At 38.8% G+C, this 576716-nt stretch overlaps 10 protein-coding genes, 2 long non-coding RNA genes and 1 pseudogene across 17 annotated transcripts; 7 read left to right on the plus strand and 6 right to left on the minus strand.

The window, feature by feature from the left end:
- Nucleotides 1-3670: 3670 nt before the first annotated feature.
- Nucleotides 3671-6439, minus strand: c16h14orf119 (chromosome 16 C14orf119 homolog). The gene is made up of 2 exons (XM_087810254.1): nt 5527-6439; nt 3671-3980 (listed from the first exon to the last, which is right to left on the minus strand). Exons 1-2 carry the CDS (start codon nt 5947-5949, stop codon nt 3807-3809), a joined length of 597 nt encoding a protein of 198 aa, XP_087666380.1. The 5' UTR covers nt 5950-6439; the 3' UTR covers nt 3671-3806.
- An 87-nt stretch (nt 6440-6526) lies between these two features.
- Nucleotides 6527-19756, plus strand: acin1a (apoptotic chromatin condensation inducer 1a). The gene is made up of 18 exons (XM_087810253.1): nt 6527-6700; nt 8091-8156; nt 8230-8341; nt 8417-8472; nt 8564-11509; nt 12044-12106; nt 12203-12279; nt 12694-12751; nt 14211-14250; nt 14772-14917; nt 15321-15464; nt 15544-15733; nt 15843-15991; nt 16553-16660; nt 16767-16874; nt 18086-18371; nt 18438-18535; nt 18601-19756. Exons 1-18 carry the CDS (start codon nt 6563-6565, stop codon nt 18907-18909), a joined length of 5094 nt encoding a protein of 1697 aa, XP_087666379.1. The 5' UTR covers nt 6527-6562; the 3' UTR covers nt 18910-19756.
- Nucleotides 19757-33588: 13832 nt separating this feature from the next.
- mmp14b (matrix metallopeptidase 14b (membrane-inserted)) lies at nt 33589-51100 on the plus strand. Its single transcript, XM_087810280.1, has 10 exons — nt 33589-34007; nt 45603-45751; nt 45897-46019; nt 46287-46594; nt 46912-47073; nt 47148-47308; nt 47732-47870; nt 48572-48722; nt 49576-49691; nt 49773-51100. Exons 1-10 carry the CDS (start codon nt 33921-33923, stop codon nt 50204-50206), a joined length of 1830 nt encoding a protein of 609 aa, XP_087666406.1. The 5' UTR covers nt 33589-33920; the 3' UTR covers nt 50207-51100.
- A 1170-nt stretch (nt 51101-52270) lies between these two features.
- On the minus strand, nt 52271-53593 carry LOC148063162 (uncharacterized). Its single transcript, XR_015713539.1, has 2 exons — nt 53266-53593; nt 52271-52521 (listed from the first exon to the last, which is right to left on the minus strand). It is a non-coding gene; the product is annotated as an uncharacterized LOC148063162 (long non-coding RNA).
- A 178-nt stretch (nt 53594-53771) lies between these two features.
- On the plus strand, nt 53772-55867 carry LOC148063163 (uncharacterized). 2 transcript variants are annotated; one of them, XR_015713537.1, is made up of 3 exons: nt 53772-53857; nt 55086-55174; nt 55245-55867. It is a non-coding gene; the product is annotated as an uncharacterized LOC148063163 (long non-coding RNA). The 2 variants fall into 2 exon arrangements; XR_015713538.1 differs by lacking the exon at nt 53772-53857 and adding an exon at nt 53904-53980.
- A 4597-nt stretch (nt 55868-60464) lies between these two features.
- Nucleotides 60465-68073, plus strand: sall2 (spalt-like transcription factor 2). Of its 2 annotated transcripts, XM_087810278.1 has the most exons (4): nt 60465-60634; nt 61905-61959; nt 62970-66583; nt 67139-68073. In XM_087810278.1, exons 3-4 carry the CDS (start codon nt 63212-63214, stop codon nt 67427-67429), a joined length of 3663 nt encoding a protein of 1220 aa, XP_087666404.1. In that variant the 5' UTR covers nt 60465-60634; nt 61905-61959; nt 62970-63211; the 3' UTR covers nt 67430-68073. The 2 variants fall into 2 exon arrangements, with proteins under 2 accessions (XP_087666404.1, XP_087666405.1); XM_087810279.1 differs by lacking the exon at nt 61905-61959.
- A 5352-nt stretch (nt 68074-73425) lies between these two features.
- On the plus strand, nt 73426-76067 carry trim110 (tripartite motif containing 110). The gene is made up of 7 exons (XM_087811235.1): nt 73426-73911; nt 73979-74074; nt 74149-74382; nt 75104-75126; nt 75217-75362; nt 75461-75732; nt 75798-76067. The coding sequence occupies exons 1-7, from the start codon at nt 73426-73428 to the stop codon at nt 76065-76067; spliced, it is 1527 nt and encodes a 508-aa protein (XP_087667361.1).
- Nucleotides 76068-90046: 13979 nt separating this feature from the next.
- On the plus strand, nt 90047-300489 carry cbln12 (cerebellin 12). Of its 2 annotated transcripts, none has more exons than XM_087810545.1 (4): nt 90047-90325; nt 90797-90916; nt 91163-91362; nt 300476-300489. In XM_087810545.1, exons 1-3 carry the CDS (start codon nt 90047-90049, stop codon nt 91358-91360), a joined length of 597 nt encoding a protein of 198 aa, XP_087666671.1. In that variant the 3' UTR covers nt 91361-91362; nt 300476-300489. The 2 variants fall into 2 exon arrangements, with proteins under 2 accessions (XP_087666671.1, XP_087666672.1); XM_087810546.1 differs by lacking the exon at nt 300476-300489 and adding an exon at nt 118882-118896.
- On the plus strand, nt 97696-125544 carry chd8 (chromodomain helicase DNA binding protein 8). 3 transcript variants are annotated; one of them, XM_087810539.1, is made up of 39 exons: nt 97696-97777; nt 98926-99906; nt 100294-100584; nt 100942-101055; nt 101134-101630; nt 101925-102036; nt 102941-103147; nt 105265-105333; nt 105429-105484; nt 105714-105831; nt 105906-105989; nt 110724-110861; nt 110967-111088; nt 111264-111507; nt 111595-111771; nt 111871-112014; nt 112113-112211; nt 114325-114484; nt 115640-115850; nt 115923-116118; nt 116475-116645; nt 116733-117023; nt 117480-117700; nt 117779-117981; nt 118138-118294; nt 118383-118472; nt 119473-119576; nt 119674-119797; nt 120683-120758; nt 120879-121144; nt 121250-121479; nt 121691-122317; nt 122382-122479; nt 122549-122770; nt 123474-123569; nt 123645-123758; nt 124240-124341; nt 124411-124515; nt 124587-125544. In XM_087810539.1, exons 2-39 carry the CDS (start codon nt 99019-99021, stop codon nt 124953-124955), a joined length of 7593 nt encoding a protein of 2530 aa, XP_087666665.1. In that variant the 5' UTR covers nt 97696-97777; nt 98926-99018; the 3' UTR covers nt 124956-125544. The 3 variants fall into 3 exon arrangements, with proteins under 3 accessions (XP_087666665.1, XP_087666667.1, XP_087666666.1); XM_087810541.1 differs by having other exon boundaries at nt 102944-103147; XM_087810540.1 differs by lacking the exon at nt 97696-97777 and adding an exon at nt 97823-97842.
- On the minus strand, nt 131797-135544 carry LOC148063168 (selenoprotein Pb-like). Its single transcript, XM_087810828.1, is given in 6 exon segments — nt 131797-132504; nt 132506-132561; nt 132723-132831; nt 134087-134299; nt 135023-135281; nt 135491-135544. Coding segments are annotated over 5 exon segments (732 nt in total). The 5' UTR covers nt 135250-135281; nt 135491-135544; the 3' UTR covers nt 131797-132377.
- Nucleotides 140193-142984, minus strand: LOC148063169 (uncharacterized; annotated as a pseudogene).
- Nucleotides 188918-289103, minus strand: LOC148063170 (cadherin-18-like). Its single transcript, XM_087810542.1, has 12 exons — nt 288980-289103; nt 269639-270710; nt 248058-248352; nt 245488-245607; nt 219659-219826; nt 218706-218893; nt 216970-217223; nt 216057-216193; nt 211456-211580; nt 209225-209339; nt 192667-192933; nt 188918-191319 (listed from the first exon to the last, which is right to left on the minus strand). Exons 2-12 carry the CDS (start codon nt 270443-270445, stop codon nt 190703-190705), a joined length of 3093 nt encoding a protein of 1030 aa, XP_087666668.1. The 5' UTR covers nt 270446-270710; nt 288980-289103; the 3' UTR covers nt 188918-190702.
- Nucleotides 300490-318260: 17771 nt separating the features above from the next.
- Nucleotides 318261-365461, minus strand: LOC148063171 (cadherin-12-like). The gene is made up of 12 exons (XM_087810543.1): nt 364950-365461; nt 355055-355179; nt 353314-353483; nt 351652-351771; nt 348978-349145; nt 348719-348906; nt 343719-343972; nt 343262-343398; nt 339566-339687; nt 338837-338951; nt 337756-338001; nt 318261-318862 (listed from the first exon to the last, which is right to left on the minus strand). The coding sequence occupies exons 1-12, from the start codon at nt 365343-365345 to the stop codon at nt 318261-318263; spliced, it is 2643 nt and encodes an 880-aa protein (XP_087666669.1). The 5' UTR covers nt 365346-365461.
- Between the last annotated feature and the right edge of the window lie 211255 nt (nt 365462-576716).

Below are 576716 nucleotides of genomic sequence, written 5' to 3' on the forward strand. Positions count from 1 at the left end.
GGAAGATACATCAAAGAAAATAAGCATTAATTACTTGTAACATTAAGCCAAAATGATTCGACCGGTGTGCAAGTCCACAATGAGTGGAAGTAGGAGTCTTTTGTGTCAAGGGAGCAGCTGGTGCATCTGTCTGATTCAGTGAAGCCCATCCTGTGTAGTCTTGAAGCAGTATAGTGACTCCTATGAATAACTTTATACTGGATAAGCTGTAAATGTTTGTTTACATTCTTAAAGAAAATATTGTTGCATATTTGACTCCAAAAATCAGTCTCTGGACCGATCTTAATGTACCACGAATCGGTCGATGGCCCGTTGACAAAGTTATGAATTATGAATCATATCAGCAATATAGCTGGAAGCCCCCACTAGCTTATTCTCTTTCTCTCTCTCTAGCCTGAGACAGCATAACTTCGCTGATAAAAGAACAACATCAGTTCTATTACGTATACCTCTGCCCTCTAAAGGGCTTCGCTATTGGTTTATCCCTTGAGGCTTCAGCCTCTGCACCTGAATACATTTTATCTACTCTCCGCCCAACTGGGGGGTAGGGTCCCCTCGCCTGGGCCCTCCAGGGCTTACCTCCATACAACGAGAGGAACGGGACGGGATGGCCCGTCACACAAGCCTCACGGTTTGGATGTTGAGAGGGTGAGAATAGATTCCCTGGGACTCTCCAGGTCTGTAGTTTAATTTATTCATGTTCCTCGGGTACCTTCTACTTCGAAAGCTTATGTATCACGCTGGCATGTATTTGAAGCCAGATGCAGGATAAAGCATCGACACAATCTTCATGTCCATTCTCCGAGATCCTGCAGGCATTACTGGACAAGCGTCGTGCCGCATCTACATTGGCTGTTTTTGCGTAAGCCATGATGGTGGGACATGACGGTTTTGGTCGTTTTACAACCAGAAGTCATCCCTGAGTAAAGCGGTGCACAGTAAGTTTACGTAAATCAAATCAGCTGTTTGTCTGTTATGGGAAAGAATGCTTTCCTGGGAGCCCACTCTACCATTTTATTTACGTGAAAAGCCTTCTGGTTCTCTGTCTCACACAGTTTCGGAAACAGTAACTGGCAGAGTCTCATCTACAACAGCTTTAGGTTAGGTGGGATGGTTTTTCATTTCTTGGGAACGGAGTGAAGATCTCTGTCCCAGCTAGGAGTGAACTTTTCCCTAAGGCCTTCGCCTAGGTCATAAACCAATAGTGAACCCTGTTAGAGGGCAGTGCATGTACGTAATAGAAATATTAGTTACCTGGATGCGACTCCAGTTCTATTGGTACATGCAAAGCCCCCTAACTGTTTGCCCATCTGGGTCTTCTCTCCTCATTGAGTTTCAAAAGGAAGACGAATGGCGGGAGCAGAGGGCCTAGAGGGGCGGACCCTTCCCCCCAGTTGGGCGGAGAGTAGATTAAATCTATTCAGGTGCAGAGGCGGAAGCCTCAAGGAATAAACCAATAGCCTGTTAGAGGGCTTCGCATGTATTAATATAAATGGAGTTACATCTAGGTAACTAGTATTTCTTCATGAACATCAGTGTGGAACTCTGACTAATCGCTCCCGCCTCCCCCATCTGTCTCAATATTAAAGCAACATTACGTGCAAAACAAGGTTATAGACAATAACAAAAATGTTATTTCAAATTAGTGCAGACCTAAAAATCAAGACCTGCTGAACTATCATTTCTTTCAGCCTAGATAGAAAATATTTTAAATTTTAGACAAGTCAGTCAGTTACAGACCTTTACATTAATGGACCTACTCCCACCTGGATAAAGGAAGCGGTTCAGTGTAGGATCCTGTTCCTGGACTTTTCTAGTGCCTTCAACACCATCCAGCCCACTCTGCTCCAGGACAAATTGACACAGATGCATGTGGACCCTGGCCTGGTCTCCTGGATCTGTGACTATCTAACTGACCGACCACAGTATGTCAGGCTGAAGGACATCAAGGAGATCACTGGACAAGCTACTGTCCATCATGGATGATGACAGTCATCCTCTTAACACTGTCATCAGTGAGCAGAGAAGCAGATGGAGCACGAATGCTACTTCCCAGCTGCAAAACTAATAAGTAGCAGCTCATTGTTCCCAGATCTGAGTCTAATCAGATCTCTCTCCAAAGGGTTTATTTCTTTCACATCCTTGTTGATATTTACTTGATTATTTTGCTCCAATTTATGTCAGTAGTGAAAATTGAATACTAGTTTGTTTTAATTGTCGGAGAGGCTTTTCAAAGTTCTTAATGTGTAACGTGTTAGAGTAATAAACACAGTGACATGGGTCTTTATTCACATGTCAAAAACAACAAAAATACTGGTTTGCTACTCTTTTATTAAACGTATCACTATAAAGGTAAACAATATCAAATTTGCAGGATTGATTTAGATTAATTAATAATGTAAAATGTCTGCTTTAATCAAGTAACTGTATCGTATTACTCTCTTGGCAATTGAATCAGGTCAACTGGACTTGGTTTTTGTCTGTGTCTGTCAGACTTGTCTGCTAGTCTCTCGAACTGAATTAGCCACTTAGGAGCGAAATGTCCTCACAGACAAAAAACAAGTCCAGTTGACCTGATTCAATTACCTAGACTTACCTTTGACCTGGACAAATGAGAAATTGCACAGACTCATCGGATTATATCATATTGCACTGAATCGTACCGAATCGAATCAAATCCTTACCGAATCGAATCGTTTCTAAAATATTGTTCCTGAATCGTTTCGTACCACATGTATCTTGATACGTATTGAATTGTCTAATATTAGAAAGATGCACACCCCTACTAACTATGTTTTCAAATTAAATCAATATTTTGCATGCAATATATCATTAACATCTTGTGTCCAACCTGCTCCTTAATGATAATAATATACATTACGAAAATCTTGTTTTTATTTTCACCTTGTAGATAGGGCATAATCAACAGGGCATACATACGTCCTCCATTGATCCTTGATAAGCTGCTAAAAATAATTGTTAGTTCAAAAAGGTCAATTTTAGTTAAAAGACATCTGTTCGGCAATTGTACAGTCCATTGTGCACCGAGGTTATTAGGTTTTCATATAGCCTTCCATCCATCATCTACCACATATCCAAGTTCAAGTTGCAGGTGTGAAGAGGACCACACTTTCCACTACCCAGTACTATTACAGCTCTTCAGGGATAAGGCCTAAATGCTCCCACGTCATACAGTCAGTGTAGCAGGTATCTCAAGTGTCCAGAAAAGGGCAGAGATGGTGGAGGTTTTTGTTACAACCAGTCAAGTACACGAGTTAATGAATTAGGTGTCAACTTAAAGAAGCAGAAACGGACGGACATTTGACTGATTACTGATTACTGACTGATTGACTGATTACTGATTACCGAATTTCCCCTTGCGGGACAAATAAAGGTTTCTGATTCTGATACAGTCTTCAGACACTATATTGATTCAACTATAGTCTATTTGCTGGACGGGTTTGATCCAAAACCTGCACAATCCCAGCCCTTTGAGGACAGGTTTGAGAACCCTGCAGAAGACTCTCTACAAAATGTCCCGGGTCTGCCCTAAGGACCCAGCTGAACACCTTCAGAGAGATGAATTTTTTTTAAAAAAGGAGGGAAGACTGGTTCCACTTTGAGTACATATATTTCGGCACATATATTTAAAAGACAGTACACATAAACATAATATTTTATACATTTTAATCACTGGTTGAAATACATTGTTTACAGAAAATGTGGGTTCCAAATAATTCTTCAAGCTCTTTATATGCACAATCTCAGTGATAAACATTGATTATCCTGCTCATGCACAAGACCTCTCAGTCTCTTCCAGCGGTGGCTGCTACATCTTTGTAAAAATGAGCAACAAATCCTGGATCTCTTTCTTCCAGGATGTGCAAGAAATTATTACGCTCATCTTCTCCCCATGACTCGAACCACTGGTTCCACAAGCGCAGCTGACATTCAAATATGTCTGGTAGTCGGTCCTTAACCTAGAAAAAATATACAATTAAAGATCAAATAGTCTACAGTAGTTACAACACAAAGTAACATGCATCAGCTACGAGGGAGCATAAAGGTTTGTTTGGTTGTTATATAAAGTTAGCTTCATGTTTTCCTCAGGAATCAGATAAACAAAAAAGGAATTTTGGTGAAGTGAAAAAGCAATCACAATCATAAGGCAGCCATTTGGGGCGCCAAACTTGTCCTGCAATAAATCACATGAGGAAAGGTGGGGATTGGTGGAGAAAAAAGGCATCCCTGCTCTGCTCCTGAAGGGGGCGCAGTTTCGGGATACAAAAACCCTTCTGAAAATAAAAGTACATACTTAGACTGATACAACGTATGAGAATATGAGAAAGTATCTTGACATTCTGTTCTATGTTAATCTATGTATCCTTTGTCTTTGTTATTTGTCTTTGATCTGTTCTTTATCTTTAGACTTAGATTGTATCATCTTGTTCTTTCTCTTTATTTCTCTTTGTACTTGCCCTTATTTTTATGAATAATTGCTGTATCGCTGTGTCTAATTGGAAAAAAAACAATTTCCTGAAGGATACCTCATGAGGGATCAATAAAGTTCTACCTAACCTAACCTAGAATATGTATCCTGCACAGCTAAATTAACCTTAATATCACGCAGGACTGAGGACCGAGGACTGAGGACAAGAGGATACATTCAACTCAGGCAGCTTTTTAGAGCTGATGTTTTAACATATTTTGGTTTCAATACAAATTAAAAGGGGTTATGATTTTGTCATGCGGCCTTTAAATTCTGCAGCAACAAAAGGAAAGTACTAAGGCAATACTACGAATATATCGTTGTTTCTACAGCATTGCAATATATTTCACCATTGCCCCTATATCGTGACACATACCGTTCAGGGTTCTCGCCATCGCCATTCAGCATAAGGGCCCCCTACGCTGTGATTGTGATCCCCTACAGTGTGAATTGGGCCCCCCGACACTGTGTCTCAAGTAAGTAAGTAAGTAATTTTTATTTGTATAGCGCTTTTCCAGACCAGGGTCACAAAGCGCTCAAAACAATATTCAATAAAGTATATATTTTAAAGATCAAGATCAAATTTATAACACATCAGGAGTTCTAGAAATCAAGTAAAAGCCTGAACAAATTAAAGGAGTCAGTAGACTCCATCAAGCGCAAAGAGAGAGGAAGATCCTTCTAAAGCTTAGGAGCAACAGCCTGGAAGGATTTCTCTCCGCTGGTCCTGAACCGTGTGCGAGGAACCATAAGTAGAATCTGATCCACAGACCTCAAGAGCCCGAGCTGGGGTGTAAGGCTGGATCAGACGTAGGGGGAAGGATTTTCTGCCTTTATTTAAAAAATGTGTCCCTCAAAATGCAGGAAATTTTTTTCAGAGTATTACAAATTCCAAATTTCCAGGGTGAATGCCTCCGGACCCCCCTTACAGTACTTCCTTTAAAAACATCCTGGTGAGAACCCTGCCGTATCCCCATATTCTTTCCAATACACAGCCCTATTATAAACCACAGAAAATGTTAACAAGTGAAACTTACCTGAAGACTTCTAAGACTATCCAGGATGGTGCACACTTTCCCGGGAACCGCTTTCCCCATCAGATCTTGCAGGAATCGTTCTCTCTGAAGGGGGCTCCAGGCCTGGAACCAGCTCAGGACGCACCTCTGCTCCTGTAGAGTTATGTAGGAGATGGGCTCTGGTTCTCTTAAGGCACTTGGAGAGGAGCAGCTCAAGTTCTCTAAACTCGGAGGACAGGAAACCCTCTGCGGTACCGATGGAAAGTGTTCGGTTGACGTTGAGAAACCATTGAAGTTTGGACATATCACATTCTGTCCTCCCATTACATTTGCTCCGATCGTCCTGGTGGGGGTTCTGGATGAACCGGCGTCTCTTCCAGGATGTGTAGGATTGTCACTGTACTGTGGCGGGCTGTAGCCACTGTCCACTTGGTTAAACCACATGCTTGAAATTGCTTAGTATGTTTGTTAAAAAAAAACAAAAATCAAGAAAACTAACGTCGTTTAAAAGAGACGTATAGTATTGCCATTGTTTCTGCTTAAATATTTACGGTGAATATATATATATATCCCCTTGTTATTTGCCGTACGTGATGATCAAACACATCTGAACAAAAGTAGGTTAATCCGTCTGTCGGTTGTATACAGGAAGTAGTCCAGTGTTGTTGTGTAGGGATCACGGCTGCGCAAGACATGCGCAAATATTTAAAAAAAATTAAAGGCAACACAAAATCGTGGAAAGATATAGCAGAGCGTTTTAGTTTGCAATTTGTGAGGAAACGACCATTTCACGATTGTCAATCAAATCTAGATTAATTCTGGTAAAAAAAATATAGAGCATGAAAATTATACAACGAGACAAATCGAACGAGTAACCTACTTCTGCGATTCTCATTGTAAAAATATAAATACATACACGATGGCAGTTACAAACATGTCTGCGATGCAGGTCCATTATTGTCATAAAAAAGTTTTGCCTTTTCGTATGTAAACCATAGTGACGAAGGCAACGGGAAGGCGTGGCTCGACGCTCTCGCTGGGACTAGAGGAACGGAAAATGGCGGACCTTGAAGATGTTACTCTGGACGGGAGACCGCTACAGTCCCTCCGTGTAGCAGATCTAAAGGCTGCTCTCGAGGAGCGAGGGCTGCCCAAGAGCGGGCAAAAAAGTGCTCTGGTCAAAAGACTCAAGGGGGTGAGTTTTTGCTCGAAATGGATCGCTTTCTTTGCTGCGAACAAACATGTTGGTCGAGTGTTGCTGTAGCTCCCGAGGGCCGACAACTCTAGCGGGGGTAGTTTGGCTTTCCATGTTGACTAATGTCGTTCGTCTTAACGCGATACATGATTATTCTCACTGTTGTTTCTATATTCAACCAACATTTTGATTTTGGGACACGGGTTGCCTTGAATCGTGCGGTGTTGTGCCGTTAGCTTGTTAGCTAGCTCGGAAGTGGCCTGAGCGACCTGGATGCTATAGCATTTATAACAGCAGCGCTCATCGCTTACGCCGTAAATTGTTTAGCAGTACTTTTGTTTTTACGATCCTTTAAGCCATTTATAGTCAATATTCTGTGCAGCGAAAAGATTCACAACATGGCTACAGAATGATTGAAAGTGTATTTGAGCAAATGAAGGTAACAGATTTGTTTACATCGCGGTCTGAAGATCGTGCTTTTGGCTGAATATTCAGTCGAGCTAAGATGCTACAAACTCTACATTAGAATTTAATCGCTAGTTTTTAGAATACTGACGTGGTGCACTGTTGACATGGAACTGACGCACTTTGTTGGCCCCATGTGGTCATATATAATATATAACGAGGGGCAATACAATTGTCCAAAAAACGTAACGAGAAACGTGTTCAAAATGTTGCTGAAAATCGTGATAGATAGCAGAGCGTCAAATTAAGTTCATGAAACCTCAATATTTGACTGCTTTAAAAGTACAATTTAGTTTCTGAACTATAATAAGGCATACATACTAAAATAATGCGAGGAAGGTTAGACAATCTATTTCAAACAAAAGCGTTTCACCATTAACGCCTTATCTTTCTGTTGTTTTTCTTTGGTAAATGTGATCAGATGTGTGTCATCAGAGTTAAATTCAACGAAACATGTCCGGCTATAAAGAAATCCTCATGTGTTATCATACTATCATGAAACCACGATCACCACATTTTTTTTAATAGACTGCTCTATTATGGTCTGTTTGTATTTTAACTGAGAGTAAATTAATATATAATGTGTGACCTATGTAACAGACTGATGGTCGGCATATGAATAACATCAGACAATGAAAAAAAATATATAAATATGTTTGCGTTTGACTTCAATTGTTTTCCATAAATAACTAAACTCGATATCCTGAACCCTTTTTAATACAACTTTAATTTGTATTATTGTGGTTGTGATCTGATCCATAAAAGTGAAATGACTTCCTTGGTATAATGCAATTTGTATTGAAATTTGATTTTAGAGTTGAACATTGAAACAAACGTGTAAATAGGTGGTCTTCAGAGTTCAGTGATTTGCATTACAAACAAATTGCTTCAGCTTTTGACAAACTTTTTTTTAACTTTATGACAGGCACTCATGCTGGAGAATCTTCAGAAAACATCCACGCCTCATGATGGACGGCAGCCTAACTCCAAGGTAATCACATTCTTTGAACTGTTGTTTAATAAGTGTGTATCTGTTGTCCATATAATAAAATCTCTGCTTTAAGATTGGTGAGGAAATGAGCCAGAACAGCTTTATTAAGCAGTATTTGGCTAAGCAGCAGGAGCTTCTGAGGCAACGTTTGGAAAAAGAAGCACGTGAGGCATATGAAACAACTGGTTAGTATTTCAAGTTTTTGCACATGTATAAATCAAGTAACCTTTTCTCATTATTTGTATAACTATCTTAAACAGAGCAAGACGATCACCCGGCAGTTAATAACAACACATCACATCCTACACAAGCTGAGGTCTGTAAAATGTATTTTTGTTCTTGAATCTCATAACGTGCATATAAATCTATATAAATAATGTGTGGTAATTCATTTTTTTCTGGACTAGGATCCGTTGCAAGCTGTTAGCAGTCAGCATAAGCAACCTGGTCCCTCTGGTGAAGATGCGGGCGAGAATAACCGTAACCAGGAAAATGATGTTGCTGAGCCAACTGCCTCTGCCAAACTTGCAAAAAGTAGTCAAGAAAAGGGTGCTGCAATTGACAGTGACGATGACAGTGAAGATGGCGAGGAAGATGGCGATGATGGGGACTGGGCGCGCAACGTGAATCGAAGGAATCTTCGAGAACCAGCAAGACGGCCTGCAACCAGAGAACGGTCTGGAGCATCTTGTCAGCCCCAGCAACAACACATCCCTCCTCCACTCTTGTCACCTCAACTTCGTCAGCCAACTCCTCCTCCCTCACCACCACCGGAGTTATCATTCCCTTTACCTGATACCCCCAAACAGAGCCCCCCCAGTCCAGAAGTAGCTCCTGCAAGGAGCTCACCGAGTACCTCTAGCTCCGGTTCTTCTAGCAGTGGGAGTCGAAGTAGTAGCCCTGAACCACAGAGGGGAGGAAAAGTAGAGCGCAAACCAGGCCCTCTAACACTGTTGGCTCGTAAAATGGAGTCGGAAGGGGCTTTCTCTGGAGCAGGTTGGCATGGCCAGGATGGGGAATGCAACAACAGTTCTGCAGCTACAGTAAATGCAGCCCACATACCTTCTGAGAATAAGATGGATTCTGTCACACTTTTAGCTGATGGCAGTCATGGTGCAGCCATTACCACCAAGAGTGTGCTAAAGACTGTAACAACCCTGTCAAGAAGAAAGAACTCTGAAAATGAAAGAGAGAAGGCGGATAGACATGAGCCACATGCTATGGATGAAGATGGAGACCATGCTCCTTCGCTCAAGAGACCGGAACAACAAGGCGGACGAAAGAAAGAACTTGATAGGCTAAAGGCTTTGGAGGAAGAGCTTCAAAAGCAAAAGGATGAGATAGAAATGCAAGGCATGGAAGAAAAGGAAAGGTTGTTAGGATGGGAACGAAAAGAGGGAGAGTTGGCTCTGGAGAAAGAAATGCAAGAGTCCGAGAGAAAGGAGAAGGAACAGATCAAAAGAGTACAAGGAGAAAAAATTGCAAATGAACATGCTAGAATGGTTCTTGAACAACAGCGGTTGGAACTTGAGAGGGAGGAGAAGGAAATAAAAGAGCAAGAAAGGAAAAAGAGGGAGGAGGCGGAGGAGTTGGAGAAGCAAGAAATGCTTAGGTTGAGGCAGGAGAGTGTAGAGAAGGAAAGGTTGAAGATGGAAAAATTAGAACAGGAGAGGGTGGAAAAGCAGAGAGCCGAGATGGAGAAGTTGGAAAAGGAGAGATTGCAAAAAGAAAAAAAGAGGTTGGAAATGGAACTAGCTGAAAAGGAGAGACTGTTGCAGGAAAGGAAGGAAAAGGAGCGACTTGAGGAGGAGAGGGCCAAAAAGGAGCGACTTGAGGAGGAGAGGGCCAAAAAGGAGCGACTTGAGGAGGAGAGGGCCGAAAAGGAGCGCCTGGAAATGGAGAGGGCAGAAAAGGCGCGCCTGGAGAAGGAGAGGGCCGAAAAGGAGCGCCTGGAAAAGGAGAGGGCCGAAAAGGAGCGCCTGGAAAAGGAGAGGGCCGAAAAGGAGCGCCTGGAAAAGGAGAGGGCTGAAAAGGAGCGCCTGGAGAAGGAGAGGGCTGAAAAGGAGCGCCTGGAGAAGGAGAGGGCTGAAAAGGAGCGCCTGGAGAAGGAGAGGGCTGAAAAGGAGCGCCTGGAAAAGGAGAGGGCTGAAAAGGAGCGCCTGGAAAAGGAGAGGGCTGAAAAGGAGCGCCTGGAAAAGGAGCGCCTGGAAAAGGAAAGGGCCGAAAAGGAGCGCCTGGAAAAGGAAAGGGCCGAAAAGGAGCGCCTGGAAAAGGAAAGGGCCGAAAAGGAGCGCCTGGAGAGGGAGCGAAATGAGAAGGTGCGCCTGGAGAAGGAGAGGGAGCGAAATGAGAAGGTGCACCTGGAGAAGGAGAGGGCGCGAAAAGAGAAGGAGCGCCTGGAGAAGGAAAGGGCGGAAAAGGAGCGCCTGGAGAAGGAAAGGGCGGAAAAGGAGCATCAAGAGAAGGAAAGGGTGGAAAAGGAGCGCTTGGAGAAGGAAAGGGTGGAAAAGGAGCGCTTGGAGAAGGAAAGGGTGGAAAAGGAGCGCTTGGAGAAGGAAAGAGTGGAAAAGGAGCGCCTGGAGAGGGAGAAGGCGGAAAAGGAGTGCCTGGAAAGGGAGAGGGTGGAAAAGGAGCGACTGGAGAAGGAGAGGTCTGAAAAGGAGTGGCTTGAGAGGGGGAGGCTGGGAAATGTGCAACTGGAGTCTGAGAAGGCCTCTGTAGTTGAAAAAGTGAATTATAATGATGCGCAAAATGAAATGAAGCCAAGTGAAAACAGGACAAAGCTACTAGCCCCAGAATATCTACCCCCTTTATCAGAACATAAGCGGGGTGACCTCGTCATTCTGTCAACTCCTTCCTCAGGAGAAGGTGCATGTGCTCTACAGAGCCAAGACCTAACTGCCCAATCCTTGTCAACACCTGCACCATCTCATAAGAAGTTCCGATTTTCAAGGGAGCCCCAAAGACCCCCCTGCTCTTTTACCCCATCGACTCTTCTCAAGCCCACACCTGTAGTTTCTCCTAATGAAGTGAAACAGGTAGTAGAAAATTACAAAATGAAGAGTTCTGTTGAAGGTGACCTAAAGGAAGAGGTTAATCCGGCCACCGCACATGGCCAGTATTCCAAAGAAGAGACCACAAGCCTTGACAACAGAGAGAGAGCCAAGGCATCAAAGATGGTCAAAGATGACGACGAAGGCATGGATCTTTCACATTCAGGTCAGAGCAGAGGAAGAGAAGCAACAAAGAACAAGGAACAAAGAACAAGATCATCTTCTAATGAGTCGTCGTCATCTGGGTCATCATCTTCATCATCTGGCTCTTCTCGCTCTTCATCTTCAATGGAGAGACGGGTATGTAATTCAAAGAATGTAGGCTGAAAGTTGAAAAACACGCACATGGATACTATGTGACACTGGTGTGCTGCTGATGAAAAAGTTATTAACTAATAGAAGTTTTAATATCATTTACACATCTATTATTTATGAGCTGTTAGTCACAAGTTATAAAAATGCCAATTAATTTAGAACAAAATTGCAACTTATAGGGGGCCGCCCACTATTATCTATCAAAAAGTTAAAATAAACATAATACAAAAATAATTATCATGAAAGGCTTAGACATTTAAATGAGAATTAGTTTTATTCCATAAAACATTATCCTTGGCATAAATTATATTTGAATTATGCTAAATTATTTTGTCCAGCAGCAATAAAACATCCATTCATACAAAAGTCCATGAAAATAGAAAAAGTAGTTGATGCTTTCTTTTCTTTATGCTATTAATGAGTTCTACACTAAACCAAGTTTAAAAAAAAATTCCTCTTGGTAGTTGGCACATGTCTAATTTCCCTTGGGTCTGACCAATGTTTCGCACTGTTTATTAGGATCGGAAGCCTAAGAGAGATTCTTTGACTCAAGATGAATCTAAAGCAGGAGCCAACGAGAAGGTATGTTTGTGTTTGTAGTTAAATCCATGTGAGAAACATGGCTGAATAAGTATTAACTTTTGATTTCCCTTCATGTTTATCCCTGTTTCTCTACAGAAACCTGCATTTGTACCAGCCATAGATGAGATGGAAAAAGTGAGAAGACATGATGAAGGAGAGGAAGATAAGCCCAGGTCTGCTTTCTTATGGCCATTTGTGTACCATGCTTGCTTGACTCTTACTTTTCTGCACGTAAAGGTTGACATAGTTTGATGGTTTCAATACCTCCATTAGTCCATTTGTGGATTTTCTCAATGTGTATTAAAATACTCTCATCAGACATGATGTTCTTCACAATTGGGGGCAAAAATGAAAATGTATAGAACACAGCATTAAAAAATGTAGATGGAAAAAGGATCTTGAACTGACCTATTTTAGAAATAAGGATTTTTTAAGGATGTTTCATAGGATTTTTTCGACTCATATTGGGTTTATAATCATTGGGGTATGGTTTTATGGTGCAACAGAAATGCCAACTATTGACTAGAATTTGACTCTTGGATTGATTCATCTTGATCCTTTTTTCTCATTTTCCCCCTACTTTACAGGCAAGTAGAAGAGTCTGCGATGGCAGAGCCCACGAAAGCTTTGGATAGTAGGGTTGAGGTAAGTCGTTTTTTGTTTGTGTGTGTGTGTATATGTGTATATATATATATATATATATATATGTGTGTGTGTGTGTGTGTGTATGTATATATATATATATATATATATATATTATTATTTATTATAATCAACTTTATATAAGAAAACATTTTATAATAGGATTGACACTCTCCAGTTGATTTCCATTGTCAAATCCAGTGCAACCTGAATCTTGCTCAACATGCCAAGCCTAAAACATGTGCCACAGAAACAACCGGATTAGCCACAAACTGTACTTTGAGTTCCAATGCTAACCTATATTGATACTTGATTCACATTGAGAGTTGCACCCAAAAAACAGTTTTGGCCATGCGATCGATTGTCATCGTCAAGCATAATTATTATTTTTTAAATATATTAACATATGGTGGGAACGGGGCACGGAGGGCAAACAAGCGCAAAACAAATGAGGAAGAATAAAAACTAAGTAAAAGTACAATACAACTTTACAATTTACCATTTCAAGCACAACAAATTCAATTAAAGTTATTAATTACTTAAATTAATTTTATTTTATCGAAAGTGTCAAATCACAAGACTAACTGTGCCTGCGAATCAGAATTTCATTACCATATTTTCAGCACTATAAGGCGCACTTAAAAGGCTTTAATTTTCTCAAAAACGCTTTATAATCCGGAGCGCCTTATATATGAATATGGTGGGGGACTTGTTTACAAACACTTTCATGACTCTGAGCCGACACGCCGTGGATGGGACTGCGTCATCATGGGGTGGGATTAACGATGCACGTCACATTATTGCGGACGGCTTTGGAGTGAGATTACTGACACCGTTTGAGCAAGTGTGTCTTGGTTGTTGTACACTCAAAACTTTTTTGTTGTTGCGCAAAATCACTCTGCTGCGCGCTCAACCAGTCGTACATGTACGTTCAACATGTCATACACGTGCGTTCAACATGTGATACACGCGTGCTCTAGCTGTCATACATGCGCTCAACTTCACTGCTGCGCGCTCAACATTTGTCTGCTCACAACATCAGTCTCACGCGCTGCTGCTTGAAGCCTTTCAAACATCATTAGACCATCGTGACCATGGGAGTGAATGGTTTTGTCAGAACGCTTAATAAAGTTTGACTTTATCTGACTGTTTTGTTGACATTCCCTTTAGCACAGCTTTATCTAATGGATGCAAAACACAACCCCAGTCAACGTTTGACTGTATTTTTAATTCTATGCGCCTTATAATCCGGTTCGCTATATTTATGATAACTGTTCTAAAATAGTCCATTCATTGAAGGTGGGCATTAAAAATACTGAGGTGATTCGGACGCAACAAAAAAATTGACCCATCCGTATTAAGAATACTCACGATGATGGATTTGCTGCCCTAAACACAGTATTGAGTCAGTTTCATTTTCTCTGCTTCCTCTGCCATCATTTTTTTTGTTCTCTCGTTTCAGACACCTAAAGTCTTTTCTTCACGCAAGATCTCTCTAAACAGTAAGTACACTATCCTGAAATGAGATATAGTTGTTCCTACTAATTATGGTGCATTATGATGGAGAGTTGGATAGTTTATTAATATTGTAGTGAAAAAATTACATTACTTGGAAGTGTCTGTTGTAGAGACGAAGCAAAGGAGATTTTTTGGCAAATGACTAAATTCCAAAAATACTGTATTATGCAAGTTAACTATAGAAATGTAATATAATGGCTAGGTTAAAATAATGATAAAAATATTAAATATTACCAGTAAAAATAAGTTGCAATAAAGTGTGTTATTGTTAGGTCAGCACTGCAGATGACGTCACACACGACCTGCCTGCCAGTGAAGGAAGGTTGACAATGAGAACATATCTCTGTTGCAAGTGACGATTTTAAATGAAAAAACATTTTTCTTCCAATATCTCAATATTCTACTTATTTAGAGTTGGTCTTATCAGTGCATTCCATTTGTCTCAGTATAAGAACATTTTGCCAATATACTGTTTGTTTGTTTTTTTCCATTTTTTTTCTTTAAGGCAGTAAATCATCTCCGGGCTCTGGAAGCACAGAGGGTGGAGAGCAGGATTCTGGTTCCACAACAGGTCGCAAACGGCGGTGGGGCTCCAGCACAGCAGTGACGGTCAAAAAACATTCTATTAGCATCACCACAGATTCTCTGAAGGTATTTGATTCATATTCTCAACATAATTCTATTTAGCAGTTCCCATTTACGTATTAGAAACCTTATTGACAATGTTGGAACCAAGTACCAAGGCATTGCCATCTTAAATTCCATATATTCCTTCTCTTTTATAAGTTAAAGTGTAATCTTGATGATAAATATTTATGTTAATATATAATTAAGTCTAAAATGTAAAACTCTAAAATCCCTGATGGAAGAGACATTACAAACCTTCATGTGATCTATACTGCTTACAAAGAGGGGAACTTCCCCATAGTTTCTCATCTTATGGTGGACACATAGACGACATACCTGAATGTGTAATGAAATCTTCATTTTTTTGAAAATAAATTGAACACAAAATAACTAGGTGATAAGTTGTTGTCTTTGCTCTTGTCCTCAGTCTCTTATACCAGATATCCGACCTCGCATTGGCCAGGATGCTGTCGTAGACCTGCACCCAGAAGAAGCTGTCCTGTCTGGGGCTGAGGACGAAGACCGAGAACGCCAGGACCAGGACCTGCAGATCAGACGCACAGTCACTCAGGTGGGTCTGACTAGTACTTGGTGAAGAGGTTTGTGTCAATGGAAAAAGAGCAACATTTTATAAGATTTCTTTCATAAAGGTGGTGCAACCGGAGAGTCATGAAAATGGCCAAAAAGATGCTAAAATGTGCATAACCGAGGAAATGGATGAAGATGACATCCAATCAAGCAGAGAAAAGGATTTTGATAAAAAAATCGACACCTCTTTCCCAGAAGCCATAGAATCCCAGTCAACCTCACACATCAGCCAGGATGTAGAAATAACCACTGGTAAGCAAAGTAGTTTTATGATACCAGACTGGAAGGTACTAGGCAAGCACTTGTGGTAGTTAAATAAGAAACTACACGCCATTTACTATTTATTCTTTTGCCATTATAGTGATGACAACCAGTGACACTCTGGTTCAACGCTCCATCAAGGAGCAAAAGATGGGGGTGTCCATTACCATTGACGATCCTGTCCGTACTGCCCGGCAACCCTCCCCGCCAAGGGGCAAAGTCTCCAACATTGTCCACGTGTGCAACTTGGTAAGCAAAAATCGCAAGTTTTACATCAATTCACTATTCTTTTATCTTGTTAAGTGACCATTTTCCTAAATAACTAAAAAAAGCCCATGATCTACCTAGATGTCTGCATTTTTTGCTCTATTTACAATGAAAGTCGATACCCTGACAAGGAACATGTGGTCTGCCCAGTTTTTTACCAACAAGCGGATGAAAGAAAGATGTATTTTTAAGTCTAGTTTATCAATCAATTACAGTTATTTTATACATTTGCTGTTGCATGACATTTATATGCAGTTGGTACTATTGTTTGTTTCAGTATATTATTCTTAAAATAAGTTTGGATAGATATGTTTTTTTGTAGGATCAGATTTGTCTTACTTACTGCCCGAAAAAACGCTCTGCTTAAGGCGGCTTGCAAAATAAGGGCTACCGTTTTTTTTAGCAGACCAATGCAGGCAGATGGGGCATTCAGGTCTAACACTAGGAGCACTTCGCATCGGTCAGGATGTCAGATGTTTAAACGAGTAAACGCATGTGATTCCTATGTAAATCTGTTGAATTTTACTTACTGATCTCTCTCAGGTGAGGCCTTTCACTCTTGGGCAGCTGAAGGAATTGCTTGGGAGAACCGGAAACCTAATTAATGACGGCTTTTGGATTGACAAGATCAAATCCCACTGCTACGTCACTGTGAGTTGTTTTGAGCTAGTTTTCTTCACAAAATTGGTCCTGCTGCTCATTAAAAGGTGTGATAATGGGAGTGGTAGATTATGAGATCGCTTTTCTTTTCATTTAGTACTCCAACCCAGAAGAGGCTGCAGCGACACGTGCAGCACTTCATGGAGTCAAGTGGCCTCAAAGCAACCCCAAACTACTCAGTGTGGACTTCTGCCAGCAAGACGAGGTAACGGCTGTTTCTAACCGTTTTTTTCATTCATGGTTGCACCAGAGTCAATATAAACATTTTGCATTATTAATAGAAGAGAAACTACAGTAACTAAATGGTTAATAGTAATGCAAGTATCTATCGTTGTTGCTTCAGTGACACTCTTAACACTGGTTTGGTATGCATGAAAGATTTGTGGGGCACCCACACATTAAATGCTATATAGCGGTATAAGTACTCTCATTACCAATAAGACGAACAATGCAAAAGCAGTAATTTGCGCGATAATAATGTCTTGCGGGTGGTGGTCTCCTTATTTCCTTTGTAGAAAAGTACACCTCAATGACGGCAGATGATCCCCAAAGCTGCTCCTTTAATTTTAAATCAATCAAGTCTACAAAAACAGAAAATCTTGGTGCTGTAGTATAATTTTGTTTCTTTGTGGGGGTTGGTCTATGTCAGGAGGCGGCACCCTTTACCATTCATAGAGCCATTTGGACCCGTTTCCTACAGGAAAGGAAACCCTTTTTGACTTTTAAAATTAAATATCTTGTTTGCCTTTATGCTATATTTAAAAAAACTTTGGTAAGGGATGGTTGCGCCCAGAGAATCAAAATTTTCTCATGTTGCACTCACCTCGACTAAGGATTGGGATCATTTGCTTTTATAGAGTTATAGAGAAATTTATGGAATTGTTCCCAAAAAAACAAAGTCTATATTTTAGGCTTGTTTTGAGTCTGATGCCAGGCTGTCGGCCTAAGCTCTCATGTCGAGGCCTCAATACAAGAGGGGCGTTACAGGCGAGCGATATTGAGGTATTTTGAGGAAAAGTGGCTCCACTCCTGGATGGCCAAGATTCTTTCCCCATCTCTAAGGGAGAACCCAGTCCCACTGAAGCGGGTATTCATTTTAGCCGCTTACACTTGTTGCACTTCTTGTTTCTACCTATTGCCCGTGACCACAACTGAGGGTAGGAATGTGGATTGAGCTGAGCCGAAAGCAAACACTCCGTAACTGTAAATACAGGACCAAATAGCCCGTCGTTCTCCTGCTACGTCTTTCCCTCACTCATGAACAAGAACCCTAGGTAATGATATATAAGGTTGTGAGTTCTTGCAGCCAAATCCAAACATTGACATTATTTAATATTGTTTTCTCTGCACCAAATTGTACTTTTTAGATTTTGTTTTGTATAAAGTGGGCATGGAACATATTTTCTTGCTTTACAGCTTGAGTTCCACAAGAATCTCGGCAAACCTTCTGCCGAGCCTGGGGTGATGAGCCGTGGTGGTGATCCGGGCCTGATGCCCCTGCTGCCCGAGCGCGACCAATGGGCTGAGCGCGAGCGTGAAATGGAGCGCAGGGAGCGTGCACGAGCGGAGCGGGAGTGGGATCGTGATAAAGTGAAAGAGTTTAGTGCTAACGAAAAGGATGCCGGGCCTCCGAGGTCAAGTTCAAGAGAGAAACGCCGCAAGGAACGAGGAAAGAGCAAAGAGAAAAAGCTGGAAAAGAAGGGTAAGGCTTCCAGTTGTCAGATGGTGAAAGGCGTCTGTGGTTGTTTAATTTAGTTTTCATCTGCAGATAAACCAGAGGAGCCACCCGCGAAGCTGCTGGATGACCTGTTCCGGAAAACTAAAGCAGCCCCATGCATTTACTGGCTCCCGCTGAGCGAAGAGGAGGTGAGTAAGGCTGACTTTCGGCCAAATAATCGACTAAATTAACCGATGCTCTTTGGCTATTGTAGCATGTCCAGCGAGAAGTTGCCAGAGAGGAGCGGAGAAAGGAGCGAGAGAAATTGAGAGAAGAGGAGGAGAAAAAAAGAGAGGAGGCCCGCAAAGAGCTGACAAAAGATGTTGGAGGCACCACAGGCGAGCAGGTTGACGGTGAGAGGGATCGAGACAGAGAGCCGGGCAGAGACCGAGCGAGGGAGAGGGAGAGGTATAATAGGGACAACGACAAACGCAGGGATGGCTACCGTGGGCGAGCAGCTAGTGGCGACCGCGGGAGTAGACGGTCACGCAGCCGCAGTGACCCGAGAAAAAGACGGCACTAATGACCAATCGGTTTGCAGAACTGTCGTACAGACCACCCTCTTCCTTTTGCCTTTTACAACATGATCTTTGTTTTGACCCGAAAAGAGGACCAAGTATTGTCATCTCCATCACAAAGCACATCAAAACACTCACAAGCTTAAAGGGGACAACGATCGTTATTTTTTTCTCAGAGTGATGTTCGACTCACTCCTGTTAGAAGCAATCAAGTCCTGTTAATCTGTTTATTAATGCATTTTTAGGGTGTGGCAGCATCACAGGCTGAGTTCATCTAGATTCAGCTGATGATTGCTGTTGACCATGTAGGTGCCATTTTTTTTTTCTACTTCTCAGTCATTGGCTGTGGCCTCTTCATTTTAATTTTTTGTAAAGGCTCTACTGTATGTTTGATAAAGCCTTTTGGGCTGCATGTAGTACTGAGAGTTGTCTGTAAATCTGAGGAACAGTTTGTTTGCCATTTTGTACAGACACAAGATCTCTCATATATAAAGCAGTTATGAGGCAGCTGTGGCGTGTTTTTGGACAATTACTACTAATGCCGCATTCCTCTGTCACTGTTCAAAGATTCTCCAGTGGAGAGGCTGGTTATATCCGACACGTTTTATGTAGTGCTTTTATCATTGGTTCCTTATCTCGCTCTCCATCATACTTTGGTCCTCTGGCCCTAAACCTTCACAGGCTGGGACAAGATGCTGCACCACTGTTTTCTCACCTGTGATTTCCATATTGTTTTGATAATTTTACCATTTTTAGTATAAAAGTTTGTTTTGTTTTTGTTTTGAAATTGACCTTTTTTGAGTACGCCTTTCAGTGGTGAATGTACAAATAATAAAAATTCAAGTTTGAAATGGTTTTGTATTTCTTGGGTTGAATCGTTAGTTATATAATGTGTCAGAAAAAAACGCCTTTGCTAACTTTTGATACAGTAAATGTAAGTTCCAAACTTAGTAAAATAAACCAGCAAATGTTGTCGAACTAGTAAAATCAGCACAATTCTAGTCAGACCCCCAAACTAGCTTGTTACTAGTCAATCTAGTAGAACTATCATTCTGTTTTTTGCCTAACATATCCCATAAATTAACTAATATCCCTTCTTTATTGGGTTGCAGTTTACCAGTTGTTTTGTACAGGTTGAATGAAAAAATTTGAAGGGAAAAGAAAACCTGTTCAAAAGGTTAAAATGCATCTACCCATCTTGCTGGGTCAAAATAAATACAGCATTGGTCAGGATCCATAGACTTCCTCGTTCATAAAACCAACCAGCCAAGTATGGTTATTTTTTTACCCATGCATTTGTTGACTATTATGTAGATCACATGTGTCAAACCGGTCCAGTAAAGGGCCGGGGTGGTGTAGGTTTTTGTTCCAACCAGTCAAGCACATAAAGTTGAACCAATCAGGCGTCTGAAGACAGTAATCAATTAATTGTCAGTCAGGTGTTGCTTGTTTAAGCCGACACCTGATTGGTTTACTCATGTGTGCTTGACTGGTTGGAACAAAAACCTGCACCGTCTCGGCCCTTTTCTGGACCAGTTTGACACCCCTGATGTAGATGCATATCCAAATAAAATAACTCTTAAATCCGACTTTCCTTGAATGATGTGCCTTCTTTCTCGTCCTTAAACCTGATGCCTACACAGCTCGTGACCAGATTCTAATGGATCACTATCTTTGGCACCTCTGAAGTAACAAAACCAGTCCACACGGGGGCAATGTGACGTAATCACTGAGTGGAAAAGCGACATCTTCGAATGCACATATAGGTCAGTACGAGTGTAATAACCGAAAACTGATTCACTCTAACTGCAGAGCAGGACGTTTTATCTTCCAAATCTGTTGCTCTTTGGTATCTGTCTCAACTCTGCGTTGCCTCTGTTGAATCCAGTTGCATCCTATTTCATTCCATCTCTCTGGTTCTGACGTTGGTCTAGCAGAGCTCAGCAACACTCCTCTGTAATTACAGCTCCATAGTCGCTGAGCAGAACATTTTTGAGCCCTGATGCAGCCTTGTATGCCTGTTCTCTTGGTGGACCAGAAGATCCCTCGCTTAGGCATCACACTTCTAAATGGAACAGCCAGGTTACATCTGGTGTCATTTTAATGACAATTTTCCCTCATTACAGATGACAAGTAAAAATACCCTGGCCCGACGTCAAAATCAAATTAATTTCAATAGTTTCATTAACATAACTAATGCTGGCACGATGATGTAGCTAATCTGTTTTGTTTTATATAATCTTACTCATTAACTCATACTTTTAGCAACATACTCTTCAACTTATTTAAATGTTGAAAAGTTGAAGAACCTTCAAGTATCAGTCATTGTTAGAGCTAAGTAGGTAATACTAAACTTAACCTAAAGATAGTTATGTTTAATCAAAACAGTTATTGGAAGTTTTTCAACCTTTATAAAATATTTTCATAACTTTTCTGATGATGCATCAACTAACAACTAGTTAATAGACACATCTACCATGGCCAAATGTGGTCTGTGTCACTTTTACGGTCACTATAAAACTTTGAGGTGACTGCAAGTAACCTGCCACATGAAACGACTACAAATGTGCTTCTTAAAGGTCAACATTACTTCCCCCTCTTGCCTCTGTTCAACAGACCGAACTCAGGATTCATAGAAATTCATAGTAGTTACATACGTAATTTTCGTTCTATTTCATCCTTACTGACGGCCAGAGTCTTCAAGCACTCGATGACCCATAACAACAAAGTCCACGGGTACCCCGCTTAGGGCCGCCCATGATGTAGAAAACGCTCTAGTAGAGTGGCACCTCATCCTGGATGGCAGGGGGTGACCACTTCCTTTATATGCGTGGGTAATGACATCCACGATCCATGTGTGAATGGCTGTCAAAGTGCTTTGTGACCCTGGTCTAGAAAGGCGCTATATAACTAGACATTATTATTATTATTAAGACAGTCGCTGTTTGGAAAGAGCACAGCCTTTTCTAGGGCCAACATATGAGGAAGAGCTGGTCCGACCGTCTTATACTTGCGGTCGCAGCTACATAGATCTTCATAGCCCGCACAGGGCACAGCAGTCTCAACCTGTCCTCCTTTTCTGGGGGAATAAATTGTGCCACTTGAATGGGACGGTTCAGGTTCGATGATGTCAGAACCTTTGGGAGAAAGGTTGTATTTGGCCGTAGGGTAACCCCCGAATCATCGTTCCACGATAGACATGACTCAGTCATAGACATGGCATCTAGCACCCGACACGGTTTGCTGAAGCAATGGCAAGGAGAAAGGCAGTCTTAGCAGAGACCCACTTCAGCTCTGCCTGTGCCAGGGGTTCAAAGGGAGGCAGACACAGCAGCGAGCACCAGGTGTATATCCCATGTTGGGGCACGCTGTGCTCGTGGAGGTCATAACCGCCACGTACCCTTTAGAAAGAGGGACACCAGTCTGTGGCACCCCACTGTGTCATTATCCACCCAAGCATGTTGAGAGGAAATGACTGCCACGTATACCCGCAGAGTAATCCAATAGTGCTTGGAGGAATCTTTAGAACTGAACAGTGCACAGGGTCCTCACCCCTGTCCGAACACCATGTAGTAAACAGTTGCCACCTATTTGTATACTGCAGCCGGGTAGAAGGCACCCTGGCATTTAGTATGGTATTGCAGACAACGGTTTGGGCTCTGCAGCAGCCATACCCATAGCTACAGGTGAAGAGGGTCGGGATGCCATATCTGGCCCTGTAGCTGAGACAGGGGATCCTTCAGAGCCTGCGCAGCAGTGGAAACCATGTTCTCCCTGGCCAGAAAGAGTCCACCAAAAGCAGCCTGTGACCCTGCTGAAGGACCCTCTGTAGTGTTGGAAAGATCAGATGGATTGGGGGAAACGTATAGAGGAGACCCTCTGGCCAGTTGTGCGTGAGAGAATCCTGGCCCAGAGGGCTGCTCTCCTCTTTCAGGGAGAACCAGAATGGGCTAATCCTCTGTGGCAAACAGATCTACTTCTGTTCTTCCAAAGATGTCCCAGATATTGAGCACCACCTCTGGATGAATCCGCCACTCGACCTGCGGAGGCTTGCCACGAGAAGGCAAGTCCGCAACCTGATTCTGGTCCCGGGCAAAGTTTTGCCGGGTCGCGTATGATGGTGATCTTGACCCGGCCAAAGGCTGGGGGCTGACGTTGGAACTGAAGTTTGTACCCATGATCAAGGTGGAGAGCGCCCAAGGGTCCAGCCCAATAGCTGAGCTGCTGCTGGGAAAAATAGCGACGGCCGGCCCCAAGGCGTAAGTGCGGAGTCAGTCCGAAACTGGGGAAGAGGACACGTCGCATCCAGTCTCAGAGCCTCATCAGGTGAAACAATTAGCGCAGCTTTTGTCAGCTCAATCGCTGGTATGCGGCCCAAGCCAAACTTGGGTGCTTCCTGCATGTCTGCCAGGGTGTTGCACGAGAGAGGGCTGTAGAGTCCCTATGACATGCATGTAAGTCCCTCAAATATTCATCAGATGGAAGCACATTAAAGTTGGCAGGAGCTGATTCACGCATGAAAAAAGCACTGGCCGAAACTGTCTGAGCTTGCGGTTTATCCAACTGCAGGTGAGCCAGGGCCATACGAATGATGGCCCCATTGAGTTGTCTTCAGAACCAACAGTAGAGGGCTGCGGGCTTCCGTTCTTCAGCCCGCAGCAGAGGCTTGGGAGGCTACATCCTGTGGCACCACATCCTCTACATATTTACATCTTCCTCCTGCTACAAGATGGCTGCCGGAGGAGCAGGATCACCCAACTCTCTTGCACCAGTCCCAGACTGAACGGCCAGGAACAAGGATTTCATCTGAATAACCTCCTTCGTTAATGGGTCCACCTTGGAAGCAAGCCCGGACTCTTTAAGCTTCTTCCTAGAAGTGGGGCCTGTAGTCTCAGCAGCCCGACATTTAGATCGGCCGGATTGAGTTGAAGTCGGTCGCTGGGCTGACGTCAACTGCTCAGGCAATGAAAGGAGGCCCAACAGTTGTTCCACCTCAGCCAGTGGCAGCCCTCACTCCCCGGGGCATAAAAATGCAGTTCATGCGGGGATCTTCTGAAAGCCCCTCCCTCGAGACCAAGGCATGAGGGACACATATCATGGCCATCTTCAGGCTGCAGAGAAGCCATACAGACTGAGCAAGAGTGGCCGCCAAGCATGTTAGCAACAAGTGAAAGGTCACATAGAGAAAAAAAAAAAAAACGCTGGGAGAGGGAGCGAAAACACAGACTTAACCAACAAGTGTTGTGAGAAAAATAAAGAAGTTAGCCCCAGCGGAAACGCTGCTACCAACTACGAAGTCACACCTTTGCTGGGAGCGGGAGCGAGAGCACTGCCTTCACCAGCTCAGGGTAGGTGCTATGCTACACATAAAAACTGGGACAACTGAGTTGGCACCGATCAATGTAAGCAATAATATGCCGAGCGAAAACACAGGCGATACAGAAGAGGGAGCAAACAGACACCAACAAAAAATTGAAAAATACGAAGAAAAAAAAAGCGAGTACAACACGTTGTACCGAACAAGATGTAATGAGAAAACACAAAGTTGGGTACTAAACCAAACGAGCATGATGATCTGAGGCAGAAGTGTCCACGGCAAACTGCTACAACTTCTCACTTTCGTAGTTCGTTGCAGCCTCTGGAGGGCGAGCGGCTCGCAGCTCTGACAGAAGTCATAAGGCTACCAGCAACGATCAGATCAACATCAATCGAAAGCAGGAGCTATGACCTTCTAGTAACGAATCATCCGAGCTAAATCTAATCTCGTCTATCATCGGTGGCACTTGGGGGCTTTGTTTAGATTTCTTTGAATGCTGACTGAGTCAATAGGTAATAGAGACATCGACTACAAAAAAAAAGTGTTGAAAGAAACCTAAGTTACCTACTGTAAAATCAGTTCTACAAATATATTGAAACCTTCCAGCATTGCTTGGCTATTGGTTTTTCCCTTGGGGCTCTGCATCGTCACTGAGAAAGAAAAATGAAAAACCTTTAATAGGGGAGTTCTCCTGTGACGTGCCCCTCTGAAAAAAGACCTCAACAAGGGGTCAACTTGATGGCCTGCATATTGTATCTTCTCAAACTGAGGGAAAAGAAGCAGTAGCCCCCAATACTAACACAACTGTGCAACGTTACCATTTTGTAGTCAAGGCAGAAAGCATTAAAAAGGTGGAAATGGAGGATGAGGCGGCAGAGATCTACTCACAGGAACTCCATAGAAGTAGTCAACCCCTTGGTGAAGGTGGCTCGGATACCCGTTGTTGGATCATGATCAACCTCTGCATAAACCAAGCACATAGCTGCTCTGATCTAAAAGGAATATAGCTAGAGAAGACAGCGCCTATCCTTTACTGCTTAAATAGCAAGCAGCTTGTCTGTGCATCTGTAGCCCTCCACTCGCCAAAGGTAGGTAGAGAGTGCCCTCACAAGACACAACCGGTGGAGATGAGCCAGACAAGAATCTCTGTGAGGTTGTGAGGGAGGCTGTACAGCGGTACTCAAGCGCAGGGAGGAGATAAACACCTTTGGAACTATAGGTAGGGATTGGACAGAGGGAGACAGAGAAGCCCTCTACACCAAAAGACAGGAAATCCGGGATTGTGGAAAAGCTGGTAACCAGAGGATAGCTCCTAGCAAAGGTAGACTGCAATGGCTGCAGCAACACCCTGAGTGTAAACTCAGCCCACCCCTTGTCCAACTGAGACTGACAAAAGAAGATTTTGTACACATTGGTGTATCTGCCCACCAACTTTTGCTTGGCACAGAGCAACTGGGGACACAATCAACCACTGCTCTTCCACTGTCATCTGTACTAACTCCGGTAAACCGGATGATCACAGACATTCCAGAACAATAGAAATAGAATAGAATAGAATAGAAAATGTTTATTCATCCCCAGAGGGGAAACACACTTTTACAACAGCACAGTTGAAAAAAATAAAGTGCAAGGAAAAAAGAAATAATAAAACGATCTTCAAAATATACAAATTATTTACAATATTAGACATTTAACACTATTAACAAAATAAAATAGAATACAATTAAAATAAAATAAAATAAAATAAAATAAAATTAACCAAAACCCTTAAGTTCAGAAGCCTCACCCACTGATTGAGGGAAAGGCAAAAGCAGACCGGGCAGCCACACAGTGTGGGCAAGGGAGTCAACGCCAGATGGAGATTTGTCAGATTTCCAGAGGAAGAACCAGAGAACACAGCACAAATGTCTTCTTCAGGATCCCTGAACTTGCCATGTGTGCAGGAAACCCCCATCCGTCCTGGAATGATCCTCTGGACAGCCTTTAGAAATGTTGAAACACTGTAAATGAAGAACGCACTGCTTATCCTTCTAATTTCGCGTCTAGCTCCAGCTGCTGGACCACCTTTGATGCCTACTCATGTTTTACAATATGAGCTGCCATGGACAAGTGGACTACACTGTGCTTAAACTTCCAACCTGGTAAGAAAAAACAAATTAACAAAATAGCTATGAATGCCAGTCCTTGTCACAATCACCCCAAGAGGGCTCGGAGGCCCCTCTACACACTTGATCAAGGGCCTTGGCAAAAGTGTTCTCCAGAGTATTACTATAAATATGCGATGTCTTCTGAATCAGGACATGGAAATATGTTTTTATCAAGACTAATAAGGATAGCCAGTCTACCTACCAGATCAATATTTCAAAAGAACCAGTGGACTGTAACTCGCTAATAAAAAAAATGTGTCATATCACAACCATGTGCTTAATCCACTCGCCAAAGATAGGTAGAGTGTACCCTCACCGGACACAGCCGGCAGAGATGAGCCAGAGTTAAGTCTGTGTGAGGTAGCTAGGGACGCTTTGAGTACAAAGGTACTCGAGCTAAAGGCGGGCATGACCACCTTCGGAAGGGAGGCAGGGATGTGACACAGAGAGACAGACAACCCTTCTACACCAAGGTACAGGCAACCTGGGTGATCACCTCTCCTATGATCCATATCACCAAATATTTCACAGGTCTGACCCTTGTCTTAAAACACCTTTACTGAAATCTAAACTCCGGAAAAAGGTGTCACATGACTTGAAACTTCCATACATTTGTGCTTTTTGAGTTAAGACAATTGTAACAGCTTATTTTCATTTCTAAACAAGAAGGAGCTGTCTTACCTGCAGTTAGTCAAATCATTTTGACAAGCTCTAGAACTCACATTTTCCCAACCCTTAAAACTCTGCATTGGTTGCCAGTTTCTTACAAGATCAATTTTAAAATTCTGATTTTAACTTTTAGAGCTATACAAGGTCAGGCACCACCTGACATTAGTGATCCAGCAATACACCCCAGCTCGGGGTCTGAGGTCTGTGAATCAGAATCTGCTGATGGTTCCGTTTTTTAACCGTTTACAGTTTATTTTATTTATGAATGAACGCACTTCTGGAGTCATTGCCTCTCTGCTATTGTTTCCAAACCACAAAACCTTTACTTTGGTCTCACAAAGTCGTGGCTCTGCAGTCTGACTGTCTGACTGTGGAACTCAACTTCGAGAATGCCTTGTTATAGCATGTCTCATTATCTGTATCTATATGTCTGTCTGTCTACACATTACAACATTTATCTAGTCTAAAAACCCTAAAACATTCAGTTGTCAAATGTGGGTGTTTTAAGTAAGTAAGTAAGTAAGTAAGTAATATTTGTAGAGCTCTTTTCTAGTTCAGGGTCACAAAATGCTTAAACAATCAGAACAATACCCAATAAAATATATACTTAAAAGGTCAAGACAACACCGAGACAAACACAGGAGTCTCAGAGAATCAAGGAAAAGCCTGCACGAATAAAAGCCACTATGGCGACAGCTGCAGGACCACCTGATGTGAAGCATCGGTCCAGTCAGCTGAGCAAGGCAACATGTGGGCAGTAAAAACAATATGTTTTGGCTCTGGAAGAAACCCCCTCCTCCTTTAGGGCCTGCTCTCCCTGGCACTGAGGCCTCACACAAGCCCAGCTCTAACATTCACTTCAGATGTGGCCTCTGTGATCTTTGCTTGTCTCGAGTTCCTCCCTTTTTCTTGTCTGCAACTGATTTGATAACAGTTCTGTCTTACCGGAGTGGATGCTTACTTCTGCAATCCTACAATGATGAAAGACCTTTTACCCGGACCTGTACACACTCGTTTAAGTTCTCGTCCTTCAGATGACATCCAAGCTTTGACATTCTCTCATTGAAACCAGATGTTGTGAGACTTTAGGAAACTGAGATATTTTCACTATGACAGAAGTGAGAGGGCTCTTGTTTGGTTGACATGAATTAAATACAGCATATTTTACCCAGTATCGGGGTTATATCTATGTTTAGCTGATTTGTAAAAAAAAACAACTGACACCTGATAGATAGTTCAGTAGACTCAGCACAGACAGCTGCTCCAGTGCACAACAACCAGAACAAACCAGGGAGAACTGCATCAGTGCATCAGCGGACAAAGAAAATTGGACTCGGGTGGGGGTGGAGACTTTCCATGCATGCTTCCATGTATTACACATGCAAGCATGCTGAGTCAACGGAAAGATGAACAGTTGATTTAAGTTATGTTATGTGTAACTATTTGTTATACAAATTACTTAAACTTATGTAACGTATTATTATTTATAAATAATAGCCACATATGGTGACTGTTGCAAGGGGCCATTAAGGCTAAGAGAAAGAAAACAATAAATAATAAACAAAATAAATACTTGAAAAGTCAAGTGACAATATGGACAAAATAAGAAATAAATTGTTGTGCAGAAGGCTATTAAAAAGTGTAATTATGCCAATAGCATTTTAAAATGTTTGTAATGTATGTTATTTCATGTTAGATTTTATTAAATTTAAAACAAAGGATATGTTAACATGCAAATATGATTAAAAGTTCTTTATTTAAACGTTTTTTGTCACAATCTGTATGAGGCGGATCACAATTGTTGGTGAGAGTAACCAACAAGAGAAATACACAAAATTACATACAAACTTTTGTAATTTCAAATTTGCAGACCTGAAAAAAGATCAAGACCTTGTGAACTATAATTTCTCAGCCTAGAAAATAGTTTATATTTTCAGGAAGTTTTTCACTGTCCTATTATTTAGTTTTCTGCATTGTTGAAATGATAAAAAAATGTTTATGATTATGATGATAACAGGCAGTGTAGAGTCGAGGTTGGCATGATTAAAATCCCCAGAGATGATAATAAAGGGTGCTGATTCTGACATCATGATCATACAATTATTATGACGTAAATTAAATTATATACAACTTTTCAGAGTCACATAGGGCTTTACATAAGAGAAGAGTTAAAAACAGTTCAGTTCAACATGACAAACTGCAGTAAATATACAGTACAATCCATTGATAATTATCAATAATCAGTGATATTACACTAATTTTCTAATCCCCCCCATGTCGACTGAGGGTATGGATTATTTCAGAGTCATCTGTTCTTTTTAGAGTTATAGACAAAAGCTCAGTTGTCTTTGTCTGTATCTACGTGCTTGTCAGTAACGTCCATCTTTTATTGAAGCCTTGACATGACATGGGGGGGGGACAATTGTTTGGACGAAGATGAAGATGAAGACAACTGAGCCCGAGTTGCTACATATATTTTTGTCTACAACTCTAAAAAGGAACTGCTTACTCTGAAAATAATCCCAACCCTTTTTTGACATGAGGGGTAGAAGTAAATGAGTAAAATTTAAATTTTAGGTTAGCTATCAGAATACCCCATAAAAATGGTGATTAAGTTAGGAATTTGTTAAATCAAACACCAAATAATCCCAAAATAAAGAGATCTAAGGATGGGCCTGCAACACAGTCTTTAGACACCGATTACGGCATTAAAAAGTGAATGAAAAATAAACTTTCAGATTTGGGCAATTTATGTTCATCAGTGAACAGTCAAAAGTGTTCTTGTGGGTATATCACTGACCTGAGTTTTTCACCTAAATTATCTGATAATTTACTGTATTTATACCACTGTCTGTAGAACCTTGTTTTTTTCTAATGAAATAAACATATGTAGACCAATTTAAATGAAAAAGGAAATTATAGAAAGTTTGTTGACTGCATTGTAGACCTAGAAAAGGGCTAAATAATATGCCCCCTCATACATCCTGATCCAGTCTTACACCCCAGCTCGGGGTCTTAGGTCTGTGGATCAGAATCTTCTGATGGTTCCTCGGACACGGTTCCGGACATGACCCACAATGTAATAATTTCTAGTAAAAAACATGGACAATTTTATTTTATGGTGATCACGTGTAAAAGGTCAGCGAATCCGTCTACTGTTGCATCATCGCTGAGATCCATATGATAGAAAATTACTGCGCTAGAATGCATCATATTTTTAATACAAGGACCACAGCTTATTTCTAGAAGTTGAAAAATACATCACCCAAAGCATGGGATGCTGATGGTTACATCTCCAGCAAAATTCAGTTTGCGGTGCCTTGAGATTTCCTAAGATCAATTTAAGAGACAATCAAATCAATCAATTCAATTCATTAGTTGCCAGTTAGTGAGTAGCTTATACAAATAGATGAAAAAAGAACAACCATACATCCTTTGAACAGTAAACAATAAAATGTTAAGCCCTCCAGTGATGTCAATACTCTTAAATGATTCCTCTTTTTCCCCCTCTCCGGGGCAAGACCTTAAGAATCTGAACACAGTGCTGCACAGTGTTGTTGTTGCTTTGACTTTGAACCCAACCCTTAGAAGCTGCATATTTCACTGTGTTACAATTCTGCTTAGCTTTGAGCCCATGTTTCCTTATATTCATTAAACAGAGAGATTATCCTTGTGTCAGTGTCCTTCTTACCTCCACCAACGACTTTTATAGTGGAAAGAGTTGCTGAAAGTTGAGCTTGAGGGAGAGGGGGGAGACTGAAGGAGAGAGAAATTGAGAAGACGCTTTGCAAAAAAAAAAGATTGATTTTCAATTGAAGATAAACAGCACGATCCAGCAGAGGAAAAAAAAACAGATCACTGTCATTCTAATAAAAACGTTACCAAGATTATATTGTAAGTTGGCTTGATTTTACTTATCAAGTCTTTGACGCTTGGATCTTCTTAGTAAGAGCAGTTCGGTCATGTAGTGAAGCCAGGTAAGTTCAGTCTTGTTTACCTGGCTGCTGCAAGCTAGAGATTGATTGTTGTTGCCTCCTTTTATTCCTCTCCTCCTTCTGGTTGACATTCAACCTTTTATGTGACATTATTGAAAGATCTGAGGTTCACACATAATGCTTAATCATCATAACTTTCATAGCTATAATTCAAATAAAAATGACATGTTATGAAAACACCAGATTCAAATGCAGGTTTAACAGTATATTCACTCAACTACACATACAAACATTTGGGTTTCTCATTGTTCTCCATGCCATGTGTTGTGGGGTGGACCCAGGAAGTGTGGGGGGGAGGAGGGTTGCATTCCTGAGTTGTAACACAGTTCATTAAAGGAGGAGATTTGCTGTCTCAGTAGAAAGAGGAATTAAACATGAAGGACTTTCCTACCTATAATGCTGTATTGGCTTAAAATACATGATATGATGTATACATGTGAACTAAATATGTTTTGTGTTTTGCAGGTAATTTGCTGCCTGGTTGGTGAGCAACGAAGGCACAATGACACGTTTGTTATTGTTATTGTATTTTATTCATGTTCTATATGTCTAATGTTCTTGATGACCCAGTGGAGTTAAGAGTAAAAGTTATGACAGTTAGTGATGCTGAACTCAGTGTACATAAACTTCGGTTTACCCAAACCACACCCACTTTGCTCTGATTGGTCAAGAATCGTGGTTCCTCACCACACATCTTCAATCCAGGAAGTCTTCACCTCCATGAGACTCATTTTATGAACAAATCAGGACATCTATCTATCATTACAGCTGGCTGGAGGAGGAGTGAAGCCCATTATTACGTAATAACAGGCTCACTCTCGTAACCTCCTGTAACCTCTTGTTTGCTGAGACTTCAAACAGGTGAGAACTTGAAAAAGTAATAACTTCAAAATGGATCATGATAAGTGGTTTTGGTCTTCCTTTTCTTCTTTTCCCTTCTAGTGCCCACGTCATTGCTTTATTGCAGTTGCTGTCGTGGTCCTGCCGCAGTATTTTTCACTCATTTCTTCACTCAGTGACTTCATCTCAGCTCTTTCTAGCAGGTATTCAGTTGTGACGTGATATTGCCAATGTATACCCAGTATTCGGCGTAGGAATCTATTATGGAATCCATCAACTGCTTTGTTGTCTCCTTTGTTTATTTTCTATGCTTCACATCCGTTTAGCAAGACTGGCACCACTAGCATTTTTTAGAGTCTTAGCTTTGTTCTTCTTGTGATGCTGTTGGAGCTCCAGATTTTCTTGAGTCTGATGAAAGCACCTCTTGACTTTGATAGTCTATTCTTCTGGTCCTTCATTCCACATCCCTCTTTACAAACTGTTGCTCTCAGGTAAAGGAACTGCTCTACCTCTTCGATGTCTTGGCCCCTGATCTGAATTCTTCTGAATAGTCCTCATTGTTTTTGTTTTTTTGTGTGTTGATCTTAAGTCATGCTCGTCTGGCTTCTTCATCCATCCTTGTTGTTTTATTCTCAATTTGTTGTTTTGTAGAGGAGAGTAACACTATGTCATCTGCAAAGTCTAAGTCGTTCAGTTTTTGTGTTAGCTTCCATCGAATTCCATTTTCTCCCTGACTAACTGTTCTTCTCATGATCCAATCCATCACAATCAAGAATAAGAATCCCAAAATATTGCAACCTTGTTTGACACCGGTTTTAATATGAAACCACTCACATATTTGTCCCTGATCTTCTACTGTACACTGGAAGTCTTCATACAACTTTCTGACAATTCTGATTTTTTTTTCCATGATTATCCACAGGCTTTTGTGATGGACAGAATCAAAAGCTTAATGTATAGTGTTGCTTGCCACTCATTAACTTGTTCTACGATGTTTTGTAGTATGAAGACTTGCTCTGTTGTTCCCCTTCCTGTTCTGTAGCCTGATTGTTCTTTTCGCAGTCTGCAGTCAATTCCATTTCTTGTACGGTCTACAATAATCCTGCCAAGTATCTTTCCTACAACAGAGAGTAGGGTTATGCCTCTAGAGTTCTTCCATTCTTTGAGGTTTCCTTTCTTTGCTAGTTTGATGATAAGCCATTTCTTCCAGCTTGTTGGGATCTTTTCATGGTTCCATACTTTCCCTAACAATTTGTGTACCTTTTTTGCTGAGAACTCTAAATCAGCTTTTAATATTTCGGCCCTGATGGAGTCGATTCCTGGTGCCTTACTATTCTGCACTCTTTTTATTGCTTCTTTGACTGCACCTATTGTTGGTTCATTTACTATAATCTCCCTCGATTCTGTCATTGAAGTCCCATTCATCATCTTCTGTTACTGGGTTTTCTGGTTCTTCTCTATTTAAGTTCCGCTGATGAGGTTACCATTTTGTGCCAGTACTGCTGTACTCTGTCTGGGTCTCTCATTACATAAGTTGCTCTTTAAATAAATCAAGAATCATCTGTAGTGTTCATAACTAATCGGATATTCTTTTAAAATGTCTCTTTTCTTCCAGATATCTCCACTGCCTGATGCAGCCAAGAGGCGGTCTCAACTAGGAGGGAGGGGAAAGACTGGGAAAGGAGGAGGAGAAAAAGGAAGAAAAGATTTCCCCTGCACTTTTCCACCCACCAATGTCCTCAGGGGAGAATTCACTACCACGTCAACACTAGAGAGAGGGAGGGCTGGACAGCAGAAGTACAGACCCCATACGACTGCGCTAGGATAAGGTTGACAACAACACAGCAGTTTAGATCTAGAAGTACGCACAAATAGATATCCTGCTTAGTACTTGATCCGGGTTTATTCCCGTTTACACCCACGCTCAACCATCACTTTAAAGATTGGTCTGTGGAGATGATGTTGTGACAAACTTGGAGGTTAAGTTCACGCAAAGATCTGCCCAGGTATCTTTGCGCTTGTCGTGGTTTACCATAGAGAGGGAAGCGATGGCCCGGAGACTGAGCTGTGTGTTTCTGCTGCTGGTGCTGGTGCCAGAAGGATTGGAGGCCGGCGAGAAACACATCAACCCAGAGGTAAGACATGCCACAGGTTTGGATCTCCACACCTTTCTCTGACAATGTATACAAGCATTATAAAAAAGGTCACACTTATTTTATCGAGCTCGTAGAGAAATATGTATATAATAAACTGTAAATACAATTGATTATTATTCTAAATCTTCCAAGCAAAGCCCAGCTGTTTTTCATCCATATCACGTGCCGTTTTACTTTAAAAAAAAGAAAGTCTAGTAAAGTGTTACAGTTTTTTGATCCTTTCCTCTGCATAGCATTGAGCAATAGTTAAGACTTAAAGGTTTTGAAGTACATATGATTTACCTGTTACTCTGAAGTGTTGATTATAGTCATAAAGTCCACGCTTTCCGTTACTGACTAAGATGTGCCTCATGTGGATGGTTACAGTCTTTTTGTCTGCGGCAAAGCTCAGACAGTAGAGGGGTTGGCTTGTGATTGAGAGGTTGCTGATTCCATCTCAGTCCCAGATGTTTTTGTTGTGCTGAGCAAGACACTTAAATCTGATTCTTCCCAATAGTTGAGTTGGTGAGCTGTTGATCTAAACTGTTTAAAAAAGTTTTGTCGTATTGTTTGATATGTTTGAGTTTTAGTAAATTACTATATAGCTTTTAAGGACGTCATTTCTTACTGCTAAAAGAATAATAACATATTTTCTTGTTGTCCAATATTATCTTATCATTAGACAGTTAAATTACTTTCTTTATTTTGGAAAAAGATTAAAAGGAGGATTGGATAAATACTTCTTAGAACAATGTAACAAAATCCTTACCTAGTAATACAAATAAAATGGGAAATCATCTTAATGTGACTGTGTGATTTACACTAAAAGACTGGTTCGCTCATGGGCCACGGGACATAGGAAGTGATCTAACCGGTAAGAGGAAGCAGCCCATGATGGTGAAAACGCTTGAGAAAAGCTGGATAAATGCTGAGATTGCAGAAGCAGCGGTGCAGAGGGAAGAAATCTGTGGACCTTATGAGAGGGTGGGTGGATGGAATGAGGACGGCTCAAGTTACTTTAGAAAGATGTAATTGTTTATATCTGTCCCAAGTTCAACTGTGAATGTGTGGGGGAGGGGTAGAACTGTTGCTTCCTACCGTTCCTAGTGTTATCATGGAAAAGCATGTTACTCATTCAGACTTATTTTATTTATATTTACACTACATACTATTAACTGTATGTATATGTGTATTATTTGTCTTTGTGTCCAAGGTTATTGTGTAGACATCCATGTGTATTTATGTAATTCTATTTTAGTTTTTTTCATCCTGTTAGCTATTCTATGTAATTTGCTTATTTTCTTGATATTCCTTTGTGAACCTTTGAGACCAGTTGTTATATTAACTGAGTGTTGCAATGATAAATCCAGCTGCTGCTCCTGCAGGAGTTTGGATGACCTACATTCTTTTTTCCAACAGAACTTTTTGATCTTGATGCAAATATAAAACTCAGCAGAACCTGACATCTAAATCAAAACCAGAATCTATGTCTTGCGCAATTAGAGATAGAGCTAGGACTGAAATCACATGACATGGAACGTGAACGTTTAAAGATATTATTTTTTCTAGTTTCCCCTTAATAAATGATCTTTTGTGTTATTTCCTCCTCACCTTTAAACATTTACTGACTTCCTTTAAAATATTTTTTTTTCATTTTGCTGCTTGACTTTCATACACACTTGCACCATTTATCTTGATGTGTTTTATTTGCATTTTTGGAAACTTAAATGAGTTCAGCACTATTTAGATGATAGTAAAACTAAAGTGAGAAGTGTTTTCTTTGCTTCTAGACTAATCAGTAGAATTTAAACTTTTGACCAAACTGCTTTCCTTGCATAGTCCAAAGCAGTTTAAAAGTAATGTACTGTTAAAATTATTAAGTAAAAAATCCACAAAATGTTTAGTAGAATGGTTGACTTAAACAAAGCAATAGAAGTTACGCTATTATATTTTTTTGGTTAATTTCTGAAATATTTCTCTCTTCAGTTAATGACATTCTCTTTGTTGGTCAGACTATTTACACAATTTCCTCTGTGTTGTTTGTTTTAAAAAGGAGACAGAAAAAGAACAAAGGCGACCATGTTTTTAAAAGGTTGCCAAGTAAAGAAGGTCAAACCAGACCTGAACCTATTCAGATCGCAGATTTTTAGGAGAACTGAGATTAATATGTTTTTTATGACTCGTGTTTAAATTATATTCACAGTTTCTTGTGTCTTTATTTTAGGAAACTAAGAGTAGTGACAAAGTGCTCCCACAAATGGTAATCATACCACTGGGAAGGATGCTGTGCAAATGTGTCGCAGGATACACTATGCTAACTCACCAATGTTGTATGCTGTAGGAAGGGGCAGAGACAGGAAGTGGGAAACTTGTGGTTTTCTTTGTTACTTATTCACCATGATGTGTCAGAACCACAGTGACGTAGAATAGTAAAACACACAGAACACAAGAATTCTAAAGTCACAGACAAGAGGACAGACTGGTGTGGAATGAAAGGCAGTGAAGAGGCTGATGAGAACAAGAGCAGTTATTGTCAGATCTGAATGATAGAATCTGCAGAAAAAGGAATTCAGCTTGATGAGACTGAATTTCCGGGGCAGTTGGTCTGCAACCTCAATGAACTACTCAGTTTCAGATGATGATCTCATTTATGAATAGAACCAAAACAATTTTCTGTTACTATAACTTCCTGTAATCAACTTTGCTATAAAGTAGAAAGACTTAAACAAGAATATTGTATAATTGTACTATTATACTAATCATAGTTGTATCAATTGCTATTAAACTGTGTCTTAAAATAACACAGTTATTATTTGGCACCTTAAACTGAATTGAATTGAATCACACGTATAATGAAATTATATAATACATAGGCACATGTATACCAGGCCTTCTCAAAAAGTGGGCTGACTCACCAAGGCAGTGTGACCCTTTGGAAATGCTTTTTTTTGCCACACTATAAATAAAGTGTAATTGCACATCCAATACAGTTGGTGGAAAACATTTAACATGGATGAAAAGAGTGACAGAGATATTAAGACTTAGAAAAGTCCCCTTAGAGCTAACAAATACATTTTGGGTGAAATGGAGTACAGATTTACATTTTATTTTCTTCCGTCAGTAGTGGTGTTGAAGATTTATATATTTAAATTTTCATTTGTTAGTTGTGGATTTGCGAAATTGGAGTCAAAGCACAGGGATGTGACAGATGCCTCACTTAACCATATGACATACTTACTTACATCAGACCATAAATATTAATATTTAGGGATCCAAACGACAAACTTAAGAGGCTTTTAGAAGTTTGACCGGCTGTTAAAAAATAATTTTAAAAATAAAACAAGTTTCATCTGTGATATGTTCTCTGTTCTTAGAGAAAAGTGAGTTTGATATTGAATATAAACTCCGGAACCAGTCATGCCAAAGTTTGTCATGGCTGGTCGAACTTTCAAAAGCCTCTTAGACTACAGCGGTTTGTCTGTCAGGGATCCTATTGGGTTATCTATATATTTATGGTTGAATATGACAGCATCTGTCACATCCTTGTACTTTGGGCGTCATAGCTCAGATGGTAGAGTGGTTGCCTGCAGTCCAAAAGGTTGCAGGTTCAATCCCAGCTCCAGACAAGCTTGTGTCGTGTCCCTGAGCAAGACACTTTACCCTGATTGCTCCTGATGGCAGATTCAGATGCAGCCTACTCCCATCAGTATGTGAATGGCTGTCAAAGCGCTTTGTGACCCTGGTCTAGAAAGGCGCTATATAAATAGAGATTATTATTATTATTATTACTTTGACAGAATACAATAAAAAATTAATTGAATTCCTCTTAACCAAAGAAAACAAAATGCTTCTTTGAACTCCACTTCAGAAAACTTTTTTTTTTCTATCTTTGTTTGCAGTGTGTCTGGCAGGTTGACAGGATTCTCTTCACCTCCTAATATGGTCATTATTGTCTATTTGTGGGAAGAGATGTATGTTAATTACTCATTACCACGAGCTGCTCTTACTTTTAAGATTCATCAAAATACATTTCATTATTTCTGAATAAATGAATGATGATCCAGACTAAAATACTTAATTAATAAAGAAACTGAAATCTAAAGCTGGACTGCAGCAGGAAGAAAATACCTACAGGATCCTTTCTGTCATCAACACAGCTGCTCAGTTTCAATAGAGTCCAGTGCAGGAGTGAGACAAGGATCTTCAAAAACATCCTGTTGGCTCAAAGTAACAACTACTAAACAGAGGCAGGACCTCTTAAACACCCGGTTGCTGCAGAGCTTGTTGTTCAACATTAAAAGAATGACTCTTGTGTCTATCAGACAATTAACTCTTGTGCCTTGTAAACTAAATATGCCATAACGATTAGTTATGAATGTATTTTTGTGGTACAGATCCACATACGTTAATATAGTTGCACTGCAGGGGTTTTACAGGTTGCATAATGTGATGCGATTAATCACTTAACACTATCAATGAGTTCATTATTTGATGTAGTCCTAGACCTTTTGGTTTAGTCGACAATAAAACCAATTAAATGTGACTTATTTCCCCTGAATGTAGTTGCATACAGTTCATTGCTGATCTTCTGATCGAAAAGTGATAAATGTCTGCCCTATTTAAAAAAAACCTACTCCTGATTAATGGACTAGGCAGAAAACACAGTTCTCTTGGTAAAACTATCGAATAATGTCAATTACTCATGAAGTGACAGCAGCTCATGCTAATTGGTAATTAGCATAAATCCTGTTGCGTAATAGCTTGAAAGCTTGATATAAGTGCATTCTTGATTTTACATAAACACCACACTAGGTATTTTGATTCATTTTGATTAATGCCAAAATCAAGGTAATTTCCTGCAACTCATTTTTTACAAGCAAATTTGTTCCGCTCCACATTTCATGGATGAGACCCAGGGAGTATAAGTCCCCACATTTAGTCGAGAACTAAAAGTTTAGTTGAGGAGTATAAAATCTCATGAGTTTTTGGGGGAAATCCACATCAGACAGACACACAGAATGACGAGAGAAGGAAGGTAACATAGAGGAAGTGAACATTTTTAGCAAAATCACAAGATAATCATCACAAGTTAGTGGCCTCATATGGTGACACTCAGGGTTTTAATGGCAATAATGTAAAACACTAAGTCATTACCTCATTTCCTGTTCATTGGAGAAGTGAGCCATCAGCTGAACTAGGGGGATTTTTCTTACCCACAGACAAAGAAGTGCCATGCTTGCAAAGAATTGACATCATTTTCCAATTATGCTGGGTCTTTATGCTCTCCCTGACCTTACTGCCGCTGGCCCTTGTTGGCAGTTTACTAAAGCAGCAGTGACACACACACGCCCACGCACACACACACACACACATAGAGAGCACACCACTATATGCAAACTCTCACAAACACATTTGTATATTAAAAGAGAGTACTACATGGTAAAATAATAAATACCTTAAATTAGGCTGATGTAACCTGTGTTCAAATGTATGTTGAGTTGACACATTGAGTTGATTACATAAAGTTTATTTCCACTGGCTTTAAGCCAGGCCCGAGTTTTTTTTTCACTGGACTGGTTACTTTTGATTTGTTTTGAAACTTTCCAGGTACCTTTGATACTTATCAGCCGGATTAAAAAAAAAAAAAAAGGTGTTGATTTGGTCTAATATCTCTGTGTCTTGCAGAATAACCTTGTAGATACAGGGATATCCCGCTTTCAAAATGGCTGCAGCATTACCTTTTTTATAGTAATTGCAATTGAAATTTTGTACAAATATATGATATGTTCAGCAGTGTTAAGATGACTTTATGTTCTGCGTAGAACAGTCCATAGAGGGGGTGGTTGGGGTCGGAAAGAATTCTGTGGGCTCTGTTCAGGCAGCGTTATTTTGCAACGTCCTGGATGGGGGGGGGAGTGGTGTCCCTATTATCTCTGCCCGGTGTAGGTACAATTTCCGTCCACCCTACAATATCGGTCCCCCCACTTCCTACATGATGACATCACACTCTGCGTATGCAAACATCTCTTTAAAATATTTTTTTATGGGTTAAAGAAACGTCAACAGATCGTTTACATGATACTTTTTACCACACATAAAACATTTATATTGACAAAAAGACAATCTTCTTCAACATAATCACTTTCCGCTCTTTCATTTCCTGGTCTGACGATACATGTGACTTTGACACCAACAGAAGTGTCCGCGCTACATGTGACAAATCCGCTGATTGACTGAAGCTGTTTTACTAATAACGCACAACTGTATGTACATTCGAGTTCCGAAATAATTCCCGTATGTACATTTAATAATTGATTTAAATCGGGAAAATAAATTTAAATGAAAGCTAAATAATTACTGAGGTGTTTATGATCCGAACTACAGACTAGGTAAAATGAGCTATAGAAAGGGGAATATTCTAACAAATTTTGTTATTTGAAAAGCGAATTATTTCGGAACTCGAATGTTTGTATTGCATCGTACAGTTGTGCGTTATTGTTAGTAAAACAGCTTCAGTCAATCAGCGGATTCGTCACATGTAGTGCGGGCACTTCCGTTGGTCTCAAAGTCACATGTATTGTCAGACCAGGAAATGAAAGAACGGAAAGTGATTAGGTTAAAGAAGATCGTCTTTTTGTCAATATAAATGTATTATGTGTGGTAAAAAGTATTGCGTAAACGTTCTGTTGACGTTTCTTTAACCCATAAAATATATTTTTAAGAGACGTTCGCATATGCAGCGTGTGATGTCATCACGTAGGAAGTGGGGGGACCGATATTGTAGGGGGGACCGAAATTGTACCTACGCCGGTCCTCACCACTCTCTGCAGAGACTTCCAGCTTGCAGCTCCCTGACCAGATGGAGATGCTGCTGGCCAGTAGGCTCTTGATGGTCCCTCTGTAGAAGGTGTAGAGGATGGGAGAGGGGAGAGACACCTTCCTCATCCGTCTCAGGAAGTACAGGCGCTGCTGGGCTTTCTTCACCATTGAGGTGGTGTGAAGTGTCGAGGTGAGATCCTCTGTGATGTGCACCCCTAGGAACTTGGTATTGCTGACGACCTCCACCTTTGTGTCGTTGATGAGGAGTGGTGCGTGGCTGGGTCAGGATCTTCTGAAGTCGATGATGATTTCTTTAGGTTTATTGACGTTCAGAAGCAGGTTGTTCACCTCACACCAGTCCACCAGGTGTTGCACATCCTCTCTGTAGGCCAGTTTGTTGTTGTCCTGAATGAGGCCCACGACTGTTGTGTCATCAGTATATTTCACAATTTGTTTGGTATTGTACCTGGAACGACAGTCGTGGGTCATCAGGGTGAACATCAGCCCTGCCTGGGGCCCAGTCTTTATAGGAATTTACCTCTTGTGGCCAGTTTTCCGTTGAGTTTAAGACCGCTGATAGAGTTGAGAAATGTACTTTTAGTATTGTTTTTTTCCTTTGAATAAAGAATGTGAATGACTATGTAATGTGCATGAGTTAGTATTTGACATTTTACCAACAACTGGATTTCTTTGTACTTTGTACTTGTTGAAGTCTGGCGATCAAGAGGGCGATGGTTAGTATGTTATTCAAATTGCATCATATTTGAAATATAATATAAATATATAATTGTATCTTTGACTAACAAAAATCCCAGATTTTTACCTCTTTTCAGGCAAAATGAGAAGATTGTTTAATCTAACAGAACTGGATGGTGCTGCAAAGGCTAGTGCCAGACAGATGGTATTAATTAATGCTTCTCACATTTATGTGTAGATGTCATGAAGTTGTCATTAACATTCAGATCACTTATTAGCTTACATGGGATTAGACTTCAGCATTATAAGGAACTGGAGACTCATTTCCCATGTAGCACTTTGACTCAGTGCTCTATTAGAATGAGTACTGAGTCACTGAAGAGAACTTCCCAAAATTGTGTTTGCTTAAAATACGCCTGAATAACACTTTGTCATGCCACCTGGGATGTAGCGTAATAAGCAAGTTGCTGGCGGTCTAAAACAAGCAGTCAGTGTCAGTAAACAACAGTCTTTTGTTCTACTACTGTGAAGTTCTAATGTGAAAGAGAAGAGGTAGTTTCAGACCTACAGGGATTCAAGTTCAAGTCTCCTTGAGAGAAAGGAAAAGTGGACATTAAAGTGTTTCTTGGATAGACATTGAGGGCAGTGCAGATTTTTGGATAAAACCACATTCATGCCATCAGCAGATAGTCTTGAACCAATTTTTGGGTGTGGTTCCCTCTTTGGATTTTTCCATAAGTGATCATGGGAGAGGATTGGAGAAAAGGCGGAGTGAAGAGGCAAAGACAGAGACTTTGCGGTTTTGGATGCGATGTGAAAGATTTTCCGAGTTAAATTAATGACAGTGCACTCCACTTCTCCACTGGAGACTCAAGACCTGAGGTTAGAGCAGAACTCCTGGCTGGAACACAACCTTCCTCAACTGAAATTACTCATTTCTACCCAGTGTGCTTCATATGAATTTTATATTTTTAACTTAAAGGTCAAATTCCAGAGCTATATCTGTAAATGTACAAACAAACATTCACAAACAAGTCATTTGACATTAAACTAAGTATCCAACATTTGAAAACAGGAGTTTGTTTACTAAGTAAACAGTTTAATCATTATCAGGGGCTAAATCATGAAACAAATCAAACTGAATGTGTATTTAGATGGGATTTAAACTGAACCGTCTTTTCTCTTATGAAAATCCCACATTACAATTGAATGCAGAATATTTTTCTGTTTTGTAGCACATTGTCAAGAGCTGGGGACAGCATTAGTTATATCATCAAACATTGTCTTGAATTTAAAAAGGCTACTAGATAATATCTGTGTCTTGAGTTGAGTTGAGTTGAGTATTATTCCATCTAACCATGCATCGAGTGAAAGGAAGGGGGCTTTTCTGTGGTCATCCAGCCATCGTATGAATGAAGCAGGGGTACAACCATGGCGAAACTGTACCCCTGCTTCGCCAATGTAAAATAACTAATTTACGTTTTGTACGCTGTAGGTGAGAATGGCAACCTGGTTCGAACCTTTTAAGTCAACTACTGACTGTACACAGGATAACAAATTAAAATCATACAGCATATATAGCATTATAAATGTTATGGCTTTAAATATATGTATTTTTTATGGCACGTTCTTAGTTTATTTAAAGATAATTAGAATCAATCAATATATTTTATAACAATAGAAAATATAGAAATCACTAAGGGAAAATAAATGAACAGACATGTTGTAATTTTTGTAATCATCAAAATCCTGCAGTAAACACCACACACTTATATCTATAACAGAGTGAAGTTTGATTTCAAACTTTATTTTTGATGACTATTGTTAAAATAACTGCACTGTTTGAAGTAAAGCAGGAAAACTTCACAACAGCATAGTTTTTATTTGTCATCTTATAGTGAACAGAAACTCTAAATGTACAGAACAGCAATATGGTGTTTCACTCACAATAGCATCAGTGTTTTACTTAGCTTTAGCTTTAGAAGAAGAGTGGCCATGTCTCAGAGGTGTAGACCAAGCTTCTGGCATAACTCCAGATATCACGGCAGCTAAGCAGAGAAACGCCAAGGGAAAAAAAGGTCAAACTGGGAAATGGAGCAGCATAAGAAACATTTTACCACTATACAACAATTCCATCCAAGTAATTATGTGGATTCATTTCAAGTACAGTAAAACTATAGCAGCTCATTTGGATCTCTAACCAGGGACTTTCCTGGTCATTCAAGGTTGAAACCTGAACTGTCTTTTTTACAAATACATCCATGCAGCTATTGTTGCAAGGTCAGCTTGCTCTCTCATCTGGACCGTAGACTCTGACTCAGACAATGATGAGCTGGAGACTCTAGCTTTATACAAAGCTGAGCCTTGCATTATAATACATGAGTGTTTACTAGAGTAGTGGGAAACTCTCAAAAAAGTCTCTGGACAGATTTCCTGCGAACTTTGTGCCATGTAAGAGACTAACGGTAACATCATACAGAAGAAGATGGCTGACTTACAATTTGACTAAGCTGGTTCGCCTAAGCAACTGGCTCAAGGAGACATAGGTATCAGATTCTGTAACGTTAACTAGGGGTGTTTTTTTATTTCAGGAGTTGATTCTGTAGCCCCATATTCTGTAAGGGGCTTTCTGGTTTGAGTTTATGCCACAGATACTGTAGCTATTGATGCAAAGTAAATAGGTATGTAATTAGTATTTGTAAAGCAGGTTTCACAGACCAGGGTCACAAAGTGCTTTAAAGACAAAACATTACAGATTTAAAATACATACTTTAAGAGGCCAAGACAACATAGCAACCCAAAGAAAATTTAAAAAACAAAACCTGCACGTATAGATATATATTTATATATAGATATCTATATATCTATATCTATATCTATATCTATATCTATATCTATATCTATATATATTAGGGGTCTGCACCTCTCCAATATAAGACGATTTGATACGTTTCTAGATAAATGGGGTACGAAACGATTCAGTTGACCTGATTAAATGACCAAGCGAGTAATCTGATATAGTTCCTTGTTTAAAGCAGACATTTTACATCATGAATGATCCTAAATGAATCCTACACTTGTTTTATTGTTAACCTTTATAGTGATACGTTTAATAAAAGACTAGCAAAGAAGTATTTTTGTTGTTTTTGACACGTGAATAAAGAACCATGTCACTGTGTTTATTACTGTTAAACGTTACACTTTAAGAACTTTGGAAAGCTTTTCTGACAAAGAAAACAAACTTAATATTTAATTTTCACGACTGACTTTAATTAGAGCAAAATAATCAAGTATATTTTAAACAAGGATGTGAAATAAATAAACCCTTTGGAGAGAGGTCTGAGTAGGCTCAGATCTGGGAACAATGAGCTGCTATAACGTTGTTTTGCGTGTTTCTGTTCAGTGAGAAAGGTGAGGGAGGTGAGGGAGGGGGGAGCGAGGAGTCAGAGTTCTGAGCTGATGATCGTGAAGAACTGTTGTTATTATATCAGCGAAGTTACGCTGTCTCGGGATAGAGAGAGAGGAAGAGGATAAGCACGTGGGGCTTCCAGTTGTATTGCTGATATAATAAACCGATTCATAACATTGTAATTGGGCCATCGACCGATTTGTGGTACATTTAGATCAGTCCAGGAGCTGCACTTACATCTTTTAAAACAGATTTCTGATTCATATTGGATATTCATGGTATTGTAGCACCAAGGCAGTAGTTGCCGCACAAACGTTTTCTTCCTTTTTGACCTTTGAGGATGAATAAGGCCAAAACATTTATATATTACGATTTGTCCAGACACAGTCAAGTGCCCTTTCTAGATGATTTAAACAGAAAAAGTGACAACATAAATTTATGTTTAAAATGTAATAAAATATTAAGCATAGGTCAGTGGATGACTTAACTTTTGTTATCATTGCAGCAGCAAAGTCAAAGTTACGATAATTATTTATTCTTTGTGAATTAGCTTATAATATTATTATCTCAATTATAACAAAGTCTGTTCTCAATATTGTTCTCTACAGCGTGCTAAAGACATCAGTTGTTGTTTAAACAAAGGAATTAAGCATCATCCTCTTTTTTCTCAGTCATGGCTGCAGCAATATGGCTACCTTCCTCCTGGAGATCTTCGCACACACACCCTCCGTTCCCCTAAATCAGTGACCTCAGCCATTGCTGCCATGCAGAGGTTCTACGGCCTGACTATCACTGGAAACTTCGATCCCAACACCATCAAGTAAGATATTTACACAAATGTACCAAGAAAAATTGCATCCTAGAAACCGCATGACTGATATTATCTTGCTACCAAAGTGATAGACATAAAAAAACACAGATGGTTGTTGTCAGTGACTTCAATAATACTGAACAATGTGTTACAGAGCCATGGAGCGACCACGTTGTGGTGTCCCTGACAAGTTTGGAGCTGAGCTGAAGACCAACCTCAGGAAAAAACGCTATGCCATTCAAGGCTTGAAGTGGCCCAAGAATGATCTCACTTTTTCGTAAGTTGTCTTTGTCAATGTTTTTATGATGACGTTCATGCACATGGTTTCAGCAATGTTGAAAGCAATATAGTAAAAACAGATACCCCATCAAAGGTAAATGCAGCACATGGGATTGGTTTGATGACATTTATTCTGGTAGAACATGGTAAAAAATGTTACAGTAACCACCTACACATCTACTTACACAACACAGAAGAACAGAAGTTGGAACATCAATATATTCACACAAGATGTATGAAGTTACAATATTCAATCCCCCCACAGAATACAGAATTATTCACCAAAGGCTGGTGAGTATGAAACCCATGATGCCATCCGGAAAGCCTTCAAGGTCTGGGAAAGTGTCACGCCGCTGCGCTTCAGGGAGATTCCCTACAGCTACATTCGTGACAAGGTGGAGGAGTTTGCCGATATCATGCTCTTCTTTGGTGAGGGTTTCCATGGCGATGCCAGCCCATTCGATGGCGAGGGTGGCTTCTTGGCTCATGCATACTTCCCTGGTAATGGTATCGGAGGAGACACACACTTTGACGCAGCAGAGCCCTGGACTACCGGGAACAAGGATCTGATGGGTGAGGAACTGCCATAGTTTAGATTGTTATCAGATATGTGAAGTTCTGATGACACCATTGAATACAAAGTAGAATACAATTAATAATTTAAACAATTTGAATAATTGCTGTGATGCAGTTTTCATGTGACCTTTAATGCAGAACTTCCCTATAGCATTTTCCAGCATGTTTTTCTCATGTGTTCTATTCTAGAGACACACAACATTTTAGTGGTGGTGTAACCCCATTCATTTGTTGAAAAATTAAATTTATTTTGTCATAAAGGGAAAATAACCAGGACTAAATGAATTTTACTGTTGTGTGGTGTCAATGTCCAGGTAATGATGTGTTCTTGGTGGCGGTACATGAGTTGGGTCATGCGCTGGGTTTGGAGCACTCTAGTGACCCATCAGCCATCATGGCACCCTTCTACCAGTGGATGGACACAGAAAACTTTCAGCTGCCTGATGATGACAGGCGAGGCGTTCAGCAACTTTACGGTCTGTGATCAAATCATCCTCCACGCCTCACTACTTGTCTGATTGTAGGTAATTACCCTTTCTTGCCCCTGCAGGCAGTTCATCTGGTCCTCGTCCTCCACATGTGACCCCTCAACCACCACGTCCAACCAAACAATCTCCAGATTTTCCAGACAAGCCTCACTTCGGGCCTAACATCTGTGATGGACATTTCGACACTATTGGCATCTTCAGAGGAGAGATGTTTATTTTCAAGGTAATAAATTCCCTTCCTTCCCGCATTCAATTCAATTCCATTTGATTGAAAGTGTCAAAACATAACAAAGCTATCTCAGTACACTTTAGGTGATCCTGGATCTTAGAAGAACTGTAAAAAGAGGTGGACTACTCAGGCTCCTGGGAAGATGGGGAAAAATAGGGCGAGTTAGAAATGCACAAGTGATGGGACATGGTGCATGAAAAAAGACGCATAGAGAGAGCTTGGTGTTAAAAGATATCTCCAGAAATCCAAATCCAAACCTATTGTGGCATGACTATGGGCTGCTCCAGGTAGAGCCTGAGTCAGTCCTTACTATAGACCTTGTCGAAGAGGAGAGTTTGGGGACTTATCTTGAACATTGACAGGGAATCTACCCTGTGACTTTTCAATGCCACTCACCTGCTTCTGTTGGGGTCGTAGGACAAATGGTTCTGGAGGGTTCGGAACAACCACGTGCTGGATGGCTACCCCATGCCCATTGGTCACTTCTGGAGGGGGCTGCCGTCTCACATTAATGCTGCCTTTGAAAGGGATGATGGGAAATTTGCTTTCTTTAAAGGTGAGTGTTGGTAAACAAAGGTGTCATCTGTGAGTTCTTAGTTTTTAAAAATAGGTGAAGTGATAGTTTCATAGTTTCACACATAGAGCTGTTGTCATACATACAGTGTAGAGTTTGATGATGATTTTATTTGCTCTAGTTCTGCTTGAGCTCTGCTCAAATGAGCAGCTGTTATGTTTCTAAAAAGAAAGTACCAGACTCAGTGGATATGAAAATAAAGAAATTAGACTCCAATATTTGTTTATCAGAGTAGTTTAGCATACAGCTATAGTTGCACATAAACAGACAAAAAAGATTTCTGCCTCTAAAATCACCACCAAAGATGCCTATATATATATATATATCCTAACATAAATTTAGTACATTGATTAAAGAAGGTTTCACCGAACTTCAGGGTGATTATCAAAGAGCAGACTAAGCGCAGCTAAATGAAGCATATCCTGCATTAACACGAAGGGCAGCAAGATCTACAGCTGATGTACAGATATGATGAATTTTATGTGACTTTTTCGATTATTCAGAAGTGCTGAACTTTATTATTCATTCATCGAAAGTCAGCATTTTATTCATTATTAAAAACGATTAAAGATGATTACAATTTAAAATAAGTATATCTGGGAGGAATAAATTCCGTACCTTTTTGGATTAAAAGTTGAATTTACCACTTCACCTTAACTTAAAGTTGTGTCTTTGGTGCTCAGGTGACCGGTACTGGGTGTTTTCTGAGTCAATTCTGGAGACTGGTTTCCCTATGAGTCTGAAGGAAATGGGCACTGGGCTTCCAAAAGACCGAATTGATGCAGCGCTATTCTACACACCTACTGGACAGACCTTCTTTTTCAGAGGAGACAAGTGAGTCTTACTTTCGGTTTATCTCTAGTTTAAAGAGATTGTTTGCTCCGATTAAGCTTTTTTGGGTACAAATTGGCTTTGTGTTTTTATGTGTTACACTACACTTTTCTGTAAATCAAAGACTTTCTCTTTGATTGAATGTCTGTTAGTAAGTAAGTAAGTAATTTGTATTTATATAGCGCTTTTCCAGACCAGGGTCACAAAGCGCTTAACAATCAAAACAATATTCAATAAAGTATATACTTTAAAGGTCAAGATAACACTGAGAACAACAAAGGAGTTCCAGATATGATTTGCAACTTTGATCTGAATGCTATACACAACTGTCTTTTTGGGTTGTTGGTGTATAAATCACTTTTGGTATAGTTCTGTAACCCTCTTCTTTCGTTTGTGTATGATTCTCTTAGTGTGTTGGCTGCTTTAAACATGTCAATGATATTGAAATAAACCATAACCAGTGATTCTCTTCTCCGTGATCAGAAAATCAAATGAAAACATGGATTTAAACTGCATTAACAGACACGCATGAATCACACACTGTTGTAAAGCATTGCAGACGAGCTCCAGTGCAAATGTTTATATTTTACAAACTTATTACAATCTTATTGGCACGAAAGAAAATTTAAACTTTAAATCAGAAACTCAAAGCGCTGAGTTGTGATGATGATGAAAAAAGATTGTGTGATTGTCACTGTGCTTCATGTAAGGCTGCGCAACACACGCATGTATAATTTATATATTTATAGAATAAAATTGTGTCATTGTGTGATGGTGCATTAGTATCATTGTGTTTTTTGAAGAGATCGCTTCGATCACATGATCACACAAGTTTTGTTTTATCTTCTCATTTCAGATACTACCGTTTTAATGAGGATTCTAAATCTGTTGACCATGATTACCCAAAATCTATCAGTGTGTGGCAAGGAGTTCCTGATAATCTAAAAGCAGCTTTCATGAGCAAGAACCAAGGTAGGAGTCATGAGTAAAAGCTTTTATTAAAATTGTTTGCAATAGACACTGAGCTTTCACGTGATACTTTTTCCTCCTCAGAATACACTTACTTCTATAAAGCAAACAAATACTGGAAGTTCAACAACCAGATGATGCGTGTGGAGCCAGGATATCCAAAATCAGCCCTTACTGACTGGATGGGATGCCCCAATGAAGACCCCAAGACAGATGGAGGAAGAGGAGGGCACGACAAAGATAAGGAAAGAGAGAGAGAGGATAAAGACAGAACAAGAGCAAGGGAGGAAGACAGGGAGACAGAGACAGTGGCAGAAGAGGAGGAGACGGAAGTGCTTATTATCGAGGTAGAGGAGGAGAGCACGGGGGTAGGTAGTGGGGGAGCAGCTGCTGTCGTGGTGCCACTCCTCTTATTGTTTTGTGTGATCCTAACACTGGCAGCATTGGTTTTTCTGCGTCGGTACGGCACTCCACGCAAACTACTCTACTGTCAGCGATCTTTACTTGACAAGGTGTAGATGGAGAAGTGAACTAGGGAGGGAGAAGAAAGAACAGAACAACATTAGGGGGGCAAAGCAAAGGCATTCGACTCAGAAAAATATTTACCACTGTCTTTTCCTCTATTACCACTTCAACCTTTTATTCCCCCTCTCGCTCCTCTACGCCAGCTCATTGCTGTTTGTTTAGGTTGTTTTTTAAAAATCATTATAAGGGTTCTTGTCAGTGACTAGTGTTTTGAGTCCCTGTTTCGCATGAGTGGGCACTCATTTGTCAAGTTTTTAATTGTCTTTCTTGTTGTTTACTTGCACATAGGGTGATGTACAGCCTTTAAAATCATCAGTGGTACATCTCTTAATCGTCTGTGAGCCAAAAATAGCATTAACAGGAGAGTAAAAGGTTTGTCTGTGTTTTCATAAGAATCACTCATATCTTTGTTTGGCATCAATCTTGGTGATTTCTCATTTTTTAACACTAATAATGATTATTATTATGAATGACCTTGTCATTATTATTTTAACTATTACTATTGTTGTTGTTGTCTTTCGTGTAAAGAATGTGTTTTGTACATCGACAATAAAAGTCCTGCTGGACAGCGACATACATTTTTAAAAGTGGCCTTAATTTTATATGTGGGAACAGTGAAGGGGGCGGGGTTTATGTGATCTTGAAACTTGATTGTTTTTTTTCTATACATTTTTTGACACATTGTCTTTAATGAAAATAAATCTAAAAACCTGGAAACTCTTTTTTTGTCATTGTACTTGTTTACATTTTGGGCCATGGTGCTCGACTTCAGGCAGCCGTTACACAACAATGATAATAATAATAGTGAGAATGATAAGTGAGTCCTCGATGAGATTGTCTCTGTCTTAATCACATCTTTTCTTATAAATAAAAAAACATTTCAAACGTTGGTCTGTGTTTCTACATCATTCACAATAAATGTTTTAGTCAGTGAGATTTAGTCAAGACATTTTATTATCTTATTTATTTCATTCTCCATCGTTCAGCTCCCAGCTAGACTACCGTTCATCAATATTTTTTTATTTAAATAAAAGATGTATTGGCCTGTTACCAATTGTAATGATCAACCTTATGCAATATGAAAAGATCATAGAAATGCAAATTGTACCGTTTGTTGGTTCATAGGTGTATCTTATTAACACCACCACCATGTCACCCTATAAATGACTCCCTGTACACAAACTGCTGCATGTCCAGCCATCAGTCTGATAAACTGATCAAGTTTGCATATGACAACACCCTCAAGGACTCATCTAGGACAAGGATGAGTCCGCCTACAGGAGGGAGGTGGATCGGCTGGTGTCCCGGTGTAGCAGCAATAATCTGCAGCTGAACACCCAGAAAACAGTGAAGATGATCGTCGACTTCAGGAAAGTCACAGCACCACCATCGCCCCTCTCCATTGTAGAATCCTTATGCTTCCTGCGCACCACCATCATGCAGGACCTCAAGTGGGAGCAGACCACCAGCTCCCTCACCAAGAAGGCCCAGAAGAGGATGTTCTTCCTGCGGCAGCTCAAGAAACATTGTCTGCCCACTGAGATGCTGTTGCCAAAATTAAATCCATCCTGACCACATCCGTCTCCGTGTGGTACGCCAGCGCCACCACCAGGGACAAGCCCATTGTGCACGCAGCTGATTGGCTGTGAATTACCACCCCTTCATGAACTGTATGTCTCCAGGACCTGAAATAATAGCGGACCCTTCTCACCCTGGTCACGGAGTCTTCATACCTCTGCCATCAGGCAGGAGACTGCGTTCCATCAGGACCAGAACCTGCCACAACAATTCTTTCTTCCCCTATGCAATAAGACTCACAAATGCAAACTTGTTTTAAATGTCCACAGTTCTTTTTTGTAATTGCTCCATGGAAAAAGCTAATTGTAAATGTTCTTGTATTTTGTATTTTATTGTATTTTATAATGTTTTGATGTTGATGTTTGCTGTTTTATATTTGCACAGTATAACGAAACAAATTCCAAATTAGTGGACCCTCCCACCAATAATAGCACAAATAAAGAAATCTGATTCTGAAATGACTTCCTCCACTCTCTTAATTCAATCACATTTTATTAAAAGTTTCAAATCATAGTGAATTTATCTCAAGACACTTTACAGTTTAAATGACAATATGTAAGAAAAGGCAAAAGACTCCAGCAGATCACAAAGAGCAACAGTGGCGAGGAAATAACTTCCTTTTAAGGGCAGGGCCATATAGAGGAAACTGGATCCGTTGACGCTGTCATGGCACAATGTTCTTGGCGCATGCTCCAGAAGAACTGTGAAAATAGGTGGACCACTGAGGCTCCTGGGAAGATGGAGAGAAATAGGATGAGTTAGAACTGCACAAGTGATTGTTCATGATGCATTAAAAAAGACCCAGAGAGTGCATGGTGTATTAAATAATATCTCCAGCAATCCAAACCTATTGTGGCATGACTATGGGCTCATCTAGGTAGAGCCAGTCCTCACTACAGTCCTTGTGAAAGAGGAGAGTTTGGAGACTCATCTTAAAGTGTGAATCTACCCATGCCGATTGGTCACTTCTGGAGGGGGCTGCCCGCTCTCATTAATGCTGCCTTTGAAAGGGATGATGGGAAATTTGCTTTCTTCAAAGGTTAGTGTTGGTAAACATCCTTTGTGACATGTTAGCTTTAAAGTAAGTACAAAATAAAATATATGCTTAAAAGGTCAAGACACCACCGAGACAAACACAGGAGTCTCAGAGAATCAAGTGCAGGTGAAGTGATATTTTTACTCCAAGAGTTTTCAGCACCATCTTATTAACTTGCACAGTATTAGTGGTGGGCCTTCAGGGCCTGCAAAGCCTTCTCTGCTGGCCTAAGAAATATCTAAATTACAGACTTATTTTAATTCTAATATTTGTTAATGTATTATTTTTCCATGAATAGCTACTTAATAAATTATTCCAAATGGTCTATCCAACTCCTTTCATAGCTTTTCCCTGATTGCACTTCTTTCAAAAATGAATAATCATATAAGAGTATTCATCCAGTCAGAGTTAAGCCATTATTATTTGTTGCTACTTTACCTAGAGAGGCCTTCACGGTCAGTTCTGCGGGCCCTAAAGCATAACTTAGGTGTCGATTAGACGGATGCTTCAACTAATCAGATTGTGAGTCGACGACGCCAAGGCCTTCTCCGCAGGCGTACGGTGTCATCAGAGTATTCCTGTCCTTTGATTGGCTAATCAGAGAGCATGCTAGCTAGCTAAAGCAACAAAGTTGTTGTTAGCTGTGCAAACATACTGTAAATATAGCGTACTTTTGTTATGGTACATGGAAACCACACAGACTCATAGTCGGAGTGATATTTTAAGTAATACGCTGATGTTGTGCTCATTTAAAAGTGCTCTTAATGTCCTATTATTGATCTGATCGAGCCTTACACCCCAGCTCGGGCTCTGAGGTCTGTGGATCAGAATCTACTGATGGTTCCTCGCACACGGTTCAGGACCAGAGGAGAGAAATCTTTTCAGGCTGTTGCTCCTAAGCTTTGGAACAATCTTCCTCTCTCTTTAAGTGTGAATCTACCCATGCCGATTGGTCACTTCTGGAGGGGGCTGCCCGCTCTCATTAATGCTGCCTTTGAAAGGGATGATGTGAAATTTGCTTTCTTCAAAGGTTAGTGTTGGTAAACATCCTTTGTGACATGTTAGCTTTAAAGTAAGTACAAAATAAAATATATGCTTAAAAGGTCAAGACACCACCGAGACAAACACAGGAGTCTCAGAGAATCAAGTGCAGGTGAAGTGATATTTTTACTCCAAGCGTTTTCAGCACCATCTTATTAACTTGCACAGTATCAGTGGTGGGCCTTCAGGGCCTGCAAAGCCTTCTCTGCTGGCCTAAGAAATATCTAAATTACAGACTTATTTTAATTCTAATATTTGTTAATGTATTATTTTTCCATGAATAGCTACTTAATAAATTATTCCAAATGGTCTATCCAACTCCTTTCATAGCTTTTCCCTGATTGCACTTCTTTCAAAAATGAATAATCATATAAGAGTATTCATCCAGTCAGAGTTCAGCCATTATTATTTGTTGCTACTTTACCTAGAGAGGCCTTCACGGTCAGTTCTGCGGGCCCTAAAGCATAACTTAGCGCAGCTAAATGAAGCATATACTGCATTAACAAGAATGACAGCAAGATAAACAGCTGATGGGATATGATTAATTTGATATGGATGGAATGGTAGGAGCTACTTAGTTTCAGATTTTTTATTTTTAAAGATGATTGCCGTTAGAAGTGAAAAAGATACAACAATAAAACCAAGTATATCTGGGAGGCATAAATTCCCCAAATCTTTTGATTGAAAGTTATATTTACCACTTTACTCTAACTTAAAGTTGTTATTTTGTGATTGGGCTTTGGTGTCTTTGGTGCTTTGTTTTCTGAGTTCTGTTTATTTCTCAATATGTTCTTGATGATGCCGCTGTTTTGTGTAAGTCTGTTTTTTCATGCATTACACTACACTGGTCTGTATATCAAAGACTTTCTCTTTGATTTAATGTTTTTTAGTTGCTTTGATATAATTTGCAACTTTGATCTGAATCTTATATATAACTGTCTTTTTGGATTATTGGTGTACAACTCACTTGTGGTAAGGTTCTGTAACCCTCTTCGTGCATTTCTGTTGTGTTTTATCTTTGTTTGAAGGTTTATTGTCACCCGATGTTGGTCACAGCCTTTTTTACGCACCAGGAGACACATAATTCTACTGGCCCATATAAATGGGTGATCATTTTGGTGATGTTTAATAAAAACAGACACGGTCCATGGACTGATGATATAAGTAATGAGGAGTAAAAGCAAGACCCTTCTAATTATGTTATCTTCTCATTTCAGGCACTATCTAAATCTATCAGTGTGTGGCAAGGAGTTCCTGACAATTTAAAAGCAACTTTCAAGAGCAAGAACCAACCTAGGAGTCAAGAGTGAGAGCTTTTCTTTTTTAATTGTTTGCAACAGACACAGAGCTTTGATTTGATATTTTGTCCCCCTCAGGATACACTTACCTCTTTAAAGCTAACAAATACCGGAAACAACCAGATGATGAGTGCGAAGCCAGGATATCCAAAATCAGCCCTTAGTAACTGGATGGGATGCCCAAATGAACACCCCAAGACAGATGGAGGAAGAGAAGGAGGGCACGACAAAGATGAGGAAAAAGAGAGAAAGGATAAAGACATAAATATAGCAAGGGAGGAAGACAAAGAGACAGAGACAGAAGAGGAGAAGGGGGAGGTGTTTATCATCGAGCTAGATGAGGAGAGCAGGGAAGAAGGTAGTCGGATATCTGTTGCTGTGGTGTTGCCATTCTTCTTCTTGTTTTGTTTGATCCTTATACTGGCACTGTGGTTCATTCTGCGTATGTGCAGCACTGCATGCGAGCTTCCTATCTGTCCGGAATATTAAATTGATAACATGTATTGTAGATGGAGAAGTGAACGAGGAAACTCATTTTTGTCATTTTACTTTACATTACTTTACAATTTTAGGCCATGTTGCTTGATTTCAGGCAGCTGTTATACAACAATGATAGTAATAGTAGTGAGAATGACTAATGGGTCTTCTATGAGATTGTGCCTGTCACGTCTTTGCTAATGAATAAAACAAACATTTCACAAGTTGGTCTGTGTTTCTACATCATTTCAAATAAACGTTTTAGTCATTGTGATTTGGTGAAGACAATTTATTAGTCGTAAAATAAGCAGTCTCCAATCGTTCAGCTATCCGGACACACATTGTTCAATATTCAATTATGTTACATTTTTTTTTGTGCTGTTTAACCAGGATATTACTTGTCATTTGATGGATGGATGGATGAATGGATGGATGGATGGATGGATGGATGCTTTAGATCCCTCAGAGGAGAAATTATTTTGCCCAGAAGCAATAACGCATCCATCCAAATAAACATCCATAAATACATGTAATAAACAATCAAATAAATACATCAATACATATAAAACATAAAAAGACATGAATACCTAATTCAAAAGTTACATAGATTACAGAATATGAATTAACATTTTCATTTTAATTTCTGATATTTAGATGACCAGTTTACTTTACAACGGTTCAGTTGTTTCAATTAACTTCTAATTGGCCAATTTCATTTCAGTGAATAAAATGGTACAGAAAATATTCAATAAAAAGCAAGTTTAGATATGCTTACATTATAATTTTTCAATTGATGGTCTTCATTTGCCTTCTAACAATTGCAATGATCAGCCTTATGCAAGATGAGATGATAATCATAGGCAAATTTTACTTTTTGTGGTTTCATGGTTGTATCTATTTAACACAGTAATGTACAAACCTGAAAGACCATTGTACTTAACTAAAATAGCTGAAATCATAAAATTGTATTCATCCTTACAAGCAATTGCTTTCATCCAAAGAAACCTACAAAATGTGTTGATCATTATGGAGGTTCTAATCAAAGAACAATAATTAAACAAAGTTACTCTTAAGTGAGCCAAAAAGAAAAGAGTAATACAAGAGACATTTTTATTTCATTTAAGGTGAAGCCACATCATTCTTATCTGAATGATTTTTTAATAGCGTCATTATATCGTGTCTGATTGTTAAAAAACAAACAAACTATAATGTAAATGTATTTTTACCGATGACATAATTCCTACATCTGGTCAAAGTCCTCCTGGACCTCCAGGTTTTTTTGCTCCACAACTCCTACTTTGCTTGAGCTAAGAAACTGTCCGGCCCGAAAACTGGGGCGGAAAATGGGTAGTGAGTCCAAAATATTAAGTAGAAACAGAGATGAAAACAATCATGTGAGAGAAGGAGGGGTATTCTACCAAATGTTGAACCTGAGGTTTTTAAGACGGACATTCAACAGAACTCTGTCCCTCTCAGAAGTTCCTTTTGATTGAAAAGTAAACAAAAGGAGAATCAGTAGACTGTTTTGAGTAAAATATTTTTTTTCTGGACAACTTTAATTTTCCATCAGCAGAATTCCACCAAAAACATTCCATCTCTCATCTCTTCCCCCAGGTTAAGCTGATGTTGTTTCTCTCCTGTCCTCTCCAACAACTGTTGCATAAATCATTATTCAGATGTATGGATGAAAAGCATGGAGGTCGTTTTTTCTTAAATACTGGCATTTGTATGTGAGCAGAATTTAAAGCGCCATATAACATTTGTAATTTTTGGCACGTCTTGGGTTGGTGACAACAGAATCTATAAACTGATGCTACAGATGGAGAACAGCTGTTTGATTCGTAGCAAAATGTGTATTGGCCGGGATGAGACTCAACACCTTTAAATCTGAGACCATAATAAACCATGAAAAAAAATGTCCAGTAAGGACTGGAGAGGTTTTCCCTGGGTGATTCAGGAAACAGACTTGGAACTCTGAAATTGAAATAAAAGCCATCAAATAATATAGCCCTGGGAGTGCAGTACCACTTTCCCAAAGTGGTTATCTATTTTAGCTGTATTTGTCACAACCACCAGCCACTAATCAATCCGCCTGTGTCTCTACTCATTCAACCACTGCCTGGGCTACCGCTTGCCTTACGGGTTGGTAGGGATGGCATCACAGGTTAACTGCAGAAGCCGCTGGTTGCTGGAATTACTGAGCTGGTTGACGGATCTCCCAGGGTCTGTAACCTGGGACGACCACCTCAGCAAGGTGTTTTGATGCCCTCAGCCGTCACAACATCACCATATTTACAGCGTCCGCCATCGAGTTTGTGGGTTTGTGCCTGACCACAGCCTCAGTTCTCTCCAATCAAATGTGGAAGCTGAGCCTGAATCCTCCTGTCCTGCTCTGCTGTCATAGTTTCTCTGGATGACAGCCTTTTACCTCCACTTGTTGCCTTGGTACTCAGAGACCAGAGCCCCACTTCGTGCCCTCCTTAAACAGGATGCACCCTGGTCCTGCACCCTCACACATGCTAGTGCGTTCAGCTAGCTTGAATGTGGTATTTAGTCATCTAGACAGTCTGACGTCATTACCTGAAGTGTTGTTGGGGTGGGTAAAATAAACTAAGACATGACTGAAGGTTACTGGCTAACGCGGGGTTAATTAAATACATAACACAGTGTGCATGCGTGTTTGAATACTGCAACTCTGTTAATCAGACCTTTGTTTACTTTATTAGTACTTTGTTACGTATTGCTTTTATTATTAAAGATATCATAAATAAATATTTGGTAGGGCAGAGAATAATGGACTCCACATGGCGACTTAAGCTAAATGTATGACATTAGGAAGACAAGACTTTAGAACTTTATTATGTATTTAGCTATTATAATAGTTAAGTAAACAAGGGTCCGCTGTTTGTCATGTGTTGACTGCATTATGGCATGTTCATAGGTTTTAAATCACCAAAGGTGATTGCTTTGACTCTCCAACACGCTTTTCTGGTGTTTTGTCCCAATGACGGAACCACAGGGACATTATCAAGTGCATTTATCCTGTAGTGACCATAGTCAGTGTCAATACAGGATTTGACCATCTCCTGCTTGCGGCCTCAGGTCGTCTGATCAACTGATCCTGGAAGTTCAAGGTCCAAACGGAAGCTTAGCCTGGCTCTGGAACAACTTGTCCTTGGTTGTCAGAGAAGCTCCCTCACTGGCCATTTTTAAAACTTGTCCTAAAGAAACCTTTCATTCCCTGGCTTTGAACTCAGCATTAGACTGTGCAGCTGTTTTTAGTGTCTTATACTTTGTTAATTTGCTTTTATTGTATAATTCTAGTGTTTCAATTGTTTTTATTTTGTTTTAATGTTTCAATTAAAATAGAGTGTTGTCCAAACCAACACATATCAATGTGTACAATAGAGGTCCAAGATCAATTTAAGAGACACTTAAGGCACAGTGCCTCAATGCAAGAAGGTTGCCGGTTTTCTTCCGGGTCCTGAGGGAGGCAACTTATGACCTTTCTGTGTGGAGTTTGTATGTTTACACTCCAGTTTCCTCTCACAGTCCAAAAACATACGGAGGTTGATTTTTGGTGGCAACATTAATTTACATACATTTGAGTTTGCACAAAACTGGCTAAAGCCATTTGTAGCTTCTGCTTATCTGTATGTATGACACTTTTTATTTAATTATTGAAACAAACAGTTTTAAAGCCAGCGTATATGACCTGGGACAAAGCATATCTTAATGTCAATAAACTGTCTCTTTAATTTAAAACAATTAAGCCTAAAAACCCAATACAACTATACTATTATTGAATGTGTTAAAGGTAAAAGATGTTGACAGATGTAGAAGAGATGTTTCCTGTTCAGCCTTGCTTAGCAGACTTTATTTTCAGATTTCCAATTAAATAAGGTTTATCTCTCTGTCCATTTGTTTATTAAACAACAATTTACAATGGTACTAATTAAAAACAAAATAACAAATATTTCCCTAAATCACATATTAATCTTACTGTAGTCGGGTAATGAAAACCAAATGCACATTTATCCAGAAAGAAATATAATAAACAAATAAACATGTTCACTATAGTAAAACGGGAAAAAGAGTTTACAACTGACAAATAGAGGGCGCCATCTTACGACCGGCAAAGTTTCAAAACACACATTTATTCATTCCGATGACATTAACTTTAATTAAACTAATTTAATTAATTAATTTAATTCTATTAGTTGGATTTGAGAACATTCTTAGTAGCTTTGAACCATCACAAACCTGTTAAAACAGGAGGGATGAGAAGACAGGCGACAAGTGGTGTTTCCTGTTCAGCCGAGCCAATAGCGTACAGGAAACAGCGCCACTTCGCCCCCTGCTGGCCACATCAACCGGCTACAGCGTAATAAACTACATTTTAGTCCATGGATTTCCATCTAAATTTTCCCTCCTAACAAAAAACCCCAAGTTAAAGTAGATGCAGGTCTATTCAAAGTTCACCGCACCATACATGTATATGAAATAACATTATATGGGACTACATTTTATGTGTGTCTCAAATGTTAGTATTCTTCCTCAGTGTTTCCTATGTTATACACAGTGTCGATGTTCGCTTCAGCCTTATGGCCGTCAGCTGGGAAACATCTACTGCTCATGAGACACTCAGGCGGACGGTTGTGCAGAGAGCACCGCCAGGCCTAGACTCAAACAAAGAGCAGCGCCAGACACAATCCCGCTCCTCTTCGCCACGGAGCGCGTGTGTCGCGTCAGTGGACGATAAGTGAATTCACTCAGACACACAATCACGCTTTTGTCGCCGGAGACGGTATCGAGAGGGAGATAAATAACTGGGTGAAAAAAAAAATGTGTCCGACTGCGCATCCGTGCGAGTGAGCAGAGAAATACTGCGCCAGTGTCCCCGGGACACTTCCCCCTCCCCACTCCTGCGCGAGTCCTCCCCCTTCTATCAGCCCACAATACAGCTGCCAAAATTCATCGTTTCAAACATGGTAAGTTGAAATTTGTCTTCGTTTTTTACGGCTTGTGATGACGACGAGTGGTATGTCTGGGAAATGCACATCCGGGACTGTATTTTCTTCTCTTTTTTTTTTCAAGCGTCATAGAATTATTATGAATCATAACCTGTTATGATGTGCGGGGGCGCGCATCGCATGCAACAGGTCGTTGTACAGTAGCGGGGACGCGCATCCCCGAGCTGTTTTGCTCCAAAGGGACGGAGGCGTCGAGTTTAAAACCGTCGCGATGACAAGATGGCACGGTTAAAGACAATGTCACAAAGGGCTTCTAACATGATTTCGCTGGGAAACATTCCGCCCTTTTAATGTTAATCGTCATTTATTCATTGTAGTGAATATCTTTCTCGTCGCGAATCACTGCTTTTTTAAATGACTATACATTTTTCTCCAATGAGTCATTGATTTAAAGACAGTTAATTTGGGTGTTTTTATTAATAAATAAAAAAATCGAGTGTCAACGTGATAACTCAAAAAGTGTTATCATTTAGTTGGAATTTGAACCCACTCAATTATATCTTCATTTTAAACGTATTGTAAATTGATAATCAAGGAATATAAGGCTATTCTATGTTGATCTTCGGAAAAAAATCCCTTCTGTTAACTCAATAACCTTTTGTTAAAGCAAATGGTGAACGGCAAGGGTGAGAGGGGCAGAAATGGGACAGATTGTGCTTTAAGGTAGTGAAAGCATGAAAGACGATGCTCACTCAGCTGTGCCAATTCAACGCCATTGTTGCAAATTCCACCTTACTCTCAGCTGCCTTCTCCTTGAGCTGCGGGAGACGGGTTTGGCTTGTAGACAACAGGCCTTAAACCTTCACTAAATGTTTCAATGTTTAATATGGCTACCGCAAGTGTTGTGTTGAACTAGTGTGACAGTGAAAGAAACAAATTCTGCTCAAAGGAAGGAGTGTTCACTCGCCATTTGAATGCAAAGCAGAAGGTGAATAAGTGAGCCCTGTCTGTGTGTATGTATGTCTATGGTGCAGGAGATTCGATTTGATTAGATTTCCTTTATTATTCCCACAAAGGGAAATTTTAGTTTACAGCAGCATCATGGGGAAAATACAACACACAAGAGCATAAAAAAAAGAAAAAAAAAGAATAAAATACTTAAATAAGAATACAATACAAATAGAATTCTAAATGTATTTATTAATAATTAGTATTAGTGCTACAAATGATACAATGATGATGTTTTATATACTTTTATTGAGTGTAATATACTTTCTTCACTGTGCAGGAAGACAAATGCCGATGTTGCCAACGGGCCCCTGCATAAGTACCATCCTACAAAAGTATGTAACATTGTAAACTGATACGACATCTGCATTTTATGTGCTTGACCCTTATTTCATGTCGGATACTTGATAACGGTGAAGAAAAAAATGCAGAATTTTTAATCTAAACTTGAGCATTATGTTTGTGGTGGGCGGATGTTAGGCTCAGTTTAACCTTTTTTTTTAACAGTGATGCTTATTTTCAGATCTTAAACTTTTGGTTGAGTCAACATTTTAGGTGTTGGATTGTTACTTTTGTCACTACTAATCTCTGAAGCCATTGTCTGGTAACTAAGCTATGCCATGCACGCTTGGGTCTTAACTGCAAGGTTTTTTTCCTTAAACTTTGTTGCTGGCAACTAAAGCATGAACATAGTGGGGAAGAAGTGATCTGTGCAAGGAAAAGTGAATGAGGGATTTATACTATACTGGAAAACTTTTCATCAGTGAGAGCTGTGGGAAATAAGATGTTTGTTATTTTTAATGTTTTCTACAGCCTCTTGCCAGAAGGAAGAGAGCAAAGGTTGAGTGTACTCATTCATAACTGCCGTGGCCCTCACTTACTAGCACTCACACACACACACACTCTTTAATTTTCTTTTTAGTGCATCAGAATCAAAAAACTTACATTGCCAGTGATGTAAACTCAACGTATAATTGTTTTGTGGTGGCAGTAGAGAAAAAAAGATTATAGTATGATTGCAACATAGAAACAGACTCACCCCCAAATATATCCTAGTGCTTTTTCAGTGATTCTCTATGGTCTCTTGAAAAAGGAAGGGCCTTTTAGAGGTTGTGAAGTATCAATGCAGACCAATTAAAAAACATCTGTTTAGTCACATTTTTTACAAACTCATAAAAAACTTTTGTACTACTAGCAGCGTATGATTAAATCACTTTTACACAAATTATCAAACTATGGGTGAATTTTTAGTTTTACCATTGAATCAACTCATACTGCTGTAATTCAGTATTCATTTACGTTGTTAAAGTGACCAATGATTCTACTCATTTTTGAATTTCCCCAGATGTCAATTTGGCAGTGAAGCCACTCTCATATCAACGCAACCAGGAGGCTCCTTTAAGCTTATCAGCTTTTCCTAAGAACTCCAATCCATCATATCTCTTCGTCAACGGACCTTCCATACTGCGCAACTAGTGAGCGTGTATCACTGTCCTACTCTTCCAAACAGACAATACAATCATTTTCTCATTTTCTACATATATTTCTACCTCAAGTGTCCTCAGACACCCATCACAAACAGCACAAATGGCATCTCCCAAATTAGGGTTGTCAGCAACCACCTCTTCTCCATCGACATCCTCTGCCTCCTTATGTCCCCTACCACATCCTGGAAGCCCCAGTCGTGTACCAGAAGGTCCTCCAAGTCCTGTTACACCAACCCCAAGTCCAGAATTGTCTTCTGCTTCAGCTGCTCCTTCTCGATCTCAACTAAGTATTGCCTTGATCCTTGAAGAATTGCGAGTACTGCAACAAAGGCAAATTCAGCAGATGCAGATAACAGAAGAGATTTGTAGACAAGTGCTGCGTTTAGGTGGGCCCTCCTCTACTATGGAAAATCCTACCCAACATCTGTTCCCCATCTTGCCACAGCTTTGTTTAGAAGATACTAAAATGGAAATGAGCCCAACCAACGAGACAACAGACTTCCTTCCGCCTTCCACGGTGGCTCCCCTTTTGGCATGTTTTCCATCTGGTCAAATTTCCTCTCAAGAAACCGTTGAATCTTCAAAGTCAAATACCTCATTGTCACAAATACTACAACCACATAAACTTCAGCTAGAAACATCAGAAGGTACTGCCCAGCGCCACAGTTTTCTAACTTCTGGTTCTAAATCATCTGCATCTTACAATTCTGCTTCCTCTTTAAATTCACTTCCAATTACTTTGGTCACACCTAGCCAATGTCTCCTCGAAAAATCTACGAATACTACTTCTTTTGGTGGTTATAGTGGCCGGACCTTCAGAAATGTTCCCCAAGCACTCCCAGGAACTACATCCCAAAATTCTCTTCGAAATACGTCTGGAGGAGGAGACACCTTTGCTACGTCTGCTGTCGGTATGCCAAACCGTCTTCATGGTTGCCGCTTTTGTGGGAAAATGTTTAGCAGTGACTCTGCTTTGCAGATACATTTACGTTCACATACAGGAGAGCGGCCGTACCAATGTCCAGTGTGTTTGAGCCGTTTTACCACCCGTGGAAATCTGAAGGTTCATTTTCTGCGACACCGTGACCAAAATCCAGAGCTCTCCATGTCACTCTTGCCTCCATCCATGTTCGGAATGGGACTAGGAGCTATTGGAGGATCAGATTTAGGGCAAATCATATCTAACAGCAGCAGCTCAAATGGGCTTAATATGATTAAAAAAAAAAGAAAACTAAACTCTGAGGAAGAATTGTTTGGGGATAATTTAGATGTTGGTAGATCCAATGCTGGATATTCTGCAAGGTCTTCTAGAGTAACCACACCTTCTGCTTTGCCACTTCCTCCTAGTGTAGATCTGGCTTTGATATCTCATTCTCTTTTACAACTAAACAGAGCTGCGGCAGTGGCAGCAGCAGCTTCAATTGCCTCTGGTTCATCCAGCTCCTCCTCAACGGGTACATCATCCTTGACCAGCTCTCTTCCTTCAAACCCCTCATTGTCATCATCTTCCACAATGCCAGGGTTAATTAAAGGTGCCAAAGAGAATCATTTTGATGAAAACACCCCTCCAGCTTCCATTCTTTCTCCTGCAGCATACTCACACTTGGCCCAATTACCTAAGCTTCTTTTTCCATCTGCTTCTTCTTCATCAACCTCTGTTGCACATTCCTCTCTTTTCAACCATCCAGTTTTGGGAATGCTACATACCCCATCCTCGTCCTCCAGCATCCATCAATTGGCCCCATCGAGTGCTTTCCCTTTCTCTACTTTCATCAAGGCCCCAGGTACAACCATGGCATCATGCTCCCAATCATCATCCATACCCGTCTCCACACCAACTTCTGAATCATTCAAACTACAGAGGCTGGTAGAAAAGTTGGAGAAAGCCCCTTCCAACACTGTGCCCCAATGGACACTCTCTAATTCCTCCTCTATCCTAGATGTGTTATGTGGTAGTTCCTCAACCTCTTCACAAAGTTTAGCAAACACTTGCTTCACGAACACCAGTACATCCGCCACATATGTTATGGCCTCTTCACCATCTTCAAATCTGGTGACCTCATCTGTTTCAAACCTCACACAGGACATGATAGCAGCTCTTGGATTGGCTACTAATGTACCAGGTGTTATTTTAGGTGGAATACCACAATCTGTGCGTAATGTTAACACGGATGGTAACATTACAATCAACCAGTGCAGTGTCTGTCTAAGGGTTCTTAGCTGTCCAAGAGCCCTGCGCCTACACCAAGCTACACACCTTGGAGAACGACCTTTCCCTTGCAAAATCTGTGGACGATCATTCTCTACTAAAGGCAGCCTTCGTTCACATTTGGCTACCCATCATACACGACCAGCCAATGCCCGTGCTCAAAACTCTTGCCCACTATGTCAACGTAAATTCACCAATGCTCTGGTACTTCAGCACCACATACGTATGCATCTCGGAGGACAGCTTCCCTCAGATGGCCGTGAAAATCCTACTCAAAATAGTTCATGTGAATTAACTGACGATTCTTTGTCCCAATCACAAACAAATAATGCAGATCCTGTCTCAACTAAAACGCCCCCACTGGAGAAGTTATCACAAGAAACTACGTCACTGGTTCAACCTTCAGAAACCAATTCAGTCACTCTTTCAGAAAGTGTCAAATCAGACTGTACACAGAATTTTCAAAAGAGGAGGCCCCAAAGTCCGAACATTATTCCCATGGCTGATCTTAGCTCAGACACCTTCTTGAATCTCACCATGCAAACTCCTCCTCCCGCCAGCGACAACTCTTCTATCCTTTGTGCCAGTCCCTCACTGGTAAATGAAGCAACTTCAGTTGACAAAGATACTCAAAGCGGAAAACAAAATACATCTGAAGACATTCTTTCACCTGTCCCTGCTTTTTCATCTGATGGAAAAAGTACAGAGCTCCCACATGATGTTATCGAAGCAGACTTTAAAGACGGACCCACTTACTCTGAAAAATTCAATAGTCCAAAAAAAAGCACATCACCCAACAGTGCCTCTCAAATGTGCTCCAGTTCCTCCAACCAAACCCATAGCGACAATGAAGCTACAGGAACCCCGTCCTTAGAAGTCTACCTGCCAAACCTCTTGTCAGTTGAATTAAAGGACATTAACAACGATTCTACCTTTGGACAAAGGGAACTTAAAAAAGATAGAGAAGCTGAACCTTTCAAAACCCCCAGCTTTTCCCCAGCCTTAGAGGCAGAAGAAAGTACTTCAGCCACTAGTGCTGCAAATGAAAGGGAAACACGACAAACCTTTCATGGTGCCGCATATGGAAAAGATGACCGAACAGAAGGTTTAAAGATTAGTGGATTAGTTCCAAGTCAAGTGCCAGATGAGTCTCTGTCTATCAGTCTAGCCCCAACACTCCCATCTCCAATGTCTCGCCCAGAGAAAAAGACTTACTGTTGTTCTGAATGTGGAAAAGAGTATGCCAGCCGCAGTGGACTCAAGGTGAGTAATATAAGTAAACCTTCAAATTTGGTACAAACTTTATGGAATATACCTTTTCCAGTGGTCAATTATTATATTATATTAACAATGTTCAAGTTCTGAGAATTCTATAAAAAAAACAGTGGAGGTATTTTAAAAATGGAATAAAAAAAAACATTTATCCTATAGCAATGTTTTCCAGTTTATTATGAATTGTAATGCAATTTCAAATGTCATATTTTATGCATAGGTTGAAAGTATGCATTAATCACCAGGCAATAGCATGCAATATACAGATTACAAAAGAATGAAATCAGGGCATCCATTGTGTGGACCTACATTTTGAATCAGATTGAGATACTTCTATAGAAAGCCACCATCTATTTTTGCAGACACGTCCCTGGATACTAATAATAGACGGAACCAGCATTTGAACAAATCTAATAAAAAAATTAAAAAAAAGTTTAGACTTTACATGTTCATACAGTACTTTAATCACTGAAATAAAAACAGTATCAATGGCTATATGTTTTTGCAAATCAACATAATTAATACATTCTCCTTTCTTCATTACAGGGCCATATGAAGCATCACAGTGCATCTGTGAAAACCACTCGTCCAGGTGGCCGCAGCGTTCGCTCCACTTCTGAACCGCATCAGGCTTCAACTTTATTGAATTCCTCAAGAATCCCTGGCACGAGAAGTTCGACAGGATTTTGGAACCAATACCAATCTTTCCTCAACTCCAGCTCTGAGTCAACAGATGATGTTAACTCTGGCAGCCAAGCAGACAATGAGTCTTTGGCAAAATCTCTGAACAAAGAACTATTAGAGCAGAGTGGGGGTAAATCCAGTGAGCAGTCCTAACTCCACAATGCAGTTGGAGGTACTGTTAGTAATGTACACACCAGGATAATCCCATACAGTTTTGCTAGCCTATCACATGATAAGTAGTTTGTTAATCAGAGTTTATTGTTTGTCTGTGAAAGTGGTGGTTTACTCCACTTAGTATTGTAATGTTCAAATGTAAAATATGACTGGTAAAAACATATTGAAACAAATGGTTTCCCGTAACTACAGTGAAAGATTAGTTTCATGTCTTGTGAAAATTTTAATGCAAAAAATGTTTACATAATATTATTAAGTCATCTCACTAAAACGTTTTTAAAAAAAAGAATCTGCATTATTTTTAGGTGGACATCCTTGTTTGTCCTCAAGTATGTAGGTAACGATTAAAATATACACTTTTGGACCTGAAGATTCAGCATCTATAGAGTGACACATTTTCTGTGGTAATTTTTCTGAATGTTGTGTGGTCCAGAATTACTGAATGTAACATTAATTCCTTTTCTATGCTTACGTAAGACATACAATATATGTTGTATGCTTTTAGTGTTGGTGTATTTTCATTTTTGATTGGTTTAATCTTTTTTGTCTTGTTTCAGTCATCAGTTATTCACAGATTAAATTTGTACAAAGAGAAATCAAATAAATGAGGGCGTTGCAAAATGGCTGACATGCTTTTTCCTGTTTTATTTCTTTTTTAAATACTGGCAATAAAGTCTGATTCTGAGATAAATAATTGATGAAAAACTATATTGATTGATTATCAAATTGTACCCAATTTTGCCAATGGAGGACTTCTCCCTTCAAAGGTTAAAACAAAAGATAATGGGTGGACTGGTGCCTGTCAGTAAAGACTGTAATTTTGTGAATCATGTACGTGCAAAAATACACTTCTATCATCTCGTGGACTATAAGAACATCCATATTTATACACAATAACCATTATTTATTTTTATCATTATAGTTTCACAAAAACACACAATACTATTTAATAATAATAAAACCTTCTGTCATTCGCATTTAGCTAAAATGTGTTATTTAGTTGCATTACTTTTGAAGAATGGAAATTTAAATAAAGAATGTTGGTAAATATTAATATTTTGTACTTCATCAATATGCATCTTTACTAATTACTTAACACAAATGAAGATCATGAATGAATCTATTCATTTCAAACAAAATGCTTGTTAATATTGTACCGTTAGTCAAAGACAACATTTGGTGTCTATTCACTGTCCTACCAAACATTTATTTATGATTCCTTTAATAATAGAGATAAATTAAAAATAAATATGATTCAAGTGTCTACTACCATCGTGGACATTTAGTACAACTAAATTCAACATTGTAAACAATAAATAAAGTGATTGTAGACTCAATAATGGAGTTATACAATACAATTACAGATTTCTGATTATGATTCTGCTTCGACAGTCAACAGTTTCTTCTCACTTTCCAGGTTTTTGTCCCGATGACGGAACCATAGTGACGTTATCAAGTGTGTGACGGTCCCACGCATGCGCAGCTTGGATAATGTAGGTTAGGCTACAGGTTTAAGCATGTGTCAGTACAGTATCTGGGCTACATTATCCCGGCTGCTCATGTGCGGTGACGTCGAAAACTTGATTACGTCACTAAGGTTCTCTCACAGAGACAAAGCTCGTTCAGTTTACAGTATCGCGGCTGCGCATGCGCGGGATTTGCTAGAAAGCGTTTTGAAACTCTTTACCGTGGAGAGTCAAAGTAATCCAACAATGATTTAAAACGTATTTACGTGCTGTAATGAAGTAAACACGCGACGAAGATCCGACCTTTGTTTACTTCATCAGTATTTTATTCACATTTCTATTATTAAACGGATCATAGATAAATGTTTGAACGAAAATAATTGAATCTAAATCTAAACTTTGACTAACTGTGCGATACAAACAAACAAATATTAAGTTTTATCAAGCCTCGGAGTTAATTCATTTTCATTTAAGTTAATTTCTTATAAACATTACTACCAGCTAGTGGCCTAATAGTATAACTACATCGATTATTCTAAATAAATTAAATTGTTGTAGATTTAATAATACAGAATATTCCAACTATAGAATAGGAATTAAAAATAATAAGAGCGTTGATAGAACGAAACTATTGTATACATCACCAATTTGTTACCTTAGTAACTGCCGAATACAAATAAAGTTACATGATTTAATCATTCCATATAAAACAAATTCCTTGTTAATACCGAACCCTTAGTCAAAGTCAACACTCTATTCTCATGTATTCATTATGTATGACAATATAATAATAATAATAATTATTATTATTATTATAATAATTATTATATTATAAAACCAATAACACATCGTTATACACATAAAGTTAACAACGTTTTGATAGTCAAACATCAAATGTTTACTTCATTACAGCACGTAAATATGTTTTAAATCATTGTTGGAATAAAGAGTTTCAAAACGCTTTCTAGCAAATCCCGCGCATGCGCAGCCGCGAAACTGTAGGCTGAACGAGCTTTGTCTCTGTGAGAGAACCATAGTGACGTCTTCAAGTTTGTGACGTCACCGTACATGCGCAGCCGGTGTAGGTACAATTTCGGCCCCCCCACCCTCCCCTGTTTTACTAACAATAATGCACAACTGTACAATGCAATACAAACATTCGAGTTCCGAAATAATTCGCTTTTCAAATAACAAAAATGTTAGAATATTCCCCTTTCAATAACTCATTCCACCTAATCTGTAGTTCGGATCATAAACACCTCAGTAATTATTTAGCTTTCATTTAAATTTATTTTCCCGATTTAAATGAATTATCAAATATATATATGCCCACTTTATTGAACGAGTCATTTTATTTTTATTTAATGTGTTCCATTTGTATAATGTATGCAGTAAAAAAAAAAATCGGTCTTAACATTAAAGAAGCTAATCAGCTGCTTCGTCACAAGTCACATGTATCGTCAGACCGGGAAAGGAAAGAACGGAAAGTGATTAGGAAGTGAAGAAGATTGTCTCTTTGTCAATGTAAATGTTTTATTTGTGGTAAAAATTACTGGGACACAAGCGACCTGATCACCCTGGCTGGGTCGCCTGGACGAGGGTGCCTGATGTTGCGAGAGCCGAAACATCCAATGAATCCAGGATACATCACTGAGGATGTGTCCCAGTGCATCCAGGAGATGTATCTTTCAAGAAATAAAAATAATTTGATTCTGATAAATTAATGTTTGGCGGGACAAAGAATAATAGACTCCGAATGGTGACAAGCCATGTTTGTTCAATATATTGATTCATTCTTGAGCTCTGTTTGTATTTATCAATTACTAGAGTAGTACATGAATTAAGTACAACATATTAAGCTTCATCAACGATCATATTGTTTTAATTTTTTATATACATCACTGTTAGTGGACTTTAAGAATAACACCCATCATTCTACTCATGAAACAACATTGTTGTAATAATAATGTTCAGTATCTAGAAAAACAAAACTCTGCAATTTCAAAGCATTTATAAAAGCAAACATTACAGATGAATTAACGAAACAACTACTGTGAACAAAGAACTGTCTATGCACACTAATAATACTTAACAATCACCATGAAGCGGTTTGGAACTCTTCAACATGGAGTGTCAAATCAATCGCAAACAATAACTTAAAACATATTAACGTGCTGTAACGCAGTACGTGAGGAATATCAGACCTCTGTTTTACTTAATTAGTATTTTGTACATATCGCTGTTATTAAAGTTTTTTATTAAAATGTTTGGTGGGAAATAGAATCCAAATAGTGACTTTGGTTACCTGTATGACACCAACCAGTCTTTAGAACTTTATTTGTATTTAGAGATTTCTAAAGTAGCATTTGCTGATGCACAAAAAAAAATCAACAATCATTGTTATTACATTTATTTGTATACACACTCCTACCATAGAGGTTTGTTGACATAACTATGTATATTATTCTAAAAAAGAAAAAGTTGTTAAGACTCAATAATAAAGTTGGATTATTACAGCTGTATTAGTTATTGTCAGCAGACACAACTAGAATCAATATCTAGAAAAAACAACTCTGTCTCTATCTGGTTGCTGAGGGAGTTAGAGAGGCCAGTGTGCATGCGTGTGTGAATACTGCAACTGTGTTAATCCTGTACTGACATCTTGTACTGACAGTACTTACACCGGGCTACATTTCAATACTCGTTTGATTTGCCCTTACTTGCTCCAGCCCTTGCTATGACATCACACGGAGGGCATTTTGAGGGTGGAGCTGAAGTGAGCAAGGGGGCTGAAATAGACCATGAAAATGCACCTGCCCTCATTCACTTCTAATTTAATCTAATTTGTGAACTGACACTATTTGATATATGATTTTCATGGTTTTTGTTGATCATTTTGAGTGTTACCCCCATTATTTCTAATTTCGGATAAGGCTGGAACCTCTCATTCCTGTATGCTGTCTGGCCCCGGGTTTACCCTTTCAGTTTCTCCCTATATTTTAATACTTTTATAAATATATATTATAAATATATTTCCTTCATGCTCAAGGATTTGAAAATAATACAATAAATGTGACGATGGCAATACAAGCGTTCACAAATATTAGAATTTATTGCATAATGGCTTTTGTTTTCTCCAAATATATAATCTTTGGAAAAATAAATACATTATTTAATAATTAGATTAATGACAGAGCAAAGAAAACATTTTATTTAGAGTGGTGACTTAACTAAACCCTGGAAAGTTATTATATATACATAAAACATTTAGATGTATCAGTTTGAACAGTTGATCTAACAACAAAAAGACCACAATAATTCTAGTTATTGTAATTTATCTTAAATAGATTTTAGTAAATCTTTAGTAAAAAAAAATTACCTTCCAGTATGACAATTATAAACCGTCAAATAAGCCGGCATTCACTTAACAATTGTAGTTAAAGCTCTGACTTTTTTAGACTTACCTCCACATTCAAAAGCATGACATGACATTTAGAGAATACAACCCCCTTCCATCTGTGTAATCACATGATCTTGAGAACCTCACACGAGTGGTTAAAGAAGACCGCAGGGTTTTTAAGCAGTGGGGATTAGCCTTCACTGAAAACACGCTGACCATTAAGGACCCTGTACATTACTGATGTTCGCTGGGTGCAAACACAAATATTTGAAGGTAAGGCAATGTTTCTTACGTTTCTTGTGTTGTGCATTTACGTATTAAAGTGGAATGAAATAGTGCATATGTGTCAGTGTATAAAGCCTTGCTAATTTAGCATGATCTCCTGATCCTTCTATTTCAACAGCTTGCGTTTAATCTTTAGGTCTGTGGCATAACACACCTAGCCCTTTGAAAGTTACTTCATTGTTTTCATGTCCATGAAATCTTTCTTTAATATTCAAATAAGAATGTATCGTACAACCTTGTTCCTATAGTGAAACTTATCTGGTATTTTAATTGGCTAGTTTCATACTGTAGATATATAGCCCCATCCCCATTCTGTAAATTTAGTAATAGCTCTTAATTCTTAATGTAAGTTTATATTGCTGGGACCTGGTTGAAATAGCTTTTGAATAGGATTATTGGCTTAAATGTCCAGTTGGATTGCAGTAAAACCCCCAGGGAAGAGTGTCCTATATTGCCACTAGATCAGAGTGTCATGTTGGCAATGGAAATGTGTGGCCACTTATCCCCTTGTACCAAAACTTTATTTAATTTAAATATTTTTTTGTTTGTTTGTTTGTTTGTTTAAAGAGACTAAACATTTGTATTAATCATTTTTCCATAAATAAATATTTGAACACCCAAGAAGTTTACATGTATCTTTTCCTTAAAGAAGGTTATTGTTATTGTAATGTATCAATATTTTTATAATGATGTTCTTGTGAATTTAGTTTACAGGTCGATGCACTCTAGATAAAATATAACAAACCTATGGCTATAGGCGAGATGTTATTGATCCTTTCAAATCTTATATTGCTGAAACTGTAGGGGTATGTCAACTGATGGAGATGAACCTGGAGGTGGAGATGACCTGCTCTGTTTGCAGAGACACATTTAATCACTCCCACCCACTGCCTTGTGGTCACAGTGTCTGTCCAGTTTGCATATGTGAGTCCTTGGGCAGCAATGATGATGACAAAGGTCGCTTTGTCTGCCCACAATGCCAAGAAGATCAAGGAGAAGTTTTATGTGATTGCTGCCCCCAAGAGGAGGGAAAGGAGTCAACCCACTTGGCGGTAAAGACTTGCCTGAAGTGTGAGGTTTCATTGTGCGCTGAACATCTTCGACACCATCTAGAAAGGCCAGCATTTAGCAGCCATTTGTTAGTGGATCCTCTAGGGGACGTTTCTCTGCGACGATGTCCAATACACACAGAAGTTTTCCGCTATTACTGTGCGGACGAGAGAATGTATGTGTGTGGAGACTGCCTGCTGGAGGGAGCTCACTCTGAGCACAAAGTGAAGGGACTGAGGCACGTGGAGGTGGATCTGAAGGTCAGCATTGAATTTTTTCCTTATCGTATATGGCCTATCTCTTGCTAAATTATTGGTGTTTCCTCAGATCATTCTTCAGACACTGCATAACAAGGCAGAAGAAAAGATCAAGATTGGAGAGCAGATTCTAAAAGACAACGAGAATATTGACTATGTAATGGCTGTGAGTAAACGAACACATAAAACATCGGTTTCAGGGATCAACACTAACTAAATCACCATCTGTTTTGTTGTTAGGAGTGTCTTAAGGAGGAGAGTAGCCAGGTGCAGCGTCTTGGTTTTGACCTGCAGCTCCAGGTTAAGAAACTCATGGAGGTACTAATGGAGATCACCAAAAGGGAGAGGCAGCAAGTTATTGATCGGGTCCATCAAGATTGCTCCAAGGTGAAGGATGACATGTGTCAGACAATGAACATTCAGAAATACCTAGCCTCGTTGCTGAGAGAGACTGACCCATTCTTGCTGATCTGGGTAAGACTTCCCCTTCTTAAATAATAAAAAAAACTTTCTCCTAGCTGGTATGGATATTACTTTAGATTCATATACAATATTGATTTGATCATGCTTTTCAAATAATCAGTATTGTGCACAATTTTAAGAATGAACATGTTTTTTTTCATCAAATCAATACTTTATATTGAGTACATCTTTTTTTAGACACTAGACACAGACAATTAAATGGCTCCTACCAGAGAACGTTGTTAGCGCTACATGTGCCTGCTGAAACATAACTATCACCAAGCCATCAAAAGCTAAATGTTGGAAGGTAGCTACTTAGTTATTAATGGCCAAACTCACACTTGTAGAAGGGACTATTTATCTCGCCAAAGTTATAAATTGGCTCATTATAAAACCATCTTCACTAACGGTAAACTTAAATTATTTACCAAGGTCTCTGTGTGAGATTATTGACACATTTGTACATTTAGTGCAGTGACTACTGAGTGTCAGTCACTGTACTAAATATGTGGAGATTATTTGGGTGTGTACCGACCTTTCCAGTGTGATTCCTGCTGGCGCATCCTCACACATTACCAGTCTTTTGCTTACTTGTGCACACAGTCATTAAACGAAGGCATGCTATCTCATAGCACTATAATAATAATAGTAGTCGCAGATTGAGGTTGCAAGGTTAGAAGCCTTTCTCGACCTTTTATGTCATAATGTCTGTTCTATTTTGTGTCCTCTTTAGGCGTTTCAATCTGATGACACAAAGTAAGTTTTAAGAGTTTTTGTGTTGTGCTGTTTGTGTTGATATTTGCAAATAATTGTTTATTAATGGGAATCTATTTTGTGTCTTTATAGATTACTAGCTGACCTGCACTGTCCAGCATTCACTCCTGATCCAGTCAGTCTAGACAGGAAACATATTTTAGAGGACATTGAGAGCAGGTATCGAGAATTCATCACAGGCACTCTCCGCTGTCTGAGTGATCTCAAGAGGGAGCTTTGTAAGTTACTGGCCATTTTACTAAAGTGTTCATTCTTCACTTGAAAAAATGTTTTGTAATGTAATTGAACTCCATGTTGTCTTGTCACATTATCACAGTATTCAGTCCTTTGACACTGGACACAAACACAGCTCACCCTCTGTTGAGCATTTCTGACGACCTGCGTTTGGTAACACGACTTAAAAGCAGAGTTCCTTGTGCCGACCGTCCTGAGCGGTTTGACCACTGGCCTCAGGTTCTCACCATGCAAAGCTTTGCTGGTGGGTCGTACTACTGGGAACTGGAAGCTGAAGGATTCTGGGACATTGGAATATGCTACAAGAATATTGGACGTAAAGGGAAGGAGGGAAATGCTTTCGGGAACAACAAAGTATGTGTTTTTGAGATGTACTGTAAACAAAATGATAAACATGATGAACTTTTTCTGATTGTCAGTTATCATGGAGTCTGACACAGCAACATGACAGGAAGTTGGCAGCATGGCACAACCGCAGGAAGACCCGCCTCACCTATCAAATGACTGGCAACCGTGTTGCAGTGGCAGTGGACTACTGTGGAGGAACAATAAGCTTTTCTGAGGTGGGACCTTCCAGCAACCTAACCCACATTCATACTTTCTCCACTGCCTTCTCACAGCCGGTGGTCTTGGGCTTTGGACTTTACAAGGCTGAGCTCAATAGTCACATTGCTATCATTAAAGTATGATGAGAAAAAGGATTAAGACACCAAACTAAAAAAGTGCTGACAAATAATAAAAAATAACAGACCTAAATATTCTGTGGCAATAGCGCCACAGAATATTTTAGTCTGTTATTTTTTACTATTGACCTAACACCAAAAGGAATATAGTTATGTGTACGAAAAATCAGATGTTGTTGTATTTGAACCTGTATGTGATGTAGCCTGTCAGACTAGCAATACTTATTCTTTGTGTCCAGTTTAACTGTTTTACTGTTCAGATAGACTATATTTATTGATGTGTTAGATACATTCTGATTTTAAGAACACTACCAACGCTACCAAAAAGGTCTGTTTTTAAGAAATAAAAATTTGACGAGAAACTCGTTATTCAGTTGGTCAATTCATTTTTCAGAATCATGTTTACTGAGTGCCACATGAGGGAAGTTAGATAAAACCCATGCAAAATGCTTGTCTTCAATCTGTTCATCTCCATGCTGAATATAAGTAATAATTATAATAATAAGTAATTTTTATTTGTATAGCGCTTTTCCAGACCAGGGTCACAAAGCGCTTAAACAATCAAAACAATATTCAATAAAGTATATACTTTAAAGGGCAAGATAAAACTAATAACACAACAGGAGTTCCAGAAAATCAAGGAAAAGTCTGAACAAATAAAAACGTCTCAAGATGTTTCTTGAAGGAGTCAGTAGACTCCATCAAGCGCAAAGAGAGAGGAAGATCATTCCAAAGCTTACCAGCTGATGTCCTTAGGAAAGTTTGTCTGCAGAGTTTAGATCAAAATCCGAATCAGAATCATCTATATTACCAGTAGTGTAAAAGCATAACAGGAAATATTTTGGTAAGTGTAGAAATTGAGCATTTCTGTTAATTATAGTGAGTACAACTGGGAACCTAATAATCCATAATCCTGCTGTTATTTGCAATCAACAATTCAGATGCTGCTATACTTTTAGATGCCATTTTGAGAATAAAGGAAGAATTTTCTTTAGGAGGAACGTGCAATAAAAAATTTACCAAGACTAAAAACAGAAACGCTGATTTTACCTCAAAATTAATGACAGAAACGAAATCATTGTTTTATTTGATCTGCTGGGTCATTGGTGTCGACACATTCCTGGCATGTGAGATACTTTTACTGATATATGCCATTGTAATCCAAACGTTAGTTAAACAGGACTAGGAATCTGCCTGTATTTTGGTCTCCAAGGTGTCCATCGAGCATGGATCTGTCGCTTCCTGCAACTGTCCAGGTAAGTCCCACCACTCTAAAGATCATCGCTAGCCAACTCAGCCCTGCTCTCCATTCTTGAGGGACTGGTTCTCCTGAGATGAGGAAGATCACCCCTGGCCTCAAATTGAAAGTATTGCCATTCCCTGAGACCCAGTGACACCGATAAGCTATGCCACCCCCAATCAACACAAACCCAGCATGACAAGACTAGACGAGAAGGCCCCAGCAGCAGCCACAGCCCGCGGGAATCCCAGGCCAGGAAGGCAGAAAAATCCCTGGGCAGCCGGCCATGTGCCCAAAACCCAACCAAAAACCAGGCCTACTCTCAGGCCCAGTGCCAAGAAGATGGCCCAGGCGGCGAACAAGGGCAGTAGCCAACCAGACATGGGCAAGCCTGTGGCCTAGACGACCTCATAGCCGCCCTACTACAAAGGACCATAGAAGATGCCTGCAAGAAGCCAGGTTGAGGACCATTGCAAGAGTGGGACTGCGTGAGTACCAATCAGGTCTCACAGTGAGTGTTGCCCAGGTTACAGGGGGGCCGAGGTTGTGTGGGCTGAAATATCTATACCAGACCAGGCCATCACAAATGTTTAGCTGTGCTGTTTTGGTTTGCCCACTGCCCAGTCTGAGGGAGGTGGTGGTGCTGAGATGAGAAAATCCACAGCAAATAGTCTGAGGGTTACTCTGAAAGGACAGCAGCCCACTACTGGTGCGGGCACAAGGCGACAGCAGCATTTCATGAGCAGTCCACAGCCTCTTTGGTACTGAAGCGCCCACACCCATCGTGCGGACCCTGGGCAGCCCCCGAAGTACGTACCATGCCAAAGCCCTGGTGCCAGGGAGCACATGCAGAGAGATGTGCTCCATCACGGACAAGGAAGGAGGCGCAACAGACCAGAGGACCACCCAGAGCCACAAACCTAGCCCTGACCCCAAGCACACGACACCTCCAAAACCACCCACTGCCACAACCACAGCACCCACCGCCCACACCCGCGCCACGCCTACACAGGGGGCAATGTCTGAAGCAAGCATGAATCTGGATGCTACAAATAAACTTCGTAGCAGGCTGCACATACCCTCAATCCCAGAGAGAGCCCTGCACCCTCCACATTGAGGCAAAAGTAGTCACATCCAGTTACTTCATCAGTTACTTTGATTTTAGATTTGTAGGAGATTGAATACTTGGGTACTTCTTGGGTCTTCAGAGGACTGTCTTCCTTTGATAAAGCCTGTTTGATCTGGATGTATTATTGTTGGAATCACACGTTATTCTAGATCCTAACACCTTATTGAATATGTTAATATCAGTATTGATCAGTGAAAGGAGACGTTAGTAAGCTGGATTAGAGTGGGTTTCTTTGGGTTTTAATAGTAGCGTTACCATGGCAGCATCCATTGATGAAGTAATTGTTGTTGTGGATGTGAATTATTTTATCAATCAAATAAATATGTTTCGGGACTGGCTACCCCGATATCCCTGAAGGGGAGGGAACAGCAACCAGTCAAAGTTGGCGGGATTAGCAATTTTTTTCCCCTCCTTATCAGCTGACGAGATCCGCCAGACCAGTCCAGATGTCACAAAAAAACCTGCTCTCTGCTGCTGTTTGGACACTCATCATAAACCACAGAAGTATCATACTTTTTACGCCAAAACAAATTGCTAAAGCAATATGAAGGCTCCCCACGAAGTCTGGGAGTGGCTCCACTAATGCGGCTGCAGTCTTCGTTGTTGTCTATGATCCTCAGGCTGATGCAGATTGTCTGGCTGCCTCTGCTGCTGTTGCTGGAAGCCAAGGGTTGATTTGTTACAGGTGATTGCTGATCAGCTCCTGCCATGTGCCATTAGAAACAGAATCCGAATCATACACTTGTATTGCCAGTGTTGTAAACAAAAAACAGGATTTGTTTGTGGTGGCATTACAGAATAAAATAAATCAGTCAGGTCCATGAGGGGAGAAAGCGAGAACAAAAATAAATAAATAATAGAAGCACGACACAAACATGACCTGAAAAGCTTGTTAACATTCTAAAACATTAACTTTGGTGTCATTTTTGGATTTAAATATCCCTAACTGGTCTTCAAGAGTCTCCAAGATGCATTAAGACATTCATCATGAATATTCTGTTTATGAAACTATTACTTTATAAAGTTCTCCGAAGACTGAAATCCTGGCGAACAAGAGGTTCAAGAGTGGAATAATGGACCACTCTATAAATACCTTCAGGATCCAATACGCGGCGTGACCAACCTTAATGTTTGACCAATCAAAGCAGATTGGGTTTGTTTTCATCTCATTCCAGTTTAAGGGGCTTAAGCCCATCTTTTATGTAAATATTTAAACTAAAAAAGTTTGTATTGAGCCATGCCAGTCATGAACCACACATCGTAAAATTCTTAAAATGTAACTCATAATGCATAATATCACACAATCGTCATTCATCTTTCTCTGACAAACCAACACAAACCCAGACACGAATATTTGTTATTTTTAACTTGACAACTCAGAGCACAGACCAGGAGGCAGAACTACAGTCTTACACACTCTTCTGCACTTCTCCTAGAACAGTCACCTGCCTTTAACCACATAGAGAGGGTGAATCTGACCCGCTTAATAAAACCAAGAAAAAATGTCCGCAGGATAAGAGTTGTTAAAGAAAATCTAATTCAAATACATACTTCCACTGCTATTGTGCAGGACAGGAGAAGTAAGTGTGGATTGTTGAATATCCCTGTCCTCAAAAGCTTCACCAAATGTCTATAGATGAATACGTATCTTTAAATGAATCAACAATACACAGCCACACTAACTTTAATGCTCCTCGATGCTCTAGTCGAGGAGGTGGAGTCGCAGCTATTATCAACTCATGTCTGTCAACCTTTACTAGACCACACTAGCTAACAGGTTTAACTCTATCCTGCAGTAATTTGGTTTCTCTCAGTATGTTCATGAACCGACACACTGTTTTAAGCACATGTTAGATCTTGTCCTGGTATACAGACTTGAAATTAAAAATGTTATTGTCTCTCCTTAGAATTCATTTCTTTCTGACCATCAATTAATAACTTTTGATGTTATCTAAATGACCCAAGTCTACAGAGCAGGAGCACACTCAAAAGATGTCTGTCTGAAAGCGCCATAACCAAATTTAAGGAAACAATTCCCTCAGTGCTCAGTAAAAATGTCTAGTCTAAGTGTGTCAGGAAACTCTACCCATAGTCACCCTGACATTGATAACATTGTGGGCAGTTTCACAGACTCGCTACATAACACGCTTGACTTAATTGCACCACTAACTGAAAAGACTGTTAACAGAAGTAGTCGTGCTCCCTGGTATACTCAGGAAACAAAAACAGGATTCTAGAAGATTAGAGAAGAAATGGCGTTCATCAAAAAATTATGAATTCTACATGGACTGGCAGGATAAGTTAAAAATATACAAGGCACTTCTTCGGAAAGCCAGAGCCAGCTATTACTCATCACTTATAGAAGCAAATAAGAATTACAAAAAGTTATTACTGTAGCCAGGCTGACACAGAGCCATCAGTCCATTGAGCAGTCCATCCCTCCACATCTCAGGAGCAGTGATTTCATGAACTTTTTTAATTAAAAAAATCGTAACTATTAGAGGATAAAAGACCTCCTAGATTCTTCTAATGCAACCAGTGCAGCTTCACCGGACACAGACACTAAAACTGATACATATTTTGACTCCTTTCTACCAGTGAGTCCTCGACAACTGATTGTTTCCTCCTCAAAGTCCACAACATGTCTTCTGGATCCTATTCCCAGATGGCTACTTAAAGAAGTGTTCCCCTTACTTAGCACTTTCATACTTGACATTATTATCAATGACATCAGGCTACGTGCCTCAGATTTTTAAAGTTACAGTAATCCTCTGCTTAAAAAAATCACTCTTGATCCAGAGGTTCTCACCAACTATAGGCCTATCTCTAATCATTTCAAAGATTCTGGAGAAAGTGGTTACGAGTCAGCTCTGTGATTATCTCCATGACAATGATTCATTTGAGGTGTTTCAGTCTGGTTTTAGGGAATACCACAGCACAGAGACCGCCCTGGTAAAAGTTAGTAACGACATGCTGATGGCCTCTGATCAGGGCCGTGTTTCAGTTCTTGTTCTTCTAGATCTCAGTGCTGCATTTGACACTGTTGACCACCAAATTCTTCTACAGAGGTTAGAAAACCATATAGGCATACGTGGAACTGCTCTAAACTGGTTTAGATCCTACCTTTCAGATAGAAAGCACCATGTACATTTCAACCACCTCCCATCAACACACTCTAAGGTCATGACCAAAAACTTCCTTTTACTGAACTTGTACAAAACTGAGGTTCTACTAGTTGGTCCACAATATCTCAGACAATCATTAACTAATGATCTAGCTTTCCAAAATGGACCTGCTACTAGCACCACTGTAAAGAATCTGGTTGTCTGCTTTGACGAGAACTTATCATTTAACTTGCATATAAAACCAATCTCACGGACTGCCTACTTCCACTTTAGTAACATCTCAAAAATCAGGCACTTCCTTCTTTTGGATGCTGCTGAGAAACTCATCCATGCTTTTGTTACCTCAAGACTGGACTATTGTAACTCTCTTCTGTCAGGATGTTCTAAAAAGTCTCTCAGAACTCTTCAGCTCATTCAGAACTCTGCAGCTCGTGTCCTGACTAAGACTAAGAGGCGAAAACACATTTCCCCTTTGCTGTATTCCTTACATTGGCTTCCAGTAGAATAGTTTAGAATAAAAATTAAAATCCTTCTCTTAACCTATACATGGCCTAGCACCAACATACATTAAAGATCTAATCCAAACTTATCAACCCTCTAGGACCTTACGATCCCTAAACTCTGATTAGTTAGTCTATTAGTTATACCTCAAATCTCTAAATGTAGATTTGGCGCCAGGGCCTTCAGTTTTCAAGCCCCTCTGCTGTGGAACCAACTACCGACTGCAGTCCGGAGGGCAGATACCCTCTCTATGTTTAAAAACAATCTTAAAACCATACTTTTAAATAAAGTCTATAATTATGACTGACTTGGGCTCTGAACATGTGCAGTTTATTCCCATATTTCTCTCCCTGAGCCACAGGGCTCCACCTCCAGAGCTGCTAATCGGATCCAGAGTTCTCTCCAGCACCTCCATGGACTCTTCTATACTCTCCTCTTTTCTCTCACTGTATTCTCCTTCACTGCTCCAGGTTTCTGCCTTCTAAAAGGAAGTTTTTCCTTACCTAGCCACACTGTGCTTTACTCATTATTAAGTTTCTCCACTATAGGAGTTTCTACACTAGGAGACCTCCTGAGGGATCAATAAAGTTTCATCCATCCATCCATCCATCCATCCATCCATCCATCCATCCATCCATCCATCCATCCATCCATCCATCCATCCATCCATCCATCCATCCATCCATCCATCCATCCATCCATCCATCCATCCATCCATCCATCCATCCATCCATCCATCCATCCATCCATCCATCCATCCATCCATCCATCCATCCATCCATCCATCCATCCATCCATCCATCCATCCATCCATCCATCCATCCATCCATCCATCCATCCATCCATCCATCCATCCATCCATCCATCCATCCATCCATCCATCCATCCATCCATCCATCCATCCATCCATCCATCCATCCATCCATCCATCCATCCATCCATCCATCCATCCATCCATCCATCCATCCATCCATCCATCCATCCATCCATCCATCCATCCATCCATCCATCCATCCATCCATCCATCCATCCATCCATCCATCCATCCATCCATCCATCCATCCATCCATCCATCCATCCATCCATCCATCCATCCATCCATCCATCCATCCATCCATCCATCCATCCATCCATCCATCCATCCATCCATCCATCCATCCATCCATCCATCCATCCATCCATCCATCCATCCATCCATCCATCCATCCATCCATCCATCCATCCATCCATCCATCCATCCATCCATCCATCCATCCATCCATCCATCCATCCATCCATCCATCCATCCATCCATCCATCCATCCATCCATCCATCCATCCATCCATCCATCCATCCACCCACCCACCCACCCACCCACCCACCCACCCACCCATCCACCCACCCATCCATCCATCCATCCATCCATCCATCCATCCATCCATCCATCCATCCATCCATCCATCACGTACACCCTCTTTAAAGACATACAAAAGTGTAGCTGTGTTAGAAAAACAACACAAAAGTTGGTTTTGTTAATATCACTTCTTTACTAATTAACAAACCATAACTTCTTCTTGATCTAGTCCACACATACTATATATATAAGAACAACACTGACACTCAGTGGTAACAAAACATAATTGATTTTAACAGTAATGTCTCAATAAATAGTTTCTCATATCTTCCAATCGCTTATAAAGTTGTGTTTTGCAAATGAATGCACTTGCTTTAACTTGTTAGAACGTTGGCTTTAAAGGGCCGCCCACTGCTATAGAACAAGGATTTATTTTCAATAGGTTTTAGTTATATTTTCAAATACATCGCCAGCTATTATTTGTGAATACCGTACTGTATCCACAGTCTGAACAGCGTTCAACTGTCTCTGTTTAATTGCTGTCTGAGTTTGTGAGACCAATGCACATGCACGTGGAGGCCAGTGCGCTGACAACACCGGATCTTGGCAGCCTACAGTAGCCAGGCTTTTTATTTATTTGTTTTTTATTTTACATTGGTGCTGTATCTACTGAAATTCAAAATTTATAACTAAACAAAGGACCACATAATGACAGACAGTAACAAAACATACAATAGAAACATGAACATTGGCTTACAACCGAAATACACCGATTGAATAAATCCACCAAAAAAATAAAATAATTAATCACAAAAACTACACTTTTCTTTATAAATCCCTGATTAAATCATATTAATAATTAGCCTTTTTACCCTTTTTGCTAATAAACAATGAAAATGTTTATTAAGTGGTGAATATTTGACATTAACATACAGGGGACCCATATATCCAATGTTATTCGGAGGATCATAACTACCCTTCAGGAGTTGTAATATTTCAGCCGATTATTTAATAACCATTTGATATTCTTTATTGGAAATAATTAATTTATAAGAAATTCAGAGTAACTCATAATATTTGAATATTCATTTTGTAAGTCAGCCAAGACAACAATATTTCGGTCCATCCAATTTTGTAAAAATAAAGATTTATTTTTGTAAGTAATGTATTTGTTATTCCATATAATTGTTCGATGAGGAAGTTGTCTACAAAACACATTTTAGCGGCCAATAGTACTTGTTTATGGAAGTCTGATATCTTTGCAGGAAGTTTATTAACATGATAGATGCATGACAATATAAATTGTAGATCCCCATTGTATTGAAAATATTCTGAGGAGTCTGGTTCTTTCATAAATTCTTTTATCCATTTTATTTTAAAGATAAAATTTTTATCAGAAAGTTGATGAGATCAACACCTCCGTCAACTCTAGGAGACGCCAACATTTATTTTCTAAGGTGATGATGTTTGTTTTTCCAAACATAGTTAACCAAAATCTTGCTAATGCCTTTAATTGTAAACTGTTTAGCATTCAGGGAAAGGGCAGGATAAAAAAATCTTGATATGCCTTCTGCTCTGCGCAAAAGAACTCTACCTGAAATAGAAAGATCTCTTTGCAGCTAGATATTTAGAATTTAATTAGTTCAATTTTTGGTTGGAAATTCAATCTTTGCCGTTCTTTTATATTTTAAGTTATATTAATGCCAAGATATGATATACTATTTTGTACAGGGAGGTTGCATATTGTCGTTTCAGTATAATTATGAAGCATTTAAATTTCATTTTTTTTCATATTAAGGGTTAATCCGGGAGCAGATGAGAAGGTACCAACTGTACTATTGCTTTTTCTATTTCAGACGTATTTTTTAAGAATAATACAGTGTCGTCAGCCAATTGTGTTATCTTAATTTCTCTCTGGAAAATATACAAACCATTGAAACATTTATTGTTAAGAATATAGATAAATAAAAGTTCTACCACTATCACAAATAAAAAAGGAGAACTTGGGCAACCTTGACGAACAGATCTATGAATTGGAAAGCTTTTGGTAGTATTTGGGAAAAGCATAACCAAACTGCTCAAGTTATTATAAAGCATTCTAATGTATGAAATAAATTTGTCTCCAAAGCAAAAGTATGAAGGGCTTGCAATATGAAACTCCCATCACATTCCGTGATACATGTGAATCCATGTTGTACATATTCGTCCGACCACTTTCTTTTTCTCAACAAAGTTAGTATGTATTAAAGTATTAACAAAGACACGACAGTTACACATTGACTACTGAGCGCACTAAATTCACCGCAGCATGGATTGGCCAAACAGTGTAGCATGATCATCTACAGCCAGTGATGGCCAAGCGCTGTGTGTCATCACGAATTTATACGATAATTCGGGTGCGTCCGGACCTCGGCGGCGGAGGCTCTGCCAAATCCCTGAGACCGACTCACCGAACCCCTAGGGTTCGATCGAACCCAGGTTAAGAACCACTGTCCTAAGATAAGAACAACGTTCTAATCTAAGAGTGTGTAAATATTAAAACAAACATTAAAAAAATGAACGAATTGCAACCTCAAAGAATGTAATATTTTAAACCTATAACGTTCTTATGTTGTAAATTTCACACCGTCTATGAACACTGCAGCACCTCTCCAGCTTGTTTTCTTCCCCTCCTTCCGAGCCTTCTCCACTATGGTTTGTTTCTGCATTCTCATTCATTCCGAGACATGTCTTCAGCCATCCGAAGGTTCTTCTGTCTCAAGATGTGCGAGTCCCGTGATGCAGTCCAAATCCTGGATCTGAAAGATCTTATGTTGAACTGGATGATGATCTGTCTTGGTTTCCTCTCCTCTCGGAGTCTTCCAATACGGTGAACTGAATCAATGAGGAATCCCAGCCTGCTTTGGGCGTCAGTGATATTAAAGTCAACAGCTCCAATACATCCTTCTTAACGTCTTCATTTTCCTTTTTCGGCAGGTTGTTCAGTCACAGCTTCCATCTTCTAGTGTATGTTTCTCCGTCATCCACTTTTTCTTGTAGATTCTTAATAGGTTTTTTCACCTTGTTTATTTCATCGTTTTTTTCCTTAATTTGGAGCTCTAGACCCTTTATTTCTTCCTTTGCAATCTTGAGCTCTTCTGTGTCTTTGCTCATTTGCGCTTCAAACTCATTAAATCGTTCTTTAAGATCCCAGATAGCTGCAAGAATGCAAGACCTTTTTCTGGAATATTTTACTGAAAAAAGTCTGATGTCAGCAGTTGACAAAACGTTCCCTTTCTGAATCTGTGGAATGTCAAAGCAATCAGCAAGTGTGATTTAAAACAGTCCCGTAACGTATTAAACACGTGACAAAATAAAAAACCAACCAATAGTGAGAGAGACAAATTCTCAATAGCTGTATTCGGCAGTTGTGGATTTACTAAAATTCTGAAGAAATGGTCCCAAAGAGGACACCAGAGAGGAAATACATGTGGCGAAGGACAACATGATTTTCCCAAAGGATGGAAAAACTGTGGACAATATGGAAAAGGACCAGCATACCAACTAAGCTGCATTGAAAGCAGAATGCGGTAAACTGCTCCTGGTAGTGCCGAGGTCCAAGAGGAAAGTTAGAGGACAAAGCTTTCTCAGTTGCTGCACCCCGGCCCTGGAACAAGTTGTCTGTGAGTGTCAGAGAAGCCCCTTCACTGTCCGTTTTTAAAACTCGTCTCGAAACACACTTTTATTCCCTTGATTTTAACACAGCATGAGACTCTTCGTTCTTAGTTCCTTTTACTTCTTTTACCTGTTTTATTTGGTATTGTATTATCTTGGTGTTTTTAACTGTTCTTATTTTAGTGACATTTTTATGTTCTTGTACAGCACTTTGCGTTGACTGCTGTTGTTTTAAAGTGCTCTATAAATAAAGTTGAGCCGAGTTGAGTTGGGAAAAGGTGGACATTTTGCCTGTCATATACAGTACAGGTGCAGTACCCAAGAAGGAAGAGGAGAAGAATGTTTCTTGGTAGTCTTTTCTACAGGACAGAAACCTAAAACATGGAAAAACTCATTGAAAGTGAATGGACAAAGAATTATGTTCAAGTTGGAAACAAGAGCTGATGCAACAGTTCATTCAGCAACAGCCAATCAAAAGACGGCATGGACCGCTCACCAAACCAACAACACCACTATAGTGTTGGAGGATTGCATAAAAAGTAAATAACCCATGGTCTTCAAAGGACTGGGCTGCCCGAAAAAAGATATACACTATCAAGCTGAAGGAGGAGGTTTGGCCCTATGCACCGTCTCTCCAGCTCCAAAGGATGGAGAACATGGACAGTGGTGGCATGGTGGTGTTTTAAAAACCTGTAGGAAAAATCGAAATAGGTTCTGGTATTGCCTGGTTAAATCAGTAAATCTGCCGAGAGACAAATCGTACCAGCCGGCCAAGCTAGCAGGAGCCATGCATTAATAAGTAATTTTTGATAAAGACAAACTATTTAAAAAAAGAAGCGTTTGTTGAAAAGTCAAATCAGCAACTAAACGGGGGAGATGTAGCGGTAGCAGAGAGTAGGAACTATAGAGTGGGAACTTCAAGAAGGACAGACCGGAAGTTCGTATGAGAGTTGTTGTAAATCAGGGGTCACCAATGTGGTTCCTGCAGCCAACAGTTAGCCCGCAGACACCAAAAGAGTACCCCTCGGGCCTCTTCAAAAATATTGAAGATACATATTGATTTGGTGCTACCTTTTTTGTTACATCATTGGAATTTATTGAAGAAACAATATTGTGATTAATGTATGAGAGGAATATAATTTATCAGCTATAATAATATATATTAGGTTATTTCAGAACCCTCTTCGTACCACCTTAACGTGGTGGAGTGGTTTTTGTGTTCCAATGATTCCTGGAGCTCTGTTGTCCGGATTTTCATGCCCCTTGTAGGGTGTCCCAAGGCAAACCGGTGTGGGTGGAGGAACCAGACGAAGAGCAGCTCAAAACCCCTTATGATAAAAAAGATCAATGAAGTTCAGTTTCCCTTTCACGGGTCACCAAATCTTCCCCCTGGAGCTAGGCCCAGGGTGGGGCTCGAATGCGAGGGTCTACATCCATGGTGCCTTGACGAGAACACCGCAAAAAATAAAACGTGGAACCCCCTTCCCATGATTTCTCCACCTGTGAGAGGGGCCAAAGGGGTGTGGGTATTGTGAGTTGGGAGGAAACCTAAAGCATGGATCTTGGCGAACTGATCCCCGGCTGCAGAAGCAAGCTCTAGGGAAATGAATATTCACCTCTCTAATGGGGAGATTGTTCGTGAGGTCGAGCTATAGTTAGACTCACCTACTACTTTAGAGATGGGTTTGCCACTTTTCCACTCTGGAGTTGCTACTGGGGAGAGGCGCCGAGCAGGGGTAGCAATAGCAGCAAGGTGACCGTGGTCAGTCGAGGTGGTAATCTCAGAATGTGCTCTCTCTAAGCTGTCAAACCTCCTGGCCATAGAGTATACATGGTGTGCCAGGCATGCCACTTTTTCATGCTCAGTTAATAGATGCTCAGGCTTTACAATAATTAGAGGTCTCGGGTATAACTCACATTTCCCTGCCTGAGTGGATAAGGCACATGAAAAGTGATCTATTTGATCTTAAATTCTCTTAACTGTAAAGGTGAATGGGTGGCAGCGAGTGAGAAAAAAGGGAGAGGGAGGCAGATGAGAAGAGGGAGGGATCAGATCTTACTCACGCTGGCTATGATTGGGACTGAAATACACAGACGGCAATGCACATATTATTTTACTTGTGTTTGGATATACAATAATGGACCTAAAGAGCTTCCGTCTGGAATCAGGTAAAAAATATTTATTATGTATTTGCTTTTAAATGATCACCAAAGAAATTTACAAATGCAAATCCATTGACATGAAAAAAATTGTTTAAAAACTTGTTTGAGGTAATGTGAAAGTTGGCAGGAATTACAGACCAAATGAAAATTTTACATAAAAACGCGATATGTGAACAATGATAATGATGCCTTGTTTATTTCAAGTGGTTGTACAAGTGTGAAACAGAAGTAAATGTGTGAGCAATGTTTTGTTGTTTTGTTTATATATATATATATATATATATATATATATATATATATATATATATATATATATTTATATGTGAATGATCAGAGAAAATTGACAGGCTTTAGAGTTGCTGACAGATGGCCACTCAGCAGAGTTGTTCCCCTGCTCCCTCTTTCTCACTCCCCACTGGGTGCCACATCCTTCGCCTGTCAGCTTTCCAAAAGCTTATGTAATGATTTTTTCTGCTTCACTCAACCCTACTTCTGATCCTTTTTTCTTTCTTTACCTCGTCCCTAAATTTCCCTAATTCTTCCTCTCCCCAGATACTCCTCTTCAGCACCGTCATTCTAATTACTGAAAGAATAAGCTTGGAAAGATCAGGTTGTCTTCTGACAGCCACTGACCCTGCTGGCCCTGTGGAGACTCGACACTTCAGGAGTCATGGGAAAAAAGAGCAGTGAATGACTCTGACTGTATGTACTGCTGATGACCTAGGTTTTCTATCAGAAACAGGATCAAGAAAAAAACAAAACAGGACTGAATTTGAAATTACAGAATACTTAAACACATCTGGAAATTTGAAACCAAAATAAGTTGTTTTTTTTTCATCATGCATCAATGCCTTGTAACCGTTATCCTCCTCTTACCGTTGATGTTGCTGCTATGGGGGCCAAAGGGACTGAACGGGCAGAACGACACAGAGCCCATTATTTTAGAGGGAAAGTGTTTGGTTGTATGTGATTCGACACCTTCGTCTGAGCCAGCCCGGAACGCTCTGGGAATGACTGTGAGATCCGGCAGCGGCCGGGTGGCGTTTTCTGCCAGTCGACAGACCAACCATGAGCCCACTGACATGAGCAACCGTACCATGATCATATATTTCGATAATGTGAGTATGGCAGTTGTTACGAGGAGTGATTAATTTTGTATTTAATCTCATGCATTTTGATATCCTGCTTAATTAATTATTTAACTAACTTGTTTCACATCCCTAATATTCATTCCTATATTACCTCTTATTTGTTTCTTGAGTTCAGCACTTTTTTTCACTGGGAAAGAGTAACAAGAAAGAATATGCTGACAAAGTTTTTATATATATATTCCATCTTTTTTGAGATTATAACGCGTAATCAGGGTGTTTCATAGTTTATCCAACATGTCCTGCGTCTGACTCAGGTTCTCATCCCAATAGGAGAGGTGTCCAATTTTATTACCTATTATTGTTGAACATTTCACATGGCAGGTCAAACTCAGTTAATATTTCTTCATATTTCATGGATTCCCTGAATCAAAGAGAATGTGTTATATCTCTCATGTATAAACAAAATGTGAGGACGTCTCCTATCTGTCCTGACTGTAGATTTTGGTGAATATTGGAACTCATTTTGACCAGGAGAGCAGTGTCTTCCTGGCTCCAAGGAGGGGGGTTTACAGCTTTAACTTTCACGTTGTGAAAGCTTACAACAGACAAACCATACAGGTATGTTATCTTTTTCAATCATAAAGACACATTTCTATTATTTAACTACAAGTCGTTGATTATTCTGCCTTTTTGAATTTTGAGGACAACTGTGTGGAAGAAATAGGCAAAATGATGTGATAGTACATGAACGAATAAAAGCTCAATTACATTTTTTATACAAGAGCACCTGCTCAAACCTTGTTTTTATTGGCAATCGTGCAACTCAACTGAATATATATGTGAAGGGTCTTTTGTTCCTTCCAGGTCAGTCTGATGCTGAATGGCTGGCCAATGATCTCAGCGTTTGCTGGTGACCAAGATGTGACCAGAGAAGCAGCCACCAATGCAGGTCTGGTGATTATGGAGAAGGGGGACAAGGCTTATCTTAGACTGGAGAGAGGAAACCTGATGGGGGGCTGGAAGTATTCCACCTTTTCTGGCTTCTTGGTCTTCCCTTTGTGAGAGTAATAAATGAAAATATACTTACAGTGTAAATAATATGATTAAAAGAATGAACAAATCTTGAATTAAAAAAGGATAAAGTAATCTGTTTTTTGCGGGTGCAACCATGCAATTATGCAAACAAAGCAGCTCTCTTGAATCATAGGATCTAACATTGCATGTGTTCAAGGTGCATATTAACCTGCAGTGAACCAAATCAATTTGAAGTGAAATGAACTTCCAGAAGTGACTTCCATTTTGTATCATACAACTTCAGTTGGTGCCTGTTGGTGCTGCCAGCTGCCTGCAGACAGGAGCCTAGATGTTGAATTGACCAGCTGAGTGTCCCTTAATTAGTAGCTGATAGTTCAAATTTGAGTCTTGCTGACCCTGCAAAACACATTTTTTGGAAAATTTGTTTTAGTATGCATTGATAACTTTATAAAATCTAATATTCTTGTCATATAGCAAGAGAAATCACTTAAAAAATCTTTTAAATGCTTTATGCTGAAATTTTGTAGAATAAGTTGCCTGTAGTATTGAAATTTAGTGATGTATGAAACGTGTATTCTATGTTTTTGTTTGGTTGTGACCTTTTTATCTTAAGTTACTATGCAACTTCAGCTCTGACTGCATGTCTCATATAATGCCATATAATAACTATATACCACACATTTGATAGACAAAGTTACATTTTAATAATACTGCATTAAAGGTGTATTGCTCAACTACTGTAGAAGGGTATCACTTTGGGGACCCCAAATTATATATTGTATATAAAAAAAATGTGTCCCTCTGTCTGTATGTACGTTTCTGCATGCTCTTAATGTCTTATCGACTCCCAAACCACACACCAAAATTGCTTCAAAATTAGCATTTAGAACTCTCAGTGAAGGTCTTAAGGGGGAGGGCAACTCGATCAGATAAAGAGAAACAGAACACAATTAATTGTACAAAAGAACATAAGCGGCAAATCTTTATGGAATGAAATCCATATCTATTATGTCATAAGTAAGCTCAATTTCCAAAATTTCTGCTCCCCTTTTTCATTTTAAGAGTGCACAAGACACAAAATCCTTATACGATCAGTTTTCATGACTACTAACTTTGCTCATTAAAACTGGAGGCAAAACATAAATGAAATGTGGAAGCTTCAAATCCTTTTGTAGAATCCTTAAGAGAAGTAAATGATAGTTCTTGCATATCTTACTGTGCATTTCTAGTATAATTAAATGAAGCCTGTATATAAAGGTATCTAGACTTTAAACTAAAACCTTTAAATTGGACATAACAGTGATAAGCCATGGCATCAAGACTTCCTGCATTAGGTTGTGTCGGCCTTTTTGACATCTAATCGTTGTACTCTTTTGTGGCCTTTTTAGTCTGCGTTGATTAGTAAAATTGATAAAAAAGAAAAGCTGACTCAGTTAGTTGGTTTGTCAAGATGAACGTGGAAAAAAGAAAAATGGTATGTTTACCTTTATTTACAATCAGATTTGGCATCGATTTTGACAAGTCACAGCAACAGTCACATTATGACATAAATAGGGAAAGTATAAATGTCTATTATATCACTGATGAATGGATATTTGTTTAATCCTCTCATCACATTTGATATGTACTTATGACTGCAGACTGATAAAATCGGCAAGAAAACCACATTAAAAGAGATGCATCATTTCTATTTCTCATAATTTGGAATATGAGTTATGATGCTTAGATGTAGCTCGTAAATGGGCATCCTTGTTCAATGTGTGAAATTGTGCGTCTTGTAAAAGCTTTGTTTAAAGGAGCTATTTCTATTTTTTCTTACTCTGTTGTAATGACACTGTATGTTTGCTTTATGGAAAATATATTTAAAAAGAAATTCTTAATTTATGCTAAATAAAATTGTTAAATGATTGTGTGTGTGTTATTTTAAAAGGAAATAAAAAACACATTAAACTAAATCCCAAAAAATATCCTCTTGGTTCTATGTGCTCCACCTGGGGTCATGGCAGCTGTTTGTAAATATAGCTCCCACCAGCAGTGCGTGGTGTTGGCGGGTACTAGGCAGAGCAGCATGGGGCACAGAGTAAATGTAGAGAAGTACACTGTTCTTGCGGGCAGAAGGCAGATGGACCCATTGGCCAGCCTCCTGATCCCCGCAGAGGTGCCATGCACGACCAAGTTTGCGTTCTGTTCAGCCATCACGATTGCCACTTAAAAATAAATCTTGCGCATTGCTTTTATGAACAACCACACAAATCCAGAATAAAATTTGTGATTTCAAAACTTCTAGGCTCTAGAACAGTAGTGTCAAACTAATGTATGCAAGGGGCCAACTTCTTTGAACAGTTTGAGTCACAGGTTGAAAAATTTGATAATTACTGACTGGACTGTCTGTGACAGGCAGTGTAAGTCTGATTCCGATATTGTCAATCTTGGAGGTATAATTCATCTTTCCTTTCCTTTTATGTCAGTTTTACCGTTATTGTAAGTGTCTGTATAATTATGGAAATTAATAATTTCTTTACATAGTCTTATCTTAAATAATGGCATCTTTGTAGATTAAAGGGTTTTGGTAAAAGTACTTTAACACAATTTTACTTGTGTGAACCAGGGTTATCCCAAAAAGCTATAAAAATATATGTAACATCATGAATCTAGCAGTTTTAACTTAGTAAGACTAAGATTCCCATCGCCCAAGGGCTTACTTTTAAGTGTTAAGCCCAGGTATCTGAACTCAGACACTTTGCTTCACAGTTTTTAATACTTTACTTTGGAGAAATGATCAGGTTCAGATCAGGTCGTTCCACAATTTTGAACCAAAAATATTGTCGATCTGTGCTTCACTCACTGTCCCAGCAATTAGCTCTGTTGTTATTACAATACTTACAATTGTTGATAATATGACAATGCACTATGACGCATCTTTTTATTTTAAAAGAGGTGTAATAATGAGAGATATATATCTGCTGTCTAGCAGATTTACTCTATTCTTATAGCTATAACTGAATTTTGGTATTAAACAGCAAAAAATAAAAATAAAATCAAACAAGAATGGCAGCCTCCTCCCTTTCCGTGCTTCGTTAGAAAGCATGTCTTAAAAATCCTCGTAATTCATTGCTTAACTGTTTAGCGTGTAATTTATATATATGTTGTGTGGTGTTTCTAGAGCGAGAGCAACGAGTGTGTGAGTGATCCATCCTCAAAGATTGTTTTTATGTGCAGGTTACGTGTTATAAATATGTTTAAAAATGTATATCACTTTACAATCACCCTCTGTTGAATTGTGAGATATCCTCGTTGCCTGGAGGACTGCAATGAGAGCGAGTCCAAGTCTGAGTCCAACAAGTGTGTGAGCAGTCCATCCTCAAACAGTGTTTTTATGTGCAGAATCCTGTGAATAAAAGACAAGTGACCCACCACCTGCAGCTTCAGTGAGTGAATCAGAAGTGGGAGGAACCAGAGGTTGCATTCGCTCGTGATTAATTCAACATGTGATGGAGGAAAGATCTCCTCCATAAGAGAGACAGTGTAACGGCGTCTGGGTTAGATACGGGATAAAGAAATCTTTCAGATGGGAAAGTAATCAACTACAGTGGCAAAGGTTTGTTGTCATAGAAACAGCATTACGAGGAAAGCAAATATGCAGGGAAAAGATTAAGAAAACAAAACTAGAAACTCCCTGGTGAGTCTTTTTCAAGCTACTATTCTTACTAAGTAATAAAATGGCATATTGCTGTTGACCTTTAGATATTATCCCTGATGATTTTTATTTTCAATTACAATACTAAACATATTTAGGCAACTAACTAGTACTAAACCTAACATTTGTTATAATAATTACGTTGTTCTATTTTGCTACTGTCACAGTCCCTGTCCTTGAAAGTTTGATGTTATCTATATGGTGATCAACTTGTTGCTGAAGATCTCACCTCCCCAGTACCCAGACAGGGCTGGGGCAAAGAAAGGATAATAAAACGAGGCACCTTGTTGTCTAATTCACTCAGATAACACATTGCGACAAATTGTGTAAGTTAAACAAGGGTTCGACTGTCTGCAACGAACTGGGAATCAGCTTCATGAAGCAACTTTGCAGAGTTGACCAAGACATGCCAGTGTGGCCAAGGATCCAGCAAGCATGAGCAGCAGGAAGACAAGCGTACTACAGAGGAGGAGACGGCTACATCTAAAGACAAACAAAACAGACAAGCTGGTTGTTTGTTATCTACTCAATAATTGGTATGACTTATTTTATCTTTAACAAAGGGTGAGTTAAGTTTACAATATTTTAACTAAAGAGCCATAGTTTTAAATTATTTTTGTTACAAGAAACACATTTAAACTCAAAGGATTAAAGGTTCTGGATTAACCAGTGGGGTGATAATTTCCTTTTTTTAATCTTATGTCTAGATCTGCGGGTGTGGCTATTTTGTTTTATCTCTCACCTGGCAAAATTCTAAAATTCTAACCTCAATAGTAAATTGATAATCTGTTTTACAATTTGATGAGCAATATGTTATTCTTGGTAATTTATATGGAAACAACCACCCGGTGAAAACAAACCATTTCTGAGATGAATGGTGTCATTGAAACTTTATCAATTATCCAGCAGCTAATGTAGTAATGGGTAACGATTTTAATAGGGATTTTGACAATAGATAGATGGCCTCGTAAAACTCAGTCATTCTTACCACACGGTATTGGACCATTTCTCTTGCAACCATAACTTGCTGGCTTAATGGCGTTATAAATATCCTGAACAAGATAATACTCCTGGTTTACCAAATTATGTGATTAAATCTAGAATTTACTTTTGTCTTAGAGTTAGAGTTTATTAAAAAATGAAAGCATATTCTGATGGTATAAAATATTGTTAAAGAAGTTATGCATTTCATATGTATCCAAATGGGGGTTTCTTGAATTTAAAATTAGGGTTTTTTGGAAACCATATGCAGGAGTGTCAGGCAGGCTGAGATTCCTATAATTAAAAATAATCAACATTTGATGTATGAGGATGGCGCCCTCTAACGGGGATAAACAACTAATGTATAGAAGGATTGGAACAATGATCAGTACTATTTGGATCCATTATTATTGCTCTTGAGGCATTTGAGTTCTACAGTAAGTTGTTCTCCTCCCGATTTTCCGTTTATTCCGTTTTTATTCATAAATTCGCTATTTTTCTGCACTAATTGTACTTTTACTTTGTTTTTAGTTTTCTCTTCTCCTTTTATATTATATATATATATATGTATACACCGTGCATTCTATTTAGAATCTATTTACAACCTGTTATTACTGTACCCATGACAATAAACGCTTTGAATCTTTGAATCTATCAATTTTTTGAACAAGTTAAAATAATATTCCTACAATTGATGAAGATGAAGTTGTGTAATTCTGATGTCACTGCTCGGGAACTTGATAAAACTGTAGAAGACCAAGGCCTGCCTGGAAACAAAAACGTAGTCCAACTGCAGGCGGCCGAGTGATGACGATTTTACGACACTCCGCGCTAGTCCTCATGGGAAATGGGGTCTCCTGTCAGACAGACAAAACGCTACCGCTTTAGTCCACCGGCGCCGCCAAAATCCACCAACTTCAAAAATACCTTGTAGTTCTCCAAAATAGTTTAAAAAACATTTTAGTTTTCTGTCAATTGTTGTCACAATGAGCTGGAGCGTATCCCGAAAAATATACAGACAACTACTTACACACACACTGTACGGTCATAGAATAATCCATTATTTTCCTTTGACAATGGCCTGAGCATATTTTGAATGCACGATTGTACCAAAAATCTAAAAAAACAAGTTGCAAAGAGATTGATTCTTACTAGCGACATTCTAGTTGTGAAGCTGTACCACTTTTTTCCATCACTATTTGTTGGCCCTCAAAGTTAATTTATAGTAACGATTTATTACATTAATATATTTTATATACTCAATCATTTGCCAATTTATAAAAATTGATATTGGACAAATAAAAAATAAAAATACTATTATTATATTTGTGTTATTTCAATCAAGCATCATGCATGAGTTAACATTACATACATATACGTAGGGGACATTTTTGGCTTCTGCTTGTGCTACGTTTGGTGGAAAAAGAACTGTGATCGTGACATCAGTTTGGTTTTATTGATCAATCGTTGGTTCTGGTTGTAACGCGGCTACAGTGTCTAGTGGCGCTCTATCAGCTAGGCCGCATTATTGTTCTAATCCAGCCCATGATCAGTTTTATAATTTGAGAGGCAGCCACCACAGCCAATGCGAATGCAGCATTTAACCGGCTCGTGGGTAAACGGACCAATCATACGTTCATAAAAACCCACAAGGGCGGGGTTTGCGCGACTCCGTAGACAGAATGTTAGTTCCTGCTCTCCTCTGGCCGTTTCCTGTACCCGTACAGTGTTGTGAGACGGAGAAAGCCATGTGTGTCGATGGAAAGGTAAATTTAGCACCCAGATTGATCATCGGGACTCATGTGACATTCGCTAGGACGATTATTTCCAGGTATTTTCGCATAGAAACACAGGCGGACCAAGCGAAAGAGTATTGCGGCCTAACCAGTGTCTAAACGTTGTCGGGCGATGGTTATTGTGGCACGTTGTTGCTTTGGTTTGGTCCGGTTTGTTGATGGTGTTGTAGGAGTCCGGTTGGCGGGATGGAGGAAAGTTAAAGATGTGGGAACGGGATGTATACTTCGAACACCCGATTTATTGTTTTTAAATAGTGTATGAAATATTTGGCGAGCAATGCAGTTGAAACCGCTTCGTCTTGTTAGCGGTTGAAGCTAATGCTAGTCGACGACAGTGTGAGAGAGACTTGGAGAAGAGCGCATCCTCCTGCATCAGTACCCACTACATCTCAGCCCGACCACTTGTTTTTTGGTCAATATTTACAGGTACTAAGTTTAGTTCACAAGTTACATTTTCTTTTAACCATTAAAGGCACTACTGCGACGTCACAATGCCAGTATGAATGAACAAAGTCGCTGGGTCACAGCTTGAGCGTTTGTAGACAAAGTGTTTTGAGTAAACTTGAGTTTCTTTCACACTTTACTAGCATTTCATCCAGGAATTGACTAGCTGAGACGTATCTGGATAAGGTTTCTAAGTTCTAATACATTTATTTCATGATGATAACAATTGTATGTGGGATAATAATACAATTTCTTTTTTACACCGGTAAGACATTTTCTGGACATTATAAAGTATTTGGAGCTGGATGTTTTATGTTGAGGTTGTTCTTACTAAACAATGATGAAACCTGCCTTCACATCAAAAAAACATCTTAAGACATTTTTATTTGTTCAGGCTTTTCATTGATTTCCTGGAACTCCTATGTTGTTCTCAGTTTTATCTTGACCTTTTAAGTATATATTTTAGTGAGTATTGTTTTGATTGTTTAAGCGCTTTGTGACCCTGGTCTGGAAAAGCGCTAAATAAATACAAATTACTTACTTACATCCAATGGTTTAGGTGATGTGTATTCAGAGTTGGTTAAGAACTTGTACATTCTTTTGTTTTAGGATTAGACAAATGGTGCTTTAATGCATGATAAAATTCTAATATTTATTTCTTGTTTTCTTTTCAGTCCACTTAAACACTGAGGAGCGCACAGAGCTGGGACATAGCTTGAACAAGTGTCTCTAAAGGTGTGCCCAACTCCTTTTGTGGAGAGGGCAAGATGTCGGATCCTATAATGGATCTCTTTGAGGACACACCTCTATTTAACCTGGATGCCCTACCAGATGACTCCTACTCCCAGGTCTCTGACCCTGTTGAGGAGGCTTTGAAGTTGGCACTTGGCCAAGTGGATCCACCAGTGGAGCCAGAGCCTACTACTCAGTTAGCCATCGATGCAGGTCTCGGCATTCCTATGGCAACTCACACCATCCACGAACCTGTTCAGATTGCAGCTTCAACAATACCAACTCCAGTGGCTCAGACTATTTCTATTTCGACAACTCCGACTATAGCACCTGCTCTTACCACTGTTGAAACTGCACCCCAGATCCCAGCCCCGACCACTCTGACAATGCCCACCAGCACAAGCCTGCCCGCCGGCAGCACTGTCCTTCTGAGCTCACCTATGACTGTTGCGAGCTCTACTGGTTCTTCTACTACACAGCAGCTTTCTCAGATAACTCACCAACTTACTCCTCAGCAACTAGCTGCCATAACACAACAGCCCGGGGGGAAAATAGTTATTCTTAAAGGTCACCAAGTTCTGCAAACTGTATCAGGAGCTGCTGGCCAGGCTGGAGGAAAAGTCTTCCGTGTGATGTCTGGGTCACCCCTCAAGCCTGGAATGTCTATCCTGCAAGGGGGGACAGTTGTCAACCAGGCAACACCTAGCCAAACTCAGGTCAAGGTTGGCACTTCAGGGGTGCAGAGGCTAATGCAATCTCCAAATGGACCAGTGAAGCAGATGCAAGTGCAGATCCAATCTCAAGCACAGATATCACAAGGCCAGGCTCAAGTCCAAGTTCAACAACAGGGCCAACCTGCCCAGATTCAGATTCAAGCCCAGAGTCAAGTGCAGTTACAGCAGACCATGCAGACTTCAGCACAGGTATGGGTTCAGACAAAGGTAGCAAGAATGTTTAAATTATGCATACGCATGCTAATGAAGTTGCGAAATATTTTCTCAATGTATAGATAAAAATATGATCATAATCTATCTACCTTTATAAGATGCTGCATTGTCATTATTTTATTGTGGGAAAACTTGTGAAACGTGTGCTCTGTTGTACAGATTACTTTGACATCAAAGTAAGAGCCAAACTATTAATACTGTTACTGTTTAAACTGTTTTTTGTGCTTGTTTAAAATCTACTCAAATGTTTTAATAGAATATTAGTTAAGAATTTGTGTGTACACAATTCACCATCAATGTAAAAAAAAAAAAAAGTTCGGTAATTTTTAGCACCAGGTCTGTAACTCCATTCTGTAATTCCAGTGTGGCGAAGGAAATCGAATCACCCTACTCCTACAGCAACCTTCCCAGACTTCAGCAGTGGCCGGGCAAACGCAGGTGACACAAGTCCAGGCGGCTCAAGGTGGACAGCAGCTACAGACCCCAACAAAACTGGTGCTAGGGCAGCTTCCTGGAGGAAAGCTAGTTATTCAAGGGAGCCAGCTCGCAGCTTTGACACAAGGCCGGTCTGCAGGCCAGGTGGGAGGACAACCAAAACTTCTTACTATTCAATTTCAAGTGCAACAGCAACCCAACCAGCAAGGTGGAGTCAAGGTGAGAACAATTTTTTCTATTGTCAAACCATTCATTGTTTGTATCTTTAGTAGCTTGATGGAAAATCCACAATGATCAGTTTTGTTGCACAATCGCATCAATTTCTTAATCTAGTTATTTCATTATATACTTTTTTATTTTATTACCCAGTCTTTTTTAAGAGTGATGGGCAACAGAAATAAAAAAAACATATATTTATATCCTTAAGAACAAAATACATAGTTTGTTTTGTTAATGTTGACGTATACATTTTCTCTAGTATGATTTATACATGTATACTTTGGTCTAATTGGTGGTTTTTATCATTTTGTCAAAACTGTTTCTGGTTTTAACTTGTCTTTTCTTTTTCCATTGCAGTACCAGCTAGTCTCAGGTGCTGGCAGTACTGGCAGCCCACAGGTCCTTCAAATATCGCAAGGCCAGACAGGGCAGCGAGTAGCAGTGCCACTTAAAATGCTGCTGCAGCCTCAGGTAAACTTGCTGTCCGGGGAGATGTTGGAATGGTCATGTTTTTATTTGTTAAAAATTCAAACTTTTCATCTCTTTTAGACTTGCACTGCAACATCAACCGGTGGGTCGGTGTCAGTGGTTAAAGTCATTAACACCTCAGCAGCAGGCCAATCCAATACAACTACCACAACATCCCAGGCCATCCGAATAACCAAGGCCACTGGGGAGCCTGCTTCTGTTCGGCGGGTTGAAATCTTGTGTAAACAAGAGAAGGCCAATCGAATTGTAGCCGAAGCATTAGCCAGAGCCAAGGCCCGAGGTGAGAAGAACTTGCCCCGTGTCCTAAACCAAGACGAGCTCCCATCAACGCAGACCTCCCCAGAAGTTGGAGGAACCATCACTGTTTTGTCTACTGCCAAGAAGAAGTCCAGTGGAGGAAGTAGCAAAAAAAAGAGTCCAATAACTGGAGCAATTTTTAATAAATCACCTGGAGGGGGTGTCAAATGTAAAGTGAAAACTCCAGGGACACCAGGAGTAGCAGGAGGAATGGTTATAGTTGGTGCTGGCAACAAGAGCAAAAGCAAAATAAAGACTAAGTAAGTATAGACTTTTTAATGTAAATGTTTATGATGTGACGATGTACGTTATATGTACAACAACATAGAAAATTAAAAATAAAATGATTCAATTGCTGACTCTTTTCTAATATTTAAAATAAATAACAATTATTATGACATTAAGGCCTATATTTTACAGTATCCAAAAAAATGCTGATTTATTACCAAAAATCGATTCAGTATAATAATGTTAATCTACCTATACTTGAATTTAAGTGTTTACATGGCTTTTTAGTGATGAAACTAAAACCTTTATTTTTCTTTCTCATGCAGCACTATTACTTTGGTTGGAGCCAAGAAGAGGAAAAGGAGCCCTTCCTCTGACCCCTCTGATGGAGAGATGAGCCCAGCCTCTCCTGCTACTCTGGAGGATGACTTGACCATGGTAAGGACCGTTGCACTCTCAGTAAAGGGGATGCGTTTTGATTAAAACTATCTGTTTACCTTTAGGACCTGAAAAGTTGATAGTGTTTTGGGGTCTTTACATACGAGGGGGCGCCGATCAGGATGCTACAGTTGTTTCAGAATTCGTTTCTCATCACCCTGTCTGAAAACTACAAATGCAAGGCGCAGGCATGCCAAGTGTCTTAGTAAAAAATGCCAACTTAAGTTCGACAGTTTAATCAAACATTGATTGATAAATTGTTCCCATTCCCGATATACAATATGCCGATGAGGTGTCAATCATTGGACAAAACAATTCTGCAGATTCCAAATTAACAAACTGATACATTGGCCTCACCCCTCTTTTTTTTTTTTTTTTTAAAGTGACATGCTCCATTCAGAAGGATGTAAACAAGACTCTGATGTTCTTTATTTCTACTCTCCTTCGTCGAGTAAAATTTTCTACAATGCTTGGATGTTTTTTCCATTATAACATTGTTATTTAGGAATTCCTATTATTTGTATATTGATAATTGAAAAAAAGTATTTTTCACACAACTTGAAAGTTAAAAAATACCAGCACAAGTTTTCCTTTCTCTGGAAAGGATCAATTGGTTATTACTGTGTAGAAAGAAATGCACTCTAACAACTAAACGTTGTACTTGCAGCCCACTTTGCTTCACAAATAATTCTGATAACTGACTCAAATTGCATTTTATTTACGGATGTTCAATAATTAGGTTAATGTAAGTAAACAAAAAGTTTTGTAATCAGATTTAATGTGAATATTGGCTTCATAACCATTCTTCTCATTTTATTTATTGTTGACATTTTGTATATTCAATATATAACCTATTAATAGTCATGTGTAAATTTGCTTCATAATGTGTATCTGCTCCGACCAGAAGAGACGTTCCAATCGTGTGGTGAAAAGGAAAAAGTACACGGAAGACCTTGACATCAAGATAACTGATGACGAAGATGACCAAGAAGACATCGATGTGACTACAACAGCGGCAGCTGTGGCATCCATCAGTGGCGGGACAACAGCTCCCCTGAAACAGGAAATCCATTTGGATAGTGAAGGACTTCCCAGTATGCAATTCTTTGTGGTGAGTATGCTGCAATTAAGTTGTAATGCCCTATGCTAGTGTAATAATCCACCTTCAACCCACTCAATTGAGTAATGACAGAATTTCCTAAACAAGTGATGCACCGATTTGATACTGGTATCTTATATCGTTCTGATTAGGCCTCTAAAAGAAAAATCACTCCACAAGATTTAACACAAGTAACTTTATTAAGCATCTAGAGAAGCATCTAGACAAGGATATGAGGAGATTGAAGAAAAAAGAAAGATGCGAGTAGTTAACTCTGCTGTGTTGTAGAGACAAGAGAAACTTTTAGTCAATCGTGGGAACGTCAACGATAACAAACATTCTTGTTGGTGTTAATGTTGAGTTCATCATTGGAATCTGCCTCAATCCAATAAATGGAGAATTTGTATTTAATACTGGTCGAACAAAGACTAATGGAGTTAAATGTGCAAACCCCAGGGTGATCAATGATGACCCAAAAAACATTTAACAAGTTTGGTTTAGTCATTACACCATTGAACGCATTACTGACTTACCTTTAAATGGTATTGATCACAGATAAAATGATGATCCAAGTTTGAAGATCGAGACAGAAAACTCATCTTCAATAAATCCAGCACCACAAAGTTTCTGTCAATGCTAATGTGAATATTCAGGGTTTATTGTTTCAAAATTGTGTTTAAAACCGCAACCATTAACTAAAGTTCTCCAATCCTCTGTGCTCTCGGGTCCCTAATGCAGATGTGCATGCACACCTTTAGTGAAGCAGATTCCGACTTGTTTATTTGTTAACAAATTTGTGTTGTTTTAATATACAATTATATTTGGTATGCTTCTTTTATTTTCATTTATTCCCAGAACCTTGTTGATTTTGAAGCAGATAAGACATGCTTTTATTTGACTTTTTCATTACAAAAGTGTTATTATTTAGATCTGGAATTGTTGTGTTCACTTAATATTCTTGATACTAGCAGGGTTGCTCGCACTTTAGTACAATTTTTTCAGGTTATAGGGAAACAAAGTTTATAATTTTATTTTATTAAAAGCATTAGAAGATATCTCACAATAGGAAAGAAAGTTAATATTTTAACACTGTTATCGGATTGTTGTCAGCCGATACTTGAGGCCCAGATTTCGGTATCCGTGCATCCCTAACTTAAACATTTGTATTGTATTTCTTTCTATACTTCCTACAAAGTTCAACGCTTCTTTACATTTCAATCATGGGATGGATGCAAATATTTTATGAAAAATGTGTAACTCTTTTATTGATTTTGAAAGATTGGAATTAAAAATGTACATTGAAGACTTGAATGCAATTGGTGTGTACTAAGTACAATATATCAATGGGGTTAATGCTTTGTCTTTTATAACATAATCAATATACAAATACTGTATGAACAATGTGTATGTGAGAAGAAAAAGTACTTTCTTGAATTGGGAGTGTGAAAACCTTCCAAGGGTCAGATAATCCGTAATCATCCATAAATGGTGAAGATCAGGTCAATGCCATTTTAGATTTTTTTTTAATTGAACGGTTCATATATTCCCCATGATTAAGAAAGATTTGGAATAGAGGACAGGAATTTATTAATGAATGACCTCTTGGATTACTTTTTCAGTTGCAATATTTATTTTTTCATCTTATCAAAATTGCTGTTCCCCTTATATTTATATTGCATTAAGAATGAAAGATCGTCCAATCCACAGTGTACAAAATATTTGGTGATCCAAATCAAATATACAAATCTTTAGTAACAATATTATATCTACCTTTGAGTTTCATAACTTTTATTATGGATAATCTTTAGCACACCACAGACCCCGGTTATTTCCAGTGTGTCCTGTCTGTGTAGAATGTGTAACTTGGCACCGAAATACGAAGCATGTTTTGATACTATCTACTACGAAAGCATTTCGGTCAGTGCCTTTTCATAGTTTGGGACTGACCCATAATGTAAGATAAATGCAGAAATATGTCTGCGATGGAACTTTTCACTGCAGAGTACAGATAATGGTGCCAGATTCAATTGATTTCTCGAATTGCTTTTCTCAAGGGCTATTATGACAACAACCTCTAGACACAAACAAAATATTAATGCTAACTAAAAATTCTGATTTTTGTCTTACAGGAAAACCCAAATGAAGAAGATGCTGCAATTGTGGATAAAATTCTTTCGTTGAGATTGACCAAAAAAGAGGTACTTTTTTATCTTCCTTTGATTGTTTTCATTTGTCAATGTTCTAATATGAAATGTTTTGTTGTGATTAACACTAGGTATTCCTTATTTTACAGGTACAGCATTGCCAGTACATCAATGTTGAAGAGTTCTTTGTCAAATACAAGAACTAGTAAGTCCTATTTTTGTGGCTTTTGGTTAATGAATATATATACAGTACAGGCCAAGTTTGGACACACATTCTCATTCAATGCTTTTTCTTTGTTATTCTTACTTCATAAAAATCTGTCGGTCTGAAAAATTGCAAATAGTTTGAATGAGCCAAGATGGTGTGTCCAAAGTTCAGGCCTGTTCTATATTCTAATTTTATTTTCAATGGAAAACTAATTTGCTGCATTTAGTTCGTACCTGCATTGTGAGTGGGCCAGTTTGGATCAGCTGGAGAAGGATAAGAGGATTCATCAAAAGATCAAAAGGTTTAAAGCCAAACAGGCCCAAATGAGACGCATTTTTCAGGAGGTAAAGACATACTTTCATTTCATCAACTAACATTGGCTGACTGAAGAGGATTCATTTATGTTCTGTTGCTGCAGGAAGAAGAGCCATTTAACCCTGACTATCTTGAAGCGGACAGGGTCCTGGATGAATCTCACAGTATCGACAAAGACAATGGAGAGGTGAGAGACCAAAGTATTTTTCCATTATTATGAGGGGAAAAATTGAATAAGCAAGGCAGTATTATTTCCCAGGAAATGTACACCCAAACATTTTTTGTAACCAGAAACAAAATAAAAAAAATATTTCTAGTGTAAACAAGTGACAAAATCCAACATTCTCTGCCTTAAACTTGGACATGATGCACAGTTTTCTAAGGAAATACTGTAGTTTTCTTGGGACATGCTGATGGTTTTCCCAGCTATGGAAAAAGTATGAGGCTTGCATGAGAAGATGCCTGCTTGCTAAATTTGACGGCATAACTCCGGATTAATTTCACACTTGCGGGCACTGTTCCCCTTAATGAAGCTAGCAAGATAAGATAAACATGATGGTAAATATTAGGGAAGGTGTTTAAGTAGCTCACACCCTAAACACAAAATAAAGCCACACATGAATGTCATAACCATGCGATGCACGTATTATGATGCATTAGGGCGAGGGGGTTTACATTTTTTTTCATATTTAATTTTAATCATATCGGTTTCATGGTGTTTATTTTTTCATTCAAGTGTGTTCTGATACACATTTTCTTCTAATAAGAAAATAACTACTGCAGTTGTTTGACTTTAAATGGCCCATTTTACTGTGATAAGGACTGTATCATGTTTATTTTCCATGTCAAGACACAGCCAAAAGCATGACCCAAAGCATACCCCAAAGTAAGGTTGCCAATATGGTGGCAGTTATTAACCTGAAGATTAGAATGATAATGGTTGCAGTCAAAATAGAATTTTTTTTTTATTGAACATGTTTGAATAATCAGTGCAGTTTACCATCATTATCATCTATGGTATTTACAGGAACCATATAGACAGATAGATGGACAGACAGACTTTATTAATCTCTACCGAGATCTCTTTCGGTAAATTAGGTTCCAGTTCACAGCAAATTCCATAAAAACGGAACAAGAAACAAGAAAGTGCAAACAAAAGAACTAAGTTCAAGTATAACGAACATGCATTGAATTAAAGAACCTAAATCAAAAGGAAATGAAAGAAAAAGAATACAAAGATTAACACATAGTCAAGTAAAGGTCATTTGTAAAGCACCTTTCTAGACCAGGGTCACAAAGCGCTTTAACAAACAATATACAGCTAAAATACATGCTTTAAAAGGCCAAGACACATAAGACAGACACAGGAGTCCCAGAAAATCAGGGAAAAGCCTGCAAAATTAAGAATGTTGTTGTTTCTTTAAGGACGTAGACTTCAAATGCAGAGAGAGAGAGGAAGATCATTCCAAAGCTTAGGAGCAACACCCTGAGAGGATTTCTCTCCTCTGGTTCAGAAGCATGTGCGCGGAACCATTAGCAGATTCTGATCCACAGACCTCAGATCCCGAGCTGGGGTGTAAGGCTGGATCAGATCAGTGATGTAAGGAGGAGTCTGACCATAAATTGCTCTGAAATTAAGAACCAGAATTTTAAAATTGATCTTGAAAGAAACTGGCAGCCAATGAAGAGTTTTAAGGATCGGGGAAATGTGAGTTATTTATTACTATAGTTCTAATAACATCATACTTTTACTCCGCTCAGTAACATTTATCATTGATGAGGTAGAATGTGATTGCGTTCTTTATCTCGACCCACCTCTTTCTTCTTTTCCTCATAAGCAGTCCCTTTAGCAAACACGTCTTGAATGGATGTCTGTTATTTTCAGATTGATCTGTGGTTGTGAAGTGTACTTTAAAACTACTGGTACTCTAAAACGTGTTTTCGGCTAAGTTGGTGAAGCAAGTTGATGTTTTTGGTGTGCAGCAGTGAAATGGCTCCCCCAATGAAACACTTTCCCGCTGTGCATGTTCTGGACGTTATTTGGCCTATTCACCGGTATGGCGGTATATGAAAAATTCTTATCAAAACGAAAATAAGACATTTTCAGTTAGAACTGGTATACCGCCTAAGTTGCATTGATATTAAGTACATTTACCTGTTGATATAGCGCCATAGTATTTAATTTAAGTCTAAGTACTGCTCAAGCTCTGTTAAGTCCATAGGCAGACTTGAATGCTTTGCGGAAGATTGCTGCTGACAACTCTTCGTGCAGTCAAACGCGGACCAATACGACAACATTGAACACATGAATATTATCTGCTCGGCGGTTGAACGTCGCGGCCATCTTGTTGGCTTACTGTGCAGCCATCTATCTACACCTCTGGAAAAAATTAACAACTGCAAAATTATCTGTTTTTTTAAATTTGTTTTGTTGTATAAACTACTAAAAAAAGTTTCCCGAATTCCAAATAAAAATATTTTCATTTAGACCATTTATTTGCTGAAAACGGACAAATTGTAAAAATTACAAAAAGATGAAAGGTTGCAAGACCTCAAATACTGCTTATAAATAAAGATTATGTTAAATTCAAAACCCACACAATACTAATGTTTTAATTCGGTAAGAGTTTAACAATCTATCGCCATAGCTCACTGTACAGCTCACTGTACAGTGTTTCGCTTCTTGCTCTTTGTTGAATTGCTGGGATCTATTTTTCCTTAATCAACTATAGTCTTATTTCAACTGTATAGTGTCTTGAGATAACTTTGTTATGATAAGACACTTTAAATACAATTGAATTAAAAATTGAATTGAATATTTGGTAACCCTGATTTATTTATTTTAATTTTTTAATAACTGTTGGATGCATCAATATTTCAAGTATCGCAGCTTTATTTTATGGCTTATGACTATCCATCTTCCTCTTGATCTGGATGTTTTCAATGAGGTTGTCTGGAGATTGAGCTGGCCAGGGTCTTGGATTGGTGGTCATTCATCCACACATTGATTAACCTAGCTGTGTGCCATGGAGCATTGTCCTGCTAGAAAAAAAACAATCCTTTAAGTTGGGGAACATTGTCAGAGCAGAAGAAGGCATGTTTCCTTCCTAGATAATTTTGTACATGGCTTGATTAATGTGTCTTTGCAAACAAGGATCTGCCTAATTCCAGTCTTGCTTAAGCTCCAATCTTCAGCTTTACCCAACACCAGATTGTCTTATAATAATAATATTAAAAATTCTATTTAATTAGCACTTTTTAAACCGTAGTTACAAAGTGCTTTACATACAAACAAATACAACATACAAACAAATGCATTTAAAATGACACAATCCATTAAAACAGCACAGTAATAAAATAAACAAGATACAACAACATATGTTCCATTCAAGGAAAATATTATTAAATAAAGTGATAAAACACTGAAAAATAAAGGAGAGTAAAAGCCCATTGATGAACCCAAGGGTTAAGAGGGCGACATCACACAAAAGCCAGTCTGTAAAAGTGTATTTTTAAAAGAAGGCACAGACTCAGCCAGTCTTATCTTCTCAGGCAGGCCGTTCCAAACTCAAGTTGCCCCGATGGAGAAGGGCCCTGTTAGCTTTTCCATTGTCTTATGGTAGACAGAGACTTGCGGTGAAATTTGGCTGGATCGGTGATGATCTGGGGGTATTGTCCGCGTATTGTTTACATAAAAAAAGATCAATATAAATGTAATTGTTCCAATAGTGTCATTATTATAGCGCATTCTTAAATTTGCACAAACTCCACACTTTTGTCACTGCCTTGCTTCCCATACAACAGATGCATGCTCAAAGACTTCAACAGTTTGGAAACATCTCAGCTTTGAGATGTCTGATAAAAGGATTACTTGCAAGGCTTTCAAAGCAGTTGTTGAACGAGTCTGGGTTGAAGTCTCTGTAAGAGTGTAGTGGCCTGAAAAGACTCGCACATAATGTATTTGCTTGAATGCACATTTTACAAGCGGATATTTTGGCTTTAATGGGGCACTTTAATATTATGTCTGATCCAACCTAAAATAAAGTATTTTATATTATATGTATTATATGCAGTTATGGTCATTGGTCCCTTTTCTGCAAAAGAAGCAAATGTCCTGCTAATGTTCATTTGATTAAAACAAAAGCGGTTTACAATTAACTTTAATTAAAAACCCTTTTTAACCTAATGCCCAAATTTTTGTTCCACAATTACACATGTGTACTTCTTATTCAAAGCATCAACAGTGTTATCTCAAAGAAGGGGAAAGAGAATGTTATATATTTGAGGCCCAATTAGGCCGCTAAAGCTGTATCATGAAAGGCCACTCAATGGCACTCTTAGTGAAACTCTCAGAGCTGAAGATTATAAAGCGGCTTTTTTAAATTAAGACACTGTATCAGCTGATGCTGTATCATAAGGCCTCATCAACCCATCACGTGTGCCTTGTATTCCATAGGTATAATAAAGTCAGTTGCAGTTTTTAGACATTTCTGTCGGTTTATCACTTTTGTCAGGTTTTAGTAAAAGCAAAACTACTCTAAAGCTACTCTTTGGCACTACCATAGTTGTTTTGCTTTTTTTGGCAGTTTCTGAGAAAATGCTAATTTAAATATTTAAAAGCTTTTTGAACTTTAGATTTCCTTTGAACTTGACAAATTAGGCAATATTAAAAATTGATGAATGCATAAAATGACTACTTAGAATTGCTGTATTCAATATCTTGATCTGTTTCATTTCAGCTGTCATCTGTCAAGATAAATGTTTTTGCTTTAACTAACTGCTCTAGATAACGGCAAACACTTTTCCATTCCAATTTTGACACATATTGCAAATGTTTTTGTCATCAACAATTTTGTTGTATTTTTGCTCCATAAACACTTCCCTTGTAACTGCCTTATTGCTGTGAACTTTGTCTCCCCAGTCTGTTATCTACTACTTGGTGAAGTGGTCTTCTTTACCATATGAAGATGCCACTTGGGAACTGAAAGAAGATGTGGACGAGGGAAAAGTGGAAGAGTTTCGAAAAATCCAAAACCGACAACCTCGTCTCAAGAGAACAGTACGGATCTTGTGGCAGTCATCCTGTCCACAACACACCATGTCATCTAATTTTATTTATTTTATTAATGTTATGAAACCCATTTGTTCCCATCTTGATGCTTAGCCACGACCTCCAGCTGGCTCCTGGAATAAGCTGGAGGAGACTCGAGAGTACAAGCATAGCAATACGCTTCGAGAGTATCAACTAGAAGGGGTCAACTGGCTGCTCTTCAACTGGTACAACAGGTACTTGACTTATTAATAAATGATTTATGATTTTTTTTGTTCTATCTAAAACCTGTGAGCTTTATCACATCGTTTCATTCTAAAAGACTCTAAATGACTTCTTGATTTAAATGTAACTTTTTTAAACGGTTGCTTCTTTAGTTAAACTAACAACTGATTATCTCTTGAACTCCAGACAGAACTGTATCTTGGCAGATGAAATGGGCTTGGGAAAGACGATCCAGTCAATTGCGTTACTGTCAGAGATTTATAATGCTGGAATCCAGGGTCCCTTCCTGGTCATTGCACCACTCTCCACCATCACCAACTGGGAGAGGGAATTTTCCACATGGACCCAGATGAACGCCATTGTCTATCATGGAAGCTTGGCCAGCAGACAGATGATTCAGCAGTATGAGATGTACTGCAAAGATGACAAGGTAGAGAAGAGAAAAGCTGTCACACTTTATCTTGAGTTTGTATCAATTTCTTTCATTGTGAAAGGTCTAATTATTTTATACACGCAGGATCATCTTATACCTGGAGCATACAAGTTTGATGCCCTCATCACTACCTTTGAGATGGTGCTGTCTGACTGTCCTGAGCTGAGGGAGATCTCCTGGCGCTGTGTGATCATTGATGAGGCTCATCGCCTCAAGAATCGCAACTGCAAGTTGCTGGACAGCTTAAAGATGTTGGATATGGTTAGTTGACCTGATAGTCTTTTCTATTTTATAAAATATCATATTTTGAATCAAACAATTATCAATGTGCTCAACTTTTTTGTTTATCATCCATCATAGGAACATAAGGTGTTGTTGACCGGGACTCCTCTTCAGAACACTGTAGAAGAACTTTTTAGTTTGCTTCACTTCTTGGAACCTGCACAGTTTCCCTCTGAGAATGAGTTCCTCAGAGATTTTGGGGACCTCAAAACAGAAGAACAGGTAATATTAATGCTTATAGCTTATATTTTTCTCTATTTATACCAAACTATTCAAACTCTGCTGCAGGTCAAGTTTAAGCCTCCTTTTTCTACTAACAGGTCCAGAAACTGCAGGCGATATTGAAACCTATGATGCTGCGAAGACTTAAAGAGGATGTAGAGAAAAACTTGGCACCAAAACAAGAAACCATTATTGAGGTTGGTACATGTTCAACTATTTTACTTATTAGGGATGCACAGATTCCAGTTTTATGGTACTGATATTTAAGTAATTTAACATGAAGTGATTTTTGATTATTTTTTTTAAACATTGCTTTTTATTAATTTAGTTTTAAATAAAATGTTTAACTGTATCAACCCTTGCACAGCCTCTTATTCAAGGGGATCCAGAGAGACGTCTTAAATTCTGGATTGCGGTTATAACCACATTTCTAATGCATCATCTTTTCACCCCAGAATTAAACAGCCTAATGGCACAAGGAAGGAATGAATGAGTCCCTGAGTCTATTAGTGTTGAATCTGGGAAAGAGCATTCGTGCACTCAATGTGCTTCTCTTCTCACTGATGACAGTGTTCAGAGGATGACTGTCATCATCCATGATGGACAGTAGCTTTTCCAGTGATCTCCTCTTAGCAACTGTCACCAGTGAGTCCAGCTTCATTCCAACCACAGAGCCAGCCCTCCTGATCAACCTGTCTAACCTGTTGACACTCCTCTTGAACACATTTCCACCCCAACACACCACAGCATTTATTTAATGCTAATGAGTTTTATGTAGTGATCCTTGCGTTGTAATGACTTAAACTATACATTTGCATTGTATTTCTCATATTCTTTGCCCGGATCCTGCTTTAGATGTTTATTAAGTTGGTTGTCTTGAGGCGTGACTTCCCCCTCCAATCATCCGCACGCATCTACACTGCAGCGTAGCCGCTGCTTGACAGGCGGCAGCAGTTGACGTCAGCACAAATATAGTTTATAAACTGCTTGGATCAGATGCATGCATGAGAGCTTTTTCAGCAATACCCCACTTTGAGAGGCTGGATCGGACCGATATTCAATACCATTATCAGATTGGTGCATCACCAGCCTTATGTTAACAAGTTGTCTATTGAGATTGTCCAAGATGAATTGGTATCATTGTCTTTGTAAAATGCAATTGTATATTTGAATAGCAGAATGGCCATGTTCTTCATATTTTCAATTTGACTTGCATTTACTAGTGTTGTCATAATACCAGAATTTCTGTAGTCATTAAGAATAGTTTTGAAATTCCACAATTCTAAGTACCTTTTCAACAGTATGATGGTAACCACCTCATTTTGAGTAAATACATTTAATTTTACCAATTCAAAATCACTGTGGATAAACATGAATTTAAAATAAACTAAATAAACGTAACATTCAAAAAGACAGTAATGACATTGAGCCTATGATTAAATAAAAACACTGTTTCATAAATATGCTAATGATGATATAAATCAAATATTCTCAGTTTTGTCATGTAATCTGTAATGAAGCAGAATACTATAATTTGGACTATGACTACCTTCTAGTTATTATGAATAAAAGGTTAAGACTTTCGGTGAATCATGTAACATGAGGATGCCCTGATGATGAGTTGCAGTCCAAGGAAATTGCTGTCTGTTACATAAACCAAAAACCAAGCAAGTATTAAAAAATCACTTCTTAAAGCTTGATCACCATTTTAACATTATTTTAAAGGGTGGGTGAAGTTATTTATTTTAACTTGTGGGATTATTTACTGCTTGAAAATATTTAAAGATTTCCAAGTAAGTGAGTTTCAGTTCTAACGATCACCCAAAACTATATTAAACAAGTAAGTGCTTATGTCAACAGGACGACAGGTTTGAGGCGTTTCCTCCTGTTTGCAGATGGCTCTTCTGCAGCGTTGACTGCTCTGTGCCCCCAGGCTTACCCTAGAATTTCACTAAAAGTGCACACTTTGTAGAGGATGCGTGCTGCAACCAAAGGTTTACTGTAAGGAGAGTGATGAGCCTAGGATATGTCAAACTTCACTCAATCACAGTATTCTTGTAAATTATAGAATTTTTGTCCGTTGCGTTTTCCTGTGGGTTCTATGGGGGAGTTACATTCGTTGTATTTTACAGGCGCCAAAGTAACACTGCACAGTTTTTGGTGTAAATCTGAGATTTTATTGCCCTTTTCAATTCAATGTGCTGCATGAAAAATGGGCATTGAATGGGTTTTTGTGTTTCTCCATTTGGTACGGAAGTACTGGATTTTGTAACAATCTTAATATCTAACAAATCCCTCTTTTTTGTCCAGGTGGAGTTGACCGATGTCCAGAAGAAGTACTACAGAGCGATCCTGGAAAGAAACTTCAGTTTCCTTAGTTTGGGCGCCACCAGTAACAGTAATGTTCCAAACCTGCTCAACACTATGATGGAGCTGCGGAAGTGTTGCAATCACCCCTACCTCATTAACGGTGAAGATTTCACAGCAATTCTGCATGAACTTCTTTGTAGTTTATACATTAAACATAAACATTGCTTCAGAATTATGCTAAACCATCTACTTTTTTCATTTTTAAGTCTCATGCCCCATCATCAGACTCTCTTTCTATATGTGTAGCGCAAGTAATTTCTGCCTCCTAATGACAGCTGATAGTAGTAAAATGGATGCGGTGAGCTAATGAAAGATTATTAAAATTTCATATTCCACCTTTAATTTTAATTCTATGGCAACATTTGCATGTTCATTCTTTTATTTATTTGTATACAAGTGTTTCACGTTGTTTAACCAGTAAAGGTTAAATCAACCAATACCAAATTACAAAGCACTTTCCACTATTTCAATGCAGCTCAGAGGTGAATGATGTTTGCAAGTTCAAGGAATCTCAGCCTGACTTTGATTCACACATTTTATTTTAAGTTTCTGGCTACATTATTACAAATGACCCCATTGATGTTTTGTTAAAAAGCATTATTGACCACAAACATCTTAATTTTTCCGAGGGGATGATTATGTTACGTACTCTATTTATCAGGTGAGAATTGTTGTAGTGCATGGGTATTACAATGGGGTTCATTAACTTGGAATGAAGTATGCATGTTATTATAAATAACTAAGGATTTAACTCTGAACAGATGTTGTGAAAAGTGCAAACTCTATTGACAATAAACGGTGACGTCAATTAAGTTGAACTACTTTTTGTTTCATTTCTGAAACGGAACATCAGTTATAAGATGGAGCAGGTGTTTAAGTTTTTAACTGCATTATGCTATAATATGGTAATTAAATTGTATTAATTCAGTTATTTTTTTAAAATGCATGCCAGATTCAGTATGCATCATTACCACCACTTAAAATATTTGATAAACCTTCCTAGATAGATGAACCTTATTGATCCCTCTGGAGATCTCCTTTTGGAAATTGTTTATTCTTCTCAATGGATAGATAAGTAAACCCTCATTGAAACATCTGTTTTTTATTACCTTAGTTGTTGTCCAATAATTTTACATGGATAAACAAAAATTTGCCGTTGGGTAGTATAATCAAAAAGGGGAAATTCAATATAAACTTAACATTAATTGTAGAATAAATTTGTGCTTACAGTTTTACCTTTTTATGTTGTGTTTAGGTGCAGAAGAGAAAATTGTAGCAGAACTGCGGGAAGTCTACAACCCAATGGCACCAGATTTTCATTTGCAGGCTCTCATACGTTCTGCTGGCAAGCTGGTGCTACTGGACAAGCTACTTCCACGTCTAAAGGCTGGAGGGCACAAAGTGCTAATTTTCTCTCAGATGGTGCGCTGTTTGGATATTCTGGAAGACTACCTCATCAACAAAAGGTATGGTTTTTCAGCTGGAGAACATTCATTTGATGAATAAGACCATAGAGCTGATTGTTCTACTTCTTATAGATACCTTTATGAACGAATTGATGGCAGAGTTCGTGGAAACCTTCGACAAGCGGCTATTGATCGATTTAGCAAACCTGACTCTGACCGCTTTGTCTTCCTCCTGTGTACCCGGGCTGGTGGCCTCGGTATTAACCTTACTGCTGCTGATACCTGCGTCATATTTGACTCTGACTGGAATCCTCAGAATGACCTCCAGGTGAGGCATATTTTATACAAATGTAGGGCTGCATGATGTACATTTTTAAATGTGGATATTGACATTGCGTAATAGTACAATACTGTTGTTCTTTTTTGGAACGTGCTAACTTTTATTGTTTCAATGATTTTTTTTTTTGAGAAGTGTCTTCTTGGCACGCATGTCTGCTCACAATCAGCGCCCCCTTTCCACATGCATTCATTTGACATAAAGCAGATAGACGATAAGAGAGTGAGATTAGTACCACAATGAAGAAAATAAACTGCAGAAACATTCCAATAACTTTCAGCCCATGCAGATGTCACTAAAGTGTGTATTTAGAGTGTATGTAATAATATTTATTTTAATGCATCCAGGCCCAAGCTCGTTGCCATCGTATTGGCCAGTCAAAAGCTGTCAAGGTCTACCGTTTGATAACCAGAAACTCTTATGAGAGGGAAATGCTGGATAAAGCAAGTTTGAAACTGGGTCTTGACCGTGCTGTCCTCCAAAGCATGAGTGGCAATAAAGACAGCAGCGTCAATGGGGTAAGATCCTGGCATCACTGGTTTGCTTTACTTTTTGTGTGGATTTTCAGACATTGTTTCTTTAATGGCATGTATATTTGGCTAAAGGTGCAACAGTTTTCCAAGAAGGAGATAGAGGACCTGCTGAGGAAAGGCGCCTATGCTGCCATCATGGATGAGAATGATGAGGGCAGCCGCTTCTGTGAGGAAGACATTGATCAAATCCTACAGAGAAGAGCGACAACCATTACAATTGAGAGTGAGGGCAAGGGATCAACTTTCTCCAAAGCAAGCTTTGTGGCATCTGAAAACAGAAATGATATTGCCCTTGACGATCCCGAGTTCTGGCAGAAGTGGGCAAAGAAGGCTGATCTGGACATGGACTCACTTACTCGAAAGGTGAGTTATATGTGAATTTATTTTTCTTTAGACTGGTAGTAGATCAACTCTTACAATTTGGTTTGTTGGTATTTTATTTTTGCGATGCTAAGGATATAGTAGTGCTCAATTAAGAGAACAGTTTTTTAAACACCCACTTACCCCTGCAGTAAAACCCTGTCTTTGTTCTCCCAAAAATGTGGAGGCCAACCATTGCTTTTCTTTTTCATTAAGCAGTTTTTGCGTAGCACTGATCGATTCATCTGCTGCCAAAGTTAGGGGACTAATTTACTGTAGGCTAGCTGAGATTTCATATTAAAGACATAAAAAATATGTTAAAACGGATAAATGATTTTTATCTTGTCTGATCTGTTTCTCAAGAGCTTAGTGCAGTGTTATGTTAAAGCTTGATTTATCCACTTGAGCCTGAGCAATAGTACACTTTTTTTAAATTAACAAACTCTTCTCCCTTTCCAGAACACACTGGTGATTGACACTCCCAGAGTGCGCAAACAGACCCGCCAGTTTTCGAGTTTACGTGGAGAAGGAGGAGAACTCTCTGACTTGGACAGTGATGAAGAGTATCCACCCACCAATTCCAGAAACTCTCGTTCCTCAAGACGCTCTGAGCGCCACAGTGGAAATGGCTATGGTCGTACTGACTGTTTCCGGGTGGAAAAGCACCTCCTCGTTTATGGGTTGGTTTTGTTAAATCAAAACAATAACTCTGTCTGTATTTATGTTTAAACTTATCTTTCCTTTTCCATATTTGCCAGTTGGGGCCGCTGGAGGGACATCCTCTCCCATGCAAGGTGTAAGCGGCGTCTAAGTGAAAGGGATGTTGAGACAATCTGCCGTGTCATCTTAGTATTTTGCCTGATTCACTACCGTGGGGATGAGAACATCAAGAGTTTCATTTGGGAGCTGATTACACCTCCAGAGAATGGAAGGGAGCCCCAAACGCTGCTCAACCATTCTGGTAAAACATCCAATTATAAAAAGATTAAAATAATAAAAATAAATACTACAAGTTTTCTATTTTTAAAGGTTGATCCTTACAAGCCATATATAAATATATAATTATTATTATTATTAATATATAAAAATAATATTTAATAATTTACTTTTTGTCTAGGTCTGTCTATTCCAGTTCCCAGAGGCAGAAAGGGCAAGAGAGTAAAGGCTCAAAGCACATTTGACATCCAGAAGGTTGAATGGATCCGCAAATATAACCCTGACACACTGCTTCTGGACGAAAGCTACCGCAAACACCTCAAACATCAGTGTAATAAGTGAGTGTCTTCAAGTTGTCTATTTTATTTGAGAAATACCGGTCACAATTCTTATCCTATAAAAAACTTCTTTCTATCTTTCCCTTAGGGTGCTGCTGAGGGTTCGCATGCTCTACTACCTTAAGCAGGAGGTGATCGGTGAACACGCAGACTCAGTTTTGAAAAATGCTGACATCAGGTAAGAACAATATAATTCTACTTAATTAATTCACTTTGCAGTTTATTTGCACATGCGTATATTTATATTAATAATTTTACAAATAGTTTGTCTATACTCAAATAATAAAATTAAATGAATCTAATACAAGTGGTATTTAAAAAAAAAAAAAGGTTCATGCCAGTGTATTTAATTCAGACACCCCAAGGCAACCCACATATACATTCAATATTATTAAAATGAGCAAGGCGGAACTACAGTTTAGACTAAAAGTTATAGTTCACGCAAAATTCAAAATGTACTTATTTCCCACTCGCCTTCATGTTGACCAAGGGTTTAGAGCAGGGGTGGGCAAACTCGGTCCTCAAGGGCCGCAATGGGTGCAGGTTTTTGTTCCAACCAATCAAGAGGGCACATTTTGACCAATCAGGTGTCTTAGGAGTGTAATCAGTTGATTTTCAGTCTGGTGTTGCTTGTTTTAGCTGATGTTTGTGCAGACAGGAGGTACTACTCTCTGTTAGGGCTGAACGATTATTGAAAATCGTATAATTCCGATTATTTTCCTAAATTATATATATATGATTATTTTTTCAATGTTGAAAATGTGTCAAATACAATAAATAATTCACTTTACATTAAAATGTATTTCTTTATTATTGTTAAGATATAGTTATTAAGCCATTTTTAAGATAAAGGCAAATTGAGCATACATCGTAATAAAGGGAGATGGTTTATTTAGTTACTTTAATCACAGTTGTAAACACAATATATTTACTGCAAATACTTTAAAAACTACTGTAAAAACGTGTGGTGTAAAAGTATATTTGTCAATAATAAATCATACTTCAGTGCAGAGTAAAGAAAGCATTGTATTTGAACATTTTTTGAACTCTGAATATAATTCCATTCCCATATTCGACACGAGGGCGAGTAGAAAATGTTTTAGACCAATGTTAAGTAATCTTTCTTAAAAGGTTTGTTCACCCAAGATTCTAAATTCAATCAATGTTTCTTTCATCAGAGATGTGGATATATGGATGCCAGAGATGGAGCAGCAGGAGGTCCCTGTTGGATGGTGGGATGGTGAAGCAGACCGCTCATTACTGGCTGGTGTATTTAAACATGGTATTTTATTCATATTTATAAAAGGGATCGTTGGGATCAGTGAAACAAATGTGACCTTGACTCTATGGGCTAAATTTCACTCCTTCTCCCTTTGCAGGTTATGAGATGTACACTACCATGCGTGCAGACCCATGCCTTTGCTTCCTGGAAAGGGCAGGCAGGCCTGACGATAAGGCCATTGATGCTGAACAGCACACTGCTGACACCGAGCTCGGGGAAGAGTAAGTTATGCTACACAAATTGGCCACCAATGTGGAAAGTTATGGTTCTTATTTTGTTGAACAAATGAATTGACAGATTTGCATTTTTGAATGCGGTATAAATATTTGTGGTCATACAAAGAATGATTGGTGCTCTGATTGATCGGCTACCACTCATGATTGTCTTTTTAGTTTAATTTTACACCGGAACAATATGTGACAGAATATGACGAGTTATCAATGATCATGGTAAAGACTGAAAAGAGGACCGCTGATGCAGCAACACTTAGACTGCAATAAAGGAAGTTTGAAATTAAGTTATAGGTCAGAAGGCAAATTATATTTATTTATCTTTAAATTATTATAATGAAAACAGTTTTTACGTTGTATTTTCTTTGATGTGCACAACATAGTTTGTTTATGCACAAAACATTAAGCCATACTCTGTAATTTTAGATTTAGGAAAATATAGTGATTTGAATTAAACCTGCATTTGAATTTGACTGTATACTTTACTACCTGAAATTATTTAATTTTGGCAGTGCTGTGTATGCGATGTTCACCTTATTTTAATTCTTAATTTCAAGATATTAAGATTGACTAATCTTTAAGTGTAAGTCTGTTGTCCTTTTGACTGAATAGTTGTCACATTACCAAGTAAAATTTTATTTCAGGTGAGTTATTTTTTCCAGATAATTTAGCCAATGACACTTATCATAGCTGAATTGACAGTCTAGTTGATCAGATATGCAGTATCTGATCAAAGTTTCATGGAGTGAGAGGAGATGGTTAAGCTGCCATCAACAATTATCTTATTCAAATGGAATTTTTTTTCAAGCTGCCTTTCAGTTGTTGGCAAAAATGATGACTTATTAAAGCAGAATTAACCATGTTTGTGTCACACAGAGGTGAATATGATAAATATTCTGAAGACCCAGAGTTCAGGCCTGCTTCAAGAGTTCCAAAAGACCAATTTGAGGAGGTGAGAGTTTTTTCTTTAAACATCTAGAACCAGCATTCTATAATTACTTCACCTATAGTCCTGCTCTCATTCTAAATGGGCTGATTAAAATCATTTGTTTTTCCTCAATTTTTTTCTCAGGCCGAATCTCTAAATGCAGAAGATGAGATAACGGTGGATGACAAAATTGGTCCAGTCATCACAGATACCTCAACCAATTTGAGTGGCAGTTGGCCATCAAGCTCCGCACTAACTGCACGTTTGAGGCGACTGGTTACTGCATACCAACGTAGCTATAGACAAGAGCAATTGAAAATTGAAGCGGAGGCAAAGGGTGACCGTAGGAGGCGGCGGTGCGAACAGGCAACTAAACTGAAAGAAATCGCACGACAAGAGCGGCAACAGAGGTAAACTGTTACGTCTCTTTACTGTTCAGCCTACACACACACACACACACACACACACAGCCTATTATTGCAACATTTGTCAACATCTTACTCTGCTTTTTGCAGATGGACCCGTCGTGAGGAATGTGATTTCTACCGAGTTGTTTCAACATTTGGAGTAGAAAAGGTGAAGAAAGACTCTGCTTCTTCAGATGACGGCGACCATTCCTTTAACTGGACCCGTTTTAGGACTTTTGCCCGTCTGGATAAAAAAACAGACGAAAGTCTTAGCCGATACTTCCGTGCTTTTGTGGCCATGTGTCGAAGGGTGTGCTCCCTGCGGCCAGGTCGTGAAGGTAAGTTTTAAGCGTTTCCGTTTGACTTAAGGCATGCTCCCATGAAAGCAAAAAAAATGAATAACAATGAAAAACACATATGAATAGTTTATATATCTTCACACCACAAGTATGGAGATTTGCTCTTTGGTCCAGTGGTGTGCTGACAGATTGTTTTCTTTAAATTTTGAGTCTAGCAGACTGCTAATTGAAACTTTCTCTTTTGTACTAGAATCGGCAGCTGTTTCCCAAACTGTAGCCCCTATCACAGAGGAACGTGCCTCTCGTACACTTTACCGTATTAGCCTCTTGCGACGCCTCCGGGAGAGAGTGCTGACCAACCCACATCTGGAAGAGCGTATGTTGTGTGCCCCTCGGAGTTCTGATCTTCCAAACTGGTGGAGACTACCTGACCACGACCATCAGCTGATGCTGGGTGCCTCATTGCATGGGGTCAGTCGCACTGAGCTCTCAATCTTTCCCGACACAACGTTTTCCTTTACTTCAGATCGAGACACGTTTATTAAAAGTCAGCAGGCTCCTCCACCCCTACCTCTGCCGCTTATGCTCCTAAACCAACCAAAAACTGAGCAAGAAGTGCCTGGTATTAAGGAGGATCTGATTGAGGACAGTTCTCAGTTGCTCCCAGGAGAAATTGATGTTGGGCTCCAAAGCTCTCCACTGGCACACATTGATGTCAAGACCCAGGTGCCATGGAGCTTCAAGAGGAGCCAAGATGGTGGGGTGATAAAAGCAGGAGGGTCAGAGTCTGATTCTGATTCTGACTCTGGCTCATCATCATCTGATCGATCTGGCAGCAGTGATGAAAGTGGAGACAGTGACGAAGAGGGGGATGGAGGTTTGTGGTTTAATGTAATGGAGGAAGAATTAATGTCTTAAATTCTCTGTTGCTTTCCTTACAGCGAGAATGAAGATGTCTGACGATAACTGTTTGAACTCTATATCGGCTTCTCGAGATGGCAATCCACCACCAGATCCTCTGCGGCTTGAATGGCCAAAGGTACTTTATTTATGGCTCTGGAAAATGACAAGGATTTAGTTTTCTAATACTTGTGATTTTTCTATTCAGGACCGGGTTCTGATCAACCGATTAGACAATCTGTGTACGCTGGTTCTGACTGGGCAGTGGCCCTCAGGGCGACGTTCCTTGTCAGAGGCCCATTACAACCCTGCCACAGATTTGGTGAGAGATGAGCTTTCATACACCAGGTTGATCCGAAAACCAGGCGCACAGTCTGCTGTCTCACCTGTAGATAGAGAAGATGGGGAGTTTACAGTCAAACTTCTTAAGGTGAGAATAATTGATCAAGAGAAGCTAAACTTTGGAATTCTTGGTTAACAAAACTTTGATAATTGTACAAAATGCATCATAAATATGAAGTTATAGTACTGCGGCATGTAAAACGTTCTTGTCAAAGAGAACATTTGAGGCAACACCAAAATCTGTTATCTTGGATTAGATTAGATATACTTAAAATAAAGTTACTTATTACTTACGAAGGTTTCTTAACAAGAGGGACATAACAGTTTTTGGTTTTGTTTCGGGGAAAAGATGAAGACAACGACAAATAAGCGCCAGTCACTGCATCAAAATAGATCTGACTATCAAAACTAGTTTTGAAGACCTAGTCGGACATTTATGCTCCAGAATCTGTCAGCTTCACGTCAGGATTCTTGTCTATACAAGTTCCTAGTGGTTGAAATCTCTCCGATCATGTACATTTCCTTTTCATCTTTCTTAACTCGTACAAGGCTCAAATCCTCCATGTCCAGGCTTATTTATTTGTATTTACTGTGGAAGTGGATGACATGCGCTGGAAACTTTACTACATACACATAACCACACCCATTTCCTGTCAGAGCAGAGGGGGCGGACTGAAATAAAACATCTTAACCAAAACTACCCAAAGCTTAATAACTTTTGTGTGTGAGTGGGTTAAAAAAAAAACCAAAAAAAACACTTCACCGACACTCATGTACATTGTCATCTTCAGGAAGAGGGACTGAAGCTGACCTTTTCTAAACAAGCCTTGATGCCCAATGGATCAGGGGGAGAGAGCAGTACACAAAAGAAGTGGAAAGACCAGGAGGTACATGTTTAAGAGTTGTTAAACAGGTGCTCCATTTCAGACAAATGCCTTACCCCTGGTTTCTTTTTCCATCAGTTTTCAGACACGGAAGGGTATCTTGACCAGTTGCATCGTAATCCTCGACGCAGAGACCCTTCCACCTGGTTGAAGCCGAACCCTGAATATGAGGTTGAAGGTGATATGTTGGAGGTACATATGAAGATCTCACCTTTTTAGAATAAATGTTAACATTTTGATGATTAATTTCTTTGTAAAGATAAATTTGACCAGAGTACTTCATTATGACACTGCTATAACCAAGATTTCATACCTTCATACTCAAGAGGATTGTTTTTAAATAATGACTTTCTTGACTTTTTGTAGGTTAGGTCTGTTTTCAGCTAGTTCTGTAGTTTGTTAGTACACATAATGGCCATTTCAAGTTCAAGTTCTTTTATTTGTCAAATATACATGTATTAAGACATACAGCATAGAAATTGTGGTCCTCTCAGACCGACGATGCAAAACATAAAGAAGACAATGAAAGGACATTGAAAATAAATAATCATATAATTTCTGATATGATTCATTTTTTTTATAAATTGGTATATATTTATATCTGAAAACTCAATGCTGTTTCAAAACGGTAGTCGGTAGAAGTCTAAATGTCATTGCATTTTTCTCTTCTCAGCTTCTTGTGAACAGGACTAAGAGGAAGAGAAAGAGAAGGGTTGATAAAGTACTGACGGGCAGCGAGAAGGTCAAAATGATCAACATGAGGACTGGAAAAAAGGTTCTTGCACATACGATTCATGTTAAATCAACATTCTTTTCATCCCTAACACTGTTTTTACTGCCACAGGTTGGAACTACATTCTGCCCAATGCTTCAGGACCTGCGGGAATATTTGGAGGAAAATCCAGAGAATTTTGTAGCACCTGATTGGGCAGACGTAGTTCGAAATTCTGTACGTACTTAAGCAATCATAAGAGAGTTATTCTGATGCTGATTAATAGTCTTTCATATTGTTAATTTTAGGGTTTCTTGCCTGAGATGCTCTTCCATCGGCTGCTGTCGGAACACTCGGAGATACCCAAAAGAAATCGCAGGCGTCACCACCACCACCACCACCACCACCATCATCAAACTCCAGAGACGAGCATAATGGACTCCACTCTTGAAGGAATTGAAGAAGAGACCCTGGTGTCCGATGGGGCGTACATGATGGATGAGGAGGACCTGGATAATTCACATCACTTCCTCACCAGCGTAGACTTTGATGTAAAAATGGAGGGGGGAGACAGCCTCTCTCAGGTGGACTATGACAGCTCGGACCAGGAAGCTCTATTGGACGATGTCATCATGGCACAAAAAGACTCAGACTCCTCATCAAGTTCAGAGGATTGACTGATATCACTCCCCCAAACACATGTGACTTAGTCTCCTTTGTCTAAATGAATCAAGTTATTCCTCAATTATTTTTACACAACCATGTATATCAATTTTGGATGAATGTGTTATGTTGCTACTGTTGATTTGTTTCGTATAGTATTATTTTTCAATGAACTTATCTGTTTCTTCAACATAAGTCGTCTACCTTCTCTTACCTCTGATGGAATGCTTTTGCCCATCATGCCTCTTGAGTCTCTTTCTCATGATTCCCATCACATTCCTATTGGTCACCACAAGGGGATCACTGCTGTAGATAATTTTTTTATCTTATCTAAACCTCAGAACTGGTCCAGCATCAAATGGTCAAAATCCACAGTACTTGTGTTCACACAAGTCTTAACTAATAGGAACCTTTTTGTGGACAATTTCTTTTTTCACTGGCGGTGCAGGATTGCTACCAACTGAGGCAGTAAGAGGGTAAAATGGGTGTGTATAATGTAGAGCCGCTCAGTAAATGTACTGTCAAGATGGCATCAGTGACTTAATATTCTTGTTTTATGACCTGACTGTATCTGTGATATTGATTAAGAGCAATCTCCGGAGACATGTTTGTGTGTATTCTTGTTGCATCAACAGACACAAGCTACAACGGCCTTTTGTTTTGAGCTGACATGAAACGCTTTATTACAATGGATATTTACATAAGAATATATTTAATTTGTTTGTTTAAAAAACAATGTGTAAAGGTTGATTATCTGCCAATATACTGGGGTGAGACAGCAGGAGTCATTCGTGTCCTCAGCCAATCACCTCATCCAGGTGAACTTTATAATCGGGTAAGAAAGCCCTCATGTTCTCTTGCTTGTTGAAGTGATGTCATGGTAATTCCTGGCATTCATTGCTTCCACCTCGTATCGGCTGTGGTGTGTGTTTAAATGTAGTCTAAAACTGTTAAGAGACATGAGGCCTAGAATAAGTAGAAGTGCTGGGGCATTCAAATACAGATACTTATCATTTAAGTGTCAAGTGCAACCAGCTCAGAGGACATTAACAGGTGGGGTTGTTCACCTGTCAAACGGTTAGATAAAGATTCAAGAGCAGCTTTATTTGCTAACAATTAGAGGATTAACCATGTATACCAAAAAAAAGTGCAGAATGAAAATTAAAAATAGCAGTGCAAAAAAACAAGACAACTTAACGTCAACAGTGCAATAAATGAAGTGTAAATGGCATGGTGGGAATTTTCTGATTCTGATGATGGTTGAGTCGTCTGCAAACTTCTGGAGTTTGACATCGGGGTGCTCGGAGGTCCAGTCATTGGTGTAGAGGGAGAAGGCAGTCATTGGCGTAGAGGGAGAAGAACAGTGGTGACAGGACACATCCCTGGGGTGCACCGGTGCTGATTGACAATGCAGTGGAGGAGACTTCTCCCAGTCTCACCTGCTGACTCTAGCCTGTCAGGAAGCTTGTGATCCACTGACGGATGGAGTCACCTTCACTTTCATGAGCTCGCTACCTGTCGCATCCACATAAATTATATCCTGTTTGCAATGATTGTTGAATATGCTAATGGTCTTTTTTGACAACAGCATAATTCCTTTAGGGTGCATGATTGTCTGATGGATTTGGTTTATTTACAATATCATTCAGACTCATTAATTCATTGTCATTTGGTCTTTGACCTTTCCTGTTCTCCCAAAGAATTGTCTTTAGTACTTCTTTTGTGGGAGCCTGGTCTCTGCACCCTGACTCTACAACATCTTGTTGAAGTTTCTGCAAGGACTCCAAAAAAATTGTTCGAGGCAGCTGTGACTCCAACTTTTTTGCAAATAATTTTACGCCATCAGCTCGTACGTCTTTTGAGTTCGTCTCTTTGATGGCAAATGTCTCCTCCTCTAAAAACCACGTCATCTTTCAGATTCTTTTCAGTTTTCACTTTCACCTCCACCTTCACAAGGCAAGTTTAAAAAAGAACAATATACCGAGCACTGAAAGGCAGGACCAGATGAAAATGAGTTGTCCCTTTCTGAGGTTGTGGCGTTTAAATGAAATGTATTGCAGTATTTATTTATTTTTCCATTGCAGACTTCTGAAAAATCTGCCTGATATTTTTTTTTTATTAATTCCATTCACTCTTATCGATGAATGAGAAATTTAGTGGCTTCGGAGCAGTGAGTTATTCAAATTCTTTCTTCTTCAGTCCTGCAATACAAAAATATTAGGTTCATAAGTCGTGCATGTACATACAGCCATGTACAACGCAACAACTAGATCCTCAAATTGCAGAGATGGATCCAACCAGTCAAGCACTTACAGTAGTTGAACCAATCATATGCCTGAAGACAGTTATCAGTTGATTGTTTAAGCTCCTGACTAACATCTGCAACGAATTAATGTTGTTTTATATGTGCTCACCCGATCCTGGAGGTCGTGTTGGTGGTCATTGTCAACCGGTTGACGGGGACACACACCGTTATCGGCTATAATAGGAAAAAAATCTATTCAAAAAATAGAAAATAGATAAAATGTTGACTGTTAATCCTCCACCCTTCATCCAAGTCTGGTCCAACCAACAGCAAACAAATATAGGTGAATGTTTGAAAGAGAACACACGTTGTGTGGTCTATATATTTTCCTCAGTCATTTACGTTTACTAGAGCTGTTCATAATGCAAAGTGCATCACAAACCATACCCTAGAGGCCATGCACGACTGAGGGATTGGTGTCCAAGTCTGGTCTGTTTTTCATGGAAATATCAGTTTCTTTAACAAGACTTTGACTTTATGCTATAAGAAATGTGAGAAAATATGTATTATGAGAGTTGTTAAAATATTTCACCAAATGACTTACAAATTACAGCCTAAAATTGTGGAAACTGTATGAACAAATATTTAAACACATTACATTCATAAGAAAAATGTTTTTAAAAAAAGTGTAATCATTTATTTACGGAGCCCCGGAGGTGACATAGGTAGGTCATTTTTTATCTTATGATAAAAAATTATCTCAGGATACTAGTATCTACAACGGAATTGATGTTCATGTAAGTCTGGGGACTTTATTGTTGGAACACCGAGGGACTGAAGCGACAAGTTGCGGAAGATTTAGAACGAAAGAGAATGAATAAAAAGTAAAAAACGTATTCAATATATACGTTATATTGTTTTATATTTTATTGTTTTGTTAGCTTCTCCGTGTTTACGTCAGGTTTCCCTTGAACGGCTTATGTGTTCTTGGTGTGGCTATTATTAAGCTAACACTACTAAAAAAAACGTCGCAAATGTGATGTAGGGCATTAAACCTATTGTCACTCTACAGGTTGTAATGTGTTGTGGTTTGAAACTACAGTTTTCTGCAGGTCGTGTGACAAAAACGTCAAGTTCTACGTTATTTGGTGCTCCGCACTCTAACCGCTTCGCTATTGGTTTATCCTCAAGGCTCTGCCTTGTCTCTGAGAAAACTTAATGAACTCGCCTCCCAGCTGGGTGCAGTCCACTTCCTATAAAGGTGGGGAAAACCCGCCGCACTCCCTCCTTTTACAACTCAGCAGAAAGCTCCTGACAGTGGAATGTAGTGATGGCGAATGACAATATTGAAGTGGACAAATGTGTGTGCATGAAGTGCTAAGACTCTATGGGGACACAGACGTCTGCTTCGTTTGCCTAGGCCCAAATCACAGGATGACTGATTTTTGGCCTGCCAAGCGCTTCCCACGGCTCTTGACAGCGACAGGAAGCGTACAAGGCTTGTCAAACAACAAGGAGACAGGCTCGCTGCATGGAGATTGGCCATGAGGTATGCTAAAGAGATTCCAGGTAAGTGGGAGTTTTCCCATGATCGAGCCGGACCTCTTGGACCTCTTGGGTATTTCCCACCTTTATAGGAAGTGGACTGCACCCAGCAGGGTGGCAAGTTCATTAAGCTTTCTTAGAGACGAGGATAAACCAATAGCGAAGCGGTTAGCAGGCTTTGCACCAATTCGTAGAACCTGAGATTATGATGATAACTCAGGGTGTATGAATTTTTTATCTCGGTCTTCATATTATCTAAATATTGCCTCCAAATAATCGATAATCACACTGAATAAATACAATTCTACCGAACATCTTATTGCATTTCCGTTTTAAAAGCGATCAAATCTGCGTCCAGTTACATTGTAAACTACTTTGTTGTGTGTTAAGTTTAAGTTACTGTAGCAACATTGTTATTGTTATGTGTTGTTTTAATGTAGCAAGATTGTTGTTGTTGTGTGTTGTATTAATATAAGTCAATGTGGCAAGATTGTTTTCAATTAGTATAACCTTCTGTTTTAATATACAATTTAAAACCTTCACAGCATGGGATGATTGAAGCTGAGACACTTTACCCTGATTGCTCCTGAGGGCAGACTTGGCGCGGGTGTGCAGCCTACTCCCATCAGTATGTGTGAATGGCTGTCAAAGCGCTTTGACCCTGGTCTAGAAAGGCGCTATATAAATAGACATTATTATTATTATTATATTACAGTATATATCCTCCAAGCCACGTACATTTTTTCACACTCTTTTCCTTTTTTTCCCCTCATTTTTAATTTTTTTTTTAAACTCTTTCTGCTAAGCTTCTGCTAAAACCGTTAATGTTTTGTGCCATATACATAGTATAGCAGTTTATAAAAATCTCTATAGTAATGAATGTATATACTTTGAACCGGTATACTATGCAGACCTATTATATACTCAGTATTATCAGTAATAGTTTTGTGATGTTACTTGAAACCCAGCTATTATGTTGCTCCATGAAACTCAACTTTTACGTTTATGACAATACTCAATTATTATGTTATTATGAAAGAACGTGATAGTCATTGATCATTTTATTTGAGATAGTTTTTATTGACCTAGCATTCACGCTTAAAACCGCTTTGTCATTTGCAAAACATTTGTGTTAACTAATTTGACCCAGCATATTGGTTTGAACATAGTATTTTTGGAGAGAGAAGTGATCTAGACTAGCTTTACCATTACTAGACAATGAATAGGATAGGATAAAACCCAAATAGTGGTTAAAAACTAAACAGATACAAGATATTTCTGCTTGTCGACAAATGACTGGAGGAAGAAGTTCTTTTTGAAGATGAGTTTCAAAACGCTTTCTAGCAAATCCCGGGCATGCACAGCCGCGATACTGTAGGCTGAACGAGCTTTGTCTCCGTGAGAGAAGCGTAGAAATGTCACATGTGCAGTAGTACCTGGCGCCTTGTTTTGGAGCCGTTGGCGGAAGGAGTTTATGGCCAACATTGCCTCCGACAAAAATGGTTCACACCAAAAATAAATCTTCAACCAGGGGATGTGTTCATGTTGAAAGAGGAATGTCTGCCTAGAATGGAGTGGAGGCAAGGCCGGGTTATGGAAATCGTAGTCGACCGAGATGGGTTGGTCAGGAGATTTAAAATATCTCTTGGTGATAGAAAACTGGGAGAAAGAGGTAAATGTCTCAGCAAGCAATCGGTGCTAGGAGAGACCAGTTCAGAAGTTGGTATTATTACTACATGGTGACAGATAATTACTTAAACATTAAATTTTTTTTTTAAACGATAATGATGTTTATACTTACAAGGTGAAGGAATCATTATTATCGTCTTGTTTGAGAATTTTTGTTGTTCAAGGACACAAATTATTTGTTGGAAGTGTAAGTGAACCACATTTTTTTGTTGTAAATAATTTGAATTGTTATTTTATTTGGGCAAGTGTTGTTTGTTTGCACAGTTTTTGCCTGTTTCATATTTTATGAAACCGCGCCTTTATATTGAAGGACAAATTTGAAAAACAGAGTTTTGCACAGACAGAAGGAGTTATGTTTACAGTGTCCAATGTTGAAGGATTTTTAGTGCCTAGCTGGAAGGAGCAGAGGTACAATTTGTTGTTTATTATAGTCTGTTTTCATTTTATTGATATCGGTTAATGTAACACTAAGTTTAAATGAAGGTAGCAAGAACTGTGGGCTGTTAACCATCTACTTGAATGAATGTGTCTTCAGCTCTTACGTTGTGAGCTTGGTTCGTGCAACGATAAAGACTGAACCATAAACATCGGCCATCAGTCATTCAAGAAGTCTGAAATCTGGTGGGATGCTACACTCAGTTTAAAAACATTGCCAGTTCTCATTGAGTTTGTAGATCAGAGCAAAATATTATAATGCAGAGTGCCATCCAGTGGCCTGGATGGCCAGGTCTTGTTAGAGTTCTGGTCGTCCCAAACTTCTTCCATTTAAGGATTATGGAGACCACTGTGCTCTTAGAAACCTTGAGTGCTGCAGAAATTCTTCTGTAACCTTGACCAGATCTGTGCCACAATTCAGTCTCTGAGCTCTTCGGACAGTTCCTTCGACCTTATGATTATTATTTGCTCTGTAATGCATTGTGAGATGTAAGGTCTTATATAGACAGGTGTGTTTCCTATTCAAGTCCAATCAGTTGAATGAAACACAGCTGGACTCCACTGAAGGAGTAGAACCATCTCAAGGAGGATCAGAAGAAATGAACCACACATCAGTTAAATATGAGTCACAGCAAAGGGTCTGAATACTTATGACCATGTGATACATCAGTTTTCCTTTTTTAATAAATTTGGAAAAAATGTTTTTCTGTCAAGATGTGGTGCTGAGTGTACATTGATGAGGACAGAAATTAACTTAAATGATTTTAGCGAATGACTGCAATGAAACAAAAAGTGAAAAATCGAAAGGCGTCTGATTACTTTCTGTACCCACTCTATACATATATTGTTTACTGTGCATATGACAATAAACACTTTTAACTTGAACATAAAAACTTTATGTACTGACAGAGTGTAAATCATGTAGTTAAATAAAATGCTAATTCTTAATAGATGTATCTATATATTTATTGTTTTGCTTTTGACATACACATACAAATTACATTTCCTCTGTAAAAGTGTGAACCAGTCTGAGTAGCTGGCTTGTTACAGTAGAGTCTACTCTTTGTCTCCAGATTCATCCATCTACAGGCTCCTGTTGGCAGGTTTTAAACTGTAAACTTCATTAATTAGACACAAATGTGTAAACACAGCTTCAGTAAAAAGGCAGAGCAAAGACAAGTAAAACTTTTGGGAAACCACATTTTCACAGATCTTGATACAGCAACAAAACAATGATACAGGTGACAGTGAAGCAGAATATGCTAATTGTATTTATGGCTTTTTTTATGGCTGAGGAAAATGGTAAGTAAGTAAGTAAGTCATTTTTATATGCATAGCGCTTTTCCAGACCAGGGTCACAAAGCGCTTAAACAATCAAACAATCAATAAAGTATATACTTGAAAGGTCAAGATAACACTGATCACACAACAGGAGTTCCAGAAAATCAAGGAAAAGCCTGAACAAATAAAAACGTCTTAAGATGTTTCTTAAAGGAGTCAGTAGACTCTATCAAGCGTGAACCTAGATGTTAAATTTAAATCGTGGTGTGGGGGTCGGGTGATGGTGATGTTTCAGTCTGGGAGACATTCTTATCGCCTCTGAAAACTCCAACGTGGGAACTACTGTTTGTAGTGGAGTTGTCTGTGACAGGTTGAGTCTGTGTTGTAGGAGTGATACTGTCACCACTTGAAAATGTAGCATTAACCTGTAGAAGATAACACAATGTTAAGAAGATCTTTTGAGTTAATTTACAATGTTCATCTGCATAATATACAGTATTTTGAGGAACCATTTAAATTTTTTAATGAGGAGACATTTTATCTAGTTGAAAAAATGTTTTCTAGTAGTAGTAAAAGGATTTCTTACCGTGCAGTTGCAGATATTTTTCAAGTAGGTTGCTCTGATGGCAGCCTCTATGTAGGGAGAGTGCAGGAAACTATACGGCAGCACAACATGGAAGGTGAGAAGCCCACAACTGGAGAACATAACAGTCTGTTAGAGTAAGGTAACAAGGTCATGACAGCTGTTTCAATTTCCACACCTTTGAATGAGCTTACAGGGCAACTAATGTGTTGATTTAAGTGTCTCTTAAATGTTTCTTTGACCCCTATTGTACTCATTAGTATGTGTTTCTGCACAAAACTCTCTTAATTGAAATATTTAAAATTGGTCAAGAAATTAGGTTTGTCAGCGCACATCATCAATCCTGTCCCTTACCAAGTCTTGGAGAGTAAAGACTGAATCATGTGAGTTAGTCAGAAAAGTTGGGTTTTTACATTAGATGTCCTTTAAATGACCTCTCCACTCATAGCACATGAAAAAAAAAATTCAAAGTAATTTTCAATTCAACTCGTGCACTTTTTGCTTTTTTTTTTTACTGGAAAACATTGATTCACTTACAGCCCAGCAGGAAGGCCTCTCATTCCTGCATCTTCCTAAGAACTAGGCGAAATATATCTGGTTCATGTCACAATTAAAGTCTTTCCATTCTTTATTAAAGTCGATCCTCTTTGTATATCTCTGCTCTGCAGCGTGAGTCTTGCCCAAACATTGATTGCCCATGCCTGGAGAGTGACCGTGCTTGTAAAGCACTTTTCCAACGGAGCTCTGTAACTCTTCTTTTGAGAGAAGCCATGCCACAGCATTAAAACCATGGCATGACAGCAGTAAGAGTGCGATTGGCATTTTGAGCAGCCGGTATATGACATAAAATGACGTATGAAGTAATTGTGGTTTATCCGTCCTGTTTGGTGCTGTGGGTTCAATAGAATTTAAATAACCAAATTATAACTCAAAACACTCAACAGATAAAATAAAATAAAATATAACACTAAATGGAAAAAAACAACAGTAAATCGCAAAGCGCTTTTGCCGATTTCCTTTTAACAGACAGAAACCTTACGAACCTTCTGAACCAGGGCTTCTGCTGTGACCAGCTACACAAGATTTGTTCCTGTTTGTTGGATTAGCAGACTATCTGGGTAAAAAACCTATGATTAATTAATGATATGTGTGGTAGGAGCATTTTAAACACAAGCTGTGGATACATCCAGCTATCCTTGCTGTGTCCTCTGACTCTCGTGGTCTTTTTATGATCTCCACCTGGTTCTGGATATCCTTATCGTTGTCAAACTCAGGCGTCTTTAGACAAACTCTCATACAAGGAGGCCCTGTGGCTGGTCTTGATGTCAGACAAATGTAAAAAAGGAGGTTGAAAACTTCATAATTACCGGTCATAAACAAGGAAGTCATCTTTGTCCCCATCCAGCAGCTCCCACACATCCTCTTGGAAGGGTGCCTGCTGATACACAGGTACCTCAGGGGGCGCTCTCCTCTTCAGCTCCCAATACATAGCTCTTGAAAAAGCTTCACGTTCATTTACAATCATGAAGGAAACTTCTGTCAGATTGCTTCGATTCAGCTTGTCACGCAGGCCTCCAATTCTGCAAGTAAGTGAGAAAAATGGCATCACAGTTCATGAACACACATAAAACGTGTCCCTTTTTTGAACAAAATACTCCTGATGTATGCCCATCTTTCAATTTTGCTTGCAATCCATGAAAAATGTCATGAAGCCATTTTCACTTAGACATCATTTTCAATTACTATTCATATCTTTACCATGCAGTGATAAGAATTGACCTATTTTTGCCAATCAATGATTACAATAATAGGGGACTTTGTATTAAACTGAACAGAAAGATAATTTAACCTCTTATAGTGAATTGTGTCCATGAGCTTTGAAATAAGTGAAACGTGTTCATCATATTTTATTGCATTGCATTTATATATACAGTATAAACACATCAATGCATGAAAACTAATGAAATCAAAATGTAATGTTGGTTTAGTAAAAAAATATTGTCTTGTTTAGGGTGGTCCTGCTTGTTATAGGGTTTCACAAAGTAGAGTTGTGCAATACTACCTCCACCATGATAAGCACATTACAGCAATTACATCAGTGTGTATCCAAATGACCATCAACCAAATATTTTTTTGTTCATTATGTAAACTTCCAGGACAAACTTGAGTCATCATTAAAATAATGTATTTGTAATGTATTTTTATAAACACTGTTTTAAATAGTACACACACACACACACACAGACACACACACACACACATATAGACTTAATCATTTAAAATATTTTAAAGTCTTCCCTTACTTGGTGGACTGAGTAAGACAGAACTGTCAGCTGGCCTTCAGCAGTGCGACGACCACCACTCTTCCCTGCAGACCCCGCATAGGTGACTCCCCATTGATGGTCCAGTGGGGGGCTGGTTTACAAATCCTGGATCCAGCATTTTCAGGTTCAACCAAGAGAGACATATGAGCCCCAGAAAGCAGACTAGGCATGCCGCTGCAGACCCATAGCAACAAAAAAGGGAACATTGTCCCCCAAGGCTTTCACACCCTAGACCCACCTAGAGTTTGAACATAAGCAAATGGTTATGGTAACTGTGCGACATGTCCACCTGTGTGTTCAAATGTTAATTAACAGGGTGTTCTCTTAATATTAAAAATCAGTTCATTTGTATCTGAGGAAAAACTGAGATAGCTTAAACTCGGTAACCTCGGATTTAGGGTTTTTTAATCTTAACAAAACCAGTAAGTCACAACATTTGTGCCTTACCTTTCTCGTCTGGAAAATCCTTTTCTGTACTCTGACCTAAAATCACTAACCACCTTGTATGTTTTTAAAGCATTCAGGGTTGGCTAGCACTTCCCCCAAGACAAATAAAGAGCAGACAAACATGCCTGTTGTGTGTAAAACAAAAGATAACAATACTAATGAATATTCAAATAAAATAAAAAATACCTCTATTTATAAATCAAATTAACTGAATTGACCAAAGGGCTGCATTTTGTTTGGTTTAATTCAGATGACAGTCCTCTTAGTATTAACATTTCAAGAAGGGAATTTCAGTTTCACTAAGAGCCATTAAATCCCTGGTTGTCCTCAATGTAGGACAGACACAAATAAGCAAGGGTAACAAATGATCAAATTTCATGACGATCACCATAAGTATTTCGAAGTCATGTTATTAAGAGACAGCTTAAGCATTAGTGGCCAGCAGCATTGGTTAAAATCCTCCAAGGATCATAACATTCACCCACTTTTGTCAATTCCTCTTTTGCAAAGTTGATAAAAAAAATGTTTTTTAGAGAAAAAGATTTGTCAAACATCTTCAAAAGGAGAAAACGCCCTCACTGACGGACTCAACAAAGATTCACAATCAGTCAAAGTCTTATCTCGTGAGATTGATCTCATTTTTACACAATATTTACTTTACAATGAGTGGATCAACCAGATGAACTGTGTTCAAGGTGAAGGCCACCATGTGACAAACAGGCCCTACATTGCCTCATGAAAATTGCAATTTGCCAAAAGAAAGAAAGAAAACAACAAACTATTGACTAATGTACCATTCTACATAAATTCGTTCCTATATATATATATATGCTATATAAATTCCCTTTTTTAGATTTGTATACAGGATAATAAGACATGATCCTTGTTGGATTTTTTTTTGTAACCATTTAATCAAATCAATGTGGAGAGAGAGTAACTTTTAGAAACAAGTTTATTTTTAATTGATAATTAGAAATAAACATTTCCCCAACATGGTCTGGACACACTCTTAATACAATAAATATCATTATTAAAACAAGAGGGGCCCAATAAATCGTCATGGAAACAATGTTCATTTATTTTTCATGCATTTCATGCTGGGTTGGTTAGCTTTATGTACATGTTTATGTTGAAATAAAAGTTTATAACATTTGATGGATGGAACATGTATCGCTGATTACATTTTTTAAAATTCTTTAGTAATTCTTAATAGATGTTTTTAAAAAGGTGCAAAGGTTGCTATTAAGCATTTTGTTCTCATACCAAAGGCAAACACATATGAATTGTAAAGTCAACAGACACAATATTGACAACTTTGAAATAGTCTTTAGTCATCAGAAGTCAGATTTGACATTTACACTGACATGCTGGTGCAGAGATTTAGTATTGCTGCCTGAATGTCCAGACAGGTAACATAGAATAGAAACAGACATAATAAAGTCATTTCTCTTCAACAGACATAGAACAGAAAAAAACTAAACATTTTGAAGTTGAAATCCATTCATTACATTTATTATTTTTGTTATACTGTTAAAATATTAAATACTATAAAAAATGAAAATATATGTTTTTTGTAATGTTTGAGGTGATCAGTGTAGTTTTTAATTGTAATTTTCTCATTTTTTTTAAGTCATTATTCAGACGCCTTAACTTATTTACCATACATTTCTAAGAAATCTTGGCAGACATGGACAATGACCTTCATATGACGCATTAAACCCCCCGGGAATGTTTAAATGTTACCGTAAAAACAGAACACAATTCAGTCACTTCAAGTTATTAAAATCCTTTTTTGTGTCTTAGAATTGCACTGCAGCCAATAAGAGACAGGGCATAATGAAAAGAGCCATTGGGATCTAAAAATTATCAGATTCAACAGGAAACTGATCAGAAACTCCACACTCTCACAACTCACGTCCGCTTCCAGCAGCGCCTGGGATTGTCAGCAGATGGCAAATGCGATGGGCCGTTCCACTTACACACTTGGCACTTGAGATAACAGTGCCCCCAGACCATCCAAAGACGCATCCATGGACTTGATAAAATAAAATAAAAGGTCTTGCGAAGTCTGGGTGAGTCAACACAACACAGCAACTCTCTCTTGAGCTGTTCAAATTCAGCATCACAGTCCGAAGTCCAGTCATCAGCTATAAGTTTCCTAAACATTCCAGCATTTTTCAATGTATGCCTCGCACTTTACTCATTGCACCAGCCGTCAACGCAAATAAGGGTTTGGCAATAGCCAAACTCCCTGGGATGACACTTTGATAGAAGTATTTTCACAGATTGATTGCAACCATCCTGTTCCATCAGCACCTCTTTAGACATACTCGAGATCACTTCAACTTTCGCTGGATCCACTGCAACCCAACATTGGTCAATCCCATGGCCAAGGAACCGAAAAGACTTGAAAATGAAACTTTTTCGGACTGAGTTTAAGGTTGTTCTCTCTTAACCTCTCAAACACAACACGGAGCCTCAACAAAGCTCAAGTTTCTGTTTAAGCAAAAAATAAAAGGTCATTCAAATAGCAGAGCAGGCTTGAGAAGTTAAGATCACCGAAAATATTTAGCATCATGCGCATAAACAAAGCAGGACTATCTGCGGCAATCTGTTATACTCATACTTGTCATTTCTTGTCCTGTTTGTGCAAGGTGATGCTATAGAACCCAGAGGTCAAGTCCATGGTGCTAAAAAATGTGTTCCACTTCTGGTGACGCCATGACACAGGCAACTGCGTAGAAATTCAGCTCCGTCGTTAAAACTAAGAAAACATCCTAACTAGACTGAATTTACTCGGCAAAAAAGACAAGAAGAACATGGCAACCTCATCCAGAGGAAAGGGAACGAGTCGACAAGACAAATTGGACAAGCACTTGAAAACAACAGGTGATATCGATGACAAGTCGGAGTCGAGGCTAATGGCGGAGCTAATGAGCCTCCGTAAAGAAACACGGAAGGCCATAGTCACACCAGTCAGACTCTGGCTAAACTGGAGACTTAACTTCAAGAATTCAAGCAAGGTATCAAGCAACTGGAGGAGCGGACAACAGAAACAGAAAACAGAATAAGTTGTAGCGAAGAGACACAGAAGCTACACGGACGAACCCTTCGTTATCTTCTGCAACGCGAAGCCAGCCTGACAGCCCGGAATGAGGACTTGGAAAATAGGTCGCGACGCAACAATCTGCGGATATATCAAGTTCCAGAAGGGTCTGAGGGTGATGAAAAGTTTTCTGCAACAAATGTTGAAGTCGACCATCCATCAACTACCACCGGACATTAACTTTCAAATGGAGAGAGCGCATCGAGCGACATTTGCCAAGCCGAGCGACCCTGACGCTGCACCGAGATCGATAGTGGTGAGGTTTCTGGACTTCTCTACCAAATAAATTGTAATCAAACAGGCGAAAGACGAGTCCTGTACAACAACAAACCGATCTTTTTTGACCACGATTATTCGCCGTAGGTGCAGTGAAAGCGAGCTCAGGTGCGAGCGTGATCAAACAGCTGAAGCTCAAAAACATCACAGCCAGGTGCATCTCCTACAGCTTAAGATGTCAAAGGAGAACGGCGAGAAAGTTTTCCCTTTACTCACCGATGCCGTCCCAATGCCGCGCGAACTTGACACTCAGGTGCGAGAAGATGAGCGGGACCGGGTGGACCGGGAGCTGAGCGGTGGCGATACGTGGATCAGAGACAGGAGGAGACGAGGAGCGCCTTGTTCCAGGAGCCCGAGTGATAACACTTTCCTCAAAACGGTTCTACTTCGTATTGGTGCTACGCCCTCTAACCGCTTGGCTATTGGTTTACCCCGAGGAACCGCCTTGTCTCTGAGAAAGCTTAAAGAACTCGCAAAAGGGGGTAGTCCACTTCTAGTCTACTTCCTATAAAGGCGGGAAACACCCGCCGCACTTCCTCCTTTACAACTCAGCGAGAAAGCTCCTGAATCATCATGGCAGACTAAGCATGAACATCGACGTAGACAGAGCAATGTGCCTGACGTGTGACACCCCCCTGGGGAGGGGGGACACACATGTTTTCTGTTTTGTCTGCCTAGGTCCTGATCACGCGATTGCTAATTGTGGGGCCTGCCGTGCGCTTCCCGTGGAGGTCCGACGGAGACGGGAGGCGTACGAGGCCTATCGACGCACGCCGCGTCCTCCAGCCAAGTCTCGGCCGACTACGAGCACCCTGTTTGGATCCGAGCCCGGATATGTCGGTTCCGGGGGTTGTTTGTCCTAAACTGGACGAAATCTGTGACTACGTGCTGCGGGGGTCTGCCTCTCCCATGGCTGCGGGGCCTCCCGTAGAAGCCTACGGACCCTACTGCCGTGTGGGCGGGGTGGACTGGCGGTGCGGTGTCCCGGAGCCCTCTCATGCGGTACGTGCTGCCCTCGACCCGGGAGTTCGGCTCTGGCCAGGCCGCCCTGTAGCTCTGCCTAGATCTGAAGACAGGTTGACGGCTATGTTGTTCAACAGAACCTATATGGGGGGGCTGCAGGTGGTCTCCCTCGCGAACAACATGGCTCTCCTGTGCGGTGCGCTCGACAGGCTCACCGTGGACCGAGACGACCTTGGACCTTCTGAGATGGAGGAAGTCAAGGACTCGGTGGCTGCGCTCCTGAGGATGTTGCAGGCGTATGCGATCCTAGGAGGAAGACTCCGCGACGCTGGACAGCTGGGCCACCGGCATCTGTGGCTAGACTTGGCCACAGCGCTGCCGGAGAAAGATTGGAGGGTACTCCTGGATTGACCCATAACAGAGGATTTTCTGTTTGGTCCGGAGGCGCAGCAGGAGTCGGCGCAGCTCCGCCATCACCTGCATGGGCGTGATGACGAGGCGCGACAGGGATGCGGTGCTCGGAGACGGAGATCCCGTTCGTCGTCCTCATCATCTGGTGCTGGGGGGAAGCGTCACCAGAATGTACTGGACGCGGTGAGTGATGCGGTGCCGACGGGCGCGCAACCTGTTCTGAACTCACATCAGCTCCGGTTAAATTCTCCAGCACATTCCTCCACATCTCGGGTTTTGTCAGCTCCTGTGACACTAAGGAGTGCTCGGGGAGCTAGGGAGACTTCCGGGGGGGAAAGGGTACATGCAAGACGCATCTGAGGTTTCTCACACGCACTTGCGCGTTTCTCCCACAGAGCCGGATTTTATTTATGAGAGTGGGGGTTCTAGTGAATTCAGCTCGAGTACATGCTCTGTTGATTCAAGAGATAGAGAAGCGGCTTGTGTGATGCCCTTTCGTCTACGGCCCGCTCTGGGACGTTCGCGGGCCGGAGGACAACCCAAAGTTCGTCAGGGCTGTGGTTCTGACAGAAGATTATTCAACTTGGAGTCGCCTGGTTTTACTTCATTCCAGATCTCAGAGGGAAGTAATCAGGCGCGGCTATGCGGCAATTTGCCCGTCAACCCCCGGCTTTTTCAGGGATTCTCTGGACACGCGTGGTGGAGCAGGAAAAATTATTCTGTCTAAGAAATGAGATCTCTACTCTGCTGCAGTAGAGCTGGTTCCTGCAGCAGAGATGATGACAGGGTTTTACTCCCGGTACTTCCTTGTGCCAAAGAAGACTAGGGGTTGGAGGCCCATACTGGACCTCAGCTATTTGAACAAATTCATAGCTACCCACCCGTTTTGCATGTTGACGGTCAAGAAACTGCTCACAGGTGTTAGTCCAGGAGATTGGATGACATCTATCGACCTGACCAACGCGTACTTTCACATCGAAAGTACTTGCTTTTTGCCCTCGAGAATCGTGTGTTTCAATACGTTCGGCTACGCTCTGGCCCCCAGGACCTTCACCAAGTGTTTGGAGGCGGCACTGGAGCCATTAAGAGTGAGGATCTTGACCTATCTGGACGACTGGTTGATCCTTGCCCGGTCAGAGGCAGAAAGTTACACTCACACACAGAAGGTTTTGAGCCATATTGCCACCCTGGGCTTCACGGTGAACCTCAGCAAGAGCGCTCTGACTCCAATTCAACAGTTAGTTTACCTGGGGGTACTGTTGAACACAGAGGAGGGATACGCGCACCTCCCGGACGTGCATATCCAGCCCATTCTCCGACTGACAACACAGTTGCTGGAAGCTCGGCGTCATGTGACGACAGCAGGCACTGTTATGTCCCTCCTGGGGCTCATGGCAGCAGCTCACACGGTAGTTCGGCTGTGCTTGCTGCATATGAGGGAGCTTCAGAGATGGGTCGAAAAGTGCGCCTTCCCGCTCGGGTTTTGCAGGACATCCAGTTTTTGGGACTCTCTAGCCAACCTCAGACGGAGTGTTCCATTGGGTTGCGTCTTTCTTTACACTCAGGTGTTCACAGATGCTTCTCTGACAGGTTGGGGAGGCACCTCGGGTCAGGCCTACGCCAGCGGGGCAGACCAGTGTACAGTCACATAAACTGGCTAGAGCTAAAGGCAATTTACAATGTCCTGCTTCACCTCTCTCCCCAACTGTCACGATCCAACGTCCTAGTGCTATCCGACAGCTCCACCGCCGTGGCGTACATAAATCACCAAGGTGGTGTCAGATCCCCAGCCCTGCTGAGGCGGGTGGCTGTTGTGGGAGAAGGGCAGAAGAGTGTGGAAGACCGCAGTTCTGCCTTCTGATCTGTGCTCTGAGTTGTCACGTTACACTAAAACTCTCAACACTGCTAGACAAGAGAGATGCTCCTTCCAACGTGGGATGGATGCAGTCTCTCCTAAGCAGACCAGGTTTTCCCCAGAAGGTTTTCCAGTTGTTAACAAAGCCAACCCCGTTTGCGGGGCACCACTCCGACAACCAGCGATTAAATGATGAATAGCGAGTAAACATATCATCATTGGCCATATTGGGAAGGGGTCCAGAGAACACTAAGGAGTCCGACATTGTTCGTGCAAATGCACACACCGACTGAATGTTTACCTTGGTGACCTCCGAGCGACGTAATTGGATGTCGTTGCTGCCGACATGAATAATTATCTTACTGTATTTATGTTTAGCTTTAGCCAGCAGCTTTAAATTTGTTTCAATGTCGCCCGCTCTGGCCCCAGGAATGCAGACTACTCTTGCTGGCTTCGCTAGTTTAACGTTCCGAAGAATGGAATCGCCTATGAACAGAGCAGGTTCCTCGACCGGTGACTTGTCGAGTGGAGAAAATCTGTTCGAAACGCTAAGGGGTTGGTGGTGCTCCGTTGACTTTGGCCGGGAACTATTCCTCCCACGAACAGTCACCCACCGACCCTGGTTTCCCGGCTGCTCGGGAATTGCTGGAGGACTACCTGCTAGGCTATGTGGCTGCGCACTGTCCACCTGACACTGGCTAGCTAGCGGTTTAGCTTCGACAGCGCACAACCGGCTCTCTAGTTCAACGAGCTTCACCTCCAGTCTAGCTAACAGGCTACACTTTACACAACTAATGCTATCTCTAAAGGAGGTCGAAGCTTAACTAAACATCTGACACACCGAGCAGGAAAGAACAGAGGAGGGAGAGGGAGAGGGAGACATAGTGAGGGGAAAGTTTGACGAATGCGCTCACCGGGAAGTTTTTCAGACTTGTCCTCGGCCCGATTCGACTTCGGAGGATGTTGGTCCAAAAATAAATGTAAATGTTCACGGATGCTCCAGGAATAAGGCGAACAAAAAGAAAAAAGATTGTTCTGCTTGGAGCGAGAGAGACGCTGCACGGTGCTGCACTACGATACGACAGGTGATACGACAGGCTGATTTCTTGGCGTCGAGGAGTCTTCGGTGTCATTGCTGCGGGTGGCTGTGTTTAGGCGCTCTGATGCACTATTCATCTGCTGCAGTAGATGCAGACGGGGTGAGGCGATCTCCTCCCGAGGTTTTCTCATTGTCCGGACCTACCAAGCAGCGGGTGGATCTGCTCCTAGCGGACTGAGGGCACATTCCACCAGTGGTGTGGCAGCCTCAGTGGCTCTTTCACGGGGTGTGGCAGCAGAGGACATCTGCTCAGCTGCTTCTTGGGCTAAGGCCTATCTCCTCGACGTGACGGCGGGATCAGTAGCTCATACGGTTTTGAGTGCTGCTGTGCCCCCCTCGAGGCCCATGGCTCCAGTAGACTTGGATCCTGGGCCGGCGGGGCCCTAGCGATGCTGCTTCAGGAGCGGCGTCCAGCTGGGGGTACATTTATCCCGTCAGGCTTCGCCTTGGGTTTAAACCAATAGCGAAGCGGTTAGAGGGCGGAGCACCAACATGAAGTAGAACCCCTGAGTTATCTATCATAATCTCAGGTTCTACGAATTAGTGCGAAGCCCTCTAACCTCGTCGCCCAGCAGCCGCCCTTCTCGCTGAGTTTTCAGTTGGAGGAAGTGCGGCGGGTGTTTCCCGCCTTTATAGGAAGTGGACTGCCCCTGCTGGGTGGCGAGTTCATTAAGCTTTCTCAGAGACGAGGCGGTGCCTCGGGTAAACCAATAGCAAAGCAGTTAGAGGGCGTAGCACCAATTTGTAGAACCTGAGATTATGATAGATAACTCAGGGGATATGCCGAGTTTGAAAAACTTTTGGAGTTCACTGTGATATAGTTAGGATGACTTTGACGGTTTTTTTTTTCACTTTTGACAGAGCTTAATGATGGCTCTGAAAACGAGTTCTTTCGTTAGGCGCAGCGACTGTTTAGTTCACCTGACAACAGCTGCAGACTCACACTGGGTGTGTGAACCCTGGGAGGAACTGTCACCATCCTCTGCCCAGGGCAACTGGCTCTATCAGGTTAGAAAATGTAATAGCTGCATAAGACAACTAAGGGACCAGTCGGGTATGTGGAAGTTATTTTTGAATCTTGTTTATATAGTTTTGTGTGTGTTTTGTTCTACCTTGAGACCGTGTTGAAACTTCATTATTATCTTGGGTTTTTGTTCGAGTTCAGCAATGGAAGATTTCAGGAAATGTTTACAATGTGAAGGTTTTTGAGAGGAAGGGAATGACTAGTTTACTTACTCACTAACTTATGGACAAGTTAAAGTTTGTGACTTACAATGTAAAGGGTATAAATAATCCTACAAAGCGTAAAAAAAAACTAATTCAACTTAAACAAATGCACTGTTCTATAGCAATGATCCAGGAGACTCATATAGACACAAATGAACATAAAAAATTGAAAAGAGAATGGGTAGATCAGGTATTTAGTGCTTCCTTTAAACATGGTAAAAAGAGAGGAGTTGCCATTCTTATAGGAAAACTGGCATACTTCAAACATGAAACTACAAGAAGATGAACATGGGAGAAATGTGATGGTCATCGGATTCATAAGCGGCATAAAAATAACACTTAACATATATGGCCCAAATGAGGATGCTGCAGACTTCTATAAAAATATTTCATTATTACTAGCTAAACATGCAGAAGGAATTATTTTAATTGGAGGTGATTTCAATTGTGTTTTGAGACAGAACTTGGACCGACTTCCCGCAGGACCATTAACCAAAAAGACACGTGCTCTGAAGTGTATGATTGAAGAACTGGGTTTAGTATATACAGTATATGGCGCTTGCGCCATCCTAGAGTAAAGGACTTTACTTTTATGTCACAGGTTCATGGCAGCTGTTTGTGGTCCACCCCAAAAATGAGCACTACCAACGTTTATAATTTGGTCATGTTTTTCATTTTACATATTTAATAATTTACAATGTTTACATTGGCAACTGTGAGCAGCACTCGGGCGTTCCGCCTTTGACAGGTGCACCTGGGAAGGTGTTTGAGGGCGGACCCTTCCGCATCCGCCTCAGACCATGCCTGGATATACGAGAAGTGCCTCGTCCTTTTTCTCGTGCTGCTCATCACTATCTGTATTTTGCAGGTCAGTACCAATAACAGACATCCCAAATGTTAGTCAGGTCGCGTCGGGTATTAAGCGCGAGGGTAAGGAGGACGTTTAAGCCTTCACATGTGTGGTATAGTAGCTTATTGTATGTAGGTATGTCTAAGGGACTGGTTAATGCAATTCAATGTAGTACTTGGAGGGTCCAGTAGAGGGCGTGTGGAGATGGGTTCAGAGTGAGGTAGGATGTGTGTGAAGCGAAGAAGAGAAGTTATCCCGGAAATCAGGTAGTTAGAAGTGTATGGAGTGTTCCCTGTGTCATGCTGCAACGAAGTTAATAAAGAAGTAAACGGAGTCCCACAGTGTGGACCTCACTTCTTATGCGAAGATATAACATCTTTTTGGCGACGAGGACTATTAAGGGGGAAGGAAGACGTCGCACGGACTTCAAAAGAAAGTACGTGACGGGAGCCGGCAACAGGTTTGGCTAACCTTCGGTGGATGCAGTTAGCACCTGGCTAAAAAGGGGTTTAAAAATTTTTTTAAAAAAAATGGCTACAATAGGCACGCTAGCGGCGTTTGACCCGAAGAATCAGACGTGGGATGAGTATACTGAAATACTCGAGCAGTTTTTCGCGGCTAATGGAATCGACCAGGCGGAAAAACAAAGAGCTATATTGATTAGCGTTGTTGGAGCAGCGACCTACAGCCTCATGAGGAACCTTCTCAGCCCGGATAAACCCAAAGACAAAACATTCCAAGAGCTGGTACTTCTAATAAAAAAACACTTTGATCCAAAGCCCAGTGAAATTGTGCAGAGGTACAAATTTGACTCTCGCTCTCGCAAGTCTCATGAGTCGGTTATGGATTACGTAGCGGAGCTGCGTCGGCTGGCTCAAGACTGTAACTATGGCAACACGTTGCAACAGATGTTGAGAGACCGGATCGTCTGCGGGATTAATGATGACCGAATCCAGAGGCGTCTCTTGTCCGAAACAGATCTCACTTTTGACAAGGCTCTGTCAATCGCGGTATCATTGGAAACTGCCAATAAAAATGCGCAGGATCTGCAGACATCGGGAGCAACAGCAAAGTGTTTCAGCTTCACCAAAGGACAGCAGGATGCTCGTACCTTTAAAGGAGAAGGCAGAGAGTGTTACAGATGCAAAGGAACCAAGCACACAGCAGCAGACTGTAAGTACAAACAAGAAAAATGCCATGCTTGTGGGAAAGTGGGACACCTAGCTAGAGCTTGTCGAAGTAAAGACAAATTTCATCAGAAAAAGTATGGATCTGCAAGTACAAAGAATGACAGGAAACAGAGTGCACACTACCATTCTCACAAAGTATGTGAGACAGTGGATAACAGCAAAAGTGAAAGCTCTGAAGAGGACTCCTACACATTGAACTGTGTTAAGTGCAGAGAAGAGTACAAGACTAAACTGTACAGGGTGGGGCGTCGGAGTGCGGTGCACCTGAGAAAAGTAGATCCCTACACTGTGGATATGGAATTTAACGAAAACATGGTTAATTTCGAAATAGACACGGGGTGTTGTTTAACAGTCATGAATGAGGAGACATTTAAAGCAACATGGAGACACACCAAACTCCCTAGTCTGCGGCCCATCAAAATCAAGCTGGAAACATATACAGGGGATCCTGTTAAGGTGATTGGTGCAACCCTTGTCAGCGCTGGATACAAGCAGCAGAAAAGGGATCTGCCCCTTGTGGTGGTCGACGGAGATGGCCCCAGCTTGCTAGGACGAGGCTGGCTAGAGGAGATTAACCTTGACTGGAGAGAGATAAAAAACAGTCGTAAAGACAGAAAATTACACCAGGTCAAGACAGCGAAAATCACACTACAGCTAGTTCTCAGCCAAAGTGAGAATGTGTTCAAAGAGGAGTTGGGCACCCTGAAAGGCATGAAAGCAACGATCCATGTGAAGGGTGACGCCACCCCACGCTTCTTCTGTCCACGGTCTGTTCCCTTTGCCATGCGAGCTAAAGTCGACAAGGAAATAGACAGACTGTTGCAGGAGGGCATCATCTCGCCGGTGAAATACGCTGAATGGGCAGCACCAGTTGTACCACTCCTGAAGCCAACAGGGACTATAAGGCTATGTGGAGATTACAAACTTACGGTAAATACGGTGGCTTCTCTGGAACAGTATCCAATACCCAAAATGGAGGACCTGTTTGCAGAGCTTTCAGGGGGAAAGCAGTTCTCCAAACTGGATATGAGCCACGCGTATCAGCAAATTCTCCTGGATGATGAATCTAAAAAGTATGTGACGGTGAACACACCACGAGGGCTGTTCACATACAACAGACTGCCTTTTGGAGTGGCATCTGCACCAGCCATCTTCCAGAGGACCATGGAAGGCCTCTTGAAGGGAATACCTCGAGTTGTGGTGTATTTGGACGACATCTTGGTGAGCGGGGTGGATGAGGCAGACCACCTACAGACCCTGGAGAAAGTGTTGACCAGGTTGGAGGAGGCGGGGTTGCGGCTCAAAAGAAGTAAGTGTGCCTTTATGCAGGAAGAGGTGGAGTACTTGGGGCACATCGTGGATGCACAGGGGCTTCACCCAGTGAAAAAGAAAGTAAAAGCAATCAGAGATGCCCCTACTCCCACAAATGTGACTGAACTGAAAGCATACTTGGGGTTGCTAAACTATTATAATAAATTCCTGCCCAACCTGTCGACCCTGCTTGCACCCCTGCATGAACTACTGAGACATGAAGTGCACTGGACTTGGCAAAAGAAACAAGAGGAAGCGTTCAACAAATCGAAGGACCTGTTGAACTCAGCAGAGGTGTTAGTCCATTACTCTGCTGACCGAGAGTTAGTGCTTTCATGTGATGCGTCACCATACGGCGTGGGCGCAGTGTTGTCACACAAGATGGATGATGGCAGCGAAAGACCCCTGGGGTTCATGTCACGTACACTATCCCCTGCTGAGAAGAGGTATTCTCAGCTGGACAAGGAGGGCTTAGCTGTCATATTCGGCATCAAGAAATTTCACAAATACTTGTATGGCCGACTTTTCACTATCTATACAGATCACAAACCGCTGATTTCACTCTTAAATAACAAAAAGCCTATTCCACAGATGGGCTCACCGGGGTGCAAAGATGGGCTGTGACATTGAGCGCTTATGAGTACAACATCATGTACAAGCCAGGTAAACACCATGCAAACGCAGATGCGCTCAGCAGGTTGCCTGTGCCGGATACAGCGCCCGAAAAAGAGATGACGGAGCAAGTTTTGATGATGGATGTACTGGATGACACACTAGTGGACACCACACAGATCAAACGCTGGACAGCTAAAGATGTCATCTGGTCCCAAGTACATGAGTACACCTTGAAAGGTTGGCCTGCCCAGACGGAGGTTTGTTTCAAGCCATATCAACAAAGGAAAATGGAACTGAGTGTGAGGGATGGTTGTGTGCTCTGGGGCGCCAGAGTAATTATTCCCACCAAAGGCAGAGACAAGATACTGAAAATCTTGCATCAGACCCATACAGGCATGTCAAAGATGAAAGGCTTGGCAAGGTCGTATGTATGGTGGCCAGGAATGGATGAGAACATCGAACGAGAAGTGCAGTTATGTGATGAGTGTCAGAAATACCACAAGTCACCACCTACTGCACCATTACACCCGTGGGAATGGCCAGAGTCACCGTGGTCCAGGATTCATGTGGATTACGCAGGGCCTTTCCTTGGTGAGATGTTCCTGATAGTTGTGGATGCTCATTCCAAGTGGATGGACATTTACCCTGTGAAATCTTCTACATCACAGGTGACCATTGAGAAACTGCGACAGAGTTTCAGTGTGTTTGGCCTACCTAAAATGTTGGTATCAGACAACGGAACATGTTTCACAAGTGCTGAATTTGAGTTATTCATGAAGCAAAATGGCATCGATCATGTAAGGTCAGCACCTTTCCACCCATCTTCCAATGGTTTGGCAGAGAGAGCGGTCCAGACTTTCAAGGAGGGGATGAAGAAGGTAAAAGGTGACACACTACAAACCAGACTGTCAAGATTCCTGTTCAGTTATCGCATCACACCGCATTCGACAACAGGCGTGTCACCAGCAGAGTTAATGATGTCTCGGAGACTCAGATCAGCATTGGACTTGCTCATGCCGGATGTGAAAACAAAAGTGCAGAAAAAACAACTGAAACAGAAAGAGAATCATGACAACAGAAAAACACTGAGAAGTTTCGCACCAGGGGACAATGTGTTCATCCGGAATTACTCCTATGGACCAAAGTGGATCCCAGCAGTCATCACAAGTTCATCAGGTCCAGTGTCATACATCGTTACCATCGGGAATGGTCAAACTATGAAGCGACACGTGGATCAGGTGAGAGCAAGACTGGCGGACACTGTTCCCAGTGAACCGGACAGTGAGCAGGAGCTACTGCTGGAGACAGAAGCAGGCTCTGAAGGCTGCTTACCTGCAGTGATGGACGTAACACCACCATCTCCAGCATCTGAGCCACAGGAGCTTCAACCTGCTCCAGTGACCCAGGCTCAAACAGACTCCTCAGCAGCACCAGTGTTGCGGCGGTCCCAAAGAGAGAGACGTTCACCTGAGGGTCTGAAGGATTTTGTTAGATAGAGTGAGATTGTTCCAGGAATAGAGCAACAATGCGCTCTGATCTCACAGGAGGGACGTACCTTCCTAGTTAGAAAAGGAAATTGGTATTGTTGTATGTTGATGCTTGTTTTGCACTATTAAGAAGTATTACCTTTTCAGATAAGGGGAAGTTGTTATCTTAAGGGGGGAGGAGATGTGGTATAGTAGCTTATTGTATGTAGGTATGTCTAAGGGACTGGTTAATGCAATTCCATGTAGTACTTGGAGGGTCCAGTAGAGGGCGTGTGGAGATGGGTTCAGAGTGAGGTAGGATGTGTGTGAAGCGAAGAAGAGAAGTTATCCCGGAAATCAGGTAGTTAGAAGTGTATGGAGTTCACATATGTTTAGGGAATACAGTAGCAGGGTGTATGTTGTGTTTTGTATTGAGTGATTGTTATGTGTATGAGTATAAGCTGTGTGTGTATAAGAGTGCACTGTATATATATATAAATATAAGTGATGGTGATCCAGTGTAGACCCTATAATGTTATAGTGGCCATGATCCACCTTTGTATATGTGTGCGGGTGTGTATGTAATACACTGAGATGAATATTGATGATGGAAATAGGATGCACTTAAAACAGCAACTCGGATGATATTTTGTAATTCTTTGTAATAAATGAGACCATGCCTGGATATACGAGAAGTGCCTCGTCCTTTTTCTCGTGCTGCTCATCACTATCTGTATTTTGCAGAATCTATTCAAATTGTTGCCGTGGTGCCCAAACTTGGGACCCGTAACATATTCAAGACTGGACATATTTCTTATTACTATAGATCCCATAACCATATCTGGTCATACCCTAGTCACACTAAATTTACAAGTAGGGCAAAGTGATGGAACAAAATATTGGAGATTAAATGGGTCATTACTTAACGACGAAACTATCAGAAACGACATTGCCCAACAACTCTCTGAATACTTTTCTATTAATGACAATGATATGGTGTCACTATCTACACTATGGGATGGTGCTAAAGCAGTAATGAGGGGCAATATTATTGCCATCTCATCTAGAAAAAAGAAGGAGAAGCTAAATGAACAATTGCAATTAGAGAAAGGAATCAGAAAATTAGAGATTGAATATCCACGATCAAAAAATCTGATTACTTTTGATTTACTAAAGGAGAGCTGACAGAAATTAGATAATCTCTTGACATATAAAGCAGAAGGGGCACTTCGATTTGCAAGTAGAAAATACTATGAGATGGGTAACAGAGCAGGCCGCCTGCTGGCCTACCAGTTACGTAAAGCTCAGGCCAGTAGAGTAGTGCACAAAATTAAAGGTCCTAAAAATAATCAGATGCTACTACAACCTAAAGAAATTGCAGATGCATTTGCTTCTTACTATGACACATTATAGTAAGGGCCAGAAGGACCCGACAAAATACAAAATATTGAATCCTTTTTTGAATCAGTGAAACTAAACAGTTTGACAACAGAGGAGGCTGATATGATCATCTCACCCATAAAAGAAGATGAAAAACACCATTCTTAAACTTAAAAACAACAAATCACCACTGATGGCTTCCCTGCCGAATACTATAAAACATTTATCAGTGAGTTATGTCCAGTTCTCTGCCGAATCTATAACTATGCCTCGACTAAGGGAGATCCACCAGGTTCATTGTCAGAGGCATTAATAAGCGTAATTTACAAGGAAAATAAAGACCCAACTTTATGTGCCTCATATCGACCTATTAGCCTCCTCTGTGTTGATCTTAAAATTCTGACATCTATTATATCAAACAGGATACAGAACTATATTCATAAATTAATAAAGCCAGATCAGACAGGTTTTATTAAAAACAGACAAGGTACTGACAACATCAGAAAAGCTCTTAACTTGCAGTCAACCGTATACAAAAGAGAAACTACGTCAATGTTCCTTAGCTTAGACGCAGAAAAGGCCTTCGACAGGGTTGACTGGGTTTTTCTCCAACATACCTTAAACATTCAGAAAGTGGATTCAAGTTTTCTACAAAAATCCTAAATCAAGAGTTCGGGTTAATGGGCATTGCTCCAATTTTTTCCACTTGGGCCGTGGTACGCGTCAGGGAGATGCCCTTTCTCCAACATTATTCGCCATCAGCATCGAACCATTGGCTGAGCTAATCAGATGTAACCCCACTATAAAAGGAATATTGGATAACGGAAACAAAGAACATAAACTTGCACTTTTCACAGATGATATATTATTATCTCTAGAGGAACCGATTACAACAATCCCTGCATTATTACAAAATCTAGACCAATACAGCTCCGTCTCAGGATATAAGATTAATATGACAAAGTCTGAATTGATGATGATTAAGGGTGAATGGCCAACACAACTTGATAACATAGTTTCATTTAAACAGCCTGGAAATGGTTTCAAATTTCTTGGAGTTAATCTATCTCAGAGATTTTCACAACTATTGTCTTCTAACTATAACGCTTTAATAAAGGAAATAAAAAAGGACATCAACAGATGGAACATGCTACCGTTGTCATTGTTTGACAGAATCGAGACCATAAGAATGAACATTCTCCCTCGATTTCTGTTCTTATTTCAATCGCTCCCGATCATTGTCCCAAGCACCACGTTGAATTCTATCAACAAACTCATATCACAATTTATCTGGCAAAACAAAAGACCAAGAATCAGATTTAAAATATTTATGTCACCAAAAGATAAAGGAGGACTTGGCATACCCGATCTAAAACTTTACTACTGGGCAGCGCAGCTTAGAGCCTTGGTGGCCTGGGTGGTTAAAGACCCTGAAATAGACTGGGTGTTGATCGAGCAAAGCTCAATACCCCAGTTGTCTTTATCAACTCTCCCTTTTTTGAGCCAACAGACCCAAAAGAAACTTAAAATAGACAATGTGTGGGTCAAATATACAATAAAAATATGGAAAGCCGTTCAAATACAGGTGAGAGGAGTCGAGGGACTATCTAGAGCTATGCCAATAGTTGATAATATAGAATTTTCACCATCCATCAATGATGACACTTTTGGAAAATGGGCAGAACAAGGATTGAAAATAATTGACCAACTTTACAAAGGAAATTATTTAAAATCCTTCGAACAACTTAGGAACAAACATAGTTTACAAAATTGTGACTTCTCGGTTACTTGCAGATAAGAAATTATATTACAAAACATAAAGATCTGGGGAATATAATGAGGGAAATGACGAGTATTGAGAATTTCTTTTCTCTGGTATTCAAACAAGTTGTACCACCAAAGAAGCTTGTATCTCAGATCTATAAAAGACTATTGATTGATACAACAGATAACACTCTTCACATTAAACAGCAATGGGAACTTGAATTAAATACTATTTTGGAAGATGACATTTGGGAAAATAAGGTTGCAGGCTGCCATAAAGGAATCGGAAGCCAAATATGGAGAGAATTTGATTGGAAAATAAAAATGAGGTTCTTTCGAACTCCGTTAGTGGCCAGTAAGTTTAAAGATGGAACCAATGATATGTGTTGGAGGAAGTGTGGAATGGTTGGTGATCACTCTCACATATTTTGGGACTGTCCAAACATACAGACATTTTGGACAAATATTGGGGGCTAGATCAAGACTATCATGGCAAAAGACATTCCTCTGGAACCTCTACTGTATCTTCTGGATGTATCAAAAGAATATTTGTATACCAAAGACCAACTCTATTTACTACACATACTGTTGTTAACTGCAAGAAAAATGATCACAATTCACTGGATGAAAATAAACCCACCAACATTGGATCAATGGAAACAGAACCTAAAGCATGTTTACCAGATGGAAAAATGACTGCCCAACTGCAACTTAAAGTCCCTTTGTTTGAAAAAAGATGGTCCCCTGTCATTCATTATTACGGTCAAGAACTGGTTGGTTGGTGAGCAATTACTGTTGTTATAGTATTGTAATACAGTTGTGATTTTTTTTTTGTGGATTTGTTTTACCTCTCTTCCTCCTCATCTTTTCTTTTGTTTCAGTTCTGAAGAACTAAAAGTATAATTGAGATGCCCAATCTGAATACAGATACTGTCGAACTGAATGTTTAGCTCTATCTTAATTTGTCTCAAGGTAAAGGCTGTTGATGTTTTTTTTGTTTTTTGTTTTTGTTTTTTTTCCCATTTGATTTGCCTTTGTATTACTGTGTTTCTTATATCTACCTGATGGGTGACCTGAATAGGAGTACCTCGTTGTATGTATACTACATATTATGGATATGTCATCTATGTGATGAGGGTGTGGATGTGTGTCTTTCAAAGTTCTAGTGTTTAGCCACCTGAAATCAGTGCAAATTCTCATCGAAGGGATGATGTAACAGTACAGCCGACTACCCTAAGGGTACTCCCTGGCACCCCGAACCTTGAAAAAATGTGTAGAAGCAGCCGTGAGACTGCTAAGGGAGAGCGGAGTGAGAATTCTCACGTTTTTGGCTAATTCTGGCTTAGTCAGGAGAGTGAGGCTCCAGGCTCTGAGACTGATCTTAGTGAGCCTGGAAGCTCCGGTGGCGCACTGGTTCCCGTCTCAATTAGTAGCGGAAGGACCGTGGCCCATTCCTCAGTTCGGGATCTTTGCTGTCCTCTACACCGCACAGTTCTGTGGTGAACACCTTGGAGAGCGCACTAGCCCCGTCCACCAGGAGACAGTATGCATCAAAATGGAGCATGTTTTCACGCTGGTGCAAGGCTCGGCAGACCTGCCCAAGGTCTTGCTCCATAGCTGAGATTCTGATCTTCCTGCAGACCAGCATGGACGCAGGTAACGCTGCATCCACACTTCATGTGTGAAGCCTTGGTGTCAGCAAAACGTTCTGGCGAGATGTGTGCCTTCTCAATCAGCCATGATTGCATGTTGTTTGGTGTTGAAGATTCATCTGTGCCACTCCGTTTCAATCCGGCCTTCTGTCCGAAGGTTCTGACCTCATCTCCAAGATTGAGAGTGGTTTCTATCCGGGCTTTTTATCCACCACCCCACTCTAATGCAGAACAAGCGCGTCTTCACCTTCTGTGTCCAGTACGAGTGCCCTCTTGCTACTTGAGGAGGGTGAAGGATGTCAGAAGGACAGACAGGCTGCTGGTTTGCTTTGGTGCGGGTGATAACAGACAACGGACCTCAATTTTGAGGTCAAGAGTTTGTCAGCCTTTTCCCAAGCTTATTATTTTTTACAATTAAGACAACCCACCTGATCGAAACGACAGGAGGACATGAAACCAAGCCTGAAACTTTGACCGAACAAACTTAAGCCACAAAAGAAGGTTCTACTTGATATGATCTGTGTTCTTTATCTTTAGACTTCGATTGTATCATCTTGTTCTTTCACTTTATTTCTCTTTGTTCTTGTTCTTATTGCTGTACCGCTGTGTCTAAATGGAAAAAAAAAAAATCCCGAAGGAGACCTCCTGAGGGATCAAAGTTCTACCTAATCTAACCTAACATAACATAACCTAACCTATCTCTTCCAATCCAGAGTCTTAAAGTATTGAGAAGTGGAAAAGAAATGAAACCTAAGGAGAGATATAAAGCATATGTGTGAATAAAATGTATGGTTAGTCATAGTTGAATGTTAAAGGGGTGATCTCTGTTGAGATTTCATAATATACAGTAGTTTCCTCCTCCCTCTTTGAAGGAAGATTAACATAAAAGCATAAACCAATATATGATTCATCAGTATTGTTTTTTTTGTGTACATTTGTCAACCAAATTTAGGGATTTTTTATTCATCCATTCTCTTGGTTTAACGTGAAAATGTTGGTCAATTGGACATTAAATAGTTCACTCTTTTAGTATAAAGTTAGTAGTAAAATGTTTTAGAGAACTGTTCACATGAAAAAGACATCCATCAAAGTACATAGCTCTCATAATATTTGGCCACTGCTAATAGAATTGCAGTTAAAAGTTTGTTGCACATATTTAATCATTTACAGAACATTGTTTGAACGACATTATCAACAGCAATCATAATTTAATACATGGACTTAGAAATGTAAGAGTTATGCAAATAAAAAAAATAAAACAATAATCTAGGAAACATTTGGTCAAGACAACACGCAGTCACAGCAGGAACAAACACTGTGGTGATCTTTTGTCAGGGGTCACTCCACAACTTTCCTCAAACTGATCCAAGTGAGTTCTGTTCCTCTGCCCATCAGCAAACCTCTGGTGAATGTTGCAACACAGAATGTCGCCGTTGTGAGCGAGTAGACAGGTGTTGAATGGACAGATGACGAGAGACTCACACCATCAACCAAAAGTACCACAGCTTTTATTTACAGAAACTCACCTGATCTCTAATGCTTCTGCTCCGGCAGAATCTTCCCGTATTTTGTCATTTATGAATTCTTCCCTGAATTTGTGAGGAGTAGAAGTTATTTCCTCTTTTTATACCTGTAGGAATAACATGTACACATTTTGTCAATGGATCAAAAGTAATGAGAAACACAATCCTCACTAGAATTAAAGGCACTCTATAAACATCACACAACGTGATATAATGCGAGTTCTAATGTTAAATTAGATGAATATAAGAACATATTGTTATGGTTTAACGATGCTGAACCCAAGAGCAGACAGAGGCGATGTTCCAGAGAATACAAAAAGGGTATTATTGAATAGGAGGGGAGCAGGTAGTGGATGAGGAAGCCGGAGGGAGAGCGAGGTCGGCGAGCTGGAGTGAGTGATCCGGGTTACTGCAGGCAGAGGAACAAAAGTTAGATGAGGTCCAAAAAACAGAGACACGGGAGAGAGAGCTGACGGAGACTGGCTTAAGGCGAGAGACATGGAAGGTGGGGTGTACGCGCATGGCTGGAGGCAGCTTGAGTGTGACAGCTGAGGGGTTGACGATGGAAACAATGGGGAAGGGACCAACAAAACGAGGGGTTAGCTTCTTGGAGCCAGTCTTTAAGGGGAGATCCTTGGAGGACAGCCACACCTGTTGGCCCACCCGATAGGCAGGAGCGGGAGCCCGGTGGCGGTCGGCAATGCGCCGGTTCTGCTCGGTGGAGCGCAGCAGAGCGGAGCGTGCGACCCTCCACATCTTGCGGCAACGGCGGAGATGGTGTTGAACCGAGGGGACGGAGATGTCCTCCTAAGGGTGGCTGGTACCCCAGGGAACACTCGAATGGGGACATGCCGGTGGCCGCGCAGGACATGGAATTGTGGGCATACTCAATCCAAGAGAGATGGTCGCTCCATGCAGAGGGGTTGCTGAAGACAGGCTGACAGAGGCTCCAAGCGCTCGGCAGAAAGCCTTCCAAACTTGGGAGATGAATCGGGGGCCACGGTCAGAGACGAGGTCAGTGGGAATCCCGTGGAGGCGGACGACATGCTGCACAAGCAGCCGGGCAGTCTCTGTGGCAGTGGGGAGCTTGGGGAGGGCAATGAAGTGAACTGCCTTCGAAAATCTGTCCACCACCGTGAGTATCACAGTGTGGCCCCTAGAGGGAGGAAGACCGGTCACAAAGTCCAGGCCGATGTGAGACCAGGGCCGACCAGGAACGGGAAGGGGGCGTAGCAGACCAGCAGGAGCTTGATGGGAGGACTTGGCCCGAGCACAAACCGTGCAGGCGAGCACGAATGCTCGAGTGTCGGCGTCCATCGCTGGCCACCAAAAGTACCTCTTCAGGAGGGACAGGGTGCGGACCACGACAGGGTGACAGGCAAAGCGCGATGTGTGGACCCACACCAGAACTTGGGAGCGAACTGCATTGGGGACAAAGAGACGGTTAGGAGGACCGTTACCCGGATCCAGTTCGGTGACTTGGGCCTCCCGGATGAGGGACTCGATCCCCCAGGTGAAGGTAGCGATCCTGAGGCAGGAAGGGGAGAGGATAGTGTCAGGGGAAGCCGGTGCGTCTTCAGGGTTGAACTGACGAGAGAGGGCGTCAGGCTTGACGTTACGGGAACCCGGACGGTAAGTGAGGGTGAAATTAAAATGCCCAAAAAACGGGGACCATCGGGCTTGGCGGGAATTAAGGCGCTTCGCTGCCTGGATGTAGGACAAGTTCTTGTGGTCGGTCCAAACCACGAACGGTTGTTCAGCCCCCTCAAGCCAGTGGCGCCATTCCTCCAACGCCAATTTCACAGCCAACAGCTCTCTGTTACCCACATCATAGTTGCGCTCAGCAGGTGCCAGCCGCCGAGAGAAAAACGCGCAGGGGTGAATCTTCTCGTCAGAGGCAGAGCGCTGGGACAGGACCGCCCCCACCCCCGTGTCAGACGCATCGACCTCCACGATGAATTGCCTGGAGGGGTCAGGTTGGATGAGAATGGGGGCAGACGAGAAAAGTCTTTTTAGATCCGAGAAGGCAGTCTCCGCCTCGGGTGACCAGGAAAATGGGAGGGCAGGAGAGGTGAGACGAGTGAGAGGGGCTGCAATGAACCCAAGGAAGGATACAGAGGTGACACTGAACTCGCACTTCTCGGCCTTTACATACAGTTTGTTCTCCAACAGCCGCTGGAGAACTTGTCGGACGTGCTGGCAGTGCTCCTCCTGGTTCCGAGAAAAAATAAGTATGTCGTCCAGATAGACAAAAACTGAGCGGTTGAGAAAGTCCCGGAGGACGTCATTTACGAGGTTCTGGAACACAGCAGGGGCATTATAGAGACCGAAGGGCATGACCAGGTATTCAAAATGGCCGAGGGGGGTGTTAAAAGCAGTCTTCCACTCATCCCCTTCAAGGTTGCGCACCAGGTGGTAGGCATTGCGTAGGTCCAATTTCGAGAAGACTGTAGCGCCCTGCAGTGGCTCGAATGCGGAACTGATGAGGGGCAGGGCATACTTGTTCTTGATCGTAATGTTGTTGAGTCCCCTGAAGCCGTTACAAGGACGAAGAGACTTGTCCTTTTTGGAGACGAAAAAAGAAGCCAGCACCAACAGGGGAGGAGGAGGGTCTTATGAGGCCAGCCGAAAGAGAATCTTTGATATACTTCTCCATGGCCTCCCTCTCAGGCCGGGACAAGTTATACAGGCGACTACTGGGCAAGGGGGCACCGGGGAGGAGATCAATGGGACAGTCATAGGGGCGATGAGGGGGCAGGGTGAGCGCACGACACTTGCTAAACACCTCCCTTAGGTCATGATAGGCTGGGGGAACCAAGGAGAGGTTGGGGGGGTGCCTGGGGCGAGGGAACACCTCCCTCTGCTGGAGGCAGTGCAGATTGAAGGCAGGTGGAATGACAGAAGGTGCTCCAACCCACCACCTTGCCAGACGACCAGTCGAAATGGGGGTTGTGCCGCTTGAGCCAGGGGTAACCCAGGACCAGAGGGGTAAGAGGAGACTGGATGACGTGAAACAATTAATTCAAGGGGCTTGGTACGATGAGTAATAAGGGCCAGGTGGCGGCCATCTAAGGCGTTAGCGTTTAGGGGCGAGGGTATTTGTTCGAAAGTAACGCCAACCTGAGATGCGAACTTGGCGTCAATGAAGTTTTCGTCCGCTCCCGAGTCCACCAGGGCGGATACCGGCAAGGGATGTCCGAGGAACAGAAGAGTGGCATCCAGGAGAGAGCGTGAACTGAGAGAAACGGGGACGGAGGGGGGGTGGCTCAGCAGGGCCCCGAGTCTCACTGCTGGGCCTTGTCTTTTGGCAGTGACGAACAGGTGGAGATGAGATGTCCGGGTTGTGCACAGTACAAACACACCCCGGCCTTAAACGACGGGACCGCTCAGCTTCGGTGAGATGAGTGCGCCCCAGCTGCATGGGTTCCTCTTCGGGCACGGCACATCTCACGGGGGCAGAGGGGGTAGCTCTCGGGAAGTGTGGGGAATAGGAAGTAGAGAGTGCTGGGGGTACGGAACTCCCTGTCTTCTCCCTACGCCGCTCGCGTAGGCGGTTATCCAGCCGGATGGAAACGGAGATAATTTCGTCCAGAGTCTCAGCCTCCTCCCTAGTAGCCAGCTCATCCTTGATGGACTCACTGAGACCGGAAAGAAAAAGCCCATGTAGTGACTTATCGTTCCAGCCCGATTTTGCTGCATAGGTCCTGAACTCTACGGAGAACTCAGCTACAGGAGCCCTGGCGTAAGGAAATAAGGTGTTTGGCGGCGTCCCCTCCCTCCATGGGGTGATCAAAAATCTCCTCATTTCCGCAACAAAAAGATCAAAATTATCCCTGACTGGAGAATCACTGTCCCATACTGCTGAGGCCCACGCTAAGGCATTACCCTTAAGTGACCCCATAATGTAAGCTATCTTAGCCTTTTCAGTGGGGTAGGTGAGGGGTTGTTGACTGAAAACTAGGGAACACTGGATCAAAAAGGCCCTGCACGTACCCATGTCCCCAGCGTAGCGTTTGGGCGCAGGAATGAGAGGCTCTCGGGCTCGTGGCAGGTGTGTTAGGAGAGGTGGGGGTTCCGGTGTGGGGATCCAATGAGTCCAGTTGTGCGGCCATCTGAGTGACTCGGGTAGCGATGTTCTTGAAGGCTTCCATAGCGTCCCGGAGGGCTTTGCTGTGCTCGGCAGTCTGAGTGCCTTGAGCGGCGAGAGCACCGTGGACCTTGGCCATGTCCGCTGGGTCCATCTTGGCCAGATCGTTCTGTTATGGTTTAACGATGCTGAACCCAAGAGCAGACAGAGGCGATGTTCCAGAGAATACAAAAAGGAGTTTATTGAATAGGAGGGGAGCAGGTAGTGGATGAGGAAGCCGGAGGGAGAGCGAGGTCGGCGAGCTGTAGTGAGTGATCCGGGTTACTGCAGGCAGAGGAACAAAAGTTAGAGGTTGTGCGTAGTACGATCTGGCGCCGACCGCGGGGAATCCAAGAGTTTATGAAGGGGGTTGATTGGGGATCAAGACCAGGTGAGCATGATTGATGATGAGGACCAGATGTAAGGTGAGACGACAGGGGGAGTGGCAGACCAGGAGGAGGAAAACACAGCAGACTGCTGTGACCACAACACATATACAATAACAAAACTATGAATATGAAATCCAATGTACAATAGACGCTAACACGTCCTCACACTCAGCCTCTTGAAGTTAGAGAAGTAACCCTTCAATGTAGCACAGGCCATTATAAACAAAGAAATCATTTCATGAACCCTGTTAGTCGTTCAGTATTTGTTGTTGTTGGTGTGTGTAGTTTTCTGATAGTAGAGCAGCAGTCCTGAGTCACATATCAATAACATAAATATGTATATTTTAAATTTCAAACATGTACTGTGGATCTCACAAAGCCTTTAGACATGTTGTCTTTTATTTCATAGTTTGAGTCTAATTTCCAAAATGGCTCTTCAGTTGCTTTTTTAAACACTGATGATGGTTCGGTTTTATAAGAAAACCCAAAACAAAACATGTTCATCAACAATAGATTACTGATTATTAAATCAATTTTTACTGCTTACGCATATCACGGGGGAATGGCGCCTCAAATTATGAAAGTTATACGACTATTTTGTTGTTCTTGACTTATTTGTGAATGACTACTTTTGCAAGTTTTGTTATTTCAAGAAAGCACTGGTTTATCTCTACTTATATCTTTATTATCTCCACCGTGTTTTGCTGAATGTTTGTTTATGTTTGTATTTTGTTGATGTACTTTTGTGTTGATGGTTAATAATTGAGTAGTGGAGAAGGGGTAGGTTTAGACAAGCTTATGCTTCATCCTTCTTACTTTTTCGACATGTTGGGTAAATATTGTTTTGACTATCATTATAATTGTTTGACTAATGTAATTGGTTTTGTTTGTTTTTCTTAAGTTTAATTTCTTATGTAACATGTTCGAAATAAAGCATTCATTCATTCATGATTCATTAACATATGGTGTCTGCTTTCTTAAAATAGAAGATTTGTCACTCATTTGATAATAATTATACTGCTCTTTATAACATTGCTCTAGCCTTTTCATATGTTCACCTGAAAAAATATGAAGTGCTTGACTACATCTTCATAAATTGCTGGCTCAAGTGTTGCAGTGTAGATTCTTGGGATTCCACAATCTGCTATTCAGTCTCCCAGGTCTCGCTGCAGAGAGTGTAGCCCTGGCCTTGCACTCAAAGATATTTAAAAGATAAGAGAGGGACAAAACAATCATTGTCAGACTTAAAATATGAAGTCAAATGCATTTAAATGTTTTTTTACAACCTAATTATTACCCTTTGTAATTTAATCTGCACATCCTAGTCTGGGAGCACATGCCAGTCAAACTGGTCCAGTTGTGGCTCCTGTCCACACATCAACTGGAAGAGGCATGGATCAAGGGACTTCATACAAGGACTTCCGTGAAGTAGTGAACAAGCGATCAGGTTGCCACATCTGTAATATTTATGCTGGTTTTAATCTGACTGATTTTAGGCCAGGAACAGCTGGCCAGTCTTTGCCGCAAAAAAAACAGATGTGGTTTGCACATCTATCATTAAAAGTCTAGGGTAAAGGAAATGGAAATAAAAAAATGTTGTTTAAATGTGTATATCACCCTAAACAGTGCATTTCATTAGAAAGTTATGTTATAAGGGATAATCAGACATGAAGAACTCTCTCTGTGGTCTTTACTCATCAGCTTCTTCACCAAAAAACGTTATTTGCAGGGAGTGTTTCCAGCAGAAAGTTGGTCTGGAAAGAGCTGTTAATGCACTCTTCAGAAGTTTGTTTCTTCTTATACACATGATGTCAACCACATCACTACGATGATCTTGTTCACTACTTGTTCAGAAATTTCCCTGAGAGTGTCATCTCAAAGGGATCAATAAAGTGCAGTCTAAGTCTAAGTCTAAATGTCCTCAATATTGAAGCGAGATCCACTTCCTCCTGGTTTAATGTTTGAAGCACATCCCCAAGAGCCTCCCGAGAAGGGGGGAGGATGACAGGCTCATCAGGACAGATTCAATGGCTACGACTCGGACAGTGACACAGACGCAGAGTTGGTTCAGGCAAACCACCTTGACCGGGGAGGTACTAGAAGTAAAATGCAGTTGCGGAAGGATCTGAAAAAGTACAAGAGGGCTCAAAATACACCAGAGCAAGTCCAACTGCGGGGAGGGACGAATGCAAGCACACCGCTCAGATGTCTCATCTGGTGAGACGCAGGAGAATTCTAGGCAGGAAGCACAGCACAGTCCTAGTGATCTCTCAGTGCCGGCAATCCCCCAAGCTCACACAAGGAGAGCCTCTAACACCACTCCAAAAAGGCCACCCCAGCCAACGAGGGAAAGAATCAAGTTGCCAAAGTTGAGTGATAAAAACGACTGGTCCATGTGAAATGAAGATCTGGACAAGGTGCTTGGAGCAGTTTAAGCTAGATCAGCAGAAAGGAAGGTGGATTCACTGACAGCCATCACCTACAACATGGCAAAAGAACGGTTTGGAACCATGCCCAGAAAAGAGAACAAAGAAAGATCGGTAAGAAAAGAAAACAGAAGAGAAAGAAAGATCAAACAACTTAGGAAGTAGATCAAGATCCTGAGGAAGCAATTTAAACTGACAAGTGCAGGAGAAAAGGAAGGAATAAAGGAGCTGACTGCCAGTCTTCGTGAACAGCTCACCAGGATAAGAAGAGCTGAGAGGCTCAAACAGCGGCAAAAGGAGCAGGAAGCTGCGCGAGCCCAGTTTATAAACCGCTTCACCAAATCACATCTTGGGTCTGGGACTCTATCAAGTTCCAAAGAGGAGGTGGAGCAGTATGTGGAGGAGATATTTAGTGACCCTTCAAGAAAGAAAGCCCTGGAAGAAAACCACGGGCTCGCTAACACCAACCCACCTAACAGACCCCTTAGCACAGAGTGTCCATCATGGAGACAGGTTCAAGAGGATGTAAAGCAAGCAAGATCATCTTCTGCCCCAGGTCCCAGTGGTATACCGTACAAAGTATACAAGAAATGCCCCAAGCTCCTCTGAAGGCTGTGGAAGCTTACGCGGGTGATTTGGTCCAAGGGAACCATTCCAGCAAGTTGGAGAAGGGCGGAAGGGTGCTTTGTACCCAAAGCACAGGGATCCACACGGATCAGACAGTTCCAAACTATCTCCATACTTAGTGTGGAGGGGAAGATTTTCTTTTCTGTTCTTGCCAGGAGAATAAGCAGCTATATGACCCAGAATGGATATATTAACACTTCTATGCTTGGAGCATACAGGGATGCACAATCTGTCCCATTTTTTTCATCATGGGAATGAAACTTATCATCTCAGCAGCGAGTGTAAAGCAAGAGGGCCACAGACCGCTGCAGGGTGTCAACAGCTGGTGATAGGGGCATTCATGGATGACCTTACCGTGATAACACCAACTCACGTGCAGGAAAGATGGGTCCTGGCAGAACTGGATCATATGGCCATCTGGGCAAAGATGGTCTTCAAGCCCAAGAAATCAAGGAGCCTGGTGATCCAAAAGGGCAAAACAACTGGAAGGTTTGAGCTACTTGTTCAAGGGGAAGTGATCTCTAACATCCAGGGAAACCCAATCAAATGCCTTGGCAAGTGGTATGATGATTCCCTGTCAGACAAGAACACCATCTCCAGCACCGTAAAACAAGTTGAGAATTGGCTGTATAAGAATGATAAGTCTGGCCTGCCTGGAAAGTACAAGAGCTGGATATACCAACATGGCCTACTCCCGAGACTCATGTGGCTTCTCACTGATGGTTAGGAATACCCCCAAGCTTTACAGCTGTGGGGCTCTACATACGGTCAGGCCAGCTCTAGCTTCCCTTGTCATCTGTGGTGGAAGAGTTCAAAGTTGCCAAGTGCAGACTGTCCGTGACATGTAGGGACTCTCAAGATCAACTCACCAGGGAAGAAGGAGTCAGAACAAGAACTGGCCGCAAGTGGGCTACCAGCACAACGATTACCCAGGCGAAATGTTCTTTAAGGACCAAAGACATCATTGGGAACCCTTCCACGGGTAGATGGGGGCTAAGTTCATCACATTTTCAGCAGTGGTCAAAGTCCACTCCTAGGGAGAAGAGAGCCTTGATCCATGAGGAAGTCCGAAGCCTTGAGGAAGAATGGAGAAGAGCAAAATCTGAGCCTGGTTGAGGTGGAGCCTCCCTAAGAGATCCATCACATGGAGTGAACTGTGGCGGTTGGAGCCCGTCCGGATATCATTTCTACATCGAGCAGTGTACGACACCTTACCGACCCCAGTAAATTTGCACAGGTGGGGGACGAGGTAGGACTCACTGTGCAGATTGTGTGGCGGTAAAGGATCAATGGCACACATTCTATCTGGGTGCAAGACCGCTTTAACCCAGGGTAGATACAGGTGTTGGCAGTGCTTGCAGATATCCTGGAGCAAGAGAGGAGGAAGAAGCAACGAACCAAAGCAAGACCACTGCTGGGATCCATCACCTTTGTGAAAGAAAGTCAAAGACCTGTTGTACACAGCCAAGTCAGGCAGAACCTCCTGCAATCCGCACAGCGATGGGAAATGGAGGTCGGGAAGAAACTCCATTTCCCAGAAGCGGTTCTCAGCACCACTCTAGGACCAGACATCATCATGTGGTCTCCAGAGGGGAAGAAGATCATCCTGGTGGAGTTGACAGTGCCGTGGGAGGAGGGCTGTGAGGAAGCTGCAGAGAGAAAAAAATCCAAATACCAGCAATTTGTCCAAGACTGCTGTGATAGGGGGTGGAAAGCATGGCTGATGACGGTGGGTGTATACTAGAATCCCAGATGTATTATGCAACTGACCCATCAAAAAATTGCATCTTCTGAATATTTCATTTGTTAAAGTTTCATTGTAACTATGGTTAATTATAGATTGATGTGATTAAACAGGTAACAATTAATTAATATGGATTTATTATACTTTTTGTGCATCTTAGCGTTAAATATAACTATTAATTCCCTAAGTTAAATTATAATAAATGCATTCTTCAATGCTAACAATTTCATTTTTTCTGTAAGGAAAAAGGTTAAAACACATACAAACACTCGTCGATGAACAGCCATCATGTCCTCTTCTTCATCATCAGAAGAATTATCAATAAGAAAGTACAAGTCATGTATTTCATTAGGCATTTTTTTCATCTTTAAAAGTAGTACCACAAACCCAAACAATGATAAACATGATACATTTTCTTATTTAGGTATAAAATACTGTGATAGTTTTAACAAAATACCTGTTTTGTTGTTCCACCAACGCCTGCCTGTCCAAGACCTAAGCAGAGCACATTTGGAAAGTTCACCTTTAAAATGTATTAAGAGTGCGTATTATGAAGGATTATTGTAAATTTCATTATACACAGGCCACTGATGTTTCAGTATTCGGCCAATCTTTTCCTACTGTGAATTGACAATAGTTCACTTTTGCTGTAAATCCAACTGATACTGAGGGTTGAAGGAAGAGCTTTCTAACTTGGATTATTAGATTTAGGGAATAGTTGTTAGATAGCAAATTTATCAATGTTGTCTTGACCTTTAAGCATATATTTTATTGAATATTGTTTTGATTGTTTACTTACTTACATGCACGATGTAATCGAAGAACTGGGATGAGTGGTTTAAAAGTGTGTTAGTCATTTATACACACTTTACATGATTTACGTGACTACATTCTGGACCAAACTGATTCATATGTTTGTAAAACATTTTCTATTTAAGTTAATAGTCGTTTTTTAATTGTTTAAACATTATTTATTGAAAATCAACTCAACATGAACATACATACAAAACACTTTTGTAGCAATGAATAAGAGTAGGAGATTCAACAGATTTTCCAGTTGTTGATTTAAGATGAATACATTCACATGCATGTATATAAAACATGTATTGGATATGTTTCTAAATACCATTAAAAAAGGAAAGGGCACCTTAGGGATTAAATGTGACTCCACATATGAGCTGGCTGTTGGTGGAGGAGAGGGTAAGTAAGTAAGTAATTTGTATTTATATAGCGTTTTTCCAGACCAGGATCACAAAGCGCTTAAACAATCAAAACAATATTCAATAAAGTATATACTTTAAAGGGCAAGATAAAACTGATAACAACAGGAGTTCCAGGAAATTTAAGGAAAAGCCTGAACAAATAAAAAGTTCTTAAGATGTTTCTTGAAGGAGTCAGTAGACTCCATCAAGTGCAAAGGGAGAGGAAGATCGTTCCAAAGCTTAGGAGCAACAGCCTGGAAGGATTTCTCTCCTCTGGTCCTGAACCGTGTGCGTGGAACCATCAGTAGATTCTGATCCACAGACCTCAGAGCCCGAGCTGGGGTGTAAGGCTGGATCAGATCAGCGATGTAAGGAGGAGCCTGACCCTGAATAGCTCTGAAAGTAAGAACCAGCATTTTAAAGTTGATCCTGAAAGAAACTGGAAACCAGTGAAGATTTTTAAGGATCGGAGAAATGTGAGTTCTTCTAGTGGAGCGGGTCAGAATTATCACTGCAGAGTTCTGAATCAGCTGAAGGCGAGACAGCTCCTTCTTGTTAAGACATGAAAACAAACTGTTGCAATAGTCCAGACTAGAAGACACAAACGCATGGATTACAAGCTCCAGATCATGTTGTGACAACATTTTCCTAAATTTAGAGATTTTTCTCAGTTGAAGGAAACAGTTTCTGGTCAGTTTTCTGCAGTGTTGAACAAGAGATATGTCTTTATCAAATACAACACCCAGGTTTCTCAGGCTTAGTTTGACAGACTGACCTAATTCACCCAAGTACTGACTCAACCCTGGAATCTTATCATTAGGAGCAATCACCAGAGTTTCAGTTTTGTCCACATTTATCTACAGAGTGTTTTCACTGAGCAATTGTTTGATTTCTAGCAAACAATTGACTAAGCTGTTCAGCCTCTGGGGCTCAGTTGGATCAAAAGAGCAGTAGAGCTGGATGTCATCAGCAAAAATGTGATAAGAAACATCAGGAAATCTCTGAATTATTTTACCCGGGGGAATCAAGTACAGCAAAAACAATAAAGGACCCAGAAAAGAACCTTGAGGGACTCTACACAACAGATCTGCCGATTCAGACCTCATTTGATTGGCAGATACACTAAAACTGCACCCAGATAGGTATGATGAGAACCATTCTAAAACAGACCCAGACAGTCCCACTTCATCCCTCAGTCTTCTCAGCAGGATCTGGTGATCAACTGTGTCAAAGGCTGAGGACAGATCCAAGAGAACCAGAACAGTGAATTGACCCGAGTCAGCCCACATCATGATGTCACTGGACACTTTCAGTAAAGCTAGTAAAGTAAGGCGTGTGAACCAGACTCACATCCACCAGATGAAGACCTCTCATCTTGGGTCTGTGTACCTTCAGTGTTAGACAGCTGTGTAAACAGAAAGCACCACAAAACAAACTCTTTTTTTTTACCTGTGCTGGCAGTTCTATGTCATTTGCGCTATGACATACACCCTGCTTCGACCTACAGCCTTCTACAGGTTAGCCTGAATCTTAATTAGGGCTCTGGACATATCCGCTCTTGCTAAATTAAAACCTATTATGTTTAAACTTATCATGGCATAACAGATGTAATTATTAAACTCTGTCAGGGTTAAGTGGAATGTAACATCTTGGTGATGTTGTCCCAGGCAGGTCATGACTCGGGGTACCTGGAAAACAAAATCACAACTGACATTATTAGAGGCAAGTTGAAATGTTAGTTTGTTCTAAAGCAATTACTACAACTGATTGTTTTCCTTTTGGTTCAAGCTGTAACATGAATCTTGTATATTTTGTACACATTGTTTATACCTTCTTATTTTTGTTACAAATTCCGGAGTCATCCACAACCACAAAAAAATCCATGTATGTGTAACAATATGTACTGGCGAATAAAGCTGCTCTCGGATTTTTAATCTTGAAAATACATGTTTTGTTTCTGAAAGGATAAGGTAATCTTTTTCTATTCAGGTGTACCTTTATTAGTTTAGTTAGTGTTAGTTAGTGTGAAATGATGATGTGTGGGTAAGTTGACTAGTATATTTATAAATTGGTTGATATACTTCTTGTTGTAATAAGACAAGGAAAAGGGGGATGAAACACCAGTGGAGTTCTTGGGGAATGAAAACTTTGCTGCAGAGGAGGATGTGTAAACACTGAAATAATAGTGAGAGAATTATGAGTTACAGTAATTTTATGGGTTAGAAAGCTATAGAAATTCTAAATGTAAGCATGATTGGGTTGAAAAGGTTGTAGTAACAAGGCTTGTGTATTTGCAGAACTAATTATTGACATTCTGAAATATTGCAGTACACTGGAAAAAAGTATTCCAACCACTAGCCATTAGTGCTGCTTCTGTTTAGAATATTTTTTTGTCAACTGTATTGGATGACTACTGATGACTGATTAGGTGTCCCAATTCTAACAACCCTCAACTCCTTGTTTTGAGGGTTATGATTGAGAAGGTGAAGAGTGAGGATGATGGTTAAGGAGATAAGTGGGTTTGGGCCTTATTGTTCTTCCTCCAGTTATTTTGCAGAAAAACAGACTGGAGAACTTCTCTGGATTCTAATTATAAGTTGTTTTTTTCTCATTGTCTTGGTTTTTAATTACTGACTGCATTGTGTATTTTTTGTATCTGTAATAAATTAGCTTTTACAATTGATTGTAGTTGAGATGTAATAATTGAGCTTCCATTGCTCCTTCTGACAATACACATCTACAATAGGTTGCATTCCCTCAACCTATTACGCTGGGTTAAAATAGTTGACTCGGCCTTAATACGTGTCCCTTTCTAATTTCCATGGGTATATTTCTGGCCACTAGAGTATGCTGTAAGATAAGGTTTGAGTTTGCTGTCCCTGACTCCACTGCCAAAGGAAGAACACATCACAACCACCAGCTTTGTCAAAATGCAATTCAAACATGAGTTGATCATGAGCCGATAAAGTGGTATTTCTGCCGAACATGTTTTAGGCATGTCCAGATTTAGTTCATAATTATAATGATAATATCCTAAGTGTTGATTTCCATCCTTTACATCTGCTTTATGAATATTTAGAAGTACTTTTTTTTTTTTTGTAAAATATTGAACTACAATCAAACATCTTTAACAGTAATCAACCAATGATTTATTTTTATCATAAAATTTGAGCTTCCCATTAGAGGTAAGCAGACCAAATTTTTAAAAAAAAGCAGACTGCCTCATATTCATACTTTTTGTACTCCATTGAACGAAATATTGACCTCTTTCTTAATTTAATGTATTTGTTATTGACAGTATCTATTACATATCTAATTTATATATTGATCTCACAGTGAGCTCACCTTGTCTATCACCATCATCACCTCCTTTATCACTGTGCGGTACTCTGCTGCAACAGTTACAGATCAGAACAAACTGCAGCAGATTATCTCTTCCATCTCTGCAGGAACTGTATGTCACCAGGACATCGACGCGTGCAGGCAGGATCATAGCTACTTCCAACTGCTCCCGTCCGGCGGGAGTCTGAGATCAAACCGGACCAGAACATCACGGTTGCAAACATCTTTTTACCCTTCTGTTATCCAGATCATTTCATAGGGTTTAAATAACCCTATGTAGGAGAAAATAAAATAGGTCCTGGCGAATAACAATGAATTCAAAGATTTACAGAGAGCAGAGTTTACCCCATCCAAAAAAATAATAACATCCAAATATTTTCACCTTTAGGAAGGTTGCATTTTGGGAAATTTTGTGATATGGTCATGTGTTGTGGTCCTTGAGGACTTTGGTTCATGACTTGGTTTTAATACATGAAACGCTCAATATTAATATTAGTAATGACAGAAACAAGCTGGATTGTTTTTAATCCTAATGAGAGGTTTTTGAGTGGTCATTAAATTAAGCTCAGTAGAAATAAGAAAGAGCGTTGACAGGTAGGAAATGGTGCGGATGACTTTCTGGTGTGAGCGGTGCCAGATTTGTCATTCATTAGCATGTGTTTAGTTAACAGACTTATGACTTACATTCTGCAGCATTGATGTTCTGATCTTCATCATGAATTTCTGCTGCATTTATTTTAAAGTTATCATTAAAGAAACAAGTTGTTTTTTGTGTATTTTATTAAAAGTAATGTTATAGTACTGTTCATTTGTTTTTTGTTTTTTTACATATGTACTGTGTAAATATCGCTCAAAATGAAACCCATATATTCTCCCTAATGGTGTTATTGAGTGTGACATTGCTAAGTAAAAACAACTTAATTACACTGTCAAAGCGTGACTGAGCTCACTCACTGCATCGGTGTTTAGAACGTCAGGTAAGCAAGACAACAAAGAGTTGTGGGACACCCCCAAAAGATTCAATTTGTCATCTATTTCTGACAATGTGTTTATTCTGGGTGACTCAACTCCTCAACAAACTGGTGCCTAATGAGTGAGGTATGTGTAGCTATTGGACCCTGACCATTTGTCAGGCTGTTGGCGCATTAGTAGTGTACTGTTACTTTACTGCATGTTTTCATTCTATTCTTTTGAGAACCAAATATTTAATTAGTTTAGGGAATTGACCGCATTGAATTATACTTGTTTTCATGTCTTAACAAGAAGGAGCTGTCTCGTCTGCAGTTGATCAGAACTCTGCAGCAAGAATTCTGACCCGCTCTAGTAGAAGAACTCACATTTCTCCAATCCTTAAATCTCTTCACTGGCTGCCAGTTTCTTTCAGGATCAACTTTAAAATGATGGTTCTTACTTTCAGATCTATTCATGGTCAGGCTCCTCCTTACATCGCTGATCTGGTTATAACTGATTATATAACTCGGTTCAGGACCAGAGGAGAGAAATCCTTCCAGGCTGGAACAATCTTCCTCTCTCTCTGCGCTTGATGGTGTCTAGTGACTACTTCAAGAAACATCTCAAGAGATTTTTATTCGTGCAGGCTTTTCCCTAAGACTCCTGTCTCTCTTCTCTGTGTTATCTTGACCTTTTAGTATATATTTTGTTGGGTATTGTTTTGATTGTTTAAGCGCTTGTTTAATTGTTTAAGTGCCCTACAAATATGAATAACTTACTTACTAACTTAGAATTTTTTGAAATTGAATAACGTTTAAATACTTTTTTTTATGTTGAAGATATCATTATATAATGTAACAGGTGACATGGGAAACGTAGATAAATGCAGCGTTGGTTAAATTCTGATAGTGAATTACCTGAAGCTGTAGACGTCTAAAACTGGGCCGATCAATCAGTTGACGCCTTTTACAAATCCCAGATGGCAGCCACAATGACAAACGCTTTAAGGGACTATCTTAAATCGTAAAAGAATTTCCATTAGATGAATGGTTATATCTTACCTAGAAGTAATTTGCATAGCTTCAAGCCTCCGGTTTCAGAGTGACAACCTGCTGGAACTTTCCATAACACAACTGCTTTGAATTTGTGTGGTCACATATTCTAGATCTAGTACGACCACTATCTACTTTTCCCAAGTGGTCGTACTACCACTTAGTGGTCGTACTAGTAAAATGAAAATAAACATACATTTTAAATGTGAAAATGTGTTTTCCTGAAAATGTATTAATATATTCTAATATAATAACTTTCTATTATTTATAAAAACAAACTAAAGGCAAAACATTTAGCATTAACATTTTAAAAAAAAGTCTTAACATTCTGCAGTATGTTGCTTTTGTACCTTTGTCAAATTTTTGCTCTCAAGCTGTAATTGCATGGTAAAAATGGGACAATTACTCTGTTCATATTTTATCTGCCGGAATGCTTTATCCACTTATAGGGATATCAAAAGAACCAAACACTGATTGGATGGGAGTGAGCGTGCATAACCTGAGTGAACGATCAGAGTTGTATGATAAAGCCACCAAAAAAACAACAAATATAATCAACCATGACGGAGATTATTGATGTATGAAGACATGGCAGCATTTGTTAAACACACTTCACACTGCATCCAAAAAACTGGGTTAGGAAGGGGAAACTATTTTTGCGATATAAATATTTTACTACTTTGAGTTTTGACTTTAAACTGGGATATCAACCCTTATAATAGCATTATTATTAGATCCTCTCCTGGTATGTTGTGTTCTAATTGTGCAATATGTAGCTCACAGTGGTTGCGCCCATGTGGCTCTTTGTTTTAGCTGTCCACAAGACTTTATTCCACATATATCACGAGTCATCATATATTAACATTTTAATACAACTACAGCGCTGACATCAGAATGCTGTCAAGCTAACTAACGCTCTGGATTCTTCACTCACGAGCCAAATTTAAATCTGGAGAGTTCTCGCTAAACTTTAAAGTAAATTCCCCTCAATAGGAGAAAATAAACGATCGGCTTTCAAATTTAGAGCAGTTAATCAGTTGTGTCTTCCTTGTAATCCTTTATTATCATGGTCGTACTGTATAATGTTTAAAATCCTTTTTTTAAATTATTTATCAGTTAATTTGTTTATCTATTGATTGTTTTAAACAAATTTAGATTTTCAGCCAATTGAAAGGCCTCAGATCATTAAATATGGCAGGTTAAAGATTTTGAATATATTTATATTTAAAATATAATATTTCAGCTATGACTCATATGTCAATGACAGTCATGACAGGTATATGATGCTATAAATCAATATTTATCCAAAATTGACTAATACCAAAGATCTGGAGGATGTAGACTAATATCCCACAAAATATCACAAACATTCAATATAGACTTTTTCAGAAATTATCAATTATTATTAAACCATCTTAGTCATGTGATATTGTTAAAGATGACAGATGATACAGTACACTGACACAGATGTCTAGTCATGTGAAAAGTTACTGCAGTGACATCATCCAAGTCCTAATAATTCACACTTGTAAGACACTCAAACACATTAAACATCGTAAGATGCACAGTTGATGTGAAGAGTTTGACTGTATACTGATTTTAAGAGCTTAGATTATGAAACAGATATAGTATAGTTTCATATTTATAAAATATAAATGTGAGTTAAATATATATACCATATCTTAGCATGGACATGCAGAAGAAAAATGTGATGCAATGAAATTAAATATCCTTGTACTGAAATAATTTAAGGTTAGTGAAATCCATGAAGGACTACTACTACAAAACACAATATTCTGAAAAAAGGTATCAACAAGCTTTAGTGTTCCCATGTTATATTAGAGGTCATGAGGTCATTGTCTATTATGTTGGTTGTACACTTAGCATCATACCACAAGTATAAACACACTGACACCTTGTCCAGGGTCCCAAAATCTCCAAAAAGCAACATTCTTTCTAGACTTGCACTGGACAGGAACGTGCCAAAGACATGGTTCAAGCACCATGTGATTCTACTCAGTAAGACCTTTCCATTGATGTATGGTTGCTTTTTGCTGCTGTGAAATATCAACAAGTTGTTTTTTCTTTGTGCTTCAGAAGAGGTGATGTTTTCCACAGCATTGGTTTGTATGTTTTTCTGTTTTAAAAAGGTTGGTTGAAATTTTGAAGATTAAATGTAATGGGATAATGAAGCAATTATAAATAGTGGGGGTTATCCAGCTCACTGTCCTGATTCAGGAATTGTCTTCATAAAAAGTTAATGTGTATATGTATGTATTTAACTGTTTTGTCATGCAAACTTTTCTTTGTGCTGAAATAGCTTGGTTGGGATAGTGTTGACAGACAATCTACGATCTCTGCTTTTATCCTGGCTGTCGCAGTCACGTAGGACTACTTTTAATTAGTTTAATATTTGTGTGTGAGATGATTAATTAGCGACGCCAAGTTAGCGTTATTCTTTTTAAAGGATACTTTGTCATTGGAATATTGTGTCGAAAAGGATTGAAGGTTTTTGGCTGAGGTGTGCACTCTCTGCGATGTTCCACTTGGGTACGGGAGGGGCTGAGTCTCTGAGTTCAGATCAAACTCTGCTGAGACGCTGGTAGAGACAGAGTGTGGGATGAGCAGCCAGCGTTTCTCACGCTGAAAAACTTGCGCCATTTCTTGCGCCAAATTAAGTTACAGCCCTGCCCACCTCAATGCAATGGAACCAGTACATATGTGGATTATGAGCAGAAAGGGCAACAAGTTTCTTAGTAGTCAAATGTTAATACGTAAATTAGCTTACCTCAGTTACAACATTTATTGTGTATCAAATCTCATACTTTCTTTAGGTTACGAAACTTACTTTTATAAATATTCCTCTGAATTAAAAAATAACAACAAAATGTGATTACAACTCTGATGGTCACCAATTAATTGTCACATAAAAAGATAATCCATATCGTTACTACACTCGTTCATTTTTTTCAAAATCAATATTTTCATGCAATGTTTCATAAACATTTTCGAATAACTTTGTACTTACAACACAGATATCACCAAATTTATGTCATTTATGGGGGACCTTCATATCATGTTATCTCTTTTTTTTTTCTTTCAAATTTCTCTTTGAATTTTCTTTTATTAATATTTTCACGCAATATAGTATCTTGATATAAATTAGCACTATTATAATACCACAAAAAAAAAACAGTTAACAACAACTGCTACCAACATTTTACTTACCTGACAAGAATTATTTGTTTGGATTCCCTGTGACTTTTTGTCTTTTCATAATGACATTTGCAGGTGTGAAAGGATCATGAAAGGAACACTAAAAGTCGGAAACGGAGGCTGGTTAATTTATTTTGTCAAAATCTTAAGGTCCAATGGATCAACGACTACAAGGGTACGTTCTTCTTGACAACGTCTTTCATTGATTGGATTTTGAATTTATCTTCTGGATTTGTTATTAACAACTTTTCTTAACTTGTGTTAATTGAATGTCTTTTTAATCACAAACACATACTAAGAACAACTACAGATTTCAAATCACAAATACAAAAATTATATCGTAAACCCCAAAACACAGCAACATCATGCACTGTGTGGGTGACAGGCAGGTGCTCGCAAGACCAGATTGATGCCCTTCTTCCATAGCTGAGGTGGTGAATAGGGCTGGGTTTCATTGTTTTGACATTGATTGCAAGGTTTTGATTTCATGAAAAAAAGGTAAAAAATATATTAACAACATTTGATATTCAATGTTAGGCTATGTTAAATAATATATATATATTTTTTAATTAACATAGCCCAACATGTGGCTTCAGCCACAAATAATAATTTAGATAGATTGCTATTATTTATTTTTGTCAACAAGCCTAGTGCCTGCTATTGACTTGTTTTTAAATTAGGACGTGGACTATTTGCGGCTGCACCCATTGAAAAGGGATCCTATGTGGCAGAATATTGTGACTAATATCGCAATATGAACATGACAAAAGTAAGAAAAAGTACAAAGACAAACAAGGACCATTTTTGTATGATTTTAAATGGAACAATGGCATAGGGTTGTAATTAAAGGATTAAGGTGAAATATAACTGCTAACATTGTTGGTTAAATCCAGAGATTTAATGTCTTCTCTGTTAAATTTTAGCATAGATGCCTTCCATGAAGATGGTTCGCTGGCCTGTCTGGTTAATGATGATCACAAATACCCAAACTGCAAAATGAAGATGTTGAGTGTCAACGATCATCCACACCTTTGCTTGTTTGTCATTAAAAGCATCCAAGCAGGAACTGAAATCTCCTATGACTATGGAATATCACAATGGCCGTGGCGAGCTCAGGTGAGTAGGACCTCTGGAGTGTTGTTCTCAGTATTATCTTGATCTTTAAAGTATGTACTTTTTTGAGTATTGTTTTGATTGTTTAAGCGCTTTGTGACCCTGGTCTCGAAAAGCGCTATATAAATAAATATTACTTACTTACTTACTTACTTACTTACATGTTCCTCATCTGTCCAGCATTATGAGTTAAAAAGTTATAGAAATGTCAGGTGTTGAAAAATGAAGTAAAAATGAATGACTATAGAATATTTTCTCCTGCTGTGTGTAAATTATGTTCACTTTAACAAGTATAATCATCAGTGGGAAGAGTTTAGGGGGATCCTACTGAATGATTCTCACGTTGTGTTTTTATTTCAGACTACTTGTGCTGAGGTCTTTACTCTGTCTAATCCAGACACAGAGAGTGAGAGATCACCATCTTCCTTTGAAAAGGAACGTTTTTGTTTCTAGTAGATTAAGTAGATGTCTTCTTAGGAACTATTTAATGCTGATTCAAGACCTTGTATGTCAATGGATATGACATTTTAGCGCTTACTTTAGATCTATTCTTCTTGAATTAAAATAATCGCCAATGCCTCCTGATAATATTGTATGTTTACATTTCCAAGGAAGTAGATCCTTGAATTAGTGAAGGGTTCTATCACAGGTAAAACTCAAAAAATTTGAATATCATGAAAAAGTTCTATATTTTTTGTTACTCATTTCAGAATGTGAAACCATATATTTTATAGATTCATTACAAATACAGTGAAACATTTCAAAAATGTATTTATTGAAATTTTCATAATTGTGGCTTACAGATAATGAAAACCCAAAATGCAGTGTCTCAGAAAATTAGAATATTGTGAAAAAGTACATTCTTGGAAAGTCATGGTGTCACACCCTAATCAACCAATCAACTCAAAACCCCTGTTGAGGTATCCTGAGCCTTTACATGATATCTCGGTCTGGGTCAGATAGCTACACAATCATGGGGAAGACTGCTGACTTGATAGATGTACAGAAGACAATCATTGACACCCTCCACAAGGAGGGAAATTGCTAAAGAAGCTGGTTGTTCACAGGCTGATGTATCCAAGCATATTAATGGAAAGTTGAGTGGAAGGAAAAAGTGTGGAAGGAAAAGGTCCACCAGCAAAAGGGATAACCACAGCCATGAGAGGATTGTCAAGCAACAACCATTCTAGAATTTCGGAGAGTCAGCATATCAAAAGCCACGACCCACAGACAGGAATGCGACATTTGTAGCCCATGTCACAAATGTCGCATTCTTTGTGTCAAGCCACTCCTGAACCAGAGCCAACGTCAGAAGCGTCTTACCTGGGCTAAGGAGAAAAAGGACTGGACTGTTGCTCAGTGGTCCAAAGTCCTCTTTTCAGATCAAAGCAACATTTGCATTTCATTTGGAAATCAAGGTCCCAGTGTCTGGAGCAAGAGTGGAGAGGCACAGAATCCATGTTGCTTGAAGTCCACTGTCAAGTTTCCACAGTCAGTGATGATTTGAGGAGCCATGTTATCTGCCAACCATCTACCAGGAAATTTTAGAGCACTTCATGCTTCCTTCTGCTGACAAGCTTTATGGAGATGCCGATTTCATTTTATGACAGGACTTGGCACCTGCCCACACTGGCAAAGCTACCAAAAGCTGGTTCAAACTCACCTGATCTGAACCCTATAGCGAATCTGTGGGGTATTGTCAAGAGGAAGATGAGAGACAACAGACCCAACAATGCAGATGACCTGAAGGCTACTATCAAAGCAACCTGGGCTTCCATTACACCTGAGTAGTAGCACACGCTGATCGCTTCTATGCCAGCCCACATTGATGCAATAATTTATGCAAAAGGAGGCCCAACAAAGTATTGAGTGCATGGAAATAAACATACTTTTCAGAAGCCTGACATTTCTGTTTAAAATATCCTTTTTTTCGTTGGTCTTATGTAATATTCTAATTTTCTGAGACAGTGCATTTTGGGTTTTCATTATCTGTAAGCCACAATCATCAATATTTAAAGAAATAAATGTTTGAAATATTTCACTCTATGTGTAATGAATCTAAAAAATATATGGGTTTCACATTCTGAAATGAGTAACAAAAAATATTGAACTTTGAAGTGAAATTTTTTGAGATGTACCTGTATAATCACAGTAGAGGTTTGAACATATGTCAAAGTTATCTTCCTGATGTCAGTTGTCATGTCCTCATTTTGTTTTAGTCTTGAGTGTGTTTCATGTTTTTAGCTGCAAGGTTGTGGTCTTCATATTGTAAGATTATTAGACAAGAATGGAGTGTGTCGCCGTACAGTTGTTTTCCTCATATTGTATGTTTCAGGTCAAATGATCTATGTTCAATTTAACAAGTATAATCATCAGCGGGAAGTATTTAGGTGGATCCTACTGAATGATTCTCAAGTTGTGTTGTGTGCTTTAATTTAAGACTACTGAGGCCTTTACTCTGTCTAATCAAGCAAGAGACGCCATCTTCCCTTGAACAGGTAAGAACCCATTTGGCCTCATATAGTGCAATCAAAGGCTCAAGTTTACGATTCCAACTCTCCTGACTTACACATGTTCCATTATGCAGTATTTCTATCGTCATGATGATGTTTTGTTTGTAGTTATAATAAATCAAAAAGTGTTGTGTGTGTATGTGTATGAACAACTAAGTCACATAGGAGAAAATATCTCTAATTGACTTTTCAAGAGAGATTCCAGCATAATCACTGCTCTCCCTCAATCAGGGTTATAATTTTATTTTGTGAATTGGTCACATGTGCCCCTGCTTCTTTTTGAATTTGGTAAACTTCAAGACTTTTTTGTGATAGTTCAATGTATATTAGAATCATGGCACTCAAGTCATAATGCTCTCTTTTTCTTTTCCGTACATTTTTCTTCAGAACTCACCTGATGAGCTCAATGATAATACTGACTATAACAAACTTTTAACTTTATCTGAGGCCTTGAGCATGTCAGATTAAAATTGTTGTATACGTATATGCCATACTTAAATTGATGCTAAAAGATAATCAAAATATATAGTACAATTTACTTGTTTTGAGTGGGAACGTTGACTACTACACATTCACAATCAACATTCCACTTCAGACTGATTCACACTGTTTCAGGACAAGCTTTGATCAGAATTAGAGTAACGACACCGAAAGTTTCAAACATCTGTTTATCTGCGAATCACACCTTAAATTGTATATCAAAGAACAAAGCAAGATACCCCCGGGAGAGGGGGAGCGAAAGACAGAAGAGGAAGGTAACCCTGCCCGAAAACAATTAAATAATTAGATTACAAGAAGACAAATTAGGATGTCTCTCTGCGGGTGATCGTGATACATGGAACTTGAAAAAGATGACCTCCCGGACAGGAAATTTGACTTAAATAGAACGATGTTTTTTGGTAGCGCTCAACACCACTCTGCCCGAGGCTATCAAACTGTGAAGTCGCCAGGAGATTTGGGTCCGGTTGATCGTTATTGAAAGCTTGTATTTTCTTTGACTTGAAGCAGCAGATAAACGAGAAGTTACTGACTCTGGATTGTTCATCTTTCTCCACGAAGCAAGGCATAAGACCCGGGACGGAAGGGACGTTGTGTTTTGATCCTTTTAAGCAACATGTTTCTAAACCAACTCACCAAAAAGGCCACATTTTAGACTTGTTTTTTACTCTTGGCCTGGACATTTCTAATGTATCTGTACATGATGTGCATCTGAGTGATCATTCTCTTGTTTTGTTTAACCTGGACTTCATTCTTTGTCAAAAGACTGAGCGTCTCTGGAAGTCCACAAAACTTTAGGTGCACAGACTTCACCTCCGGGATCTGATGTCCTCATTCAATGAGATGATGGAAACTGCCAGATCGTATGACATTCAGAAACTGGTAACAGTAAATAAGAAAAACCGCAAAGTGTTGTTTGACACGATAACTTCTCTGCTGTGTCCTGCTGCTCAGATCACCCCTGTCTTCTGTTAAGCTGACAGCAATGTATTGTTGAGATTTTTCAATGACAAAATTAAATTGATCAAAGAGAAAATCCCTCCCCTTTTGTGTGGAACCCCTGCTGTCACTAAGCCTGTGTCCACCTTGTGGACGTTCTTTAAGCCTGTAACACTGCTCTTGCACGTCATCCCTTGTAGGCTCTTACCAAAATGGTAAACCTCTCCCCTTCCACAGGGTTTTTCCCCAATGCATTTAAACATGCCATTGTGGAGCCTTTGCTCAAAAAGCCAGGCTTAGGGATTAGTGGGACTGTCTGGGCCTGTTTTACAGTGGTTCTCGTCATACCTTTCTGGGCGCAGTTTCAGTGTACCTGCTAATCAAATAACGTTGGAATCAGCCAATCTGTTGTGTGGAGTCCCTCAAGGTTCTGTTTTGGTAAATGTGGACAAAACTGAAACTCTGGTTATTTCGCCTGATGATAAGGTTCCAGGGTTGAGTCAGTACTTGGGTGACTTAGGCCAGTCTGTCAAACTGAGCCTAAGAAACCCGAGTGTTGTATTCGACAAAGACATGTCTCTAGTACAACACTGCAGAAAACTGACCAGAAACTGTTTCCTTCAAAAATTATGTCACAACACAATCTGGAGCTTGTAATCCATGCGTTTGTGTCTTCCCATTAAGACTATTGTAACAGTATATTTTGTGTCCAAACAAGAAAGAGCTGTCTCACCTGCAGCTGATAAAATACTCTAAAATAACTCATATTTCCCGATCCTTAGAATTATTCACTGGCTGCCAGTTTTTTTCAGGATCAATTTTTTAATTTCTGGTTCTACTTTCAGAGCTATTCATGGTCAGGCTCCTCCTTACATCAGTGAAAAAATAAAATGGAAATGTTCTATTTATCTTGTAGGTTCATATTGAAGGCCACAGATTTATCACCAAGTGGGTGGGGGATAAGACACTGTATACAAAAAGTGCCCACAAAGTGTTTAAAGAGATCCTCAACATTCTTATGGAATTTGGACTGCTGTAAAAAAATATTATTGACCAAATCAGAGAATTTGACAATGAAGTAATAAATAAATAAACCATCACCAACGACTGAATGTGTGTTTCAATCAACAAGGGAGAAATGCATATGAAAGTGTATGTTGTGCCAACACTGAAGACAGGAAATAATGCATATCCTGTAAGTTCTCAACAGCATAGTTTTTTTTATAGGACTTCAATCAAATACACTCTTAGCTATTTCATTGGACGACACCTCCGTACTCCAGGTCTAATTAATACAATGCAAAGTGAGGTGAAAAGCACATCTGTGTTTTTATAAGTATCAGTAAAACATCTGGAGGCTAAGGCTTCTACCGTAATAGATCTACATGTCCAGGTTAGTGCTATGAACACCTGAAAACCTCAGGTAAGGGAGCTGATATCTAACAATTGGTTGCATGGAGGATGCTGTCGGACATAGCTAATTGTGTTTAAATGTATTGTATATCTTGATTAAAACTAAGAACACATGCTTACACTCCACTATTGATTATGCACTATTTTAAGTTCTCTAAACCTTACCAATTGTATCATGAGACCCTTTCATCATCATTGCTCAGCTTTCATAGAGAGGTTATGAAGGTGATAGAGTTCCAGAAGGATAATGAGCCAAAGTTCATGCAGTAAACAACATCTATACATTAAAGACGTACTTTGGAGGGAGGGAGTCTGAGGAGGAGTTGTTTTTGAGCAAATGCTACTGATGAGACTCATTACAAGCTTTATTTACTGTTACGACTGCGGAAAGGCTGGGGAAATGTCGTCTGGAACCCAGTCTGCCTCTTGAGGCTTTATAATTGTTGTGTTTCTTCAAGAGCTAATTACAACTCAGAAGAATAAATTACATTCTGGTTTTGGATATGCGTCTGTTTCATGTTGATGTAATCTTCAAACACACACACACACACCTATCTATGGGCATATTTTAGTATACACTGTGCTCAAAATTATTATGCAAATTATATTTTTCTCAGATTTTCCTAAATAGTCAATGCACAACAGTCAGCATAATTTTCAAGTCTGAAAATGTTTAATGAATTTGAATGTTGAATTGCAGCATTAGGAACCTTTGGAGCATCCTCAAGCAAAAATATCTACGAGGGTGGGAGGCAGTTAACATCCAAACATCAGCTCTGGAAGGCTATTCTGACAACCTGCAAAGAAATTCAACCGTCCAAAAACTCACTGGATGCAAGAATTATGAATCTGCTATCACATAAGGTGTCCTATGTTCAAATGTAACTTGACCTGTTAAGATGATTTTTATTGAAATAGCTTTTGATTTCAGTAACTATGACCTCCTAATGCTGCAAGGATGGGGGCCACGCCATGAGGTTCTCTCCTTTTATGCCCATAGCAACCAATGATGTACAGGTATTCGTTGCAGCATGAGATGGTGCATTGTCATGCATAAAGATAATTTTGTTACGGGAAGCACGGTTCTTCCATTTTGTACTATGGAAGAAAGTGGTCAGTCAGAAACTCCACATACTTTCAAATGTCATTTTCACACCTCCAGGGACCTTAAAGGGGCCGACCCCATGAATCCGCCCCAAAACCTGACTCCCCCACCTCATTGCTGACGACGCAGCCTCGTTTGGACATGGTTTAAACCAATTTCGTAATAATTTGGAACAAGGTGTACAGATGAAAAAATGGTTGAAATATTTCTTGCACCTTTAAATATATAATAATAATTAATTAATTAATAATAAATAAAATAATGTTTTTTCTTTGTATTGTATGTTCTGTCTGTCTGTCTGTCTGTCTGTCTGTCTGTCTGTCTGTCTGTCTGTCTGTCTGTCTGTCTGTCTGTCTGTCTGTCTGTCTGTCTGTCTGTCTGTCTAATATAAAGAGTTCAACATGATCAAGTTATATATTTCACTTACTGCTGCCTTTGGGTATTCCCTGTCACATGAAACCCTATTCATTTCCCTGAAAGCAAACTTGAACCCACTGAGGGGAACGGGGTTAGAAATTCTGTCTGGTTTTAGCCAGACAGGAAGCTGTGGATCATGAATTGAGGGTTTGAATCTTGTTTCAGAGCTTGGGTTTCAGGTGAACAAGATGAAGAGCTTGTGTACGCCTTGTTAGAGACTGGTGTATCTGACAGGTTTGATCAAATTGCAAGCCGGTGAGACTTTTCTACTGGAGGTGTGCATCCACCCCATCGTCATAGCAATGTCACATGCTATTTCAAAGGCAGGCAGAGACGGTGGCGGCTGTGATGAAGCTTCAATGTCCTTTGGAAGCAGCTTACCTGGTGGTCAAACTTGGACTGTTGGGCATGAGAAAGACAAGGACACTTTCCACCCCAATCTATCTCCCCCTGACCATGCAGCTGTTGGTTTTTAGAAGAACTTCTTATATTTAATACCTACTGTACTGTATATATAAAGAAATGAAGGTCAAGAAGAGTATAATGAAAACAGATCTGACTTTGATCATACAAGATTGAGCCCAATGTTGCTGAAGCTATTGCATATTCCTAAATATACAGGCAGGTCCGTAAATATTGGGACATAGACACCATTCTCAGCTTTTGGGAACTGTACACCACTATAATCACTTCCGCTTCTGGTAAGCCTTTGAGCGGCTGCTAGAACGTGAGCTCCTGCAATAATTGCCAAAAACGTTATAACGACTACTTGTCCGACTATTATGCTTATATCACAAAAGATATGTCTCAAGCATCACGGATCCATGATCGTGATGCTCTTTTCAACATCAGAGAGTTCATCCCCAACTGAAAAAAATCTCTAAATTTAGGAAAATGTTGTCACAACATGATCTGGAGCTTGTAATCCATGCGTTTGTGTCTTCTAGCCTGGACTATTGCAACAGTTTGTTTTCTTTTCTTAACAAGAAGGAGCTGTCTCGCCTGCAGCTGATTCAGAATCCTGACTCTCTCAGGTAGAAGAACTCACATTTCTCCGATCCTTAAAACTCTTCACTGGCTTCCAGTTTCTTTCAGGATCAACTCTAAAATTCTGGTTCTTACTTTCAGAGATATTCATGGTAAGGCTCCACCTTACATCAGTGATCTGATCCAGCCCTACACCCCAGCTCGGGCTCTGAGGTCTGTGGATCAGAATCTACTTATGGTTCCTCGCACACTGTTCAGGACCAGAGGAGAGAAATCTTTCCAGGCTGTTGCTCCTAAGCTTTGGAACGATCTTCATCTCTCTTTGCGCTTGATGGAGTCTACTGACTCCTTCAAGAAACATTGTAAGTGATTAGTTTATGGACCCTGGTGCAGATCATCATGCTCTAGAGAATTGATTAGTTTACCGCAGCATTGGCACCTTTGTCCAGGCTGGAAAGGCTGCTGCGTGGGTGCTATGGGAGGAAGAGCCACAATTCCCACATGCCCTGTGTGCTGTATCCCCAAACCTACCAGCCATTTTTACCTCCATGTCTTTGTGAACATACTGTAAGTGGGGCAGCAGACTCAGGTAGGTAGAGGTGTATCTCCATCTTCGTCGCCAATGTTATGTTTTTAATAACTCTTTTTCAGTCAATTATTTGTTAAAACACTTCCAGAAATGACGTCAGACTGTCAAATCAAGTAAACACCACACTTATCCCACTTTAAAAGTTCTCAACCAACTTTATATGAATAAGCTCTTTTAACTTACCCTTTTTCAAATTAGAAGAAACATTAATGTCATAATGACCTGCAACAACCTATAAATCACATTTATGACATGCTTTCAACTTGGCTAAACTTGGATTGAAAGTAAACTATTTCAAGTCCATTCTGTTTTTTTCATGAGATAACAAAAATTTAGATGAGAAAATGATAATTTGGATCTAAAGAAATACCAGACAACACCACATTGGGAATTGCGCTCAAGGAAATAGTTAATAATAATAATAATAATAATAATAATAATAAATGCATGTAGCTTCAATGACTAGTGAGCCAGAGGTTGTGGTTCCATTTTCAACAAAACACTTTTATTAATACAAATAAGCATTTCAATAATACATTTTTGGGGATTTGGGGATCAATTTTTGGAGGGACCTTTGCAGTGCTTACTGGTGGGTGAGAGGTTCACCAGGCTGGCAGAACAGTGAAAGGAATCCCAGGGAGTCGCCCAGCACACGTGACAATCAACCCACACGAAGTGAACACACAAACAGGGGGCGGTAACTGCCACCCTGGACCACTACTTCAGCACTCAGCAACTGCCGTAACGCAGACCCAGACAGTCCTATTTCATCCCTCAGTCTTCTCAGCAGGATCTGGTGATCAACTGTGTCAAAGGCTGAGGACAAATCCAAGAGTACCAGAACAGTGTATTGACCCGGTTGAACGGAGACAATCTTGAAATTACACAGACAAACAAACTTTCAGACAGAGACTAGACAAATAATAAATTATACAAAATAGACAATACAAGTAAAGAAACTAAATAATACAAAAATTGTTATTTGGTTTGTGAATCTTTACTGTGAATCTTTAAAATGTCCATAAAAAGTCCTTTAAATGTGGTACATCAACGTTACTTTAACCAAACCATACAGCTGGCGCCATCCGGAGTCTCTACAGCATGGCTGTGGGGATGGTGGCGACCTCTTCAGGGCCAGCAGGTTTGGTTAGCATGAGCTGAGCCTTGAAAACAGGTCAGGCAAGGCACAGCAACCAAAGCGGGTAAGAAGAACCATTCAAGCAAAGCCATATAGGCAACACAAAGGACTTGAGGCATTCAGGTAGAGCATTCAGCCAAGCAAAGCAATGCAGGGCAAAGCAAAACAGTGCAGGCAGAGCATCAGACTTCAGGCATACAGGCAAAGGAGCAGTCAAGTAGACTGATCCAGGCAGCGATGATTTATGATGACACACAGAAAGAACGTTAAGCTAGCACATCAGCTGCAGTAAATGCATGTCCTGGAGGCTTCCGCTACAGCGACGGTGTTGACAGGAACCGGCAAAAAGTGACAGGACCTGGAGGTAGTTGGGCCCCACAGCCAAAGAGCAGAGGACCACAAGAGAACCATACCCCCACTTTTATATTGCGCCCTCAGCTGGTGACTGGCTAACAGCGGAGTGAGGAAACAAATAACTGAATTTTACTGAAAATAACCAATTTCCTCATCCCATTACACAAGCAAATGTTGAAAAAAAATTGAAGAGCCCCCAAATTATGTTTTGTCCAAAAAGTCCAGAGTTGCCTGGGACAATAATGTGGCTGTTCTCTACCAAGCCTTAATGATTTACAGAGCTTTTAAACATTTTCTTGTCACCCATCTTGTCCTTGTGTCACTGTGTTTCTAAGCTTCGTTATCTTTGGGAAAAAAGAGTTTACCTTGGGTGTCTGAAGTTGTCGAATCTCTTGCCTAGTCACTCCAATCCTCTTCATGAACTCACTTAAAGAGCAACGAATGTGAAAACCCAACTCTCTTTACTTACTCACATGCTCAAATGTTGAAGTCTTCCTCTCCAAAGTACAGTAAGTCCCTCATCATAATCATGCTCTGTTCAAGTTATAACTTTATAAAGTTCTTCCCTGTCTCGCAGAACGAGAGGTTACGAGAACCAAGCCCATTAATATGTAATAATGGGATTTTTTGATGGGTTGGATTGATGACTTTGCGCTGATATACCTTGATGTTTGACCAATCACAGCACAGTGGACGTGGTAATGGTAAATGAGACTAAAGCTTGACAAAAGTGTTTTTAGTGGGCAGGGCTTAAGCACATTTTTTAATGTAAATATCGTTATAAAAAGAGTTTTGTAAAAACAAAAACATACTGACAGTTAGAATAGAGGTCCAAGATCAATTTATGACCCTTAACCTCAGTTAAGGCTTATTGCCTTAACATTAACAATAATAATTTAGGAATGCAAGCCCTGAATCAATACAGTTAGAAAAAAGCATCAACTCATTGCAGTGCTTTACAAATCACTTTTCAGTTTATTTACTGATAGAAATGCACACAAAACATCTTCTCCACCAGTCTCATCATTTCAACATGTCAACATTCATTTCCATTTTCAAAACGGTCTGGTGGAGTAAAAACATCTACAGGAGAGAGAGCAAGTAGACTGAGGATAAATGCTCTGACAGTTTTTTTTAAATGTTTTTTTTAGTGCTGGTAGTGTCAATAGCCATGAGAAATTGATACAAAAGTTGTGCTTCTAGTAAATGGTTCTCTTGCCAAACAATTCCAGGCAAGAAGAAGCAACATTTCCAACATGATTTTCCTCTTAGATTCGGATCCACCTCAGTGAAGTCTGAGCTCTTCAGCTATGAGAAAAGCTTTTATTCTGTTAGTCATGGATCAAACAAGACCAATTTACATTGACACAAGGGGGTCAAAAACATTGGCAGCAATATACTGTTGCATGACAACCTCACAAATATATATTTAAATATATATATATATATATATATATATATATATATATATATATATATATATATATATATATATATAAATATACTGTATATAGCTGAGACCAGAAGCTTACATACACTGCATAAAAGACACATACACATTTTTTTTGTCATTGTTGACATGAAATTAAAAAAAAAAACCTTTACTGTTTTAGGTCAATTAGGATAACCAAAATGATTTCTATTTAAATGCCAGAATATTGACAAAGATAATTTTTACATTTTTTACTATTTTCATGAAAGTCACAAGTTTACATACACTAAGGTTACTTTACTGTGTCGTTAAACAATTTGGGAAAGCCCAGAAGATGATGTCTTGTCGTTGGAAGCTTCTGATTGTTTAAGTTAGGTTTATAAAAAACATTTGAGTTGATTAGAGTCACACCTGTGGATGCATTTTAGGCACACCAGAACCTCACTGCTTCTTTGTGAAAATATCATGGGAAAGTCAAAAGAAATCATCCTAGACCTCAGGAAGAGGATTGCAGACTTGCATAAGTCTGGTTCATTCTTGGGTGCAATTTCTAGAAGCATAAGGGTGCCATGATCATCTGTGCAGACTATTATACACAAGTATAAACACCATGGGAATGTCCAGCCATCATATCGCTCAGGAAGGAGACAGTTCTGTGTCCCAGAGACGAACGTGCTATGGTCAGAAATGTGCAAATCAAGCCAAGATGGTAAGAGTGTGTCATTATCCACAGTGAAACGAGTGCTGTACTGGCGTTACTCTTCCAGGAGGAAACAATTACTCCTAAAGAAACATAATAGAGCAAGATTACAGTTTGCAAATGCACACATGGACAAAGATCTTAATTTTTGGAAACATGTCCTGTGGTCTGACGAAACAAAAATTGAACTGTTTGGCCACAATGACCATCGTTATGTTGAGGAAAAAGGGGGAAGCTTGCAAGTCTGAGAACACCATCCCAACTGTGAAATACGGGGGTGGCAGCATCATGTTGTGGGGTTGTTTTGCTGCAGAAGGGACTGATGCAATTCACAAAATAGATGACATCATGAGAAAATAACATTATGTGGAAATATTGAAGCAACATCTCAAGACATCAGCCAGGAAGTTGAAGCTTGGGCACAAATGGGTCTTCCAAATGGACAATGACCCAAAGCATACTGTCAAACTGGTTACGGATAACAAAGTCAGTGTTTTAGAGTGGCCATCACAAAGCCCTGACCTTAACCCTATTGAAAATGTATGGGCAGAGTTGAAAAAGGCATACAAACTTGGCTCAGTTATACCAGTTATGTCAGGAGGAATGGGCCCAAATTCCTGCTAAATACTGTGAGTAGCTTGCGGAAGGATATCCAGCGTGTTTGACCCAAATTTATACGGTTTAAAGGCAATGGTACCAAATACTAATCAGCTGTATATAAACTTGTGACTTTCAAGAAAATAATTTAAAAAAAATGGTCTAAAAATAATCTTTGTCATTATTCTGGCATTTAGCAAATAGAAATGATTGTGGTTATCCTCATTGACCTAAAACAGGAAACATTTATTTTGATTTCATGTCAAACACTGACAAAAACAAGGTGTCTTTTATACAGTGTATAAACTTCTGTTTTCAACTGTATGTATATATACTATATATATATACTCCTTTCCTTTGCATTTTGGATATTATATATATATATATATATAATATTCTGTGATCACATTTTGGAAAACTCATTTATTGCCGACCCCATTTCCCCAATATGTTTGTCTAATGTATACTCCAAAATAGAAATGTTTGAATTAGACACAATCATAGCTCAAACATAAAAAAGGAGTCCAACAAAGAAAACAATGTCCCTTATTATCATCAATAAAGAGAGATGTCTACATTAAATTAGGCTAAATATAAACTGTTCAATTCACACAATTTAATTTGTATTTGTAAAATCATTAAACACATTATTACATGTTCCTTACCCCACAATAAATATATCCAATTATAATGATTTGATGATCCAAAAATAAAACACATTTTTGGCAGTGTAGGCAGAAAGTGTTGCCATATGTGAAGGCATTCTATATTCAGCTAAGAGAAGAAATCAAATCAGACACTGCACAGTGTTTGCCAGTTGTTGTTGTCATTGTTGTTGTTGTTGATTTTAATATGGTGCAATGTGACTTCCATGTAATCATTCTGTTTTGCAACCAACCACTTAAATGCTAGGTTCAAGTACTACTGACACTGAAACAATTTTGCAGATAACTCAACTGAAATACATCCAAACAAACATCTGGTTCAGAGTCAACTTTAATTTAATTATAGTCCTGTAGAGTCCTTGTTTTTAAGCAACGCTGCTTACATAGACACAATATCAAGACTAAATATAAAGCACTTCCAAATTTAACTGCTTAGAAAAATATTTTTGATGAAATATTGTGAATGAATGTTATTGTTGCTTTTCCAGACCCTGACTCAAATCAATTTTTAAGGCAACAATTCCAGTGATAGGAACATATTACCTGTTGATGAAGGGTGAGCTTTGTTATTCTGATTGATAAAAGCACTCAGAGTGAGTTTCAATTCCTCAGCAGGCTGAAATGCTTTGATTGGAAAAAGGCATTCATTATGCCTCAGCCTGCATAAATCTTGGCTTATGTCCCCAACAAACAAATGTACAAAAACAAAATTTCCAACAAGAAATCAGTCCGTGATTCAGGGTACAAAAACAATCTCAAGTCATGAGATTGGTGCCACACACTTTCCCAAAATAGGGCCCGGCACTCATGCTAGAGGTTCAGATAAAAACTATTTTTTTTACATTAACCTGACAGCCGAAATCCAATTTAGATCAGTCATTGATCAACATAGGCCAAGCCAGGGAGTGACTCAATCAATAGTGATCATCCTTTGCCAATTAGGCAAAAAAAACCAACAAAACAGCAGAGGATTCCTTGTCCTTTAAAAGTCAGGGTTGCTCAGCACTGATTTGTTCCAGAATTTGCTCCTCTGACTCCCAGTCCTCAAGGTCAACGCAGGAAAGTTCTTGTGTTGTCGCTGTCAAGCCTAAAGAACTGACTGACCCTGCCAGAGAGCCCCGTCCCTCATACGCGTATGTTTGGAGTGAGTCATATGGTGGGCCTCTTGTGTCTAAGTCCGCCTTGGCCACCTTCTGGCTGATGATCCTCTGAATAATGTCGTGGTCATGGATGAGGGACGCTGCTGAGCGATTCATGTCCCGAGGAATGCAGTCAATGACAAACCAGGCATGCTCTGATTCTGGGCTGTAGTCCAGTCGTGGCCCTTTCCTCCTGTTAACGACAACTGTCTCTTCATCACTCACATCAAGCTCATTGACGTCTTCATAGAGGCCCGCACTGTTAGTCAGATAAGAGTTGAACTTCCTATGAGCCTCCACAGCTTTGGGGTTCCGAAGGGCAGAAATGTCAAATGCCTCTGTGTCTTCCTCACCGCCTCCTTCGTCATCATAAGTCACCACGTTTTCTCTGATGTCTTCTTCTGAGATAATCAGTGGCTCCTTACTGGCTTTCTTGTTACGTAACTGGGTAAACAGCGTCACTATGGCTGGGGGAGAGAGCAAAGAGATATTAGACAAAATAACAGAAAATATTTTCAAATGTTTTTGGATCTTACTGGACACAAAATAAAACAGCACCTAATCATAAGTTAATTATGTTTATTACTAAAATAGAGGTATATTCGTGTAGCTTTTTTGGTCCAACCTTTGATTCAACTTGTTTTATTGCAGTGTTCTAGCTGCAACAAGAAGGTGAAGCGAGGGGTTTATTGCTTTTTAGTGGGTTTTTAGTTGGTTACAAACAGAAATCCCCAAAAAATGGTTAGTTTGGCCATTTAAAGAAAATGATGTGTGTTGACCCAAAAGTTGAGGAATAACAATTAAGAGGCAACAAATAATTGACTGACTGGACGGATGCGAACTGGCATAAAAGTAATCATCATAAAAACAGAAGCAGGAACTTCTAGTCATACTGCATAAGCCTAACAAAAAGCAAAGCTTAAGCTTTTCTGAAATAGCTAGTGGAATGTTAGTAGGGAAAAAATGTTAGGTAATAGTGGTTGAAAATGAATTTGTGTTTGCTTTTTGGGTATTTTTTGCTGGGACACTGTTTATTGGGCTCACTCACACATTCTGTTGCTGTGTTGGAAGTTGTTTTTGCTGCGCAGCCAATCAAATATATGCAAGTAAATCAGGTCTTTCACACCGAGTCAGTGCCTTCTCTGTTGCAGAATTGTTTGCACTGCTGCACTGAAATATGATCGTTCTATTTCACGCAGCAGTAATTTTCAGGTTGGACTTCAAAGAAATGTTCAGTTAGGAAATAAGCTAATTCAAATTAGGTGCATCCAGTAAATTTACTGAATAAAAAGCATTTTCAGATGTTGGAGTGCATTTCACTGTCAAAAGCTTAATGGCGTAAGCTACATGTGTGCAACAGCCCATCCATCTGCAAATAAAGTATTGCCTCACTTTTAATTTGACACCATAGATGACGAGAACAAATTAGTTTTTTTTTTTTCAAGTCTTAATATCTAAATCATAACTAATAAATCAGATTACAAGCACTGACCCTACATACTACAGTCAAAAAGAAAATCTGGTCTGATAAATAACAATAAAGGATGTCAACGGTCGCACATTGCAACCAGGTTTGGTGTAAGTCCTTAGTGTAATGTATGTAGGAGATTGTGTAATGGAAAAGCGTATAATTTCGCGTATTAAAGCGCTTTGATTTTTGCACATTACTAGTTAGGTCTTTTGGGTCATTCATTTATCAGACGAATCCGCCCAAATATCGGGCCCTTTGTTACCTAATGAATCAGGGCAGTTAACAGCTTTACTAGTTAACCACATTTAAAAAGGTAGTAGTATGTAGTAGGTGTCATAATTACCTAATAATATTAGGATACACAGAAGAATGGCCACGAAAGCTCCAGTGCTGAGACCTGCAGAGGACAAGAAGGCCTGGGCCTGACAAACGTTGCCGCCACGCCCCCTGATATTTTTCTGGCACACACACACCCTGAGTGAGAGTGTGGCAGTGCTGCTGAGTTGAGGCTCTCCACCATCCGCCACCACCAGGACTAAGCTGAAGAACTTCTGATCTTTTTCCTCGCTGAAGCTGTCACGCCGAACAGATATGATGCTGGCTGTATTATCTGGAACGTAAGAACAAAAATAAAATTCATTAAACTATTCATTAAAATGGTGTTAGAAGTAAGTGAACTTCACAAATTGAAGTTTCATAGAGGATTCTTGTTTTGAGAATGCATTAGATAATTTGTTTATGTTATTCCAGGCCTCTAGGTGTACCATTTCTCAGTTATAGCAATAGAGCATTTCAACACAGTTAGGGAAGTAGTATTTTCCATATATCTTTTAGAGTTTATGTGTTTTTATCCCCAGCTATCTGTGTTTCCAACCCTTGAGTAGGCCATTGCATTTAGGTAATTGTCATTTACCTTATATTCACCTTGTTTTTTTCTTTTATAAATCATCTTAAAAAAAGAAAAAATGATTATAAATAAAACAAGGCCAGATGTCTGTGCCTTATGTTATTTAGAGGTGGACACTCATGTTTATAGCTAAATAAAGTCAAATCTTGAGCTTCATTCACCATTCAGTAAAGTTAAAAATAATCATATTCACCTTCAATTGTTTACTTAATTTGGTCACATTGGGTGCAACAGTAAAATAACATTATAATAAACTGATTGTAATGCTTTACTAGGTTCTTGTATAAATCCATACATCCCTAAAATCAGCATAACATGGCACCTTTAAATAAAAACCTGTACCATGTAATGTTGCGCTTTACGATATGCTTAGTCAGTGAAACACTGATTTGATCGAAGGAATTTTATGGCTCAGTGATGTTTTCATCAAAACAGAACAGCAAGCTTACCATTGCTGCTGCTGCTCCATTTCCTGAATTCATGCTTCACATTTTCCATCACACACTAATTAGATAGCAAAACATTTCCAGCAGATTCAAAGACTTGTTAGGTTTGGTGAACCTTATCCCTACTGCCTCCAAACAAATTCCGTCAGAGGTAAGCAAATGCATATGTGTGTGACCTTGTTTGGTAAATGTAAATTAATATGAGGTGAATACACTCGTCCTGCAAATCAAGAAGATGGTTATGACTGATAAAAAAAATCAAAAATGTGATCAAGTCTGGCTTAAGTTCAAACTGTGAAGTTGACCTTCCTATGCAGAGTTTCCAGGAAACCTGAAGGATATCTACCAGATAGCCTGGAGTATGTTATTTATCTGGTTCATCATAAGAAAATTCAAATTAAGTCAGAAGGCATATTCCTATGCTTCTGTTAAAGCAGCAACACAAATAGGCCAATTTACACCTTTCTCTTTTTCCAGACCACCAGGTACACCAAGCTACTTGTCTATCCTTGCTATAATCACTCCCATTGAAAAATAAGCTTCTTTTCCCAGATAATTCCTATCATGTTTGTTTCTGACAAATGTGTTGTTATGACACAAAAAATGGAGAAGCCCAGTCAAACCTTAAATAATTTTTCTCAACACTAAACAATTAAAATGGTGGGCATTTTAATATTTATTACTTTTGAGATACTAGGGCAGACAAAGACATACAAGCACTAAGACACACTCATACCTACGGACAATCTCCCCAAGTTCCCAATCAACCTCTGTATGTTTTTGGACTGTGGGAGGAAACCTTAGTACCCGGAGTAAATTGTGGAAAAATTTACATTTTACTTATGAGGTTATTAACACGTCTCCCTAACTTTCAGAGACATTTGGTTTCTTTTTAGAAAGATCGGAAAATAAAGTAAAAAAAACATGAACCATGGAGTGGAATGTTGGACGCACATCACACCTATTGATATTAGGAGACTTATTTGGTCAATTTAATTTTTGCATTACATATGATGTGATCATAAAACAGCATATTTAACATCTGTCCTTGTGCAGGAAGGTCAGTGTCATTGGTTCTTAAATTATTGATGTTCATTTTGCTCAGTGGACACAGTAACGGAGGATCCCTGGAAATGAACTTTTACCCATGATATTGTCCATGTTTTGCACAATTCCAAATTTATCATAGTCACAGGTGTGAAAAAAAAATAATTTTCACAATTAACAATTTAAACTCTATCGTAATACCCCTAAATACTGAAATGAAAACCCTAACCAGTGGAAATGTTGCCAAAGGTACATCTAAAGAAATCATGAAGAATACCTGATTTCAAAGATCATGAATTGGCAAACATACAACGAACATGGTATGTGTTGACAGATTGGTCACAAAGGAAAAAAAGTTAAAGAACCACATTATTAATAACATGAATACATGTAACATGCGTTTGTTTCTTCTCGTCTGGACTATTGCAACAGTCTGTTTTCATGTCTTAACAAGAAGGAGCTGTCTCGCCTGCAGTTGATACAGAACTCTGCAGTGAGAATTCTGACCCGCTCAAGTAGAAGAACTCACATGACTTTAAAATTCTGCTTCTTACGTTCCTCCTTACATCACTGATCTGATCCAGCCTTACACCCCAGCTCGGGATCTGAGGTCTGTGGATCAGAATCTACTGATGGTTCCTCACACACAGTTCAGGACCAGAGGAGAGAAATCCTTCCAGGCTGTTGCTCCTAAGCTTTGGAACGATCTTCCTCTCTCTCTGTGTTTGATGATCTACTGACTCCTTCAAGAAACATCTTAAGACATTTTTATTTGTTCAGGCTTTTCCTTGATTTTCTGGGAGACCTGTGATTTTCTCGCTGTTATCTTGATCTTTTTAGTATATCATATTTTTGATTGTTTAAGCGCTTTGTGACCCTGGTCTAGAAAAGCCCTCTATAAATAAAAATTACTTAATTACTTACTTAACATAGTAAAACACAATAATACATTGCACACCTGACTTTCAGATACATGATAAACATAATGTTCACCAAACTGAAATGATCCAAAAAACATAAAGTCTGCATTCTTTAACACCAATAATATATAATAAAGCATTAAGTATGTATTACTTTAAGTCTCTGTTCAATAGAACTTGGACCTATATTGTACTCATCAGTCTGTTTGTACAAAACTATATTTTTCTTGAAATATTTATTTTAGAATATGTGCATAAGCTCCGCCCACTTCTGGAGATGGATGTTTACCATTCCCACACCCACTCTTCTGTGTTTGGTGTTGTTCACCAATATTCCAGACATAATTTGGTCCTTACTAAAAACATTGTCATGATTAGGGACCGGCTGCATCTTGAAGAGGAAGAAAGTTGGATTTTTAAAGTTTTACTTTAATGGGCAACTTTAAAAACCCAACTTTCTGTCTTGATGTTAAAATGTCAAAGTGTTTCTAAGAAAGACAGTTGATTTCCGCTTTTATAACTGGTATTGAATCAAAACAGATCGTACACAGCGGTATAGAATTATATTTATAATGAATCTGTACTGCTTGAAACTATAATTTAAATTGCATTATATGTTGCTTAAGGAAATGGAGCGGATCAAATTATATCAGCAATTTAATTCAGTGTATAGCAGGCAGTGATTTAAGCGAACCAAATTGCCAACACATATGGTGATTAATCCAGAATGTTTACGTGTCATTGTGCACAAGTAGCTGCAGTAATTATAGCGAGTAGACTACTTTAATAAAAAATATGCTTAGTGTGCATTATTTTATGTTAACAGAATACATAGGAAGATGATATTGACATAGCGCAGTGGTGAAGCACGGAACCTTTTACCAGTGCTTGTAATTAAGAAAAGAGCAGGCAGGCGACAGGTGATGATTTCACTTCTTGCTTGTGGCTGTTTTGTGTTCAATTACTGTTCATCTTTAATCGTCCTTAATTGTTTTCATTAACAAGCTTTTTTTTTGACAAACTCTATCAGAGGTTCTACATTCTACATTTTTATTTATTAGACACCCTTAAGGTACAAATAAATAACACTTTGACATGATTATTATTTTAATATTTTTTGTAATGATGATTTAATTTCTCTCATTATTGATAAACAAAGCTCCTCACCATGACACTTGTCCTGGACTAGCGTGTGAGTGTCCACCATATTTGTTTTCATATGACTGAAGTGCTCAGATACTTTTGCTCAGTTAGGTTTCCCAGGAGGAAAAATGAAACTGAAACAACAGGGCTCTTGTATTGTAAACAAAAATACAAGCAGGAAATGGGTGAAGGAAAAGGTGAACCTGATCATTTACAAGATGGCAGTTACAATATTATGACACTGCTACTGCACAAGATACTTTATTCTAAAACCTAAAGTTTAGGCCTTTAAGCAGACTAATAAAAATAAAAATAAGAATTAGATCCACAGAACTAGACAGGATGTTACAAAGTGTACCGGCTCAGAAGTTTATATGAACTGATAAAGGATTCTGTAGTTTTTTACTGGCAGCTGTATACAATTATTAGTATTTAGTAAAAATATATTTATATGTATAAAATATACCAAATTAAACAGTTGTTATAAATAAATAGAGGGTTGTTCAAGAATGACGAGTCAGTCTCTTATGAAACACTGTGTGTCCTCAGGAACCATGACGAACCATGTCAGCCATGTTCGTGTGTGTCTTCAAATATTCCCGTTTGTGACTACAGAGTTTCAAAAATCTATTCTGACAATGCCTATGGGAATCTGCACTGGGAAATTTCTGCATTTACATTTTTGCACTGACACCCTTGTTGCCTCTGGAACTGCTGTGTTACACATGTAAATGCACACACACATAAACACACACACACAGACACACACATATATGTATTAGGTTATGATTTTCCCTCCTACATGCCCTTAATAATTATCTCAGTCTTCAGCAAGCATTAGCAGTAGTTGTTGTAAAATGTACAATATTCAAATGTAGAAAATACCTCAATGTTTAATATTTCCAACAAGTACTGTTCTAAAAAAAATTAATAATTTATTCAGATTCAACCGGTTCTTATGTAAATACACAAATAAGTGTCTTATATGCACAGGTTTAGTCAGGGAGATGTCAGGGCTGTTTTAATTGGCCAATGAATGAGGCAACCGAGGACAGCAGCAGCCAAGGTCAGAAATGATTCAGAAACTTAAACTCAAGTTTGGACACAGAAGAGGGAGGGTGGTTTGCTTGAGAGAGGAAAAGAGAAGAAACCTTGTGTCACATTTTATTCTTATATGAAAGAAATTCAATTTCAAAGAGCAAGTATTGTCTCTGTTTGTACAAAACTCTCTCTTAATTGAAATATTTACCTTAGAAAATGCGCTTGAAACGATGTGAGGAACTGGCCATTAACTCAGATTTGGTAGGATGCTTTTGTTAATCTTGATTTTACTTTTTGCACTCTTTTGTTTTGTTTGTCGCTGACAATTGTGTCTTAATGAATGGGGTAAGGTATATTTATTTGAACTGAAAGGACTACTCCAAACATGTAGAAACATAACTTTTAAATTGCATGATCAGTGGACGTTGAACGGCTTGTTGGTCCTCAAAACATTATAACCCTAGAAAATAAAAACGAGATGAAAGGGAATATGGGTTACAGCTCTATTTCACAAATAGACAACATGATATATACATATCAATACAATCATTTATACACACAAATGTTATATATATTTCAAACGTTAATTCTCACTTTACCACAGTTATTTTCTTTAAATAATATGTGGCCGAGCTGTTCAGTGTTGCAGAGAGTAAAGAATGTGAAAAACAGATTCTTTAACAAGACTAAAGTAGACATTATCTGTCAACAGACATATTGATTATTGTGAATTGGAAGACAGGAGAAGGGTGGGAAAAGGGCACAAGGAACATATGGAGCTGCAGGTTAGGGAATAAACACATCAGTGAGAAAATGGAGACAGAGACGTGTGTTTCATTTGTAGGCACTATAAGAAGCAAGTGATGAAAGGCTGGGGAAACAGCATTAATGATGTAGGAGATGCATAGTGACTAAAAAGTCATCCATGTGTAAATAAATGAGTAAAAAAATGTCAAATATACTGTATTAGCTTATTTCCCTGATATTTGTTTATTCAATTAAGTTCAAGCAACAGCCATTCCGCTTGCAATTAACAAAACAAATAGATGTAATACTGTTGCAAGTGAGAGAAATTGATCTACAGATGCATTTTAGAAATTATCTGCTGATTAAGCATGCATATGTGCAAGGGTGTGTGCCTAGGTGTGCATGCAGCATCATAATGTTTATTTCTCAGAATAAGAATTTAAAAGAGTAATGCTGTGTAATGTGTGTGTGAATGCCTCTCTGAGTGTCTCCCTTTTTCCACTTCCCATGGAAAATGTCTTGTTCTTTATATTACTGGTAACAAAACTGTTTCTGACTCCGACCGTAAACATAGATTATTTTTCTTCCATGATTTGATGAACATAAATCTGTAGTGATGGGTTGATGAGACCCTTATCATGCAGCATCAGTTGTTGTAGCTGAATCATAGTTCAGTGTCATCATTTTAAAAGGCCACTAGATGGCTACAAATTTAATGAAACCTGGAATAATTTTTCCTGAGTCTGCCATCTAGTGGCCTTTCAAACCGTATCATGATACATCATCGACTGGCTCATTAGGCCTCACCAACTCATCACTACATAAAAGCATTATTTGGTTTTCTTTAGAAAGAAGTGAAATGTCATGATCTAATATCTATGGAAAAAATAACCTTTTGCAAAAGGATCCAGAAAAATGATACTAGGTTACACCAATCCGGGATTATATGATTTTTGTATGAACCATGGCACTCATCAGTACTTTTAACATGCAAACGCTATTTATGTTGATGAGTGTGTGTTAGTGATAAGCTGACAGGGCTCAGTAGGGGGGATCAATAGTTTAGTAATGTGAGGTTACCTTAGAAAATATAGAAAATGTAGAAAATCCATCAATATCGAGCAATGTAGTATCAATGCACTCATGAGGTTCAATGAAACAGCTCATCATATTGTCATTTCACACTGGAAGGAGCTTTCTGCTTAATTCCTACATTCGTAGGAATAGTAGGAATACATTATATTGTTCAATTAAATTTCAACAGCTGTTTAATGAACATCCAAACAAAATCCATCCGCCTTGAAACCACAACGCATTGGGATTTAAGTGTGTTTCAATCAAAGACACACTGGCCTGCTCACCTAATCTCTGTCAAACTGTGCACACTCATTTTAAACACTTTATTGATCCCAGATGCAGACCGGGAGATTGAGAGGCAAAGGCTGATATCAAAAACAGGTACAATGTATGCAGTGTCTTTAAACATCATACACATTTGAATGCATGAACATGTCTTCCTGAAAGAGAAAATAGAAGAAAAAAGGCAATTTTTCCCCCATTGATTTACTTAAATCTATTCATCAAAAGCACTTTTGCATTCCATATGTTCTATTGCTGCCATTTAATTAAGTCATCTAACAAAAACTGTAGGAAATTTTGAAGCTTACTGCTCTGTAAACATTGCACATATTTCCCAGATTCAATCGTCAGTAAGGACTTAAGAAAGGTTCCGCTTAGGAGTGCTAAGATAATGGTGTTTCTCAGAACTCTCTTCTTGAGAACCTTACGTCCAAGCAAAATCAATACATATTAGTTCGGCAATGCGGTTATCTAGTAGAAGCAGGTGGTGTTGCTGTTATTTTATGTGTATGCTACTGTATGTGTTTATAGTGAAGATGATTTGAATCTGGGACAGTTGAATTGCTGGGATCTATTTTTCCTTAATCAACTATAGTCTTATTTCAACTGTATAGTGTCTTGAGATAACTTTGTTATGATAAGACACTTTAAATAAAATTGAATTGAATTGAATTGATTTGGTTTTGTTATTTAATTGATTATTTCTCAATCACTGACTGTTGTCTGAGTGTGTCTGCCAATCAGAACCCCAGATGATGGAGGTGGGACCTCACTCAAGTGAAGTCCTGTGGTTGGATGATCAGCTTCTACATGTTCATCTGTGACAGGCTTCGTTTTTTGTCTGAAATTATGACACAAGTATATACATGTTGTACTATAAACTCATATGCTGATATGTGTGGCAAACGTGTCATTTTTTATTCTTTATTGAGCATTATTTTATTAAAGACATACATTTCCCTGACGTGCCTTGATCACTAAGAATTTGGATGCTTAGAAGGCTGTTAAGAGTGGGTCAGCTAGCGCTTACTTTTACTTCATAGCGAAAGATATTCTTAAGCTAAGAGTGTCTCTTGGTTAACACTACTTTCACAGTGTTATTAAGAACCCTCCTATAAAGATCATAGCACCTAAGAGCTTCTTAACACATCTGGGAAACCCGCCCATTGTTAGAGCAATTGGTCTGATCAGAGTAATGGAGTTTATATGTCAATTAAACATAAGAGTGGTTGGACTTTTAAACTAAAATGCTGCTTTAAATAAATTATCATTCTACCTGTTGGATTTACTGTTATTCAGGTGATATCAGCTAAGGTTACATCTCCGTAATTAAAAAAAAAAATTCCACAAGTTTGGACGTGACATTAATCACATACTGAAATTGTATATACTGATAGTGATTGTGCCCAAGATATAATAAATACATTTGTCTCTTGACAAACTTTAATAAAGTTTTCAATCAATCTACCTAATCCATGTGATTATCTTTGTTGTTTTATAATTTAATTATTGTCAGTTCTGTTTCAAATATTTATGTTGTGTTAAATGTTTATGTTCTTTTTTACTTATTGTTATTTTTGCTTAAATATGATGGATTTTTTTTCATAATGTAATGTAACAAATATATATTTCAGGAAGTTGCCATTTTTTTGTGTCATTAATATTCTCCTTGATGTTCAGCTTTTAGTTCCATTGATCTGAAGTAGAAGTGAAGATCTGAGTATTATTGCAGCTTAAGAGTCTTATAAGTGTATTGGAAGAGCTTCATATTATTTAGTCCTTTCCTTTCAGTAGTTGCTGTGTTGCTCATGTTCAATCCTTAATAGTTTATACATGTATTATTAACATAATTATTGTTAATCTGCCATGGTGTACTTTAAACGCATTATTGATGTAAATTCCCTAAAGGTTTTTCAGTTGTTTTTTTTTGCTCTTTATCAAGGTGTTCAAGTAACCCTCTATTTCTGGCTCAATCCATTACTAGCAGTTATTGTCTTTTACTAAGTGAGTAAGTAAGTAACACTTATTTGTAAAGCGCTTGAACAATCAAAATCAAAACACAGTTAAAAATAACTACAGATTTAAAAACTCTTAATGGCCAAGACACATAAGACAAACACAGGAGTCCAGGAAAAGGCCTTCACAAATAAAAATGTCTAAAGATGTATCTTGAAGGAGTGAGTAGACTTATTAAACATAGAGGGAGCGAAAGATCTTTCCAAAGCTTCAGAGCAACAGCCTGGAAGGATTTCTCTCCTCTGGTCCGGAAGCGTGTTCAGAATCTACTGATGGTTCATCAGTAGATTCTGATCCACAGACCTCAGAGCCCGAGCTGGGGTGTAAGGCTGGATCAGATCAGTGATGTAAGGAGGAGCCTGACCATGAATAGCTCTGAAAGTAAGAACCAGAATTTTAAAGTTAATCCTGAAAGAAACTGGCAGCCAGTGAAGAGATTTAAGGATCGGAGAAATGTGAGTTCTTCTACTAGACCGGTAGAGAATTCTCGCTGCAGAGTTTTGTATTTACTGCAGGCAGGAGACGGCTCCTTATTGTTTAGGCGCGAAAATAAAATGTTACAATAGTCCAAACGATTAGACACCGACACATGGATTATGAGCTCTAAATCGTGTTGTGATAACCATTTTCCTAAGTTTACAGATTTTTCTCAGTTGAAGGAAACAATTTTTTGTCAATGATTGTCTTTCCACTAACTTGAGCCATTTTAATAATCATTCCTTTACAGTTAATCTGTGTGTGCACTGTAATGTTATATATTACTTTTAAGGCCCTTATCTGTTTTCATGAAGTAACTCTTGGAATGATGTCACTGTACACAAATGCCAGAACTAGTTTTCACTTAATCAAGTGTTGTCACTTTAAAAAAGGATTGACTTCCCTGGTTCACATGAATCCAAATTAAACTGTGCTCCCATCTCTTGTGCTATCCATACGTCAGTTTTCACCGATTTTAATTTGAATTGTTTTGTTTGATGTTTAACCACACGTGAGAATGTGTTGTTGTTCCTATTTTAAAATTTGACTCATCATTTAGAAGTGGATTGTTTAGGATACTTAGGTTATTGTCGTCCATTTTTTTTTACCATGAGTTGATGTTTCTTTCTAGAAGTTTATATTTGAGTGGAGGTGTAATTGTTACAATAAAGATTCTGCAATTTTGGTTATTTGATAACGTTACATTTTCTTTCATCAGGCCTTTGTAAGTCTCTTCATTTTAAAACCATCATCTTTTAACAGATATTATTGGCATGGTCTGCCACCTAGATTTGGTTGTGCTCCGATTCTTTGTGTTGTTACCCACATTCAACTTTTGAGTCCCACGTCTTTATATTCTTTATTTTAGCATACACATCATATCAAAGATGGTCAGCTCTGACTTCACATCCTTCCTTTTTACGTATTATCCCCAGTTTTTAATTTCCTAATTTTGCACAATCTCGTTCCTTATGTTATCCCCTCTAGTTTCCTATTTCTTCCATCAAGTCGTGTTTATTTAGTCTGAAGCCGCATGTTGATTATTTAGTATTGCCTACTAGCTTCAGGAGGAGTGAGAGTATGATCTGCTCTGTGCCTTTATTGTGTCTTGGTGTAAGTAAAAATAACTTGCCCACTTTAAAAAGAAAAATGACCGTTTTAACAGACAACATTCATTCAGCTAGTTCCGCCACACTATTCAGCCATCTGCAATGCTCCCTAGGCTTTGGTGAGAGGACGCACTGTGTGGTTTTATACGTAGCAGTTATTCATTTTTATATACCCACATCTGTAATAGGATTTGACATCTAGTAACTTCAGCGTCTAAATTTCATTCACTTCCATGAACTCATCCACTGAGTGAGCTCTGACTCACTTTCACCGGCAAAAAGTTGGAGGCGGAAAAAGGCCATAGGTGCCCGTCTGTTGGCAGAGGATAAGTAGATACACAAAGGCATCTTTGGGAGTGAACTAATTCACGAAGACAACTTTCTGTTCATGAAGTGGCAGAGTTACGATCTGAGAGCAGCAAGCAGAAAGAGATGACTTTTGAAATAAAGGTAACATTTATCTTCAACATAGAAGTCGTTGTGAAACAGTTTTGAGAAGTAACTTACAATACCTCATTTGACTTTGCTGAATGTTTGGACTCAGTACAATAAGTATGCAAAGTATTCTTTAGCCACTGAAAGTAAAGCATCTTTCTGTCTCCTTGGAAGGACTACAACTTACTTTTTTGTTTTTTTCTAGACCAATCATGACTCCAGAACCTCCCTTGGGAGCTGGGTTGGCTCTCTAATTCTACTCTTTAAACTCAGAGGGAATAACAAGATGCTCCTGGACCAATTGTGCTATATTTTTTTTCTCCCATGTTTCCTGGGTCAGAGCCGCTAGTTCAGAAGTAAGCAATAACTTTCCTAAGGGACCACATTATAAATTAAGACTTTTGTGGTGGTCAGCCGTGCAAGAAGAAAGAAGGGGAAATATGATGGAAAATTATTATTTTTTTATCGTTTATTTATGGAAATAAAAACAAAAAAGACAAGGGGGAATGAGAACGTAATGTCCTAGAATAAATTATAATACATGTAGCTAAATAGGGTGGTATATAACCTTATTTTACCGAGGTCTAATCCAGTTGGAAGTGCATCTAGTCATCTAAAGGAAAGCAATAAAATGTTGGGGTGAATTAGATGTGAATCAATTGTAGTGGTAGTGGCCTGGTCTTGGATTGCTTTGTGGGGTTATATTTTAAAACAGGATATAGGTGACCTTTTAGAAAAAAATGTTTTTGAAATGTCCATCATATACCAAGATTGTTTAAAGAATGTTAAATGAAATAAACAGCTGTTTTTGAAATTCAATATTTGTAAGCTGCATTAAATGTATTATGAGATTAAACACAAGACAATATAACATTTAAAAAATATTAACCTTTAAACCGAAGACGATAAATATCAGAAAGTATTATACAGTAATAAACAGGTTGTTGTTTTTTAGTCAAGACTCCTAGCTAGTTGTTGCACAGAATCTCAGGTAAACAACATAGACCTCAAAGTGCCTGAAGGCTTGCACTGCTGTCCCACCTCACGGTCAAACCCTATCACCGAGTCTCATTACTGATGCTGCTGTCAGCCTGACTCGGCTCTGCATCCGTCTCAGGTCAACTACAGGAAGCAGAGAGCGACAGTGGAGCGAGGGAGCAGAGGGGGTGACAGAGAACAAGTGATATACAAACATGAGGGGATGTGGGGCACAGGTGACCATATCAAAAAGATAGAAGAGTAATGTATCATGGAATAATCTGCAGGGTTACCAAGGCAACAACTTTGCTCCTGGCCAGATCTCTGTAGGATGTTTTCCCTTCAAACAACTCAGACAACAGATAGGAGTGTTGAATGTGGAACAACTATTTGCTGCAGAGTGAACATTTGTAGAAAGTAAAAATAAAGGAGAAATACGTTGCAATGTGGTTTGAATTTAAGCTCCTCCTATTAAAAGTGTTTATTCCCTTGGGAAGAAGTGGATGTTCTAAGTTAGGTCTTTGACCATTGTCCATTAGTGTTTGGAGGGTGATGCTTGAACAAATGTGGGTCAAAATCTAAGCTTGTAAGCAAGTTTATCAGGTTTCTACTTGAGGCTTGGTTCAGAAAGACCAAATGTCACAAACCCAGCCAGCGGGAAAGAAAAATACTTTTTAAGTACTACAAAACCTTTTCACAGCCTGGTTCAAAAGCTTTGGTCTTTAACACTAATTTGAGCACACACTGTATGGCGGGTGAACATTTTCTAAAATTGCCCTTTTGATTTTATTCCTTTAGTTGTGTGTGTGTGTGTGTTTGTGTTAGTATAAGCTGCCATAGCGGCAACAAAATAGTTTCATCATAATTCAGCATACTCAGATTCTTGACCAGAGTCTGGCTGAACCAAAAGACTGCATTTCCAAGAATGCTTAAACCATGGATCAGTATCAGACATGTGAAGTCACACCTAATTTTTCCATATCTTTTACTTGATATGCTTATAAGAGATCTTCAACTTGGTGTAATTTGATGCTATGATGATGATTTGAGCATTTTCTTTTTTACCATCAAAAATGTATTTTTGTGCAGAAAGAAATGTGTGGCTGTGTTTGTGTGTCCTCTTTGGACCAACAAGGCACATTTATGGACTTATATTGAACCAAAATTCCATTATGTCAACGTTTTTTTGTTTATGTGACATAACATCATCTGGCGTTTTGTTAGTCGGATGTATTTAACTTGACAGATAAAACGCTACAAAGTTTTTTTTCTGTTTTTTTTGCTAAATAACGTTGTGCTTAACTATGAGATTTTGGAGTCATAAAGGTGTATTTTGCTTTTGTTGCATGCTTAGTTGTAGTAGTAATTTATTGTTATTAATGTTTAACTAGTTTGTCACGTTTTTTTTAGTTGCCTAACAAAGGTAAGAAATATGAAGTTCTCTAGATAGATCTAAGTCTAAAGATAAAGAACATAGATTAAAGAAAAATAACAAAGACAAAAGGTTACAAAGATTAACATGGAACATCATCTTTTCACTCCACTCCTGCCCTCAAACTCAGAATTATACAATCTAATAACACGAGGAATGAATGAGTCCCTGAGTCTATTAGTGTTGCATCTGGGAAGGAGCATTCGTGCACTCCATCTTCTTCTCTGCTCACTGATGACAGTGTTCAGAGGATGACTGTCATCATCCATGATGGACAGTAGTTTGTCCAGTTATCTCCTCTCTGCAACTGTCACCAGTGAGTCCAGCTTCATGCCAACCACAGAGCCAGCCCTCCTGATCAACCTGTCCAACCTGTTGACACTCCTCTTGGACACATTCCCACCCCAACACACAAAAAACAGGACACTGGCCACCACAGACTGGTAGAACTGTCGAGCCACACACCGTGGTACTTATAGTTGTGAACTATCTCCACCTTGTCGCCTCTGATGGAGACGTGGCTTTTTCTGGACCACCCAAAGTCCAAGACCAGGTCCTCGGTCTTTGAGATGTTCAGCTGCAAGTGGTTCCTCTCACTCCAGTCCACAAAGTCACGTATCAGACTCCTGTACTTGTCCTCGCGGTTGTCCCTGATGCATCCAACAATGGCAGTGTCGTTAGCATACTTCTGGACAAGACTCAGCTCTGAGTTTTAGCAGAAGTCTGAAGTGTATATGGTGAAGAGGAGAGGGGCCAGTACTCTCCCCTGAGATGCTCCTGTACTGCACACCACAGTGTCAGACATGATGTCCTTCAGCCTGGCATACTGTGGTTAATCAGTGAGATAGTCCGAGATCCAGGGGACCAGACCAGGGTCCACATGCATCTTTGTCAGTTTGTCCTGGAGCGGAGTGGGCTGGGTGGTGTTAAAGGGAAAATAATTCAAAGTCCAGGAGCACGATCTGAGCCATTTCCTTTATCCAGGTGGGAATAGGTCTGATGCAGTAGGGGGAAGGATGGCATCTTCTACACCAACCGCAGGCCGGTAGGCAAACTGGGTCTTGTGCGTGCTGGACTTGTGGCCAGCTGCTCCAGTGTCTTCATCAGCTGTGAAGTCAGCGCCACCGGTCTGTAATCGTTCAGCTCGCTTAGCCGGATCTTTATTGGGACTGGAATGTTACAGCTTGGGAAATTACCAACACTATGGGACTTCCATAGTGTTGGTACTTTCCCAAGCTGTAGACTGAGGATGAAAACATGCTGGAGCTGCTCAGCTAGTTCAGCATCTTAAGTGTTTAGCAGTTGGGCAGACACCTTGTAAGGACCGGCAGCCTTCCCTGGACGAATCCTCCGAAGTACATCGCGTACCTGGAGTGAGGTGAAGCTGGGAAGTGGTTGTGTGGAGCTGAGGGGGGCACAGGAAGGTAGGGCAGGTTCTGAAGTGGGCTCCAGTGAGGGTGAGGTGACCTTCTCAAACCTGTTGAAACAGTTGTTGAGACCGTTTGCCTCCTCCACCGTGTCCATTGCAGTCAGAGAACACTTGGTCTTGTGTCCAGTGATTGTCTGTTAGCTTAGCCTTTATTCTCTTGCTGGCTCAACATCCACGATAGTGGCAATGAAGTTCAATCGGTATATTATGACGATCTCCAGCCCCTGCCATTAGCTTCAGTGTCAGCATATCCTCACTTGAGTAAAGAAGGCGATTCTCTCCATGTTCCAAAGTATCCATCAAAAAAAGATATAATACATTATAATACAAATTATTAAAAAACAGAGTTATTGATCGTTGCTGCAGCGCTACGGGAGAGGCTGCCATTCTCGTCGGGGCCTTGTGACGAAATGTTAGTTTATGTTAGTAAAGAAGATAATTATCTATTTGGCTGATTGTGTTTTGCAGGTGTGAGTCTTTGTTAAGAGTTTAGGAAGATTATCTGCAGTATGGGTAAGCAAGCGCTTGTTAGCTACTGAAAATAACCAACTGTGAAACTATTTGGACCTAAAATGTTAAAACATGTACTTAAACTTGCATAATTTTACAATTTATATTTTTGCATTTACCGTAATACGTTGTGGTAAAGATCAGGAGTGAAAGGTAAATACATTTTTATATACAAAAAGGTCAACAGCCTTTTTATTAAACAACCATTTTATTAAAAAGATATAAAAAAGTATTTTGTTAAAAAATTCTCAAACAGTTCAAATTTTGCACCGATAAAGAAAACCCCATTCAGTGGCGAGTAGTGTGAAAACTCCAATTGAAAAAAAAACAAACATCTCCGGCAGGGATTATATCTAATAAAGTCTTTTTTTCCTACCGATGTAGGCAAATCGGCTAGTGAGAGGTGGCTGCACGGCTGGAGAAAGAGACTGCTAAAAATCACTTTTGTCAACAGCAAAATGAAAACAAAGTCATCCATCCATCTTTTCAACATTGAGCTATTCATTCAATTGTGTCTATCGTGCAACATACTGTGATAATTTGCACAAACAAAACACATGCCAGAATTTGAATAGAGGGAAGGGACTGACAGTTTCCGCCTACACCTCTGAGAGCACAAAACATAGAAACATCTTCTTGAAAAAAACAATGCCATTCTTTTTTCAGACAAATAGAATATGAATGTGGAAGAATCAAATCTTTTATCTCTGCGCTGCTTTTTGTACTCTGAAATATCATATTCATCCACCAATATATTATGGTGTCATACAGCTTTACTCCCAAAATGAAATCATGTATGTCTGTGTAATGAAAGCTACTAAAACATACATTCTTACAAATAATTATATTGTGAGTTGATAAACCCGTCGCTAAAAAAGAGAAAATAGAGATGGGAAAAGTCATACCTCCATTGTCCTTTACTGTAAAATTTGGATTTTTCTGGTTGTCTACTGGTACAGTGAAGGAAAACCGCCCATTTGCAAAGTCGTCCTGATCCTCGGCTCGAATAGTCTGGATCACCTGGCACAGAAGGAAATAATATATTAAAATATAAATAAAGACAACAAAGAAGTGATGCACTGAAGGTTTATGAAGAGGTGTCATTTCATAGCTCGCTAGAGGACACAATATGCATTGTTACAATTGGCTATGAACAAATATTTATCTTTTAAACCAAAGTACCACTTAGTATGTAGTATGGTGATATCTTTGATGGTTGTTGACCAAGTCAATAAAGAAACTGATCCTTTGATTCCCCACTTGCCCATTTGGAAATGATGAAGATGTTGATCTTGTTTCAACATGTGTCCAATAACTTCTTTTTTTTTTTTTTTTTTTACCAATTTCTCTGCAAGAAAAACATTCACAGTATTCACACAATGTTATCACGCCTGTGCACAGGCTTCAGTGACATTTCTCTGCCTCACGCAAGCTTACAACAAGTAGAAATGTCAAGAATTGCAGTCTCCTCTGAGCCTCTCGGGCTTGTCTCTGCCTCTGTAATACAGCCAACAATGACTGAGCATTAAATGAACCGTATGTCTTTAAACCCAACAGACGCATCTCATCTTTTTAACATCAATTATGCAAATGTAAACATACCACAGAGAATGAACGGTAACCAAAAATGTCACATCATATTGATGCTGCATGCATGAAGCATTTTAGTGTCAATTCTTTTCAGCACCAGCCAGAGAGAAAACTCTAATTCCTCCCTTGATGCTGAATGTGCTAACTTGTGTTGTCTGTTGCCTGTAGCTGAGACAAACAATATATTCATACTGAATGCACACACACACACACACACACACACACACACACACACACACACACACACACACACACACACACACACACACACACACACACACACACACACACACACACACACACACACACACACACACACACACACACACACACACACACACACACACACACACACACACGAACAATCTCACGTCGCAAATATGTGGAAGAAACCAGAGTGGTGATGATAAGAGGCTGAGTGTTTGTGCAATAAGAGAACAGACGCTATTTCATCAGAGCTTTTGTTCTGTGGTTCTTATTAAACTGTCTTTGTGGTAGCAGGTCGGGAATAGTCCCAGCTGACAGGAGAGGCACTGGTGCTGGGAGGTGGGGAAGCATGGAAGGAGACTCGTGTTGGGATTTAATATGATAGTCTTGGCTGCTATCTCGCACAGCAGTTAGTGAGCTCTGCAGTCTGAATAATTTATGGGTTCAAGAAGCTGCAATGTCTGCAGCTTGGTTGATAAATCCAGTGCTGATAGTGTCAGACACCAACAAAAAAAAGTGCCAGGAATCAACATGAACATATGTGTTTCCCAGCATGACTCATGAATCCGTTACAAAAACATGCTTCACAGATTCGGAGCAGAAGTGGTGACTGATGGCACTATTATGTTCCATTAACCAACTTGCCATTTCTCTGCATTTTAATGTGATAAATAAATGGAAACACGTAAAGTGTCATGCATCCTTGATGCCGTGGAAGTATTAATAGACAAATATTGGTGTGTCTGGATGATCTGTGGGCCCGTCCTGCACAAATTGGAAGCGCCTCCATCTCTTTCAGTAGCAATAAGGCGAGTAGAAAAAATTATCAGCTGCCGAATAATAGTGGAAAAAACATGTAATAAAAAACTGTTTTAATAGGAAGCTTTGACAATAATGATACAAACACTGCCTATTTGCCTTTGGGAGAAGATGGACAGAACAAATGGATCAACCATGTAAACTGTGTTTTAGTTATCAAAATGTGAATTATTAATAAAGTACAAAAGTGAATAAGACACGTGATAAAAGCTGACATTATTAGATGATTGGTGTACACCATAGACTTTATATTATAATAATTATATGGTTCCTGTCAAGCTGAATTATCTTCATAACATATTCCATAAATATGGAGTGCTACTTTGAAAAATATGTTTCATACAGCTTCAGTTTATTGTTATATTATTTAAGTCTGAAACCTGTTTTTTATAGTATGCGTTGCACAGAAATAAATTGGACCCCAAGAGGCTGAACAGATGGGGGTTTGTCTATTCAAAATAGAAAACTCACACATTTGCAAGAGGCTCTCTTGCTAAAAGAAAAAAACTCATCAACTTACCTGTCCAATTTTGGTATTCTCACACACCACAACAGCACTGTTGCCTCCAGAGATTGATGGGATGTTGTCATTCATGTCCAGGACTTGGATAGTGACGGCAACATGGTTAACCATACGAGGGTTGTCTGCAATCAATAGCAAAGCACACAAGATTGAGTAGATCTACGATGACAAGATAATGTCTGTCCAGCTTAAATGTTCTTTAAAGTTTTAAATGCTTTTTTGTCTTAAGATTTGAATCTTCATACCAACCACCCATTCTCCATAGACAAGGTAAAACTTTATTGATCCCTCAGGAGGCTTCAGGTGTAAGTAAGAAAGTAAGTAAATGTTATTTTTAAAGCACTATCTAGACCAGGGTCACAAACGGTTTAACAATCAAAAACAATACACAGTTAAAACGTATACTTTAAAAGGCCAAGACACATAAAACAAACACAGGAGTTCCAGAAAATTAGGGAAAAGCCTGCACAAATAAGAACTTATTTAGATGTGTGAGTTGTGTGTGTTTGTAAGCTGTCTATTACTTTTATGATTAAAACAACAATTAAATTGATGTCAATGTTATTGTTTAATGAGTAACTTGTGACGACCTTTATTTGTTTGAGACAGGAATTTCTTCGTGAGACCAGCTACTCTACTACTCTACTATACAACTTATTTTGGGCTCTTTCTCCCTCTTAAAACCCACCTTCATATCACCTGAATGATGCTTACTTAGACAGCGGAAATATTTCAAGGTGTAAGCCTTTATTGAGGCTGCTTCTGCAGTCCACAAGCTGCCGCACTGTCAAACCCACCAAGTCGTTTTATTCAGCGGGAAATGAACGTTACCGTTGGCTTGATCCTTTTTAAATTCATCAACTAATCTTAAAACTAACCCCCAAAACAATTAAGAAAATTTGATAATGAATGACTTTCTTTGAGGCTTAAACTTTTGGTTTTGGTTTGAATGTCATGAGCAAATAATTGGATAGTTTGAAACATTTAACTAAATATTGGAAGCAGCAGTCAAAAGATTCAGTACATTTATTTGAAAACTTTGCGGAAGAGTCTAGTAGAGGGCATGTATTTCCCTGAGATTCATCAAATCTGAGCACTGAGCTGTGGAATTAATTGACAGCTCATCTAAATGAGGACATGGTACCTCTTAAAATCACTTATAAAAAGCTTAACTTAAATAGACAGGGAAACATGAAGTCTATGTATGCATAACTTCAAACACATTTTCAATGTTACAGTCCTACAAAACTAACACTTTTTTGTCTTGTACCTTAACCCAGCCTGTGATGAAAACATGAATGACAGCCTTTTGTCAAAACAGACAAATGATCACTGCAAAATGTGAAAAGCTGCAGATAAAACTAGAAAGCAATTTCCAAGACACAATTTATGAAAAGGAATGCATTGAAGACTTATGTCATCTGCTTATTTCACAAGAAGCAGGATATCCCCTATTATTGCAATGCTTTCATTTACAATAAGTTTAAAGCGGGGAAAACATGAAAAAAATGTGCATACATAAGTAGAAAGATGAAAATTGGATTTAACTGCTAAAATATACCTAATTACAACTTCTTTCATTTATTATTTAACATTTTTTGAGAAGTTTATTATTGATTTATTATTATTACCTTTATTTATGATTAGTCAGAAAACAGCATGTTCCATTTAGTGAAGGAATAATTTCTGGAAGGGTTTTTAACTTAGAAATGCCAATTATCTCCATTTGAAAGATAATGAGATAAAACGTTTTGATAGGTAAAAAGTTTGCTCTTTGGAAGTTGAACAAAGCTTCTTGAAGTTTTTTGATTCACTCTTTATATTCCATACATATTTGTGTGTGTATAATTATATATATGTCGAGATATACAAATTTCCAAATGCAACCATCCCAATACTGCCTCTTTGACAGTTATGATCATGTGCATTTCACCACTCTACCACCACTAGTTTGACAAATCAAGTGTGACAACAAAATTGGATTTTATCTAAAATAAATAGATGAATGAGTCGTCGCTTTGTCTGACCATTCCCACTGTGATATCCAGAATAATATCTGTAATCTGAATTAAAGTATCATGACAGCACCTCAGGACGTCCATGCTCCATTTGCTGAAGGATGCTCGGGTAAGTCTGGGACAATATTACTGTCACTAAATTCAGTTCAGCTTGTTTTGAACACATTTACTCTGCCTCACTTCGCCCGAAAACCCATATATCCTTAATGCAGTTGTAGAAGCAGACGTTTGTTGTCAGATTAGGACAGCTTCTATTGAAAAAATATTTCTTTTTCAGTTGCTTATACTCATTTCTATGCATTTTCTCTGTGTGTTTTGGGACCCAACAGAGGTTTTTCTTTATTGATATTCCTCTTTCCTGTTTTAAACAATATGTTTATTATATCATAATGAATTTATCTTCAACTAATTCATACTGATGCATTCATTTTGACTTGTTTAGAACTTTGATTGAAGATAATTTTTAGCTATAATAAAATTTAAAGTTCAAAGATTTCTCCAGGGAATAATGTGTCAGGATGTTTTTAACCCAAAATATCTGTGGTCCATTTGTGCCCAAGATATTGGTGCTCAACGATGCCAGTCTATGGCAGACGTCAGTGCCACTTATACCTCATGGCATTAACACAAATTGATATCAATGCAAACACCAAGTCCAGATGGAGCCTGATGTTTCAAGTTACGAAACTTCCTCAGGAAGTGCATGAGATAGAGCCAAAAGTTGGCCTGTAACAAGCACCTACTGGAGCTGTGAATCCTAGTGTGAAGTCAAACGAGGTGTTTTTATTTCAATTTACACATTTTCAAACCTTTCTAAAAAAAAGGAGCATGAACCCTATGTTCAGGATTATGGAAAAATGTGTGATTTTCATTATTATTAATTAAATAACAATAAGAATTATTTGAGATTAGGTGTTGATTTAAATAATTATACAATATAACATAGAAACTATTTTAAATTAAATGTATTAATTAATAAAAAAAGGAAAATTATTTAATGACATGCTCACTTTTATTAATTAATTTAGATTGGAATTGGAAGAGGTGCTGACTTAATTACTTTTCTGTTTTTATTTATTTTATACTAAAACCATTATTTGTCATTACCATGTAGTGACACACTGCTAACAGTAAATGCATAGTAACACACACAGTACAAGCGGCAGGAGTATATAAATAAGTAAAATATTGGATGGTCAGACGATGGAAAGGTCATATTCACTCTGAAGACGGGGACATTTTCTTATTCCCTACATGTTCAATCTGACCTTTGGTACCGTCTCAGTTGTGCCTTACTTGCAGTTCTCCCACGATAACCTCTTCTGTAATGGGAAAAGCTTTGACAAGCCAAGGAAAAAGAACATTGGGGATTTAAAGAAGATTGTGAGTGGGAAAGCGTTGAGATAGACAGGGTGGAGAGTTAAACAAGGGTTCACCTTTATAGTTTTGACCCATGAAGAAGTAGAGGTTGAGTATTCAAACATCTTACTTCTTCAGCCTACACAATACAACAAGGATGTAATAGTTGGCTCAATGATTATTAGTGCTCATAGATATATATTAATAACATGACTTTCACTGTGATTTAATTTGATTTAATTAACATTTTATCACATTTAGTTTAATAAATTGACGTTAACAAAAACTACTAACAGTTTTAAAAAGTCAACGGGTTCGATGACAATAAAACACATTTCTTATTTATCTTAAGATTAATTGCTATTTTAATCGTTCTCTCTTTTTTCCAACACTTACAGTTTCGGAACAGTTTCAACCACTGTTGTGTTGAAAATTATGCCATGAAACAGAGACAGATGGTAAATTGTGCCATTGATTAAAATAGTCCTGTAAACAAGTTCACATCAAGCTGTTGGATAAGTACAAGCACGGTATTCATCTGCTGAATTGCTATGTATGATTAAAAGATTTTCAGTTTCCCGTAGAGAATTCTGACTGCTGCAAATGTACTAGGGTACACGTGCTAATATGCACATCTTAGTTGCTTAGTTGCATCTATCTTGATGAACTGATTTTTTTTGGGATACAGACCAAAATGTTGGACTCACCCTTTCCTTCTATTTGTTTTCTTTATTTTCATGACTATTTAGATTGTATATTATCACTCAAGGCATCACAACTATGAATAAATACATGTGGAATTATATACTCAACAAAGACATTTGAAAAAATATTCAGCCAGCAAAGTAGCCAGCTTTTTTAAAATCACTGTTAGAAATTATATTATGACAAGAACAAATCAGCCAGATTAAGAGAACTGAGTGGCCATCATTACTTTAGGGAAAAAAGGTCAGCCTGTGTGTGTGCAAGAGGTTGGCCTGCACTGTATGTATACTTCAAATGAATGGCATCAATGTGTTTCAGAAGTTTCATATTGTCAGCATGTCTGACTGTTCTTTACAACTGCAGTTCTGATTCGATAAATAGACCTTAACATTATTTTCCAAATCTGATTAGGGAATTTTACTCCTCACCACATTAAAACTATTTTTTGACAGTTAATTTCCATTTTTTTGTTGATTCAAAGACATCACAATATGAGGACTGCTACTTTGAACTTACCAACCTCCGCTGCCATCACACTGATATTGTGCCATCCTGTCTCCTCCCGATCCAGAATCTGGGTGGTCCGGATGAGCCCACTGTTTACTCCAATAGTGAAAAATGATGGCTTTGACTCCTTCTTCTCAATAAAGTACCTGTGATAAAAGATACATTTTTATAATTAGCTTACAACAAATGCCTATTAAAAGTAGAGAGATTAACTTCACTGTTCAATGGTAAAGTGTATAAATAGCTACTGTATGACACACTAATTAACAATGTATTATTCCAGATCAAACTCTACCTAAGCATTGTCTATCCCCTTCTAAATAACGATTCAGTTAAAGACTACCTCACAGTTTATGTTGAAAACATGTTGAGGAAGATGAGAGTAACATACTAAGCCTTAATGGTTTAAGCATTTTTTAAATGGATTCTCACGTTGGTTCAATTCCAATATCTCACGACAAGTTTGCAATGATGTTTAGCGAGAAGAAAACATTCTGTTATTATGACAAGAAACAAGGCTGCACCTTCCAAAACATATCTGTATCCAATCACACAAAATGTTCAATTATAGTGATCTTTCTACATAAGTTGGATTCACTTATAATTTGACTAGCTCAGGCATTGGCTTTCAAAGTATATCTGCCGTTCCTCCACATTGAGATACACCAGTGGAGGTGGCTTTGGCACCTTTTTATAAAGTCTAAGGTTGCATCCCTTGAGAGGCATTCAAAGCGTCTGGGAGAAGACCTCGTCTCAGACTTAGGACACATTTGAAAGTATGTCTCCTGCTTGGCCTGGGAGCACCTTGGTATTCTCCCAGGAGGGCTGGAGGATGTTTCCAGGGAGAAAAACATATGGGCATTGCTTGTGTGATATACAAATGATTGTTTCTTTAGCACATACTTCCCTTAAAACACTTTACCTTATTTTGCTATTGGTGCTATCAGGATCCATAGCAGTCACAGTGCCTACTTGGGTCCCAGCTGGAGAGTTTTCATATATGTCCATGATATAATAGTTCATGGTGAAGATAGGGGGCTCGTCCACATCTCCTACAATGACTCGTAACATTGTAGTGTCCCGAAATTGTCCCAGATGAGAGAAACGTGGATCCAGGTGTGTGTTGGTCCCTTCGATATTCAGAGTATGAACTTTTTTCTTCTCATAATTCAATGGCTGTTGAAGACACATTAGACATGTTTATTATTTTTATAATATTACCACCAGGCAAAAAGCCTTCAACAAAAGATTGCAATCAATCGCAAACGTGTACAGTCAATTGTAGCTCAAATATGCTATTGCCAACCATTATGCATTTAAAAAATTCTAATGCTTAATCCCTTATCAAGGTCTCATGGGGCTGTAGACTATACCAGCAGAACAATAACACAAACTACACACTAAGGGTGCCTCAACATGGAACCTTCTTGCTGGGATGTAGCAGTGCTAAATACTAGTGACTGACACTGTTTCATTATAAAGTTTGAAAGGCCAATAGATGGCACTCATGGGATATTATATCAGGTTTAAAAATGAACACACTCTATCATGATAGAGCTGATGCTGTATTATTAGGCCTTATCAACCCATCACGACTAACAACCTTACAACCACAGACCAATGAGCCATGAGCCACACAGTCCTTAATTATAATTTAAATCTTCATTGATCTATAGAAACCTTGACAAAGCTATAGAGTTAATACAACTTCATTTGATTTATGAGTTTCCCTTCTTTAAAGTATGTTACATTCTTTTTCCACAATGTGGTTACAGCAAATGGTTGGTATATGTTCTTATCCGATAAGATTAAAAACCTTTACAGGTGTTATTTTCTGTTTTTCAACGAAGTAGAAATGTTTATTAAATAGTAGTCAGATTAGATAACAACTTTACATCCCAAGTCTATATTATTCACCTGTCTACATAATTATGAAAAACGCTCTGGGCACGAGAGTGTAAAGTCATGTTGAAGCAATCCATTAACAGCCCTCCTTATGCGAGTCCTATGGTTTGGGCTTGATAGATAAATCCAGGCAGCTGATTGGAGCCGGTAGTCCATGTGTTCTGCAGATTCTGCATTTTAGGAAAAAAAGCGGGCATTTTGTTGTAGTTGGGTTTTCTTCAAAGACCTCCCTGATCGCACCAACATGCCACAGACTTTTCCATGGGCTCCTCTATCTCTGGGGTTAGGGTGGGAATGCCTTCGGGTCCCCAGGGAAGAGCTAGACAATGTAACTGGGGTGAGGAAAGTCTGGCCCCCCTTGCTGAAGATGCTGCCCCTGTGACCTGAACCTAGCAGGTGGGCTAGTCAATGATCATTTTGACATTATCAGTCAGAAAGATGATTTAATTTGACAACATATTGCCTAAATCAGAATCTAAAGTGTGGTAAGGAATAATAATACAGTTGACAATTTTGAATTTAAAATAAATACCATGAATTAATTACCTTTATGTATTGCATAGTGTTCCAGATATCTCATATAGCATGTACATTTAAAGAAAACCATTAAAGATTATCGACTATGATGAAATAGTAGGTAATATGTTTTTTTTCAGGTGAAACTGAATATTATAATATTTAATGATGATCAAAACAATTTGCGTTCAATGACCCCCCAGTGCCTCTATGTTCAGGTCAAAATAGTTTTGTTACCTGCTTAATGGAAATGATTCCTTCTCTACCGTCATCAGCCGTGGTTATGGTGAACATGGCAGCAGCCTCTGCATTAGTGATTCTGTAGGTCATTTCTGAATTCTGTCCTTCATCTTCATCGTTGGCCTTGATCCGACCCACTGCCTTCCCAATTGGAGCAAGTTCTGGCACGTACAGCTGGTAGCTTTCTGCCAACGAGACAACAACAAAAAAAAAAAATCATAATTAGTTCTGTTTTCGCTCTCACTGTCTCTCACAGTATTACTTGAAGTGAGGAAACAGATTGTTGAGCTGAGGTGTCATATAACAGACACAGTGGATTTATGCAAATTCAACCTTCTCATGGAGTTATACATTTTCACGCCTCATTAGCAAAATAATAATTACAGAAATTGTTAACAAGTTAATATAGGTTTTAATTACTGTCATACAATTGAAAGAAAACATAAATTGTGAATAATAAAAACACATTGTGTGAACATGTTTTGCAAAGATGTTGTGAACAGTAAACATGGATTCAAATATGTATATTTTTTTATTGTTATTTTTTTCAAACAGTGAATTTTAAAATAAATGATAAGTATATATAGAGAGAATAAAACACATCATTCTTTTTCTTGATATGTTGTTACAAGCTCTTTTTTTCAAATGATTGCCAAAGCCTATATCTAACCTAAAGTCAGCAATTATTATGTCCATTTAAACATTAACTAAATTCAAAAATATAAACTACTTCAGTTCACATTTGTCCAAATTATTATTAAAATACAACACTGGTAATAACCATGTTTTTGACATCATTGAGTTAATGACAAGAAAACCTGGTCCAATACTAACTTAACCTAAGACATATTTCTAGTTTAAAAAATGATGTGCGACTCAAGATAATAATTGTTCTCTTTATTTTTCTGAGCTTTCTTCTTTAGGTATGTGAATCGTTTTGTGTGACTCACTCTGTGAAAACTTTGGAGCATTGTCATTGATATCACTCAAGGTGATGTTGACAGTTGTAGATCCAGAAAGTCCCCCGACAGATCCTGCCATGTCTTTGGCCTGGATCAGCAGGGAATACTGGCTGCATGTTTCCCGGTCCATGTTGGAGACAGCAGTACGAATGACACCTGAGAAGAAAAAAGAGGAACTTGATAAGAAAACAAAAGTGTGAACATGGCTACATTCTCTTTCTTAAACTAATGTGATATACATTAGATGGTCAGGAATGTTTAACTCTCTGGTCAGTGATTTGCATCAGGGTTTGCGTCAGCAATCCCCCTTCTACATTTTGATCTACATTTCACATATTGGCAACTTTAAACTGACTAAGCTCGTAACACCCTTGTTTAGTTGATCCAAGAACCTCATTGAAACGGTTTCCTTGGCTTGAAAATGATGTAAGACTTCATTGAAGTAGTCGTTCAAAGCCAAATGATATATAGCAGAGAATACCATCTGGGCACCGAAACTAGGACACCGTTTTTTGAAGCTTCATCCACCCATTATTTATTTTTCTCTGCCTCTAATATACCCATTCTTAATATTAAATTATTATATGTGCCACCAAAACCTCACTATCTAAATGTACTTAGTTAGTCTATATCGTTAATTTGTTGTGATCATGAACAAATAACTCAAAGCAGCAGGAGGTCAAGTGAATAACTTTCATCCATGATGGTTTATATTAGTGTGGATTGAAGCTACTGCTTCTATGCCATATTTTTTAGGAATAGATCAGATTACATTAATTAAACTCTTACAATTTGGAAGACTATCTCAATTGTTTATAGAGATATCTGGAAGAAGTGCTCAAAATGCTTGAGGACATGTTAAAGTCTGATAAATGAGTCCATAAAACACATTGTAGTAACCAGTGATTTAATGTAAATGCAAATATGACCATATTGTAAATTATTACCAGAGTTCTTCAGACAGTTTGGATACTTGACATTCATTTATATAACCTCTTACATATTTTTAGATTTTCATATCACATATGCCTATGAGTGCAAAAAAAACAACAACAATTAATTAAGGGTTTTAGCTCCCAAGTCCGACTCATTAAAAAAAAAACACTAACAAAAATATTGTGAAAATTGTGCGGAAAATACTATTTGATAATCGATTCTTGTATTGTATTCAAGCAACATATAAGTGTCTGAGAGACAGACGAGAAACATCCAAAGGAAAAGGACAAGTGGACATTCAATGCCACTCAAACATGGCTAATGTAGTGCAAAAAACACATTTATTAACCTTCAACAGCCAGTCAATCGATATGCTGTAGTCAGGGTTAGGTTAGGGTCGGAAACGTTCAAAGCAATCACTTCAGGGGTTTGTCAAAAAAGGTCAGCTTTCATGTTTCCATGCTTTCCATGTGTTCTATAAAGAATATGTTGGGTTTTTTTTCATGTCTTTTTCCATTTCAAGACGACATTGAGAACTTCTTCAAGGATAGGAAATATATTTTAGTATTAAATAATAAGTATTAGTACCTGGTAGCTTCTGAAGCTTTCTGATGTTTTAATTTGACTAATGAGGTCTAATTTTGTGTGATTTTCAAAAAGTTGTATTTTTACAATTATAGTATTATATTATTATAGATTCTCTGGTTGAATAATTTGCTTCGCAACGGAGACTGTGGGCTGCATTATAATTCTAAAGGAACGCATTTGGACATGGCCAATTTAAGAGTTTAGGCAACATCTCTTAAAGCGAATGTTTACTCTGAATTCAAATTAATTCCAGAGCTTCTACAGTTTACTGTCTACACTGGAAGCGCTCGCAACATTTCCCCGGAATACATTCTGTCTATATTGCTTGTTATTCATTAAACTTCCGCTACAAACGAGATTAAAGTATTGACTTATTGTACCTCCTCCTGAACAATCCCTCTTGTCTTCAATACAAGATGGAAGTTGCATACTATCACCATGGAGGTATTTGGAAGTTTTAAAGTGCATAATTTTAGAGGAAGATGAAGACAAACACCACTGAGCATTATGTGTTTCATTCAAATTGATATACATTTTAACTCTAAAAAGGCAGAGATTATTCAGAAAATAAAAATATTAGTTATGGGCTGATGAAGCGTCATGAAACAGTGTACATATTTTGAAACCCTACTGGATGGCATTATGCGCTTGATTATATTTAGATCTGATGAACTATTCTACTGTAATTTCACAGTGTTAAACTACTAAGTGTCCCCTACTAAGATATAAAAATAGATCGCTCCTCCAAGAAGCTCCTTCAGTCCATCACTTGATGTTGTTGTATCATCTATAAATAAGGGTGCCCCCTGCGTTTTGCCTTTTCTAGTGTAGGAATGAGGGTCAGCCCTCTCACAACTCCTACAACAATAATAAAAAAAGATAATTTCTTTTAAATACAGGTCATTTTAAGTTTTTAATTTGCAAAATCAATTGACTGGTTTGGATTGTTCAGTGTGTCTCTGTGTATTAAAAAGAAGGAAATAACACATGTAGATGGATTAAATCTATCTAAATATTTCCTAAGGTAAATACTTGAGTGTTGTTAAATTCATATATTCAGGTCTTGTATTTCTTTCTTTCTTAGCGGCTCAGACATCACCTTATCTTTGACCTTGAGCATCCTGGGAACAAAAGTGACTGAATCATCAGACTCAAATTCAGCCTGGCCACTGATAACAGAAACTGATTTGGCCTAGCGTTGCCTCTATGGAACTTTGTCTCCCACCTCTTCACAAGAGTTGGATCTGAAGGCGGACCATAAATAGACCATCATCTAGGTCAAAGTTGTGACAGTAATGATGATTGTTCTTTTAAAACCTAACCTGCGTCCCTTAATCTGAAAGTGAGTCAGATTAAATAGTAAAGCAATATGCTTTATCTAAGCTTCAAAAGAAGCTATATTGATGTAAAGAGATACAATAAGATTAGATTTGTATTATTTGTACAGTGAACTTACCTAATAAAAATAGATGGAAAACGTTTAAATATTTAAATAATGATTTTACATTGTTACCTTAACCTTACATTAGGAACTCATGATATCTGTTATCACATAGCTATTGCTTTGTGTAATCTTCCGCTCTGTTCACCTCAGCTGGAGTCCAGTATTCAGAATTCCTTTGGTATTGAATTTAGGATTACTCGAAATTCTGAATCGTTTTCTTGTGTAAATATTATGATTATTATCTTTTTTTGCTGCCTTGATCCTCGTCCAGATTTCTGACATATGCACACACACACATCACAAAACATTGAAAAACACAAGAGTACCAACTACCAGCAAATAATTGGAATGAATAAAACCCTTAAAAAGTTTCTGTTTAATGTTAAAAACAACTTTTATTTGTCTAATTAAAATGCTTGGAGAGTGTTAGCGAAACAAGGTTACTTGTTTTATTTTGATATCCCATCAGTACATTATTTCATTCCTTAAGCTCATATTAACTAGTATCATTATTTTAGCAAGCTTGGCTTTTGTAAGAAACAAGAGTAGAATTCCACAGAGATATTGAACAGCTCTTGTGTGAATCAGTCAACCATTTGACGCTCAGCCCATGAATGTTAACTTCAGGTCAGTGATTCCTCCAGTATTGTGTGGTTCACTTTAATAACCTCATATTGATGATAATGAAAATGATCTGTATTGTTTTATTTGGGGAAGATTAATTGTGGAAGTGATTCAAGGGAGTATGAAATCTCTCTAGCTCATGCATTGACATTGCTATCTATTATACCGTTCATAGGATTGATAAAATTCAATTTGCACTTTTAAGTGCTGTCTCTGTACAATATGGGTGATTGCACTCATGTATACCCAGTTACCATCTGCTGGGTTGATTAAGAAGAAGAAACATATTGAAACTGTCAGTGGTTGAGAAGTGAGATACACAGCATGACTTCAGTAAAGTAGAAACAGGGGAATCCACAAACTGAGGGAAATTAATGAAAAAAAACATCTTATTAAAACATTAAACGGGTCTCAAAATAATTATTTAGGACAGTGGATGATAATCAGATTTCAGTATCTATGACCACAAAACACTTTACAATACCTCAGTAAAAACTCCAATTTCAAGAAGAACTCAAATAAATTCTAAGAATGAATCTTCCAAACAATTTCAAAAGTCACCTTTAATAAGAGCATGCCCAATGAAATTGAAATACAAGATGGGATGTACAACTTGAAATGGGGCCAGTGCCTCAACAGTCAAAAACATTAGTTCAAAAGACTTATATTAAAGTCATATTTATAAAATAAAATCTAAAATTAAATATGCTCTGTCTGAGTTATTTCTGTCAGTGTTACTTTGTGTCTAAATGTTACTGAGAATAGGTTCCCATCAGCCAGTATTGGTCGTTAGAGTAAAGTTCTGCGCTGCTTAACAAGATCGAAAGTGATGAGTTGTCTTGATGGGTTGGCCATCATTGCAACAGGACCTCTTTAAAAGGAACCCAATTTACCTATTTCTTAGTGGTGCTGATTCGGACTGACAAGATTTATAGAATGAAACTATCGTCAATAGACCTTAATTCACTCCTACGTTGGCCAATTTAATTCGGGAAAATCAAATAAATAAATAAAAAACATGTTCTTTTTATCATGCTGCAAAATCATGAATCATACTAACTGACCACAACCATTTCACCAACTCCAACGTATTTGTGTTGGAATTACTGTTAGATATGGCAGGGGTGTACATTCCATAGAGGAACTAATGACTTACATTTGGCTCCCATTGTAGTAAAAACCTTTTTGGTAAAATGTAAAAGTAAAAAAGAATGTGGCAAACAATTTAAAAAAGGTTTTCTTTAAATTCATTAATTTGGATTAATAGCATTATATGCTAGTACATTTTTAATTTAGACTCAGAATGTGATGGGACTGAGTCAAAATAAAAAAGATAATTCAAGGCATTGAGGAATAATAATAACACTGACCCTCTTCTCTTTCTCTGACCCTCATATTCAAATACCACATTTTGAAGTTTTTTTCAGCAATAAGACTGACTTTTTCCGAGATGGACAAAACAACAGCAACAAACATTTCAGTCCTTAAAAAAACTTTCCAAAGAAAAAGGCAATAAAATAAAAAAAATCAGTCGATGTATATAGGTTTGTTTTAATAGATAGAGATAGTTATACTGTATATAACCTTATATATTCATATGTATATGTAGGGAGTTGCAGAGCAAAAGCTGTAGAACTGATGGTGGTCAGAAGGATGGGTAAAACAAGTGAGTTGGAGTGAGGAGGGAGTGGGTGCTAATGTTAGAGAGGTCAGAAAGGTATGGGGACAATGGATGGCTTTAAAAGTCAGGAGCAGAATCTTGGAAGCCCGTCGGGCTGCTGGAGAACCGAGGTTATGTGACTTCTAATTGGGGTGCTGGAAATGATGTAGGTGAGAGAGTTTTGTGGAGGGAGAGAGCAAGGAGAGTGGAGTTGCAGGATTCGACCCTGGAAGAGACCAGTAGGTCAATTAGAATGAAAACAGTGGTTGGATTGGGGAAAGGGTGAAGTCATCATTATTACACTGGTAAACGTGATACTTGCATTGATATTGGATTGGATAGTGAGTTGTGGAAGTTGACACCAAAACTGGGAAGTGAGAAACTGTGGAGAACTCAATTGGGAGGGAAAATATTTGAGGTTTGGTTCAATCCTACTTAGTGCTAATAAGAATACCATCTGTTGTATTGCTGTTGTGTTCGAGAAGGTTTGGGGTAAACTGAATTGGTGTTTCTTTTTGGTATTGCCTAAGTTAGCACTGGGAGTTTATGCTGAATTTATGGAAATTATGGCAGATAGAGAGTATGTAGAGCACCTTGGACACCACGTACAGCTTAAATTATTTAAGATGAGACCCACAAGAGAGATATAATTTTTACCAGTTCATTTTTGATTAAAGCTTCTCTTTTGAGGAGGATGTGATGAGATAGGGTGTGAAGAGTTCATTTAGATGGTTATAAGTCCAGAGTAAGCTGCCAGGAGGAGATCATTTGGTATTTCAACAGGTGGTGCTGTAATGTTGGCACAAACCAGACTGGAGTTATTCATATATAGTAGGTGATTTTCGTGAAGGTTATTGTGGAGCTAAGATGCAAATGATTTATTCAAGGATTCTCAACAAATAAATGGATTAGAAATTGGAGGTTCTCAATATTCTAGGGGTCTGAGTCTGGTTTTCTTCAGCATGGGTATTATTGCAGATGATTTGAAGGCTGATGGTAAAATGCCAGAGATGAGTGATGTTTGGATGACGCTGATTATCAGGGGGATCAGAGATGGTAGAAGGCTACAAGAAGAGTTAAGGGGGCGTGTAATTGACAGGTAGCTGGCTTGGCTTTCTGGCTGATACCCGAGATTACAGATGGAAGGAAAGGATACAAACAGGACATTAACTTAAGAAAGGTGCTCTTTTAAGAAGGGGGGAAACCTAAGGGGTGAGCTGAGAGTCATGTTCCGATGGATATTATCAATTTAGGAAGTCAGTGAAGTGGGACATAGAGAGATTGAATAATCTAAGGAATACATGTGAGAATGTCCTTGAATTTCAGGTGCTTAGACTGATAAGACTGAAGTAGTGGGTATGTTGAACAGTAGAAAGAGAGTCCTTGTACAGTCATAACTGAGGCTAAAATGTTCAGAGCTTTTAGTGAGCTGAAATTTGACGAGACTTAAGTATGTATGAACGTAAATAAAACTGATTAAAAATAAAACGACAACTTCACCTGAAAACTAGACTGAAAGCCAAATTAAAAACAATAAAAAAAAACAATGCAAGTTGCCACAACAAGTGTTCCCTCTATATTGTAGGTGTTAACTAGAGAATCTATCAATCGAATCAAGAGGATTTTTTTAGAAGAACATGAAAGATAATTATATACACACAACAATGGAGAGTTGTTTTGGAGTATTGGTTAAGTACTTACAGGTAAACATCTTATTATTAGTGGTAGATAGATGGATGGATGAATGTATGGATGGATGGATGGATGGATGGATGGATGGATGGATGGATGGATGGATGGATGGATGGATGGACGGACGGACGGACAGACGGAAAGGTAGATAGATAGATAGATAGATAGATAGATAGAAAGATAGATAGATAGATAGATAGATAGATAGATAGATAGATAGATAGATAGATAGATAGATAGATAGATAGATAGATAGATAGATAGATAGATAGATAGATAGATAGATAGATAGATAGATAGATAGATAGATAGATAGATAGATAGATAGATAGATAGATAGATAGATAGATAGATAGATAGATAGATAGATAGATAGATAGATAGATAGATAGATAGATAGATTGATTATGCCAAACTTGTGTTTTATAAATGAAACAACATGCTTTTCCAGATGGAACTTGGTTGCCAAAAAAACAAGAAACAAAACTAAAAATCGCCATTTTATTTGTAAACTTTACAATAATTAATCGCTTCATCAAAAAAGAGCAAAGGGAAGGAAGAACTGTTTAACATGACCTTACATTGTTCCTGAACTGCTTCTAACAAGGACATAATAAGCATTGGACACCCCACAAGCCACACACACTCATGCCCATACACATACTTCTCTCCCATAAGACTGCATTGAGCCCGGAGGCTCTGCTCGGCTGCATTACTCGCTTCACAGACTCACAAAGCACAGAGCCATCTGGCCTATCAGCCCCTTTAGACTGAGCAAGGAGACATGGCTCGGCCGGACATCACATACAGCAACATTATGCACCTGTACCAGGGAGAATGACGGGCAGAAAGCCTGGGTGAGCACAAAAGCGTCAGGAGAGAGTGGAAACAAGGCAGAAGACTGGCGTGAGGGAGGATGGAAAAAGCTGGAGGGAATGAAGGAATTCAGTCGACTCCACAGAGGAGACAGAAATTCACACAACCTTGGAAACATTCACTTGAGAACCAGTCCATGCAATGAGAAGATATTACCTAACATAACTGCAGCCAAAAATGAACGATTTTAATGGAATAATTATATATATATATATATATATATATATATATATATATATATATATATATATATATATATATATATATATATATATACTGTATATATGGTGCTATTTCTGTGTACATATACATTTATTTATTTATACATTTTGACATTTATTTATCTATATTTTTAAATCTATGAATCTATTTATTCACGATTTATTATATTATTAAAGACACAGAAATGACAACATTCTTCCATAAAAATGAAATTGGAAGTTTATTTCAACATTTTTTATAATTAGTCACCCATTAATTTACAGTTTATACAATTAGTTATGTATTCATACATTTATTTATTCATAATTAATGCCCTTTAACGTTGTTCTTTGTTGGCTGCAGTTATGTTCGGTAATGTCTTCTCTTTAAGTAGACTGGTTTTCAATTGAAGGATTCCAAGGGTGTGGGTGCTTTTTGTCTCTTTGTGCGTTATTTAGCAACAGAGCCCAGGCGTGCTGCAGCGTGCCTTCACTTAACATGAAGAGGTGGTGGAGGGTGTTCCTGTTAAAAGTGTGGAAGCCAAATTCTGCACAAGTTGCAAGTAAAAAGGTTGTGTTTAACCCATAGTATAGTGTGTCGCAATAGTCTGCATGCTTAATAGAATCTCTGTTTAACATTTACCATTGGTATTGAATGGGTGAGTAAAAAAGTACCATCTTTAAAAAGAAAATATAAACAAATGGAATAGACTGAGACCCAGCATTTTAAATTGACCTGCCCTCCATGATTTTTAGATGAATGAATAGTTTTAGTTTAGATTGCAACACTTAATTGAATCAAAGTTTCAGTTCACTTTGTATCCCTGGGTGAGTACCATTTCATACATTTTGATATCATAACATCATCTAATATATATAATATATATGTTATTCTAAATGCTCTTTTTTGTATTATGATTATTTGATATGTATGTTCCCGAAAAGTGTGCAAAGAAGGCAAAAAGGTCTTTGATTAAACCATGAAGAAACATCAATAGCCATTCATGCTGTCACTAAAAACCTTTCAAAGGGGTTGGTCATTTAAAGCACCATGTTGTGATATGAAAAGTGTAATCCTTTAAACATGTGGCCATAAACAACAAGGATCGACACAAAAACATATATTCTCATTTGTGAATACTTTAATGTTTACTCATGTTTAAAAACATTTTCTAAGTTGATATTTCCAACACAACATAACTTTGTGTGTCTCTGATGTGCAGTTCTCAGCATGTTATGTAGAAGATATGTACAAGACAACATAGAGACAAACACAGAAGCCCAAAGAAAATTTATAAAAACCCTGCACAAATAAAAATGTCATAAGATGTTTCTTGAAGGAGTCAGTAGATCCATCAAACACAGAGGGAGAGGAAGAGCGTTCCAAAGCTTAGGAGCAACAGCCTGGAAGGATTTCTCTCATCTGGTCCAGTAGCGTGTGTGCAGAACCATCAACATTCTGTGTCAAGAGCTGGTGCATGACGAGATTGAGGATTCCATGTCGTAAGTCACCAAAGCCCCCCCTAGAGAGGTGAAATATAGAGCATCACGAGTCCCATGGAACATTTTGATACAGTCACTGAAAGATTTAAGTTCTGGGCCATCAGTTTCAGAACACGTTTCTAGAAAACTTTGCAAGCCAAAAAATGTCCTGCAGAGCAGAACTTTTGAACTGATTGCTGCACAAAACGGATGGTATATAATGTTATTTGTACCTTTTTTCTCTCAACTATACATTCACAAGAGCAATTTGACACCCAGCTGCCATAAATTAAATTAGAAAATTATAGGCTTTGATTCAATCTTTTAGTTGTCTCAATTGACAATCTATGAATTAGCCTGCAGGAAATTATTCTCATAACGTCCTGAAAACTCAGGAAATGGTGTTGTGCAACATGAAACTAAATTTGAATTCACCTTTAATTATTTTTCACTTATTTTGCCATGAATTACCACAGAATTAACCTTGAGAGTAAATAAAATACTATCGTACAAACTATATCTATATATATTCTTAGCTCCGGAATCCAGCCACTGACCCTCAAAGTACACTACTTAAAAGTAAGTAAGATTGTATTTACAGCCTTCAATGAAAAACTAAATCTAGCAGTTGCAGCAATGTTTAATAAGAATCATAAAAAGACACCTCTTGCCCCCCAATACAGTGCTTTGTCACTCTAACGGTTTGGCATTTTATCAGTCATTTTCTCCACATCAGAGAGTCCAAGGTTGGCCGTCTTTTTTAACTGACAATTCACATGCTCACATGAGCGTGACAGCACAGAGCATGCTATGTTCTGTCAAGGCCGCCTGAGAGCCGCAGAGTCTATAATATCATCACCGATAAGAACAAGCAAGAAAGGCAAGATTACACATTTTATCACAATAACAGCAGCTTTTGGATTGGCTTATTTTTAACGTGCTGTAAAGTGGGAAAGGGTTTTGTGAACACTCTTATTTACAAGCTAAAAACACATAGAATATATCATAAACTAAATGTTTATTCTTAAACAGGTCCATCACCCACATGCAATAGAAGTATCATTATTCTAATGGAGATACTGTAAATCCACAAATAATATTTTTGGAATCACCCCTATTGTCCTTGTTTCTTATTGTCATTGTAATCAGCTTTTTCTGGTACACTCAATATTGTTTAACCAATATTAACATTTAACGTAACTGTTAAATATTAAAACTGTTTTTTTACTTTACATAAATCACATTTGTAAAGTATCAAACGTTTTTTAATTTTGATGACACCCATTTTTTTCTGGTCTAAAATGGGCGAACTGAAAATGTGCTTTGACAGAAACAAGTAAAACCAAATTCATGTTATTGAGAAATATAAAAAATAAATACATAATTAGATGGGGTGGATATTGAAAGAGTATGTGAAAATAAGTTTCTTGGGGTAATAATTGATTGAAAATTTACTGGAAGTCTCATATAAAACATGTACAAAGCAAACTTTCAAGAAGCATTCCTAAGCTTTGGAACGATCTTCCTCTCTCTCTGTGCTTGATGGAGTCCACTGACTCCTTTAAGAAACATCTTAAGACATTCTGATTTGTTCAGGCTTTTCCATGACTTTCTGGGACTCCTGTGTTATGTGTCTTGATCTTTAAAGTATATATTTTAACTGTGTATTGTTTGTGATTGTTAAAGCACTTTGGGACCATGGTCTGGAAAGACACTCTAGAAATAACTATTTCTTACTTACTTACATACAACAAATCACTCCACATTCTCTACTGTTGATTTGACCATATGTACAATATTGTGAGGTCTGGGACAATACTTACAAATGTAAAATACAATCACTATCCATAGTGCAGAAAAGAGCCATCAGAATAATTCATAATACCAGTTATAGAGATCACACAAATTCACTATTCTTAAAATCAGAAACCGTAAAATTCACTGACCTGGGTCCATTACAAACAGCACAAACCAGTACAAAGCAATAAACAATCTACTTCCTTGAAATATTCAAAAATGGTTCTTTAACAGAGATGGGGGTATAATCTGAGGGGAGAGTTTAATTTAAAACATCAGCGGGCACGTACAACATAAACATTTTTGTGTTTCTGTTTTTGGAGTGAGGTTGTGGAATAGATTGGAAGTGGAGCTCAAGCAATGTACAACCATGACCCGGTTTAAAAGCGGTACAAACACATGTTTTCACAAGGTACAGGGAGGAAGAAGGGCTTTAACAATTGGGTGTTATCATTTATATTTATCTATTAAGTAAGTACTCTATTTATTTTTTTATTTTGTAAATATGTATCATGTACATAAGTAAATGTGGGGTTGAGGCTTGTTAATAGGGTAGGTTATTAGTGGAGAAGTGTAGGTTTAAATAACCTTCAGCTTCATCCTAATCCTTTTCTGATATGTTGGGTTCATATTATTATTGTTTGACTAATCTCATTGATTTTTATTTGTTTGTTTTAAGTTTACTTTCTTATGTACACTCATACATACATACAAATCTTGATCTTGATCTACTTACAAAAGGTAAGGCAACTCTTTGCATCAGATTATTATGTAGATAAAGCATGGCGAGTCTTTGTATAGGCTACTTAATTTATTATGTGTAAGAAATGAGTATTGCAAGTTAAGTCAATATTCATTTATTAAAGGGCACCTAATGTGAAAACCCAACTCTCCTGACTTATTCACATGTTGTAAATGTTGAAGTCGTCCTCTTCAAAATGCAGAAGGTCTGTTATGTCTCATGTGTCTTTCCCGGTGTTTCCAGTTTTTATTTTGAAACCTGCTCCCTTCGGTGTCTGTGTGAGTTTCTTTTTCCGGTCCCTCCCCCTGCTCATTGTTATTGTCTCCACCTGGTCTTGTGTTCTCCTGCTCTGCAGCTGCCACCGATTGCTGGCAGCCTTCTTATTCTGCTCACTCTCCCTCAGTCTTTGTCGGTTCGTCACACTCGCTGTCCCGTGTTGTCTAGTGTTTGTTTCACGTTATAGACTCCAGTTCGAGATTGTTTTGCCTTCCCGGTTTAGACCCTGGTAAGTTTTCTCGCCTTTCTGCTTGCCTGTGCCCCTGACTTCGTATATCGTACCTGTTAGCTGTTTTTCCTGGACTGCTTTTGTCGATTTCTCTGCCTGCTCCTAAATAAAACTGTCAAGCGAACAGATGGATGTGCTCTCCGCCCAGTTCCTGCCCCCCGGACCTGCCCTCGCTGCCGGGACCTCAACAACTCCGGCTACCCCGTCGCCGCTGCTGTCGCCGCACCATCCACGGCGCACTCAATCGTCCTTCCCTTTCCTCCGGTGAATCCGGTAAAGTGAGCGGATTCCTCTTTAAGTGCAGCCTGCACTTTGAACTTAACTCTGCTGCATTCCCGAGCGAACGCACCAGAGTAGCATACATCCTTTCTCTGTTGTGTGGACGAGCGGGGGCTGAGTGGAAATGGCGGTCGGCCATCTATGACTCCGTGGTGGAGTTCACCACGGCCCTGGAGCGCATTTTTCAGCGCGGCCATCCGGGTCGAGAGTCGGCTCTATCTCTCCTCCGCCTGCGCCAAGGGACACAGCACGTGTCTGACTTTGCCATCCAGTTCCGCATCATGGCAGTGGAGAGCAACTGGCCCGACTCCACGCTCGCAGAGGTCTTCATCGAGGCTCCCCGGATCCGGGTCCACCTCATCCTGCTGTCGCTGCCGGGGACCCTGGACGAGATGATCGAGCTGGTCACCCGCATCGAGATTCGTCACACCGCTTCTGCCATCCAGCGGCTCCACTCTGCCCACGCACCGCTCCGCCGTCTGCCTCGTGCAGTCTGAGGACATCGAGGAGCCGATGCAGATGGGCCGATACTGTCTTCCCCTCCACGAGAGAGAGACCGGTAAAGGAGAAGAGGGTCAGGAAGGGTCCGGCACCGCCGTCTCCTCATCCCTCACGTCCCACCATTTCCATGACTCTGAGCCGGTATGGGCACACCTGGTCCGTGCCCGCGTACATCGATTCGGGAGCCGACAGCAACTTCGTCTCGCTCACCGCACCCCCTCAGCTTGGGTCTACCCTGAACTCCAGCAACACCAGCCACGGATCTACTGGTCCCCTCTCTCTGTGGTTGGCTGGGGGTTGGGTTGTGACCAGCAGTGTTTCACCTCTCTTTCTTGCTCATAGGCTTGTCTCTCCTCCCAGCACGCCTAACCTCGTCGCCGATCTCTCCTGTGTCCCGCGTGAGTACCATGACCTGAGTGAGGTGTTTTCTAAGACTCGAGCCGTAAGTCTCCCTCCTCATCGGTCCTATGATTGCGCGATTGAACTCTTACCCTGTGCTGAGCCACGAGTGTGTTTGAACTCCCTCTCTTTCCCTGAGACTGAGGCCATGAACACATATATTTCCAAGTCATTGGCGACAGGCATCATACGTCCCTCTTCTTCCCATCTTTGTAGGAAAGAAGGATGGGTCCCTCAGACCCTGCACTGATTACCGCTCACTCAATAACATCACAATTAAGAACCGCTATCCCCTCCCGCTAATGTCATCTGCATTCGAGACTCTTAAAGGGGCCACTGTGTTCACCAAATTAGACTTGCGCAACTCCTACCGTTCTCGTTCGCCAGGGCAACGAATGGAAGACCGCATTTAATACTCCATCCGGGCATTACAAAATGTAGTCATGCCGTTCGGCTTAACCAATGCCCCTGCGGTTTTTCAGGCCTTGGTAAACAACGTCCCAACGCCAGCATGTACGCTCCGTCCTTAGCCGTCTTCTCGCACAACAACTGTTTGTCAAAGCGGAGAAGTGCAAGTTTCATGTCCGTACCGTCTCATTCCTCGGTTATAGCATTAGCTCAGGTAGAATCGCTATGGATCCCGCCAAGGTACAGGCTGTCTCCGACTGGCCGGCCCCCGATAAATGCAAGGCTCTGCAATGGTTCCTCGGGTTTGCAAATTTTTACCGGAGTTTCATCCGTAATTTCAGTGCCGTCTGCTTTCCTTTACACTGTCTCACTTCTGAGTCACAGCCCTTCTGGTGGCAAGACTCACCGCTGTATTTTTTCCCGCAATCTCACTATCACACACTGAACGGAACTATGATGTGGGGGATCGAGAGCTCCTCGCCATCAAGGGGGCTCTGGAGGAGTGGCGCCACTGGCTGGAGGGGGCGGAGAATCCGTTCGTGGTTTGGACTGACCACCGCAACCTGGAATATCTAAGAACTGCACGCCGGCTTAACCCACGCCAGTCCCGGTGGTCGTTATTCTTCGCCAGGTTCAACTTTATGGTTACTTACAGACCTTGGTCCAAGAACTGTAAAGCAGACGCCCTTTCGCAAATGTTTGACCACACTGACTCCGACTATGTCCCTGTCCCGATCCTGAAGCCAGGGCTTGTCATGGGGTCGCTGGTTTGGGAGGTCCAGGAGCGAGTCCGGAGAGCCAACCACCGGACTCCTCCTCCTCCGACTTCCGGTCCATCTAACCCTCCTTTGTGCCAGAAAACCTCCGCAAGCAGGTCTTCCACTGGTGCCATGAGTCCAAGTGGTCCTGTCACCCAGGACAGCAACGGTCCCTGACTCTGGTGAGGCGGCGGTTCTGGTGGCCTGGGCTTGCGAGGGATGTCGCTGAGTACGTGTCAGCCTGTCCGGTTTGTGCGACCATCCGCCCCCTCGTCTGGGAAGCTGCTTCCCCTGCCGGTGCCTGATCGTCCATGGTCCCATATCTCTATGGACTTCGTCACCGGACTGCTGGCCTCGGAGGTCATGACTGGGGTGCTGACTGTCGTCGTCAGGTCCTCGAAAACGGCCCACTTTGTCCCACTGCCCAAACTACCGGACGCCCGAGACAAGGCCGAGGCGGTTCTGGCCCATGTGTTCCGTCTCCACGACCTGTCCCGGGACATAGTCTCGGACCGGGGGCCCCAGCTCACCTCCCGCTTTTGGGCGGAGTTTTGCCGATTCATCGGGGCCCGGCCCAGCCTCACCTCAGGGTATCACCCCCTGGCCAATGGCCAAACGGAGGGGGTCAACCAAGACCTAGAGACCTCTCTCCGCTGCCTGGTCTCCGGCGCCCCCACCACCTGGGTCAAAGCTCTTCCGTGGGTCGAGTACGCACACAACTCGCTCACGTGCTCCTCCATGGGAATGAGCCCGTTCGAGTGTGCCTACGGGTATCAACCATCTCTCTTTCCGGATCTCGAGGAGGAGGTCCATGTCCCATTGGCATCTGCTCTGGTGCAGACAAAGACTTTTGAGTTCGGCGGCCTCCGCCAAGTCTGCTACTGACCGGCGGCGTTCAGACGCTCCTGCCTACAAGGTGGGGGACTGAGTGTGGCTCAGCACTAAAAACATCCATCTCCACCTACCTTCTCGTAAGCTCGCCCCCGGATTCATGGGATCCTATGCCATCGCCAAGGTGGTGAACCCTGTCGCGGTCCGCCTACGCCTCCCCAAGGAGAAGCGCATTCACCCCACGTTCAGTGTTCACGGTACTCAAGATCCTCAACTCTCTGCGGGTTGGTCGGGGCTACCTGATTGAAGAGTTCAATGCTCGAACTAAGAAGAATGTAACATCTTCCAAAACTCAGAGCTAAGGCTAATTTGCGTTGTATTGTTGTTTTCGTTGTCTGTTTTGTTTTTGTTTGGGGTTTTGGTCTCTTCTGCTTTTTCGTCCCGTGTTCCCCGTGTCCTCCTCTCATAAGCTACATGGTGGGCTCATTTGGAAACAGTAAAATACTTTCTGCTCCTGGGTTTCCTTCCGCACCATGACAAGGTCATTAATCATGACGTTGCTCTGTTTTAAAGTAATTCCCCAAAAAAGATCTCTCCCGTCTGAAATCTCACCAAACGAGATTAAGGTTTAAATTAAACATTCTGATGTCACTCTGTTGGAGATGTCCTCCTCTAGAATCCCTAAATGAGTTAAGAACCTACATGTTAATCGTGAAACAAAATAAATATTCATGTAAACATGGTGAGAGTTACTTCTGCCTTTAGGGTTTTTGTAATGTGTACATTAAGCAGCAAACCTCATTTTTATTATTTGTTTTTAATGTAAAAAATGGGAGTTTTAGGGGTGAGTTTGAAATTTACCTGAGTCCTTGAATGCAATTCGTGTTTTTGTGAACAATCAGAGCAGAGTGGGCGTGGTTGTTCGGACGAGACTTCTTCTCAGCCAAAACATCGCATTTTAAGTGGGCGGGGCTTCACGAATTTACTAATGTAAATATCTTCAACAAATGAGAGACTTTACTTTACTTCCAGAACTCATTTCTTACAAGAAATTAAATGGCCTATATAAAGACTAGCCTTGCATTGTCTACATGATCATCTGATGCAAAAAGATGATGCAATATTTTGTATCAAGCTCTGTCTATTTAATGTCAAGATATGCTGACGTTGAGCCAAGTGTGGACCATACTTATAAGTAGCCAGGATCTGCAATGATTAGTTGATTAATCAATTAGTTGCCAACAACTAAATTAATTATCTAAAACGTTGATAGTTTTCTTTGAGTTCTTTTACAAAAGAAAAACCCCACATTCTCTGACGTTAATATTCTAAATTGTCAACTGTTGATCATGACAAAACAAGAAATATTAGGTGGTGTCTTGGGCTTTAGGAAACAGTGATGAATTTTTCATCATTTCTTACATTGTACGGACCAAACTACATATCGATTTATCACACTGTATACTGTGAAAAAGACCCACATGAGTCAAACATTATCAGGTATAATTATGCATCATCACCCAAAATGAGACTTGGAAGTCGTTTAGCTCAAATAAACAAATTTACTTGACAAATAATGAACTCTATTCCACACAGTCATGAACAAAAGAATGCATGCACAAGAATCCTTTTATTCAGTAAAATTAAATATTTCACAGCATCATAAAATAAAAAACTAAAAGGAATAGTGTAACCCGAGAGTGCATTGGGAGAACCTAAGAATGTGCAGTGTAAAACTAACTGTAAAACTTACATCTTCAATGCCATCTGTATGGCTTTTAAGCATGCAAACAGACCTTAAGATCATGGACTTTGGAGGACATTCTTTTGTTTGCATAATCCAGCTCGAGAAAGATCTCGCGAAAGACCTCAAATGTATATTTCAGTTTATTAGGGTACCTTAGTTCCAAGGCATAGATAAGGCCCATCAGATAAGTGCAAGCATGTGCTACATCTGGGATACCAAAAAGGACTTCTGCTCCCTCAATGGCTATTCCAGTTTGCGTGGGGAGACCATCCCTGACTTTGCTGTCCTTTGCCAAGGACAAATGTAGTAATAGCTTCTTGGACAGATGCAGTATCGTCCTCATTAGAAACCTGTGAAATATACCAGAGAGAGAATAATGAAATATTCAACTTATAAGTCAACACCAGAAGTTATTTGCTGCTATTGAGTAATTTGAAGTTCTTTCTCCACTGCGGATTACTTTTAACATTTTTGAGTTCATCTTGATGAGACTGAACACATTCTTTAAAGTATGTGATTTTGATATAGAAGTGTAAACAACCTTTGCATTACACATATCCCAACAACACACAGCATGATCATGGAGTGACTTTTGTGTACAAATTATACATAAGTGTATACAGTCCCCAGCCACTCCTTTAGAAATACCTGTGCAATTAAATGCAATCCAATACAACAGCTCTGCTATACGTTCAACTTTTAGGAAGCTTCTACATTTTCAGTTTGTGTTTGTCAGAAAGGTAAAAATAGAATTATCACTTTCTGACAATGTCAACAAAACCCCTAAAATGTATCAGCTTAGTAAAAATACACTTTATGGCAGAACTGTTGTATTGGATTGCATTAGATTGCACACATGTGGCTGGTGAGTGTAGATCAATATTACAGATTATATTGCTAAAGCATATTTTTCTGGGGCATATGCAAGTTGCTTAATGAGCAAGTTTATTTTAATTTTATTTCTGCAATAATATGAAAACCGGACACTGGTGCCGCAATTGGCAGGCCCTATCTATTTTCTGGCTGAGCCATAGCGTGGAAAAACTACATACAATATGATGAAAATTGAAAAGACAGTAATTTCTCATTCAACCAGCTACTTGAAAAACTTAATTCTTACCTTAAAGTTCAGTCCACTCCACCATAAACCTTGGAAATGTGACACACCGCTGTTTTCATGCAGGAAGTACCCAGAATGCATGTGTCAATTGGTGGGATTATGGAGAAATGTAAATGAAACACGTTTGTTGTTTGTTGAGTGTTTGAACGTCAGAAGATCGACTGGTATAACTGAATAATGCTTGTAAATTAAATAAACAAACAATGTATTGTATTTTGAACAAATGCATATTAATTCCAAACAATGTATTTTTATGTAAAGATACAAATTAAGAATTGTATTGTTCATTTCACACATTTTATTTATGTTAGATTTACAAATGCTCAGAATCCTTTTTTTTCTGGACCTGCACATGCTCGAATGAATGCATTGAAAATGACCTATTCATTGATTAAAATTAATTTTCTGTTGCTTATTTTTTTTCGCCTATCCCATTTTCTTAGGGAGAAAACTATCAACAGGACACCAGTCTGTCACAGGGCATACAGAAGGGCCACAACATTGCAGCGAACCTACAACCTAGTCCCTGTCAGGCGACCACGCTAACATCAAAAAGGTCCAGGACGACTTGGAAATGAAATTGAGAAAAGAGTAAAATGCGTTTATCACTCAATTAAACAAAAAATGAATAAAGCGGTTTCTTAAGGACATTAAGGCTGATAGATGATCATTGTGTCAGGTCTGATAATATTCCGAGGGAAAAAAGCGACAACGACTAATGTTATTAAAATAAGAAGAGGTTGTATTTGCACCATCCTCTCCTGCCCTCTGCCACAGCATTCTCATCTGCTAACTATCATCAATCAACACACCCACCAGTCGTCTCATTTTCACCTCCCCCGGCTCATGGTTGTCATTTTTTTGCATGTGTGTATGCTGGGGTGACTGCTTATATCATTACATTCTTATGAAGCTTGTTTACAAGGGGGGCTTTGACAGTAGAATATTAAGTAAACTGATAGTTTTACATCAGTTCATTATGAAAACAAGTGCATTTTCAGAGTTATGTGCTCCCAACAGAAGTTAAACTGAGCATCATCAGTACACACATGAGGCAACATTACATAAGCAGTTTCAGCTTCAATGCCCTGGCTAGGCAGAACAATTATTATTATAAATCAAAATTGAAAATGAATAAGCAGTTAATTTATCTTAAATATTACAGAGTATATGGCCTTGATTACATAGAAATTAGTTGCTTGAGGATATAGATTGAAAGATTTGATTCAATAATTGTCTTCCCTGACTTTTTCTACATAGAAATGCAAACACATATACCCACCTTGACCCTTGGACATTATAAAACTTAAATAGAAATAGTTTGACATTGGGAAACTACTTCTAAGTCTAATATAAGTCCTCGTTGTTTTCTATCTTCGTTTTTTTTTCTTTATTTAACTAATAAGATTTATTACATTTTTCATACTAGTAGGTGGTACTTATTGCTTAACGTAATTAAAAATTAAACCTTGATAAAAAAAAAAAAACAATAGGATTTTTCCTATTAAAATCAGATTTGAATGATCACATGTATTCAAAAATGACTTGAATGCAGACATTCAAATCTGATCTTAAACAAGAATTTCGATCTCCTAAAAATACAATTGTGTGAGTTACAGTATATGTGGTTCATTTTATCTTATCTTATCTTCACCTACATTTGTCAGCTATCTACATATTTCAGTTGTTGCTTTTCTTGTTGTCATTCAATGGTACTAGTTGTTGTGCATTGAGCTGTAGCAACCTTGCTTAAGTCTGTCATCTGAAAAGATCTGCTTTAGACACAGGCATTTAATGTTATCCCCGCTTCCCTGCTATTTGCTTTTGTGTCCCAATTTCTTTTCCCTTTCGTTTCAGCCTGATTTGCTTCCCCTCCACTAAAGCGAAGTGAGTTTGCACAAACAGGTTGTGTTGGGGTCCCACCTGCCTGCACTTCTAAGCTGATCTGTCAGACAACTGAGGTGCTGTGGAACATGTTAAACAGGCTGTTAGTATTCACTGACTCGCCCCCAAGATGTTCAGACTCACATTTAAAGTGACCAAGGTCTCCCAATCATTCACATTCTCTTTGTAGAGAAGCAGAGTAGCAACTACTGTGTCTCTATTGTCACATACCACAAGGGCAACATTTGAATGTTAGGTGAATTATGGAAGAGGTTAATATTAACAATTCATCAATTGTTTTTTAGTCTTCGCAACCAATTGTGGTCTAGGTTTTCATTAATTTTCATACCACATTCTAGTATATTACACTTGTCAAATCAAATGTTGAGTATTAAATAAAGCAGTTGAGAGTTTTTGATACAGATATTGACACTGTAACAGTGTTGACAGCAGATGCGTTATTGTGGCCGCCTTACTTGCACTGGCATTGCATCAACCTCTCTCATGAAAGATGGTGAGAAATGTCAGTGCTTAACAAGTGGCACTTGGAATTTTATAATTAACTAGAGCTAGAGTGCTATCTAGTGGTCTTTGAAAATGAGGAGATGTTACTCGAAGCATCATTAGCTGTTTCATCAAACCTCAACAAGCCATTACTGCTTTTTAGAACAATATTGATATTGCGACAGTAAACTTGTATTTAATACAGTTTAGTTGTACATACTATATATGTACATATACATATAAGAATATTTACATATATATATATATGTAATGAATTCGACCTCACAGGATTTTTATTAAAATAAAACCTTGTGACTGGGTATCATCTCCACTTTCCCTGTACCTTTCGTGGAGAAGAGTATATGCAATTTCAAATCCTACACCCAAAAAAAGATCAGGCCATGATCAACATGAATGTTTTTACAGATATAGTCCTTCACTAGATACTGAAAATGTACTTCCTGGTTGCCATAATTTTACACATTGATAAAGGAAAAAAAGGCACCAAAGCACTCAGGGACATTCATCAGGGTTCTTATGAAAAAAAAACTTTCATCAGTTTGACTTTTTTTTTTTCTCAGGTTATATGTTTCACTGACTACAGAAATCCATGTGCTTTTAATTATTATTGTTTCATATATTCCTTCGTTCCAACACACATGGAAACGCACGACATGTCTAGGGGAATCACACTAGGGTATGGCGCCTTCAGCTTAAGAGTGAGAATGAGAGTTAGTGAGTTAAGTGAAAATCTGTGTTATGTGCCTTACTGTGCGCGTGGTGGAGGATGTTATCTTGCTCTGCAAAATGAAATCCAGAAGATTGACCTTCACTGGTGAGGAGTCCAGACGACTGCTTGTATGCAGGAATTAACGGCGTCTCACTTTAAAATGAATCGATGCCACCAGAATTAATTGAAAATGAGAAAGTGAATTGGTGTAAATATTAGCAATATTAGCAGAGATAGGACAGTCAAGAGGAGACGGTTTTATTTCTAGAGCAGGTTTTAAAATGTGTTTCACTTTAATGTGATTTCAAATATCAAGTCCAACTAAAGGCTCTTCTTGATGACGATGAATTATTCGGGTCACTACACATATTATAGTGAATAATGAATTGTAGGTCACACGAATCTATGAACATGTAATGAGAAAAAAAAAGACGAGAAGTGACATATCAACGCGCAAAATGCCTTTCATGCAACAGTTACATGACTTTTTTCCAAACTGTTTTCCATTAGTAATGAAACCAAAGCTACATTATTTACTCGTCTGCTGCGGCTGAGTTAATCTAATGTGATTCAGGAGTAAAGTTCAGTGGCTGAAGAGCCGCGGGGCCAGCCTGGCCCTGCTTTGTGCATTTGATGAGACAATAGCTATGAACAACGGATTAGGCCGAAACTTTGTAACAGCAGCAATACAGGTGTGCGTGACAACAAAGGCTTACCATTTTACCAAGTGCTTGATGAATGTTGTCAGATGACTTTATAAACAAAATGATTTGTCATTACTTTTTTTTCTAATGTTACAGTAGCAACTAAGAGACAACCCATGAGTATGAAAGAATTTGTGCTGCATTTAGAGGTGGTTAAACAACATTTGGTTAGTGTTAGTATTATAAGTGTGTATTTAGTGTGTCACCTTGGCTTCTGTGCTGCGTTCACATTCTTATTTTTTCTCATCTGAGCTACTTAAATCATTTGGTACATTTGTTGTCATTAACATTTTTATTTGCATGTGTGCACTCCATGAACAATATTGTCTCCTGACATTGGCATATGCTCCCAATAGGATTTGAGTTCCCAAAGGAAGGAACCAAACAAAACAGCATCTGTCTTTTGCTGTTTTAATATAGCAGTGTTCTGAGTGCAAACTTATACAAACGATATGAGGAGGTAGCCACTACGTCACAACTGTTGGAAGTGTTCCCGAAAGCCTCATTAGGGACTGCAGATTGTCTTTAAATGGTCTGACATTTTCAGTGTGTTATTCATGGAGAACCAGTACAAAACAACCACGTTTGGATTGTACTAACCTTTCAACAATCATATATATTGTAAGGCTATTATAAATGCAGAGATTTGGAGAATCCAGATTATATGTAAGTGGTACAGAGAATTGTTAACAACCAGAATGTTTCTACTGGGAGCACAACAAACTAGTGATGGGTTGATGATGCCTCATGAGCCAACCGATGCTGTATTATGAGGTTTCATTGGATAAGTAGGTCAGAGACAAACATTCTAAAGCAGTGCCATCCAGCGGCCTTTCAAAATGAAGACATTTTATATTAAGATGAAGCTGTATCATGAGGCCTCATCATCCCATTGCTATTACAAACACTTCACAAAGGAACAAAGAAGATGGAATGACATGAAAACAAATTGTAGAAATGTGGAATTTACTACCATTAAAGTCCCAGTATCCAAAAATGTACCTGAACCAACACCTCCAACAAACACTGTAACAAAGTAAATTATGCCAAGATAAGCGAGAGCAGGATCAACATAGGATAAATATCGTCCCAAAATAAAAAATAAAAAGGGGTATAGAAGGTACCTTGTGATGTAATTAAATGAACTACTGAACACATAGAGATGTTATATAACTATATGTTATGTATGAGAAACATGAACAAGACTCATATTTGCAGTGCTTGTTTTTAAGGTCTTTGCCCTCTCTTGTTTTATTTAAACTGAAACATATAACAAGCGTCCAGGTTGCCTTGGTTTTTTTAATGAAGTAACCTGCAGCTCAATTGCCCTACTTAACTTCAACTACTGATATTTTCACTCATTTCTTTCAGTACCCGCTCTCCAGTTAAAAAAATGATTGCCTTGTTTATTGGCTCCGGGGCGATGATCACATCTGGCCATAGAGATGTTCCTGTGATTTATTGGACGAATTTCCACCGACTCCCTTGATAAACCTGCAAGTGACAGAGGCGGAGTGGAGGTGGCCACTAATGGTGCCTGGAAGTGGGTGGGCTTTGGCCTCATTTGTCAGAATGTTCTTGTTTAGGTTCCTTGTCAGCAGCTGTTAGTGGCAATTGCTTTTTTTTATTCGAATGGCGTTTCACCATCTTGCTTCTTGTGTGGCCCCATGACAGTTGCTAACTAGGGCTAGGTTGACAAATTGAAAAAAAAGTGGGAAGTTGAGTCCAGCTCTGTCGGTTCCAATGTATTTATCTTTAGCATTTTTATTGTCTTTTCTCTATATTGATATTGTTTTATTTCTTTTCTTTTTCTTTTCTCATTTAATAATCACAATAACTTCAAGGCGAGGGGAAATCTGACCTAATACAAAGAATACCATGATCTCAATTAGCTACAATAAAAAAAAAAAAACATGAATGTACTCTTTTGGAAAACCCATATTCGTTTGTGTATATGCTACTGTAAAATGAATAAATAGAAATAATAATCATCTGTGATAAAAAAAATTCTTTACCATGTTTAACATTTCATTTACTTCATTGAAGTAACGTGAACACCACTGTTTTTCAAATTTAGAAAATGTGTTACATTGTGCATGATAAGTGATAATTAGGTGAATAATTTCACTCTGAATTCAAACTCTCGCCGGATGGAGTTCACCTTGCTCTGGGCGTTTCCCGCCTGGGAATCCTGAGACACAAAGCAAGACTGTGCTGTCCTTCTGGAATCTGTGGCTCAGTTATAATGCTGTGTGCAAAAATGTACCGTATTCTCTACACTTTTGTAAAGTTAACTCTGGTGCTTTACTACATTTATAAATATATGTATACTGTATATATTCAAATCTTGCCCAGGATGATTAACTTCACTGTGTATTAAAACAGATCACAGTGTGAATTTTTATTCCAGAACACACATTTATGATGATTACAAAAGTAGTTTTAAAGCTTAACGTTTTAAAGTTTCTGCTTTAAAGTATATCAGATTATAGGGTTCATAGTCAGTAAGTAAGTTATTTTTATTTGTAAAGCTCCTTTCACAGACCAGGGTCATAAAGCATTAGCCAACAGAACAATACACAGTTAAAAATACATACACATTTAAAAACTTTAAAAAGGGTAACAGAGACAAACATAGTAGCCCATAGTGGTATCTTTTGTATCAAAAACGATATTAAATTATTTTGTTAAATGTTAAAAAATGGCCTAATAACCTAACTCCACCAGCAATTTACCTTTGATTGACATTATCCGAAAAAATAATGACTGTGTTTTCATCCTGTGTTGCCAAAAATATGTCTTTAAAACTTTGTTTCCATATAATGCCTTTAATATCCATAGTATAGTAATGTAATCAGCAGTACACACATTTTGTCAGCAATTTTGAATTTATATCGATGCCAACATTCTTTGTTTACATTGAAACTCCCGAGTCGGACTGGAAGGTCTTCTAAAGGAGCATCTTAGATGTTGCATTTTTCAACTTGGAACACAATGAGATAACATGAGATAACTTCTTATAGACCCTTTAAATGTGAAAGCTCAGAGAATGTTATTTTTTATTAAATAGTTTATATATTTAGTGACCTCTCTAGCTAATATAGTACTCCTTATAAGGAGCAGTAAATATAAATACTACACTACTACTAATAATAATAATGCAGATACTATATAAGTAATAACTTTCCCAATGTTTTTAGAAGACGGTGTTTATTTTCACTGAATAATGTGTTCATCATCGGAAGTGTACTATTCTGACAACCTGTACAAGGAACAGGAGCACATTTATTTCAGACAATTTACAATAATTTACAAAATGTTGACCAATGAACATAAGAAGATACCAATGTTACCCAAACAATGTACCAGTCCCACACCAGCTAAAAACAGCTGAAACAATCCTCACCTGTTTTAGGGTCAATTGAGAAGTAGGGTTTTCCCTCCAGGATGCTATAGACGATCTTAGCGCTGTTTCCATATGTGGGATCATCTGCATCTGAAGCCAAAACCTGAAGAACTGAAGTTCCTGCACGCAAAGGAGAATCAAATTAGTCACAAATTGTAACATTTTCCCCACTTCCGAAAAAAAGGAAGTAGACCAACTGGATTAGTTATATTTTAACTGAATGATGGCAACACAGATATGCTATAAAAATGTCAATCAACGCAGACCATTCATTTTAATGAATCTTTACCACTTTCACTGTGTCTGATTATGAGGAAGATCCTGGAAAAACAATAATGGTAAATTAACCGTTTTTCTTTAGACATTTTCCTTCAACCACATATTACTTAAAAAACAAAACATTTTTTGTCATAATTAATGATTGACCTAAGATCCCAAAATTCCAAAAATCTGTGGGTCGCTGCAGTTCATTGACATCGTTGATGTAAAACCTAACTGAGAACATTTAGAAAGTCCTGAAAGGGACACGTGTCTAGAGATCTGCAGAAGTAGGGGAGCATATAAAGTCATCTTGAAATTGTTTTCCTTTGTAACTTTAATGGAAACACATTTATCCTATCCTTTCTTGTTTCCTTGTGGAACTTCCTGTTCTTTCCACGTCGACTTTCAACCACATCTTCCCCAGCAAATGGTGCCAGAGTGTCAACAATGGTATACAGTAAATTTTGCTTGAAGCTCTCCTCCTTTCGTTTTCCTGGATTACCTTTGGATGTTTCTTAGTTCATCTAGTGCCTTGCCTACTTGTTGACGTATTAGTTAGGGTTTGTGTTTATCCTGACCACTGCTCTCTTGGTTTTTCCTTCATGGACAAAAAGCTAGTTAAGAACGCCAAAAACAAGAAAAAAGTTGTCATCTGTCTGAGAAAATAAACTACTGTAAAAGAATCAGGCACATGTGCCCCATATGACAAAAATCTCAATCCAGCTGATTAAAAGGAGCCAGTGCTGCTGGCACCTGAAGGAACCAAGTCACTGCATTAAAAAAAAATGCTTTGTCAATGATAATGATACAAAGAGATTCATGCAACTGGCATATATTCTTTGGATGTTTTTGGATTTGTTTTTAATTATTTATTATTATAATTTTTATTTACATGATTTACATATCATTTATATTCATCCCCAGGGAAATCACATCCATTTAACTTTGCCCATCAATTTGGTCCTGAAATTCATTTTCAGTCCTAAAAAAAAATCATTTTAGTAATTGAAGAACATTATGAATTTATATGCTTATATGTAATGTATTGTGTTTCAATCAACATTCAGTTACAATAAACTTAAAATGTCTTCAGGTAAATATGACCATAACAAAACAATTATGCAATCATCTTTATCATTTGGTTCGCTTCTAATTTAGCTCTAATTGAAACAGTAAAGCCAAAGCAGTTGTGTTATTTCTTTCAGAAAGATTAACGCTCAATTCTTTATTTTCCTTTAGTCAATCCCCAGAATCCGATCTCCATCCCTTATGAGATGTGATGTGATTCAGTTATAGAATTCTCTAAATAATTTAACAGATAACTGCATATGGTATCTTTTGGTATTTTTCCGACATAAATACAAGCTTTTCACAGTTTGGATTATTTGTTTGCTGACAAAGGAAATTAGACTGAACAATGACTGTGAGGTGAGACTTCACGCAGAAGGGATATGAAGGGAAAGAAGGATGCGACTGAGAGAACTTCACAGAGCATAAAGAGACAAGTGGGGGAGATGAAACGCATTGTGACAGAGATGAAGACACTGAATTACTCAGAAATGTACTAAGAATTGTTTCCTACTAAAAACATGCTCGGAGTCAAATCCAGAAAATGCAGCTTGCATAAAAATATTCAAATGTATAATGTATTAGTGCTTTTAGAAAATATTGCTTTTAGGAGATACAGTATGTCTGAACACATGAGGAATCTGCTATTTAATGTGAGCCTGTTCAGATAAAATTTAGTATAACTGGCTGACTTTTTTTTTTTTACTTTCCGGAACCACTCACATTTTTTTGCTTTTGTTGCAGCTGCCTGATCAAATTTTAATATTAGATGTGTCTGTTATCTTATGTAATTAGACAAGGCAGGATTTGGGACAGCAACCATCATTTTGTCACTTGTTATTCAGCCACTAAACACATTTCGTAATGGCAGATTTTGATCAGAACTCAAACACAGCTGTCTTTTTTTACACACAACTTGGAATTGGGAGAATCAGACTGACACTGTTCTAACCCTGTCATCAAATACTTTCACATACTTCCAACTCCTGCAGGGATTGGTCAATCTGAAGAGAGGAAAGGTGACGAAGATGTTATACAGGGTGATCCAGACGAGTGTAAGAGTAAAAGGTGTGATATCGAAGGTGAGAAGGAGGGAGAGGGATAATGTGATTGGGAGAAGAGAGAGAAAATGGGGAACATCATGGAGATGTGAGGGAAAAAAAAACATGCAGCTGGACTATTTTCTTTTGTGGTAGGGGGTGGATATGCTTTTTAAATGATTAACAATTGAGCTTTCTTACCAATGTCAGACATCTCTGGAACCGTGGCAGAGAAAGGTCCATCAGGAAAAGTTGGGGCATTGTCATTGACATCCTGGACTTTAATGATGAACTCTGATTCTGCCTCCAGGGATTGGTTGGTCCGTCGGTCGATGGCCCTTGCGTGTAGAACATACTGTGACTTCCTCTCACGGTCCAGACTCTTGGCTGCGTTGATGTCACCCGTGGTCTCGTCAATGATGAAGATAGACCCGGCCCCATCCCCAGATAAGATGTACCGCACCGTGCTGTCGCCCTTGTCCGAGTTTGAGTGGAGCTGGATGAAGGAGAAAATGAGTGTATTGTATCCTTGTCAGCCACTTTAGAACAGAGTAATAGCTAACTGCCAGGATGAGTGGTCAGCTAATGGTGAGAGCCGAACAATGGTAGACACAAACGTCCAATCAGGGCAGGCGGGTCCAGAGTAGTGAATGACTGTAGTCTGACAGCGTGTACAAGAGGTTCACATTCTGATAGAAGCTGCTGTCAGAGGAAATGAAAAATAACATGGCAGAACACATTCCTTGGCAAACAGTCATTTCAGAGCTGGACATGTGACTGGGCCAATATAAAAGAAATTAATAGGTGAAAGTTTCTAAAGTCTGAAGCCACAAATGTGTCTTGTTAACTTCAACAACTACTGGGCTAGTTTTCTTTCTTTCTTTTAGTTTTGTTAATGTTGTAAAAATGTGATGTTTGATCTATTTCTATCTTTAATTGATTATGAGACTAATTTCCCGAAAGAGATCTCCAGAGGGATCAATAAAGTCAATCTTATCTAATCTACCTATATAGATGTTGTTTTTCTTCTCTTTGATGTGAAAAAAGAAGTGAAAGAATTAACATTATATGACTTTATTTTGTAAGAAATATTTTTTCTTTTAAACTGTTGTCTATTTCATGGAGCAATTTAGTGAAAGCTTGAAATAATTAATGAAAAAGGCTTAAAGTATTTTTGACCCAACAGGTGATTTCATGGCATTTTACTTTGTTTCCATGCATGTCAGAAATTCAACCAAGCACCTTGCTCTTATGCTGAATGGTGCGTGATGCCAGAGAGAAGGTCAAGTTACACCTAAAATCATGCCCTTTATATGTTAATTTTATGACTTTTAGATTGTGGATTTCTTAATTATAAGACATTGTTTAATAAGTTCTATAGATATCCTTAGAAGCCTAGAAGTACAACATTATTATTAGTGCAAAACTGTCGTCATAAGGGTCTAAGTTTAAGTAACTCAGAAGATAACTAAGCTTATGCAACATCTGCATCGGTTCAATAAAATGAATGGAGCTTTTTAGCTGGCACATAGTATTCTGTAATTGTTTAAGAAGAAGTATCTTGTTAGATTACATATCAGACGTTAGACAAAGATTTAGTCCCTCATGAAAGTCTGATACTGTTTCTCCAGGAAAATGATAAATGTTTTTCTTCTCAGTGTATGAATAATCACGACAATTCTTAATTGTATCATGAAATGTATGTATGAGCTTTAATTATATAAAACATTTAGAATAAATGTCTACTTTAATCTTTTGATGATTTGTTTCTATATCTCTATCGAAACATCATAGTCGATAACATTAAGAATGAACTAAACCCTGATTTTGACACGTGCTGTGTTCAATCACAAGTACAAGTGCCACAAACCATAATTATGTGATAAGCTTAAGTGCTGAAATTTAAACCAATTAACTTGGAGCAAATGGGCCAATTAAATATTTATAGATAGGAGCAAGTGCAAAAGTAGATGGCTGAGAAAATGCAGAGTTCAAGTTCCTTCAAGTTCCTGAAAGTGAACATGTTTCTGCTCAAGGACTTGGAAGCACATTATTATTTATTAATCAAATCAGATGAATTAAGTTAAATACTCAAAACATTTGCTTCTTTTTTCCGCCACTTACACTAATAATGCCCACGTTGTACACTTTTTTACTGGTAGCTGGAAGACGGATTGCTGAGTGATTTATTAGGATCACAGACACTTGTTTGTATAACATATTGCGTTTTAATTAGTTTGCTGTAGTGATGGGCTCATACACTGTCTTCATTTTTAAAGGCCACTATGTGGCACTTGCATTATAATATTTTGTTCTGATCCACATACTCAATTAAACCTGGCATCATATTCAAACCGAGAGGTTCATCTAGTTGCCTTTCACACTGTATCATTATACAGCATCGTCTGACTCATGAGGCCTTATCAAACTTTCACTAATGTTGACAATTTGTAAGATGTATCTGGAACAGCTCAAATGATTCTCAGAAATAGTAACGTTACCTTTGTAGGCAGAATTTAGTAATGCATGCACAGAATCAACCATGGAATTAAAAGGAGTTGATCTGCAAGTTAATTTCCTCCCATTAGAACTTTCATACCAACTGGTCTTACGGTCAAACTAATTTGTTAAATATTAAAATTCCCATTCAAAATGAATTCACATTATTTTCAATTTGTTAAAGCAACTAATGTGTTGATTTAAGTGCATCGTAAAGTAATCATGGGCCTCTATTGTACTCATCACTATGTGTCTGTCTGCATAAAACTCTCTCTTTATTTTAAAATCAACTCAATCAATTAGAAGATGCGCTTAAGCCCCACCCAATGAAAACGCTTCATTTTTCTGGAGCTGAATTTTTTTTACCCCAACCGTGCCAATTCTGCAGGGATTGGTTAAGCATCAAGGTTTGTCACCACGCATCATCAATCAAGGACGTATCCACCTCCAAGGGATTTGTTGTGTAAACAAAGCGGGTCGTCAATCCAGCTGGCTGGAGGAGGAGTGAAGACCATAATTATCATAATGGAGATGCTCATGATGAGCGACTTACAACCTCTTGGAGAGGAAATACTTCAATGATTGAAACGTGAGTATATCAGGAAAGTTGTTTCTTTTTTATATTAGTTGCCTTAAAAGCCACATTAGGGATCACTTGTGACTTGTATACAAAAACTTTCATGACTCTGCGCCGACTGAGCCAAAACAACGTGGGCTGAATTACTTCATTGTGTCATCACATGGTGGGATTTACGACGAACGCTCTTGCGCTCTTGCTATCATACATGCGCTCAACTTCACTGCTGATCAATCAATATTTGTCTGCTCACAACACTGCTGCTTGAAGCCTTTTAAAAATAATTTGAATATCGTTACCATGGAAAGTTTGACTTTATTTGACTTTTTTGTTGACATTCCCTTTAGCACAGCTTTATCTAGTGGATGCATAACGCAACCACAGTCAAGTGTTTGACTGTATCTTTTATTCTATGCGCCTTATAATCCGGTTCGCTCTATTTATGAAAACAGTTCATAAATATGCCATTCATTGAAGGTCGCCTTATAATCCGGTGCGCCTAATAGTGCGGAAAATACGGTACCGTTTCCTTATAAGAAAATAATATTAATGTGAAGTGCCATCAAACTTTATCTGTTCTCACAGAGGGATGGATTTCTTCTGGTGACTGCTTTTACAATTGACATTCCCTGACCAGTCAGTCAATGACTGAGTAGAAATTGTGTTGGCTTGTAGAGTCATGAGGTTATGTAAAGGTAGGAAGTAGATAACAAGTCCTTAAGAAGATGATACTTTTTGACTTTGTCTAGACTCAGGTTCAAGTCTGGATCTGCCAAGACTGCCTACTGTTTAAATGTCTGCACACATGGCTGATTCTCCGTGCTTGGCCGGCCACATTTATTCCTTCTCTGCTGCGACACTGACATAGCGTGACATTGGCACTGCACTCTCCGCTAAGGTGAAGACTAAGACCTGAGGGACTGTCAGAGTGTCCCATCCTTCTCCTGTGTGGGTACATGTGCGTGTCAATGCAAGAGGATGTCTGAAGGTGGAACCAAATGTGCTTAAGGTGCAAAATCACTAGCGTTAAGAGTGAGCGAGGCTTGAACACGCTTGCTGGGAGTTTCCCAGGGGCACTCTGAGTCATTGTTTAGTTGGACGCTGTGACAGCCAGTTTTTTTCCTTAGCAGATGATGCCTCACTTTCTATTGATCGCTCTGAGCTCAACAACAATAACGTTGGAGTGCAAAGCAGAGGCTTAAAAAATGCATGGACACAAAGACACGGGCAGATGATGCATTAAAGAGACAAACAATCCAACAGTATTGGAAAAGAAAGAAAATACATCTCAAGATGCACACAATGTAGCAATTCCTTATCCTAAGTTATCCTAAAACAACAATAGATATTAAACAATGACTAATTTTAGCGAGAAATAGATCAAATGAATTACCAACAATAAACAAAAAAACAAATATGGTTGTCTTAACCTGTCAAGCTATTATAAACCTTCAAGGAGAAGCACTCAACCATTAGTGGCTATAGTGTCATATAATCTACATTTTAGTAACATCTATCAATCTTGTTAGTATACTTTATTATTATACTTTTTTTCCAAAGCCTACATTTTTAGGTTTGTGAGGTACGTAATAAATTATTATTTTACAAAGATTTAATGTATGATTCATGGTTTATTGTTTACATTGTTGAAATAGTTTAGACTCTAGTACCGTGCCAGAAGAATCTGTTAAGGCCACTGTCGGAAGGGAAAAACTGTCTCTTGGAAATTTTGAAAGGACCAGGCTCCAGGCAGTCACTCTCCTTCCTTACTGACCAGGCCGATTGCAAATGTGTATAATACACAAGAAAGCAGACTCAAGTAGGGGGAGATGATCGGATGAAGGTAAGGGGGGGAAAGAAGGTAAGGGTTGTGTTGTGTGTGTATGTGTCGTCAACTATTTCGGAGAGCACATGGACCTGGAAGGGCAAGAGGGAACCCCTCCGGTGGCAGGATACTGCCAAATCCCGAGACAAAGTGACACCGAGAAGCTAAGCCACCCTCAACTAAACAACGGGGTCCAAACCAATCCTGGCAGGACCCAGGCGCGAAGGCTCTCTGCACCAAAACTGGCCATGGGCCAGAACCCCTATAAATAAAAGCAGGCCAAAAGCCAACCATGCCAGGACGGCCAGCCAACCAGCTAACCAGAGGAGACCCCATAGATGCCCCGGACACAAGGCCCCCCCCAACGTCCACCAAAGAGGACAGCAGTGCAACCAAGTACCAGTCAGGTCTTAAGTGATGCCCAGATCATAGGATGCCTAATTTTGATTCCTGATCACTTTCGTTATTATAAGGTAGTGTCGCTGTGCCGATTATTTTATTTTGACATGATGCTTCTGATGCAAAGCGATCAATTCTTATACATTTAACAGGATTAGTCATCATAAATGTTGTTTAAATTATGTCGGTGCATTTTGATTTGTATAGAATGTGTAAGAATGTGGAAAATGTAAATGACAGTCTGGGAAAGATTTGTCGAGAATGCGAGGAGGGATATGAGGCCTTTACATGTATTTGAATAGTAAAAAATTAAACGGCCACTATTTTGTGGAGTAAGTTATTCGGTTTCAAAACGTAACACCTGTGATAAACGATAGACTGCAAAACTGTTATAAATATTTTCTCTCTAACATCAGACTGTGACTCATTAAGTTGCTTGTTTTGGTCACCTTTGTCCAAAAAATAAACTTGTTAACTAGATAAAATCATTAGAATACCATCTCATCTTGTTGAAGAGAAAACTAGCCCCACAAATACAGTGTCATGGTGAGATGTATTTTACATGCACTTAATGTTTGCTTGTTTGCTGGTATTGCAATTTTATTTTTGCATGGAAATTACTTTTTGGGACCCCTGAGCCATGTCATTACTCAATTATTGATAATGTATTTTAGAAACCAAAGAGGTGAGTAAAACACACAATAAAAATGTAAATGTAAATATGTCATATATCAAATGTATTTCATATGCATATCACTATAAAAAGCTCATCCCTGTCACTTTCATTTAATTTCGCTTTAGAAACTATCAAACCAGCCTCTATTGGCTCGGAAGGCAATGAGATGAGCAGCCAGGTGAAGAGCTGGAGCAAATAGAGCAACTGAAGTTGGATCAAAAGCAGAGGGGAAGTGAGGCCATGGCGAAAAGAGATGGAGAGAAGCAAACGGTTGAAGAAGAGGACAGTAAATGAAAATAAAACTGGCAGGAAAGTCACGTCTAGAGATTTCTCCAGGGCTAAATATGTGAAACACTCTCAATGTGAATACTGACACTGTGCTTCACACATTCCAAAATCACATGCTCATCACACCTTTCACTGTAAACTTGGGGGAATCAAGTCTGATTTTGAAGTTACACTTCCGTCAAACTGTATGTTCACTTTTTAAGATGGCACCAAAACCATTTCAATTATTTAAATCGTGTTATTTATTAAGGAGTTGAAAGCAGCAAGAAAATACAATTCAAAATGTATTATGACTTTTAACGAGAAGCAAACTCATTGCCCTTGTTTCCAAAAACATCAGGCAACTATCAATCTATTTGGATTGGAGTGATCACATCAGATACACAATCCTTTACCTTGATAATTGTGAGTAGTTTGAATTGTTAGATTGCAGAATATTAGTTAAAATCTATTTTTTTCCTATACCTTTTTGTTCAATAAATATTATCTGGGCATGATCCTGATTTTTCAGAGGCATTTTTTTTTGTGTCTGAGTGAGTGTGTGTGTCCACCCTGGTCCACACAATGTGTTATAGACTCCCAAACAACTTGGCAAATTGCTTCATAATTAGTATGTAACTGACCTTTCAGCAGAGGTTTTAAGGGGAGTGTAACTTCATCATCACAAAGGAAGAGGGCACAGGGGAACACTTTAAATACGATACATTTAAATCACATTTATACCACAATTAATACATAGTCACTAAGGATGATTTTCATAATTGCACTCCCTTTGGCAATTTCATTCTTTTTTGGGGTTATTCTCCTAACTTTCTAAATCTGTCTTTTGTCTGAGTCATAGTTCTTCCTGCTAAAAACAAGAGTGATGCTTTCTGACGTGCAAGCTGGTGAAAGGCTCATGTTCCACCCAAGCTTAGTGTTGGAAAATTAGGAAGTCATGCATTAAGAACGGAAGCTGCTGTAAGATGCTTTAAAATTCTTAACACTCAACCTCATGAGGACATCTTAAGAAGGATGAGATGCAGTGACGATCCTACTAGAAAGGAAAAGGAAGTGGGTGACTGTGGGTAGCTTACAGACAAAAGAGCCACTGGATTGACTGTTTCTTCAGCCTCACACTGAAACAAAGGGATGAGGAACAATAATCTTTGTTCCAGAAGAAGTCAATAAATACTTCTTTAAAAAAAATGAAAGGTGGTGACTTGATTTAATATTCTCTTTTTGAAAATCCTACACACTTAACCGGAAAGGCGAGTTTTTAGGTTTTGTTTTTGTGTATTTTGTTTTTCAAAATGGTTGAACGTTTCTATTTTGTGTCTTCATATGAAATGGCGATCAGGTTGGGTTTTCACGTAAGTTTCCATTTACAAACAGTTTTTAATTTTGAGATTGGGCATTGTCTGAAATCTGAGTTCATCAATTGTTTCCCCACCGATATAAAGTGTTGCTTTCTGCATCCTATATTAGGGTTGATGTGATGTGTATGTAATTCTATATGATTCTCCAGAGGTGGTGTCAAATTGATGCTATTATAAGGTGTATTCATTTAGTCAGACGTCACTGCTGGCCTAGGGCTGAAATACAAACCACTGCTCAAATGATTGAAGTTAATATCATTTTAACAACTCAGTGAAGAAGCTTACAGTACCATTAGTAAGGTGTAAAATAATGTTGCAAAGTCCATTCTAAATGGAGATAAACATTGTGTGATACAGCGGATTTCTTTCTTTCTGTTTTAATTGAAATGTATTTGTATCTGTCCGTGTTTAACCAGTCAACAGTACATCTTCCAATCCAATTATCCGTATTAAATTATTTACTCAGGCGATTAGCTCTGCGGTTCTTTCACTCACACAATGACAGTGATTTTTAACTTCAAGTCTGCAGCAACTACAGCTCCACAATTTGCCTTCACATTAAGCAATGTGCATGGAAATTCAACCAGGAAATGTTTGCATTTTTCTTGGCTTATTTTATCAAAATTACCTTAATTAATTTTTTCACACTATTTAAAGACCTCTGCTACTTAAAGGAAGTAGGCAGAATCAGGATAAAATAAATATCAATCCTCTTTTCAAATAAATTATTTATGAGCTTAACAATTACATTCATAGTCATCTTTAATTAATTCTTAACCATTGATCAATAAACCAATGAAAAGTCAATCTAAAATAGCTTAAAACCTGTATATTTAATCCCTGTTCAATTGTTTTTGTTAAACTCTGAATTCTATTGGAGCCATCTGTCAAAAGTGGTAAGGCTACAGCTCATCATCAATAGGACAAGCAACATGTAGTAAGATTGAGAGACATGTTTCTGTGTGCCAAAGCGGGCCATTCAATTTGGTGACTAGGTTTTGATGAGTGAGGGTTAAGCAACAGACTTCATCTTTGACTAATGTCAAATAAAAGGTAGATATACAGTATACTTAGACAGAAATAACTTAAATTCAGTGAAAATAGAGGGTTTTCACGCCGATTCATCAAAACTGGAAGCTGCCATCTTCGATTAAATCGCTGTATAAAAAAACAAAATGAACAAAAGAGATCCACATCAACTTGGAAAAACAGTAAATTATTGCTGTGTTTTTGTAAGAATTGGCGGGACTGGGAAAAAGATTTGGTGTTTTGATCAATTGCCAAAAGTTGTACCAGGAAATTAGCGATTGTATTTTGCATCTACGAGGCAAAAATCTTAAAATCATCCACATTTACTCAAAACATTTTTTTCACCAAGTGAAACATTGATAGCAGTGGTATTAACTAATAATTGACTTAATAATGTGAACACATTTATTATAATTGAATTCCAGTTAAAAGGTCTGAGGTAGTCGAGTCATCAGTAGGACGACCCCGATCATGTTACTGGTCATGAATGCTGAATGATGACAAGACTTACATCTTGCCTTGTTATTACTTATATAGCATATAAACATATATTTATGAATTAATATTAATTTACAGTCATTGCCTTTGTATAATGTAATGGAACATAACTCAAAAACAGATGCTCTAGAATCTTGTATTCTGAAATTCGACTTCAAAAAAAAAAAATCAATTTCTCATAATACCTCATTAACTTATCAGATTTCTGCATATTTGTATTTAATTTATTTACATTTTTATTCTTTTGTTGCATATTTTAATCACTGCATTTTATATTTCTGTGTATATCATCATTCACCCAGGTCCAGGTTATCCTTAAGGTTCAAAAGTGAGGCAACACCATGGAACATTTTTTAACAGTGACGGAATAATGGCAGAGAGAGACGGAGGTAATAATAAAAAATAAAAAAAACATGTCCCCGAAAAGCCAAGACGAGAAAATATTACGCAGCATATGCAGGGCTTGGCTCCTATGTGACAACAGTGGGAGACAAGACAGACTGGTGTGTTTACTGTGTCTAAAAACTAAGCAGCGGTCAGTACGAAGCCAATCAAATTAAAGCTTCAATTATAGACTTTACATCCCAGACACGCAGCAATTTGGGTTTGGAATTTGTCATCAATCATCCTACTTTGTGAAAGCTTTGTCAGCTAACCAGCAAGCACAGTAAGCATCATATTAGGCTGCATTGAGACTGAAGTTCACATCACAGACACAGAGTGAATTCTGTCTGGGTTTAAAGAGGCAGTATCCAATCTTAGGGCAGAGGACTATGTACATCCATCTCCCTTTTGCAACAAATATCTTTGGGAGATCAGCTTCTTTGTTGCACTGAAGCTCAAGTTCATGTCCCAGCTAAACATCGAGAAGGAGCTGAGACCTTGCTTCAAACCCCTGCTTTCAAAAGCTTTGCAGTGTAAAACATGCTCATTCTTATGGAGGTTCTCAAAAATATATCTTCCTATTTTCTAAATATGAGAAAAAATCGGAATACTATGTTACTGCATCAAAAGTTTAAACACGAATCACAACCGTGGCAAATAACTGTCAAAAAGACGTCACAGGTATTACCGAACAAACCAAGATACAATCAAACAGCGAATGAATTTAATCATGTGGGATCAGTGAAATGGCGGAAGAGCAGGGAAAAGGAACAAACTCGTCTGGATAGATGCTTACAAACTAAAGACATCTGGTGGAATTTATCTGTGACTTTGGCTTTAGAGAGATAGCTCGAATGTAATAAAAGAAATATGAAATGATATAGTCAATGTTCGCCCCACAATATTGTCTTTTCATGGAAAATCATTTTAGAACATTGAAGACAGAAGTTGATTTGGCTGTAACCCTTCAGCATCAAGGTGAACTGGTCTGAAAAAAATGGTAATCATTTTATTCCTTTTCTTGTCTCTTGACCCAGAGACAAGACAAGGGACAGTTGTTTCAGGCTTTAAGGTCACCTTAACCCTGAGACAAAACAAGTATAAAGGATGGGAATTCTACATTGAAAGTTATTCTTTGTGTATTATCTGCTCATGGTACAAATCACTCTTTACCGTTATAAAAACTACAAATCACGATATCAAGCATGTCTGAATAAAAAAATAAATCTCAAATATCAGTCAGTTACAATGAAGTAAGTAAGTAAGTAATAGTTACTTGTAGCCCTTAAACAATCAAAACCAATACACATTTTAAAAACTCTAAAAGGCCAAGGTATAAGACAAACACGGAAGTCCCAGAAGATTAGAAAAAAGCCTGCACAATTAAAAAAGTCTTAAGATGACAAGATATTTCCCTCCGTACATTAGTAGTCAGGCTGATGGAGAGGTTGAAAATATCAAGAACCAAGATAGCTGAGGTAATGTTTGAAAGGGACTGAAAGATAAGGACATGATGATGATTGACCACTGTTGTGGACAATCAATGGTTACCACAACTGTACATATATTTAAATATGTGTATGAGGTCTTTGTGGGGAATTTAAGTGCAATTATTGTTTATGCTGATCAAAACAACTGTTCTTTAATTTAGAATTAAACATATGTGGTGAGATGTTTGGACAAGAATTATTATGAGGTGCTTCACCTACTGGAGGAGGATCATCTTCTTGACTAGTCCCACAGTAACATATACATGTTTTGTGTATATTATATGTTGATGATGGTCTCATCACCCCTGATCATCTTACGGTCTTGTGACACATTCAAAAACCCTGCTGAAGAAACTGAAGATCATTTGCAGTTCTGTTTAATATATATAATATATTGTGTTTACACAATTAGTTACACAATCAATACACTTGTTCCCTCACAATGTTATGGGATGGACCCATATACAGTATATCTTTAGCTTAACACATGCTTCAGCAATCTCTGGTGTGAAATTTTCTTTTTTCAATAAAATAAAAATGCAATTTTTTCCCATTTTCTGGGAGTAGAGCAATACGTCAGCGTAATTGTTGCTTCACACATCCTAATAAATGATTATGTTTTTTATCCAAACGCACTTCCAATTGTTCACAACTTGACTTAACTTGATCTGAGGGATTGAACAATGAGCAGAGAGAAAAACAATGCTTATCATTTCTGCCCCTCTAATACCACTGATGTTAAAGTTGCAACTGATTTCTAAACACATCCCTGAAAGATTCTTTCACTGTATATTCTGAGCATTAATGCTGAACTCTTTGTTTTGAAATAGCTGTATATACTGTATATATATTGTGCTCTCGAACTGCTGATGAATTTATGTTATTTAATTGAATTTTCAAGAACTAAATAGTTTTAGTGGCTCTTTAAAAAAATATGTTTCAATGACTTAATGATTCACTAAATTTAAAGGGTTTTCTTATTAATGTTATTCATGGCAAAGCGATGCACTTTAAATATTTTGTGTAACAGACTAAAACGAATTCTTAATAAATGATTCTTTGTCTGAGGGATTGAACTCAGGATTGAACTTGAACTTTAACTTGAAATGTTGCTGTTCTTAAATAGTCCTGATCTGAGAACATGGCTCTTCTGTGTTGAGACATTGCACTGGATAACATTCACCACATTGCTTTGTCTGTGCCTGGGTGTTTTGTTGTTTTGGACGGTCCAGCTTCTGACGTAAGGTGTTTACAAGCTTGATCTTTACGGGAATCTGTGTTTGTAGAAGATCCTCTTTAGTTTTACCAATTCGCCTAATGTATAAGGTATCATGATGTACTCATGTAAATCATTCTGTTCAAGTTCCGTATCTTTCCTCTTTTGGTTTTTCAAAAAAAGGGGTATCTGCACATAGCTATGGCTTTTTTTTATGTGTTAGAGGTTAGCAATATTTCTGTACAACCATGGCAAAGTCAGAGTTAAGAACTACCTACTTTAGGTCCTTGCTGGTATAGTCTGCCCATAGATAATATATGCTGTATGTCAGTGCATGAATCAATGATGGTGTTATGGTATTTCAGTATTGCTAATAAATGAAAATACTGAGAAATATATAGCTCAGATAATGCTAAAAAAGGTACAAGAGCAAAACAATTGAAAAAAATAATGATATCAGAACACAACTATGGTAAGATATCCTCTCCCTCTCCACGGTGCAGTAAGATTTCAAGAGCAAAGTCCATTATGAAGTAATTATGGGCTTCACTCCTCCTCCAGCCAGATGTAATCCCGCCCTGCTTTATTTATATAACGAGTCCCTTGGAGGTGGAGAGTTACGAGACTGGTGAAATGCAGTAAAAATACTTGATGTCTGACCAATCACAGGAATGTGGGTGTGGTTATGGTGGAGTAGGTTTAATCTTCGGTTAATGTTTCCAGTGGGCGAGGCTTAACTAATGTACATTTTTTGTTCATTAGAAAAGAGTTTTGTGCAAACTGACACATACTGATAAGTACCATAGAGGTCTAAGATCAATCATGGAAGATTTAAGACTGGGAAGAACTTCATAAAGTGATTTCTTCATAGCGTGGCATCATCATGATGAGAGACTTACTGCATCTTGGAAGACTTCAACATTTGGAGTGACACAGGTGAGTTGGGTTTTCACATTAGTTGCCCTTTAACACACAACATGCTTAGATTTATTACAGACAAGTGTGTCATAACAACACCACTTGTAAATGTGTAGATGTGTATTTAGGGACTTGGGACACATTGATATTGTGAAATATCAATGTAAGAATGAGATGTGAAAGAAAAGAGCACAAATATTTCCAGGGTGATTAGTAAATGTAGAAATAAAGAAAAACAATGCAAGTGCTAAAATCCATGGAGCATCTGACATAAAAAAATGAATGGGATTATTTATGCGCAGCATGATTGATCAGTTGGTTTATTTACTTCATAACTTTACCTTTGTCTTTGTAAAAAAAATATTTTAATGGCATAAGTTAACTCGAAGAATAAGGTTTATATTTTTATATTCTATTGTATCTGATAAATATGATATATCTTACATGTTTGTATCCTTGTTGTATTTCATCCACAAATTTAACTCATAAAATGCGTATCATCACAGCACTATGTCTTGGAGGAAAAAGACAGAAAAAAGAAAATCATTAAAATTAAAAGATGTGTTTTCGCTATTCAAGAAATATTTTAAATATCATGAGTTATGCCACATCCAAATAATGTCTGAACACACACAGAAAAGCATATTCTGACTTGATAGAGGTGAGGAAAAGACCATGTGAATAAATTAATACAATTTTTATTCCCTCAATGGCTTGACATTTATTTGTTGAACAGCGGGTGAGCTGCCACCACACGTCACCTTGTTGTTTAACATATTGCATACTTAACATTATGAACTCTGTTTGGCTGGAAGGATTTCTCCGGAAAAAAAAAAGAAAAGGCGCATACTTTGATTCCTTAATTTTATAAACATCTTCGGGAGATTACAGAAAATGAGTGTTCTTTTGTTAATGCTGTTGTCAGGGCAGGAAGATGTCGAATGTGAACAACTGATCAAATATGGAAATATGGACCATGTGTTGGGGCTGATCACACACTGTAACACAGCATATTGTGTTGTCTGTTATATGTGGATATAGTATAGTGTTTAAAAGGACAGAAAAAAATGCTTTTCAACGTGTGAAACATATTTAAAAAAGCTCTGAGGCTTCTTTTGATTTTGAAGTATACTATGTTGTCCATAATTTACTTACGATGGCCATAAGGGTATATTAGATTAGTTTTCTTCAGCCGCAGTTTGATGACCAACTTAAGAGTTCTTTCATCTTATCATTAGCGATATATTTTAGACAATCGGATGAACAGAGGAGCTGGTCAGTACCTGGTGGTGAGTTGGATATGAATCGGTAACGTAAAGTAGATTGACCTGGAAGGCCAACATCACATCATACCAAGGTTGACAATTTCTTGGTAATTGAATATGATAAAAGTATCAGATTATAATATATATAAATAAACCTTGTGGTTTGAGCTATAGGAGGGAGGCAAGTATTCTAGCATACCTTACCTGCAGAAAGTAGGTAAGTAAGTAAGTAAGTAATAATTTGTAAAGTGCCTTTCTCAGACCAGGGTCACAAAGCTCTTTAACAATCCAAACAATGCATGCTTAAAAGGTCAAGATAACATATAAATAAACACAGGAGTCCCAAGAAAATTAGTAAAAAGCCTGCACTAATAAAAATGTCTTAAGGTGCTAGTTGAAGGAGTCAGTAGACTACATCGAACACAGAGAGAGCAGAAGATCGTTACAAAGCTTATGAGCAACAGCCTGGAAGGATTTCTCTCCTCTGATCCAGAAGTGTGTTCAGGAACCATCAGTAGATTCTGATCCACAGATAAGAGAGCCTGAGCTGGGGTGTAAGGCTGGATCAGATCACTGATGTAAGGAGGAGCCTGACCATGAATAGCTCTGAAAGTAAGAACCAGAATTTTAAAATGGATCCTGAAAGAAACTGGAAGCCAGTGTAGAGTTTTAAGGATCAGGGTAATGTGAGTTCTTCTTATAGAGCGGGTCAGAAATCTCGCTGCAGAGTTTTGTATTAACTGCAGGCGAGAGAGCTCCTTCTTGTTCACATCAAACAGATCAGCTGTTTTTTATTGGTGGTTGGACAGAATCTTGATGTGTGATTTAGGATTTGTTGAGTATCTGGGGTGACTGTGGTGAGTTTCCTACCAATTGCCTTCAATCAAGTAATTTGCCCTACCTCCGAGGAAGCAGTGGTCGAAATGAGGTCTCTTGCAGAGCTCATTATGATACATTTTCCCTCTGCGGTGGATCTTGAAGTCCCCTTTTTATTGTTATTCCTTTTAGCCACAGGTGCAGCTTTGTAATTTGTGGCCTGCCAGTGCCGTTCCCTGGTTGATAGCTGGGATGATTGATAGTGATACATCTACAGTGCTTATTACTGTGCAATCATAGTATACATAAACAAATACTAAATTAAATTACATTTTAGCACAAAAACAAAACACTGAACATCACTGTGATAAAACGCACACAACATGTATACCAGAAGCTCAGAACGATGAAGACAATCTTTGACATTTCACCTTGCATCAAGACCTCAATCCAGGCTGCGGTCATGTGGCTCTATGCAGTTAAACATAGACACATTATTCATATGTTTAAATATAATAATACATTAATTAATAATTGTAATAAATAATTAAAGGATATATGCTAAATTGAGAAAACCCTGGATTTTATGACCCATCCACAATTCAGTTTCATCACTTTTATCCTTTGATTAAATGACAATCACACATTTAGCTACTGATAAACAGCAGCCACACACCTCTTCAAAGGTTTAAAGACGCAAAACTCGAATAAAATGTGTTCCATTCAGACGTTGAAAAAAATAAAAAAATAAAAACATGCCACTTACACGTTCTGCTCTGGCAATCCCTGAACTGAGAGAAGCTAAAAGACAATAATGATGTTTGTTCTACTGCTGCGTCGACCTGAAGCATCATAACTGCCGTGTTTGTTATGAGATCAGTCAGCTAATTTGGTCAGGGAATACACTTGCTGCCAGGAATTAATAAGAGGTGTTGTGAAAGAGTCTTTGGGTGTTGGGTGTGTCAACAATCCTGTGAGTTTAACAATTTGCCTTCATAACAGCACACACTGAAAGATGCACAAGCACGAAAGATGCTGAGTGTTGTACAGCTCCATCCATCACAAGCACCCGTCAGCTGACAGCCTGCTATTGTCTGATAGGTGTTTGATATATGATTCATTCAGTTGCTGAAAAATATACATTCATATTCACATTTCCCTCTTCTATTCTTTGAAGAGTGATTGGACGGTAGACCCAGTTGATAAAACTAGAACCTGGTCTTCTTTCTATCACGCCTGCCAAACAATGAGAGCTCATAGATTTTTAATGAAGGGCTGGAAGGAGCTGGCAACATCCACACGAATATGGGCTTTCATATCCACATGGACTTGAATATATATGCTGAAGTGCACATACAGTATATACACACATACAAACCTCTTATATGCAGGTTGTGTTTTGACATACATTACCCTCTTTCTTACAAGCTGAGAATGATTTTAAAACGGGGTGGGGTTTAAGACTATGGCGACTTAACCAATTATTAAAATTATAAACAAAGATTTGTATCGCATGAGACGTCAATGATGCTAACAAAGCATTTATTTGCATTTCCAAAAAATCATTAGCAAAGGAAGTGTGTTTGGAAAATTGATGGTGCAGCCACACATGAAAGCTATACAACAGTGGAAATATTTGGCTGTAACTATTGTGATGATTAGATCCCTGGTTTAGGGTGCTTATACCGGTAAGCTTGGGCTCCAGTAAAAATTCAAACTAATGAATCCTAAAAGGTATTTACCATTTCAATACCTATCTCTATCTTTGAATAAACGTTCTGGAAACCTTTAGCAGTTTAGTGGCTTTAATAAAAGCAAGTACATTCTAAAAAATATGCCGGTTAAAAAACGTTTTAGCAAGGCTGTAGGCCCTAGCTTCCACTTATTATTCACCTGTTATTCATAGATTTCCATTGAATAGATCAGCACTCTAGTCTAGTAGAATACAAATAAGCTGTGAGAGAGGGCCTGGCCCTGCATTGACACATCCGCCACAGTTGCTGGAGGAAAATGACTTATACAATCATTACCATACGGATATTAAAAGATGCCCAACCTGACCCCAATGTTTTTGCTAAATACCTTTTTCACCAAAGCAGCACATTGTGCTTTTTACATCTGGTTAAGTTTTTCATCACCATCCATGTCCTATTCAGCTGATTTATGTAAACCATCAATCCAGCTCGTATATGTATTTATTCATACATACTCATAAACATGCCATGTATCCAAAACGCACTTACTCACAAGCAGATCCAATGATCAAATACTTAATTATTTTGTTTGAAATTTACTTTAAACAGCCTACAAGGTCACACAAATATTAATGTTAATAAACTACAAAAACCCTTAAAAAGTATATACCTCCGCCAATGTGTTCACGTCAAATTACATTATTTTTCAATAAAAAACATTAAACAATTTTGTAGACTCACAACATGACAAACATGACAAACAAGAGTACCCAAAGGATTTAAAAAACCTAGGCCCCAGGGGTCATATTGGAAGTAAATCACCAGTGATGTTAGCAGAGCTTAATTCCCAAGTCTAAGCTAACCAAGTCACAAAAAAGCTTGATGTACTAGAATCACATGGATGACGATATTATTCATTATTGTTAGGGGTTGATTATACGAGCCATGCAAGCAAATGACAAACCACCTGCAGCCAAATGTAAATCATTTGTTTGTATAATCAGTGCTTATAATCCAAAAACAGAAAAAGGAATCTGACTATGAGCCTTAATCTTTGCTGACTCTTTCAAAGGGGACCACTTTTGATTTCCTATCCCTCACAGAACATTGGGCACCCATTTCAGAGAATTTATTCAAACATAATTAGTTTAACCTACATTTGCAGGAAGCAAAAAGTGTAGACATAGATGTGTAAACAAATCAAGTAAAGACATCACTGCCTTCTTATATATTCCAAAGGGTTTTTACCATTTTGAATTAATAAAAATCACTTTCTGTGCGACAATTTGGATTAGATTATCCCTTGTGACTCTTTTTCTTGAAACTGTGCACACAGTTAGATCTCAGCCTCAAAATGTCACTTTTCGCTGGTTAGCCTCATAATGCTGCATGGGGACAGTGTTGTTTTCCACGCTGTTATATTTTTATCCCCTTCCTCTCTTCTCTTTGTCTCTGTCAGTCTCTTGTTTTAAATTTTTCATCATGCGCCAGAAAAATGGTTGTCTTTGTCTACACATGTCAGCATTTATAGCACCCCAATCTGGCACTAGCTTTCTATCCTTTCTTCACAGCTCAGTGTGTCCCGCTGTCTGTTTTTGTTTCATTCTGTGCCACAAACTCTGTCACCGTCCACATGCTCTGGCACTTTCTTTCCTCCAATAAGAAGCTGAATGCTATGTATATAAGGGTGGTCAGTATAATCATGTTTTTCATCACAGTGAAAAATACCCATCTTAACTTGCCAAAGGCCTGATGCAGTGCAAAGAAAATGCCAGGAGGGTCTATTAATACACTGCTTAGTTTACTTTATACTTCATTACTTTACCTTAACTGGTTCAAGTTTTTTATTTAATATGTTTGTGTTCAAACAGTGAAGTTAAATCACAGCCTTTAGTTCCGGTCAAAGCATTTTCAGAAGCACTGACCTACTGTATATTTTTAGTCCTACAGTTTATTATCTTTTTTCTCATTATTGCTTTTTGTTTCTTTGGATCAAGCCTTTGGGGTGTCTGTATTACCATAAGTCTTTACAAAGGCCTTTACTATCAGACAGTTGTTTTCTTCACTTTTGCCCAACATTTTCTTCTTGTTAGTAAAACACAAATAACACTAAAATTATGCAAACACAAATGTATTGTTTGATCTGAAACACTATTCATCACAAGTATGGAACAAAACACACTGTTTGTGCTGTTTTGGATACAACATGCATTGAATATAAAAGATAGAAAAAAAAGTAATGACAAGATATACCAATGTTATAAAACTCCCAACCGCAGGTCCTTCCCTCATTGCCATCTCTCTCTCTCTCTCTTGGACTTTCATACACAAATTTCTTAGACACATATGTAAAATCAAGCTCCCATTATAATTGTCACCATATTATTATGTCTGGTTTTCAGCATATCTCGAAGGCTACACGGCTGATCGTTCTGCAGCTTGTCTGCCTCAGGTAGAGACACACTGTCAAGCTTCGGTGTGATCCTAAAATGTAATTGCTGATGTAGGCACTGTCTCCCTGCAAACAGTTGTTACAATCTTCTCTTGTCATGTGACGAGCTGAAATGTTTGAATGTCCATTCTTTATTACATGTTTTGTTGTAGGTTGCGGCAAAGCATAGGCAAGCCTAGGCAATTGATGAAACGTTTTACATTTTAAAAACCTTTTCATAATACATGTAATATAAACCCTGTGGAAGACTTCCGGTATCATTCCAGTCCGGAAAAAGTTTACAGACTGGTGGCACTGACTTCACAGCTGATGAAGACAGTGTAGCGGCTGGCCCTTAAACATCTCAGGCCACAACTCCAGCACACACAAGACCCCCTTCAGTTTACAGGCTCCGATCATCTGCAGGAAACTCCTCTGCATGTTTTACCAGTCCGTGGTTGCCAGTGTGTTGTTCTATGCTGTGGTGTGTTGGGGTGGGAATGTGTCCAAGAGGAGTGTCAACAAGTTGGACAGGTTGATCAGGAGGGCTGGCTCTGTGGTTGGCATGGACATCTACTTTATTGAAATTGTTTATATTATAATTACATTTGTATATTTCTACATTTGTAAGTACATTGTCTGTAAATTATATTACATCATAATAATATAATATAATAACAATATGTGTATTATCACTACAACTCACTTCTTCATCTGTGTTTTTTCTAAATCTCATACCAAACCAATCGTATATGATAAAAATGCACTTAAAAAAATCAGAGATAAAGACTGGGACCCACACAAACCAGGGAATACATTCTCCACATTTATCAACCGAGTGCTTACATTGCATTGGCTAACCAACTATTGTGTATTATAATCCTGGTTAATTAAAAGTAACAAGTAAAAATATGTAAAAATATGTTTAAATGTCCTTTTACAACCTTGAGCCGAAAAAGACAAACAACCTTTCTGACAACGAAATAAAATAAGGTTACAACTCCCTTTTTTCCTCTTTGTGTTTATCATCCTCTTTATCAATGTCAATAATGTCCCATTGCAGAAGGATCACATATTTATCTATAGATTATTTGTATTCTAACAATGCAAGCTTGAGTATCGTCTTGGCTTCCCGATTAGGTAACTAGAACCGCTTTGACGTCATTCAGAGCTCTGAGTAATGATATCTGAGGAAACCAGATTGTGATATTAGAATAAGGCATATGATTTAGGCTTTATGATTTAGGCTATTCTTAGGTAGGTGTGTGTTTGTAAATAAAGATGATCACTATTGTTCGGTTTTTAATGCTGCTTCTCCTGTCACATTATGAGATTAATATTGATTGTGATGATATACATTACATATTTAATAGGTGGAAAATGTATCCACTAGTTATCTTGTGTAATTGGTTGTTTAAAAGTTTTATCATGCGTGAAATGCCTCGCCTTCTGTCACACCATGCCTTTTTATACTGGGTTTTTCAGTGGCACTCTGCGGTACATTCATACAAATGCCCAGAACAATGAATGTCTGCTCCAGACATTTAGAGTCTCAAACAAAATTACTACAAATATTTGAAATCTATTAGCTGTTTTTGCCTTCATTGGACCTTCTCAGGTCTGGAAAGGCGGCAAAACTGATACGCGGCCACATCACTTAAAAACTGGGTCACTCATTCCAATTTGTGTGTTGTTGTGTTAATAAAAACCTTGTAAGACGTACCAAGGTAATAAAACTCACAACCTTGTTAAATCTCAGTCTTGTGAAATAGAAGTATGTAGAGAGTTAAAGCACCGTGGACCGAAGACTAGAGCTGTGGACCAAAACATGATCCTTTGGAATCCCAAAGTAAGCCTGATAAATCTGGTGCTATAAAATCAAATGAAAAAAGAGCATTGAGTAAAGTCCACCAGTATTATTAACATAGACATTGGTGTTGCAGCCAATGTAACGTATATTGCAAGGTAGCTTTGCCTTCCCCTGTTTACTATAATGTATCTCATATATATCAAACATCTAATTATCTGTTTCACCTGATAGATAGAACTATTCATATTCCTGGTTTAATGTTACATTTAAGGCCCATGTTTGTATATTTCAGATATAGTTGCAAACATGTTTGAAACATTCTCCAAATATTTGTTAGAGCCCAACTTCTTCAGAAAACATTGCTAATTGCCAAATTCCTATTTACTCTTTGTCTTAGCCTAACAATAAAATCCTTATTTACAGGGCCAAATGCATTATTAAGATCAACCTTATTTACGCAGATGAAAAAAGACATGTTACAATTACAGATTAAATTGGATTACATTATGAAGTTAAAATTAATAAATATATCATTTAAGTCTGTTTTAAAATAAAGGTCTGACAGACATCATAACATAAACACAAAATATACATAAATAAAGACTATACCTTTCCGACATATTGAGGGACTGGTCCAACTTGTTCTTCCAGTACAAAAAATTGGTTCCATATCCATCCTCTTTTAGGACGTTGTTGAAAATCCTTGTTGAGCGTTGACTTGGTTTGGTTTCCTTTGTTACCGATAATCTTTGAATCAGATTTAAGATTTGAATTTACCTTTGATTTCAGACTGGAAAATGGGCCCATACTTCCTCCAGCTTTAATGAGCATGGAACCTCTTGAGTTTGCACGAAAAGATGGCATAGAATTGTACACAATAGCAGCCATTGGAGTTGTCACAGTTTCCGTACCCTGGCCTATCTTGGACTTGGACTTTAAAATTTGTCTTGATTTTGTTTTGGCATTTGCATCTTTTGGAGATTTCCTTAAGTTGCTTGACTTTGCAAACTGTGATTCTAAAAGTGGCTTTAAAAGGTTCTTGTTTGGAATTTGTAGACTACTGACATAAGACAGTATGGCTGGTGCATACGTGCTAGTTGGATTGTGGTCTGGCATGGTAGTAATCTGATGGTTATGTTTTAGAAGCAAGGCCAGAAGTGTTGGGTTGGAGATCCTAGGGCTTTGAGAGATGACCAGTTCAGGTTGTGAAACAAGTACTGGTTTTGGAGTCTGGCTGGGGATGGGATAGTAAAGAGGGCTTAAACTCAGATTTTTCCCATGGCTAGCCTTGAAGACAACACAAAGGAATAACATCATAGGACATTTACAGGAAACCACAGCCGCACAGGCTGAAAGTCTCATTGTAAAGACAGAAAGGTCTTTATCTAGTGCCCCCTCTCTCCTCAAATGTGTCATACCACAGAGGTCAGACAAGAAAACCAGTTGTATAGTTGTACAAATCTGGTCAATAAAAGTAGATACTGTAAAGAAATTTCCATACTCTTACTATTTTTTCCTAACTACAGAATATATGTGGAATTGGGGACGCAAGGAATTTTTGGAAATGATACAGTTTGAACAGAAAATATTCTTATGGAATCACACAAAATCCACTCTGCTCCAAGAAGTTGTTTCATCCATGTGAAAAAAGGCAAGGTTGGGAGTTTGTCCAACAGGGGTCCTGAAAAACAAGATAGATTGATGATTAATTTTTTTAAAACCGAAATTTAGCTAACCAGATATTCGTAGGATAAAGAGACAGCATGCCATCACATGCGACAGTGTTGCCCTTAGCAGAAAAATGGGAAAATGTCACAAAGTCTCCTCTAATATCTGTATATGAAAAAGAGCAACAGCCCCTTTCAAATAAACACAAATGAACAGACATGTGCAAAAGGAACACTTAAAACGATGATATTGTTAAAGTGTTTCTAGTTGTAGCATGTGAGATATTGCTTGGATGGGGTTTACAAACATTGTTCATTGTCGGATTATTACTAGAACAACCGTTTGAAGGAGACAGAACTTTTCCTTTTAACTTTTATGATTTTCTTAAAATATCTGGAAAAAAAAACATTTTCCAAACCATTGGCAGGTAATTAACATTTTAATCAGGATAGATAATATAAGCCTTTTGCAAGTTTCTGTTGATAGCAGTTGAAACAGGAAAATATCTTGTTAAAGGGAAAAGCTCACATTCAGTTCCCAATTCATACAAACATGTATTTGTTACCTGTGGATAACATGTAATGTACATTTATCAACACTGTCAAAACTGAACTAGAAGAAGAAACAAAGTTACTCTTAAGTCAATTGAATTGACATTGGAGAATATCAGCATTCGCCACATTAAATTCATCCTGGCTGATGTAAATTCATCTGACATTAACTGATACTTGTAGTGGCTTAACCTGTTGGAGAACAGCCAAGAAAATACGATGGCTGATGCCTAGAACTGCTACTTCTGTAAGTGATCATCTTTAGATTGCAACATCAGTAAGGGAGTTCATGTACAGTCTGTTCCTGCGGAAAAACATCTCATTCTCACAGTTTCTACTCATCTTCAGGAAAATAAGATTTTTACTTCTCATGCCCAAGTTCTCTAAAGTTATATGTTGGGCTAAAGTCCTTTTTTAAAGATGATTTTTGACTGAAAATTGACCTATTTAGCTAAAAAGATAACCAGCAAAACACAGCACCAACAGCATTGATCCATTTTTGTGGATTTTGTTTCTCAATACATTGTATCCACTCTTTTCAGTAAGGAGGCAATATCTTTTACTTGATATCACTTTGTCAAAACCATTTGTCTTTTAATTGATGCATAGGTTCTCAATAGGTATGTGATATATAAAAGTGAGTGTCGTAGTTGAAAGCTGCTCAGAAAAGCTCTGATCTGTAAATGAAAGTCCAATTACTAATATTAATATCTACACATTGATTGTAGCCACTGCATAATAATACCAGCCCATGACATATATCGACATATGTATGTGTCTTAACAGGGTAGTTGAGTGTTGTCTACATTTCTATTCCCTTTTAGGTACAAATCCGATAATCAATTAAATTCAGATTCAAAATGTGTTTTCAATCAGATGGATTATTGACATAATTCCGCAGTTAAATGTTCAACAGAAGTCTTACTGAAAGTATAGAATGTCTGTAATTTCAAAATGATCCAACATATTTATTTCTTTAGGTTTTGTTTAGTAAAAAAGTCAACTGTCTCTTATTGTTCAAATTTGATTCTGCTATTCATGGGTCAGTTTTGTGTTTTTTCATATTGACTTCCTGTATCCGTTTTTTATAAAAAAAATACCAATTACTGAGTGCAGAGAAAGTCACAGTTAATTACAAACACAGCTGTTCATTATGGGATGTTGCCTTTATATTTAGCATCAAATTAAAGGATTTTGACAAAATGCTTCATTAAAATGCTATATTTTCCAACATTAATATATGTAAAACACTGCTGTTTAGATGTCCTAAAAACAAAGAATACTAAGTGTGGTTCTGATGACATTGAGACTCAAGATTATGAAATATTCCCTTTTACAATCTAAACTAAATGATCTGTTGTAAACAGATCCAGATGTTTCCTCACCTCTTATATGAGTGCTAAGTATTCTATAATAATCGTCATTGCAAGTACAAAACTATTTTTGGATACATTCAGACATTTCTGCCCCAAAGTCAGTCAGAGTCTCATCAATATCCTCATGTATATAGGTTACAAAGTGGCACAGTTGAAATATCCTCAATCATTATCATCCTTTACTCATGAATTGAAAAATTGGTCAGATCTGCATCTAGTTTGCTGTATTTTTAGGTTTACGTCACCATAGACATCAATTTAATTGAGTATATAAGCTCATTACACAAATCATTATATAATTTGATTTCTTCTGGGTTCGGCTAAAAGTGCCTTCCATTGATTCAAAAAATTAAATGTTTAACAAAATAAACAAAAACAATAATGCCAGACATTTTTCTTGTTAAACTGATTCTGCTGTAATGTTTTCTGATTTACTTTGTCTCTTTTTTTTTTACAATGCAGATAAACTTTTGGTGCCCCCTTTGATGAAGAATGTATTAAGGTAAGGTAAGGTAAGGTAAGGTAAAACTTTATTGATCCCTCAGGAGGTCTCCTTTGGGAAATTGTTTTTTACCAATAGCCAGCAATTTTTCATAAACAATAAAAAATAATACATAAAAAATAAAATAAGAAGAACATAAAGAGGAAGAACAAGATGACACAATCTAAGTCTAAAGACAAAGACAAAGGACATAGGTCAAGGAAAGAAAAACAACAAAGACAAAGATACAGAGACTAACATGGAACAGAACATCCAGATACTTTCACTCCACTCCTGCCCCCGAACTCAGAATTGTACAATTTAATAGCCCGAGGGATGAATGAGTCCCTGAGTCTATTTGTTTTGCACCTGGGTAGGAGCATTCGTGCACTCATTCTGCTTCTCTGCTCACTGATGACAGTGTTCAGAGGATGACTGTCATCATCCATGATGGACAGTAGTTTGTTCAATGATATCCTCTCAGCAACTGTCACCAGTGAGTCCAGCTTCATTCCAACCACAGAACCAGCCCTCCTGATCAACCTGTCCAACCTGTTGACACTCCTCTTGGACACATTTCCACCCCAACACACCACAGCATAGAACAGGACACTGGCCACCACAGACTGGTAGAACATGCAGAGGAGCTTCTTGCAGATGTTAAATGATCGAAGCCTCCTCAGAAAGTACAGTCTACTCTGAACCTTCTTATACACATGGTCTGTGTTGCAGGACCAGTCCAGTTTACTGTCCATCCACACACCGAGGTACTTATAGTTGTCCACTATCTCCACCTCGTCGCCTCTGATGGACACTGGACGTGGCTTTGTCCTGGACCTCCCGAAATCCAAGACCAGCTCCTTGGTTTTTGAGGTGTTCAGCTGCAAGTGGTTCCTCTCACTCCAGTCCACAAAGTCACATATCAGACTCCTGTACTCGTCTTCGCTGTTGTCCCTGATGCATCCAACAATGGCAGTGTCGTCAGCATACTTCTGGACGAGACTCAGCTCTGAGTTGTAGCAGAAGTCTGAAGTGTAGATGGTGAAGAGGAGAGGGGCCAGTACTGTCCCCTGAGGTGCTCCTGTACTGCACACCATAGTGTCAGACTTGATGTCCTTCAGCCTGACATACTGTGGTCGATCAGTAAGATAGTCCGTAATCCAGGAGACCAGACCAGGGTCCACATGCATCTTAGTCAGTTTGTCCTGCAGCAGAGTGGGTTGGATAGTGTTGAAGGCACTAGAAAAGTCCAGGAACAGGATTCTCACTGAACCGCTTCCTTTATCCAAGTGGGAGTAGGTCCGATGCAGGAGGTGAAGGATGGCATCTTCCACACCAACTGCTGGCTGGTAGGCAAACTGCAGGGGGTCTTGCGCGTGCTGGACTTGTGGTGTGAGATGTTTGAGGACCAGCCGCTCCAGTGTCTTCATCAGCTGCGAAGTCAGTGCCACCGGTCTGTAATCGTTCAGCACACTCGGTCGGATCTTTTTAGGGACTGGAACGATACAGGAAGTCTTCCACAGAGTTGGTACTTTCCCCAGCCGTAGACTGAGGTTGAAGACATATTAGTTTTGAAGGTGTGTGTTTTGTGTGTATATTTGTCTGTAGTAGGAATGACAATCAGCTTGTAGTTATTATTTAATTAATTAGCTAATTAAATAATAACTGGTTAATTATTGAATGGTGTCTTGGCTCTTATTTAATCATTTCCGTGGGAATATTTTCATATGGGAAATTGATATCAACCTCCTAGCTATTGTAGATATGTGCTAACAATGATCTGGTAAATGGTATATTTGGTGAATAGGTCAGATCAGTGGTAGATCACATCTAGTTAACCTTTGAACATTTGTACATGAAAAGATCATCCTGTGACTTGATGGATGAAATGTGGCGTAAAAGAAAAAGTGTGTCCTTTCTTGCCTGTACACATATATGTTCCAAATGTACCAAAGGTTGATGGAATAACATGAAACCACAGAGAAAGGCAACCTAGAACATTTATGTAGTGAAGTAGATCTACCCTTAGGACCCGACCCTTTAACCTCAATGCTCCTGACTATCCCAAAGTTATTTTGGTGTGCTTATTTGATAAATAATTACCATTTTAATTAATGATTCATACAGATGTAATCCGAACTGAGCATGGCATTCATCACATGTTGTTTTTTGGTCTCCAGCCACGAAAAATACTTCTTTTTTTTTGCCCACACAAGGCAAAGCTGTATTCATTTTCATTTCTCAGATAATCTGCCGTGCAACTCCCCTAATATCCTGTCACGCATCCCACTTTGTCATTTCAGCCAAACCTGAATCTTATCAGTGAAACCTATCTCCCACGATTCTTCTTGTGTTGTTGTTTTAAGATGTGGCTCAGAGCCAAGACTTTGTGTATGTCCTGTGCACCAGCTACTCAATTTCTTAGACAGATGGCCAAGCAGAAAAGATGTTTTCCTTTTTTACAGCATTTTATCCAGCAGTTACCTAGAGATGTCTACTAAATTATGTGTCATCATGCTCAACTCCACCCTCCCTCCTGCATATCCCAGTAACCTTCACAACTTTAGCACTGAATAAACAAATAAGAAAGGCAGGATTTATAGCCACAGCAGGGATATACCCAAGCATATGTCACCATAAACATCCATGACAGTTCAATTTCAGGGTGGTGTCATGTCATCAATCTTCTCATGCAGTTGAAGGTCTGAGCCTTTAGGACATTATCCACATCTCAAAATTAATAGAGAGGTTCAAAAATGCTCATATTCAGTCATAATCGCAGATGCTCATTCCGATTTACTTCCTCGTATTCCTCACACAGTTGTTTGTGGTTATACTATAGATATATATCTATATATGTGTGTAATTGCTCATTAATCATTGCTATACATGCATTTTTGTACCAACATGGTTGAGCGCACTTGGAAGTCACTTGGAAAAATAGGGTCAGCTCCATGAGACATAATGTAAAATAGCATCTGTCAAGCTGTGCTGGATGTGAATAAAAAGCATTAATCATGGTTTAAAAATAACACCCAAGTCCTGCATATCATATATTTTAGAACAAGGGTCAGCAACTTTTCTGTGTCTGCGTGCTACTCAAAGGACACTGAGTGATCCATAGGGCTGCTACCAGTTTGAAACCTTCTTCCGAAGTCACTGAAGTAGACATGTTTTCCTTGAACAATATATATATAATTCTAAGTAATAAATGATCATCTGGTGTGCTGATTCTGTTACTGTTTCTATGTAGTATAGTATTTGAGGATTCCAGATAGAATACAGTATATGTAATTCTGTTTGTACTATTGGTTATTTGTGTCAATCTCATTTGTCAATTACATCAGTTTCAGTGAAATTGTAGACTTTGCCAGAATTGTACAGTTTTTGTGACTTTTGAACGATTTTGCACTTCAAACTATAGACATTCAGCAACAAATAATTTCAAATCCAGAATATGATTTTCATCATTCATCGTAAACGTACAATGTACTGTAGTTTTTAACCATAGTCAGAAATGTTACACTTAATCACCCAATTTACAACCTAATAATAAAAGTTTTTATTTGTGTTCAAACACAGCAATCAAACAATTAAATCAGCTAAAGGCAACTTGAAATGAATCAGACCAGATGTTCAAGAGATAGAAAATGAGCAGCGAAGAAAAGTTCTCATTATTTATGCCACTACCACTACCACCACCATTATTCAATTAAACTGTTTTTTTTTGTTTTTTACTCAAACTTTATTTTATGATCATTCGTCCTTTTTTTATGATGGTAAATTAAGCTGCTTTTAACTCTGCCTTGTGAAAATGTTTGTTATCATGTAATATGTTCATTTATTATTGTCATTTGAAGTGTAATGTGGTCAATTAAAAATGAGGCCATAATCCTTATTATGAATTTATCATGGCCTGCCATTTTAAGTTTCAGTTGAGTTATCTTTTCTTTCTGTTGAGGTTCCCTTACTAACCAGAAATGTTATTTCCGTATCAATAACAACCAAGTTATCCTCAATAAAGGCCATCTTCACAGTGGCAAAACATTTGATGGCAGGAAAAAAAAAAAGAAATCAGCAATTTCAGTGTGTAAAACAGCTCTTTTTAACCCTTCATCAGTGTCTGCTTTAAAATAAAACAATTGTAAGTAACCACGTAGCTTGTATATATTTTCTTTTTTTAATTTTCTATTTTAAAACAGGGATGCCAACTACTCGTATATGTCCTGCTGGCTACCGCGTTGATCTACCCTATTAAATATAAACCTCTAATATTCAACTTGGATGACACACAGTGGTGCAGTGGTTTGTTGTCCCTGTGTTAGTTGGTTTACTCCAGGCACTCTGCTTTCTTCACAAAATCCCAAAACAGAGAGAGGTATCTAGAGAATTTTAATGAGTCCGAGTGTGTGTGAATGGTTGTGTAGTGAAAATAGGCTTTAATTATGACGCAACATATTGTTTATTAATTAGTTAACAAGACTAATTTGTTAATCATTTAATAGTTACCCTTGGACTAGAAATCTAAGGTGATGCTCAGACTCCAGGTACATCTTACTTAAAGAAGATTAAACAAGATTGAATTTTGCTAATACTTAGAGGGCAACTTATGTGAAACTTTAAAGTTATTACTTTATAAAGTTCCTGCGTGAAGTCTCCCCAAACGAGGTAACGAGAACAAAGCCCATTATTAGGTAAATATTTCACTTCTTCTGCAGCCGCAAAGGATGCACTGCTTCTTTATTTATACAAACAGAAATATGATGATGAGAACAATAGACATCCAAGATGTATTTATTAGATACCATTTAATAGCGTACATTTTTGGGAGGAAGAGTTTAAGGGACACAAGCAAAATATCTGGTCTTCCCCATCAGGGCACCTCGTCTTTGCAACAGCCTGTCCGAGGAGATAAGACTGGCTGAGTCTGTGCCTTAAAAAAAAAAACATGTGCCTTTAACTCCTACTGGAGTCACTTATAGGATTTAACTGTATTTTATTGAAATAATTTTACAGTTTTAATTCTAAAATGCATATTAGACTGGTCTGTGGAAAATGGTCGGCCAGGGGAGGGTCCGCATTCCAAAGTATTAACCTCTTAACCAGAACTTTGGTTTTCTTTTAGTTGAAGCAAAAACAACATGAAAGATTTCACTAGACTGCTTTAACTGAAAGTCTGTGGCAATGTGAAATATTTAGTTCTGAAACGGTTGCTCTATTTAACTTTTAATGGCAGTCATTCTGTCGACTTACATTATTGGCGTTTCCATTGTGATTGCCACATGAGAGCAATTATACGGATGAATTTGACAGTTCACGAACAAGACCATCGTCTATACAAGAAGTTTAATGTGAGGCTTTAAAGGTCTAATGAAGTAAAATGAAGGGATCAGTCCCTTTGAATCAATCTCCAGACACAACGTCAGTTCAAGAAGAGGGAAGAATGAAAGTGAGAAGTATCTGCTGTGAAATTATTGTTCTTTAATTGTCGTGCAAGAGAATGGTTATGCTGCAGTACATTTCTGTTTATGAAATAAAGGCTACTTTCTTAAATAAAAACCTCCCATATAAGATGAATATTCCAGACATTATAAATAAATATGTTGGAGTGAGACTCGACCAACGGCACATTTTTAAAATCAAAATTTTGATTCAAACTTAAATTTGTAATTTTAATTTAAAAAGAAATAACAAAAGCATAGCTATAGTAAAAATGTATGTAACCATTCTATTTGAATCTTGATGGTTGTCTTGAAAAAAATATATATATATATGTTAATTCACATTTCAGGTAGGTTTCAATTAACATTGGATCCCATTTAAGGAACTGTGGTACTTTTTCATCAAACTACCTTTTTACATGTAATTCTTTTAAGTTGGATGAAGACAGAACAATCATCATGATTCCATTTGAAAAAAGTATGAAGACATCTGCTGTAGTTTTAAACATCTAATTCATTCCCTACCTAAACTGGGTCAGTAGTGCTTCAGAAACGTATACTTACTACTTTAACATTTTAGATGATATATGATTGATACCATAACACCTCCCACTCAACCCATCAGGCTTTTCAGCATTTATCTTCTTTTGAATCTGCCTCTTCTCCCTCTCTTGCTTGTATTTCAGCATCTCCGTAGAGTTTTAACCTTGGCATAAGGGCTGAGAATTGAATAAATGATCAATTGCATTGAATTGAATCAAACCACCGTCAATCGAATCTGAGTCAGGCTGATGGCATCTTCCCAAACATGCCACAGGCTAAATAATTTGCACAAGATAGAACTATATTTAAAACTGCATGATTTAAAAAAGAAATTTCAATTTTATATCATGCAAAAACTTAAATAATGGCTTATTTAACCTCTGAAATTAATGAATTAAAATATTGTTGGAAGTATTGTCACTCATCTTTTACTCACCATGATGTCAACTAAGGGTTGGGATTTTGAGAGTAATACGTTCCCTTATTTAAAGCCAAAATGTGATCTATTTTAAAGTAGCAACTGGTGCTTCTGTAATGTTCCTCTTGTTTTGAAGCCTTGACATTAGGAATTGTTACCCAAAAATTAAACAAGTCTATATTTTAACCTTGTTTAGCAGAGGCTGCTAGGCCATCAGCCTAAATTTTGTGCATGCACACTGGCAATGGCAATGTGTTCGAATGAGGATAAACTTTCTGGAGCTGAGAGACCAGGAACTTCCGCTATAAACAAACATAAAATACAAAAACTTGCAGTTTTTTTAGAACAATTCCACATGTTCAGGCTTCATTACATTATTACATTACAATACATTACAGACAGATGGCGGTATTAAGATGAAGATAACAATCCCAACCCTAAATCAACATGAGGATGAGTAGAACATTTTCGGTGAACTATCGCTTTAAAGTGGCTTGGATGGCTTTTTAGGCTGCTTTCTTGACAGCCAAGGCCTGTTCTGTACATGTACAATTGGAAGGAGAGTTTGAGGGAGATTTTGCCTGCACACATTGGAGGACTATGTCTTTGCTTGGCTTGGAAATTCTCTAGTAAGTAAGTAAGTAAGTAATATGTATTTATATAGCGCTTTTCGAGACCAGGGTCACAAAGCGCTTAAACAATCAAAACAATACTCAAAAAAGTACATACTTTAAAGATCAAGATAATACTGAGAACAACACAGGAGTTCGAGAAATTCAAGGAAAAGCCTGAACGAATAGAAACGTCTTAAGATGTTTCTTAAAGGAGTCAGTAGACTCCATCAAACGCAAAGAGGGAGGAAGATCGTTCCAAAGCTTAGGAGCAACAGCCTGAAAAGATTTCTCTCCTCTGGTCCTGAGCCGTGTGCGTGGAACCATAAGTAGATTCTGATCCACAGACCTCAGAGCCCGAGCTGGGGTGTAAGGCTGGATCAGATCAGTGATGTAAGGAGGAGCCTGACCATGAATAGCTCTGAAAGTAAGAACCAGAATTTTAAAGTTGATCCTGAAAGAAACTGGAAGCCAGTGAAGAGTTTTAAGGATCGGAGAAATGTGAGTTCTCCTACTTGAGCGGGTCAGAATTCTCGCTGCAGAGTTCTGAATCAACTGCAGGAGAGACAGCTCCTTCTTGTTAAGACATGAAAACAAACTGTTACAATAGTCCAGACGAGAAGAAACAAACGCATGGATTACAAGCTCCAGATCATGTTCCGACAACATTTTCCTAAGTTTAGAGATTTTTCTCAGTTGAAGGAAACAGTTTCTGGTCAGTTTTCTGCAATGTTGAACAAGAGACATGTCTTTATCAAATACAACACCCAGGTTTCTCAGGCTCAGTTTGACAGACTGACCTAAGTCACCCAAGTACTGACTCAACCCTGGAATCTTATCATCAGGAGCAATCACCAGAGTTTCAGTTTTGTCCACATTTAGCTGTAGAGTGTTTTCACTCAGCCATTGTTTGATTTCTAGTAAACAATTGACTAAGCTGTTCAGCCTTTGGGGCTCAGTTGGGTCAAAAGAGCAGTAGAGCTGGATGTCATCAGCAAAAATGTGATAAGAAACATCTGGAAATCTCTGAATGATTTTACCGAGGGGAATCAAGTACAGCAAAAACAATAAAGGACCCAGAACAGAACCTTGAGGGACTCCACACAACAGATCTGCCGATTCAGACCTCATTTGATTGGCAGATACACTAAAACTGCGCCCAGAAAGGTAAGATAAGAACCATTCTAACACAGACCCAGACAGTCCCACTTCATCCCTTAGTCTTCTCAGCAGGATCTGGTGATCAACTGTGTCAAAGGCTGAGGACAGATCCAAGAGAACCAGAACAGTGAATTTACCCGAGTCAGCCGACATCATGATGTCACTGGACACTTTCAATAAAGCTGTCTCCGTAGAGTGATGTTTACGGAAGCCAGACTGAAACTTCTCATGGATGTCGCTCTGATCCAGGAACAAAGACAGCTGCTCAGACACCACCTTCTCCAAGATCTTGGACAAGAAAGGGAGCTTAGAAATAGGCCTGAAATTACTGAGGTCAGTTGGGTCTAAGCCTGTTTTTTTGAGCAGAGGCTCCACAATGGCATGTTTAAATGCATTGGGAAAAACACCTGTGGAAAGGGAGAGGTTCACCATATTGGTAACCCAGGGGCCAAATTACATCAAATACTTTGATAAAAAGCCTACAAGGAAGGACGTCATCTGAGCAAGAGGAGGGTGTCATCTTGTTCACTAGTGCTGAAATATCACCCAAAGATACAGCAGTGAAGGAGGACCAAGAGGAGGAGATGGGCTCAGAGACAGTAGGGGTTCCAAACAAAGGGGGAGAGATTTTCTCTTTGATCAATTTAATTTTGTCAATGAAAAATCTCAACAATGCATTGCTGTCAGCTTCACAGAAGACAGGCGTGATTTGAGGAGCAGGAGACACGAGAGAATTAATCGTGTCAAACAAAACTTTGGGGTTTTTCCTATTTGCTGCTACCAGTTTTCTGATGTAATCAGATCTAGCAGTTTCTACCATCTCATTGTAAGAAGTCAACAGATCTCTGAGGTGAAGTCTGTGCACCTCAAGTTTAGTAGACTTCCAGAGACGCTCAGTCTTTCGACAAAGTCTCTTCAGACTCAGGAGATCTTCATTTGTCCAAGGGCACCGTTTTTTCTGAATTTTTAAGTTCGATTTAACAGGTGCCACTTGATCCAGTATTTCAACACAATGACCAGTGAAACAGTGAATCAAACTGTCCACGTCTGGGCAGTCATTGTAGGACCAACCAAGATCATCTGAGATTCAAAAGAAGTGAATTCCTGTGTCTGAATCACTTTGCAAGAACAACTCTCCCTAAAAACAGTAGCAAGACCTCCCCCACGACCAGAGAGGCGAGGCTTCCCCAGAACAGCGATCCTTACTGGACAGAGTTCGTTCAGATGAATAAACTCTTCCTCTCTCTGCCAAGTCTCAGAAAGACATAATAAATCCAAATTAACTCTTGTGAAAAGATCATTAAGAATAAAGGATTTATTAGTAATGGAGCGAACATTAAGAAGTCCCACATTCAGCACCGATGACGTCACTGACGACGCCTCGTCACTGACAGGCGCGCAGAGCGGGATCTTTTGAAGCGAACAGTGGTCACGTGGGTACCAGCTGTCACTGACGTTCAACTCCGTAGTAAAAGCCGAATTAAAGAGAGGAAATGAAAAAATCTTACCACCTTTCGTTGAGGTCTGGACAGACGGCAGCGCTGATGTTTCGCAATACTCTTCAGTGAGAGGAATGTCGATCAAACATCGATGACGTTCGATGACGTCAGAGTTGTTCCGAGCGATCGCGACTGCGCGTCTCATCCTGACCTGTACTCCAGCCCGACTCGATCGCTTGTGGAAATCGCCCGGTACCCGAGAGATCAAACGATATTCCACAGAGTCCGAGTCGATGAGAAGCGGAGCCGGAAACACGTTCACCGGACGTTGGTAACTGTCGCGAGTGAAGTCCTCCATCGACTCTCTGATGTTGAAAAGAGCATCATGATCATAGATCATAGATGCTTGATACATATCTTAAGTGATATGAGCATAATATCCGGACAAGTAGTCGTTAAAACGACTGTTTTTGGCAATTATTGCAGGAGCTTAAGTTCAAGCAGCCGATCAAAGGCTCACCGGAAGCGGAAGTGAGTAGTAGTAGTAATAGTAGTCTCCCATGAAAGTTGTAAGAGCTTTCTTGAAGCCCCAAGGACCTCTGATAGAGCTAGATAAACCAAGGTTCATTCCGTTATTTCCATATGGCTTTTTTTTTTTAAAATTAATCAAGCAATACTGTTGTCAATAACACTTCAAGGGCAACTCATGTGAAAAGCCAACTCTCCTGACTAATTCATGTTTCAAATGTTAAAGTCTACCTCTCAAAGAGGAGTAAGTCCCTCATTGTGACCATGTTTTAAAGTTATTACTTTATAAAGTTCTCTCCTGTCTGAAGTCTTGGCGAACAAGAGGTTAAGAGAGTGAAGCCCAATATGACATAATTATGGGCTTCACTCCACCTCCAACCAGCTGTAATCACGGCCCGCTTTGTTTATACGACGAGTCCCATTCTCTTTTTATACGAGTCTCCAGAAGCTCTTAGCATTTTGAGTGGGCAGGGCTTAAGTTAAATGCTGAAACTATGATAGAGGTCCAAAATTAATTAGTTTTAGTTGACCTTTAAAATTAAATGCTTAAGAAAATATTTTGTTGGCCTATCTCAAACCTATTAAAAGAGATTAAAGATTTAGCTTTTGGTGCCCAAATGATTTCCTCTTTGTGTCTCACTAAGCTTTTTTGGGTGCTTCGACGTGTTTTTATCTCAGTTTGATTCCTTCACACAAGCTGCCAAATAGGTGAGGCAACAGAAAGGTTGGTTCAATCAATAACAATCATTTATCTGGATTGAAATGTCACCGTGTGCTTGCAACACTGCTATTCCTGCAAGAACAATTCATTCTTTTTTTTTCCAGGGAGCTGATGAAATACAGATATGGTATGGCTTGTGTGTCTTTCCACAAGATGCATTCGTATTTTTTGTCTCAATGTGTATGGCAGTGTAGGTGACAGCAATAACTGTTGCTTACTTACTTACTTACTTACTTACTTTATAATTCAGAGACACAAACAGCTCACTCAACAAAAATGCAGCAACTAAAAAGATAATATCAAATACCATCTCTTGCTGTCTTGATGAATCACTTTTTACATTTTTAACACATGAACTCACAGAGGTGTGTCATGAGTCCTAGCATGAGTGAGCTTCGATAAATATTCATATTGTTTCAGAAAGTTTCTCCAGAGAGAAGTCACGTTGATCATTAGGTGGATACAACACAAGCGGGACATCGCACTGGATCTGATCATTTTTCATTGCTCTAATTCCAAGCGTTGCGCTTCACCATCATTGCAACACTGACATAGTGTTTCATGTCTGTATTTGTCCTCTGAGATCTGAATTCATTATCACGTCTAATGGGTTTAGAATTACTGTTTTACAAAGAGTGATTGTCAGGGATACATTTCATGGGAACCTTTTATTGCATCATTTTCTTTTTATTTATTTGTTTTAATGAAATCATTATTGTTTATGATATATGTATCCCCGGTACAAATAATTTATATATAAATGGGATATAAATAATAGAGTATCCCAGAATCTTTCTTGAAGTGCTTAAGTTTGCCTATTTACCGCAGGTGATGGGGTGTAGGGGAGAAGAGGGAGGACAGATTATTGTGGTCAGATTGTTAATTGAGAAAGTATATGCAGTCCTGCATACACTTTCCTGACCTGAATGCTAATTTTAAGATTAATAATACCAATCCTATACAAATATTTGAAAAGAAACAAAGATATGTATAACTGTCAATGATAGATTATATTCTATTTTTGGTTCAATGCTTCCTTTAAGGGTGAAAAAAATCATAATCTGATTATTCAAGAATGATGAAAGAAGGTAGGTATTGAGCAGGTGGAGAGAAAAATGTTTATTTATCTCCATAGTTTCCTGAACGCTTGGTTTTAATTAATCAATCGTGACACATGGTGGAAACTTCAAACGCATTTGTTATGACACAGGAGTTATACTCTCAGGACCTATGGTTGTAAAGCAGTTTGGTGATCTTGTGAGCCTGGTCGGGGGGTCACAGTCAAGGTTGCAAATGCTCATTTATAACACACCATTGTGGATCACGACTGTTAAAAATCAATCCTCACAGAAAATGTGAAAAAAGACTAGATAGATACTTCTCCGTGCAGCTATGAAGGTCTCTCTTGCGCTGAACTAGCTGTTTTCTAGCTAGCAAGTTATCTGTTTTTGTAACACCAAATGATAGGCACCAGTCCAGAGTCTTCCTGGCATCATGACAGTAGTTTCTGCTCTGCATCCTGATCTTTGTTCCTGCTTGAATCCAGGCCTCCATCTTTCTGCAGTCCTGCTTTTCTTTCTCTATGAATCCATCATCCATTCTGTGACTCCACCTTCTGATTTATTCTAAGCTATTAATGTTATGTATGTTTCAGATTGTATCTGTAATATCCTAAAACAACCACAACACATTCCATAGATGAAGCACTCAGTCCAAATAGAAGAGGGATGAACTAGGTGAAACTATTTTAAGACTAGGGAATGTAATTGTATTGTGAAAATATTTTTTAAACCATGTACTGTATTTTTGATGAACATAAATTGGTTAAATAGTATATCATTTTGAAAATGGATATTATTAATGGGTTGGGTTTTGTGACAGTTGCGTGTAGATTGTTGCTGTGTTGTCAAAAATAACAGTATACCTTTTGAAAGCACCAATTGGTACCATTTGGTCAAATTAAATGCCCCTACTGAGCTCTAAACATAGGACACTGCTTCTTGAAGTTTCATCACACTATCAATACCTTTAGCAGTTTTCATTGTTAAGGGTGAGCAGAAAACATGTAGTAGTTTGTGTTGTGGACAAATAAGCTAACAGTCTCAATTTTAAAAAATCTCTATTATATCATACAATTAAAATATTGATATTCATTGATTCACATCTTCTCCAAGTCTCAAGTGACCAAATGGCCGTTTTCTTGCTTAAAGGGCAACTAATGTGTTGATTCAAGTGTCTCTTAAATTGATCTTGGACCTCTATTGTACTCATCAGTATGTGTCTGTTTAAACATCTCTTTTAATTGAAATATTTACATTAGAAAATTAGCTTAAGCCACATCCACTGAGAATGCTTAATCTTTCTTGAGCAAAATCTTGTTTATCATAAACCACACACTCACTCTGCAGTGATTGGTTAAACATCAAGGTTCGTCAACCCCCGTTATCAATCCTGGAAGTATCCGCATCCTAAAGACTTGTTTTATAAGCAAAGTGTGGCGTGACTACAGCTGGCTGCAGGAGAGTGAAGACCATTATTATGTTAAAATGGGCTCCGCTCTTGTAACCTCTCGTTCGCTAAGATTTCTGACGGGGAAAACTCTATAAAGTAATAACTTTAAAACATCGGCATGATGAGGGACATATTGCATCTTGGAGAGGGAGACTTCAACATTTGAAACATGTCAGTGAGTCAGGAGAATTGGGTTTTGAGTTCCCTTTTCATCTTTAATTAACTATTTTGATAAATACTCTAATAACGTTTCCCTTTAGATTCATCAGCCCATCAACAGTGCTACTAATAATTGAATTTAAGTAAAAAAAATATTGTGTTGCTAGTGAAATGTGCTAATTTACAATTTAATTATGATTAAATTCAGCATATTTAATTATAAAATATTTCAGCTATATTATTGCTAGGTTTGTCTAATTTGACTCAAGCACTATATTAAGAGCTAAGAGCTTGTAGGTGTGTTTATTTACTCATCAGCTAAAGCAATATTTAACACAACTGCCACTTTGTTAAATGTTAACATTGTCGTTGATGTAAAATCCCATCTTGAACATTAAATTTAAGAAATATCTTTTAACGAAAAAAGGAAGAACACTCTGTATTTGTTGCAACTTTCTTAGTAGTCAACTTACCCCTTGTGTTATCTCCGGGTCATGGTGACCCGAAGAATACCACAAACACATTTATTTTGGGGCTTTTGGGTCACCTTGACCCTGAAATATCACAAGGGTTAAATATGAGAACAAGCATATTTAAACTTTCAACTAAATAAAATTAATACAATTGGAATTTCTTTACTTAAAATAAATGTTGCAATCATTGTGTAGCAAGACTTTTTTTGTGTTTGAAAAATGTAATGATTCTTAATTTCATTGACTGTATTTCCCCTTAAATGTGTTAGAGCTAAATTGTAAACATCAATCATTATTTTATTTAATCAGATTCCAAACTTGTAATGTTAAATATATAGTTATATTTTGTAAACTTAACTTAAACATATGTTGAGACAGTGTAATTACCCACCTTTAATGAAGTTACATAGGAACAACCATTTTTAGCTAAATATACATGTTTATATTTTTTAGATTGTAGGAGAGCGAACATTGTTGTACATTTCCAGGCAGAACAACTAGATGTTTACTTTTGGGTTGACAAGTTTGATCAAGAAAAACAAAGCGCTACATTCAATAATAACACAACAACATGAGCTGTTTTTATGTCCTTCAAAAAGCAACAGCAGAGTAACTCAACATTTAAATCTCAAAACAATTTACCAGATGCATATGTAGAGGTTGATCAGTTTTAAAAAGCCAATCCAAAATTGAACTGTCACATTTGAATCAAGAACTCTTGTGCTGCTAGTGACCTCAGACGCAACACTATTTTTCCTCGGAACAGAAATACCATCCCAGCCTTGGTAGAAAAGCTGAGTTGAGTTCACAACATATTGCAGGCAATTATATAAAAATGGTCTGCCTTTTGAATCTCCTGCTGTCTGGCCACTTGTTCATGAAACCTTCGTGAATTTCTTCTCTGTAAAGACGTTATTTCAACCTTAGATCACTCCCAGCCAGTGCGATTGATTTGAAACATGTGGTTTTTTATCGAAGGTGAGCCTTTTATGTTTATTTTTACCTTGCATGCTGATGTAGGAGGAATTCTTAAAAGATAATCCTCTCCAGTAGGTGGAGACTGTGATGTTACAAGATAAGCGCCCTTAAACAGTGGTCAAACTACACTGTCAGATAGATATTATCTTTCATGTGTTACAACCAGTGAGCATACTAAGGTGAAAACTGAGAGAAAACGCAACAAAAAAACCATACTTGTACATGTAAAAAAAATGTTTAATGTATTTTTAATTTTAATAAATGAAATACATTGTAATAACAATAATTTAGTATAAGTTGAGAACAGAAAAAAAACACTTTACATTAAAGCTCTTCCATCCTATCAGATACAGTTTTCTGTTATGCTTTGATGCAAAGATAGTTTTGACTTGAGATAACTCTGTCATGGCACTTTAATTGAATTGAAATACGTTACACCAGCTTACCTTCACTTTTTCACTTTAATCTAAGGTCTTACCAAACATTCTTGTGGAATAAAATCCCAGCTGAACTAAAATGAAATAGCTCAGAGAAGCAATTGTAACGATCTACAGCATCAAGAAATGGAGTCAGTTTGCCAGGCTGTGCAACATTGTCCACAGTGCGAATGATTTCCTTTAAGCTCGATCCTGCCTGGAGTGGAACTCCACCAACATACTAGCTGCTTTGTGTGCACTTGTGTGGAACAAGCATATGTGCAGAAGAAGACGGATTCATAGCAACCAAAACCAAAAGCGACCCATCCACACACACACATGAATTTCTCTTATACACTCTGAGCACTTTTAAACACCTACACATGAAAGTACCTGCAGAAAGGGTTTCAGCAGAGAAGCAGCTTTAAACACAGTGGAGGAGAAAAGCAGTATTGACCAAATGGAGAATGTATACCTCATGCAGGAGGGAGAATGTGTCCAGACCCCCGCTTCTCATGGTGTATGGCTCCCATACGAATGTCCCCGTCTCTGCTGATGCTCACTCTGCATCTGCCGGATAAATCTCTCTCTCTCTCTCTCTCTCTCTCTCTCTCTCTCTCTCTTACACTGAAGAGAATAAAGAGTGCCTCACTCCTCCTCCGTTTAGACTCCCTCTCTTGATGTTCTGCCTCTCTCTCTTCCTCTCTTCAAAGATTTGAACTAAAACCAGGAACATGCATACCAAATTAAAAAAAATAATGAAGCGAAAGGTTATTCAAAGTATGTGCTGATACTACTTTGATAAGGTACCTTTAAATCAGTTTTTTTTTTGTTTTTAATGAAAATATATTGAGTTGTAATATGTATTGATTAACTCTCTGATTTACTATTTATTTATTTGATGATGGAAAGGTATTTCGACAGATCCAGGGTGATATACATATAGGCTCATACAACCAGATTAGTGACAGTCGTTGGTTGATGAAAATAATGATATGTAGCTCAAACCATTTATACAAAAAGTTACATTTCTTCACATAAACTTTGAAATCAGTTCCTTAACATTATATTTCCAACATGGCAGAATAGTTTTGATTAAGGTTTGGTAAATCTTTAAAAAAAAATCTGAAAAACAAACAAACATTAAAATAGATACACACATTTAGTCTGTTTATTTTATGACTGTATAACTAAGTGACATCTGCAAAACAAAAACAGAAAAAAAAATTACATTACATATTTTTGTCAGTATACATTTGTGGAGATTATTTGTTTAAACAGTGATATTTATTGTTAAATTCTGCAAAATGATGTAACAGCTTGTGACATCACCTGGATTTGAGCACTTTTATCCCTTATGGACATTTAAGACACATTATAACCACCTCGTTCCAGTTTTGTAAAATTTGGCTATTTAAGTTTTGAATGTTTTATTTATTTTTTGTCATAGAGGAGAAACTCATAGAACAGATAACATAGACCAGAAATCGTTTGAAGTCACAGCAATTTGACCTGAACAAATAGAGAGCAATTAAAGAACATTAATTTTCTGATTTTTCTCTCAAACAAGAATTGTCTATTATTTTTATACTGCTTTTCTTCAGTACTCATGTTTTTGTTGATTTTTAAAGATGTATTCCCTGTACACTGTCGACATCAAATGATGGTCATACTCCATTATATTTCCAAAACCTTGAGTAAAGGTTGATGAAATATAAAGGCAGGCACCACAACTGAGATGAAAGCAGAATCCCATCACAGTATATTACAGTAGGAAATAGTGACGATTTCTCACAACATTTTTCAAGGCTTCAATGTTGTCTGTATTCTTCAATCAAGGTATAGCGAGGTAGCATGTGGCCTCTAGACCGCCACTCGTATCCTCTCAGAAGATTATTTCTACTTAACCAGCTTATCCTGCTGCCAGCTAAAACAGTATTTGATCTCTTCATTTTTTCATCAAACCACAATGCATTCACATATCTTTCTGCAGCTTCCCTTGCCAATTGAATTACTGCTCACATTGTCAACCTGCAGTTTAATATTGTTACCTTAGATAACAAAGAATGTAATCTCCAGAGTGGGTGAGTCAAGTGTTTGCAATATATCAATATCAGAATATCAGAGATAAATGTTTTTGACCATCTTGATTGTCCTATGTTTTCATTTGTCAACATGAAAACAGGAAATTAAAAATATCCACAATCTTGTTCTTTTGGTCAATAGCCAATTCAAAGCTATTGTCTTTGGTTCAGCTATTTCATAAAACAGGGTGATAAAGACTGAGAATGCTCTATCAAACTAAGAATCAGAGTTAATTTGCCTACTGCCTATCGCTTACTTCCACTTTTTGGACTGTCTACTTCCACCTCCGTAATATTTAAAAATCAGGCGGGTTCTTCCCTTGGATGAATTTACCTTCTTACAGGATCCTCGAAAAATTGACCTCCTCTTTATATTGTCTTTCAGTAGAATTTAGAAAACAGCCTTCTAGGATGTTATGATCCTTAAACTCAGATCTGTTAGTTGTACCCTGAATTAACAAATGTATATATGGAGCCAGGGCATTCAGTTATCAAGCCCCTCTGCTGTAGAAAGAACTTACGGACTTAGTCCTGAGGGCTGGGTCGGTTGGCCATTGTTGGGACTTAACCAGTGTTACGTTTCACTGTCTATGTTGATAGCCCAGGGATAAACTCATGAACCCCTTAAGGAACTTGCAGCAACAACTTGACCTAACTAAACTTGGTGATACTTCAAGTTAAAAAGCTTATTTGGCTAACATTAGCTAAGCCGCGAAAAGCATAGCATGTGTTAGTTAGCCACTCACTAACTGGATGTTACTTATTTGTCATTCTGCCCATAGATAATGTTATCCTCTGGGTCAGATCTGAGAAATGACACATACATTTGTTTATATAAAAATATTTATTTTCTTAAGCATTCGTGTGTTTGTGTGTGAGAGGCACTTATATTGTGACTCAAACTGATTTCAACACTTTTACTTATATGAAATATATGTGTGACTTGAGAAATTCACAAACTATTATTTATGTGTCTTTACATGGACCTTCCTACATATATTGAAGATGATCCATCTCTGTACAGAGTAGATGAACTCAGACAAAGCAGCATTATTGTTGTGACAAGGCTGATGAACGATATAATAATATGTATATTTACATTGCTTTTACATTTGAATAACCTACTCACTAATCTGTATATTAGGGCATTCCTCATAATTGTAGACTACTGAATTCAAATATGACCTATTCGTAGCAAATGGCTACAGCATACGGCCTTTCACCCGGAATTCCAGGAAGGTGAAGTGCCATATGCCATAGCCTCGAGCTATATATGGCTGATAACATAAAGGGGGTATTTGTTCATCTATGAATTAAAAGATTTAAAATGATCTCATGGCCACATTATTTTGTGGCTACAATTGTTCATTTTTTCTTATCTTATTTTCTTAACCATGTCATGTCCGGGGCACCGTAGTTTTCAAATGTAATTGTTCTGTTTTGGTTTACTTGGGGTATTTTAGCTCTAACAGCCTGGCAATTTGGTGGAACATTTTTTTTTGTATCAAAGACCTTTTTAAAATCCTGCATTAAAATCATTACATGCTTTAAAATCACTTCACTGCTTTAATTATGTCACTGTAGGCTACCTAAGGCTTCAGGTAAATGTCTACTATTAAGATTATGGTAAAGGTCCATGTGAAATGCTGTTTTTCCATCTAGGTACAGCAAACTGTCGCTGGCTGGATAGCTTCCTACACCGTGCATGAAGTGGGCAGTGAGCCAGTGACTCCAAAAATATATATTTATATATAACAAAACAACAAAGAAGCTGCATCATTTTGTAGCATTAGTGGGTTTTGCTGTACCATGAGGCCTCATCACTTAAAACTGTCTCAAAACTGGATCATCTCTTATTCATGCACATTTAGGATTTTTTAGGAGAATTCAGGCACGTACACAATGATTGTGATGTAGGAAAGAGAGGCAGAGAGAGAGAGGCTTCTCTTTCCTACATCATGTCCAATCACCTGTGCAGTTATAACTCGCCCTCTCCCTTGGAGCCCAAGTGATCCATTTTTTTTGTCAGCAGCTCTCGAGCATGCTGCTGCATCCAGTATCTTCTACATCTTGCTTTGATAGTGCTGACAGATCCAGCATTCTCTCCATGGACCTGTCTGGACTTTGTTGCTGTTCCCTCTTAATTTCCCTTTCTTTCATTTCTCCCCTCCCCTTTGTATCTCCTTCTCCCCCCTTGTTTAAACTTTAGATGTCTTAAGACTTAAAACTGTTATTATTTGGCACTTCAAATATAATTACATTTAAGTTTAAGGGATCAAACAGATCAATTTGGTTTGCAAAAAGCATTAAAAGATCCTGGAGGCCACCAAACAGACACACTGTGAACAAATGTATAACCTTCACAGTCGAGCCCTCACTGTAAATGTATCATTGAACAAAGAAAAAATACAGTTATTAAACAATCATGCATCATTACATGTTTCTAGACAAGGCAATGTTATTTTGTTAACTCAAGGCTAGAGACTTACATTCTAAATAAACCTGCATCTGAACTGAATTTATGAGTTGATAACAAATGTAGTTTTCTAGTCATTAGTTTTTTAGGGTGCTAATTTAGCATGACACATGTGATCTCCATGACTAGTGTGTCCTCATTACTTGTGATAATGGCTACTTTTAGAAACAACACTGTTGACTCTTGAATAATTACCAAGTTAGACACAGTAAGTATCTCTCCCTGTGAGAACACCTTACGTAATAAGTGAACACATCAGTGTTTAGCTTATATCAGTATTTGGGTCATTCGCAGGAATCAAATCTACATTTTCTCATCTTGCGATTAAAATTATAAAATTAGGCCACATAATTTATCTGGCTCAATGGTTGGATGAAAACACAGCTACTCATTTTTAGATCCATTCTTATCTTAAAACTGGATAATCCTTTTAGTCTTAAATCCCCCTATCTGAGTTATTTTTGTTTAAAAACAATACACAATGAATACATTTTATTTATATATAAAATTTATTTTTTCATCAGATAATTAACAAAATTACAGTTGTTATTTTAAGTTAAATTAAAGTGTCGATTTAAGTGTGTCTTAAATCTGACTAATTTTTTTAAACTTTAACTGAAATATTTACTTTAAAAAATGTGCTTAACCACCATCCACTGAAAATGTTTTCCTGAAGAGTTTACCCCAACCACCCTCACTCTGCCGTGATTTGTCAAGCATCAATGTTTGTCACTGCAATTCATCAATTCCAGAAGTCGTTCGTCGAGAACAGTGCTGTGTCTCAAATCGTGCAATTCTCGTAGTGCACTGCTTTACAGTAAGCTGTAGAGTTCTCTTACTTGCGCAGTGAGCACATTTCGACAGGGTAGTAATGTCTCAATTCAAACACGGTGAGTACGCACCCACAGGGAATGACTCGACAGCTTCTCCTTCTACAACTTTATAACACTTATTGCATCAGGCTGTTGGAACCCTATCAATGACACTTGACAGCGGTTTTCACCAATCAAAACAATTTATTAAGTTGTTTCATTTTGATATTATTGTTATTTTGTGGTAAGACACAGTGTGAGTATTGAGTTTTGACTTGTTAAAAATATGTTCATCGAGATTGTACTTCCTGTTCTAGCAGTAATGCAGCATGATTGGCTGAATATATCTAGCAATTGCCCGAAAAGGAAAACCAGGCTGTGCACCTCCTGTTGGTGGAGCCTCGTCAAATCCACAAAGGTAAGTAAGTAAGTAAGTAATATTTATTTATATAGCGCTTTTCGAGACCAGGGTCACAAAGGTCATCTTTTTGTGGAGACAAATGGTCCATGTGTGAAATATAATATATTTTTAAAAGGTCAATTTTGAAGTTTCATTAAATCATGAAAAATGAAAATAGTTTACCTTGATTTAATCTGCCGTGCGACTTACATCTGCAAGATGTACACAAATTGAGTTATGATTTCAGAAAATTGTGCTGGTCTTGTAAATGTGATTTTAAAGTATTATATGCTTACACATTATTATTTGTAGCATAACAAAGAAAAAGCATAGATCCTTAAGTACAACATGGAGCAGTAAAACTGAATCTTTTGTTTTTTTCAGTGGAATGTGTATGTTGGTTGGAGAGTCCAGACTCAGACTAGGGATGTGGAGACTCATGGCATGGATGTTTCCGTGACTGCCCACTCCCATTCAGAATATATCAGTCAATATTTCTCAATAAAAGTTGTAAAGTCACATTAAATAGATCATGCCGTGAGGACGGTGTTGGGGGAAATTAATATTGTTTTTACTGTTAGTTAAATTAGCAGTATTTTCAGTTATTTTGTAATGTTGAATCAGCAGGGGATTTGAGTTTATCGCATTATATCCTATTGTATCGCTGGCAGTGTATTGAAATAAGTTTGGACACAGATGGAGGTGGGACATGTCCAATGAGTGGTGTTATAAGTTTAAGTACTGAGTGAAAAAAAGAGGAAGATGTTGACGTTACAGCAATTTCTTCTCTTCTAGTCAATCTCTGGTTCTGGCCAATCTAATACCATATTCACATGCCTTGCCTTGCCAGCCATTACTATTAGACAGTATCACAATTTAATGATATCTTGTAAATTTTGGGTCATTATAAACCCTTATAACTTATTTGGACAAATGAACTATCAGTAGTGATGATCTGATGGGCCCTGGTCACCCAGCTGAGGCTGTATCATGATACAGTTAGAAAGGGCACTTCATGGCGCTCTCAGAGAAAATGATGTCAGGTTTTATTTAATTAGTAGGTCAGAGTGAAATTTTATAAAGCAGAGCATGCCATTAAGTGACTTTTCAAAATTAAGACATTGTATCATGATACAGATGATGCTGAATTATGAGGACACAATGTCCCATTACTAACTATTACGATATAGTATTTTTTTTGGTTTTGTTACTGTTTTTTGATTTTGTTTGCACATTTCTGTATTCATGTGCTTACGAAGCTGTTTGAAACTTTTCCAGAGGTTGTTGAAAAAACATTTTTCTAAATAAGCTGTTCAAGGAAAATGATAACTCTTCCTCATTGAACAAACCCCTCCCTACCTTAAGCTAGTTATCTACTGATGAAGCTTCACAAAGCAGTGACCTTATTTTCCAAAGGCACTAGATGACTTACTGCTCTATAATCCTTTTTCTTTGAGAAACTATTCTAACTTAGCTCACATTATTGTTAAAAAAGGAGAGCCACCTACTGATCACTAGTGCATCACTAGATGCTTCACGATGTACATATGATAAGTGCCATCCAATATCTATTTTCAATTATTGTCCATTTACAGAAACAGGAAAGGGTTTACTTATGAAGGGCGATCAATTACATAAGTATAAATAAATGTATAAATACATAAATAAATGTCTCAATAAATGTATAATAAATATATAAATTACTTATGATTGTATTTTTGTTGAAGAACCATGCTTTTCTGTATATATATACACATTTTGTCTTTATTTATTACGACATTTTGCTGGCTGTATGCAAATTAAATGGGAGGGCCTAACGTGTTTTTGAAGCAGTGATTGGTTAGACAAGGAAAACAAACGTAAGCAATCGATGTCGATCTCAAATTATCGCTCCTGCAGCAACTAGTCTATAGCATCAACGCTGCATGAGTGGAAGAGCCTTTTCTGAAATCTTAGCAAACCAGGTTTATAAGTTGCCAGTGTTCATGTGCATGAGACTGATTTAACAACCCAGAGCCTCATGAAAGAAGTCCGTTCTTCTCCTACTTAAAACGGTCGAACACCTTTAGTTTATGTTTGGCAGTTTATCCAGTTCTATCACCAGCTCATATGGCACCATCAGTAGAGCGCTCACCTCTGGACCCTGAGCTCCGGGTTCGAGCACATATCACTTATTATAATTTTTACACAATTTAAAAAATAAATCTTCTCTGTGCTATTTATATATTTTTATATAGCAAAAACTTAGAGACATTGTTTTGAGAAATAACAATAGTAGGCTACGCTCTTTTATTTTTGTCTAGACAACTTTTTGTATAGTTTCACATAATTGACACCAGAGAGTTTATTCTGAAGAATGACTGCGTATAGCTGCGTATTTATATGATTTGTAAGACTTAAAGAGAGATAAAACATTGTGATTTTCTCACCCAGTTGTCCAGGAAATTAATAACTCATGAACTCTGATCACAAGAACAACGTAGTTAACAGGACACAAACGTAAACGCAGCACAACACATTATACAAAATATTTTATTTACTGTGATCTAATCTAATTCTACATCTACATCAGTGCTCATCATAGATCATTAGCAATAGAATATACACGTTTGATCTTCCCAGGATGTTCCAAAGTAAGCGGTGAAACTATGATGAAGATATGATGCTCGTCAAGGCAGTGGTAGTTGATCCAATGACATCACTGTAACAAATCACTGCTTTAGACAGTTTAGAGTTTTAGGATGTTCAACCTGCCTATTTCATTTGCATAGTGACAACGAAACAAAAGACAAAAAGTATAAATGCATAAATAAATATATGTTGAAATAACTAAATACATAAATAATTAAATGTCAAAATAAATAAAAGTTAAAATGTATAAATTAATTAATTATATATATGTACAGAAAAGCACCATTCTTCGACAAGAACAAAAATCATAAGTAAATTATGTATTTATTTATTTTTACATTTTGATATTTATTCAAACATTTATTTGATCCTGTAATATCCGAACCCCATTGATGAATTGCTCAATAGCTAAGACTTTTACCATTTCCTTTTCATTGTCAGTGTTAAACCTTTTGCCACCATTGTGTTCACTGACTTGACACTCTGTCTTGCTGTTTATGTGCCCAACGGTCAGGCTGGCAGATCAGATAGCAGTCAACATCGTCAACTGTGACCTCTTTTGCTCATCTATGACCTTAGGCCAGATGGATGAAAACCTATGTGTCAAACAAATATTTCCCCAGGAGTGTAACTGTCATTTTTTGTGTCATTTATCTTCAATGCAAGTCTTTATCTTCTCTCTCCGTTTAAACTGATTTAGATCCTTAATGGCTGTAAACCTGTCTGCTTGACAGTGTCACTTAACTTTGTTTTAGGATGTGCTTTATATCACAATGATTTATCTCACCTTATGCTTTATCTGTTGATCTCTTATTTGGAGCTACCTATTGTATTTTCTATTTCACGCATTTCTTCTCTCCTGTGATGCTATTTTGATACTTAATGTTTCTGAAATCTGGTTGTTCATTGTTGTTTTTTACTGTGCATTTCACCATGTCTGCCCAATACAGTGGTGTAGATGTCCAAAACAGATTTACAAATTCTGAAACAAAACAACATCTTTATGCTACAAAATTAAATTTTTCTGAAAAAAATTAAATTAAAAACATAATTAGAATTTAACTCTACGTTTTATCAAACCCAACCTCGATTCTATAAGTGCATGCGAGGCCCATCCAACAGAGCTTTGCTGATGGAACCCAGCAGGTGGCAGGCTCCTTCACCTATAAAAGGGCAGCCCTCCAATGAATAATCCCTCCAAAAGAACTCAGCCACAGGGGGGTTTACTTGATTGCGTCGCAGGAGGGCTTCGCATGTATTTGTGTAACCGGTTACAATAGGTATGGTAGGGTAGGTAAGGAAGGGCTGGTCGGGTTTATACTTCATGGACGCTTTGCTGGACAAGGTAGAGGTGGTGAACAGCACCTCTCTACTACTACTACTACTAAGGAACCAAAGGTCTGTTCGTGTGTATGAACCCCTCTACTTGCCCAAGACAGGCAGAGACTGCTTTCACGGGATACAACCGATGGAGACTAGCCAGGTTACCTCCAGTGAACCTGAGTCACCTAAGTCCAGACCAGCAAAAATCAGTTGAGAAGGTACTGAGGGAAGAGAGTGAGGCGTTGTCCTGTAACAGTACTGATATTGGTTGTATACCCTCATTGCAGATGGAAATCAGGTTAAACAATGAAACAACAGTCAAGAGGTCTTTCCATCCGAAAGGCCCTTTATAAGGAGATAAAGGAGTACATCCAAGGTCTGATTGTGAAAAGGTGGATTGTCAAAATGGCAAACCTAGTCACCCTAAGCTGCTATCGAACATACATGCAGAATTTCTCGCGTATCACCAAACCCCTCTATGATTTGCTGCAGGTTCAGTCCGACTTCTTGGCCTTCAAGTGGGCAGTGTGCGACAAGTTCAGGGACTACCACTACTACTACTACTATGCCCCACACTTTACCGTTTTCACAGATAACAACCCCTTGATCTATGTCCTCAGCACGGCAAAGCTTAATGCAATCGGACACTGTTGGGTGGGACAGCTGGCAGACTTCCACTTCAACATAAAAATCTGCTGAGCGAGAGCAACTAGTTTTTGCTGCTGTTTACCGAAGGGTTGCTCTCACCCACCTGTATGACAACATCTGTCATGTCGGCATTGAGAAAACCCTGAGCCTGGCCCGAAAGTGATTCTACTGGCCTTTAAGAAAATAGAGATCGAGGAATACATTACAAGGAAGTGTCAGTGCATAAAGCAAAAGAAACCAGGAAGACACGAGAGAGCGCCAATGGGCAGTATCACATCTAAACACCGCTCTTGAGCTTGTGTGCATAGTCTTCCTTCACCTTGAGTCATGAAAACATGGGTTGGGTATATACTTGATAGTGGATAATTTCACCAGATTTGCCCAATCATACCCAACCAGGAATCATACCACCAAGACAGCCCAGCCTGTCATTTCAATGACCGTATTCCTAAATTTGAATACCCCTATAAGTTCACCATGACCAGAGCGAGAATTCAATAGATACTGTAAGGTGACAAGCAAAATCCACAAAGTTATGTAGAGAAATGGAAAGGGAGAATGGAAGAAGCTTTGGAAAATGATGTAATCTTAATTCTGTAAGACACGCTCAATTCACTTTAAGAGAAACAAGCTTCACTGAACCTCTACTCTTTGTTTAAAAGATCAGCTGCTTCTGAATAATGCACAGAGGAGGACAGCAGCCTCTCCAGTAGATCCGCTGCAATGATCAATAACTTTCTGTTTTTTTTTCAACAATTTTTATTACAACATGAACATGGAGAGAATTGTCTTGTTTACTCAAGAGAGGATCTGCTGTCACTGAAGTCAATGGCACAGGCTGGAGATCGTAACAATATCCCGATGGAGCTTCAGTGCCGCTATCATGGATGTAGAACCAGCAAGAAAATAAAGGCTAGGCTAATGGACTATCGAAGACATCTCAGACCATAGATCCCCACAATCATGTCAATTCATTGAAAAACAAGGTCGACGAGCTGACTGCCCTCAACAACCAGCGGATCTACAGAGAGGGCTTATCATGTATGTGAATAATGCCGGTGTAGCCCGGGACACGTTACTGTGAAGAAAGTCTTCAATTCAATTCAATTAAATTTTATTTAAAGTGTATTATCATAACAAAGTTATCTCAAGACACTTTACAGTTGAAGTAAGACTATAGTTGAGAAAGGTAAATCAGATCCCAGCAATTCATCTTGTGTTGTCAGGATATAGAACTATTGGCTGTAAGCCTGCGGCCATACTATCTACCGCGCAAATTCAGTCACGTGATCGCTCTGTGTGTTTACATTCCTCCGAATGCTGCAGCTCCATCTGCCTGTGAGAAGATTCACACAATGACAGCTAGACTTCAGAATGAGCATCCTGGCCCTTTTATTATCATCTCTGGGGATTTTTATCAAGCCAACCTGGACTCTAAACTGCCTACTTTCCACCAGGCAGTGGATTGTCCACGAGGTATAACAGGACAATTGACCTTCGATATACTAACTTGAAGGATGCGTACATAGCCAAATCTCTTTCTACACTTGGTCCGATCATAACCTGGGCCACCTACAGACACAAAGGACAACTACAGGAGATGGTTGGAGGAGAAGCTGAACAGGGACAAATAAGAGAGGTCTGGGATGGTGTTAATACCATCACTGGACACAAGACCATGTCCTCTATGCCAGTGAACATGGTGGAGGAGGCAAAAAGTCTCAACAACTTTTTCAACAGGTTTGAGCAGGCCACCTCACCCTCAATGCAGCTCGCTTAGGAACCTGCCCAACCTTCCTCTGCTCCACACAGCCACTTCCCAGCATTATCTTACTCCAGGTACGCAATGTACTTCGGAAGATTTGTCCAAGGAAGGCTACTGGTCCTGACAAGGTGTCTACTCGGCTGCTAAACACTTGCACTGCTGAACTAGCTGAGCCGCTCCAGCATGTCTTCAACCTCAGTCTAAAGCTGGGGAAAGTACCACAACTCTGGAAGACTTCCTGTATCGTTCAAGTCACGAAAAAGAGCCGGCCGAGTTAGCCGAACGGTGGCACTGACTTCACAGCTGATGAAGACACTGGAGCGGCTGGTCCTCAAACATCTCAGGCCAGAAGTCCAGCACCCACAAGAATCCCTACAGTTTGCCTACCAGCACGCATTTGATGTAGAAGCTGCCACCCTTCACCTCCTGCATCAGACCTACTCCCACCTAGATAAAGGAAGCGGCTCAGTGAGGATCCTGTTCCTACACATTTCTAGTGCCTTTCCCACCATCCAGCCCACTCCACTGCAGGACAAACTGACAAAGATGCATGTGGACCCTGGCCTGGTCTCCTGGATCTCGGACCATCTCACTGATCGACCACAGTATGTCAGGCTGAAGGACATCACGTCTGACACTGTGGTGTGCAGTACAGGAGCACCACAGGGGACAGTACTGGCCCCTCTCCTCTTCACCATATACACTTCAGACTTCTACTACAACTCCGAACTGAGTCTCGTCCAGAAGTATGCTGACGACATATTGTTGGATGCATCAGGGACAACAGCAAGGTCAAGTAGAGGAGTCTGATACTTGACTTTGTGGACTGGAGTGAGAAGAACCACTTGCAGCCGAACAACTCAAAAACCAACGGGCTGGTCTTGGACTTTGGGAGGTCCAGGACAAAGCCACGTCCAGTGTACATCAGAGGCGACGAGGCGGAGATACGTAGTTGACAACTATAAGTACTTCGGTGTGTGGCTGGACAGTAAACTGGACTGGTCCTGCAACACAGACCATGTGTATTAGGACGTTCAGAGTAGACTGTACTTTCTGAGGAGTCTCCGATCATTTAACATCTGCAGGAAACTCCTCTGCATGATCTACCTGTTTTTGGTGGCAAGTGTCCTTTTTTATGCTGTGGTGTGCTGGGGTACGGGTCCAGGAGGAGTGTCAACTGGTTGGACAGGTTGATTAGGAGGGCTGTCAGTGGTTGGCATGAAGTTGGACTCACTGGTGACAGTTGCAGAGACGAGATCACGCAACAAACTACTGTCCATCATGGATGATGACAGTTATCAGTGAGCAGAGATGCAGATGGAGTGCACGAATGCTCCTTCCCAGATGCAACACTAATGGTTTCAGGGACTTATTCATTCATTGTGCTATTAGGCTGTTTAATTCTGATGTTTGGGGAGGTAGTGGAGCGAAAAGATGATTCTATTCCATCTCAATCTTTGTATCCTTAGTCTCCCAGTCAGCTGTTTCAATCAATTCAACTCAGTTTTATTTAAAGTATCTTATCATGACAAAGTTATCTCAAGACACTTTACAGTTTATGTAAGACTATAGTGGAGAAAGGAAAAACAGATCCCAGCAACTCAATAATGAGTAAAACACATTGTGGCGTTTGGCGAGGAAAAACTTCCTTTTCGGAGGCAGAAACCTTGAGCAAAACAGCAGCTCAGGAGGTGGAGCCCTGGGTCTCCGGGAGATAAATAAAAAGTGTGGGTTTAAACTGCACAGGTGATGAATGTAATGCAGAAAAGGAAGCATATACAGAGCTCAGTGTCTAAAACTCCTCCAGCAATCTAAGCCTATAGAAGCTTAAGAAAAACAAAAAGGAGCTGATTCAAGCAGAGCCCGAGTCAGTCCTTATTATAGGCTTTATCGAAAAGTAAGGTTTTAAGATTGTGTTTGAAATTGTATTCTTAATTCTACTGGAAGCCAATATTAAGAGGACAGCATAGGGGAAAAGTGTTCGCGCGTCAGCCTCGATGTAAAAAAAAAAGCATGGATGACTTTCTCAGTAGCATCCAAAGGTCAGTGAGATTTGTTTAATTTGTGAGTTAAATGATAAGTCCTCGTCAAAGCAGACACCCAGATTCTTTACCGTGGTGCTAGCCGCAGGGACAAGTCCATTTTGGAAAGCTAGATCATTAGTTAACGATTGTCTGAGATGTTGTGGACCAACTATTAGAACCTCAGTTTTGTCGGCGTTCAGTTAAAGGAAGTTTTTGGACATCCAGGACTTGATATCTGTAATACAGGACTGTAGTTATGTTAACTGATTTCTTTCATCTGGCTTTGTTGACAAGTAGAGTTGAGTGTCATCGGCACAACAGTGAACGTTTATAGAGTGTCTTCTGATCAAGTCCCCTAGTGGGAGCATATAGATTGTGAATAGGATTGGACCAAGAACAGAACCTTGTGGGATACCATAGCTGACCTTAGTGTGTGTCGATGAGAGGTTGTTGACATGTACATAGTGCTTCCTATCTGACTGGTTCCACGTATGCCTATTTGGTTTTCTAATCTTTATAGATGAATTTGGTGGTCAACAGTGTCAAATGCAGCACTGAGATCAAGAAGAACAAGACTTTTCGAGTGGGGAAAATTTGTTCGAAACGCTAAGGGGTTGATGATGCTCCGTGGGTTTTGGTCTGGAACTATTCCTCCCACAAACAATCATCCACCGACCCTGGTTTCCCGGCTGCTCGGGAATTGCTGGAGGAGAACTGGCTGCTCAGCCATGTGGCTGCGCACTGTAAGTAAGTAATTTGTATTTATAGAGCGCTTTTCCAGACCAGGGTCACAAAACGCTTAAACAAACAAAACAAAATTCAATAAAATATATACTTTAAAGGTCAAGATCCAGCCTTACACTCCAGCTCGGGCTCTGAGGTCTGTGGATCAGAATCGACTGATGGTTCCACGCACACGGTTCAGGACCAGAGGAGAGAAATCCTTCCAGGCTGTTGCTCCTAAGCTTTGGAACGATCTTCCTCTCTCTCTGCACTTGATGGAGTCTACTGACTCCTTCAAGAAACATCTTAAGACATTTTTATTTGTTCAGGCTTTTCCTTGATTTTCTGGAACTCCTGTCTTAGTGAGACTGGCTAGCTAGCGGTTTAGCTTTGATAGTGCACAACCGGCCCTCTAGTCCAATAAGCTTCACCTCCAATCTAGCTAACAGACTACACTACACAACTGCTGTTATCACTAAAGGAGTTTGAATCGAACTAAACATCTGACACACCGAGCAGGACAGAACAGAGGAGGGAGAGGGACATGGTAAGAATTTTTCAACATATGTATAACAGGGATTCAAAGTGTTCTCTTATCTGGTGGGGCATTTCCCAACCTGTTTGTGCTTTGAAAACACTTCCACTACTGTTTATGTATTTATGGAAGCCAGGGAGGTCATTTACCTTGAGCCTGAGATAACGCAAGGGATACCACAAACACATTTGTTTTCTGGCCATTGGTCGCATTGACCCTGGGATAACACAAGGGTTAATCCCCTTGAAAGGATTGCAACATTATCACTCCCATCAAAACCTATTGATGCTTCTGCCTAAATTCGTGTTGACCTGGCTACAGAAAAACGTAAAATCACTGCGGAAGAAAACTGGACGTAAACCTTTGCAAGCATGGGGAGAACATAAAAACTGCACACAGAAAGGCCACATGATGCCTGAAGCTGGAAACAAACCACCATATTTATTGCTGTGAGGTGGTTGTCAAATTCAATTAAATTGTATTTAGGTTGCCAAAACACAACTAAGTTATCCCACTATACGGTTCTAAATAATTATATGTAAGAGAAGAGAAAAGTAGGTTCAACCATAGGTGGAGAGGAAATACCTTCTTTTAACAGACAGACCCCTGAGCAGAACTGTGACCAGCTGTGAGGGAGAGGTGTAGCAGGGTCCAGGTAGGACCATTTAGAGGAATGTGGAGCTATTTGCACTGCAAGGTCTAGCCGATTCTGGATCCAACAGTATGCTCCATAGGTACTGCGAAATGGGGTGGAGCACTGGGGCTCTGGCTGGGATGGAAATGAAGCGAGATAGTTAGATAAAGGAAAAAGAGACGTGGAGCTTGGTGTTTAAAGAACTTCCCCCACAGTCTGAGGACATACTAGTAGAAACTGAGTTAAAGCAAGTTTTGGGTCAGCCAGGATTTAGTAATGCATGAATGTAGTGCTAGCTGAGTACTTTCATCATCGCTTCTTGATGATTATGGTTTGTCGTTGTTGGCATAAGTAAAACTGTATGCGTTTCCTATATTTACTAGTGCAACCATAAAAAAATCGTAATATGATCTGGCAGAGAACAGAACCTTCTGGGACACCATAGTTGACTTCAGTATGTGTTAATGAGAGGGAATTAATATGTATATAGTGATGTCTTTTTGTCCCTCGAGGAAATCATGATGCAAGTTCAACATGGTTGTTTTTTCACTATTGTTTACCTACTAAAATTGATTATTTGGGCTCCTTTCCCACACAAATTGATCAATAATTATCTACATTCCCTTGAGCTTCCCTCAACAAACCCTTTCATATTACCTCTGTTGTCAGACGAAGATGGTTCTCCCTGCAGCGTGCAAGGGAATAAAAGTAGGAGGATGATTATCTGGGAGGAATGTGACAGATAATGTATGGAGATGTCGCGTGGCAGCAGCTGGAGACGGAGACAGGCGGTATTCAGGAACAGCAGTAGTGTTGCCCAGCGGGGTGGGGGAAGGAGGGGTGTCCTCATTTCACGAGGTGCATTTGTCCAAATTGAGAAGAAGAAAATATACTTTCTTTCACAAGCTTGTGGGAAGTGTCATGAGAGACACTGCACACAGAGGCATCCTACATCATCCATGTCCTGTCCCCGAGAGATCAAACACTGCTAAAAAGAAAACATTTAAACCATACATAAAACTGAACTTATCGACCCTTATCTTGCTCACAGAAAACACACATAACTGCACAGTGGCTTTAATTGATTTCTTCAGACTGATTCAGACCTATTTGACAGATTTCCAATATAAATAGATATCCTTTAGTTGTTGTCAATTTAGAAATATGTTATTTTCTGATATAACCGAGTCGTTATTATCACTGATATGGTATTCCAAATGTCAGTAACCATGGCGACATTATTCGTACAAAAAACTTGACTTAAGTCTGTGTTTGAACTGGATGATCTCATCAGCTCAAAATCTTTAGAAGAGAGTTATGACTCATTTATGATTGTCATGGTGACGTGGCAGACGGGGATTGGCAGGTTTTGCAGATCCTGAGTCGGTTTGTGGTAATACATATGTTAGTTGACTTGACTTGAATGTAAGGCATTGATTCTTACTATATGTTATCAAGTTGTTAATTACCCAATCTTCTTTTCAAAAACAAGCAACACATGACTCAGAATGTTGAGGACATCACTTAGATCTGTGGTCATGTTTATTACATCGCAAAACAGTGCTGACAATTAAGCCACTTATCACAACCAAACATTACTCTCATCCGCATCCTAATCGAATTTGTTACTAATAGTAAACAAAATTGCATTTACATTTGAAAGCAACACAGAATGAAAACATAAAGTCGTTATTTAATGATTTCTTGATAATGATGCTACTTTTCCCTCTAGTTGAGAAAGATGCACAAGCACCCTGAGATAAACTGAATTTGACTCCAATAAGTGAACCAGAGTTTTATACTTCCTTCAGTTTCATGTGGTTTTCTTTATTCACTCTGGCTTATCTAGTAATAGATAAATATTTTCTCTTCCTCCCTGTGTTCTGCCCCTGGCATTGAAAGTGTATGTTGTTCTTAACGTGTTTGGGATACGTGTCTGTACCTTTAAGAGGGAATGCTATAAGGGAGGGGCTGCTAGTTAGTTGACCGGAAGTCACCTGCACGTTATTCACGTAGAGAGCATGCAGGAACAAAAGTTTGATCAGCTCATCCATTAAGATTTAGTTCTTCATCTTCTTGTTTGTTAAAGCAACGTCTGTAAGTATTATCTTTATTTTCCATGTGTTGGATTATAGATTTACCGTTGAATGCTTACTGTTTAGCTTTATTAATACCTGTCTTATGTTTGTACTGTCTTTACAGTTTCACGAAATTACCATTCAACTACATGAGTAATCCTCAACACGCTGTGGAGTTTTTTGGGAAACGTTTAGCTGATTGGAGAGTTAGCTTGCTAGGCTAGCGAGCCCAATACAATGAAAAGATGGCAACACAGCTAACAAGATAGTCGAAGACAGCCATCTTACAGAGCTAAATTGCTAAGCGGCTAACGGAAAGAAATCCACCCAGCCTGCAAACCATCCTACGGAGCTAAATTGCTAAGCGGCTAACGGAAAGACATCCATACAGCCTGTACGCCTTCATACCTGTTGCTGGTATTAAAAACGCACCGTCATTATGTCAGCAGCTAACGGTAAAAACAAAGAAAACGGAGATAATAATTCCGTGAGCTCTCACTCTTCCAGTACATCGTCCAGCTCAAAGATGTCTATGGCTGTGGCCATGGCCAAAGCAAAAGCTGAAGCAGCGCAAGCTAGAGCGGCACATTCAAAAAAGGAAATTGAATTAAACGTAGAGCAAGCACGTATTAACGCCACTCTTGATGCATTAAACGAAGAGAAAGAAAAAGATGCTGCCATGGCAGAGGCTGATTCTCTGATGGCTTATTTGAGAGAACAGGGTTTCGAAACGGTCAGTGAGGCTTCCAGTAAAGTATCAAAAAAAAGCAAAGAAGAGCGTACTGCTGCTTACGTGACAGAGCAGGCCAGTATGACTGCAGTTCATTTGCCAGCTAATATAAATGGTAACAATCTCACATTGCCATCCCCTGTACATCAGCCTATCAATGGAACGCCCTGTGGAGTTGGATGCGACCACTCTCAAACCACCAATGCCCTCGCTAAATATCTGGCCCGCAGCCATCTTGTGACATCAGGACTTACCGTATACGATGTACAGACAATGAACTACTGGTCATGGAAGACGTCGTTCCATAGTGCTATTGACAACCTGGACCTGTCTGCTGGAGAACAGCTCAACCTCCTTACCAAGCATCTCGGAAAAGAGCCAGCAGAACAGGTTAAATGGATTAAATCTGTCAATATCAAACATCCGCCCACTGGATTGACTATGGCATGGGAGCGGCTCGACAAGCTATACGGCGCTCCGGAGGCCGTCGAACAGGCCCCCTTTGGTAAACTGGAAAGCTTCCCCAAAATCACAACAAAGGATCCACAGAGACTTCGCGATCTAGCAGATCTGTTGTCAGAGCTAAAAGCAGCTAAACAAGATAGCTACTTCACCGGCCTTGCATACTTGGACACTTCAAGAGGAGTCAATCCTATAATCGAGAAACTCCCACACAACATTCAGGAAAGGTGGATCTACTTTGGATCAGGATACAAACGTGACCATTTAGTCAGTTTCCCTCCTTTCTCTGTGTTTGTAGACTTCATTCGCAAAGAGGCTAAAGCTCGTACAGACCCAAGCTTCAACCTCTTCACACAGGTTCCAGCAGAGAAAAAGGACAAGTGGGAGAGGCCTATGAAGGCGCCTGTATATGTTCACAAGACCCAAGTCTCTTCAGTGGACAAGCCTGAGTCAAGATTAGGTAACAAACCAGCAGACCCAAGCAAACACTGCCCCCTACATGGAAAGCCCCACTCCCTGGGGAGATGCAGAGGCTTTCGCGAAAAGAGTTTAGAGGAACGCAAACAGCTACTCAAAGAACATTACATCTGCTTTCGCTGTTGCTCTTCCACAGAGCATCTCGCCAGGAACTGCTCTGCCGATGTCAAATGTATGAAATGTGAAAGCACCAACCACACGACAGCACTACACCCTGGACCAGCAACCTGGAAGTCCAAGTCGTCCCCTCCCGTGTCAGATTGCGGGGAGGAGGACAAAGCGGAGGACCAGGAGGTCACTTCAAAATGCACACAAGTGTGTGGCGAAGGATTAAGTGCGAGAGCCTGTGCTAAGATCTGTCTTGTCAGCGTGTACCCCACTGGACACAAACAGGAGTGCAAGAAAATGTATGCAATACTCGATGAGCAAAGTAACCGCTCCCTTGCACGGTCAGAGTTCTTTGATGTCTTTAAGATCTCTGGGTGCTCCTACGCATACACTCTCAAGACATGTGCAGGGCTTAAAGAGACAGCGGGGAGAAGAGCCATCGGTTACACTATTGAGTCACTGGATAAGAAACTTAGCTTTCCTCTACCTACGCTCCTCGAATGCAACGAGGTCCCTGATAATCGAGCTGAGATACCTACCCCGGACGCAGCACGCCACCATACTCACCTGAAACGCATTGCAGATGAAATACCACCTCTCGATCCTCATGCTTATGTACTCCTCCTTCTGGGTAGAGACATCCTGAGGTTACACAAGGTCAGGGATCACATTAATGGTCCAGGCAATGCACCCTTTGCCCAAAGACTGGACCTAGGGTGGGTCGTCATCGGCGACGTTTGCCTTGGAGGCGCACACAGACCACCACAGGTGAACAGCTATAAAACATCCATCCTGGAGAACGGTCGTGCTACCCATCTACAGCCATGCAACAACCAAATCAAAGTGAAAGAGGTCTTCAGTCAAGCACCTACATATCAAAACCATCCAGTACCTACCTTCACATACAGCTCAGGGAAGCTAGCAGAAGACAGCTTAGGCCAAGCCATCTTCACTCGTACTGCCGATGATCACAGACTTGCACCTTCCATGGAGGATCTAGAGTTCCTTCACATCATGGATGCCGAGTTCCAACAAGACAGCTCCAAAAGCTGGGTCGGACCTCTGCCTTTCCGATCGCCAAGGCAACGGCTGCCCAACAACAGGAGACAAGCGCATAACCGCCTCCTCTCGCTCCGCCGCACCCTAGAAAAATGGCCGCAGATGAAGGCCCACTTTCTAGAGTTCATGCAGAACATGCTTAGCAGAGGACATGCAGAGATCGCTCCACCCCTGACAGTTGCACCCGTCTCTGTTCACGGAAGGTTGATACTCAGAGATCTCACCACGCAGGCAGAGGATTGGGACTCACCACTCCCAAAACACATGGAGATTGAGTGGACAAGATGGAAAGAGTCGCTTCAGGACTTACAGGACCTCCAGATACCTCATCCGTACACGTCGCAGCTGTGGCCTACATTAAGGTGACCAGCCACGGAAACCAACCCGAGTTTGGCTTTGTCTTTGGGAAGGCAAAGCTGGCGCCTCAGCCTGACCTAACTATCCCAAGGCTAGAACTGTGCGCAGATGTACTTGCTGTGGAGATAGCTGAGTTGATAGTTGAAGAGATGAATGGCCCATGGGCATCCTCACCAAGACCTTTCCAGGAGAAGATGGACTGGTTCGGAAAGTCGAAGTGGAAGTCATCAAAGGTGGAACCAAGAAGATTTTCTTTCGCCCTGTTACAGAAGTTGTTCTGCTTCTGTCTACAAAGACTGATTCTGTTAATTAATGTGGAGTCTTGTAAGACCCCAAGCGGGGAGTGTTCTGCCCCTGGCATTGAAAGTGTATGTTGTTCTTAACGTGTGTGGGATACGTGTCTGTACCTTTAAGAGGGAATGCTATAAGGGAGGGGCTGCTAGTTAGGTGACCGGAAGTCACCTGCACGTTATTCACGTAGAGAGAGCATGCAGGAACAAAAGTTTGATCAGCTCTTCCATTAAGATTTAGTTCTTCATCTTCTTGTTTGTTAAAGCAACGTCTGTAAGTATTATCTTTATTTTCCATGTGTTGGATTATATATTTACCGTTGTATGCTTACTGTTTAGCTTTATTAATACCTGTCTTATGTTTGTACTGTCTTTACAGTTTCACGAAATTACCATTAAACTACATGAGTAATCCTCAACACGCTGTGGAGTTTTTTGGGAAACGTTTAGCTGATTGGAGAGTTAGCTTGCTAGGCAAGCGAGCCCAATACACATATGTTAGTTGACTTGACTTGAATGTTAGGCATTGATTCTTACTATATGTTATCAAATTGTTAATTACCCAATCTTCTTTTCAAAAACAAGCAACACATGACTCAGAATGTTGAGGACATCACTTAGATCTGTGGTCATGTTTATTACATCGCAAAACAGTGCTGACAATTAAGCCACTTATCACAACCAAACATTACTCTCATCCGCATCCTAATCGAATTTGTTACTAATAGTAAACAAAATTGCATTTACATTTGAAAGCAACACAGAATGAAAACATAAAGTCGTTATTTAATGATTTCTTGATAATAATGCTACTTTTCCCTCTAGTTGAGAAAGATGCACAAGCACCCTGAGATAAACTGAATTTGACTCCAATAAGTGAACCAGAGTTTTATACTTCCTTCAGTTTCATGTGGTTTTCTTTATTCACTCTGGCTTATCTAGTAATAGATAACTATTTTCTCTTCCTCCCTATCAGGAACTCATGCAAACACATCATTGTTCATTGCTTCCCTTTTTGGATCCAACCCGATGATGGAAGGTGAAAATGTGAATGAAAAGTACTTTACCTGGGAGCATCACACTAATTACACGGTGGATGAACGTGCGAACAGATATGCAGACTTACTATACTACTTAGTTTTCTTGTGAAGGTGGTAAACATTAACAGCAAGCAAAACACATACAAACAATGTTAGGGGGCTATTAAAAGACACCATGTCATTATTCGCAGTAATTGCTCCCATGGTAGAGGTGAATAAGACACCACTGTGGAAGAATAAAGTGAGTGAAAAAGAGGAAGACAGCCAACATCTAACATATGATACATCAGTCTAAAAATACCAACCACATTATCTGCTGGCTATCTGCAGATTTGTGTACATGTCTCCAGTACATTTTTCTTCATTTGGGTTGTCAGGATATTATTAGTTAGTAAAACATGGTTTGATTCCTGAAGACTTCCTAGCTTTGACAATGACTGTATTAATAATTTAATTTAAAATTGTTTATATTTTAGTCTCTGCAGCTACAAAATCTTCTCTTAACTTCCTATGGTATTTATTTCAAAAAGAAAAAAAAGAAAATTGCACATTCTATACATTGCACACTTCTATGTTCTGATCAAAACGATAATACGGATATCTAATTCAGCTACTTAATCAATAGCAGCTCGGGCTGGAATTAACCCGGCATGCCTGGTCCACTGTAATCCATTGTCAGAGCTGTGATCGGGGCTTGATGAAGCAAAGGTCATACGCATTGTCTACGTCTATTTATTTTAGCCTCGCAATCAACACAATCTATTTTCTATCACAGCAGCAGCCTGGGAGAAGATGGATTTGATGCACACGGACAGCTATTGATTCTGTAATTTCTCTGGAACAAACCAAATGCTCTCTCGACTCTATAAACTGTTTTGTTTGCGCCCATGGTGAAGGGGTTCATCACAGGGGAACCCAAGTTTCTGTTGAGTCTCCTGACTGACCTACGATATGATTTAGAGAAATATAAACCAGGAGGTGAAGGACAAGAGAGGCACACTTGCCAACGAGCCACATTTGCTGCTTGCATTTCTTTACGGTTTTTAGATGTCAAATTGTTTTAAACTTTACTTTTCAAAATTCAATTTTAATTTTAATCGGTCAGATATAATATAAAATACATCTTAACCCGACAACCCATAAAATAAGGCTTTGACTTAAGAAGAGTGTGACTAATACTTTCACAGGTGTCAAGGCTTTCATTATCACTTATCGCAAGCAGAGGCAAATGTCTTTTCCTCAGCTCACAAACCTCATCTATTCGTAGCTGTGCTTGTGAATGTGTTATGATGTACAGGAGCTGCGGGAGTGATCTGGACAAGATTCTTAGCTGCAGTGAAGAACATGTGAACATTTCGTGGTAGCATGAAACCACAATGACAGCTGTTGTGACGTGAAGCTTATATATTCAAATCATGTCTTTGACCTTTTTGGAACGACACGTTCACCCAGATAACATATTTGACACAATTGGAACATACTTGAAAGCTTTTCTTCTTGACACTTCATTGATTATCAAGTAAGTGCTCTGTATCTAATCAGTCTGGTTCCAGGACAATTGAATTTATTTTTCTCTGACAAGACATTCCTTCTGGCTCCTTTCCTTCCACATCTAAAACATACACATAGAGATAAGAGCATCAATCATAAAAAAAAGTATGTTTTTACTCATGGTGAATAAACAGTGACAAAAGGATTGATTTACTTCTGCCCCCATTTTGCAGTTTGTGCACCGACTAAACCTAGTTTTATTAAGATAACAAGTGCAGTTTAAAATATTTGTTTAGTGTTGGTGACGCTTTTAAGCATAAGGTTACCAAAACAACAAAGAGTTAAGAATGTTAGAATGTTCTCAAGCATGTTGGCATGTTGGTGGCTAGTACGAAAGGTGTTAAGATATTTTAATTTCCTCTCTTTAATAAGGCTTTTAAAACAGAGTTTAAGGTGAGTGACAGCTATCACCCATTTGACCGCTGATGTTCTCTTCTAAAGATTCCGCTCTGCGTGCTTGTCAGCTACGTGGTGTTTTCAGTGACGTCATCGGTGCTGTATGTAGGACTTCTGAATGTTCGCTCCATAACTAATAAATCCTTTACTCTTAATGATCTTTTTACAAGAGTTAATTTGGATTTATTATGTCTGTCTGAGACTTGGCAGAGAGAGGAAGAGTTTATTCATCTGAACGAACTCCAGTTCGAATTCCAGTAGGGAGCGCTGTCCTGGGGAAGCCTCGCCTCTCTGGTCGTGGGGGAGGTCTTGCTACAGTTTATAGGGAGAGTTGTTCTTGCAAAGTGATTCAGACACAGGAATTCACTTCTTTTGAGTCTCAGGTGAAGGCCTATTTCCAGTGACATCATGATGTCGGCTGACTCTGGTAAATTCACTGTTCTGGTTTTCTTGGATCTGTCCTCAGCCTTTGACACAGTTGATCAACCAGATCCTGCTGAGAAGACTGAGGGATGAAGTTTGACTGTCTGGGTCTGTGTTAGAATGGTTCTCATCATACCTTTCTAGGCGCAGTTTTAGTGTATCTGCCAATCAAATGAGGTCTGACTCGGCGGATCTGTTGTGTGGAGTCCCTTAAGGTTCTGTTCTGGGCCCATTGTTTTTGCTGTACTTGATTCCCCTGGGTAAAATCATTCAGAGATTTCCTGATGTTTCTTATCACATTTTTGCTGATAACATCCAGCTATACTGCTCTTTTGATCCAATTGAGCCACCGAGGCTGAACAGCTTAGTCAATTGTTTGCTAGAAATCAAACAATGGCAGAGTGAAAACACTTTGCAGCTAAATGTGGACAAAACTGAAACTCTGGTGATTGCTCCTGATGATAAGGTTCCAGGGTTGAGTCAGTCCTTGGGTCACTTAGGTCAATCTGTCAAACTGAGCCTGAGAAACCTGGGTGTTGTATTTGATAAAGACATGTCTCTTGTTCAACACTGCAGAAAACTGACCAGAAACTGTTTCCTTCAACTGAGAAAAATCTCTAAACTTAAGAAAACATGATCTGGAGCTTGTAATCCATGCGTTTGTATCTTCTCGCCTGGACTACTGCAACAGTTTGTTTTCATGTCTTAACAAGAAGGAGCTGTCTCGCCTGCAGTTGATTCAGAACTCTGCAGCGAGAATTCTGACCCGCTCAAGTAGAAGAACTCACATTTCTCCGATCCTTAAAACTCTTCACTGGCTGTTGTGTTATCAGTTTTATCTTGACCTTTAAAGTATATATTTTATTGAATATTGTTTTGACAGACCCTGGTCTGGAAAAGCGCTATATAAATAAAAATTACATACAGGTACTTACTTAGATTTTTCAAATGGAATCTGTTTTTATTCTCAAAGACTTTAATCTTGATGTTGATGACGTCATATCTTGCTCTGCTAAATAACTTTCAACTTCAACAGAAGCCTTTAATTTTGAGCAACATGTTTCTGTTCCCCCTCTCCTCAAAAAGACCACATTTTAGACTTAAGAGTTTTTACTCTTAGCGTGGACATTTCTAATCTATCTGTACATGATGTCCATCTGAGTGATACATTTCTTGTCTTGTTTAACCTGGACTTCATACCTGAACCTAAGCCTTTGAAAGTTAGGTTTCAGAAGCATGTTATCTCAGTTGATACTGCAGACAGTTTTTCTGCTATGTTTGACCCCCTTTCCTTTGGTGACTGCCTAAATGTGGACAGTTTGATTCACTGTTTCACTAATCATTGTGTTGAAATACTGGATCAAGAGGCACCTGCTAAACTTGAAAGTTCAGAAAAAACGGTGCCCTTAGACAAATGAAGATCTCCTGAGTCTGAAGACTGAGACTTTGTCGTAAAACTGAGTGTCTGTAAAAGTCCACTAAACTTGAGGTGCACAGACTTCACCTCAGGGATCTGATGTATTCATACAATGAGATGGTGGAAACTGCCAGATCTGATTACATCAGGAAACTGGTAGGAGCAAATAAGAAAAACCCCAAAGTGTTGATCAAATTAAATTGATCAAAGCCTTTAAAGTTTGTTTGTTTTTGTTGAGTATTATTTTGATTGTTTAAGCGCTTTGTGACCCTGGTCTGGAAAAGCGCAAAAGCGAAAAAACTAAATTGTATAATACACAGTACACTGAAGACTATTCCAGTATGTCAATCCCCGTGTGCAAAAAAGGCATTGTGAAACAAGAAATAATTGAGTGTACTCTCCTCTTGGATTGTTTTTTTTAATCGATGAGTTGTCTTCTACTTTGGAAAGATAACAATTGCAAATGTCACAGCAAAAAAGCAAGTGACCAATTGTTGTGACATGATTTCTATTCAGATAAACGGTTCACTGAACTTATTTTAAAATATAATTATTTTGTCTAAGCAGTGCTAAAAAGAATAAAAAAGAGTGATTACCTCTGAAAGCTTGTGTTGCTTGTTTTGGCTTCCATCTCCAACATCACAACATTGTTTCATTGATTCCAAGCTTATGTGCAAAAATTGTATTTCTCTTTGTTGCGCTTCCAGCTAGAAATTCTGTAGGACGTTAACCACTAAAAATCCATACATCGTTGTATAAGCCACAGGGTTCAAAGAGTAAGGAAAAAGTAAGGGAAATGCCAATACAACTGTACATTCCTTACTTACCTGGCATGTAATAAAGTGGATTAGGTTATAAATGAACAAATCATGCATTACTTCATCTCTAGCTACTTCTACGATATAGGATCTATCTTGCAAGGAACCTAATGAAGGGGCTCATAAGTTGTGAAAGATATGTTGTTTTTCTATAATAACAGCTATAGTTATCTTGTTTTCATCCATCAAGCTTTGTCCAGTGCGTTGCATTGACGGTATATGGAAGCAAAAGACCTGAAGTATATCTGAATATAATCTGTTTCTTCTGAGATTGCAGTGACTGGATATATAACCAACACAAAAGTGTTGGTTCCAAATTTATTTCTGTGTCCAGTATGTATTTAATGCACAGTTTTGCTTCAGATAATTATTTAATTAGAGAGCACTTCAGTTAAAAAGTGTCGCCATCCTTTTCTCATTTGCTGCAAACATCTGTTATGGCGCTGAATTTATTTTATATCAATAAATACTATAGATTGATTTCCCAGGCAGGCACATACAGTCATTTGTCACAGATATGTTCTACTTTGTGTTAATTATGACTTTTGGATTCTTATGAAATCACTTATTTCTAAATGTCTAATATAATCCGAAGTTATAAATTGGTTATCTCAGGGCTTATAAAGATCTCTAGTTCAAGTCCTTTTGCAGCCCACATTAAAAAAAGATCTTCTCCTGGGGAGAAATGGTCGTTTCACCAAATTGGACATAAAAAAGAAAGTGCATGTTCTTCTTTGAATTACTTTTTTTGCTAGAGGCCACACATTGGTATTGTTTTTAACCATTTCGTTATTTTGCTCTTTCTATCGATTAGCTCAGTAAAGGTAAAAGGGAAAGGGCAATTTCAATTAATACCCTTCCATTGTCTCCATAGTGGCACAGTGAGGTTTTTTTTCTCCATTAAACTTCAAGCTACACTTTCAATTGCAGCCTAAATTCTATCACACCTTGTGGAGAGCCAAATTTGTGTATTTTTAATCGCTGCCAGATTTGAGCGTTTTGTTTAATCTGCTAACGACTTTCCTGTATGAGATAGGCCTTCCCTTACGCCAGGTTTTAAATATAGGGTTATTCACAAACTTAACATAGTGTCTTTGATGATTTTATCAATTAATTATTGTAGTCCTCAATCATCATTTAATATATTTTGTTGACTTCACCAGAAGAATGTGTAGCACCCTCACTGAAAGGACCTTAGGCATTCCCTGGCAAAAAATAAATTAGTCGGAAGGAAAAATAAACATGAATGAAAAGACCATAACATCAGTTAAAAAGAAAGACGTACTATAAAATATTTTAACTTTTTTGTTAGTTGTTCCCATATTGATTTGTTTCATTTGTTTAATGACAAACTCCAGAACTCTCTAGCTATAATTATAAAAATGAACTTATGTATCGTTTGTCAATAAATGCACACGTGGTATGTTTCAATGGCTCAACAAGGGATTAATGGCATTGGATTTCTACTGATTTCACACTAGAAACACTATTTTCAATCTTACCTTTCGCTGCTTTAATGATCTATATGGCCAGTAGTGATAATGCCTCATGAGGCAGCTGATGTTGTAAAGTTTAGAATGCTACTATAAGTCACTCTAAGTAAAAGGTTTTGTTGAATTAGTAGATTTGAGCCAAAGATTATAAAGTAGAGAGTGCTATCTAGTGGCCTTTCAAAATTAAGACACTAATTAATCCATTACGAGTGGTCAGTGTAAAGGTTTCATAGTGAAACCCATTAGAATTGAGGTTGCCATCTACAGCTTGTGAATGCTTTTTTGAGTCCATGTTTGTTTGAGTAAAGAGTAAACAGCTAATCTGTCTATTTGTTTGAAATTATTTCTGCCCAGTAAAACACCTGTCTTCACAATGCAGATACAGAGTGTGTAAATTCAATTATAACTGTTTACATTTTCTCTGAATTATCAGCACCCTTAAGCAATGTTTTCACAGATTTAGAAAATATTTCTCTCATTCGAAAGAGCATTTTAACAGGAAAATCTGAATTCTGAATCTAACTTTAAATGTGGATAAATGTGGATTTGCAGCACAAGCTGTTCCCACTAAGCGCTTCATTGGCTATTTATTAGGGACTAGCCTGTTACTCCCCTCAGATCAGCCATAAACCCGTCACAAGTCATTGACTGTCCAGTGTTCAGAAAGATGACCTTGGTTGCAATAATAACTGCATCATATCTATCTCTTGAACTCAAGTTGTTGAAGTCATATGCAAAACCCATCATTATTATTGTTAATGAATTAAAATTGCAATATATTTTGATCAGGTGGCTGTTTTTAACAATATAACTGCTTGGTATTTAAATAAGGAAACACTGCAGTTGATGATATTTTATTAATGAAATGGAGAAATGCATGTAAATAAGCGCTGAGTCACTGCACCAATTCCTCTACAGCTCCACAGATACACAAGTCACATTGTTTTTAAACCCTGTAACGTCATACATGGTAAATAGAAAATAACTTCTCTGCAGCTTTTCTCAGCTGTCATTTGTCCCATCAGGGGACTTCTGTTCCAGAATGCTGGTCAAGGTATTAAAAGGGGGGCCCCAGTCTCCAAGGGAGCTAAAATCCCCAGACTCAATAACCCAGGGCTCATCTATAGAACTGAGGGATCCAGCGGCCGAGCCATCCCCCTCGTAGGCGTAAGTGGCTAACGAATCATACGGGGCCACGTAAGTAGGTTGGTTTTCCTCCAACCGCTGTTCAATGAATTCCCTGATGACTTTAGCGTCCCCATTTGTCATCTTACGACCAGGTGACAGCAGAGAATTGCTGTTTCCAGGTCCAACAACACTGGCTGTCTCACGATGAATGTCTGGTGATCTGACGTCCTTGCAGCGGCTGGTGAGGTGAAGCAGGACGCCGTCCCCGTATCCATTCAGGTCCTTCTTGCTGCTCAAAGTGCTGGTGCGATGTGTGTGAGTGTTGCAGAGTGTTCCTATGTCATATGCTTGAGTGTCCTCTTCGCCGCCTCCCTCGTCATCGTAGTGAATTACATTGTCACGGATGTCTTCTTTTGATGTCATTAGAGTCTCTTTTCCCTTGTGGCGTTTCTGACTGATGAACAAGACCGATAAAACTGCAAGACAGAAAGGTAGATGTGTTGGATTAATGCCGTGATAAACACTTTTGACCTTCCTCAGCAAACCCCTGAAGATCAGTGGTAAAGACATACATACAGAAACTCATTCAAACAGAGCACAATTTCAAATGCTCCTATTGACCTCAATTCTATATTTACCTCGTGTTTCATATGGAGGACAATAAAATAAACAGTTTCTTATCAAGCTACAAGTCAAACCAAGGACACTTCTTGCTGTGAAGCTTTACCACTAGCCGTTACCAGTTAGCCAGTAACCAGGAATACAATAATTACTGGAAATTTAAAGAGATATAGATCAATCATATAGATTGTGGGATAGTGACAATATGTACTGTATTTCTTCACTAATGTCATGTCAGTGTGGAGCACTCTCACATGGATCTCTCAACAGATATTGCTCATTGCTAAGTCAGTCAAATGTATCAGAAATCCATAAGTAGAAGTGATGTAATACCTATTTTCTTGATTAACCATTATTTCTTCAAGGTCAATTACACTGAGGTTTTTTATTATTATTCATATATTTCTTTCTTGGTCTAAGGTGGATTTTCTATCTTTAGTTCAACTGGCATGTCAAGTAAAACACATAACAAAAACAAGTGATCACATATTCTCTGTGATGCCTTTTCACTCACACAGTGATGACTGTGGGCTGTTACCAAATAAGAGCTCGATCTTAGCAGCACTGCACCGTACTATAGTACACAAGAGAGACTTGAGAACAACCAGCAAATTCGACCTCAAAGGGACATTGTCAGCGAGGTAAACATTGCTGCAAAGACTAGAAAAAAACAATACATAGAATTATATAAATATGATATATTGATTTATCATTAAACTTAATTAACTACAAAATGAACATTAATCAAAAATTGTAATGGTTTGTATTAGTAGTTATCAAAAGTACAATATGTAGTACTTCTGTAGTAGAACTCTCTAGTTGTTGTTTTAAAGGGCAGATAATCTGTTGATTTAACTGTCTCTTAAATTGATCTTGGACGTCTATTGTACCCATCAGTATCCTGGAAGTCTCCACCTCCAAGGGACTCTTTGTATAAAAAAAGCAGGGCACGATTACAGCTGGCTGGAGGAGGAGTGAAGCCCACCATTACGTCATAATCCTTTCTTATAACCTCGCCTTATACTCTTCCTTATGCTTCTTCCCAGGTGCAAAACAAATATACTCAGGGACTCATCCTTGATTTTCTGGAACTCCTGTTGTGTTATCAGTTTTATCTTGCCCTTTAAAGTATATACTTTATTGAGTATTGTTTTGATTGTTTAAGCGCTTTGTGACCCTGGTCTGGAAAAGCGCTATACATATAAAAATGACTTACTTACTTACTTACATTCCTCGGGCTATTAAATTGTACAATTCTGAGTTCGGGCAGAAGTGGAGTAAAAGTATCTTGACATTCTGTTCTATGTTAATCTTTGTATGCTTTGTCTTTGTTATTTTTCTTTGATCTATGTTCTTATCTTTATCTTTAGACTTAGATTGTATCATCTGGTTCTTTCTCTTTATTCTCTTTGTTCTTGTTCTTATTTTATTTTGAATGTTTTCTAAGAAAAATTGCTGTATTTGCTGTGGCTAATTTGGAAAAAAAACAATATCCCGAAGGAGACCTCCTGAGGGATCAATAAAGTTCTACCTACCTACCTACCTACCTACCTACCTACCTCATTCGCTGATATTTCAAAGAAGAGAGAAATTAAAAGACGGAGCATTGTCATGATAAGGGACTTGTGAAACATTTAAGGTAAGGTAAGGTAATAAGGTAAGGCATTTGAAACATATTAGTAATTCAGGAGAGCTGGGTTTTCACATTAGTTGCCCTTAAATGTTTATGGCTCCTGTAAGTGATACGAGTGTAACTGGAATTTCTGAAAAGTCTCTGTTCTGCGATTTTTTTAAATTAAATTCTCTCATATGAAAACACTCCCTCCCTCTGAATAACCACTGGAAAGCTGTCTCACATCACTTCATCAACAACAATATTATTGATTAACAGTGAGAGTTTTACTTTTTCAAATTCAAGCAAATTATTCTATAACATGAAAGTAAAATGTATAACAAATGCAGTTATAAAATCTATTTTATGTTACAATGCAATTAAGGAAGGCCTGATTTTAAGCTTGACATATAACCGTGTTTAATATCAATTCATAATTTAAAACAAATTAAAAATTCCAAGACCATCATTAAAAATACGAAATCTGCTAACCTGGTTCAAAGATTATATATCATTTATGAACAACACTCCCTCTTGTTCTAGCAGAATTCTGAGCATAACTGCAACTATAATTAATAATACATTTGCACATTACAATGCCACAAGACTGACAATATTACTACATTGTAATATATTCTTAATATATATTCTACATTTATTTTGATTTTAAGGTACAACAATTAAATGATTGAAGTGGCGAGGAATATACATGGCTATCACTGATGACACTGCTACTATCTGTTGCATAAATAATTGTCTTTCTTTGTCATTTATTTTGCTTCCTTATTTAACCCAGAAACTCCACTAATTGTCTTGGATCAATTGAGAGGAAATTGGGTCAAATCAGGCTTAAGATAAGCAAAGTTTCTGCACATGCGAAACGTCCTGCAATAATTTGCAAGAACTTTATGGTTTCCCTCGTCGGACAACTGAGAGAAGCTTGTGTTTGTCGTGATTTTGAAGCCGCTGCTGAAAAGAAGACAGACAAATGGATTAGTCAGAACATCAGGCTGTTTTCTGTGTCAGTGCTGAGCAAACACTGAGCTGGGGATTAGTCTCCAAACTTCAGTGACCAGCAGTGCTCATCTGTGCCGTGCAAGTTCCAGGATCAGTAGAAAATACATCAGTGAGTGATGAGCGAGGCTTTTTAAATATTTTAGCTGTCAAAATTGTCAAACCCAGGCTCTCAACATGAACCACTGCAGGGAGAAACTTTCTCATTCTCTTTGAATCCCCAAAAACGCTGTCATGTTCAAGGAAAGTCTCTAGATTGAATGCATTTTTGGCTCATTAGTACAAAATAATTGAGTTTTTCTGAACTATTTCGAGGTCTTGTTGTTCAAGTTTCGAGGTTCAATAGTCATGCTAAAGAAAACTGACACATCTTTGCATAATTAAAACCCAAGGATCACCACTCATACATTCACCATTCAAACCCTCCTGAGATCTGTACTCCCTGCCGCATTTAAGAAGAATAAAAAAGCTGAGCTTTCTTCCGCCTCCCCCAATGTGGATATCTTTGCGTGTGTGTGCGTGTCTGTGTGTATGTGGGTGTGTGTGTGCACATGTGTGTAAGAGAGAGGCTAAATCAATATATCATAATATAACAGGGAAACCAGTCTATCTTGTTGATTTCTCAATTGTTTTGTTTTATCCATTTATTTTGTATACACCAATATTAAAAGTGGGATGGGAAGTTGTTTGAAAACAAAGAAATGAAGTGATCAACAGCCATCATGAACGTGATTGAAATGCATTTTCCACCCCATCATTAATTTAGTTTGTGTTTTGAAGAATCAGCACACTGTGCAGAACAATATGTTGGAGCCCTGCAGCCGTGAGGGAGCTGAATCGCTTCACTCTAAACATCAAAACTCTCTATTTAGTCGATATATAACAGCTGAGGAGGGAGCCATAAATGTAATTTCTGAGCTGAATAATGTGGTGCAGTGTTGTAATGGTTCCTATTCTAAAGGATAGATTTGACAGAAGTCAGAGAGTCTTTTTTGCCTTCATAACATCTTATTCAGGGGAAAAGAAAGTGTTGTATTTCACATGTTAGCTCTGTTTATAAATAAGCAGCCACCCAGATTATTCCAGCGCTGTGAAGTGGCTGCTATATCACCGGAAGTCAAAATCAGCAACATCTCTACTCTGTGGGGATGTTTTGTCGTTTGTTTTTCCCCATAAGGGAAATACTGTCTTCGTCCTACTTTTGGGTTCAAATCTTTTTTTCTTTAAAATAATACTAGCTATACTAATGTATATTGAAAGTCCAAATAGACCCTGAAGCAGTAGTGGGCAATGAAGTATTTACAAGGGACCTAATTAAAGGCTATGGCTGTTTTCAGGAGCCAGAACTGATGCCTCGATATGAGTGTAAGCCACAAAATCCCCAAACTAGGAACTTTAAATACATTTTGACCCCATGAAGGAATAGTAGACAAACTGCTGTGTAAGATCTTTTTGGAAAGTAGCAATATTACCAAATTTTATATATCCATATCCATTCAGACTAAACTGTTTATGGAACCTCAATTTGAAGCTTGTATCAGCAATCTTGCTCTTTCTTCATGACCTGGACTACATTGGAAAATAAGAAGCTGTGCCTTGTCTGAAGACAACTTAGCACTAGCTCTCCTTTTCACTCCCAAACTTGATGACACAAACCTTTGATACGGTGCAAGGCATTTTTAAAGTTATTGTAAAGTAGGAAACTGTTATTATTAAAGAAATGATTGATGATGTCTGGTTAGTTACAGAGATGTTTTGTTTCTGGTTATAGAAATCACAATATGAAAACATGGGATGTAATTCTATAAGATAAGATCATCTGTTACTCCCCAAGCTTTATTTCCTCTCATAAGGGTCTTGTTAACAGTAACTAAAAAGGCTTCAAAAATTAAATCACAGCAAGAACTTAAACTTCTCTGTCTCAATAAGGTTTCTTGTTTTTAGTGGAGCCATCTCCTTGTAGACCAAGCTTAGATTCATGGAAAGTATAGGAACTAACTTACATATGCAGTTATTAGATGCTATTTATTTACCTTTGTGTATACTAGCCTAATAATGGAAATCACTTTGGAAAACAATTCATCAAATGTTCATGAAAGGTAAACAGCTTTCCAATCAGTGCTGCGTATGGTTTATACATCAAGAAATTGATCTCTAGTTTGTCTGGTTGTGTTCTTAATTCATTTTAATTTCTTTCATATGTCAATACTAAACAGGCATTTTACTGAATACACAAGTACATGATCAGTTTAGGTTGGACAAAAAGTTATTTAAAAAAAACCCTGAAACTTTTTTGTAATTTTATTATTTTCAAAGCTATTGACCACTGCTCTGACAAAAACATTGTTTGACATTCCCAGCACCAGCCTGCTGCCTAACATCTACCATAAAAGCAAATATACTTCAGGCCATACAGAGATCTGCTCTTACAATCGGAAAATGCAAGCATGGGATCCGCACAACGCATCAGCACATGCAGAAGGGACACACCATCCCCTCAGGAGTTTGTAGTTTAGAAATAAAACAAGGTCATGGTGTAGGCCAAGGAGGAGGGCTAATGGGGGGATATCGTACTGATGTATCAGCATGTTCTGCTCCTGGGAAGACTAAACAGAAAACCATCTTTTGTTTGCATCAGGTTATTATTATCCAGTGAAGGAAAGTGGGCTTTAGAGAAGGATCTGGCTTAATGGCAGACAGTCAATGGGGAGATGTTAGGAAAAGAGTATTCATCCCACAGTCTGGGTAAAACAGCCCCTGGGCCTGAATACAGAAGGATCCTGGGCTATCCCAGAAGAACCGTTCCAGTAGTGAAAAGTCGGGACTGTTCAGAATCAATGTCATTATGAAGACCTGTGCAGGCAAGAGCAAATTGCAAATCCAACATCACGCTAAAAAAAATGGAGTCAACAATATCATGATAGAAATGATTCTAGAAATAAATAGATGCAGAGGAGCTGCACTGCCAAAACATCCACTGATGAGTTTACATAAAGAAAGTAAATGAGAAAATATTGATTTTCACTTCATATTTAGAGCATACTATGTCTCCTTGACTATTAAGTGGCTTCAGCCCTAGCAAAAACTCACTAAGGCCAAAGTTTGGGTCGCGTGTCCCAATCTACAGACCTAAATTTGACCATGTTTACTTATAAATAAGTGGTTTTGACTGGGTTTTAAATATAAAAAATACTATCCACATATAATTTATACTGTACTGGCAACCACAGCTCTGTTATACATGTTTCCATATTTTTTATAAAACAATCCAACTATCCAAGTGAATTCAGCATCAATGAGAAAAAAGTGTTCATATCCATAATCCATGGCATCACTAGATCCACCCAGTCTAATCAAATAGGATTAAAAGTTACCTAAACTATAGAAGGAAGATCGATCACTGGCAAGTTGAGCAATGATTCAAGCAATATCTAAAAGCTATTCAAGTGAGCAGATGTTTTAGATTAATTTGAAAGGGAAATACAATCGTGGCTGTGGAATTAGAAGTCAGCAGGATCAGCGAGGCTGCAGACTGCAGGTGCAAGATGAATAATAAAGCTATGGAGTGCTATGTAAGGGAAATGTATTTTTTCTAGTGCGAAGGGAGAATGTGTCAGAGGTTGATTCAGAGAAATCTCTGTATTTTCAGCTGGGAGAGGAACATCCTCTCCACAGTGATGAATATAATCGAAAAAAGGAAGAGGAAAATGAGGTTAAACCCTGCTTTTGATGAGATCATTCTGCCGGTGATATTTGACACTGCATTAACATGCACCTGAACCTATAATCTTAAAGATTATACTCTCAAAAAAAACTCTAGCCCTTCATCTTAAAATAACTGTGAAAGTGACTTACCTTATTGAATAAACCTTAATAGAGTAGCACAGTATAGAAAAGGAAAATTGACTTTGAACTTGAATGTCAGTATTGATCGCCTAATCAAGTTTGACAATGGATGTGTCATATGCAAATATATTTTCTATCTTTTTAATTTATCTTAAAACATTATTTTGTGTCATCTCTTTTCGCATGTTTACTTTGGGAGGTTTTAGAGATGATGAATATAACATGTTAAACAGCTGGAAAACATTTTGTATTTTGTACTTGAGACAGTCTGCTTTGTACAGTGAAATGCGAGGAAAGTACACCAGACCTACTCGTGTGTTATTAACAAACACCGTGAGGCGATAAGTGAGAGACATTTCTTAGGCTCAATTTCACCAGAACAAAGTTTTACATATTTAACAACTTGGCAGTGATTTTGAAAGGCTCATTTTGACAGAAGTCAGATCCGTCAGGAGGCCTGTTTGTGTCATGTGTATCATTAAAGAAGAACGATAACAATCCATTATTCTTCAAGACTGTTGTTATCGCCTGAGACTGCTGGACCAGCTCACTAAGGACACAAGACCACACTGTGACAATTATTATGAAAAAGACGTCTCCGTAGCTTCCATAAACAAAAAACTCCTATCAACAAATTCACAAATCCAAATCCCCAGTTACAATATCATCAGGAAATAAGGAGTCGCAATTGTCATACATATTGAATACAACGAGTTTGCTCACAACCTCTTATCAGAAAAACTGAATGGGAATACATCCTCCCCAACCCCCCCCCAGTAAACAATCCTAAACCACTCTGTTGAAGACCGCCCCACCCCCAATCTCTCTCACATAATGGGAGACCTAAATGAAAAACACCTTAACCTTTACTGCAATAAAAATATTCCAGCGGCAGAGCATTTCAAGAACAGTGGTCCCCCAAGCCTTAGAAAGAAAGAAAAATCATATCATGTTCTATTTATTATTAGAAAAAGAAAACATATTTTATCTTAAATAACTCTTGACTAGTAAAAATGAGTAAAACATAACCTCAAGAGTCCTTATTCCATATAAAAAATGCCTAAACAAAAAGAGTCTCTTAAAGCTAAGAGACACACATATATAGAACACCATCATCAGCATAAAAGAACACACATAAAAAAATAAATAATAATTGAAGGACAAATTGATCGAAGGACACACACACCAAGCTGGAGAAACAACAATTCCCTTCCCTGTCATTCATCCTCCAGTTCATCATCCCCAACCCCCTTTAAGGGGGACATAGGCACCATCACACACACCAATGTAGCCCACACATGACACACACAGATCTGCACTAGACATACTTAATTCACAAATGTAGAAAGTAAAACAATAGCATAGAACATAACAGAGGCTCAGGTTTGACTAGTAATGATGGGTTGATGAGGCCTCATGATGCAGCATTAATTGTTGGAGCTGAAAGACAATTCAGTGTCATCATTTAAAAGGGCCACTCAATATTTTAATGCAGAGAGTGCCATCTAGTGGCCTTTCAAAACGATGACACTAAATCATGATTCAGCTCCAATAACTGATGCTGCATCATGAGACCTCATAAACCCATCACTATTGACTAGTATACTGATTGTAATATAAGTAAATCTCTCACGCTCAGCCTTTCTTTCTTTCTCTTTCTCTCTTTCTTTCTCCTGCCTTGGTCCATCCTTACCTTCTACCTCCAGAGTCCTTTGCTTTTCCTACCTACTGCCACTGATCCAGCGACAATAGGTAGAAAAGGACACAAGCCAAGAGCTACCCACCAGGCTAAAATAAGTTCTAGTTTATATAACTGATTTTGTTAAGCTTCGAATTAATGTTGTTGTTTTATTTTCAATTGTTTGATATAATGAACAGTGAACAAAAAACGATTTACAAAAATGCAAACTATTCATTTGCTTCATAAAAATCTGGTCCTGCTAGAGAAAACAATGGATATTGAACAATTTCAGCGCCAAAAAGTCAGATTTAACTAAGGAAGAGCTTCATATAGGAGAAAAAACAAGGTTAAATAATAAGTAAGTACTGTAAGTAAGTAAGTAAGTAATATTTATTTATATAGCGCTTTTCAAGACCAGGGTCACAAAGCGCTTAAACAATCAAAACAATACTCAAAAAAGTACATACTTTAAAGATCAAGATAATACTGAGAACAACACAGGAGTTCGAGAAATTCAAGGAAAAGCCTGAACAAATAGAAACGTCTTAAGATGTTTCTTAAAGGAGTCAGTAGACTCCATCAGGCGCAAAGAGAGAGGAAGATCGTTCCAAAGCTTAGGAGCAACAGCCTGAAAAGATTTCTCTCCTCTGGTCCTGAGCCGTGTGCGTGGAACCATAAGTAGATTCTGATCCACAGACCTCAGAGCCCGAGCTGGGGTGTAAGGCTGGATCAGATCAGTGATCTAAGGAGGAGCCTGACCATGAATAGCTCTGAAAGTAAGAACCAGAATTTTAAAGTTGATCCTGAAAGAAACTGGAAGCCAGTGAAGAGTTTTAAGGATCGGAGAAATGTGAGTTCTCCTACTTGAGCGGCTCAGAATTCTCGCTGCAGAGTTCTGAATCAACTGCAGACGAGACAGCTCCTTCTTGTTAAGACATGAAAACAAACTGTTACAATAGTCCAGACGAGAAGAAACAAACGCATGGATTATAAACTCCAGATCATGTTGTGACAACATTTTCCTAAGTTTAGAGATTTTTCTCAGTTGGAGGAAACAGTTTCTGGTCAGTTTTCTGCAGTGTTGAACAAGAGACATGTCTTTATCAAATACAACACCCAGGTTTCTAAGGCTCAGTTTGACAGACTGACCCAAGTCACCCAAGTACTGACTCAACCCTGGAATCTTATCATCAGGAGCAATCACCAGAGTTTCAGTTTTGTCCACATTTAGCTGTAAAGTGTTTTCACTCAGCCATTGTTTGATTTCTAGCAAACAATTGACTAAGCTGTTCAGCCTTTGGGGCTCAGTTGGGTCAAAAGAGCAGTAGAACTGGATGTTATCAGCAAAAATGTGATAAGAAACATCTGGAAATCTCTGAATGATTTTACCGAGGGGAATCAAGTACAGCAAAAACAATAAAGGACCCAGAACAGAACCTTGAGGGACTCCACACAACAGATCTGCCGATTCAGACCTCATTTGATTGGCAGATACACTAAAACTGCGCCCAGAAAGGTAAGATGAGAACCATTCTAACACAGACCCAGACAGTCCCACTTCATCCCTTAGTCTTCTCAGCAGGATCTGGTGATCAACTGTGTCAAAGGCTGAGGACAGATCCAAGAGAACCAGAACAGTGAATTTACCTGAGTCAGCCGACATCATGATGTCACTGGACACTTTCAATAAAGCTGTCTCCGTAGAGTGATGTTTACGGAAGCCAGACTGAAACTTCTCATGGATGTCGCTCTGATCCAGGAACAAAGACAGCTGCTCAGACACCACCTTCTCCAAGATCTTGGACAAGAAAGGGAGCTTAGAAATAGGCCTGAAATTACTGAGGTCAGTTGGGTCTAAGCCTGGTTTTTTGAGCAGAGGCTCCACAATGGCATGTTTAAATGCATTGGGAAAAACCCCTGTGGAAAGGGAGAGGTTCACCATATCGGTAACCCAGGGGCCAATTACATCAAATACTTTGATAAAAAGCCTACAAGGAAGGACGTCATCTGAGCAAGAGGAGGGTTTCATCTTGTTCACTAGTGCTGAAATATCACCCAAAGATACAGCAGTGAAGGAGGACCAAGAGGAGGAGAGGGGCTCAGAGACAGTAGGGGTTCCAAACAAAGGGGGAGAGATTTTCTCTTTGATCAATTTAATTTTGTCAATGAAAAATCTCAACAATGCATTGCTGTCAGCTTCACAGAAGACAGGCGTGATTTGAGGAGCAGGAGACACAAGAGAATTAATCGTGTCAAACAAAACTTTGGGGTTTTTCCTATTTGCTGCTACCAGTTTTCTGATGTAATCAGATCTAGCAGTTTCTACCATCTCATTGTAAGAAGTCAACAGATCCCTGAGGTGAAGTCTGTGCACCTCAAGTTTAGTAGACTTCCAGAGACGCTCAGTCTTTCGACAAAGTCTCTTCAGACTCAGGAGATCTTCATTTGACCAAGGGCACCGATTTTTCTGAATTTTCAAGTTCGATTTAGCAGGTGCCACTTGATCCAGTATTTCAACACAATGACCAGTGAAACAGTGAATCAAACTGTCCACATCTGTGCAGTCATCAAAGGAAAGAGCGTCAAACATAGCAGAAAAACTGTCTGCAGTATCAGCTGAGATGACACGCCTCTGAGACCTAACTTTCAAAGGCTTAGGTTCAGGGATGAAGTCCAGGTTAAACAAGACAAGAGAATGATCACTCAAATGGACATCATGTACAGATACATTAGAAATGTCCAGGCCAAGAATAAAAACTAAGTCTAAAATGTGGCCTTTTTGATGAGTGGGTTCAGAAACATGTTGCTCAAAATTAAAGGCTTCAGTTAAAGTTAAAAGTTCTTTAGCAGAACAAGAGGTGACGTCATCAACATGAAGATTAAAGTCTCCAAGAATAAGAATTCAGATTCCATTTGAATAATGGAAGATAAGAAGTCACTAAAGTCTTTCAAGAACACCGCCGCAGGACCAGGCGGGCGGTAGATTGACACACAATAGAAAGTAAGTAAGTAAGTAAGTAATATTTATTTATATAGCGCTTTTCGAGACCAGGGTCACAAAGCGCTTAGACAATCAAAACAATACTCAAAAAAAAGGACATACTTTAAAGATCAAGATAAGGTCTTGTAGAACCAACCAAGATCATCTGAGATTCAAAAGAAGTGAATTCCTGTGTCTGAATCACTTTGCAAGAACAACTCTCCCTTAAAACAGTAGCAAGACCTCCCCCACGACCAGAGTGGCGAGGCTTCCCCAGAACAGCGCTCCCTACTGGACAGAGTTTGTTCAGATGAATAAACTCTTCCTCTCTCTGCCAAGTCTCAGAAAGACATAATATATCCAAATTAACTCTTGTGAAAAGATCATTAAGAATAAAGGATTTATTAGTAATGGAGCGAACATTAAGAAGTCCCACATTCAGCACCGATGACGTCACTGACGACGCCGCGTCACTGACAGGCGCGCAGAGCGGGATCTTTTGAAGCGAACAGCGGTCACGTGGGTACCAGCTGTCACTGACGTTCAACTCGGTAGTAAAAGCCGAACTAAAGAGAGGAAATGAAAAAATCTTACCACCTTTCGTTGAGGTCTGGACAGACGGCAGCGCTGATGTGTCATCATTCTCTTCAGCGAGAGGAATGTCGATCAAACATCGATGACGTTCGATGACGTCAGAGTTGTTCCGAGCGATCGCGACTGCGCGTCTCATCCTGACCTGTACTCCAGCCCGACTCGATCTCTTGTGGAAATCGCCCGGTACCCGAGAGATCAAACGATATTCCACAGAGTCCGAGTCGATGAGAAGCGGAGCCGGAAACACGTTCACCGGACGTTGGTAACTGTCGCGAGTGAAGTCCTCCATCGACTCTCTGATGTTGAAAAGAGCATCACGATCATAGATCATAGATGCTTGAGACATATCTTTAGTGATATGAGCATAATATCCGGACAAGTAGTCGTTAAAACGACTGTTTTTGGCAATTATTGCAGGAGCTTACGTTCAAGCAGCCGATCAAAGGCTCACCGGAAGCGGAAGTGAAATACTGGATCAAGTGGCACCTGTTAAATCGAACTTGAAAATTCAGAAAAAATAGTAAAAATAAGTAAAAATAGTGAATACATCTGCCAAATTAGTTATGGATTAATTTAGCCTATTAACTTGGAAAGCTACATTAATTCCAGTCAATCGAACAAAATAATTAAATTATGTTGGAGTTCCAGCACTGTAACTCCTTTGACTCCACTGCCATCTTACCTACAACCCCCTTTACTTTTATGATACAATCATTAATTAAATGATAATCATCCAATCTAATTAGGTAGCTCAGATATACAGTATGTAAGAATATGTCAAAGTATGAGTGGAAATTAATTGATGGTCAGTGCTTTATGTAGTTTTTAATATTGGACTCAAATTAGACAGCAGTAACTTGGGTAATCTTATAAAGTTTAGATTCAGGCCCTTATTTGCAGTGACCAAACCTAGAAAGAGATCACAGGTTATTTAACTGTTTTTGTTGCCAATAAAAGCCCATCTCTGCTCTCTGTAAATATTTTAACACCAATGGGTGTATTCAAGTACACTGTAATCTCTGTGTATTGCTTTTGGGAAAACAACATATGTTAGAGATAATAAACTCAAATTTATTTCAGACAATTTGCGGGGCCTTCGAGTTTTGAATTCTCACCATCGCACTGGAATGTTTTATATGTTGTTTTTGATCAAACAAATTTTCCTATTTGGAAATGCATTCATAAAATACAGCGTTTGATTAAAAAACTTGTATGATGCAGCAATTCCCTTCGCAACGATTAAATGTAAATTCAACAAGTGTGCACAGATTACAAAAAATAGAATCAAACTGTTGTTTATGAACATATTCTGTAATTGCTTTTAAGTGGACTGACAGAAGAAGAAAAAACTATTTTGGCAAAGGTAGAGATGGTTATCACAGAGATATTTTAGTTGTTTCTATGGCAGCAGAAGAGGAGCTTAAACCCAGTAGGTTGAAATTATTTTCAAAGTAATCATTTCTTTTTTTAGAGTTACATGACAAAATGTATTTTCATTTTAATGTAGCGACTGGAGCTTTCCCAAAACAACGCACCTAAAAACATCCAAATACCTCAATGGAGCATGTATCTATTGTCCATCTTCTATTGAAGCGTCGACATTAGAAATTGTTCATAAAAAAATTAAACAAGTGTATAATTTTAAAAGGCTTTTGATATGAGATATTTGTATTTGTTGGTTATGGTACCAAAAAGATTGAGCAAATAAAGAACCTTCTCGAGGTAAATATACAGATCATTATCAGGGCTGCCAAGTTTAAGAAAATGATGAAAGAGGGAGATTTGAGTGTCACGATGCCCTCGGCTTATTTAATTTCGATTTATTTGTTTTAATAAGACTGATAAACCCACCTCGTGTCATAAATTATTATGATAATAAAGGATTACAAGGCAGACACAGCAGATTTCATGCTCTTAACCTGAATGCTGTTGCTTCTTATTGGTTGATATGGTATGGTGAACTCTGTGATTGGTCAAATTTACTCAAAAAAAGTTTTTTATCATAAAAACAAATACAGGGTATTAAATGGGTAAATATAAGCGTGTTGGGGGGATGGGTCAAATTGTATGACTGTCACACTTAAAGAGTGACACTTGGAAGATCTGATTGTTCAGCTAGTGTGTACAAGTATTCAATAATTAAAGATTCAAATCATATTTTGAGAATAGTTAAGAATAATTGAAAACAATGGAGTCTGTTGTGCATGTAAAGAAACAATCTACGTTTGTAGGTCACAATGCTGAAGGACCGATTAGGCTGGCTCTGTCTTCACAGAGTGGTATTCAATCTAAGATAATTGTTTGTCTCTGCGCTGTCACTGTCAGACTTAAGATGAAAGTAGCTACTCTCTCTCTCTCTTGGTTCCAAACACACACACTGTAGAGCTCTGGGCTATTTCCTCTGTGCTGGTGATGGTTATTAGAAGTATTTGTAAAGGCTGCAGATGACATTTGTTGGTTTAAAAAGCTATTAGTCCCTCCTCCTCCTCATCTTTGCTCTTTTATGTCCTCTTTTCTTCCATCTCCCTAGAAGAGAGTAATAGTGGATGCACAATGTCCTTATGAAGGAGCTACATAGACATGGCATTACACAGACACACATGTACACATGGACACACAGAAAGAGACTTGTTCTTACATTCAATATGTATTACTGCAAAGTTTGTACATTTACATATAATACATGAATTGTAAGTAAGTAAGTAATTTATATTTATAGAGTGCTTTTCCAAACCAGGGTCACAGAGCGCTTTAACAATGAAAACAATACTCAATAAAATATATACTTAAAATATCAAGATAACACTGAGAACAACACAGGAGTTCCAGAAAATCAAGGAAAAGCCTACACAAATAAATGTCTTGAGATGTTTTTGAAGGAGTCAGTAGACTCCATCAAGCACAAACATTTTCCCAAGTTTAGAGATTTTTCTCAGTTGAAGGAAACAGTTTCTGGTCAGTTTTCTGCAGTGTTGAACTAGAGACATGTCTTTGTAAAATACAACACACAGGTTTCTCAGGCTCAGTTGGACAGACTGACCTAAGTCACCCAAGTATTGACTCAACCCTGGAATATTATCATCAGGAGAAATCACCAGAGTTTAAATTGTTTCCACATTAAGCTGCAAAATGTTTTCACTCAGCCATTGTTTGATTTCTAGCAAACTATTGACTAAGCTGTTCAGCCTCTGGGGCTCAGTTGGATCAAAAGAGCAGCAGAGCTAAATGCAATCAGCAAAAATGTGGTAAGAACAACAGGAAATCTCTGAATAATTTTCCCAGGGTAATCAAGTACAGCAAAAACAATAAAGGACCAATAATAGAACCTTGAGGGACTCCACACAACAGATCAATTCAGACCTGATTTGATCGGCAGATACACTAAAACTGCGCCCAGAAAGGTATGACGAGAACCACTGTAACACAGACCCAGACAGTCGCACTTCATCCCTCAGTCTTCTCATCAGGATCTGGTGATCAACTGTGTCAAAGGCTGAGGACAGATCCAAGAGAACCAGAACAGTGTATTGACCCGAATCAGGCGACATCATGATGTCACTGGACACTTTCAGTTAGGCTGTCTCCGTAGAGTGATGTTTAGCTGTTCAGCTGCTCAGAAACCACCTTCTCCAAGATCTTGGACAAGAATGGAAGCTTAGAAATAGGCCTGAAATGACTTATGTCAGTTGGGTCTTAGGCTGGCTTTTTAAGCAAAGGCTCCACAATGGCATTTTTAAATGCATTGGGAAAAACACCTGTGGAAAGGCAGAGGTTCACCATATTGGTAACCCAGGGGCCAATTAAATCAAATACTTTGATAAAGAGCCTACAAGGTAGGACGTCGTCTGAGCAAGAGTAGGGTTTCATCTTGCTCACCAGTGCCAAAATATCATCCAGAGATACAGAACTGAAGGAAGACCAAGAGGAGGCGACAGGCTCAGTGACAGCAGGGGTTCCATACAAAGGGGGCGAGATTACCAATTTAATTTTGTCAATGAAAAATCTCTACAATGCATTGCTGTCAGCATCACAGAAGACAGGCGTGATTTGAGGAGCAGGAGACATGAGAGTTGATTGTGTCAAACAACACTTTGGGGTTTTCCTTATTTGCTACAATGGTTGCTGTAATCACATCCCGTTTATACAATGAGTCACTTGTAGTTGGAGATTTGCAGGATCGATGACGCACGGTAACAAACATCTGTTTGACCAATCACAGCAGAGTGTTTAGTTTAGTTTAGTTTTACAGAAAAAAAAGGGTTTTGAGTAGGTGGGGTTTAAGCACATTTCCTAATGTAAATATTTAAATTAAAAGATAGCTTTTTATAAATAGAAACATAATGATGAGTACGATAGAGGTCCAAGATCAAGTAGTAGATAAGAAGTAAATCCGGTAATTTTCGGACTAAAGCAGCTATTAAGCTAAAGGCAATTGAGTGGAGTGACTGCACATAAGCTTGGCATCAATGAATCGATGAAAAGTCAGTAATAGGAACCCTTTACTTTTACCTTTATATTTCAGATAATTGACCAACCAGTCTCCTCACCTGCTAAGAGTTCCAGACATGGGTGCGAGAGCAACTCTGCGCTTGTGGAGGTTAATTGGCTTCCCTGCAGTACCACCCATGTGTTTCCTCCGGTGATTTGTATTCTGGTGTCTGAGCTTCATTTAGCTGTTTCTGTGAGCTGAGTTCACATGCATTCTGTTTCTCAGTTCAGCTGTGTGTGTGAGTTGGACCAACTCATGCTCATGTTTGTTTGCTGTGGTTCTTTTCTGCTCTACTGTGTGGGTGTTCTGACCTCCAAGTTCCCCTATTTTGTCTGTTTATACTATTGCTTTCTCCATCTCTTCTGTGATGCCTGTCAATTTTTCCTCCTGTCAGTATTTTGTGATATTTTGTTTTAATATCTTATTTAACGATTCTCGTTGTCAAGTCTGTCTTAAAACAGAAGGTCATGCGCACTTTGGTTTCGCTTGGCATGGTTCCTGACAACCAAGGCTTTTTAAAACTTGTAAAGATCACGTCGGATGAATCCAGTTAGTGCCTGTTTAAAAGTAGGGCCTTCATTAAAATATCAGGGTTCTTTCTCTGCTGTCTCCACTTGTTAGTCAGACCTGTGTCAAATGAAAAATTGGGGGTGGGGATACTAATTGGCAAAAATCGGTTGGATTTCTATTTTTCCGATGGTTCATAATGTTACATTTTTCCTTGAATTGTTTGAATCCTTGAATCTTCTGGAATGTGTTCACCAGATTGTTTTCTTTTTAATCACATGTTGTGAGAAGTAGAGTGAAAAGCAGTTGATGGTACTTTAGGGCGTTTTTATAAACATTCACTATCAGCACACAGTCAGTGAGTCAGTTGTTTATTTTTACCCAGAACACTGCATTTACAAGGTGACCACTTTCCAACCATGGTTCAGTAACAGACGGGAGACGTCAGAGAAGGTAAGTCCATAACTCATACATTCTATGGTCGGCTAGATTTCTATCCAGAGTTTAAAAAGGTCAAAACTGGATTAGACTGGCAGATTCTTTCAGTCTTAGCGTGCACGACTGATTCTGTAAGCCCACCCCTAGTGTAGCTTCACTGAGTCACCGAATACAATTTTCAATTAATGAGTTTTGTAAACCATTGTGTCTGTCCTTGATTCATAAACATATTAACTGTAAATTTGAACAGTTAACTTTCCTCAAGTTGCATTTTCTCTTATAGAAAAAACGATAATATTAAGATACAGAATCGACAGATTTTAAAATTCAGGTTTCTGATTGGAAGTAATAATACACAGCAGTGGCGGGCTGTGCATTTCACACGTAGGCCTTCAGTGGAGCATGTTTGAATTAATCCACCTCTCTCTAAATACTTTAAGGTTCTTTATACACCACAGGTATCTGAGTGTGTACTGTTACAGGTCATTAAGCTGTTTAGATCATCATCAAATGAACATCAGCGAATTATATCAAAATGTCACTCCCACTACAGTCTGTGTTGTTTCCATGGCTACGACACACACGCTCTGCATCGCTCCCCACTACACACAAACACACTACGCGCTTCAGCGACAAACAAACACACACAAGCACAACTTTTGATCCCAAAAAGGGCAACATTATTTAGAAAAAAATGCATTTACTCACATAGTTCATGGAGGAAATAAATAAATCATTTGAAGCTCATGAAAGACTCGTCTCGGAGTAAGCATAACTTCCTTAACAACGACCAGCTTTTCTTGAAATATCCTTCTTTAAAATGGCTTTGCAAGTATATCCGCGACCAGATCAAGCTCTTCAGCCATTGTGTGTTGAATAATAAACAGTTAAATTAACTCAAATAAATTTTTCAGCTCCATGTGACTTGTCTCAGTGCTATCCAATCAGAGGAGATGTACATGTCACATGTTCAACGCGCTCAACGCATTCAGCGTCACGGAAGCTGTGAGAAGGGTAGCTTCCTAAGCGCTGACGTAGATATCGCCAACTCGAATCTGATTGGTTAAGACAATCCTTCGGCTGCTGTTGATTTAAATGGACAAGAGCCACCTCTGAAACGACTAAAGGCCTCGGGTAGATTTCTTCTGGCATCACGTGACAGCTCAAATATGATTGGATGAAAGCTCTCACATGAATGTACAATCCTAGAAGCAGTGCAAGCAAGAGGAAACAAATAAAAAACTTTTTTTTTTTATTAAAAAATTAAATTTATTTTCTAATTATGTTCATGCCAGCAGACAAGGCCTTGCTGGCCCTGACGGACCGCCACAGGATCAGTGCATCCCTATAACATTTTGATTTATTCTGTCCAGCATTGCGTTGTATATTTTTTTGTATACCTTGTAATTAATGCTTTAAGTTTTAAATGTATTTAATCTTAGTTGATCAAACAATCCTTAGATGTTTTAAGACAACTCTATCCCCTGAAAATTCTGTCAAGTGAGTGAATTTGTAAAAAAGCAATAACAAAGGGTCAAGATGCTATGTGATGCTTTGTGACTGGCACAATCCTCTCAAAACTCTTACCTATGAGCAGAGCAACACACAGAAGGACTGCCATCACAGCTCCAGTGCTGAGGCCAATGGGGAGGAAGATGGCCTCTGCTGAGCAGGTGAGTGATGAGCTGCTCGACCCACAAGAGCACACATGGATGGTGAGGGTGCCTGTGCTGCTCTGGGCTGGATAACCACTGTCTTCCACCACCACTGGAAGCAGGTAGACGCTCTGCTGCTGAAAACCAGCGCGCCGAGTCACTATGCCAGCAGAGTTGTCTAAGAAAAATGTAGTGAATAAGTATGTTAATAAAATGCAAAGGACAAAAGGGAAAAGAAAAAAAAACAGACATTGTTTACTGAACCCAAACAATATGAGAATATATTGAACGTGAAAAGGTAAATGTTATTATTTAATGGATTTAATATGCTTTCATGTTATCCTGTAAAAGAAAAAAAGCATTTTTTAAACAACTGGGTCGAATATTTGTGAACTGACAGATAATTTAAAATAACACATTTAGCAATATTTGATATTTTAATTACTTGCCAACAAAAAAAAATTGAATACTGCAAACACATTTGAAAAAGCTGTTTTTATAAATGTGGGTGGTGGGAAAAAATAATTGATTTGCATAATTTAATTAAACTTTTAGGAACTTGAAGTGAAAATAACAGACAAAGACAAAAAGAATGACTAGGCAGCATCACCACTGTGAAGCTTCATTTACTTCATTTACATTGCGTTTCGCTAGGGACCTCTAGTGGTAGAAATGATAACGCATCAACAGAATAGAAGTGGAGGAGATTTTCGATCAAATCGAAACGTGTTTCACTTCTTAGTTTATCCAGCCTAATGAAGGTGCTAGTTTGAACTATTATAAGAATAGTTATTAAGGTAGGCATTTTTATGATAACATATAATTTGAAAACATTTGCACGACCTTGACTTGACTAGCTTTTGAAATGCCAATTTATTTGATTTCCAAATTTCCAGTGTCTATCACATTTAGCTGGTAATAATGTACTTTATTATCTAAGAGAGTCAAGCCCTTGTTTACAGCCTCTCACCACGGAGCCCAGAAATATAATCTACTCTACACAACTCTCTTACTTCCAAAATCTCGAACCGTGAAGTTCCTGTTACGCAGCTCTCTCGGGGATTTGAAGAAGAACCTCTGTCCAACCGGAGGAAGATCCTTATCTACAGCAGTGACCGTCTGGATGACCTAGCAGAGACACAAATATTTAAATTATACTTTCTTCTGGTCTAACAAGACACTTGAAAAGGGTGACTATGGTTAGTATAATTAATTCAAACACCAAAGCACGATAACGTAAGGATGTGTGTGAAAAAAAATAAATCATAATGCAAAAATTCTGTTTGCTGTAGCGGAGTTTACATTAAAAAAACAAAACCTCTAAAGTTACGATTGAGCAGTTTAACTATACATAAGATTTGTATATGATTATGTATTTAAATTAACTTCCTTCGTAAAAGTATAAATAAACGTCCAGTGTCATAAATGAGCAGCAATAACATCTTGTTTTTGGACATTTCTGCCAATATGCCAATTATTAGGGCCAAAGGTTGTGGCCAGATACAGATACATTTTTTTTAAATAAATTATATCAAGCACTACTTATCATAAGTAAATTAAAAAAAATATTATCTGAATTTTCAAGAAAATAATTTTAGTACAACCTACATTACATTCATGCCAGGAGGGGGGGAAACCCAAGCAACAAGGGGAGAACATACAAACTAGCCTCCGTACAGTATATTTAAACAAACAATTAAAAGGTGACTTTCTTGAAATGTTGTGTTTGAAACCTGGGTTACCTGTCCAGCTCTGGAGTTTTCACAAACAAATGTGTCAGAACGAACAGCCAGTTCTGGAGGAAACTCATTCACGTCCAGGACGCTGATGAACACAGATACTTTGGCTAACAGCAGTGGGTTGTCTGTGAAAGGAAGAATAAAAGAACTGCGGTCAGAGACACCCTTCTTGGTCTTGGATTTTCAATTTAAGAGCAGATGTTTAAAAAAAGAAATGAGTGGTTATTCAATTTTCATTTTAAAAATAGAACAAAATACAAGGTGTTTTTTTTTTACTATTAGAATCCAAAGTGAATAATCAGAATAGAAAAATCGGTCTCTCTGTCTGTCTGTTTGTTAATCTCTTTGTCTGTCTGTCTGTCTGTCTGTCTGTGTCTTTGTCTGTCTGTGTCTCTGTCTGTCTTTTTATTACTCTCTTCGTCTGTTCGTGTCTCTGTCTGTCTGTCTGTCTGTTTGTTACTCTCTCGCTCGTCTTGCCTGTGTGTCTGTTTTTGTCTTTGTGTCTCTTTCTCTCCATTCCAAACACTTACAATTATCTGGCCAAGTTTCTTCATAATGATTTTTATGAACCGTCTCTCTAAACTAAACTAAACATACAGTATAGTGTTTTTTCAAGCTTAAAAGCTATTTAATGACAAAGTCACTAACACAACATTGATGTAACAACTGAAGCCTGAGAAAGTAATACCTGACACCTTGATTCATGGTAATGTTTGATGAGTAGTTCTTAGCGCTTGATGGATCTACTGACCCTTTCAAGAAACATCTTAAGATTTTTTTCGTGCAGGCTTTTCCTTGATTTTCTGGAACTTCTGTGTTGTTGTCAGTGTTATCTTGACCTTTAAAATATATACTTTATTGAATATTGTTTTGATTGTTTAAGCGCTTTGTGACCCTGCTCTGGAAAAGCGCTATATAAATACAAATTACTTACTTACTTACTTACTTAGCACATACACACACCATCTAAAATATATTCTGGCCGAAAATCCTCTTTGGGCTCCACTTTCAGGCATTATGTGTGCAGATATTTCTGCAGATGACAAGCCCTCTTTTGCCATCTCCAAAATTGTATTGGCGCAAGGTTCCAAAGTCATTCTCTCTCCCGTTAAATGCACAAATCCTGACATGTACTTCAGCAATTGGGAGTCTCTTATTCTGAAATTCCTAACATCACAACGACCTGTTTTTCTGTTTCAGTGCGACAGTAATTATTTTCTCCAACATATTTAATATCGACCGATTTTTTAATTCTGATTATCCGTTTTGGATTAAAATAATTAAAAATGCGCTGTATTTCGTTTATTGTTTTTAAAATTAAAATTGAATAACCACTCGTTTTCTCGCATCGAAAATCCAATGACCAAAAGTTTTCTTTTTACTATGTTTGTAGGAAAAACAATATTTTCTGTTTCTAAATATTATTTATTTTATTCATTTTGAAACAAACTTTACTTTATTAAAATTTATGAAATTGATAAAATGGTATTATTTAATCCTTTCTATTTAATTTATTTCTCTCTAAACCAACACCTTGTGCAAGCTTATTATGGAATTATGCGTTTGTTATAATCAAATAATACAATCAACAAAACAACGACACATAAACAAATAAAGAAAAATAAAGAAATCGAAGCTGAAGTCATATTTCCATTTTAATCTCCATGTAAGGTCTGTAGTACTATACTTTGCCTCTGGGTGGTGACAAATATAACTGTATATAGCAAGAATTTATTTCTAATATAAACCTTCTTAGACACTTTCCTCAAAACATTGCAATAGTTAGCTAAATTACATTACAACAGCATTAATACAATTGCAGGTTTCTCATGCCTGCACTCACTTGTGTCTGAGTGTTTTTGAAGCTGCTTACAACAACTTAGATAACATGACAGACGCCTTGACAGCTTATATCAACTTCTGGAGGATATGTGTGTAACCACAGGACATACAAAAACAACAATCTTTGGTTCACTACCAAGCTGCGCCAGCTCGGCAGGATTAAGTAGGAGGCATTCAGTTGGAGAACAAATTTGAATCCAACGACCCTGCCTCAGAGACCTGACCAACTTCATGAAGACCAACCCCCACACGGAAACAAAAAAAAACCTGGCCAACAACCTCAACACCTTCTACTGCTGGTTTGGTAAGGACAATAGCAAACCTCAAACTTCCCCCTGCCCCAGCCCCCCCACCCCACTGATAGTGAATGTAGAGGAGGTGACTAGACTGTTTCATAGAAAGAAAACCAGGAAAGCACCGGACCCAGACTGAGTGTCACCCTCCTGCCTCAAAACCTGTGCTTTTGAGCCGGCTCCAGTCTTCACCAGGATCTTCAACAGCTCCCTTGAGAATTGTGAAGCCCCAAGAAACCCACAAAGTACCTACAGGCCCTGGCGTATGTGGTCATGAAGTCCTTCGAAAAACTTGTGTAGATATCCGTCAATGGATCACCAGCTTTCTGACTGTTGTTTGCAGACGACACAACCGTCATCGGCCTGATCCAGGACGGCGGCGAGCATATCATCTTTAGGTCGAGAAGTTGGTTTGATGGTGCAGCACGAACAATCTGGAGCTGAACATGCTTAAGACTGTGGAGATGACAGTGGACTTCAGGAGGCACCCCTCAACCCTATGCCCTCTCACCATCAACAGCAGCCCTGAAGAGGGAGGCTAACATCACCTGCATCCTGAAGAAGGCCCAGCAGAGGATATCCTTCCTGCGTGAGCTGAAGATACACGGCCTGTCGAAACATCTGTGGATTAACTTCTACAGTGCAGTTATCCAGTCTGTGCTTTCCTCCTCCATCACTGTGTGGTTCACAGCGGCCACACAGCAGGACAGGAGGAGACTTCAGCGGATTGTCAAGACTGCAGAGTGGATCATTGTTCCCCCCTGCCCTCCATCCAGGAACTATACGAGTCCAGGAACAGGTAGAGAGCAGGTAACATCATCAAAGACCAGACTCACCCCGGATCCCCCCTCTTCTGCCCCCTACCCTCAGGCAGGCACTACAGAGCCCTGCGGACAAGAACCACCCGCCACACAAGCACACTTTCTTCCCCTCTGCCATCTTACTCAAGAACAATTAATCACCACCATGCCATTTACACTTCACATTTGCACTGTAGATGTTTGTTTGCACTGTGTTTATAAGTATTATTACTATTTATCTTGTATATTTTGTACATATTGTTTGTAACTTCTAATTTTTGTTTCAAATTCCAGAGTCGTCCACAACCACAAGAAATTCCACTTATGTATACCTATATGTACTGGCGAATAAATCCGTTCTTGGATCTTGAATCTCTTGAATCTTGACAGTGCAAACAGAACTTAGCAACTTACTAAGATGATTAAACCATGTTCTGGTCAAAAAGTAATGAAAACTTTACTTTTACGAGGCTCATAATCAGAGGTAAAACCCAGTTTGATATTTAATTTTGTGTTGTATCAACTCTGTTTTTCCTCTATTTAAATCCTGTGACATTGGTGTCCTCATTTATTCTACTGGAAATGTTACAGTATCTAACAAGGCTAAGTCAACAGTTTGGGACCCTCTGAGAGCCTGAGAGACAAAAATAAGTTCTTAAGCAAAACTTAACATATCTAAATGTAACATTATGTATATTTTGTTTGAGTATATAGTGTGAAAACAGATTATGTGTTGTTCACTGCCATCTATGTGGAATACTTACTGACTTTGGTTGCTACCACAGTGATATTATGTTGCAAAGCAGCCTCCCGGTCCAGGTAGTCATTGATGGAGATGGTTCCTTCAACAGTATCAACGTCGAACAAACTATCTGTGTCTGTGTTCCACTCTATCGAATATCTGCAGCAAAAAAACACATGTGTTTCAATGAGTGATGGCCATGAAGGAAGATTAATGAAGAGTTTCCAATATATGACAGCCTTCTTGAAGATATTGTTTAAATCCCAATAAAAGGAATTCAAATTATAATCTACTTCACTCATGTCAGAACAGTGTATTAACAGTGTAACAAGGTCTTAATTCTTAGTTGTGCTTTTGTCGACAAAATAAAAGATCCAGTTAAGTCTTATCCACATTGCACGGCCCAGACCCACACTTTGAGCAGGCGGTTGTAAAAGTGCTGAAGCTTTCCTTTGTTTCTGTGATCAGAAGAGAGGTACCTGACAGCGCTGCTAGTGGCGTCTAGGTCTTGAGATGTAACAGAGCCAATGATGGTCCCAGGCGGTGTGTCCTCATATAACTCCATTGTATATGAGTGCTTGGTGAAGACAGGGGGTTCGTCCATATCCAGGACATTCACCTTGACTGTCGCAGAGTCTTTGAAGGGTCCCATATGTAAGAATCGAGGGTCCAGCTCTGCATTCGAGGCTTCCACCTTGAACGTGTAAGACTTCTTGGTCTCATAGTCGAGAGTCTGCAGATTTTAACATTTGGGTTAGTTGACAGTAAAAGATGTAGCCTTCCATAAAGCAATGAATACTGATGGGCAAATGATTCTTCTTCCCTTTAATATGTGGCTTTTGGACAAATACTTTAATGGGCAACTAATGAGAAAACCCAACACTTGTGACTTGAAAAGTCTTACTCTCCAATATCCACATCATGATGATGTTAAGAAGTTATTCATTTATAAAGTTATACCCTGTTTGAAATATTAGCAAACGTGAGGTTACGTGAGCAGAACCCATTATGATATTATAATGGTTAGCATGAACCTTGATGACTGACCAATCACAGCATAGTGGGCGTGGTTATGGTAAGTGTTTAAATGGGGTCAGTGTTTAATCACATTTTCAATGTTTTCAATATTTCAATTAAAAAGGCCAGTTTTGTACAAACACACACATACAGTACTGATGAGCGTTTCGAGTTCAATTAGTTGCCCCTTAATGAAACCTGGCAGATGTTTAAAACTAACCACCACACCACCATAATGCTTATACTTCGAATTACTGGGCTGTGTGCAGAGCACAGCCCTGAAATGTTAGTGCAGCAGAGTGGACGGGGCCAACTGACAGAGTGAAAAGACTAAAACACTAAGACCAGAGACTGAAACATTATGACCAGAGACACTTTATACATGTGACTGTTGTCAGGGGCCACATTATGAATGTGACTTTTGTCAAGGGCCACATGATACCTGTGACTGTTCTCAGGGGCCACTTTATACATGTGACTTTCTGCCGAGAAGTACCAAGAACAAAGAGGGTCGGAAAAAAGGTGAAATACAACGAGTCACAAAGAACTTAACTTCATAGACTCATTCATAGACATGAAATTAATTCCAATTCAGTCACAGGTAGTACAATTTAAGAACTGTAAAGAAAGTCACAAGAAGTAATGAAAATAATTGGAACGTCACATGACATTTATAGTGTCAAGCTCAAGAGAAGGACGGTGGATGGCGGGCAATTAGCTGTCTCCAAACTCCATCGGTGGTGTGTAAAATGCGGTGATGGTGCCTGCCTGGCCATTGTGCAGAGCCCTGCCCGTGGTGCTATATTGTCTTGAATGTTGAAAATGGGATTTTCTGAAGTTTCAAAACAATGGTAAAATTTGACCTTTTCCATTAGACAAAAAGCTGAATATGGGACTTTTTTAAAGAAAGTAAGACTGGAAGTGTCCGGGATGGGTTGCAGAAGCTTTAGAATGATCTCCCTTTGCATTTGATGGATTCAACTGACTACTTAAAGAAACATCTGAATACGCATTTATTTGTGCAACTTTTCTTGATTATACTGGGGCTACTATGTTTGTCACTTCGTTGACATAAACTGTTACTTTCGCTTTCAAGACAGAAATACATTTTGAAAACTGTGGGGGAAAATATTTATTAGTGGGCTGTGCACAGCCACTATTGTTTTTCCCCGGGCCTCTTCTTATTATTCATACTCCTTCCGTTTTTGGCACTTTTCACTCCCCACACCGTCGAGCGCATACAAAACATGTGGCTCGATTGGACTCGCACTGCTATTATTGTTCCCACCAGAATATTAACAGCGATAAATTGAGTAGAAAATGTGTGGCGTTTGAAATTTGGTTGAACTATCACTTTATTTCTTTTGTTTTCATGATAGCGTTTATTCACCCCTATCGGCATTTTAGTTAACTTTTTTCCTACAATGTGTAGTTTTTTAACTGTGACTCTTGACTGAAATTGACTGATTTTAAATTGAAATGCAGGGTTTTCAATTATTCTGTACTGATAGAGTGAAAAGACATTATGAAGAAACACTATGACCAGAGACTACAAATTATGAACAGAGGGCGAGGGAATTGTCTAGTTGATTACGGTTTTTCCATCCCAATTATCATCATTATGCCTCTTATTTGCCTCTCAAATTATTCATAGAGTTAAAAAGTAAGACACTGTATCATAATACAACTGATGCTGTATTATGAGGCCTCATTAACTCATCACTACAGCTAACCCGTACCAGCCACCAAGCTAAAGAAGCTTGTTTCCTGGGTTAATTTTATTAGATAATTAGAATTAGACAACACATAACCTCCGGCAAATCAACTCGGTCCCAAATTGTTAAATAGGTAAATAATTTGAAGATTCTGTACTCTCTTTGGGGCAAGATGATTTTGTTCATGGCTACTCTGTGTTTTGGACAATTTAGTTTTTTAACAGTACTGTCACATAAGTTGCTATTAATGATCTTTCCAATGCTCTAAAACAGGACTTGAATTACACATATATTATATATATAGATATATTAATTATATATATTATTATATAAATATTAAATGCAGGGAAAGAAGGATTCTTCGATATCTCACAATTTCAAGAAATATATGTATACATCTTTTTTTGATTGCGGAACTCAAAATATCTTCACAGTTGCGTACAATACAGTAGTATTCTGAGTGCATGCATGTTAAACCCTTTATGTTAGACAGTGCCAAATAGGCTGGTCAGATGTAGGCATAATTGGGGAACCAAGATCCTCTTATAGACTGTATATTACTTAGAAGTATGTGGCCTGATTTTGGAGACAAGCATGTGTTTTTAAAATATGTATTTATACTGAGATTTACTTTACTTTATAAAATCCCACTAGTCTCAACGTTGGAATCCCCGCTAGGAGAAGAATTAGCTCTGGGGATTTAGAACAAAAAAAAGTCTGTCCAGACAGGGTGTACTTTTACTGCAAGGCTAAAGCACTCACTCTGCTTTTTTTCACACTATTACCTCTCTCCAGTTGTAAATCTAGAAGAATCAAATTATCATCCTCCGCTGCTACCAGATGGACACAAGTCAGTTTGAGAAGAAGGGGCCACCATCACCTCTGTGATTGTTGCATAGCAACTAGGGCAGGTTTCTTGATATATTCCGTCCTGGAGCAACTTCAAAGGGCAGTATATGTGGATATTGATGTACAATCTCCATGATGAATGCATCCTTCTGTGATTGATTGGGACACTGTGAAGGGTCGATTTCCATTATTCCCCCAGCTTGACGGGAAAAGTGTAAGATGCAGGAGGCAGCTACTTTGATATGGAAATCAGCTGCCAACTGTACCGAAACGCATCAGTGTACCAATCCATAACGATTTATTTCTTAATGCTCTCACCTGTTCCTTAGCGCTACAAAGTACAAATGTGCCCAGGAAACAAGTGGCGAAAGGAAACATGTAACAAGTGTCCTAGAACGTTTTATCTGCTAGCTAAAATTCATTTTCTCCAGTTTAGGACCCCTGGTTGTAGCATAGCAAAATCAGTCTATACGTTTGTCCAGTTGGTGGAAGCATTGATATACTAAGACTGTGTGTACAGTACAACTTGTTGCTGTTGGCTGCAGCATTAGGAATTAAGTGATACAATCTCTCCTAATAAAAAGCCCCATCTGGCATGACACAGTAAAGATGTTAGACAGAACGCATTTACTTGTGAAAATACTTTTATATGTTGTACTGAAATTCTTGTAACCCTAATTTCCTGACACTTAAAATATAAGGAGCCAAGCATTCATACTTTCAATCATGTATGTCACAGTGGTACAAACACAGAGATAATTGAAGTACTTTATCACATTTAAGAGCAACAACCATTTAATTTCTTCAATTTCACACTCACACTGTAATGATCCTTTCATTTCACGATGCCATGATGAAAAAGCTATGAAGCTAATAATTGGGGCTTTATGTCGAAGCTATTAAAGCAAAGATATAATGTCAATGGCGCCTTGCTATTTTCTTTCTGAGCACCAACAATTATTAAAATTATTAAAAGTAAAGAACCCTGTTAACACAAGAATCGCCATTTTCAGACACGTTGCATTACTTTTGTATAACAATGCAACTACACAGGCCAACATATGTGAAACTATGACTATCTCACTTGGAATGAGGAAATTAGAGGCATACAGTCACTTTAGTTTGCCTTTTACACCTATAATTATGCTAGTGTTACACATTTATAATGACCAATCACTGCAGACTTAAACCGGTGCAACACTTCTGAGGGTTGCATGCACAAATCCTAATATCCAGCTTCCGCAACGATGACACGTTTAGAATCGGGATTTAAGATGAAACGGGAATGAGAAATTTCCAATTTTTGGAAACTTGGGTGAGGCAGGGCCATGTTTCCACAAATGGCTTTGATCATTATGCACAATCCAATCTTTCCTGAGCTCATGTGGACACAGATCTTTGACATGTCTTTTTAACCACAGCACTGCTGAGTTCATGAAAACCAGTGGAAGATGAATAAATGCATAAATGCCTGCTTTTTTTCCCCTTTTTTTGACACCCCCACACCCATCCAAGTGCATCGATCTTGTGGCACCAGGGGGATTCAAAGGCTGACGCTGCAGATTTGACTGTTTAGTGTGCATGAAGGCATCTTTTAAAGCTTGGGAGTGAAGTATTATCTTGTCGAAAAGCTCGGTTCACTGAAGGGTTTGGAGGCAGAATGACTTGAAGTCAAGATTAGTCAGTTACTCAAAAAGTTTGCACCTTAATGAAAAGTATAGTCAAGGTTTTTAGAAGGTTTATGGACAACCTTGCCAAGACTATGATGCTCACCTCATCACCATAACCTCTGGTACCGAGCGCTTAATATAGTGTTATGCTGTTTGCCATCCATCAGTTGTGGCAAAGTTTGTCTCACGTCAGAACATTTAACTTGGTAATGAAATATGGTTTCTGACCTTTTTTAAGATGATTACTCCCTCTTGAGTTTGGTGGTCTGAGACAATGTCAAACATTTTTCCTTCATCCCCTGGAACTATGGAGTAATCAACATCTGCATTGTTGCTGGCATCCGGATCGCTGGCTAAAATACGGCCCACTGCTGAGCCCACTGCCACCGACTCTGGCACCCTCAGATGAAAAACACCTGCATGCCAAAAACATGTCAAAGCTCAAGAACCATCGGAGTAGAATAAAAATTGTGTTTGTTTGACTCACTCTTAGCGAACCGAGGAGGATTGTCATTGACGTCACTCAGTGTAATGTTGATGGTGGTGGTAGAGGCCAGTCCCCCCAGTTGCCCCCCCATGTCCTTGGCTTGTAGGACAACCTGGTAGTCCTGTCTTACTTCCCGATCCATGTTGGCCAATGCTGTTCTGATAACTCCTAGGAAATGAAGCAGAACGTTGAGGTTATCACAGACTCATAATATTGAATTCATTTACAAAATCTACAGTAAGAATGTGCCGGAAATTCTGATACATAAAATTAAATATACAAATATATATAATTACATACTGTATATATATATATATATATATATATATATATACATATATATATCTTATATCGAGTGTAAAAATCTCACAGACTGCCTACTTCCACCTTCGTAACATTTCAAAAATCAGGCACTTCATTCCTTTGGATGCTGCTGAGAAACTCATCCATGCTGTTGTTACCTCCAGACTGGACTATTTTAACTTTCTTCTGTCAAGATGTTCTAAAACGTCTCTCAGAACTCTTCAGCTCATTCAGAACTCTGCAGCTCATGTCCTGACTAAGACTAAGAGGTGCGAACACATTTCCCCCATTGGCTTCCAGTAGAATTTAGAAAACAATTTAAAATCCTTCTCTTAACCTATAAAGCTTTAATGGTCTGGCACCAAAATATATTAAAGATCTGATCCAAACTTATCAACCTTCAAGGACCTTACAATCTCTAAACTCTGATCTATTAGTTATACCACAAAGCTCAAAATATAGATTTGGAGCCAGGGCCTTTAGTTTTTAAGCCCCTCTGCAATCCGGAGAGCAACACCCTCTCTATATAAAAACAATCTTAAAACGATTCTAGGCGATTTGAAGTCAAACGACGCCAGTGGACTAAAGTGGTAGTGTTTAGCCTAAATGAAGGATGGGTATCGATGAGGTAATGAATCAGATTGTGGATAATGAAATATGATATGTGTTATGACGGTTTTGTAAACATAACTTAACATTATTTTAACTTTGTTTTTGTACCGTAATTCGCCCCTGCCAAACCCCTTACTTCAACTGTAAAGTGTCTTGAGATAACTCTGTTATGATAAGACACTTTAAATAAAATTGAATTGAGTTGTATAGATTAATAGATAGACAGACAGACAGACAGACAGACAGACAGGTTATTTTTGATGATATGATACGACTCAACACACACAAAATAAAATATAAAACACAAAGACATATTCATCCTTCAAAGATCACATATGTATTCTTGTGAGTTAAAATAAATAATACAGCTTGTCTGCTGGTGGCTATAACAAGTCAGTTGTTGTTGATCCGTATCAGGTCTCCTCTCTTGGAACTTTATGCTTTGGTTTGACTAACAAATACTCTAGCTATTGCATACACACAATAAATCTCAAACTAAGTATTCATGATAATGTGTGTGAGAAAGCGAAGCAAAATAATAATATTTTTTTTGTTCTAAAAAGCTGAAGAACACTGACATTCTTAGAGAAGCTTTTTACTAATTGTTAAAAAAGATGTAAAACAAAGATAACTAAATAAAGTCAATTAAAAAAAAACCTGGTGTTTAACAAAAAATGAATTAATAGAAAATAATATCTTGTGAAACATTTTTCACTTCTTAGAAATCACAATGGTTTTACTTAGATCAAAGTGAATTACATAAAATGTAATTTATATTAAGAACCATGAAAAAATATGTAAAAACATATTAGATGTAAACCCTTTGTATTCTTTCATTAAAAACTTAAATTGGACTTTAGGGGTCATTCAGACGGATTAATCCTATCTAATTTGTATCATAGTGTGGTTTGTGCAGTAGTAAGTGTAGCAAAAATGTTCCACACAACTACAATATTTTATCTGTGCTGCATACTGTGGAACACTAAAACATTAAAAAGAAACAGTAATTACCAATAATATCACCAAATCAAAATGCTAATATTTCGACATATAAAATATACCTCTTTTAATGTGCACTGCAGTGTTTTCAATATATTGGAGCGAAAACCTCTATGGTCGGAACACATTCTCTGACTTCTAAATGAGGATACCACCACCCCGGTCTGCCAATCCAAAGGCAATGCACCCAAATTCCATCCAGTGTTGCAGATAAGTATCCTCCATGAAAGCCGAACATCTGCCAAGGAGGAGCTTTTAACCACCTCTATAACCTCAGCAGCAGATATTTAAAAAAAAAAACACTCGTCAGAGTCCCCCTGGCCCATTTGGAAGCATGTTGGTGAGATTTAGGAGGTTTTCCAAGTATTCATCCACTGATCAACAATGAGAAGAGACCAGGTAAGGAATACACCATGGCCACCCTTCACAGTGAACTGATTCTCCCTCTTGAGACATCAGGATGGGTACCATCACTTCAAATCCATACATTATTCATTTTCCTTGGCCTCACCCAACTCCACCCATGACCAGGTTTTGCCTCAGTGAACACGAAAGCCACAGTCCATTTGGCCTTCAGCTGCAAACCGAGTCTCCAATAGTTCTATGAAGTTCATTTACAAACCATTTTTAGCCCTATGTTGTTTGCTTCACTAAACCAGACTGACCCCATTTCCCATTTGTTTAAACATTTATTTAGTGAAACATTTATTAAAGCTACTGAATGAAAATGTGCTCATTAAGAATCAAGCAAACATCGTACCAGACTTGGGCTCTACAGAGAAGTAAGGCTGTCCATGAAGAATACTGTAGACAATCCGTGCGCTGTTGCCATATGTTGGATCATCTGCATCATTGGCAGTCACTTGTGTTACATAAGTACCTGGAAGGGGTGAAACAAAATGCATATTTACAAACAAACACATGTATCGGAGGGCAGATATCATTATAATATAACTTTTTAGTAAATACAAAAAGAAGACGAAGAAGCACATACTTACACATAGTCTGAATGTGAAAAAACAACACTGTTATATATAGTTTCCTTAAATGTCTACCTCTAGCCAACTATTTCCATATCTAGCTGTCTGTGTGTGTTCAAAGACAGCTCCAACAACACAGTCAAGTATTAAAACGCAAACAAATAACTAAAATGAACAAAGTTCACAAACAAGCGACGAAATATTTATGTACACAGATCAGTTTACATGCCACTGATTTTGGTTAAAGCAATGAATCTACAAAAAAGTTCCAGATACAGTTTAGTGATGGGTTAATGTGGCTTTGTAAACCAGTGTTTTCTTTTTCTAAGCTCAATAATATTTGGCACTGAACAACTAATTTAATCAAGAACTCATTCATTAAGCTTCATCCGCCCATCGTTGTTCACAACATGTTTCTAATAAATTTGTAGCTTGTAACTTGTTGCTTTATGTATCTATTCAGATAGAAATAAGATCAACATTGCCAATCTGTTTGAGGTAAATAACTTCAATATTAACTTTAAAATGATCTTTATCCTTTTGTTACTGAACTCTAAGTTCAGTCCAACATTTGTAAAGAATAATTTGTTAAAATGATAAAATGTTTGTGATTTATAAATTGAGATAAATATAAAAAAGTTTTAATATATATATATAAAAGGAAGTGCTTTGCTAAAAAACGAATTAACAAGTTGCATTTCTCAGTACTGTAATTCTTATCTACTCCCTTTCTCAATATCTCTAAATGTATTGTTAATTAAGTTCTACTAATGTGGCTGTTATCTGCCTCCTAATCTGTTTCCCCCAAATGCACTGATTAGCATTTAATACCGCTGCACCAAACTAGAATGTTTGTATTGCACGTAGCAATCATTTTCCATTACATGTTTAATGTGATGGAAAATAATGACAAGGTCATATGCGGAGGGTAAGTTAGTGAAACTTCATAAATGATGAGCTGAAGTTAACTGACCTTGTTACAGTGTGTCATCAGAGCTAATAAGCCCGACACTGGTTGAGTCTATGTTACATGAGGTCACAGAAGGCACTTTAGATCTCAGCTGAAGCATTAACAGCTTAAGTTCTAAAAACCTTGGCTGTTAAATTACCTCTCAGTAATGGTATTCAGTAGACAGATGGGACTCTGGGTTTAGTGCAAAGCATATGTGCGACTATGCGCATGCGTGTGTGTGTGACTAAGATTTTTAGTTCAGGAAAATTAAGAATTAGACCCATAAAGCAATAATAGTTCCTTTGAGGAGGACTTGTCGCCTGGCTCTGAAAATAAATCCTCTGTTTCATAAAGCTTCATCAACCCATCACTTAATACTTATACAGAGATGGAGTGTGTATGTTTCAGATTGTAAATGACTGACACATCTATAAGATGCCCGACGAAGTAGTGGATCGATTGATCAAACCGACAAGAACATTTTTCTTACCTGCTGGCGACATCTCTGGAACGCTGGCACTATACGGTCCATCTGGAAAGCGAGGCTCATTGTCATTGATGTCTTGCACCTTGATGACAAACTGAGACTCTGGCTCCAGGGGAAGGCCTGATTGTATGTCCACAGCCTGGGCTTTTAATGTGTAGAAAGACTTTTCCTCCCTGCAACACATCAGAGCCCAGCATAATAAAGTGAACATCTAAGGGATAGGTTAGCATTCTAAAGCCTGTAAACTCCCACAGATAAATATTGGATCTTGGCAACTCTTTGTTGTTGTTGTCCATTTGCTTAATCCATCTCTTTGATTATAAATCTAAGTATTTACTCTTCGCACCGCTGTTACATATTAAGCTGGAGGAGCAAATAGTTGCTGGGTAACTGTCCTGTTTGCCTGCAGAGCGGGATCTACATAAAAGATTGTGGAGAAAGTGGGGGTGTAGATGCTGATCAAGGTGGAATCCTCTTCTGACAGGTATCATCAACCCTGAATGTTTGAAAGCATCTTTGCATTTACTGACAAACAACAAAATCATACATTTATCAGATGTCCTATATATAGCTCCTAAGCATATGAAAGTTCTGATGTAAATGTATCCAAATCGTTTGAAGTAGCATGACAATCTTGTCCTAGCATACACGAGTGAAGATGGTCAGCGTGCAGTTGAGAATGTGTTTGAAGTGTAAATGAAAAGAGCCAACATAAATTCACAATCCATGCAAGAGATCAGGATTTTTAGCACACGCGAACAAAACACACTTATTTATAGGGAGAAAAAAATGTGCTATAGCTAATTTCAGTGATATTTTTCATAAAAGTTTAAACATTTTTCAATTTCACTATTGCATTTTAAACTTTGCAAAACGTATATGTAGTTAAAGTCTTCACATGCTATCCTTAACTCTAGCTGAGGCTTAAAACAGTATCCAGAGAATACAAAAAAAACCAAAATGGTTTTATTTAATTTCAGCCTGTGTTAATCTGCAGTGAGGTTTAAACAAATCTCTTTATTTGCCATGTGTTGCTGATTTCAGGCTACTAATCCAAGCACACAACTAGGGACATAATGCACATTGAATTACACCTAAATGAAGAAGAAGATTAACAAAAGATTAGGACCTGGGTTAATGTTGAGCTATACTTTTTTTGTTAAACAGTGATGGTTCTATGAGATATCATGCGTTATAATAATATAGCATATTGAGCACTGGTACCAATCATTCCTTTTGTTCTCAGCTGTGACACCAAATAAAAATATGCTACAATAAAGAAAAGGTGCTGAATCAGCCCCAAGACATGCCAAAGATCATATATAACATTCATATAACTTGCTACCTGAACTACAACTTGTACTCTTGCTGAAAGAACCATTTTCAACCAGCCCAAGAACAAGAACATAACACTGTCAACTTGAAGAGCTCCAACAAGTCATGACGTCTAAAATGCATTATAATGTCTTGTGAATTTGTTTGTAGAACACTACAAATGAGACATTCATCAGATGCTCCTCTGCAACATTGCAAACATACTTAGCAGACGGTAACAAGGAGAGCATGGCATCAAAAATATGAAATCAGATTTCTGGTTGACTTGACATACTTATGCAACAACAGAAACAACAGTGATAGGGGAGGAGATTGTTTGAAGATTGCTTGGTTATCTATTAAAAGCTAAAGAGAAGGCGTTTCTTCAAATGATGGTTTGAAAGTTGTCATCTTGTTCACAAACACTGACCTGTCCAGCCCCATTAGTGCATGAATGTCTCCTGTTATTTGATCAATGGTGAAAATAGATCCGGCGCCCTCTCCTGACAGGGTGTACTTGACTGAGTTGTCGCCGAGGTCCACGTCCGTGTGAAGCTGCAAGATGAAGACAAGGTTAGGTTTTGTTTGCTTTCCTAGTCACTCACACGTCTAGGGTTAATTTAAGTCAATAACATTCACCTGAAGTATTTATCCTCCTGAATTCTAGTTTTAAAGACATCACTATCATAATCAACTCAGAAATGATGTATTGGCCTTACTTCATGTTGCTGTTCCATATTTGTTGTTGAAGCAACATAAATAATGTATTTAGGTTAACTCTCAGGTCTGTTTGTTTGAGACTGGTGTTGCTTTCTTTACAGATAATTATGAAAAGATATTGCGGGAAAACTTTTTTTGGGAGGGAAACAAGAGTAAACGCAAACCTAAATGTTGGTCATTTGATTGGATTTATTCATAAAAACTCCTTATCAAACACATGAACTGCATTAGTGCTTCTAAGACAAATCTTAGCATAAGAAAAGCAAAGAAATCTAAATTAAACGTCAAAGATTCCCAACACAAACTTTTTTTTTTTAAACATTAATGACAGAAAAGTTGGCCAAGGCATGAATGGGTTTCTGTAATGTACTTTCTAGACTATTTTAGAAAACCTGCAACTCATGGAGTTGTTGTATTGTGAAAATAGGTGTAAATGAGTTTGGTTTTACACAGCTTTTTCTTATACATTTTAAAATCTGATTGTGTTCATTCAATGTCTCTGCAACACGTATTGAAGAACACATTGAAAAACAGTTTCACAGGACTCAGACACATGAGTTTTTTTTTTGAGTTTTGAGCGTTGGATAATTTATTTTTAACATTTTCATTTAACCAATAGTATTCAGCATGCCCAAGCACTGTGAATTAAATTGCAAAACATTTCCAAATTTGGTTAGTCCTTGACCACATCCTTGCCCATAGCTTATTACATGTTTTCTTTTGTTTACTGTCAACAATTAAAGATATGATCATATCATTTACTCCCTGCTGAGCACTCCCTGTTTGAATTTAACTTTCAACACGCTCGTAATACTAACCTACACAAGTCTCACTATCCTATTAACTTGTTACTATATTAGTTACAGTGTTTCCTTACACTGTTTCCTTCTTTTTGGGTGTGTGTCTTCAAACACTGAGGGTATACGGAATGCACCAAATATATGTAAAACGGCCAAAAAAAATTGATGAGTCTGTTTATTTGTAGTGGTCTCTCAGCTCCTACTTAAAGTCTCTCCTCATTAACACATTGCAAGTGTCAGATTTAGGTGGCTGGCCTAACTTCAACCAAAAACAATCTTAAAATGTATTTCCTTATGTCGAGGCTTCAATACAGGATGTGCAATACCGATGATAACAAGTAGTTATTTGGATGTTTTTAAGTGTGTCACTTTGGACCGCCAGTCGCTGCATTAAAAAAGAACCAGAGCTGAGTTTTAAACTGTAGAAACAATTATTCGCATTCAATAGCATTGGAATAATTTTTTTTATGACTTTATAAAGTCTTCTGTGTAAAATCTTGGCAAACGAGAGGTTACGAGAGCGAAGCACATTATAATGTAATAATGGGCATCACTCTCTTTGTGGTGACTTTTGGCACTAATGAATTAACCTCGATTTTTCAACCTATCACAACCGAGTGCGTGTGGTTGGGGAAAGTTGCGTTCAAAGTGTTCAATTAAAAGAGAGTTTTGTAAAAACACACACATACTGATGAGTTCAATAGATGTCCTAGGTTAATTTAAGACATTCTACTCAACACATTAGTTGCCCTTTAATCGAGAATTACACAGTCAAATAAAATAATAAATAATCATAAGCGCTAAATAAATAAACAGATTCTAATTAGAACATTTCTCAGATTATGGAACCTTTTGCCCATCGGATAACCTTTGCTTACTTTGAAATTGATGAAACAGCATATTTCATCTGTGAGAATATATTCCCTTGCAGTTTCTTAGCATGTTTTAATTTGCTCTGCAGCCATGTCGCAGGGAGACAGATGGATGTGCCACGTTAAAGGTCAGTCTGTAATATGCAATGTGTTGAGGTGATTTATGGTTTTTCCAAAATGTCACAAAAGAGGTTCATGCCTGAAGGACAAGTGTGTGAAATCCATACATGCAGATAAGAGAGCTGCCATACCTAACCCCACACTTAGTATGAGCATGCTGTTTTCTTGAAAGATTGTGACACCCATATTTACTGTTTGGTGTTCTGAGCAGTAATCTAAAGATTCATTGAGCTGCTTGCGTCAACTGACAAGAACACAATGATTTGAATTAATGGATGAATGAATTTAACTTGAACTTTATTTGCTTTATTACTTACAAGCTCATTCTCCATGCTTCAAATATGTGTTAAATTCACCTTTACAATTATACATTTAGTGCTGTTTTAATACTGGAGCATGGGAACTATTGATCGGTGTTTGAATAAACTACCTTAAGGAAACTATCAACAGTTTGTGATGAAAAAAAAGCAAATTATTGTTAAAAGAAGGGTGCCATAATAAGTCACACAGAACATGTCACTCCACCTATATCCTCCAAAACCCACTCAAGGTTTCTGAGCTCAAAGCTCTCACTTTACCTATAAAACAAGCTCCACTGACGATATTCAAGCTGTGGGCCCCCATGCAAGATAAATCCAGCACCAAGCCCTTACTATTGTACATGAACATTCTGGGAGCTTGCACGCCTATGCTGTTTCACCAGTTGAGTACAAAATAACTGAACATTGAAGACACTTATGATCGCTGCAATTTCATTTTCAAATTTCTAACCTCTAATGTTTCTAACATTTTTGTCCAATTTTTCAAGTATTTCTCTTTCTAAATGGTAGGTTTTAAACACTTCACTATCATCAATGAACTAGTTTTTATTGATTTTGCAATGTTCTATAATTGTTGTTTCATTTGATGTTGTTTTTTAATTTATTTATTATTATTAATGGGTTTTTTATTGATACTTGTCAGATATATTTGGTGCGTTGTGCTAATAATATGTTTTAGATTACTTGAGTTTAGATAGACTTTATTAATCCCTCTTGAGATCTCTTTCGGGAAATTAGGTTGTAGTTCACAGTAAGTTCCATAAATACAGAACAAGAACAAATTGAAAACTAAGTGCAAGTATAAAGAAAAAAGCCACTCCTCTTGGATACATTCCCACCCCAACAGACCACTGCATAGAACAGGACACTGGCCACCACATGCTGGTAGAACATGCAGAGGAGCTTCCTGCAGATGTTAAATGATCGGAGCCTCCTCAGAAAGTACAGTTTACTCTGGAACTTTTTATACACATCTTCTGTGTTGCATGACCAGTCCAGTTTACTGTCCAGCCACACACCGAGGTACTTATAGTTGTAAACTACCTCTGCCTCGTCGCCTATGATAGACACTGGACATAGCTTTGTCCCGGATCTTCCAAAGTCCAAGACCAGCTCCTTGGTCTTTGAGGTGTTCAGCTGCAACTGGTTCCTCTCACTCCAGTCCACAAAGTCACGTATCAGACTCCTGTACTCGTCCTCGCTGTTGTCCCTGATGCATCCAACAATAGCAGTGTCATCAGCATACTTCTAGAGTTGTAGCAGAAGTCAGAAGTCTGAGGTGTAGATGGTGAAGAGGAGAGGGGCCAGTACTACCCCCTGAGGTGCTCCTGTACTGCATACCACAGTGTCAGACGTGATGTCCTTCAGCCGGCTGTTTGCGGTCGATCAGTGAGATAGTCCTGCAGCAGAGTGGGCTGGATGATGTTGAAGGAACTTGATAAATCCAGGAACAGCATTCTCAGTGAGCCGCTTCTTTTATCCTTCTTTTTTTACTTTATTTTTGAGTTTATCCTGAGTGAGCTCAAACATCTTTGGTCAACATTTATTTTCTTCTCCTGAGAATACAAATTAGAACCTAAGGCCAAAAAGCATCAGAGGAGTGCTGGAGATTTAAAAGAGTGGATTTACAATTCATTCCCTTTCACAAGTAAGTAAGTAAGTAATTTTTTTGAAAAATGCCTTTTGCAGACCAGGGTCACAACAAAAAAATGTAGTTATTGTGCTAATGTTAGACTGCATGGTAATTAGACTTCTGTATGTCCAAAATAAACATCTTGTAAGAGGGTGTCCACATGTGCACTAGGCACCAGGACACTCTAGGCCGCAGTTCAACGAGTGACATTGTAAATGTGTTACTGGACTGGTGGACTTATATGTCTTGGATTGGGTAATGGGAGTGGTGGAGCTCTCAACCAGACACCACCTGGTGGTGAGTTGTTGGGGGAAGACGCCAGCTAGACCCGGCGGACTAAAAGGGTTAGTCGGCTAGGAATGTCTGTCATAGTGTCCTGTCAGAATGAGCTTTAACTCCAGCAACAAGAAAAGCTTCAACCATGTCCTGGGAAGGTAGGTCACATAGAATCAGAATGAGCCATGCCTTAATTGTTGAAGCGGCTGATGGCCATAAAGTAGCTGTTGTCTTTTGTGGCGCTAATACCAGAACCCATTGGTGGATCAGAAAGGAGTATGAAGCGTGAAGTTGAAGAAAGAGGTCTATGGCCTGATGGAATTATGAGCTTCAGGTGTCAGGAGTTTGGTGGGGCCATAGAGAAAGACTTTTAGCGATTTTAGTATTGTCCTACGATGATATGCAAAAACTGTTCACTTGCATAGTTTATGATCATAAAGTGACAGGATTGAGGCTCTAAATCAACTGCATCAGACCACCTTGAACAACACACCTAGTTTTACCACCGTTGCCAAATATTTGAACCATGCTGATCGAAGGACTGTCCTACCTAAATTCCACCAGCGCGAAGTAAGAGATACACAGAACCTATGGCATCCAGGCCATCGCAGACTACACAGCCATGCCATGGAGCTGGGAGAAATACACTTTCTGCTCTTCAGTTAAAGGATTTCTTCACAGACATCATCACATCGCGCTTAATAGTCCCCACCATCATACATGTGCCGAAAAGTCATCCTTGTCCATCATCAATGACTAACCCAGTGGGTATCATGAAATGTTTTGAACAACTAGTCATGTCCTACATCAAATCCACCCTCCCCTCCACCCTGTACCCCTTTCAGTTTTCATGCTTAGCAAAGCATTCCACAGAGGATACAATCTGCTTGGCTCTCCACCCACCCTAACCTATATAAAGTACTCACATGTTACAATTTGGTTAATAGACTTCAGTTCACCATTTAACAACCCAATTTTACAGCACAGCATTTTATCTGTTTACTGTGCAGGCTGAGTCTTTGCACCTCTTGTGCAAAAGGCTGCCGACTTCCTCTGTGGGAGATCACATTTAGTAAAGGTCGGTAACAAAAACTCACTTGAGGAGCTTCTACGCCACACCCAACACCTGCCAGTGACCATCGATGGTGGTGCACTGGAAAGAGTAAGCAGCACAAAATGTATAACTGACAAAGAAGGCCTTGTCTATACCTCTTGCAGAAACTCAAGCGAGCAAGTGCTTCACCAGCCATCATGACCATATTCTACAGAAGAACCATTTGATCATTCTCTCCAGCTGCATAATGGTATGGGGGTGAAAGCCGCGCTGGCTAGAACAGGAAAACCCTGTGCCCATAGTGAAGACAACTAGTAAAACCACTGGTGCACCACTGCCCACCCTTGAAGACATATACACTACCCACCTCACCAGAAAAGCTACAATTGCGACTTAGACAAGCCACCCTACACCAGTGGTGGACTGTCAGGGCCAGCAAGGCCTTCTCTGTTGGCCTAAACACTATCAGATCACTATCATGATTTCCAATAGTCTTTCTCTTCATTTCATAGCTTTTCTCTTGGTTGCGCTGCTTCCACTAGTGTATGTTTATTTTAGAGCTTTTATCCAATCATATTTCAGCCATCATTTGTTGCCAGGGTCAAAAATCTGCCTCGACGCCTTCAGAATCGACAGTGCTGGCGTCTGTAGTTTAAATTCAGTGGCAATGACGCTGTTGCTTTAACCAATCAGAGTTCTAGTTGGCAACACCGAGGCCTTCTTGCAGGCGTCCTGTGACGTCAGCATTTTCACGTCCTTTGATTGGATGTTCAGAGAAATACTCGCGAACTCAAATATTTTGCGAGTGGATTTCATAACTTTTTTAACAATGTCTGACGGAGGAGAAGACATTGATTTGGTCGCACTTATGCTCACAAAACCATTTTCAAGACGGACTTTTCCAGAAAAACTGGACATTGTGAAGAACGGTCGGCAGACTCCGAAGCTAGCAAGTCTGTCCAGCAGGGAAGAGGTTTGTCGCCACTTTCAAGTCACAACTACGAGCGATGACCATCGAGGAAAGAAAGAAAGGATGGACTTAGCTTACAAATAATCAGTAGTTTTGGTGAGTAATGCATTTTATTTAAACGTTTTAATATTTTTGTCATGTAATGAGATTAATATTGATGTTTCTGCTAGAGATGATGTATGTATGGCAGCTGTGGCTACAGTGAAAAGAGACTTGTTCAATTGTCCTAATTGGGTTTCTTGCTTTAGTATTGTTTAGTAGTTTAATTTAGTAATGACATTCTTTCTTGCTACCTTTCTGTGATGCGACACCTGTTATACTGCATTTCTTTGTAATATTGATGGTTTCTATCCTCCTGCCCTTTGGAAGGTGTTACAGATCCTATACCAGCAGACTATCCAACAGTTTTAAGATTACCTTTTGTTTTTTTCACCGCAATTATTTCCTGCAAAAGATCCACATGTCTCGCCCGTTAATATTTGTCCTGTCTTGTCTAAGCACTTGTATATTTGAAACATAATTATGAATCCTTGGTATAGTACCTGAGTTAATAAGAATATTTATATTTGTAAAGCACCTTTTGCGGACCGTGGTCCAAAGGGCTTAAAAACAAAACACTACATATAAAATACATATAAATTAAAAAACTTTAAAAGGTCAGGACAACACTGTAACAAACCGGAAGTTGTGCATAGAACCATGTCCAGATCATGTTAAGGTTATTGACAATGAAGCTAACTTTCACTGTATGGACCATCGTTGCTAACCAGTTACCTAGTAGTATTATTCTTAAATACATTAATCAGTGCTAGCAGTAAGCCTATTTGCTCGCGCCGTTTGACTCTAACAACTAGTATTTTGGTTTCAGTATATTTTTTATTTTGCAGCACTTTTAATTTCTAATGAAAAACAATTTAAAGTTATTAAAAATATAATTTCCTTTTTGTTGATTTCAACTGACACACCTAGTTATGCCTAATGATGGACTATTGAAATTACTGATGAGTTAAATTAGGAGGAAAACTGGAAAAAAATAATTTTCTGTTTAAGTGGTGGGCCTCCCGATTCTACGAATGACTCCGAGAAAAAAACGATATGCTTTCTTCCCACTGCATTTCCAAAGTTTCTTTCAGCCAAATAGATAGTTTAGGCTCCTTTTTATAAAACTAATATTTTCTAATTATTTCCCAAAAAACGTTTTCTTACAAATGAAGATCCCTTAGAGTGTCTGGCCTTCAATAAATGTGTATCAACATGATACACAGTATATCTAAAAGCTCCAAAGCTCGCTGGAATTTTCTACAACTCCCTCTGTACAGTTCTTTTTTGAAATGTTAACTACCGCAAGGAGACCACCAACAGTATTTTGTATTTAACATCATGAAAAAGCTTTGATGGATACCTGCTTGTTTTGTATTATAATCTATTGTCCGTGAAGGTTATTTCCTGGTGACTCATCATGTATGGGCATAAAAAGATTTTGATATTTAATCATATCTTTCTCTTTGTATTGCTGCATGTCCAAAAAAAAAAAAGTAACTATTAAAGTATTACATGATCTGACTGGAAATGCAACTACAACTTGGTATTGACCTCATTCTCTTTATCAAGGAACAACATTAAATGATGGTCACATCATGTATCAATCTACTCTCAGTGAAATCAGGTTATGATATTGAAAATACACTTTTAATTTCAATCTCTGTCTTAATAGGACCTGAATGTGAGTTTGTGTCCTTTACGATTTTGATAACTTTCATGCAGGTAAAATTCCGGAGGCTTAACCTCTAGGGACAATATCTCATATTGGTATAATTACAATGATGGTTCTCTGTTGTTCAGTGCTGAATTAATCACACATTCTATTTTTGAGCTCAAGCAGTTTTTTTCAATTGCAATGCAATATCAGCTGCAATATTGGCCTCGGAAAAAATAATTTTATTTCCTCCTGGAAGTGTTTTTGCAATATTGAGAACTGAGCTTGTATCACAAAGTAAAAATCACCATCAATCAAAGGAAACCCGAGTGAATAATTTACTGAATAAGACCGGGGCTCGGGATTCCTTTCACGCTAATATTAGCTTATCTTGACTTCTGTGGCATATTGGGCCCAACTTGACATGAATCTGTTTTGACACACAAAGAATTTCCTGTAAAACAAAGAACGTGGTCTCAAATCTGATTAACTGAAGCACCTCTGTTCCTTTGGACCAGGTGTGGTACTGTGCTTCATGCTGTTACACTAAAATTGGAGGTTTAGGGTCAGATAAAGTGTTCAACTTTGATTATGTTCTGTACGTTTTTCTAAGAACATACTAATGTTGAATCAATAGTGCTGTCCTTTTCCTCCACCCCCCTTTTAACAGGTGCTCCACAAAATTTTAACTTCACATACCTTTTTTCTTTTACTTAAATTGCTTGTGTGTGTGTGTGGTGCAGTATAGTAGTTCTCTGTGTATGCACACCCAAGGTGTGTTGTGCCTAGTCATAAAGGCTAAACAGACATTATCCTGTTTAGTTAATATCCCACTGGTCATTCTCTGTATACCACAGCTTTTACAAATAAGGATAAGGATTTGAAATGGATAGTGAATATGAGACTGATGAAGCTTCATGAAGCATTGTCCTCATTCTTTGATCCTACTCCAAAGTCTTTGCTGTATAATATTTGGCTTTGCAAACCTTTATTAGAGCGCTTTCTACTGTACTTGAAAATGATAACACTGTTCCACGAAGCTTTGTTAGCAAATCCTAAGTAAAGATGTCTTGTTGAACAAAAGCTGACTTTAAAAGGTGGGAGAAAGAAAATATTTGCTATTTTGGTTGGGAAAAGGAATGTACATCTAAGAAACCGTGGCTTGGATAAGTGAATATAATTTGTTATAGTTCAATATATTTCTTTAGAATCTGATGAAGTTTCCGTTCACATTGCTCCACTCCTGGCAATACCTGGAAGAAAGGCCATCCTGCCACTTTTCAAATTTTACATGCATTGTCCATATTGCAAGCTGCCAAACTTAGACTTAGACTTAGACTTAGACTGCACTTTATTGATCCCTTTGAGATGACACTCTCAGGGAAATTTCTGTTTTCCAGTAACACAGAAGGAATAGAGAAAAACTAAAAACAGCACACAGAAGAGGACGATAGCAAACTTGCCCATGTTCGTTTGTCTGAAATGTCGCAAGCCAAGAACTATAAAGTAACAACTTCAAAAACATTGTCATGATGAGAGACTTACTGCTTCATGGAGAGGAAAACTTCAACATTTTAAACATGTGAGTAAGTCAGGAAAGTTGGTTTTTTACACAATTGCCCTTTAATATCTGAAAATTTGACTTTAAACCAGGTCTACCGCTGTCATTTTCTTTTGTCGTATTGAGCAACAACCCCACTAAGAAGCTTGTGTAATATTACATTAAAGAATTTTATTTTATAGTCTTTCATGGAAACTCTCTTTAATTGTTTCCAAATTGAAACGTAATCTAATTAGATTGTATACGATTGCTAAAATAAATGATGAAGTTTCCAAACCAATGTGTCTTTTGTGATTTACTTACCTTCCCAACATATTGTGGCTCAGAGCCCATATATTCCTCCAGGACAAAGAACTGGTTCCACACCCATCCTCTTTTCATGCGGTTGACCTTGGTACGCCAGTGTCTCCTTAATCTAAGCCTCTCCTCCATTGATACAACATCCTTTGCTCTTTTACCTCCTGTGCCTCCTCCGGATAACATTAGCCCATTTTTAGTTCTGTTCTTGACATGTAGAGGTGTTGGTGAAGCGTAGTCCAACAGCAAACATGTGCCCAGCAGAAGAAAAGTGACATATTCCCTTGTTGTCATCGGGGAGGATGGAAAAAGAAGAGCAGAAAAGGAGGAAAAACCTGAGGCAAATGTTTCTGTCCTGGTTGGATCTGGTGATGCATCCACAACTTGATATTCCTGTTGCATAAGGGAAAAAAATTGAAATTCTGGAAAGCTCCAATTCTTTGAGATTTGGTGGTCAAAACTTTGACTCAGGCATATTTTCTCTTGATAGGAAATCCTTGTTAGGGCATGTGTGAAGAGTTAAAAGATCTGGCTCCAGCATTCACCCCTGCTCTTTTAGTTGCTTCACCTGTAACAAAGCAAAGAGAAGAGACTTAAAAGACAAGTGAGGCACTTTGTATATGGTTCAATGACTCTCTGAATCTGTTAAAAAACTTACAAGAGAAGCAGACAAAATAAAGAACAGGTTGCAGGCTGACTGTGCTCAGAGCTCCAGGTAGCATCATTTAATTTACTTAATGATATTAAATGTGGGTTGGTTAAACTTTTTTCTATGACAGACAAAAGAAATGTTTTCTTTTCTAAAATCTTCAAAATTCTAATACCAACTATGAAAATATGTAGATTACATTTGAATAGGGTAATAATTAACCAGTTATTGATGCTCATTTTTTTGGTTGTTGTTGATATATATATATTTATAAATATCATCTATGGAACTTGAGGAAATGCACCAAATGGTTAATTTAAACAGCCGTTGAACAAGAAGACTATAGTTTGATTTTGTTATAAATAAATAATCTGTACATATTGGAAATACAGACGAAATTCAGATGATTCAGCTTTTAAGAGGTGTTGACCTGGCTGTCTAAGGTGGAAATAGAAATGTCGCACATACGCTTGACAACATAAATAACTGACTCAATGCAAAAAGACGCCAAAAGCTGAGGAAATAACTACGCCTTCGACCTACTCTCTCATTCTCACTAACTGACACACTAATGTATGCCTTCATCACCACCAGACTCGACTACTACAATATCATCCTGTATGGTCTCACCTCCACTGTTCTTCAAAAACTGCGATATGTTCAAAACTCTGCCCGACCGCCTCCAGAGAACACATTATTTTAAGACGCACCTCGCCACCTACATTGAACATGCTCCACTGACACCAACACCCTCACCCCCATCACCAGGACCAAATACGGCACCACAGGTGACAGAGCCTTTGCCATCGCTATCCTCTAGGGAACTCCATCCCCCTGGCCTTCTTGACCTTTCAAAATTCATCTTGAAACCCATCTTTTCAACATCCCTTACAACACCTGACACATTATTTTCCACCCTCTCTTTTTTTCTACTCCCTCCAGGTTGTTGTTTATACTTTTTTTGAGTGTTTTTCCAAGTCTGTTTGTGTATGGATGTACTGTATGCATTGTTCATATCTATCCTTTTTGTTTTGAGGTAAGGTAAAACTTTATTGATCCCTCAGGAGGTCTCCTTCGGGAAATAGTTTTGTGTTTTTATAAAGCCTCTTTGGGTACCTTTAAAAGTGCTATAAAAAAGTGATGTATTATTCATTTTATAATTATTATTATTAAAAGAAGATGGCCTGAACTTGACAATGAATGTAGTGGTAGGTTTGATATTATTAAATCCCGTCATGCCACTGCAGTGTTACATGCACTTTTTTAAAAACAACAACAAAACAAACATTCATTAAACTAGATGTTCACTCAAAATATTTGTTTGCGTCATCAGTGCTAATATCTCATTTAAAAAAGTGGACAGGTGCAGCCAATGTATGTACAAATAATTCTTTTTTTGTCTTATATTGAGTTGTGGTCTATAGTCTGGAAATTATGGCAAATATAATGGTTAATCCTGGACTTGTCAACTCCAAAAGTACAGATGAGAGAGGTGTGTCACTGTTTAATCAGCGTTCAAATGGTAAACGAAAAGTGTTTTTCTTTGTTAACTTTACCACATGATGTGAGTGAATTAAGCACAAAACCTTCACTACCCACAAGACGCTCACTAAGAATGTCTTCTTTGCTTCAAAGCTAAAATTGCCGCTTCAAGTTGGTGGGCAGCGGCTGAGCCTGAACTACAGTGACAACGTCTGGGTGTTTAAAGATCACTGCACAGTTAGTTTAGGCCCCTGAAACACTTACATGCACACACTTCTGGTGTATCTTCGGTAAAAGGTCATGTAAAAAGCCTGCCAAATAAACGGGTTCAGTTCTTTTTGAAGATATACCTCTAAGTAAAGAATACATTTAAATTCTAATTGTGTTGGAATTTAATTTAAAGTGATTTTGAAAAAAAGGACCAGGGACCAATGTACCCTCTAATTGTTTTTGCGTCCGAGCAAACACACCATCTCCCTGAGCGATCCCTTGTACCACTCTGAGCAACATCAGACGTATTGTAGTCAGGCAAATATCACATCCATTCCATATTAACTTGGGATAATAGTGGATTTATAGCATCATAAACCTGTCATCTTTAACACTTAATTATTCACAACATAGTTAAATAAACATACTTAAAATATTATTATTTAATTATCAGTTTTTCTGAAATTCTAAATTCAAATGTTATGATATTTTGAGTGTATGTAGTCCACATCCACTAGAAGACATATATGGCGGCCATTTGCTGAACCTGAAAACCTTATTATTATTTAGCTGATGCAAAGCTCTCAGTTTGATAGCTTGAAGTTTATTTCTTCCTACTAAATGATTTTTTGGGGGATTTACCCTAAAAACGAGAACACTCCAGATTATAGTATGGCTCATGACATGAGAAACTTGAACGATGTATAGATTTACCGCAGTACGATTTCAGCGCTGTATTACAATGTTGTTAACTTATGATGACTTAATCACCCATATGAAAGATATAGACGCCAAGACCCCTGATGTTGCTTCTGATTGGTTAATATTGAGTGGTTCCTTCTATGATTGGCTAGATTATAAAATGCACTGCTACTGTATGCTCACAAATGTCATCTGCTTCCAACAAACGCTGCTTCACGGCCATACACAGATGTTGGCGTGTCAGTGAAAAAATAAAATAAATGATTAAAATCAAGAAGAACCTAAATCCCAGGTTGTATCTTTCTTTTCGGTGGGCAGTCAGAAATTTCTGTGCGCAGAGACCCTATCAGCTGTGCACAATTGTGCATGAACGCAGCTTAAAGGGAACATTGCCAGGGACTAGATGTTGAGATGCATCAGCTCCTAATATAATAAATATTAGTATCCTAGTGATAGTTTCATATTTTGAGTCTATTTCTTGATGTGTTCTTGAGTTGTCTTACCTAGCATCACTAAAAGAATGTTGAATAAACAATAACAACACACTGTATCCCCATAGTCACATTTGATTAGAATTAAACTGTAATAACAGTGGCAGTTATAGTCAATGTGTGGTTGTCTTTCTATGTGACCTGTGTTAAACTGGTGAACTTCCCTAGCTTTTTCCCACTTAGCTCTGTACATCAGGGGATGGATAAACAATAATTGATGTTTTAAATAAGGAAAATGCTCCGCATAGTGAGTGTACATATTATTGGTGGAATATTTTCTTTCTTTTATACTATAAGAAGATGTTGTATTTCATTTACAGTGCATGAGGCCCATTTAACAGGCTATGTGTTAAATGTGATCAATGAACATCAGCACCTTTTGTAAGTGTTAAAAACATATAAATAGAGATATAAATAGACTACAGCTATTTTTTTGTGGGTCATTGTATAAATATTGTGCCATTTTCCCTTGACCTACAGTATTTAAAGAAAAATTATATACTGCCGAACGAGACATTTGCATTACATATGACCTGCAAAAACATGTTGCTTCCTCGAGCATATAGAACTATTAATAATGTCATTTAGATGGATAGCTCTTTCTGGAAATTGTTTTTCCAGCACACAGCACAGACGATTGATTCATAAAAATAAGAACAACTGCGATAAAAATAACAAGTACAAGATGAACAAATCTAAGTATAAAGAACATAGATCAAAGAGAAATAATAAGATTAACGTGGAATACATAGATAGATAGAGAGATAGATAAACTTTCTTGATCCCTCTGGAGGTCTACTTCAGGAAATTGTTTTTCCAGCAACACAGACTACGACAAACGATACCAAGATCAACAAAATATCATCATCTTTTCGCTCCACTCCTGACCGCAAACTCAGAATGAAACAGTCTAATGGAATGAAGAATGAATGAGTCCCTGAGTCTGTTAGTGTTGCATCTGGGAAGGAGCATTTGTGCACTCCATCTGAGAGAGTGACTTTCATCATCCATGATGGACAGTAATTGATGATCTCCTCTCAGCAACTGTCACCAGTGAGTCCAGCTTCATGCCAACCACAGAGCCAGCCCTCCTGATCAACCTGTCCAACCAGTTGACACTCCTCTTGGACACATTCCCACCCCAACACACCACAGCAACACAATTTGTATAATAGAGTACATTCATTATTCTTAACCACCACTAGATGCATTCAATTTATGACATACTGCATCAATTTTATTGAAAAACTTTAAGGTTTTGTCATGATAAATCCTAAAAAAAAAGTCCAACCAAATGATCTAGGAACTAGAATCAATGATACAGTGTCTATATCAGGAAAGGCAAGACAATTGGGATGAAACCATCTGTGTGAACAGATGTAAGCCATACAGATTGTCATGCTATTGGGGAGCTTAGGGGAGCTCATTTGATGAAGGCTTATTATGTGAATGTTTCTCTAAAACGGAAGAAGTTCAAAAAGTCTAAATAAAGTCATTATATATGAGAAATAGTAGCAGTATAGTGGCGACCTTATTTAAAGTGGGGCAGTAACCCGTAAAATTGCCTCTCCTGCAGAATGGAGACACTTCCATCAGCTCTGATCTCTATTACTCAAAAGTTAAAAGCCCCCCTCTGTCTTCTACAACATCGTTTTACAAAGGCAAATTATAGCTTCAAATCTGATGTATTCATGGATGCTGTGGTGCCCTTGCTGGAGGGTGACTATTATGCATGAGAAGGAGATGTTTGAGATTTCCAGGTCAAAGTTTTCTGCAGCTGACTGACCGCTCCTTTCTCAACTCTGGAATATTATTCTAACGCTCAGCTAGAGTTTAGTTTTCATGCCTGACTGGAACAAACCTCAGAGGGGAACACAGAGAATTCTCTGCTTTCCTTCGGGGCATGAGCAGCATTTTTATACCGTGTCTTGTTTCAGCGAGCACTGATCCATGAGCGTCCAGTCGTGTGACGGTTTGTGTGGCTGAGGATGGCAAGAGTGTCTCTCAGGACCTCATGAGGAATCTGGACAATAATAATTAGCACACTTAAGACTTTGTGCCTCCTTCGGTCTTCCTGTTTTTTAACTGACCTTTAATTACAAGTCGATTCTCCCAAACCATGCCATAACAAATGTGTGCCCCTGACTAATCCACGCTCTAATGAGATCATACTGATCGGATTTAAAAAGCCTTTCATTCCACCTGGTCAGTGTAAACAATGACCAGAGCAACGTTCAGCCAATCAATACAATTATCCAACGTGTCACTATCATTGTTGTGCCCTTTGTTCACAAATATTGCCTACACGTTCAAAGCTAACACCGGAATGACAGGAGACCAGATTGTGTTGAACCGTTGGGTAGTGTAGATTCTCATTCAACTCAGTGCAGATTAAAACACATACAACCTATCAGGCAGTAAAAATGGTGGCTCATGAGGAAAAAACAACAAATGCAAAAAACAACAATCATGATTGTGACGCATAATGGAGAGTTATTACATGTACTGTCGAGTCTGTCATGCGCTGGAAGTCAAACAGGTATGGGTCTGATACAAGAACTTAAACCTCACACACCTACTTTATCACGTTAGCTGCTCCCACCGCTTTTCGTCAGTATACAACCTACTGACCCGGTGACTTCAGTAACCTTATCTAACATGGTTGTGAATCCCTCAGGGATTTTTTTTTCCCACACTGACGTGTCCCTGATAAGTAGGTGTCGGATGTTATTAAAGGTGTTACTCTGATGGAGCTCTCTTGATTAATGGTTGTTTCAGTCACATGTCAAATGCTTTGCTATTGCGTCTCAGCATGACTGCTCCCAGTTAAACGGTTGTAAAGGTGAAGTTCCTTCACCTAAAAAAGCACAATATAGCTTAAAATGTTTCAGTTTTTTGTTTGGATGCTTTAGTTGTATTAACTTTCGCCTACACAATGCAAGAGGTGAGAGCATTTTTTTAATTTCCCCTGGAGTCATTGTAAAAAGAGTGAAGGACTGACAGATAATTGATCACAAAAAAAATCACAGCAACTCTGCGCTTGCGTTGCCAGTGGGGTGTTGCATTATAGAACACCACAATTCCAAAACATTTGAGATACATTTTAGAAAAGAGAACTAAGTTGCAGGAGCAATTCATAGAAAGTACTAGACAATTTTTACGGCGATCCTATTCTGACGTCATACTGGGGCAAATGTCGTCCCCTAGAAGCCGTAAACACGCCCTTGTATTATCGTTTGTGGTAGCTTTCATTCATACAGACCACAACAATATTATATATATATATATATATAATTTACTTAATCTTAAACTTTAATCGGTTAAAACCTTAATCGTGAAACAAACAAATATTTATGTAAACATGGTGGGAGATACTTCTGGCCTGAGGTGTTTTTGTAAAATGTACATTAAGCAGCAAACCTTATTTGTGTACATTACAGAGTTTCAGGGCTGAATCTAAAATACATACGTGAGTCCTTGAATGCAACGTGTTTTTTGTGACCAATCAGAGCAGAGTGGGCATGGTTCCCCGGACGAGATTTCGTCTCAGCCAACACAGCATTTGAAGTGGGGCTTAAACATATTTTCTAATGTAAATATCTTATTAAATGAGAGTTTTGTGCAAAAAGAAACATACTGGTGAGTATAATAGTGGTCCTAGAACAATTTAAAAGACACTTAAATCAACACATAAGGTGCCCTTTAAATATAAAGTTTAAGATCCAGTTTGATGAGTGGGCGAAACCAACTTTGTATGTACTATTCGTGTTTCCACATTGGGCAAAATATCCTCATAATATCTGGAATAGACCAGATACCTTAAATGTTCAGCACTGCCTGGTATATATGACGGAATGTTTATCTTTTCATACGAATGAATCAACCGAGAGTGCCTGTTGGAAAAGTGGTCAACGCTACGCTTCACAGCAATTTGGTTGCTGGTTAGCGTTCAGCTTGAGGGAACCTGCATCCTTTCTGTGTTTTTTATGTTCTCCCTGTGCTTGCATGGGTCTAATCCGGGATTACCTGGTTTGCAACCTCAGTCCAAAAACATACAGTTGATTGAGTACCTATCCAAGGTTCCCCACATCTGTGACCCTAAATAGCTGGATAAGGCTCCCATGCGACCCCATATAGTGAAAAATAGGTAGAAAATGAATGAATGAATAGAATTGTGGATGAAGGAAAATATTTTAGAAGTGTCCTTGCCTGAAGGAGAGGATATATCTTCATGTAAATGTGGATTCCTGCTAAGCTACTTGCTAAATACATTTATTAAGGCATTATCTAAGTCTAAGGCATTTTTACTTCTGGTCATTAAAGAACATTGAGGCCAGAAGTAGCCTGTTTTATAATAGATGACTCCATATATGATCAGCGGGATTACATTTGACTGATTAAAATACATATGCAAAGAGATTATATATATCAGTTTCTCAAACTGACATAAATGATTAGAGACAGCGCTCTGTGAAATGAGAATCAGAGGCAAAGGAAAGCAGGGGGTGGAAGCTGGAATGAAGAGCACTTGAATTAGGTGCAAATCCCTGAAAACCCACATGTCATCAATCTTCCATTGGGGTGGAACAGGTCGGGCCGTCCCAGTAGGAACAGGACACATACGCTTCAGGATGTCAGAATAGTTCACCTACATAGATTGCCCGTTCTTCCATCATCAGCAGAAGCAAATTACAAAATAGTTTTTATCATCTTTATGTTATGACTGAATTTCACCATGTTATATGAAGGAATTATTTTCTCAAATAAAATGTAATGTTTATCAAAAACGTGCCAGAAGTCACAGATGTTAGAATGGAGAACATATGGATTGTTAAAGATATGAAAAGCCTTTTAAATGGTATAAATCATTACAACATGAATAATGTAAATTCTTTTTCTTTCTGTGCAGCAAAATATGCCCAGTCCTGGTGGTTGAGGTCAATTGGGTTAAATTAAAAAACACCAAAGTAAAAAAATATGTTTTATCTTTATCTATTCTATCAAATAAAATACTAATGAATCCAACAACATTATTATTCCATGCTAGAGATCAAATATAGATATGTTGCATTTCCGTGTGACTCATGTAAGTGATGATGTTGGTGATGGTGAACAGACGTTGCTTAAAACATAAAGCCCCCAGGCTGAAGAAGTAGTGAGTGTAGTTCCACTACATAAATGTGTACTAAAACGCTACATGGATGTGTCTATGTCTATTTGAGACCCCTAAGTGAGAGTCTCAGTCTTAGCATTTTTATTTTTAGGTTCCAAGGGACATTGCTGAGGTTTGATGTTGAGTATGTTATTAATATTTTCCAACATTGCAGTGCGGGCAGTTTTCGAAGGGATTTAAAAACTTGCCATATGAAGGAAAATCAGAAAACGATGTTAACAAGACAGTAAAAATAAATCACACATGTTAAGGTGCAAACAGAATGTTGGTGTGCAGAAGCACTAGAAGCAGATTATAGTGTTGTTTTTTTTTTATTATATCTTTTTGTAGCTTTCTAGACTGTGTTAGAAAGTTGCACCACCTTGAAAACCTTTAAATGACTTATATAAAATGATTTATATATAATTTTATTTTTGTTACAATTGTATTAACCTTGAGACTTTGCTGTAATGAATGTGTTTGAGACCATTTTTCTACATTTTACAAACTTTCTCCAGGCACTATCGGATGGATAGATGGATAGACCCCTCCTCTCTTTCTTTCAAATAGTTTATTGAATATGTGTCATATTTAACAGAACATCTTTAAAAAACTGTCATCATTCCTCTTTTAAAATGGTTCATAAGTAATTGCATCACCTGATAGATGAAAGCAGCTCAAATGTATTTTTTGTAATATAAAAGACCAAATGATTCAGTGGACAAGTTGGACCAAAAATGAAGTTCCAGCCGCTGCTTTAGATCTGCCACATAATCAATTAAAATTGTGAAACCATTCATGAATGAGCTTCCCGTTAGTTCAAAATTTGATTTGAAGATTATATCCCAAAGGAAGTGTCCTCATTATTGAGGCAAGTTTTCCCCACCGGCCAATTCAACTTTGGAACCATCTGCCTGAGAACTGGCAGTGTGTTGCCTTCCTTCTTCAAAATCCGGAAATTACGGACTGTCTTTAATGTAATGTCATCTAATGTAGCTGCCTGTTTTCTAATCAACCTCTACAGGTTGTAAGAGGTTTGGAATGCAACATTTGAGCCATGCCTACGAATGAGCACTTCTGGCACTCTGTCAATCAAGGTCACATGAAAGCAGGTCTGAATGAAAATGTATTTTCCTGTCAAAGCTTTATGTATAGTTAAAGTATGATGTTAACTCATATCAAAATAATTCTTGATGTCGCACCATCAACTTTAACTCTATTAACATATTCATCCAGAACATCTCTAGATAATGAAACCACTGCTGCAGAGACTTAGATATTGAAATCCAAACTTTAAAAAGGGATATTTTTTTTTTTTAAACGCTTATGAACATGTGTGAGGCATGCTGTGCAACCTAAACCTCTAGACCTAAATCTGAGTTTCTTCTTAAACTTTGAGCCATAATCCATATTTTGGGACCCTAGCTATACTACCTGCGTATTGGGATCATATCATATACATATCACCCATTTCAGTGAAAACAAGATGACAGGAATATCAGTCAATGGCTTCTATAGCAACTACGAAACAACAAAATAAAACATGTTATCTTAGTTAGAAAATACGTACATGGTGGACTTATTTTTCCAATAGGACCTTCCTATCTCAGAATGTATGGAGAAATAAAATATACCACACAAAGGCTTAAAGCCTCATTATGTTGCTACTTTTAGTCTTAAACAATGAATACATTGATTTATGAAGTAAAATTCCATCTTTTCAATGCTGTGCAGGCAACAGTCTAAGCAAAAAGGATCAGAATCTCTGTTGACCAACTACAATCCCGATAGTATGAATAGTACATTTTAAATAACATTTTGGGAATCACACCTCTGCCTTATTTTATTAATAAAGTTGTATCTTATCTAATGTAAATATTATTATAATGTATCTTTTATCTACAGTTAATATTCAAGACTAAATTCTGAGATTAATTTAAATATAATTCTATTTAATTTGAAGTGCCAAATCTAACAGACATTTTACAGTTTAAACTAGCGTTTGGAAACAGAGTAAAGGATACACTTTTTTATCACGTAGTTAGTAAGTTAGGGGCTCGATTTTCTAACAATGTCATAGGTACTCGATTTGTTGTCACACCATTATATATATTCTTTTTATAATGAAATTACAAATCAGACTTAACTCTTAAGCTACAAGATGGCATCTGTTACAATTCCATCACTTGTATTCTTTGAGTCTAATAGGATCAACAATACTAGGTTTAAGTATCTGCAGTTAATCCTGAATAGTAAGCAACTTCAAAAAACTCCACTGTCTCGATGTACAACTTTTATATAATTAGAAGAATAGAAATAGCTGAATTACTGACCATTTTAAAATAAGAATATTTATTACCTCACAAATTGTTGTTTAGCCACCCAGCCATTTATCAACAAGAAACAGGGAAGTGTGTTCTCAATTTTCAGAATTCCTAAGTTTGAGGTTATCTACTATACGACCAGAATTACTCCAAAGACCTGCTCTTGCTACACACTTTTTTTTTCACTTGTCACCAGCTTTTATCAAAACCGTTGCAACTGATTGCACTACGCGGCATGTAAGCCTTCAGTGTCGGACTAAGCTTGATGTCAAAAGAGGAGCATTTACTGATTTAAAAAGAGGAGCATTTACCTCACACAAGCTTTTCATTGTCCCTTAGAGCTGCCGGCGTTTGCTGGATTAAGTCCAAAAATTAATGATAAGTGCGAATCCCCTCCGTGGTTAGTGCACCCTGTTGAGCTAAAAGCACACTCGAGCTGCCCTTTCCCCATCAATGATTCTATCTGGGTTTCTCTCCACTCTGCTTCTCTCCAAGTCCCTCCCTCTATGAGCTTCTTTTACATCCCTTGATCCTCTCTCGCTCCGTCGCTCACTCCATCCCTTTGTGTCCTGGTGTCGGATCGTCCTATTCAGAGCTCTTGATTACATTTAAGTGTTACGTTGTTTACAAGAAGAGTCAATAACAGTGGGTGTTTTTTTAGAGATGTTGTTCGTCAATATTTTTAAATGCTAGTGTGAGGTAAATTTACCTTTTCTTGCAGAAACACTAGATGAGGGTACTGTGCTTTACAGGTGCAAGAAAATAGTGCTTGGCATACCTACAATGAATATACAGTTTGTGTAGAGTATTCACGCTCAATTAAGCATAAGGCAGGAGGAGATTAACTACATATATATCATCTCGTTCATTGTATGCATGTTTGATTTTTATATATATAAAAATAAACAGTGCCTCTGCATAACTGCACACAATTTAGTGACTTTTGTGAGAAGGATTATACTATGAAATAGGATTCAGAGAACACTTTAGTTTTGTTCGATCAACAGAGATTTTCATTATTTTATTGACATGTAGAAAAAAATAAATGACACTTGAGAAATTTGTCCTGAAGACTATCGTTAACCATTAAAAAAAATCAGCACAATCACTGCAATTATGTCATCAATCAAGGTGGAGTGACTTTTTTTTACCATGAATAAAAGTCACTCATTAATGCATTTAGGTTTTTTAAATAAAATTAAAAAAGAAAGGCAAAACAATTTAACTGTATTGGCCCGTTGGAAAATTATTCAAATTAGTTGAAATGCAATGTATACTTCTGTCTCAGAGCTCATTCCACTTGACTTCATAAAGCCCCCGGCGCACAATCCAAAGAAGAAAAAATAAATTCCATGATTCTAGAACTGTGATTGCTTAAATTAAACTCCATGACCAGGAATCAGATTTGCACCACTTGAGCGAGAGTGTCGTGTCGCAACAATTATTTACAGTTAGAAAAAAATGTTCAAATTAACTTTCTCTTCAAACCAGAAAACATGTTGCAAATAATAAAAATATATTTTAACTCCAATCAAATGAACTATATTTATGGTGTATATTTTATTAATTGTATCAAAACATCAGATTAAGATTTATTATTAATCGATGAGCAAATAAATCAATGTTAATCTTAACTTTCCAGAGCTGCATTGGCTTGATGAAGGCTCACACATTTGAACAGCTTTTTTTCAACCCGTTTATTTAATAAGCTTTGGAGCCTTTGCTGTGATAAAGGGAATTCATGATAAAGCCTTACTGGATACATAGTTTTTAAGTGTGTGATCGTTAAAAATGACAGACACACAAGTAATCCACAATGGTTTTACATAACCAAGAATTTACACCTAAAGATTTTCCTTTCCATCAAAGCAGCAGCTTAACTCTGATGTCAATATGTATCAGATAAATGCAGCTGAATATTAAAAGCAACAGATGATTTCTTCTTTCATTTTTAATATGAATAAAGTCGATTCTTCTGAGCATCTGCCAGTTTCAGCCTTTCTGGTGAAGACATATTGGTGTTTTTATTTCATATATTCCTGACAACAACACAAGTATTTATACAATAACCAATGTAATGAATAGGATCAGAAATTATATTTGTTTTCAAATCTGGATTATATTTTGGTAGCAATAGTATTGCTTTTAAATATAAAAATGACTACAACAAACTTTGTGTGTGATAAGTTGCCTGTGTTTGTGTACATTGTGTGAATGAAATATAGAATTGTGTTGTAAAAATCCAACATTTCTGCAGCATTTTGTTGTTGAGCGAAGTTTAGAAGACAAACCCCTGCTTTAAGTCAGGTGTTTAGAAAGTGTGTCAAACACATGCTCAGACACCTTGATGCTGAACATTTCTACCCAAAAGGAAACTGTCAGGACTTCAAATTAAACATTTGATGCTGACCTTCATTTTTAGCAGATCTGATCTGTGCACCACTAATTTGTAGGTGCTGGAAACATATATACTGAAATGTTTTCTTCTGCACTTAAAATCCCACTGATCTTCAGCTTTGTCAGAAAAAAAAACTGCAGCTCTTGCATTTTTGATGACAGAGATGTGATGGAGGACTGTCTGTCACTGCTGGCTGACCTATATACAGCATTGCAGCCGTTCACATGGCTTCTGTTTTTCCTTTGACAGACAACAGTGATATTCTTTTCTCTTTGCCTTCAACTTTGTCATAGTCTTGTCTTGCTTCAGTTCTATGCTGCTACCTGATCTCGTGAAAAAAAGACCCCAGAGTCAGGAAGACAAATCTGGATTTCTTGATGTTGACTTCATGTTTGAATTTACTATTGCAATTTATTAATTAAGATTTACTTAAGCAAAAATGATAGATTTGTGATAGTATTATAATCGTACTCTACGATTACAGAAAACTAAGTTGGACCTTAAGCAATAACTAAACGTAAGTAAACTAGCTAAAGGGATAATAAGGGTTATCTGGATAATTGTTGCAAATGTTATTTTTGCTTTATTTTGACGTGTCAATTCACGACACTTAAGCTTAAAGGGCAACTAATGTGTGGATTTGTGTGTCTCTAAAATTGATCTGAAACTTGTATTGTACAAGTCAGTGTGTCTGTTTGTACAAAACACTCTTTTAACAAAGATTTTAACATTAGAAAATGTACTTAAGCCCCGCCCACTTAAAATGCTTACCATAACCACACCCACCACCACACGCATAACTTACACACCCAATAACTACCTCCTCGCGTAGATGGGGCGGGAGGTATTTAAAGAATGCAGATAATCACAAGTAACAAGTATAACAAGAAGAACATTTTCCTAAAATACCAGTTTTATGAGATACAAGTATTCAAAACAAATAGATTCATGTCACATCTGGGCCTCTGTATCTTCCAGAAAATGTGTTGATGTAGATTTTGTATCTATATAAATATATAGTAGGGAACATTCATAATGGTGAGAAGACACAGGAGCAATGATGCAAGATGGTAAGTGATCTGAACATTAACATTGATGTTGACTGTGGAATGTGCGACGATAGAGCATGAATACGATAACGCAACGTGCTCTGTGCGTTTGTGGCAAAGTCACATTTGTTCAAGGCCAGTCGAGTTGATCTGCGTTGCGGCATTCCAAGTCGTGGGCGGACTATGATGAGGAGGACGAGCACCTTGACGCTATCTCCTGGTCATTCTTTCTGGTCTTTTCCCTTTGGCTCAGGTAAAGACTTTTACTGCTTATGGAAAACTAGTATGTTCAGCCACTCAAAGTCTTGAGGCTTTCCTCTCAGAAGTCCATAAGAGGATCCTAGTACCTTTATCCGGATTATATCGAGGCCTCAATAGCTGGGTCTGTTCAAATGAATGAGAGACGGATCCTGATTGTTTCTCTTTTTATGCTAAATAGGTTCATGGTGCCAGCTTTATAAGAGTCAGCTTCTTCTTTCGCGTTTACATCTGTGCAGGTTCTTGTCAGTAAGGGTTGCTTATCCGTGAACAAGGCCTCTTCCTCCCTTTCGTGTATTTTTTGTTAGCTGTTGTCAGGTTTTGAATTCCATTTTACAGCAGCTGTGTGCAGGGAAACAAGCATAATGGCCTCTTTAGGCTGGAATTTTCTAACCATCCTGGGACATGGTAGGGTCGCGCCTCATTCACCTTTGCTGAGAAGACCTCTGGGAAGGCCAGCAGAGGTCCTACCACCAGGTTCAAGCCGGAAGACATGTCAATGGGCTCAGTGCACACCCTGTCTCTTGTTCCCTCATCCTTCATTAGCTCCAAGAGATCCTAGATCTGAGAGGGGCTCCAACGAAATAGGAACCTTGGTCTTGGTGTTTAACTGTTGAGTCTACCTCAACTGAGATGGCTATTGGAGATGATGCACTCCAATTTGCAATTCATGAATACAATTTAAATAAAATAATATATATGTATTATTTTATTCAAAGAAAAAACACACCTACATATAGTTGTGTAATTCATGACTAAATAAATGATTAAATAAATAATAATAATAATAACATACTATAAAATCTAATTTTCAACTTTAGATGACTTTAGATAAATTAATTTCAAGCAGCTCTAAATCAAGCTTAAGCTGCCGTCACACAGGGCTGGATAAAACACGATGGTTGGAGCAGGCAGTTGTTTTCCGTTTTTCACATGCAACTCTGTTATAAACGTTGTAGGATAATAATCAAATGATGGACTGTTCAGTAGTGCAGGCAGAGTCACTGTGTGCGACTGTGTGTGAGTGTTCACCACATACTGTATGTGTGATTGTGTGTTCCCGACCCAGCACAGATGGTAAAGCGTGGCCCTTAAGAGATGCGCAACCTAATCCCTCAAACACATGGTGGGCTTAAATCAGAGTCGTTCTGTGTCTGTGTGCGTGTGTGATTTGATGTGAGTAAGGGGTAGAACAGGAGAATGTGATCACAGTGAATTTTCTGTTTGGGATTAAAAAGTTGCAACAAATTCAACTTTTTGGAGCTAAAAGTAAATCAATTTGGAAGAAAAAAAAACGAGACATAACAAATTAAAAAGAAAAACAATCTCTCCTTTAACCAAATGTACACTGAAAAGCATATATAAACGCAATACTTCTGTTTTGCTCCCATTTTTTATGAGATGAATTAAAACATATGAAACATTTTCTTCATACAAAAATACAAAATAACTTTCTCTCAAATATTTTTCACAAATCTGCCTAAAAGCTGTGATAGTAAGCACTTCTCCTTTGGCTAGATAATCCATACCACCTCTCAGGTGTGGCATATCAAGATGCTCATAAGACAACATTATAATTGCAAAGGTTTGCCTTAGATAAACATAGATAATAAAAGGCCAATTTAGAATGTTTAAGCTTAAAACATCCCAGTTCTTGCATGGCCAGCATACTGACTGGACATGTCACCAATTGAGCATGTTTGGGATGCTCTGGATGGGCGTATACAACATTGTGTTACAGTACCTACCAATATCAGGCAACTTCAAAAACCCTAAGTTATTGCTTCTTATAACTGTGGTTTTAAGAATGCGTATGAAGCCCTCAGTAATTTCAGGCCTATTTCTAAGCTCCCTTTCTTTTCCAAGATCTTGGAGAAGGTTATTTCTGAGCAGCTGTCTTTATTCCTGGATCGGAGCGACATTCATGAGAAGTTTCAGTCTGGCTTCCGTAAACATCACTCTACGGAGACAGCCTTACTAAAAGTGTCCAGTGACATCATAATGTCGGCTGATTCGGGTCAATACACTGTTCTGGTTCTCTTGGATTTGTCCTCAGCCTTCGACACAGTTGATCACCAGATCCTGCTGAGAAGACTGAGGGATAAGTTGGGACTGTCTGGGTCTGTGTTACAGTGGTTCTCATAATACCTTTCTGGGCGCAGTTTTAGTGTATCTGCCAATCAAATGAGGTCTGAATCAGGATCTGTTGTTTGGAGTCCCTCAAAGTTCTGTTCTGGGTCCTTTATTGTATTTGCTGTACTTGATTCCCCTGGGTAAAATCATTCAGAGATTTCCTAATGTTTCTTACCACATTATTGCTGATGGCTTCCTGCTCTTTTGATCCAACTAAGCCCTGCAGACTGAACAGCTTAGTCAATTGTTTGCCAGAAATCAAACAATGGCTGAGTGAAAACACTTTGCAGCTAAATGTGGACAAAACTGAAACTCTGGTGATTGCTCCCGATGATAAGGTTCCAGGGTTGAGTCAGTACTTGGGTGACTTAGGTCAGTCTGTCAAACTGAGCCTGAGAAACCTGGGTGTTGTATTGGACAATGACATGTCTCTAGTTCAACACTGCAGAAAACTCACCAGAAACTGTTTCCTTCAACTGAGAAAAATCTGTAAACTTAGGAAAATGTCACAACATGATCTGGAGCTTGTAATCCAAGCGTTTCTCTCTTCTCATCTGGAATATTGCAACAGTTTGTTTTCATGTCTTAACAAGAAGGAGCTGTCTCGCCTGCAGTTGATCCAGAACTCTGCAGCGAGAATTCTGAGCCGCTCTAGCAGAAGAACTCACATTTCTCTGATCCTTAAAACTCTTCACTGGCTTCCAGTTTCTTTCAGGATCAACTTTAAAATTCTGGTTCTTACTTCAGAGCTATTCATGGTCAAGCTCCTCCTTACATCAGTGATCTGATCCAGCCTTACACCCCAGCTCAGGCTCTGAGGTCTGTGGATCAGAATCTGATTGTTCCACGCACACGGTTCAGGACCAGAGGAGAGAAATCCTTCCAGGCTGTTGCTCCTAAGCTTTGGAACGATCTTCCTCTCTCTTTGCGCTTTATGGATCTACTGACTCCTTCAAGAAACATCTTAAGACATTTTTATTAGTGCAGGCTTCCTTGATTTCCTGGAACTCCTGTGTTGTTCTCAGTATTATATTGACCTTTAAAGTATATATTTTATTGAGTATTGTTTTGATTGTTTAAGCGCTTTGTGACCCTGGTCTGGAAAAGTGCTCTATAAATATAAATTACTTACTTACTTACACACTGTCACTATGGGTTTTCTCTATATGTCGCGAGAACCTGCCTAATAGTTGAATAAAATTGATGCAATCGCCACCCAGCAGGGGCAGCAGGCCCCCTCTATAAAAGGCCTCACTTCTCTTTAACAAGCCAGTATTCTATCTGAGTGATTGACGACGGTTGTATGCACTGCTTGTCAGGACAAGCAACTCCTAAAAGTCTTCAGCATGGAGATCGACGTGCCAAAGATTAGATAGGGGCACGCCTAACAGTTAGAAAGCGTGGCACGAGTACAGCGATGAGGAGGATTGCTGCTGCTATAAGGCTTACCCGATGTCCCTTTTTGACGATCCTGGCCGGTGTGTCAGCGATGAAGAGGTGAGTCCACCTAGCCTGTATTCAATGGACATCCTTCCCCAACTATTCGCATGAGATTCGAGCTTCTTCCGGCCCCCTGGAGGTGCCTGACTTTTAGGAGCAGCATCCCCTGTTTCAAGGTTCGCTCCCTACTGTTTAGCGGACGACATTGACTAAGGGAAGGGGCCCCCTCTCCTTTTTCTAGCTGCCGAATCCGCAGGATCTGATGACGACGTCTCTGTTCGACCGGACCTATGTGGGTTGAACACAGATGGCCTACCTAGCGAACAACATAGCACCTCTTTTGTGGTTCCATGGACCGTCTGGCCTTCGGGAAGACCAAGGACGACATCTTGCACGAGGACTTCGAGGAGATTCAGTACATGACGGCCATCATGCAGCATATGACCCAGGCCTCTGCTCTGCTAGGAGGAGGACTTTGCTCTATAGCCCAGGTGGGTCAGAGACACATTTGGTTGGGCTTGTCGTCCATAGCAGATTCCCCTCTCCACAATCAGAAAATAACAAGATGAAAAGATGAATTAAAAGTGCATTAGAAGTTTCTGGTGGCACTTTTTCACGTTCTTTTCATTCTTGATAAATTGATACTTCATTCATTTTCGAGGAAAACTTTACTATAAGAACATGAGGCCTCAGGTTAGAAAACAGGTATCAGTGCTGGATAAGCGTGGAAGTAAACCAGCAGCTCACCAGGAAGGAGTTGACGGTTGATTAGCCGCAGCAGAATGCAATCTGGCTAATTGGTGAGAGCGAGCGGTGCATGGAGAAGTTGTCAGAGTGAACGTGATGCTGCAATACTTTAATAAGAGCTTGAAAATGTCAAATATATGCTAATGGCTTACAAGTGTCGAGTGAATTGTTGTGAACTACATCATACTCATTTTAATGTAATTGTTATTATTTTTGCAGGAATACATACATACACATTATATATATATATATAATGCAAAAAAGAAAAAAAGAAAATATATTTTTTCTATATCACAGAGAGCAGATGGTTCCATTCCAACCCTTTGCAGGAGTGAGAGTTTCCCGAACATTTTTATAAGCTTGTTCTTTTTCAGATTTAAATATAAAGCTGTTTATAACTTTCAAGATGAGCAGTACACACAACAGAATGGAAAACTAAAAGCTTCACTGGAACAGTGAGGGTTGTCATTAACTTTCAAGATCACAGAAGGTAGGGACAATGTGAACTTTTAATATTAAAGTGAGGACTTTTTTATGACTGAACACTTTAAATGTAAAAGAAAAATGCTTAATGTCGCAAATGGAGCTCATCTTGACTGTATACCCGTTAGGCCTCATGATACAACTATAATGATACAGTGTCTTCATTTTGAAAGGCCACTAGATGGCACTCACTACTTCATAATCTTTGTCTCTAACCTATTTATTCAATGAAACCTGACAACATTTTCTCCAAAAGTGCCATATATCTTGATACAGCCTTGGCTGGTTCATCATCCCATCACTACTCTGCTTATTTAAAATGTGCAATCATGCAAGTAGAAAGATGCGATAAAAAGCAAATTTACACATAACATATACATGTGTAACAATTATTAAAACAAACACACGCTAGATATACTGTTCAGTTAGAAGTAATATAGTTGAAAGAATCTCATTTCACAGAAATCTGAGTTGAAATCGTTGCTGCTCACAAAACTCGTCTCTTTTGGGTGTTGATGGTTTAATGCAGATAAATAAACTGTTATGAAACAACATGGGACGAAAATGTCACTTAAACTCCTACTGCGTAACCCTCTTTAACCCCGGAAGTGTTCTGCTCGGTGTCAAATCTTTCTCACTACAGCGTTTACACTTCTGAGTGTTTTTTCATTTAGGGGGTCTCCTGGAGGGAATACTTTCTTCTTCCCTCCGGCTGCATGCTGGCTATGCATTATTAATATTGAGAGAACTTCTAATAAAGACACATCATGCTTGTACCAGTTGTTGGTGTTTGTTGTGCTTATCTAATAAGTGACACGTCCCTTTTAGTAACATGAAAGCCTGTTTTTAGATCAGCTCATGTGTCATTCAACAGTTCCCTTTGACATCATTAGGAGACCACGGGGAGGACACGCTGCGAAAAACTATGTCTCTCAGCTGGCCTAGGAACGCCTCGGGCAAGAGCTATGTGATGTAGCTGGGGAGAAACGGATGAAAACAAAGACGAAGATATCGGTTATAGGTGGCAAACAGTTGGCTCTTCAGACTAGTCTCTAAAAGAGGAGGACTCCCAATTTTTCTTTACCAAAGGGTTTACCATTTTTGCGAGAGAAAAGTGAATCACATACTGTGAGCTTACTGCAGCCACGTTATATCTGTGTGAATCACACCAACAATTATTTTATGTCTGAATATTTAATTGGCTCACACAGCTATCAAAACAGCTGAATTTGTATTTCGAGGAATGGTCGATTAAACCAATGAAATGTTCTCACTGCATTGACCCAAATGTTCAACTGCCCACGAGGTATTGTTCCATCCTCTGCCACACAGAGGCTCCGGGCATGCAATAAAGACTCAATTTATGTCTGTAGTATCTTGAGGGTTCAATTCAAACTTCACTCATTTTCTACTCACCCTTGTGTCGACCAGGATTGTATTCAGAGTACTCCGTTCCTTTTTAGAGTTATAGGCAAAAATGTACATCCATTTACAGAATAGGTAGTGACTGGAGCCCAGTGGTCTTCGTCCAAAAAGATGCTTAAAAACATCCAAATACCTCCATGGTGCTCGTCTGTAATGTCCATCTTGTATTGAAGCCTTGACATTGTTTCGCAAAAAAATAGAACAAGTCTATACTTAACAAATGTTTGTGGCAGGCGTTTAAATAATAACAATCGATTATAAACCGGAAGTACCACGGGTCAATATTGCAACCGTTTCCAGAGCGTGTACAGTTGACTATTTACACTGGAAGTGGTCGCGATATTTACGGCATGAGAGTGAGTAGAAAATGTGTGACGTTTCAATTTTGTGTGATTGAATCACGTTAATTTCTCTTGTTTTCATGATTGCGTTTATTTAACCCTATGAGCTGATCTGGGCTAAAATTTATATCAGAAAAATGCTGCAGGCTAAAATCTGCCACCTCACACAACCTGCGGTCATCATTTGACACACGGTCCTCGAAAAGGCTAATTGTCTGTCTCTGAGAAAAGTTTCCTTGAGGTCAGAGGGAAGTTACTGATACAAAAGCACTTTAGGTCTTGAAATCAAAAGCTGACGTCAAGTGTTAGATCAGCTCCGTTGTCCCTTATTTATGAGGTAGTGCAATACAATGGAAATAGAAAACCAAGTCTCGTCAACACAGACTTCATGTGGATTGTTCTCCAAGGAACAAAGTTCTACGTAATCAAATATGATCAAAGGGACACACTGGGTTGAGGTCTTCTTTCATAGAGCTGGATATATAACAAAAACGTGAAATTAAACATTTAAAGATCATCAGATACACCTCAAAAATAACTGACACTGTTTTAATTCAGTGGCAACCCATTAGTTAGTTAAGGGGTAAAGATTACTATGTATTAATCTTTTCTTTTCTTTTCATGTATTTAAGAATGTGTACAGCAAAAACAATCAATGCTGTGAGTAAAGGCTCTATGAAGAACATACTATCAATGGGTCATTAGATCGAAGGGGGTGGGTATGCTTTTTATAATCTTAGTCTTCCTATTAATAATCATTTAAGGATGTGTCATCTTTCCCAGAACATTGTCTCAACATGTGAGTTAAAGTGTAACGGCCTAATAAATCTTATCGAATAGTCTATGGATCGACACTTGTCAACATGTCTCTCTGAAGGATTTGAATCATTTTCTTTTATTCTGATGTTTTTGTGATGCAGTAGCATGTAGTTGCTTTTTAAAAAAAACCTCTCTATGGCAGTTCCCACAGGCTGTGTCAATCCCCTCAGACACATTCATGGATTTCTTTCAGTCATTTTTGTTGCAACATTGAGTAAGATTTTGATGGAAATTCGATGTTATGAATCTTACCAGAGTGAATGGGGCTCAATCGTAGCATGACCACCCACAGCGACATACTGGGCCCAACCCGGCCAATGACTGCCAGAGCATGATTTTTTAAACAAAAGCAGCTTCTGCTTCTGAGGAGTTTTAGTTCTTCAAACGACTGCTACTTTCATCTTTTGGACCCATATCTGATGTTTAAAGAGAGAAGCTGTGCTGTCCATTCCTCAAAATCTCAGCCACAGTGGTTTTATGTACTTCTTTAATAAAAGAAATCAGAGATAACATTTAAGACCTCCATGTATCCCCTGTCTCAAATCCTGCAGGGGCACTTGGGGATAACCACAAGACATACTTGGACTCATTTATTGCTGTAAGACCTTCACAATTGGCTTCTTAACATAACAGAAAAGATTTATTGTAACAATGCAAACAATAACCTTTTTGGATTTAAATTTTACATCATTAGAAAACCTATTATTCCCCCTTTAAATGGTGTTACAAGGGCTGTGCCATTATGTTTTAGAAAACACATGATAAAAAAAGTGTAATCTATGTGTTTTTTAAATTGAGGTTGTTTCTAGGATTAGGGATTGGATGTTAGAAACAGTAAACACCCAGTTAATGAAAGACTTAAAAGGAGATCTGATTATACTCTGTTCTCTATATTCTGTTGTTATTCAACTCATAGTGAAACATCTTCTTGACTGAAAAAAAAACTGTTTTTAATGAGTGAAAATGTGGGACACAACAACAGAGACACATCCATAGAGCATTGTGTAGATTTGCATGAACAAACATTTCACTCAACAATCAAGGTGTTTTAAGTTAGATTCTAAATGTGTCAATGTATGCAACATGTCATTTTTAATGAATGTTTTTTTTATGGTTTGTTCTGAAGTATGCAGTGAACAGTGGTGTACAGTACTTATTTTCCTTTCGGCTGCTCCCTTCATGTCCTCTTTCACTACATCTATGAACCTTCTCTTTGGTCTTCCTGTAGAACCCCTGCCTGGTAATTCCAACCTCAGCATCCTTCTACCAATTTCTTACTATCTCTCCTCTGTACATGACCAAACAATCTCATCTTCAAAACACCTAACATGTGCTTTTTTGACCTTATGAGAACATGCATGAAACCTTCGAGTAAGAGTATTTGCCGGCCCACTCATTTTGCAGCACTGTCTTCTGATATCATGGTCATCTATCATATCCGTGAGAAAGTGGCAAAGGTATGTGGCCCCTTTACAGGGAGCAATATTGTTATTTGACAGAAACAAAATTGGAAAAGTAAATTTTGATCCTTTTTAGTGCAGTCGATCAGAACATTTCTCCAACTGGCATTTTATTTTATGTTGTGTTCAGAACTGCATACAGAGTAGACATTTATCAGTTGTAAGAGGCAAGTGCTGCTCTGAGAAAAACAACTAGATCATCAGGATACATCAGATGGTTTACTTTTTTTGTCACTAATCATACAACCAGTTCTGCAGGCTGCAAGTCGCTGTGAAAATTAACATGCTTCCCTGTTTGACACCATATTTACTAAAAAATATATATTAGTTTTTTGTTTTAAAAAACAGTTTTGTCCCTGACTTTTGCCTTTTCCAAAGAAGAAAGATATATTGATAGTCATAGCAAAGGTAGTGTCCTTGTGAACATAAAGTCACAACTCCCACTGCCTCAGAAAGATGGTGCAGCTGCAGAGGACAACTGGCCTCCAGAGGCTGATAGACAAGAGAAACACAACCCTCTCCTCTTTCATCCTAACCTTTATATTTCTCGTTTCTGCTTCACTTTTTTTTTCATCTATAGAGGTCCATCAGACAGCCAACTTGTTACCATGGGAAAAAACACAAGTAAAATGTTTACCTCAGTTCAACCTCACCCTGACTTTAACCACATTTAACAAAATCTAAAGTGGCTGATCTCAATCAAAAACAAGGACATGCTTTTATTAAAGAAAACACATGTGGATATGCTGACAAGTGCAGAAAAGGTACAATGTTCAAGTTGAGGAATCAAACCATGAAGATGTAAGATAGACTAAAGGCCAGAGAGAAGGAGCATTGCCAGGCTGTTAGTTTTGATGATTGTTGTGCTATATATGTGTGTGTGTGTGTGTCATTGCAAAGACATGAGAGCAAAACAGACGCACCTATACACATTCACGCACATAAACACAAGCTGGATGAGGCTTTGCAATCCCAGTGAGCGATTATTCAATCTTCATAGTGAATTGTATAATGGTGTATCCACTTACAGTTTCATTTAAATACTAGTATAACTTTGTTATTATGTTTTCCCATAATAAAAATACCATGACAACATTTTTGCTTTTACATTACTTTTATATTTCATACATAGGAGAACATGATCGGTTAAGAACACACACACACACACACATATATATGAACTTATATCGTGATTTTTTGGATAAGTAAAGTAAAGTAATATTTTTAATTTTAAAATATTTGTCCTGGACAGAACTGTTTTTTTGTACCGTACACATTATACATGTTGTCTCATAGTTGATAGTATCATAAAAACTGCAGAAATGTTAATAGATTTTCATTTTGTCAGATTTATAATGTATTTTTAAGGATTTCAGAACTACATATATTAAATAGCTCTATGCTGCTGGTTGTGCAAGTACTGTAGTTCATAAATAAAACCAATATTATTGTATCATTTTGTTTGACCACTGGAGGGCGACCACGACCTAAAAATCTAAAAAGAGAGAGCATCACACACTTGGATACAGATACTTACTCGATCCTTAAATGTGAAATAATTTAGTAGCAGCAGCATACATTAAAAATACAAAGGACATGGGAACATGCAACAGATGGAAATAAGTACCATTACATGAAACAAAAAGTACAGACAATGTTGTTAATTATGACATGACCCAGGAGAGCATGGATTGTCCCGTGTTGCCCCACTTACTGACCAGTCCCCTGACCGGTGCCACACTTTACCTGAGTGATTACAAAGGTCACGGAGGGGAGCAAAAAGACAGAATGAGGCTAAACCTGATCCAGCACCTGAAGAAAAAGTGATCCCACTCAAAACGAGCGTCATAAGCTGTGTGTGGGACGACCCTAGAACAGGCAAGGACACACACTTCCTCCCGAGGGAACGTTACAAAATATGTCTCCTTGTTTGGCACATTTGATCGTCACGCACCACTTCTGAGATCACTTTTATTCAGTCGATTATAGGCTTTTTTAAAAAGGCTTGTAAAGAACATTTGAACACAAGCGTGCTAAAAATATATTGCATTTTAAGACTTTTTTTATTAATATAAATAACGAATCCCGTGAATCACTTACCAGTGGTTTCTATATGTTATACTTTATAAGACCACCAGAGGGACATCGCGACCTGTACAGGAAAAGTGCACCTACAAACTATTGTATTCAATGTAAATAACATTGAAAAAAGACGATCAACAAAGAGTTAACAATACACTTGTTTTAGCAGTGGGTACAATTAGAAAACAACCCAAAGGATCCATTTTATGTTGAAATCTTGTTTTGTGAAAAATAAAAAAAAATGCCATAGAATAAACACAACAATAAATAATATAATAAGAAAAACACATGCCATGTGACAATTATCAACAAGTTCTTAAAGAAATAATACTTTAGACCTTACATGTTCGCTTTATTGTCATGCAAATCAAATAAATGCTTTCACTTGGACAAACTATTTCAGAGGTGCGTTGAGTGTGACATCATGCATTTTGACCCATTCTCACCACACACCTGACATTTCTCACGCAACAACACAACATTTTAACACAATGTCCTGACATTTGTGACGGTCCCAATTTTTTTTATTGTTATTATTGATGATTTTATTGATATTTTAATTGCTTTAAAAATATTTAGATTTCTACCCAGTTAAGTAAGTAAGTAAGTAATATTTATTTATATAGCGCTTTTCCAGACCAGGGTCACAAAGCGCTTTAACAATCAAAACAATACTCAAAAAAGTATATACTTTAAAGATCAAGATAATACTGAGAACAACACAGGAGTTCCAGAAAATCAAGGAAAAGCCTGAACAAATAGAAATGTCTTAAGATGTTTCTTAAAGGAGTCAGTAGACTCCATCAAGCACAAAGAGAGAGGAAGATTGTTCCAAAGCTTAGGAGCAACAGCCTGAAAAGATTTCTCTCCTCTGGTCCTGAGCCGTGTGCGTGGAACCATAAGTAGATTCTGATCCACAGACCTCAGAGCCCGAGCTGGGGTGTAAGGCTTGATCAGATCAGTGATGTAAGGAGGAGCCTGACCATGAATAGCTCTGAAAGTAAGAACAAGAATTTTTAAGTTGATCCTGAAAGAAACTGGAAGCCAGTGAAGAGTTTTAAGGATCGGAGAAATGTGAGTTCTTCTACTTGAGCGGGTCAGAATTCTCGCTGCAGAGTTCTGAATCAACTGCAGGCGAGACAGATCCTTCTTGTTAAGACATGAAAACAAACTGTTACAATAGTCCAGACGAGAAGAAACAAACGCATGGATTACAAGCTCCAGATCATGTTCCGACAACATTTTCTTAAGTTTAGAGATTTTTCTCAGTTGAAGGAAACAGTTTCTGGTCAGTTTTCTGCAGTGTTGAACAAGAGACATGTCTTTATCAAATACAACACCCAGGTTTCTCAGGCTCAGTTTGACAGACTGACCTAAGTCACCCAAGTACTGACTCAACCCTGGAACCTTATCATCAGGAGCAATCACCAGTGTTTCAGTTTTGTCCAGATTTAGCTGTAGAGTGTTTTCACTCAGCCATTGTTTGATTTCTAGCAAACAATTGACTAAGCTGTTCAGCCTCTGGGGCTCAGTTGGATCAAAAGAGCAGTAGAGCTGGATGTCATCAGCAAAAATGTGATAAGAAACATCTGGAAATCTCTGAATGATTTTACCGAGGGGAATCAAGTACAACAAAAACAATAAAGGACCCAGAACAGAACCTTGAGGGACTCCACACAACAGATCTGCCGATTCAGACCTCATTTGATTGGCAGATACACTAAAACTGCGCCCAGAAAGGTAAGATGAGAACCATTCTAACACAGACCCAGACAGTCCCACTTCATCCCTCAGTCTTCTCAGCAGAATCTGGTGATCAACTGTGTCAAAGGCTGAGGACAGATCCAAAAGAACCAGAAAAGTGAATTTACCAGAGTCAGCCGACATCATGATGTCACTGGACACTTTCAATAAGGCTGTCTCCGTAGAGTGATGTTTACGGAAGCCAGACTGAAACTTCTCATGGATGTCGCTCTGATCCAGGAACAAAGACAGCTGCTCAGACACCACCTTCTCCAAGATCTTGGACAAGAAAGGGAGCCTAGAAATAGGCCTGAAATTACTGAGGTCAGTTGGGTCTAAGCCTGGTTTTTTGAGCAGAGGCTCCACAATGGCATGTTTAAATGCATTGGGAAAAACCCCTGTGGAAAGGGAGAGGTTCACCATATTGGTAACCGAGGGGCCAATTATATCAAATACTTTGATAAAAAGCCTACAAGGAAGGACGTCATCTGAGCAAGAGGAGGGTTTCATCTTGTTCACTAGTGCTGAAATATCACCCAAAGATACAGCAGTGAAGGAGGACCAAGAGGAGGAGAGGGGCTCAGAGACAGTAGGGGTTCCAAACAAAGGGGGAGAGATTTTCTCTTTGATCAATTTGATTTTGTCAATGAAAAATCTCAACAATGCATTGCTGTCAGCTTCACAGAAGACAGGCGTGGTTTGAGGAGCAGGAGACATGAGAGAATTAATCGTGTCAAACAAAACTTTGGGGTTTTTCCTATTTGCTGCTACCAGTTTTCTGATGTAATCAAATCTAGCAATTTCTACCATCTCATTGTAAGAAGTCATCAGATCCCTGAGGTGAAGTCTATGCACCTCAAGTTTAGTGGACTTCCAGAGACGCTCAGTCTTTCGACAAAGTCTCTTCAGGCTCAGGAGATCTTCATTTGTCCAAGGGCACCTTTTTTCTGAATTTTGAAGTTCGATTTAACAGGTGCCACTTGATCCAGTATTTCAACAAAATGACCAGTGAAACAGTGAATCAAACTGTCCACGTCTGGGCAGTCATCAAAGGAAAGACGGTCAAACATAGCAGAAAAACTGTCTGCAGTATCGGCTGAGATGACACGTCTCTGAGACTTAACTTTCAAAGGCTTAGGTTCAGGGATGAAGTCCAGGTTAAACAAGACAAGAGAATGATCACTCAGATGGACATCATGTACAGATACATTAGAAATGTCCAAGCCAAGAGTAAAAACTAAGTCTAAAATGTGGCCTTTTTGATGAGAGGGTTCAGAAACATGTTCCTCAAATTAAAGGCTTCTGTTAAAGTTAAAAGTTCTTTAGCAGAACAAGATGTGACGTCATCAACATGAAGATTAAAGTCTCCAAGAATAAGAACAGATTCCATCTGAATAATGGAAGATAAGAAGTCACTAAAGTCTTTCAAGAACACCGCCGCAGGACCAGGCGGGCGGTAGATTGACACACAATAGAAAGGTCTTGTAGAACCAACCAAGATCATCAGAGACTCAAAAGAAGTGAATTCCTGTGTCTGAATCACTTTGCAAGAACAACTCTCCCTAAAAACAGTAGCAAGACCTCCTCCACGACCAGAGAGGCGAGGCTTCCCCAGGACAGCGCTCCCTACTGGACAGAGTTCGTTCAGATGAATAAACTCTTCCTCTCTCTGCCAAGTCTCAGAAAGACATAATAAATCCAAATTAACTCTTGTGAAAAAATCATTAAGAATAAAGGATTCATTAGTAATGGAGCGAACATTAAGAAGTCCCACATTCAGCACCGATGACGTCACTGACGACACCGCGTCACTGACAGGCGCGCAGAGCGGGATCTTTTGAAGCAAACAGCGATCACGTGGGTACCAGCTGTCACTGACGTTCAACCCCGTAGTAAAAGCCGAATTAAAGAGAGGAAATGAAAAAATCTTACCACCTTTCGTTGAGGTCTGGACAGACGGCAGCGCTGATGTGTCGTCAAGCTCTTCAGCGAGAGGAACGTTGATCAAACATCGATGACGTCCAATGACGTCAGAGTTCTTCCGAGCGATCGCGACTGCGCGTCTCATCCTGACCTGTACTCCAGACCGACTCGATCGCTTGTGGAAATCGCCCGGTACCCGAGAGATCAAACGATATTCCACAGAGTCCGAGTCGATGAGAAGCGGAGCCGGAAACAGCAACGGTCGCGGTTATAATCCTCCATGGACTCTCTGATGTTGAAAAGAGCATCACGATCATAAATCCGAGATGCTTGAGACATATCTTTAGTGATATGAGCATAATATCCGGACAAGTAGTCGTTAAAACGACTGTTTTGGGCAATTATTGCAGGAGCTTACGTTCAAGCAGCCGATCAAAGGCTCACCGGAAGCGGAATGATAATTTAATATAGTTAATATATAATAGTTAATATAGTTAATATAGTTAATATATAATAGTTAATATCTATTAATATATAATAGTCAATATCTTTCTGTTACTTTAAAATGGCAACCAAAGCAAGATGCAGTAAATCAATACTTTCCATGGGTAACAACCATTGACTGCGGTAGATCTCTTCTAGTGAATGTAACTACTAACCCATAAAATATCATAACATTAAAACGTAGAACTCGGGTTATGAGGCATCATGATACAGCACCTGCTGCTTGATACACTTCATTTTTAAGGCCACTAGATATCACTCTCAGTTTGTAAATGATGCCAGATTTCATCCAGTTTGTAGATCAGAGACAAATATTATAATGCAAAGAGTACCATCTAGTGACCTTATAAAATGAAGACACATGGCTATAATACTTTTCTGCGGAAAACAACATTATAATTGTTGGTGGGGAAGCAGCTGCAACACATTGTAGCATTCCAGACTTAAATGGTTAGATGACGAACTGTAGTTTTAATAACTGTATTTGGTAACTGATGCACAGGCTTCTGTAGACCACAGCCAATGCCAAAACACAAACTTTTCTTGTCTTGCTCTTTTCCCTTTGACACCAAAACAAACCTTCTCCAACTCCAGCCAATCAGAGCACATCTCGTGACACCTTCACTGAGCTATGTAAATCAGTGAACTTAAAACAAAAAAACTAACTAAAACTATTAAAAATAAATAACCTTTTTTCATTCAAAAAGTTGATTTATTTCAAGCCTAATGTCCACTAAAGTAGACTGTGTGAGAATGTGGTAAATGTGAATGGTAGTGTGCGGAGGATTTTTTAAAGGGGAGGCCTCAACATTGTTTGAATAGAGAAAAAGAAAGAGAATAGAGAAAATTTAAAACTATCAAATACATAAACCTTATATCGTTGTGACCCACCTAGAAAAGTTTTCAGCAGAGCTGCTGCACATTGCTAGCTTTGTAAGTGCTACAACTATGCATTTTACAGGGCAAGACATGACATTCTTGTTCTTTCATTTTTTTTTGGTCGGAAAATGAAGGTTAAGAAGGTCTGCCCATGAATTGTTTATTTTTCTAATTAAAAAAAAGCATTCTTGGCTTAATGTCATAGCACTCACATATGATACATTATATTTATAAGAATTTCTTTTTGCAGTAACAAGACAACAATATTTCATTACTAAAAGTCATCTCGTAATTAATCATACGACAGAGAGAAAATATCTTAAATGTTATTTTATGTACAAATGTGTTTCAAATGACATGCAAGGTAAGTTTTCTATCGACTCGCTTCTGTTTGCCTGCAGCAGGATGTCGTCAGGGGATCCACGTAACTTTTCCTTTGCAGGTTAAAGTACATGAGTGTCAGAGAGAGAAATGTGGAATGGAAAAGCAAAGAAATAGTGACGATAATAAATCATTATAATAGATATTGTGAAGAGAGTCCTATCTTGTGGGCTCTGAAAATGAGGACACAGCTTTAGAACTTCTGAGGGTAAAGTGGATAGTTTGTGACTGAGAGGTTGCCAGTTAAATCCCAGCCTCAGATGTTTTTGAGTATCCCTGAGCAAGACTTTTAACTCTGGTAGTAAGTTGACTTGCTTCTTCAGAGCCTACTCTCATCATGTGAATGTGTAAAAAGCATAGAAAGAGCTATACAAGTAAGCTTTTTTTCTAGATTTCGGTGAGTTTGCCATCTGTGCCCTGTCACCTGAGCCTCACCAACGCTTTGCGGTGCAGATTTACCTCAGCTACTGCATCATCATGTGGCATCGTAGCTGTTCTGCAGAAAAGAATAAGACCCCCTATAGGGTGGTAAAGGATGTACAGAGGGTCACTAGGAACAGCCTTCCCATCACCTTGGACATCTAGAATTGGTTTGCTAACAATCAAGGGGTTACTAAGTATTGAATATTGCAACAATGTCTAAATAATCTGAAACATATCAGATTGAAATTTCTTTTTTTTTCATAATATAATTATATTTTAAAAGGTAAAATATGCATTGGTTTAGCATCAAATAAACTGACATGTAAACGATCTTCGATCGTTAGAATGGTATTTCTCTAAATATGAGCCTGTATTAGGGTCCTGATTCAATATGTGTGTGTACCTCCTATACAGGGAGAGTAAAGACCTTTACGTTTTCTCATCATTCTTCTAGTTCTTCACTAAGAGAAACGAGTGACTCAGTATTACTGTAACAAGCAAATGTCAAAGCGAGAAATGGGTGAAGAAAAGAGAGCATATTTTGAGAGAGTAGAGGCAACAGATTGAAAAAATTGACAATCTAACGGAAGGATAGAGTAAAAAAAAGGGGTAAAGAATTAAGAAACAAGTTGGACAGGATCTTCCTTCTGCAGGAGTTGTCTCATCTCCATGCTGAACACCTGATGAAAGTATGCTCTATATTTGTTCTTTGGCTTTTATCTTCTGTTCATTTTAGAGACGATGGAAGGTTTCCTGTGGAGACACTCACTCATGTCTCACGGCTGTAAAATGAGCATTTGCCTTCTCCAAAACAGACTCTGAAAACTGTCCTTTTTTATTTATTCCCTGACATTCACAGTCTTCAGGGAGATTAAGTCATCCTCAATAAACTGCACTTTGTTAAAAGACCATAAATGTGTTCTTTCGAGACTTTATTTGCCCCACTAGGGTGATTTCTTTTTTTTATTATTATTGTTACTACTCCTTTATTTTGTACAGCTGATATATGTCACAGAAAACGGATTCAAGCTGATGAGGATAGTAACTAAAACGTTTGTATTTCAAGATAAGATAAGATTTTCCTTTATTATTCCCACAGGGGGAATTTTTTGGAATAAGTGAAATAAATATAAAAACATGTAGTTTAATTGACATTAAACAGATATCCTCAATTCAAATTATATCAGTTTCACAATATATTTGTGTGGAGCAGCTGCTGAGTAAACCTTAGTGTCCAAAGACCCTTTGAGTATAATGACAACAACAAAACTTGGGAACTTAAACCTGAGGAAATTCATTCAAAAGGACACATAGACTCACACATAGACTGGCACCAAAAGACATCAAGTTGATGATAATAAAATCATCTTTAATTTGGTCAACTCAACATTTCAAAACAAGGGCTTACCTGGCCAACAACTAATAAAAGCCAAAATGGATAAAATAAACATAATAATCTCTATTTGTATAGCGCCTTTCTAGACCAGGGTCACAAAGCGCTTTGACAGCCATTCACACATACTGATGGGAGTAGGCTGCACCACACGGCGCCGAATCTGCCCTCAGGAGCAATCAGGGTAAAGTGTCTTGCTCAGGGACACAACGACACAAGCTTGTCTGGAGCTGGGATTGAACCTGCAACCTTTTGGACTGCAGGCAACCACTCTACCATCTGAGCTATGACGCCCCTGCATGGCATATTCCCATAAAGATGGACATTCAATAACCGGTTAAACGCAAATAACAAACCAAATGAAAAACCATGCCACAGAAATGAACAGGCAATAAGTCCAATAAACAATATTGATAAAACAAATCATTGAAAGAAATGTGCAAGTTTCAAATAAAGCAAGTAACAAAACTTCAGAGCTGCCGATACAATAATACAATTTTATCTCAGAGATCAACCCAGAATAATTTGGTCACCGGGCAACAATCACCAGATTCAAGTTCTGTTCATATTTCCAATCCATCATTGGCTGAAAGGAGATTGTGTATGCACTTCATGTGCTCCTCAGCCTGCCAATTCTCCAATCAAGATGAAACATTGTCTGAACGACCCGGCCAGAGTGTATGTGAGTGTCACATGAGCACCAACAGCTATACGGCAGTGGATCAGAGACAGTGTTTTCATAATAACAACTGTGAGACTTTTCGGATTTACCAAGAACATTAAAACAGAAACTGACACAGGAACCCGTATCTTGTTTTGTAAACAACAGAAAATTGGCAAAAGCAAAACAGAACTTAAAAGGTTGCAGTTACACTATTAAAATGCTAGGGGGAGCTTGAGACATGGACACAGCAACAAAATGATAAAACCAAAAACTGATTATGTTAATCGATTGTATTTGTATTGCACTTTACATTCGGTCAACAAATCTCAAAGTGCTACAGTTTAAAAGCAGGATAGAGACATTAAAACCATATAAACACATAAAAAAAAGACACAAAACATTACAATATTAAAGTAACAATATGAGGTTAGGTGTATCCTTTATGTCCTATATTTAGGTATGTTAAAACGGTAGGTTTACTCACTTACATTTGTTTTAGTTTATTAGTATTACTATCAAGAGTATAGGATTTATTTTCACCTGCTTCCGCCAGAAACAAGCTTTTTTTTTTTTTTTATAACCAACCACATTATTTGATGTAACCACCCACAATGTGAATATATATTACCAATTTGTAAATCATACAGTAAGTCAGTGTATAAACACTATATCTTCATGAACCAGATGTATTTATTAACACAATTAATTGTCCCACATTTTTCCATGGGGTGTTTTTTCAAATTACGTGTAATTACAGTATTATCCGGCCACTATGACTGAAAGGTCTTCTTACCTATGGAAATGCATTGCACTTGTTTTAATTTGTCATATAGTCCACCTTGTCCTTTTTTAAATATATTATTAATGTGGGTAAAAGAAGCGGGCAAGTCTGAATTTGTGATGTTAACACACATAATGCTGGGTCATCAGATTCAATGCTGAGTGTTCCATCACCATCAGAGAAAGTGTGTGCATGCATGTTGTAAAAAACTTGCTTTCGATAAAGAGATTACTCTTCATTTAAACACCAGAAAACAGCGCTGTGAGAAAAAAAACAGACAAAGATGAATAATATATTAGTGGGGCAACTTCTGACCTCAAAATGTCAGCGTGTTGTGCAGCTGTCAGCAGCTGCTCAGAGCCGTGATGCTCTTTTTAAAGGGGTTGCCAAACAAGCAGCCAAACTGACGACGATGTGTGAGAGGACACTATCTCATAAAACATTCTTGTAAACTTTTACTCTCAACTCGTAAAATGTTTTATTTATGAACCCCGACGTGTTTTCTTTCTTTACATCCTGAGTGTTAAACATAACTTTAACAGCTGTGACTGTTGCTGGCAGCCATTGCTGCTGTGTCAGCACTCATCTGGAGGTTTGCTGCGAGGACGCATGGCTGCCATTATGTCTAACAGAAGTTCCATCTGTTCCAAGTATCATGATTTGTTGCACAGTGTGATAAAGGGATGCATCATCCACACGCTACTAAATTATAACTCTTATTATTAAATAATTTAAAGCCATAAATCATTAAAGGGACCTGTTTAACCGAATAATTATAATGTTTATAAACGCCAAGTGAAGTTAAGTTCAGTCCCCCTTATCCCTAAATGGCTATTGTTTGAAAAAAGCTTTGACAAATTTTAAATCATCATCATGCTATCATGATGCAGTGTCATTTATAAAAGACCACTAGATGGCATTTTTTGCATTATATTATTTGGCTCTGATCTTAAACTCAACCTGGCATCAAACTGGCAGTGCCTATGCCTATGCATATGCAGTGGTGGTGTCACGACTCCCAATCTGGGAGGCCAGCCCACCTCATCAACCCCACCTGCAAGGACTCGACATAGGAATCAAGAGGCCTCCGAGCAACCCATTAATCGTCCCACATTTTTCTCTGGACTGATTTTATTTTTTCAAATTACGTTTAATTACAGTATTATCTGGCCACTATGACTTATGGGTCTTCTTACCTGAGGAAATGCACTGCACTTGTTTTAATTAACAACCCAGTCGGCGCCTGATGATCAAACTTTTATTGTTTGTCTTCTAGCCAGTATCATTATACTAGTCAACGTATTTGCCTGCCTGTCTGCTTGCCCGCCTAGTAACTCTGACCTCACCTCACAGGAAAACCGACCTGCTCCGTCCAATCTTCAGCCTGCTCCTCGACCACCAGCACTCCAGCCCCAGTCCACCACCACCTGCACGTCGGCCCTGTCTCCTTCCACCAGCACTGCTGCAAAATCGGCTAACTTTCTGTTAGTGTTGGTAACTTGTGTGAGCAAATCACGGCACCTGTAGCTCCCACTGCTCCCACATTTCCCGCCCATCCACCTGCTGCAGCCTCCGTCATGCCACCTCGTTACGAAGCATGGGTTCCTGCTCTAGATCGTTACAATGGGACAGTGTCGAGGCGCTCTCGACACTGACCCAGGTTTCCGCCTGGGCGGCAGCTGTGTCCGTTGCACGGATGGGCTCGTTAGAATTGGGGAGGATCCTGACGCGCCACACATCCATCTCGCTGTCGCCCGACATTCCAAGCTGTCCTACAATATCAAGGTCATTCCATTCAGCTTCCAACTCTCATTGACGGTGCTGATTAACGTTTTATTGATATCAATAGCTTCATCTTCATCTCAATGTTTACATTGGCAACTGTGAGCAGCACTCGGGCGGAACCTTTGACAGGTGCACCTGGGAAGGTATTTGAGGGCGGACCCTTCCGCATCCACCTCAGACCATGCCGGGATATACGTGAAGTGCCTCGTCTTTTTTTCGTGCTGCTCATCACTATCTGTATTTTGCAGGTCAGTACCAATAACAGACATCCCAAATGTTAGTCAGGTCGCGTCGGGTATTAAGCGCGAGGGTAAGGAGGACGTTTAAGCCTTCACATGTTTAGTTATTTTCCCGCGAAACATCGCGGTTGGCAAGTTAGCGTTAGCCGTCGCTAGTGCTAACGCATGCTAACCTTCGTCACCACGGGGTGCGTGAGTTGTAGGAGTACTCCTGATATTCTGACTGTTCACATATGTTTAAGGAATACAGTAGCAGGGTGTATGTTGTGTTTTGTATTGAGTTATTGTTATGTGTATGAGTATAAGCTGTGTGTGTATAAGAGTGCAATGTATATATATATATATATATAAATATAAGTGATGGTGATCCAGTGTAGACCCTATATTGTTATAGTGGCCATGATCCACCTTTGTATAGGTGTGCGCGTGTGTATGTAATACACTGAGATGAATATTGATGATGGAAATAGGATGCACTTAAAACAGCAACTCGGATGCTATTTTAAGTATATATGTATATGGGCCCTGTGTTTTTGATTGCTGAACCTTCCATCTGAGTCAGGCCCAATAGTATCGGCTTAATTTTAACTTTGCCATACTTATATAGGTTACCAACCTCACACAACAATCTGAAGCGCTTGAAGCAAATGCTTTGGATGATCGGTTGCTGAACCTCTTTAACCCACCAGACTGCTCCGGTAACACTCCGCCAGAAAGTCACCAGTAGATTATAAATCTTTTTGTTGTTTCTTCGCCCTTTGTTCCAGTCATTAAGGTCACCCCTGGCTCATAAAACATGAACCCCATATTGACTGGAGAACTCCCAAGATAATTAGTTGGGGCAATTAGAGGACAAGACTCTCCACCCCTGGATTGACTTCAGAGGATTGAACAACATCACCGTAAAGAACAGGTACCCTCTTCCCTTGATGAACTCAGCTTTTGATGTCCTGCAGGGTCTGCTGTGTTCACGAAACTGGATCTCCGTAACACCTACCACCTATCAGGATCCTATCAGAAGGGGGCGAGTGGAAGACAAGTTTTAACACTCACCTTGGCCACTGTGATTGGTCCATTCCCTCAGATTTGGAGACAATTCCAGAGGTTTCTGTGGTTCGCTAATTTTTACCTGCAATTTATTCGAAATTACAGCAAAGTAGTCACCCTTAAACTTTCAACCTCATCAGTCAGACAATTCCACTGGTCTCCTGAGGCGAAAAAGGCCTTCAAAGAACTCAAGGAGAGATTCTTGCGCTTTTCTTTCTCACCATTTGTCTTTGAATGGAGAGATTGGTTGGAGGGAGCCGAAATACCCTTCCTACTATGGACCGATCATCAAAAACTGCCAAGAGGCTAAACTCGCGCCAAGCCAGGTGGACACAATATTTTGGACGTCTTAATTTTGTGCTTACTTACAGACTGGGCACCAAGAACCTCAAGCCTGATGCCCTCTCCCGCCTACTGGAAAAGAAAGATGAAGTTGAGGAGAGACCAGAGACTATCCTTCCTCTCAACTACTTAATCTCAACCGCCCTAGTTTGGACCATGGAAGAGGACGTAAGGGCTGCCGTGGAGCGAGACCCTGGGAATGGAAAAATTAGGAGGCAAATTTTTTCATTCCAGAAGCTATGAGGTCTGAAGGCCTTGACACACCGCGATTATTGGGCATCTGGCGCTGTCGCAGGTCCTGTATCGTCGGCGCCCCGAGTCCCTTTGGAGTGTATCCCCCAGTCGGGAGTCGGGTTCGTCTTTGCCTTTGGGCTTCCGTAGCTGCTGTGTGTCTATCGTTGTACCCAGTAGTGCTGTTTTGTGTACGCGCGATAAGCTGCAGTAAAATCACGTCCTGAGTAACGCCATCCTTTTTTTTGTGTCTCTACACAATGTATATAACATGGTGTCAGAAGTCTGTCAAGAACAGTACACACGGCCATGAATACGCAGTTTGAACACCTCAGGATCGACTGGGATGCCGCCCACCTATATAAGGAATTCAAAAGATTCTGCTCTCACATGAGTTTTGTCTTCGTGCCTCCCACCATGCAAAGACGCATGTTAGAGTTCATACACCAGTCCTACTTGGGAATAGTGAAGAGCAAGCAGCGGGCACGTGAAGTGTTATTCTGGCCAGGTATGAGCGCTGAAATTGAAAACATGATCAGAAACTGTGGCAATTGCGCTGAAATTTAAAAGAGGCTTCCTAGGCAACCACACATACCAACAGAGACACCAGAGCTGCCATTTGAAGAGGTAAGTGATGGGATCGGCAGTTCTTTTGTCTGTACTGAATCACTAGAATCAGTTCATTAAAAGGATTCATTCAAAAGATTTGTTCAGTTCGTTCGTTCACCAAATCACTAACTCAGTGCTTATGGAGCCCTGACTGCAATTTCTTCCACTTCCTGAATGCAGCCAAACAATCCTTTACTAGGTTTAATGATTCAGACCCGAGGTTCACATTCACTGAACTTGAGGGACAATGCAAAAAAAAAAAGGGTAAATTCGGCAAATAGAGAAGATCTTGAGGTGTGTTCACAGCCGTTCACTGAACGAATCCGTGTCTCGCGAATCCTCGGATGTGAATCCTCGTTCACTGAACAAACCTGTGTCTCGCGAATCCCCGGATGTGAATCATTGTTCACTGAACGAACCTATGTCTCGTGAATCCCCGGATGTGAATCCTCGTTCATTGAACGAATCTGTGTCTCGCGAATCAGTAGCAGCCTAACGTGACGGACTCCCCCTGTGTGTAGACGTTTACAAACAAATATTGCAGATGTGTGTTTCCAGCCTGTCCAAAAACAAATAAAGTGTGACTAAATGTCTTGGTTGTTAAATGTTTTATTGCACTAAAATAAAAAAAAAATTAAACAAAAATAATAATAAAAATAATAAAATGTTATATAAACTTAATTGCAATCAACAATAAATTAAAAAGGCCTAGTTTAAGTTTAGTGCAAAAACAAATATTAAATTAAGAAATCCTTAAAAACTAAATGTTCTGTAACAAAGTCTCTCCCTCGTCAGTCCTTCCCCCCTCCCCCCTCCCCCACGAGTAGCTGGCTGCATCGTTCTGACGCCGAGGGTTCAGTGAGTCATAGAATCCCTCCCACCGGCATGGTCGCGGCCGAGCTTAACTGAACTGAGAAAGGAACAAATCACTTCATGAAGTGATTCGGTTCAGTATGTTGACTGAAAAGATTTGTTTGTTCGAACGAATCGTACTCGAACGACACAACACTAGAAGAGGTAGCCTATGATCTGTTCGAGTTTAAGAGGAAACAGTACATTATACTCGTGGATTATTACTCGAAATACATTGAGGTGGATGAACTTAAAGACCAGCGCAGCTGCGCTGCAATAGAGACTCTTAAAGCTCAATTTAGCAGACATGGAATCCCTGCAACCATTAGGACAGATAATGGTCTGCAGTATTCATCAGAGGAGTTCAAGGAGTTCTGTAAGAGCTATGGTATCCTGCACAAGACATCTTCACCTCACTCACCACACTCTAATGGTGAAGCATAGCATGCGGTGAAAACAGTCAAGAGGCTTTGGAGTAAAGCACCCGACAAACACCTCGCCCTGCTAGACTACAGAACTAGTCTGCTTGAGTCAGTAGGCCTGTCACCAGCTCAACTGCTCATGGGCAGGAGACCTCGCAACAAACTGCTTACTGCTTGTGCACTACTTAAACCTATGGCACATGACCCTGTCAAGGTCAAGCATCTGCTAGACGAGACCAAGCACACTCAGAAACTTTACTACGACAGCAAAAGAGCAGCCAAACAACCTTACAACCTGGAGATGAAGTCAGAATGGCTCCTTATCCTGGAAGCCACAAATGGACACCTGGAGTTGTAGTTCAGCCACATTATGCGCCGCTATCCCACTTTGTGGACAGTGGAGGTAAGAGGATCAGGCGTAACAGCCAACACCTCCATGCCAGCATTGCAGCCGCCAATCAGTCACGCCACATGATGTATGATGAGCCTTGCCGTGAGACCCCTGGACTGCCTGTGAAGTAAAGGAGCCACAGCCCCACCAGCTCCCCCAGAACGCCACTCTTTATCGCATGAGGTAGCACCAAGCTTTCCACGAACCAGACCAGGCGAACTGTACAGCACCAGACGAAGCAGAGTTGTGATACCCCCTTATAGACTGAACTTGTAGTTTGATAGACTAACTGTGCCTTTGTTAGCATCTCAGGGACAGGTGTAAACACACCTGTAGGAAGTGATGTGCTACTAACCTCTCCTTCCTAGTTAAATGTTTGAGTTCTCTTGTTGTTTAATGTCCAATTGTTATTGTCTAAGGGTTGTTGTTTAGTGCTAATGTATCCAATATGGAAAATTTAGGGTTGATAGCAGTGTACTATCAGTCCAGTAAATAAAATAAGTATGGACAGAAGAACATTCATCCACCTCACACACAGTAGAGAAAATAACTATTTGTCTCCTATGCTAAACAATTATAAAAATATAAACAAAATATACTTCCACAAAATATTCAATAAACAAACAAAAATACAAAAAATAGCCTCCTTAACTGGAAAATGTACCGTCTTCAAAATAAAAAATAATATTGTCTATTTGTGGTGCTGGCCAGCAAAACAAAAGTGAATAGAGTGAGTATCAATCCTCAAATACTCAAGTTTGTCCTGGAAGTCGTTGTGGAACAGATTTGTTACTTGTCCTCCTTCGGTGACAATCTGGAACCAGCAGAGCTGAAGCATCTGAACACCACGCTATAACAAAATATAAAGTTCAACTCACTTTCAAAACAAAGTGAAACAGTATAATATAAAATACTGTTGAGAAAATTTACACTTACATGAAGTTACAAAACATTGCTTCAAGTTTCATACACATAAAATAAAATGGTTGCTTTGATACAACGTTCATTTATACACAGAAATATAACCAGAAATATGAACAATAATATAACTTATTGTTTAGGCTCAACTAGGAGTGACAAGCGAGTGTTTTAATTGAAATGCAGGAGCGATGGCATACGCGTGTCTCAGTCTCTGAGCCGCTGAAGCATCTGAACACCACACGTCTCATCAGTGGAACACAAGTAAAAACAATGGCCGCCTTAAAGCGACAGTGTCATTATACGATACAAGGATCGAAAAGTAATAAAACATAAAACCCAAAAATAACAACTGGGTTAAATAATATTATTCCAGTGAAAATAATTGAAACATAAAACACCAAATAAACAGCTGGGGTACATCAACACCAAGTTAGCGCTAATAAAGTACTCTCTATAGTGCCATCAATGACATGCAAACTACACATCCGGAAGGAGTTTTCATAGTTGCTGGGGATTTTAACCAGGCCAATATGAAGACTGTGCTTCCTAAATTCCATCAACATCGATTTTGCTACGAGAGGAAAAAAAACACTGGACCTGGTCTACACCAACTTTAAGAAGGCCCTCAGAGCAGCCCCTCGCCCTCACCTCGGCTCCTCAGACCATCTCTCTGTTATGCTAATTCCAGCATACCAGCCCATGCTCACCAGACAAAAACCTGCTGTGAAGAAGGTGAGAGAATGCACTGAATGGGATATTTTCAGAGAGGCTGCAACAGACAATCAATACACAGTTGTGGAGGAGTATGCTGCTTCTGTGACCGGTTACATCCATTGGTGCATGGAAGAGGTCACAATAACAAAGTCAGTAGTCACAAGGGCCAACCAGAAACCAAGGATGACTAAAGAGTTGTGCACGAGTCTGAGGGAACATAATGCTACCTTCAAATCAGGTGATGCTGAGGCTCTCAGAACAGTGAGGGCCAATCTGAACCGGGTCATCAGGCTAGCAGAACGGGCCTACAGTCTGAAGATCCAGGGTTACTTCTATGACCCTAGCAACACCAGACAACTGTGGCAGGTTAATCAAGACCATCACTGGTTACAATGCCACACCTGCACCCTGCCAAGATGACATCAGCTTCCTCAATTAGCTCAACAGTTTTTTTTGGAAGATTTGAAGCAATGAACCTCAACCCTGCGAGGAAAGCCTCCCCCCACCCAGACCAACAGACACTCAGGCTCGAAACCACCAGAGAGTCATGAGGAAAGTTAATGCACGGAAAGCTTCAGGCCCTGATAACATCCCAGTATGGCTGATCAAGGAATGTGCAGACCAACTAGCCTTCGTCCTCACTGACATCTACAACACGTCACTGACCCAGGCTATTGTTCCTGCGTGCTTTATGTCTGCCTCGATCACCCCAGTGCGGGTGGTATAGGACCACATCCTCTCTGTACTGCCCAAATCTTTCGACCCGTTCCAGTTTGTGTACCAGCCTAACCGTTCAACTGAGGATGCCATCTCCACTGCTCTCCACCGGAGTCTGGAGCACCTGGATGACAAGAACACCCACATGCAAATGCTGTTCCTTCATGGCATAATGGCATTATGGCATTCAACACCATTATTCCCCAGAACCTGGTATGTAAACTGGGCCCTTTGGGCCTCAACACCCCCTTGTGCAATTGGCTGCTGGACTTCCTTACCAACAGAACGCAGTCTGTCCGTGTTGTGGACAACAACACCTCAGAAGTTATCTCTGTGAGCACTGGCTACCCACAGGGCTGTGTCTTGAGGCCGCTGCTGTTCACCCTGATGACCCACGACTGTCGTCCCAGGTAAAATACCAACCAAATCCTGAAGTATGCAGATGACACAACAGCCGTGGGCCTCATTCAGGACGACAACGAAATGGCCTATAGAGGGGAGGTCCAACACCTGGTGGACTGGTGTAAGGTGAACAACCTGCTTCTGAACATCGACAAGACCAAAGAAACCATCATTGAGAAGATACCGACCCAGCCACGCACCACTCCTCATCAACGGCACTACGGTGGAGGTCGTCAGCAGCACCAAGTTCCTGGGGGTGCACATTACAGAGGACCTCAGCTGGACACTTCACACCACCTCCCTGGTGAAGAAAGCCCAGCAGCGTCTGCACTTCTTGAGACGTATGAGGAAGGTGTCTCTCCCCCCTCCCATCCTCTTCACCTTCTATAGAGGGACCATCGAGAGCCTACTGACCAGCAGCATCTCCATCTGGTCGGGGAACTGCAAGGCCTCCGACTGGAAGTCTCTGCAGAGAGTGGTGAGGACCACGGAAAAGGTCATGGGGACACCACTCCCCCCATCCAGGACGTGGCAAAAACACACTGTCTGAACAGAGCCCACAGAATTCTGTCTGACCCCACCCACCCCCTCTATGGACAGTGCTCTCCCCTGGCGTCTGGCAGAAGGTTCCGCAGCATCCGCTGCAGAACATAAAGATTTAGAAACAGCTTCTTTCCTCTGTCCATCAGACTGCTGAATGAAAATATGACTTGAGCTATGCACTATTTAATATAAAATTAAAATATTATGTATTTATTCTATTTATAACATATTAGCACTATTGTTAACTTATTTATATTTATACTTTATATACATTTATTATTATATGCAATATAATCAATGTTATCTATTTATTCTGTTTATACTATATTGCACTATTTTTAAGTTATTAATATTCATATTTATTCTTTTTATATATACATCTCTCTGCTGTGTTTTTTAACGGTTGACAAGCAACGAAATTTCATGGCCAGTTTCACTGCTGTGTTTTCTGTGCAATGACAATAAAAGAAAGTCTAAAGTCTAATTATGTTGAGGAGACAGAGATGTTAGACATTTCCGCAGAGCAGAGTTTGTTTATTATACTATATGAGTTAGGAAAGGAAATCAGTTTATTATCATTCTGTAGGCAGAAGAGAATCAAAAGCAATTCACTGTTAGATTTGTTAACACTATTAAAACAGTTGTTACTGTATATAGTAGCTTAAACATAAAGTCAGCAACAGTTTTCTTTTGCTGAGGAAAGGAGATGTAATGTATTGTATGGAGTTCGCGTTTGCCTTTGGGCTTCCATAGCTGCCTACTTGTGTGTCCCTCGCTGTACCCTTTACTGCTGTTTATTGTGTCTCTACACAATGTACACAAAGTGAGTACATAACAGGGTGCATGCGTTCAGTCTGGAGTCGGGAGTCTGGCTCAATGGTCAATCTGATTGGTGGAGTGCTAGGTTTAGCTAGCGAATCAGCGCAGGACAATGAAACGGAAGTGACTGTTGTACACACTAGATAAGAAGCGATGGATTAACCTACACTTTCATCAAAAACTTCACACCAATATTATCATGTGAATGAAGCAGATCAATGCGGCCCAGTATAGACATGGTAATCTCGTCCTTTCTGATGCATCCAGCGGACATTATCATAACATGGAATACATCTCATCACCTCCTGCTCCATGAACTCATTCATTTACGTTAATGTCTTGAATTGTTGTCCTTTTCACATGCAACCTTTCATGCGAGTCACCTTCATCTCAAAATTTGTACATTATCACCTGATTCATGGTCATTTTGTGGTAATAATGATACAGAAGGACAATATTGTTGACTTTAATGATCATTCTAGATAACCAAAATTATTTCACTATAACTTGCTCGACACATACGGAAAAGCCTCCCAGCTGCTGCTGTGAGATCCGGCTACTGGCCGTGTCCGCAGGGTATTGGGGGGGGCTCCGCCGCCGCTGCTGTGGTGGATCCCTATCTCCTTGGGGGTCTTCCGTGGCCCGGCCTGGCCCCGGGGCTCTATCCCCTGACTGGTTCTTCTGGCTGCCCCTCTGCCCCGGTGCCTGCGCCTGGTGCCTCCCCCTCTCTGCTTCCTCGGTCGTCCTCGCCTGTGCTTGCCCTCTCGCGCCCCCGGTGGTGGTCCGCCTTCTCGCTGGTGTTTGGGGTCGGCTCTGGTGGTTATGTTGCCTGCCGGGTCCTGGTCTCCCGCGGGTTCCTGCCGCGGCTTGGGCCCCTGTGTCTGGATCCTGCTGTGCTAGGTATGTGCCCTCTGGCCTGGCTATTTCAACCTCCCCCCCCCCCTCCCCTCTATATATCTTCACCCGTCACCGGAGTCTGTATATCTGTGTATTGTATACATTTGTCCCAAACCCACACCTTTTTATTTCTCTCCCGGAGCCCCAGGGATCCACCTCCAGAGCTGCTGCTGATCCAGGGATCCACCTCCAGAGCTGCTGCTGATCCAGGATCTTCACCACGTCATCAGATCCCGAGTTCTCTCCAGCACCCCCATGGACCCTCCTACACTCTCCTCTTTTCTCTCACTATATCCTCCCTCACTCCTCTCCTTATCCATCTGTCTACCCCCCCATCCTTCCTCCCAGCCGGTCAAAGCGGCAGGCCGTCAACAATGAGTCTGGTTCCGCTCGAGGTTTCTGCCTTCTAAAAGGAAGTTTTTCCTCACCATTGCTCACTGTACAGCTCACTGTACAGTGTTTTGTTTCTTGCTCTTTGTTGAATTGCTGGGATCTATTTTTCCTTAATCAACTGTAGTCTTATTTCAACTGTATAGTGTCTTGAGATAACTTTGTTATGATAAGACACTTTAAATAAAATTGAATTGAATTGAATTGAATTGAATTGAATTGAATTGTTTCCTCAGACACAGATTCTGGTGGCCCACTGTAGATAAGGATACGCATGATTACGTGTCTGCCTGCCCGGTTTGTGCCCAAAAAAGGCCGCCAATCACCTCAGCTCCGGCCTGCTTTGCCCTCTTCCTAAGCCACACCGAGCCTGTTCTCATATCTTGACTTCGTCGTCACGGTGGTCGACAGGTTGAGTAAATTCGTTAACTTTATTTCTTTACCTCAACTGCCCTCGGCCAAGAAAACCGCCATGGTACTTGTCGACAAAGTGTTTAGGCTGCATGGTTAACCCACAGACATTGTTGTCGGATAGCGGGCCCCAGTTTACCTCAGCTGTCTGGAGGGCATTCTGTCAGGCTATTGGAGCCACTGTTTTCTGGGTCCCATCCACAGACTAACTGACAAGCTGAGAAAGCCAACCAGGAACTTGAGAGGAACCTCCGCTGCTTGGCTTCCTCAAACCCCTCATCTTGGTGCTCTCAACTTCCCTGGGTAGAGTATGCCCACAACACTCTGCCTTCCTCAGCCCTTGGTTTGACCCGGTTTGAATATCTTTACGGTTATCAACCACCATTGTTCCCCTGTCAGGAGGGTGAGATTGCATGAGATTGCATCCTTCTGTTGAGGCTAACATCCACCGCTTTCGGAGGACCTGGAGACTGGCACGCCTTACCAACCTCCGACGCAGACCGGCACCCTAAAAAAAGCCATAGAAAATCCTGTGAGAAATGACAGATAACACAACTTTACACATTATAAAGTGCAGGACCTGCATGGATATATGTTAAAAAGAAAAGATCTCGACTTATTTTAATAAAGTTGCATCACATAGTTTATGGTGTGATCTAAGTCCATCCAAATGAATAAGTGACCACAACTCAACAATTATTTATACCAGAGTCCCACAATTTGACTCCTAACCAACCTACTAATTACCACTATGCAGTTTTAGACTGCGGTCAGGTTTCCTTAGATTTTCTAAAGTCAGGAATTAATTTAAAGATTCCTCCATTAGACATCATTGACTGTGAAAAAGCTTGCTGGTGAGGTGAGTCTGGCACATTCTGTTCCTTGTTTTAAATACAAATGACGCATTACAAACTCGCTTTTATGTGATTTTGTCCATTTCATGGTCTGTTAATGCTCATCCCACGGTGCCTCTGACACTTTGCAGAACTGATATCAGTGCTTTGTTTCATTGTTTGCCATGCTTAACTATTTTGTTAAATGTCAGACCACAACAGCAAACATTAAGGCTAGTTTGGAAACAAGTGATTGCATTTTTCTGTGCTTTCTTCTGTTAAATGAAATAATGAGTCCTAAATCTGATCTGGATAATTTGAAACAATGCACATTACAACATATGTCTCACTTCACTACACATATTCTACATCGTTGGACAAGGTCTAAACATGTAAACACTCTTTCAGAGAAACACAGGAAAATTAATGTCTTTACTGTAAGAATGCAACAAAATAAACACTTGTGCACATGCTTGTTTTACTGATTTGCTCAGCTTTTGTCAGAAGTAAGGACAGGTTCTCCAGATGTTGGTGTGCAGAGCGAGAAACTCTGGGAAATCATGACAATAAGCAGCACGCAAAGTTGACAAATGACTTGATTTTCAAGCACAGACGACTCAAGTCCTGGGTCACCAAATGATGTTGGGTAAAATGAGCAAAAGCAAAATTCAAATAACCAAATATCTGCAAAAATTGTATAATACGACAAGCTAACATCAAAATCGTCTTAAATCAAAATGTATTTAAAGATTGAAACGTTTTGTCAACATTGTTGATTATAGTGTTGACCTGAAGGTCAATTGGCAAGATCTCATCACAAATGAAGCTGTCCTTTTCCGAGCTAACCTCCCCAGGCATCGAGATTACGATGGCACGTCATTGCCTCCGCTGGGCAGGACACGTCAGGAGAATGCCAGCAACCCAACTCCCTCGCCAGATCCTGTTTTCACAACTTGAGCATGGCACAAGATCCCGAGGAGCTCCCAAGCGAGGATTTTACGACCAACTGAAGGCCACCCTCCTTCTCTGTGACATTAACAATGCCAACAACTGCTCACACAGGGGACAGACTACATTGAAAACCAGCGTCGTTACAAGGAGGAAGGCAAGAGACAGAGATGCAAAGAGGGGCTTCTCCAGCCTCACTCTCCGCTCGAACAGGAGCAACTGCCTGTGTGTGTGTGATTATGTTTCTGTTGATGTCTTGGTTTTAAATCAAGCCACGGACCCTTTAAATGTGTAATTGCATGCAGTGGGCAATATTTTATAATTCACTGCACAAAAGAGGTCCCTCACTTACTCACGATTATTGTTAAGATGATTGATCCTAATTGCTCAGCATAGTTGTCATTGGACTTGCTATTCTTTTTACTTATAACTAATTCATCAGGAATATCAGGATTTCTCCAGAAGATCAAATACCCTGTTTTCTCGTGTGTGATTAATGAAATTCAGTTCTCCAACTCATGCTCATGTAATGGAGGTAAAATAGGTATCTCTTTTTATTTATCACCAATTCATTAAAAAAGCGGAAGGCTTGAAGTAACAACAGATATGTATTAGTTATCTAAAGAAACAGAAATTCCTGAGATACCATTTAGATATCGATGAGCAATGAAACAGAGAAAATGTGACGCTGAACATAGTGAAACTCAAATACAAAAATGACAGTATTGGAATATCAGTTGAATTGCTCTCAGGGTTACACACACTTGCATCATCTTTACTGGTTAAGGATCTAGTGTCTGACATAATTCATCATTTAATGCATTCAGATCTGGTCACACTTCAATAAAAATGGATGAACTAATACAATGATCAAGAGATAAAAGATGGGGAAAAATATGTATTGAAGAAGTATGACTTAATGTGAAAAGGAGAGGAAAGAATGGCTGTTTTAGAAAAGATAACAACATAAAAAATAAGTTAACTGTGGTTAAGTATATTTAATTAGGCCACTTTATTAGTTTATTCTGCCCTTATTTATGCACATTTTATTTCCCGAAGCAAGTTGAGCTTTTCCTAACTTTTTTGGTTGGTGGCCCAGTGGTCTTTGAGACAAATCAATTCGCCCCAACACTCAATTTATGTCTTCAAGGGGAAGTAAGAAATGAACTTGAGTCCGATTTGCTTTGTCCTTAGACAGGTATTATTATGTTAAGATATTAGGACCGTCTTGTCCACAACTCATATGATAAGATTTATTGTATGTTGTCTTCTTTGACTTGTACCTTGGTTTGAAAACATTTGTCTTGTTTTTTTTTCTGTCACAATAGAACCACCAATTAGTCACATTGGAAAGCACATGCTCCTCCTACCTCCCCTGTAGGCTTCTAGAGCTGGCGGCTCTTCCATGACAGCCAGCCTCTGCTACCTAGTTGCTCTTGTTTGCATCACCCCCTGACTTCTTTTCATTGGAGAAATACTTAAATAACAACATGTTTTGTATGAAAAATGTTTCAAAAGGATGCCGATTCATTTTTCAAACGTCCGCTCACAGTGATGATGAGATGCACTGCTTTCTTGGGGTGATGTTTGAAATAGAACCAAGGAAATAACTGTGACAGTTGTAAGAAGATAATGATTATAACCTGAAAACCTTAAATAATACTTTAATAGTTGTTATTATTTTTCAATTAGTCTTATGATCGGTGCCTCAGTGTTCTGGATCTTATGGAACAAGATCCTTGTTGTTCTATTTAATTATAGCTATAGAGGTGCAACCATGTACAAGAATCATAATTGTCACATTAAACAAAAAACATTTTTAAAAACATAGCAAGTAGAAAAATAATGTTTATATTTTTTTATCCCTGTTACACATATAAACACAATAAAATGGAAGACATTCTTCAAGTTTTGGCTGGTTACTCCATAAATGTATTTTTCTGAAGTCTTATGGATTGAACTTTTGCTGATCTCTAAGTTACTTCTGAAAGTAGTCAAAGCATGAGTCAGGGTTCCTTTTCTCTTATCGCCTTGGGTTCAGAAGATAACAACGCAGGTTTAAAAAGTTATTTAGGTGAGTGTACTTGGTCATTTTTGCCTGACTATGGCCTTTTTTTCCCCTCCTCTCCTTCCTCTGTTCTGTCCTGCTAGGTGACTCAGATTTATACTTCCTGTAATGTCTTCTATAATGATAATGGTAGCAGTAAAAGGAATAGCTTGTTGGTTAGGACTCACTCAAGATCTGGCTGCTACAAGTTTAGATTGATGGGAGATGAAGAGTTCTTTACACACAGAGCTCTGTGTTTTTCTTTTGCATCATGCTCCACCACATGTACAAATCTCGACTCTTTTCGCAGTACCTCAGAAACTAAAATATTGCACTAAGCGCCCAGCAGGGGGCAGTCTCAACCCACCCTATATAGGGCCTCCAATTTAATTTTGGAGCATCTTCCTTTGACCCAACCAACTAATCGCTATCTATTGCCTCAACTCATGGAAGTCCATCCTCCATGAGTCGTAGGTTTGATCTCCAACTCTGGAACCATGTTTTTCCCTCCGAAACTGTAGGATCTGCAGATTCAGGTGGTTCACGTAAACCTCGATCTGGGTCCGGGTCCATGCCTGACTATGTCTTTTTCCTTCACATTGCAGTTTATGTTATTTATACATATGTCTAGGCTCAACTCCAGTCTTACGAAGCTATTCTTGTTGTATCCTCTGTGCCTTGTCTGCCTGCTTTATATAGACAACTTGACTGCAGTAAATTGTATAAACCAGCAGGCAGGGCAGTATCAGATACTCTCACACTCCACAGGGTGAATGAAAGAGTTTGGCTGATTCCACTTCCCTGGAAAACTTTTTCCTGATGAATTCAAGAGGTAGTCACCTCACATAGTTTTAACTTCACAGGTTTGTCTTGTCTAGGTTACCTTGTAGGATTCCTTAACTTTTTAACGGAGTTGGGGCAGTCAGTTGTGCTGTGCAGGAGTCAGGTTAAAACCCAGCTCACAGCCTTATTGGACAACTGTTAGACTTGATATTATGAAAAGAACAAATGAGCTAAAATAGAATAATGGAGTGACCATTACTTTAAAAAACGAAGGTCAGCCGGACCGTAAAAAACTTTGAATGCGCCTGTCCAAAACTTTGGCCTGTACTGCACATCTCTAAAACAAGCTGTTAATTATCAAGAAGGTAAATGCAAGGTTTAACCATGCATTGATTCTTAGATCAAGATAAGGATTAAGATATACTGTACATTACTAAGTTATTTTCCCCCTTGATATAGATATATGTTGGAGCAGAGCAACTAGAATTTAAACCACTTCTTTCAATTATCCATAACATTAGAAGTTACATGTTAATCTGTTCTGTCATTACTGTAACATAGATCAAAGCTCTAATCTTGGCTTTCAGAATTTCTGAAAAATTGACTCATGAATATGTATTTTTCATTATTTTACACGAGGGTTAAAAGCTTTTCTACCAGGTGTTCTGTATGTAGTCTGACAAGAGGTAAGCCGTGGTCTACCTTAGAATAAAGTTCTACCTCTTTGTTCATTAAAAAGTTTCTTGTGAAGCTAAAGGACATGGTCTTGTTCCCTATAGTCCTGCAAGATCTCCAGGATCTATTTGACACCCGAGCTCATTAAAAACACTGACTGTCCCTCTGCAGTTTTATTAGAAGCCATATTCTGTCTACATTTACTGCAGCCTGACAGGTTAAAAGAATGTGTGGAAATGAGTCTGTGAAAGTAGCCGAGGGTAGCGAAAAGGAAAGAGACCAGCTCAGGGAGAGAAATTCAGAAGTGGTCTTATAGAACCTTTGTGAACTATGTTAAATTCAAACTCGGCACCATTTGTTTCTGTACCGCAGCCAATCAGGATTTGTCTGGCCTTAGAAAGTGCAAGCAGAGGCAATTAGTCACTGCACGGAGGGATGTTAGAAATAGCTCAAAGGAGTCTCTCTACATTCTCAATGTGTAATTTTAGACTTTATCAGCCACACTACTATAGCCCTGAAATACAAAACAAGCTAACAAACAAATTAACTAAATTAAAAGGTTTTATACGATACCATTGCTTGACTGGTACTTTGGAAATAATACTTAATACTTAATACATAAAGGATGAATACAAATAGAATATAAAAATTAAGCAACTAATTTTATTTAGATTTCTGGTTGTAAAAACCTTAATAATGTCGTGAAACATGTTCATTAACCTTCCCTTGGTGACAATGGCTACCTGAGAAGTGACTTGTTTTGCTCACTTGCTACAGTGTTTTGCAACACTACGGCCACCTGCTGTTCCCAATCGCTCATTTCAATTTGACCCTAACACACGTTTGATTAAATAATGACATAGCTTCAAGTTCAGTAAAAAAAACAAAAAACTTTCTGAAATCAAATCCGATCAGGTGCCTTATCTTCTGCGAATGATCATCCCCTTTATTTTAAATGGGACTACATTGGCTGTTCACTTTCATACTTCAAGGCTAATATATAATATAATAAATGTATCATTGACTCTTCATTGATATTTGTTACCCGCTTGAATGCTTTCTTAACATAAGTTATACCCATTCAAAAGTGAAAAGAAAGGTGTCACAAATCTTTAAGGAGGCTTAAAAGACTGTTTTCTCTTGAGAGGAAAGCCACGTTTTATTTGCAAGGGTGCATATTGAAACAGCTTCCTCTTTAATTTGATGCTGCTTATCCAGGAATGTTTCGCTTCATACAAATCAGTCTCATTCGGGTTTGTGTAGTGGCTCCACCTGCAATTTGAACCACATCTGTTTGTATGCACAATTTCTTACAGCCTCAATGGATTGCCACAACGTAAAAGACTGTAGGACTAACACTAATCAAACATTTTATGTATTCATCAAAATAATGTTTCTTTATTCTGACGTACAATCAATCACTCAGTGGGCCAAGGTGTTTATGAGTCTTGCCCATTAGTGTCTTGGTAGTTAATGAAACTAAAATGATATCCTGTAGCAATCCCAAACCATTGCTGAATAGATAATAACTTTTATTTTTATTCACATTAAAGTGGATTATACTGATTTGAATGTATTCTGTGCCTTATGAAGGATTTTTTATTCAAGTTCTAAATGGAGCAGGTTACACAAACAGCACCTTTCAGAAATAAATAAGAAAAATACTTTAAAATAATCACCAGTTCCATGCACCATTATCAACATAAACATCACAGAGAGACATACACACAGAAAGATAAATAGGATAATCACGTGACCTTCCTTTGCTCTTTTTTCCCAGATTCATTTTAATAAGCATAAAAAGACAATTTTAGTGATGGTTCTTTTATTTTTTCATGTTGTTGTGTGAGCCATAATGTTCCAGCAGCTATCACCTTTAAGTGATGAACTCCCATGATTGGTATCAATACAGTGTGCTAATAGTATGTAAATCAATTATTTGTCATAATTAGATAAATTATGGATTTCTAATCTGAATTGTGTTCATGTAGCGTCAATGTTGCATGTCCTCCACGTGCACTGCGATAAACATAATCCAAACGGATTTTTTTCTTTATAAAAACAATGCTCTGTTTGACGTTTCCTTATCTTTTTTTTAGCCTGATAATATGTGTGTCCTCTGGCTGGTTCGAGAAACGTACTTATCAAGGAAAGCGAAAAGATCTGCTTAACCGGGATATCAAGTCAGATAGTTATACGCTGATTTAAGCTGCTTTGAATCTGGCACCAGAGTTCGAATTGTCATCAGACCTGATAAATTTATGCTGAGGAGAAAAGTTGTTCGTCTCCGAACATAGACTTGGCTAGAAGGCATTAGAGTGAGCAACAGCCACAGAGTAGTGATCACTTTTAAACCTGAAATATACACCAAGCACAAGGGTGATCCAAATAAGTAAGGGATTGAAAGCAGTGTGACTGTCCTTGAGCACTTAAGAGAACAGAGTTGGACATCTCATTAACTTCCATCATGCCTTGCTTCATTCTGCTTATGAGAAGAGAGTTGAACTGTAATATTTCTGGTACTTTTCTAGAGTGAGCTGCTATAAATTTCCTACGGTACCTTTGTATCTTTCAGAATGACAATAGCATAAACAGAGAGTGACACAAGGAGAGATGCATCACTTCCTCCCCCCAATATTCTGTCAAATTATTTACTAAGTTTGGTCACACCTATCACACTGAATGGGAGACTTCATACTGCTAGCATTGACATCTGTTTAATGTTATCATGAACATAAAATATTCACCAACGCAAAAGAATGTGTGATTTGTTAAAGAAGACAAGATTTATATTTTCTCTGTTTATTTGCTGTTATATTCCATATTTGCTAATGATGCGATTTAGGACTGCTGTATGAGAGGAACATCTGATTCTTCTTTATTATATTTTAAATGAATGTTAACTTAAGCCAAAACAACAATACTTATTTGTTATTTGAAAATAACTTAAATTGGTGTTTTTTTCATATTTTTCACAGCAGATGTCATGCATTTGTTATCTGTATAGATTTATATAATAGTCCATCCATTCATTATTTCATTCATTTTCTACCACTCTGAGGGACACCCTGAACAGAGACACACATTCATTTAAACACACAAGGACACCTTGTCAATCAACCTTTATGTTTTTGAAATGTCAGAGAAACCGGATCCCAAAGTACCACACAGGCACAAACTCCACACAGTAAACAGTAAACTTCACCCTGCAAAATCTAAACGTTTACACACCTCCCAAGTTTGTATTTCAGAGCCACCTTTTTTGACATTTACAAAACCTATTTCTAATATGCAGTCGGATATTTTTTCTTCAGAGTCAGTCCGATTCTCAGCTTGATTCTCATGTATATAGTTTTCATTGCTGTTCAGCGGTGATCATTATCACGTTTGGTTTTAATCATCCTTTACTAAAAAAAGTGTATCCACACTCCTCTATTTTGAATAGTATTTATTGATGGAAGAATGAGATGACACTGAAAATGTTCAAAATTGAGGTCACACACAACCATGCCTAGTTTTCTATCAGAAGAGACGGCGGTTGAAATAACCCATCCATTCATTTTCTACCACTTATTCCCTTATGGATGTTGCTTCTGTTTCTCCCGAGGATGGGGGACACCCTGGACAGGAGGCCAGTCTGTCACAGGGCGCACTAAGACATACAACCCATCACAAACACACTCATAACTATGGACAATTTCTCCAATTTCGCAATCAACCTCTGTCTGTTTTTTGTATTGAAACAAAATTAAAAGGACTTCACCTGCACTCAAATGTAGGGTCATTGCCTTTATCTGATCCCCAGTGACTAAATTAAATCACTGTATCTAGGAAGTGAAAATTGAACCACATCATGAATCTGAATGGCTTTGACCTGTGGAGATAAAAAATGGTTAACACCGTTGACCAAGTCTAACATCTTTCAATAGTCTGTGTAGAATCTCATTCATCCAGATCATGGTTTTATAAGGGTGTAACCTCACCTCTCCTCACCTCGCATTAAAGAGTTCTCTTCAGTTGCTCTGAGGAGCCAGTGAAATAACTCAGACACTTCACTCATAAGATAAGTAAATAAAAAGAAAACAAAAGGGGATGGACGGATATATAAAATGAGCCACCACTGTTTGTTTTGTACCTTTAAAAGATAATGCTCTCTGTTTGAAGAAATTGCTCGAATTAAGTTTTCATGGATATTTCATTTAATTGTCTTCTTCCTTCAGTTTCTTTGTTGGATTATTTATTTATTTATTTATTGTTGTTCCACGTTTCAAGTCCTTCATCAAAAGGTTATTTTAAGGCTGCCTACTGACTATTGATTATCAGATACAGCAAAATCCTTGCTTGATATCTCCACCCAAGAGGCGGGTGTGTTATTGATCTTTAATGCCAGACAGTATGGATTACTACCATTGTAAACCAGGAGCAGCTTGAAAGGCGCATTTTTTAAAGGCTCCTGTTTTGCTGCAAAGACCCATAGGAGGGCAGTGGTGAGCCAATGACAGCACGTCCTGCTGGATGGCACACACCCTTTTCCCACACTGTGGACACGCTGGTGCCAGCGTGTCCCATATTTGGTGATCAGAGAGAGAAACGTCTCAATGTGTGTGTGTTATCAGCAAGTCTCATCTTTAGCCTTTCACCTCCTCCCCTCTTCCACCCTGTCGCCACACGATTCATCTCCACTCCTGATAAACAGTTCTCCTCCACTCACAAAAACCTTTTCTGTGCTCCACCGAACAAGGTCTTTTTTGTTAATGCTTAATGATTTTTTTTTGTCTAAACATTCACATGAAAATAAAATGGAGGCGCTTAGTTGGCAAAAGTTACAGCCAAGAGACCTAAATAAACATCAGTATGAAGAATGCTGCAAGATTCGAAGCATTTGATTTCACTTTACACCAGCACGGAATACTACTGGATACTTCGCCGGCAGCCACCTGAGTAAGGAGGAACAGTGCAGACCAGCAGTATCGTTGCTCCTTCTCACTATTGTCGCTTTCCCTCAACAACAAGCTGGATGAGCTATGCCTTCTGAGAGGAAACTACAGAGAATGGAGAGTGTTTGCTTTCACGGAGACATGGCTAAGGACAACCCCAGACACGGCCAATCAGCTGGAGGGGATGACACTGTTCCGGTCTAACAGAGAGGCAGCGAGTTATGGTAAGAGTCAAGGTGGGGGGCTCTGCATCTATATAAACAAAGACTGGTGTGTTAATGCTACATTAGCGATAAAACACTGCTCTCCGTTAGGTCCTTATTGTGAAATTCCAGCCATTCTACGGGAATTCACTTACGTGATAATAATAATAGCTACTGACACCTGGACAGCTTTGTTGTGGTCACGGGAGACTTTCACCACACAATTCTAAAGAAAGTGCTCCCCAAGTTCAAGCAGATTGCGGAATTTAAAACCAGAAGAGAGAACATGCTGGACTTGGTGTATACCAATATCGGATGCATACAAGGCCACACCACGCTTCCACCCTGGCCGTTCTGATCACCTTTCTGTGATGCTGGTGCCTATGTACAAACCTCTACTGAAGCGCAGCAAGCTGGTGAAAAAGGTTTCGGCACTTAAGGACTGCTTTGCAAATACGGGGTCTTCAAGGCAGGAGCATCCCAGAGAGACCAGATCAACATCCAGGAATATGCCGAGACTGTAACTTGCTACTCCGCTGAGTGCACAGAGGACGTGACTGTACTGAAGACCTTCATGACACGTGGCAACCACAAACCTTGGATGACTTCAAAAGTGCGATCACTGCTGACAGCCCATGATGCAGCCTTCAGGACGGGGGACAAGACAGCTCTCCGTTCAGCCAGGTATGCGCTCTGCAAAGGGATTAAAGCAGCAAAACACACCTATGCTAGGCAAATTCAGGGTCACCTCTGTGACGCCAGGAAACACCAGGCGGATGTGGCAGGGGGTCCAAGCTCTGACGGATTATAAATCTAGGCAGGCGGCCAACATCGAGGATAATGCTCCTCTTCCAGACAGGCTCAACAACTTCTTTGCACGTTTTGAAGAACTGCAATCCACATCCAGAGGAATGTTTGGTCCTCCCCAAACAGCTGCGGGGCCAGCGCTCACCATTAGTGTATCCGACACTTGGAAAAACCTTATGAGGGTCAACCCATGGAAAGTAGCTGTCTCTCTGTCATCCCTCATCTGGACCACAAAGACACGTACGTCAGGATCCTGTAAAAAGAATTTAGCTCAGCTTTTAACACAATTGTCCCCAGGAGACTAATGGAGAAACGTCTTCTACTCGGCCTGAACACCGGAACATGCGTCTGGATCCTGTACAGACGAGACGGTACGTGTAAAAAAAACCATCTCCGGTTCCATTACACTGACCCCCCCAAGGCTGTGTGCTCAAGCCCACTGCTGTTCACACTGCTAACACATGACTGTGCATCTAGACATGAGGGGAACCAGATCATCAAGTTTGCGGACGACACCACTGTGGTGCGACTCATCCACGGAAGGAAGGAGGATATGTACAGGGACGAAGTTCAACACCTGGGGGGCTGGTGTATGGACAACATTCTGCTGCTGAGCGTAGATAAAATGAAGGAGATGATCATAGACTTCCGGAGATCACAACCCGAGCATGTCCCCCTCAGCATCTGCGGCCGAACAGTGGAGAGAGTGGAGAATATTCAATTCCTCGGAGTACAGCTCTCGAGGATCTGGGCTGGAATAAGAACCCGGCCAACATCACAAAACGAGCAGAGACTTCTTGAGGAAGCTTAAACAAGCCTCTCTTCCGACCAGCATTCTCAGGTACTTCTACCGAGCAGTAGTTGAGAGCATCCTGACATACTGCATCTCCACATTGTACTCCAGCTGCAGTATGTCTGGCAAAAAAGCCCTGTGAAGGATCGTTGGGGGAGCTCAGAGGGTCATTGGATTTTCCGTCCCCTCTATTGAAGAACTGTTCCAGAGCCGCTGAGAGAAGAGGGCATTGAACATTGCCAGGGACTTCTCACACCCTCTAAACAAACTTTCTGAACTGCTGTCGTCATGCAAACGCTTCCAGAGCATATAATGCCACCAGACTGATCAACAGCTTCATCCAACAGGTTGTCAAAATGTTAAACTGCTGATCACTGACATCGCTTTTGCGCTTGAAAAAAAAAAATTGCTTTTAGCCAAAAGGTATAGCTGCAGTTTCATACCCTTTAGTTTTATTGGCCCCAGTTTTTGTTTATAGATCATTCCACTTTGCACTTTTACACTTATGTGTATTTTGCTGCTAACGTCTCAGGGAATGTATCCGAATGTTTGAGCGTGTGCTGCCTAGTTGTGTATGATTGTTGAGTGAATCCCTGAGACACACTTTCTTTTTGTTGCGCTGCTGTATGCACAACTAACAGACCATAAAAGTGATTTGATTTGATGACATGAGTCTTACATTAGCACATCGTGGTAATATGGTAAGTAAGTCAGTAATGGTTATTTCTAAAGCGCCTTTCTAGACCTGTGGTCACAAAGCGTTTAAGAAATCAAAAACAATACACAGTTAAAACTATATACTATAAAAGGCCAAGACACAAAAGATAAACACAGGAGTCCCAAAAAATCAGGGAAAAGCTTGCACAAATAAGAATGTCTTAAGATGTTTCTTGAAGGAGTCAGTAGACAATCAAGCGGAGAGGGAGAGGAAGATCGTTCCAAAGCTTAGGAGCAACAGCCTGGAAGGATGTTTGCAGAAGCCAGACTGAAACTTCTCATGGAAGAAATTTCAGTCTGATCCAGGAACATTGACAGCTGCTCAGACACCACCTTCTCCAAGACCTTGAACAAGAATGGTAGTTTTGAAATAGGACTGAAATAACTGAGGTTTGTCGGGTCTACGCCTGGCTTTTTGAGTAAAGGCTCCACAATGGCATGCTTAAATGCACTGGGAAAAACCCCTGTGGAAAGGGAGAGGTTTACCATTTTGATAACCCAGGGTCCAATTACATCAAACACTTTAATAAAGAGCCTACATGGAAGGACGTCTGACGAGCAAGAGGAGGGTTTCATCTTGCTCACCAGTGCCGAACTATCGGCCAGAGTTACAAAGTTGAAGGAGGACCCCAAGGTGAAAACAGGGAAAGTGACAGCAGGGGTTCCACACAAAAGGGATTTTCTCTTTTATCAATTTAATTTTGTCAATGAAAAATCTCAACAAATTATTGCGGTCAGCTTCACAGAAGACAGGGGTGATTGGAGCAGCAGGACACACAAGGTAATTTATCATGTCAAACAACACTTTGGGGTTTTTCTTATTTACTCTCACCAGTTTCAGAATGTCAGATCGCAGATCCCTGAGGTGAAGTCTGTGCACCTCAAGTTTAGTGGACTTCCAGAAAAGCTCAATCTTTCGACAAAGTCTCTTCAGACTCAGGAGATCTTCATTTGTCCAAGGGCACCATTTTTTCTTTATTGTCAAGTTCGATTTAACAGGTGCCACTTGATCCAGTATTTGAACACAATGATTAGTGAAACTGTGGATCAAACTGTCCACGTTAAGGCAATCATTGAAGAAAAGAGGGTCAAACATAACACATAGCATTGGCTGAGATAACACGCCGTTGAGACCTAACTTTCAAGGGCTTAGGTTCAGGGATGAAGTCCAGGTTAAACAAAAAAAGAGAATGATCACTCAGATGGACATCATGTATGGATACATTAGAAATGTCCAGGCCAAGAGTAAAACCGAAGTTTAAATGTGCACATTTTGGTGAGTGACTTCAGAATAGTGGTCATATTCACTCATTAATAAACAAGAATTACTGGCAATACAAATGCAATGATTCATAAACTTTCAGATTTTTGTCCAGTCTGACTTTGGATGAAGCCTTTAATATTAAAATACACCTGAACAACTGAAATGATCCTTCATTGAATAAATGAATCAACAGAAATACTGATTTTAATTTGTATTATGCTTGACTTCATATGTAGCTTTTAAATGAACAGACATTATCCCTACAAAGAAAAAGAAACAACAAAACAAAGTAATAAAGGGTATTTTTTTTATCGTTGATGAAGTTGATCAATTTATTTTTTTCACCCTGAAGTTCAGGAAACCCCAATTAATTTTTAAAATACATGTACATTTCATAACATATATATTAAAATGGTAACAAGAAATAGTATGAAGGTCATTCATTTGAAACAACTCCATGAGTAAAAACAGTATGTTTTCTCCCATGTTTCCTATGGAGGTAGATTTATTTCTTTATTATTCAATAAAAAAAAAAGTTTTCCAAAAAAAAGGTTTCAAACTGTTTTCTTCGATTGAAGTTGTCTTTTTGTTGCAGGGCCACATTATAGGTAGGACGTTTGGCTCTTAACTATTTAATCACAAAAAAGGTTGCTTCAGTCAATTGAAGTCTTTTTTTTTTTTTTTATCAAAGTGATAAAAGTTTTGAAGTATTTTATTTTGATAGAAGTGAAAAAAAGTTGACTAATTTGTGTGATGATGTTAGTTATTTAATGCCGCCAGAACAGCTGTGCTAACAGCTAGCCGAAAACGTAATGCACATTGAATAAATACTTTATTTTTATTTTTATTTTTCCCAGTATAACTGGTATTATGTTATGACTGTATCTATATTAACATCACTTATCAAAACTTTATATCATTTGATGAAATAAATTGCACAGAAAGTAAAGTGTCATGCATACAAAGCACAGTATCAAGATGCACCAAAACTCACAGCCCTGACAAAAGGCTTTTGGCTGACGAGCATCATACCGACCCTCTCGTACTCTCTTGTACTCTCTCTGTCACTCCTGGTTCACCCTGCATTCCAAGTCTTACCTGCACCCCCCTCATCAATGACAACCATTCAGAGTTGTGGTTCCCAGTACCTTGTAGATTGAGAGGAATATGGAACTTTTCTATATTTTACCCAAATTAAAAAACACAAGGGATATTGTGAGAGGGGGTTATGCTAGTTTAATTTTCTTTTCTTTTTTTATCTAATAGTACTTCTTCCACTTTGTCACATTCCAGAACATCTTCATTTAAACAAACATCTGTTAGTGCTGGGTGGGAAATTACATTTTCCAAGGGGCCACATTATATAGCGTAACTATTGTGTGGGCAGTCAAAGCAAAAGACAGACATGAAGAATAAAAAAGAGCTTTAATATCATGGCAGAATGAAAAATGGAAATAAAAGAAGAAAAAGGGGGCGAGTGACAACAGTAATTATGCCATGAAATGAACTTGTTTATATTATCAATTATATTTTTCCATTCATTTTGAGGGATAAAAACACTCACAAAAAGAGACAGGGAAGTCGAGTAATTATTTACAATTGTCCTGTAAATTTTTATACTAGTTTGTAAATGAGGAACTATATGTCTGATATTGTAAGTAAGCAAGTAAAGGTTATTTGTAAAGCGCCTTTCTAGAGAAGTAGGCATCTTTCCATCTCGCAAGTTGATGGTAACACTCTGGTTATGGCAATCTGGAGTTACTATCCTTGCATGGCAGTCCCAGCCACAGTTGGGAGGTATAGAGTTGGATTTGTCTGAGGTTGCTTTTTCTCTATTTATTTTTTTCTCTTCATATCAAGGTGCTTGCAGCGTTCTTCTTGACCCTTCGCCAGCCCAACCTTGACAGTGTGGCCACATTCACTGCAGTCTGCTGCAAGTTGTTCCCCATTGTCTTGGTCTATGTGGTGTTATATGGCGATTTTCTACGGCTAATTCGCAATAAGATACGTGGATACATCTGGATACATGTCCCAGCCAGCGCAGACATCGCTGGAATAGGAGGAGATACTGTATATGCCCAGGGAGGTTGTTGGATGCCTTGTCACTCCATGAGAGACCAAGGATGCGTCTCAATGGTTTTGTGTTCAGGGTCAAGTAGTGGTTGTTCCAGCCACCCTGGCTATCCATCTGTCAATTTCATTATCAGGAGAGGTGACAGTTAAACCAAGGTTAGTAAAGTGGTCTGTCACTTCCAGCACTTCCTGGCCAGTAGTGATGGTGGGTGCCCTGGGAGATGTCTTGCCCCATGACAACCGTTTTTTTGACGCTGATGGTAGCAGAAAACTCCCTGTTGTACTCATGCTCAACAAGCAGTCAGTGCCACATCGTCAGAAAACAACAGGTCTCTGATCAGGACTGTGTGCACTTTTGTCTTGGCTGTCAGTTGGGCCAGTAGAACAGTTTCCCATCACATCAAGTGTGTAGGTGGACGTCATGAATGGAGGGACAAGACACAAAGTTCAGCAGCAGGTAGAAGAAAATTCAAGAACGGTGCCAAGACACATCCTTATTCTACACCCTTGTTTCACGTGAATTGCAAAGGGAAAAAAGGTCTCCCCATCATGGCTGACCACACCCTGCATCTCCTTAGACTTAGACTTAGACTGCACTTTATTGATCCCTTTGAGATGACACTCTCAGGGAAATTTCTGTTTTCCAGTAGCACAGAAGGAATAGAGAAAAACCAAAAAGCACACAGAAGAGGACGATAGCATTAAATAACAAAACAGTAACTGAATATAACGACAGTATAAACAAAAATAAAAATAAAAATAAAATAAAATAAGCTAAACAAAGTGACTTTACGTTATTCCAAATGAAAGTGTCAGAGTGTTGTTAATCCACTGTAGAGGTGGAAGTGTCAGACTCCTTCCCCTCCGACTCCAGCCCCAAGCAACCTCCTCCCCCCAAGTGAGGAGTTGTACAGCCTGATGGCGTGAAAGACAAAGGAGTTTCTCAGTCTATTGGTCCTACACTTGGGGAGCAGCAGTCTCTGAGTGAACCGGCTCCTCTGGTTGGTGATGACAGTGTGCAGAAGGTGGCTGGTGTCATCCATGATGTCCATCAGTTTGTCCAGTGTCCTCTTCTCTGCCAGAGTCCAGTTTATTGCCGACCACAGAGCCTGCCCTCCTGATGAGTTTGTCCAGTCTGGATGAGTCCCTCTTGGATATGCTGCCCCCCAGCATACCACGGTGTAAAAGAGGATGCTGGAGACTACAGATTGGTAAAACATCCGCAGTAGTTTGCTGCAGATGTTGAAGGACCGCAGTCTCCTTAGGAAATACATCCTGCTCTGGGTCTTTTTGTACTGGTTGTTGGTGTGTGTTGTCCAGTCCAATTTATTGTCCAACCACAGGCCAAGGTACTTGTAGGACTCCACTGCCTCCACCTCAGCTCCGTCTAAGACAACTGGTCGCGACCTTGGTCTGGACCTCCTAAAGTCAATGACCAGCTCCTTTGTCTTTGAGGTGTTAAGCTGTAGGTGGTTTGTGTGGCTCCATGCAGCGAAGTCATCCACCGGTCTCCTATACTCCTCCTCTCTGTCGTCCCTGATGCACCCCACGATGGCTGTGTCATCTGCATACTTCTGTATGTAGCATAGCTCCGAGTTGTAGCAGAAGTCTGAGGTGTACAGGGTGAAGAGAACAGGAGCCAACACTGTGCCTTGGGGGGCTCCCGTGCTGCTGACCACCGTGTCAGACGTGGTGTTCTTTAGCCTGACATACTGGGGCCTGCCAGTGAGGTAGTCAGAGATCCAGTCTACCAGAAAGGGGTCCACTCCCATCCCGCCCAGTTTGTCCCGTAGTAAGGTTGGCCGGATGGTATTGAAGGCACTAGAGAAGTCCAGGAAAAGAATCCTCACTGTGCCGCTTCCATTGTCCAGGTGGGAGTGGGCTCGGTGTAACATGTAGAGTATGGCATCCTCCACACTAACACCTGGCTGGTAGGCAAACTGAAGGTTGTCCTGGGCATGTTGTACCTGGGGTCTGAGGAGTTTGAGAAAGAGCCGCTCCATAGTCTTCATCAGATGTGAAGTGAGTGCCACTGGTCGGAATTCATTTAGTTCGTTGGGCCGGTTCTTTTTCGGAACTGGGACGATGCATGATGTCTTCCAAATGGTGGGCACTCTCCTTAGCTTCAGGCTAAGGTTGAAGACGCGTTGGATTGGTTCACCCAGCTCAGTAGCACATGTGTTCAGTACCCTTGGACACACCTTGTCTGGGCCTGCTGCCTTCCTGGGTCGGATTTTCCTCAGCTGTCCTCTGACCTGGTCTGTGGTGAGGTGAGGCGGGGATTGTTTGGGAATAGGGGAGACGAGGTGGGGTGATGAGGTGTCTGGGGGGAGGTGTGTTGAGGGAAGAAGGAGATGCGGCTGCCGTGGGGATGAGGGCGTGGGGGGCAGGGACTGATCAAAGCGGTTGAAGAAGGTGTTAAGTTCATTAGCCCTCTCAGTAGTCCCCCCTGTGGCTTTGGTCTTTGTGTTAAGACCATTGATGGTCCGTCCTCACACCTTCCCAGACGTCCCTCATGTTGTTCTCCCTCAACTTTTCTTCCACCTTCCTCCTGTAGGTGTCCTTAGCTTCCCTCACACAGAGTTTTACCTCCTGCTGTGCAGCCTTCATGGCCGCCTTGTCTCTGCTCCTTGTGGAAGTAGATGATGATGCTAAGGACTAGTGGTCGAAAACTTCGAACTTCGTCGAAATCTTTTTCAGTTGGTGAAACAGGCCTTTCCTGCTGACAAGGTCAAAGGCCTTCACCAAGTCGATGACAGATGTTCCTCCAATGCATGCAGAAATAAAAATACTTGTTGCATCCTCTTCTAAATTTAGTCTGCCTATCTACATACCCTTGTTCTGAAATATTGCAATAGAAATATGGATTCGTGTTTTTAATTTAAGCTACTACATCAAATGAGATGGTCCATTAAATCATGGTCATATGGAGCTGATGATACATAATTCTTATTTCTTAACTTGTGTTGAAAGCTCTGCTGCAGAGGACTCCCTTTATCCCTGAGCTTTATAGCACTGTGGGAGTTGAAGATCGGGTTATATTTGCAAACTGCATTGAAAAAAAAAAGGTCTTTAGCCACAGAGAAGCGAAGACTATTGTCACTGTTTAGTATAAAAGAGAACCTTCAGCTGATATAATGCTTTTTTTAGGATTCAGTTGAGGGTCACCACTTTGATACATCTGATGTCCCTAAAGCTCTGCAGCATAGAATAGAACATTGCATGAGAGGTCAGAGACAGAAGGCCAAACGTTGTTTTCAAACATATACAATGCTCTCATTTAGAATTGCACACATACCTATTCACATCACTGTGTATCCAAGGAGGGACAAATATGTTGACAGTAATGAAAAATGTGTACATATTGCTGTATAAGGAGACCATAATGAATAACAAGTGTTATGAAAAGCGCTATATAAATAAATATTACTTACTTACTTACTTACATTAGTTTATTTTTTGTAAATACAATATATTTTTAAATGCTTTATAAAGTTATGAATGTACTTTCATAAACGGTACTTTTGGTTGGCTAGATAGTCTGACAGAGACATTAGACATATATTATGACAATGAAAAAGCATAGAAAGTCATGCAATGTTTTACAATGTTTTAATTATCTTATTATTGCTATTTATCACTGGAAATGTTTTATTGAAATTCTTTCAATCATTTTTTACAGAACTCCCCAAAGTAGTAAAGAGATTGTTCATTCAGGTCTCAACAAAATGTGTGGCTTTAAATACTTGTTTTTACATTTATTTTAAAAAACATTCTGGAAAGATGACCTGGTAAAATAAATGTACATCAGAAACAACTCAGGTGTGCTTTTTGGAATGGAGTGCATCAAAATTCTAATCATGCTAAAGAAAAAAAATCAAACATGAAAAATTATCCCACAAATAAATTGTCACTTTTACAATCATACATTGTTAAGTAATTTTTCTCTTCAGATGTCTTTGCATTTAAACAGAATTGGGGACTCTTCTCTGACAATAGATTGAAAAGGCAAAACAACAATGGCCATGAATAAAAGCAGAATCTCCTGTTTTTGTGCTAGCATTCATCATATTTCCTGTTTCTATCATTTGTCTGTGAGAGGTCAGGAAACAGACAGCTCTGTGTTCCACTCGTCCTTGGACCGTCCATCATCACGGCCAAAGCAGGAAGGCGACAAACAGCAACGACACAAAAAACAACTACAAAGAATGTTCTCCAATGAAAAAAAACGTTACACATGATTGACACGTGTATCCTCTTGAAATAATGATTGGTTTTATTTTCTCTGGTTTTATAACTCCAAAATCGAAATAAAAATAAATAACACTATCTATTCTCTACAGTAAAAGTAACACATTTAAAATGATCAACTACTGTTAGCCTGGGTCGCCTGGGCAATGAAATAGGCCAGACCTCTGCAAAATGTGGCCCGGGAACATGTGGCCCTCTGATTCGATTTATACGCCCTGCATAAGGTCCTAATAATACTATAAAACTGAGCATGTAGAATATTTTCCAATGGCTATCTTACTTTTTATTTTACTAGTTAAACTTGCATATATATTGTTGATTAGAAAAAATAAGATACTGTCACTTTCCCCTTCCTGGGCCTTTTATTTTGTATTGTCTTTTTCTGGGTTTTCTGTCCTTTCGTTGCTCTCTTGACAGTCGAGGAGAGTGGTGATTGGCAAGATCCATGGCTGTCGACTATAAGGCCAATTGTGCAGTGCTGCATAAAGAGTCGACTCCTGGCCTGTCAGTGCTTTGTTTTTGTAGTGGCTCTTGTGCCTTGCAGCCAACCTTGCTGACAGTCAAGAGAGCCACCAAAGCACATGAAACCCATGAAGAGACTGTACAAAATAAAAGCACCAGGAAGGGAAAGTGAAATTAGGTCAGCACGTTATGTAACAGTTTAGCTAGCAAGGTGACCCAGAAGCGGATGATAATAAGTTATCAGGCAGAGGTACACAAAACATGATGTACCACACAAATTTTCAAAAGATGGCGTCAAACGTTCAAATCTCCAAATCTCAGTCTTTACATGAAAACCAAGGGCAAGGGTGGCTGCAAGGCGCAAGATCCAATACAAAAACACAAATATTTAATTCAGAACTCACCAAGGGAACACAAAGCACTGACAGGAAAAAAACGTCATAAGGTTTGTGTCCAAGAAGCAAAGTTGGTTCACTAGGCGAACAACTGAGAGTTTTACCAATAGTCTAGACTCTAGAGCAGGGGTCTCCAAACCGGTCCTCAAAGGGCCGGGGTGGTGCAGGTTTTTGTTCCAACCAATAAAGACAAAAAAAGTGAAAGTAAGAACCAGGTTTTTAAAATTGATCCTGAAAGAAACTGGCAGCCAGTGAAGAGTTTTAAGGATCGGATAAATGGGAGTTCTTCTACTGAAGTGGGTCAGAATTCTTGCTGCAGAATTTTGTATCAACTGCAAGCGAGAAGGCTCCTTTTTGTTTAGACACGAAAATAAACTGTTAGTCTAAACAAGGAGACACAAACGCATGGATTACAAGGTCCAGATCGTGTTGTGAAATATTTTTCCTAAATTTAAAGATTTTTCTCAGTTGAAGGAAACCGTTTCTGGTCAGTTTTATGCAGTGTTGAACTAGAGACTAGAGTCTTTGTCAAATACAACACCCAGATTTATCAGGCTCAGTTTGACGGACTGGCCTAAGTCACCCAAGAACTGACTCAACCCGGGAGCTTTATCAGCCTTAATAACCATAGTTTCAGTTTTGGGTCAACTCTGTTTGCAGAAAGTTGTTTTCTTCAAACGCCTGCTCATTGTGATTTGTCGGGATAGTTTTTTCTCTTCATTTATAAAGTTTAGTTTTTAGTAGGCGACATAGCAGAGATGGTAAATTGATTAGAGGCCTATTGAGACCTAACAAGTTGGTGTTAGAGTTTAATCCCAGCTACATACAAGTTTAAGCAAAGTATGAATGTCTTATCATGAATGTTTTTTTTTGCTTCATCCTGTCATCCTGGGTTTTCTTTCCTTGTTATTTGCATCTGGGGTATTAGGTTTTCAGACAGAGTTTCAGGGCACTCAAGGACGCAAAAAGAGGAAGTTCTTACTGGAAATAAAATGTGAGGTTCACCTTGAGCTGATCTGACGATGAACAAAGACATGGTTAACATACAGTACCTTGAACACTTATTGGTGTGTGTATGTGTGTTGAGTTTGTGTCTCCCAACTAAACAATGTTCCCATCTGGATGAAATCATCCAGAGAAATTTCCTTGACAGTGGTTTTCGCCATGCCTAATTTCGGTTAATCTGGGGAGACACACACAGTCTATTCTATCAAACACGCTTCCACACAAAAAGCACCAAAAAGGAGGAACGTCAAGGACCAGCATGCATCGCAGAGAGACAGGGCAGACCAAGTTAATTTGTTCAGTGCCAGGAAACACTAATTCCTTGTAGCATTTGTTAATTCCCATCACAGGGCACAGGCAGATACTCTGTGAGGAACGGTGCTGCGCTCTGACAGGCCATCAGCCGTGATTGTGCATGTCTCTGTTTCTATTTGTGTTCTTTCTGCGGCTGCCGCACAGATCAACAATGAAATCTCATGAATAATGGAAGAATAAAATAATAACTTTACTTCGGATGTAGTGTGTTTTTGGTTCAGAGAATTCTCAATTAGTTTGACCGATGAAGTTTGGAAAACCAATAACTAGATGGAAGAAATGCTGCACCTTCTTGAAGTTGTGCTCTGATGGTGTGCTCGGAAAAACAACATTTTGCTACACACTTCATTTAGTAGGGTTATTAATATGTGTATTAGCTTGTTTTTAGTGACAACTTGCCTCTTGAAAACTCCAAATCTGTATCTCAGAATTCAATGAAGGATTCACTGGTGTCTTTTGCAATATTTATGAGCAAAACAACACTCCTCCCTCACTACACTGAATTAAATAAATTTAAAGGGAAACTAATGTGTTGATTTAAGTTTCTCTTTAATTGGACCTCTGTTCTACTAATCAGTATGTTTCTGTTGTACTGTTTTGATAAAGATATTTACATTAGAAAATGTTCGTAAGCTTAATCTGAAAACCATTTTTTCTGTCGATTCTTGTTTGCCATAACCACACCCACTCTGCTTTGATTAGTCAAATATCAAGGTTTGTCACGCAGTGTCATCAATCCCGGAATTCGCCACCTCCATAGAAGTATTTAAAGAAAAACATCAGGGAGCAAAGCCTATTATTACGTAATAACGGGCTCCATTCTAGTAACCTCGCGTTCACCGAGACTTCAGATGGGGGAGAACCTTATAAAGTTCTGACTTTAAAACATTGTCATGATGAGAGAGTCACTGCATCATGGAGAAGAGTTCAACATTTGAAACATGTGAGTAAATCAGGAGAGTTGGGATTTTAAATTAACTACCCTTTCAAATTATCATTTTAAATCCACATTTTCTTCAAATTCATCGTTCATATTAATAAAAATAATGACTCTTTTGGTTCATCCCAGAGGATTTCTAGAACATCACAGGAAACATATAAAGTCTGTTTTTACTTCTTTAAAGAAGAATGCACACAGAATACACATTTCGTTGAAAGCAATAAAGGATCATTTGTTTTCTTGTGCACACAAGATTAGCCTGTGCTACTTACTGTTCAGGTAGAAATTGGCTCTTATATGCTTTGGCCGACATTTGGTTACTTCCTAGTTCGAATTAGCTAATGTCCGCTACACATCCTATTAGTGTGACAAAAAAAAAACAGGGAACATTCAGCTACTTCCTTATAATACATTCAGCTGTACTTTCTTATGAGTATTTGTATCAGCAGTAAAGACTGCTTTTGACAATGCATGTGTTCTCTTCATGAACAGTTTCGCCCAACCCTTGTTTTAATGCTGCTTAATATTTTACAACATTCAGCAACTTCTTCCTGTTTAGGGAACACTCAGCAGTGCTTTATGTGCGGGCAATAAATGCTAGCTACAGTTCATGTCCAGGCAACACAGAAATGAGAGAAAATCCTTTTTTTTCACAGCTGTCAATAAAAATATTCCCCAAGAGTAGTTTTGAGCAGCATAACAGTTGCATAAAGGAATGGGAGTGCTGCATGAAGCTACAGCAGCTGTATGAGAAACTATCGCCTGTAATTTATGTAGTAATGTAATACATTTCTGTAGAAACACACTTTTGTTATTATTTAAACACAGAACGACCTAAAGAAAACAGTGAAATACAAAATACTGTAAATGAAGACAACAGAGTTGAGCCCCAAACTTCAAAAGAGACCCTTGAAAGTTAGAAGAAGAAATGATAGAAGTTGATGCGTTTTCTTGGAAATTTTAAAGCCAGCTTGGGGATGCTAGTTTTAGTGATTCTCCTCTCCTAAATCTCCTTTGGCTCTCATTAAATGACGCATAAGCCAATCTCACAGCTGAAGGTGTGTTTTCAGTAAATTTGGCAAACTGCAATAGGCTGTGCCACCTCCTCCATCATCTAATTATCAACATTGTGGTGTAATAAAAGACATATCTGAGCCGCCTCTCTGCGCTTGGTGGAACACTATAAAGCTTGGATCGGAACTACTCCCAGCAATCCTGAATTTCAGCAACAAAAGTTAACAAATAAGTTTGGTATTTATCGCTGGAGTGTAAAGAAAATATGCTGATTTAGCACTTGGCTGTGGCTTGGCTACTGCTTAGTACAGTTAATGAAGTACACACAATTATGTTCCACATAGCAATCATAGAACAAAGCATTAACACAAAACCTTGAAGATTTTTACTCATGACAATTCAAAAGTACATTGAAGTTTGTGAGTGTAAACAATTTTCTTAATAAACTATTTTACTAGAAAATTTATTTAAATGGTACTGCTTTCAGCTAAAATGGGTAAACAATGAGACGCAAACAAACACAAATCTATAGCATATATATTATTCACTACAGCAAATTCATATCGGAATATGCTGTAATCAAAGACCAAACCCAAACCAAATCGCTAAGTGCTTTAACGTCCTTTCTACTCCTTCATGTTTCACTTCCCGCTCCGTCTAAGCTTTGGGACCCTGCCAAGTACATCATTGCACACAAATAAAATCAAGGGGTAGCATATGGTAGCAACATAGCATAGATGAAAGTCAATTTGATGAGACAGTATGGTCAATTACTGCCACTAAAATGGCAACACAACGTGCAATCAATGGATCCGTTTCATTGAATTGTTTTTGTTTTACACCCTCATACCTTTTAGTGGATCACTGAACACTGATCAAAAATAAAGAATCATGGTGGTGTATAGACCTTCTGCACTTTGTAAGGGTAGATATGGACAGGCATCAGCAGAATCATTTCCACCCACCATGATTTTTTCTCAGTTGAACCCCCCACTGCTCTCTCCCACATAAACACATCAGACAAATGTGTCCATCTAATTGATACCCAAGTTATAGTGCAGGAATGTACAGTAATGTAAATCACACCAGTTATTTACTGGACGTAAATAGAAAAAGTATACCATAATTACTTTGGCTTTGACTTTGACATTGCTCAGATTCCAAATCCTCAGCTCTGCAGTTAGATGTAGGCTTCCTTTGGTGACAATTTTAAATAGATAAACGGTGATGTTAGTCATAATGAAACCCAAAGCTTGGCTATGCAGACTCATTGGGTGATGCTTTGATTGACATAATAACATTGGATATTGTATACCACTGGGTCTTTCCAAACTTTAAACTTAGGTCCAGATTAAAGGTATATATGAATAATGGGTAATCCTACCTGAAATTGTTCTGACCATATTCAATAAATGCAGTCATGGTATGAACACATGTAAGATTTATATATAAATATGCTTAAGTCAAACCTCAATTACTCAGGCAAACTGTAAAATGGCTAAAAAATGTTTCTAAATTGCAATTGTGGCAACAATTAGTTAAATAAATCTATTCAGCAAGGAAAGTTTCAATTTAAGGTATTTTGGGCATTTTTGTAGTCATAGAAATGGTGAGACAAAAAAAATAACTGATGATGACAGAAAGATTCTATACCAAACCGTCACAGGAGAAGGAATTGTAAAATGGTAGTGTATAAATGGCAACATAAATGAAAGTTGAGTACACACATGCAAGATAAAACTGCAATTATAAATGTTGCAGTTTAGAAGCAGCAATTCTCTGTCCTCGTTTCGAAAACAGTGACTCAATGATAAGAACCGGCATTTTTACCAAGCAGTTCTCATCGTGAAGTTTACCACGCTGGTACAAACAAGCTCTGGACCTCTGGGACAGTCGTGTGGCTTTTAAACAATGATGAAGTTTTAAAAGCTTTTTATTCCCCTCTGTACATGTTTACACTTTTATTCAGCCTTGGGATCTGAAAGTCTCCAGAAATACTTAGAGCAAAGACCATAGCTGCGTTTATTTTCCATCAATTCCTTCCATGCATCACTTAAGTTGAAAAAGAAAAGGATGAACCGTGATCAAAAAAGGTTTTGTTATTTCAATGTCATTGTACTGTAGCTTGTGCAGTTTTGTAGTTGTTTTATCTTCATCATATTTAGTGTACAAAAATGTTCTGCACTTTATTGGTATCACTTAGGGTCACCATTTTGAGGGTAAGCCTTAGATTGCATAGGTGCAATCACATCACAATAATTACAAAAGTAACTCTGGCTTTTGTTGGATGTGGAAAGGAGCATGCAAAATTTGATGGTCATTATAAAGTCCTTTTTGTTCAGGATCTGTTGCATGCTAAATTAAAAATATTTTTACAAATAGAGATCATATTTATCATAATTGTACCTTATAACATGATGTCAAGTGATCTACAAATATAATAAAGATGTATCTTTAAATATATCATGAAGTAAGAGAAGTATATATATCGCACACGGTTCAGGACCAGAAGAGAGAAATCCTTCCAGACTGTTGCTCCTAAGCTTTGAGCTTGATGGAGTCTACTGACCGGCAAGAAACATTGAAAAAAAAATGTTTTTGTGCAGGCTTTTCCTTTATTTGCTGAGACTCTTGTGTTGGTCTCGGTGTTATCTTGACCTTGAAAAGCGCTCTATAAATACTAATTACTTACTTACTTACTTACTATATATATTTATATATATAAATATACAGTATATAAACCCTGTCCTCAACAAACATATATTCAGTTTACAGAGCAGGAAACGGTGAGTACAAGATATATCAATCATGACGGCCTGCGCAAAGCGCATCCTGCGCTTTTCCACAGACTGCATTGTAAGACGTTTTGGACTTTCATTCTGTATCAGCAGGTAAGAGCACATAACTGTGAGTCCGCAGCCTCTCAAAAGCTCACAAGTTTATTTACTTGGACAAGCTACATCAACACAAACATTTGTTGCCCAAGAATGAATTTAAACCGTCTCTACAATATACTCCTTTCACTGGCCTTCCTTCTGCTTGAATACTTCCTCTTCATCTAGGGCAGCATTTGAGCCAATTTTTCTAGAAGTTAATGTTACAACAAAAAAGCTGCTAAGAATAATGGCAATACAAAACAAATATTTGTGTATGCTTTTATGCATCAGACCAATCGGGGTTACGGTATTAGAAAAAAAAGAACAAGATGTTCAGAACAGTGAGCTGGTAGTGAAGAACTGACGCCTCCCTCTGTATACGAGAAGAAAAAAAACGTCATCCCTTTTCTCACGGCATCTAAGCTGTATCAAAGTTTAGCATTTTTAAAGTACAGATAAGTACAGGTGGTTGGACAGGTTGATCAGGAGGCCTGGCTCTGTGGTTGGCATGAAGCTGGACTCACTGGTGACAGTTGCAGAAAGGAGATCACTCGAGAAATTACTGGATGATGACAGTCATCCTCTGAACCCTATCATCAGTTAGCAAGGAGGCAGATGGAGTGCACGTGTGGCGGCACGAGCACGGATGAGTTAGTGTAAATATCTAACAATTAACAATTTTAGTTGCCAGACAACACCACTCTGGGAATTTCACCCAGAGAATAATAAATTGTAGCGGAAGCATCGGATGCGGAGGAGTGACGTGACCTCTGCCTCCAGCCAGTCAGAGAGACGCGAGATGGGAGCGCTAATTCCCCTTTTATACGGCAGGCTTGAGAGCGATTGGCTGGATCACATCACAGCTCGTCCTGCTACAATCTGCCCCAAACAATTAGATCGTCGGCCCGACGATGGAATAACCAAAGACCCAAAGAAATAGGCTTAATGCCAAGGTCTAAATAGCGCAGCAACTGCGTTAGACACAGGGCCAGAAGGATTAACCTGTCCTTGTTCACGGCCCCCTAATGACCATGGAAGATAGTGGACATTGGAGTGCTGACCTGCGGTTAACCTTGCTGTACGCCTCACAGTATCTCCAACAACAGGGGGAGGAGCAGAGGCACCGCCCACCATGGGACCAGGGTGCATCGAGGATGGAAATAGCACTCTGGTGGTGGGTTGGGTCACAGCTTCTGAGACATCTTGTGAGGAGTTGGAGAAGAGACAGCAGGAGGATCACAAGGGGGATTGAACCCTACTACGGCCTTCAGCAGAGAACAGTGGACCTGCCTGGCTCTGGTTGCGTCATCCCTTGGGGTAATGGTGTAGACCGAACCCCATCCTTTCGGTGTCCTCAAGACACGATACATGACTGAGGCCCCCTGATCCTGGATCTTGTGGCGCCCCCGCAAACCAAGTTCTTGCGACCAGACCAACTGGCTCTTTTTTAGAGGAACATCCATGACATGTTGGTCGTGGTTTCTCTTACGGTGTTCCGCAGCCACTTTCAATCAGTCGCGGGCCCCTTCAAACGCCATCTGTAAGCAGGTTTGGTGCTCCTCAACCCACTCATGGACATGGCCCCCAACAGGGTCCTGAACTCGACCCAGGAGGAACTCAACTAGTATCTTGGTTCCTGACCAAACATCAACAAGAATGGGGACTCACCGGTTGCCTGGTATGGAGTGGTGTTATAGGCATACAGGACCTGGGGCAGACAAGAACACCAATCATGTTTTCGGAATACTGGCAATGTACTCAAGAGATCATGAAGACTTCTATTAAATCGGCCACATTGACCATTCCCTGAAGGATGGTATAAGCTAGCACAGTTGCAGAGGTGAGGCAGGCTTTAAAGGACTAAAAGCTACTGCTACACTCATCTGTCCAACTACCTGCAATGGTTTGATCCATGCACTTGGACTGCTGCTCTCTCTAATGACCTACGTACCCAGCAATTGGTTAATATGATATGATATGTACCGGACCACCATCTAGTAGGGGGAGCTCATGGGCAATCAGGTCAGAGCAACCTAGGTCTCTGTCGTGGGCAGAAAAGATTGAGCAAAACTGAACCCTGTGCTTCGGCCGGAAGATGACCCAACCCAAATGTAGAAAAGAAGGATATACAGAGCTGGGTGTCTAAAAAGCATTCTCAGCCTATAGCAGCTAAGATAAACAGTAAGGTTAATTATAGGCTTTATGGAAAAGTAAGGTTTAGATTGTTTTTAAACATAGTGAGTGTGTCCGCCCTCGGGACTGAAGCCGGTAGTTGGTTCCACAGGAGAGGGGCTTGAAAACTGAAGGCCCTGGCTCCAAATCAACATTTAGAGATTTGTGGTATAACTAATAGACCCGAGTTTAAGGATTGTAAGGTCGTAGAGGGTTGATAAGTTTGGATTAGATATTTAATGTATGTTGGTGCTAGACCACGTAAGGCTTTATAGGTTAAGAGAAGGATTTTAAATTGTATTCAAAATTTTACAGGAAGCCAATGTAAAGAAGACAGCACAGGGGAAATGTGTTTGCGCCTCTTAGTCTTAGTTAGGACACGAGCTGCAGAGTTCTGAATGAGCTGAAGAGTTCTGATAGACTTTTTAGAACATCCTGACGGTAGCAGTCTGTGAGATTTGTTTTATGTGTGAGTTAAATGATAAGTCCTCGTCAAAGCAGACACCCAGATTCTTTACAGTGGTGCTACTAGCAGGGGCAAGTCCATTATGTAAAGCTGGATCATTAGTTAACGATTGTTTGAGATGTTGCGGACCAACTAGTAAAACCTGTTTTTTCCGAGTTCAGTATGAGGAAGTTTTTGGTCATCCAGGACTTATATCTGTAATACAGGACTGTAATTGTGTCAGCTGATTTCTTTCATCTGGCTTCATTGACAAGCGGGTGTCATCAGCATAACAGTGAAAGTCTTCTGAGCCAGTCCCTTAGTGGGAGCATATATATAGGATTGGACCAAGAACAGAACCTTGTGGGACACCATAGCTGACCTTAGTGTGTGTCGATGAGAGGAGGTTGACATGTACATAGTGCGTTCTATCCGACAGGTAAGATTTAAACCAGTTTAGAGCAGTTCAACGTATGCCTATATGGTTTTCTAGTGTCTGTAGAAGGATTTGGTGGTCAACAGTGTCTAATGCAGCACTGAGATCTAGAAGAACAAGAACTGAAACATGGCCCTGATCAGAGGCCATCAGCAGGTCGTTACTTACCTTTACCAGGGCGGTCTCCGTGCTGTGGTGTTCCCTAAAACCTGACTGAAACACCTCAAATTGATCATTGTCATGGAGATAATCACAGAGCTGACTTGTTACCACTTTCTCCAGAATTTTTGAAATGAAGATTAGAGATAGGCCTATAGTTAGTGAGAACCTATGGATCAAGAGTGGGTTTTTTAAGTGGTTTGATTTCTGCAACTTCTGAGGCATATAGCCTGATGTCATTGACAAGTTAATAATGTAAAGTATGAAAGCGCTAAGTAGGGAAACACTTCTTTAATAGCCATGTGGGAATAGGATCGAGAAGACATGTTTCAGACTTTGAAGAGGAAACAACCCGGGACAGCTGTCGAGGACTCACTGGTAAAAAGGAGTCAAAATATATATCAGTTTTAGTGTCTGTGTCCGGTAAAGCTGCACCAGTTGTATAAGAAGAATTTAGGAGGTCTTGAATCTTTCTTCTAATAGTTACAATTTGTTCATTAAAAAAGTTCATGAAATCACTCCTAGTGAGATGTGGAGGGATGGACTGCTCAATGGACTGATGGCTCTGTGTCAGCCTGGCTACGGTGCTGAATAAGAACTTGGGGTTATTCTTATTTGCTTCTATAAGTGATGAGTAATAGCTGGCTCTGGCTTTCCGAAGAGATGCCTTGTATATTTTTTAATTATCTTGCCAGTCCAGGTAGAATTCATTATTTTTTGATGAACGCCATTTCTTCTCTATTCGTCTAGAATCCTGTTTTAATTTACGTGTTTCCTGAGTATACCAGGGAGCACGACTACTTCTGTTAACAGTCTTTTCAAATAGTAGTGCAATTAAGTCAAGTGTGTTATGCAACGAGTCTGTGAAACTGCCCACAAAGATACCAATGTCAAGGTGACTGAATTCTGAGGAGAGACAATAACATTTTTAATTTCAAGTCCGTATGCTAGGACAAGATCTAATGTGTGCTTAAAACAGTGAGTCGGTTCATGTACATACTGTTAGAAACCAAATGACTCCAGGATATAGTGAAACCTGTTAGCTATGCTATCACTTAGGCTTCCCTGTTCTCAGATCCACCAACACACTGGCTCCATTGCACTTTTGGAGGGCCTGATGACGGCCATGGGGGCCTCAGACACCACTGGGAGATGCAACAATGCCAGGCCATGCTGACCAAAGCGTTCACCATAACACCTGTGAATGACATTCATCCTTAGCACACCTGGAGCCTGGAAAGAGATACAACCAGTGGGGTTTTTCACCACCAAAATGCCACAGGCTGGCAACAACTTGCCACACAGCTCCACATCTAACTCCAAGTAACTAAGATAAGGGATAGCCAGACCATTAGCTGCTGTGAGCTGCAGCCAATGACAAGATCTAAGTTGCTCTTGACCCCACGACCCCACTAGTCAAGAGACCACCATTCCCCTAATGTTTACACATAAATCAAGACAGGAAGACATGAGCTTGGACACTTCCACATCACCTGTCCTAAAACCTGAGCCAATAACTGCCCCTTCCGAATTGTGACTCTGCAATGCGGCGGGTGCTAGCTTTCCGGCATACGAGTAGAACAAAAATGACCTGCTCTGCTGTGCAGTGGGTGACGAAGGCAGAATGCGGCCAGGAACATGGGTTCGATCGCACTTCCTAGCAATGTGACCTGGTTGTTGGCATCTCCTACAAATTATAGGACCACGAAAAGCTGTTCAGCTAAGCTGCTGAGAGCCCTGCAGGCGGGAAATGCTCAGAGACAGTTGGTTTAACTGCTCCTGTTGTAACTTCAGCATCTCTGTCACTTCACACAGCTCAAGGGACGCCTAGCGGATGACTGCCCTGAACCACCAACAACCAAGGGAACAGAGTTGCTACAGCCCCTAGCACTACCAGGTGAACCCTCTCGTTCCCATCTGATGGCTTCACTCCTGGTCTCCAGTTGGGTAGCAGTAGGCTGCCTGTGTTAGGGGTTTTTGTGTTCCCATGAACCGACCCCTCCCCAGCCTCGTACGTGGTGATGGAATGAAGGACAGACACATGGATGAGTTTAAGAAAAATGCTCGTTTAGTGAATTATGCAAAAGTCAGAGACAAACTTACGTGAACACGGGCGCTAGCAAGCAGAGAGATCTATCGCAGACGTCTTCGAATGCCAGAACGCAAAGATCAGACAAAATGGTGGATCTTTATAGTAGAATATTCAGGTTAACGCCTCTAGTCAAATGTGAATGTAGGATTGGTCAGTAAGTGTAAACATTTGATTCTAAGATGGCCGGTCGCACGTGATCGTAGTGGAAATTTACCAAAAGTTGTTGTTTTCAAGAATCTGTTCCCAGCGACTTGTGTCCTTCAGAGTGAATTCTCAAACAGGTGTCCAGACGTCCTGGAATCTGGGATTGTTTAATCTTTCTGTGTGTGCAAGGCTTTGTGACCTCGGCCTTTGAGTTGTGAACCTGAGTTTAGTTTAAGTGAATGCAATGCAAGAATAGGATTATTTAATATGAATTAAATATGTAAGATTATCAGTTAATCAAGTGACTATTTGAAATGTGTGTTAAATCTAGGTGATTGATTACAGTAAAGTTGTCATTTCCTTACACTCCCCCTGATTGCATCATGAACTAATGATGCAATAAAACAAAGACAAGTCTGATTTCAAAATAATGATCGCGAATCTGATTATAAACTAAACATGCCAAACTATCATCCGTATAGTGCCACACAAAGATTACATATGGTGAGAAAGCAACAGAGGAAACACAGATTCATTGAATGGAAACAATTATACATTATGAGCATTTCTCTCAAATCACAAAAAAAAAGAAAAAATCCAAAAAAAAAATAATAATAATAATAATTCCAAATTATGCTATGAATTAAAACTGAAGTAATTGAATGCCAAATCATCAAAAAACATATTCACAATAACTAACTCAAATCTAATAAGTCTATTTTGAAGTAGAGATTTTGATAAAATATATATTGATATGGAGCCAGTATCCACTGCTTTGAAAAACCTCTTTAACGAGGTAAAAAGAAAGCAGCAGCCCCGTTGTCGGCGACTTGGATGTGGGCTCTTCGTGTGAGGTGTTGTTGACGTACTCCCCGTCAACAGTGCATCATTGAGCTCGTCCTGCAACATAGGAAAGACATGAACAGCATCGCATTCTTTGGACAAATGAGAAACAATACATCTTTAAATCATGCTTTTTATTTAGAATTGACTCATACTACTTCATGCAGACAAAATTAACCCCTTCCTATTTACTACCCAAGTCAGAGAGATAGTAAAACACAGTCGTACCTTATTCTCGAGCTGTTTTCTACACCAAAAATTTAAACTAATTGAATGCAATCTGGACAGAGCTCCCTTCAGCAGTGTTGATCGACAGAACCGTGCAACAAGAATCACCAAACACGTAACAAACCTATTATCCAGCTAAGTATCTATCTAAGTCCTCCCCCTGAGGGACAAATAGAACAACCTAATTTATTTGTATTTAAAAAATGTTTTCTTGAATAACTTTATATCCAAATCTATTGTCAAATCATTTAATTAATCATAATACTCTTTGTATTAACTCTCTTAAATTAGATTAATTAATTATTAATTTAATTAAATTAAAATATATGACATTATTAGCTAAAAAAAAATATTCTAAGCTTTGTTTAATCTTTATTATTCCTCTTAGATTTGGTTTGAAAGTCTATTGCTAAAGTAAATGGATAATATCAAAATAAAAAAGTGACCATTTCTGCATCCGTTTATTTATTCAATTTTGTTTTTTCTATATTAGCATTTCTATTGTTGGATTTCCGGACCTAAGTTTAACCAATTAATAAAAGACTAACTAAGACTTAATTTATGAATAATTAAAAAATTTAAAAATTAAAAATTAAAAAAAAATTAAAATCTACTCTATAAAATATTTTTTCCGATTATAATTATAATGATTCATTCTTTTCTTCTCCTTTGTTAGATATAGAACTCCACTAAAATTTGTAACCTTATTTTCCATTATTAACCAATTCAATTTAATTTAATTTTAAGTGTCTTATCGTTACAACCAATTTATTATCTTTATTTTAAAGTTCCCCAAAGAACTGTTAAACTCTAGTATTTCAAATTGGTATTTATTTTAGGTTTATTCAGGTTCATTTTGTCATGCGGATGAAGACTAGTAATTTTCAATGCTTATGTAATTCAATTCCTTCAATAAATTACACTTGCTAGTCCATATTTTAATTTAGAACTCAACTTGTTTATTTTCCATCAATCTCTTGCTCTAGTTCTTATTTTTTGATCAACTTAGATTAAAGGTAGATTTACCCTTAACAAAGTTAATTTAAAGATTGATATGATTCTGTAGTTTCTAAATAGATTATTTACTATTTTCTTTCCTGAAGGCATCATTTATTAATTTATTCTTACATTTTCCAGAGTCAATTTTTTTTCCCTGCTTTATATTTTTTGTTAATGTTTATAGTTGCCTTAGAATGTTAGAAGCAGCTTTAGAAACATATTTCCATTTCTTATTGAACTTTTTCAATTAATCAATTTCAGTTTTTAATTCCAAGTTTCACTTTTCATATTGTCTATTGTATTATTGGCTGCTATTGATGAAGATAAAATATTTTATTTTAATTTATTAAAAAATTATATATATAAATTCTGAAAATATGTTTTAATCATAACAATATGTTTTCTGTTATTTGAAATTTCCTCCAATGTTTGGACAATTTCCTTTCTGATTGTCCTTTTAAATATATAACACCAATATGTACCTTCTTTTAGCTTTAAGTAAAGTCTTATTAGTTTGTGGGAAGTTGTATTTTTCGCAAATCATGATTTCTTGTGTTTGGTAATTTAAACATCTTAACTATTTCAAAACATGTCCAAAGAGTAGTTTTCCTAAAACTAAAACATCAAGATGGAGTGGTTTAGTATAGTATAGTCTAGTCTCTATAGTATATTCTTTATTGTCTAGTCTCTATAGTCTAGTTTCTGGAGGTGACAAGTGAGCAGCTCTAGACAGAGTCACTTTTAATTAGTTTAAATAAAATTCTGCATCAGTCGACCTCACACGTTTTTGTTTTTGTTTTCTTATGGCTGCTTTCATCATAGCTCTGAGTGGAGCAATCAGAGTATGTTATTCTGGGATTAATTTTTTACTGTTACATCTTAAGATATCATGTCTCTAACAGGCTAGATTTGTATGCTTTTTTCGTCAAATCGCAAACAACTTTGCATTTCTTAATCATGTGTCTCAGGGCCATAGCTTCTCCACCAGCAACCACAGCAGAGCAACACGAGGGACAGAAGTGTCAGAGAGAGCATAGAGAACACCTTGTTCGTTTGTTAGTTCTGCAGCCTCACCATCAGGACCCACAAAAATGTCACCGCAGACAAGAGTCAAGTTCATGTTTGCGACCAGATCGTGCCATTTGTCTTCATAATCACGTTCATCATCATCCCAGACATAGTTCTTAGTGCAGTGTGGGGGGTCCAAAGGTGGATCATAGGAATGAAGTCTCAAAAGTCTTTTCAAGATCAGGGAAATCAGATGTTCAATCATGTTGAACCAGTACAGCTCCTCCCTCTCTGGAGCAGAAGTTCATTCTTGGTGGAGAGTTGTTGAGGTTGAGTTCTTGTTTGTTCAGCTCAGGAAAATTGCTTCAATTGTAGGTGTCACCAATAGGGAACTGGACCAAAGTTCCTGGAGTAAAAGCCAAAGATGCGCCATTGTTGACCAACATTCTTTGTTTGTTTCCATCCCCTCGTCCTCTTCTCCTGCCACACCCATGCACTCCTGCCAGTGGCCAATAGGGAGCTATGATAGGACCCTAGAACTATCATCAACTATCATCTTCTCTATTTTTTAGAGAAGCTCTTTCAAGTCTTTAATTTGAATCTTAATTAGCTGTATCAAGCTAGCTCAAGGGCTCAATAAGAGCACTTTGTTTAGCTATTTTATTTATTATGAATTCTCAGAAATCATTGATGTGAGTAACCTACTCATAAGATTTACCATTAAATTAAAAACAGAGTTTAAAGTTTCTTATTTTCTTCCCTGTCAGGAGCTTTAACTTGTCACCTGTAGTAAAAGTTACTTTTGTCTTAAAAAAGAGGAGGTCAATAAATGAATAGAACAAATTAATAATTATATTAATAATATTAATAATAATGCTAAAAATAATAATAAGTAAAGAAGCGATTAACAAAAAAAAAATTAAATGAAAATATAAAAGATGAAGAATTTAAAAATCTAAATTAAGAACCAAAACTTCAATTAACTAATTAAAATCCATTATAAAATCCGAGAGAATAATAAAAATAAAACAAATAGTAAACTAAGATATTAATAATAATAAAAAATAAAAAAAATAAAAATAAAATGGAATAATTTGAAAATAATAAATTCAATTAGATCTAATCAAATGTATACTAATCAATTACAATTATTCAAGTCAAAACAATTGTCAATTAACAACTTAGTATTAATTTATTATTATTTATTTAACTTCCTAATTAGTTGCATATATATAGCACAATTGACAAAGAGGAATAAGAGTGACTGTCTAAAGACCAAATACAACATATAACTTAATATTCCTCCAATAATTAAAAAGATAAAAATCCAATCCCTAATTTACTAAAAATAATAAAATAGTAAATTTATGACTAATTGTTAAAATAATAAAATATATTTAAAGTAATAATTGAAAAACTAAGAAAACAGAATAAACTGCAATTGATTCAATTAATCAATAATTAAATAATTACACCAATTGAGTCAGAACAAAAGTCAATTAGGAAGTAAACAAAGAGCAAACCAGCAGGGGGCAGCATAGCAAATACAACACCAAAGATCAGAAATTGAGAGAAGAAGAGAAAACAGGAACTAGATATCAACAAACGTACACACGTGCAAGCAGTCAGTGACACACTTGTTTAAGATAAGCAGTATTAGCAACACAAAACAACCAAGTTACACTCAATGTGACCAATTGTGAGTTGATCGATTGATAATGTGAAATATGAAGAGAGGATGGTCAAGATCATTAATACATACAACACTGTGCCAACAATCAATGTCAATTGTGTTATTGTTAATGAACACAGCAGAAGAAGGAGAAAATTGAAATGTGAGTTGGTTTGTTTTTCTTCTTAAACCAATTATACCAGTAATTAACTGTATATATTCATATATACCTCAATTAAGTAATCATACCCAATAGTGAATAGAATTCAAGATGACGTAAGAATGTGTGTTTAAAGAAGACATGAATACAACGGGAGGGTCGGTGAGGAAAAGAAGGAAGTCTTAAAAGTTCAACCTCCAAGCGAAACCACTCCCACCAACAAGGAAAAACTCTTTCGGAGCTCATTCGTACTTGCAGCAGCTAAAGAGACAAGTCTGCCAAGCAGCAGTTCTTATCAGCAAGAGATAGTGACCAAAGACACACGAACCTGGACTCTCAGCTGAGTCACAGAAAGTCAGAGATCTCACACAAATGAATGATCATTTTTACAAGTACCGCAGCGAGAAAAAATTATTCAAAAGATACAAACATACAGACACAGACAATTTAAACAAACAATATGTCATGACAATACGACGACAACAGTATTTTACCAAAACAGGCCAGAGAGACACACTATGCTACGTGGAACGAGACTCTTGACCAGCCTGTCGTGTCTAAAGTGTCGAAATCAGATTGGAGAGCCTCTCGATCCGTAATCAGTTTCAAAACACCCTGGATAGGAGACCGCTCAACTCATCCATTCTATTTCAACCCCCGTCGAACTAACTCTAAACTAATCATCAATGAGACTTTATCCATCACCGTGATTGTTCGGAAAAATTAACTAGCCCTAACTATACTGCCAAATACCTGTGGAGCCCCTCGACACAGAAACAATGAGATCTAACTGGCCTACACACCGGCTGGCAGAGTCTTCAGACCAGGATATTGGGAGAGACCCGCTCAAATCCCACACATCCCCAAATTAATGATAGCTACTTGGCTTACTGAAAAAGTACGTCTACTATAATCACCCATTGGCCAAGTATCCTAACTAGTATAGGAATCTGGAAAAACGTCAGATGCCCCGTAGAGGGAACTGGTTATATTCCACCCCTACTCAGAATTCTCAAGGGTTACCAGGTCGTGTAACCGTCTCCTCTGCCTATCAATTCAACTTAAATTCTAATCAACGTTTTTTTCCTTTTTTCAACGATGCTTCTTCTTCCCGGGACACGATAATGTCGTCTACACTTAATACAACAACAAACAGCAACAGACAATGCAATACCTCAAAAACGAGCATCAGCTTTAAAAGCACTATTGAGAAATATAATCTAAATTTGTGACAGAACCAGAGACTTACGTTTATTCTTCCAGGCAACCAAAACTAAAAAAATCTAATCTTTCCTAACTTACAATATAAAAAAATAAATAAAATAAAATAAAATAAAATCTATGTAAAAAATAAGATAAAATCTTTCTCACCTGATTCTTGAAGTAAGGTATAGTTGCCGGCCTGGTTGCCTGGAGAACAATCAGCTCAGAGTTCGTCTCGGAATCGAAAAGGCCTTCAAACCATCAGTCCACGCCAAGGGTCACGTGCACCAAGTTGTTGGGGGTTTTTGTGTTCCCATGAACCGACCCCTCCCCAGCCTCGTACGTGGTGATGGAATGAAGGACAGACACATGGATGAGTTTAAGAAAAATGCTCGTTTAGTGAATTATGCAAAAGTCAGAGACAAACTTACGTGAACACGGGCGCTAGCAAGCAGAGAGATCTATCGCAGACGTCTTCGAATGCCAGAACGCAAAGATCAGACAAAATGGTGGATCTTTATAGTAGAATATTCAGGTTAACGCCTCTAGTCAAATGTGAATGTAGGATTGGTCAGTAAGTGTAAACATTTGATTCTAAGATGGCCGGTCGCACGTGATCGTAGTGGAAATTTACCAAAAGTTGTTGTTTTCAAGAATCTGTTCCCAGCGACTTGTGTCCTTCAGAGTGAATTCTCAAACAGGTGTCCAGACGTCCTGGAATCTGGGATTGTTTAATCTTTCTGTGTGTGCAAGGCTTTGTGACCTCGGCCTTTGAGTTGTGAACCTGAGTTTAGTTTAAGTGAATGCAATGCAAGAATAGGATTATTTAATATGAATTAAATATGTAAGATTATCAGTTAATCAAGTGACTATTTGAAATGTGTGTTAAATCTAGGTGATTGATTACAGTAAAGTTGTCATTTCCTTACACCTGCGAACTAACTGCTTCAACTCACGACGAAGTGACCCATCCAGCACATGTTCTACAAACTGATCACATAATAGAACCTCTGCATTGGGGATGCCCGTGGGCGCGCTGTTTCACGAATGCCATGAGAGTCTTTCCCTCATGTTGACGTCAGGAGAAAAACGCCTTTTGTAATTCTAAATATGACGCTGCAAATCCATACAAGTCTTGCAAAACTTAAATGATTTTAGCTGGGTCCGAACGCTTCTCACTGGAGCGGTAATTAATTTCATCACGTGAATTCCCCTCCTAGATGATCAAATAAGAAAAATGCCTGGTCAGATACGTGAGTGGCGAGATCTCATGCAGGCTTGTACCTCCTACAGCGACTCACCTAACCCTATGCCTGACCTTCCTCTAAAAGTGGGACATTTTCGGTCTCGATGCACCATAATCAGCCTCTCTGCGAAAGGAGCACTGGCACTGAAGGATGCAGGGAGCGGAAGGGAAACTGGGGGCGTCATACTAGGGCCAGGGACAGCTGCCACCTGTTTCTGCCCAAGACTCTCATTGTCAACTCTCAACTGAGAAACTAAGTCCCTCAAGTCCTGCAATTCAGCCTCCATCATTTAAACTCGTACCAGCTAAGACCACCCCTAACTTGAGGATGAAACCAGGGAAGGTAGAAACTGGGCTTGTTGCCGGTACGCGAAACCAGCTGTTTTGCCTCAGAAAATGGGACAAAAAAAATACAGGTCAGACAACGACACGTTTGACAATCACTTGGCCAGCTGTTTTCGTAAAAAAAGAATCAATGAACACTTAATGCAAAACCTATCGCATATCTCGGCTCTCAATTTCAAATCCTACTGACAGCGCCAGTTTGTGGCGGCACGAGCACGGATGAGTTAGTGTAAATATCTAACAATTCACAATTGTAGTTGCCAGACAACGCCACTCTAGGAATTTCACACAGAGAATACTAAATTTAAAGTATACAGGTACGTCTTGCAGCAAGAGGCAGAGACAGTTCTTCGGTCTTACAAATATCTTGTTAATGTACACCAAGGATGCATACAGCTCCTCATCTCGCTGGGTCGCTCTAATCACAACCTTGACAGCCCGACAAACTGCATCATGGATTACATCAACCTCTGCGTACCTACTAGGAAGGTACAGTGTTTACACAACAACAAACCATGGGTGACCCCAGAAATGAAATCCCTGTTCAACGAGAAGAAGAGGGTAAAAAGGAGAGGCAAAGACTGCTACAAGAGGAAGCAGGAGGAGCGACTGAAGGGGAGCAACACCAAGTAGGCGTGGAGAGGCCTGAAAACCATCTCTGTCCACTCCAAGGACAGTGGGAGGGGCCCGGAAAGAGGTGACCTGGTCTGGGCGACCAAGCTGAACTGGTTTTTCAACAGATATGACCGTGACATGTCTTTCCTCCCCCTCATCCTCCTCCACCTCCTCCCATCCATCATGGTCTGCTCCAATACACCACCCACCCGTGTCTCCAACATCTTCACCACCCTCACGTCAAACCTCTACCCTCCTTTCCCTCACCCATCAGATGTCAACCCTTGGCCCCTCCCTCAACCTCATCATAACAACAGATCAGGTGAGGAGGGAGCTAAGGAAGACCAAGACGAGGTAGGCTACTGGCTGTGACGGCATTAACTCTAAGATGCTTAAGGACTGCGCAGATCAGCTCTGCGGTGGGCATCTACACATTTTCAACCTAAACCTCAGTCTTGTGAGAGTTCCGCTCCCGTGGAAAACATTGTGGGTGGTTCCAGTTCCAAAGACTGCACATCCAAGGCCAGTACCTCCAACCTCCCACCTGATGAAGACCATGTAGAGTAAGCTGGAAGGAGCGGTAGTCAACCGTCACCTGGCTGTATGGTCCATCAATTACCTCAACAACAGACCGCAACTTCTTCGCCCTGTGTGAGCTGAACCATCTGCGTACCAATGCCACCAAGACGAAGGAGGTGGTGATCGACTTCAGCAGGAAGGCTCCAAAAAGAGCAACAGTAATGGTGGTGGGTGAGAGGAGGATGCTATCCAAACTAACATCTATCATGGACAACACCTCTCACCCCCTTCATGTTACTGTAAGAACCTTGAGCAGCTCCTTCAGCCACAGACTGCTGCACCCTAGGCGTAAAAAAGAATGTTACCGCAGGTCGTTCATTCCAACTGCAGTCAGACTGTTCAACAATAATCTGTGTTAACTGCTATGCTTAACTACCTCTTCTTTAAGTGCAATTTATACCTGGGCAATAATCAAATTCTGTGCAATAATTAGTAGCATAAGTCACTTTTGTAAATGTAAGATTTATTTTTTCTGTATTTTGGGTACTCTACATATCCAAATGCATACCTTATGCTTACCAGCCCCTGTTATTAGCAGGTTCAATCCCATAAAAAACAAGATGGAGGAGATGATGCACCCCATTACTATTCTCTTGACAGGTCCTGCCATCTGGTTGTGAATTGGTCAGTCTGGTCCGTCTACCGTAACTTGAATCCTCCAAAATAGCTGGTGATCATTGCCCTGATCTTGTGGGGTATGTGGTAGTTTTCCATAGCTGCATCTATTAGGCTATGTGGGATGGACCCATACACATTGGCCAAGTCGAGCCAGATAACTGTTAGATTTACCTTGCTCTCCTTGGCTTTCCAGATCAACTGACTGAGGAGCCCAGTGTGCTCCAAGCATCTAGAGAAGCCTGGTATGACAACCTTCTGGATCATTGTACCTTGTCCTTCACCATAAAGGCAGTATTTTGCATTACACACTTAGGAGATAGATCATAGGAAACTGGATGATTTCTGAGTTCATTTCTTTGGGTACAAATCCCCTTCTGCTCTAGTGATGGTGATGTTATGCCTTTCAAAACTCTTTAAAAAAAATTAAGGTCCTGGTCTAGTTATTAAATGCCATACTATCATTTGCTGGGGGCAAACCTTCTCTCTCGTTGGTTGGTTTCCTGAATAAGTGTTAGCAGCGTTCCTGTCCCCTGCCTTTTGGTGTGGAGCAAATGCTGAGAGGTCTCTAGTACTGTGGGGTGCTTCCTGACTGGACTCCTCCGGCGTCTCACCAAGTTTCTCCACTATGTGCTGCTTCTGCTTCTCTCCTCTTCCGCAACTTCCGAAGTTCTTGGATTTAGGCATTTTAAGGCCCTTTGCATCCTTACAGATCCTAAAGTAACCTTAATGACTGTTCTGTGCTTTCAAAGACAACTTAATGGTATTACGATTTTCGCTGCTTTTTGGACCACTGTGCTTATTAATAAGTAAAACTAATCTAAAAAATGAAGATTCACGATTGAAATGTGCTAAAATGAACAAAATCTCACCAAGTAGGGGTATTAAACTTAAATGGTTCTAATGGAAGATGTAATGGGTAAAAGTATGAGTTCTTCAGCAGTTATCACTAGCATAGTCTAGCGTCATCTCACTTTTGTACAAGCTATTTTCTTTGTTCAACTAAAAAACTCAAAATATTATATTTGTTCATTAATATGTATTTTTGTAAAGGGGTGTTTTTTACCTCACAAAAAATTCAATGACAGGTTTGTCATGTTTTTCACTCAACTTTCCAGTTAATCAATTTGTTGACTATTGACCAGTTCTGTTCCCGCTGTAACTCTTGCTTTTTCCCTCCTGCTTTTGTTAGTGTGTCTTTGAGGATATTATTTTAATAGCTTCAGGGAAAATTCAGTAGATCAATGAGGAAGATTAGAGGAAATAAATGCTTATTGATCCAAACAAGAGTACACCTAAACGTTTTGACATTTGTATGGAATATGGTTAATATATTGAACTCTTGCTCTACATGGTGTACTGTATAAGATGCACATCATCAGGTTCTGCTGGTTATAAGTGTCCTTTCATTTGTTTACCATTCAGAAGTTTTACAATTTATTTCAGATTCATTTCTGTTGTGTATCTTTAGTAAAATTAGCACGACTGACAGATTCCAACTATGATCATTAAAGGGCAATGTGTTGACTTAATTGGACTTCCATGTTCCCATCAGTATGTGTCTGTTTGCACAAAATTCTCTTTTAATTGAAATATTAACATTAAAAAATGCACTTAAGCTCCGTCCACCGAGAACTCTTGGTTTTTCTGGACATGAAATCTGGTTAACCATAACCACACCGACTCTTCTCTGATTGGTCAAATGTCTGGGTTTTGCATGGTGCAACTTCAATCCCGGAATTCTCCACCTCCAAGGGACTAGTTATAAAAACAAAGTGGGGCATGAATACAGCTGGCTCACTATTACGTCATAATTAACTCCACTGTCGTAGCCTCTCGTTCGCCGAGATTTCAGATGGGGGAGAACTTTTTAAAGTAATCGTCATGATGAGGGACTTACTGTATCTTGGAGAGGAAGACTTGAACATTAGAAACTGTGAGTACGTCAGGAGAGTTGGGTATTCACGTTAGTATTAACATTAGTTGCCTTTTAATAACTTCCAAAACATGGAGGATTAAAGAAAAACACCTTTTGAGAAAGATATTGGATGAAGAAAATAATATGTGTTTTTGAAACAAATATATTACTATACAGCAACTAATTCCCGATATGGTTTTATAAGAAATTAACTAGATTGGAACGTTTTGACAGTGAAACCACAGTGTTAAACAGGAAAAAGGTTATATTAACAAAAACAAATAAATAAATAGTCAACAAGAATAGATTTTAGCACGATATCTGATTCATTTCTGTTTTTTAACTGCACCTCTTGTTATTTATGTAAATATGTTTGTGTATATATTATATAGCGCAGATTTATCTTTTATTCTATTTAGATTTTCTTTCTCGTTTTTATTTCTGGGTGTTTTTATTTCTCTTGCTGTTGTTAAACCGAATTTCCCCTCGCGGGACTAATAAAGGTCTTCTGATTCTGATTCTGATTTACTCTATAATATGCACAAACACAATATGCATCTTGCAGCCAACACCACAGGGAAGTGAGTAAATGCCCAGACCTGAGAAAATAAATAAATAACTTTGGTTTTTGATTAATTTCAAATATGTTCTTGCAGTGAAAGTAAAGACAGGCAACATTTGGTTGTTAAACCTTACAAAAAAACATCAGTTCATTATGAAAACACATGCAACACAACATGAAGTTGGACAACTATTTAGAACAGTCATGTGGTATTGAAGTGTCTTATTCATTCATTTAAGTCTTACATTATTCTCTAGTTTGCCATGTCTCCCCTTCACTTTTTCTGCAAATGAGCTACAGGTGATGATCAATGTTTATAAAATGTGTTGTTTGTGAGATTTCACTTCCCTATCACTCTGTCTCTGTTTCAGGATGAGGTGTAATATATCCAGCAGCTTGGTGATGTAGATGTCAGGGAACTGACTTAATGAGACCATTCTCCATATGTTGCTACTGTTTGACTGCAGTTTCGAGATACTTGTTGTCAAGAACTTATTGTCATCATTTCTGATTATTTAGGAGTTCATGTGTGGAGAGGGGCAAACTTTGCTTTTACCCTCTAGAATCAAATAGGATGTCTCTGGCCTAACATCTTATCATTTTTTTGTTGTCTGTCGGTTGGTAATGGCAAATTTGTAACATTGCCTTTCTACATTGGATGGCAGCTTAATGCAGTTTCCCCATTGTCTCTGAGATATATTTATACAAAGCCGAAGTGCTGGGTAGGTGAGAGAGGATCTTACCTGTACAAATTTAGTTTTGAACTTTGATCTTGCTAAAAAGAAAAAAAGCAAAGACATAAAATGACAATTTACTGGAATGCCAGTCAGTGTCAAAGGTTAGTTTACCCAAATTCAAACTTCACTCTTTTAATTCTCACCCTCATGTCGACTAAGGGTTGGGTGTCATTTTAGATTAATCTATTCCTTTTTAGAGTTATTGGCAAACATGTTTAATGTAGCAACTGGAGCTTTGTCTTCATCTTCGTCACAGGCATTTGCAATTGCCTGTTTTAATTCACCATTTTTTTTTTATGGAAAACTGATTCGGACAAAAAACTACTGTATAGTACTGTATAAAGGTGACAGTGGGAATTTGTCAGCAATCCATTTGTATGCATAATTGTTGCATTAAAAGACTTAACTTTATTTATATAGCCGAGAATGTATTGTCTCTTGAGTATGAAAACATCGATTTATGGATAATGTTGTCTGTGTACATTTACTCTTAACATCAGGATGTTTTTACTTCTACGATGTACTTAGGTTGAAACATGACACAATTTGTTTACACTATGATAAACTGGGAGCTTCCATAATAAACCACCGTTTCGCAAGACAAATACTTTTTCTGCGATCATCGACCCAAACAAACAACTGTGTCATGTTTTCCTCTAAACTTAAACTGACATGCTGGCCAACAAAAACTTTGCATCTTAATGGTTATTTTAAATGAAGTTGTGTATTTCATATGCACCACACATGCCAAAATGGATCGCTGATTTCCTACGTCGTGTTCTACACTACATTTTTGTCAGAATCTGGTTGCCGTAAAAACATGGAGGTTTGAAATATGTTGTTGAGCATACGCACGCATGTGTTCATGGATTGCGCAGATTTCCCAGATTGTACCCCTGCAGCATTCAACACATATTTCCTGATAGTAGCAGCTGATACTAGGCAATGTAACCGCGGCATGAGCTGTAGAAAAATTTATTATTCGCAAGATATTTAATTCATAATATATAAAAAAAGACGTCAATTTAGATTTAGGTTGCATGTTTGTTAAAGGTTCTTCATTGAGAGATGAAGAGCAACAGTCTAACGTTGAAAAGCCAATTAGGAGCAAGCACGTCCTCCAAAGCCAGCAAACCACAAGCGTAGGTTCCAGCACACCCATAAACAGATGAAGGCAACTGATCAATATGTTTTCAGCTCAGGGGCGTCCAGATGCCAACAGCTGTAAACACAATGTTCTATATGTAGAAAGAAACAAAAGATAGTCAAAAGTAGTTTTTCTGCTTTACAAAGATTTTTTTTTGGACAAAGACAGTTTTGTTCCAGGAGCACCACACAAATCTGAGATCATTGTATCTGTTAAATGCATGATGATTTCTGGCTCCTGTTAGTGTAGGAATAGCGCAACTGCAAAAACTTCAAATGATTTTTTTTGTTTTTATTCGTTCATAACAAAGCGTCTTTTTGAGTCAGTTTGGGGTTTTATCTTTCGGGTAAAAGTATCTTAAATACCTCATAATACATATTTTCTCTGACCCACTGCTGCTGTTTGGCTAGTCACATGACATGATGGTCGTCCAGACAAAGTTATATAGTGAAGACCATCGAACAGCTACAGTTCTACAGTTCTCAATCATCTTTACTTAACTAAATTGATATGGTTCTCTTGTTAAGACAGCAAATAAACTTCTCAAAACATCTTTACTTAAGTTACCAAAAAGTCAGTTATATGTTAACAACACACGAGACGTGACACTCCTCTTGAAGAGAGACAGCATCTTTCCCTCCTTTGTGATGTGACATCAAAACTCCCAGAATACTTTCTTTGACTTGTGGAAGCGTTCATCAATCTTACCCACCTCCACCTGCCATTGCATATTTCAAGAACTTGGCGTCAGTCTACTAAAAGGATGGCAGCTGCCAGTCTTCAACAGTGCCGTGGACCCATAAATGCGGCAAGTGCGAAGTTGTTGTTTTTTTAATGTGACTTTATCTAAATCTTTCACCTTGTGCTGACTATGCAGAATTGTCAGTTATTGTTCAGATTTTATAGATCTTCTGTAATGAACTTGATCTAAAACGCAGACTCAGCTTTTGTGTTGTATAAATGTGTAACACCTTCTTCTATGACAACCACTTCCCAGTCCTTCCCAGATATTCGTCTGGTAATTCATGGTCACGCATAATCTTTGCGGGAGGAATGATTGAGCAAATCAATTGATTTAATAATTTGTATGTCATCTTCTTATCAATATTGCAGTTAAAAGGTTCCATACAGATAATACATGTAATTGAGAGCATAAAAATGAGCTGTTCGAGGAATCCGAAAGGCTGAAACCAGGCCAGATTTTTAGTATTGTTCAGTTGCAAACTGACTTCCACCATGGAATGTATTAAAGCCATTTGATCTTCTATCAAAGAGGAAGATCACAAAATAATCAGAAAATGTTGTTAATCATATTCTTACAATTTAGAATAAAAACAACAAGAATGTAGTTGTTAACAACTAAAAGAGGAAGAAGATGCCTTTCACTAAAAGTACACCAAGTTGGGTGTTATTGAGAGGAGGATTGCCTGACAGCAAGAAGGTTGCAGGTTCACTTCCCAGTTTGGGGAGGGGTGACTTGCTGAGTTTGTATGTTTCAATTGAGTTAAAGGGACAGTTACTCACATGATTCAAATGTTGAAGTCCCTCATCATGACAATGTTTTAAAGTTATTACTTCATAAATTATTCCCTCGACTGAAATCTCGGCGAGTGAGAGGTTACGAGAGCGGAGCCCATAATGACATAATAATGGCTTCGCTCCTCCTACTGCCAGCTGTAATCATGCACTGCTTTACACAACGATTCTTCTGCAATTGATGATGGTTGGGGTAAACAAGAATTAATCTCGAAACACCAAAACAAAGCAATAAAAAAAGAGTGTTGTACAAACACATACTGATGAGCGCCCCAGAGGTCCAAGATCAATTTAGGATTCACTTAAGTCAGGATGTTAGTTGCCCTTTGATGGTCAGGGATCATCACAGCCAGAGACAAGAAGTGGCTAGACAGAGAAGTGAGATGGGACAGCTCTGTCCTAGGTTGTCTTCTGGACTCAGTAGAGTGGGTGGGAGAAATGAGGACTTTGAAAAAAGCCATCATCCATGATGGCAAACCCATCCCTTCCTTCAGAGGACACTCTGATGTCACTGAACAGCACATTTAGTGCCAGACTTATACATTTGTGCTGCAGGAAGGAGACATTCAAAGGAGAATAATCATTTTCTAACTTAAAATGGCCTCCCAGCCAGTTGGACTAGAGGAAATGATGCAGCAAATACATAACAACTGAAGTGTAAAACATATATTTATGTGTGAATAGACATAGTATCTAACAGTTGACTAGAAGATGTGGAAAGAATAAGTTAACAGACCAAGCTTTGGCCTGCCTTCAGACGTAAGCAGTTTAAAGGTGTGAAGGCCTGTTAAGAGAGCTAGTCTCTAATTGCGTACCTCAGGATCCTTGTATGTAAGTGTTGAACCGCTCCAACAGTGCCGTAGGCAGGTGAAATTTCCTCTATTGACGCAGGAAGTACAGCCTTTTCTGTCATTTCTAGCACATTGACGTCTTCAACTTCTAGTCTCTCGTTAATCAAGAACGTTGATGCGAAGAAGCTTGAGAGAACCTTGTTTAAAACATAAGAGCAAAGGGTGCCACCGAACATAATTACGTTTCTGCAAGTTGGCCTTTTAATTATTGTCAAAGTCAACTTTTTTAAGGAATAATTATCTTGTGAAAATAAAACTGTAGGCAAAGGCAATTGTATAACATGCTTGGATGATAATACAACACTAAAATTCAAAAAAATTCAAAAATGATTTACAAAATAAGCATTCAGATTATTTCCTGCCCAGCTATTTCATTAATTTGAGTTAAGGTATAGAAAACCTTGCCATAAAGGAAAGGAGCATTTCTTCAACTATTAGCTTTCACAATATCCAGTTCAATTCACTTCAGTCCTTTATTGTTATTGCAACAAGTACAACAATTAAAAACTGAATAAGCACCAAAGCGCAGCACTTGTTCGCCGCCATCAAGCGGTAGAAACCAAGTGTGGGTGGTGTTGCATGTAGACCAGCTGTAGCTGCTGCTGCCTGTCAGGGTATAAATCCAAGAAAAATGGCCCCTATATTTGTGGTCAGTCCTGCTAGCATCGTGGGAAATTAGTGGTACCAATTTACACTGAGGAATTTTCCAAGGCACTTAATGAGTGGTTCTTCTGATATTTTCTATGAGATAAGAAGCCCAGCAGTTAAGCTCAGGGTAGAACCACCACTCCAATACATGGAGAGAAGCTGTCTAGAGGTTGTTTTTACTTGTTCCCTCTAATAAGAAAGTAGATGCCTTTGGCAGCAGAGCTGGTGTGATGTGTGATATCCATCCATTTGCTAATGATGCAAGGCCTCATGGAGGAGGCTGGTTATACTTAAATTCAAGGATCAGGCGGACACCGAATGTGAGGAAAAGTCTCTGGATCCTAGATTCTAAACTGAGGTAATGAAATCTTATGGTATTTTAAGGGAACTCACTTCCACATCAGTGATTTTCTGTATACATTCCCCATCTGCTGCCCCGACAATGGCATGTGACAATATTAGCTCATAAACGTATTAAATAAATGTAGAAGTTACATCCTGAACACAAGAATGTGTCTATATCTGGGCAATCTCACATAAATAAGAACGGGTAGTGCCGGTTTACAGATTTTTTAGCACACACAGCCATCTTGAACACTCACCACAGTAGCCTCTTTGAAGCCACATACATAGTTTGTTACTTCAGACATTTTGCAGTTCAATGTACTCATTTGATAGAGTAACAGAGTTTCATACAAAATATATAACATTGGAGAATAATATTTTTCATTTTTTACAAGAGGCTATTTTCATTCAAGCATTATGATATATAGATAGAAGTTGATGTTAGTAATCATAAAAATATATATATCAATGAATACTGTATGAAATAAAGACTAGAAATAAACTCTTTAGTCTAGTCTGTTAACTTTCTCTGCACCTTGTTGACAAAGTCAACGATGCATGTTGAAAACACAGACTGTCTATCAGCCGATTAGAAAAGCAAATTTTTGTGAAATTTACATTGTGGGTTTGATTATGTCACTGGTGTCAGTTATTTATTTTCTTTAACATTTTTCGTTGTGTATTATTTGGTATTGTCCTTTAAAGGTTGTTTGTTATTTTGTTATTTTTTACAGTGTTGTTACATTTCATTTACTATGTTTGGGTTATCAATAGTAGAAAAAAAAGTGACTTTGTGTGTGTTAAAGTTCCTATGATAAATAAAATAAGAAAAAATCTGCCATCTGTAATGGCCTCAAAATGTAAGATCCCTGCAGAAAATGTATTTTGTTTTATGTTTGTGTTTATTTAATTCATTGTTCTTACCTTTTGATTAATCACAGCCTCCAAACTTACACTGGCCCGTACACTTGGCAAATTTGCCTTTATAGCTGCCGACAGGATATCTAGTCGCGAAAAATTACCACTCAAAATCAAAACTGGTGTCTTCGTCAGTGCACACTTTTGCATTAGTACTAGAAAGTGCCCATGGTGGCCGTATGTCACTACAAATCTATAAATGTTCGTTAAATAGAGAAGCAGCAAAGGCCAAAAATGACGTAACTTTTGTAATGTTATTTCTTTTAATCGTATAAAGCAAGGGTAAGTAAAAGTAAACACTTATTTTAGATCAAGGTCACGAAGCGCTTTAACAAACAAAAACAATATACTGCTAAAATACATGCTCTAAAAGGCCAAGACACATGAGACAAACAGAGGAGTCCCAGACAATCAGGGAAAAGCCTGCACAAATAAGAATGTCTTAATATGTTTCTTGAAGGATTCAGTAGATCCATCAAACGCAGAGGGAGAGGAAGATCGTTCCAAAGCTTAGGAGCAACAGAGCCCGAGTTGGGGTGTAACTCTGAATCAGATCACTGATGTAAGGAGGAGCCTGACCATGAATAGATCTGAAAGTGAGAACCAGAATTTAAAAATTGATCCTAAAAGAAACTGACAGCCAGTGAAGAGTTTTACGGATAGGGAAAATGTAAGTTCTTCTACTTATGCGGGTCAAAATTATCAACTGCAGGCAAGACAGCTCCTTCTTGTTTAGACACGAAAAAATACTGTTACAATTGTCTAAACGAGAAGACAAAAACGCATGGGATATAAGCTCCAGATCATGTTGTGAAAGTGTGTAAAAAGGGGGGCCAGATGAATCATTATATAAGTGAAAAACTAGCCAAACCAAATGTGAACAGTGATGTCATACCATGGGTAATCTCATTCAGAAGTTTAAAATAAAAGCATGAAATCATCCATCAGTTGAACAAAATTATTGAAAGCTTCTTGACAGACACACAGGAAAAGCAGTAAAGAATTAGCATTGGTCACTTCCCTTTTTTTGGTTTTCGTTTGTCTCTTGGGATGTCATCCAAATACGCATCTGCCACAGTTTTAGGTTAAAATGAAAAGTGTATTTCAAATTCTCTGTTTAATAATGCCATTTAAGAAAAAAAAAAAAAACTTGGGCCGCATAGAAACTCTAGGAACAGGAAAATATTATTTTAACCTTTTCTCAATGCAGATACATCCAGGCTGTTTCTAGCCTGCACGAGTAGATCTATACAGATGGCCATGACCGCAGTGTCATGTTTGGTGACCAATTGGTCACATTGTTTGATTTATCATTGACCTCTACTGCTTATCATTCAAATGCAAGTTTCTCTTTATGTTTGTCTGCAGACTCACGCATCTACGTGACAAAAATGTTTTTCTTCAAGGAACATTAGACCGCATTAACTTTAGAAAATAAAATCTCATATACAAATACCTGCCAGAATATATATCAATGTTAACATAGTATTAGACATGGCAAATTATTTGATGTAATAGAAGTATATTTGCCTTAAATATCCATTCTTATATAAAACTTACTATGATGTAATCACAGTTTGTTAATTATGTTTTGATAGTTGGGGTCATGGTGATGTTCATGAAGGGATGCAGCACTATTCGGAGAAAATATTAGAAGAGAACAAAGCAAGGTCAACATCTATTTGCAATTTGATGATTGATGTGTTGTACCAATAGAATAAATGTGTAATAGTCAGTGTTATTCACATTTCTGGCTCTCAAGGTTCACCAAAGATTGAAGAGAAAAAGCAATTAAGAATCTGATCATACAATAATAGGAAGGGAACAAGTATTTATTTTTTTCATGAGTGAACTTTATATGTGAGCTTTTTTGTCTTTTGATCACTTATTTATGGTCTTGGTCTCTGGTGCTCTCTGTCACATAAATACAAGTATTATATATATAATATAACATTTAAACATGAATGTTGCTGTCTACATTGTTGCGCATGAGGTTGTGTTTAATTTGTGAGGTGTAATTTAAATTAATTTAAAAATACTAATATTTTGAATTGCCTGAAACTAAACTAACATGAACTAACGTAAAAAGGCTAATAAAACCTTTGTTTTTACTAAGTCTGTCTTGGCAATCTGTTCTTTGTCTTGGTTTAGGTTATGTTCATGATTTGAATCCACACATAATGCAGGTCTATAGGCATGAGGTAAAAAATCATGAACCCAATTATGAAATGCTAAGAAAATAAAAGAAAATGTGCGATGCAGAACTTCATGTAATGGGTGGTTTATGAACCAAAATTACTAAGAGCTATGAAGCAAAACTGTGACACTTCAGATATGCAAACGCAGACAAAATGGCAAAAATATTATTTATTCATACCACTCACATTAATTGACCATGAAGTCACTGGCCTCTTATCAAGGGCGCTTTAAAATAAATCATTCATGGTATGACCACAACCCTGTCATCAACTGTTACTTCACTACATCCTTAAAATCTCAAAACACAACTTTCCTGACATGTTTCAAACGTTGAAATTTTTCTCTCCAAGATGCAGTAAGTCCATCATCATGACAAGTTATTATTTTCTCAAGTACTCTTACATCTGAGATCTTGCTGAATGAAAGTTTACCACCCATCTGCAATCATGCCTGCTACTGTTTTATGAGCCCTTTGAAAGCAGGTTAAACACTGGGTTTGGTAATAGTAAACAAGATTTAATCTCCAGAAAAACAAAGCGTTTCAGTGCATATTCTTTGTGCATTTTCTAATGTAAATATTTAAATGAAAAGAGAGTTTTGTACAAACAGAGTTCCAACATCTATTTAAGAGACACTCAAATCAACACTTTAGTTGCCTTTTTACTGTGCTCACATTTGGGTAAATGATTACTGATGACTAATTATTTTTATTAATTATCAAATGAATTATTCAGATTTACACAACATACCAAGTGTTATGGGTGCTGTGGGTGTCGCCCGATTGGCCTTCCTGCTGCCGCCTCTTTTCTCTGTGCAGGTTTCACAGCTGCGACCTGCCTGCCAGATCAACAGGATCCTGTTCAGTGTCCCTTCCTCTGTCTCTGCTCACCTGGCTGGCAGACCTGTTGGCTCCTGTCTCCACCTCTGTTTTGCTAATTGTTTTTGTGTTCAGTATTATATACTCGTCATTGTTTAAATTTTATATATATTCGGCTCTTTTCTCCTGTCTTGGTCCCCCCTTATTTGTTGTGGCCTAGAGCCAGTTGTAACACCCATTGAGCAAATCTGGTTCATGCTGATATCTTTACAGAATACATTGTTGATTTAGGCCAAAAAATAATGTGGAAAGTTTGTGCCTACACTAAAAAGAAAATGTGCACTGTTTAATAATCTCTCCTGTGGTCTAGCCCAAAGGTTCCTGAATTTCACAATGTCAAGGTCCCCCATACCCCCTTTGCAAAACACAGCAACTACTTCTAATAATGTAAGGAAATGTCAACTATAAGATTATTTTTCCTTACTTTTAATCACTTTCTGATTACTATTTGTTAAGCATTTCCAGCCATGATATCTTCAGAATCTTCTGCTGTGCCGCTTTGAAAACCACCAAGAACACTTTGAGTCCTCATGGGATATAAAATTCATATATAAACCTTTCAGATGTTATTTAGAAGTTTCCATAAGGATTATATTATAGCAAATCTATAACACAAAAGGAACTCCAATTTTGCCATGAGCAGATTATTACAAACGCTGCATGACCCTGTAAAACAGGACCATGGGGGCATGATGCTGCATCTACAGATCTGAATAAATCACGAAAAGTAAATATATGATATTATTTCAAAAGGCTTTTCAGCCCTTATTGCTTTATTGCATGCAAACCCATAAATGTGTCTGCATGCAATACACAGGGTGTGAAAGCACCACTGCCCTCATGGAAATCAAACTGAATTAGCCAAATATTCCCATTGCACTCAAAGACATTTTCTGTCACACACCTTTTTGTTCATGGTAATACAATGCAATCATAATGCCACATTCAGCAATGGCTGCCTCTTACCTTTACTTGAGTGCCACGCTATCCATTAAAAGGTAGTGCATGTAACAAGCCCAAATAGAGCCCATTATGAAACAGCACTCTTGTGTGTTCTGTCAATGGCAAGGGCTGTGTGGAGCCCATTCAAATCTCTAAAGCCATTCAGTGAAGAGCACTAGCGCTCTGTGTGGAGGGGTCCACTGGGGCTGAACTCATTCCTTCAGCTAATGAGCTCACTTGCATTACTTATGGAACATGTAATTGGCAGATGCACAACTCTCTTAATATATCTCCCTTGTTTGAGTAAATTTAGTCCCTGTTCACCACCTCCCTCATTTTCCACCTCAAACCACCTCAAGCTTGTTCACTCTGCACTTCTAATCATTTCATTTAACACTCCCTCAAAAGTGGTCGTCACAAAAGTGTCCCCTTATTGAGCACTTCAAAAAAGAGCCCACCACTCTTTCAGTTTGGCATGTCAATTATGGTGAAATTCGTATACAAATGAACAGCAAATTGTCACTGAGTGTTCTTTTTTTTCCCTCGCTTTATTTCATGTATTTCATGGATTCATGTGAATCCAACACAAGTATAAATTCCAGTAAATATCTTTGACTTCTAAAAAAAGGAGAAACCTGTATACTTTTTCATTGACCAATAGATTTCAAGCTTTTGCGTGGTGTCTTGATAGACTTGGTTGTTGAGACTCTTTTTTTAGAAGAAGCAATTTAGCAGATTCAATGGCCACCAAGAAATCGCCTGCTGCAACAGTTGATTGGCCGCCTGCTTTATTATGTCGGGTGATTGACATGGACCACGTACAAAGCAACCTGCCTTTCTTCTGATGTCAACTCCATTTGCTTCCATTGTGACCCTTCTTGACAAGAAGTAGCTGGAAGATTAAGCCATTCTCCCATTTTCTACCGCTTATTGCTGGTACTTAAGGGTCACTGCTGGGTTGGAAACACTCTGTCTAAAAGTCACACGGACATAAGCCCCACAGAGCATCTTTTCATAAGACGAAGCATTTTTATTATTTTATCATAATGGTACACCTTAAATGCAACTTTGACTCGCCTGGTCACCCAGGTGAGCACCCACTGGCGATTATATAAGGGGTGCATGACTGTTCTAGTTTTCATGATACTTTCTACTGAACTTTTAAGGAAGAACAATTGGTCTACCTTGAGTAACCTGAGTTACCCCTGTTCACCCACTACCACTAGAGAGAAAGTTTATCAAAAAGGTTGCTGCACTAATGAAAAGATTCCTTCGCTGCCATGATTTATTTATTGGTTTTGAGATTAGCTTTTCATTAATTATAGTTTATGTATATCTCTTACAAATGTGAAAATGGAATCTCCTAAAATACTGCTATGAATATCACTCATCAGTACGGATTTTCTTGTCTTTATATAAGTCCAAAATTGTATCTTCTTTGTTGAACCTGGATTGATCGGATGCATTTCCGATCTTTGCAGTTGTACCAATTTCACATCCACATGTCCAACACATACTGTCTTTAAAGCTTCTTGAAAAAAATTTAGAAACCAGAAAGAAAAGCAACACAGATTTGGGTGACTTATTTTGTTTAAATGTAATTTCTTATTAGAATTAGATTTTTATTTTTTTATATATGAAGTCATCAACAAGTCTTAGAACTAAATGTGTTGCCATTTTAACACTTTAGCATCTCATTTTTTAAATGTATTCATTAAGAACGAAGTTCTACTCACACCAGTGCTTCAAAGTTGCACTTCCGATGGTCTGAATTGAAATAACTGCTGTTGAAAGGTTTTGTTCATACTGTACATTGTGGGAACAACTATGTTAACGTAATAAAACATTTTAAATCCCATTAGGGCATCACCAGTTCTAATGGGTTACGATAACGAAAAAAAAAAGAAAAAATGTTAATAGAAAAACATACTTCCGGTGAAAGTAGACTGACACTCTGGAAGTGCTCGCAGTATTTACCCGCAGTACTTCCTGTTGATATTGCTTGTTATTCTTTAAACTTCTGTTACAAATGAGCTTAATTTATAGACTTATTCATTTTATTTTTCCAGAACAATTACTCTCATAGAGGCTTCAATAAAAGATGGACATTACAGATGAGAACCATGGAGGTATATAGATGTTTTTAAGCGTATTTTTGGGGGAAGATAAAGACAAAGACCATTGAGCGTAAATTCGCTTCATTCAAATGGACATCGTCACCTTTGTCTATAACTCTAAAAAGGAAGTGATTACTCTGAAAATAATCCCAACCCTTAGTCGACATGAGGGTGAGTAGAAACTGAGTTTGAATTTTGGGTGAACTATAACTTTAAGACTTTCTTCAAATCGCTTTAAACTTTCAGACGTTTTGCAAAGACACTGCTGTTGTATGCCCTCTTCCCAGACGAGTTAGAAGAACACTCACCGAGGTGACTGACATTGTTATTGTCAAGTCAAACATGGACTGTAGGATAGCATGAAAAACAGGATAGCACAGATGTTTTTGCTGTCCATCCTGGCCTGTGTTCATTAAGAGACGTGTTGCCTAGGAACCTATTGTGACTTGTCTGTGTCAAAATGGAAACGTTTTCGGTGTTAACTATATTGTGTTAATTTCATCTTGTCGTCCATTTCCCACTTCTTATCAGAGGAAAGAGGCCCAGACTTCCCTTTTACAAAAACAACAACTGCTAAAGCTCTTCTGTGATTACAAATGAGGGGGGACAAAAAGCAGAGCTGGGGGATACTGTCTCTCCAACATGCCCCCGAGTCTGTCCCAGAGCTTCCTAAAATGCCTGACCCACCTCGACTGGCTTCTTTTTTCTGAAGACAAGGTACCACCTGATGCCTGAGCATCTTGTCCTTTACATTCTTTAACCGAATAGTTTTAGATTATTGTATTCTTCGAATGGACAGTTTTGTTTTGTATCAATCATACGCGTACAATTTAACATTTTAAACATCACTAATTATCAACAGTTATCAAACATTTTTGGCCATATGAGACACTTTTTCAACATTCTAATTTCAGGATTTAAAAAAAGCATTAATAATAAAAAATCTTCTTAATTCTGCTCTCTTTCGATTCTTAATTAAGCATGACTTTAACGGCTTATTTTTTGTATAAATTACGAGAAATGTTTTCACATTCATAAGATAAGATAGAAACCTATGGGGTACCTAAACAAAATAGCTACCTATAAAGCCAACTTTAACCTTCGGTCTACGGCGCCAAGACATCAGCCAACAAATGAGAAAAACTAGATTCGTGATCACGTAGAAGGTTGGGTTTAATACCAAGGATCTGAAGGATGTCTACTCAGTGGGGTTTCTTCTGTTTGGCCGCCTGCAGGGCTGTCAGCTGTCACTCCGGCTTCACACTCTCTCACACACATACGGAGATGAGGACACACAACTAAACACACTAGTACCTCAAGGTCATGTCAAAGAACATCAGGAGGCTCCCGCAGACACATTTACTGACAAGCAATTGCCGCTCGGAGCTGGGACAGTTCAACTCACCAGGAGCCCGTCCTGTTTTTTTTTTCTTCTCAAGATTAACATATCATGTGTAGCCAAACACTGTATAATGAGATTATGAAAAGTCTACAGAGAGGAACACTTTTTTCCTTCACCTTAAAGTTGAACCCACCTCTCAAGTACATCTCAGATCTGTCATGTATACTCAACATCTCATCAACTTTGTGTAACTAATTATATTTAATGAATCCACTTATACAATCCTAGCCTCTTTTTGCAATGGTCGGTTGGCACATTGTGGACAAAATATTTGTTGTTAAACGTTTTATTCTATGATGTATTTCCTGATGTAAATCAAGTCTACAAACATTAATATAATCTAAAAAGAAATCTCAGAGTGTCCCAAGAATGCCCCTCTTATCCCCACTTCTCAATCCCTCGCTTTGGTATCCACTTTGTTAATATAAGACCACCCCCTTTGAAATGATTGGTTAGTTGTGTTTGAAACCAGCCTATCCCACTGCAGGGCGTGTGTTTGTTTTGTTGACAGTTTGTGACAAGTAGAAAGTTGTACAAATGTAAGCTATATGTTCAATCTGGAGCTTGGCAAAGAAAGCAGGGAGGCATCAAAAAAAAAGCTAAGCCTCTAAGCGTTATGCAAGATGTTTCTGAAAGCCTTTGAAAAATAAATGAAAGAAAAAAAAATGACTTTCTTAATTTATGCTTGGATTTTTTTTGGTTAATATAATTGTGGTGCACTTGAAATCAAATCAAATCACTTTTATTGTCATTTGGTTTTACATACAGCAGTAGTGCAACAAAAAGAGAGAGCGTTTCTCAGGGATCCAAGACTTGATCACTCAACAATAATTCAAAACTAGGCAGCACACACTCGAACATTCGGATACATTCCCTGAGTCGTTAAATGCAAGTAGTGCACATTCCATGTTAAGATGAGCATTATCAATCGTCTCTACATCTGTTTGCAATATCCCATTCAAGGTGATGTTTCAATAAAATATACTCCACCAATACATCTTAAAAATAAGTTAAATAAAACGTAAAAAGAGAATATCTAAGCTCATGCATATGCAGCACCATATCAACAAAGGTTAGCATCGTTGAACCGCGACCTATTACATTGTTTATGCAACTTTGACCCTGGAAACAAACTTTTCCTTAGGTCAACACATTATTTGGCAAATAAACAAACAGACGTATTGAATAGCTCGCCAAAACACTACCGTTAGACATTGAAAAACACAAAGCTATTTTCAAATGCTCAAAGAAAATCTGATTTCAAGTCTTTCTTTAGAGCTTAATAAAAGAGTTACATTTTGTCGAACTCACAACACTGTTGGCATAAAAAAGATATTATATATATATTTAGAAGTCTTCATTAAAAGAGTTGCATTTAGCCAAAGCTCAGAAAAGTTACAGTGCCACGTTCTGAGCTCAAAAAATTAGGACAATACCTCATTAAGTTTTATGACCTGACCAGATCCAGACCAACTTTTCTTGGACAGAAATGACTTTATATTTTGCTCAATTTCTTTGATGAAGCGATAGATATATTGTTTTAATTGAATTCAGATAATTATAAAACTGTAATAAACTGGTTTTATTATCATAATTTGGCCACTCGAGCGATTGATATTGAAATCCTTGTCTCCGCTACATAGGAATACAAAAATGAAAGCAATAATGTATTACGTTAACTGAATATATAAATAAATATAGAGTACATGTCTCACAGTATAGACAAAAGGTGGTTCGTGTCAGAGAATTAAAATTGATAGATAAATAAAGGATCCCTTTTATTAATGCAACATTGCTGGGTTATAACATGAGGTGCTCAATAAAGTAAAGACCTTGCGGCACTTGTTTCCACATCTCTGACTGTGATAGGGGCAGTTGTTTGGAAGCAGCCATCTGTCTGGGCCTTGAGGAATGGAACATATCTTTTTCTTTGGCCCATTCCGGATGCAGTATTGACCTCAGCGATGTCTCCAATTAAAGACTACTTTAAAAAAGAGAATTCTCTTCAGCTAATCGTACTGTTCTCTTTTAGCTACCCAAAACCACCCCCACTTCTGCATTTCTTGTATTCTAGAATTGTATTCACCCGGCATCAAGTACCAAAAAGAATCAGCATGTGACCTGAAAGACTTGCCTGGTTAACATGGTCATTAGCTCAAGTGGCCACACACAGTCTGAGTGTGTGCACCTCTAAAGGGAGGCTCTCTTTGATGAATGAATGGAAGGTAGAAACCTATTGACCACAAGATTATATACTGAATAAATATAAAATTATATATAGCTTATATATACCGTATCCGGGCTTGGGTCAGGGGCAGGGAGGCCCAGACATTCCGCATCCCAGCTACATTGTCCATCTCCTTTTGGGGGCCTCAAGGCGTTCCCTCAGCCTATCTTGTCCCCGCAATCTTTTTATTTTGGTCACTACCCACTAATCGTAATCGTAGGTTCGGGTAGAGACGTAGATAGAGTGGTATACAACATAACTGCTGATGCCACCCCAATCTGCCTCTTGATCTCACACTCTTGTAAACAAGACCCCAAGATATTCATCCACTTAGGGCAGGATCTCATCCCCTGGAGAAAGCTCCCCCTCTTGTTTCAATTGAGAACCATGGACTCAGATTTGGAGGTGGAAATATTCATCCATGGTGCCTCACAATAGGTTACAAACAGGTCACATGGTCAAAAGGACACGGTCAAATGCCTTCTCAAGATCCACAAAATACATTTGGACTGGTTTGGGCCCCCATGCACCCTCAAAGCTCTTGTCAAGGGTGTAGGCCTGATCCACAGTCCACAACCTGTGTAAAAATCCACATTGCTCCTCCTGAATCCGAGGTCTGATGACCCAACTCTTCAGGATTGAATAGTATGATCTCCCTTTAGTTAGAACACTCCCTCCAATCTCCCTTCTTAAAATTAGGAACCAGGACCTCAGTCTGCCAATCCAAAAGTACTGCACCAATGACCATGCAATGTTGCAGAGGCGTGTCAGCCACAAGAGCCCCACAACATCCAGGTTCTTGCCTAGCCACCGAGGAGCTTTTTGACCACTTCTGTAACCTCGCCACCACGCCAGATATCCCTGACCCTGCCTCCTTGTTGGTGAGATAATGGATGTCATCTTCAACGTCCCGAGAAGAGGTCAGCATGACGCCATTGCCACTGTACACAGTGTCACCCTGCCTTCATCATCTTCGTCTGATGTTTTTTCAGAACCTCTATGAAGCTGTACGGAAGTTGTTCTACCGGGCCTCACAAAATTCCTTCCACGTCTGAGTTTATTCCTCAGCTATTGTCAAAGCTGCAAGACACCCACTGGCCAAAAAGGTTGAGAGGCTTCTTTCTTCAACTTGACAGCATCCTTTACCTGTGGGGTCCACCAACCTGTTCTAGGATTACGGCCACGACAGGCACCGGCCACCGTACGGCCACACCTCTAATCATCCTCGATAATTAATGCATGGAACTTCCCCTATACTGACTTAATGTCTCCAACCTCACCCAAAACATGATTGAAGTTCTAACAGGTCTTTCAAGAGTACCTCTTGACCATTCCATGTCCCTTGAGATAGCTTCCGCAGCCAAGGATTGGCTCACATAGGGCCCCGCGTTAGACTACCGCCCGGCTAACAGTGTAGCAAACCCCTTTGGCCCTTCTCACAGGTGGGGAGCCCATGGAAACAGGATCCCAAGTTTCCTTTTCAGGCTGTATGTGAGCCACCAGGCGCTAGCACCAGCACTAGGCATCGGTACAGGAAAGGAACACTGAATTATATCCATCTTTTTCTTCATAAGGGGTTTTTGAGCTACTCATTGCTCATATTTGCCTTAGGTAGCCAGGGATAATTGGCACACACCAACCCCTTCACCAAGATAAGGTGGTAGCTCGAGGATTTAATGATAGATTATTTGTAAATGATTTCCTATTATATTCAATATAAATGTACTGTAATAGCATATGAGGTTTAAAAGTGCATGATGAGACAGACACACATGCCCTCCAGGTATCAACTACAAGATTTTGAGGGCAAATGTTTAAAACTTCAGACTTCCATACCCTGCACTGGTAGGAAAATATGTCAACATACATGAGTCAAAAGCCCTTGAGCAAAGAGCGCTAGCCCCACATTGGCAGCTTGAGCTGTGCTTGAAGCAAACATGTCTGATATAAAATATTTTAGTAAGTGAAATAGTATTTCCGCTGCAATAAACCCTCTGCATACATTTTAATCTTATTAATTATATTCACAGCCAATTCGATTTTAGATTAAGACTGTATTTTAACTAATCATTTTATTTCCTTCTTTATAGAAGGGAAAGTTAAAGTTTCAGAAGCAAATTAAGTAACCAAATAATTAAAATAATGCAATAAATAAAGAAAAGCACAATTTACACATTTACCTGCAGGAGAAGAAATGTGTATTAGAACATTTGATTCAACTGAATATAATGAATAATGTCCTGCACATGTTCCTTATATGGAATAGACATCCTCTCTGAGATCGTTCATGTTTTATAGTTCGATCGCTGCTCGGCACATTCACCCTGCTTTAGTCTCACATTAGCCTGTTTTTTTGGACTAATTGACCCCCTGTTAGCTGGAGGCCAAGAAAGCAGCTGCTGCGGCATGAAAATGTGGCAGCAGGCGATTCCACTCAAGTAGCTGTTTGATTGTGCCATCTGCTGAATCCAGGTCCATATGTCCACGAGAGGACGTCGCCTTCTTTTTATCACAGTAAGGTTTATTATATCGTCCTTTTATCAACTCTGACTCAAACATTCTCACCATTTAAAATGTGGGGTGGTCAGACTGTAGTCAGTTTGTCTACTGAGAACTATTAGTTTCTCTCAGAATCCTCAAACGAATGAGATTTGTTTGATCCTCATTCTAAAAAATCGTAGACAACTGAACGATTTCTTCCATTTATATTATTTGTCTATAATCCATCAAAAAAATAGTAGTAATAGTACCATTTATTGTAATACCATTTATTTAGCATGTTTGCAGTGGCTTTTGCTTTTATCCAGGATAATAACATCGCACATTTTATGTTTCATGTTTTCTTTATCAAGTTTGTAACTAACTACATTGCCATGGTGGGCTGATGAAGCTCCATGAAACATTTATAGGCCACAAGGTGTCTTTTTCTGCTCTTTATTTTATTAACAGTTTTATCAATGAAACATTTCAACATTATGGGCTGTAAAAAGATAAAAAAGTTCTTGGTGTGTTTGTCTGTCCATCTGTTTTCTTGTATTATTAAACCCAATAGAACCAACACCAGATGGCAAGGCACTATTACTCTGTTAAAAAGGCTAATCTGAATTTCATCCCCTGTGTTCCAACCAAAGTTATTTTCTTAAATAACTTCCTGGATTCAAGGATGTTAGAAATCCTGTCTCCGGTATCATTTTCTGACTTGACAGACAGACACACCTATGGGTTAAGCTAAGATGTAATGCAGTGATCTTAAGCAAAAAAACTGGTATACATGCTTGCTAATCCAAACAAGATTGAAAATACAGCTGCTCCTACACGGACCTGCAAGCAACAAACAATAATCTTCCTCTTCTAAGTAGTTATTTTTTACAAGATACTTCTTTGGATTACATTATCTATTGACTTCACACATCATGTAGACCAAAGGAAAAAAGAAGTAAGGACAAGGAGCAGGCCAATAACCAGAAGCTGGGTGGAGGAGTGCAGAAGGAGAAGCTGGCGTGTGCACTTCGAGGCATCGCCTGGCAGGGAAATTGGATGGTGGTCAGACCTACCAGCCAGAGAATGCCTACTCAGTGTCTGTGGACATTCTGGACGTGCATCTGTGAGAGAGCAGGCTGAAAGCTGACCGGAAATCACTCTGATTTGTGATTGATTGATAGAATGTGCTTGTTTTTTTGTTTTGTTTTTAGCTTTTAGCCTTGTATGAAACATTCACACAAACTATTTTTTGGATGTTATTTCACCTTGAATACAATTACAAGCCTCTACAGAGGTATGTGTTTTTAAAAGTGTAGTTGGAAAAAAACAAAAACTAACTGTCATGCTTTCTTCAAGAGATTAATGTAGATCACAAGATGAATGTAAATACCTATTCCCTGATTAAATTGTTATATTCAGAGACATGAGCAGTTCACACTGGCAAAATATGGCAAGGGATACTTTAAAATATTGATGCTATATTAAAGGGTAATAAAGTTTTTAGAATCAATTCTTCTCCTGCCATAGTCTTGCAAGCTTAGTAATTATTAAAATTACAACTTCCCAAAAACATCTTAAATAGACTAATAGAAAAAGAAATTGCCCAAATGTTATAAATGTAATTACATGGTATTATATATATATGTATATATATATATACATATATACATGTGTAATTTGTGTATGTGTCTCTAAAATCGTGGCTCTAAAGTAAAAAACTTCATTTGATGTAGTGTTTTTCTTCATTCACAGCTGCAGCTCAGAGATAAACCACCGACACACACACACAACCACATGCACACGCACTTGCACACGCACACACACATGGAGCTTGGCATGAAAGAACACATTTTAAACGTTGAAATGTTTTGTTGTACAGGTGTGGAGACCTGACGCTGGGAAGTCGACATGAAGATGGGAGCATTTCACATTCAACCGAGCAGATAATTAAGCTTTCAGCGTGTTCACTTCATTTAAGGTGGCTTTTGTAGGAAGAGGAAAAAAAATGCAGGATGCTTCTCATATACCTGAAAGCAGGATTATGAATGTGGAATGTGGCAACTTCAAACACTGATTAACTGGTGGGGATGGATTTAGAATCACCCACTTTGTGTCCCTTTATGCAGCTTGCGTGAGAGGGGCATGACTTCTTACCTGCTAGCTTGATTGTCATTTTTGAAAACTTGATTTGAATAATGCCTTCACATCAAAAGGAGCAGAGGTGTAACGTTAAATCATTGCTTGACAGTAATGCCACAGCAACCTTTGTATTGAATATTTTGTGTCTAATAAGTGTCATACAGCTGTTCGGTTATCTTCTAACAAAATCAATTAAACACGAAGAGAACTGTAAATTCAGAAAGGTAATTTTGATTTTACTTTAAATTAAGAAAAACAGAGTATAATCATTGTGAGTCCTTCATTTGCTTTTAGAAATGTTAAAAAAAAACGCCATTACAAAACAATACAGTAACATCAAGCTGAAAATATTTTAAAAACTGCTTATTTAAAAACAGAAATAACGTCAAATAATGTATTGTTTTAAATTGACGAAAGGCTGTCTTAAATACACTTTTTTTTATATAATCATATGAATAATAAATAAAGATTGAAATCATAGCATAACCTTTTGTTTAAGGCAGAAACCTTATGCAGAACCAGACTCTGTATGATCTGCCTTCTTGTCATGCAATGTGAAGGAGATCCTGGATGTAATAGCATGCTCTGGACTGTGAATTTTTTATTTCATTCCTGAATTCAACCTCCTTATTTTTTAGTAGTAGTTAGTTAGTTCCAGGTCTGCATGAGGCTATGGGTACATATGGGCGAGGTAAGTTTGTTTAGAGTTCTCTTCTTTCCTAAAGTCTACACTGCTAAAATCTTTCTTCATTAAATAATTATTTTGTGATCTAATTCCTCTAAGTGGTATCTAAATTCACGAAGTCTGCTGTATAAATGTAATTTTTTATTTTTTTTATTATCACCTAAAATCCTGTGATGTGGTTATGTAGACTTTGAGGCGACTGCGTTGCTGCCTCCAGTCCTGACTATTGCTCATACTGACACAAAAGGTCTGCGGAACTCTGCCTGCCTCTGTTTAACTGGGAGGGACTGGAAACACTGAGAAGATTGGAGTTGCACAACGTTAAGTCAGTGTAATAAATATGAGCCTAATAATTCAAGTCCACCTCTTTCACCGTGGGATCCACTCAATATGGATGTCTTGTGGTGGGGCAGAGACTTGGATCATATATCCTCAGAAATGATGGCAGAATAAATCACTGCTTTTACAGTAGAAGGCTGCCCAAGGCCAGTGAGGCCATTATTCTGCAACCCCCACCTTCTCTCAACCTCTTCCCTGCTCTTTGCTTTTTGCACTCAGACCTCCGGCCTCAGGGTGGTCAGTATTTATCAAATCCAGTTTAAAACTCCCACATCAACCTTTCACAATGAGGAAAAATACCCAATATTTGAATTGTTTCATATATACAAGCAGAATTGTCAAACTTAATTGTTCTAAATTACAAAACAGTGCACCATTAAACACTATGCTGATTACTACACTGTACTTGATTCCCCTGGGTAAAATCCTTCAGAGATTTCCTGATGGTTCTTTTTTTGCTGATGACATCCAGCTCTACTGCTCATTTGATCCAACTGAGCCCCAGAGGCTGAACAGCTTAGTCAATAGTTTTCTGGAAATCAAACAATGGCTGAGTGAAAACACTTTGCAGCTAAATGTGGACAAAACTGAAACTCTGGTTATTGCTCCTGATGATATGGTTCCAGGGTTGAGTCAGTACTTAGGGTCAGACTTAGGTCAGTCTGTCAAACTGAGCCTGAGAAACCTGGGTGTTGTATTTGACAAAGACATGTCTGTAGTACAACACTGCAGAAAACTGACCAGAAACTGTTTCCTTCAACTGTGAAAAATCTCTAAATTAAGGAATATGTTGTCACAACTGATCTGGAGCTTGTAATCCATGCGTATGTTTCTTCTCGTCTGGACTATTGCAACAGTTTGTTTTCATGTCTTAACAAGAAGGAGCTGTCTCGCCTGCAGTTGATACAGAACTCTGAAGCGAGAATTCTAACCCGCTCTAGTAGATGAACTCACATTTCTCCGATCATTAAATCTCTTCACTGGCTGCCAGTTTCTTTCAGGATCAACTTTAAAATTCTAGTTTTTACTTTTAGAGCTATTCATGGTCAAGCTCCTCCTTACATCACTGATCTGTATATATTTTATTGGGTATTGTTTTGATTGTTTAAGCACTTTGTGACCCTGTTCTGGAAAAGCGCTTTACAAATATTACTTACTAACTTATTATCAACATGTTCTTTTAACCCTTGTTTTATCTCTGGGTAAAAGTTGACTGGAGGCTGAAAAACAAATGTGTTTGTGGTATCCCTTGTGCTGTCACCTTGACCCAGAGATAACACAAGGGTTAAGGCCATAACAATATGACCAGCTCCCCAGTCAGTGTGGTACGAGTATTGTCATTTAATTTGCCTACCTTTTATCAATCCAATATTGGTGCCATTCCGAATTATTCCTTTAATTACAGTGATGCGCAACGAGTCTATTTTGATCTAAAGTAGACAAGTGAGTGACGGAACGATGTTGTCAATGTTCCATTGTTACCTCATTGCTATCAACAATATCTAAAATGCATTACGATTGTATTGATAAAATAAATGCAGAGATATAATATTGTGAAAAATAATAATGGATTCATCACAATAAAGATGTAGATGAGGTCATTGTTATAATTAAATGAAATAAAACAGACTTACTTGATCTTCATGCTTGTGCTTTATCCTTTGAGATAATTTATTTCTATTCTCACTAAATGCAATTGTAAAAACAGAGCATGTTATGGTCGGAACAAAGGCCTTTATTATGGCTTCTAAACTGACCCCTTAAAGTCATCTGCATACTGACAAACACCGTTGGGCTTGTATAGCATTAGCTAATGAATTTGAACATGAGTGTGGAAGTGGTGCTTGTGGTCAGGCGATATGGACAAGATCCTTCTTTTTCCTGTTGAGCAAGGACATTGTCGGTGGAATGTGTTTACATGTCTTGAGGTCCAAGCCGACCACTGACCAACATGGTTTGATGTTAATCATTTTGAAATGCCCGCAGGTTCTCCGAGTGGAGTGACCAAAGTTTACACTTTCAATTCCTTGCCTTCTTGTCCTCCTGTCTGTTCCATGAGGCCGATCCACGCCAGAATAATGTCAAAACTGTAAAATATACAGCTCAGATTGCAGTCTCTCCGGGTTTTATTTCAATAACATAGCGAGCACAGATTTATTATCAGAACAATCAATTAATGTTACTTTCCATTATAATTGCCTTTAATAGACACACTCACAAACACACAAAGATCTGTGTATTAAGCTTAAACATCATAGGAATTGGAACACTAAGCACTCTTAATAATCTTATATGTGATGCTGTTCTATTCTTTGAAGTCTCCTACTAATGGTTATTTTCCTTTATATGTGTTCACCTCATACCTCTATTTCAAATGTTCTTCATCCAACATGTCTTCCTTCTCTGGGTCTCCAGCCCATCTAAGTCTTGCCTTGTAATTCTTCTGTCACAGATCAAACCTGACAGTCATCCCCCCACATTCCACCCTGTTAGCACTCTCCTCCTCTCTCTATCACTTAGTTTTACTGATTCTAAGCAATAAAAAGGTTATGACAACCCCTTCTTTACTGTTTCTCTTGCTATCAGATATGACTTTACAAAAAGTGCTCTATGGTTTCATTCATATCTTTTCACGTGTTCTTTCACTTAATTCCTAATGGCCTTGGCGGGTCGAGACAATCCTATAAATTAATATAAATTAATTATAGACGTTTGTGGGAAGAAACATTTGCAGGCATGGAGAGAAGAGACATACTCGGAACAGAAATATCACAATTCTTAGACTATCCTAGTTAGAATAATTTAAAGTTGAACATGCCCCAAGCCACCTTGCTGGTCGAGTGCACGGCAAAAAAAAAAAAATTACATTCATAATATAAACATTTTCTTAAATAGACAAGAGAAAATCTCACAAACATTAAGTGCTATTTTGCGAAGATAAGTGGCCTCTGGTCTGGAAGTTAATTAGACATCTTTAGCCAACACAAAACTGAGTCTAAAAATAAGATAGTCTAACTGAACTTTCCTAGATGTTGTTTATGCTAGATACAGTTACACGTTTTAACTGAGTTAACAAGAGAGCCAAAAAACTTGATTTTAATTGATTGTATATTTAGGTTGAAATAACCAAACTAATCTTTGCTTTTCTGGAAAAGAAACAATTCCTCAAAATGATAAACCTGCACCGTTTAAAATATTGACGTAATCTGTGATTACAGTAGTTCATCTTAGAAACCGACAGTTTGATATCACAAGGTGGATTTGGGTGAGGCTGAATGATGACTTATTATCTGAACTCATTGATAATTTGATTAAAAAAAAAAAAAAAAATAAAACATTAGAAAAAATTCAAACTGCATACACTTTATGACAATAGGCCAATTAGACTGTATCCAGACTTTTTTTTTCTGTCTGTGCACCTGCGTTACTTTCTGCATCCAGCCTTAGGTAGAAACTTGATGAATTGTGGGTTATTGCACTTTGCAAATGCAGTGGCTTTACTTTTCGAAACAAGATTTTACCCCTTAGTAAAAAAGAGTGACTAAATGTCAAAGATATTCTGTTCTACTTAGACAAAATGTATTATTGTTCTTTATTTTTGCCTTTCCGTGTGGTTTTCATACAAGCAGAGATAGAGCGAAGCAAATTTGGTAACGTGACAGCCCAAACTATCCAGGAGTGAATTCATATTGTGTGGGTCAGAAACTACCCTGCAAGCGGCCCCAGACTGTTCCTGGATATTGCAGCAAACTAACAATACAAAAAAGAGTTGCAACAAGCTGATGACACCCATCAGCAACAATCAGTAGAGATTTCAGGAAAGTCACTGAGATCAAGTTGCCTGCATTTACAGAAGTGTGACATCACTTTATCCCAGAGGGATTGGAGCTATCTTCACAGTTAAATTGCCTTCCTTCTCTTCAACAAGGCAAAGTACAATTAAATCGCATGTGAACGCTGGTGTAATGATTATGAAGTAATTAAGCAACACACCATCATCGATCAGTGAGTCGTTCAAGCACAGCAGGAGTTTGAGGTTGTTTTTAGTGAAGTGGAGTAGATCAAATTATCTTTCGGAAACTTTTCACAATCTACTTCGGCACAGGCAACATGATCACAAGAGAGTGGCAGAGTGGTTGCTGCAGTCCTTCCTCCTCAGAGGGTTGGGTTCAGCGAGTGTTGTGGTTCTGTCTGTACCCAATTCCAAGCGAGAGGTAGCTGCAGGACAGTCGCTGTTATTTTTGTTGTTTCCATTACACAAGGAGCTCAAATACGCCAGTTAAATTGATGGTATTTTGGCTATAAAACTTCGAGGGCTCTCAATATTTTGTATTCTGAAGAGGTTATTAGATGCAAATAAACTAAATGGGCTTTGCTTTTTTTAAATCCAAAATTTTTCAGAAAAAGTTTTGTATATTACTATTACAACTACCCCTACATTTTTAAAACAATCAAAACAAAACAAATTCTACTCTAGACATAACCACAATGGTTATTCCCATAAATTTAATATTACGTTGAAGGATGAATGTGAAGGATAAAAGGGAACTATTTTTACTATTTTCACAAAAACTCAACTTTCTGCTTATCTGCCTGTTGCATTCTATTATCGATTAAAATAAACAACAAAGAAAAAAAATACAACTTAACAGTATATTCTTGTCAAAACCTTAGTTATAGGTAAAATAGGTGAAGTGACAAAAACTAGTAAATACCTTTAATTCAATGGAGATAAATTGATGTATCTATGTACTGTGTTGTCAATTTTCCCTACCATGTGCTGCCAAGGCAAAAAACAATGTTATCATATTGTTAAGTTCTGATTTTTTAGTCAAGTTATCATATTTTTCCCGCTGCAAAAATGTTGGTTGTGACCCTCTCACAAAATACATGTGAGGGAAATGTTGTCAAATAAAACCAAAATGGATGGATGGATGGATGGATGGATGGATGGATGGATGGATGGATGGATGGATGGATGGATGGATGGATGGATGGATGGATGGATGGATGGATGGATGGATAAATGGATAAATGGATGGATAAATGGATAAATGGATGGATGAGTAGAGAGAGTGTGAGTTGGAACCCCATGAGAAGGATACTAGGGTGTAATGAAGGAAGATGACATTAATAATAATTTAATAATAATAGAAGCTAAAATCCACAACTATTGGCATTTTTTTCACATGACAAGACAGTTATACTTGTTTTTTCACAATGAACCCAAATGACTTTCTCATGTATGCCACATAACATCCTTTAACATCAAATTGCACCTGCATTTAGATTTTAAAAAATAATAATATTATGAATCCAAAATTCATATTTTTATTTTTTTTGTTCTGAGCTCTATGAAAAATATATACGAGGTTCACAAATGCTGACTTCACAACTCAGCACTCAGCTCGCACTAATTAATCCAAACTATCTCTTATGTTTTATCTTCTCTCTGATTTGAAGCTTCCTCTTGCCAGGTGTTAAGTGCAGCCTGGTTCCAATCTACTCGACTCCCCCCTTACTCATTCCACTAGTAAATCTTTGTCTGCTCTCTGGCTGTCTCTCCCACTCAGTCCTAACTGATGAGATGGATGAGGATCCCTCTCGGGAGAAAAACAACTTCCTTATCAGCTGAAGAGTGTCAGATGGGTGCAATATCTGGAGAAGATGGATTGACCGGCTGGACAGTGTGGACGGGATAATGGTCTGTGTGAGATGTTGCAGTGAACGTGTGTATGTATGTGTGTGTGTGTGTGTGTGTGTGTGTGTGTGTGTGTGTGTGTGTTAGTGCCTGTGTTTCGAGGACATAAATTATACTATAATATTCACCACATGTGGTTCTGTTTTGGACATCAGTGCTATCCCAAAGAGTGACTAATAGAGTGTGAAATAACACTTTGAACACTTAAATGTCTATATTTTTGTTGTTTATACACAAAGTCGGGTCAGAACAGACGACGGACAAGTGTGTTTGCCATTTGTCATCCATAAATCAACCCCTGAGAGTCTGTTTTGTGTTTTGTATCTTGAGTTAAAAACAACAAAGGACTGATGGAGCCGTCGAATTGTTGGAACGTCCTATTTTCTCTGTGTACCTGTGACATAGCTCAGCGGTCAAAGTTAGCACTTTTAAACACATTATTATTTATAGGATTAAAATGTGATGAAACACATTCATCATGAATAACACTACGTACATGGTGATGTAACTAAAGACATTGTCTTAAATCTTCCATGAAATTAATCCGGTAAAAAAACATAGTTTTAATGCTTTATAATTCGTGGCAACTGTGAATAATAGACCAAACTCAGATAATAAACATTTGAGTCCATACTTTATAGCTTTATTTGGTTTATAACTTAAAAAACTGCTCAGTAATATAATTAAAGCTTACTTTCAGAAATCAGATGATGCCTTAGTGTAGGACAACTTGTAGTATAAGCATTTCAAATAACATTGTAGCTGGTTGATTTAAACATTTCAGAATGTAATATTCTTGTATTTGTTATTATATTGTTATTGCATGACTTTTCCCACTTTACTTCCCCTTAATGTCTACCATGTATGATACCTTATAAAGCTTGTTATAACTATTAACTGTAAAACGTATTCTGAGATGCCTAATAAATGTATAATATTGTCTTGTGAATGGGAGCATAATGCAATAATTCTGTGTTTCCCAACATCCTGAGCAGCGCCTTTATGAACCATTGTACATAATGACTCGGCTGAGTAAGTCATAAAATAGCAGTTTAGCTCACATATCATTTTTGCAATCACTACTATGAATGTATAAACTTAGTCTCTTTAAAAAAAATGTACCCATCTTTTTCCCCATGAAGCAAGTTCAAAACTGTCACTAGTACTCTGCAATGATCATTTCACTGTGTTCAGCTCAGCAGGGTAGGACGAGAGATGCTCTATAGCAAGAGAAACGCTGCAACAAAAAATAAAACTTATGGGAACGCTAGGTTTTTTGGCTTTGAATTTGCTACTCGTGTACAGTAACTGTGTCATTTTCACAGTTGGAGAGAACATATTTTGAGCAATGGCTTTAATCTTTTGTTATTTAGGTGACATGTTCATTCGGGCATCAGTCTACTGAATGGTGACTCAACGGTAAACAACTACATGACAGAGAGACTTGCTGAACTGATTAATACAGAGTAATATTTAATTCTATTATAGCTTTTGTGTCAGGAGCTGTTTGTTGAGCGAAATTCTGACCTTGAACATGTTCAATCATCATTCAAACTCTTGACATTTGACTGATTAAATCCAAAGCATCAAGAGAAGGATGTGTACTGGTGAGCATGACGGCTGCGATGTCTCCCCGTTGCACTCGTTCTGATAGAGTGCAGCCATGAATGACTCCAGCTTATATGATGTAACAGTGCTTTCTGATAAGACGGAATGTCTCAACCTCGAACCACTGATCCCCGTAGAAGATAGAGAAGGTCAGACAACACTAAAAAATAAGAGTCAATGTCAGACAGCAGAAAACCATTTAAACTAAGAAAACATTAAATATTTGAATGAACAGCAACAGTGAAAATGAGAGTCCTTTCACCTTCATTTCTTTAAAGAAACCCCAACAAGTTCTCGGGGTGAAAGACATAATGCTCAAGAACAAGACTTATGGACAGCTCTAACTTCTACCTTCAAAGCGTTTGGACCCCAGAGGCTTCATCAGCGTTCACCAACCAGACCCATTTCACCGAAGCCCCCATCCTGGTTCAGTCGGACCCCAAAGTGCAATTCATTGTGGAGGTGGACGCTTCTCACTCTGGGGTTGGTGCTGTTTGGTGCTCAGCCACTGATAAAAGGCTGCACCCCTGTGCGTATTTCTCTCGCAAACTAACCCCAGCCAAGCGCAACTACAATGTGGGAAACCGTGAGTTGTTAGCCATGAAGCCCTACACTCTCTTTGTGTGTGGCTTCCATATTGGGAAAAAAACAATCAAAGGCTTGATATGAATAAACTCCCAATGACATAAACAGAGAAATCGGCAAGCACAGTCTGCCACTTGACTATCATGTTCGACAAGTACTCACTGGCAAAATGTCCCCGGCTGTAATTTCTGGCTGTTGACAACTAAGTAAGGTAAGGTAAGGTAAGGTACAACTTTATTGATCCCTCAGGAGGTCTTCTTCGGGAAATTGTTTAACAATGTGTTGCAGGTTTGGATAATGTGAGAACCAGCAACAGGACCGCCTTGTCAGACAAAATCTTTTAAACCGGTCTTCAGGTGAAATTGAGTGTACGGACCCCCCGAGTACCTTTTCACTGGTGGGTTGAGGCAAACAGGCAGGCGACCAAACCTGATGACATGCACTATTACTTTAAAGAAAATAAACATTGACCCGATAATGCTTGACTCCAGTTGGGTCTGTGGATACTGAACAACTATCAAGGTATTCATCCTAGACGAAGGTTGTTTTCAGCACAGGAAAATAAATAGTTGTAATACTGAAAAGTTTACACTGGTAAAAAACATGTCCAAGACAGGGCACATACACATTTTGACCCTCCCCCAAAATTGGGGATGAATGTTTTCGAAGGCTGTCGGAAACCAGTGAAGTACATCTGTGGATCCTATCCTATGTGGACTAAAGATTCTGACGTGCTAGTTTAATAAAGCTACTATATAAGTTAAGAGAAGATTCTGCTGAGTACGCTCTTTGGATCACAGAACAGCACATTTGTGATGTGGATGAGAAGGCAGTCTAATTGATGTGTTTGACTGAGATGACATTACCAAAGCGGGTGGCTCCCAGGACTTGCTCAGTAAAGAAAAAAAAATCTTTTTTTTTGTCCTGAACGACACCCAGTTCTACTTGGTGTCTGAATGACCAACAATTGAGTCAGAGCAATACAACATTTTTAGAGTCCATGCATCCATGTTTAGAAACCATTTTGACTAATGGGTTCTCACTAAAGAATTCATTCAAGTTACAAGTGTACAAGCGTAAGAAAAACATGGTCTATGATGGTGGCTATCAAATAGTCTACAAACACACACACACACACACATTGGACAATTGTTATGTCTTAAAGTAAAAAGTTCCTTGTTGTTCAAGAAGATCTTCCACGATCTTGTATTTACGTATATAACTGTCCCAACGTTTCCTGATTCTTGTCCATATTTTGGAGACAGCATAAGTTTGGAATGACTATTGTAAAGTAAATGTGCTATTGATTCTCGCAGAACTATTGTGTTGCTGATGCACAGCTTTTCTGAGAATATTACACTCTCCAATCGATACATTTCATTACACAGACTGCTGCAGCAATTTGAGGTGATGACCTGACAATCTGACTGCAATGTTTACGCAATGGCCATTGCATATGAACAGATGGAAAGGTTAAGCTGGAGATTGTTTGCCTGTAGTCAAAATGTCATCGTTTTAGCTTCACTAAGATGAAATGAAATACCAACGTGATATGAAGCTCTATAATTAGATTTGACCCTTAGACTTTTGCACCAGCCGCTGGATCCTTCACTGGAATCAGCATGTTCACTGTGATATATGTTTTCTTTCGATATACAGTTAACTGCGAAATTTAAAAAAAAGTGACACTGTATATGGATACATTCATTCCATAGCAACTTATTTGAATAAAGAACACAGACCTCCTCCAAGCAGCTCATTTACCCACTATCATTGACCTACAGTTATTTTTCATTACAATATATAATCAAATCATTAGTGTCCCATGGAAAAAAAGGGGCTTGGTACATCCAAAATGCTCTATTGCTTTTTTATTTATGGAAAAGTTTGGGTGATAATCATTTTCTGTATGTCAGGGAACAATCCCGCTGTCTTTTCTCTCCCGTCTTAATCTATTTTTCTCTTCTCCAGCAAGTCGAAGCTCAAGGCCATCTAAGTTGAGTCTTGTTCTGCTCAAGGTATTTAACTGTTAGAAGGAAGGAAGCTAAATGCTTGCTTTCACATATTGTATTGGACTTAAACCTGCAACCAACTGGACCCTAGTGCATTGAGGCAAAGCGACTCAATACCGTGAACTTCAAGTTAACTGTTTATTATCACACTATTTAAAATACTGAATGTACTACGCAGAGGTCAAACAGGAAATAAACCAGAAAAATTAACAAAATTACCACAAACAGACAAATTTAAATTAAGTCAGGTGTTGGCAATGTGCTGGGGAAAGCCAGAACTATGTTTCCATGTCAACAGGGAGCTTCTAGTTCTTGTCCACTAAAGTAGAGGGATTTTTTTGATAACTCTAGTTATCTTTTTTTTTTGTGAACACAAGTCACTGTAGCAAAAATGTCATCATTTTATTGTTCCATATGTCACGCTCTAAAGTTCTACTGGAAGTTAGACCGTGATGTTGTTGTTGTCACTGCCTTTGGTAGCTGAATTTATATACGTGTCACAAGAGTTTGCATTTAATATCATCAAAACATTCATTTGCTCTGTGTACAAACGGAAAACCATGTATAAAGATACAAAAATAGTACTAAACCTAATAAAACATGTCTTATAGAAGCAGTATGGCACATATTTGCTGCTTTCTTGTAAAGCCACTACTGTGAATGCTGCCAGCTGTAAGTTGGATCAAGCTGATGAGGCCTAATGAAGCAGAATCCTCATTTCAGAGCCCACTAGATGACACTCTTGCTCTGTAATCATTGGCTTTTTCAATCAGACCTCACATCATCCATCAAACCTGGAGCAGCTACTGAGCTCAGAAAACGAGACCAGTGTATCATGAAGCTTCACCAGTCCATAATTCCTTTAAATGTAATATAATAAATAAATTGAAAAAGCATAACCTTTGCAAATAGGAGTTTCTAGGCAGGAAATGAGTGATAAAAGTAACAACACATTTTAACACTCATATCTAATCAGTGTTTAGCAAACTAGGCTACAATTAAACTCGAAGGAACATTTTCCCACTTGTTCAAGGCATTGGCTTGAATTGTTGCATTTCATTTTAGTATATTATTAACACATTGGTTAATTGTTGTTATAATCTCTCTTCATTTATTATTAGCCTGTAGATGATTACTGTTCATTTTACATTTTAAGAAAGCTGCATATAAAGAAAGATACATACCATTTTATTCAAATTGTATTGATAGTAAAAAAATCTGTTAATGTGATTTTTTATTTAAAATACAGTTTTGCATGTGTGCAATATTTTACTATATCAAACTTTACTTGTTCCATATAATTTGAACTTGTTTAAGTCCATTTTCCCCAAAAATATCAATGTTGGCCCGCAACCTTGTTTAAGTTTCACAATAGTTTGATTGCAAAAATGTATATATATATATATATATATATATATATATATATATATATATATATATATATATTTAGTGGCCTCAATGATCTTGCAAATAAATCAACCTTGCTTTTATGTTGAAATGGACAAACCTTTTACTCTGCCACCAAGTGATGACCACAAGATGTACCAGCTCTCTAAACATGGTCAGCATACACGTTTTGATGAATCATGTATAGGTGCTACGCACAACTTGGTTAGATGGTTTCTACAACGTGTCCGTGATAACATTTTTATACATTTTTAATACATTTTCCCCGCGAAAAAGCATTGGACGCCTTAGAAGATCCTAATAAGCCTTACAGATGCATATTTATTCTTCACTTGTCTGCGTTCCGATACGCATTTTTACCACAACGCATCAGATGCATCACTCAAAATGCTGGGATCATTCCTGACCCTGCAGACAAATTTGTTAAGTGTGCTGTCATGGGACTTAATTACTAAAGTCTTGTGCAAACTGAAAAATTAGCAATGTTTGCTCAAGCTAACGGTAAATACTTTGGTTAAACAAACATGCAAATTAGGTTATTTAAATGCAATGATGAATGTATGACTCCACTTGTTTTTCTTCGAACTTGCCCTGCTGCAGGCCATGACATGTGCTGTCTGTTTCTTTTCATATCATAATTGGACCAAAAACAAATGTATGACATCACAGTCAAGACACATACAAAAAACAGACACATGGAGAAGTGCACTCTCTCTGCATACACCAATATTAACAGTAACTTTTTTAGTCAATTATGGAGACACACTCTTGGGATGCAAAAAAAAAAACTTTGCCTCCTCTAGTTCTTTATTTACGAAGCTCTCTTAATTTAGCTCCTACACACACAAATTCAATGTGAACTGCAATGCACGTCTGTGGAGGCGTGGTTTTTGGCCTTCGGGCCATAGTCTGAACTGGGGGTTAAACGTTTTAATTCAAAATGGAGCTTGACGTGCCGGTAACAGCTTAACATGTTTGACTTGGCACTGATATAAAATGTATGCACATAAAAAATAATAATAATAATTGTTGCCAAGCGTATGTAACAAAACCCAATCACTATATTGATATTTAACAGTGTTTGGTAAACACTGTTTACTCAGCTTTATTTTGCATTGACACAAACAGTATAGAACAATAGCAGGTGAAATAATCTGTTAATATGTAGCCAGTGAAATAATCTGCCCATTATTAATGTTACGATAACCACACATGACTCATCATACTTTTTTCAACTAGTTGTTCTTGCTGTTTACCACAAGACACATACTATTATATTCCAGGTAAACTGTATTATTAACCAACACAGAGCATTATATCAAATTCAGAAAAGTTTGATTGCAAACATTTTAAAAATAAGTGAAGAATACCTGAGTATTTTTTTTAAATGATATTAAACCTGCAGATGCCTTGCATATGAACCACTATATACATATATTCATATATATTTAAATGAATGATAACAGAGAGTTCAAAACAAAAACAGACAGGCCCCTGTGTCCTCAGGGGAGCTCCCCTTTAATTATTACTGATTTACAGTAGCATATTATCCAAAAGTCCCAGCACGTGGGACATGTGTACATGTGTTGTGTTTGTACCTGAGGGCGTGTGGTGGTTGAGCCGTCACGAAGACACTCCTGAATATAATCAGTTGTGCAGGTGATAAAGAGAGGGAGAGAGTGAAAGGCAGTAACAGGATTTTCGCCTACAATCTGGGAATTTACAGTAAAAAAAACATTTCAAAAACGGTCAATTGAAATATTTGCTTTACTCATTTATTAGTGAATCACTGCAAAAAAAAATCTTGGTTCTAAACACTGTAATACACTTTTTTTAAAATATGATATAAAACATTATATTTCAAACAATAATATGCAATATTATGTATTATCATAAATAAATAGTAAAATAGTAAACTGTTAAACTTTCATACAGTTTTGGTGATAACATATACTGTATATGCCCACAATCTTTGCTTACCATTGTGGGTCATTATCTTCTATTTGGATTCTTAATTTTATTTTGAGGAGCCAGAAATCAATTAACAGAGCAACATTACATAAGCGTTCTATCTATTTCTATAATTTTAAATATTAAATTTACCACGTGACTTTGTCTGAATTATCCAGTCGGAAGGCCTGAGAGACTCGTGAGGGGTTATGAAGCCTCATGATACAGCATCAGCTGCATCAGCATTCAGTTTCTGAATTTTTAAAGCCCACTAGATGTCAGTTTCAGAGAATATTATAGTGCAGAGAGTCCCATCTAGTGGCCTTTTAAAATACAGAAACTGCATCATGAAACAGCATCAAGCAGCTGATGGACTTCATGACAATGCACTATTGCAAAAATAAGCCTTTTTTTTTACATTTTATGAATAGAAAATATAAATAGAACTATTAATTCAATATTTGCCATGTTTTTTAAACACATTTAAGCATCTAGGCATCATTTTAGCATCTGCACCTTTTCAAAGTACATAATTAACACATGTTACGTATAAAATGCAATTCATCCCAATATACTGTAATAGTAAAACATGCGCTAAAGTTACTTTGAGCAAAGTTCTGGCAACCTCAACTGCTGCTGTACAACACTTAAACTTGTATAATCATCGGTTTAGTGACAGGTAGGGTTTAAAATGTTTGGGTAATACAATTGAATCTAAACTATAAAGATAGTTGAAAAAGCACATTTAATTATCTTACAAACCCACATTATAAATCCTATTTATATTTCCTACTTCCTATGTAGTACCACTTTCAGTTCACCGTCATTTGCACAAACACACACTTGTCTTCATGCGTCAGCCTCCAAGATTTTTACATCTTAAAAGAGGAGATTGAAAAGGTGAGATTAGCGATGCATGAGAGGGGAGACATCTAAACGAGGAGTTGGTATGATGATGCAGCATCAATGTCATTCCTCCCACTGCTTTTCTCATCTTCCATCAGAGCCCGTGACACTTTGCCTCCTTGACTGAAATTAAAGTTCTGCTTGGATGAATAATCCAAATGAAATGATTCCTCTTTGAATTGCATCATCTAATGTATGTGAGCATACATTGATGGGTAGAGGGCCCAGATCAGGCTCTGTCAATACTACACGTTACACAATAAAACATCATGAGTGTGTTTTGTAGTTAAGGGGATGAAGAGTTTTAAAGATCATCAGTTTATGAGTGAGTTTCCTTCAGAACAGTTGTTCAAAGCAAACCAATATTGAGCCAAGAGCGTCATAAAGTAGTTTCTAAAAACAAGTGCTTCATGAAGCTTCACCGGCCCATCACTAGCATGTTGTTCTAGAGCACTGTACAGCGTAACTTGGTAGCATGAAATCTTCTTAAATTCTCTGTTAAGGATTTTAATCTGTGCTTTATATGAAGACCACTATCTCATGCTCATCAAACGTTGACTAAAGATTTGACCAATCTAGCAAAAGTGACAGTTTTTCTTATCAAATTGAAAGCTGCAGAATTAATCCTCGCTGACATTTTAAAACGTCTGCAGTTTTCTTCTCTTCGGTACTCTTCGAAAAATTGTTCAGCCAGCAGGAAGTTCAAATATATTCTTTTTTATGTTACAAAGTACAAAAGCAGCCACCATTGACGTAATATATCTTGCAACTTGAGGATTCCACGGATAAGAGGAAGGTCTCTACTCAATTATCACCTCATTTACGGACTGGAGCGGACCAGGCTCGGTAATGCGGCCCAGATGCAAGTGACTGTTTCCTTCTGATAGGTAGTCTCTTATCAGATTTGCAGTCATGAGTACAGTAAGCTGACTAAATATATCATGTGGTGGGGTCAAAGTGTCACAACTGGTCAGCCTTTCGTCCCTGTTGCAGAGATTCCAATCCTTGAACTGACAAGTGTGTTATAGTTACACAAGTTCGAATGCTTTGTTCCCAGTCCACAGACATGGTGCTAATGTATTTAAGAGGAAGATCTTTACTGATACTTCAGGAATGTAAACCACTGAAATCTTGATTGCAACACTCGTATAGTTTATGAGATTGAGTTTCCATGTTCCTTTCCATCCACATTTTCACTCACACTATTTTCCAGCCGCAGCTGAATCCGGAGACTGACACGAAGTAAAACAAATCACAGTCGGTTTAACCTCCTTGAACTCTCAAACCCCCTAGAGTTCTGAAGTATGATGCTTTTTTTCCCCTAACAGAGCTCACGCAAATCTGATATCTTACAATGCAAGTACAGAAATCCACATTGTATCCAACATTTAACTTTTGTTTTGTTTTACATATCATGTTGTTTACATATCATGTTTAAAAGGAAATTATGAAGGATATTATGATTCTTGATTTAGCTGGATTCTTAAATGTTTGTGTAAATAAATTAACAAATAAATGATACTACAATTAATAAAAAACAGGTGAAAGAGATATAAGAAAAATATTTCTTAATCTGCTTTATTGACCAATATTTAAATTAAAATGAGTTACTTTGTGACCATTACAATTGCATCGCAATGTGGTCTCTGAAGGTGCATCTTAAAGCCATATGGTGTCAGATGAACCAGATCAAACTAATATAATAAGGCTTGTTGAATGCCAAATGGATAGCCTGTTTATATTGCCTCTAATTAGAAATAAACATTGTCAGGCTCAGGAGGATAATGTCTGTACTATTACTAACACTGTGCTAACACTTAACTGCAGGATTGGGCAAAGTCTTCCATAAAGTGGTTTCAAAATTTTATTCGAACCGATCAAGAGGACCCCTTCTGTAACTGGTGTTGCTTGTTGTCATCACTCCCGGAAGTCTCCACAAGGGATTGTTGTATAAACAAAGGTCGGAAACCATCTCAGGGAAGCTTGTCTGCATGTTCATCGGGGTCTCGACCTGAGTCCAGTTCGTCGTTGTGACCAAATGCTCACATTAAGATGGTTTCATGGTGTTTTATGGATGAAGAACACAGGTGCATTTTATTCATGCCATTGTGAATGCACAGAGATACCGTGACGAGATTCTGAGATCCATCGTTGTGCCATACATCCAAGAACAATACATCATGTTGCAACAAGACAATGCCCCATGTTGCCAGGATCTATACACATAAAAATTGACTTCATCTCATAAAAATTGGGAACAAAAAAATAAAATAATTTATATTTTTGTTCACTGTATGTACATTTTGAGAAAGCGACTTGCGCCCAGTTGTCGTCGTCTACATCTTTGTACAAAGTTACAGACCGATTTTTTTTCCAAAAACCTCCAAGGATCTCAACTATAATGTCCCCCTGGTTTAGAAGCATGAGGGTTTTTTCCAAAAAACTAAAATCAGTCTCTCAGCTGCTCCCTGATATGTTTCTTCATTGAACCACATTGACATCTGATGGCCTAGCAGCATCCGCCATAACAAACTTGAAATATAGACTAGTTTAATTATTTTTAAGTCTGTGTATGTGCATGTGCGTCTCTCTCTCTCTCTGAGTGTGTGTATCTCGCTCTCTCTGGTTGTGTGTGTGTCTCTCTCTGAGTGTGTGTGTGTGTCTCTCTCTCTCTCTGAATGTGTGTGTGTGTGTCTCTCTCTCTGAGTGTGGGTGTCTCGCTCTCTCTGAGTTTGTGTGTGTCTCACTCTCTCTGAGAGTGTGTGTGTGTGTTTCTCGCTATCTCTGAATGTGTGTGTGTGTGTCTCTCTCGGTCTGAGTGTGTGTGTCTCTCTCTCTTTGAGTGTGTCTCTCTCTCTCTCTCTGAGTGTCTGTGTCTTTCTCTCTCTGAGTGTGTGTGTGTCTCTCTCTCTCTGAGTGTGTTTGTGTCTCTCTCTCTCCGAGTGTGTGTGTGTGTCTCTCTCTGAGTGTGTGTCTCTCTCTCTCTCTCTCTCTGAGTGTGTGTGTCTCGCTCTCTCTGGGTGTGTGTGTGTCTCTCTCTGAGTGTGTGTGTGTGTGTGTGTCTCTCTCTCTCTCTGAATGTGTGTGTGTGTGTCTCTCTCTGAGTGTGGGTGTCTCGCTCTCCTTGAGTTTGTGTGTGTCTCACTCTCTCTGAGAGTGTGTGTGTGTGTTTCTCGCTATCTCTGAATGTGTGTCTCTCTCGGTCTGAGTGTGTGTGTCTCTCTCTCTTTGAGTGTGTCTCTCTCTCTCTCTCTGAGTGTCTGTGTCTTGCTCTCTCTGAGTATGTGTGTGTGTCTCGCTCTCTGAGTGTGTTTGTGTCTCACTGTGTGTGTGTGTGTGTGTGTGTGTGTCTATCTCTCTCTCTCTCTGAGTGTGTGAGTGAGAACTAATATTATAATTATAATCATTCTGATGGTTTATTCTTTTGAAGGTGTACGTTCCTAGTCTGTACATTTTGTTAATACCATGTTTGTTATGGGAAAATGTATTGGAACAGAACAGAACGGAACTAGTGATGATGCTGCAAGTCTTCTGGAGGTCTCTGAAAAAATCGAGAAGGTGATCTTGGCGTCTCAAGGACTGAGTGAGGTCACAACAGTCGTGAAGAACCTGGCAACCCATGCCAAAATGTTGGTGTCATGGTTGTTCAATTTAATTCAATTAAATTTTATTTAAAGTGTCTTATCATAACAAAGTTATCTCAAGACACTATACAGTTGAAATAAGACTACAGTTGATTAAGGAAAAATAGATCCCAGCAAGAAACAAAGAGCAAGAAACAAAACACTGTACAGTGAGCTGCACAGTTAGCAATGGCGAGGAAAAACTTCCTTTTAGAAGGCAGAAACCTCGAGCGGAACCAGACTCATTGTTGACGGCCTGCCGCTTTGACCGGCTGGGAGGAAGGATGTTGTTCTGACCACTGCCATGATTACACAAATAAAAGAGGCCTTTGGGTGCATTGTGTGCAACGGTATGTAACATAATTTGTTGTTTGATCTATGCTGAAGGATACAGTTTACTCCCTAATTAGCTAATAAACTATTGCACATTGAAGGCAAATTGTCCCTTGTAAACATAGAAAAGAAAATGTCACAGGGTGAGCTTCAAAGGACCCAGAAGTCAGAAACAGTCAAACGAGAGTATAACAAAAAGTCAGTGTCTTTAAATAAATAAAATCCACAGAGGGTGAATCCAAAACAGGCACCAACTAGGGCAAAAAACAAAAATCCAGGAGACAGGGGCATGGCTGGAAGAGAACGAAACCCGGGAAGTAAAAAGAGATTAAAAAAAACATATAACAAAAAATGCCAGGAATTTCCAAAAGTTCAAGTTCAGGTAGCAGTCGGTGTAGTGCCAAACCTTGTCAGGAGACTGTTCCTGTTTGGAGCTCCTTAAGAGTGAAGATACCCCCAGAAATCAAATTGAGCCGTGCACCTTTCTCCTGCTTAAGGTATAAAATAGCAAGTCTAATCTTACATACTCTCATTTTTGTTCTCTTCATTTAACAGGGCTAATGGAAGAACATTTATTTGCTGTATGCTGCAAAAGCTTCGTTGGCGGCAAAACTTGTGTTGACCAGTGGATGCTGACACCCAGCCAGTGCCTGAAATATGGGGGAGACTAGTTTTCCATCAATGCAGCTTGACAATGTTCTTTCCTTCTTTCCCGCTAATATTTCGTCTTCCTCGATGGAGAATGGGTATGTTCCAAAGCACTAGACTCTAGTCAGCGAAGATCCCACATATTGCTCGTACATGTCTGCTGCAATGGAAGCATGTGGTAACAAGTTATCTGTTGTTGTTTTTTTACATCCTCCTGCTGCCAAGGTATTTGGTGTACCTTTGCCTATGAAAAAAAGTATAGGTCAGAAAACGTTACATTAATTGAATTTACTCTCAACTTGGAAGAAAAAATGAAATATAAAGACCTGGCTATATTCTTACATATATATCTTACATACACATTTTTCCTTGTTAGACACCTGGGATTCTGTGGGCATTCCATGCAAGTACAGCTCTTGTTATGCCAATCTTGCACGGGCAGCAGTAAGGTTGAATGTAAAATATCGTCTGACGTTGTCATCCATATTGAGGACTTCTTCATCCTGCAGTTGAATGAGGGCTTCCTTCAATGGGTTATTTTTCTCTGCTGTTGATCTCAAGCCACATTCGTTCGATCATATGATTCTGTAGACAAGAGTAATGTAAAAGGTAGATTAATGAAATATTCTCAAGTTAGTCTGAAAAAGAATGATGTGTATACAGGATTATATGTGAAGTCAAAAGTTAACGAGGAGCAGGTTATAGTAAGGGGAATGACTATTGATGTATGACGGTGAAAACAAGGAGGCATTGTGGTTAATGTGAAGTAATAGTGACATTTTGAACATTAATTCTTTATTCACCTTTGTTTTGACTGAGTTTGGAGGTATGGTTTTCTTTGCATGTTGTTTCTGTTGTTAGACAGTATCACTAAGTAAAACCCTTACCTGGTCCCACATTCCATGTACAAGAACTGCTCATCTTTACATAAAAAGAGTCAAATATTTTGAATAAATTGTAAGTTAATAAGAAGGTAAGTAAGTTTAATTGTAAAGCTCTTTAACAGACTACAGTATAATTAAAATTAAAAAAAACTAGAACACAGTGACAAACATAGCAACCCCACGTTAATTAAGAAAAAGCATAATTAAAAAGCTTTTAAAGGAGTCAGTTAATGGCATGCATTAAGCCTGAAATATAGGATAGACGGAGAATATTTGTCGACGATTACGGATGACACTGGGCACTTTTATGTTTTACTAATTTATTAAGATGCCTAAATAAACTGTGCCATAGAAATCTATAGATAACTTTATATTTGATTTATTTTTAAATTGTTGTGGAAATGTGAGGCTTAGTCCCATGTCCCCATTTTATTTGTCAGCTAAAAAATGAAAAAAAGTTGAGAAGGACTGTACTAGGCTGTAAACATACAATACACACAATACATAAATTGTGAGGTTATTTTTGATGGACATGGTTGCCTGGGCCACAACCTTACTGATGTACCCATCTATTGTGAGAACATGCGTCACTCCGAACATTTTCATTCTGGTCTATGTGAACTTTGTGTCACGTGTATTCAGCATTGAAGGAGGCAGGGTTAAGGTAACATGCGCCCCTTGAGAAAAAAAATGTATATATTTAAACATATAGTACAACATTAAATGCTTGCAAAATATACTTACATGTTTTTGCATTTCATGATAAGCGAGATGATTTGACCTCAAATGTCAATGTCATGTTGTTCCCCAGCAACCACACCCATTGCCGACAGGGACCCGGTCATCAACTTCCGACCATATGTTGACCCTGTCTAATTAGTCAAAATAATCTGATGAAATTTAAAGCATTGCAGGGTAGAGAAGTCAAATATTTTACTTAAGTGAGAATATTGACGATTCAGAATACTGTGTGTGTCTGTCTGTCTGTGGTATTCATGAACACGCATGATTGGCATGTTCATGAATACCACAGACATCAAAAATGTGTATGTAATTTAACATTAAAATATTTCTCCAAAATTATTTAAAGGAAAATATATTTGTTATCAATAAAGAGCGCTCTTAACAAGTGAAATAAATGCATTTGAATCTGATTAAGTGTAGTTAGAAGCAGTACATATTTCTTAACATATAAAGTACGACTTTACAGAGGTTAGTTCCCTAGGTGTTGAAGGGGAATGAAATTATAACGGACAACAAAGATCATTGGTAATTCACTCCCCACGTAGCTGTATCCGAGACTTACCTGATTTATTGCCCTGGTAATGGCAAACCCTAATTGTGTGTCATAATAATGTCCCCTGCGTGAAATTACACTCATTTTGGAACATCTTCTCACAACACCTGATTGCAATAAATGCATGGAGATTTCGGCATGCAAGATGTTTTGTTTTTCGTTTCAAAAATGAATATTGAATGAACGGAATGTACACGGACCCTAGTAGCTACATTAAAATGGATATACATTTTTGCCTGTAACTCTAAAAGGGAACTGAAATTAAACCTGACCCTCATCAATATGAGAGGAACCATAGGAGAGGAGAAGATGCAAGCGAAGATATGAACGTCGGAAATCAAATTGATAGAACCATCCACAGGTTTCCTCTCTAAAGTGTTGACCCACTTTGGCTTTTTCAAGACAGATGACATAAGAACACTGGACAAAGAATAGGTCAATATGTTAACTTAATTTTGTGAAGGTAAAATACTGTATAACAACATGAATATGCAAAGCCACTTTGTTCGCTATAAGGCATACTGTCAGAACAGTGCTGAGGATTTAATGTAATTTGTATTTTCTTATTTTGTTAAGTTATATGTGAATGTGCCCAAGTTTACATAAAGAGTTTAAACTCCCTTTTCAGAACCAAAAGCAATGTCATTCATCAAATATTAAAGTATTTTCAGGCACTTCGATATGTCCAGCTGTAGAGAGTTTAAAATGTGTACATTATACTAAGGTCCAATCCCAATTCTCCTTCAATGGGCTTCCTCATTCCTCGAGCTCAAACCTCAAAGCTCGAGCCTCATAGTCGATCCTAAACTAACCAACTTCCGCTTCCGGTGAGCCTTTGATCGGCTGCTTGAACGTAAGCTCCTGCAATAATTGCCCAAAACAGTCGTTTTAACGACTACTTGTCCGGATATTATGCTCATATCACTTAAGATATGTCTCAAGCATCTCGGATCTATGATCGCGATGCTCTTTTCAACATCAGAGAGTCGATGGAGGATAATAACCGCGACCGTTTCCAACGTCCGGTGAATATGTTTCCGGCTCCGCTTCTCATCGACTCGGACTCTGTGGAATATCGTTTGATCTCTCGGGTACAAGGCGATTTCCACAAGCGATCGAGTCGGTCTGGAGTACAGGTCAGGATGAGACGCGCAGTCGCGATCGCTCGGAACAACTCTGACGTCATCGGACGTCATCGATGTTTGATCGACATTCCTCTCGCTGAAGAGCATGACGACACATCAGCGCTGCCGTCTGTCCAGACCTCAACGAAAGGTGGTAAGATTTTTTCATTTCCTTTCTTTAATTCGGCTTTTACTACCGAGTTGAACGCGAGTGACAGCTGGTACCCACGTGACCGCTGTTCGCTTCAAAAGATCCCGCTCTGCGCACCTGTCAGTGACGCGGCGTCGTCAGTGACGTCATGCTTAATGTGGGACTTCTTAATGTTCGCTCCATTACTAATAAATCCTTTATTCTTAATGATCTTTTCACAAGAGTCAATTTGGATTTATTATGTCTTTCTGAGACTTGGCAGAGAGAGGAAGAGTTTATTCATCTGAACGAACTCTGTCCAGTAGGGAGCGCTGTCCTGGGGAAGCCTCGCCTCTCTGGTCGTGGGGGTGGTCTTGCTACTGTTTTTAGGAAGAGTTGTTCTTGCAAAGTGATTCAGACACAGGAATTCACTTCTTTTGAGTCTCAGATGATCTTGGTTGGTTCTACAAGACCTTTCTATTGTGTGTCAATCTACCGCCCGCCTGGTCCTGCGGAAGTGTTCTTGACTTTAGTGACTTCTTATCTTCCATTATTCAGATGGAATCTGTTCTTATTCTTGGAGACTTTAATCTTCATGTTGATGACGTCACATCTTGTTCTGCTAAAGAACTTTTAACTTTAACAGAAGCCTTTAATTTTGAGCAACATGTTTCTGAACCCACTCATCAAAAAGGCCACATTTTAGACTTAGTTTTTACTCTTGGCCTGGACATTTCTAATGTATCTGTACATGATGTCCATCTGAGTGATCATTTTCTTGTCTTGTTTAACCTGGACTTCATCCCTGAACCTAAGCCTCTTAAAGTTAGGTCTCAGAGGCGTGTCATCTCAGCCGATACGGCAGACAGTTTTTCTGCTATGTTTGACCGTCTTTCCTTTGATGACTGCCCAGACGTGGACAGTTTGATTCACTGTTTCACTGGTCATTGTGTTGAAATACTGGATCAAGTGGCACCTGTTAAATCGAACTTGAAAATTCAGAAAAAAAGGTGCCCTTGGACAAATGAAGATCTCCTGAGTCTGAAGAGACTTTGTCGAAAGACTGAGCGTCTCTGGAAGTCCACTAAACTTGAGGTACATAGACTTCACCTCAGGGATCTGATGACTTCTTACAATGAGATGGTAGAAACTGCTAGATCTGATTACATCAGAAAACTGGTGGCAGCAAATAGGAAAACCCCCAAAGTTTTGTTTGACACGATTAATTCTCTCGTGTCTCCTGCTCTTCAAATCACGCCTGTCTTCTGTGAAGCTGACAGCAATGCATTGTTGAGATTTTTCATTGACAAAATTAAATTTATCAAAGAGAAAATCTCTCCCCCTTTGTTTGGAACCCCTACTGTCTCTGAGCCCCTCTCTCTTGGTCCTCCTTCACTGCTGTATCTTTGGGTGATATTTTGGCACTAGTGAACAAGATGACACCCTCCTCTTGTTCAGATGACGTCCTTCCTTGTAGGCTTTTTATCAAAGTATTTGATGTAATTGGCCCCTGGGTTACCAATATGGTGAACCTCTCCCTTTCCACAGGGGTTTTTCCCAATGCATTTAAACATGCCATTGTGGAGCCTCTGCTCAAAAAACCAGGCTTAGACCCAACTGATCTCAGTAATTTCAGGCCTATTTCTAAGCTCCCTTTCTTGTCCAAGATCTTGGAGAAGGTGGTGTCTGAGCAGCTGTCTTTGTTCCTGGATCAGAGCGACATCCATGAGAAGTTTCAGTCTGGCTTCCGTAAACATCACTCTATGGAGACAGCTTTATTGAAAGTGTCCAGTGACATCATGATGTCGTCTGACTCTGGTAAAATCACTGTTCTGGAATCTTTTGGATCTGTCCTCAGCCTTTGACACAGTTGATCACCAGATCCTGCTGAGAAGACTGAGGGATGAAGTGGGACTGTCTGGGTCTGTGTTAGAATGGTTCTCATCTTACCTTTCTGGGCGCAGTTTTAGTGTATCTGCCAATCAAATGAGGTCTGAATCGGCAGATCTGTTGTGTGGAGTCCCTCAAGGTTCTGTTCTGGGTCCTTTATTGTTTTTGCTGTACTTGATTCCCCTCGGTAAAATTATTCAGAGATTTCCAGATGTTTCTTATCACATTTTTGCTGATGACATCCAGCTCTACTTCTCTTTTGATCCAACTGAGCCCCAAAGGCTGAACAGCTTAGTCAACACTGGTGATTGCTCCTGATGATAAGGTTCCAGGGTTGAGTCAGTACTTGGGTGACTTAGGTCAGTCCGTCAAACTGAGCCTGAGAAACCTGGGTGTTGTATTTGATAAAGACATGTCTCTTGTTCAACACTGCAGAAAACTGACCAGAAACTGTTTCCTTCAACTGAGAAAAATCTCTAAACTTAGGAAAATGTTGTCGGAACATGATCTGGAGCTTGTAATCCATGCGTTTGTTTCTTCTCGCCTGGACTATTGTAACAGTTTGTTTTCATGTCTTAACAAGAAGGGGCTGTCTCGCCTGCAGTTGATTCAGAACTCTGCAGCGAGAATTCTGACCCGCTCAAGTAGAAGAACTCACATTTCTCCGATCCTTAAAACTCTTCACTGGCTTCCAGTTTCTTTCAGGATCAACTTTAAAATTCTGGTTCTTACTTTCAGAGCTATTCATTGTCAGGCTCCTCCTTACATCACTGATCTGATCCAGCCTTACACCCCAGCTCGGGCTCTGAGGTCTGTGGATCAGAATCTACTTATGGTTCCACGCACACGGCTCAGGACCAGAGGAGAGAAATCTTCTCAGGCGGTTGCTCCTAAGCTTTGGAACAATCTTCCTCACTCTTTGCGCTTGATGGAGTCTACTGACTCCTTTAAGAAACATCTTAAGACGTTTCTATTTGTTCAGGCTTTTCCTGGATTTTCTGGAACTCCTGTGTTGTTCTCAGTATTATCTTGATCTTTAAAGTATATACTTTTTTGAGTATTGTTTTGATTGTTTAAGCGCTTTGTGACCTTGGTCTGGAAAAGCGCTATATAAATAAATATTACTTACTTACTTACTTACTTACTAAAAACAGAGGAACGAGGCTCATTTGCCCACTTAGAAATGGGACGCACCTTAAAGTTAGGCGTGAAAGCCCACAGTTTTAAAGTAAATATTTTACTCTCCTCATGGCGTCTCTGCTCCCTCTTGCTATCAACCTTCCAGAACTCTATCACCAGGTTTACCTTTAGCCTTTTCCGTGATGTTGGAGTTGGGGGGATCGAGGTTAGTGAGGCTGGCTTTAGATTGATGGCACGCCGAAGGGGAGGGGCCATCAACAATATCCTGTAAAAGAAAAAAGAAATAGGTGACTTTTCAGTATCTGTAAACGGTGACAAACGTCTTCCTAACGTACCATTTGGAGAGAAACAGGGTGTGCTTGTGCCACAAGCCGAGGAGGGTGGATAGATGGCCGACCACCCAGGACATAGTGCATGTCCTGGAACTATTGCCAGTTCAGTGCTGTTTCCTCCCCTGCATCTGTCCCTGACCCAGACTTTGGTGTTTTCACTTCCTGCAACATACATCAAGAGGATGAATGAATGGCATGGAGAAATAAGATATTTTTTTTCCCTTTTCAGCTGGCCTTGTGGGGCTCCACCATACCCTCCAGGCCAGCCTCTTTGATGAACTGCCTATATTGTAACAAGAAATAACTGTAAGGTTAGGGCAGAATGATGCAAAACATATGTGCTTTGATATATTGCTGATATGTTCAGGAATCATATCATAATGCTTCGTCACTAGAGAATCATTGCCACTAAAGTATCAGATATTTTTTTAATATTAACAGTAACAGGTAATTACTCACTCCCAAGGTATTAATTCAAAAAGCTTGCACAAATAACAATAGTATGGATATAGCAGACCACATGATCACCTTAACGCAAAAAACTTGATCTCTGCTATGCTATGGGAGACAACAAAGCAAGGTCTGTGCATATACTGTAGGTTGTAGCTTTATAAAGACCAAAAGCCATTTAAATCTTTTTACCGGACTCTGAAAAATATCGTAAATATATATTTACATCTAAATATAAAATATAAAATATATAAATAAAGAGGCATGGTATCCATAGAAAAGACATTCATGTGTTTATGATATTTATTTTCATTTATAATAAATAAGAAAATGCTTACATTTGTAGCTTGTTCTTTTCAAGGCCATGGCTTCAGAGAAACAATCATGGAAGGCATTCTGGTATACCATCATGGAGAAACAATCATGGAAGGCATTCTGGTATACCACTTCCAAGGTAGGTCCCAGAAAATCTAAAAAAAGTGAGAAAGGTACGGCCCTCACTCTTGTTCCTCATGGGACAGCCCTTTCTCGTGTGGGAGCGCAGATTTTGAGCTTTAAGAACGAGTTGGAGGAATGAGGAGGTTAATGGGACGCAGCCTTAGTACGAGAAGAAATACATAAAACATTTAGCTTTTTATGGAATTTTAATTTCATCTCAGTAACATGTGTCCTGATATATCATCGTTATAATTTATTGCAATATATCGAACTTGTTTGGGTCAGACGAAGTAAAAAAAAGAATCGCTATGCTTGTTTTATTAAAAAAGAGTTATTAAAAGTCATTTCAAAGTCTACATATAAGCAATAATATGGATAATAATAGATCTTCAAAATATCACTGATTAAGTGAATGGAAAGGGCATTGTGTAGATGTGATTAGACGCAGCTACTCCACTAATCACGGAAGTAAAAGATAATTGAACACACATATACTTTTGACATGTCTACAAACGTGTGTACGGTTAGATGTGAGCAGAAATAAATGCAGTTTTATTGGTGGGTAAGAAAGCAAGGCAGCATCACATAAACGCAAGTCTGTTTGAGGTTCCTGCTGTGTTTTGGTTTACTTCTGGCTATCCCAAAGTCAAGGTGCCCTGACAGAGAAGGCTGTGTACAATTATACTCGTGTCTAGTAGCACCCATTACGAACGACCTGAGAGTCTTTTGGTCCTGGCGGACTCATACGGTGTATGACTTTAGACTTAATAACTAATTGCAGTCCTTTGTCCTAAGTGACATTTAATTTAATTGTTTAAATACCTTTTGGTTTAGTAATAATTATCTTGAGTAGAGGAAATTTTCATTGAAAATAAATGCTTCATTCAAATAAAACAATGCAATATTTTTTTCCAATCATGGATATGAAAAAGTGGTTCCAGCGACCATGAGTTTCTGTCATATCTTTTATTCAGGGTCCATAATTGTCTGGTAATGTTTGAATAATTTCTAGTATTGATTAAGTATCTAAACCCTTCAGTAGCCATTGTCAATTCTGTTTATTATCATATTATTCCTCTCATCCTTATCATAGATTTCGAAGTGTTACTTTAATAACCAGAAACATTTCCAAATTCTAGTGTCAATAAACTGGGGATTGTAGTAGCTAGGTTTGTAAGAAAAAAAAATTGATGAAGATACACAATGTTCCAGACTGCCTTTTTTTGGACTTCATATCCCAAAGTGTTCTCTAACAGCTACAGTTAAGGGTTTAGTTGTTAAATAGCAGTGGGAAAAGATAACTTCCTTGACGAGTAGACCTTTGTAGATTAAAGTGTTTTAGGACTGAATTGTTAGATGGGACAACAGAAGTTGAAAAATTTATTTTTTATTTCAGTTAGTAAATCATTCTTCTTGTTTTGCAGGGCATCACAGGTTAACCTTTCTTCCAATAAAATCTACCGTTCTCAACTTTTCTAATCTACATGCCCCCTTTTCTCTGTATAGACCTAAGGGGTCAAACTTTAGGGCGTTTTGGGTTGCCAGGAGTTCATAAAAATACACCAGCTGTTGAACTCAAGGTTCAATCGACTCTGAAATATCGATTTCTACAGTCACCTTTGACCTCTGAATCCCAGACATAGCATGCGTGAAAAATAGTCTGTGCGATGTTGTCTATAGTGCTTAAGAAACACAGGAGATGGTTATCAGAACCAGAGCCCGCCACATGAACAACTCCTGCATCTGCACTCAACATAAGGTAAAGCGGAAAATTAAGTTTAGTGTAAACTGATTAACATCCTATTCTGGCTAATTATCATTCACTTGTTTGGTGACTTATGTGTCACATGTTAAAACTAAAAAGCTAAATTGTACTTTTATTCAACCAGCAAGGTTTTTTTTTTTATTAAACAAAAATGATACAGATAAAAGGTAAATAAAAAGAGCATGGAGAGATAAAATATATAGCAGTGTTCATACACATGAAACTGTGTGTCTGAGGGACTATTTAGAATCTGCTCTGCGTAGCTCACTGTCAAGTACCTTCTGTTGCATGAGGTTTTTAAACTTCATGGTGATGCAGCTTTGAGGATAGATGTTGCATTCCTCATCTGAAAAAAATGTACTGAGCCGAACATATTGACCATTATTTCAGCCATAAATTAAGCTCATTGAACCTGTTGGTTGGATCTGTTACAAATGCCAAGTCTAGCAGCCACTAGTCATCACATAGTTGCTTGTATTCTACTATGACTATTGCTTTTTCTTGGTCCAGCTGCTCCATTCATTATGTTTATAACCCTTCTTGTCGATATAAATTGAACAGACAGCCAGTATTGCAAAATGGCAGAATTAATCATTTGATATTAGTCTTTTCAATAAGGAATAGTGGCAAAGCAAGTGCAAAGCCCTTTTGTAATTGGACTGCTACATCAGACGTGTTGAAGGTCAGGATCAGGTGGTCCACTGTCCAGAGAATATTGAGGGACAACCATAGAGAGGCTGCTCATCAGTAATCAGTTTTGCTCAATGTTTTTGTGCTTGTCAGAAATGATTCTCTGCCAAAACTTCTTCTTGCAAGATTTTAACTTCACTTTTGGCTTCAACATTAACTACTTATCTTAAAATGGCCACATAGTCCTGGATATCCTTTTGGGACACTGTAAAGTCATTGAAGGTCTTTCAATTCCTAGTTCAATCAAACTCTAAATAAAAGCATTCATGTACATAAAAATCCTTAACAGTGCCTTTGAAAAGAATTTGACTTTAAAAGACATGACACATACAGTATGACCAGCAAAATTATGTCCTGCATCAGACAATAGTGGTGTTCATCATTACAATCTTTGACTCCATTTAATAAAATATGCTTTTATTTTAAAACATAATTTTCACGTGATAACATTTTCTCAAATTGATAAAGATACTAATATATAAAAGTATTGCTTAAAGGCTATGCTATTGGGTATATAGTCCAGTTTAAAACTTCCATCACAGTAAAAAAAAAAGAAAGAAGAAAAAAACATGAAATAATAACTATGTAATGATTATCTTTTGATTATGTGTTATGGTTTGTGTCAAATGAAAGCTGAAACCCATCCTCCCAATACAAATATATATTCGGTTTGTTAATATGTCTGATGCTGATTGTTACCGGATGGTTATTTTAAGTTTGATATTGATATGATTAAGTTTACATTCTCTTGAGTAAGCACGCTCTCTCATTACCGGTGGCCTCACCTGTTAACGTAGCGGAGTTTTAAAGGGATGCGTCATTCAGTCTGCCCCTCTCCTCTGTGTCATGACAGTCGGCTGATCTGGTGCCGGTGTTGGGCAGACAACGTGGCGTTCTGGGACGTATGCATGGGGTACGATCAGTGCGCGGTCCTGTTCCCCGGTATTCGGGCTGTAATTTACGCTGACTCATAAAATCAGGTGCCGCTACCTAAATTAGTTGTTTATTTTATCTTTATCTTTTCTTCACGATTTGGTTCTTTTTTTCAGGGATTGCATAAAAGATGCCCTGCCTTGCCTCTTTATTTACATTGCCTCTTTATGTTTAGTTTGGTTCGCTTCACAGCTTAATTTATATTTTCGTTATTTTCTTCACCACAAAGTTGTTTCGGTAGTTTTGTTTTGGTTATTCAACTTTTGTAGGTGTGAGCTACAGTTGTGAGACTTAGATCTTGTGTTTATAATTTGTTCATATTTCCTGTGTTTTTTTTGGTCATGTTTAACACTTGTTGTAGTTTTCCACAGCAGCGATTTTTTTTTTCTCGATTGAAGTAGTGCCTATAATCGTTATTTCTGTCGTGTCAACGTGTGGTTTTGTTATGATTACTAATGTTTTTTTGTTTTCCATTTTTTCTGTATTATAATTACTAACTGTGTGCTTTGACTTTAATTCATTTGTGTGCAAGCCTTAGTTTGTTATGTCGTTGTCAGTTATGATTATTAATAGCCTACTTCGGCTGCATTGTCTTGATACTCCAATAAATTATATTATTTTCTGGTACTTATTTTTTGGGCCTGTATTCATTTGCCGCAGGTTTCTACGCGCAGGCTCGTGGGAATAGATCTTTAGGTGCAAGTCCTAAGGTGGCGTTGTTGGACACCAATCCATCTCATTTAAATCCAGCCACTAGTGGGAGTGGAAGTACACCCGTTACTCCCCGGGCCAGTTTTAAGGAACGGTTACACTAACGCTAAGTGGGACTTTACAGGTATAGGGGAATTGGAAATGTTCTCACTGTGTTGCTTTTAATCAATCAATTTGAAGAAACAGAAAGTACTGTTCTCCTTCTATTATTGCTTCTTCTATATCCAATTGAGCAGACACTCACTAATTTGCTAGGTAACATTGACATATAAATAATAACGCTTTCACATCTCTGTTAAGAAACCAGACCTGAAAAAGTATTCAACTAAACCATTTGCTTTTTACCATAAGTAATGACACATGATTTACTCTTCAGTATCTCCTGCAGCACGATAAAAATACACTTCTGGTCTAAGGCTGTTACTCTGTTGTCGATCATTTCATAAAATCTTCATGCATTATTCCATATTCAAATATTTAATGTAAATGTCCAGCTCCTGAAATGAAAGTCTGCAGCTGTTGCTGCGGACTATATTATCAAAGCCCGGCCACCCACTCGCATCTGCTTTGACTTTAGATCAGCGACTGAAATCACAGGCTCTCATTCCTGCTGCACAATAATTGACAACTGATTGTCGCAAGTCGCCTTTTGAACCCGGACATATTCCATTAAAATCTTGTGTGCGGTAATGCACACCTTCCCTTTTTTCGGCCCACTGCCTGCGCTCGTGTTTGTACGAGCACGTATGTGAGCGAGAGATCAAATAGTACAACTGCGCCAATACACTATTTGATCTTTGTGCCTGGTGGGCTACACAAGCGAATGCAGGGATGCTTCGTGTGAACACTGCTTCATTATTTCATTATAACCCTACAGAGTCTTTGAACCCTGCAGCAGGATGATTAATTCATGACTCCTTTTTTTTTAACGGTAGCTAAAAGTAGATGGGAGATTGTAAAGCAGCGTGGTTCAGTTTGGTGTTAAATTTCAGAAACACTCACTGATTAGGTTTGATTAGTCAACACCAGAGGGAGAAAGTCAATAGAACCAAAATTGTTAGATGGCAGCAGCAACATAAGTAAATGAAGGAGAATAAGTATAGACGAAGGAATCCCACAGGAGTTTGCAATTTTAAATTTCAGGGTGTGTATGTGTACATTCATGCTTTCACAGGAAGTTGGAGAATCTTGTCTGTTGACTTTAAAAGAGAATATTGGAAAAGTCTCACTGCAATTGAATGGAAGTGGAAGTCTGGCTATAGAAACACATCTTCTAGTTTTATTGAAAGAACAGTGGCATTGCAGCAAGAAGCTCCCCTGGTTGATATCCCGCTCAGGGATGTGCAAGGTGCATTTTCATTTGCACATGAAGTCAGAACTCTGGATGTGGAGGCCTCCCTGTAAACTTTTCTGTTGGACTGGCAACTTTAGATTACCAGCTGTTAATGTTTTTTTATGACTTGAAAATAAGAAATAAAACATACACACATTACAACAATTGTTTTACTTTGCTATGGCATTATAGCAAACTCTCGGGGAGGGGGGGGGGTATAAGAGCCTTTCTCTTGGGGCTGGAAAACTACTGCAGTCTGAGTACCTTCCATTCATTCTATTTTAAATTTTGAAACGGAAGGATTGAAACAAAAAAAGCCCTTTTCCTTTTTCAAGCGATGTAGAAGGTTTAAAAAAAACAAGAGGGTTTTTTTCCATTGAAATACAGTTACATAATTGGATTTTGTGTTTTCATATTATGGATTGTTGTACTCCCTGCACACCTTGAAGAATCCATTGCATGTTTATCTGAAATGCAAAAATGCAGGGACCACTGTTTTCACATGTGTACCAGCCAACAGCAACTGTTGATTTTTCTTATGCTCATCCTAGAAGACCAAAATTACTCTTTACATCCTTGAAGAAAAATAACAAATGTATCATGAAGCTTGCAGTATTCACATACTCACTCAAGGTCGTACACCTGCTGCAACTTCTTTGTTAGTAACATTACAAGACCTTAAAACACCAGCCTCCCTGGTCGAGGGTTTTTGTGATCAAGGCACTGGAGAGCTGTGAATAATATCTAATCCAATACAAAGTGTGTCACATGATGTGTGCATGTTGCTGTCTGTAACACCAATAAGAAGTATACATTAATATTTGTTATAGAAAATGACTTTCTGCAGTCAATGTCTTAAATGTATGTTTAAAAAAATATTTCCAGCTGATCGCTCAATTAAATGACAAAAGTCGGCAGGTGTCGAAACAGCAGTACTCTTCCTTACCACAAGGGTCAACTGAGACAGGTTGTTCCTAGAATTATTTTTTGTTTTCTTCATTTGATTGTTACTCTTGACTATACAATAATAAAGTAGAGCACCTTAATAAAGTTTGTGTTGGTACATGGAGCATTACCGGTTGCATGCTTGTGGATAAGTAGTAATAAAAAAGATGCCTTTTAAAGTTCTTACACTTAACACACACACCACACGTAACTGTACCTATGTTTCCTGCATGAAGATTCAAACCCACAGACTGAAAATGCAAATTGGCCAACTGAAGAGTTTTTGCCATTTGAAGGTGCTGTTAAATTGGTTCGAAATTGCGATTTGCATCAGCAGGTTGCAAAAGCCTTTCAGTGAATGTTCGAGTGATGATCTTAAACAACAATGACAACAAAAGTACTTATTTAGTCCAGAGTCAGAACAATGACTGAATGATAGTGTGCTTGTTAAATGACTACATCCCACAGTCAGGAAAGTGTCAAATGACTTTGTGCGAACATTTCAAAAATAAGTTTTGATTAGAAGGGACAGGGACGCTATTTTGAATGTGGCTTCAAAAAGATTGTAAGTTTCCCAGGAAATGGCAGAAATGTTTATATCACTTGTCTATAATGTTCGCTCTTTAATGTAAGTTAAACATAATCAAAATTCTACATTTAACCTAAAACGAATTAAACCTTAATAAAACCAAATAATTTGTTTGTTTTGTTGTTGTATGGTACGTGAGGTCCAATATAAATAGAAAAAAGAACATGAAAGGAAAGATATCCTTTTATATAAGATAATCGGTAAAGGGTTTGATGTTGTAATTATTAATGTAAATTATAAAGACTTTTGAATGCCAAGTCATTAAAATACAATAGTAATTGTGCGACCATTGTTGAGGCTTTGTTTTCTCAGCTTTTTCTTAGAGAAAACCAGGTGGATGTTCGCTAATTGGGTCTACTATAATCCACTTTAACATGAAATGGTGGCAACATTAAGGAAAAGCTGTAGTGATGCAGGCTTAAAAACTGCATTGACACACAAATAAAGAAGTGCCTTGTATAAAGACAAATATAAATGTCTGTGGGCTGGCTCCCCTCATTGCCACTAGTCTGCCAAAAGGAGAAATAAAAAGGCTGGATATCCTTCTCCCATATTGGCACCTAAATTGGCACTGACATAATCCCTTCATTGCTCTCAGCTACAGCCCCCAAATGTGTTTCATTTGACTATTTGCACCCTCAAAATATCTGTTTTAAAAAAAGGACGTCTAAACTTTGTGTTAAAATATTAAGAGAACATATTGCAGTTATCATAGCTCAACATGACTACTCAGACTCTCTAGGTGTCAGAAGTACCTACAGATGATGAGGTAAAAAAAGAGAGGTAGACAAAATTTTTCTTTTTTTAATTTTTTAATTTTTTAATTTGAGATTGCATAGATAATTAAAGTGTGGTGTCATAGGTACCAGACAATGCTACAAAAAGGCGTCATGATGTTTTATTGCTATTGTGGTTCGTTTTAGGTGTTTTGGTGAAATTATCACAATCAGTATGATGTTGTGGTAAAAGTTGAATGGAATCCATTTCCAGACAGAGAGTTCATCATTTCATTTCATACATATTTTGGTCAACCCCTTGTGATTTACCAGTCTGGAGTATTATAAAATAAACCACAATAAAACTGTCTTGAGGGTGGTTTAAAGTGGGCTCAGGAGTTCCACTCCAAATAATTTACATTTACATTGGAATAATGCTCTTTGTCCCTCAACAGAAGAGTTGTGGTGTTTTATTTATGATTTATTACCTTTTTTATATAAAGTTAAAAATATGTCTCTTTTCTGTTTATACATATTCAGTTTTGATGTTTCAATCACAATAGCTGCGCATACATGTGCATTTTTGATCTGATTAAAAGTGTTAAATATTTACCTTTTTTATATGGAATTGAACACATTTTGAAGAGACCTTTTAATCTAGTGTTTCCATTAAACTGACTCGATTGATGAACAGATCTGTTCGACCTGGATCATTATTATTTTAGGGACATTTTTTCATGAAGCATTTTTTTTACGACAGCCATTATAGCTACAGTTTAAACAAAGTGGAAATAGTTCTGTTCATCCTTTCTTTGAGGAGTGACACATTTGATAATTGTCATTGTGTCCCTGAGCAAGACATTTAACCATGCTGCTGGGTTGTATCACAGCCTACTCCCAGTATGTAAGAGTGTTTGTAATGCACTTGAGTGTAGTTATGTATTTAAGAAAGAACTATTGATGGGTGGATGATGCCTGATAATACAGTAAAGATGACATTGTTTCCTTTATAATCTTTGGCTCTTAGTATCGTAATTAGGCGGAAGGAAAGTTTGACATTATCACTGGAAGTGTGTTTGTTGTGGATCGTGTTGGATAATAAAGAGTCGATGACTGAACGTTATTCCTGACCGTGAGTTATTTATAAACACTTTGGCGACAAAGATGGAGATATTGATCTCACCTCTACAGAAGTTCCTTGCCCAGCCTGGGGAGCGTCCGATACCATTGCCCCGCTGGTTTGACTCGTTTTAAATGTTAATAGCGGCCATTGGCTTAGCTTAGCGAATGTTCCGCACTCTCGGACCCACGGACACATATACAACCTGTGTTAACTTGCTGAAAGGACCTTTCGCTGCTCCACAGAGCATCATCGTATTGTCTTCCGTCTGCGCCGACAGTACAATTCACTCTGTGAGTTTCTGCAACAAGCCGTTTAAGTGGTGCACAGTGGAGCTGGATGGAGTTCGCCTGCCTTTGCTCCAAACTCACCACAGATAACATGCCTTAGTTCATCTCAGCGGACTTTGCCGCCTTCTTGGAAGGGAGGGGAATAAAACATATTAAGACTGCTCTATACAACCCTCAGGCAAACAGGGGTGTAGAAAGATTCAATCAGATACTGAAGATTGCACACACAGAGCACACCTGGTTGAAAACACGTCATTGACACCAGCATTGAGAAGCACGCTGCTCCACTACAGAGCAACTCTACACAAGGAGGCAGCTCACCTGCGCTTCTGATGTTGGGATGGGAACTGAAGCGTTCTCTGGATCATCTGCATCCTACAAGAAGAGCAGCAGAGCAAACCCAATATAAACTCAACTCACATTCCCTATTTATTAACAGTCCAGATATTAAAAAGCCAGGTAAACAAGTTGCATGGAGAAGAGGAAGTGTGGGCTCCAGGTATTAAGCAAAAGGGTCAACACTACCAGATACCAGACTACCATTCCAACTAGGTAGAAGAATTCAGATGAGGGTGAGGCAGAAAATGGGGTCCAAGTTCAGAGACATTATCCAAGATTCAGGCAGGCAGGCAGACAATAGTAGGCTGAATGACAACAACATTAAAAACGCGACGACTCTATAAAGATTTAAAAACAAATAAAAGAACTCTAAAATGCATGGGCAGCCAGCAGCTTACGTGTTCCAGTTAAAAGCCGAGCAGTGGCATTTCAGACTAACTGGAGGGATGACTGGCCATCTCCAAAGTAAAGTGTGTTGGAGTAATCCAGCCAGGTTGTGATGAAGGCATTGATTACTGTTTTAAAGTGCCGTTGTGCAAGAAAGTGCTTAACCTTCACCAGCCGCCTCAGGTTAAAAAAGTTTGACTTCACAACTGCTCCTTTTTGCCTGTCCAATTTAAAATCACTGTCCATCTTAAAACCCAGGTTACGGATTGAAAAGTAAGAGGCCATCCAGGCTATAATGCCTTCAACAGACAACTGGAGAGGTTGGAGCGCGAAAGCATTTTTTTTCTTTATTGGCACATATATGTGCGCCCTACCACAAAAACCCACTGTGTTCTGGAGACAATTAAAATATTTACAGGTATAATACAGTTTATTTTTTTAGCAGAGGGTTGAATTGCTTGAAGCTCTGCAGGATAATTCCAGAACACAAACTGCTGTTAATGATCGCCAACACTGACTGTGCTATGCTTGGAAAGACTTGTTTAAAAAGTGAGGTGATAAAGCATCAACCGGAAAACCTGAAGGCTTGCTATGTCTAACCAGGTCCTTGAAAAACTTCAGCACCAACCGAAACCAGGCTAGGAGAAGGAACAGAGGGGTCAGAGTCAGGTGGCGAGATAAGAGCTCTGGTGGAGATGACCTTGAATGAATAAAAAAGCGCAGGAAGCTATTAAACATTTCAGGTAAGGCTTCTTCGTCATCTGACAGAGGGTCTTTTAAAACTGTGTCTATTGTTTTAAATAAAATACGAGGGTTGTGGTGATTGGCCTCCACAATCTCCGCCAAATGTTCACCCAGAGAGAGCTTGGGCAGGCATTGACAGCAGGGACCCTCAAATGTAAGTAAGTAAGTAAGTAAGTAATATTTATTTATATAGCGCTTTTCCAGACCAGGGTCACAAAGCGCTTAAATAATCAAAACAATACTCAAAAAAGTATATACTTTAAAGATCAAGATAATACTGAGAACAACACAGGAGTTCCAGAAAATCAAGGAAAAGCCTGAACAAATAGAAACGTCTTAAGATGTTTCTTAAAGGAGTCAGTAGACTCCATCAAGCTCAAAGAAAGAGGAAGATCGTTCCAAAGCTTAGGAGCAACAGTCTGAAAAGATTTCTCTCCTCTGGTCATGAGCCGTGTGCGTGGAACCATAAGTAGATTCTGATCCACAGACCTCAGAGCCCGAGCTGGGGTGTAAGGCTGGATCAGATCAGTGATGTAAGGAGGAGCCTGACAATGAATAGCTCTGAAAGTAAGAACCAGAATTTTAAAGTTGATCCTGAAAGAAACTGGAAGCCAGTGAAGAGTTTTAAGGATCGGAGAAATGTGAGTTCTTCTACTTGAGCGGGTTAGAATTCTCGCTGCAGAGTTCTGAATCAACTGCAGGCGAGACAGCTCCTTCTTGTTAAGACATGAAAATGTCAACGACAAATGTGTCGGTGGCAGGAATCAGGCAACCACTGATTGGCTCCAGGAAGTGTTGGGACACGGCAAGGGGAAGGTATAAGATATGTACTTGTTGGGAAAAGGACGGAGAGTGTGCCAGCCATAGTTTCAGCCAGACTCGCTGGCGCTGCGTTTCGTAGCCTAGCTTTTGCCAGCGGGGTAGTGCCGTAGTTCTTAACAGGTGAGCTGATATTCCAGCTAGGAGCGGCGGCAAAGTTTTTTCTCCATTCAGGACAAACGGAGCTAGATTTCCGATATTCAACTGGAGATCGATGAGGAGCTGGCGATAATAAACGATCAGAGACTTGAGCTCTATAGTTCAAACGTCAAAATTAAGGCAAGGCAAGCAGCCAAACACACCGGAGCCAGAAGCGCAAGAAGAACAAGGCCTTTTTGTGGTGAAATGGAAAAAGCGAGACAATTACAGAGGCAGCAATTTCCATTTGACCTGTCGCTGAGACAACTTACTAGGACAATTCAATTCCAGTATACATTTCAAAGACAAAGGGTTTTCGTGTAAATCTTTGGGTCTAAGGTTTCATATCTATGTCTAGTTCATTAATATTATCTATAGCACAGATGTTGATTTCTGTCACATGGTATGTTTATCTCTCGGTAGGTGATTCATCTTTGTCATGATCTCACTTGACACCAGACAAGGGATACAAAATCAATAATGCTTCTGGTAAAGATGTGTCTTTTAGAGAAAGCAAAGCTGCTGGACATTTAGCTTTTACTATTCTGGCTTTATTGTGAAGCCCTTATTCCTGTGTGTTTCAGTCTTGTCATCTTCTTTCTTTGCTCCTGACCAGATGCCCCTGATTTGTGTCACGTGTCTTTGTCTGCTCCCTCTTCTCCTTTATTCTGGGGTGTTTAACAACGCTCATTTGTCGCTCGTGACGTCAATACATTTTCTGATAAGTATGTAACTCTATTATATATTTTTTTGGATTGTCTAGTCAGTTAAGTTGGCTGATATTTGTTTTCTTGTGCCTTTTCATCAGTGCATTGTGTCTGCTGTTTTTGTTAGCCTTTTGATAAAAAAAAAAGTAGTTCATTCTTTAATCCTTTTCCCTGCTTCTGCATTTGTGTTTCCTGCCTCGAGTTGTGACAGTAATGCACGGACTAAATTTGTTCCTGAATTCCAGGATTACTCTAAAAAAGATAGATGAATAATACTTAATAACTACCTTTGAAATCTTCTTTCAGTATCTGGGTCAAGATACTTTGTTGTTTGGATATTGTTCTTGAGTCGTCTAATATGTCTGAGCACACACAACGCACACAAACAGTTACTGAAGCTTTAAAGATCTTTGATGTAAGCTATTGTTTCAACCATCCTCCATCACATCTCAACAAAGTCTTAATCTTTGTTGTGTAAGAAGATTTTGTTTTGAAAATTGAAAAAAATGTGCTGCTTTGACATTCTGGATTGTGTTTGAGGAAATTAAAAAAGGATTTGAATATTCATACAATATTTCAGAGGTAGAATTATAAGTAAAAAAGAGGCTACCTCAAGAACACTTGAAGAATATTTCATGTTGAGAAGCTGCAGGTTAGTTAGAGCTTAGTCCAGGAACTTGTCAATCGACAGAACTTGAAACCTGCTACATTTACATGTTTCCATCATTGATCTCCCTAAGCCCTTGATTTTTTTTAAATTTCCACAGAGATGCACTTTTTAGTCAATGTTCCCATCTACTGTTGTTTTTTTATGCTTCAATTCCAATAAGTTTTTTATTGTTTTAGTTTGAATTTTAAAGGTCATCTGTGTCACTTTTTAAGATGAGTGAAAAGCTCAATTAAACTGGTAACTTTGTTCATCAATGAGACAGCATCACACAAAAACAGATACTACTGACATTCTCTTTCTCTTCTCGTTAGTGCTTGGAACTAATTTTGGCACATATTCTGCCAGATATTTTTGGCTTGTTTTTGCATCCGTTTCCAGCTGGAGGGTTGTCATTTAACTGGTTCCTCTTCCTTTTAAAGTTTATGTTTCACCCTCAAATCTTTTTCCCCTCTGCATTCCCTCAGAAGTCACACTTTCCTTTTATTTCTACTTCAATGTGCCACACTATCCCATATCTTCTAGTTTTCTATCACTTTTTTGTCTCTTTTTCTGTATCTGTATTCAGCTAAATGCCTATATAATAACTCCAACAGTAGTGCCAGAATGGACTCATTATTGTTTGGCCATTGAAGAAAAACACGACAGGCAAAAAAGTATGTGCAAAGTGATAATTGACATTGTTACAAAATGAAATGTTCAAATAAAAAAGTATAAACTTCTCATTTTCGTTTTCGATTTTCCTGTTACCATATTGTATTTTCTTTTGACAAATATTGGGGTGCACCATCTGTATGCAATCCCGCTATTAACTACGAGCGGTGCTTCTAAGAACTGGTCGTCCTTCAACGCAGCACAGGATAATCAAATCTTCTGACCTGGTAATTGTCATTATCTTTGCTCCTGTTTCGAATCTATTGTGGATTTCCTTGCTCTTTTATTATTTTTACTTTCAGATAACTTTCCTCCGTTCTTTGATTCAATTTTCTCTATGCCATTCGTAGAGGTCCTGTAAGAGTGCCTGTAGCTTGATTATTCTTTTAATCTGTTTGGGTTGGACTTTTCTTTAAAACATCTCATCGTTCTACTCCTTGTTTCACCGCTTACACATAAGACAAATGCTGTGTCTCAAATCGCATACTTCTCTTAGTATACTAGAAGTTAGTATGCATCAGGATAGTGTACGTACTTAATCAGTGGTTCTTAACCTGGGTAAGATCGAACCCTAGGGGTTCGGTGAGTCGGTCTCAGGGGTTCGGCAGAGCCTCCGCCGTGGAGGTCCGGACACACCCAAATTATCGTATAATTCGTGATGACACAACCCGCTTGGCCATCACTGGCTGCAGATGATCATGCTTCACTGTTTGGAGAATCCGTTCTGCGGTGAATTTAGTGCAACTGTTGTGGTAGTACGTCGTGTGATTCTTTGTTAATATTTTAATCCATACTAACTATTTCGGGAAAAAGAAAGTGGTCGGACGAATATGTACAACATGGATTCACATGTATCACGGAATGTGATGAGAGTGAGCATACTATCTTTTTTGCAACGCTAAGTTGAGCAACTCTAGTCTCGCACCGGCAAAACGAAAGGAACACTTTAGACAGGGAATACAGAAACATATCATATTCATATCTATGTCTTGAGGTTCGGTACCTCTAACAAGGTTAAGAACCACTGTACTAAATTCTCGACAGATAGTATGTCTCAAATCAAAAACTGCCGCTACGCACTAACAGGAAATGACTCGACAGCTTCTTCTTCTACTACTATTTAACGATGCTTGAAACCAGCTGTTGGAACACTATCGCCGACACCTGCTGGCAGCACGTTTTGCAAGTATGGAAGTGCTCTTCACTTCAATCCTTCGCTACTGCCATGAACCTTCTATCCCAGACCACCAGACAATCAGCAGCTGTTTTTTATTACAGTGCCAATTTCTTATTTACCAACCGCCCCATTTGAAGTCATAAATAAAGCTTACTTACTTACTTTGATCAATCACGGTTGGCTTATTCAGGTATTCTGTTAATTGGCAAAGCAGGTGATTGGTCTACAGCTATATGGCAATCTCACTTGTCGTTTCGTTTTCGTTTCACGATTTTACTGACAGGATTTGTAAAGATCTGTATTTCACTTGACTTTTAGTTGAGCCACCTCGTCCTCCAGAAAATTGTTAAACCTTCGCTAGGGTTCTAATTCAGTCAGCATTTATTTTGTTAATTTCTATGTCTTAACTAAACTGTATTTTACATATATATTCCAGCTATGTGGTGTTAGAGATCCAGAATGATCACCTGGCACCTGATGACACACCACCTAAACATCTATTTGTCCCAGAGTCTGCCCTCTCCCAGGTCTTCCAGCCTTGGGTATGTTAATTGTACATTATGGTTACCAACTTTCACCCTTTGTATCCCAGAAGAGGGAAGATGCAGTACCCTATTTAGAGACCGATCTACATTGCAGCCACTCAAAGAAAATACACTCTATCACACACTGTCGCCTGCAACTGTCTGGTCGTGGACAGGCACACTGTACCTGCCCCAACCTAGGTGCCAGGCCAGAAGGTGTAGTTGTCTATATGAGACCTTCCCATTCAAGTTAAATACAGAGAGTTTGCCCATAGTTTCATCGGTCTGTTTGAGGAGGAGATTTTAATGATAATGAGTGTAGGGTGCATTGGCTGCAAACAATCTTTAAACAGGATTTAAAGAGAATAAACTAGGATCTTTAGAAAGTATAAAGTAATGTGACGTCTTATAAGAAGACTTTTGAAACATGTGCGTAAATCAGGAGAACTGGGTGTTCACTTGTGTCAAACTTTTTCCAGTGGAAAGAAATCAAAGGAACTATACATTTGCTTCCAGGAAGCATCTGTTTGACCACTATCTCTGGCATCAATAGCCTGCTGATATATCAGCCACCCAAACAATTGTTAAAGACCAACTGTTGGTACCAGCCTTGGTGCTACTCTAAAGGTTTACAATTGTATAATTGAGTTTTCTACAGGTCGGTGATGAACAATTCTCTGTTATTTAGGCTCTTCACTTTCACTAGATCCTTTTCATTTTAACGTGTACAGTATATATTCATTAAGGTTAATTAAACATGCTATTTTGTGCATTGATTCTATATACGTTTCTGTTGGTACGGTTCCAGAGAGTCAGTTAACAATGTAAATATTTTATGCCTGCAGCTCAAACTTTTTTAATGACATGTAAAATGAACTGGGAAGGAATATAGTATTACCTTTGTAGCCTTGACAAGTCAGTGATTGGTAAAACTATCCACACACACTTATGTCAGTTTGAAACAAAGAAGCATAATTCCCACTGGCTGTTTGATGAAACTGTCTGTTTAAAAAGTCAAACCCTTAGGTCAAATCTAAGCCAACAGACGGACAGTTAAAGCGGAGATATGTTTAAACCAGGCCCCCCCACACACACACATCCCAGCAGAGTAACTAAGTGCTCTTTCTCTCTCTCTTGGGGCTCTCTAACCCTGCTGTTTCACCCCTCTGGCGTACACCAACCCACTTGCTTCCTCCCTCAATATACACACACTGAATCACACACACACAAACACACACACACACACACACCCCCACACACACACACACACACACACACACACACACACACACACACACCCACACACATACACCAAATGGCTATCAGATTTAGGATCAGCCATTTCTAAAGTCAACAGATGTGTACTAATTGAGGATGGATTGCAGGCACACTCATGTTCTTTCACATGTGTAATGCAATAAGTGCAGCAGGGATGTTCACCACGGCATTAAATGTTGTTTTTTTTTGTATTAATCTCTCGTGCACCTTATCGCATAAGCCGTTATTGTTGTGTTTCAGGAAGATTTATTGCACTTTAAGAAATCACTCTCTTTAGGATTACCACATGTGGCCCTTTAACCTGAACTTGATATTTGGGAGGCTTAAATGGACATAACAGGCTTTTGGGTTTTGCTAGTTTTAACTTAAGAACTACACAAGTCAGAACTGTGTTTGGATAAAATGTATTAAGGAAGAGAAAAATTGTCTAATGTACAAAAAAAGTGGGGAAAAAGTTCAATTTACCAATTAAACAAAAAAGCAGAATACAAAACATAACAAAATGATTAGGAAGAAGTAAAGTACTTTATTTCCTACCCCTTTTCAATTATTAATTTGTTTGTGGCACATTGCCACATATTTTTACACAGATATCCATACAAAAAATACACTCTAAAATAATGTAGTGTAATATATAAGCATTTGCTAAATAGGTATTAATACAAATGATATACATAATATACATTAAACATTACTACTATCATTGTTGGTTCTCGTGTCTTAACAAGAGGGAGCTGTCTCGCCTGCAGTTGACACTCAGAACTCTGCAGCAAGAATTCTGAGCAGCTCTAGTAGAAGAACTCACATTTCTCCTATACGTCACTTGCTGCCAGTTTGTTTCAGGATCAACTTTACAATTCTGGTTCTTCCTTTCAGAGCTATTCGTTGTCAGACTCCTCCTTACATCACTGATCTGATCCAGCCTTATACCCCAGCTCGGGCTCTGAGGTCTTTGGATCAGAATCTACTGATGGTTCCTCACACACGGTTCAGGACCAGAGAAGAGAAATCCTTCCAGGCTGTTGCTCCTAAGCTTTGGAACGATCTTCCTCTCTCTCTGCGCTTGAAGGAGTCTACTGACTTGAGATGGGTCTTGAAGGAGTCAGTAGACTCCTTCAAGACCCATCTCAAGACATTTTTATTTGTGCGGGCTTTTCTATTTCTGAGACTCCTGTGTTGTTCTCTGAGTTATATTGATCTTTTAACATCTTTTATTTTATTGTACTGTTTTGATTTTTTAATAGCTTTGTGACCCTGGTCTAGAAAAGCGTTCTATATACTGTATTTAAATTACTTACTTACATGTCCTCTTCCATATACTTGTTTATAATTTCTATCTGTACCTTTTTTTAAACAGATTTATATTTGTTTTAGTTCTGTCTCTAGATTGTTCCACAAAGTTCACAGCTCGGTATGAACCTGATTTTGATATTTAAACAGGCTTGTGGCTTCTCAAAGTTTTGTTCTCCCCTTAGATTTTACACTGAAGAAATACTGTGTATTTTATACAGTTATAAAGTTCTTACAAATCTTGGGAGCCTGGCCAATAGCTTATACTTTAAAACCATTTCACTTTTTGGTGTGTACTCTAATGGATTTCTTTTATCATTCAAGAGTTGTAACTTAAACAGGCAGAAACGAACAACATTGAACCCAATGCCAAATATGACACATTTTTAAAAAGAAGGGTCACACTGAATATCTCTAGGTAACACACTAGAATAACAGAAATAAATATATAATAACAGCACTATTTATTCTGCTCAACATCAAAGTTCAACTCTCCAGTGGATCCAAAGTCAAAACAAACACATTATCGACGTGAGCTGAAGGTCTTTATCTCCCCTGACGCTTTAGTTCCACAGCATTACCTTTTAACATTTTTCCATCCACGGTGTACTTGACTCCTATGTCAAGGTCTAATTAAGAAAACGTTTAAGATGAATCAGAGACGAGACATTGATCACATAAGCATTAGCATAAATGGGCTTAAAAGTGCCCACTAATGGATTTGATCCATATGGTGCAAAACCCCCTGAGGCGTCTCAGGGTAAAGGGAGCATGCAGATGGGTGGCGGGTGTGTAGGTGGGGGTTGGGGCAGCAAGGTTGGAGTACTTTAGTCAGTCCATTGAGTGTTTTGGGCAGCAAATGCAGCATTTAGCTAATGCCGTCATTGATCTGCAAGCACAAAGCGAGTTCAAAGGTGTGTGCATGTGATCGTACTAGAAATGATCAATGCCCAGTTATAATTGAACTGACTTCTTTATTGTAATCAAGAAGTTTGATATTCATAATTAAACATTAGGAACTTAGTTTAACAACTGATCAGTCAGTCACATCACAAAGGGGAACCTGGTCTGTGATGAGCCAACAGCTTGTGTGAACTTCTCCACAGATACCTTATACCAATCTAAAAGTGTCGTAGAATTTATTTTTAATTTCATTAGTGTCATTGTGAAATTAAAGGATCTCTCGACTCCCTTCAGGCATTTTTGTTTAGAATTTTTTTAATTATCTATAATTTAAATTTATTTATCATTTGTTTCTGTTTCTCACTTTAATCCCGAGTTGGAACTATTTTTTGTGCTCTCTTATTTCGTAGGTTGTTTTGGAAATTTGAGTTTATTAAACCATGTTTGTCCCTTTGTGTTTAATTCACTTCCACTCTTAGAGTCTCCTTGTTGAACTGGAACACCATGCTTGGACCAGCCAATCTTTGACTTTAATACATTTCTGATGTGGCAAAATAAAGTCATGAATACATTTCTATATCCAGAAAATCGTTTTTCATTACCTTTAGCAAACAGGCTGAGTCAAGATTCAATCTATGTGATACAAGTAATAATTGTCACCAACTCCAGTCCTAGTCTAAGATGCTTTAGTGTAGGTCAAAAGGAAATACAGGACCATCATAACAGAGGAGATATTTCATAAATTGATTCACTCGAGGACACATGACTATGAGGTCACGTATGACATGATTAAGCTCCAACAACTGATGCTGCATCATGAGGGCTTATCCAACCATTACTACTTGTCGCTATTCCAGGGTAATTGAGGACAAGATTCCATAAACAATACCCCTTCGACTCTATCCAAAAAAGTAAGTGATCTCCATATGCTTCAAGAAGTTAATGTATCTCGGCAAGCTAGGCTCCAATCAAACACCAACAATTTTAGACAGCATTGTAACACATAAAAAGCAATCAGGGCTAGTCCAGGATTTGAACCTCAGACTTAATATATAGTGCGAGACCAGTCCCTTACAAATGGGAATTTCAATTGGTTATGGAAGCATTTTGGGTGCCATGTTTACAGTCGCTCTTCCAGGTAAATTAGGACAAGTGCCAAATATTTAAAACCATGTTAAATGACCTAAGCTTTTTTATTATTTAATTATCTTTTGCCGTTAAGTCTCTTATTAAATTTTCTTGGCCACTGAGCTTGTTTATTAAATGTACTTGCACGTCCACATGGCTAATGCGTCCCTAAGATGAACTATAGCATCTGTCATTTTAAACATCAAGGATCTCATACAACCTGTGCTCATTTGACATCACGATCTATCAGTGATGGTTTTGTAGTAGTCACACAGAACAACCACAGATGAGCCATCAATCACCCTGTGAGTGTATGTGTGTCTGTCTAGTTTGTCTGTTCAAATATTATTCATTATTAATTACAGATTATTGTATATTAGACCACAATCATAAAATCTGTCAGAGAAACTGTAATAAAGTGCCTTTAAAAACATAGGGGTGCGTTCCAGGACATTCTTCAATGCATGAGATTTATTTGCTTGCTATTAGGTGGACGTACTGTATATATTGTCTTACAATGAATTGAGGATGTTTTTATTTAATAAAGTTATAAATAAATGTATAACATATGTCATAAATAGAGTACATTATTGTTACATTATGGGGTGGTAAACCTTGTGATCACTCTGGGTCGTAGGAGAAGGGGTTTGACATCGCGTCTTCATGACTTCAAGTATCCAACTTGACGGATTGTGAATTAAACTCACATTCTAATGAACAAAAACTATTTGCACAACAGATCTGTCACAAACATTGAAGCAAAATATTAGTAAACATAAGTACACTTCTTTGACGGCAACACAAAGCTGGCAAAGATGATTTTATTTTTTCATATAGTATGAATAATACATGCCATTTATGAGATCAGTTTTATTTAACAATATAAATGAATTGAATTCAAAATGTCTTCACTTGATTTTTGAGGAAATGTGTTTCCCTCTTAAGATTCTCTTCCAGTCAATTTGGCAACATTTTCCCCCTTTATGTGGCCCTTTCATGTTTATTTCTCCTAGAAGAAGCTGTGCCAGTTCAAATAAGTTCCGACGTTCCCATTATTACCACAGATGTGAGGCTTTGTGCCTCCTCTGTACCTGGTCTTTGAGTGGGGGGATTAGGGGGAACTCAGGAGCCCTGCATGGAAAGAAAACAAAGTATCAGCAGGGAAGAATTTGATATTCTATGTTGAGTTATTGTTCTGAGGAAATGGAGGGAAAAAAAAGCCACACCCACTTCCTTCTTAGCCCCACTTTCATTAAAAACAAGCCATTCATGCGTGAAGTGCTCCCTAAAATTGTAATGCTCACTGAAGTACCCACACTTCTTACCACTTTCTCAATTAAATAGGATGCGTAAGATTCAACCTGTTAACAATTTAAAGGGCACTTTTATAAATTTGAAAATTCAACCTTTGAGTTTTGTGTTTTTGATACGGACTGGACCACCCAGCAACAATCGTATGTTTGTGACTTTTATTTAGTTATAGCATGACTCGGTGTCACATTGTTTAATTTGCAAGTTCAAGAGTAACCCAGAATAATGTGTTGATCACCGGGGCAACAATCACCTGCTCAAAATACATTTATTTTAATAAATGTGAACAAATTGTGCATTTTTACTGCAAGTGAATAAAATACGCCTTTGTAGCAGAAATCAAAGCAGTGACTCACAGTTTAATAGGCAAATCAAGGTTTAACATCTGTAGCTCATAGATGTAAAATTTGCGATCAGGTCACACAGATTGTTCATTCATATGATGCTTCCAAGACCCTCCGACTCTAAATGTCTCATCAAATACATGCTTGAATAGACTTCTCTCTGTGGAGGGCAGAGGAAGTGGCACTTAGTCATTGCCACATTTTACCCTGAACCATGAAAGCAGAGTCAGATTGGGAGGGTCAGCAGGGTCACGACCGAGTGTCCCTTTCACCTCTGAGAGACGTTATTCTTCACGAGGAGCATGAGAACCTCACTGCTGACAATGCACACAGTGACAAGCTTCCTTCCTTCTTCTTCATTCTGACCAGATGACACACACTCACCGAAAGGAGCCCACAGCTCTGAAACTTTCTTTTATTTTTCTGCATACTTAATGTTGATCGACAGAGAAGACATTGCCAACAGTCCAGTTTCCATCTGTCACTTTCAGATGGAGGTGCAGTGAGCTTGAGCGTGTGTTTGTGTGAGCTGATGATTACCAGTGGTGTTGTTCTGAATATGATTTATGTCAGTTTTAGTTAAGGACAGGCTGCCATTTCATCTGCATGATGATTTGTATGACAGTCAATCGCAAGCAACATTTCTCTGGGGCATTATTTTCCTTCACATTAGCAATGTACAAAGATTTTCCGAAAATAAAACACTATTTATGCAGATCTTAAGACAACTAACAATTCAAATTCATGTAAACCTCAAGCATGCACTGTTCAGATTTAATGACTTGTGAAATATAATTACACCACTTGAGATGTCACCACTACAGTACTTGACATTTCTACATTAAAACCTACTAACATACTTTATCATACATTTATTTGTTGTTCAAAATGTTTTCTTCCCCAAAAAAATATGCCAAATTCAGCAAGGCAGAAATCACTTTGTGATTTGGTGCAAGAGCTTTGTGAATTATAGCAGACCTTGAGCTACATATTTCCTGATCAAATCTTTTTCTTTGCTAGTTTTTCCAGTTTTTCGTCCAGATTAGGCTACTGGGTGTGGTGTATTATAGTGTGGCCAAGCTGACACTTTAGGCATTAATTTTTTCACACGTTTTTATTCCAATTTCAGTCAAAAAGTCACAGAATTGTTGTCTTATTTAAGTTATTCAATACAATTTTTATCAAATATTAGTCATCTGAAGAAACTTACATTTTAGTTTAGTTTAACCCTTGTGTTATCTCTGGGTCAAGGTGACCCAAAGGCTCGAAAACAAATATGTTTGAGGTATCCCTTGTGTTGTCTCTGAGTCAAGGTAAACTACCTCCCTGGCTTCCAGAAATACATATGCAGTGTTGCCAAAACCACCAAGCTTTAAGCCACAAATCCACATGAAATATCTGAGAGATTCTGTAATTCTTCTAATCACATACATAAATGACAACATAACTTAAGTCACACACACAGTAATATTAATAGACTCAATTGTCTATTTTATAGTCATTCATACTGTATTTATTCATGTAATACACTAAATGTATTGCTCTGTCATTTATTACAATTTTAACCACATTTAGTCTCTTCTTCATTCATTAGTAATGTTGCATTTGTAGTTATTGCCACATGGAACATTAATATTAAGGTATTTTTTTTTACTATTTCTTATCATAATAATAAGGGAAAGTGAAACTAAACACTGGGAATGTCTTGGGTGTTGTAACAATAAGAAAATGGCACTGAGCATGCAAATAAAGAAGCTGATGCACTGTAAACAGAGCATTGGCACAACATCATAGTAAAATAAATAGAAACATTTTAGACTGAGAAAAGGGTTTTGAGCTTTGTTTGCTACATGTGTTTGTATCTAATGCAGTTTTATTCAAGTTCTTCTTTGATGGAAAATAAATGTTCGAATATTACACTTTTCTTCTTGTGTCTGCTTACATTGCAACATGTGTTTGCTGCTCATTTTAGTTAAAGATAACAATTTTGATGTTAAATATTAACAAAAATAAAACAGCTAATGCTGTACAAGTTCTACTCTGTAGTGTGTGAAGAAAATAGTTTCAGGGGAAAATACCTTTTTAGTAAGTTAGCAGTTCAGCTGTACAGAAGTAAAACCAATGTTCCTAATGCACTCTGAAGCGCAATGTCAAACAGGTGAAGGTCCAATCCAACAGAGAACTTGTTTGGATATGACAGATTCTGTCTTTGTTGTCTGTCTTCACTCTTCCTTTAGTCTGGTAACCTTGAGGAGAGCAACTCTCCACCATTTGTAGGCTTATATTTTTTATTCCTAGTCAGCATCCAAGGACATCCCTAGCTATAGTTACAAACCACTCGCTTGAATCAATACCTTGGTTTAGAGATTCATTAAGAGATGAATGCTTATTTTCAAAAAAAGTTGCAAGCTTTGTATTTATTTAACAGGCAACAACCTGATGTATATTGGAATGTGACTTTTAAGACTTTAAGCTCGGTGATTTCAGAAGCAAAGGATGTTAAAGTTAACAATTCTCCGAGCAGTCATTTGAGAATTTGCCCTAATTTCTAATTCCATTCCCAGCTACAAAATTGCAGTTAAATAGGAACTATTTACATTGATTGTGTTTAAGCCCTGTGATCCAAAAACTCCCACAGTGGGGTCTTTGGATTACAGTGAGGTAGATTGAACCTTTTTTACGATTCTAAAAAAGGCTATCTGTTTTACAGGTTTTATACTTTAAGTTATATATTCTGACCATGATCACCAATACAGGTAGTGATGGGTTGATGCAGCATCAGTTGTTGGAGCTGAATCCTGATTCAGTGTCATCATTTTTAAGGGCCATCGTTTTATTGGAGGTGCCAGAATTGCTATGTTGGGGAATTGAAACTTCTGCTCCTATGGTGAGAAAGATTGTTTAAAATGTACGTGGAATTTTATTTTTTAGTGTTGTGGAAGTGTGAGTTTTTAATACAAAAACCTAGAACATTTATACCAGTATCATCTGCCACAGGTCGGACTGGAATCAGAATGTAACTGGCTGAATCAGTCTTGTCATGAAGCATCAAGGTTTGTCAGTTTAGGTCATCAACCCAGGAAGCCTTCACCTTCAAGGGACTTGTTGTATAAGAAAAGATTACAGCTGACTGAAGGAAGAGTGAATCTATCAGGCAGCTTCTCACTCTTGGAACCTTGCCATAACTCATATGTCATTAATTCTAAGAAAAGCTTAAGTAACCGTACGAGGTAATGTCCAGCTACCAAACCTGCGTTACTGAGATCAATGTTAATGGGTGTCTCTGCCTCAACACAACTAGTCTGCTTTTACTACTATTCTTTGCTCCCACGTAATACGCTTCATCTTCATTTGACATCTAAACTCTAGAAACAGTTTATCTTTTGTATAAACCTTTCCCCTAAGTTTTACTTGTCTCAATAGCTATAGTATTTAGGATCCTTGACCATTTTATTGGATTAATTAAGATACAGAGTTACAACAGCTTTGAACTCAGAGCTGTACTTTTATTTCTATTCAAGCCTAAAAACATTTTTCTCCCCTCACCCTTCTTCCCTTTTACTAAGACTTTTGTTGTGGCCATAAAGCTCTTCTGCTGCTTCGTCCTCCTTGCCCTAATTAAAGCTTCCGCCTTGTTGATGATAAAGCAGTTTCTCTTGGACAAAATAGCACTTGAATTGCTGCCTTGTGTAGCTAAGGTCTGTACTCATTATGGGATGTTAGGAATAATGATGATGTTAAAACTGTTGCATCCATTGAAATTGAGCTCTATTAAGGAAAAAGCTCATGCAGAACAAAAGTAGGAACAAATATATTCTGTTAAGCTACTATTCCCATAATTTAGAATTATTTTTCTAATTATAATCTTTTAGGCTGAACTAGATGAATGGATGTTTTTGCAGTTGAAAATGTGAGTAAATATTGTAGCACAAGCAAAAGTAAGAAACAGACATTTTACATATACATATATTATCAGCCTATAATTCAGCTTAATAAAAAAAATGTAAGTTATTTTTAAAATAATGAAATGATGTGTTCAAATTGTATGGCCTCTGTTGCCTAAATCTCAATCCTTTTTAATTGGCCCTTTTGCCGGTGACTCTCTTATCCCTGAATTGTATTGACAGAATGTTTCTCTCCTCATAGTCTTGCCACAGGGGCCAAGTGCACAGTGACCTAAAACGAGACTTTAAAGTAAAGATCTAAAGTCAAAATCAATACTCAGAGCGGTGATGCGAAACAGAACTAGAACTGGGCAATCAGTTAGTGTAAGATGAAATCCCAGCAGCAGAGATAAAAGAGACTTGTGGCATCCCAGCACAGGATAGGATTTTTTTTAAATAATTGAATAAATCAATAAATCCGATATTTTCTAAATGAATTTTCTTTACAAAAAGAAGATGATATCCTAACTCCAATAATTCAAAATGTATTATCTAAACCTAAGCCCTTTAAATTAAATACAAAAATGTGGTATAATGATGCCAGCTGATAACACCAAAAGTGTAATTGAACTTTCAGACAACCATGCGAGACCTAGACAGTATGACAGAATGTAATTTCCCACCAAAGTATCAAATAATACTGGCAGTGTTAATAACTAAGATCGGGCCTTAGATTTATTGCCACATTATTTTACTAAAATCAATTTGTGAACTTTATTTTTAAATTCATTATCTAACTTGTTCTTCTTAGAATTTAGTATCGAAAACCTATTGATTTGGAAAATAATAATGTTCCTTAAATACTTTAATTGTAGTATTAATAAACTTAATTTCAGGGCATATACTGTATGTTTACCAGAATCAGCTTTTTTTTCCCTGACTTAAGCTTAATTCAATTTTACAAGTGAGGCAAAATTATATAATTAATTAATAATTTTCATTTTACTCATAAGCATTTTCGCTATATATCATTGTTTATAGCTTCAATTTGTATTTAATTGATTGTTTGCAATGAGAAAACCACTGATCATTTAAGATTGGTTGATTTCGATGATGTCTTTAATATGAATTTCAGTAACAATCATACTCTCCAGTTTACTAAACCAATCATGGCCGGCTTTCACAGTTTTATTCCATACTTCAGCTCCACAGGAAAAATGTTTGAAAAGTTCAACTAAACTCTCTAATCTTGAAGCAGCTGGCTCGTCATCACTTCAAGAGTCAGTCACTAAGGGAGAAATAAAATCCCAAAAGAAGCTCTTTCTCATTTGCTGGATAGTAAAACATTCAGCAAACGATGCCATAGAGTGGACATATGAAAAACCATAAATATTTACTGCATCTCAACTGATGGATATTTGGTGGCGTTCAAATATTTGGATTTATGGAGCATTTAATTGGTTCACTTAGACTGTATTTGTTGTTTTTCCTGGACAAGAAAAGATGATCATCTTCTGTCTCTTTTCCTGACAGACAACTCTAGGTCCTTTTCTAGTTTTTTTTATATTGTTTTTTCCACACACATTTATTTGTATAGTAAAAAAAAAACACGGTTTTTTTCCGGGGGAATAGCAAGAACAGAAGTGAGACATTCCTTAGGCCCGCACCACAAGTTTCCCTCATTTGGATCAGGTTACAAATAACATTCCCTCTTTTCTGTTTGTATGTACTGCCATTATAATAGGTACACAGTAGAAATGTTAACTCCTTCAAAAATGCTTTATGGAACTCTTACAAAGCATGCTCTGTGTTGATGTGTTGAACTCCAAACCTGCCAATAGAAAAAAAAGTTTTTTTCTCAGGTTGTTTTTTAAGCTTACTGACCATCAGGCCGAAGAGAAATGTGGAGGGTAAAAGCAATGCTCCACACAATGACACATGCTTTTAGAAGATCAACCTTGGCAGAACTATAATAGAGGTTGACTCATGAGGAATTTAAAAATCTTATCAATTCATAACCAAGGACAGAAAACAATTCAAGGATGAATAAAATCATTTTAAGTGATCTTCAAATAACTACAGTTTTACCTACTCTGTAATGGCTCCCTGACAATTTTAGAAAGAGCTTTTATGCTATGTTCCAACTTTTAAAACTTGTATGGTATTGTATGAATCACAACCCGGGAAAAATAACTGTCAAATGATCTTGCAGAATCATACAATGTTCACAGGTTTTGAATTTAGAGCCAAGATACAGACCTGAATAATTTGGTGGTTGCTAAATGGTAAACAAGCAAAAACAGACCAAATGAAGGTCCAATAAGTGCATGTTTATTCAAGTATTAAAATATATTTGTGTACGTCTGTACCACCCAGTTAGAAAATCTTAAAATAGTATTTCAGTTGTCCTTGTATAGGAATTACATGTCTGTTTTATAGGTTTCAATTATTTTGGAAATGAGTCTTGCCTGAAGAATAAGAGACAGTTTAACACAAACACATTTTGATTCTGTTGACATGTTTAAGATATTTTCTCCTGTCTGTCTGTTGTGAATGTTACTGGAAGAGGAAGCCTTATATTCGGAGAAAAAAAAATGTTCCCCTGTAAATCTTCAGCCTCTTTAGCCCAACTGATTGACAGCTTTTGAAGAAAATGAAAAGTTACCATATTCTGTTAATATATACATAATTGTTTTATTTTTATTAAGGTTTATATGAGGTCTTAAAGGTTACATTTCAGGGATAATGAATTATTCATACTGATGCATATGAAGGGATTCGTATAGACTGCATTACTCTTTAGCATATGTACAACTAACATTTGTCTACAATTTAGAATCGAACATTTGTGGCAAAATGTTGGGACCAGATTATGGAGCTCTATTATAATCTACTTCACAGTCTGTCGGAGGATCATATCATGACATGTCAGTGTGCATATTTATTTTTCACATTATATGTTCCTCCATAACTGTCAAATGCACTTCGTACTTTTACAGAAAGTAGGGAAAGTCATCCCTTGAAATCTGAGGGTACAATTATTTGTCTCTTATTGAAAAATTAAAATGGTATTTTTTGACAGACCCCTCAGCAGTTTGGAGTCATTGTATGGTATCGCTGACTAGTTAAATTGCTAGATTAGAGTACTTACTATTAATGGCAATAAATCAAGAATTCAATTGTCACTTATTTATATTAGATCAGCACGACAAGACGATAACTTGTGGCGAGACAAATCATTGTATCTTGGCTCAATACCTAATAACTGATAATAATTCCAAATAGACAAGGCCTTCTATGTCAGGGCAAGACTAGATCCAAAATTGAATTTATGTGAAGCTGTCTTGCTTTTATATCTACTTATAAAATGCTCCGTGTAAAAAGCATGAGAGAAGCTGAATCATTTAATTTCATCCTTTATCTCTAGGAAATACCCTGGATATGGTGACACAAAAACACATTTATACTTGGTAGAAAAAAAAATGGACAATCACTCTTAAACAGCTTTTAGCAACAAACTGAGGGCTATACTAAACGCGAGAAAAGACTAGGGATAAGAGAAAAGAGGGAATAAGACTGGGAAATGGGCAGGTAGATAAAATGTTGGAAGGCTGCAGCTGAACGCACACGAATGCTGTCGGCAGTTGTATCAAAGCATCAAAATGCTGCTATTTCCAACGTTGTTTGCAGGTGACTTGCAAAATGTGTATGGCTGTTATCTACAAAAGGTAACAAGAACATTTTGAATCAAAGATTTCTCTGCTGTTCCATTTCCTTTTTAAGTAAATTCAAATGGCTGCAGCCCAATTGTGAGCCAAAAATACTTCAAGCTCACTTGTCAGTGCCTTGAAGAATTCTTTAGTGGCAATTACTGCCCTCTTCTCAAGCGTGCGTGACACGATGAGATGAAAACAGGACTTTAGCACAAGAGTGAACAAACAGAAAAAGGAATTTAATAAAATATCAAAACTAAAAAAATAAAGAAAATGACACCAAAAATGTCACAAGCCAGCACAGAAGAGCATGACCTCATTTATTGTGCAAAGGTTGCTGTGCAGTTCCTTTCAAGTCCTCCTACCCCAGGATGCATTTGTGTGATTTACTGCCCCAATTACTGCCTGCGACTCATCCTTTGTTCTTAGATTGAAAATATTGATTTTATATGACTTTTTCAAGACAACCCTATATTTAAAAAATATATCGCTCTGAGGAGCTCTGATTTTAAAAATGATTAATTAATTAGTATTCAAATAAAAGATGGTGAAGAAAATACTCTTTTTGGTTCTGGATTAGAGGACACTGTTTCATAGAGTTCTACCGGCCCATCATATTATTCAGCAAATGACAATATTGTAAGTTGGGAATCCTTATACCTTTTGTTGCCTCTGGGTTGAGGTGAACGACATCCACCAAGACCAACAACACAAGGGATACCACAAACACATTTGTCTTCGGGTCACCGTGAAGGCCCTTATGGGAGTACCGGGGGGCTGGACCCTAACCCAGCTTCTTTGGGAGATCATATAATATAATATAATATAATATAATATAATATAATATAATATAATAACAGACAATAATAATGGAAATAGATGTTATTAAATGATTATGAAAATTGAAATACAAATGGGGATTCACTTTTCTAAGAATCAATATTGTGGTAAAGATTGTTTTATATCGTAGTAAAGATTGTTGGTGACAAGACGTCACTAAGACAGTCTACTGTGCCAAAAGGAGGTGTGCAGAAATTTCCAGAGGCAGAGAAGGAATATTCAAAAATGTTTTACTTTTTTTTAAATAAATTCTAGTTAACTTCAAGTCTTTGGGCAGAATTAGGCCAAACCTACTGGGGACCACCACAAAAATCTAGGTTTCTAGGTGAATGTGATATGGATATTTCTTGGAAAACAAACCTCCAGTCATGAGCCCATGAAAGAAGACATCAATTATTTATGGATTGGCATGTCTGAAATTGACAAATTAGGAATTTTCCCTTATTACTGAGGATCTCATTTGGTTAAGTCACTCACTGGGGTAAGACGATTCAACCAGCCCCTTCATCCTCTGGAGGAATTATCTTCTCAGTGAGTCTAGAAAATCCAGGGTCAACCTTTTAGAACAATCCATTTATACTTAAGTTCATGGTTATTGTACGTTCACTTAAAAATTGCCAGTTGAAAAGAGCAGATGGGGATCGTTTGCAAGGGTTGCTTCCGTATTTAATCCCACAAAGACTATTAAGCAAACAGTAACTGGAGTTATTGGATTGTTTGGGATTAAAATGTGAATTCCTTGGGGGGTACATCAGGATTAAAACCATATAATTAAAAGTGTGCTACTATCGGTTGTTTTAGCTTGAAATTAGGAACTATGGAATCAGAAAAATATTGCCATCACTGAGTAAAGGAAATGTCACGTTACAAAATAGAGCAGTTAAAAAATGTGGAGACACCGTTAACAGGTTTCCAGCATTATTGTGAAACCACTCACAGAAGAACATCCAATCACAAAGTGTGGTCAATTAACAAAGGTATGTTTTTGGACCCACAAAAGCATGGGGAGAACATGAAAAAGAAAAATCAACAAAGAGACACCACACTATTGTAGGAGTTGCCTAAAACTGAAAAATCAGCCTCCTTGCTGTACAACTTTAGCCCTAACACTATACACCTATGCTTTTTTATATCAGGTAAAATGTTATAATGATAATATGGTCAAAGATGTAATGGAGAGAAATAGAATGGATTCTAATGCTGTTATATATTCCTGTAAATGACCGCCCTCTGGTTATTGCCACACCTCTCCAGACTGAGTACAAAGAAAGACCAAAAACACAAGCAACCATTAATTCCTGTGGATCTGTGTATGACTATTTGTTTGAGGTCACAGGTTGACTCCCTACCAACGAAAATGGTGTCCAGCTCACAAGGTAACCTAGAGGAAAGGAAAACATGCAGATGCAGCTTAAAAGGACCATCAAACATGTAAGAAAAAGTGGAGAGAAATCACATTTATATAAGCAGGTAGAGGCAAACTTGCTAACATAGAATTAAAATGATCTAAAGAAATAATAATACTACTACTTTTACTTCTTCAACACTGCTACTGCTAGAAAGGAAGCTTTGATTGGGGAATTGAGAGCTAACACAATCCTGGCCGATGGAACATAAAAAAGTCCCAAAACCTCAAATGGGTTGCTGACAAGCTCAGGGATAAACAAATAAATCCCTCGAGGAACTAACAGCAAAAACTAGTGAGATTGGAATTCCAATCTCTACTAGTAGAGTAGAGAATTCTACTAGGACAATCTCCAATTCTAATAGGAGATATTCATATTGCATCAAAATGTTTGGAAAATAGACTTAATCATTTCATACTTAAATTTCAAATTACTTCCTGTTTTAGATATCTGATAACCCCTCTGTTAATACACATTGTAACATGTTTTTCTTGCACTTGTCAAACATATGCTATAAACAACTCACTGTTTTTACTCAACAATTGTAGCCCTAGTTACCCTATACTAGGGGTCCGAAGCCTCTGATGCGGCTTTCTGAGTTTTCTTGAAAAAAAATTAAATTTGGGAATTTTGTTTAAATTTTTCTTATCGTGTTTCCAATGATTCATGAACAAGGTGCAAACCTCTTCTTACGTTTACTTTTTATTTAATAACAACTGTTACAGTAAGACGTATCTTCGCTGATATAAGAACAACATCAGTTCTTCACGCTAATCAGATATCTGACTCCTCAGTCCCCCCTCCCTCATCTGTGTCAACAGTGACACGCAAAACAATCATATCATCGGTATCGTATTTTCCTTTTGTTCATTCAAAAATTAAATTTAAAATTTGTGCAGACCTGAAAAAAACTTGGTGAACTATCATTTATTTTTGCCTACAAAGAAAATATTTCATATTTTGCAGAAGTACTTTATCATACATTAGGTTAAGTAAGATATCAAATACTTTCATTTTGAATGTCATACTATTTTTGTATTTATATTGTTTAAATTTTAATAGTAAAAATGATAAAATAATGATGATAACCGTATCATGATGTATATTAATGTATATAAAACCCTCCAGAGTCACATAGTGCTTTACATAAGAAAAGACAACAACAACCATGACTACGTTAAACAACTGCACTCAATTAAGTACAAAACATTGTTATGATAATTATTAATGCTTAGCTAAGTGATAGTTCCTAAAATTCAATTTTAAGCCTCATGTCAACTAAGGTTTCGGATTATTTTCAGAGTAATAGACAAACATTTTTGTTCATTTTTATGTAGCGACTGGGGCTCAGTTGTCTTCGTCTTCATCTTTGTCCAAAAAAACACTTAATAACATCCAAATACCTTCAAACTGCTCGACTGTCCGACATAAGAGATTTAGACTGACTACCTAGTACCATCCACTCAAAACGAGCCTAAAATATAGACTTGTTTAAATATTTATCTGAAGAATTCCTCATGTTGAGGCTTCAATACAAGATGGACATTACAGGCCAGCACCATGGAGGAATGTGGAAGTGTCTCCTAGATTCCTTTCCCTACTGTGACATGTATAAGCAAGTAGAGGCGCACTTGCTTATATAGAGTTAAATTGAACTAAAGACATAATAATACTACCACTACTACTACTACAACAACTACTTACACTACTACTACTACTAATAATAATAATAATACTTATAAATATTATTATAATCATAGTTTTAATAAAATGCTGTGGAATAAACAGATATTTGACCAAAGAAAAAACATAACCTTTTTTTTTTATTTACTATAATATTTGTTTCACATTGATTTTTTAAACATTTGTGGAAAACATTTTTGGATAAATCTAGATATGTGGATGGCTTGATTTCTTTTCAATATTGTTCCATTTGCATTACTATTTATATTTATTTAACCTGTAAACCCACTTATTAATCTAAAAAGTAAGTCACAATTACCTCCTCAATGCAATGGATCAACTACAGTTCTGTTATACTCACTCTTCAGCCTCTCCACTGATGATGGCAATAAAGATTTCTGATTTTGTTTCTTCATTACATGACCTACAACAAAATCTATCTACAAATTGCTCAATTTGTCAATAATAAGTTCAGAACTTTCTTAACTTAATTGTGATAAATCTGTGCTTCCCCTCATTATTTCACCATGAACGGAAACAGTTTTTGACGCACTTACATCAACCAAACATTGTAAACTAATCTAAATCACAATGTTATTTATGGTAATATACAAAACACATTTTAAGAATTTTTCATGTGGACACAGGGATTTTTCTCTTTTTTCTCTCTTTCATTTCACAGACCCTTTACTGACTCTGGACAGCTGGACAGGATAAGAAGTATGGGAGACTGCAATGGACAGGACATTGTCAGGCTCATATATACTGACCATGGAAGGAAAATAAAGTACTTAGAGGAATCTGCATCAAGAACCTGGTAAACCCTAACACAGAATTGACAAAAAGAAGACAAAATAGGAAGAATGGATTCCATAATGGAATTTATATTATCCAAAGACTCACTGTCATCATTGTCACATTGACAGATGTTTATGACAGAAAAACTGTTATTCATATCTACTTCATAACTTTTAAAACATGTTTTATGTTGACTGAACAATACACATATCGCAACTATTTTGAAATAGTCTTTCCCAGTGAATAAAAAAAATAAAATAATTGTAGCCCTACTAGAAAGGCTGTTTAAATATTATAGTGGACATTTTTAAGTCATAGCAAGAATGCTTTTTCTGACCTTTCTGTGTAGACTTTGTACGTTCCATTTTTCATCAGCATAGCTCAACCATCTCAAATGTATGCCCTTTATCAGATTAACTTAATCCAAAAATAATTGTAAAGGATTATCACAATTATGAAGTAAATCCAGCTGTTTCAGCAGGAGAGTTGACCTACATCATATTTCAAGTCTAAAATAGCATCTTTAATCTGCTGTTTAAAAGAAACAGAACCAAAGGGGGAGCACCAAGTGCTGATTTAGCCTATAAAAACAGCCTTTTTGTCAAACAATAACTACCCATTTCAAATTGTGCTTCAAATTGTTTACCTGTCCTGCGTAGTAAGTGCATGTTATATCCTAGCAATTAAGACTCAGGCCTTTGTGTAAATTGTGTTTGCCAAACCACAACTGAATTCCAATGGTAATTGGTCTGGCGCGAGGCCAAAATAATGTCCATTAATTTCTCTTTAAACCATTACTTAAGGTCAGGTGGGGCTGATGGACCTTCTCAGTTATACATGTCCATCCTTGTGGTCAACTCAGAGGGCTGGGTTTGACGTCTATTCTTGTAATGGACTGTAACTGTGTTCACGTTTCACTATCTATGCTGATAGCAAATCAATTGTCATTCATGTATGTACGTCCCATCCATTTCTCAGCCTGTTGCAGCGTCACATGTCAATCACGCTGCCCCAACACTGCTACTGCTAGAAAGGAAGCTTTGATTGGAGAATTGAGAGCTAACACAATTCAGGCCGAAGGAACATGAAAAATCCCCAAAACCTCAAATGTTTTGTTGAACTGCTCAGAGATAAACAAGTAAATCCCTCTCAAACTCTCAAAACATATAATTATGGTAAGTTGTGTTTCAAACCTTGTGATGCCTTAGGTTAAAATGCTCTTTTGGCTAACATTGGCTAATACCGCTCAACACATAGAATTATCTATCTCATTGTATCTATTAGCTAGCCCCACCATTTACTGACTGGATGCTACTTTTAGTGTCAACCTGCCAATATATAATGTTATTGTTTGGTTATCCTCAGGTATCTGATCTGCGAAATTACACATGAATTTGTACAAATGAAATATTTTTTTTACTAAGAGTCGTTAGTGTGTTTGTGAGGCACTCAAATTGATTTTTAAAATAATTGATTTAAACACTTAAAATATATGCATGAACTTGAGTGGCTCATACATTTTAATACATTTTCAGTGTATGGGTCTATAGTGCCATTCCTACACGGGGTCATCATCAGACAGACAAATGATGATTCATTTTGTAGCCCTAATGTGTGTGTCTAGCTTAACAACCTTAAAATCCTCTCAGGCACATACTTTACTGACAGGAAACAGTTTCATTAAAATATTTACTGTTGATGTTGTGGTTGTATTGTTAACTAGCATCATTTACTACACAAATCTTTCGTCTAGATGGAACATGATCCAAGTGTGGACCGAGGAGCCGATCCAAATCAAACCAGCATTATTGTGGTGAGGCTGATGAGTTAGGTAATGCTAATATATATTTCATATTACTTTAAGTATTTCACTTACCTACTTTCCAATAATAATAGTAGTGAATGACTTAATGGCTTCTGAACTAGCAATTCAAATTTGACGTATTTGTTTTAACCAGGGCTTCAGGACGTTTTAACTTGTTTTTTTTCTCTCATGACATATATTGTAATTTTATTGCATATTATAACTTCAGTAATGTTTTTTGTCTCTCACCCATATATATGTATATTTATGGAGAAGACTGTGACCTCACAACTGTGTCCACATTAATTAAAGACCAAAAACCGCAAAGATGGGAATTATTCTTTGTCAGTTTTCAGTTTTGTTCTCGTCCTAAATATTTTAATTTGACCATACTCTATAATTAGTTTTGTTTTTAATCTATTTCCAAATAATATCCTTATTGAAATGTGGTTATTGTTGTAATTAGGTTCCCTTCTAGTTTTCCCAGCGTATAGTTTTTATTACATGCCTTAAAATCACTACACTGCTGTAATTATTTAACTGTGGGCTACTTAAGGCTTCAGGTAAATGTTTACTTTATGATTATGGTACAAAACAACATTAGATTATGTTTTTCATCAAGGTACAGAAAACTTGTGTGTGTTCATTGGAACAAAACCCTGAAAATCTCCTTTGGGAAATTAGGTTTCCAGTTCACGGCAGACAGTAGAAGTGCAAATATAAAGAGCATAGTTTGAAGGAGAATTAGACAAAGACCTAAAAGGATACAAACATAGAATAATATCATCCCTTCACTCTGCTCCTGCTCTCAAACTTATTAAAGTTATTAAGTCTAATAACACGGGGAATGAATAAGTCCCTGAGTCTATTAGTGTTCTATGAGTCTTATTGTCTTTGAGTAGAGGGTTCATATAGCCTGAACTGTATATTGAGATGATTTCATATCTATTTCTCAGCCTCATACAACATCTCAGGCTCCTTCCCAGCCAGCGGACTAACAATCCAAAAGCAAGTCCAGGAATCTGGGGACTTGACCAACAAGGCCTCCACCCTGGCTTGTGACTAACTCAAAGGCTTAAAGGGTAACTAACTATACAATGACTCTGACTTACTTCTCTACTTACTTAGTCTCTCTCTCTGAGATGCAGTAAGTCCCTCATCAATGTTTTGGAGTTTTTACTTTATAAAGTTCTCTCCTCTAAATCTCAAATCTTGTAGCTTATAAGGTTGGAGCCCATCATGACCTAATAATGACTTAACTCCTCCTTCAGCCAGCTGTAATCACGCCCTGCTTTACAACAAGTCACTAAGAGGCAGTGGCGGGCCGTGCATTTCACACACAGGCCTTCAGTGGCGCACGTTTGAGTGAATCCACCTCTCAATAACTGCTTTAAGGTTCTTTCTACGCCACAGGGATCTGAGCGTGTACTGTTATAGGTCACTAAGACGTTTATCATCAAGTGAACGTCAGTGCATTATATCAAAATATCACTCCAACTACAGTCTTTGTGGTTTCCATGACCAAGACACACTTCTCTGTATTGCTCGCACCCCCCCACACACACACTACCCGCTTCAGCGACAAACACACACATGCTTAAGCGACACACACACAAGCACCACTATTGATCTCATAAAACGTAACATTATTTAGAAAAAAAGCATTTACTCACGTGGTTCATGGAGGAAATAAATACATTATTTGAATCTCGTGAAAGACTCGTCTCGGAGTTAGCATAACTTTCTTAACAACGTCCAGCTTTTCTTGAAATATCCTTCTTGAAAATGGCTTTGCAAGTATATCCGCCACCAGATCAAGCTCTTCAACCATTGTTTTGAAAAACAAACAGTTAAATTAACTCAAATCATAGTTTCAGCTCCATGTGACTTGTCTCAGTGCTATCCAATCAGAGGACATGAACATGTCACGTGTTCAAAGCGTTCAGCGTCACGGAAGCTATGAGAAGAGTAGCTGCCGAAATGCTGACGTAGATATCGCCAGCTCAAATCTGATTGGTTAACACAGTCCTTGACTGCTGTTGATTTCAATGGACATTAGCCAATTCTGAAATGACTGAAGCCCTCGGATAGATTTTCTTCCTGCAATACGTGACAGCTCAAATATGATTGGATGAAAGCTTTAACATGAACGTACAATCCTGGAAGCAATGCGCAACTTGACAAGCAAGAGGGGAGAAATTAAAAGAAGAGAAAAGACTATGAGGAATAATTTAATACATATTTATGAAATATAAACAATTGAAACAAAAATATGTAGAGATCCTGCTCTACCTAGAAGAATGCAGGACCCCGAATTCGCCAATGAGCCCAAAGATATTAATTTTTATTTTTTTAAATGTATTAATAAATACATTTATTTTCTGATTATGTTAAGGTCAGCAGAGAAGGCCTTGCTGGCCCTGACAGACCGCCACTGCTTAGAGGTGAATAAATAAGTGTGACTGTTGTTTAACGCTGTCAAGTGTCAGTTTGTCAGAGGAACAAAGTGACAGTCTAAAACAGTCTAATAGGAAAAGTTCAACCAACTCTAGTGGAAAACAATCCAAACAGCATAACTAGAAGAAAAAAGTAAATCAAATGCATGATTTCAGACAGGAGGCAAGGCGATGGAAGATGGAAATCTAAACAACTAAAAACAGGACAAAATTAACTCATGTTAATGACCCAAAACACAGACAACATCAAGAGACCACACAAAGTATTCCAAGGAGAAGAACACAAACTAGAACTGGTAACGGCTGAACCTCATCGGGAGACGTAATTCTCCGGCGGCATCTACTCTGCTGAGGAGCTCCTTAAGAAGTGAAGAAGAGCCACCACTCTGTCACCGCAGCCTTAAGCATTTGCTTGCCTCAATCAAGGTGAAAGCAAAAACACAGCAGAAACCCGAACGAGAAAAACTGATGAAAAACTATTAGAAAATATTAGGTATAAAATTGTTTCCAAATAAACACCGTAATCTGTTTTTAAGAGCTCAGTATTATATCATTAGAGAGGCAACACTGATTTAACCTCACAAATGTGAAAGTATTGTTTACCAAAAATTACTTTTAATGGATAAAACACATTTAAATGGCATTGTCCATAAGTCTATGAGATTGCAAATGAAAATCAATTCATTAATCAGGAGGTGGGAAGGAGGGAAACAGTTAGCAAAGACTCAATGTGAGCTGATACTGCTAATGAGTGAAGTCAAATGCAGGACACAAACTCTGATTAAGATGTTAAAAGGTGCTTTAATGAGGATGAATACATGAGGGATGAAGTTGAACTCGGAGAATGAAGAGGCTAATGTGAGTTAGGATAGAGTTTGGTTTAAATGTCGAATTAGCAGGAAGCTCTGTTCTCTGCAGGAAGAGGAGCAAAGAGGCTGATGAAGTAATCATGATCCCTTTTCAGAAGGACAACTCAGAATGTTGGAGTTCAGAGATATGGAGCAGCCTTATGTGGATTATAAGATAACACTTCTACAGCACAAACTTCTAAGTATCCCTTGTGAAGTTTCTAAACAACAGTATGGCCCCTGTTTCTTCGTATTGATAGGAATCAGTTAAGGTGTCTTGGACATCTGATTAGAATGCCTCCCGAACGCTTCGCTGGTGAGGTGTTCAGGGCCACTGGTATGAGACCATGGGTAAGACCCTGGACACGCTGGATAATATATATCTCTCAGCTGGCCTGGGAACCCCTCATGTCCCCGGGAAGAGCTGGATGATGAAGCTGGGAGGAGGAAAAGTCGGGTCCCTTCCTGCTGAAGCTGTTGCCCCTGTGACCTGACCCTGGATAAAACAGAAGAAGACAAAGATGAAGGCTGATTCAATGACGTTGATATATGGATTTTAAGGGGTTAACGGTTCTACCGGAGGTGCTCGAACAGAGACAACAAAGGTAAGGGTCATATCTCACCGGCGGAGATTTAAAAATTGCTTGTGCTCTTCCTAGTCGAGATGTCCCAAAGACGTCTTTGTCTTTTACGTAAAGTCTCTAGTAGTCGCTGCGATGTCTCAGTGAAGACACGCCGACTTCTGTGCGAATTGTGTGTCACCCTGCCCTCGGAGACGTTTCGGAGACGTCGCCCTGGTGAGAGCCAAAGCAATTTTTAGTCTACGAATCACCGCGACTGATCAGTCGCAGCAGTCCTGGCCACGTCTCTCGCGACGTAACGTCGCTACCCCAGCAGTTTGAAAACAAGTTCATTTTCATTCTTTGGATTGCTCTTGCTGTGGATACTGGGAGGATAGCTATTGTTAGTAAATGGATGAAACAATTATATTAAAGAGAGCATGGGAAAAAAGGCCAAAAGGCAGAAACACCATTAATTTCTTACGTAAATATAAAAAAAAGATCACTGGGAATTTCTGCCTATTATAATTTAAGATGTATGGAATATCTTAAGGAAATTAACATGCATAATGCTCCACTATGATCTATTTCCAATTTGAAAGTGAACTGAAATTACTCTTAGGCATTTGAGGCTGGACTAGCATGGTTGATTTCATAAAGTAATTCAATGATTCAAATTTTAAAATACTGTTGTTGAATCAAGACTGCTTACTGCAAAGATACATTGTAATACAGTCTTCATTTTCTTGGACTCCTGTGTTTGTCTCTATATTGTCTTTACCATTAAGAGTTTTTAAATCTGTAGGTATATTTTAACTGTGTATTGATTTTGATTGTTCAAGCGCTTTGTGACCTTGGTCTTAAAAGGTGCTTTACAAATAACTGTTACTTACTTACGAACAACATAGCTCTTTGCTGAAGAAAAACAATATTAAGTAAGAGACTAGTGGAAGCAGACATGGCTCATGTATGTATTGCATACACAAGTATGTGTTTAGTATATGATGCTGTGTTTACGGCTACACATCTGGTAGATAGCTTGTGAACAGCAGTGTGTGAGGTTTCAAGTTAGCAATTCAGTGTAGAGGTCAGGCCAGTGTTGCGTATGCTTTAACTTTCTTGCTGAGCTAGGTCGTTTGGGATAAGATTTAATAATTTACTGTGTGCAACCTCATCCGCTACTTCCTTTTCATTTGAGTTATATTTTATAGAAAGCTCATAATAGAAAGTTCATTCAAAAGAGCTACAGATCTCTTTCCTACAGTGAAAGGTTCCTTGGTATTAAGAGCCCTCCTGACAAAAGATCTAGCTGAAGTAGCTCTTCATGAGAAGGCAGAGCACCACTACCAGAGTACCTTGAGTGGAATCCTACTTGGTTAACTATTAAATGTTCCTAAATGATGGACCCCTGTAGTGAATAATGGTCTTCTTCTGTTTCTTAGTTTAAAACATAACGTTTTTGTCTTTCCTCCTAAGCTTGCAGCTCTTCAACCAGCCACCTCATCGCTCTTCAGACTCATTTCCTCGTCTAATTTATTCATCATCAATAGTTATTATGACTCAGTTTGGCATTAGGCCAGAATAAAACCATTGTCATAGAATCGTTATTTCTGCTTTTATTTTTTTTATTTTTCTTATTATATTAAGTTAAAAAAATCTTCGAATTATGGTATAGCTGAGCAAAAGGACTTGGAAAAAGACTAGTTTATTTGGTGACTGTGATTAAATGATTGAGTCTTTAGGAGTTTATTAGTTTATCCTCAACATTGACGTTTCACATTGTCCAGGGTCAGGTCAGGCCACTACACCTACTGTAACTATGCTGTCTCTGCCAACATGATATGACATGTACATTCACATTAAAATATCTCTAAGAAAGAGGTTATCTGGAGAAGTCAAAGAAGTGAAGAGCAGTATCCCATGGCTCTTATGGTCCACAAGCTTGCATCAGCTCGACTTGTCTTGACTCTCACGGGTTAAAATCCATTCTATGGCACCTAATTAATACCTCGCAACAGGTACTTCTTTAGTACCTGCCCTGCTGTGAAGTTGACGGATTGATCGCTCTTAAGTCACTAATACATCACCAAATTTTGCTAAAAGAATGCTGCGTTTATTTTAAAGCCAGATTATAGTTTATGTTCTTAAAATAAACCAGTTGTGTTGTTTCAAACAAAACACTTGAAAAGCAAGCAACCAATGGAGAGAAGGGCAAGATCTTGAGAAGAAGGAAAAGCAAGAGAAGGAAAGTAAAGAAGTACTTAGGACTGAATTTCTCATCCAAAAGACAATGATCATCACTGTGTCCGCTGTTCCAGATCCGTAGATTAAAGCCACAGGTAACAACCAAATCACTTGATTTTTTTTGTAACCCTGTGTTATCTCCAGGTCAAGGTGACCCCAATGTCTTAAAACAAATGTGTTTGAAGTATCCCTTGTCTCGCCTCTGGGTCAAGGTAAAAGACCTCCCTGGCCATATGTATGTGGAAAATAAAGGGCGAAGAGAGGGTTAGGATGAGAGCAAATGTCGCAAAGCAGCAGAGTAACATAATGAAGCAGCCTCGAGTGGTAAGTAAAGGTTCAACATTGCCTTATAGTTTTCTTTCTGTATTAAATCTTAATGGACGTTAAGTTTTCTCAGAGCTTAGTTAGGGTCAGTTGTGTATGTTTTTTTTTGCAGGATATTTATCTATTATGTCATCTTTCTACCAAACTCAAAAATAGGTTTAAAAAAGTGTAGAAATCAATGGAAACTCAAGCAACAGACTACAAACATAGCTGGTGGTACAAGTACGTTACAGTAGGATGCTCTTGATAACACAACAGTAAACCCCCACAACCTGACTGGACTATATGATAGTGAGAAATAAATGGAAGGTTTTATTTAGCTTGTTAAGGTGAAATCACAATATGGATAGTTTAGTGCTACTAGTTTTCTCTAGATATTCTTAAACAACATTAAGTATTAGAGTAAGTTTATTGGTCAATACTCTCAATGGTGTACAAAAATACACATGGGAAATGTATTTAACTGACCCAATTACACATCAAACATCCAATATTTCTATACACCTTGTCCTACCGACATTATAGCTTCAACTGCTGTTACACATGGATCCTACAGTTTTCTGCCCACTTTTGGTTTTTGTTACCTGTAACCATGTCATCCCCCCACATAGGCTGAAAAAGATAAGAGACACTTGCAGCTTACATGTTTTTATATTTTTTTTACCAATAACTATTCACACTCAGAGCCATTCCTATATTGTTATAGCGATAACAATAGTTATAGCAATAGCTTAACCCTAATGTCGTAACAGCTTGATGGCTCACGTCCTCAGCTTCATAACGTGATATAACCTTCTAAACTACACTGAACTGAACAAAACTTAAATCGCATTGAGTCGTGTAGGGCTGTAAACTATGGAGTTTAAAGACGCTGTTAGTTGTGTTGCAAAACATAGACTAGGTCATGTCTGAACCATTTGCTTTGACAATAGCAGTACGTAGAATTTATTTTTATTATAGACATTTTTCTTGTTATTTATAAGGACAAATGATAGCTCTATTATATAACAATTCTAACTGTCTGTTTGGCAGCATCAAGAACTAGTTGGTTCACTGTAAATTAATTGAGATCTAGTTTAGACTCTTTGCATTTAAAATCCAGTCCTTTTGCATTTAACGGCCACAAATGAGGATTGAGATTAAGATGCTTTATCAATGCCAGCAGACTGAAAGGGGCTTTAAGAAAACTCCCACGGGCTACACAGGGGAGCTGCTTGTGTGCCTGTGTTTCAAGAGGTGTCTGCTGATACAATTACTTCATCTAGACCACTTCTGTTACTTCTCCCTTCATTTGTCACTTCTTTCTAGGCGAGTTGCAGCATTTAAATCCAGGATAAACATTAATTATTTAATATTCCTTCTCTATAAAGCAAGTATAAAATGACCACCTTACTGTATATCTTTTTGAAAATGCATACATATACAGTATATAGCTTAAAGAAAGGCAAAATGTACAACAATTTTTATTGATTCTGAATACATTGCGGCTTACCAGAGTTACAGACTGACTGAAACTACCAGGTTAAACTAATGCATGTCAAAGGAAGCAGCACAGCATCCTAAATAAGTTAGGGAGCAATTGACAAGGACTAGAAAAATCAAAGAATTGACAGTGAAGGAAAACACAACTGACAAGGTAGAGAAAGACATTCTCTGATTTATTATTTTGGATAAAAAAAATGATTTATTTTCCCACTTTCTTGGAAAAGACTAAGCTAAGGTAAGGTAAGGTAAGGTAAGGTAAAACGTAAAATTGTTTTTTACCAATAGCCAGCAATTTTTCATAAACAATAAAAAATAATACATAAAAAATAAAATAAGAAGAAGAGCATAAAGAGGAAGAACAAGATGACACAATCTAAGTCTAAAGACAAAGACAAAGAACATAGGTAAAGGAAAGAAAAACAACAGAGACAAAGGATACAAAGACTAACATGGAACAGAACATCCAGATACTCTCACTGCACTCCTGCCCCAGAACTCAGAATTGTACAATTTAATAGCCCGAGGGATGAATGAGTCCCTGAGTCTATTTGTTTTGCACCTGGGTAGGAGCATTCGTGCACTCATTCTGCTTCTCTGCTCACTGATGACAGTCATGACTTCATTCCAACCACAGAGCCAGCCCTCCTGATCAACCTGTCCAACCTGCTGACACTCCTCTTGGACACATTTCCATCCCAACACACCACAGCATAGAACATGACACTGGCCACCACAGACTGGTAGAACATGCAGAGGAGCTTCTTGCAGATGTTAAATGATCGAAGCCTCCTCAGAAAGTACAGTCTACTCTGAACCTTCTTATATACATGGTCTGTGTTGCAGGACCAGTCCAGTTTACTGTCCATCCACACACCGAGGTACCTATAGTTGTCCACTATCTCCACCTCGTCGCCTCTGATGGACACTGGACGTGGCTTTGTCCTGGACCTCCCGAAGTCCAAGACCAGCTCCTTGGTCTTTGAGGTGTTCAGCTGCAAGTGGTTCCTCTCACTCCAGTCCACAAAGTCACGTATCAGACTCCTGTACTCGTCTTCGTTGTTGTCCCTGATGCATCCAACAATGGCAGTGTCGTCAGCATACTTCTGGACGAGACTCAGCTCTGAGTTGTAGCAGAAGTCCGAAGTGTAGATGGTGAAGAGGAGAGGGGCCAGTACTGTCCCCTGAGGTGCTCCTGTACTGCACACCACAGTGTCAGACTTGATGTCCTTCAGCCTGACATACTGTGGTCGATCAGTAAGATAGTCCGTAATCCAGGAGACCAGACCAGGGTCCACATGCATCTTAGTCAGTTTGTCCTGCAGCAGAGTGGGTTGGATAGTGTTGAAGGCACTAGAAAAGTCCAGGAGCATCGACTAGGGCAGCTTCACGGACTCATCACTCTTGTCAGAGAAAGTGTAACTACAAAACTAAGAAAACCATCAAACATTTTGGCAAGCTCACGCTTCCAGCCTGTTAGGACCAACAGGTTTATCCAACAAACTGAAAGAAAAAAAAAAGCTATTTAAAGCCTCTCGTTGTCATGTTTCGATGGTCAAATTTCACTGAAGCATGCTTGAGCAGTCCTTTACAAACCATCTGGATTGGGAAAAGGTCTGATACAGTCATAGATGCTCAAATGATCATAGGGAGCCAATCAAATTTAGAATTATCCATGACTGGTGTTTTTATTTGTTCAAAATATATGATTAGAGAGATTTGTGTGGTTCTGGAAACCAGTGTTCAATCATTGCGTCCCTATATAAATAAATATTACTTACTATTACTTACTTACTTACTTAAACTGAGAGACCCTGAAATGTGTATATACCTGAATGATTGAATTAAGGGCAACTAATGTGTTGAGCCCCATCCACTAAAAAAAAACATGTTTTCCTTGAGATGTAATCGCTTTTCAATTGAATTTCAATTGTATCGTGTCCAAAGAATCGGGGTTGAATCATCGTGGGACATCCCACTTGTGGGATAATGAAAAATGAATATCCCTTCAAAAATACCATTTTTAACTGAAAAATGTATCCTGTCCTGGTTAATTGGATATTTAAGTTTGTGATGCAATGACAAAAAAGCCAAAATACAAATAAATAGCGTAACAATATTGTCACTTGCTTATAATTGACAGGTCAACTAAAAAGCAATTTATTAGAAAAGGGTTGTAATTCTACTCAAAATCTGATTAACTAGATTTGCATCAGTGACTCTCTGTAACCCTCACTGAAATTACTTTGGTTTCAAGGCATAGTTTTCAAAGATATGTCTGACAGATATTTAATCTTGTTTATCTCAAAATACTAGGTAGTTTCTTTGAACAGACTCACCCTGCCCCGTGGTAAAACCACAACAAAATTACAGCAACACAACAATCACAAGAATTGGGCTCTGCAACCCTCTTAGAAAAAAAGTACTTTTCATCCTGCCTGTATATTTTTTTTGTGAACATAACATCCAGCATTAACGCTTTTTTTTTAACCAATTTGAAAATGTAAACGGTATGGTCGTAACCTATGCTTCATTATCATGATAAGTATTAATTCAATGTGTTTGAATTTCTGTTTATTTTTAATTATTGTTTATATATAATAATATAATATTGTTTGTGCTACATTATACAGTATTTGGGAGGATTCCTATTACATTCCTATCTTCTAAATTTTCAGGGAAATGTTCCACCAATATACTCAGAATATTCTCTTTAAATGTGACAGAGCCTTTTTCAGGTAGTGCATTGGGAGATCTTCTCTTCTCTATCTAAAAAGAGTGAGAAATGCAAGTGTGCAGTGTACTTTGTGAGTGTAAATGTGGCTGATGGTAGAAAAAAAAAAATCCAACATTCCAGGTGTGAGACAGGCCTCAGGCTATTTCACATTGTATCTGTATTCTAACTTTCCTCTGTGGTTGAAAATACTTTGGAGCAAAAAGCACACACTAAATCTGGCATTTTCTGCCAGAAAAGTTACATTTATTGGCTCTAAATCAACATTGAACGAACTAGCCATGAGCTGTAGGCGCTCATTTTGACACCAGCTTTGGGCCTCTATATGCACATTTAGTCATTTTATTTAGCTGAGGATGAAAATGAAAAAAATCCATTTTACTATCTATAGTGTTTAACCACAATGTATGTAGTGTATTTGTATTACCATAAGAAGAAACACTGTCTCATTTAATTATCCCACGAGATGGCCCTCTCTGTTGTTGATTCTTAATTTTTATTTTAACGAAACTTCTCATAATTGACAGGCCAAAAACACAATTGTCATGTTTATGTTCCTTCCTGTTTTATTTTGAAGTTGTGTTTCCGTTTTGGTACGTGTCCTCTGTTTTTGCTTTGACAGACGCTGGCAGGTGCGCGGCTGGGGATGATCGAATGGCGGGTTCTTCCCACAGATAAGGAGCATCTCTACCCGGAAGAACTCGCCAGAGTATTCAGTTTCCTGACCAGGTTGGCATCCTTGATCTCGCTCCGTGCTCGTATTCTGTATGAACAGTCTTTTGAAGACCCCTGACGTTGTCAGTGATTTAAGTTGCTCATGTGAGTCTTTTTCCCCTTTGTTTTTAGTTGCTGTTCTGCTCACCCTGAAAGACTGCCGGCTCTACGTGAACCAACGATACCCACGCCGGAACATTAAAGTGGAGAAGTGGGTGGTTGTGCACGTTTTTTTCTCCAGATCCAGTTAGTGTTTAGCCAGCAGCCCTCCTCGTTTTCCACGGGTCGCGCCCAGATCGCGTATCTGATAAATCTCCTCCGGGGTAGAGCAGCTGACTGGGCAACTTCTCTCTGGGAGTCTAACTCTCCGGCTCTAGCTAATTATGACGGTTTTACTGACGAGATGCGCCGGGTTTTCGACCTGCCACATCGCTCTCCTGCTGTGTCCGCTCGTAAGTTACTTAGTTTAAGACAGGGAGATGAGTCTGTGGGGCATTACTCTATAGATTTCCGTATATTAGCCGCCGAGAGTGGTTGGAATGAGCCCGCACTAATAACCGCTTTTACCCAGGGGTTAAGTAGCTCCGTCAGGGATCAACTCGCCACTCGGGATGAACCAGAGGGGTTAGAGGCTCTTATCAGCCTAGCTATCAAGATCGATAATAGGTTGAGGGAACGCCGCAGGGAACGTGGCAAGGACGTTTTCTCTCCCACTCTTTCCATCTTTGACCGACCAGCTCCTCAGTTGACTCCTGCGACTCCGACGCCGCCACCCGACGAGCCGATGCAGCTGGGTCGTACACGTTTGTCTCCCGAACAGCGCTCACACAGGCTCACGAGGGGATTGTGTTTGTACTGTGGCGAGCCTGGTCACCTACTACGTGTCTGCCCTAGTCGCCCTAAGGTTAGTGCTCGGGTGGGACACACCCGCTCTTCTCCTGACCCCACTCACGGATCACTCTACCTGGACTATTGACTGTTGACATGACTTCGACTGCTGAGGTTGTTCTGATCGACTCTGGCGCTGACGACAACTTCATTGACCGAGACTTCGCCCTTTCCCTTAACATTCCCCTGGTTAGACTGGACGTTCCCCGCCCGGTCTGCGCCATAGATGGCCGACCGCTCCTCGACGTGACTCACCAGACCACTCCCCTTTCCCTCACTATTTCGGGTAACCACTCTGAGGTCATTTGTTTTCTTCTCATTTCATCTCCCTCTTCTCCTATAGTTCTCGGTCTCCCCTGGCTTCGCATCCATAATCCTCACTTTGACTGGGTGAACTCAACTGTACTTGGTTGGAGTCCTCATTGTTATTCACAGTGTCTCCGTTCTGCACCCACTACCTCTCGTCCTCCGCTTCCCATTTCTCCCCCTCCTGATCTTTCCTCCGTTCCTCCGGAGTATCACAGTTTGGGTGAGGTTTTTAGCAAGGAGAGGGCGCTATCCCTACCACCACACCGTCCTTATCACTGCGCCATCGACTTACTTCCTGGTTCTCCACTCCCCTGTAGTGGACTGTACAAGGTTTCTCGTCCTGAGCGTCAGGCCCTCGACACCTATATCGGTGAGTCACTGACGGCCGGTTTGATTCGCCCCTCTTCTTCGCCTCTTGGTGCAGGGTTCTTTTTTATTAGTAAGAAGGACAAGTCCCTGAGACCCTGCATAGACTACAGGGGGTTAAACAGTATAACCATCAAGAATCGTTATCCCCTCCCACTCATAGACCCGTCCTTTGATCCACTGAACAAGGCCAGGGTCTTCACCAAACTGGACCTTCGAAGTGCGTATCACTTGGTTCGTGTTAGAGAGGGCGATGAGTGGAAAACGGCATTTAAGACTCCCCTAGGACACTTCGAGTATCTGGTCATGCCGTTTGGCCTGACCAATGCGCCAGCGGTTTTCCAGAGACTCATTAATGAGGTCTTAGGGGACTTCTTAAATGATTTTGTGTACGTTTATCTTGACGATATTTTGATCTTTTCCAGTTCCCGTGATGAACACCTCAGCCATGTCCGCCGCGTTCTCCAACGGCTATTAGAGAACAGACTCTTTGTCAAGGCGGAGAAGTGTGAGTTCGGAGTTTCCACCGTGAGTTTTCTGGGTTTTATTTTAGGGCAAGGTCAGCTGCGGCCAGATCCCATGAAGGTGGAGGCAGTTTCCCAGTGGCCGGTGCCTGTTAGCCGCAAGCAATTGCAACAGTTCTTGGGTTTTGCAAATTTTTATCGTAGGTTCATCCGGGGTTATAGCCAGGTTGCCGCTCCACTAACCCAGCTTACCTCCACTAAGAGTCCTTTCATCTGGTCCTTCAACCGGCTGCGCTCGCTGTTCTCCTCCGCCCCTATCCTACGACACCCTGACCCGGTCCGTCAGTTCATCTTGGAGGTGGACGCTTCGGACACCGGCATAGGAGCAGTGCTGTCTCAGAGGTGTGCCAATGACAACAAGGTGCATCCCTGTGCCTTTTATTCCCGGAAACTGTCTCCAGCGGAGCGCAACTATGACATTGGCAACCGGGGGCTCCTGGCGGTGGTGGCGGCACTTCAGAAGTTGAGGCATTGGCTGGAGGGCCGATTTGACTTTTCCCTGACTTACCGCCCAGGAGGTAAGAACGTTAAGCCTGATGCCTTATCCCGACAGTTTGCTCCTTCCCAAGAGGGTCTGGCGGATGAGACCATCCTCCCTAAGCGGTGCTTCATTAAGGCCGCCAGCTGGGATATAGAGAGGGTAGTTCAGGAGGCTCAGGAGAGTGACCCAGGACCTAGCTCTGGACCGCCTGATAGACTCTTTGTTCCGCAGCCAGCTCGCGCCCAAGTGCTTCAGTGGGGGCACAACCACAGGGTAGCGTGTCACCCGGGCGTTTCGAGGACACTCTCGTTTCTCAGACAGAGATTCTGGTGGCCGGAGATGGCACGCGACATCAAGGAGTTTTTGGCTGCCTGTGCCACGTGTGTTGCGGGAAGTCCTCTCGTCGCCCCCCCGCTGGACTCCTTCAACCCTTACCTGTGCTGAGTCGCCCCTGGTCGCACATCTCAGTGGACTTCGTCACCGGTCTTCCTCCATCCATGGGTAGGACAGTAATCCTTACGGTAGTGGACCACTTCTCCACTTCATTCCCCTGATCAAGTTACCATCCGCATTGGAGACAGCGGACCTGCTGGTCCTACACGTTTTTAGACTCCATGGCATCCCGGTGGACATCGTCTCGGATCGTGGACCCCAGTTCTCCTCGCAAGTCTGGAGAGCATTCTGCAGGTCCCTGGGGGCTAATGCTAGCCTTTCGTCAGGCTACCATCCGCAGAGCAATGGACAGACGGAACGGGCTAACCAGGACCTAGAATCAGCACTACGCTGTGTGTCGGCTCGTCACCCTGCCTCCTGGTGTCAGCACATCCCCTGGGTGGAGTATTCTCACAATTCCCTGACGTCATCTGCCACTGGGAGGTCACCATTCATGGCAGCTTATGGGTATCAACCACCTGTCTTCCCCTCTCAGGAGAGGGAGGCAGCGGTTCCCTCAGTTCGGGCCCACCTACGACGTTGTCGGTCTGTCTGGCACCAGACCAGGGCGGCCTTGTCCCGCACCGCCACAAGGAATCGACGTCTCGCTGACAAGCACCGTGTGCCAGTGCCGAAGTACTCACCTGGCCAGAAGGTCTGGTTGTCCACCCGGGACCTCCCCCTTCCTGTGGAATCACGCAAGCTGGCTCCCAGGTTCGTGGGGCCCTTTGAGATCGAGAGGATCATAAGTCCCACTGCCATGCGCCTCAAGCTCCCTCCGTCGCTCAAGGTCCACCCGACCTTCCACGTCTCTCTCCTGAAGCCTGTCACCACCAGTCCTCTCAGTTCGCCAGCCGAGCCTCCACCTCCTCCTCTCATCATTGACGATCACCCCGCGTACAGAGTCCACAAGATCCTGGAGGTTCGCCGCAGAGGTCGGGGCTTCCAGTACCTAGTGGACTGGGAGGGCTACAGTCCAGAGGAGCACTCCTGGATCTCCCGCTCACTCATCCTGGACCTCTCCCTCCTCCGAGACTTTTACCGGGAGCACCCGCAAAGACCGGGTAGAACGCCTGGAGGCGCTACCTAGAGGGGGGGTACTGTCATGTTTATGTTCCTTCCTGTTTTATTTTGAAGTTGTGTTTCCGTTTTGGTACGTGTCCTCTGTTTTTACAGACACTGGCAGGTGCGCGGCTGGGGATGATTGAATGGCGGGTTCTTCCCACAGATAAGGAGCATCTCTACCCGGAATAACTCGCCAGAGTATTCAGTTTCCTGACCAGGTTGGCATCTCTGATCTCGCTCCGCGCTCGTATTCTGTATGAACAGTCTTTTGAAGACCCCTGACGTTGTCAGCGATTTATGTTGCTCACGTGAGTCTTTTTCCCCTTTGTTTTTAGTTGCTGTTCTGAGACCCCGATCTCCAGCCGCGTCCTGCCTCCGTCCCGAGCGCCTGTTCTGTTTTTTGTTCCGGTCCTTTCCGACCGTATGGATTATTAAAAGACTTTTATTTTTGAACTATTCCTCCGAGGATTATTTCACACTTCCGCATCTGGGTCTAAAAATGGGCTCTATAAAAATATGAATTAAGATGATTTAATAAAAATTTAATGAACATTTTTAAATTTTGAAACTTTAACCTTAATTTATTAGGATTGGGAGCAAACTTATTTAATTTTTTTCAAGATAATTACCTATTTACAGAAGGATTTACAGATGAGCACCATGGAAGTATTAGGATTTTTAATGTTTTGGCAAAGATAAGAATGAAGAAAAAGCGATAGTGATTTTTTTTTCTCCACTAATTTGAAATTTTATTTTTGAATGAACTCAATTCAAATACCAAAACGTTCTGTGTGGTGCGTGTTACTGTTCTTTTAACCTTTGTGTTGTCTCTGGGTCAAGGTGAATGACCTCCCTGGTTTCCAGTCCACAATGGATACCTCAAACACATATGTTTTCAGGGTTAAGAGGTTTAGGTTTGTCATGAACCAATGAAAAAAAATTGTCAGAAACGTTTGCACTAAATACCCAAATTTATACCGACACCTATATTCAAAAACCTCCGTTTTACATTACATTAGAGGATTAAAAGAGCTGCTTGCTTATTTGGAGCCTGTACTAGCTCAACGTGGCCACAATGAAAACTTGGATAATTTGTCGATACGTTGTGGCTAAAATGCATCACCATACCTGAAAACATTTTTTTCGACTGAAGTTTCACAACAACCCTTGACTGTAACGTAGCTAAGCAAAAGGAATCTTGATGTGAAAGAAGTATGTTGTTGTCATCTTATACAGAAACAGCATCACCAACACAAAAGCCCAGCTTTGTTATCTGATATTCCACGTGTGCAAACATGTTCTCATAATTGATTTGTCATGTATGCCGCCGTTCCACTTCTGGCACCCTGGTAAAGTATTCCTTCTGATTTTGAGTTTACGCAGCTGTTTTTAGAAGCCGGAAAGAAACCACTTTACCCAGAGGAGGCATAAGTACAACTCTGCATACTCTATCACAAACATTCAAGCACGAATATATTTATTTATTATTATTATTATTCCCACACGCCATTTTGCTGCACTTGGGACTTCCATTGTACATTTGATAGTGCTGCAGCAGATTTAATTTTACATCCTTGCTTCCATTTCATCTCGTAATCTGTTATTTTCTTCCCTTTGAATCCATTATCTTCAGCTCCACCGAGACTTGTCGCTCTGTCAATAGAATCAGAGCCAAATCAGATGTTCCAGAGACACGCGGATGCTCCCTGTGATCTGGTTCGTCAGATCAGGCTTTTGCTGTAAAATGGAACAACAAACAGCAAATGTAATCCTGCCCACTGTTACTGTAGTTTGATCTCGGAATAAAGAGAAAGATTAAATCATATCCTTTGCTTGGACTGATAGATGAGATTGATTTTATTCTACCTTTTCAAAGGGGAATTATTTATTCCAGACTCAGTGAGGAAGTGTAGGCTGCTGATCACCTCCATCTCACATGCTCTTTGTTCTTCCCACTCTCGCCTTGAGCGCCACAAACTGAAGGTTGATCTTGAGGCTTTATCGAGGACACAAACTGGGTGACACCGTTCAGCCTTTTACCAAATGTGACATTTTTTGCTGCAAATGGCATTTCATAACTGACAGCAGCACCATCACACGGTTAAAACATCAGTGACCTTTTCCAATTGTCACTCAAGTGTGACTCATTAATGTGTATCTATAACAATACAGGTTGTGGGCGAAGGCCTTAAACACAGTGACAAAATTCTACATTTAAGAAGTAGTTAAGGAAATGTTAAGCTAATGTATTTACTGTGCAAAATGAGGAGTCAAACATGTGATTACTTGAAGAGCTTTAGCTGTGTGGGTTGACCAAACAAAACATGTATTTATGGTAATGTTCTTTTCAATTGCAGTGGACCTTCAAGTGTAGAGAAAAGAGAGGAAATGTCTTTTTTTGCTTCACATGAATCATGTTCACCATATCACTTTGAAGATTCCATCATCTGAACTCATTATTGAGAAAATCAAAGTGAAACATTTAACCCTTGCGTTAGCTCTCGGTCAAGGTGACCAGACAAATGTGAGGCGAACTCAAACTTCTTTTTTTTTTTTAAAGAACTTTAGGTCAGCTTGTCCAGAGGCAACACAAGGTATACATAAAACATATATTCTTTTTTGGGCCTTTGGGTCACTTTGACCCAGAGGATTTTAATAAAACATTTCCTATTCAATATTCCTGTCTTTCAATCTTACTGAATTTGCATCATAGGAACATGGATTACTTGAATGACAAGTGAGCGTGTATCAGATGTCATAGCCTCAGCTAAATGGGTGCAGTTTCACGGCAAATCATAATTCAAGTCGTTCAAACTTCATCTCTTGACCAGAATCTAGCTTAAGCGATGACTGCGTTTCCAGTGACACGGACTGCCGATTGGCTCTCAGAATCAGACATGAGAAAGTAATAACCTTCATTTTAATGATTACGTTGCAATATATTTTTTCTTCTGGGAGAAAATGGAAAAATGGAAAAAAAGTGAAAACACATCTGTAACTGCTACATTGAATAAAGTAAGTGAAAACACATCTGTAACTGCTACTTCTCACATAATCTGTGAGAAGTACATTGGTCTCAAGTGAGTTTAAAGAGCTAATTATGATGCTTTACAGGTTGGTGTGGAGGATGTTTGCTTTACTAAGTCCAAATTCATTCAGGATCCAATCTAAACTACATGGTATTTCAAAGCTATACAAGACACAAATACAGAACAGCATCTTACCAATAAAGCTAAAAAATGATGCATTAGGACTGATGCTTAAGCTTTAAATTGCTGCTGTGCACAAATATGTTTTCTTCATTCTGATTATATTAAACAAGGTTTCATGTTTCTCACTAAAATATTCATCCTTGGACTATTTCCTGTTTTGCCTATTACTTTGGAGCATATTCATCGAAATCCTCCCGCTTTAGGTGCAAGTGGCTGCGTGATCTGCATATTAATGTAATGAAATTATAATGATAGTTTAGAAAAAAATCTCAAGTGTTAATTCAGCAAACTGCGGTACATAAAAGTAGTTGTTTCCATGCAAAAAGTTAATTTGGGAGAATAAAATCAAAATAAAATGCTTATTACCAGCAATTTGTCATACTGGTTCAATAGGGGTTTGGGTCCAAGGAGGGGGAAATGTGTATGTGTGGAAATGGGTTCAACTTAATTCTATTTAAATTATGAATGAAATATAATCTCTATAATAATCTTTTAGTTCCTAAAATCAGACCTTTTCTCGAGACCACTTACATCTTGCTCCTGCTTGTGTCATAGTTCTCTTTCAACTGAGGACCCACACAAAACAGTCAGACAAAAAGTTCAGTCTGTAAAGTTTGGTCTTTAATAAACAATAATCCAAAGAAGCAAACTTATGACAAAAAAATATGGACTCAACTTGGAAGGTCCCAGGGTTGAATCCTAGACCTTCCGGCTCGGTGAGCAAATGTCTTGATGCCTGTAAACCCAAAGATTATTTTGCGGCATCAATGCAGAACAAAGCAGCCTTGGTGTAGGACCGGACAGAGTGGCAGGAACGTATGTTTGCCCAGATCAGCTAGATAGAAGCTTCTCTTCTAAGAGTGGATATCCGAGAGCTTTGGCTTGATCCATGCGTGGAACATTGAGACACTAGGAATTAGTATGGCAAGCCTAAAAAGCACCTGATTGTTGTGTCCAGTTCTAGCCCTGCTCGTACAGTCCATTGCTCTATTGCTCTAGATTCTTTTGGATACCCAGGATACTTCTCCGGAGCTCCAGAACCACCCTTTCAGTGTCTGAAAAGGCTGCCCCGGTGAGAAACACTTTTCAGGTAGGATGATGTCCTGCGGACAAGGCAAGAGCTGCTAAGATTATTTAAAAGTATTTCTTGTGGGACCTGCAAGCCCCGTAGCCAGTGTAACCAACCAATGCTAGGAGCTCCCAGTTTCTGATGTGATAATTCCAAAAATCTTGGGGAAATTTTCTTCCCATAAATGCTAGAGTCAGAGGTTTTCACCTCTACATGAACTGTATAGTAGGGTCTGAATGCTGATGAATCATTGCAGGTGCAGAAGAAAGCAGCTGGTGAACCTTGTTCAAGGACTTGTTCAGTAGAGGTAGGCACAAGAGCGGCGACCTGAGCATAAACCCTAATGAACACACCTGAAAAAGGAAAGGGTAATACAATGCTAACATCCTTCAACTCAACTAGGTTTTTCTGTGTACAATGATTGGTCCTTTTCTTATTGGTCTTAACTTGTCCTGTCTTAAAGTTCTCTGTCTTTGATTGTGTTCATTCTCAGCTGAAGCAGTCTGAATACAAGTGTACTATAAATATTATTATAAATGGACTTTTGCTTACCCTGGAAAAAAAAGCATTCACTTCATTTTGTTCATCACCTCTGTTAAATTTACACAAATATACCAAAATGTGTTAGACTGTAATACTAAACCAAAAAATGGTGTAATTATTTTCTGTGAAACATGAAGTGCATTTGTATAATAATCTTTTCATTGTGTGAAAGTGACTTTTCTTTTTTTTTTTTTGGTATGTTTTTCCAAGTTGTTGGTGACTAAACTTTCATATTACAGATATTTGTACATTTGGTGAGACCTCATTTGTCAGTTACCAGAACATATAAGTAGTTCTTTTTTTTATAAATTATTTGTGAGAATAAATTCAAAACTTTATAGAATTATCACATGGCCCATTTCAAGAGACAATAGTCTCTATTGTCGCTTGGATACCCGACTTCTGTGAGTCAATTGTGTACCCGGTCACATATTTAAGATCTTGACACAGCTGCTAAATCTTCACATCCTTCCTTGTTGTTCCAGTCTTTATGGGAAACCACATTTGCCTTTTGACTAAGAGGAACCTTGAAAGCAACTCCCTCCAGGAACCCAGATGGGCAGCAAGGGTGTGTAGATCTGCTTCCTGACCACCAGATAAGCAAGTATTTTACATTGTCCAGTCCAAGAGAAGTCATATTTATGTCATCATCATTGATGCCAAACAATAGAGCCATTCATGCTTTTCACCATCTCAGCTTGGAAATATAGTTCCCTACAGACATTTATTGTTTTTAGACACTTTGAACCGTCTGAATAAGACATTTTGATGGAATGCCGCGCCCGCCCCAACTGTTTTTATCCGATTTTAGGAGCGTCATTACTTTTCCGAAAGACTGGGAGAGCTATTTTTAATGTAGAAATGTGAAAACACTAGATTCTTCATGCGGCATATTCTGTGAAGCTTGGGAAAAATACAAAGCAATAGCTGGGGAAAAATATAGGAAAGGCAAGACTATCAAGAATAAACACAGCCAACTTCTGCCTTAATAATTCATCAAATGAGAGAAGAAGAACCTTAGCCTTATCCTATTAGTTCCAAGTGTAATGAAGTATGAGTAACAGCATCACCACCAAAGCAGAAACACGGTGCAACCTTTCCTCAGGATGTGGTTTTAATATTAGTATTTGTAAACCTCTGCACATGTACGGGACTCAATTTTCAAAGATTGTTGAATCACATGTCATTTGATTACATTTTTGAATAACTAATAGGACATATATTGTTTCACCTAAATTATTAATATTGGTTGATGATAACTTATAAGAAAAATGATATTAACTCATCAAATATATTCTTTTGTTACCTGATGAACATAATTATTCGAATAGCGCTAAAGTAGGAGCGTTTTACAAGATGAAAGACAGAGGTACTTTAAAGAAATATCATTATCTATTCATTAATAATAAAAGGAACCTATCATTATATAGCAACTGGTTGAGCAAACATATATAATAATTGTGTTTAGGTATAAATGGTAAAATTATTTACCGTAAATTCCGGACTACAAGCCGCTACTTTTTTCCTACACTTTAAACACTGCGGTTTATACTACGGTGCGGCTTATTCATTTTTTTTTCGTGGCGGGAAAAACATTTTGCTCAGCAACAGTAGACCAATAGAATGAATGAGTAACTTTGTGTCAGCAGCTCCCTCCCGACTACGAGGAGAAACTTACTTCATTCCGCACATTCACTCAAACAAAGATAGCGGAGAATTCCATCGGGCCAGAGGAAATCATAAATATGGATGACGTTTGTAACGGACCTTCTCACATAACTCCTCGAGAGATCGTCACACACACATTCTTCATGGGGCGGAGCTCTGGTGCGGACTTGGTGACGCTCCAGAGTGACAGCATTAATTATAACAACACTGACCACACATGAAGCCGTTATAGAAGTTAATCAAAATATATTTACTTAATAACATTTAACAAAAAGCGCTCCTTAAAGGAGGATCAATCAAACAAAACAACGAACACCCACGACACCCCACAGTCAAATCCCCGCGACCAGTGTCCAATGTTCAAGTCCATTATTGTCCAGAAAAAAGGCTGCGTTAAGTGAATCCTAGGTGAGGCGCAGAGACGCAGGACGGCCCGTCGTGAAGTCGCGTTTATCCGCGCAATCACGTTACGATCAGGTGGAAAAAAGCAAACTACTCATCCGTGTTGCCGGCGTGATGAAGAAATAATTCCCCGGTTGAAGGACACGGACAGTTTGTCCACCTGCCTCGTGCTTTTGTCGCTGGTTCCTCGGACTGTAAATATCTGAACAATGCTTAAGAAGAATAACACAGTGCTTTATTTATTTAAGTGTAAGAAATGGACGTGAATTACCGGTAGTTAATTTTTTTGGCTGTTTAAACCTGCGGCTTAAAATCCGGTGCGGCTTGTATAATTACAAAATTGATTTTCTTTCTAAAATTTGAGCATGCGGCTTTTAATCGGGTGCGCTCTGTAGTCCGGAATTTACGGTAATTGGTTTGAGCGGATGACTGAACAATTTAGTTATAGGTGCCTTTATGGAACAATATTGTTATTTACAAATAGTTATGAACACAATTAATCCATATTTGCACCTTTTATGAAGGCTTTTGTTTCAACACACTATAATAATAATGGAAACATGATTCATGGTAAAATCATGGTCATCATTATTTAAGCGGATCTTATCATAATGATCAGATTTACCCCAGTTGTGCTCAGAGGCTTTTAGCAGTTTGAAAATAAAGCCATAACAAGTTAGAAAGAAAACCAACCCTGGATAAGACACAACGCATGTTTTTTGAAAGGGAACAGGAGAGTGATGGAAGACAACAGTTTCCAGCAGAAGGCCTTTAAGCAGTTGTATGAACAGGAACTACTGAAAACTGATGCTGAAGTTGCCATCTTTCTTTGTGATAGGTAAGCGAACATTGTGTCGTACTTGGTTGTAGACTGTGCCGTGTTCTTTGGAATTCTGTGTTGGGGTGGAGGCATGACCTCGAGAGACTGTAACCCGCTGGACAGGCTGATCAGGAAATGTGTGTCTGTGATGGGGAAAAGTGCGGACTCAGTGGGAGCACTGCCGGAGAAAAGGATAAAGGCTCTTATGAAGGGAGTAGTAACCCTCGACTCCATCTGCCTGTAACAATGGCAGCTCAGAAGAGTAACCGCAGCAACAGACTCCTCTCCATGCACTGAGGAACAAAATGTTTTAAGAAATAATGTGTTCCCTCTGCCATAACATGTTACAACAGATCTCTTTCTTTCTTACCATGCACTTTTGTACTTTGCTGGTAATTTTTGCTGCTGGACAACAGAACTTAAGTACTGAGCCTTGATGGTGATGTGATTATTTTCTGATCGTCTCTGTGCCTCAATAAAATATGTGGACAAAACACATGCTTATTCTTGATTTATAAAATGAGTGTTTTGTTTGCAAATTTACAAATCATGTGAAGGTGTATTTTTATAAGTGTTTTTCAAGGTGATAGCTCTGATCACATGAGGACGAACCCGCTATGCCTGCTTTCATTGAAACCTGCAGCTTCAGTTTTACTAAGAAAGTCTGTGACTCTTATAGAGAAGACTTGAAGTGATCCTTTCTTCCTATGAATTACGTGACATGGTGGAATAAAATATTCTGTGTAAAATGATCCTGTTTTGTTCATAAATATGGTTACTACACCAGCTTGTTAGGTTAAGGCGAAATAACATAAGTATTCAGATGACGATGGTTTTCAAGAAAATAGATTGTTTAATAAGGAAAGTAAATTAACAGTCATATTAAACAACTGGTAATAGAAGGATGCTATTTGGGAAAAGAAGGATGCTATTCCCAAAATAAAAATACAAAGCCCAATATAAAATAAAAAAATGGGATTAAAACCTACGCTTCAGTGAATAATCAACCTAAATACTGGCTCACAGCCGTCAAAAACAGTAACAAATGCTAGTGAAAGGCACGCAGCCTCAACATTCAAAAACACCCAAACAAAAGAAGCAAAGTTAACTCATAGACAGGCAGATTTAATCGAAGTCGCAGGCAAAGATACAGAGGAGGTCATCTGCTCATACTGAAAAGCAGCAACCATGATGACCGTACAATTAGCATATAGTATATATGAGGTGTGAGGCAGGATGAACCGGATCCCCCAATCACAGTGTAGGCTGGTGGATCGTTGGTGGGAAAAGACCGGAATCAAATGACCCAATCAAAAACAAGCGATGGCTCACATCTATTTGTATACAAAAATATAATTGGAATCAGGGGGGCTCAGGACATAATAGCCAAGGCCCATGACAAAAACAGATAATCTGTTCGGTAACTGAGAAAAAAAGTCCTGAATTTGTACGTTGTATTTTATACATATGCGCTCTTAGGATATGAGGCCCCTGGAATATTTATTTTGTTAGGGTAGTTTTGAAAGAACACTTAATTTTCCAAGGCTCCTCTCAATGCCATTGATGTACTTCTTCATCAGCACACTTGTTGAATTTGACAACTTTTAGAATAAATTGTTTATTCTATCTCTATCTATAGGAAAACCATGCAATTTGACAGATTGCAATAAAGGCTTATGTTATGTTATTATATGTTACCAGTTATTAGTAACCGGAATTTCACATTCACCATGAATTAACAATGATGAGTGAAAGCCAAACAATTAATGCATTCAATCATTTTCAAACATGCATGCATACACACAAAATCCTTTCCCTGCAGAGGGCCATGTAAAAGTGTTTCCGAGCGCTGACTGCAATCACAATAATTGTCTGGAGTGGCTGCAATCAGTCTCAGAGCAATCAGAACATGGCACAGCTGATTTCAGTCGAATCAAACAATAACACCACATTTTCCTGATTAAAATGACAAAGAAATAAAGATTAATTTCCTGTGCATCATTTGCAAAGTTGATGCAATTTCCCTTCATGATTTATTTGATTAAATGTTAAATCAAATAAATAGACAATGAGTAGCACTTGCTGGCCTTTAATCCATTCTGATGTTACTTGTCATGTTGCATAAACTCACAAGTGAATCTGTGAAGAGGCTTCTCTAACTTCTTTGATGACTTGAGTGGGAGCCATGTGGAACCTGATTTATTTGCATAAAAAATGTCTCTGGAGTCGACAATGATTGAAGCTGAGGTTTAAAAATGGCTCGACTGCTGCTCAACAGTGATGCGAATCGACTGCTCATTTCCAGTATCAAGTGCTCAAATTGTAAAAGACGCTGACATTTTTTTTCTCAATATAATTCGTCACAAAGGCCTCTAGATTTGGCTTCTTACAAAATGTAAACCTCACTTTTTGTTTTTACTAAGATTGAAATGTGATAAATGAAAGCCAAGTCCCAAAAAGCACAAATATTGATTTTGATAGAACTTAGTTCAGCCAGGTAGCAAAGCTAACTTAAAAAAGAACAAAGTATTCAAGCGGAAAAACAATGATACTTTTCGTTTTTAACAGCACAATGTCATTGAAAAGTATGATGACTGTAAACTCACAATGCTGACGATGGTAGCACTCCGTTTTAATTTCATCTTTTAAATTATTGTCGTCATTATTTTTAAAAATAAATAAAACTACATATACTGTATATATATATATATATATATATATATATATATATATATATATATAGTTCTCTAGGTCCCTCATTGTGTATATTTAACTTTTATTCATCAAACCAAAAAGCTAATTCACATAAACAAATAAATGCAACTGATTCTTCTATGTTTTAGGAGTGAATATTTGCATCCATCCATTCATTTTCTTTCACTTATTTCTGATTTCTGGAGTCTCTGATCCACCAAAAACTTCAAAGCCTGGCATGGATTAAATATGGCTCTCCGCCTGTCTTTAAATGTATTATTTGTTGCGCTGCAGCACTGTCAACACAACGTTAGATACACATCATTTCTAAAATCATGATAGGATATTAAAAAGCTTACAATAGTTGCAGTGGTGTTAGGCTGTGTTTTGTTTAGGCTTTTCTGTATTTTTATGGTAAAAAAGTCTACAACAAATGTCCTACATCCACTTTCAACTCACTTTCATCTTTAAAAAACTGTGCTCCAAATATACAGACAGCAATTCATCTCTATATAGTTAGAGAGAAGCAGATCCCCCAGTGGAAGAAAGTGGGGGCAAGGTGTATATCTAAATGAAGAATACATCTGGCATCACACCCAACAAAGAGTTCCCTCCAGCGTAGTTCAATCACAAGCAAGTGGGAAGTGTGAAGTTGACGGTTCTTACATTGCACTGCATTTATCTTAAAGTTCTTCTCTGTGAAAGTCATTTACAGCTTAACTGTTTTTCTTCGCTCAGGATTCAATATTAAATAAATATAAGATTAGTTATTTCCATTGTGGTACATAAGTGTTTGTCGCTTTCCATGTCATGTCTGAAATATCATTCATTGCTGCTTTTGTTGTTTCAGAATGAAGATTAATAATGTTTAAATGAATTTAGTTTAAACCATTGCAGTAATGAGAGCTTAGATGTGTTAGCACTTGCTAACACTTGCACCTATTGTACTGTGACTTCCTTTGCTTGGAAAATAAATCCCTTTTATGATCTTGCTCATCAGAACTAACAACCTTCAAATTTGACAGTGAACAATATAAACATCTTAAGATCAACAAAGACAAGAGGAACAATGGAAAATGTGCATACTGATGACTTCGCAACGTTATAAAGTGTTTCTTGGTAGTTTTCATCACTCTGTCTGATTTTGATAAAGCATACAATTCCTGTCACACACACATGTACAGACATCTTAACTGGGACAAAGAGGTAAAGTTGTGTTTGCTGCACATCATGACAAAAAGTTAGCTGATTTTTCACAGGAAAAGTTGAGAGAAAAAGAAGCCATGATGTCATGATTTAAAATAGACATTTATTTAGAGTTTTTAAATGTTTTCACTTTTGGACTCTGTTTCAATAACTTGTGGATACTTTGCCTGAAATGCAAAATGTCATCTAACATTACACAGAAATTATATCTGCACAACTTGTTCAACTGTCTTCTTTTCTACAGGGTCTTAATCATTCCCCCTCCCCACTACTTCCATCCCGCAAAGAGATAAATCCAAATTATTTGGTTGTCGATTATATTCATTGAAAGAGACATATTAACCTCTGATGGCCGCAGTGTTCCACCCACTTCTACCTAAGAACAGCAAATGAAATCATGGGATTATGGTTAATCTGCAGAATATAATGAGAAGAAGAAAAAATAGTAAATGGGTAAAGTCGTCCACCACAAGCAAGAACAGTTTCATAGAACAAGGCTCTTCAAAAACGTAATCCCACCTGGAGAGACTTTAATCTCCAGGATGGCTGATCTCCCTGCTGCTCCACTTGTTTCCTGTGCACTCGTACATCGTTTAAGCATTGAAAGCTTTTTTTTCCTTTTCGTCTTAATCTGTTTTTCTACTTGGTTCAAGTTTCGATCTTTTTGTGTCGTTTTAATACCCTTGTGGAGTTCCCTTAATTTTATTGGTCATAACTGCATTCAAGCGTTATGTGGATGGTTTCCTTAACACACACACACATACATCTTTAAGCTCTCCCTCACTCGTATGGTTCTTTTTCTTTAATACTCGGTGTCCAAATCCAGCTTTCTAAGTTACAATAGAGCTGTTTTAAAGCTGCTAAAATGCTGAGCAGGCCTGCAAACTGCCTGCTAGAAGTGGCAACAGATGGACGGTGAGTGAGGCAGAGCAACTTGAGGACAGTCTGATGTGTGTCTGAAAGCCTCAAAGTGCCTTTAGCTGCATTGGATTAAGGTCACAGCAGAGTTTCATAATGACAACATGCAGCACAATGTCAGTTAATATCACAATCACTCACTCTTGCAAACACACATCCCCTTCAGAATTAAGGCTCTGTGGTAGGCCAGAGCGGTTCCCACCAACGTGGGGGACCTCTGAGCTATTGGCAGGCTTATTTGGTCCTGAACATTGTCAGAACTTCTGAAGCAATGCTCCAAAAAGAGTGAAAAGAAATCCCTCTTAATCCTTGAATCTTCACATTCTGTTGAATGATTCAATTTCCCTCTCATTGTGGGACACCCGGTGTGTGTGTGTGTGTGTGTCTGTGTACACTTGGTCTCAGGTCACCGGTCCTGGGTGCGTTTGCAATGAAGCTTTTCTCCTGTGGGTGTCAAAGCACAGACAATAACAGTGACGGAGCATGCTCAGTGGCCTTTTGACTGACAGCCAGGAGCAGTGGAGTGCGGACAGTGTGTGTTGGAGTGTCTTTGTGTGGGTCCTTGAATGACACGCTTGGATGGCGCTGTGTGCTGGACATAGTGAGTGTAAAGCGAAATGACGATTAAGATTTCCAATTTGTCTTCTCTGTGGGTGAATTTAAAAGTCTCACTTTGTTGTTGAATTTTCGTGGAGTAAGAGCAATTGCTTTGATTATCCTGGCTTCCCTTCTTTCCTTCATTGACTACATCGTAGTCCCATAAATGACATTTTTTGCTGCTTATTTTCATATTTAAGTCCAATTGCTGATAATATAAAATATTTTTCTCTATAGTTTGCAGTGGACTTACTAGTAACTAGAGTTACTTTTTTAGTCCAGGTGTGATGTCACTTTCATTTCATGAAAAAATGAATAGGATGAAGTCAATAGTTAACTCATGTAACTATTACAAGAAAGTTCAAGATGCTTGCGACCATTTAGTAAATGTATTCTAACATGCAGAAACAATTCCTTGTGATATGTCACCCCGACTCCTGGGATGAGTAAGTAAGTAAGTAAGTCATTTTTATTTGTATAGCGCTTTTCCAGACCAGGGTCACAAATATATACTTTAAAGGTCAAGATAAAACTGATAAAACAACAGGAGTTCCAGAAAATCAAGGAAAAGCCTGAACAAATAAAAACGTCTTAAGATGTTTCTTAAAGGAGTCAGTAGATCCATCAAGCGCAAAGAGAGAGGAAGATCGTTCCAAAGTTTAGGAGCAACAGAACAGACAGATTTCTCCCCTCTGGTCCTGAACTGTGTGCGTGGAACCATCAGTAGATTCTGATCCACAGACCTCAGAGCCCGAGTTGGGTTGTAAGGCTGGATCAGATCAGTGATGTAAGGAGGAGCCTGACCATGAATAGCTCGAGTGCAAGTAAATTGAGGCAAACATCTCAAGGAAAATGGGAAATTTCCTTGTTTATCACTCAGTCACGTGTGAGTTAAATGCTTTATACACAAAATGTCCTTCTTTCTTTTTGTAACAACATTTAATCACTTATCTTAAACAATAACCATGTCTATGAGCTATCATTACAATTTGAACTGGCACAATTTTATTTTGCATGCATGTAGGAAAATGTAACATTTGAGGTCGAATAGCATCATGCAATCTAGTAATGCACCTATTCTTTCTGCTCTAAATACACTTCCCCTACAGATAAATTAAAAACTGCATTCAAGACCCTAAGATCTTATCTAAAAAATTCAGCTTTTATTTATAAATAAGGCGATACTGTGATGTACTCGGAAGTAAATGAAACTGGGGTCAGGGTGACTTGACACAGCTTAGGGTGATTATTTATTTAAACATAAAAAAAACCCAAAGAAAACCGCTGTCCTAATTCAGATTTTACAAATAGTGAGAAGCCCAGATGGGTGTGAAGCTGGGCTACTTGGTTACAGGGCATTGCATTTAGTGTAGAACTTGGGTTATGATAGTTTACCCAAAGGTTACGCATCACGGTGCCTTCCCCCACTAACCGTCCTGCTCTATCGGTTAACACCAAGTAGACAGACAGGATGCTCACATCTTTTTCTTACCTTGAAGTGTTCAATATGCCAACTGGAACAGCAACTTTAAGGTTTTCATCAGGACTGACTGTCAGACCAAATCCAGGTCATTTTTTGTTTGCCCCCAATCTTACACCTACGATCAGTGAACCGTGTGAATGGTCGACTTCGTCTGGGATCGACTGCCACTGGAAGATAAGCAACCATGACCCGAGATCTGGGAGCAACTGACGGTAAATCTTGACACATATAATATAATATAATATAGCAGACAAAACAGCTTCTTCCTGCATCCCTGTTATCTTTTGCAGTTGTAACCGGATACCTGTTTCTTGAATTGGTTACAAGGAATTGTGTCAGTATTAGTGTCAAACTCAATCCCAGAAATTGCCCCAAACATCAACATTATGCATTAACATAACTGCCATTGAGCAGTGGGCTGGAGAGAGTGTTTTCTTTATGAATTACTGAGATAATTTCTGAACTTAAAAGGAAAATAAAAACAGAAAATGACAAAAGGGCTTTTTCTTTTTTTTTCTTTTTTAATTGCACATGCGGTATGTAGTTTATTCACAACAGCGCGGCTACAACAGTGCAGTTACCAGAAAAAAAAAAAAATCTTATTTACTGCTGCTTTATGGGTTGTCTCAGTTTAAAACTATTAAATCACTCACATAGCACAGACCTCTGCCAAGCAGCTCATTGCATAATGTGATTTTCAACCCCTGATATTGTCCTACATTTAAAGTTCAATCTTGAAAGGTTGTTGGTCACTGGTGAATATATTAGTTGCAGCATGCTGGCAACGCGGCCGGAATCAAGTAGTGTCAGAACACTTTAATTCCTGAGTTGGCAAGATTTGCTCTCTGCAACTGAACGATGCACGAATAACAACAGCGACTATTTTAGCACAACAACCACTGGGGAATTGTTCTAACTATGCCATGAAATATATTGTCCACTTTTTGCGTGTTATGTTCAGGCAGTTAGTAAATGTAACTCAACAAGTTAAATAAAAGTTAATAAAATTAGTCTTGAAATAAGTAGTTGTTGGTGTCTTTTTAGCCTGAAAATGTATAGTAAGTAAGTAGGTAAGTAATTTGTATTTATATAGCGCTTTTCCAGACCAGGGTCACAAAGCGCTTAAACAATCAAAACAATATTCAATAAAGTATATATTTTAAAGGGCAAGATAATTCTTAGAAAAACACAGGAGTTCAAATTCTTAGAAAAACACAGGAGTTCAAGGAAAATATGTTTCTTGACAGAGTCAGTAGACTCCATCAAGCGCAAAGAGAGAGGAAGATCTTTCCAAAGCTTAGGAGCAACAGCCTGGAAGGATTTCTCTCTTCTGGTCCTGAACCATGTGAGTAGAACCATCAGTAGATTCTGATCCACAGATGTCAGAGCATGAGCTGGGGTGTAAGGGTGGATCAGATCAGTGATGTAAGGAGGAGCTTGACCATAAATAGCTCTGAAAGTAAGAACCAGAATTTTAAACTTGATCCTGAAAGAAACTGGAAGCCAGTGAAAAGTTTTACTAGGTCTACTTGAGCAGCTCAGAATTCTGGCTGCAGAGTTCTGAATCAACTGCAGGCGAGACAGCTCCTTCTTTTTAACTGTTGCAATAGTCCACACGAGAAGACACAAACGCATGGATTACAAGCTCCAGATCTTATTGTGACAACATTATCCGAAGTTTAGAGATTTTTCTCAGTTGGAGGAAACAGTTTCTGGTCAGTTTTCTGCAGTGTTGAACAAGAGACATGTCTTTGTCAAATACAACACCCAGGTTTCTCAGGCTCAGTTTGACAGACTGACCTCAGTCACCCAAGTACTGACTCAACCGTGGGACCTTATCATCAGGAGCAATAACCAGTTATTTCAGAGTTTCAGTTTTTTCCACATTTAGCTGCAAAGTGTTTTCACTCACCCATTGTTTGATTTCCAGAAAACTATTGACTAATCTGTTCATCTTCTGAACACAGTTGAATCAAAAGAGCAGTAGAGCTGGATGTCACCAGTCGCAATCGCAAAAATGTGATAAGACACATCAGGAAATCTCTGAATGATTTTACCCAGGGGAATCAACTACAGCAAAAACAAAAAATGGCCCAGAACAGAATCTTGAGGGACACCACACAACAGATCTGCCAATTCAGACCTCATTCGATTGGCAGATACACTAAAACTGCGTCCAGAAAGGTATGATGAGAACCACTGTAACACAGACCCAGACAGTCCCACTTCATCCCTCAATCTTCTCAGCAGGATCTGGTGATCAACTGTGTCAAAGGCTGAGGACAGATCCAAGAGAACCAGAACAGTGTATTGACCCGAGTCAGCCGACATCAAAATTTCACTGGACACTTTCAGTAAGGCTGTCTCCGTAGAGTGATGTTTACGGAAGCCAGACTGAAACTTCTCATATATACAGTAGTATGAGAAGGATATTTTATTATTATGATTAATATATATTCAAAACACTATAACATGTATAGTGTTTTGAATTAAATTCGGAGACCTGAATGATTTATTTTTATGTTAAAGTACCTTAGCAGACTCTGAATGTTTATTGTTAAAAATAGAGAGTATGATGTTGGCACCTATTTGAGATTATATGTTAACAATACTAAAGAAATGCAGTGGATATAAGATCATATAACATTTCAGTTTTTGATATATTTGTCATACAGAGCACTACAAACATACAACCTTTTTTAAAAAATAAGTTAAAAGATGTATCATTTATTTTGCTAACAAAAAAGAAACGGTTGCAAAGATGACATGGGTTTTTGGTACTGTAACTATTGCAGAGTGAAGAGGTTGTGGGGTTATAAGATCAGGGCTGCCAAGTGTCACGCTTTGAATGTGACAGTCACACAATTTGATCCTTTCTCACACCACACATTGGCGACATCGTACAGCAGTTAACATGTCCTTAGATCTTGTTACTCCACTCATTCGCCACACTTCGAGATGCATCCAAATTCTTGCATAACTTTGCGGTTATTTCCTCAAACACCATTCAGAAGTAGGAAATAAATATCTGGCTTTCAAATTAAGAGCATTTGATCAACTGCTTTATCATGGTCATACAATGCAATAAATGCATTAATTAATTCCTTTTTTCCTTTTTATTTTTGCCATATCTATTGATTGGTAAAAAAAAGAAAGATTTGGATTTTCAACCAGTGAATAGGTTTAAGATAAGGGAAAGTTTAAGATGCAAAATATTAAAATATAATATAACAGATATTTTAGCCATTTTTCATATATGTCTTTGTCGAAGACGACCGGTTTATCATGCTCTAGATCAATAATCATCCCAAGTTAGAGGTCTTCTAGAAGATGTAGACTACTATCCTACAAAATATCATAACATTTAATTGTAGACTTTTGTAGATTTCCCCACAGTAATTATTTAATCTTCATATTTCAGGACATAAGTCTTATTAATCATATGAATAAACATTAAAAGAAAACAATTTTTTCAATTAGCATGTCGTGACTAAATCTTATTCTTGTTATTTTTTTAAACTTGGCAGCCCTGTAAGATGGTAATCATGTTATTTCTCTCTTAAATCACAGGCAATCTTGGCATTAAAGAATCACTATACTGTGAGTTTAGAAAGAGAAATCTGTGTGCGTGTTCTTTAGGATAACCCCATTGATGGCAATGATAAAGGTTAATAACAAGTTTATTTCTACAGAAGTGTATTTTTAATAATCAGGCACCGAAAACGAAACTCGTCATAAACTTTGTACGTTTTTTTTTTGCATTTATATAAAGTTTGAGTGCCCTCAAACCCTTAGAATGTGTTCTAGATATCCAGAGAAAATTCAGGTTCATATGAGGATCAGCTTGCAAGAGAATCAGTTTTGTATTGATTAGCGCTGTTGTCAGATAAAATCAGAAGCAGGTAAACAAAAGACCAGATGCTCTCAGGTTTTCAACAATGTACTTTAGACCTTCAGGGTAATAGATAAATTGATGGGTGGTGAAAATATCATTTTAATTCCTGCAGATCTTTTTATTAACAAGCGTGTCAGAATTGTGCTGAAAGGAAGATATTATTTCCCTTGAATATTTTGGTCCTTCTTATCAAGCAAACCTATCTTTCTAGGTTAACCTCGTTTGCAGCTTTCAACAGTACATGACCAGTTCGATGGTAACTGCTCGTAATTGATAGCGCCTATGAATTGGGGCGATTAGCTGCTGACACTGGAACCTGGGTCCGGGTTACAGAAAGTGCTGGAGCTGATTGCCTAAGTGCAGTAATCAATAACTGGCATATGGCTGCAGCACAAGGCGCCAGAGCATTCGATAGTAAGTGTGAAACTTGAGAGGGTGAGACAGATGGAGCTGTAAGTGACGGTCAAGCACATGTTACTTTGATTTCAACAAGTTTCAGACCAATGCTTTTTTCTTTCCAAAGAAAACCGAATTATTATGACATTATGACCAGCAGCTATTTGTGTGTGCCCTGAAGAAGACGGTGTTCCCAAATGAGGTTTAACCAAATCTAAAATCCCTTCCAAATTAATATTCATCTTAATAATGACAAACCCAAGAAATATTGGCGTATTGAAAATAAAAATGTATGTGATGATAAGGATGTTTGAGCATCCAGCACAGTTAAGGACATTAATCCTCACAATCACAGATTTTATTTCAGATTCAGTATTTAACATTATTGACAATATCAGCGTGGAAGCTCTATTTTCATCTACAAACCTGGACTGCTGGAATTGAGTGTAAGAAATTGACTGACTTTTTGTACTCTAATTGTCTGTTTTGTTTGCCCAGCGTGGAATATATTTATGATGGTGTATTCATGGACAAAAAAAGAGGCTCAGAATGAGAAAAGGGTGGTAAACATTCTGGGGTAAACTTACCAGAAATTAATATGACCAAAATAGTGTTAGGAAAAGTCAAATTGTTTCTTCCAAAGTTGCCTTTTAATCCCCTAATCCAAAGGGAATTTTTGTGTGATTTGTTTTATTATTTAAAGGTATTTAAAATGCCACAGATTATCTCATCCTTAATCGTGTGTTTAGGGAAAACAAAAAGCTATCATCAATCAATGAATGTCAAGTTGTTCTTTGATCAACGAGCACATGTGGCCAATCCTTTAAGACACTGCGGCACCTACATATGCTTTTGATCCAAACACAATGGGTCTAATTCAAGAAGAGCGAGTAAAGATTTGCTAAAGATTTGCTACGAAAAACCTACTCCGGATTCAAAAACTACAAGACTCGGATCTGATGGTAAACACGTGAATATTTAATATTTTAATAAATGACTGCCATCATTTTTTATACCTAGAAAATGTAGACTACTATCCCTTACCATTTCTTCCATGCTTAGGTGCAGGCAAGATTAAAACTACTAAAACATTGATGAATGGCACAATTCTGTGAATTTCCCACTGTTCTTCCTGGTTGAACGTTCTCCGAGCTTCATTTGACAATAACTTCAAAACCAATCTGTTTCAAAATACCTGCGACAGATGGGCCTCCTTCCTGTTTCACAAATGTGTGAATGGAGAGGATTTTGAGCCTGCAGGGTCAAAGGTTCTGGGCTCAATGGTCAACACTTGAGTTGCTTTCATAGTTTGAAGTGTCATTTCAAGGGTCTGCATTCACAGTGGAGTAGGATAAGGATCTTTTGCTCGAGGGTTTAAGCCATCTGCATCCAATCACGAGGGGAAGTTATAGCAAGATTCTAACTCTTCTCTCTGTGTGGACTTGGGGTGTTCACCTATCGATTTTCAAACACACGTACAGGGCAATGCTTTAATACTCAGAAACATATGGGAGGTGGTTCTGAAAAGTTTCAAGGTAGGTAGAAAATGTCCAATTGTATATTTGTGTTCACCTTTTGAAATTTACAAAAGCTGACTTATTTTATGTTTGTGTTCCTTTGTCTCTCTTCAGATCCTTGTGTGCCTCTGTGAGGAAGTCCTGTGCGAGTTCTTATCATGGACACAAAATAGTGGCTTCACCTTGATCAAACATTTCTTTGTGGAAGTTCAATGAAAAGAAAAAAAATATATATGTCAATGCATGTTTATTTCTCTAATAAGAAAACACCAGTTTGAGATTTTTTTTATATTTTTCTGTGTCAAGAATTTCTCTCTGTCAACTCCACTTTGTGCTTTACTCTCCGGGTCATGTGACCGAACATTCTCTTTAAAGAACGTTGCTGTCATTGTCCATTATCACACTGTAAATGATGAACTTTGATTGTGTTGTTTTAATGTGAGTTGTGATCTTAGATCAATATTTATTGTTGCTGTATGTTTGGGAGGGACCATATGTCGTGAAGTTAAATGGTTGAGAAGAACTGAGTCATTATATTTTAAAAGACAAAGAGTTTTATTTTAAATTAAAGAGATCACAATAGCCTGTGGGGTCCATGGAGTTTCAGAGTGCGCACTTACTCTTATTACTTTATGTTTACTTGGTTTGCTAATGCAGAAGCCGAGTGATCACAATAATGACGGACTGTACCTACCCTGCACATGCACATTTCCCTGTTCTTTCTGGAAAGAGGCTAACAGAGCATTCAAAAAGGAAACACCAGAAAATCTCTATAGGCAACTATTTATCAAAACTTTTAAAATTATTTTACTCTTACCTCCTTTAAATGGGTAAATAAAAAAATGGACAATATTTTGTTATTATTATTACACTGCTTATGGTATCTATGGTCTGTTATATCCTTATAGTAAACATATCATACTTTGTTTAAACTTATTTTCAATCATTAAAGGAATGGCAAAAAAAAAACAACCTTATTTATTTTAACAAATTATTGTATGATCTAACACACAATGTCAGACGTAATTCTCTTTATAGTAATTGCCTGTCTTGGTATGAGAACATTAACTCAGAAAGAAGGCTAAAAAGCTTCCCTAGAACCGGTCTTATGCCTGGGCCAGAGGCCAAGGGAAAATGTTCAGCATCATCAGCCACACTGAATAATTAGACAACGCTGATTAAATGAACTGGAGTTTGCCCGCCGAATCCTGGGACTCGCTCCAGACCCCAGGGACCCCGAACAGGATAAAACAGTAATGAAAATGGATGTGATGATTGAATTAATAAGTCGAAATGAAGCAAATTTAATTAAGTGATTAAAGAAGGAAGCAATATGCAGAGCTGCAATCAGAACATTAAGAACATTTCCATATGAATGGAACTATCTGATAAATCTTGTTA

This window comes from Callionymus lyra, chromosome 16 (assembly GCF_982586985.1).
Source record: "Callionymus lyra chromosome 16, fCalLyr1.hap1.1, whole genome shotgun sequence".
Taxonomy (NCBI): Eukaryota; Metazoa; Chordata; class Actinopteri; order Syngnathiformes; family Callionymidae; genus Callionymus; species Callionymus lyra.

Bases quoted from the DNA above. Each gene is read 5' to 3' on its own strand.
- c16h14orf119 (XM_087810254.1), bottom strand. From the start codon at position 5,949: ATGTGGTTTAACCAAGTGGACAGTGGCTACAGCCCGCCACAGTACAGT. The intron at 3,981-5,526 runs GTAAGTTTCACT...TATTTTTTCTAG, and splicing joins ATAGTCTTAGAAGTCTTCAG to GTTAAGGACCGACTACCAGA.
- acin1a (XM_087810253.1), top strand. From the start codon at position 6,563: ATGGCGGACCTTGAAGATGTTACTCTGGACGGGAGACCGCTACAGTCC. The intron at 18,372-18,437 runs GTAAGGCTTCCA...TTTCATCTGCAG, and splicing joins GAAAAAGCTGGAAAAGAAGG to ATAAACCAGAGGAGCCACCC. The intron at 18,536-18,600 runs GTGAGTAAGGCT...TGGCTATTGTAG, and splicing joins TCCCGCTGAGCGAAGAGGAG to CATGTCCAGCGAGAAGTTGC.
- mmp14b (XM_087810280.1), top strand. From the start codon at position 33,921: ATGGCCCGGAGACTGAGCTGTGTGTTTCTGCTGCTGGTGCTGGTGCCA. The intron at 34,008-45,602 runs GTAAGACATGCC...CTTTTTTCTCAG, and splicing joins AGAAACACATCAACCCAGAG to TCATGGCTGCAGCAATATGG. The intron at 47,309-47,731 runs GTAATAAATTCC...TTGGGGTCGTAG, and splicing joins GAGAGATGTTTATTTTCAAG to GACAAATGGTTCTGGAGGGT.
- sall2 (XM_087810278.1), top strand. From the start codon at position 63,212: ATGGCATCTCCCAAATTAGGGTTGTCAGCAACCACCTCTTCTCCATCG. The intron at 66,584-67,138 runs GTGAGTAATATA...TCTTCATTACAG, and splicing joins CCAGCCGCAGTGGACTCAAG to GGCCATATGAAGCATCACAG.
- trim110 (XM_087811235.1), top strand. From the start codon at position 73,426: ATGAACCTGGAGGTGGAGATGACCTGCTCTGTTTGCAGAGACACATTT. The intron at 73,912-73,978 runs GTCAGCATTGAA...GTGTTTCCTCAG, and splicing joins ACGTGGAGGTGGATCTGAAG to ATCATTCTTCAGACACTGCA. The intron at 75,363-75,460 runs GTAAGTTACTGG...ACATTATCACAG, and splicing joins TGATCTCAAGAGGGAGCTTT to TATTCAGTCCTTTGACACTG.
- cbln12 (XM_087810545.1), top strand. From the start codon at position 90,047: ATGCATCAATGCCTTGTAACCGTTATCCTCCTCTTACCGTTGATGTTG. The intron at 90,326-90,796 runs GTGAGTATGGCA...TCCTGACTGTAG, and splicing joins TGATCATATATTTCGATAAT to ATTTTGGTGAATATTGGAAC. The intron at 90,917-91,162 runs GTATGTTATCTT...TGTTCCTTCCAG, and splicing joins ACAACAGACAAACCATACAG to GTCAGTCTGATGCTGAATGG.
- chd8 (XM_087810539.1), top strand. From the start codon at position 99,019: ATGTCGGATCCTATAATGGATCTCTTTGAGGACACACCTCTATTTAAC. The intron at 101,631-101,924 runs GTAAGTATAGAC...TTTCTCATGCAG, and splicing joins AAAAGCAAAATAAAGACTAA to CACTATTACTTTGGTTGGAG. The intron at 117,024-117,479 runs GTGAGTTATATG...CTCCCTTTCCAG, and splicing joins TGGACTCACTTACTCGAAAG to AACACACTGGTGATTGACAC.
- LOC148063170 (XM_087810542.1), bottom strand. From the start codon at position 270,445: ATGACACATTTGAGGAGAGAGGGGGCACTAGATAAAGACCTTTCTGTC. The intron at 219,827-245,487 runs GTGAGGATTGTT...TTTTCTTCTCAG, and splicing joins CTCAATTGACCCTAAAACAG to GTGTCATTCGTACTGCTGTC. The intron at 191,320-192,666 runs GTAATTATGACA...TCTCTCCCCCAG, and splicing joins GTGTATCCTAATATTATTAG to CCATAGTGACGCTGTTTACC.
- LOC148063171 (XM_087810543.1), bottom strand. From the start codon at position 365,345: ATGCAACAGGAATATCAAGTTGTGGATGCATCACCAGATCCAACCAGG. The intron at 339,688-343,261 runs GTAAGTATTCCA...TTCCTTTCACAG, and splicing joins TGTGGTAGCAACCAAAGTCA to ACAACCCACTGCTGTTAGCC. The intron at 338,952-339,565 runs GTAACCCAGGTT...TGTCTCTGCTAG, and splicing joins AAAACTCCAGAGCTGGACAG to GTCATCCAGACGGTCACTGC.